Here is a 433,163-nt window from a genome sequence, read left to right on the forward strand (position 1 = left end):
TGTGTCCCAGTATTTTTGGCATCATACCACCATGTGCATACAAATGCACTTGCACATCAAGAGCATGGGGGCAAAGTGACCAATATTTCTGACATTTGCAGGGGCCATGCTGCATATTGACAGCTGGGGTTAGGCAATGCCCAACATAAACTAGGAATGTACCAACAACGGAGGAGAAGAAAAAATAGAGAAAGCTGAAGAAAACAAAGTTTCCAAACAATCACAGAAAAGCTTTGCAAATGTTTAATGAGGTAGGCAATGCATTTGATATGTTTGTTAGGATATGGGAAAGTAACGTTTTTAGGAAACTTTGTGTCAACCAAATAATGAAACTGTAACATGGCACTTTTTATATCCAACATATCAGTTTGTGTCTTCTCCAGGCCAGAAACAGTTCAGCAGACACTGAGCCAGCTGACACTTTAGCGTGTAGCAAATAGCTTGTTAGCAAAATGTTGAAAATGTTTAAAAAGAAGCTTGTTATGAAAATATGTTCTTCATAATGGATGTCATTTCAAATGTTTAAATGGGTATGTCAGAGGTGTTTGTCCATGCTAAATTTTGAGACTGGGATGTTCAAATGTACATACATACTGTAGTATGCAGTATATGTATTTGTACAAGTTTGCTATGACTGTAGTAGGCTGTTATGCATTTTATCAAGATCATCTTTTGTAGTCACCCACTTGTAATGGAGCATGCACCTTCAGTGTCTTCAGTCTCACTGAAGGTGCTGAGTCGTCTCTCTGGGGACAGTGAGTGCTTCCTCCCAGTCTCAGAAATGTTTTTCACATCTTCTCACTCACCGGGGATGTAACAGCTAGCTAGTGGTCCAATCAGTTACACTAAGGTCTGCTGTGGCTGGCTCTCAATTTGTGCTGCTAGCTCAATATTTAATCTATTTCCTAACACTTTTTCTTTTTTTTTCTAGCCTGCTTATGCAAGTTTTCAGTGATGTAGGTTACACTGCCATTAGCTTTCTCAATCAGTACAGAAAGTACTCCTCTTTAGGGTATGAAGGTCACCTGATGCTTTTACTGAAAAAGTTACGGTTTCTCGCACTAATGATACTGTTTCAGTTTGCCTTGGTAATCATGCCTCTCCACTGTCTGTTGTTAGGCATGGCAAAGCTATTTAATGCATTTCCTCTCTTATATAACCCTTGATTCATGAGTCATTTCAGCACCTCCTCTCCAACACCTTTTTAGTCTGTCTAGTTTTACAGCCCCAGGCAGTCCAACAGGACGGCTTCTTCTGTGGAAGAAAACTAGGAATGTTCTGTTTGTACGTAGTAATCACACATGCTAAATCTTATTAGCCCTTCACCATACACTGAATTCACTACAGCTCCCGGTAGTTTCCATTTTTAATTTGAATATGTCAGATCCTGACCGGAACTTCTCTCACGCTACAGTTGGCTTTCATTTATCACCTGTCATCAATCAGACAATTGAATGCATGGCAAGTTATTAATTAGTATTCATCTTCAGCTGTCAGGTACTTAGCATGGCCCTGCAAATGCTTGACTATTTATACATTGTTGCAATTAGATATTTAATTAAATGGATGGCCTTTGCTTTGACCCATGTCATTTCTCTGGAGAGCAGCACCTGAATTAGGCAGGTGCTAACTAATGTACTCAGGTACCTATTGTTTACAAGGAGTAACTGTTAATGATGTTACTTTTGTAATGTAGAGCAAATTGTATTTTTCAGTACTACAGGTAGTTACTAATAAAAACATAAATACTTAAATTGTGCATTTTGGTATTTCATTTCATTTCTGAAAAGCTACCACAGTTTGCAAGTTTGTGGACACAAAGAATTGCAGGTGCAGCTGTGATCCAGGAAGGCTTTCAGTCAAACAGATCAAAATGAATCTAAGTGAAATGCCACCTGCAAATGTAAGCTCATCATTCTGCAGAAATTTGAATAATTTCGTTTTAACTATAATTCCATTCCTAAGTAACACAATGATACAATGTAGAACTATGTTGGTCATAGGTTTCATACACTTTCTGTAAAACCAAAATTCTTTTCAGGTTGGACAAGGTTGTCTTATCAAACGGGTGTGCGTGGTCTAATTTGTGTCGGTTTAGGTGGGTGTAAGTTTTGGGAACCACTGAATCAGGCAAACACAGAATTCTTGTTATGACTTGGCTGGGGGACATTGAACCTACACTCTGGACCAATCTTTCTTTCAACATTTGTACAAATAATATGGGCCACCAATGAATGTTTACATATTTAAACATGATGAAAATGAACTTGGAATCATTAATTGTCACGTTGTGGCCTGTCGTTTTCTTTACCACTTTGTAGAATTAGAATGACTGACATCAACAGGTGTCATTAATTTGATAGAATTCTCCGGGCCCTGGGGTGATCAAATGCTAGTAAAATGCTAACAGGCTCACTAAAATGAGATAAAATATCATTGCTGGGTATGAGTCTGGGTGGGGAGATAATTAGGCTGATATTATGGTGTCTGATCCCAGTATAGCTGACAGTTTGACCCTTGTATATTTTATCATGACAACCCATGTTTTAAGAACTGCTTGATCGTTACACTTGCTGTCAGTAGGCTATCTAGCCAACATCAGCATTTAATATTTTTGCAGGGCTCAACCTGGAAAATGTATTTCAGCCATTGCCTTGGGTTCTTAATCAAGGTCATGTAGTTTTTTATTTGGGTCAATGACATCTTATGTCCAAGTCCAGGCAATCAGAGTGTTAGTCTATATACAATATATTGAATAGATAGCAAAATGATTGGAAAGCCCAGGCTTAATTACTTAGCACATGGTTGAGTGTGAGGGTGTTTGCTCAAATTTTCGTTTGCATATGTTTGTATGTGTTGGCAATCAGAAACAGGTAAGCTGGGTGACAGAGCATGAAAACTACTGGCCTGTTGACACAATGCCAACAGACTGGCTGAATGGATTGTCCCCATATTCTGAAATGTACACTTTTTTGTGTCATTGGCTTGTTTTTACAGAGTGGGTTATTAAAATGGCCCTGGGATGTGGGGATGATATGTGATAATAGCCTTGCAATCTTCCTTTTGTTTAAATCCCACATCAAGCCGTGGTGGTTCATTTCATCCAGAGAAAGAGTCTGGAGCAAATAGATGTGATTAGTTTATTCAATGTAAATCTTATCCCAAAAGTCCTTATGACAGACTAGACCCATCCACCCCCACCCCCACCCCCTATCCAGCTTGCCCGCTGCAGTGTTATGTGGGGTAACAGTAGTCTGCACTCATTATTTTGAATGACTGCACAGTGCCTGTGAGCAAGCCAAAAGGGGCAGGATGTATTCTCACAACAGAGACCTCCACACACTTACACTTTAGTGAAGGGAAAACAGGGAGACAAGCATTTCAGCTCACCAAGTAGCATCTCTGCGCCAGCATACAGATCTAATATCTGAGCACTATAGGCCTGCCATCCGGGGTATTCCTCTCTTTGTTTCGAAGATTACCACTTTAGCTCTACACACACTTGACTCTTAAGCGACAGGATCTGACTGCGGCCTGCTTTGCTGTACGACGCATTCCTATTCCAGTGGCCAACACTGTTAGCTGCAGAGGCTTCAATGACCTAAAGATGTTAGGTCAGACAGCCTTGCAGGACTCTGTAAACTACAAACAGCTTTGCTAAGCAGTCCAACCTGTCACCTCATTATAAAAGATGAGGTGATAGAGATCTTTAGCAGAAAAAATGTGGGGCCAAAAGAATAAAGTAGTAGCTCTTTAAAGTGAGGTAAAGATGCCTCACTGTGGGTCTCAGTTGCTATGGGTGACCTTGCTTCCTCCCTGTAATACAATGTGCCCTGAAAAAAGATCGACAGTTGCTAATGATGAAAACTAGCTGAAAAGAGCATCATGGAAATTGACCTACTCCAGATGACCATAGCTCTTCCTCATATCCACCTGATGGGCAAATTCCAAAAATTCCACAAATGTGATCTGTCTGTGCTTGGCCTTTGACTTGCATTAGTCATGTGAAAGCCATCATGTTTAAAGGACTCCACAGAACCTGGGTAGATGACGAAAAAGAGAGATTCACTCTTTGCCATATTTTCCACTAGATTTTCCTTGCATTTTTTTCATACCATTGGGCATCCACTGTGTCACTCAATTAACACACTTTCCAGTTAAAGAAAAGAAAAAAAATGGGCAATGGAATAAACAGTGCAGGTAATTACTTCTATACGGTAAAGTGGTCCAATAGGTAGAATAGCAAAGAACACTGATCTCAACTGAAGGTACAATGAGTTTGATTGATACAGTGTAATGTGATTTAACCACTATCAAAAAGTAGTACCAACACACAGAGTACAAAACTAGTCCTTATATGCCCAGCTCCACTCAAGCTATATTATGTTATGCAAGAAAGTTTTACCATATCCCCAGCCCTTTCTTTCCCCAACTCGAACCCACAACATCCACAACCTGGAACCGCATTTCCCATGGTCCTGCGAGGGTGTGTGTTTTCCTGTAATCCAATCTGGAAACCCGTCTGAAATTGCTCCAATGCAAGGGAGAGGGTGAAAATTATTCTTAATAATGACATAATCAGCAGAGCAGCCATCAAGCAGATAAATTGTCATGCGCATCGTGCTAAAATATCCAATTATCCTCTGTCCTCCCAGCTCTCTGTGTTTAAGTTGGAACTGCCAGAAAGCCAGTAGTTGGATCCTCATTTCCCACTGGTTCAGTCCTGCTGGCAGGTTTTGCAGTATAGATGCCCCACAAGAGAAGAGGGCTTCGACAGCCTTGGTGCTTAGTGTACAGATATAGATATGTAAATATGTTCTATACAATAAAATTGTTCCTGATCCTCAAAAATAAATGGATGAAAAGTATCTGTGACATTTTTTTTTCTTCAAAATGGTTCCATTGTGCATACATTGTTTCTTTTTCCTTTAAGTTTGCAGTCCTTCCTTTGCTCCAATGAACAGTTGGTTTGGCTTTATCTTAAATAGCCTCCATTTATGAAGTTAATACATGCCTAAGTAGGTTTGCGCTGCATCTTCTCTGTTTCCCAAAAACAGAGTAATCTGCAGTGTGATGCCAAAAGAAACCACTTTTCTCTTTCTTTTACAAAGTGCTCCCCTCTTCTCACCTCTGAGGCGTGTCTGATGCTCTGTTCTGCTTTCAGATAATACTGTCAAGCAGTCATTTGTCAAAAGATCCCGAAGGCCATATCTGTCGCTAGAAAGAAAAAGTAGTTTACTGTACTTTGTTTTGCTGCAATATCAGAACAAAAATAATCATAAAAACATCTTCCTCCTTGTTTTAGCTTGTAAGGTGTTTTTCTTCAACTCCTTATTGTACTTTTTTCTTCTTGTCTTTTATTTATTTATTTAGTTAGTTATTTTTTACAAAAACATAATTTTTTTTCCCTCTGGTCCAAGCCCCCAGAAATCCCTTTACTATATTCCCTCAGGTATTAACAAGTGTCATACAATCCCAGCTTATTTCCATGGGTGTCTAGCAACTCCAGGCTGACGTTTCAGCTCCTGACATATCTGTGTTTGTCAGCATGTTGGCCATAAGTCTCTGCTGCAGCAGTGGCGTAAGATTTTTGCCTCAGCCTTCAGTCCTGCTTGCGTGGTGCATACACAGGGCTATACCCGGGTGGTGGAGTGTGAGTGTGGGTGGGGCAGGGTGTTATTCTGCCCACTGCTGGGAAAGGTGTTGAAAGAGTGGAGCGAGGTGAGCCCCCCCATGGTGCTGGGGATCATGGTTATGGTGTTTGGCGTCATGAGCGGGATGTCGTCCGGTGAGCGCCTCATGGCCAGAGTGTAATCCGGTGGGCAGGCAGTCCTCAACACCATGTCATGAGGGTGCAAGGAGTCACCCACCCCCCTGCAGTCCCGGTCCAGGTCTGAGTGCTGCTTCATCTGTAGGGACATGATCTCCTCCTCCTGAGTGTGAGCCAGGTCATTGGTGGCACTCCGCTGGGGGCTGCAGCGCCTATGAACATCATGCCGGCGCTTGTCCTTCTTGTAGTAAAGTGCGGCAAAGGCCAGAATGTTAAGGAAGAGCAGGGAGGCCCCTACAGCGATGGTCACTGACAGCTCAGTGGAGTAGTCACGTTGGTCCACTAGGTGTGGCTGGTTGTGGCTGTCCTGTGTCTCCGTGGGGAATGGAGTTGGGTTAGGGCGCTTTGTCACCAGAACCTTGGTCTTCGGGGTGCGGTTGGTAGCCTCTGGTGGGGGAATCTGAAGACAGGGAACCAAGGTCAGAAGACATATATTGTTATGTTCAAGGATATACTGTTCAACTTGAAAGAAAGAAAGCTCAACTTGTTTTAGCGAACAAATTCTGAACTTTTCAGTCAGATATCCAGAACACCCAGAGTACACCCATACATGCACAGAGAGAACATGCAATAGAAAGGCCCCAAGCACTGCACCACAAATGTGAAAGCATTTCAGACTCAGTATCCCACCCACAACAATCTGGTCATTGACACCTCACAAGTTATAGTCTTTCAACAAGAAGCAATCCAAATGTGCAAAGTAACTAGTTAAAGTTTCAAATGAATGGAATAAAAAGTACAATATATGTCTCCAAAATGTGAGGGAATGGAAGTACAAGTACCTCAAAATTTGACTTAAGTACAGCACCTAAGGAAATTGTACTTTTGGTTTAGGTCTTGAGACATCAGTTGATCATTAGGACAGAGAGTAGTTGTCTGGTTTGTGATAAGGTTGGCAATGTTTTTCCAACAATCATTAGACAAAGTGTATTAATTGGGGTTGGGAGCCCAAATTCAACTGAATTTAAAACTAAAATAACTTAAAAGAACATTTGCTCTTATAGCATTTTAATGTGCAGGACGTCATGTCATATCCACAGTTGTAGGAGTTCACAAGAGGCACTTTAGGGCAGGATTAGGAGAGTCAGGTCAACAAACAATATGGACATTACATTTTTAAATTCCTTATGTAAGTTGCTTGGGCCAAAACCTTTGCTGTGGAGAGGATGACTCAGGCAGTTAACTTTTAAAATCAGGATGAGATATAGATGATTTAGTACCAACCTTGGTGGTGGTGGGGATGAGCTGTGTGACTTCATTGAGGCTGTGTAGATGAGGAACCAGCTCCAACCACAAGTTGACCTGAGGACAGGAGCCAAAATATGAAGTGGAGGAGAAAATGAAGGGACACCATATATTTTGAGAAAAAGCATAACAAAGACAGTACAATTCTGTCTGGCTTCAGAGAGCTTAATTTCAGTAATCCTTGATAACTGCAATCACAGAGTTATCGCATGGCTCAGATAATGCTGGGTTTTACAGTCCAGCTATAAGTCCATTCGCTAGTGTCAAAGTTGTTCAGTACGAGCCAATTAGATGTAAAACCATTACATCAAGTGTTGCTTTCTTGCAAGTGGAGGTGAAATCCTATTTTCAAATGTGATCTGATCGGTCAGTAGGTTGTTGATACATTTTGATCTAATGCCAGATATTTAGAAAATTAACCTAATTTGTTGGGCAGACACAGATATGGCCCTCGACCGACCAACACAATATAGACATGATCTGCAGGCTGTTAGACATTTCCTGTTAACTAGTTTACTAGTAATCTCTGTAATCTTTTCTTAATGAATGCTAGCCAGCTAAAACTTAATGAAAACCCAAAAAAAGCTGACTAAGCCAAGGTTTATATCCAAAATTTGTGTGGTTCATCCATGAGGACTATTATTGGTATACCTTGTTGGCACGGTAATGCTCTTTGACACGAGGCTTCAGGCCAATGTGCAGGTAAAGCTGGTCTTTCTGGTTGTAGCGTGTCCATGCCACTTCTTCAAAGCGGTTGGGCTTAGTGTGGATGAACTTGGTGTCCTGGGGGACAGGCTGGTTTGGGTCCCTGACAAAAAGGATAAAGGCAGAAAGAGTTTCCAATGAAAGAATTAAGAGAGGGGTGAAATCTGCTGATGCAGAAAAGTATTTGAGACCATTTGAGAAAAAGTAACAGTCAATATTTTGCTTCCTATACCTGATGCAGGCCTCCCCTGATCAGGAAATAAGTAATAATCAGGTCATCTTCTGTTTATTTATTTATTTATTTTACTCTAGGGGACAGGAAGTTCTTAAGCTAAAGTGGTGGAGTAAACCTTTTTGAGACACTACTGTGTTTATTATGAAAATTTTACTGTTGACCTAAGTGTAACATCTCCCTCAGGCTAATCAGTGTAATTATGAAAATACTGGAATGCAGTTGTGAGATGCAGCTCCCAGGTTTAATCAAATATTAATCAACAGCTTCTGAGATATCACACATGATAAAATCAAAAAAAAGGCCAAAAGGAGTGTTATTGCTCACAGATGATTGGTTTTAAAGGTTCTAATTGAATGAAAAGTTCTTAAGATAGCAACCCCAGAAGTTTCCCTATATTTCAAGTCTTATTCAAAAGTTAAAAGAAATAGCAGGTCACAGTTTTTAAATTATGGATGTCTCATTGGCAGTGAACCTTTTTATGTATAATTTATCCTTTAAAAGATGATTCCACCCAAGGAATATGTTTGGGTGAAGATGCAGTTCTGATTATTTCCATAAAGTATATGTCTCAGTAGTTGCTATAAAACGAACTAAGAAATGGTAACTCTTAATCTTTTGTACTATCTACGTTTCATAAACATTGGAGTTAAGCCAAAATAACACAAGAATGCACTACATTGTAAATACAGGTCAGCAACCCTATATGAACTCCTCTCTTATATTCAGTATACAGAGATGATTACAGAGCACACTCCTCATGGGATGCGGCGCTAAACAGACCCACTTACACTTAATCTGAGCAGAACAGAGCCAGCCATGCGAGCTGTGGAAGCCCATTCAAACCCACTGAGCGCCCCATTGTCTGAGAGTGGCATATGGAGCCAGCCAGACCACATCAGGAACATGCTTAACCATTCAAATTGGTGGCATAAATCTCCCAGGTACCCAGCATTCCATGTCAATTTGGGGTTATATATGTAGATCATTACTGACTTTCTGTTCCCCTTGGGGCTACTGGCCACTACACAAAAAAAGTCAATGTCCCTCCATTACACTCCTAAAAAACAATTACTGCCATTGTGGGGGGGATAGAATAGAATATGAATTGCACAGTGCAGTCTATAAAACACAGATGCACAGTTCACTACTGCTGGTCATCAATTGTAGGTTAATATTAAGGAAACACAGTTACAATGAAATTATCAATTAGTTCATGGTCTTGGAATGGTAACTACATTTTGATCAAGTTCTGTAAGACACAGTGCAAATGCCTGTAAAATGTTTAAATAACCATTTTACTAACCTTTTCCAGAACTTAACGTTTTATGTATATAAACATGCTAAAGCTCATCAAGTTGCTCTATAGACACTGATTGCGCAGATGATGTGGACAATCGAACAAGCAAATTAAGTGTTCCATTTTGTGGCACAGCTCTTATCATTTTGATAATGTCTAACATTCAAGTGTTCTCTGCAGCATTTTGTAAAAACAGAAAGTAAGTAAACAAAATCAAGTGCTATATTAAAAGAAACTAGTTTGACGTGAAACCTGTCGTGTGTAGTTACACAGTAGAGGCATACAGGCTATCTCAACAAACACTCTCTTAGACCTTTCATTGTGTTTCGCCATTAATGCGTGTGGCATAATCAATTTTGTTTCAACATTCTATGAGATAATTCAGTGTGTCTGATAATTCAGTGTGGTTCCTTAAGTGACACTTAAGGATTAGTGAGAGAAACCTTTGTTTCATGGGGAGTCTCAGGACCCTATACACTGTCACAGTTAAAATCAGATCTTTCTTCATTACAGCCTGGTAGTACTCATGCAGTAGATCAGTACTCAGACTCCTTCTCTATCTCTGACCTTATATTGGTGCCATTACTTTCTAATTTTAAAGGTGGGGGGAGTGATTCTAGATAAATACAGACGAGCTGGGAATGAGACTCAACCATTAACTGTCTTTCTCCAGAATCAGTCAGCTCACCCTTAGCTGCAGTGGGAGAAGATGCTGTGTCAGTCAGGTTTAATTTGGTGTGTGGTGACGATGCAGTAAGAGGAGCACTGGCAGACGGTACAGTGCAGAGCTTTTCCTCACAGCATGAAAGTGTGTGAATTTGACATTTAGTCAAATATTCCATGTACTCTCTGTTAGTTTCAGTTTTAGTCAGATTTTGGATGGAATTTTAAACACAGTATAAGGATGCATTGCTCTGTGTAATGGTCTCTCCTTTGATCCACCTGCTCCACTGATATTTTCCCACTGACACTTGTTATGCACATGTGTACTATCTGAGAGATTATTAGAACAAGGTTTCTATGGTTTACATGACATTCAGGAAGTCAGTTTGCTGAGAAAGCTGACTATTACAATGTTACTTAGCTGCGCTTAAGTGCATCAACTGATTAATGCTACAGTAAATTAAGTTAAAAATAAAAAAAACAGGACAAAGCTAACTAACGCGGCTTTATGAAGCACCAACAAAGATACAAAGGCTGTTTGGATTTTGGAATATCTCGTATTTCTTTTACAACTTTGATTCTACTGCGGACTTACATGAAAGTGTTTAGCTTTCTGTTTATTTACAGCACAGTAAAACTCAACTCTCAAAGCTAGCACATGGGTGTACAGTAAGTTTCAACTGAAGCTACTTCAGATCAGCTTAAACTTGTACTTAAAAGTACATTTTACATCATCATCATTAGCTTCATCAGAGTTAAGATATAGTCCCAGTATACAAAAGTGAGTTGTATGGGCCCTTGCAAGCCATGTTTGTCACCATCATACCCTGTCTTGGCAAAGTTTGTCCAGTAGGTCATCACCACTGCACTGAGCATCACATCATTCTTGGAGAAGTTGCAGGGAAACAGCTCTGTTGGTCCAATCATCGGCAGGCCAAACACATAAGGAATCTCATCTCCATGTGCTGCGTCTGCCCACGGTGGTACCTAATGAGCGGCAGATGAATCAAATCAGATCAGTATTATTACATTTATGTGACAGATGCGGAACACTGAAAGGTATTATTTTTGCTGCTGACACACACAGACAGATCAAAGAAGCTGGGAAACAACATTTATTCAGAGAGAATTGAGAAAAGTTTTTAATATTATTTTGCCAAACATATCTGGCCAATTAATCACTGTATTACAGAGAGATACAAGATGAGAAATAATGGGATGTAGCAGGGGGGGTTTGAGCTGAAATTTAGAATAAAATGTTTAAGGATGTCTCATAGCAAAAGAAAATGTGGGAATTTAATCAACACTCCTGACTTTCTTTCAGGATTGCATAATTCGTCAGAGAGGTTGTATATTATCCAGAAACACAATACGCAGAAAGTAGGTGTAAAACTAGAAGTAAAACTAGAAAAAGTGTCACTTTTTTGGCTGCAAATGTTAACAGCATAAAATAAGACCTTGGTTAGTGCTTTCTCTCTGTACTACAAAGCATCTGCCTTCATGTCACAAAGTAATACAATTTTGTACTTTAATACAATCAAAAGCAGATTTCTTGCCAGTAATGGCCTTGTTGGGTTAATTATAGAAACTGTGCACAACTGTGTACAATGATTTTGTTCATTTCAAGCCTCAAGGTGTGCTAAAACTGAAGGAGATGCAAATTTCAGCACTGATGCTTTTGCATACAAAGTCAATAGAAAGATGCAAATGGTTCCAAAAAAAAGCATACTAGTTCGCTTTGAAACTATTTCAACTTCTTGATCCTCCTCAGGAATGTAAAGGGACAACTGGTGTGAAGAAAAATAAGACGCTCTCATCCCTGGTTATCAGATACAGATGATGCATTGTCACACAAACCCCGGCATTTCATGCAGATGCTCGAGATACCCTTAGTGTCTGAGTGCAATGCGCCAACCTTTCCTACCTCAAAGACTTCCTAACATATGGTTAACATGAAACGGTACTTTTATTAAGTTTAGGCACAAAAACTAAGTGGGTCAAAAATTATCTTTGTGTTCACTTTAAATGCTAGCGTGCTCTTCAGTCTATATTTGAGTCCACTCATTCAGTCTCATATTTGTGTTAATGTTTGCCTGTTTCTGGGATATATGAATTGCCCAAGTCAGACATGTGGGTGAAGATTCAGATATCTGAAACTAGACTACTTGGACGCACCATCAGAGCTGATACAGTATGAGTAACTGATGCTATGATTGCAGCCAGTGAGCACATTCAAACATAAAACTCTCTGTAATGTGTCTCTGTAGGATTCTGTCTCAGTGAGCAGTGACTGAAAGCTTTACCCAGGGAAAAAAAAGAAGAAGCAAAATCCCTATTTATCTATCTAAATATTTTTTTATATTAATGACAGTCCATAAGGGATATACATTTACCCAGACAGCCAAAGACCCACCTGTTCTGTCTGACAGTGGTGGTAGAAGGCATAGAAGTATGTTGGGGAGCCAAAGCTGGAGTGCAGATCAGCTGTGGCGACGGCGGGCGCCACCCACTGGTGATCGGTGAAAAGGGCCAGCAGTGTCTTCCGGCGAGTCTCTGGGTTGTGCCTATCAGCCCAGTCTGTGTACATAAACTTGATAGTCTCCCGGAGGATGTCTTTACCCTCTGGGTAGCCATAGAGGTCATCCACAAAGCTGGATACGGCGTAGTCAAAGTCGTTAGCCTGAACACCATTTTCGTTGTCCACGATAAGCTCCACGAACTTAAGGCCCTCACCCTGGTTAACTCCCAGCATGATATCATAGTTGAGGAACTCACCTTGAAAAAGATGGTGCAGACGATTGTTAAAAAAACAAAAACAAATGTAGGGTAAGAACATTGCTTTAAATTGGCTGCTCTTAAACAAAGTGAACTGATACCTTGCTCCATGAGTATCTGAGGGTCATCAGGTATAACATCTCCATCAATAACAGGCCCAAAGGCAATGTGGTAGCGAGCTGGCTGGATGTCTTGGTCCACCAGCTCCTTGTAATGTTTTCTCTGAAGGCACACCACAAGCTCTACTGTGTCCTCCAGGTTACAGCCCACCTTCCGGGCGAGCATGCGGGCGTACTTGGCTGGCTGAAAACTGACTGCCCAGCTGGACAGAGCTGTGCCACTCTGGGCGATGGCCCTCTGGAACAGGCCTGAAGATGAAAGCAGAAGAGGGACAAGAAGGAAAGATAGAGAGAAAGATTGATATATAGATAGATAGATAAATTTAAAGCTCTTATATACATAGATAGATAGACTGATATAGACACATATACATAGATATTTTCATGCAATTACAAACAACAAACCCAAAGTCAGTATCTGAAAGATCACATCGTAACAGTAGGTTACACATCCTTGTTCACATACATCACTTGCTGTGAGTCCTGTATACATGAGAGATAATACCCATCAAAATGTCCATTTTCAGGAATTGTGGGACTACAACAGGGACACCATGAAATGCATTATGCTGAACCCATGAATTTTGTAATTTAAAATTACAAATTTAAAGTTTTTCAAAACCCATAACTCTGTTTCCCTGGTGGTTTGACCTGGAAAAAGCATTTCTAAATCCCATAAGGTTCCTATGGCAGGCAAATGTTGTTCACTACTTCAGTAAATAGGACAATCCTTAGACGCAACTTGGCAACAAGAGATATTTCTAGTCCACTCAGCTCTGGCTCTGCTATAAATATATTGAATATATTGAGTTGACAAACAGTATGTATAATGTGCTTGTTTAACATGTCTAACAACAAGACCATCTAGCTGTCCGTCCACGTCACTGTCCCCAAATCAAATCAACATTTTCCAACAAATGACAGTCCAGGTGTTCTGTCAGCTGCAGCCTGACGTATAGAGTTGAATAGCAAATAAGATGTGAGATAATCTCTTATGTGATAGCCTGCAAAGGAAGTTCAGAGAGGCAGTGCAGGACTACACTCAGGGTTGACATTCAGATATGTTTTCATGTCAATTATGTTGAGGTATCCGCGGTGACAGCATACTCATTTAAAACAGTGAACAGTTTTGCTAGAATGACTTAGTTGGTGTTCATTATCCTTGATTAATGAATACCCTGCAGCCAATCAGGATTGGATATTCAGTTAAAAAATAATATAGATTAATTTGAATTTTGCAATGTTGCTTGTTTCCATCCATCCATCCATCAGGGTCACGGGGAGCTGGAGCCTATCCCAGCTGACTACGGGCGAGAGGCGGGGTTCACCCTGGACTGGTCACCAGTCAATCACAGGGCCAACACACAAAGACAGACAACCACACACTCTCACACTCACACCTAGGGGCAATGTAGAGTAGCCAATTAACCTAATGTGCATGTTTTTGGTATTGTGGGAGGAAGCCGGAGTACCCGGAGAAAACCCACGCAGGCACAGGGAGAACATGCAAACTCCACATAGAAGGGCCCAGACCGGGATTCGAACCTGGAACCCTCTTGCTATGAGGCGACAGTGCTAACCACTGCACCACCGTGCCGCCCTTTGCTTGTTTCCATTTTTCAATTCCATTTTATTTATTTAAGCTTCTCTATTTTAGCTCCCTTGTCCTCTTATCTTATCTTGTTTTCAAACTCAATCTTAATTCATCAATGGTGGTGGGTAGAAAACATGCTAGCGAGGTAGGCTGCTAGTGGTATTGCTAACTACTGTATGTTAGCCTTGCTGGTCATGAGAACCTCACCATAGAGGTGACAGACTCATAATCACTTTTGGAGAGCACCAGTCACATCTGCGACACCAACAAATGCACCGTTTCCTCTTGTTGGGAAATTACTGAGCATTTTGTGCACTATTTTTAAAGATTTCAGTATTCAGTATTCGGTGTGATCCAACAAGTTCAGGGCTCAGTGCCACAGACAGTGGCAGTGGAGAAAACAGAAAATTCACTTTAATGCTTTTGATTTTTCATGCGGTTATTTCAAAAATAATGACACCAGCTTTAAAGATTTTTTTTTTTGTGTTTTATCTCTTTGATTCCTTTACCAAGTGTGTTTCCGTACATGAAACGGCATTGATAATTGGTAACATATTTTCATTTTTATTTTTCCTCCTTTGCTCTGTTCAGATGAAAATCATGTTCATGTTTTTGCACTTCTGTCTCCAGACATTTTTTTGTGACTTATAATTTAAAGAGATACACTTACATAGCAGCAGTTTGTTGTTCACAGTACATCTGACCTTTGCCTCTACTGTCAAACAAACAAATGCTAGAATGACAGGCCAACTCATCTCAACTCAACTGATCTTTTTGAGAGAAAAACCAGCCACCTGATTAAAGTGTATACTGCAGATGCTAAACCTCAGTAGTGGGTTTGTGGTTATCATGTATGTATGTTATGTCTACCTTCCTTCAGCTCATGCTTTAACACTGATCCAAATTTCTTCATGTTTGTCAGGGTGGATTCGCACCTAACTTTTTGGAGCAGTTTATTTCACCTCTGGAGTGTTTTCTCCTGTTTGGCCAAGGGAAAACATCTACAAAGCTAAAATGTGAACTGTGATGACTTTCCTCTGCTGCAAGCACACACATAATCTCACATATATGGTACTGAATACATATTGTAACAAAAATATGTGACAATTCCATGTGAATTCCCTGATGATTTCTACCTTTGGTGGAGTTGCTCCAGCGGTTGCCCTCAGAGTAGTGAGACAGTGTGAGCAGATTGACACAGGAAGCTCCGGCTCCTGATCCAAACACAGTGATACGTAACGGGTCGCCACCAAAGGCTGCAATGTTCTCACTGGTCCAACGCAGAGCCTGGATCTGGTCCAACAAACCGTAATTCCCTTTGGCTGCCTGGTCTCCTGTACTCAAGAACCCTGCAACAGAGGACAAAAAACAGAAAAGATGTTATTATCATCAACATGTGAAAAAAAATCACCCCCACCCACACACACACATACATATGAATGAGGGGAATGTTTTGGCTCTTTATAAAGAGCTGGTCTTTGGCTCGGCTCTTTGGTTCCCAAGTGGTCAACAAATTTATTCCCAAATTATGTGTAAAATGAATTACTAGTGTATGAAACACATTATACTGAATATGTATTATTTATATTGCTTTATTAATCCACATAGAGTGCTGCAAAAAATAAAGTGTAAAATACAAACACAAAGAACGATCAAAAAGGTCATTAAACCAAACTGCAGTAGACACACTGGCACCTTCACTGACAGCAGGTTCCCTTGCTTGTCTTTTGCCTACGCAGGTTGTTTGTGGAGCCTGCCCCGATATGAAATTTTAATTTTGCAAAGTCTGCACTCTGACCTCAAACTATGATGTGTCCAAATTTTACTATGTTTTCTGTCGCTCATTTTTCTCCCCTTTCCTGTGTATAGTCTCTGACTATGTAGCAATTCTGTGTTGCACTCTCTTGTTTCTCCCTCAGTCCAGTTTGTGTGCTCACTGTGCTGTGTGTCTGTAACCTCCCCCCCTCCCCCTCCTGCTCAGTGCGGACACACAGACGCCGCCACGCACCTTGACCAATCACGTGTGGCTTTAACAGAAAAAAGCGAGAAAAACAAACAAATCGGCTTCCAATCAGGAGCCGCCTCCCGTCGTTCACTTCAAAGAGTCGACTCAAGGAACCGGATCGTCCATGATCACCAACACGTGTATGTACACCAGAAGAGTGACAGGAGGACAGTCGTGCAGTTTTGTTTCTGTACAGTTCTATTATAGAAATGCTCCGTCACAATGTAATTATCAGAGGCAGCATACCATGAGTTCTTCATTACACGACTTGAAATGGATCTCATTAGAGTGTGTGACAAATTTGAAAGAACTTTTGTTTTTGCCACGAAGAAGAAATATTTTACAATCACACGTTTTCAGTTAATTATCCCCAATAAAATAAAAAAAAAGTGGAGATCACAAGGGAGGCAGGGAGGGAGGTGTTCTTTCATTCATTTTCTTTTTGATCTCCTTGATTAAAATAAAATAAACAAAAAAAATCTACTTTTGGACCATCCAAGACTAACTGCCGGTAGATAACGAGGCGTATTTCTCCATTGTGCGAGGAAAACCAACAGTCATGGCTGTTTAATAATTTGCTGCAATAAAACAAGAGTTATTACCCTGTAGAGCCACTTGTGTGGATACGCTAAATATAACACAGACAGACTCGTTTTGGAGATAGAGACATATCTAAAACTATGATCCAGCTGCAAAAAGAACTTACAGTAGGATAATGATGAGAAAGACTCATGTGCCATGAAAAGAACTCTTTGCCCAAATAGTGTTTGTGCAGAGTTGCTTATATTTCTTTCCCATAGCAATAAAAAAAAAGTGTGAATGTACTGTAGAAAATCAGTAACTTTCAAAGTGATTTCATCAAACAAATCAGATGTTCCATTTTGTTTGTTTCAGCCAGATTCTTATGATTCCATTAAATCAGTTCCAGCCTTTATTTTCCTAAATCTGCATCAAACTATCACATCTTTAAATTAACAAAAAACGTCATTTTTGATTACACTCTATCCCTACATTGTTATAGAAAGATAACGTTTTGTGATTTATTTTATTAGCCCACATGAGCTGTTATGCATACTGCGTCAGTGTAGACAGATCTTGGAGTGTACAGTAACACCAATAGTATCAGTGGCCAGAACTGCAATAAACATGTTGTATTAACCAGGAAAGGAAAAAAAGAACATCAGAAAATACAGCAAGTAATAAAAAATGCAAATATTTATTCTGCTTAAGTCTGTGGTCTTTTATTCATGCTGATATAATGCATTAGAAAGTATAAGTATACATAAGTCCTTACTTACACAACGAAGGTACTCAAGTATACCCATAGGAGAGCTCTGGTCCTTTAGAGCAATTTCAAGTCCGGCCCCCCCTTCCTACCCTCCTACCCCCTGCCAACATCACTACCTTCTCTCCCTCTGATTTCCATACTAAAAGCTCCATTACCTGCTGCAGGCATCCAGGGAGTCCCCCCCCCAACACCCACCAATCCCCCCCCATGAACCATCACCCCCTACGCTCACATGTATCCTTCCCTGTCCTCTTTTATTGTTGCTACTGTCCCGCTCTGTGACTAAATGGAGTGTTCATTACCCAGTGTCAGTCAACACTACGGTTCATTTCCACAGGGATGCATTCAGATCACACGTATAGGGACACCTGGAGTAATGCCCCTGAGGAGGTACATGCCCCTGTAATAGACTGCAGAACAGAATGACGTCATCAGCTCTCTGTGAGTACATTTTAGTCCATGTCTTTAAGGTGGAAGCTAGTATTATATACTGGAATATCCTCAGCATGTACAAATGAAACACTGAGAGACTTGAGCGCTGATCTCAACATTTAGTTTTTCTTTTAAAAGGAAAGGCTATTTTTTATTAATTCCATGTACTTCCACTTTGCAACATAACATGTCTGATGTATTTAAATTTGAGATTGTGAGATTGTATGATTGTGATTATGGTAACTGCAATCCATACATCATAGTTATACTGCATGCACAAGAAAATGGCACTGAATGTAAAATCAGTGGGTATTGTAGAGAAATTTGATATTGCATGTTGTAAAAGTCATGACAGAGCTTTATAGTGGGCACTGATAAAGAAATAAAAAGGTTTGTTAATGTGTTCTGTCATGATGTCATCAGTTCACAAGCAGCCCCCTGCTGTTCACACTCTCTCTCACACACAGACACAAGTTTGACACACTTATGAAACTGAATTCTTGCAAATATCAACTACTTCATACACTTTGTGTTGAGTAGCTCAAAAAAAATCCAGTTTTTTATCCACACTCTCTTACTGACACCCATAGACTTTTTTCTGACACCAGCTGACTTTTTAATTGAGTTCATTCCTTTTCTATTCCCTTTCCAGTGACTTATTTATTTATTTGTGTGTTTCTTGATCAAAGCCTAATCTTGTGGAAGCAACAGCAGCCATCTACAAGAAAGATTTTAATTGATTCAATTTAGCTGCAGTGCAGGGATGGGCTGGCAATCACAAAGACCGAGGCAGGAAGAATGATTAGTACGGCAACACTGATGGGGCAGCAGGGCAGGGCTCTACCACACACACACACACACACACACACACACACACACACACACGCGCGCATGTTGACTTGTTGAGATACAAACAGCACAGATGCAAATGTGAACAAATTTGATTTGGAATAGTTAAGGACTAAGTATTTTTCTTACACTTATTCTAATTGTAATCTTAATTCTGATGAACACTAAACAATTCAATCCTCAACCAACAAACAGAGTGGCCATACTGCAAATTTGCCACAGTTTGGAGGATTACCTTCATCTTTCGTGTCCACGCAAAGACTTTAGATCTCAAAAGGAAACAAATGGATATACATAAATACAAAAGCGCAGCGGCCGAGGCTCCAAGTTATCGCTAAAACATATGAGAATCTGCATTTTTTAACTGATTTGCACTCACTTACACTCCATAGCTTCTGCTCTCTCAGTGCTGGCAGCACGAGTACATATTTTACAGATTTACTGACACTAGCTTCTTAGCAGTAAGTAGAAGTGGTAGTAAAACTGCTACGGATGATAAGGTACTGCCTACATGCATGGAATGATCCTTCTGGTACTGACACTGACTAATATCCCATTCACTGTGAAGCACTTTTCCTAAACCTCTGATACACTGATACTCCATTTCAAATAACATGTTTTTGTTGACATCATAATGATAAAGTAGGAACACAGACATCCTATACTTCCATCTTTTTATAGTTATGATCATTATAGTGAGGGTCATCCTAGGCAGTTATCTATGAGTACAGTATGATCAGACAAACAAGCTAATAAAAGCAAAGAATGTGTGGGCTTAATATTTCTATGATACTGCAAACAGATTATAATATCAAGTAGGGCTGAAAATTAAAAAAAAAAAAAAAAACTGAAATGATGAAATGTACTGATCGTCCTGCCCAGATTTGAGGGAATCAGAATTGCCAGTGTGTTAAGATACGGTTGTGCAAAACTGGTTCATATGGGGATTTGTTGTTTGAAGAAGAGACAGCTTAGAATTGCCTTCCTCGTGACCTTTCTTATTAAGTCAGGCTGAATCCAAATGTCCAACCTCTGACATTGTAGACTGAGTCCTCATCAACTTCAGTTGTATAATTGTTTGTCAAATCTGCAAAAGTTGCTGTTAGACAGGCCTAAAAACTGCAGCACTTTATCTTATTTGCATATTATTTCTAGCCCACATATTGTTTTATCCACTGGTAGATCTAGACTGGAAAAATGCAGAAAGCCTGCTTAAAAACACTTATAGACTGGATAAAATGTGGGTTTAGACAGTTGTTGCATCTTTTGATGTATCTTGTGATTGTGTATTTTGTGACAACAAATTAGAACTAATTAGAACTAATTCAGATAAAAAATTAAAAAAAAAAAGAATAATAATAATAAAAACCCTAAACTGGAACAAATAGAAATTAAAGCTAAGACAAAATCCATCTTTACAATTGAGTAGAAAAAAGTAAAATGTTTTCTCAGTGCTGCATTGCATTTACAGTTGCATTTACAGATTATAATGCCCAATTCTTTGGTAGCACGCTGTAAATGTTGAGTTTTATCAACCTTCCAGGTCCTATGAGGCCTGACATGCTCCACTGTCCTCCCCTGTGTAGGACACTTCATATATGTCTGTGTGTCAGCTTTGACTAAAAGCCACCATCCGTGATCACTGAGACTGTGATACAGCCGCTTGGCCTCTAAGCTCCCAGGGATGACAATATTAAGGTGAACTCTGATCCAGGAATCCAGCTTTTATCCCCGCTATCTCTGTTGAACCAGAGAGAGAATGCTCGATGAAGAGAAAGATGGGATTTTTTTTAAAAAGTACTTCTTTCTCTGGACACATCTATTTTTCACAGTCGTGGTTTGTATACCATAATCCCCTGTCTGTTCTCTCTCTCCTTCACTATCTGTCCTTTTGACTCTTCATGTCATGACAGAATAAGAAAGAGAAGCAACGGTAAAAGGAAAACACCAGCGCTGAAACAGGTAAAGCGCAGCAGCAGATGTCACCTATTACAGTCAGTGAAGTCAAAAGAAAACGCAGAATTTCAGAAGTCAAAACGAACTGGAGGTTCAATTGGAGGACAAGACAAAGAGTTTGACAATGTAACTTGATAAACAAGCAGACAGTGAAAAAGACAGTGAACCTGGAAGAGACAAAGCATCGGAGAGCACAACAGAAAAAAAAAAGATGAAAGCGGCTTAAAGACAAGGAGAGAAGAAATTGAAAATGTATGGTTATTTTTACTGATTCAGTCCCTGGAGATAATGATGTCTGAGATGGCAGTGCTAAACTGCCCATATCTTTTAATTCAAATTCAGTATGTTAAATCAAATTATATCATTCCTAAATATTCCCCCGAAGCACAGTGGGAGTTTGTAGGATGTAATTCCTTCCATATATTAATTAGAAAATTATGCTTCTCAGGGTGAAAAATCCTCTGAAACAGCACAAATGAAAATGTGGTATTCTATAAGGCAGGGGCCATGGCGGAACAAACACTGAGACGGCTCATTGTGTCTTAAAAAAAGAAATTTGAAACAAAATAATTTAACTATTGAATACTATGTGGAACATGTCTTCTGTCTGGTGCAGAACAGGTGGTGTGCATTGAGTTTTTAGACTTTTTTTGTTTGTCTTTTTGGTTGAAAACAGCTGCCTGCTGAGAGCGAAGTAAAACAGAGAAGTTGAAGGCCAGACAGCTAAACAATATGTTCCACCTCTCTCTAAAGCACAGTAAGGCTGAGGGAGAGCTGTAGATTCACGTGTTCTCTGCAGAACCACCACTATGGCAAACTCTTTTCACATCCTCACTTTCTTTGCACTGTCATTTGATAAGTTGTGATTGCAAGAGATGGCTTCAAATAACAACTGTCTCAATTGAGATATCCTGACTTTTCACTGCAAATATGTATTCAGTTCCAAAAAAACTTTGTCTGTGGCTTCTTTACAGCAACATCTATATTTGAAACTTTGTAATCCACCACAAGCTCATTGGTTTTGATTGTATTGAACGTTCAGGTGATTGTCATCGCACCATGTCATGAGTCTCTCTATCACTAACTATATTAAATTAGGCTGCAATTTTGTGCCTTCTTCAGGCCCAAAGTGATAACCCCGATGACGTTATCTTCTCAGACTTCATCAAGTCAAGAACAACAGAGAACATTATAGACAAATAATAATGAAAAATATTTATCAGCCAGAAGCAATTTCTAGCAGCTCAATGACTAGCTCATTAGTGATGTTCAGCAAAAAAGACTTTGGCCATAACCTCACTCTGTACACTACATCGCCCCCGTTCTTTCCTGCCCTACAGTCTGTGGTTGTCTACTTAAAACAAATGGCGCAACAGCAGCTCCAAATATTTACAGTGCCTCAGCAGCGCTCCATCTATATCTGCTCCCTCCATACAACAACCCAGAAGACGACGGCACACCGAGGGCAGCCAGCTGGGGAATATGCTGATGAGGCACAAAGCATTTCTCACTGGAAATAATGAATACAGAACTACAGGATATTCACTCATTCACCCTTTATTTGGACAGCACTGGGGACCAACACAGAGTGAGCTCTCATTTTCCCATTTTGTAAGACAGAAAGTGTGCGGCAATAAAAAAAAAAAGTTAAAAAGGTGTATTATTAATATGATAATAAATGACATATGTAGCCAAAAGTTGCAGTGACACATTATGTCTTTAACTCTCTCTTTAACACACACACACACACACACACACACACAGAGCGTCTGTTTAGTTTTCTGTTCCTGGCCACTTGCCAACTGATGTTAACTTTAGCATTTGAGCTGCTAAATTACTGTAAATAACAGTAAATTACTTAATAACTTTGCTGTCTGGTGTTTTTTTTTTGTTTGTTTGTTTTTGTAAAACAGCTGCATACAGAGGCAGGAAACAAGCTTGATAAGAACTTGATGGAAAAGACAGTGAGCTGGAGTTGGTTTAAATTATCCTGAACTCCCCAACCAAGAACACCATCACTGTTTTAAATGGGCAACATGACCAAAGCGACCCAGAGACTTCCCTTTAAATGTGCGTCTGTTACTGCTACAGATACACAAACACAGACAACCGGAGGGTTAAAATGTCATTTTATCTTTGTAATTCTCTTCCTAATTTAGTTACAAAGACAACTGATGGATGTATATGTGCACATGTTCGAGTGAGTGTTTACATTTACATTTGAAAGGCGCCACTCATCTTGTGCAAGTAGACCAATGCCACAGAAGTTAAATGTTCATTAAATAATACAACCGAGAGAGAAATTTAAGACTCCAGTACACATCTCAGAGGATGGGAAGTGTGTGTGTGTGTGTGTGATGATAAGTGTCTTAATCAGAGCCTTATCATTCAAACTCTGTCATTATAGGTCAAAGGAATAAACTGGTGTCAGCGTGCTGTGTACTAATGAGGAACGTATCAGAAATAATTGAATAATACAGAATCTGTAATGATACAGAAAATCAAACTCAAGCTACATCAATGCCCTGTTAGTTATTCCACATACTGGCCGTTACAACACACACACACACACACACACACTCACTCACAGGTGCTGGTTAACATAGCATGTGACAGGCTGTAAGTCACAGATGTCTATTACTGTAAATATTTTATGGTAAATGCTATATGCCCCCCACCCAACCCCCGCCAGACGTAAGCTAATATTTCAACCACCAATATGTAGCGACACCGCAGTGTTGAAACACACAGCTATCTCTTCCTCCATCTATTTATCTGTCCATCAATCACTTTCCGCCTTGCTCTATGTTCATCGACCATCTCCACTTCCTTGTTTAATCTCTTCTCCCCTTCCTCTCTATTTTGGCCCTCCCTCCCCCCCGGTGCAAATCAAATTACGCTGTCAACTTCAAAAATGAAATGAGCCGTCGCTCATGTTTCTTGTTCTGCACAAACACAAACACGTGTTAATTTGCGTCGCTGTCCTTACAGATTTGCCTGTTAGGGAAAGCTGGTATGGATTACCTCCTTCTACCGGGTTAAAGGCGCCGAGTGAGTGGGGAGGGTTTTTCTGTGTGGGTGTGGTTGTGATTAAACTGTTATTCAAGCTATTCCAGTCTTGTGGAGTGAATACATAATAGCCCATCATTAACAATATTTAAAAAATGATTAGGCGTGCACTGTTGTTAGATCAAGTGTTTTACTCCAGAATGCACACAAAATGACTCTGAAATATCAGTAAATACAAAATAACAGACTGAATAAACAACCAAACTACTTGACAAATGAAAAAAATGACAAAATAATCAAATGAAAAGCAAGACAGAATTACATGCTTTTTTGATAGCTTGATAACATTGATTGATTAATTGAGCAGCAATGATTTAAAAATTATGAAGTCAACAGCTTAGTCTTAATTAGAATGAATTATTCATCAGTGGGGAAGGGGTTAAATATTATGCCAAACACACTATAAAATAAATGTGATAGTGTCATCCAAACTGAGACAGCAATAGTAACATCATCAAGGTTGTTACTGTTTAGAAAAGTTCAGTTGCTTCTTTTAAGACTTTTCAAAGCTTCTCCAAAGCTATACAATTATGTTCACAAGCTAAAAGGTCCTCTCTTTGATGAATAAATTGATCTTGATGTGTAAAATTTGGCCCCATAAAGCTATGTCAGGTCAATATGTCAGGCTTTTGATTTGACAGTGTAGTCTACTGTAAACAGTGATTTAGCATGTGTTGGTATAATTGTTAGAAATGTTCATCTTTCTCCAAAGCGTGATGTGTTTTCCATAGATAAGATGATACATTACAATGCACTGTCAATGTTTTATCACTGAATATGAAAAGTTCAAAGTCTGAGAGGTTTCACTGGTTGGTTGACACATTTGACCGTATTTGTCTTGCCATTGAACAATATAACAATAAACAAATCCAGATCCCTGGATGGGTATTAGATCACTACACACTATAAAACATAAAAGCATTGTTACTTTAACATGACTCTTCAGTAAGAGGGTCAAAACAGCCCTGCTGCTGGATGGTTTTCTGTCCATGTTTATTTCACCAACTTTTGGGTTTCGAGGCCACATTAAAAAGACAGTTTGTTCTCTAAAAAAAGGCTGAGCTGTCTATTCTGGCGGGGTTATCCATCTGTCCATGCAAGAGAAGACTGATTAGTGATGTTTTTGTATAATGATTTCGAGGGTTGGTGAAATTAGAAAAAGTGTCCTCTAGAGACACAGTAAGACAGGATCAAGCTAGAATAGGGGAGGAGTCAAGTAGGAGTGATGTAGTTGTAACTGTATGTACATTTGAAAAGTGTCATAATGCGTTATTGCAGTACAATAAGGTAAAACTTAGAATGGAAGAAAAAAGTAGACTGAATTTCAGCTTTTCAATTAAATGGTGCTAAACTTTCGAGGTTGTGACCAAAATAAATGCTCTTGGTGAGCAAATGCAGGATGCATGATTTTATTTTGAAAGTATCGACTGAGAGAGTCAGTTTGCGCAGTATTTGGCACTTGAAAAAAATAAACGCAACTGCAGAACAATCATGTAATCATTACAGTCTGAATAATACAGGATTGTTGAATGGCATTGTAGTACAACACTGGAGCAAAATTGAAGCATCTGAGAGGACAATAAAAATACAAAGTTGCAGTTTGACAAAGACAAACACTACAAGAAAATCACATTTGGTAAGTTTTTCTGTTTGCAATAATGGTTCCAGGTAAATGATAAACAGAGACAAAGCTCGATAGGATGAAAAGAGGTGAGGCTGCACTGCTTCACTCCAGGATGGTAAGGGAGGGAGGGAGGGAGGGAGGGATGCACACAGACAAAAGAATATGGTGTCTATGTGCGAGTGTGTGAGCGTGTGTTTGTTTATGCATGCGTGCATGTGCTGAGTCCTGATGTGAATGGTTAAGCAGGTTCCTTTCTTAGCACAGGAACATTATTAGCATATAGGGAGGACTGCACCCCAGAGAGTGAGAGATTAAAACAGAGCGCAGAAAACCAAATGGAGAGAAAGCAAGGCATTTCAGCGAGAGAGGAGCAGAGAGAGAGAGAGAAACAGGAAAAAAAAAACAAAGAGTGTGAGTGGTAGATGACGAGAAGAGGGGTGGGGGGTGGGGGAAGGTGGGAGTATAAAAGTGAGGCAGTGAGGAAGAGGGCCCTTGGAATGGAAAGTGGCATTTCAGAAAATATGAGGCTTGCATCGGAAGTGGAGTCAAAGATAGCTGTGACACGCTCAGTCCTGTAGGTGGGTAATAAAATAAAGATGGAGGCACAAAGATGGACAGAGTCAGAGAAAATGCAAGAATAACGCAGCCACTTTAAGATAAAAAAAGGCTTTGGTGAAAATGGTGAAACATTTAAACATTTAAATTTAATCATTACATTTAATCATTATTGAAATGGTCTAAATTTGTGATAAATATTCTGAAATATTAATTAGCCATAACAGTCTACTGGTCGTACCTGGCCGGGCTTACTTTAAACTTGCAGCGGAATGTTTTTTGCTTTAATATATTAATTTATTGCTGAATGTTGATTGCACAATGTAATTGGTATAGAATAATGGCACCATCCTCATCTAGAGTGATTCCATATAAACCTTGTTTTCATTATGCAATTGTGTCTGTCGGTCTGTTTGTACAAAATCTCCCAGGAGAATGAATACTGACTATTGGTCCAGGCTGTTAACTTGGCATCATTCCAATCTGTATCATGTCTCCATTAAAGGCTAAAGGAATAATTTGCCCTGTGTTGTTGGTAGGAAAAGGAGAGCGATCTGGTTGTGCAATGAAGGCATCAACAACAGTAAAACTTGGAAATAGAGGAAAATTGTCAGTTTCCACTTTAAGTTAAAAGAAGCATTCATTTCCAGTTGTTTCATTCTGTTGACTAAGATTTGTATAAGTAAAAAAAAAAAAAAAAGAAAGTAAGAAAAAGAAATCACCAGGAAAAATAATAAAAGGGTACCAGCTGACGAGTCTCGCAGCATAATGCCATTAACATGGGAAATTCCAAAGTGGTATAGTTAGCAACAACCAACATGTGTTATTTTTTATTATTTTGAATTATTGTTCCATATTAACAATTTGTGTATTGTGTTTAGGTTTCAGAGCACCCTTACATCACGAGTGTACCTTGAAACTGAATACAAAACAGTGAATTGAATGCACGACAGACTAAGCTAGCTCACAATTCCTAAAGTGTGAACTTCTAACCATCCATCCATCCATTTTCTATACCGCTTATCCGTCAAGGTTGCGGGGAACCACTGCACCACCCCGAACTTCTAACCACTTAACAAAAATCAAAATAAGCAAAGTATTTATCTTTATTTATATACGGGTTGTTGTACCTGCATACTGAATAAGTTCTCACCCTAGTAAGAATCATAGAATAAATCACTAGTAAACAGCTCGGATTTTAAAATGTGAAATATCAAAGTATTGTCAGCTTCCATCCTAATGTCTCTCTATCAGCACTGGTCCTCAAAAACATACAGGTCAGACTCTAACAGCATGTTGCTAAAGTCTTGAGGAGAGGTGGCTTTCAGATATTCATGTCTTTTATAAGAGCAGAATAAGCCGCTTAGCGCTTTTATAGTGAAGGCAGTCGGAGCTGTGCATCACCAGCCCCTCTGCTCTGCCACTGCAGAGAGGAGAGGGAGCAGAACACGTTTCCCATGTTATCTTACATGAGCTGAATGAGAAAGTTCAGGACAACGCAGGACAAGAGGGAGAGGAAAAAAAAACCTTAACTCTGAGGAAAGAACGCAAAAAAAAATCAAGTCAGACTGAACTGCCCTCTGTGGTTTCCCTCTCCATCAGTCTAAAGATGTCACTGCATTCCATTTACATTAATTCAGTGTGAAGATGAGCTGTGGGAAATCTTGGAGGAAATCGAGACCACAAGATGACACAAGAACAACCTGAGTACATTTACAGAAGTGCGGTACTTAAGAACTAAGAATTTATTAGTATTTGGGCTTCACTTGAATATTTCCAACCTGATTTTACCACACTGGGGCTAATATTGTACTTTTTACTCCACTGCATTGAATGGCCACTACAAAACAAATGATCAGCATCTCTTTGCCATACTGTCACAATGCGACACAACACTTTCTGCAGTAAGTAGCAGCACAGCACACTGAAAATGCAACATCTGATATTTCAAAACCTGTTATAATGCTATGGCCAATTTGTTAGCTAATTTACACAGCCTGAAGTTGTATTAGCAATAAATAAGATTCCATCCACCTGATGTCCTGTAATCACTCTCCCTTTACCTGTCTTTGGTCTGCATCAATTCCAGCAAAACAAACAAACAAACAAACAAACAAAAAACAAAAACAAACCACAAACACACAAACAAACACCTGGCCATTTAGTTGTCATTTGATAGCTCCCTGTGTCTGCTATATGTATCTGTTTGCTGGCAGGTAGCTTATCAAGTATATAAGTCTAGTACAGCTTATAGCCTGTTGAAACTCTGCTGATGTGGCTAAGCTGGGAAAATATCAGCATTTCGAAACACGACAATCTATTTGAACTCACACCTCACCATTCGTGGTATAAGCTAAGAGTCATTTCCCTCTCTGGTTTCACACAGCAAGGCTTTCAACTGTGTGCAAATTTAATAACAGTGACATCTGGGGGCATTCAAGGCTACATCTCCCTTTGCCCGGGTTTTATTTTCCTACATCTCCCACCTTTCTTCTCTCTCAGTAATTATATGCTATTGGAATTAAAGTAAAGAACAATATTGCCCAAAGCAACAGGGCAAAAGATTTCTCTCTGTGTATTAAAGTCGCTCATTCTCTCTCTCTCTCTCTCTCTCTCTCTCTCAGTCTGTCAGCCTTTCCTCCCTAATGAGGTCCCGGCCACCCAGGAAGTGATGTCGCTGTGTGGCCGCCTGTTGCCTCCAGTTATAAACAGGCTGGTTGGAAATGTCAGCCCGCCTCTTGCACTATCTCAGCTCTGCACACACGCACACACACACACACACTCTCACCTCAAATATAGCTGCACACATACAGTCATGCATAATTCCTCAGAATCACAACTACTTTTCCTTCCGCCTGTTCTAATATTCACATTCAAACTAAAAATACGCACATGTGAATACAAAGATCCACTCTGGCAGGAAAAAAAAAAAAAATTACAAACTCATACAAGTTAGTAAGAAAGCATTTCACTGAGACGCTGATCCAGTAAATACCTGCACACGGTCACACGCATTCACACACACACTCACACATTGGTCCCAATGCCTGACTGGTAGCCGGGGAAAAGGTTAGTCGTCCAGATGGAACACTCTGCTCTTTTCTCTCATCTGCTTTTTGTCAATTTGTGTGAGTCTGAGTAAAGGTTAGCATCGTTGGTGGCCGTTTTGTTTTTTTTTTTTTTTTTCATTCTTTGGCCTTTACTACTTCTGACTTCACTTGTGTTTCTCCAGTGAGAATCTAATTTGAGCCTTGGTGGAGGCTGCTGAAGAAACACAGAGGACAAGGCGAGGAAATACAAAAGCCATGTATCTAAATGTGAGTGAACGCAAAAAACTAACAAGTGGCGTGCTACCTGTCAACACTCTAACTTTGCCACTATTTCGGAAAAAAACGGAAAAGAGGAAAGTCGAATGTAAGTTGCTGTGGCCGAATTTTATCACAAAGCAGATGTGTTTAACAGTAGAAGTCTCCGCAATGCAGCTTTAATTAGCGTCTAGTAGTAGTGTTAAAGTTATGATGGTCACAAATGAAGTGGATGAACACGGGGGTTAATTAGCTTGACTTTGTGCTATCTCACATGAGAATGCTTTCCATACATACATGGTTATGCCATCAGTGCATGAAAAGAAACAGTAACTCTCATTATCTTTCTTCACTTATACATTAACCTTTACTTCCCGAAAGAGATAAAGAATTGTTCCACTTGCACTATTCAATCTGTAATCAGCCTTTCTAATTCAAAATTCACATTATATACACATACAACTGGCTGCCTTCAACTCCAGCGAGGGAGCTGTTTATTTCCAACACAAAACAGAAAGTGATCATGGCTATACTTGTTGGTCTTGACACCTCTAAAATAGGACTTAAGATTTTCAAGGTTCTGTGGGGGCCCCTCTGGGATTCAGAGACTTTGTTTAAAAAGTATACTGCAACAGCATTGCATAACTAGCTAAATACTGTTCAGCAAAGCCTAATTTACCTTCAAGGACCATTAGAGAAACAACCATCCAACTGTCCTTTAAAACTTTCTGTAAGAAATTAGAATTCCTCTTTCCAGGATCTCCGGAATTTCTCTCTCTCAGTACCCTCCATTTCCCTCTCAGTCTCTCACTCTAAGGAGGACGAGGAGCATGTGAGAAAACTCTCTTCCGTGTCATCTGCATGCCAGGAAATGACATTTGGTGTAGCTGCCTTGTTGTCTGGGTGAAAAATCATCAGAAATATGTGACAATTGTAACCATAGGAGACGGCTGTGAAAAACGGTAGCTTCTGGGAGGGATGGCAAGATCATGCCCTTGCTGAATGGATAATCATGACCCCAAACCACAGAAGTAGTGGAAGCATTTTGGATTTGACACAGACAGGTTTGTTTGCTGACTTTACCCGATGTTTCTTTGCAGCAGAGACACTGCAATTGTTTAATGCACTATAGCACCAGTCTGTGTCAGCTGCGTTGAAATGAACGAACTAAATTAATTGCATGTCATTTAGAAGAATCCCTCCAAGCAGCTGCATCTCTGTAAGTGAACCCTCTGAAATTCTGCCGCAGAGCTCAGAGGGACTGACTCTTACTACACCCTGATTATCTTTACGCTATCTTTACCATCAGAGGTTTTTATTGTGTGCTGTGCTCCCCCATCTTATATGCCGTGAAGACTATGCTTTGATTTTTGCATGGATATTTCAGGTACCTATCGTGGAGAGATGCTTGGTGTTAATAAAAAGTCATTTGTAAGAGCATCTCAGACAGTCACAGCTTGGTCTTTTATCCCACCATCTACTACTTTAATCCTCTCATTATTTAGATAGCTGAGCCATTTCTTAATCTTAACTGATGTCTCAATTGACTTTAGCAATAAAGCTGCGCATTGAAGCTTTGCTAGATTTCTATTTTTGATTTCAGTTTGTCCACCACCTGTTGAATTCAGTTGTCTTCTTCTATACCCTCCACCATTTTATGATGGCATAGGGGTTATTTATTTAAGATCCTGCTGCATGAAACCCCCTTTGGCTTAGAATCAGGATTACTGTGTAATACAAGAAAGCAAAAAAAAGGGAGCTTCATGTTTCCTTAGGCTAGGATAGGATTATCTGTCTTATACCAATGTTTACAAATATCAAACACAGACTGGCCTTCAGGAGCGCCGGGAGAATTCTTGGTGTCCTGGCAAGCTGATTGGCCTGCACAGTGAGGCCTGTGTTCAAAATGCTAAATCAAATGGATCAATCAAAGAGAAGACAAGTCAGGGCAAAGCTGTAGACTGTGAGATCCCCATCTGCTTTAAACCTGATGGGATGATCTCTGCTTGTCATCACATACAACTGGTTGGACACGCATGCACATCAATACAATGTCCAGGAAGTGACGAAGGGCATGTGGCCAAGCGGCGTGGAGAACAAAAGCACAGGAGAAAGAGAAACAGGCAGAGCTGAGAGGGAGTATGCAGACAAGAGAGAAGCCAAGGAGGAAGTTCTGCTAAATGCTGGAAAATAACTAAAATGTCCAAGAATGAGGCACATGATTGATGTTTAAACAAAAAAAAAACAAAAAACAAACAAACATATTAGCAGCACATTACATCTCACCTTCCTTTTTCTGATTTGTGTTTTTAAAAATGTAATTAGGAGCAGGAGATGAAAATCACCTGTGCACTGTTTTGTGTTGTGAGCTCCGTGATGATGAACAAAAGTCCAGTCAGAGCTGTGAGGAAATGCCTGGTGCAAAACAAACTACTCCAACAGGGCGCTAAGATGATGTATGAATATATTCATGTATGAATATTTATTCAGGTTGTCTTGATTATGGAAATGCTATTGACTAATTCCTGAAACTGAAGACACTGTTTTTAACTATTTTCCTTTTTGAATAAAAGATGTGTTACTGGGATAAACAGAAAAAATACATTTCAACAAAATGATTACAGTGTGTGGCATGTTGTTATTTGACTGAATGTGGAGATCGGCCTAACTTCACATTATATTCACTTTCTGAATTATTATCCCAGTCTATCCCTGATGCACAAAACACAACAGAATATACCACAGTAGGGTCGGAAAAATTGACTGGCATGGACACTTGATTAGTAGCGAGTTAGGGAAAACAAACAAACAAACAAACAAAAAACAGGACTGTGCCAAAATAAGGACTTATGTATCCTTCACCAGTCCTGCAATGAATCTCACATGTGCAAAAGTCAGTGTTTGTACAGAAGGAGGACGGTCGGAATTGTGATTCAGTAATCTACTCAGTGTTTGTTTACAACACGTCCAGAGCCAATTGCAGTTGATCTTTAGTCAGATTTGGTGAAAAATCTTTAGTCTTTGCTCAGTGTGTGAAAGTAATACCAGGCTACACGGTGTCTTGCCAAGACACAAGTCACTTTAGTCAGAAACATGATGCAGTGGCAGGCTGTTGGTCATGATCAGGTGAAGTGTTATTGATTTTTAATCATAAACTGAAACCCATCCATACAGACTGGCTTTCATGTAGTGTTTCATTATTTTGTGGTCTTAATATTTCTATTTTACTGTTGGTCACTACTGACTTTTATTTCTATGTTTACATAAAATGAAATTATTATTATTGTCTAATTATTTGCTGTTATTTTTATTTTGGTTTTTTTTTACTTTTTAACTTACTGATTGTTAAGCACTTTGAATTAAAATAAAGTTGGATTAACCGACTGAATGACTGGTTTGTGGAAAAGTCACGATTCCAAACTTTAACCATTTATCATCAACATTAAAATAAAGTGGACATTTAAGATAAGATCAGATAAGATAAGATAAGACAGGCCTTTATTGCAGGGATGTTCTCATTGTCACAGCAGCACAAAGATAACAAAATAAAGGTGCAAGTAGGTAAATATGGGTATATTTACACATATTTTTTTAAAGAAACTACGCAAAAACACGATATTTACAGTATTTCATGATTTTTAAATTACTATCAGTCAGAATTTACTGCATAGCACAAGGAGATGGGGGGATTATTGCACAGTGATTTATTGAGATTCAGTTTTTTGTGGAGTGCATCAGCAGGAAGGAAGGAAGTGCAGAAACGCTCCTTCACACACTTGGGGTGAAGCAGCCTGCCACTGAAGGAGCTGCCCAGCGCTGTCAGAGTCTCATGCAGGGGGTGGGAGTCATTCTCCATCAGGGAGGATAGCTTGGCTATCATCCTTCTCTCTCCCACCACCTGCACTGGGTCAAGGGAACTCCCTTCCTAATGATTTTGTCCAATCTGATCCCGTCTGCAGTAGAGATGCTGCTGCACCAGCAGACCACTCCACAGAACAGGGCCGCTGCTACCACAGAGTCGAAAAATGTCCTGAGGAGTGCCTCCTGAACTCCAAAGGACCGCAGTCTCCTCAGCGGGTACTGTCTGCTCTGGTTCTTCCTGTACAGTGCAGGGGAGTTGTCTGTCCTGTCCAATGTGCTGTTGAAGTACTTATATGATCCACTATCTCAATGTCCATTCCCTGGATGTTCACCGGTGTCTGTGTTGAGCGTCCACACCTGTGGAAATCCACCAGCTGCTCCATTGTTTTCCCCGCATGGATCTAGAGGCGGTTCCGTTGGCACCAGTCCTAAAAGTCTTGGATCAGTTCTCTTTAGTCTGTGTCGTTGTCTTCAGTTTTAAGGCCAACAATCTCAGAGTCATCAGAGAACTTCTGCTGGTGACCATTTGTTGAATTGTGTCTGATAGTTCCCTGTGGGCCCCCGTACTGCAGACCACCGTATCAGACACCCAGTTCCGTGGCCTCACACACGGTGAGTGGTTGGTGAGGTAGTCCAGCAGCCGTGTTGCAAGGTGCTGGTCCACCCCTGAGTGTTCCAACTTGTCCGTCAGAAGCACAAGCTGTATGATGTTGAAAGCACTGGAGAAATCAAAAAAACATGATTCTCACAGTGCTCCCATGCATGTCCAGGTGATTTTTTCACTGTTATAGCCTAGTTTGATGATACTTGGTCGAAACACTACTGGTTTGACTGACTGACACTGAAGGTAGGGAGACATTATATTTTGGTAGTTAGCATGAAAAGCAACAGCTACAAAAGCTTGTCAGCTAGGCATTGGACTGTCATCCATATGAACCTTAATTTATATAAAACCACACCATTTGACTGACAGGCATTTTCTGGGGAAAAGGGGAGGGGGGGGGCAAAAAATAAATTTAATTTAAGTTTGGAACTGAATGGAGAGACAGACTAATGTACGGAAATGAAGAATGATGAAGGAGGAGATTTGAGACATAAAAGAGAAGCCAAGACGCCAGACAGATCTAGAGACAGAGATAGAGAAAAGGCTGGCAGCCCCTGCCAGGTTCTTCAGATGATCTGTTCTCATTCGAGGTGTCCAGGAAAGACTTTGGCTTTTTCTTTGTTTTCCTCCGATTTCCATCTCTGTTGTAGACTCCATACTGAGCTGACTGACAAAGATAGACTCTCTCTCTCACACACACACACGCACACACGCTCAGGCACCCAAACACCCAATTCTGAGAGATGAAAACCAAACCCCCTAAACAAAAAAAAAAAAAAATATCCAACAAAAATCAATTCATCGAGATGCCAAAAACTTCCACAAACAAACCCACAGCGTGCAAAATTTTCCAAAAAAGTAAAAGACCAAACAACAACAACAACAACAAAAAAAAGTCTTTGTGAGCTGACAAACCCAGAATGAATTCTGGAGCTGCAGAAGAAAGGTTTAGCTCTGATTTGTGAAGCCCGTCAGGTCCACACTGACTGAGCGTACCTCTGGTGGGGGGGATTTTTTTTTCCTGATTAAAAACTATTTGTCTCCAGAAGATAAAGCGGATTTGATGCAGAGAAAAGAGTCCAGATACAATATTTCTGCCTGCACACCCCCCACCCCATCCCATCCCACCAACCCCCCCCACACACACCACACAGTGAGCCCTCATACATTTTCATCTTGTTTTCTTACAGCAAATCAGTCCATTTTAGGAGGAAGTTTTCAGGGCAAGCAGGGAAAGATTTTAAAATATGAGAGTTACTGCAAAAGGTGTGATAAAATAAACATGAGATTTGATTTAATTGATTACAGAAAATACCACAACCATGTTTTGGTTGCTTTACCTCTTGCTGCGCCTCATTCTTCCTATTTTTCTTCTTCTCTCGCTCTCTTTCCCTGACACCTAAACGTCTTTGCTCTCCAGAATCAAAATGTCATTTCGTGGCCCAAGCTCTCTGCTCACTCTCTCCCTGCTGTACTCTTGCACATATCTAGTTATCGATCCGTTCCTCCTCGTCACACCGCTGAGAGACTCATAATCCACTTCATTATTCCACCTACTGCACACACACACACCCTTGTAGACTCTCTCTCTCTCTCTCACACACACACACACACACATACACACACAGCCACAGGGAGGTGAGCAAACATTCAGGCATCCGTGCAGGTAAACAGCATCGAGGCACACCCAGACACGAGTGGCGAATAATTTTTCAATTAGACCTCATAGTTCCACAGACTACTCACCATGCCCTGCAGCTGCCAACCGGGGTTCTCATTTATCAAAGCACACGTAGTTTTAAATACGCAAGAGCTGCATGTACCACAGCAAAGGTGGCATTAATCAAATTCACACACCTGTATGCCTTATATATCCCACCTGTCTGTGTACAAGCAGACTTATTCACAATAACAGCATTTATAATGAACAGCATCCATTTAATATATACTATTACCTTAAATTCAGGACAGGAAAAAAACTAAAAAATTGTGGCCAATAGACAACCGGTGAGAATGCTTTGCCACAGTTCAGGAAAAATGGCTGGACCAGAAGGGGGGAAAGCTAGCTTTCCACGTAAGCCGATGTGGCTTGTCAGTCTCTGGTTTTCGTTGCTGCCAAAAACCACAAAACGGTCTCCAGAAAATGGATCCTCACGACTTTTGTAATCCATGGACTTTTCATCTTGCACCACAAAGACATTGACAGGTTCAGAGTGTAAGTTCCCTTAAGAATACATTCCACCAACTGTCCAGCTGCGTTCCCCTTGGGCCACCAGCAGGTGAATGTTTTCAATGATTTAGATTTCCACTCAACTGATTGGTGACGCATTTTGTACAGACAGTCATGGTTTCAGCAATTCATTCCCATCAATCTACTTTGTGTATACTGCCATCCAGCAATTTCCAACATGCTAAACAGAGATGATGGTAAACATTATACTTGGTAACCACCATCATTATGTTAGAATTATCATTGTGAGTATGTTTGTATGCTGATGTTAGCTCAAAGTACCACTTTGCCTAATTATAGCCCCACTGTAGGAGTTTTGGTTATCGAGGGAGGGCATAGGACAAAGCCAGTGTCCATGCTACAGCACGGATGTGTAAACTGAGTATCATTACCAGATCCTTGAACCAAAAATTGCTTGATATCTACTGCTGATGGAGCCCTATGTGCTCAGCAATGCAGGATTAAAGGAACAAGATAAAAGAGTCATAGGCAACACATTCTTCAAGGAGGTTCAGCAGGAGGTCGATGTAAATTTAAAAGACAAAAAAAAAATTCACCTGAGGAGACATGACTCTCTTGTTCTGAAATGCCTGAAGTGTGAAAGACTGATAATGATGGATTATACCATGTCTAAGTTGTACTGTAGCAACATTGCATCTGCATCTTTTAGGCATTATAGTTAAAAATGTGTTGATTATGCTGACAGGCTTGACAGCAGTGGAATTGATTACCTTGTAATTACACTTATCTACCAGTAGGGGTTTGCAATGAGCAGTAGTTCGTAATGTAGGCATGTTCTCAAACACAAGAAGCAACTGACTGGAAATAGACTCATGTCTGAGTGTAAAAATAAGTGCACATATGGTTTATTTACAAAACTGTCATAAAGAGGCCACTGGTTTGATAGCTAAAAAAGAACATACACCGCTGCTCTTTGTCCAGACTTTTCTCAACATACATATCCAGTCCAAGCTTTTCTCTCAAATGTTGATGAACTCATCATGCATCTTCATCTGCTGCTGCAAAATGACAGAGCAGGACCAGCGCCATATTCACTTATTAAATAAGCATGACCCATCTCATTGTCAGCCGTCAACAGAGGCATCTTTTATTTATCTGTCGTGTGGCTGGCATGTCTGTAAACAGATGCGCACAATGAAATCAGCACACAGACAGACCTCACACACACAGTCCATGCAGTTGATGAAAAATACTCACACAGGATATGACTGAGGTGAGTCATTTGGCACAATGTGACACAATTTCAGCTGCCAATATTTTCTGAAAGATGGAATAGTTGTAAAAACAGCTGGAGTGAAGTTATGAAATAATGTTGTTTGTTTAATATATCTGTCCATCACAGATTACTTGCCACCAACTCCCCAGAAGTTCATGGGTGAGTCGAGTGGCAGAGAAGAATCCAGACATGACTAACAGCAGGGGAGAGGAGCCAACAGGCAGGGAATCCAGTCAAAAAGTTGAGAAAATAACATAAAAGAGTTGGTGGATATCTTGGAAGATGAGGTGAGCTGCCTCATGCTACATTTAACCAGACACGGCAGGGGTTTTCTTATTGTGGCTCATGATGCAACCTTGTAGCATGGGCTGAACTCAGCCAGTTTTTACAGGTGTTCTTGATCCACCTTTTCAACCAATAGGATCCTGTTCAAGCAACCTGCCATGCTGCTTCCTGTTAAGATTCCTTTGATTTCTTTTTATTTCATCCCTCGCCTCACCACGGTGACAGTCGACGCTCATACAATCCCCGCCGATAGCCCAGCCTCCGTGTGCACCTTACATGCAGGTATCTGAGCACGTGCTTTTCCCATTGGTTGTAGGATTTAACCTCAAAATTCACAGCGCACCACTTTCACGCTCCAACTAAACAATAAGCATTCATTACAACATTATAAATAATCATAGGGCATGTAAACAGCTTAATTGCAATAGCCATTTCAGGTAGATGAGCAGCTGCTTGGTGTGCCAGGTTTTCAGAAGTGGAAAGGAACATCCCCCCCGCAGCACACAGGAATGATTTCTCAGACATGTGGTATGAAATAATAAAAACTTATTGACGGGCGGCAGTGTGCAGAGATCCTGCATCATATCAGCTAGGTAGCTCACTCTGACTGACTGATATCTGATTTTTAATTCAAGGCCAATAGCGGCAAATGCATGTATCAGTCTAAAGCAAACACATAGCCACATGTGCACGCAGGCTTGGTTGGGGGGTATTCACATACACACACACACACACACACAAACACACACACGCACACACACACAGATGGGGAGCAGATTTTGTTGTTTTGTCTCAGAGAGAAGGAGCTGTGAAGCTCCACATGGAACTGTCAATGAATACAAACTCAAAGATGAGGAGCCGCTGTCAGATTCCCTATGCATGCTGGGAAAAGAGATTGAGGCACAGGGAGAAAGAGAGAGGGGAAGGACAAGCCAAATGAAGACTCAGAAAGGGGGACAGAAAAAGAGAAAGAGAGTGAATGGATGAATAAAAGAAAAATTGACAAGTGGAAAGTCAGGTGTGGCGAGGAGGAGGAGGAGAAGGAGGAAGAAGAAGAAGAGACAGAATGGCATCTTTGGGGACTTGGGCTGTCAAAACCTCTCCAGGAACGAGAGAACAGAAACAGCTTCACCCACACACACACACACACACACACACGCACAGATAGCAGGTCCTTGCAAATTGACGCCTATTGAAGTCTCTGCACAAACATCACTAAGCAGTGCTCCCACAAGGCTTTGCTTCAGCCCAGACATCACCTGAGCAAGAGAGAAATGCTGAAAATCCATTGACTGATGGACAAGAAGTGTTCAATATCAAAACAGGAGGATGTCCAGAGGAGCTAAAAATTCAGTGAGAGCAAACACACATGCACACACACACATGTGCGCTCTTTACAAAATGTTGGCATTGCCTAGCAACGTCTTTAAGAGGGAATGTCATTGCACTTCTGACATGAAACGCACTGGCTGTTGTTTCAATAAAGAATATTTCCTCCTGTCCTCAGTAAAGAAAAGATATGATCACAGTCAGATTGACAGTATTCTCCATCTTACTGTTTTTCTGGTATCTTGTGGAACCAGTAATCATGACAGTATCTGTAGGGTTATTTTTGTTTTGTTCTGTTCCTAATTAAAATCATTCTGAGCTGAAGACTACAAAGCCTAAAACCGGTGACACATTAGATTTTGACCCGCTTTAAAGATAACTAAAATGGGAGAACGGTTTTGGGCGGGGTGTGCATGTATTTTTGTTTGGTCTTTTGTTTTCCCCAGATGAATTTTACTGGGTAGAAGGTGTTTATTGCTTGCAGTTCTGAGGCAGAGAATAAAAGCTAATATGCAGAAAATCACTCAGATTGCTCTCATGGCCACCTTTAACATTTTCAAAAGCATAATAACACACTAATACATCACAGTAAAATGGGCGCACATACACAGCTGCTAGCAGGGTGGGCAGTGCAGGGCCATTAGCCTAACACTTAGACACACACCATGTCTTTCAATGACCGTGAATGACAGATACTGCTCTGTGTGTGTGTGTGTGTGTGGTGGTCATTGGTGAGACCAACAACCACCATAAAGCCATGGTTTCAATAACACATTTTCCTAAAAGGATGCACAAGGGGCTCTTCAACAACCCACAGCAGCTCAATGTGTGTATGTAGAGGGGTTGTGTGCGTGTGTGCGCGTGTGTGTGTGTGTGTTGGTTATAGCCACTGAGGGGGCCATAACAGTCTCAGCGCCTTAGCACCGTGAGTAAACTGTGTAGAAGTGTAGCCAAACACGCATACACACAAATGCCTGCGCATGCACCACACACACACACACACACACACACACACACACACACACACACACAAACACACACACACACACACACACACACACACACACACAGTAGAAATATGACCTCAGGGTTGGGTATGAAGGGCTGGCCAGGGTGATGTATAGGCCAAGGCCTTGGCCATAGATCTAATGGATACAATTGAGTGGACCTTGGTGCCCCCTGCCCCACCCACACACACACATATTCTGGCTACAGCAGAGCGTAGGTGATGACTTCTGATGATCTCCCACTCTCTATACGCACACACAAACCAGATGACTTTATATGTCGGTCATATGACAGGCTGACATGTTGTACTATGGTGTAACTGGCTCTAACTGGTGTACAGCTGGTTGTTTTTCAGCGTTGTGCAGCATCATCGACTTCTCTCGCCTCAGGCAAGCCATCTGCTGGCGCTGACATGTGATAACCAGGCAGATAATCCACTCCTCAATCTTTTCACTGTAGTTTGAGCAGCACATTTCAGATGGCACAGACAGCTGCGGTTGACCGCTGTATGAAAAGCCTTACTTGTTGTTGCATTGCTGTTGCGCTATTATTTACCGTTGTCGAGGTTAACCAAAATCATTTAAAATTTTCTTCCAGTTGCATCCATTTTGCTGTGTTTTGGCTGTACAGCTGTCAGTGACAACACGTTGGCACATGTTTTTAACATTTTAGGCCTTCCAATGGCTCAAAATGCACGGAACCTCATGTTCCTGCTAGGCTTTTATTTTGAAACATCTGTGTGATGGTGACTGTGATGGTGATTGGTCAGTTGTACAGTGTATCTTTGCAGTTATAGTTGCTTTAACATTAATTAAACATTTACTGTTTAGGTGACTCATCAGAAAAGCACATATGAATAATTGTTTGCAGTAGAAGGAAAACAAAATGTCCATTTTGTCACATTTTATCATTTTCCTCTTCAAAGCAAGTCTTCACTATTTTAAAGAAATAAGATTAACAGATTGATGAAATGACTTGTTTAGATCTCTGTAGCCAATGGTCTTTCATCTTCCTTTTTTTTTATTTCTTTCTGGAACTCTTTCTCTCCTAATTGAATTTCGGTCTTTCTTTGAATCTCAGCTGGCAGAATGCAATCTTCACTTAATGATCTGCTAGACAGTGCAATTAGAGAAGTCTCTGGATGCTTTTTATTGTTAGGACCCGGCACACACATGTGATCGTGAGCGAGTGTGTGTGTGTGTGTGTGTGTGTGCGGTGGTAGAGGGGAATTAAATAAGCATGTATACAGTGTGTTTCTCAGGGCAGCTAAGTAATAAGAGTTGCAGCTTAATTGATCATGGCTGTTAACCTGTAGGTTTTTAGTCTCATGGTAACACAAAGCAGTAGAAAGGGCAATACAAATCAGCAGACAGTCATTTCATATGCTCCACAGTGTGTGTTTGTATGTGTGTGTGTGTGTGTGTGTGTGTTTATTCTCTTCTGTGAGCGCTAAATGTCTCCATGCTAACCTTACCAGCTGTCAGCCCATCAGAGCACCTGTTCCTGTTCCATTTCCTGTATCATGACACTGATATGACACGTATGCTTACACACACACACACACACACACACACAGTTGTATTTCCTTCACTTCTGAGGACATTACATAGACTTACGTCCATTTCCTGGAGGCGTAACCACCACCTAACCATAACAATAAACACCGCCTGCCTAATCCTATCCCTAACTTCAACCAAACCTTACAGCAACTCTTCACCCTAATATTTCATGATTTGCATGGTGGGGACTTGCATTTTGTCCCCATAAGTAAGGCGGGTCCTCACAATGTGACCCTCTCAACAGATTTTTGTTCCCACAGCTACACGACTACGTGTCCACACCCACACACACAAAACCAGCATGCTACTATCTGAATGACCCCTTCAATACAGACAATCACTGAACTTTTCTTCCACTTTCCCAGTACTGTGCATTAGCTCTGCAGGCATTCTCTACTTAAGCCATTCAGTCTTGAAATGGTTTTCCTTACTAATTCCTCATAACAGTCTGTCTTAGCTTGTTTCAAGGCACCATAACGTCTTTGTCCTCTTTGTTTCCACCTCATGCACTGATTTAGAACTGAGTCAAGCAGGGTTAAAAGAAATGACATGTTGTTCAAGAAAATAATTATATAATAATAATTATATAATCTGTGCAGGAAATAACATAATTTAATTAACTTTGCTGCAGGATTAATTCATGACTTTACTAAAAATGGCAAGAAATGAATTCAGCTGAGTTATGATGCCGTTTTGATTTATTTTCCACGAAAGCAGATTACTCAATTTTAACGTGGATCATTTTTGCATACATGTGTGTCACCGTGTGTTGCAGTAGTAATGTTATGCAGGACTTGGCCGCAGTCCCGTGAGGGTGATGGACAGGCAGCTGAGTCAGTCAGGAGGCGAGTCACCCACTGACTCCCCAGCACACATTTTTACTGGCTTAGTCTGTTTATCAAGCGGAAACTATGATGTACTAGCAGCCTCACAAATACACATATTCAAAGATGCACACACACCAGATGACAGAAACTGTTAGTAGCCCCGCTGATCTGATGTAAAAGCAATCCCGTTGATGGACATAATCCCTTTTAGAGAGCTGGAGAGGGAGGGAGAGATGTAACGCTAGCTGACAGTGAACTTGCCTCAACAAGGGGGAACGACTGCAGAAGCCACAGTTAAGGGAATACCACGGCCATGACAATAAATGATGGCTTTAATGAAAAATGGATCGAGTTTTATTGGCTTAGAGGATGCTATACTGCACGTACACATGAAGGCTGAGCAAGTCCCAACGGTGGAGAAGGCACTGGTGCCCTACAGCCGGACATGTTGACATCACAGGCACAAAGAAAATTAATATATGTAGTCTGTGTGTTTGTTTCCTTGTAGTGTTGGGCCATTTGGCCACCTTACTAGTACAGATAATGGTCCAAACAGATTTCATGTCATTTGTACCACACACACATCCAGTGTGCTGGTGTGCACGTGTGTTGATGGATGTGTGTGCTTCATCTGTTTATGGCTGAAATACTTTTGATTTTTTCATGATTTTGCCATACAGACTACAGCAAAGATGACATCTAGTTTCATGCCTGTGCAAAATCTGCCACAGCCAACATCAGACAGGGGTCGGTTTTTATGTTGATACAGGTCCATTTGTGCTCAGTTTATTACAATTCTTTTTGCATAATGTGCAAGGATTTTGATATTTGTTTCTGAAGTGTTTGCATTTTCAATGGCAATTTCTTTTTCATTCAAAATTGCGTAACGTGGATGTATTCTGTTTGCTAGATGTATTTGTTTTGTACACACACAAAAAAAGAATGTGCTGATGGAGCTGTCTAAAAGATCTCTCTTCTCTTTTCCAGTCAGAATTGTGATGGAAGGTGAGAAAGGACCACAGAAAACAGAAAGGGAAGGCAATTTCTATTAGTCCAGGACGCTGCAACGTGAACTGTTTTAGGAGATAACATGAAATCGAATGAGCACTGCGGAGCTGCCTCCTTTTCAGAAGAAATGCTCTCGATACGCGGTGTGCCTATGCGCGTGTCTGCTCGTGTGTACGGGGGTGTGCGCCTTCAGACGAAAGGTTAATTGGGTGGCTGCTGTTGTCCCAGAGACAGAGACAACAGGATTTGTAATAGCTGTGACATTCCTGCCTGCTCCCCTGCACACTCCAGGCAATGGTGTGAGAGTGTGTGCTGTGTGGGTGGATGTGCATGGGAGGGGGGGGGAGCAGAGGGAGGTGTTTTGACGTCCCTATATAAAGTCTACTTTGTTTTCACTTGGAGAGAAAGTCAGACAGGAAGAGGAAAAGTTAGAAGGTTCACCAGTGTTTCTATTAGATCCTTTGTTGAAATGCCATGTCTGAAACACTCAGTGGTCCTTCACAGACCAGCTGTTGGACTGTAAGATACTGCGCCTGTTACTAGTTTCTTCCACAGAGACGCTGTAGAATGAGAATTTCTCAATGGGTACCTTCATCCAAATTATTAGGCAGGACTTAAATAAGTCAACTCATAATATGTGTGAACTCATGCTTCAATGCAGTCAGTGTCAGACAAAACAGTTTCTTCCATATGCAGATATTCTTCTGATAATATATATGACATTAATGATATTTATTACATTACATGCTGTATTGAATTATGATAGCTGTTTCCTGTCAATGATTTGCTTGACGGAAAACAAACTCTTCAATGTTAATGAGTAGGGATGTTAATTATAAGCCCGAGTGAAAGATAACAAATTATTTGGACGTTGCCAGTTGCTGTATTTCTGACAATGTGAAATCATGCCAGACAAAATACAATTAGCTCTCGTCTGATGATCTGACCTGATGAGTTTCCATGCCAACAAGAGAGTCTTCAGTTGAGTTTTGAATTGTATCCCTTCACTAGTCCAAACCAACAGCCCATGTGAAACAAAGTCGCACGACAGGTGAGAAAGACATCCCACATCTAAAAGTAGATCTCATGCTGAAAAAAGTGTACAGCGATGTTCAATATTTCACACACACACACACGCAAACACACATCCCTCTTGAGGGTGCTGGTGAGGCGAGCACAGGTGTCATGAGCCATCAGCTCACTGATGGTCAGATGTAGACACGCGCACGCACGCACACACACACAGACACACATGAATGTTGCATTGGTGTGAACAGACTAGAGAAGGGCTCCAAGCTAAAATGAGTCTGAGCTCATCTAATAATGATGCTGCCTGAGAAAATCAGACCTGATAGTGGCTTTCATCACCACCACATGTATAATCTACACCGAGAGGGAGAGAGACATGGTGACAAAGAGGCAATGAAGGAGTTAGAGAGTGAGAAAGAAAAGAAGGGGTGCACATGAAGGTGTACTTTACAGTTCCCATAGATGCATCATAGAACTACACACCAGATCGAAACACGGTGCCTATTCAGGCCAATGAGAATTGCTTGCCTGGTGCATACACCAAAAACTTTTCTAGCTTTTCTATCTAGCTTACCTCCTGGGTATGTGGAAAGTTTTACGAATATAAAACCTCAGTGGATCAAAAAATCAATATTAAACATACTATTTTCAACACTGGTCTGGATTACTTATGTTAAATATTAATGTTGTATTTCAGTCACTGTTCCAGCCAAAGTATTAACAGAACACAGCAAGAACATAACTTTAACAGGAAAAATGACAAAATGTGAGGGGATTAGAAATGATGGTGGTAAGGGTTATGTTTGCTTTTAATCGAGATTTAAACCCTGGTCTACGCCCCAACTGCCACCCCTCTTGGAACCTTTCTTGCTTTGTAATTTACTTGCTCTTATTATCTGATGTTGATGCAGATGTGATTGCACTGGAGTTACATTTATCCCTGATGCATCTCATCTAGACTCAGAGAGTACCCTTTAGTGTCAGACACGCTAAAACAGCAGTACTTGACTCATAGCGAATAAGACCTGGGTCAGTATAAGCCAGGTGAACTCTTTAATTGAGGTAAATTAAGGTCAACAGTTGAGGAAATACAGCATATTCTCTCCACATATGTTCAAACATACATTATGCTGCTCAGTGGGTTACTGTGACATAAGTTAGCATGATGTATGTACACACTGAGTTTACAGGCGGTCTGAGTTCATCTGTCTTTATTTATTTAACCAAAGATATTTACACTTGTGCTCCATTCTGCTGTGCTTTTTATTTCAAATTATTCCATGAAAAATATATTTATAGAAATAACAACTACTCCTTCTAACTGCTCTTTGTCCTCCTTCCATTTTCTTTGGGGATGATGAGAATGGTAATAAGTCCAGTAGAGTCCGACTGCAGTGTGCGGTGACGTGCCTTGGGATGGTATGCAAATACAATTTGCAAGAATTTGCATTTAAATTCTTGTGCTAATGGATGACATTGTAACTTCCTTTAGTGTAGCAAAGGGAATACAAAATGCTTTATAAACTGCATAATCAAACCAAAGTTTGGAAAAGCACGTTATTAAGATAAAATACAGTGAAGAAATACAGAAGTACAGAAATACAGGCCTTTTTTTATTATGTATTACTAACACCTGCTGCAAAGTGTGCATGTTAACTTTCATCCCACGGAAACCGACAAAACCTTGCAAGAATTCCAGTGTTAGTGAGTCTGGGCAAGAAGCAAATGCAGACAAAGGCATGTGCAAAATGTTGGGTGACAGAAATGAAAGTGCAACAATGTGCTAATAATGGGAAAGAGTGGAAATCCCGTGCAGCTGGACAGAGGGATTTTAGAAGTGCTACATCATGCTAACATTCTGGTGACTGTGTGAGCTGTGGGATCCTTCACATCTGTTTATGTTATTATGTATTATCTACATTATGGATGTTCTGAGGAAGTATGAAAATGTTATGGAGACAGCAGGGATGTGTGTGTGTGTGTGTGCGTGCATTGAACAAGGAAACCTGCAGGTTGATGGTTGCTCACACTGTGATCAACTTATCTCTCTCTCACACATACGTATATACACAATACACATACATACACACACACTCACGGCCTCTGGCTGAGAGCTGCCATGTGGAAGTCCTTCCAGGTCAGTAAGTTCAAGTCAACTGAAACACGCACACATTTTTTTGTTGTCCTCTTTCTACCTTCGCCTTCCTTCCTTATCCTTTTTTCTATTATTGACCACTACCTCCTCTGACCTGCCCTCGTTTACCCTGTCTCCTGTCTGCTAATGGGACACCCACCCCTGATATAAGAAAATAAATAACGATTAACGCTCCTTCCTCTTCCTGGTAAGGTGCATCTATCAAAAACAGCAAGTAAACCTTATTTCTGCAAACTGCAAACTCATTTTAGGAGCTCTTCATCTCCATGCCTTTATTTCTCTTACTCCTCCTTGTCCCTCCACCCTGGAGTTTCTGAAGGCACCAATCATCTCGCCACACCGTAACCGTTGTGACAACCCAGCGTCACAGCGGCCAGCCTGCCGCGGAGGAGGCCAGGATACAGGAGGAGGAAGAACTGATAAAGCATGGAAACTGAGGAAATGTCAGCTCACTCCGCCACGCATCACAGGGCTCTGAAAACAGCATCACACCATCTGGCGCTAAAACTCCAAAACCACTGAAACCAGTACTACCACAGCTAGTACTACTACTACTAATAGTAACATTAACAATAACAATGAAGATGATGATGATGATGACATGTGGGGCCCAATTCAGAGATGCAGCAACAACACGAATACTTGTTATGGCCGACCCATAGACAACCTGTGTGGTGCTCATCAAACAAACAATAAATACACAGATGACAGAATGTGAGCTCCGTTCAGCCGGTGTGCAACTGCGGTCTTCCCTCTCTTTAACTGCTCTCTCCATATGACATTGATACTTGTGCTTAATGAGGCCACAGTGGCTCTGATATGGAGTGTCTGCTTTTCAAGCCCAAATACGATGACTCTCATGTGCTGAACTCTCTGTCATTTTAGCTGTTATTTTAGTTGCTGGTTGTAAATGTCCTGCTAATACTAACCTCAGTTTTTCATCGACTCTTAAAAAAAAAAAAACAAAAACAAAAAACACTCACCTCATTGTAATGAATATAATTTTTTACACATAGAAAGTCACCTGTTACCTTTTTAGCTCTTCTGTATGTTTTTGACAAGAAAATAATCCACAAGAATCCATAAATGTTCTGAAGGGGTCACTAAGGCTCATTGAAGAAAAATGTAAACTGTAGACAGTTTCTCTGTAAATGACTTTCCTGCATTTACCTTGCTGTCTACAAATGTAGCTGTATGAATGCCCAGTCAAATTAAACAACAAATACAGACTATAGACTATAATTTATAGTCTATAGAATTCTGTTCTATATATTGGAGTCACGATCTGGCCATTCACTCTTCTTTAGAGTGTAATTTGGTTTCCATCAACTGCTTACGGAAATATTGTGCCCATAAACTGCAAGACTTTCTTCAAGCTGGTCTATTACTTCAGCACTCAGTTTTTTTGGTGCTGGGCAGAAAAGCATAAACAGCTAGTGACCTTTTATATTACTCACAGAACACAAATCAAACACCACTAAAAATAAATAAATAAATAAAACATTAATGCTATATACTATGTTTGGCAAAGGTTCAGTTGCCCGTTTCCTAAGGCTCTGTTAGTTCACATAATAATAGCAATTAATTGGATTTATATGGCGTGGTCATGACTGCACAATATAACTGTGCTGCATCTGTCTTTGTCTTCTACTATTCTTTAGAGTAAGTGAGTCCATCAGTCACCAAAGGCGAGACACTTAGCCTCAGTTTGACTTCACAAACAGCCACTGCTACGCCTTAAGTGAAGACACGGTTTCTAGATAGCAGTTAGACCAAAGGCATATCACACACACGCAAAAACACACACACATACACACAAACCCAAACTGTCTTGTTAAGACTGTTCGTGTAAACACCATTTTGCCTGGCGAGCCACTGCCTTTGGGAGGTATTTTTTGTGAACGTAGCTTATTTGGCGTTCAAGAATGAGGCAGCAAAGGGAGAGGGAACCGGAAAACAGGAAGAATAAAGAGGAGAATAAAGACACCTGAACGAAAGGGCAAGTAGAAAAGAGAACAGAGAGGAGGCGGAGGAGGAAGAGGAGAAAGAGATGTAGGCATCCCAGATAAAGAGGTTTAATTGACTGTCACAGGGCCTTGTGGTTGTACTGCAGCTACTAATAGCCAGCTAGAGGCTACCGTGGACACACAGAAGCCGAACTCTCCTCTAATTATCTCTGCTGCCCCCAAGCTTTCGCTCTCATTTCCTCTCCGTCTTGCACACAGTCTGCGCTTCAGCTCCATTTTGGCTTATTTGGTTCGACTCGCTGTGCTTTACTGGCACGAATGTTAGATGAATCCCATTGTCAAAGCATCCCATAATGAATAGAAATCACAGAAATAACTAGCACACAGCAATAAGCTGCACTAGCATGACCGTGAGCTTGTGTGTACGCTGCAAGATCTTTTAATGGTGGATGTGTTGTGTGTGTTGCATCAGTATGATGGGCCTTGCCGGTTTGTCTCTCTACGTGGGTGTGTGTTTGTGTGTGTGTGTGTGTGTGTGTGTATACGCGCTCTCTATTTTCAGTGCAAATTCACTCTGCTTTATTGGAATGAATGTTAAATGAAGGATGTTGCCAAAGCATCAAAATGCAATTAAGTAAAAATAACAGAGAAATTAATTGGTACATGAACATCTGTGGGTATTATGTTAGTGTGTGTGTGTGTGTGTGTGAGTGTGTGTGTTATAAACAATCTCATAGTTCTAATCGGCTATGTTTCTTAGAAAAAAAAAACATCAGTAACATTAACATTAACTTTTGATTTGAAAAGGCCAGAATAAGTCTATCTTCTTTCCCCCATTTCCTCCCCTCCTTCTCACCTTCCCCTAAACATTACTCCCCCCCTCCTCACCTTCATCGCTGCCCTCTTCCTCTCCCGACTCCCTTCATGTCCCTCCTGCCCTGTACACTCTAATAGGCTATTGATTTTCCATCTGCTCACGAAGCAGCCTCCACTTTTACCGTTCACTCATGATATTAGCTGTCCATTAACAGCAGTGAGCAGCTCTGTCTGCACGTCAGCACCTTGGCTCACACATACACACACACACCTTTGATATACACACACACACACACACACACAGAGGTCAGCTGTGTTAGTCCTCTCCAGCACGTTGACCTTTCTGACATTCTTTTATAATTTTCTTTGAACAAATGAGGTAGTTAGTGGGTACAAGTGATTACTTTCATTCTTACACACATAACTGTCCAGCTTTTGTCACATTTATGATTAATCACTGATCACACGTCAGCCCAGCTGTAATATGCTCTCACAGATGTGAGACCTTTGGGTGGGTCAAGTGGTTTCCTGTAAACAAATCTGATTTATACGTTGACTAACATGATGGGTACACATTTCGAACTGCTTGAATCGTACAGACGACAGTAAACAACCTGAGCTTCTATTGATCAAGCTGGTGTTGTCTGTGCTTTTGCAGTTCCTCATGGTGTGGTTGCTGATCAAAAGTGTTAACTGTGTAATTCTTGGGGCCCACTGGCTGCTAAGGGGTTTATGCGTTAACCGTGAATCTTATTAAGCTTGAAGTACAAAGTGTAAGCTTGGGACCACTGTTGCATTTCACTGCCCATATCCCTGTCCATTGTCCCTGTCAATCTCTCTCCTATCGACTCAGTAATAAAATGAGCAGCAGTTTTTTTACAGGATTTGTTCAGTGTATGGAACATGCGAGAAGTACTGCAAGGCTTTGGGCATCAGGTCTTACTTGTCCTCCTTTTGCAACACAAAATATTTGACCAGGAATTTGTCCTGTTAGTCATTTGCATTATTTTAGTTTTAAAATTCTGGCAACAATATGAGATGTTAACTCTGCTGACGTTCACTGTTGACCATTGGTTTAGATCATGAATGACAAAATATGGTAATCATATGTGCATATCGATGTCTGACATAACTGTTTTATTTTTAATCACACATGAAATGGCATTCAGTTTTGTCCCATTTTATCTAAGTTGTAATTTTATATAGTCTTATGTGTTTTTTTTTAATTATTATTTTTTGTACTTTTGAGTCAAATGTCATTGACAATGATTTTGTCACTGCAGTTACCGTGCAAATGATTATCATTATAATAAAATAAATGAAATTTGTGATGATATCTGCTGTTGTAACTCCAGCGTATATATTTCATATCTATAAATGTGTCAGCAGTGGAGATGTAATTTAAAGGTATACCTGCTGTGTGTAAGGCCTTGATGTTAGGCACCACAGAACGTGGGTGAGACAGATGACAGAAGGATGTCAGTGGGAGGATAATGATATATAGTGTTACAGGTTTGTTCAGTGTTCAGTCAGAGGTTGTTCTGGCCATCTGTCAATCTGTCTCCAGTGCCAGTTATTGTCATTATGATCATGTAATGGGAGTTGTTCATCACGACGCTGCGGTGGGAATCTGCAGTAAGAGCTGGATGGCAATTTTGCCTTTTTTATTTTACAATCTTTATCTACATTACCTGTGTTTGGTCCTGTTTTTGTCCTTTTTTTTAAACAACTTTTTCTATGCTTTTCCTCTTGGCTAGCTGGTTAGCATGCTAACTTTAGTCAATATCTCTGCAACACAATACACATGTCTTTGACATCATATCAACACTGTTATTGCTGTATATGCTTCACATTTTATAGCTGATAGTCATTTATGACATTAGTTCATGTCATGTTTTCAGTTGTGGAAAACAAAACAAAACAAAAAAAACAACAACAAAATGTTTACCACTTTTAAGTTTAACTTACCTTACATGAGGATGCCATACCTATATAACCTATATATATGTGTGTGTGTGTTGTGTGTGTGCATGTCCACCACAGATGTGTGTTCGCACTGAAACCCACATCGGTAGTTCAATGACAGACTGAAAGCTATGATGGGTTTATTAGCTCACGTACTGATCTGATCCTTACTCACTTCTGAAGTTCATTTGTCCCCAGTTTCCTCATTAGTGCTTTACATAATAATGTTTGAACCAAACATTTTTCTCTGCTTGAAGTAGCACAAGGTTAATGGATGGTAATCAACACAAGTATTTGGAGAACACAGCAGAGCAGCGGGGCTAATTGAAGAAGCTTTTTTACAATAACGAAATTCAAGAAAATATCTGTTATGTATCACATTTACATAAAAATCTCATTGTCAAAGAACGGGATAATATTTTTTAATTGGCTGATTCTCTGAAAGCTGTAATAATGTTTTATAGTTATTTCTCGTCTTGCCTCTTTCAGTCAATCACATTCTCAAATTTCTTTTCACACGTCTCTCTCAGTGCATCTGCTTCTCATTTGCCTGTTGTCAGCTCATGCAAGAGAACAGGTGCTTTCTTATTGAATATGATCCCTGTAATCAGATGCTCCAAAAATAGGAGATTTGTCCAATTTCCTGCCATGTCGATCTGCGACATCGTCTCCTCTGTCTTTATCCCTGCCGTCTCATTTCCCTCTGCTCAGTTCCTCTATTACATGCTTGGTGCGTCTGATCTTTCTACCGACGATTAAAATCACACAATCCTCCGTGTGGTTCAGAACATTAAAAATCTGAATGTTTTTCACCTCCCAGAGAAGCTGCAGAGGAATTTTTAAATGTCACTAAATATAGTGTAAATAGGATTATTAACACATGTTTGTGCCTTTTGGTCCTCACAAGAAGGGATACTGTATACCTTTATGTAACCAGGACAAAAAGGGGAGGCAGAACTTTCTTTTACAATCACTGGAGGATATAAAACAAAACCTCACCAAAAAATTAATTTATCCAAGCAGAAAGGTACTGCCTTGTCTCTGCCAACGCTAGAAATTGAATTCAAATAACATTAATATATCATCTCCACTACCTGCTGCTGTTTGTACAATGACAATAAAGACTATCTTATCTTTGAATACCACTCATAGTGCTTAACAGGACATGCCACATTCACACACACATTAATACACTGATAACAGAGGCTCCCATGCAAGATGCCAACTTGCTCACTAAAATCGATAAAGAGCTCTCTATCCAGTGTTGTGTCTATCCAGTATGTTTGCGTTCAGTACCTTGCCCAATGTCACTTCGATATGCAGCCAGAACCAGGAACCAAACCACCAGCCTTCCACTCAGTGAGTGACAGTGGCACATAATGCCAAATAGAATACGGAGATTGATCACTGATAAACGTTTCACATGAACTGGACTGGACCCATGAAAAGATGTTCTATTGTTCAAACAGCATAAGCAAAATACAATCTCCAATATTTGTTGTTGTTAACAGCCATGATATCATTGTAAAGATGCATTTAACATTAGCATTGTACAATACTGGCTATCACGTGAGAACTTTCTCATGACAGTTGCTTTGTACTGTCAAAGGAATGTACAATTATTCGGCCGTTAAAGGGCAATTTCGTGCTCATAAACTTTTAAATATTTGACTTTATGAGTTAAGGTGCACCTGAATGCACCATTAGTCAGCTCTCTGAGTGAGCTATGTCCTTCAGGGTATCTGCATGCAACAATTTAGTCATTGACTTTATTATCAACATACACCTTTCAGCATTCTAACATCTCAAACACTATTTTTTTTTTTTTCCTGGCAGGTGAGGCTCCCATTGTGCAGCATCTTATGAATGTAGACTGAAGTTCAGAATCAGGTTTAAGTTTGTTAGCTGGGGAATGAATCTAATCAATGTCAGGCTCTTATAAGTACTGTGCTACAAGCGTAACTGAGTGTATGTGTGTTTGTGTATATGAGTGTGCAAAATGAAATTGCGCTGGCCTTTAGGGAGCTCGGTTAATTGTCTGATTGGGCGGCTCTGCTCCCTCCTGGACGGCTGTAATTCATGGATCCCCCGGCATATGTGAGGCTGGTGCAACACATACTTGACCTTCTCAAATAACGGAGCAAGACAGAGAGAAAGGCAGAGAGAGAGAGAGAGAGAGAGACGTCTGTGGGAGCATGCACACGTGTCTGTGTGTGTGAGCGTACGTGTGCTGACAATTTGTCTAATAAGTGGACAGCTGGGCTGACAGCTCTCTCTTTGGAGAGCTAAAAACCTCTTTAATTTAGAGAGTTGGAGTGAGGGGAAAAGCGGCACACAAATAGAGAACACAGTGAGAGCACAAAAAATTGCAGGCTGCCCAGCCATGAAGATGAAATGAGACAGATGTTAGCTTCCACTCCTAAGCTGACAACAAATGCATAGATAGAGAAATACATATAAATAAAATGTTAAAATCAGACCTGTTCTCTAGCTCTCATAATGTAATGATTTTATTTTTTAAGTAGTGCTTCTTTAATATGATTTTCGGATGCAATTTCTTTTTCTTTCATCTGAGCAAAATTGGAAAACAGATAATACAAACTATACTACAAACATACACACAAACCGTGTGTGTATGTGTGTGAAGTGTATCTATATCTGGCCATCCTTCAGTGCACTCACTGAGCTGAAAGCTTTCTGACAATACCTGCACTCACATCACCTGAGCCCTGAAAAGGTGTGTGTGTGTGTGTGCGTGTGTGTGTGTGTGTGTATGGCTTGAAAAATTGAACATCACTGCACACTTTCTCCTGCATGAGGAGGACACCTTTCTCACCTCAAGTGCATTTGGTTTGGCTTGAAATGCACTGTTGCTTGGGTTTATGTGGCTGTAAAATACAAAACTAGGCTGAAGAATCACTTGAAATTAAAGCTCACATATTGTGCTCACCAGCTTTTACAGGGAACATTTTCAGCCCAGACAAGGCTGGAGTGAAAAGCAAGTTACATTTTCATCATTCGTGCTACGCAGCATTAGCAAACACAATTTGCTATGCATTAACTAGTTTGATTAACAGTAAAGTGAACACAGGAGGCTGTAAGTTGCTTGTTTAGATATGGTTGCTATGCAGCAGTAGTTTCGTGTTACTCAGTTTTCATGTTATTGTGCTAAAGGGAAGCGAGGTGTTGCAACTGACACCTTAGTACAAGGATTAAATCTGGATTACTGTCAACTGTTCTGATCAAGTCTTAACATATAAGGGTTATATGCAGCTAGCACCTGGGGTCACTATAGGTGTTTGTTACAGAAGAGAATAGATGTCGTTTTGAGGCACTTGCTGAAACCACTGATGCTGTCATTCTTCGTGTGAGTTAACACACTCAGAGATTCTTTGCATAGAAGCAACAGGATCGGTGCAGCGACAGCAGTAATGTGGTCGTGGTATCATATATCATCAATTTACCAGTCAATCTACATTCCTACCCTCACCTAAGGTCATGAACTTTGGGTCATGACCAAAAGAGTGAGATCTCGGATACAAGCTGCTGAAATGAGCTTCCTCTGCAGGGTGGCGGGGCGCTCCCTTAGGGATAGGGTGAGGAGCTCGGAGTAGAGCATCTGCTCCTCCACATGAAGAGGAGCCAGTTGAGGTGGCTCGGGCATCTGTTTCAGATGCCCCCTGGACGCCTTCCTGGGGAGGTGTTCCGGGCATGCCCCACCAGGACCCTGAGGAAGACCCAGGACACACTGGAGGGACTATGTCACTTGGCTGGCCTGGGAACGCCTTGGGGTCCACCCAGAAGAGCTGGAGGAAGTGTCCGGGTAGAGGGAAGTCTGGGCATCCCTGCTCAAGCTGCTGCCCCCGCAACCCGGTTCCGGATGAAGCGGAAGAAGATGGATGGATGGATGGATGGACAAAGGGTAGAAATGCTGCTTTGAATTAAGCCAAGCCAAAGTCAAGTGGATTTTGCTATTCACAGCAAATTATTACACAAAGGATCTGACTGAATCATAGAAAAACTGACGTCACCCTGCAGGAGGCCTCACCAATACTCCAGTGGAAGGCTGGGTGCGGTGCAACTCTGCAGCAATAACGCAAACAGCATGAATAAAATTAAATGTAAAGAAAAAGACTTGCAAAAAGAACCAACATTTTTTTTAAACAATATGGTTTAATCACGTGCATTTAACATTTGAAACGTACAGCATAAAGCATTTCTTTCTCTGTTCTCTAGTCCCCTGCTTTCTCTCCCTTTCACCCTCGCACTCTCCTCCATCTGCAAACTTAAACACCATCAAATATGTCTTTGAAGAAAAGTTCTGTCAAATAATTTCCAAGAGTTTTCATTCAGAGGAGAAACTTGTGAAAATTCACAGCCCCAGACTTCAGTGGGTGGCCATTACAGCGTGCAATTCAAGCTCTAATACTCACCATTTAATGCATATTTTGGAAAGATGTATTCAGAACGTGTCAACATGTGTGTAACTTTGTATTTATGCATGTGCATATTCTTGTGACTTTGGCTGCTGATGTGTGAGTGTATGTGTGCATAGGAAGGGCGGGCGTATCTGCCTGTTTGTTGGTGCGGTGACTGCAACATGAACTTCCAGAATTATTCATCATATTTCTCTGAAGACACCACAGGGAGCCCAAAATAAGACTATTTATACTGCTGAGACATCATGCACTCCTTCACCCCTCTGCATTTTAACTTAATGTGGACTGTGAAAAATTATCTGCAATGACAAAATATGCCGCAAACAGTTGCCACCTTCTTGTTTGCACCAGCAGCTAAACATCCCACACCCACCAGCTTTGTGGTATGATAGTATCAGCAGCGTTAGCTAAGGTCTAAGCCCTCCATTCTGCATCTATGCTGCAATTAGTTCTGCAATGCTGACTGGAGAGATTTCTTTCCACATCGCTGCCAACGAGAGTTGAATAAAACATTCTGCTACACCCAAAAAAAAAAAAAAAAAAAGAAAAGAAAGGGGAAAAAAATTCCCGTTAATGTAAAATTGGCTAATTTATGAGCAAATTTGAACAGCAAAGAATTGGCTTTCTTTGTATAGTCAGAACATTGTTGAATCAAATTTTGTATTTGCATTGTGTGCTGTAGTTGGTTTCTGTTTGAAATTGATCTGCTAATGTTTTTATTATAGTTATTATAATTATTATTGTTGTTGCTGTTAAGAATTCCAATTCATTATTCATTTTTCTTTTCATTTTTCATTTTCATTAATCTACATGTAAATAGCTTGTGAGAGTTTTTAAAAAGATGATTGAAAAAAATGATTCCGTTTCAATATTCATTGCAACCACTTCTAGCAATTATAACATCGTGCTCACAAAATAAAATTGCAGCCTTCATGTAAAAAAGTTTTACATGAAGGCTATAATGACTGTAAACAGGTGACATATTGGCCAGATTATCTATAACCTAGGTCGGGACCCTCTCAGGTCACAAGACAAAAAAGACTGGTATTCACTGATTGTTTAGCACTTTATCTGAACATAAAACCAAAAAGTGAGCACACTTGAAATGCTTTTAGTAACTCTTTATTGCATGGGAAAACAGTTGGCTATGATGGATGCTTATGATAGATAATTGTCATTGCGGGGATTTCTTTAAGCAAAATTGACTATTGTTACTGGTAGTCTAAATAAGATCCAAACAGGGCTATAGCCAAGATTTACAAATACTGATACGATGGGCCTAAATTCCAGATCAAAACCAGATTCTCTAAAACCTTGAAAGAAAATTCACTTAAATTGAATTGCAAATCTATCATCCTTCAAGCCTTTCAAACCAGTGTGCATAAACTGTAGGGAACATGGCAGAGGGCCTACACAGGAAACCCTGTTGACATGATATGTCACTACACTGCACTGCAGTTTTGCTTGTTTTGCTTCATTAAATATAGTTTGAAAATCTCTTATTCATGCACTAGCAGGCAGTGCACAGTCCATCTGACCCAACATGTGAATAAACCAACAGCTGCTTCAGCAACACATGATCACACAATCATCCTGTTTCCAGACAAGACACTCCATGAGGCCGACAGGAGGCAGTTCCTGCAGTCCAGCGGTGCATCTAAAATGGTTGTAGCTCCCTCCTGGTGGTGGCTCTCTACGATCAGTTAGCGGGATCCAGTTGTGTTGGCTTAACCCCTCCAGCTATCTGCTTGCTGTCTTGTTGATGCTGGCTTCTCTGCTCTCTGTTATGGGACTCCTTTCAGCCCCACTAATCCTTCACTTTTAGGCTAATCCCACTCTTTCACGCTGCTCCTGCTCTCCCCTCGCTCTCCTCCTCTCTGCAGAGCCCGTTTACTCAATCTCTCTTACTTTAAAAGCCTCTCTCTCTGTCTCCTTTAAACAGTAACCATCTGTGCCATTCTCCTGCTTCTCTCTCTCGCCGTCAGAGCTCCTCTCACCTGACTGCTTTGTTTTCTGACTGTAAATTCCTGATATGAATCTGACCTTTCTTTGAAACAGGTCTACAACTGAAAGAGGACACTCATCTCTTCTGCATTGTTTTAGTTGAAGGCAACACTTTTGTTTTTGATCTGCTTCTGTCACAGTTTGTTCTTGATTCCATATTCAGTATAGCAAGAACACCCTCATCACTCTGTTGTTGTCAGAACATCTTTTGAATAGAAATATTGTTCTCACTTCATAAGGATTTAAAGTTAGCAAAGTTTTGCATATTAAGTTACTGTCAATGAAACTTCATATTAGCATTTATTAGGCTAAATGTTTCATGGGAAATCGAAATTCTGTTACATATCAAACCCAGCCCAGGCCTGAAGGGAAATGATGATAAATGATGTAAAAAAGCATCTCTTGCTGACAGACTCTCCTGCTATCTCTAACTAATTGCATCCATAATAAAAGGTAATGGAGAAAGCGGTCTTTTTCTTGTTCAGATCTATAATTAACTCTGATTTCAAACTAGACGTTGAATCAGAAAACAAATGAAATATAAAACTTGATGATGATGCACTTCACTTGAATCACTGTAATAAGTGTTCAGTCCGATATGAAATGCTAGTGATGATGTGATGTATCAGATCACTCTGATCAGTCTCCAATCAGAAACTGATATTTAACATGAGGGTAAAAGCTTTCTGAAAAGGCAGCTCTTGAGCAGCTCTCATGGGGTTGTGATAAGTGGTTCAGATCTGATATATGGTGAACTTCCTTTGATGACATACTTTATAATTAGCATTAAACTCTACTTGGATGTCTACAGGAAATTGTCAGATGGTGCTGATTCAAATGCAAAATTCTAGTAATCATTGTTTTTTTTATTATTCATGTTTTTAATGGACACTTCAAAGTCCCAGTCCCAGTGCTGTTTCAGAAGCTTTTCTATCCTCCATTGAACTAAGTTTTGTTTGATATGGAACTGGTCTAATGGCCACTGGCTTTTCAAATATCGGCTGAACCTCAGTCTTCACTCAAAGGGGTCACCTCCGTGGTTTGCAGCTTTGTTATGATGAAGAAAAAAAAAAAGCTTTGAAGAAGAGAATATTTTCTTTCTGTCTTTTTTTTTTTTATCACTTTCCTCTCTGCAGTGGAGCCAGTGCTGCAGATCATTTGGGCAAAGCTGGGGGAGGTTATTGCTTTTTCAGCCTTCTGATGTTACTTCAGTCCTTCTGTGGCATGTGGGGAGGTCAAAGGAGCTATTAGACAGACAGCCCACCTATGTCTGGACTGAGAAGCCACTCAGATGGCTGTCTGAGGTTCTGCCTGTGGATATATACAGTTACTCAGCTGGGTGGGTCGACACAGTCAGTGGAGGTGGTTACAGGGGAAGCAGTATCTGTCACTGCAAGGTAAATCCTAATCTACAAAATAGAAAGGACGTGTATCTATGTTTTTGAAAATTCACCATGCTGAAACTTTACTGCTGTGGAGCTTTCTATTATGCTTATGAGTGGGCTTTTATGAACAGTGGGATCTCCTTTATTCCTGCTCTAATGAAAACCTAATATTAATTTTCAACTCTGCAAAAACATTCAAAGACCAAGATCACAACCCTCCCAATATGTATGCAGCACACACACACACACACACAGCAGATAATAACAGACACACTTGGTGGTTACTAACTACAACAGGAAGACTGTCTGTTTAGGGTCTCTACAGAGGTTGGCTGTGTAAAAGGCAGAAAGACAGAAGGCTGGGTAGCTTCATCCACCTACATGTTTTAATTCTGATTTGGATCCCATGGAAGTCTGACAGAGAAACAAATTATGAGGTGGGTGAAAACATAAAACTACAGAATGAGCATTCCATGCTTGATTTGGTGTCTTTGTGTCACCAAAACATGAAATAAATGTGATATCATTCCCTTAAGAGAGCCTGGCTGAGCTTACATTGGTGAGTAGATGTGTGGTGAGCAGAAGTAAACCACCCTGCGACAACCCAAACCCAGTTCCCTGAGACATATTTTTGATTTTGCTGTCAATCGACAACTTCACAAAGTACAAGCCTGCAGCGGTGGAATGCAACTAAGTGCTTTTACTCAACTACTGCAAAAGTATTAGGAAAGTATTGTATTTCTTATTCCACGACCTTTGTCTGCCAGCATTGCTCAATATGCAAACTGAAATGCTTTACAGCAATAATTATAACCCAACAATATTGTTATGAAATTGGCCATTCTGCATATTGATGCTCATGCTGCTTTAGTACTTTTTCTCATGTGAAAATTGGAATGTAGTACTTTGATTTAGGTAAAAAGTAGTAATAAGCACTGAATTTATCAGTAGTTTGGCTTTAACATAATACTAAAACCATAAAATGCCTATGGTGAGTCTTTTTGCTTTAACACCTATGTATGCTGGCAGCTATGCACCTGAAAAGGCAAAGAAGCCACTTTGCTTTGCTCTTGTATGCTTATAAGTTTTTAAACTAATCAACCACCACCTGGTATTATGTGTATGGATTATGCAAGTGTCCAAATGAGTTTAGTACACAAGCTTAATCTTAGCTACAGCTCCCACAAACCATCACCAAATGAACCCACACACCCCAGAGACATAACTCATGGACAAAAATAAATATTAGCTTTCTCCTTCACAACTATAGATTTCTCTTCATTATTGCTGTAAAGATATTAAAAACAATGGCAGCAATGGATCTCTTTTTTGAACCTCACCATTGGGGAGGTATCAAACTGCACCGTGATTGTACGTTAAGACCTCTTTCACTGCAAATGGAGATATATCCATCAGTATCAAAGAGAGGTCAAAACATATAATAAACAAATTGTAAGTAAAATCCAAAAGAATCACAAAAAGCTTCAAGATGGCCATTAGACAACAACAATGTGAAACAATGAAACGGATATGAGACACCCCAGGAAAGTGGTTAAAGGACGTGCAACAAGTGCAGGGAGCCGGAGAAAAGACTCCTAATACCTTTGCCATAAAGTATTTAAGATCCATCTTGCTCCTGTCAACTGTGACACAAAGTTTGCTGGATGAAGACATCTGGATTGATGAATGCCCTTCATCTGCCATCAGCAAGTGGAATTACACGAGGTAATATTGGACAGGCTGCTCGATGCCAGCGGTCTGTGTGATGATACCATCAGAGGTGACCGCTCGTCCTGCCTGCAGGGAGAGGCGTGTGAAGCATTTTGGCAAGAACAACCACCTTGTCAAAACCACGATTCGCTGTCGCTCCCTGTACAGACACGAGATTAAGGTTAAGCTGTGCCAAAAACCACTGTCAAAACAGGATCAGTGTGTGTGTGCACTGCCATATTACAGGGTTATTTCTCTACAGACAGCTCTGGGCAGTTGTGAAACCTATTCTTTCCTGAAGCCATCTTGTGGAAATCGATTCACCTTTTGCCTCATAAACACACACATTGACACACGCACAATCGCATGCAAACACACAGACACTTACGTGCGGCGCACAAAGAGGAAAAACTTCACATCTGGTGCCTCGGCGGAGGCCCTTCCGTGAGAAGTTGGAGTGACATCAATTGCACTCAGATAAAAATGGATTTGGCCCCGGCTGTTGGCTCAGTAATACATTCTGATGCTGCAGCACAGGAAGATTTATCAGGAGTCAAATCAGATGCCTCACTTTCACACCCAAACACATATCACACACAGGAAGGCAGCAAAAGGAACTCATGCATAGTATTACACCATGCTCACTGCCATATTCATTTCATTTCCCTCTCTTCAAGTACCTCATTACCTCTGGAAGGTTTGAGGATATTAGGAAATAAAGGTGAGTTGGTCTCGTGTAGTTGAATGGATGACAATCTATGGCATCCTAGCTAGAGTTCCAATTCAAAACCGAGCCTCTTCATGGCTGCTCTTCTAGATCCCTAAATCTAGGTACTTCATGTGGAGCTATTTGACTCAATTTAAAAATTCATTTTGTTACAGCCAATAAAAGTCATTTACCAACAACACACGCAATGTGCAAGACCACACTTCCACATTTCATATATATTACAATCTACATGTCCCTTAATTGTCCCATCACTGATAATCTCTGGGTTACTGCCTCAAAATGCCGTATATTTATGATTATTTTGAGAGCCCACATTTACCAACATTTCTAAGAAATTCACGCCCCTCACTACAGACTAGAGTCTTCCGGTGCATTTGAGTCAGCACAGTTATATGCAGTCCAATTTACAGTAAAAGAATGTCACACTGTATTTGTGGAGAGGATTTAGAAGGAAAGCTCTTTGCTCCGAGTGACTGACTGACACACTGACAAGAGTGTTATAGGTTGAGTTGGTGTGGAAAGAAACATTGGAGAATTTTTCTTATTGCTTGTAGACAACTGAATACATTGACTAACCACATACAAATGTTCAGATTTTAAAGGCAAAAGCACATCCTGTGTGGATGTGAATAAATGAAAAATGAGGATCTTTTGGATTGTTTATATCAAATGATGACCTAACATAATAGGATCAGACTGGTCTCATTTCAAGGATATCAGATACCACTATTTTGTTATGTCTTGCAGCATAGCATAGCATCTGGATAAGATGCACCAGGTTCCACCTACAGTAGTTCACAGAGAGGAAAAGCAGAAAGAGGCATGGAGGAAGAACTGAGTAATCTTCACCCATGAGAAGGGAGTTCATATCCTGTGTAAAATCAAACAAGCAAGTTTTGCGTCACTCAGAGAAGCATCTGGAGGAGATGTTGGAGGACTTGATAAAGCAACACTGTCTTTGAAGACTCAGTATGAAAACATTGTTGATAGGACTGACTGAATGCCTGAAGGGCGGCGCAGCGGATGCAGTGGTTACTGAGCAAGATGGTTCCAGGTTCGAATCCCAGTCTGGGCCCTTCTATGTGGAGTTTGCATGTTCTCCCTGTGCCTGCGTGGGTTTTCTCCGGGTACTCCGGCTTCCTCCCACAATACCAAAAACATGCACATTAGGTTAACTGGCTACGCTACATTGCCCCTAGGTGTGAGTGTGAGAGTGTGTGGTTGTCTGTCTTTGTGTGTCAGCCCTGTGATTGACTGGCGACCAGTCCAGGGTGTAACCCCCCTCCCTGCCTGTAGTCATCTGGGATAGGCTGATGAATGAATGAATCGTTGTCTGAAATATTGGACACTTGAATTCTTTAACTCCTCAAGTGGTGCTCTAAGTACCTCTTGGAAATTCAAAGAAGGGAGTTGAAACCCCATGAACTAAAGACAGTTGGTTAAGTTTAATGGTATGGAAGTTTTCAGTATTGTTCACAAGTGGGCATTTAGCTGTCTTTAAAATTCAAGATTTAATGGCTATTTTTTTCTTATTGTTTGAAATGTTGAGTACAATGCATGCATCCTACACAATCCTACGTACTGTTGTCTGATTTAAATAGCATCAGAGTTTTAGTCAAGCAAATACTAATAAAATAGAAAAAAACCCCCAAATGCTTAAACTAGCTCTACAACCACCAAATGACTACAAACTCCTAGGGCCCTGACAGGTACAGCACACATCCATGTTAGTGGAAGTGTGTTTTCAGGCTTTTATCCTTGTGAGACCCAGTTTGAGGTTTGCGCCTCGAGGGCGAGGAAACTTTTTTGCAGAATGAGAACATTTTGTCTGGTCCTCACAATGTCAAGGGGCTCATTTAAGGTAGGTTGAAGCTTGTTAATGTCTGAAATGCTTGAAACTGGAAGGTGTAACAGGGACTGGGAAAAGAATGTGCTTGAATTGCCTAACAGCAGGTCCACCCTACACATTGCACTCCTCCTAAACCTCTATCTGGACTCGTCAAGGCTCTGTATCACATCAACACTGCTCTAGGCCAAGTTAGGCCTCATGATAACCTAGAAGTCTCCTCTGCGACTGGCCATTAGTGAATGCAGAGCTCCATCATATTGAAGTGAACGTTGGAGTTGAGCTGGCTGGGGATCAGATCTCTTCATCGTCCAGATATCCAGCTGATGGTCTGTTATCTGAACAGTGTGCCTGGCATTCATTTTTTGCTCCAATGAACCCGTGGTTGGGCAGCGGTTCAGACACTGCTTTGCCCTGCTGTGAAACACTTACAACTTTGATCCTTAATTGACACAAAATCCTTTACAGCAGGCAACAGAGGAGAACACAGGGAAACGGGTGGGAGCAGGGGGGTGTTCCTATGGGCTTTGGGATTTGGTCCAGACTGGTACATTTGGGGAGAGATTCTTTTGACTCAGTACTGAGGCTCTGTACTGACGTGGAAACGAATGCAAAGGTGGATAAACTGTGACCTCTATTTGAGTTAAACAGCGTCTACTTTGATCAACAGTTAATTATGATTTCAAAGCAATGCATTGTTCAAAGTCTGCAAATAAAGACTGGGTTCTGTATGCATTTAACCTTCATTACATCCTTAATGACGTCCAGTTTTCTGCTTTCAGGCACAGCTGACCCAAAAGAAGGAAAGCTGTTGAAACAGTTTAACGGTTTATGAAGCATGTAAATTGATTTTTTTTTTCTTTAGTTTGCAATTCATGCGCTATATAAATAAACTGAAATGAATTTGTTTTTTTAAGTTTGCATTTATTTCAGTTAATCAGACTAAGTTATTTAATAAATTCAAACTGACTCAATATATAAAGAAAAACTTTTTATTACATATGACCTTTACATTCAAATGATGTAATAAAATTAGATGGAAATTTACCAAGTTTTGATCACATGGTTCATATTTCTAAACAAGGTCAATATTTCCGAACAACAAAAACGCTTAATGTTATTATCTCAAACCATTTGGCACACAGAAAATTTGGGGCCATGCAATGTCATTGCAGCGTGGGAGAGAGGTTTCTGGGTGTGTAATAAAGCTGCCATGTATAGTCAGGTACATGCAACGAGGTACAACCTACATACATATTAACGTAATTAAAGTAATGTGAAAAAGGTAACCCTCAGTGTCTCAACTCCAAGGCTTACTGAGTAATTACTGGGTTTCTAAAACACTTTTCTATCCCTGTGATATTCTACAACAGTTGGGACACTTCTTCTCAAACTGGGTCGTCATATATCACGTCTACCTGCTCTCTCTTTCGCTCTCTCTCTCATACACACACACATACACATACACACACACACACACACACACACACACACAGGTATAAACAGTGGAAGGACATGAGAAGGACACATAAAGACCTTTCTGCCCTGTGGCAAAACTCAGACTTTATTTAATATTATTATTGTTAGTTAAGGTCTTATCAAAACATAAGAGATGCACTCCTCTTACATATTACTGTTAATGGTAGCCTTATGTATTTTTGACTACGTCATGCTAGACTTCACTTAAAGACAAAAAATACTTTTATATGGTTTTTGTGTGTGTTTTGGTCGCCAGTTTTCTGTTGTTTAAGTCTGTAGTTCTCTAGGGGCTTAAGAAAACATATATCACACTCTAAAAGTCTATAAATGTATATTATAGGTTGAATCACATTAATTTCTGATGGGCTGATGTCCTGGAAAAAGCAGGTCAGCAGAGAGAAAGAGAGAAGGACAAAGTAAAGAAAAATATCAGAAGTTACCTGAGGTAAGCTGATGGTAAGGGGGTATTTTTGGACTTGAAAAGACAGTTGGGCTTGAGGGACAAAAGGAAAGGAGGACCAGGAGAGAAGAGGAGAAAAGGTAAACCATGGAGTCCAGATTTCATGCCAAGCCTAATTACCTTTACCTCTGGGAAAACGGCAGGGAGAAACCCTTTCCTCCACAATGAGTGGTTGGAGGGAAAATGACTCTCTGGAGAAGAATGACAGAACAAAACCCCAATCTGTCCAAAAGGTATGTGTGTGCTCCCCCATATGCTTTACAGTGTGTGTTGCTTGGACAGCACAGACACAAGCCTATATTCCAAATTTTAAATATCGGAGACTAATTATCACAGTTATGTTTATACCAGTCAGTCTTTAATGCATGACATTCCCAAAACACTGCTGGACTCGAGATGAACCAGCGACATTTTATTTCATGCATGCCTCCACTTTGTCAAAACCTTCATGACAGAGAATTCCCAACTTGACTGCTTACGGTTCAGTTGGAGATTCAGATGGGTTAAGCAAGCAAAAGCAAGGACCAGACAGCAGAAGTGTGACAGACTCATTTCGGACAGACTATAGCCTTCAGCCCCTGCAGACACTGACTCAAGTGACATCACTTGAAGACATTTCTGAGACTTCAAGTGGCTCAGTCAGTGGAGTCAGTTGAGGTAAATCAGTGGAGTTCTCTGTTAAAAATGGTAACTTGTTATCTATCTGTCTATATCCATGAAAAGTAGCTTCACAGGCAGTGTCGATGACACAAACAGAAAAAAAATAGTGCATCCATCAATAACTACTACAGATGGTTGGCCTTGCAACACTAACACTTTTAAAACTGTAGACTGCAGTTTGTATCCTATAGTGCACCAAGCACTGACCACAGTCTTTCCCTAGCCTTTACCAAACCTTTTTGATTGCACAAAACTATTTTTTTTTTTTTGGGGGGGGGGGTTGTTTTTAGTTTGGTTGGTTTGTCTGGTTTGTCATTGCTGAAAGAAACACATATTGGCTTTGGTATTGCCATTTTTCAACCATCTGCTTCCTTCCTCATCCTGTTTACTCCTCCTTATTCTTTTAGCCTATCATCACAACCTCCTCCGTTCTCTTGTTTTGTATCCTTTTAACCCTCTAATCCTTTTCCTCTATTTTTCTCTGCTTCGTTACCTCTCCTTGTCCATCACAGCGTACCATTTTCCCATCGCCTGAGATCGTTCTGCCTTCCGTCCTGTAGCTCCTCATCCTTCCTTCACTCTATCTGTCCATCTCTTCCTCATATGTTTCCTCCTGCCATGCCTGATTCCACAGAGTGCTAAAAAGCCCAGAGTTGATGGAGAAAACAGTAATCACCCACTCAGAGATGACAAGTTAAAGCATACAATCTCCTTCCTCACACTGGCTTTCCCTTTTCTCTACTTTTCTACTCATATGTCCTTGACTGTTCATCCTTTACCACATCACTGTCCTCTGCTACAAGGAAATAGATCTCCCTATTTCCTTTCCTCAAGGACATCCCTTGAGGAAAGGAGAGTTAATTTAGTGAGGTAAATCACATTGTACAGAATGTCATACAACCAAGCTTGAAGTGTGTATTTTCAGATAAGCATTAATTAAGCTTTTTTTCTGACACAACTTCCTGTCACATGCTGTAGAATAATGTGTAACAATTTCTCTAATCTAAAAAAGGTTTAAAATGAAAAGTGGATTTGCTGTGTTTCTACACAAGTGAACTCAAGTCCTTCTCAGCGTTTCATTAGGACCAAAAACTATTTCGGAACAATGCCAGTTCCCACTTTTCAGCTTCTCTCCTACTGCATGCGAAGCAGCAGTCACTTCACCATTCTGCACGGCAAGCCAGGGTGTGAACAAAAGTGCCTGCCAAAGGGGAATGGGTTTCGTGTCAAGTACTGTACAATGAAGAGAGGCCAGAGGCTGTGTTTTAAGTAATACAATCTGCATCGAGCTGAGAAGTACCTGACGCTCCTCAGGGTCAACTGTAATCACAGAATGATTTTGGCTTCTGTGCAGATCTAATATTACCTTCTGCTAGTCAGATAAATAGGCCAGGGCTCTGAAGTGCTTTACACCTCAGCTGAAGTACGAGATATGTATAGAACTGTTGCTTTGTGCTGCAGCACATTAGAGTGCAGACATTCACAACACTTTCATCACAATAGTAAGTGTTTGCACTTGTCCATTTTAGTTCCATGAGTTTGGTGGCTGGTCATGAATGAGACAGTACCTTGAATTTACAAAGTTGCTATCTTGTGCTAATGCTGTACTGGTATACATTTGACAGTAAAAGAAAGAACAAACAAATTTTATTTCCTGACTGAATCACTGCGCTTGAGCTGTGGAGCTTCCTGATGTATAGATCATGTATAGAATACCTTCTGCAAGGTGGTTGATTTCTTCAGCAGTGCTCAAACTGGACTTTCTTTCTGCGAGCTCTGAATTTCAGCATGAATTTACATAATCCTTTCCAGGGACAAGTCCACATGGAGAAAACAAAGATGGTGATGATGGATCAGGACACTGAGGAGAATTGACTAAGTTGTCAAAATAACCAAGAGTAAATGGTAAACTACAGTACATGTGCTTTTACTACATCAAGGATGCTTCTCTCATTCTGCAAACATGTACTCATGTATTGTATCCTATTTGTGTGTTTAGCAGCATTTTTTATGGCTCTTCTTAAAACACCAGGTGTTGCTGTAGTACTTAGTGTGGCAAGCACCTATTTGCACCTATTTGTGCTACACACGACAGCACAACACTCGGTGCCTCTTACATTCCTTTGCTGTGGGTATTTCTTATGTAGTGTGTATAACAGGCTTAAACATTGAATGTTGTAACCCCAAAAGCTTTGTAACTCCAATGCAATTTATTGTTTGTCATAGTCAATACTCTTATTGTTAAATCTGCAAAAACTGCTATGAATACCACCACTGTATACATTGTGTTTTCAAAGGTCCATTTGATTTCTATGAACCATGACTAAGTTGGGTCTCATTAAATTCAGTCAATTAGGCTGGAGTAGGATTGCTATCACCAGACCAAGACCGATTGAGCAAAACCATTTTACATCCAATGCCAATATTTCTCCCTCTAGAAAGGTGGATTTGGTACACACCCATGTATCATCCCAACCTCCATACATCCTGACTTTCCACTTGGAGACATCAAGGGCACACTGCTACTATCATTGGCACTGGATGTTGATGTTGGATATAAATCGTGAATTGCTCCATAAGGATGTATTTCCTGTGCTCAGACTGGACCTGAGCAGACTTGCAATCAGATGTGATCATGTGTAGCATCATTAATAATCACTGGGGAAAAGGAAATTATGAAAGCAAGACAGACAGCATGAGCTGTGATCTTGGTTCTGATGACATGTATTGCTACTTTAAGGCCATGACTGCTTTTAAAGTGGAGCTGCACCGTACTGCTGCCAGTACCTTTGATACTACTCTACTGCTGCTACCGTGCTACTGCTACTTTTGCTGCAAGCACTGTTGTAAGCAATGTCAAGTACGCAAGTGTCTTTTTTTCCCTTCACTGATGCTGTTCCATGGGACTAGATGCAGGATGCTGATGCTTCTGTATTTCCTCTTAAGATTAAAATATGTTCTTGATAATGTTGGATGAAGTGGCTGGAAGGCTGGAATGTAAAGCGCCATAAGTCCATTTTAATCTCACTCTGAACAGCGACGAAAAGCTCATTTCCACACAGATGCACAATCCCAACAGAGTCTTCCTGTACAGCTATCTGATGGCTAGGGACCATAAAGCACAGTCCTGTCACTCAGGTAGAAGTAAACACACATAATTATGCACAATCACATGATCACACACATGCACACAAAGAAGATACAGAGGAGAGTTTTAGTCATGATGGATTCAGCTGTCTTTATGTTTTTATATTGTCATGCTACTTCTATTTCCTCCATCCCCCTTTCTTCATGAGGGTCACTGCTGTGATTATGTGCACAGGCACAGAAACACACACTCTACTACATGGCCCTACCTTTCTGTCACTCTCTCTCTCTCTCTCTCTCTCTCTCTCTCTCTCTCTCTCTTCCCGTATGTCTTTCAAACTGACAAAATCCAATTTATGACAGACCTGTGGGAACTGTGTGCACGTGTGTTCCTGAGTGGATGTGAACTATTGTGCACCCGGTTTCATAATATATGTATGACCAATCAAGTATGTGTGCAGAGAAGGGGTGTTTGTATGATTGTGTGAGCATGTGTGTGTAAGCGAGTGTGTTCGAAGAGATGACGCTGGCCCTCCTATCTGAAGTTTCCCAGTGGAAAGCAATAAAAGCAGCGACGAGGCCTCAGCAATGAGATTTCCAGGATAGTTGTAAATGTTCAATCACTTTTGCCATTTTCTCTCTACCTCCTATCTGTCTATGGCCAAATGAACGCAGGGAGGGCAGGGAGACGTAGAGAAAGAGATGCAGGCAGGAATGAGAGAGCGAAAAGCAAAACAAATCTACTCAATTAATGGAATGGATAGAAAGAGGAGGGAAGATAAGTGAAGAGAGAATGAGGAGTTGTCAGAGATAGCGAGAAGCGATTGCACACATAGCAAGGACGTCTTGATGTTTAACACCATTCCTAACCCTGGACAGATGGCCCTGAGCTGGGAACAGAGAGGAGTGACCAGAATCTATTTGTCTGGTGTGTGTGTGTGTGTGTGTGTGTGTGTGCTGTGAACATGCAAGAATTGTTCGTGATATTACAATTGTTCTTTTGTCAATAGGGAAAACAATTGCATTTCTACTAGTGTTGTTACAACGAATACATGTACTGTCACTGCTGCCACTGTTTTTACAGGTACTTCTGCTATTACTGCTACAGCTGCTATTAGAATCCTGTCCACTGCTATGTCTGTCACTACCTGCTAGCAATATCTAGTGTTACCACTGCTGCTGCTATAACTACTGCTATTGTTATTATGCTAATACAATTGCCACTACTCCTGCAACATTTCTACTTTTGCTGCTGAAGCTACAATTATGACCACAACTGCAGGTTGGCATTCTGCTATTACCGCTAATGCTACTACTACCACTGCTGCAAGCCATGCTGCTATTTCTACTCCTATTACTACTGCTATCCTTGGTACTACTACTGCTACAATGTGCAATACTTCAGCTACTTTTACTACTAAAGTACAGGTACTACTTGTAGCACATCTACTGGTAATGCTATTGCTACTAACCACTAAACATACTTATTACTGACATGAAATGAAACTACACAGCAAAGTACACCACATCCTATTTGTCAGTCTTTCTTGGATGATTTTATTTTTGCAGCTCTCTGTCTATGCCTGAATGGTGGTGAAACAGCTGAGGATTGAGCTATCTGTCTGTCTGGGAGACAGAGACAGCCTCTCCTGCATCACTCCTCGTAAGCGGCGGACTCAATCACAATAAAAGCCTGCTGCACTGGCGCTACGCACTCACAGCGTCTTCTCGGGGGAGATCCATGCAGTGGGGAAGATGAGGACAGAAAGGAGGTGGAGAGGAAGAGCAGGAGGAGGAGAAGGCTGGCTACGGGCTTCTCTTTCTCCCTTTTCACCTCTTCTGTCTCTCTCTCTCAGGATAATGAATCAGGCATAGAGAGACGGGTTTCTCAGAGAGTGGCCAATGCATAAATAACGCCTGCAGGATAGAGGCCCTATTATAGTGTTGCTGCATGAATCCATGCTACACGCACACACACACACCTCTTGCACAGAAAAGATGGTGTGGTACCATAACAAGGTCTACACAGTCATAAAAAGCTTTCAGACAAATGGCAATCTGTCCTTTATCATAAATTAGGAGACACGAAGGGAGAGAGCGAGAGAGAGAAAGAGAGAGAGAGATCTGTGTGTGTGTGTGTCTGTGTGTGCGTGTGTTAAACAAAAACAGGAAAACGGAAGTGAGATAGAATGGGAGGGCTAAAATGGAGATTCCTCACCTCTCTCTACGTTATCACAACTGATACAGCATTTTTACATTACAGGTCCCAGAGGACAGCCATACTGTGTAATGGCACAGCAGCAGACTCTTACAAAATTCTCTAGTTCTACAATCCAGGGATATCTTGCAGATAAATCTCCCCTCATGAAAATTTAATTTGGATTCTTTATTCTGTTTTTCCTGTCCTGTCATTTTTCTGTTCATTATCTCCCTTTAAAGTCGTCACATTCCCTGCGTCGCTGTAAGGAACACAACAGACAAGTCTGCCTTTTCTTTTCTTCCCACATTTCATTTCCACTTATCCTTTACCTAATCGACTCACAAAGAAAGATCAATATCTCTACTTTCAAAGGGAGGCCTGAGAACAAAAATGAAACAATGAAATTAAATAAATTATAAGTAAAACTAATAACACAATTCAACTCAGTCACACATTCCAGCAGTCAAACAGATTGTAAAACATTAAAAAATGATGCTTTTATTTTCTCCATCTCATCGTGTCAGTCTCATCTTCTGTCTCAACTGCTGACTCTCCACCTTGAAGGGAGAGAAGTGAGAGAAGTGAAATCCCTTCTTTGCTCTTTGTGGGAAACTTAATAATTCAAAAGCGCATACGCAAAGCACAAAATGTCATGTGTGTGCGTGCGTGTGTGTGTGTGTGTGTGTGTGTGTGTGCAAAACATTGTCTGGAAGCATTTCAGCTCCTTCATCTTCGTAATCCTGACTATGCAGTCACGTTCAGTGTGGTTAAATGCTGACTTGATGTGAAATGTACTGCCACATATTACACCAGGCTTGGACTGTGATTAAAAGTCATCATATGCTACAAAAATCATCAGACAAATATGATAAAAATGGATTCACATTAATTCCATTGTCTACACAATGCCCTCAAGTAAAAAAGAATTTTTAATGATGGTAATAAATGTTAAAAGATAAGCAGCTTAGAGGTAAAAAGCATAAAACAGGAAGCAGGAAAAGTTGAGGTAGAGTTTGAATAACAAGCATAATATTAGAACTGGGTGTAATATTCCAAAATAAGTATTCATCAGCTTTCATTGTAACGGTAAGAGTATCATATTGTGTTATTGTTTTGTTTATTGTTTATTGTTTTTGTGACTCTGAGCAAAGCTCCATAAAAGGCCAGGAAGTGGCTCTTGAGTTTCAATTTCTTCACACTGGTTTCTCCTTGATCAGAGATAAGACCACAGCATGAGAACAACTGACAACCGCTTGGTCAGCTGTTAATCTTCTCAGCACTATTTCAATGCCCCCTTCAGATCCTGGATGACAGACCTCGCAATCAGACTCTCTGACCTGATCTCATGTTCCTTGTTTTACTGTATACCTGCTGTATGGGTTTTGATTTATACTTCCTGTCTTGGTTCTGTCTGTCTGCTTCCCGATACTATGATTACCAGCTCTGCTCTTATTGGTTTCACCTGTGCCTTGTTATCTCCTGTACCTCTCCTGTAACACTGGAGGGTAAAGAAACCTAAACCAAATGTTGTAATTCTTGCATTAATTTAGCATTGTCATTACTGATAGTTATGATTGATTTGACAAATAGCATCTGAATCAACATTTCTGTCTTTTTTAATCGCTGCTTCTAACTGAATGCTCAGGATTTTCCTCAAGCCACTTGCCATATCACTTTAGTTCATTCCCAGGGCATAAGGTGGTAAAAGTAGAAGAAAAAAATGTGCTCTGAATGCAATGAGTCTCCACTGCATATTGTAATATGCTGACAGGGTGGAGTTTCATATCGGAAATGCATCTCTATCTTTCTGTCTCTGTCGATTTCCCAGTCTTTTTCTTTTCCTCTGAGGCTTGTGCTGAACAAGCTGCTACAAGTGAAGCTGTTAGATAAGGAGTTTATATACGTGTGTGCATGTGTGTGTGTGAGTGTGTGTGTGAAAAACAGTTTGTCCATTCATGAATCTACGAGAATGTTCAGTTGTATGCGACTGTGGAGTGTGCTTTCTTACTAATGCACAGAGTATAAATGTGTGCATGTTTCTGTGTGTGTGTGTGTGTGTGTGTGTGTGTGTGAGTCAGTGAGAGAGAGAGAGAGAGAGAGAGAGAGAGAGAGAGAGAGAGAGAGAGAGAGAGAGAGAGATAGAGAGACTCTAAGGAAAACACAGAGAGCTGCTGAAAAGAACAACGTCCAACTCCAACATCCAACTCCCACTGGCTCAGTGTGTATGAGAGACAAAACGCCGAGCCAGCAGGCCAGTGGATCACGTCTGAACCTTGCCCAGCCACACACACACACACACACACACATAGCAAACACATGGAAAACACACATACCCTCTGGGCAATGCAACAACAGCCGTTGCCCTAAGGCATGGGATGCTTGTGTGTGTGGACCTGAACCAGACTGCAGCAGAACAGACTATCAGAGCCTGGTGGATCAATGTACTCCCAAATACACTCAAGCACACATCCATGCGAGCACACACACACACAGACAGACACTGGCTGCTATCTATTGTCAACAACACAGCAAGCTAGACCAACCAGACCAACCTTCGAACAATACAACCAATTGCAGCTGAGCTGCGCCAGCAGCTCCTGAGCTCTAATTCTGAATGTGGCAACATACGTCACCTATGGGCAAGAAAAGAAATAGCAGCAAAATTTTCAGCTCTGTAGACATACTAACATAACGTGATGCAGACATACTGACATGCTCACAAGCTGAGCATAATGTTTTTTTTGTTTTTTTTAGCTGTTTATAATTGAAAATGATTACAATACTACAATGTGTGCTTGAAATGTCTAATCCTAACATCCAGTGGATAATAAACAGTACAAATAAATCAGTATAATCCAAATCCCCCCCCAAAAAAGTCATTATTTTAGTCTGTAAACATGGAAGACCAGAGAGGAGTGTAAGAAAAAAAAGGTCAGAGCATGTTGTACATTGTTGTTGTACAAAAGCTATTCATTCATTCATGTTTCTTTGAGGGCCCTCCTCGCCTGAGGGCCTTTTGTACTCAGTCTCCTCTAGTTCTTGGTTCCTGCTGAAGCACCCGCCTGAGACATCAAGCACAGATCAGTTCACTTCACAGTGGAGAAACCAGAAAGACAAAACTTTGACGTTCACAAAAGATGTTCACATGAGATGATCAGCAATTTCCAGGAACTTCTGTTTGCTTAGAACCTTAATTTCTAGTAGACTTGCAGCATATTGATTGCAATACAGTGGAGCTCTTGTGCAGAGACTGTCAGAGGTCTGAAACTCTACATTTTACTATAAGTAATGAGTGCAGCTTCCAGTGTGTCAGATAGTGATAAATTTGATACAGTTTGCGACTATTTGATTCAGACTTCTGTTCACAGCATTGCAGTAGAAGAAACTCCTGTGGACGATCTCTGGACAAAGTGCTGTCTTTTAGTCTGCCTGGTGAACTGCACCACCGGTTAAACGTGAAATCCTTTCCTCCTTGGAAACAGGACAGTAAGGAAGGGAAATGTTTCAATTTCCATTTATGTTTCATAAAGCAGAATTGCTTTACAATCATAATTTCTTGAATATAACTCAAGACAATGCTGGTAACCTTGCAGTACCAAAACACCCCCCTGGGCTTCATAGATTTGAAAATCTATGTTTAAAGAGCCAAAATGACACTTAAAGTGTTTCAGTGTCACATGCATGTTTATTGTTCTATTATTATAAATCAAAAATCAAAAAGAAACCTCACAATGAAGCATTGGACTACACAGGACAGCCTGATTTGTCCCACAGATATACGCTGTATTGTGAAGTGCTGTGCAGGATCCATAAGCTCCTTTATTGGTAATTAGGACTGATAGGAGTTTGTGTAATGAGGCTGGTTTAAGACTTAAACCCTCTGATGGTGCTGGCAGCTTAAATCTATAGCTGACACATAATTAGACTAGCTTTATATAAACAGATAAATATCTCTCTGCCTGTCAAAGAAAAGCACCAGCAAACATAGTCTGTGTGTGGGAGGGTTTGTGTTTGTAGGCGGGATGCTTGTCTGACCAGCTGGCCGCTCCTATGTCGAGTGGACACAGCTTTATGATTGGACAGCTAATGAAGTGCTGGGGAGATGCTGATATATCTGAATTGAAACAACATAATATCTATAAGGTTATGTGCTGAACATACATTGCAGACAAAAACAAGCCTTGACAGTAACACATAACGTAGCGGCCACGTGTGCTGCTGCAGAGGCACGTGTCTGCTCCAGGAGATCTCAAAGTGATGATGAATTCTCCCGGGAAAAAAACATGTTAGAGTGTGTAAGTGTAGCCCAGAGTGACAGATATGAACAGAAATTTGACTTTTGACATGTAAATATATTCTACACGCTTGCTGCAATTCTTGTACTGCCAGCCAGCAATTGAAAAACTCAATAATAAGAGCAACAGTAATGTATTTGATGACAACTTTGTGAGTTGTAGCTGCATTCAGGGACTCTTTAAAAGAGCGTTAGATGGGCTCTCATTCATACCATCCTGTATCATTTCATCAAGGGCAAATGGTGCCTTTAGTATACCTTTAGTGATAACGAGTACACAGCATGAGGTCAATCTCCTATGTAATACATGCCCATACAGAATGTGACAATGGAGGTACATAGTAGTTCTGTTCAGTTCCCATGATGCCAAGGTGTGGCCAGTGGTGAGAGGATGAAGGCACAGGTAGGAGCTACTACTGCAAGGGTTCAGTGTTTTGCTCATACCACTGAAAACATAAAAAAAAAAAAAAAACACTGACACTGTACATTAACTTAGTTAACCTCCATGTCCACAGTGATACGTATGGCTGCAATGTCTGAACACAGATGCACTAACAGAGCTGGGAAATGTACAACTACACTAAAAGAGAGTGAATTGTAAAGCACTGATTATCTGCTTGGAAAGTGATGATATGTTCTAAGGTTCATCTAAGATGGAACATATGTCCTTGGAGCTTGTCTTGTAAAATATAAATAGAAACTGTCATTTAAACATGGAAAGGATGAAACATTTGACTTAGCCAGTCCAACCAAGTCAGGAATATGAAGACATTAATTAAAATAATAATAATAATAATCATCATAAAAATAAAAAATAGACAACAAGAACGTTCTTTTGGCTTTGCATATGTGTTACCAGAAGAACAACTACATAAAAGAGTTATTTACACTTACTGCCTATTTTGTAATCAGCTGATTTTGTTTATGGAATTTGACAACATACTCAACGCATGATAATTCAATGCATGATTCTAAGTAGAACCACTCTTTCCCCTCTGCTTGTGGTTATCAGATCAACAAGTTCACTGTATTATCCTCTTTAAGCTGTACCGTTTTTATTTGCAGTCAACTTGAATTATACCCTCAAGGCTGAACGAGTACTATAGACTCAAGCGCCTAATACATCTTTATTCCTTGGGCCTCAGGCTGCTCCTCTACAGCCGGATCTCTGTATTTGCACAGTCAAGGTCGGCGCTGTACAGGCAGACAACGGCTGGCGAGTGTGCAAAGCGGGAAGGTGAAGGTGAGTCAAACTGGCAACACGGTCTGGAGCCAAGTTGATAATTCTGTTAGCATAGGCGGCTATAGGCAAAACCACGCGGACTTTTCAGCACGCACGGCTTTCAGAGCAATCTCCAGAGACACAGACAGAGGGTGGGGGAGAGAGAGAGGGGGAAGATAAAGAGAGGGAGCGAGGGAATGGAAACATGAGGGAGACAGAAGAGAATAAAGAGAGAAAGAGATAAAAGGCCTTTCTGCATTCACTAGGCTTCCATCCTCTTTCCCCCCGTGGGACGGGATCGCCTCCACTTATTGAAGAATGAGAGCCATTGGTGGATTGGCTGATAGCAAAGACAATACATGGGAGGGCAAAGGGAAGGAGGGAGGACAAAAGAGAGAGGAGAGAAAGAAGGAGGACGACAGAGACAAAAAGGAGTGAATGGAGAGAAAGTGAGGAAGAGCATTCAGACAAATTTCTCCTTCATTTGCATATTTTACACACAAACACACAGAGGGCTGCACACAATAGTTTAACTTGAGTATTAGGCCACTGCAGTGCTGTGACCTTGCATCACACGCCAAGGTCAAACAGCACAGCCGGACAGTGAATGGAAACAGACAGGAAGAGACACAAAAATCTTGAAATCTCTATTAAAGCCAGTCATTTTGGCTCCTAATAGCTTTCCCATTCAGTGATAACCACACAGGCTTTGAGGAGGCTTTTTTTGTAGCCTAAAAGCCATCTTTACCCTCGAGGACCCAACATGCAGAGGACTCATTTGAATGCATGATGTTAAAATGTTATCAGTGGTGTCTGAAAATGGTAAAACTGAAAATGGGAAAATACAGCGTGACACTGACGCTAAGAATCTCAGCAAGAATAAAAGTATTCCGGGCTTATTCAGCCATTTCTGACAGCTCGTTTTCTACCTTTCACCGAACCTTTAATTAAAAAAATAACTCGATATGTGCAGAAAAATGACAGCTTTGTAAAATGATACTGTACACACCTGCAGGGGACTTTAAAGGACAAAATCTTGTTCCTTAAATTGCGTACATTTGTTTCTACAGATTTCGTCTGCGGTGACACATTCTCGATACATTGCTGCTGCACGTCTGATTATTTTTAGTCAAAGCGAAACATCTGACTGTGCTTTTCCAGCTACAGAATAATTAAACAATTCGTTCACTGGAACTTCACATGTTTCAAATAGAAATTGGTTCATTTACAAGAACGGATGTTTCGCTTGAGTGAGCAGCGGTTTTGCCTCAAAAAATACATTCAAAACCATGGATCTTGGTTTCTCGACTGGAGACAAATTTGGACAGCAGGAACTTTTAGTTTAATGAAGAATATGATTCATTCTTCTTCTGTTGTGCAGAAAATATAGTGGGCAATACATTTTTGGGGGTGGGACTATATTTCTTCCTTGTTTAGACATAATATTTATACTTATTCATACCATAATTTATACTATTTTTTTGGCAGATGATTTTGGGCTGTTTCGATCTAAAAATTAAAAATCTCCCGTCTTCATTTTACTGCTTTTAATAGAAGTGCTTTGAAAATGTAAAAGACTGAGAAGAAGAAGAAGAAGAAGAAGAAAAAGAAGAAATAAATAAAACTTCTATATTTATGTGAAGTTAATGAGAAAAGATTAGTTAACCATAGTGACCCCAGAGGTTAGTTTACACTGAAATGGAAGTAAACAAATAAAAAATGATGATTACAGATTACTGATATTTAAGGGTCATAAATTGCAACACTCAAGCGCAGTTTTAAAGCAAGCATTACTGGAACAAATTCCAATTTACGTGCACTCAGGTCCCCGACTGTGCAACAGGCTGGCCATGATGGTTTTATGGTTTCGGGAACACAGTGAGATAAAGAGATACCAAATATTAAGGAGGATTTTAATTTGCTTTGATCCCACATTTTTCATGTCCTCTAATGAGGGTTACATATGCAAAGACTGACACAGCTACATAAACAATGGAGGGAGGGAAAACCAAGCAGATAGCTGTGGGTGTTCTTCACCTTGTACTGCATGTCATGTTAGAAGGTCTGATGTAACAGGGGAGGAGGATGGTTAGTGGTTTTTAGGTTGGGAGAGGAGGAGGACAAAAACCACAGACAGAAAGGAATAAAGAAAGAAGAGCTGTTTTGTGAAAAAGACGCTTGACATTATCAGCCGCCCTGGAGAAGAGCAGCCATTTGCAGATAAATTAAGGCCCTTAGTTTAAAGTTAATTGGATCAACTGGCAGTGCACCTTTGCAGTCAATGGGGTCGACGTGGATTATTCACATTCAGGTAATTATGTATTGTGTGGATGTGTTTTTGTCAGCCTGCCCTCTATGGCCTGAACTCAGCACAGCATGTGAGGAGGTTAAACTGGCCTCTCGCAGTGGAGCTCAGGGAGCCAATGAGGTGAAATATTATCACAACACCCTTCAGTGGCCATGATACCATACTGTAATTGGAGGGAAAAACACAACACGTAGTATGTATGTTTGCCCTTTAGGAAGCACTATAAAAATGTGATAATAGAAACAGACTAAAACCGTTTCCCAGCAAAATTACTGTTAGTTGATTTTCTCACGCAGACTTACATCATCTGCTCAGTCACACACTCTTTTTTGTTGGTGCTTCACTCTGTCTGTCTCTTCAGTCTGTTGTCACAGCTCACCTATACACACACACACACACATACACACAAGCATACACACCTTCTTGCCGTGGGAGACTCTGGCGTCTGTGTCGGTGAATAAAAACCCCATTATTCAGCTAATTAATAACTTAATTAAAGCTCGCTGGCACGTCAGCCGTGCTTGATTACATCATTATTAGGAGTAATTGGGGATTTCTTTAATGGCACCTTGAGAGAAGAAGAGAAGAAGAGAGAGAGAGAGCAGGAGATAGAGACAGAGAGAGAGAGAGAACGAGAGAGAGAGCTACAGATGTTATTGCATTCACAAAGTGCTTGCTTTTCCCCAAATGCACACATTACTGTTTTGACAAACATCTATGGAGTAAAACAGCAGGAGAATTCAATTTAACTCAGCTTAGTCCTCAACTGTCAGCTAAGTGTTCTGTGCATAATTTTGGCATCAAAGATTTGTCAATAAATCAGCTGGCAGCTGCTGCTGGGTTTTATATTTCCATTTGGAACGTATAAAGCTGCACGCATGCAATGTCAAAAGAATAAACATGTGTTTGTAAACAGAAACATGTTTAAAAACACAAGGGGACCTCCTAACATGATAAGTGATAACTGGAGTCACACCAAATGAATGAAAATTGGTCTTAAGTGAGCAATTTGTCTCAATTGCTTGAACCCAGTGGTGGACTCAGGCTGTCTTAGGGGCAGGGGTGAAAAAAATCCAAAGAGCTTCAGCTGTAAGGGGCCCCAGAGTGCAGAAGCCATGCTGCATTAATGGTGAAATTATTATTATTTATGTTATTTATCATGTGACTCTGTAATAAAAACACACAGAGATCTATTAACTATTTAACTGTTTACAGGCACATGGAGGCCAACTAATTTTCTAGCATGACCCACTTCCTCCTCTTGAGTCCACCAGTGCTTGAGCCCATTTTCTGAATCGCTATTGCAACACAGCACATCTATTTATAATTAACAAAGAGTTAATTCAGCAGTACATAAATTTGACAATAACGATTTGGCTGCCAGCAAACTGAAAATTGTATCACTAAAAACCAGGAAAGTAGTAGTAAACCAAAGAAATGAGTTTCCTCTCCCCAAAAATTTATACTGGACGATTCCAATCGGTATCACTGTTACTTTAATGCTTACTTTCTGTCTATACATGGAAATGCATGCATGGTGGCGGTTGGGAATAAAGATGTGATTGTGATTAATTATTAGGAGCACGTAAACATAAAGAGTCCGTTCAAAGCTCCAACTTCCACACAGTTACTACTCGAGTTGTTAAATAATAGACATGCTATATTTGCCATTATATTACACAAAAATGAATGTTTTTGAGGAATGCTAGCTGATGACTTTCACATTTAAGCCAAGTTTGTCAACATGTAATAAGCTGCACTAGAATAACAACAAAACGTGTCTTTTGACGTTGCGATAAAACATTAAAAAGGGTGTCCTGGAGTACGTTAATAGATGTATAAATTTTCATTCAAGAACTGCACCAAAGAAACTGAAAAAAAAAAAAAAAGAGAGACTGATTTCCTATTTAACAAATGTATGCTGTCATCACCGGACACACACAGCACTTCCAGCTACCATTCCATAAACAATAAATCATCTGTTATCTGTGCGTCACGCTCTCCTCTGGACTATTATGCCCCATCGAAGGATGTCCTCTTTATCTCTGACTACAATAACCGAGGACAGGAGGACGCTAATGAAATTAGCCCAGACAAACCCTTTCCATTCTCTTTTTGCCTCATTAGAGCCTAACGTCCATTCACTGAAAACCATCCAGCAGCACACTGCCCAGCCCCTCAATGGGAACCATTAAAAGCTTGGAAAAACCACCTCTGTTAGTCTAATCAACTGCTGGACGAACAGAAAGGAGAAGGGGAAATGAGCAGGTGGAGACAGAGGGCTGAAGTCTTGTTTTCTTTAGAGGGGCTTTATAGCCAATATAAATTAGACTAATTACTTTATCGTTCATGTAATCCAGAGCGAAAGTGTTTTCCTGCCTACAAATGCCATTTGTGACAGGAAACGCTGGAAAAAACGTTTACCATTATTGTTGCTAGAGAACGGACAACATTGCTGTTCGTTGCCTGGTTCTACTTTCAATATTTCTATATGAGTGTCAGTATTGCCGCTGCTCGCACACTCCAATGGCTCTGTTTTCTTGGTGTTTTTCAATCCAATTCGCTGCCAGATACCAGAAGAGCTGGTTTCAAGTCTTCAGGAACACATCCAAGTCAAGTCTTGTCAAATCTAGACTCAAGTCAAGTCTAACGTCCAAGTCGAGTATCAAGCCTTGCCAAAGGCAGTCTCTGTCTTCAGTGTTTGAACACAAATAAGACACACGTCTTCATAAGCATAGTCTTTCAAGTCGGTGAGTGCTGACCATTGAAAGGACACAACATTTGAACATTTTCCTTTAAAGGTTGTCATTTTTCTTTGACATAGCATGAAGTGAAATCAGTCACGTGTGGTCTTGGTAACTGAATGTTCAAACTGTGTTTACAGAAAGCATGCCTGTTCTGTTTTATACAAAACCTGCAGTCTGTAAGTGTCAACCAAGCAAAGCCTCAAGTTAACTCTGAAGCACTCATGTTAAGTCTGCCTCCAGGTCAAAGTTTAAAGCTCGAAAAGATAAATATGATGCGTTAGACCTTTCAGTCACAGCCAAGAAAATTCCACACTTTAGCACGTCTCTTGCATCAAAAGGATTTCAGCACAAGTAAAAATAGTTCAAAGCTCCTACAGGGCTTAGAGTTTTGTTGTTAGCCTTTCTGCTCTTAACTATCTCTAACTCACCCTCCATTATGTCAGCCCAGCTCTCAAACATCTCTGTCTGCGAAAGGACATAACTTGATTCTTGTACTTTTTTTACTTTTTTTTTTTTTAATATTGAATTAAAGAAACAAACTGAAGAGAGCGGTGGAGAAGGAGAAAAAAAGATGGAAAATCAGACAGTGAGCATGGGGTCTAGTAAACATGTCTGGGCTTTTGTAAACCACTAGCAGTGCAATAATAAATGTGTTTAGTCTGTCTGAGGGGACTACCACGTTTGTGAAACAGAGCTATTCTTAAATGGATTTTATTGTTTCTGTTCTTCCTCTAAATCCTTTTTGTTGCTAGTTTTTGTGCTTTAGTAGATGAAGAATAATCACCAAGGAACAAGGCTGGGTGTTTCATTTAAAAAGCACATTTAAACAGATGTTCACTCTAACCTGTGAGAATTAAAGAGCTGACTGCATCTTTGTTCAAAATTTGCTGATCCATTTTTTAAATCCTTATTTATTTCACTTATACACTCCAGCACAGTGGGAGTGGGATGACTATAAGCTTGTTTAGCGCTACATTTTTCATCTTAATCTTCGCACACACACACACAGAGGCAAAACAGGATACATAAAACTGCATTATCCACATTATCTGATTACTACCTGAGTCACATGCAGTATTGTATTCTTAAGGGAAATCAATAGATAGTAAGGATATTAAACTGATTTCCATACTCATGTAAAACTATACTCCATGCATGCACCCTACTTGTTACATATAATATCATGAGGACAGAATATTTTTTTTTATTTAACTTAAGCACTGCACTTGTTTTATTTAACCTCTTGCTGTTAGTTCTTTTCTTGGAAAAACCTGACAATCGGTCTCCTGTGGCGAGCACAATGAATGAAAACCTCTAAGCACAACTCTGCTGGGAAATGGAGTTGTGGATCATCACACTGAAAGGCATATTATTCTCTACTCAAAAGGAACAAAAAAAAAAAAAAAAAGAAAAGAAAAGAAAAAAAAGGTGGAATTGAAGTTGCTGGACGGAAGAAGAATTTGCATAAGTTCAGGTGTCTACCAGTTGAAAGATAAATCAAACCGAATAAAAAAAGTAAAAGCTGGTGAAATCGTTCAGTTAGACATATAGCGTGCGGCCCTGACAATCCACAAATCCTTTTTTAAAAATTCAGTCAGCTGTTTAACAGCCTCTGTTTCAGCACTGATTCTGAAGCCTGAGTCCTCTACAGTGTGAGGTGTTACTTCTGTGTTTTTAGACATAAAGCACCTTACAGAAATAACAAATCTATTCATTTGCCGCATAGAAGCAGCCTTGTTTGTTGCCCTCCTTTGAGCAAAACTGCAGACTTCATCTATACCTGCGTATCCATGAACACGCTTGTGCTGTTTTTGCACTCCTCCTCCTCCAAAGGTTTACTGTGTGTGCAAGGGCTGTTGTGTTCTCAGCAGGAGGCACCCTTATCCTTATCCTGCCTTGTCTTTGTACACCCGCAAATCTAAAATGTTTCACGACTTGGCCTCAAGGTGAAAGGCTACTGTGTCATAGAATATTGCTCAAAATGGAAAAATGTCATTCAGTTATTTTAATAAGTTAGACATGTGTACACACTGTCAAATAGCTGCCAGTTACGCTGTCAACTGTTTTACACTTTACTGAGTCATGCCTCTGGCGGGTCCACCATTTAGTTACTGGTATTTTAATCATCCAGTCAGTCAGTTTGTCAGCTTGACACTCAAGTTTGGCCTCTTACTTAGTGTGTCACAGTTTTGAGCCAGGCTGTCAACATAAAACTCAAAGTCTAAGTGAAACAGTAATCCTCTGTAATATATATGGTACATTCACAATAGGAGAGAGAGGGGGAAAAAAAAAGTCAAATCAAATTTAAAATTAGAAGAAATGACAAACTGTATTTGTAAATGTACTGACTTATTGTGGTATTATCATTATGATTTAGTACAATGCAGAATTAAGTTCCTATATTAACTATTTACATAAAACATTTGACTTAGTGGGTCACAGTTTTGCAAGATCTTAAATATGCTTTTTGCTGTTTATCTTTTAATGCCCACGATTACTAAAAGTAAAAGAGCTCATTATGCAGAAAGGCACATTTCAGAATAATGTATATTCTATTATTGGATTCTAACGATGGTTTAACTAGTTTATGTAGTTTATCTGCTGGTCATCTAGTGAATTTAGTTGTCAAATACATGTACCAGATGCTTTCTGCTGAGATTCTCACCTGCTGTGGTGTTAGGTTAGTTAGATTTTATAACAGAAAGACAGCACAGACCTTTGCTGTGGAGAAGAAGAAGGTGAGCACATAGCAGACAAGAGGAAAGGAGGAGAGAGGAGAAAGGTGAAGAAGGGAAAAGACGATGTGGGGGGCAGCAGAGCAAAGCAAACGCTCCTGCTGCCAAGCCAAATTTACTTGTCTTGGCAGTTTGGAAATTCATTTTCTTTTTTTTTTTTTCTAGGTTAAGAGTAAGCTTGAATTTGACACTAGTCCTTGAAAAATGTTTGTTTTCCAACATAATATTTACACAATCACTCCAGTATAATCATCAATAACTATTTAATATTTGAAACATAAAGACCTCTGCATCATATGTTTGCCATCTCCCGGAAATACAATTATCAAGAATTAAATCATGATCATACAGTCCCAGGTAATGTGAACAGCTGGTAAAACAAAGCACGTGACAATACATAATGATTGCTGTGGTCGAAAAAGGAATTTTATAGGAATCTTTATTTTTGCACATGGGTTTACAGTTAGAAGGCTTCACAAGTCTGAAAATTGTTGATTGAGGTACCTTGACAAGTGGTTCTAGGTTTAATTTTAGTCATAAAAAGGAGTGGGACGCGACGGGAGTTGAGACCATGGTTACAACCTTGGTATGAAGTGAAAAACTTCTCAGCCATGGATCCAACAAAGTTGGCCACTAACCATCAAAAAACTCCTGAACCTGTTCTCTCTTTTCCATGTCTCCTCCTCCCAAGTGTCACTGTCCTCTGTCATCATGTCCCTTTAAAGTCAGTAGAAAATATATCTGAATGATATATATAAATTCCTTTTGACATTTCATCTCACATTCCGTACAAGATAAGAGTCTTTATTGTCATTGCACAGTCACCTATCCAAAAACGTAATATTATAATGATAATAATTATAATAATGATGATGAGAATAATAGTGATTCTTTGTAATTGTCCGTATCAGTGTTTCATCTTTTCCGTATTTGCTCCAGATAATGGATGTGTGCAGCTAAGCGTGTGAACCAGAGCGGCGTGCTCCGGCGCTCTCCATGGTGCTGATCCTGGAGCCATCTGCAGCTGGGGACGCGTCTCAGGTGTTCGCCTCAGCTCGCACCGGCGGTAGCACTTAGCAGGGAGTCATCAGCTGCTGACTGAGCTTTTCCAGTCAATAGGACTTTGTGTTTACTCACTTGTGCGGTCTTACAAAAACGTGTGAGGCTCACTGTAGAGGACCCTCAGTGTTAAACAGCGTTATCCAATAAAGTTATGTATATGCAATTCCTGACTTGATGTGCTTTTATTTACTACAGAGCATATTTCTGTCTTGGTTGTTTCTGTTTATTATTTGCGCTATTAACAGTCGCCATTCTGGTTTATTCAGCTATGTTGGCTGTTGATTTTGTCATGTGCACTCTGGTCCTCATCCAGTGCCTGCTTGCAAAACACTTCTGCAGCTCTGATACCTATTTAACACATCCATTGCACAGTGCTGCCTTCTTATTGCAGTGCTTATAGCTGCATTACAAATTCCCTAACGTATAATAAAGTGTGTGTATAACTGCTTATGAAATATGTACTTGGGAATTAAATTAAATTAAACAGAGTAAGCAAGTATTTTATCCTTAGTAATTGAGATTCTTTGGAGTAGTTTGCACAATTTAGATTTTAGTGTCAGTGTAAACACTAATACAAGAGAGTGGGTGACTAATACAAAACACTGGGGTAAAAAAAAAAAAAAAGAAAAAGAAATATATATATATATATATATATATAGTGGCTTTGCATGAGTTCTGCCGCTGCACTAGAAATGTCTGAAAATCGGTGTGCCAAAATGGAGATGTTTATGTTAGTGAGCTCCCCTTTCAGAGATTCTGCCTGATGAAAAATTCACAATCCTATAAGTGTCAGACCCAGCTGGCCCTCTGATCGCTCTCACTCTTTAAAACATCAGGTTAAATGCAAACACCTGTTTACTCCAACTGCCTGTCTGTCCAACTGCCTCTGTACCTTTTTTTTTTTTGCAACATGCATGCAACAACACGTCCCGTCACATCAGTGCTGGCTGCCGGCCAGACTAATCACACACTGTCTGTGTGAGCATTTGCATTGCAGAGTTGAATAATGATCTCAGCGGAAAAGGAAGCCCTGAACGCCTCCTCAAATGAAGAATAAAATAAGCACCTCTGACCATTTTGGCACTCCCTTAAATTAGCTTTATTGCAGGCATAAATCCATTTGGGATCCAAATGTGTCTGAAAATGTCAGCGGACAAAGTCGTCACGCGTGGAAACAGATGGGAGCCCGTTGCTGTGATTTCCGCTTTAGATCAAAGCCACATGAATGAACATATTTTTGCTCTGATGGCGTCCGGCAGAAGGCTGAGGCAAATAACCATTTCTCTAGTGCCTGCATACCTCTTGACATACAGACCGTGGTCATCTCTCCACCAGCACAGCTGCCTGCTGGTGCACATCAAGCATACCCAAATTAAATGGAGGCAATCCAGTCCTCGGGAAAGAGGGTGAATCTGTAATTTCTATTTCCTGTGAAGCTTGGATTTTTCTCTTATTTGCCCTTCATCCTTTCAGTTATTTATTTATTTTTTCTATACTTTCTTGCTCTCCCAGTTTTCTAAGTGTCAATGCAGATTGTTCTTTGAGTTTTCAGCTAGATTGGACTGTGTTAGGTTAATTTTTCAGCATGCAAATTACGTTTCTTTACTTTTTGTCAAACTGGACAGGACATTATTTAAAAAGACAGTGTTGGCAAGAATCAAATATAGGATTCAACTAATTATCCTCAAAGGTACTGCCATTTTAAATACAGCATATAATAAAGAAATTCTTCCCCAGGACTGCCTGAAGCCCTCAGGATCCCTGAACCCCACTTTGAGAAGCAATGGTCCATACGTCCTCCTCCTCCACAGAGTGCAGAGAAACAGCTCTGGCCTACATTTTACAGGTCATTAACTATACAAAGAGTAGCCACACAAAACATACAGACAGAGAGCATGACTCTGATGTCTTCAGGTCTATCCCTGGGAGCAAACATGTGCATGAAGGCCACAGTGTGTCTTTGCATGCATATATATATATGTGTGTATAAAATACAAGAGGAAGAGGAGACCCAAAGGTCAAAGAAATGGACTTGTGATGATCAAGTCAGTGACAGAATATCCTTGAAAAATACAGTAAAATACAGTTAGCTTAAGTAAAATATACTGTAGTCTTTCTGTATCAAGTGTTGCATGGAATGTGGAGATATCTGTGCAAACGTAAACTATGTATTTTATTTACGCAAACTCGTATGAGACTGGTGATTAAAGCGCAAGGTCTGTGGTGTGTTCAGTGTGCCACGAGGCCACAGAAACATTTAACAGCATTGCTGTACCACACGGATTTGACTGAAAAATCATTTCAGTGTGGAGGGGTAAGAGAGGAGGTGCAATTGTTCCATTCACATGATGGATATTGAATGAAGCAGGAAAGAAAAATGTATCAAATGAAGTACCCTATTAGCATTGGCATTGCTTTAAGAGTAGAGGTATTAATACTGGTATTATAATTTTCTAAACTCTACCCTGCCCTAGTCACTGACTTAAAGCACTAGTTTTCTTTTCCTTCCTTTTTCTGAGCAACCACCTCTTTTCCGGGTGTCACTGAACCATCATTAGCTGATTAATGTCTCCCTGCTGTGAGTGTTAATTGACATAATCTATTGTTCATTAGCGTTGCCCCTCTGCAGACAGAGTCAATGTGTTTCTTCACCCCTCATTTCACCCGAGGTGGTCGTGCCCTTCACCCTGAGGCTAATGGTGGGCTGAACCAAGTCAAGGTCCTCACAGGGGTGCTGATGAGAGGGACGAGTTTCAAATTCAGTGCCAGCAGTGGTCCAATTACAAGTCACTTTTGAAGTGCATTACTTGTACAGATGAAGTAGAACTTCACAAACTATATTTGCTCAAAGTCAACTGGATGACACACTTGATGGGAGAACAGCGTGATTCACTTCCATTGTATGACTCTCCAAACGCCCTCATGGTGAAGGAGGGGAGCCATTGTAGATAATTATGGTCAGGATTTGCCACCATGACATATCCATTCTTAATGTTGCATACAAAGCTGTGACTGGCTCAACTTCAGTGGCCAAATCAAAAGATCTTTCTGAACCACTGATTGAAGTCTGGAACCAGTTTGACAAAAAGTAAAGAAATGTAATTTTGGCATGCTGAAAAATTAGCCTAACACAATCTAATCTAGCTGAAAACTCAAAATAAATTAAGAAAAGTTTAAAAAAAGAGTTTAATTTAAGTTTAAAGTTGAACAAAAAAAGTGGAGAATTTCTCTTCCTTGTCATCTTTAAAGAAATGAAGAAAATCAATGACTTGTTGTTGGAAAAGTGAAGAAACCCAAGCAGAGCTGAGCAAAGTTTTAACAAACAGAAGAGTCAAGAAAATCAACATGCTGTTGCTGTAGAGTCGAGAAAACCAAGCAGAGACATGTTGAGTTCTTGGTGTATATTTAGAACGAAGCCAATACAGAGAGACAGAGAGAGAAAAAGAAAAAAAAAATGGATCCGGAGAGAAAGTAGAATGAAGTTGAGGAGGGTGGAAGAGATTGATTTTTTCTGACATTTCCCAGTGAAAAAGTTCTAAACTTGTCACACAGAGTTGAAATAAAAGGGGGGGGGGAATCATATCTATAACATATCCCGGCTCTACCATCCGTTCCTTAGCAACAGCCTGCAACCGAGGTGAGAATGACGGCCTGTGGAGATGGAGTGATAGAGAGAGACAGCTGCAGAACAGAAGAGAGAGGCGGAGAGAGAGAGAGCGAGAGACTGGAGAACGTTTTCTTCAAAGTGCTTGGTTGAGGCTTTGGTGCATATCGATTTTAGCTGATATCTTTGCTTAATCCCTCACATTTTTATAGAATCCGCCTACTATCACAGCTACCATTTCCCGAGGAAACGCATTTTTGAAAACTCTCATCTCTTTCTCAAACTCTGAAGTGTCAGCACACTCAAAAGCACTACTGGCTACATCTGTGTGTCTATTAACGTCACAATCCTTAGAGCCGAACTAATAAATATGTGTCTTGCTTTGGGGTTTCAGTTAGTTATTTCTTGCTTTATTTAGTTACTTCATTCTCATGTGTCATGTGTTGTTTTTTACTTCCCGCCTTTGTGACTGCCCTGATGAGTTTCACCTGTTCTTTATATGTTTTCCATCCCGTGCAAATTTAGTGTTTGTGCTTCCGTCTGTGGTTGTGAATTCATCTTTGCACCGACCCTTTCCTAGTGTTTCTGCCTGTGATTTTGTTTCCATTGCCTTTGTCTGCTTTGTCTACCTTTGAGTTTTACCTGCTCCCTGCAGATAGTGATTGGCTGACTGATTCGTCCAGTTCTGACCCTCGCCTCTCTCTACCTCCTAATGCATATGGCTCCATTTCCTTGTGTTCTCTGTTACTTTTCCCCAGCAAGTGACAATATATTTACATAACAAAGGATCAAATGCCTATGTGTTCTATGAAAAGGGTTGTTCTGGAGAGTGGAGCATTTATCATCTGACCAATTGATAATGTTGCTGTCTGCTTGCTGTGTGCTAAAACATTCCCCATCAGCCCTTCACGACGTCACAATGTGTGAATGCTGTGTCTTCCGGCCAGCTTTAAAACTTTCATCTCATCATGTTTAATTTTCGATACTATTTACGCTCAGCATTATTTTTGGGAACAGCAGTTTAATTTGCATTTCATAATTACCTCTATAAATAGTAGTCCCACATAGGATACAAAATAAAGGCTGAGACACAAATGATGAACAGGAAATGATGCATGCATGTGCTGATCAGTTTACTGACACAGTGCATGTGGTGCATTTGATCATGTGTGTGTCTGTCCCCTGGCGAATCTCACAGAAAGAAATCCATTGTCTGCTCTGTTTAAAACCCATAATAACTGCCGAATCCTTGCTTCTCTTAACCTGTTGGAAGGGGCTGAGGGTTCTGCTTCCTGTTTGGAATCCTTTTTCTGCTGAGGTCACCAATTGGTGGACTGTAGTCAAGGTCCTTACCTAGAGGCTGTCCTGTCCGGACTTATAACTGATAAAGCATTAAGAATTATCATATTTTGGTGCCCTGTTTCTATTTTGGCACCATTGCTATCCTAACTAATGGACCCAGAAACTCAGACCAATTGCATGCATTGTAAATTATGTAACATGATGCTACTCAGTCAGTTAAATTTATTCTGAGAACTCTTGCAACTCAAGTCAGGTAAACACATATGGGGAGACGAGGGACAACAGCAGGAGAAATTAGTGAGAGAAAGGTAAGTTTATATGATTTTACCATAAAAAGAGAGAAGTCGATAGTGAAAATTGAGCTTTTGTAAAAAAAATAAAAAAAACATACATAATGAATAGTCTCTCACATGTTCCTGAGCAGTTCAAAACCATTATGCCTTGTATCCAAGACCATGGGTATTATTCAGCACTTTATTTTAAAAAGCACATTTTTCCACAGCTCATTTTAGACAGAGCCACTGAAATGAGGAAAGAATATTCATTATTACTTATTAATATTATTTCCTCCATTTCAATAGAAAACTTTGTTGATTGAATTAAGATTATAGGTTGTCCTGAATAGAGTTATTATTAAAATGTGAGGAGAGGAGGCAAAAGAAAGGAAAGGTATCAAAGATGTACACACTGAGAAACGAGAAGATGGGTTCACGTTAGTGTAAACAGACGTACAGTTCTTCTTCTTCTGTTACATTTATGACTTCAACAAGTTGAGGCACACTGCATACAATTACATTTAACCAAAACGCTTTCAGAAAAAAATGGGTCGAATAATAAAATGAGGAAATAGCATTGGAGCTGCTGTACATCACAGTCATTAGGAGCCACTCCAGTTTTACCTTGGATGTCTAATTTTCTTACAAAAATCCACTTCAATAACAACATTGTCAATGCTAAGCTTTGTAATCACTTTTTTTTCCTCTTTTTTTTAAGAAACATTTAATCACAAAGTTTAATTGGAAACACATCTGTAAGTATTGTGTTACTTGAGTGTGTGTGTGTGTGTGTGTGGTCCTCAACAAAAAAAGACCTTTTGACCTTGATGCCAGCATGACAGACAGACAACTGTAGCCACCAGATGGCCAATGACCCACTGAGTACAGATGTTGCGTACAGGGTGCAAACTCATTGCCTGCCCCACACACACACACACACACACACACACACGTCATCCATGCACAATCAGGCACATTATTTTGAGTCAATGGTCCTTTAACACTGGGGAGCCAGGAAGCTGGGTTCAGTCTCCAGAAGACATTTTCAAGAAACAGAGAGATATAAAGAAAGTCTTTTGGTCTGTGTGATAATTGTATTTCCGTGGCTGAAGTACTATTAGAACAGTAAGATTTAAAGCTTTGTCCTTCTTCTCCTCTCTTTAAACTCAGGCTCCTCTCTGCTGGACGGTTGCCTCAAGCAGATGTTGGATCTGGATCGGTGCCTCCTTGGGGCCCTCTTATGGATCATTGCTCACTTATGTTTTACAATCTGCATATATCTGTATTTCTACCATTAAAACTAGTACAGGTTTTGATCATTTTTGCTCGTCTTTTTTGTGTGGCCTGTCCTCCTCGAGGTCAACATAGTGGACAGGAGAGCACAGGTGTTACCTGGCAACACCTCCACCTGCTCAGTTGGCCTCCTGGATCCACAGTCTGTTATCTGTATATTCTGTGATTTTGACGGTCTGTTCTGTACATGCTACATCTGTTTCCCGTCTGTCTGTCCTGGAGGAGAGATCCCTGCACTGCAGCTCTTCTTGGGGTTTCCCCCATTTATCCCCCCCCCCCTGTAAAAAGAGCTTTTCTGTTGTTTCCCCACCCCCTCATAGAGGGTCCCAGGACAGGGGGTGTAGCACACTGAACAGATAGTGAAGCCCACCAAGGCTTAGTGATTTGAGCTATAAATGGACTTGACTGGCTGGGACGGGAAATCAGGGGCATCAGTCTGTGCACCTTCCTCTGCCATTTACTGTTTGATTTTATTGTATTGGTGTTATTTTGGTGGTGGTTCAAACAACCCTTGGCTTATCTTTAACGTGTCACTTTACGCTATTTGCAGGATGTGACCACTTCAGTAATGGAATTTCCCATTTTTGTTTCATCAAATCATCAAATGTGCATGCAATCCGTGTAAACAGGTGAACCATCCAGCCAACAAGTGACAAATTTAAATCTCATTAAATCATCATGTGATGATAAAAATGCAAGCAGAGGCAAATCAGATGTGATCCTCTTGACTGACTGTTGACATTTGGCTTGACCCTGACCACAAAAAAAACAAAAAAACGAGCAAACTTGATTTATTTGTGGCCAGCTGATGCTTTTTAGATAAAAGCTGCAGCACTTCTCTCTCTCTCTCTCTCTCTCTCTCCTTCAGCAGTGAGGTTTGTGTGAGACAGATTGGAACAGAACGACAGCCTATTTGGGACAGTGATGGCAGCTAAAGATAGAAGCGGAGTTTGGGAGGCGAGCAGAGGAAACATGGCTTGTTTCGGAAAGATCTAATGTATGATCTGAGCCTGAATCAAGGCAGAGAATAACAGAGATTATAAATAAGCCATGATTCTCTCTCTCTATCACTTCTGCTTTGTTTCACCCCTCTCTGTCTACTTTTAGATGTGCTCATATGTTCTCACTTACTCTTCACTCACACAGATCTATTCTTTCCCTCTGTCAGTTTTCTCACTCATGTCTCTCCACTGGCTGCCTTCTCATCCTCTCTATTAGCCAGTCCGACCAGAGCGCCTGCCATATGTTTCATGTGACACGAGGCGATTTCAAGGGGACATGTGGCGCAGCGTTGGTTGCTTTTCTCACCCGCGTGCCCTTCATCCCTCTTTTATCCTTCCCTCCTACGTGTCTTCTGTTGAAAACACACTGCCATGCCAACAAGAAGAGCTCCCATCCACAGTTAAGTGTCCTTTATTTTTCATGTTGTCATGAATGCCACATGATCTCTGTGTGCTGTATACGTAGTCAAGGGAAAAGGAAGTGCTGGATTTATTTGAAACAGGTTTGCTTGTTTGTTTTGAGACATTTCTCTTTCCTTTCCTCTTTCCTTGTCAGGCAAGCAACCAAGAATGACGAAGAAAAAAAAAATGAAAGTCTACATACATTTTGCGATGGATCAAATGCTTCTGCATTGATTACAGAGGCTGATGGGGCTTAAATCGCAATTTTACTCAACATAAATACTTGCATTAATAATTAAAAAAAAACAACAAAAAACCCCTCAAGCAGAGAAGACAGGGCTGTGCCCGGGCTGCCTCATTATGTTGTTTAGTTTTAGCTGAAAGCACTGGAAAATAACGCTAAAGTAAATCATACAAACTCAGCGATGACTGAAGTGAAAAGAGAGCGTTAACCTGCATGTCTGTCAACCTGTCAGTGCGCAGAATGAGAGTGGAAGTGCTTTGTTATCATGACAGTTCCCCTTGTGTTGCCAAACCACAAGTCACCGTTAATAAGAATTCATAGAAAACGCGCACGAGTTAAATCACGCCTGTTCATGCATGCAGCTCTTGCAGTGGAGCAATTTAACAAAGTGAATCCAAAGAACGAAGACGGTTACAAAAACCCAATCCAACTGAAGATGTCATTAATGGCAGTTTTTCATTTATTTATTTCTTCAGCAGACTTCATGTGAAGTTCTAGACTAAACCTTCCTTCTTTGTCTGGCTGAGGTGTCAGTCATCCGCACACACACACACACACACACACACACACACTGCACCCTGAGATCCACAGCTCGCAAAGCAAATCAACTGGAAAAATGTTCAGGCGCAGAGTGCTCTTAACTAGTCACCATGGAAACTCTGCAGGACATTGCTTGGCCTCTCAGCTCTGTTTGTTTGTTTGTTTGTTTTTTTCCTGTTTGTTTACTAGTTAGTGAAAAACACATCGGATGAGCAAGCTGCTTCTGTAAAAGTAAGCCAGACAACTGCAGCTGTGCCCCAATTATCAGGAGCAGCAAAGAGAAAGAGCGAGCTGATGGCTGTGTTCACTACATGGCGTCGTATGAACATGGCAAGTTAACTCTTTCATAGGAGACACTGGCCACTGAGACCAACAAACAGGCTACTGACAAGGGGATAAAATAAAATAACCCAGACTTCTTGAACATATCCAACTGTGAATGAAACTTGAAATAATGAAACAAAACGGTGCTTTTCTTGGAAAATGTGAATAAATCACAATAATTGTAATAATAATAACTTTATTTACATAGCACCTTTTAAGAACCAGGTTGCCAAGATGCTTAACAAGCAGTTACAAACAAAACTTCAGTCGAGCAAACCAAAGTAATATAAAATATTCATCAACAATGGCATGTTGATAACACTCTGTGTTTTGGTTTACTTCCTGAAGTAGATGGACTTCATCATTGCTGAGGATTATATTTCCAAGCGTTTCTGCCAGCATACTCGCTCGTACATCCATATTCGCATTAGGGGTCAGTGTGAATCCAAACGTTGATTTCATCAAGAAGAAATGAGTCTAAAACAAGGGATGCGTTCTTTTCACAGGGTTTAAAAGATAAAACAATGGCACCATTTAACAAGAGCGGTTTTAACTGCTTTTCAGTCCACGTATTTGTCCAGTTCTGTTCTTGTTAGGCCTTGGCCTAGTCCCAGGGATGGCAGGAATTAGACACTCCTCCCTCCAAAACCAGCCAGCATGTGTTTGGGGAAGAGCAGCAGAGAAGCATGACATGTAATTGAGAATTTTGCTGTGCAAACACCAATTATCTAAGCACCAGAAACCTGACAACATGCTCAGTCTAATGGTCGCATTTCTATTGTATAGTCTTGCATATTTACAACATAGAACAACCTCAGCTGCCACATGGGGAAACCAAAAGGCTGAATGTTTCAGTTGCAACACCTGCAAAAGCCATTGAGGATGGATCAATAAAATAAAATAAAATTAAAACTCACTGGGACAAAGTCTTTTTTCCCGACAAAGTCGTTTTTTGGGGGCAGCCGTGGCCTAGAGGTTGGAGAAGCGGCTTGTGATCAGAAGGTTACTGGTTCGATTCCCTCACCGGACGGGCAGGAAAAATTTGAGTGTGGTGGAGTGATAAAGTCCCCACCCCCCATTAGCCGGCTGATGCCCTTGAGCAAGGCACTTAACCCTCAATATATGCTCCCTGGGCACTTGATGCTGCCCACTGCTGCTGTGTGTGTTTCAATGCATGTGGCGTGTGTGTGTTTCAATCAGTGATGGGTTAAATGCAGAGAAGTAATATCCCAGCTTGGGATTAATAAAGTAACTTAAACAAAATGACACTTTTTTTATGCGGGACGCAACTAACGCACGCCAAAGAGTAGCTGTCAGCAGCTGTCAGCAGCCGTGCACGTTACCTGTCGCACAAGGCCACAGCAAAGCCAAAGAATGCAAGGCTTTGTTCACCACCAACATCACTAATCGGTATTGGAGGTGTTACAAAACTGGTACCCGATCGTTGGACCATTACCAACAAATGGCTTTCCAACTTTCAACCAAAACAATAAATAAATAAACGAAAAGTAAAGAGGAAGAAGAAAGAAGAGAAAGGGGAAAAAAAAAGATTAGTTGTCCTCTGTTGTGCTTAACTGATTGTGCTGCATCCAAGTGTCAAGAGGAAAGGCAGAGAATTTGTTACTTGCATGTTATTCACCCAGCCTGTCATATCAAAGAGCCAAATCATAGCCTGTAGTTTCTAATGGCTTTGTTATTGCTTTTCAAACACTGAATCATTTTAATGAGTTAACAGCAAATCGTACAGATGACATTAGTGATGAAACTCCATCATTAAGAATGATGGATGCATCAATTCTCCAAACATCATTTCTACGATTTTATTTTTTATTTGTTTATTTATTTTTAAATAAAAGTCGCTGAATGAATGCAGCCGGCTTCTCACCGGTTTGGTTTGTGACAACTGCATCTAATGTCTGTGAGACAGCTCGTGTACGGTAACGACAAAAGTCCATCTTTTGATGATCCACTTATTCCCAACGTTAATGCTATTAGTGGTACAAGTCACATTATATTCTGCAGCAAACAAAACATGCTTGCGTGTATCGTGCCATGAAATTTTAAGGCTGGGGTGAACAGCTGTCTGTGTGATCTGAATACTGCATTGGTCCAGCGGTTTGTGGTGATTTTTGATATAACTTTTTGATGTTCTTCAGTGTTTTATCACAGGCCTCAGTGCAAAATTGTAGCATGTCTCTATAGCTAAACCACTTTAGAGGCTGGAGCCGGCCCGATATTTTATCTCAGCGCCATCACAGAAGGCAGGTGGAACTGATTGAAAAGAAATTAAGAAAGAGGAGAGTGGTGGAAAAAAAAAAAAAAAGAAGGCACACACAGCATCTGCACTGCCTGGCTGGGGACATTGGAGGGAAGAGTGAATACAGGTTATCAAATCTCAAGCCAAAATAAATCTCTTTCATCAAGCTCTCCGTCTCATCCTTTCACTGAGCTGCCTGTGTACTCTGTATAACCACATCAAACCTGAAATGAACCGCTGACTCAAAACTCAGTCAAGGCTCTGCCTCCAAACCCAGATGTACAAATATCACAGACTCTCAATCTTCGAATGGAAGTTAAAGAGCCATTCTGATGCAACAGCTTGTAAGGCTGAAACATTTTTTGAGCATGAGATGATTCATTGCCAAGACTGTATATTATCAATACAAACATTCAGGAATTAAAACAGAGTCTATGTTTTCTTTTTTCCTTTTCTTTCTTTTCTTTTCTAAAAAACTATGACATATTAAAGAAGACTTGATGTTAGACCATCTGCACTACTGATTAGTATTGAAAGTGTGAGCTTTTTCTTGTACAATACTGGTAGTTTATGAATAATATTCACATTAAAAGTTATGAAATGGAGATAAAGGACGCTTAGATAATTTAAAAAATATCTATGTTCATTTCCTGCCACATCACACTCTGTCCAATTAGGACTGCCGCTTACAATTTCTTTCATTCTTGAAAATTTACTGATTATTTTCATGATGAATCAGTAAATCGTTAATCGTCTATAAAATTTCCTCACAATTCAACCAAAAGTGTCGTCTTCAAACTTCATTAGTTCAACCAAAAGTCCAAACTCAAAGTCTCTCCATTTACTTTCATAAATGACACGAGGAGCAGCAAATCCTCACGTCCAAGGAGCTGGAATAAGCAAATGTTGAACAATAATAGCTGGTGACTACTTTCCTCTCGATCGACCAATCAATTAATCGACTGAGTGCAGTTCTATGCCTAACAGAGATGACGGTCCATGTCTGGGACTGCAGATTCTGTGTATTTAAAGAATTAAGCAGAGAGTGTGCTTTACTTTGCCTGAAATAGGGCTCCTCACCCTGATTTCATTTATTTATTTATTTATATTTGGTGAAATATTATGATTGTGAATAAAAATTCAGAGAACTATGTCATTCTGGGCCTCAAATTCAAGATCAGATACTGCTACCACAACATTCCCATAATGTCATCACGGCCATATTGTGAGCATACAGGCTTGCAAACACACACAGCGGCAGGGCAGTGTAGTGGCATGGCCACTTTGGTAATTGCAGTGTGCTCTGACAGCCATCTTAATGAGATAATGAGAAAAGGAGAGTGAGTCAGAGGCAGTGCCACCCTGATCCTCCTCCTCCTCCTCCGCCTCCTTCTCTTCCTCCTCTACGGAGCCAGAGACAGACGGAGGGGTCGACCCTGAACGGAGCAAGATGCCAGAAGGGAGGATGGATGGAGGTTAAAAAGGGAAGAGAAAGAGGAGAGAGAGAAAAAAATAAATAAAGAAGAAATGTAGTATTTAAGGAGGGGGGGACAGGATGATGGAGGAAAAGGTGGCGCTGACCTGGTCAAAAGGAAACGAAGGGCAGAGGAGGAGAAAAGCGGTAGTGCAGACGGACAGGAGGGTGATGAAGACAGTCGAGCTGCACAGATGATTGTGATTCCCTGGTTCTCCCGTGGCAGGAGGGGCAGCACTTGTTGGAGGCCAGCTGGTTGCTTGCCTGACAAAAATGAGCAGCAGCAAATGGGCTTTAGCTTACGGAATCATTTTACTGTGAACAGCAGAAACAAGCCACTGTAACATGGCTGCTGCTCATTCAACCTCACCTTACTTGTCACTTTAACAGCCTGGCCCGAGCTGTGAGGAATTCAATATCGGATTCATTAATGACCGTAAACTCTTTGTGATGCACAGTATCTGCACTGTACACTCACGTACAAGGAAGTTCACTGACGGTTGCCACAGTAACCCACAAAAGTCCCCCGTTCTCTCTCTTTAACGTGTTTGTATTTCTATCTGAGCATTCTTTATCTCTGTCTCCCTTACACCACCAACACCCCAACAACACAGTCTCATCCCGTCTTTTTGTGCTAAAATGCTTGTACTCCCTAATCCAGCCCCCAGGTGTTTTTCAGGAGGTTACTAATGTGGAGTGATCCCGCTCTGTTCTAGGACTCACTGTTCTTTTAGGGCACTCACACACAAGCACACACACACACGCAAAAAGGCCTGCATATACTCAGGGAGGCGCAACACACACAGACACGTGCATGCAGATAAACATATACACACACTCAGAGTGAAAGCCAGATGGGCACATCTGTGACCAACTGCCATCTCATACAGACCAGGTGCTGAGGTGTTCCTGTGTGTGTGTGTGTGTGTGTGTGTGTGTGTGTGTGTGTGTGTTTAAACAATGAAACAGCTCTAAAAACCCTTTTACTGGATTGGAAAGCCATTCTCAGATTAGAGAATGTCTTTGACATTTTGTATTTAATTTGTACACTAAACCAAGGATGGATTACGCTCTTCTGCCATTGCATTGTATGGTATTACACTCTGTTCTCTGCATGTGTTAGCCTTTTAGCGATTTTGTTTTGATTGTTTTCTTTTATTTTTTTATGGTTTAACGACTGACATGCATGACCAGACGCTCCCAACTCTACCTTGACCTGAGCACAAAACATTATCTCACTAAAAAGAAACATTTTGTATTATTTTCTTATTTTTTAACTTCTTAAGCAGCCCCAGCAGAGGTCAAAAGCAAATGTGAAATGGCATCATTTGTATTCTGTTTGTTTGTTAGGCAGAATGAATGAATGAATGAATGAATGTCCATTCAGAGCTGACATAACAAAAGTCTAGAATGTCAGTCACTGGGAACTGCAGATAAAGCTTCCAATGTAAGGACATGATGCTAAATTTAAAATAGGAATTAAGACTGACAGTAATGGCAGACAGTATTTAACTGATCAATTAATTTGATTAGCCCCCCACTAGCCAAAGAAGAAGAAGAAAAAAAAAAAAGACAGTGTTCACCCAAACATCCAGAAATGTTAAAATATGCCTACAGGCATGTACACAATTCTATTATGCAAATATAATAATAAATATATATGTCATATAATAATGAGAGAATAGTGGGTGGAAAAAGACATTTAAAAAGACAAGACATTTAATGATGAGGCTTTTCATTTTAGGAAGCTCACTTTGTCTCAACAATTAGAACCAACAATTTCTGGAAAACATTTTTGGAAAAATTCAGACCCCTAAAATGAAAACAACTCACTGACAATTTTATACATATCACTCTGCCCTGTTTAGACAGAAGAAGTAAATTGTTAAAAAAAAAAAAGAATCCAAGCATTTTCCTTTGTCTCACATCCTTTCACTTTCCTTCCCATCGAATAATCTCTAATGACCTTTTTTCATCTTAACTACAGGCAGCACAATTTTTATCTTAACCCTCTCTTGTAAAGATCTTAAGATCTTTCTTCCATGCACTAAATGAAAACCGTTATTGTCCTTTGTACAGTAAATTTAAAACACAGCATTAAAGATGAAAGTCACATGGAAAATGCTTCCTTGGGAACAATGTTGGAATCCTTATAATTTAAAAGTCTTTTCTATCTGATCACTTCTATCTTCTTGGATCCTTCTTAATGTTTCTCTGAAACACCCTTCATTATAATACAGCACTCCAGTTATTCTTAGGAGATTCCTCACAGTCATATTTTATGTAACAGATAACTCTGCCCTGTTATTTAACCCGGGATCTCCTGCTCGTTCTATTACAAAGGATAAGCTCGCCAATTAAAGGTTGCCTTGGACCAAAGAAAGTTCTTCAAAAATCACACAAGAATCAATTCAGATTTCAGATATTCCACCATTAAGTCTGTGCCCTGGTTGAACATTTAACCTATATTCTACCTTCTCTTTACCTCCCCACACACACACACACACACACACACGTGAAACACATACAGCCAGTGTCATGGTGCTGCAGCATGGCGTCTCTTGTCAGGTTTCCTGGATGTGACGGTGAAGCTGATGGTGATTTATAGCAGGCACAGAATGGCTGCCTGAGATGGATGCAGCACACGCACTGTTTTAATATATCAAACACATACCACACACTCACACACTCACACACACACAGGAACACACACCGCTGTAATATATCGCACACACACGCACATACTTTTAATTCATCATAGCTGGCTTGACCCACATATTGGTACTAAAAGCAAAGTGAGAGAAAGCAAAAGAGGGGAAGGACACACAAACAGAGGAGTAACTAAAGAAGTGAGGAGGGAAGAGCAGTGCAGGACAAAATGACGGATGAAGGGAGGTGAGTAAATAATGATGCTGTTTCAATTTGGTGTAATGCAATATGAGACCAGACAATAACATCACAGATCACACAAACAGTGCAGTGGACAAGGCTAAGAGTTTCCCATTAAAGTGGCATGCTGAGCTTGCTGACTGTACCGGAGCTGATCGCTTCCCATCCCCCACGACTGCAACACCATCATTGCAGTACTTAATTCCTCACTTGCTCCTAGCAGAATAAGTTTTTGGCTCAGTTGTTCTGACTTTTTCTGACTTCCTACAAAGAAAAATGTTCCATTTGGACACTTACTTACTTTTGGAAATTCATTTTGCATTATTCACTGTTTTCTATGCTACGTCTGAACAGGACCAGCTCTGTGCATGCAGGAGTTAACTGAAGTCCATTCGTTCCTATGGGAGCCTCCGTGACCTCTGATGTGTTTGCGTGTCTATATAAAAAAAAAAAAAATCTTTTATGGAATTTTATATAGAACATAGCTCATATCTCATAAAAGGCCTGTGTGTGATTTTATGCCAAATTGTACCCAGGATACATGAAAAGACCACATAGGAATCAGATCACCACCTTTTACACTGAAGACACAGGTGTATGCAAGCAATATTGTTAGGATGAAAAGCCTCAAATAAACCACTACCTGCCAAACCTTACAAAGCGGCCAGCTGGGATGCTATATGGACTACATTAGTATTCAGAGGAGGAATATGTCAACCAAAGATCAACTTTAACTTCTGCAGTGCTGAAGACTCTTGGCCCCGTGGTCCCGGTACGACTGATGAATAGGGCACTTAGTAATGAAGACCACCCCTGGAACTCCCCTTGGGCTGGGTCCAAAGTAATATTCAGTCTCATCAGCTCTGTGTGTAAATATGTCAAGCAACAAGTGGAATCAAGTGCTGAGGTCCCCTCACTTTTTCAGGCTTTTTCAAGCAGGTAGAATTGTGGTGTTTTTGGGGTTTTTTTTTTTTCTTTCTCACAGACATGGAGGCTTGACCCTGCTTCATACAGTGGTAACTTTTGTATCGAAATCAGGACATTCATTCTGTTTTATGGCTCAGGTGTGCACATACACGCTTTCTCTGAATTCCTGTACAGAATCAGAAAATCTTCACTCTTTTTTTTTTTTGTCCAACACTACAAGTGGTGCAAATTTTCAAAAATTTTCCACCCACCCACACACACAAACAAACCTCCTCTGCCTGTGCAGACAGTGTTCAGACTACATCTGTGCTTTCATTACACAGCTTTATTTTCCATGTCTGAGCCGAAATTGTGTCTTGCTGTTTGCCATCATTGGGCTTTATTAGCGAAGCAGCCAGAGAGTGTCAACAGGCTGCTCCGTCTGATCCTCTGCTCTGGTGCTTGTTAGACTGTCATGTTACAGAAGCTTGTTGACTTGGGAATTTCCTGGCAGCCATCACACATATTAAATATCAAAACATTGGAAGTAGAGCTTGAAATTAATACTAACCACCAGCCTGTGGTAATCGTGTTATAATTCTTTTAGGATTTTATGTCCGTCAGTTGAATTAGCTGCTTTGGCAGGCGAAAACCTTCAGTTGCGCTACTGTTTAGTGTCTGTCACGGGTTGTGGAAAAACTTATCTAACCGGCTAAATTCTCAATCTGTAAAGATTTCATGATCTAAAAATTGCAGCTTTTACTCTCCATTATTTTCCCTCCTTCTGTCTATTTTTGATTTCACTTTCTTCCTGTGGGTTCTCTATCCAACAGCTGAAATTTGTCACGTCACTAATGTTAATTATTAGCTGTCAAACATTCGGGACCTGCTTGGATGTTCATGGATATTTAAATTAATTTATCAAAGTGCTTTTCCATTAACAATGCCTTGTGGTCACTGTGATCTCACCTGGGTGTTTGAGCTTTACAGTACACAACAATGTCTGTGCAAATTGAAAAAAAGTATTTTTTTTTTGTGGAAAAGGTTTCTCAGATGGTAGTAGTTTGCCTTAAAACAAGCCCATTGTCAATTATTCTGTCAATTATGTATTTATGTTTTTCTATTTGTTTATTTTTTTCACAAATTACATTAATCTCAAAGCCCAAGGCAGGATTCTCAATTAGCTTGTTTTCTCAGGCCAACAGATTCAAACCTCACATGTATTCAGTTTGTAATGACATTTTCATGCTGTGACATCTGAATGTTTGGCATTTTATGTGATAAATGACATCGAACATTTCATTTTATTTTCATTTTCATTTCATTTTATTATCAGTATAAATTTCTACTGAGATGCTTTAGCAATTTTAATCTCACACTGGTCTTTTATTTTTTTCACTGCAAAGTTGTTTCATGAATAGTTTTGCAAAGTTGTTTTGCTGTAAGTTCAGTCATTTGCATGATTGTCATACCAAGTGTATATGTAATGTTAGCACTTAGATATTACTGATTAAAGTTTAATGCATTTTATGTATTAGGAAGAGTGAAAGAGAGGTCTTTTCAGAAAATATTTAATGACATGAGCTAAAACACTCCCTCTCTCTGTCTCTCTCTCTCACACACACACACACCCACACACACACTCTTACACTGTGTGCTACAGCTAGAGCTTTTCTCCCACCTGATAGAAGATGAAGGACAGATCCATCTTTAAAGCACTTGAGGATATAACAATCTCTCTTGCTCATCAAAAGGATACTTGCCCAATCTTGGCTCAATGGGGCACCGAATCCACGAGACACACACACACACGCACACACCAACACAAACAGACATGTCCGAGGCATTGCCTGAATAACGCTGGTGTCCGAGATCTAATGAGAATGTTAGCTGCAGCAGAATTTCTGAGAACAGAAACAGCTAGAATCTTTTACTTATTTTATTTATTTTAAGTGCATCTCTACCCAAACTGAGTTTTGTCAAGATGAAATAGCACCCCACTGAGGGATACGACTGAGCTTAATACAAGTCATAATGTCTTTGACCAATGAAAACACAAGTGCTTCACCACTCATCAGCCATACCCAGAAGACAGTGGTAAAAACTATGCAGTGCAATAGCATGAATATACAGATTACAGTAGAAAGTAACTCAGTAAAAGTACTGTACTGTTCATATTTTGAGGTACTTAACTACATTCCAGAGACAAATAGAAATCCATGGGCACCTAAACTAGCTTCTTTAAAAATAATTCTCGCTCCTATGTCCTTCATTACATTTATTTGCCATCTGTAGTTACTAGCTACTGTGCAAATTCAGACTATTAATCCAAAATACAGTCATCACATGTTGTGTTGTGTGTTTACCAGACCTTTACCAGATTATCTAGCTGAAATAAATAAGGTTGTCCTCTGATGATATGACCACTCTTGGCATTTTGGGTCCCAGCTGAAGTGCTTTTGCTCGCACTGGAGCAAGCAAAAGGACAAGAAATTAAAACAAAACCAAACAAATAATAATAATAGTGAACATAATTCCATGTAGACATGGCAGAGCACAGTACTGAAAATGTTCACATCACCTCCTGTTGTTGGTCTTTCAATTTACTCCTTCTTAAGTTTTTCATCTCCCAACCTGACACTTCCTGCTTCCTCCTTCATGGCCTCAGTTATTAGGGTTCAGCCGAGACACTTTGTTCTTTGTGCTGTTTTTCTACGTGCTTGCAAAAGTCTGCTTTAAGAAATGGAAGAGGTTCTCGGAAGGGAAGAAGGTTTTAATGAACGTGCGCTGTCTAGACAGGAGGCAGATGAAGTGCTGCAATGTTTTTGAGGTCCAGAGAAAGTTCAAATGTTGTGGGTTTTTTCGAGAATAATTGTTTAAAATTGCTGGTACTGAAGAAAAATATCGTAAATATTTCAGCGCAGTCTGTTCATACTGAAAACCTACCTAACACCAATAAGCAAATGGCAATTTTTCAATGGGCAGAACACACTCATCATTTTAACTGACTAAACTGACACATTACATTGTTGTGTCTCTAAAATCAGTTAAACCTCAGGAGGTGTGTCAACTCCTCCTCCATCCCTCTGTGCTTCGGTCTCATCTCTGTTTGCCTTTTCTCAGCATTTCTCAGCAGCTGTTATATTTTGAAACCACTTCTATTCTTCGTCCCCCTCGTTCTTGCCATTTGCCCTCATTTCCAGCATCTGCACTTGCCTTTCCTCTGTCTTAATTCTCTGCCATTTCTTTTCTCTTCCTGTACAACATGTATTTCTCTAATATACTGCATTTAATATGGTGATGTCCTCAATGTAAAAAGCCCAGACAGTCACTGGGGAGAGTAGCACCCTCTCCTGATTTTGGCGCTGCACTCACAGTATATGATGTCCAACTAAATTTGGATTTGGCAAGAAATGTGCTGCATGACTTCATCAAGCTGATCTTTTGAGACCCTTTTTATCACCAGCTAGAAATTTTGAATAAAAGATTCCGTGGAGAACTGAAAAACATCCTTATGCTCTTCAATACAGCCAAAGATTTGGTTTAATACTCAAAAAGAAAGGTTAGCCAAGAAGAACCCATGACACAAGCCTCTTCAAATTATATGGAAGGTGTTAATTCTTCTAGAGAGCTATAGTAATCCCACTGTGATAGTAACGTGCATATTTGCCAAACTGATGTTAATATCTCATTACATTCACTGGTACACGAGAATACATAAGATTACGTTTCTTATCATTCTGTCTATTATCCACGCTACATTTTTTATGCAAAAAGCCAGTGTGAAGAGCTTTTAAAAATCCCTTTTTTGCAGTGTCTCGTATTGAGGGGCCTTAAATTTGTCCTTGTTTAAATGAAGCTACATGTTTCATGTTTTTTATGAGCAACAAAGATGTTTAGAGTTTTCTTGGCACCACAGTAGCCATTTCCTAACTGCTGATTCATTTTACTTAGTGGCTACAAAAGAGGAAAAACACACAATACATTTACCCAAAGGCCTCAGAAAGTGTGGACAGGAAGTAATGATTTTCATGGGGAAATGCAGTCTTTCTTTTGGGAACCACTAACGCAACACTGTCATTCATTTCAAGAATGTTTATTTGCTCATAGTAAGTATAAGGTGTCACGCTGACTTTTTCCAAACACGTTTCCCATCATTTTTCTTTTTCCAGCTGCCTTCCTGCCTATCTCACTCTACCTCTCATATTGAGCATGAATGACTTGCCTGTTTTGGATTTCTGAATGCCAGTAACTAAGATAGTCCTTTCACTTTGACCCCTGCCGTAACACATCACACACTTTAGTGGCACATACTGAGAAGGCCCACAGAAACACACACACACACACACACAAAGATACAAACACTCACCCACAGTTATCACAGAGCCAATTTAAATCAATCAGCCCTGCAGCAGTATGGAAACAAAGCCAGCTGTCTCTTTGATATGAGCCACACTGCGAAACCAAATTAAATCTTAATCCCTTTTTTTACACATTGTGTCTGCGTGAAGTGCTCCTGTGTGCACTTGCACACACATACACCTTTTTGTATGTATTGTTATGCACCACAGTGTGCAGTTTTGTCTGTAGCAGGCCTTTGCATTAACAGCATGTGTGTGGGTGGCTATACCTCCTGGCACATGTTTGTGTGCACATGTGGGTGTGTATACGTCCCTGTATGTGTGTGCGTGGTCCGAGTGAAATGTCACGAGCTAATTGCCTGAGCTCTCCAGCGTTTTTGCCTAACTCTCCTCTTCATGGATGTTTTAATGAAAGCAGAGAGGAGAAAAAAGGGTTAAAGTGTATCCGAGACACTTCGAGTGCCTGGAAAATGAAAGTGGAAATATTCAAAAAGGGGACGCTCATGTGCAATGCTGCTTCTGACTTTATTACCTGAATGGATAATAAGACTTATTAATGAGATGACATGGGCAGCATCACCTCTTACTTAGATCACATAATTGACAAAGCTTGACAAACTGTATTCATCAACATTTTACTTACTCTCAAGATGATTATGGAGATACTACATGGAGTCCTTTTCCTTTGCTCAGATTACGCTGTACCTGGTAACAGGCCAACAAGCCTGTCCCAGGTAGGCGAGAGGTGGAACACACCCTTGACAAGGCAGTCTGTCAGGGCCGATACATATACACACACGAGGTATGTTCTCCGTTTAATCTAACCTTCATGTCTTGATGACTTCGTGTCATCATGACCACCAAATGGTTAAGAGCAGACAAGCAAAGCTAGTGGTGAGCAGAGTCGACAGAGATCAAAACAGAGCTCAAACGATGGTGACTATTGGACCTACATTCATCAGGTGACAGCCTCAGCATATGGTACAGGGTTGGTGGTATGATCAGATGTTTCTAATATCCACAGCAGTGGAGTGGCACCCTGCCGCCACCGATTCAAAATACAGCACATCAGAAACTCCGGGCAGCAGAGGCAGGGGAGGCAGCTCGCTGTGTGAAAGCACCATAAGTCTATCTTCTCTCTGCCATTCCACTTCCTTACTCTGTCACTCTGTTTCAGTCCTGTTTGTCTCCCCCCCTCCCCCGCTTATCTCCATCCATCTACCTCAGACATGCATGCACATGACACTCGAGAGGAGAGAAAGCAGGAGGACAGAAAGTCATTTAACAGGACAGACAGGCGCACACACACAGGAGACAACGCATGCATGCGCTCTCCCTTGTCTGCTCTGCAGTGATGCCGTGTAAATAGCTGGCCCTTCAGTGACCCATTGAGAGCTCCTCATAGCGCTACACACAAACACACACACAGACACTTACAGAGCTCTCTCGCCATTCTGCTCGGGTGTTCCACTTTTTTACAGTGTTTCTGACTTTTAGTGGTAATGAAAATGAGTCAGAAATAGCTGGCCTACTTTCACTTCAAACCCTCTAATGACAAGAAAAAAAACGTCATTGCTGGGGTTTCTCCCAGCGTCCAGCGTGCTTCAGGGTGACAGTGGTGTCATAGTTTAAAGGGTAAAATGCGGGGTCAAACGGTGAGTCAAAGTGGGGAAAGTAAGACGTGACTGTTTTTATACAGAAACTGTAAATTTCGATAATTTATTTGATCCATCGCACACTGACACACTGATAAGGACAAGGGCTTTATCAAACCAGTCAAACTCACAGCCGTCTGGCGGGTCTGAGAGGGATGAGAGGAAAGTAGAAAATAGAAGAGACACAGCTCTGATCAGCTGTCAAATCACAATGGACAATCAGTGACTGATAAGAAGGGTACTAAAACTAGGACTTTTTTTCTTTTTACCCTTACGTGCTTTGAGTTTTGTATGCCGCCTCCACAGAACGTGCACGTAGCTAAAGCTAAGGTAGAATTTATTTGGAGAGCACAGTAATGTCATGATGTGACATTAAAACATTAAACTTCAAGGTTTGAACATATATTTAAAAACAAACATGGTGTATTTACATGGCACTACTTCTCTGAGTTCAGTTTGGACACGGGGAATAGTTGTAGACTGCAGATGACATGAGAGACTAAAAGGATTCATGCGGTTAAAGGCAGTCAGAGATTTACAGACAAGCGGATGTAAATTCAATTCTTTTGCACCGGGGTGACGTGTTCAGTTCTCTTTGTCAGGCTGAGGAGACACAGCAGGCAGGGACAGAAGAGAATCTGGTATCAGGCAAAACGTGTGGAGGTGAAATATTTTCACATCTTTATCTGTGAACTGAAGATTTATTTAGACAAAACGAGAATTTCAGTCTAAAACATTAAGTAACATTAATGGTTTAAATTCACGCTTCACACCTTTAATGTGTCTTTTCTTTCAGCCATGCACGGGCATAAGGTGCCTCGGACTCTGAAACGTTTTCTCGTGTCATGCTTTATTACTTGTTTTTTACTTAAAAGTTCAAAAAAGATGGTTGATTAAGCAGTAGTAGCAGAGTCCACCGTTGACTGAAATGCATGAAGGTCCAGATCCTCTGTTTAAAATGACTTTACATTTCTTGTTGAAGAGCCAATTGAATGACTACAAAGAGACTGTAATATTAAAGTTTCACTCCATGGATGAGAGTGCTGCTATTTTTACGTTAAAGTGTGCTTGTAGATGTATGTATATGCATATTAGTGGAATAGAGACTATGCGTGTGAATGTATGTAATTGAATGTTTTGAGTGTTTATGGTTGTGCGTACCTCCCTGGGGACTGCAGATGAAAAGCTAATAACTAAATCTGGCATAAATCATCCTTTTTTTGTTCAGTTGATGTTTTTGTGTGTGGTCCTTGTTCAATAAAGACAATAAAGAAAATCAACCATGCAAATAAACAACAAAGAGACAGCAAATGACTACAAGCAGCACTGCTTCTTTTTCATTTGTATTACGCTTTGTTTTTTAGTTGATCCGAGGTCTGTTGCTCCTATGTACTCGTAGGAAGCTTTGCATTTGCACCCTGAGGCCCATTGCCTTATAATCGATCTGTGGCCAAACTGTGGTTGACAGAGTCTCACATTTTGTTTGCCCAACCATCCAACCCGATGAACTCTGTTAGAGGTTTTGTTGCAGCATTGTCACACTACTCCTGCCTTCGCTTGTGAGAGAGAACAGACTGCACGAGTTCACCGAAGCAAGGCAGAGGCCACCTTCTTATTTTTTGCAGTGAAGACAGTCTTGTTCTTACAGTTAGAGCATTAAATTCACACTGTTGAAGTCACTGATTCAAATCTACAAGTGAGGAATGTCACACCAAAGTATTTACTGTCAGCATAAAAGCATGAAGGCTCTCTTTCAGCTGGAATGAGTGAAGGCTCTGGCCAAACAGCCTGAACCAACAGCCAAGGACACAGTCTCCTGCATCTAAAGCTCTGAATTACAGACACATTAGTGGGATGCTTCTGTCTAGACCAGCTGACTGCACTGTATTCTAGGGTTTAAACTCCAAACACAGACATACCGCTTTATTCTGGTGACGCCATCTTTTTTTTACATACTTGCCTAATTCGCTGTTAGTTCAATGTTTCTATCTGATGCTCAATTTGATTGTACTAGAAACAGCTTTAATTTTTTTGTAGAGTGACTTGCATAACCCGTCTTATCTCCAGTGTGTTATTCAAAATTGTGTTTTAATTGAACAAATGAATAAGATCCTGTCACTATCTCGGTGTGAGCTTGCATGATAGCGCCGCTTTATGAAAACAGTTGATGGCTCCGTCATTTGTGAGAACATGTTCTACCTATTGCACTAAATCTTATTACAGATGCTCAGGAGCTCTTCACTTATGCTGAAGAGTTGAACTATCCTCACTGGGATGTCTCTCTGGAGTGTTTCAGTGCATTCATTGGCTCTAAGTGTCGTTTCTTGTTTCATCATGGAAGAGCGTTTATCTCAAGTGGAAGTGCTGGTTTGTTACTCAGCACTTCCTGAAGTGGCTGCCTCAGACTCTGACTTTGTGTTTTGAGGAATCGCAAGGAGAACAGCGATCAAATCACGCTGGAGCTGGAGCTTCAGCTGGAGCTGGAGCTGGAGCTGGAGCTGGAGCTCCTGACTGGTATTATTTATTTATTTATCTATCTATTTATTTTTTATTCTGTGGATCAGTATTTTGGTATGTCAAAATGATAAGTTTTGTAATATATCTCTCCTTTTCCGAAGTCAAAAGCTTCCCCTTCATACAAAACCCTGCCTGTGACCATAACTCAGGCAGCATTGATGTTTTTCATCATAATGTGACTGGGAAAACAAATTAGCAGCATATCAGTATACTGTATGTAGAGCAGAGACAGGGTTCAAATTCACCCCATACTGATGTTAGGAAAAACAGGAATGATGATGTGGTCAGCTGAAATTTTTTCACCAATTTGTCTCTCGTTCTGAGATCCTGCTCATGACGGAAACAAAACAAAAGAAACTCCTTGAAATTCACCTGGGAAATCATGCAGGACCGAAGAGGACTTAAAAAGTTTTCCATGAAAGTTATGCCCCCCGGCGTTGTCATCGTGCCCTTGGGCCAGGCACACTCACTGCCAGCCCCTTGCTCTCAGTCATCTCTGAAAGGCATTAGAATGCATCAACACGTCTTGGCCCTGGTAATCAGCCAATTTAGGGATTAAATGAGCACAGCGAAAGGCGAGTGAAACGTTGTTTCGACGCAGCATGACCGGACAAATACAATCAGGCACATCATACACAAAGACACATGCTTGAATATGGCTACTGGTTATCGCGTTCACTTGCTGTAATTGGGAGTGTTTGGCAGCATCATTCCCACTTGGTCTCTAATACCTTGCCTGAGGCCCTGCAGTGTCCATCAACCGAGGTAAGTCAAAAAGTGTTAGGGCATGTGGAGGTACATATGTGATGGGATATGAGAGTGTGCGCATACAGCAGGCTTGCTTAAGTGTATATGTGCGTGTATCCTTCAGGCTAACACTGCAGCTGAAGTATCTTAACGGTGCTACAGCAACTCGCCAAGCGCCATTTAGACAAACTTTCTCTCCACGCAGAGGCTAAATAATGCTCTTTGAGCCTCCTCTTCCTCCTCTCCTCTTCACCTCCTTCTCCTCTCTTTGCTATGGCTTCCACTTCCCTTCCCCTCTCCTCCTCCTCTAACCTACCTCCCCACAGGAGTTTTTTTTAAGAATAAGACATTTTTTTTTTGTCGGAGAGAAGCGACAGCCTTGAAATGCTCTTCCTCCAGGCTGAGATGGATTTATGATGCGCTGTCAACTTGCACAGAGAGAGGGAGAGGGAATGAGAAAGCATACTAAACATGTTTTCCTCCTTCCTACCATAATTTGAGGGGAGGAAGGTTAGAAAAATGAACACAGCTGGATGCCTTTTCATAATTTTTCTCATTGAAAATCAAAACAAGGAAACAAGTTGAGTAAGTCGAGTGCTGCCCGGTGAAAGTTGTTTCCTGCGCTGACTTTAGAACGTTGATAATCAAACTCAAAAATGTTTAAAACAGTCATAACGTCCTGTTTTGATGCTTAATTTTAAAAAAAAGTTTAGCAATGCCAAGAAGTAAAATTATCCAAAAGCAGGAGATGGTTTTGGTGTGGAACTCTCAACAGAGTTCAGTAGAGAAGGACTTGTGGATTACTTCTGGAAGACTTACTCTATACATAATGAATTTCTTTTTCACCACATGGCCAGCCCTGCACATGTAGACTTGTCTGATCCTATAGTCCAGTGTACCCAATGTCCTCCACTTACAGAGGATGGTGGGCGTCTGTAAATGGTGATACTCCACTATGACATCCCTCTCTCCCTGTGGTTAAAACTCATCACTCCCACTCACTCTCATGTCATTCACTCCCTTCCCAATTTAGACCAGCTTGGCTGACTAAATGTTAATTTCCTCTGTGGTATGGACAAACAATTTACAATGTGTGTATAAAAGTGGTGGATAAACGCACTGTACTGCACTTTTTGTTCTACAAAGGCAGTGGAATGTACGTTTGCCATTTGAAACCTGCTAAGCACACTCTGTCTTATTGGGCCATTAACCAAAGATAGCAGTTTGGATTAAAAGGCTACAGAGCATTTGTTACAATGGTGACAAGAATAGGTACTTGGTTAAACTTGGCGAGCTTGGAGAACAACCAATCCTTATTCATGTTATGGTGCTAGAAATTAATTCTTTTCAACAGAAAAAAAAGTGCTGCTCATCACTTTCCCTTTGGGTTGCACACCTGGAAGACTTTGTTATATGGTGGACATGTTATTGGGTTGTTGGGTAGACATATTGAGTTACACTAACATCTCCATTGAGCCTCCCTGACACATCTACTGGAGTTTAGTGTGTTCCAGAATGAGCATCATGGGACCTGATCTGGTTGACTAGATCATCAAAACGGCTGGCAGACATCAGAAAATACGATAACAGCATGTCCTCATCCACAGTATTCACCCTGTGGCTTCCTTGTTTGCTTCACTGGACACACTAATCACCTCTTTTCTAGTACCCCATGGTCCTCTCAATAGCAGTAACTTTAAAGTCTCTTAACCTCCAATAAACTCACTGATTTCGTCAAGTCAAATCAAAATGCAGAAGAATACAAAGTAGCACAAATGTGCATAGAAAATATACAGACTGTCAGAGGTATACACAGGTTGAGATATAATGTAAGCCTAACTAAAAAAGCCAGTTGAAGGGCAGCATTTGGTTACCATAGAGATAACTGAAACCTAGCATAAATTGAAAACAGTTTTTTCTCAAGTGTCCTGCTGTGAATGAGTAATTTATAAACTATATATCCTAGTGACCCACTGATTTTGATATTTAAACAGTGCATACCAATCAATACTCCACTCCTGTTTAACAGGTATGGGGATAATGATGTCCTTTGTATAACAGTAATAAGCACTCAAGCACTCCCAACTTTGAACGCTGTAAAACCTTGTTCATTTCATCAAGTAATGTCACATCATTCCATGAATTGCTGTAGTGACATCACCTGAGGTAGCTGTTTGTCAAGGTTATCCTTTTCATTATCCATCAGCCAAAGAGATGTGCTTTCATTCAGTACATTTAAAATTTAATCTGAAAATCATGTTTTTGCGTGAAAGTAAAGAATGTATTCATAGGGTTAAGTAACTCTGCTTTCATCAAAAGCAGTTTCATCTGTCTTTTTCTCCTTGTGCAAGCAACCTGAGGTATGTCAATCCACAAAGTGCTCAAGAAAAATCACCGGCACCAGGCGGAATTATTTCATTTCAACGCCGGATTTTTTTCCCCCTCACTTATCATAATAAAGGCTGGATTTGACTAACTGCTTGACTAAATTACTTATAAAAGCAACACTTTTCCAAGACCTCTTCTTCTTCCTTTCCTCTCTAATGCAAGCAGAATAAGCTCACAAGTCCCTCCAAAAAGGAAAAGAAAATGAGGAGAAAAACACCACTCTGACATCCCATGATTTGCCCAGAATGCTGGTTCCCATAGCAACAGGGGTGATGATAAATTAGCCCGTTGGTGCTAAGGATTCCACTCACACTCCAGTTCTGCCTGACTCAGACTTTTTCTTTTTTGCCTCCCATCTCCATTTTTCCTCCTCTTTCCATTCACTGGATTTACTGGCATGATTGTTCATCCAACAACAACACTGCTATGGACAGGAGGTAAACAAATTGTGCTTTTTTTAAAATGAAAGAAACATTACACATTCAGTTTGTGTTTGCCTAACATGAACCACATATCGGCACATTCACAGAGTCGTAAACAGCTGTGGCATGCGGTTACAAATCGTTCAAACAAAAGTGAGGACATATGGGTCATTGTAGCAATCACTGAGTGTCTTTACTTTGCCAGCATTCTCCAGTTTGGCTTATTAGGTCTGTTTGGACAAAAAGTAGAGTTTTGGAGTGCACAGGCATCAGCAGGAGCAGCTTCCCAAACTTGTATCACCCCCCCGCCCCCCCGCCACCATGCTAATTTAATTAAAGCTTTTGTGTCCACAAGGCTTTCCCAGTATTAGTCAACCCAAAGAACAATTAGGCTATTGTGGCAGTTGCAGCTTTGGCACCGCTACAGATTCTCTCTCTCTCTCTCTCTCTCTCTCTCTCTCTCTCTCTCTCTCACATACACACACACACACACACACACACAAACATACAAATCAAAGCCGTGACCCCTTCTGGCACTCACCCACCCCAAGTTGAAGACCTCTCCTTGAAATAACGTGTGTTAATTAGGTAAAAACAGTTGGCTTTGACACACTTTATTTACTTGCTGGGTTACATCAGGCTGAGCACTGAAAATTGTCCAAGAAAGAGCAAAAGGGTGAAAACAACCAAAATATTCAATGTACATAAACAAATAAAAATAAACAACAAAAGAACAAATGGATAAGAAAATAAATAACAACAATCAATTCATACTATTAAATTATTATGTGAAGCGATGAAGAGCTTTCTCTACTGAGTTCCCGTATTTTTTATTGAATGAGGTATCATCACAAAATATTTTTAATGATAAGAGTCTGACTATGCAAGGCTGCTCCCACAATTCAGTGCTGAAAATCTAAACTTTGTGAAAAATCTCATTTTAAGAGGTGAAGCCAGCGAGAATGATTTGTGACATCACAAATAGTTTGGAAGCCAATCCTGGTCCAACAGTCAGCACACATATGGCTGATATCCATCCATCCATTTTCTATATCGCTTATCCGTCAGGGTTGTGGGGAGCTGGAGCCTATCCCAGCTGACTACGGGCGAGAGGCGGGGTACACCCTGGACTGGTCGCCAGTCAATTGCAGGGCCAACACACAAAGACAAACAACCACACACTCTCACACTCACACCTAGGGACAAGGTAGAATAGCCAATTAACCTAATGTGCATGTTTTTGGTATTGTGGGAGGAAGCCGGAGTACCCGGAGAAAACCCACGCAGGCACAGGGAGAACATGCAAACTCCACATAGAAGGGCCCAGACCGGGATTCGAACCTGGAACCCTCTTGCTATGAGGCGACAGTGCTAACCACTGTCTAACCACAGTGCTAACCACTTTAACCACTGTACCACCGTGCCGCCCCTCACATGGCTGATATGGAAACTAAAAGCCTGCAGCATACAAGCTAGATAAGTTATGTGATGTGTTAGCGGGCTATTGAGATCGTCGTACCTCTTTCTGCTCTACTTCATCAACTAGATCTGTTCTTTATGTGAAACTTCTTTTGCAGAGAGTTTGGCAGAAAACCAGGTCTGTGCTAAAAACAAAAACTTTGGACAGATTGAATATGGATTCAGGCAAGCATTCGACTTGAAAGGAGTTTTCTGTCTTTTCCATCCAAGTATACTAAATTCTCTGAAGAAACATCAGCTGTGCAACAAGCTGCAACAAACTGAATGCAGTATGTTTTTTCTGTTATGGATTTACTCATTTATATCTTTTCTTTTATGGCCAGAGCTACATAAAAGAAACTGCAGGTTCATCTGTGTATCGTTCCTCAGAAAGCTGGTTTATAGATTTAATCAGATATTTACATTATACAGCAGCTTCTATATAATAATATTTCATGTTTGGTAGAAGTGAAGTACACAAGTCTATGAATTTATCGTTTCTTTCAAAATCCATAGTAATCTATGGGATAATACAAAGATCATTCTTTTTTCTTGAGGTGTTTTCAGCTCCCACCACTGGTTGATTACATGAACAGTGTAACTGTTGGTGTGCTAATGAGTTAGTAAATTAAAACCAATGTCATCAAGGACCTTAGCATAGTGGAAAATCTAATAAAGTGTACATTGATGTTGCTGGATATTAATTTATGGTGTGAAAATGGCTGGACATGTGAACTGAATCTTAAGCTAGTCCAGCTTCCAGCATGTGTGAAATACATGACTTATTGCATTTCTGACTTCTAATCCAGCTGGTGTGGGCCAGTCAGTAACACTCTGATGCAGTTCATGAGCTCATCCTCGATAAGACAAACAAATAAACAGATAAACTGAGGAAAAGTCCAACATGTCAAGTGTGCAGAATGACTTGGTAGTTCACAGACTACCTCCTGGCATCAGCTGCCGACAGTGTGTTACACTTCGCCATCACCTTGAGGTCATTGTTTGACTGCTGTGTTCAGGATGCTGCCAGCGTGTTGGAGCATCACCTCAATTAGCATATAAAGTATGAGGGAGATCGCTTGATGTTTCCTCACTCATCTGTCTCTCTCCCAGGTTCTCTCTCTGGGTCCATGCCTCAGTCTTTTATAGAACCTGAGCCTCTGTTGTCTATACACAGAAAGGTATATGTGTGTGTGTGTGTGTGAGTGAGATGCAGAGACTGAAAGAGACTAAATGCATAGATGGAACAACAGGCAGAGGAGATAACAAAGCAGAGCTACAATGTAATAGAAAAGAGACAGATTTACACTTAATTTACAATTAATGTAATATCTGACCAATAAAGCATTTACTATTGTAACCCACTGGAAAGATTAAAGGAAAGTCAGTTTTGCAGGAAGTATTCAGTTCCTTTACTTCCTTCTTTAACTAATACTGCAATGTAAAAATATTCCGTTACAGCTAAAATTCCTGCACTGAAAATATGTAAATATAATAAGGAAAATGTACTTAAAGAGCTCAGCTTGAACTTTTTTTTTGTATTTTGTATCAGATGGTAACTCTAATTAACTAATTTTTTTAACCTCTATTAATTAATTGACATATCTTTATTATAATTGTTATACTAATATTAACAAAATGTAAAATTCTAAAACTGTACAGTAACTAAAGCTGTTAAATAAATATCAAGAAGTAGAAGACCTGCGTGCCAAGTAATTCAAATTTGTACTTCAGTGCAATACTATAGCACAGATTTGTCAGAACTGAAGTCATTGTAGCTTCTTAAACAACTTCTCACAATCCATCTGAAAATTTTGATTTCTGCCAGCAAGAACAAAAGCATGTGCAACAAAAGAAAAGATTAATGATGAAGCCAGCAAGAAGTCCTAAAAGAGCTCAGAACAATACAAACTGAGAAACTCAATCTGCTTATTAAGACTGATTAAGGTTTGAACAAGCAAATAGGTGGACCTTGACATTGTTTTGCAAATTTGGGAATAACACGCTTTAAATGTACTTAGCCTCAGCAAATCATTCCATTTGGCATTTGTTTCAGTTTGTTTGTCACATAATAATCAATTTAAAAAAACATCAAACACACAAAAGTAAAACACATCTGACATCAAAAGCACATTTTCCTCATGTTTGAATAACTTTGATAAAATCTACAGTGATACAGCATATAACTTTTCTTTATGAAACTTCATACTTGACCTGTTTTTCTGAGCCTGTGCCGCAGAGTAAGAAAATGGTTCAGTGCCTTGCTTCAGGGCACTTCCCGCTAATGGATGCTGAGGGAGGATACAGTGTTTCTCTGTCCTTTGCTGACCAGGAGTTGCATCGCACCCAGCTATTCAAATCAATGAGCTGCCAGTCACAAACCTGCCACTCTCGGCCATTACACTCCCTCCTCCCCTGTTTTGCAATTGTCACAGCAGAGTGGAAATGACAAAATAAAATGAAGAGGGTTCATATTTGGGGCATAATTTGTGAATGATGTTGCTTTTCTCTTATTTTCCAGAAAAGAGCAGCAGGTGCGAATTGAGCCGACATCTGCCAAGGTTATCAATTTGGTAATAGTTATTGGTCCCCAAACTCCTCTACTGGGCCTTTCAATCAACACAGAGTCCATTACACTGATGTCTGGCCTGTCAACGCACTCAAATTCACACACACAACAGTGATTTTCCCTTCTAGCAACTGGTGTCTGCCGCCACATTAAGTGGCGCACCATAAAGCCCAAATCTGTCCATTCATTCTCTGCTCCTTCTGCGCGACAACAACAATAACGACGGCCATTTTAAATGCACAATTACATAGAAGTGCTCTTGGGCAGACGGGCTGGAAGCACGTTATCGCACATGCTCTGCTCCACTCGCTCAAGCGTTTGCATGTACAATTTGTCAGAGCGATCTGAGAGTCTCTTGACCGCGAGTATCTGCCTGTGTGTGTTTTGCGTGCGTGTGTGTTACGTAAACCAAGACGGTGAGACATTTTTCCTCTAAGAGTGCAGTTAGTTGGTCTCTCTTTGGATAGTTAACTCGATTGTACATCTCTGCTGAACCAAATGATGCTGCAGTTACAAACTCCAGCATTGCCTGTCTTTGGGTAGTAAGTAAATGAATGAGCAATAATTTCTTAAAGTTAAATCAAAGAACAAAACTCAAAAATTGTACTGCAGGGTCCTGAAACAATCTGGGGAAATTTTCTCCCTGGATTAAACCTGATCTGGGTATTATCCTTGATTCATATCTAAACTTCAAGTCCTGAATTTACAGTGGTACTTTGACTGTTTATAAATTAAAAACTTGCTGAAAGAAGCCAACTCGACTCCTGAAACCTGAACCCAGAGGAGAAAGCACATTAGTCATATCATTTTGCTTTGCACTGATTTCAACTGCTGCACTTCCTTTAAATGTTGTATCCTATACATTCCTTGTATTGTATTTGAACTCGATTCTTAATCATCACTGGCTTTTATTTCACTTCTTATGTTATGCATCCTGTGAATTCCGTTTTCATGTTTGTTTCTATCCTATCAATTTTGATACCACTTCCTGCGTTTGTGTTCCGCATAGCGCGGCCCTCTGTCCAGCTGATGCTGGTAGCGTAAACTGGTTTGGTGTAACATCTGTGTAGCTGGGCAGGAAAGCAGTTTGTCGCACCACCTTAATTTCAACGTCCCCACAGCCAGGTAACGAGCTGGGGAGGCAATGTTGTTAGCCTTTGCTTCCTATTTCTAATTTAAGGTTACACATGACGTACTCCAACCGGTTGCATACCATGGATAGTGACAGTGTGTCGCCTAGCAACACATGGCATATGGCCACAGTGGAGCTCACAGACGCCGTTCCTGCACATGTCAGTGGAAAAAAGTAGCTATAGTGATAATTAGGCAATACACAACAATTATGTCTATGCATTTTGTGGTTTAGCTCTCAGGTATTTTGCTGAAGTGCTGCTGCCCTCTGAGCCAGAGTGCAGCCACAGAACCTCAGGCAGCGATCTGCTGGCTTTTCCTAAATCCTGGCTCAGGACTAAAGGTGACCAGTCAGGCTCTGTCTGCTCTGGGACTCCCTGCACAGGGATCTGAAGCTCATTTCTCCAAAGATCTTTAAAAAAATGACTCTTAATAATGCCATCACCGCTACTTTATCATTATTATGGTTGCTTTTTTGTTTGTTTTTTTTTTAAATCTTGCTTTAATGTTGGATATTTCTTTTTTTAATTATTATTTTTGCTTACCTGGGTTTACTTGCCTCATGTTTTAGTCCAGGTTCAACCATCACAAGTACTTTTGATTTGAATAATCGCTGTAGGAATTCAGCTATATAGGAAATGCTATTACATGATTTATTTTTTTTCCTCCATGCTGCTGCATCTTAAGAAATGCTTATCCATCCCTTGCTCCATTCATCCATGCATTTACCATGGAAGTCATCCAGAATGCCCAGTAGGAGCTCAGTGATGCAGAAAACTAAATTGTTGTCGACCAGTTATTTCTCAAACGTTAGAGTGTTCAGGGGTAAAAATCAGCCTGAGGGCCGATGAGGAGCCATGTGTGTCAGTGCTCCTGAAAAGAGATGCACTTACTGCAAACATGTGGAACTCAACTCGCCCATCTCCCACCACATTACTGCACACAAGCACATAAACATATATTCCTCCTGTTGTCGCCACAGCATCGAATGCTGGTCTAAATTTACAGATGGGTAAACTTTATATGGGGGTCCCTGCTGATTTACTCTCTACCTTTTCTCAGAGGAAGTGCCTTAAAAACCTCCCTTATACAGAAAAGCCTTACACAAAATGTTATGATCCCTCAAGCTCGCCAGTTTGCTTCTGCATAGTAGATGATGTATATTTTGTTTAACCCTGGCACCTGAAGCTTCTCGGCAGGTATCGCAACAAGGGGAGGCCTTTAGTTTTTGATCATCTCACTTTTCTTGTATCTCCTGTCGAGCTCGAGGCTGTGGGCGATGCTGAAGGAGGTGTTGATATGCTGTTAGCTCTTCTTGGATGGGTTGGCCTAAGGGCCATCCCGAGGTTGCCTCCCTTCCAACCACCTCACACAGAGAATAGACCTGGAGGATACAGTGTGTGCTAGGCCATCTGGAGTGTCACGACAAGATAGCTCAAGCTCCACGAATGCTTACTAAGGTTGCTCTGGGTGAATAAAATCCTATTTAATCATCAGTCAGTAAGTAAGAAGCAAGTAAAGCAATAATTAAAGCAATAAAAGCACACACAATATCATCAAAACAGCAGTTAGCTCATGAGTAAACCAGATGTCGCAGTTAACATACTGCAAAACTCACTTTTCGATTTAATTAGTGTTCCTCGTTGGTTTCAGTAATGAAAACACGTGACATAGTTCCTGAATGACAGTACTTTTTTGAATCTCTGATTTGCTGTGTACGCCAGACTGCCATCTCTCTACCTGAGGTTCATCCCACAGAGACAAGACAAGACACGGAGAGGACAAACACCCGTCTTGTGCCCATCAGCATCAGTATCATATTAATTCTGAATATAAAAATCTTAAAGCGAGCACAAAAGCTTTTGTGTGATGTCACCACAAACGATGATGTAATGAAATGAGAACCACAAGATCAGGCCGGTGCTGTACGGATAAACAAAATATGAAAAAGGAGGGAAGAAGAGAGACTTTGACAAGTAGAAGGTTACTGAAGCTCATGTACAATTCTGTAGGTTTACTAAAGCTGCCCAAAGAATTTATTCTGTAATAGTATTTATATTTAAATCTGAACTTTTCCACACATCACTGTTCTCTGTATTAAACTGTGGACAACCAAATTTAGTGAATAGTTGATGAACATGGTGCAACACTTACCTGCTAAAGATATTTTTAACAGGAGATGTGAAAATAGCTACGACCAAAACAGAAATGAAAACAGTGTGCAACAATTTCCAGATACATGTCCCCTTAAATCCTAACTTGGATGTGTCTCAAACTTGCTAACAAGTTCACCTTAACAATTTTACGAGGAAAAAACGGGTCAATGTTGAGTTTACAGCTTCTTCTGTTGCCCTAAAGCAGCCATGAAAGGTATTTTTGGAGTCACTGGAGGTATCATCTTGCTCTCAACAGATTGCTTAGCCTCAGTGGCTGAACACATTAACTCCATCTTCACAGTAAAGCTTGGAGTGTATCCTCACACACTCAACACCTCAAAGTTGAAGGGCAATTTCTTTTTTCAATTAATCAGGATGGCCCCAAACCTCCAAAGAGTTTGAGTGGGTAAACCTTACTGAGATTTGTGACTATAGTGAAAGTTCAGACTGTCTAAAATTGTAATTCCTTACAATATTCAGTACTAAAAAAAGTTATTGCATCATTGTAATGTATTACACATTACAGTCAAACACTGGGGTAAAATAACCAACTGATATGCCAAAGCCCAAGCCAAATTTGTACCCAATAAATGCAAAAAGCACAGATCTGTGTATGTGTGTGTGTGTGTGTGTGTGTGTGTGTGTGTGTGTGCATGTTTGTGAATGTTCTTCTCCATTAGTTGATTTTACAGATTGTCCACAGGTATTTCTATGCTCTCTGGCCAGGGTGAAAAAAAAAAAAAACCTCCTGAAAAAGCACTTACACACCAACTTGGAGCAGTGAAACTCTCAACTGACACCATGACAAATGGAATTGTTTTAGGTGGGTTAGCAGCTCCGTAAGCCAGGGTGAGGCCGCTTTCACTGTGGATTTTACAGAGGGGTATCTTCCAAGCTGCTGAGCAAAAACACATCCTCGCCTCCATCTTATTGGCAGGGGACAGGATGAAATCTGAATTTTAATAAAAGGCCAATATCAGGTGGATAAAAGCAATACTTCTTGCAGAGAAAAAAAGAAAAAGATCAGACCGACAGTGACAGAGACACAGACACAGATAAAAAGCAAGGAGAGCACAATCTATCTAATAAGTAGCCAGAGGAGCAAACAGTGTGAGAGGCTGTGAGCCAGAATAATGCGATTTCTTACAGTGTATGTGCCTATAATGACATTGTTATCGAGTGGGGAACCACAGAAAATATTCATAACACACCTAAGACATGACAAACCGACCAATCACTTGCCAACAGTGTGTTTGTGTGTTACACGGATATACGCAGCACAAGCCTACAGTTGTTTATGCAGTAGGCATGAGTCATACTGTGTGTGAGTGTACGTGTGGTAAAGAGTATCCTGAGTCTAAAAGAATCTTCCTTTCCACCCCTTCCTTTCGCTCCACTATCCTAATGCCTCTCACTCACAAGACCTCCGCCCTTTTTCCTCTGCCCCTCTGAGCACATTGGAAACATTAATAATTCAACCCTAAGTCATTATTTCAAATATTAGAAAAGGAAATTAACTTTTAGACAGGTGTTAAAAAAAAAAAAAGGCGCACTTGCAGAAAAGAAAGAAAAGCCAATCACCATGTCATATCTCTTTTGTTTTTGTTTGCTTTTAAAAATGTGTCTTTATTCTGCTGCAGCTTTTCCACACCATGAATGTTCTGATGTGTTCTTCTGCTGTATTCCTATTCGCTGTCCACTGTTGTTGCTGCTCTAATGGCCCTGTTTCCCCATCAGGATCATGAGAATATAATCTAATTTTATCTAATTTATTTGTGCTAATACCTTGTTTTCTCATGAATGAGTTAACCCTTTACCCAATATAATCTGTGCTGTAGCGTATTGCCTTATATCTGGAGAGTATAATGCAGTTGGTAGGTGCTGAGAGAGTGCTTAGGATGCTGCTTAAATGCCTTGAAAGAAGTCTGCCACAGAAATGCAGAGTCAAAGCCAAGTGACTGCAGGTCTTCTTGTCTACCTCCATCATTCTTTCCTCAGATAAATCCCCCACACGGTTACTCTTTATTTCCACTGCAGCCTTATCCCCCTCCACTTTTTTCCTCTCTGGAGACAAAAGAGCAATGTTTATTACCCCAACTCCTCTAATACAGCTCTGCTGTGTAAAATCATTAGTGGAAAAGGCCTTTCATCGTGTAATTATTATTGATCTGACAAGAAGCTGTTTCAGCCATTGGAATACACTGGTAGCAGCGGTGGCAGCAACAACTCTACAAGTTATTAGGATTGTTTTGCAAAAGAAAAGCCAATGTGTGAGATCGAAGCAACACGGGTTGCATAGGCCGGTTAAGAAAATAAATCTGCTTGCCATCAATTACAGTAATAACAGGAAATACTTAAAAAGGTATATAGCATGCTAATGTCCATACATGGAGTCGCTACGGCATCATTTCACAGGTATTTTTCAGATTTACTTTAAGATATTTTTAAATCCAGATGAGCACCTATAAAGGTCTTTTAGGATTTTCTCCCTTAGATCCAGCCATCTATTACCACAGCACTTTTAATCACTGTAGATGTGCACTTTGTCCAACCTTGGGGACTCTTGCTGTTTTAAACTGAACAGACAAATGCGCAAAATCCAGGTGAGTTAAGATCGCTTGTTAATTTTGTAAATTCAATCTGCCTTTAAAGGTTCAGACTGTAGGATTTAGGAAGACTTAGAGAATAAGAAGAATAGAATATTCTTAATAATAGAATAGAATATTCTTAATGCATAAACATCTAAAACTTATTTTAATTTGAGCCTTTCCTATCTATCACTATCACCTAAGATCAAGATGGTTGCACAGTTCCTCATCAGATCTCATAACAATATTGGAACCATATCTATCTTTTACTGGTTAGGGTCATATACATACACTAAGGCACATTTGTTGTTATCATATTGTTCTTGTTGTATCCTTATTGTGGCTGTTGTTTCTAAGTTCTCACGACACTGTGCAAATCAGCTTGATTATTGACCAGGAGACGGGGACACCAAGCTCATGTGCCAGAACAACGCAACCTGGCTCCACGTCAGAGATATTTTTTTCATAGGCTACTGACATCATCGCAGGTGCTGTTGTTGGATGAAAACATCAGTATTTTGTTAGTATTTCAGTATTTATGCTAATATTAGGGAAGGTTTTCTAAATCCCACCTGGACCATGCACAGCATAGTCCCTCTGAAGAAAGCTGTTGAGGACGTTCATGTCACCTTGGGCAAAGAGCCTCTTAACTGTAACTAAACTGCATTGCAAAATAATGCAGGATTAATATGGGCTGAATAAGTTACGTCAGTTAACTTGCAGACATAAGTTAACAAAGGTCAGCACTGACACCAGCCTCCTGTGTGAAAGTCTTGTGTTTGTGTGACCCATCCCCCACCCCAGCCTTCTCCATGTGCTCACTTTTTTGTTCTTTCTTGCTCTTTATGCGACCTCACCTGACATTTTTTTTTTTTCTCTGTGACATTCACACCTAAACTGACACAAGTAAAGGTTAAAGCAAACGCTGTTAAATGACAAACTAAAAGCAAAAAAAAACAGGACAGGACAGGATAACAGGACAAATGCAAGACCCGATTTAAGACCTTGGACTGTTATTCATATACATATATATATATATATATATATATATATATATGGTGGTAAACAGGCTGTGTTATACTGGCTCTCAGATCAGGAAGGATTTGTGACAGGTCGCTGCTAGAAGGCAGAGCCACAAGATTAAGCAATAACGCAGGATCCGTCTGATTTAACATTGTTATTTAGTGGTGAAAATGCCCTAACAAATATTCACCTGATCGAATGACAAAAGACTAACTGACATGCTGTAAAAACCTTAACCTCCACTAACATCCCAAAAAACAAAACAAAACAAAAAAAAAAAACAACCTTGCACCAAGCTGCTGAATTATGAGGCTGCACAATTAAATAAATACATGCACGCTATAATTCAAAGAAGCCACAACTCATTCTTAGCATAATACAACTGCCCAGAACTCATTATAGTCACAGAAAAAATGCAGTGATTTATATTAAGGCAACTGGAGGGAGTATCTGTTTTTTCTCTGATTCACAATCAGCCTCATCAGAGCCAAGTTGATAATCAGACCGGTATTTTCATTAGTTAATCCAACTCCAACTTTTCACTTCGTCACCTTTTTCTCATGCTTTCAGGGGTCCCTTATTGCTTGAAACCAGGATTTCTAACCTTATACTCAAGGTTCCATCCATATGCGCCACTTTGCTTGTGTGGACCCATCATCTCTCTTACACTCAATAGCCCTCAGTCTGTGTGTCCTGACCTGTGGATTCTGACCTTCGACAGACGCCCACTGGGACATCCTTGTGCCTAAAATAAACCTCAGTGTCCTTCTGCAGTCTGCTTACTCACAGACCTCTGTGCACTGATGTACATACAGCAGTCATTCATTACCACAGATGACTTACACAAACAGGCATCCTCATTCTTGAATCTCTAACACTGTGAGCTCAAATGAAGCAAAACAGGGGAGTAAATTTGAATGAGCAGAGACACTTAAGACAAGTGAAAAGGTTAATAACATGTCCCGATGATATAACCTTTTCTCAGTCCACAATAATCTCCAAAATGACACAAACAAGGAACAAAAAAAAAAAAAAAAAAAAATCTTTGCATTGCAATTAACTAAAACAAGGGAAAGATGCGTATGTTGTGAATCTCCAGTAAATTAATCACACTGAGGCCCGATTTGTATCTTCTGCCCTTAAATTAACCTATACAAATGACTTGATATGTATCTTGTGGACAGGAATTAACCTAACAAGGGCCCAATATGCATATTTTACACATACATTAATAAAAACAATCAAGAGACATTAATATGCTGTGCATTTGAATTAAAAGCGACAAGGGAATTTTATAGTGTTGTGGGTAGTATTTACATTTCACAAATATATACAATAGCCAGAGTTCAAATGAAGCAATTCATATTTGTCATTTCCACATAAAATAACCCAGGAGTTTACGCCCTATGATTATCTGACTAATATTTGCTATATAATATCAGTTGTTGATCATGTCGAGTTGAAAGCTCAACAACAAGCAAGTAAGTATGCTTGTTAGTAAGTCATTTATTTAGGTGTTTAATAAACAAACAATTTAATTTCATCAGACTACTTCAGCAAAATTTAAATCAGCCATGGTTGGCTTTTTGACTCTGTTCACCAGCTGGTCACTGTGTCTCTCCACAGCTTCATACCAGCAGACACTGTACAGTGGCTTTGTGGAGCAATGTTTTTTTCCTTTTTTTTCCTAGAAATAGCTGCCTGATGCTACAAGGGCAAATCGCATTAGAGATCACATACAGACATGGCTTTTATTTTATGTTCCGTCATCACTGTAAGGGGTTTATCCTTTCTCTTCCGTTTATTTCTCTTCCTCTTGTATCCGCCCTTCATGTGTTACAGTATTTGTTCAACTGCTAAACATCAGCATTCAAAGCCATTTTTTCCCCTCTCTTCACTTAAATGCGCTTTCATGTCCTATATCCCCCCCGCCTCTCTTTGGCCTGTAAAATTGCATTTGCATGTGTGTGTGTGTGTATGTGTGTCATGAAACAGCAACATACAGTTGTATGTTTTTATGTGGGCCAAATTCTCCATGAAGAATCTAGCTGCCAGCTAACTGCCCTGGAGTCTAGATTATCTAACAGTATAATGGGTTGATAACCCCATAAATACTCTCTCTTCCCCCTGTAATGTATGTGTGTGTGTGTGTGTGTGAGTGAGAGAGAGAGAACCTATATCAGTCACAATAATAATAACTCTCAGCCTTACTTTGATAACCCGAATCTGACACAGGAAGTAATTCCTTGTCTTCTTCCTACAACAGCTGGATTTGCTGCCATGGCTGCAGGCTGATAGTGTCATGGGAGAAGAATAAGGGGCTTCTGCCCCTACAGTACAGGGATTATGTTAAGACAATGTGCCTCTGTGTATTGGATTTCTCTTTATCTGAACTGTCATATTAAATTATCCTACATGGATATGTATTGTAATTGTTTAATGGATTTGTAATTACGTAATTACAAGGTGTAAAATGTAGAGCTCCTCAATACACACTGAACGGGGAAGATGGTGGCGGTTTTATCCCACAGTACCTCTGACAGTTCTGAACCAAAACATTTTATCTTGTTTTCTAGAAAATCTACCACTGCGTTCACATTCCAACAGGGAATTTACATCATTGTCTGTACATACTTGAATAGATTGTGATTTACATATTATATTTACCCTCCTCCAGCAGTCTAAATTGTGTTTTTTCTTGTTATTCCTACAGCTGAAGCTTCGCTGTGCAGAATGATTTACCTGCAGAGTCTGAAACTATACAGCTGCCCTCACATTCGTTGCTCATTCAAAATATAATTTTGAAAGGCGGAGTCTGCGAGACCAATTGGTCACATCACAAAGAGTTAGGAAGCCAATCCTGGTCCAATATTCAGCATATACTATGATGTGGAAACCTGAAGTCTCTGTTGCACATACACTGAGGAGACATCTTGAGCAGTTAAACCTGTGAAATGAAAAAAATATTTGCATATTCGTGTATTCTGGAATTTTCAAAGAGGAAGAAGACATTGCAATATTAAGGACTACTTTCTGGGCTACCTCATACTTGCACACACTTGCACATGCATATTTATGCTGCTACATGCTAAAACTGGCTTCTTTATTTAAATGTTTAGCTTATTTAAATGTTTAGTTTTATATTCTTTTTATATTCTATTTTTATTTAGCTTATATTTCTATTTTATTCAACTTTTTATCTCGTATTTTTATATTTTTATCTTCTACTTACTGCTCCCGGGACCTGAGTCCTAATTTCGTACCATAAACATGTGAATGTGAACTGGTATGACAATGAAGTTCCTTGAATCCTTGAATCCTTGAATATTATACCTGCATCATGTTAAAACCTTAATGTACTGTATGTGTGAAAGGAATCTTTAAAGTCCCTGGATTCAAAGGAGAATTGGCACAAAATTAACAATCATCCACAGTTAGGCTTTGTTTTGGTACTGGTCACTGGATGTTTGCCAGCATGTTTGAGCTCACTCCGCTCTCCATTGAATAACTTGTGATTGTGACTGTGATGTGAGCGCTTTCCCCCGGGAGAGTGGTCCGTTACAGCAGGTACGCTATCCTGACAGGCCTGCGCTTAGTCATGGATGAGGAACCACCCTGTTTGTCATGTGTCACTCTTGTTGGAGGTCCTCATGTCAGGGTTAATCCAAAGAGAGGGAGAGAGAGCGGCAGAGGTGCAGCATGGGAACAGTATGTCGAGGTGAATTTACCACCATCTGTGTGTTACATAACTGCGAAAGCAGCTTGAAAACATCACCCTCATTACACTTCAGCCTGAAATAAAATGAAACTCTGAGAACACCGCATATGAAACACTATGTGATTACCCATTAAGTTCTATGGACTGAAATGTCAAAATCACATTTGTGTCTCCTCCCACTTTCAGAACTCCAATTTGGTTTACTAACTAAAATCTCACTAAAGTGTCCATTTATTATCAAGCTGCCAAAAGATAAGAGAGTTACGCTAATCTGAGTGGCAACCAGAAGCTTTGAGTCCAGTGTGATTCAAGCAAGGGACCTACTGTTGCATGTCATACTTCCTCTTTTTCTCTCCACATTTCCTGTTTCCAACTATCACAAATAAAGGCAGAAAAGCCAACGAAAAAGAAAAGAAACAAGCCAACAAAAACAGTAGCTCTTCACACATTAACATATTATTAATTTAACAGGTTTTCTGTCCTTTTGTTTTTGAATCCTTGTGTCACATTTCTTGTGTGTCTTGTGTTTCCATGTATTATGTTCAAGGGTTTTGTCATATCCTATTATTTTGAAAGTGTCTCTTCCCCTGTGTGCCCTGTTTTCAGGTAGCTTTGCTTTTGGTTTTCCTAATTGCTTTCTCCCTCCTAATGTGTGTCACCTGTGTCTCATTGTTTTGTCTATTTAGTCCTTGTGTTCCCAGTCACCTTTGTCAGAGCGTTACTTTTACTTTGTCTTCCACATCAGGAGCCATGTATTGTCTTTTGTTCCATGCCAGGATATCTTTTGTCTTGCCATGAACTTTGCCTCAGTTTTTTCCATTGATCCCATGCCACAGTAAGTGTGTGCTTTTTTTGAGTTTTGCTTAAAAAAATGAAGACTATTGTTTGGACCTCTGCCTTGCATCCCTGCTGTAACTCTACATCAGGGATCAGCCTTTTTCTGCGTCAGCCAGCGACGCCGACGCTTTGTGGCATATGCATGCTGAACATGAAGCACATTTTAGAAATTCACATCCATATTTGAAGCATTGTAGTCCACCACAAGCTCATTGGTTCTGAGGATATTGAGCTTCAGGTGATCGTTTCTGCACCATGTGATGAGGCTCCATGTGAGTCACTAAACATATTATTAGTATGGACAGACATGGATGTAAATACGACTTAGGTCTGGATTAATTAATTCTTGATTTAAATTACAATTGACTATGCGCAATTCTAATAGTGTACTAAAGAAAATGTGAAACTGAATATCAGTATTACATAATGTACATCAGAAGAATTAAGTTCATATAGCTATAGTAATTAATTAATTAATAATAACTGAAATGAATTTAAATTGTTTGAGTAACAGAGTTCTAATGCTTAAAATTCTTCATGTACAATACCACAGCTATCATTGTTATATTTTTTTTATGTATCCACAGTGGGTACCCTGTTTCTAATCAACTTAATACGATGAAGTGTATTTCTACAGCACACAGATGTCTGATGGACTTCTACAAAACACAATGTAAAGTCAGTGACCACCATTTTCCTTTGAGCATTCAGTTTCAATGTGATTCCAGCATCTCGTCGCGTCTTAGAGGCTATAAGTTACTAAAGCGATTAAAGCAAAATCCCAATCTGTTCCGAGCTACCATGCAACGACAATTGGCCGTTCTCACAAGTACATTTTGACACTGATGGAGAGACAGTGTATTGTGTGCCAGCGTGTGATTTAGTGAATTTTTTTGGAGGGGAATAAAAAGGAGGACAGCACCCTCCAGGGAAAGCTCCATTCTATTGGCTGGAGTGCAGTGCTGTTACTGGCAGTCAAATAAGGATACATGCTCCCTCCTCTTGCATGTCACACTCTCTGCATCTCTGTGTGTTTCTTCTTCCTCTATCACCTCTACGCGCATGGAAACAAAATTACAGCATGTGCACACACTGACAAGTACTGTACAAGTGCAAACACACGCCTGGGCTACAGGCTCACTGAGAAATCCTCATACACAGGAGCAGAGACACACACACACACACTTCTGGGCCTCAGGGGGTGTGTGTTGGTCAAGGAAGACAGCCTTGACTTTGCCAAAGGGAGTGAGGACAGTGGAGCAGAGGTGGGGGGTTAAGGGGGTGGGAACTACATAGATTAATGATCTGAAACTCTCTGTTTCTCCTCTATGTGTGTGTGTGTGTGTGTGTGTGTGTGTGCCGAGTGTGGCACGTTGGAGACATTATGCAGAGCAACCCTCTATCTGAAGGATGTGCTCGTTTAACGGTGAGAGGCTATTTCCACTGTGACTTGCACTGGGGCAGATGTGATTTCACTGGATCTATCTCACTCACACTCACACACACACACACATAAGCACACACACACATAAGCACAGACACAAACATACCCTGACCCAGCAAGGAGTGCCGCCGGTGCAATGTGGGGTGTCACAAAAAGTCAGCTTTTACCAGAACCCCTATTGTGTGACTTATTAACCTGCTGTACACACACACACACACACACACACACACACTTGTGTCATTTTCCCTCAGCATGTAAACCAAGGCAAGAAACAAGCACGGTAAGATTACTAAGGAGCCTACACACTCTCTATACACTCCCATTAATGCATACATGCACACACACCAGGGACGCCACAAAGCAGGTGTGCTGGATAATCAACACAGATTAGGCAGAAACCACATGAATTAAAGATTGATTGACATTTAGCCTGTGTTCCTGTCAGAATAGCATGTTTCTGTTGACTGTTTGACATCCTCCTTTTTAGTTTTGCTTCCAGTTTTAATCCTTTAGGAAGTCGTTGCTGTATTTTGTGTTTCTCCTTCCATGACTGAGAAGAGATGCAGAATTATTATTATTATTATTATTATTTTATCCTCAAACTATCTTCATAATGTTGTTTCGGGAACGTGGGTGGGCATAGCCTCAAGAAACAGCATTATGCAGCTAAGGTCACAAACTGAACTCCCCGGAACAGCTGGGAAAACTTGGTGGGTTGGGATGGTGGGAGACACACCAGCGAACCAGGTTCCTTTCAGCGAGGCGCTCACTGTGACCTCAGCGCTGATTTCTCTAGGTAACTCCCATGTGAGGATTCATGTAGCTGCCTGAGTGGGAAGCAGGGTAACTGAAGTAAAGCAGAAAACATTTAGACTGTAAATGAAGGCAGTGAGAGAGAGGCTTCAGCACGGCGCTACAGAATGCTGGCAGGTGATACGACAGGGCTTTGTTTCATCTTGAGACCTAAGGTTTGACGGACTTGTTTTAGAAAGCTGGCGGTTAGAAAAGAAATGTCAGCTGGTTATGTCAAATATGAAGCTGAGCATCAACACCATATTCTTGTGTGTGTTGCACAGAGTTAATTCGCTGAGGGAATGCTTACATTGTATGATATAAATCTGCCCCAGCTGGCTCAGCCTATGAAAACTAAATTAAATCATCAGTTTAAATGCAAATAATTCAACTTTTTTTTTTTTAGAGCTTATTCATGACCTGCCAACCCTCACTCTCCACTATTGAAGTGACCTTCCGCTACAACTATGACTGTATTTGTGGTTTTATTCCAGTATTTCAGAATATGGTGAACAAAACAGCGTCTACAACAATCTACAAAACCTACAGTGAAGGATCGCCTCCCTCTCTCAACCTGCAAGACGGACCACAGAACCACAGGTCATCACTCTGGGACATGAAAGAAAGAAAGAAAGAAAGAAAGAAAGAAAGAAATGTATATATGAATGAATGAATGAATGAATGAATGAAATACTCCATTTCCATCCACAGACCCCATAGTACAGTCAACACTGATGCCACTGGTATACTTTTATGCTAATGATGACTTTTAACCAATAGGGACAATATTTCTCTATTTAAAAGTTTCCACCAGTTTTTGACTATGACTGAAATATATGAAACATTTTGGACAAATCTACCACAATGCTCTGTGCAGAGGTGCCACAGTGACCATTCCCTGAAAGAAACTGGAGGCTAGGCTCAATTAGTATTACATGAACTGGACCTGACTTGATCTGCAGAATAAATTTTGGGGCCTGTATGCGTCTGCAAAGTAGGCATTATGTTGAAAATTACATTTGATATGTTAAAAATGTTTTTCAATTTTTTCAGTTTCAATTTTGAATTTTATGTTGACATAGCTGTAAACACTCCTGACACGTCATTCACAATATCCGCTTTTGGTGCCGCAAAGATGGCTGCAAAAATCTCCAGCCGGTTACCAAAATGAGCCTAGTTATTCTTTGGTTGCGGTGGTCTCTTGCTTAGCAGCTGTCTCACCTGGATGTCATGAGAAATTAAGCTCATATACATGTAATGTGACTGTGATGTCGATTGCAAATATGTTGATGTGTTATGTTGATATATGAAATGTACAAAACAAATGTGATGTTTACAGTAATGTACAGCAGCAACACTTATATTTTGGCGACTAGGCTGTGTTATCCAGCTCAATAGAATATTTTCATATGGAATGTAAATGCGGTCTCAAGCTTAATTTGTGTGCTCCACAGTGGAATACGACCAGCTGCTGTGTGCAGCAGATGAAAAGAGAATAGTATGACATTTAAAAGAAAGCAGCCAGCTAAGCTCACGTCATTACAGCCTCCCCGTCACCCCTGAAACCTACAGATACAAACACATAAAAAAAAATAAATAAAAGACACACAACACATCCTGTAATCTTTTACAAGTGAGTTAGAAGACACAAACTGGCATTTGGAAAATATCACAAGGGATCATGTTGTTCCTGATGTGGTCGAATTCACTGTGTCATAGGGGAGAAAAAATGAATAAAAAATAAACTTCAGCTGCCATATCACACCAGGAAATACATGAGGTAAAATAAAAAAAATAAATAAAAAAACCCTGGGTGAGTGGTACATTAGGTAGAGGGAGGTGGAAAGACTGAGAAAGAGCTTTCCAGCAGATGAAATCCATCTCCATAAAAATCCAATCCTCTTACTGCAATATGCTCCAAATGGTCGGATTGACATCAGGGGTCGCAACCCTGACCGCAACCCTGGCTACCATTCTGCTCCCCATCCCAACCTTCATACTCTTCTCTTCATATCTCCTTTGGCTCTCATATCTTGTCCTTCACTGTTCTTGCCTTTCCACTCTTCCACATTTATATAAAACACACACACACGTACTGCAATTCACCCTGACATGATCTGAATGTATTATGGACGTTAAAAGATGCAAAGGCTATCACCTCTGGCCCTCGTTGAAGAGTATCAAGCGGAAGTTGAAAGGAATCAATAAGTCATAGCAGGAGCTACTGCAGTAATGGGTTATCCAAATTATCCAAAAGGTTCTTTGCTATCAAACAAATAATATGGCTTGCTGTGTGGTTCATTATACTAACTAGACCACCCAAGAAGCCTATGCTCCACCTCTTTCCAATTGTTGAATTAGCCAGCAGTTAGGCTTAAGTACATCACTCGCGAGATGGCAAATGTAAAAATGATGATTATGACAGAAATCATTGAAAGACTTGTAGGAAGCCAACTCCACTCTAAAATATGATATATGAATTTTGATAACTGATCGCTTAATGGTCATCTGTGGTTACCTTTTTCATGAAATGACATGTTTGTCCATGAGATCTAAGCTAGATTTCTACAATGCAGAGTTTTTAAAAAACAAAATTTTGGAAAAGTTTTGGAAAAACTAAATTAAGAATTGGTCACATTACTTCATCCCACTGTTCTATGTACCACACTGAACTTAATGTATGTAAACATTTTTTTTTTCCCATGGGCACTTAAAAGTTTGCAAGAACAGATATTTTTTTTTACTTAATCTTATTTAGATATTTACTTATAGTTTATGTATATCTCATTCTTAGTTTGTGATTAATGAGAAGTGGTGAAATCCTCTGATAATTTGTCAATTACAGAAACTAAATAAATAAATGAAAACAAAGCAGAATGGTAAGTACATAGACTATAGTAAATGATGGACATAGCTGCTGTGATGTCACCCTATGGCTTTTGGACAGTTTGGCTTTGGAATCATGGCAGTAATCATCTTGGTTTTACAGTGTCAGCAATGAGCATATTTAGATGAGAGGGTGGAGCTGGGGAGGATACAAATTTCTGAACCTCAGTCTTGAATGGATTTGACTGAGAACACACACCGTGACAGCGACTTTACAGTCAGAAGGTAGTTATTTCCTAAGTCATACCCTGGTTGGTGATCTACTTTAGTCTAAATGGGACCATAATTGACAAAATAAATATCATGCTGTACTGAAGAAGACTTTAAACTAGCAACTGAGACCCTAATCTCATCAGTACACTGTTTACTCAGATAATTAATCAAGTAAGAAGTAGAGTCATTTTCTCATAACCTTACAATCAGAATTACTTTTGAAACCAGTGGAGTCGCCCCTACTGGCGATTAGAAAGAATGCAGGTTTAGGACATCAGCACACTGGCTTTACTTTGGCATGTTTTGATTTTACTGGATACCCTGTTGTTGTACTGATGAAATTGTTTTCAAGAAACATACACTGTGCTGAAGTAACCATGTGGACTTTGCAATATTCCACCAACCATTTTTACAATTTATTTTAACCAGACCTTCACTTTTGCTAGCCATAGTCTTCGATAGATAGATACATACATACTTTATTAAGATTGTACACTACATCAATTACTTGATTTAAAGATTGGAGAGTTTTAGTGAGTGACTATTCTAACGAGCAGCCAGCACAGCTGCCTGACACGATTCTATGTTCTGTCCTCTTTGGGATTGATACAGTTAATTCAGTACAGTACAGACAGCAGGCAGAATGGAAGGCACTGCCCCCTCTGTGCACGGCGCAGCAGAAACATATGAGAGATTTTCAAATCTCCAACTACAGCCACTTCAAAGATAAAAGTCCTTCCCATTATTTTTATCTAGTGATTTATTTATTTATTTTGGTTTTTCTTGTTGGTTGGAAAAAAATATTAGTCAAGTCAGTCAGACAAACCGACTATAGCAGCTATTCCCCGGCTGCATTGTGCAGAGTGTGTGGCGGGAATACAGATTTTTTTTTTTCCCTGACATGCTTTGTACTGTTCTATTTTAGTCTCTTCAAACACTGGGAGACATCTCTCCATAGAAATGAACCAACCAGGCGAGCCTCCCCTGGCACAGAGAATTATGCAGCAAGTTACTGGAGCGATGTTTCTACTATTCTCTGCAGTACGTATTACAGAGACACTCACACACACTGGGACACTCATATGCTAAGGAAAAATAATCCACACATGCATAAGCTCAATGAGATGCACTCAGGCACAAATGGAAGCTTGGCTCATTTGAAACTGGCAGGAAAATAAGAGCTATGTGGCAGCTTGTTGTTAGTGGTAGTAAATGGACTGAATGAACTGTTGGATGGACAGAATTATGGACATGGGTTGGTAAATATACACATGCTGTTAAATTTACAAACATCACCATGCAAGAAATATGTTTGTCTTGGTCTAAAGCAGTTTTAATATGCAACCCTCCTGCTCTTCTCTTTCCTGCCACTTCACTTGCAGTGCAGCAGATGGGTCGGATAGATGGAAGAGGAGTGGGAATGAATGAGGAAGGCCCAGAGTGTCGATTGGAAGTTCCTGGTACAGGCATCGAGTGGATGTTGTGAGTGATTCTGGAGGATGACTTCACTACTTATTAATCAAGAAGCCAGTGCAGCTGTGTTGTCAGTCAAAAATCTGATTTAAAACAGTGCAGCGATAGCAATGAAGTTGAGTAAGTTCACCTTGATTTAATATTACTTTGTTGAACAAGGTCAACAATGTTCTTTCATGCTGATGGAAGAATTTACCACAGATATAGATACAGTGGCTGCAGAATCTGCATCACGCCTGTTTTAAAATGTGTAATATTTTAATCATATTGCTAGTAAAAAAAATCATTTCATTTCCATGCCCCTTTCTATTCTTATTCTTCACAGTTTTCAGTCTCTATATGGCCTGACTGGTGTTGCTTTTTCTCTACTTTTATTTGCTTCACTTGGTTGGCTTCAAACCCATTTCAAGTTACACTTACAAGCTTTCCAAAAGTGACACCTGTAGCCACTTTTTCAATTCATTTTGCAATCACTTTTGATAGAAAATTTTGGAGCCTATCAGGATTCATCAGAATCAGAATCAGAATCAGAATCAGCTTTATTTGCCAAGTATGTGTGACCATACAAGGAATTTGACTCCGGATTTTTCTCTGTCCTGTGCACCATACAAAATACAAAAAAGCAATAATAATAATAAAAAGAAGAATAAAATATTTACAAGAAAAAAAAAAAATATATATATATATATATACATGTAGTGCAAACAGTGGAATGAGGTAGTGCAAACAGTGTGATGGTTCACACAATGGCAGGTGGTTTATGGGGAGATCAGGGAGACAGCCTGGGGGAAGAAACTGTTTTTGTGTCTGGTGGTCTTGGCATACAGAGCTCTGTAACGCCTACCAGAGGGAAGCAGATCAAACAGTTTGTGTGCAGGGTGTGAGGGGTCTGCAGTGATGCTTCCTGCCCGTTTTTTGACCCTGGACTGGTATAAGTCCTGGATGGAGGGCAGGTCGGCCCCGATGATTTTTTCTGCAGACCTGATTGTCCGTTGCAGTCTGTTTCTGTCCTGTTTGGTGGCCGATCCAAACCAGACAGTGATGGAAGTGCAGAGAACAGACTGGACGATGGAGGTGTAGAAGATGGTCAGCAGCTCCTGAGGCAGGTTGAACTTTTTCAGCTGTCGCAGAAAATACAACCTCTGCTGGGCCTTTTTTCTGATTAGGTCTACGTGGGACTTCCACTTGAGATCCCGGGCGATTGTAGTTCCCAGGAACTTAAAGGAGTCCACAGTAGACACTGTGTTGTTGAAAATGGTAAGAGGAGGTACGGTGGGTGGGTTCTTCCTAAAGTCCACTGTCATCTCCACAGTCTTGAGCGGGTTAAGCTCCAGGTTGTTCTGACCACACCAGAGGACCAGCTGGTCTACTTCACGTCTGTAGGCAGCCTCATCACCATCCTTGATGAGGCCAACTACAGTTGTGTCGTCCGCAAACTTAAGTAGTTTTACGGACGGGTCCCCTGAGGAGCAGTCGTTAGTGTATAGGGAGAAGAGCAGCGGGGAAAGAACACACCCCTGGGGGGCGCCAGTACTGATGGTTCTGGTGCTGGAGGTGATGCTCCCCAGCCTCACCTGCTGCCTCCTGTCAGTGAGGAAGTTGTAGATCCACTGAGAGGTGGAGGTCGGCACTGTGAGCTGTGAGAGCTTCTGGCGGAGGATTTCTGGGATGATGGTGTTGAATGCAGAGCTGAAGTCCACAAACAGGATCCTGGCATATGTCCCTGGGGTGTCGAGGTGATGGAGGATGAAGTGCAGTCCCATGTTGACTGCGTCATCCACCGACCGGTTTGCCCGGTAGGCAAACTGCAGGGGGTCAAGCCGGGGGCCTGTGATGAACTTCAGGTGGTTCAGCACCAGCCTCTCAAAGGATTTCATGACCACAGACGTCAGGGCGACGGGTCTGTAGTCATTCAACCCCGTGATGGTGGGTTTTTTGGGGACTGGGATGATGGTGGAACGTTTGAAGCAGGAGGGTACTTCACACAGCTCCAGAGATCTGTTGAAGATCTGGGTGAAGATGGGTGCCAGCTGGTCAGCGCAGATTCTCAGGCAGGAGGGGGACACTCCGTCAGGTCCTGGAGCCTTCCTGGTCTTCTGCCTCTGGAAGAGCCGATGCACCTCCTCCACATTGACCTTCAGTGCTGGTAGGAGGTCTGAGTTGAGGGGGGAGGGTGAGGTGTCAGGTATGGCACAGAGGTTGAGTGTTGTGGATGGGGTGGGAGAAGGGTGTGAAAAGCGGCAGTAGAAGCTGTTCAGCTCCTCTGCCAGTCCTTTGTTACCCACAGGGTGGGGGGATGGGCTCCTGTAGTTGGTGATGTCTCTCAGGCCTTTCCACACTGAAGTAGGGTCGTTGGCTGAAAACCTGTTTTTCAGCTTCTCAGAGTAGCACCTCTTTGCAGCTCTGATCTCCCTCGTCAGTGTGTTCCTGGCCTGCTTGTACAGGGCCCTGTCCCCACTTCTGTGGGCCTCCTCCTTAGCCTGGCGCAGCTTCCTGAGTTTATTGGTGAACCATGGTTTGTTGTTGTTGTATGTGCAGAAGGTTTTGGTCTGCACACATGAGTCCTCACAAAAACTGATGTAGGATGTCACAGTGTCGGTCAGTTCATCCAGGTCTGTGGCTGCAGCCTCGAAGACACTCCAGTCAGTGCAGTCAAAGCAGGCCTGTAACTCCAGCTTTGACTCAGCTGTCCATCTCTTAATTGTCCTCACTACAGGCTTTGCTGATTTTAACTTCTGCCTGTAGGTTGGGATGAGATGGACCATGCAGTGGTCAGAGAGTCCCAAAGCAGCACGGGAAACAGAGCGGTAGGAGTCCTTTAGAACAGTATAACAGTGGTCCAGTGTGTTAGCATCCCTGGTGGGACACTTTATCTGTTGTCTGTATTTTGGGAGTTCTTGGCTGAGGTTTGCTCTGTTAAAATCCCCAAGAATGATGAGCAGGGAGTCTGGATGTTTAGCCTCCATGTCTGATACCTGGTCAGCTAGGTGTTGTAACGCCTCTGTTACACATGCCTGAGGTGGAATGTAAACACTGACCAGGATGAACGAGGAGAACTCCCGCGGTGAATAAAATGGTTTACAGTTTATGAATAACGACTCAAGATGAGGACTGCATGATTTCCTTAACACTGTGACATCTTCACACCAACCTTCGTTGACAAAAAAGCACGTTCCGCCTCCCCTCTTCTTTCCAGAGAGCTCCGAGTTGCGGTCCGCACGGAAGAGCCGGAAGCCGGGCAGCTGGAGAGAAGCGTCCGGGATGTGTTCGCTGAGCCAGGTTTCAGTGAAACACAGAGCGGCGGAGTTCCTAAAGTCGGAGTTTTTGGAGATTAGAAGCAGCAGTTCGTCCATTTTGTTTGCCAGGGAGCGAACATTTGCCAGGTGAATAGACGGGAGCGCCGTGCGTAACCCCCGCTGCCTCAGCCTAACGAGTGCTCCTGCGCGCTTCCCCCGACGGCGTCTCCATCTCCGCGTAATTCCATAGAGAGCCGCTGCGCCTCTGACCAAAAACTCCGGAAAACTTCCAGAATTGTGGAAAAGTGGTGGAAAATTGGGTAGAGACGTATCTCTTATGCTCAAGAGTTCTTCTCTGGTGTATTGAAATGAGAAAACTACCGGAAAACTAACAAAAACTACAAAAAAGATAGTCCACAGGGTGGAGAGAAACTCCGAGGCGACCGTCCGCGGCGCCATCTTGATCTTCACCTCCTCTTGTCATTGGAGGGAACTCACCATTCCAATGAAATTTGTTCTCTGCATTTAACCCACCCAAGTGACGTGCACACACACACACAGCAAACCCGGGGCAGTGGGCGACCGCGTGCAGCGCCCGGGGAGCAGTGGGGGTTAGGTACCTTGCTCAAGGGTACCTCAGCCATGGACACCGGGACGGGGAATCGAACCAGCGATCCACCGGTTACGGGTCCGACACCCTAACCGCTGATCCACGACTGCCCCCATAGGAGAAGAGAGCAAATGACTACAAGCCACAAAACCACTCCATGACTGTGAAACGCTATAATTGCATTTCAGCCTTGCATTAAAGAGTTAATGAATGCAGGATAAGGCAGGACAGTCCGACAAACTGGCATCCGCAGGTGAAAAATGACCACAGTGCCTGTCTTTAAGACTACATTGGACCACAATAACTCACTGGAAAAGGTTCAAGTGTGCATCAATCACTCCACTATCCAATCAAAGAAGCACAGATGGCGGGGCTCGCCATCAGCAGAGCTGTGATTGGGTTAGAGTGGGTACAGCACGGAGTCTGTTGGTGCATTATCGGCTTCAATCAAAGTAATGCACCATGCTCCCACAAAGACCTCTGGGGTGTGTGTGTGTGTGTGTGTGTGTGTGTGTGTGTAGCCCATATATCATCACCATCCACTTTGCTGGACCCACTGACCAACACAGTCATCCACTCACTATCTCACCTCATATCCTGGCACTGAAGGCATAAACAAACAGGCAGACAACATAGCACAACATGCATGAAATAGCTCATAGAGACTATTTCAGAGCATGAACGTGCTCCAAAGTAGTCTATCATAGACCGTGTGAAAGAGAAAACAGGATTAGAGCAGTGGTTGGCTGTGGCAGAGACCTGCGGCGCAGACGCAACGCTCCATCACAGTCTACAAGCACTCATGAAGACAGGGAGACAGCGAGAGGCTGAGATGAAAAGGAGGATTCTCTCCTCTTTTATTTCAGTCCCTCCCACTGCTCTTTATCTAACCCTTGACTTAGATGAATCCTTTTATGGTGTGACGTGAACCTGGGGCGGCTGAGAGACAGACAGAGGGAAGGAGAGAGATATGTGTGTGGTGTGTATGTGTGTGTGTGTGTGTGTCTGGGGTGGGGTGCGGCGGTGGCCAGTTGGGGATGCAGCTACATACAACTACAACTACAGACAGGCTGGTCAGTGAGCAGACCACATGGAAGTGACTGTGTTGGTAAATTTAACTGACCAATGGCTCGATTAAACCTGTTGGGGGACACCAGAGACAACAGCCTCATTCTTTTTTTCCCCAAACAGCCTGAAATTAACTAGTACATCTATACTGGAATGACACCTCGCACAAGTTTTTGTGTCAGATTAGGCAGGATTATTGAAGAACTATATGTAGGAACTTCCACCTGTGAGCACAATATTATATGATGGGCCATGTGGGGGCAGCCGTGGCCTAGAGGTTGGAGAAGCAGCTCGTAAACGGAGGGTGGCAAGTTCGCTTCCCTGGACCGCCAGGAAAAATCTGTGTGTCGGAGGAGTGAATAATCGACACTTGAGCAAGGCGCTTAGCCCCTTAACTGTTGCCTGTTTGCCTGACATGGCAACCCACTGCTCCTGTGTGTGTGTTCAATAATTTGCTGGGTGTTGTTGTAATGTGCATGTATGTTTAACCAACGATGGATTAAATGCAGAGGGGAAAAAAAAACTCAGTGTATGTAAAAAATATACTGCCAAAAAAGCTGACTGTTTTTCTTCTGAATGAATAAGAATGAGAGAGCAAAGTGAACATTTGTCAAATCCTTTATTTTTTCTTTTGTGCCTGTTGGACAAACTACATTGATGCTATGTTCCTATACATGGAAAACACAACAAGACAGTGGTGGTTGATGATAACAAAAAGTTCAAGCTCCAGTCAAGCTCTGATTTGCCAATACAGGTCAATATTCTGACTTCCATATTCCCTGACTAATACAAAACCTTTTCATTAATGGAACCATGTGCCAACCTCATAATCTCACCTTGTGCAAGATTTCATTTCAGAGGTGAAGAAAACAAAGCAGACATGGTATCACAGTGGCATCATGTCAGCGCAATTGGAGACATGAAACAAAACTTGATTGATTTTATTCTAATTTCCAAATATTACTAAAGGGTTGCATTTGGCTCATGTAAAATACATAGCATGGTACCACAAACCTATCACAGTAACAGGGCAATGAGGTACAAGTGGTACAAACAAAATTTTGTTCGTAACATTAATATAAAGTATTGTTCCCAAATATGATATTTAAGCTTTAAAGTACATAAGTATCAGTAAGTATTTCAACTGTGTAAGACATTTCAGATGAAATTATTGGACATGGCATTTATCTGAGCTTACAGTTTAAGAAGTAAAAGTTTTATATTCAAAACATACACTAAGCTCATCAAATATTCTCCGTCAGTGTGTAAAGTCTCTGGCACGAGAGAAAGGAATGTGTCTGCTTCAAAGGAACTTTCATTTCCATCAGACATTTTCCAACAGCACAATTAAATTAATATTCAGTTAGACTTCATAGGGGAAACACAGGCTCATCTCCCACCTTCATTATAGGGTGAAATGTGTGTGTCTTTTCTTATTATTCTCTCCTTAAAAAAGGTCCAACATCAGCAGTACATGAAGTAGTTAAACCACCTGCAGGACTATAATTACATATGGAGGTTTACTTTTAATCATTTTAAATATTTGGTTAAGTATATTTCTGAATTTAGGAAATTTATTTCATCATGTACATGTCATTTCATTATTACATACTGAATGAAAAGATTTTCAAGTGAATGACTCTGACTTTCAATTTAAAAATGTAATATTTTGTCTTACCTTATAGGAATCAAATTTTCTAAAGTAAATGAAACACTTCGTTTACAGATGATATATATGTATTTATATATATATACTGCATATATCCATGTATAAAGGTCAGGAAAATCCCCACGTTTGAGTCCTAATAATACAGTGAAGTACTGAATAGTACTTTATATATGCTGCAGTGGATACATTTGTTTGGGATCTGGTTAAGATGTGGCTAACTTGAAGATGAAAGATCTGTTTGGCCAAAAGGAGAAGCTCTGTAGGTAGTGGGATGTCCTACACTTTAAGGAACACAAAATCTTTTCCCATGAAGGCAATAAAGCGACACTGTCACAAAACAGTAAAGCTAAAACTTGGCTAGAGAGACACATTACTGATAAGCAGCAACACGCTGGGAAATCATAATGGCATAATAATTAGCATGCGCAATTACACAGTGTAATAGGAGGCTCTGTGAGAGCTAAGCTAAACCTGGGAGATGGTGGGAGGGAGAGACAGAGAAAAGGGAGAGAGAGGTTATCAGCTGGTACAATATGGATGTATTCACAATGCACACATCTTAATTTAAGTTTTATCTTGTTAGTTATTGTAAGGGTCATCTCCACTCTGATGTTTAAATGGATTGTTGGTGATTGAAAGCTAAAGAACAGTTCATCAGACCCCGTTATGATGGACTGTATATGTTAGAGGAACTGCTACTATAGAAGTTTTAGTGTGTGATGCCCTTTTCTAAGCATGGCCTCCTTTCTAATTCTTATTTTTACATTTGTATTTGTATATATCTATTTGTATCCAATGTGCATCCAGTGGTAAGTAATAAATCTGAGAAAATAGAGGGCGTTTTATCCATCTCACTGTAGAATTTGCTGTCCATTTTTAACATAAATACTCCCACTTGTACCTGATACTGACTATAAATGTGTGCTGTATCTGGAGGATCCCTTCCACTGCGAAAGAAAAAACCCACATAGCATCTTTGTTTCTCTTGACCTCAGATGTGCCGTGTGTTTGCCAGCACTGTCTACCTGATGCAGAATCAAGATAACATCAATGCCAAGTTTAAGTTTAAAGGAAGGAAAAGGAAAGGAAAGTGATATATCTTGTCATTGGAGGGAACTCACTCCAACGAAATTTGTTCTCTGCATTTAACCCACCCAAGTGACGTGCACACACACACAGCAAACCCGGGGCAGTGGGCGACCGCGTGCAGCGCCCGGGGAGCAGTGGGGGTTAGGTACCTTGCTCAAGGGTACCTCAGCCATGGACACCGGGACGGGGAATCGAACCAGCGATCCACCGGTTACGGGTGCGACACCCTAACCGCTGATCCACGACTGCCCCGCTAAAGGCCCAGAGGTCATTTTTACTGATCAAATTGGTGTTTAAACGTGTCTGGCTAGAGGTCAGTGCCTAAACTATGACTACATCATTATTACTACATTCAATGAATGTACTACTATATTTAAGAAAATGTAATAAATGTATGTGTTTTTTGAATGTATGTGTTTGTATAGTGTTCTGTGGTTGGGTTTGTACTTGTCCTTTTACTTGTTTTTACTTGATCAACAAAGCTGCTTTAAAAAAAAAAAAAGAAAACAAAAACCTGCCATTTACTCCTCAAAGAACTTATTTATGCAGTTTAAAGTGGTAGAGATTTGTTTGAGTACTTACAGAAGAACACTTTGTCCATGCATGTGATTATGCCTCTGTGCGCGTCTTCTCTTGTAAAGCCTCTTTAACAGTCACTTGAGTGTCAGGGAAGCAATTGAGGAAATCAGAAGTAGGACCGAACAGAGTCGGTCAAGTAGAGTAGCATCATCCAGGCGTGTTCCATTTAGATTGATTTACCCCGAGCAAGGGGTCCGCAATTATTGCCTGAGCATTCTCCTCAAGTCAAGTGCACAAAATTAGAGTGAATTCACACTCCTTCTCCTCATTGCCTCAGTCCTGAAATACTTTAATCCCATAAAGCACTTTGTTTTGAAATGCGCTGTATAGCGTTACAAAGTTTACTTAATACTTCTCTTGCAGCCATGCTCTGGTGCTGAGGCCGCAATAGCTATTAAATTGCATAAAGTTGCACAGTGTCTGATCATCACCATCACCTCATTCATGGTGTCTCGGGAACATAATATGTCTTCATTTTTCCAGACGTGCGTCCAACAGAGAAAGTCGAGCAGTGTGCTTAAGATAATCTCACTCAAATTCTTTCCCAGTATGTGTAACAACCCAGCAAATGATGTGATAAATCAAAATTATTACATGTAAATCAGAAGAGATGTTGTTTATTACAGTATTGTGTTGGTGCACATTTTCCTCTTGAGCTGAAGCATGTGAATGTAACCTGCACTGGAATTGAAGAAAAACTAAACATTAAAGAATTTCCCCTCTAAAATTCTCATATGGTTCAATGAATAATACATATCTCACTAACAACAGAAAGTTTGCTTCATAAGGAACTGGGTTGAAGTGAGTTTCAGTTCAATACATATCAGGGGTTATGATCCAGAGAGCAGAAATGCTTGGTTTTCCATTCTGCCAATATGCCAGTAACATTTATTTAGGTTCATTTGCTGTCCTGACCCTAGAGTAATATCCAATATTTACATTTTCCAAGATAATATAGCTTCAGAATGAATACATCTAGTTTTTTTTGTGTGTATCTCTGCTCATATACATACATTAGCATGAATTTATACACCTGTGCATCTCCATGTACAGTCTGCTTGCAAGCGTAAATATACAGCATGTTTATGCTTGTGTACTTGTGTGGTTTGCGGCTGTCTGCACGAGTGTGCATTTGTGTGTTTCCTAAGTGCATGTGTGCGTGCACGTGAGCCATCAGTCCTATAAAGCTAACTAGATGGAAGCAGAAGGGCCAGTATAATCCAATGGATGCCCCTGTAAATAGGACAGACAACTATATAGATCAGCTAGAAGGAGTTATAACTCTAGGTCTAATCAGATAAGAAGAGAGGAGAGAAGAAAAAAGGAGGAAGGAAAGGAGAGGAACTAAAGTAAGAGAAGGGGAGGATGTGATGCAAAAAGGAAACAGAGGAAGGAAAGTGTAGACTATAAAAGAGAGTGATAAGTCAAAGGTTTAGGAAGTTAAAAAAGCTAATGGTCAATTTTGGAAGAAGGGCAGAGAAAGAGAGGAGAGAGGGAAAGAGGATCAATGTTGGTAAATAATAGAGAACGAAAGAATTGCACACAGACACACACAAATAAAATCACAGAGAAACAAGAGAGGGTTACATTAAGTGCTTCCTCTCTGTCTGCCCCAGCTTGGCCACTTCACAGCTGAAAACTATATTAAAAGCCTGTTCTGTGTTGGTGTATGTGTGTGTGTGTGTGTGTGGGTGGGTGTGTGTTTGAAGGGTTGTTTGGAGGTCAGGTGGGAAAAAAAAAACAAACATAAAAAGGAAACCCAAAAAAAACTAAGAAGAAGAGGAAAACAATCTCCCTTTTCACTCCTCTCCACCCCAGAATTTTCCTTTCTAATGCAACTTGATGTGCATTCAAGCTTTAAACACAGAAAAATCCCTTCAGAATTAAGATCACTCCTTCACCTGTCACACCCCACTCCTTCTCTCGCCGCACCCCCCCCACCCCCCCTCCTGTCACTGTTGATGGATGTTGCCTGCGCTTCAGACTGAAAAGGGAATAGACTGTTCTCTGTGCGTTTCACAGCAATCTGGAACTGTCAATAGACGCGCATACACACAACTGTGTGAAGCTGTCATGTCTCTATCAAACAACCTGCCTCGTGCATCAAACACAGAGAATGAAACACCCAGAGAACACACAAACAGCAGCGACAACTAAAAGTTTGTCTTTACCGTACAACTTGCATTTTGTGCGTTAAGTTTTTAATTGTTTGGGGGTTTTTTTTGGGGGGGGGGGGGGGGGGGGGGGGGCTCCGGAAACTATCCATTCCAGCTTAACATCATGGGATATCATCAGAGCAAACATAGGATCACAGCAACTTCTTACCAACTGGACAATTAATATTCAGACACCATAAGCCGAGGGGTTGCTGCAACGTAGCTGAAACTGACCTTTGACACCTTCCCAGCAGACGGGGATACAGAAAGGAAACTTCTTCCAAGTAAGCACCACAATACAGATCAGGACTGTAGCTTCCACTGAGATGGTCTTGTCTTTGCTATTATTTCAGAGAGTGTGGGGATTTTCAACTCAATCTCATCAATCAGCATACAAATATACTATATAGACAAAAGTACTGGGGCATGACACCAGCAGAGATGTTAATGACACTGCATGCTAAATACATAGACAACCATGTCTTTATAGACTTTGCTCATGCTGGAATAGCAAAGGACCTTCCCCAAGTTGGAAGCATAGCATTGTCCAAAATGTCTTGGCTTGCTGAAGCATTAAGATTTCCCTCTCCTGGAAGTAAAAGGCCTAGTTCAAGCCCTGAAAAACAGCCGTGGCCTAGAGGTTGGAGAAGCGGCTTGTGATTGGAAGGTCGTTGGTTCGATTCCCCCGCCGGACGGGCAGGAAAAATTTGAGTGTGGTGGAGTGATAATGTCCCCACCCTCCATTAGCCGGCTGATGTGCCCTTGAGCAAGGCACTTAACCCCCAATATATATATGCTCCCTGGGCGCTTGATGCAGCCCACTGCTCCTGTGTGTGTTTCACTGCATGTTGCATGTGTGTGTGTTTCAATCAGTGATGGGTTAAATGCAGAGAAGTCATTTCCCAGCTTGGGATTAATAAAGTAATTTAAACAGCCTCATTTTTATGTAGGTCTCAAACTAAAATGCAAAAGATCAATAGGTGATGGCATCACTTACAAGTCCATGCATGTGTAGCTGAGAGAAGCACTTCTGCATGACAGTGACATCCCTCACCAGGCGTTGGGCTGATGACGTGTCTGCTGCAGGGGAGCACAGGGTGAGCACTGAGAGGGACTGATAGAAAGGGAGTTGAGATCTTTATTCTTTTGTCACTATGGTTTGCATTGAGTTGTGATGTCAGGTGACTTTGAGTTAGCTTAACACCGCCTTGCTCCATTTTTATAATCCAATTTCTGAATTGATTTTGGAGCAGTGAGATCGTAGAACACAGCTTGTTGTTTAATAAATAACTTATCCTTTTAAGTTTGAATGAACGAATACGTTTGAACGAAGTTGGTTTTCGAGAAAGAAAAAATAGCTTCGATGTGGTAAAGCTGTTTTGCTGTGATTTTTGCAGCTTAGCTTGTTGCATATCTCTGGGATAGCTTCAGGCTTCAGTGTAGCTTCATTTCTTTTAGAGCGAATGACATCTTCGCTCCCTACGCTTTTCAAGTAGCTTGCACGACACCGCATATGTAGAAATATGAAATAAACAGCTTATGTATATTACAGAGAACAATAGTGAGGTCAAGTTACTATTTGGGCCCTTATCGCTATTCATTCTGCTTATTCTCATACATATCACATTGCTGTACACTCAGCCATTCTCAGTGTAGCTGTAGCCAGATCTCCCATGAGTACTGAGCTGCTTTGTATCTTGACCTTCCTATCTTTTTGTTTTCTTTACTGCTTTCTTTCACAATGTGACTCATACAATCCCAGTGGCATCTGTCACACTGCGTTTGTGTGCAAATAAAGCATGTGTGTGATTTTTAACTTTTATGACTTGCTGTTTTCAGCTGCTTCATAACACACACATGCACACACACACACTTGATGGGAACCTGCTGTCATGAGGAATGAAAGTACAGATTATTTATGTCTCGTTCCAAATTAATTCTTCACTCTTGTGTTCTATCTCAAGCTGTGTCGCATCTCTGTCTCAATCTGCCATGTCATCGTACATGATGAGCTACATTACTGAAAATTTCATTAAAAAAAAAAAAATACACAAACAATATTGCTGATAAAAACATCAAATATCCCATCACATCCTTTATATAACTTTAACTAATTTGTTTTCAATCAGATTCAGGTGTTAGCAGTTGTACTGCCACCTCAACAGGGATCTCCTTTATACAGAAAGTGAGAAATGATTCGGTACAGGTGAGTCCTAAATTTCTGTGAGTGAACAGATCATCATGGAAGATGAGAACTTTTGATTTTCACCTGCAACAAGCTACAAGAACGTAAAATCTAAGGTGCCTTGGCGGCTTACAACACAATTGTGAGCACGATAACTAGCCCTATTTTGTAGCCTTGTAGACAAGCAGATACATAAAAATCTGGTCTCAGGTTTGTTTCTCTCACCTTTATGCCCCCAGTTTGTATATTCTCACAAAACAGGTCACACTGGAATCTTGATAAACTATGAGCTCTTGACTATTCTGATTAGGACATGTACTTTGAATAGAAATTAGGTGCCAGAGTACATACAAAGCATTACAGTACAGCTTCCAGATGTCCCTACAACCCCCGACTTAGGTCCAGGTTACGTCCTCAAGTCCAAGAAACACCCCTTGAGACACACCCTGGACCTTGAAAAGTCTGGACTGTCAAGACTGCTTGACATGCTTTGAATGTTCCTGACAGGGAGATGAACCCTTCCTATATGTCTCAAATTGTTAGTTTAGAAAATACAGAGCAAACATGGAAGAAGCCCTGCTGCCAGTAGGGGCCATGCATAATCATGTGAAATGTGAAATAAAGCTTTAAACAAAACGAGCAGTAACATGAGCACTGACTTCATTAAAAATCACTTTTACTGTGTCCACTACATTAGATGAAGAGATACTGAATGATAACGGAAATGTACTGAATTGTTTATTGATAACCCAAAGCAATCAGACACATACTCACTGACTATCAGCTGGTGACAATCAGAAACCATTCAGCGCTATCATCGCTGACAAACGAAGTAATATCCTGCTTAGTTCTTGTAGTCCAATAACACCCACATTACAGACTAACGAGACCGTCTGGGTAAAAACAACATAGATCAGACTGAATTTGTCCAACTCTCTGATCTGTCTTGGCTGCAATAAGAATAAACAAACACTGTGATCATCACTACAAGAATGCTCAGACTGCTGCTTAACTGGCTTGGCAGGGGTATAAAGATAGATCAAATTTGATTTTCTGCACTCCAAAGAATACTTGTGGACTGCCTAATTTGCCTTGACAAGGACAATGTATCTGGTGGAGCATTTCCAAATATGGCTAAATGAAGCACTGCACCAATATTATTCTGGCCTGGACCTCTTCTAAATTATCCACTGAGTCAGTGTGTTATATAAACGGAGCTTGAAGAGTTCAAGCGACACATGTTTATAGAGGGAGGACTGGAGAGAATGGTTTCATCTACTTTCTGTGACCATCAGCATGTTCATTAAGAGTACTGGCCTGTAAAGGCAGTGAATAGTGACTACAGACAGACAATACAGCATTCCATGTTTTCCAACTTGAGAATAAAAATGGTTCTAAGATATGAATATATAAAGAAAAAAAAATCAGCAAGTGTTTTCCACTTCTGCTGTTCTCCAGTAGGCAACTAATTTCCCTACACTCCTAATATGACTGCAGAGCCACACTTGCCTCTCTCAAATGCAAATGTTTCAATTTCATCTCCGACTAAAATTAAATTGCTTTAACAACGAATCCATCCTTTGCGGTTCGTTGTGCCTTCTCTTCCCTTCTCCCCCTTATTCTCTGTCTCTTCTTCTACTGGTGGCTGGGCTGTTATAAACCTAGCGTAGCTGTGATGCTCAAGATGTGAAATTGAAAAGCCAGTCGGCTGTTTAAATATCCCATTTATTGTCACACGCTAATGAAAACAATCGTTCACTGTTAAGTCTGAATAGGCGAAATTGCATTTAAAAATACATAAACCAAGAGGGCCTGACAAATGAGAGATGATATGGAGAGACAGCTGGAGGTAGGCGGGTGAGACAAGTGTGGACAAGTAGGAGAAAGCTGGCATGTTGCTCATTATGGAGGCTTGAGGATTATCCCTGCTTAAAATATTTAAAAAACAAAAACCAAAAAAAAAAAAACAGTTACCCTTTACACAAGTAAAACTTCTGTCTTCTTTTTCTGCATCCCTGCTTTTTTTGCACACGTCACTATACAGCCGCAGGAGAGTCCAGTCCCAACAAGCTTAATTACTGTACACCAATACAAATATGCGTTGTCGCTGAGAGGGTGTATGAATTTTTCCATCTGTCCAATGGCTCTGCATGGTGTTTGAGCACTGCTACAAATAGCAACAAATGAGGAAGGCCTATGGTCAACAGCAAATTTTAAATAACATCCATAACCGTTGCTAACTGTGTTACCTCAGGCTATAAATAATAATAGTAAAAAACATAGATGTCATTTTCCATAAACATTTTAAATTGGATAGGTGTTGGGCCGAAATATGGCCGTGCTTGTAAACACAGCGGCACAGGCAACACGCTCAACTCAAAATCTCAAAAAGCACTCACTGGACAAAGAACATTAAACACACATTCTCATATAAACACTCATAAATTACTCATAATTACTCATGAAACAAGTATTTTTTAACACTACAATTTATTGTTGCATGAACAGACAAAATGCTTGTTGTAACATCAGTCAACCACACAGTGAATATGTATCAACAATGACACCCAGCTCACTTGTGAAGTCATCTGTCAGAATGTCTTGATGGTCTCCAACAATGCATGAAAGACCCTAAAGGCACATGGTGGGTACCTCAAAGTTGGTAAAGTAAACCCACATTCATCAACAATATTACATAATATGATGCACAGAGATGCATTCAAGTGATACAGGTACTGATAAAAGCACTTCTGAAGCTTCCCCATACTGCCACATAGAATTCCTTCACCCATATATCTCTCTCTCTCTATATATGTGTGACTTGACGCAATTTTATAATTTGTGCTGCAAAGTAGACAGTTGCACCCCAACATTACTGATTTAAACATGTTACAGCAGAGATTGTATTATTGCACTGCTGCTCACATTGTATTGGCCTCATAAAGGCTTCGAATACACACCCTTTTCGTAAGAGATCAATACCTGTGGTCACATAGGGTTGCAGAGATCTTCAGCCAGGGGAAACAATGCTCAAAACATAAGCGTGAGATAGAAACAAGAAGAATAAATAAATAAATAACAGAGGGAATAGATTTTGTTCGAGCCACTTATGAATTGACCTTAATGCAAGAAAGTTCAACGAAAAACCACACTTAGGCGGTCCAGTTGCTGTTCAATTAATTCCACTCAGTGTTTTGCTTTGCATGGTTTTGAAGCTGTGTCCTTATGTAAAAGGATCACTTTGCAGGTGCTGTAAAATTGCAGATGTAGTTCCTAACATCAGGCCAGACAGTAACATGTCCAGTAAACTGTTATTATTTCTCTCTTGTTTTTGCCAAATCTGTTGTTCTCTAACTGTCCTGCTCTCCAGACCAATGACATCAGAGAGACACTCCATATCCCAACTCAAGGAACTAAATCAATTTCCTTCAACCCAGGCCAATCACAATCACTTGAACGTAATTGCAGCTCTCACAGCAAGACCACACAGTGCCAAAACGCCTTCTGCTGCTCGCTCACTATCATTGCCGACTGTGGGATCTAGTACCTGTAATACTGACACTCGAAAAAATTGACCAAATAAATAATAATTGCCTTCTGTTGCAGGTTTGTTCTGGACTTTTACAGCACTTTGAAATTCAAATGCTGTGTGACATTGCCTACTAAGTGGTCAGCACCGTTTATTTTATTTTATTTTATCTTTCAGACTACTTTGGACAGTGTCAAGCAATATCACAGTTTAGGCAAATTTTCCCTCAAAGTGGTTATTTCAAGTAGAATTCAAATCACACTTGGCTGACTGCTGCTTTGCAGGTCTAGATACAGTGGATCTAATTTAATTATCAGTGTACTGAGAATTGATTTCACCTAGTTTCATTCAATCAGCTGCATTCTTCTCTACAGTAGAGGTCTTCACAACCACTTACTTAGTTCACTCACACAAACTGTGTCCTGAGAGTAGGGCTGAGTTACATTGGGTTCCATTCATCCATCCATTCATTCCATCCATGTCCATTTAGTCCATTGTAAACGTAGATAACGTCCTCTGTTGGAGTCAAGTTCATTGATTATTTTGGGAATCATTTTATTTTTCTTTGAGGATTTTGTGGACTGGATTGAGATGATCCGCAGGCCAGTTCTGGACCCTTGAGTAGTATTTTCCCAATGTGTGAACAACACAATCAGCACTGTTTCAAGGTTGGTACCAAAGAATTGTGTCACCAGTTCAGTATTTGACCAAATGTGAAATACAGTCCCAGTCCTGTCTTCTATTACTACAAAACATTTTGATATCACAGTGAAGCTGACCTATGATCTTTTGGGCATAAAAGGTCATCACTTGATCATACTAGATATTTGTGTGGATTTTTCTAATAATTAGCATATGAATTCTTGGGTTTGAGAATTCTTGAGATATAGCTTGCATGAAAATGGGATGGACAAACGGACAACCTGAAAACATAATACCTCTGGCCACAGCTGTCTCCCGTGCAGATGTCGCAGAATTAGTCCACCCATCCATTTTCTATACCGCTTATCCGTCAGGGCGGCGGGGGAGCTGGAGCCTATCCCAGCTGACCACAGGCGAGAGGCGGGGTTCACCCTGGACTGGTCACCAGTCAATCGCAGGGCCAACACACAAAGACAGACAACCACACACTCTCACACTCACACCTAGGGGCAATGTAGAGTAGCCAGTTAACCTAATGTGCATGTTTTTGGTATTGTGGGAGGAAGCCGGAGTACCCGGAGAAAACCCACGCAGGCACAGGGAGAACATGCAAACTCCACATAGAAGGGCCCAGACCGGGATTCGAACCTGGAACCCTCTTGTTATGAGGCAACAGTGCTAACCACTGCACCACCGTGTCGCAGAATTAGTGTTGTGTCACAATCAGGATTGTGAGGGTACATATGAGCAAAGACCTGAGAAAATCAGTTATTTATGTCGGCCTACTATAGCAATTGGAATTTACTCAACTCACTAACAGCCCGGAGGGGAATTTTCCAGTATTTGGATGGTGGTTCCACACCTCAGCGCTATTTAGAGGAATACCTGTATATTTTTGCTTGACTAAGATGTGAGGTTGACAAGAAGGCGTGTGTGGTTAAGAGAGACAGTTAGCGAGTCGGTTATCTTCCAACAACACCCTGTCTATATGAGAGCCTCTCTATGTGGATCGCTCATTAAAGCACAGCAGTGGGTACTGATAAAGAGAATTGGATTACTGTGATTAATACCATGTGTCACTTGTAATGTCTTTAACAGTATGAATCACAGGGCTCCATACACACATGCCTGTGTGTATGGAGCACACACAGCACACACACACTTACACTTATTATCAAAAATGATTTTAAGTTGGAAAACTTTGTGCATCGTTCATTACAAGAACAGGCCACTGTTCACTGTTCATTGTGTCTAATGTTAAGGTCATCACTCTCTGATGGCTTCCTCAAAAATACAAGATTTCCTCGCTAAAACACACGCTCAAATATACATAATGTCACACACACACACACACACACACACACACACACACTGTTACCCTTGGTGATTAGTCAGTTTGGTCACCCTGGGGGTTCTACAAGAAACCAGTCACCATGTGTGAATTCCAAACATAGAAACATTGCTTCCATATATGTGTTTATGTCTCTATGTCTCTATGTGGGTGCTTGTGTGTGTACGTGTTGTTTATGGGTGTTTTGGGCTATTTGGCAAATCTCAAGTGTGTTCTGCAGTGTGTACAGAGTCCCCAAATTGAGAGAGAGAGAGGGAGATAATAGGAAAGAGGCACGCACACACACACACACACAAACACACAGAGAAATGTGACAGTAACCTGAAAAAAGGTGACTAGGAATAAGTGTGTGAGTGTGCTGCGTGGTACAGACCCCTGGCTGAGGCTCTGTCTGGCCCTGAGGCAGAACAGATGTTGCTCTATAGCCCAGAATTGCACACACACACATATATGCACACACACACATGTGCACATGCACGCACACCCACACATGGTGACATACTTAAAAATAAACTTGAATGAAGAAAGAATGTGGAATTGCAGGGAAGAACACAGTTTTCTCTTTCTCTTTACAGTACCCATAAACTCCCAGGCAGCATCTTTACACACCATCTCATTTAGCTCTATACCAATCTATGGGTCTGTGCTTTGCTTTACAGCCTGACCTGAGGGTAAATGGAAAACATGTAAACCTGCCACAGTATTTTATTTATTTTTTTCTTTTCTTACACTTAGGATCATTGACAAAGGCATATATGTCCGTTTTTGGTATGTTTACTTGTGGCTGATGGTGATTTAGTCATGGTAATAATATTAAGAGAATGTTTCATTATTTCTGAGGTTTTTGGTGCTGCCAACAGGAAGCTGTGGCTGTAACCTAGGCTTTTGCATATTTAAAATAATCTGCAAAGGATGGGATTATTTGCCTGTCGATTTCACTTTTTACACTGAAAACTGCATACAAATACAAATATATAAATCCACTACAGTTATTCAAATGACTATACCTATCCCTCTTTTAGGCATCAAATTAAAAAAAATAAATTCATATTGAATGGATAGACTTAGTAATGAATTTCACATATCAATGGCTTTGAAGTAAATTTTATGAAAGACTTTAAAAATAGGTGTGATCATACGATATTAAATAACTTTGTTTATGTTATTTTTATTTGAGTAATGTGATTACTGGGTTTTTTTTTAATGATTTGAAAAAATTGCTGATGCGACAAAGTTATAGGTCACATGCAAACTGGGAAAGAGAGAGCCAGTGCTGTCATAATTTGGCTGTTGTTTTCGGGAAACTCCTTAGCTAACCTTTGGTGATTTCCATCGTTGTGTTTCTTTTTTTCGACAACTAAGGACCCCAGCGCTTTTTTTCTGGACTGTGATGACAACACATCGAGAAGAGTAGGGCATAAACGGGTGAAAATGAGGGTGTACAGTAGATTGAAGGAAGCGGGTGGTATAAGGTGATAGCCTGGGCTACAAGCGGGCTGTTACAGGCTAGGCTCAGGCTATAAGCTGGGTCAGCATCGGTTAAAGTGCAAAGCGTCAATAAATGTACAACGGAGAAAAGTCTCCCTGGGGCAGTAAATGAAATGCTCCTCTGCTTTCATTTCTCCATCAGAGAGGCTGTGGACACACCACCTTATTTTAAAACACACACACACACTTGTCAACACCATGACCACTTCATGGCTCCCACAGGGCCAGTTATGAACCTGCAAGGCCAGCGCTTATAGATCTCTGCTCAAATTCTCTCCACCAAAACACACTGGACTGGACTGAACACTAATATGCACCATTTAGACCTCCGTAATCTTGAGCTGTAATGAAAAAATATGTCTGGTATGATGTCATAGCAGTAAGTTAAAGGATCAGTACACCTACATTATAAAGACAGACATAGATAGATAGATAGATAGTAGCTCTGAAGGCAGAAGTCTAGCAGCCTAGTCTGGCTTTCACTGCTGCATCACTTGAAACCTTGCAAAATGCGAGTTGTTGCAGGAAGATGACGGTGGAAAAGTGAGTCTGAGCTGGAGAGAGGAGTTTAGAGTTTACCTCAAGGAACTGCCAGCAAGAATTTATTTCTAAAGTCATGGCTTAATACTGAGCTGATTTCAACATAGTGAGTCTTATTTAAAGCCACAATGTAGGCAATGCTAATGCACCGAATTAAAGATGCCACAGAGGGATCATTTGCATTCTGAAAAGAAGCTTCAGTTTGGAATGACAGTCACATGCAGCAAATGAGAGAGACAAAAATGGAGGGAGGAAGAAGGAGAGGTAAAGTTGATTATTACAACATGTGCCTGTGTATAATCAAGATTGATGATGTAAACACAAGTCTGAGGCCCTGCAGCGCCTTTGTGTTGGAGAGTGAAACAGAATTATTAATAATTACTGTATGTATATTAATATTAATGATTAAGTGGTTGCTATTAATGGTTATTAGCTTTACACAACATCTTGCCATGTGATTCTATCCACATTGCTAGAAAGGGATGTTAAATGTGTTTAAGAAAAAAAAAATGTTACTGTATATGTTATATTTCTGGTTGCATCTGCTTTTAACGAACACTGTATCCTAAGCCTCTGATACCAGTTCGGTATCGTTATCATTTCACATATAGCGTAACAGAGTAAGGCCAGTCCACATATGGTTCTAACGAGTACAGGACAGGATGTATACAGGATGCAAGAAACTGACAGGTAAAAAGAAAAAAAACAACAACAACAGATGCACTGTAAGTATGTGCAGTAAATCTTTAAAAGACTAAAAAGTTAAAAGACTTACAGAACACAACCACTGTGGTAAAATGATAAATGTTGCAACTCCTGTCATCTCTTACTGATTCATCCTGTCATTTCAGATCCAGCCACTCCACAAGTAAGTGCTTTACCTGACCTGTTTGTCTTAAGGAAATAGTTTTTTCTCTACACATATTTTCTTTGTGGAAATTAGGAGAATCTATTGGCAGAACGGATTATAATATCTCTATTTAGATGTTCATGTGAAACTAACAATTGTGTTTCTGTTACATGAGATGAACCTGTTATATCTACAGAGGGAGCAGGTCATCTTCCACAGACTCCACCACTTTTGCACTGCCATGTTCATCTACAGAATCCAAGAATGGATAAAACCTACACAGTTGGACAGGTAGGGTGAGGCGAGGAGTATTTTGTTGGTTGAAATCTGCAATTTCCCTGCTGGATGCCATTAAATCCTACACACTGAACATTTACAGTAACAATTGCGTCGGCGGCACTATTTTCTTTGTTCGTTCTGCCATAGTAACTAGAAGAGACTTGGGAAAAAAAAAAGTGTGCTGCTTCTCGCACAAGTGCACTCAGTGAATGTCGGAACGGACACCCTTTCTGTAATACTGCAAGTGTAAGGGCTTTCATCTGCGGGCTCAGTCACAATTGTGTTACCTCACTTGACTACAGAAAACCATTAAATGATAATCTTTGACATTATTACATTAACAATGGATCAAAAATCTGGAATATTTGAGAATATTGGAGCAATTTAGTGTCTTTTGGTGGGTTGTTTTATTTTCCTGCTCAAGACTCAACCCAACTGTTGTCAGTAAAACAACACTAATCAACCCATTGTACACTACCTGCTTAGCAGTGAATGGCAGCAGACAAAATGAGACATTAGAAGGTGAAACTCTTTTATCTGCTGAACACTGTCTGTATACATGTTTACATTAACAGTTAAGGAAACCAAATCAGAGCAAAAACGAGAAGTGAATATTTGACGTTGATTCCCTAAAGAGCCAGAATCGTGTCATGTCTGCATCATGTTTAAACACATGCAAGTGTCTGTAAATATGTTAAGCACAACAACTTTCTAAATTGATAATACAATGTCAGTGTTGTGGATATAGCTTGTTCCGCTGCCTCCACGTGGCCAACAAAATTTCTAAGTGACTTAACTTTGTAAAAAGTAGACACTCATCAATCTCAGAATATGGATAGTGAACAGGAACGACTTTTACTTATTTCAGAAATAATGATGAAAGAAAGCCCCAGTAAGAAGCTCATGGGAAAGCTGCCAAACAAGAGGTGATGTCAGCTCTTTGCACTCTTTAAGAATCTTTGCCAGACACACATGCACACGTATCCCCTTACTGGCTTTTGAATTATTCATATAAGAAAAAATGTTTTACTTTTCCTACATATATTGATGACTTGTTTACAATGTCATAATACAAGTTTTAAAAAAAATCAATCATGTCACAATAAGAATGTAAGAATAAGCTCTTATTGTTGGCTTCTGCAAATGCCTTTTATGCTAATAAATCATTTAAAAGAACTCAAATCAATTAAGACAAAAACAAACAGAGAGCGAGCAAGAGCAGCAATGCTTCAGGGAGATGGAGGGAAACAACAAGATCTTCCTCATTCTCCTCCACCTCCTCATCTTTTTTTATCCTCCATATTGTTGTATTATTTCCGTCGGGAAAAACAAATGAATACAGAGTGAGTGTGGAGAGCCGGAGCGGGGAGAAAAGAGAAGGTTGACCTTTGAGAGGATTATAGGATTTGTGTTAGAATAAAGCGATGAGGCAATATGGCAGATGTATTCTGTAAAATAGACTATTTAGGAGTGAGACGCCTTGATTGCAAAGAGACCAAGACAGTGGCAGACAAAACGGAGAGGATCACTGTGTTAATGTAAGGCTTATGTGTGTGTGCGTGTGTGTGTGTGTGTAGCAGAGTACAGAGTAGTGAGTGCCTTCAGTGAGATGGGAGCAGGGGGAGTTTGATGGATTGCGCATTCATAGTTGAACTTATCAATATTATACTGGTACTCCAAAGGGACTCACTCTATCCTGGAAGTTTTTAATGAAACAGCTGGATCCGATTCCCCATTCTACACAGGGATATGTTTTTTATGACTTTCATTTTGGGTTTCGAAGAGAAAATTTTAGTGTCCCGTGACAATTTAATGCTGTTGCAAAAAAAAAGACAAAATACTTACATTTTGGTGTATAAACTGTCACATTAGGAGATAATATAAATAATATATCCAACATGCTCTCATTCCAGCTTGTCACTTACCAACACTTTGTCACACCCTTGTTCATCTCACAGGCAAGAAACGCGTTTCGACATGAAACGCCACATTCTTTCAGGCACAAAAAGTCCATGGTTAGGTCGAGAAAAAGACGCATGTTTCTTTTTACACAGCAGGTGAACTCCAGTCTCCCAGGTGAAGGTCGTGAGTGAGACCTGCCACTCAAGCCTGACCTCCACCACTTTCTCTTGTAAACGACTCTGAGTTGTGCAGTTGCTGTGATCATCTGTGACTGACATGGATGTGTTGGCACACTACATTAAAGCTCAGTGCTTGGCTGAGAAGCTAAGGAACGTTTGGAAAAGGCAATATTTAACACTCCGGGAATAAGACAAGGCTCATATGTCAGTAGCTGCATATCACTCACATGCCTGGACAGCCAAGTGGTCCACAATGAAGAGGGGAAAAAAGGCAGACAGAAACACACTCAGAAGTGAACACCACGAGAGCGGTGGTGCTTTCAGGATGTCAGTAAATGTCTGTTAGTCCCTCATTCTCCGTTCACCATCTGCTGCCCTCTAAAAAACAAATAATTTCTCACCCTTTCCCAACACATGCACTGCATACAAACACACTCATCCACACTGTCAGTGGCTTGAGCATACCAATGGTTTTAAGAGTGTAAAATGCTTTTTACATGGTTGATACTACTAAAATCACTAGTCGTGGCAACTGTTAGTGAAAAAAAAGAAAACACCTACAATCAGACCTTAGAGCACCAATCTTGAACTCTTATGTTATCTGGGAGCCATTATTTCAAATATGTTCCTTCCAAAACTGAGCATCTTATATATCCCCTTCCTTTGCAACTGTATTCGTGTTTGATGAGGAAATTGTAGTTATGCAAAAGAGATGATGATTACAGCATCAGTGTGTAAGATCAGGCAACTTCCACACTTTTAGCAAAATATAGCGGCTTTCATTCATTAACAGGCAAATGTTTATAGTAGGTCTATGACAAGTACTGAATCCCATTCTCCTGCATCAAAGGAGACAACCATCTACCACCTTGAACTTTACTTCTGCCTTCCTGTACTAACAATGAAAACTGCCAAGGGACGTAAATTGAGAAAATTGTCTATTACAAATATAATTCCTAAGAAACTATCTTTAGGGCAAATATTTATCCTATTAAAACAACTTTTAAAATGACAATTTTAGTGAGATCTGGAAATCATTATTCAGTTTAATGGTAGGTTCTGTTTAGGATCAAGATCCTTTACTTCAGACATAGAAGGTATGGCTGGCTATCTCATATTTAATAAAAGCCACATATTGACCAGACTAATATCGGCCTAAACCTCAATTGCATACACACACCATTTATCTCTTTTACACTTTTACACACACTCACGCTGTTCCACCCCCCACCCCAGGCTGCCTGGTGTCTCAGCAAGATGCTCCTATCTGACCTCTAAAAATATGGCGACGGCAGATTTGTGGCCCGTGCTGATAACCAATCAGATGGCTTGTGTCATGCAGGGCAGACGACCCCCATCGAGTCTTAAATCACATTTTCTCCTCATCGTTCTCTCCCTTAGTCTCTCTGTCTTCTTTATTGCTTGTTGGCGATGGTTTTATTTGATGGCGGCAGATAGTATGGTGAGTTCCTCAGCGGCCTGTAGGGACACTGACAGCCTGAGAATCTGAACCGATCAAAACCAGGCTTACCTGGAGCCACATCAGACTAGTCAATAGAAGGGAGCGAGTCAGTCATCTATGTGAAATACAAGATGAAAATTAAGATTTCAAAAATATCATCACACAGACAGACAGTTGTTCAGAGACTGGACCGGTCCACTCCCCTACATATGTAGTTTGCAGTGATCAGAGGTGTTACACGCCACACACTTTGATCCTCCTGCTACACATGTCCATCTGCTGTACTAGCCCCATTGCACACACAGGCAGGCATGCACAAGCACATACACTCATGCTCAAGCATGCATTCACACACAAGCAGAGGCCAAAGCTTTGATCAGTAAATAACTCTGTCGCAGGGGGTTCTCTACACACTGATATCTACACATGTAGTTTGCAGTGAGGTGCCGAGTGATAGCTTGGTGTGGAAGGATGTAATCTCTGTTTGTTTCTCTTCCCATCTCTCCATCTGCCCTCTGCTCCTCTGCCCAGCCAATCAGCTTCTAGCTAATCAACTGGCCTGTTTGACCCCTGCCAAGCCAACAGTAGCATTACGACAAGACTGCAATTGAGATACAACCGCACAGCTGAACTTAAGTGAATCACACACTGCCCAAGGAGCCAGTCAAATTGATCATCCAGTCAAATACAATTTTATTGATATAGTAGCAGCCCAACATTTTATACTTCAGTGGAATTTTAAGTTCAAATTGAGCTGTAAACAGTTTTTAATCTAGCTTTTAATGTCAAAATTCTTGGTGGTTGAACTCTTCATTGCTGAACAGGCTGTGGATGAGCATAACTTCATTTTGAGAATCAAAAATATTGAGAACAATTGTTCTGGAAGGAGATGGGGGGCTATGATATAAGTTTGTATAAAGTTTTGGACATATGATATTTTGTCCAGCACACTGTGCGTACCCAATAATGGCACGGTGGTGCAGTGGTTAACACTGCCACCTGACAGCAAGAGGGTTCCAGGTTCAACTCCTGGTCTGGGCCCTTCTGTGTGGGGTTTGCATGTTCTCCCTGTGCCTGCATGAGTTTTCTCTGGTTTCCCCCCACAGTACCAAAAACATGCACATTAGGTTAATTGGCTACTTTACATTGCCCCTAGGTGTGAGTGTGTGGTTGAGACTGACCCCGACCCTCCTGCCAACCTGACTGATAAGGGATATAGAAAATGGATGGATGGAACGGAGGAGACACTAACTTCTCCATGGTTTACACTGTCTCTCATTCAGTGCTTTGGGGATAAACCCCAACCCCCTGCAACACCACACAAGTGGGTATAGAGAATAATTTGATGATAAAAATGCTGTTTCTGAGCCATTGCCTTCCAGTTTTATAAGATTATTTGTCATGAGGAGTGCGTTTACACCAATAAAAAAAAACAAAAAAACACAACAACATATTGATTAGCAAGGGCAGACAGAAAGTAGGCAAAATGAATGCAAAGGAGATGAAGGTATAGAGAAAAGTCAATCAAAAGACAGTCAAAAGGGAGAGAAGGAAAAAATAAAGACAAGGGCTGGCTTAGTCTGAAAGCCCATACTGCCTGTACTGACTCGTTAATGGCAATGCAAACTGTAATTGCAGCAACTTATTTTCTAAAACACAATATATTCATGAATACTTTCAAAATACACATTTTCTTAGTGGACCTGACTTAAAAGAATAGCTGTATGAGTTTTCAGACCTTACAGCACCAAATCAAGCAGAGGTCTTGAACATACATTAGGCACATTCAGCTAGTTAGTAAGATTAGTAGGATTAGTACTGTTTTTTAGTAGAAAATATTTGCATCAGTTAGTATTGTATATTTGGTGTTAGTATTTTTAGTATTTTGATTATTTCATAGTTTGCACGGTAAAGTAGGAGAAAAAGAAGTTATTTAAGTAAAACAAGACAAAAAAAGTTAAGAAGTTTGTTAGTTCCGAGTGTATCAGGGATTAAAAGCATGCACATGCAAGAATGTAGTGTGGTTACTGGTTTCATTGGATCATATAGAGCATTTTGGATTATTACTTCATTACTATACCAGTAGAGTGAGGATACAATGGAATATACAATTTGTATTGATCTTTAATCTTTCTCCAATTTTTACCAAGTGGTTTTAACAACTTAAGGCCACCACATGTAGAAGTTTAAGGTTTCACCTTTTAGTGTTTGACAGTGCTACCAAAAATGATGCTGGGGCAGTCTGGGCTTTGAGTAGATGTCCACAGTGTGTCAACTAAGTTTGGGTGACTTTAACTACAGATGAGTGTTTTGAAAGGCATGGAAGTTCATTCTTGCCTTTGGATTGTATTTTCAGAAAACAATTCTCATTCTGGGTCAATTTATTAACCTTTTACAGAGCTGTTAACCAGATCACATAGTGCTCATCAACAGATGCAGTTTGTTCAGTTGAGACTGATCTGTTGACCTAAAAGCTTGGATATGATTTCACCCTCTTCCCACTCTTCCATATTGGCTCAATACACTTTCATGCTTATCTTTAAGCTAGTAAAGAGCACAGGTGGACCTTGATCTGGGATTGTTTTTATCAAACTACTAATTTGTTCTTTCAAATTAAAAACTGTTGCACACAGTCTGTGTCCCATTAAGCTGCACGCCCATGCCCCGCAGGATGCTCATTTGGAGCACTGGCACCTTTTTATTCCAATGTAACCAGTAGAAATTTTGCATGCACTGAATGCATTGAAGAATCATCCTTTGAAAAATTGTATATTGGAACCATTTGTTGCCCATGGCCATGTATCACATATAATGGATGAAACAAGCATATTATTGTGTGTATAATGGTGAATTGGTGGCGAGTCGTGGCTACAGACGCCTGGCGCTGTGGAGCATGCCCAGATGGTCGTCTGTTCTCCCGGCCTCAGCCAGATTAATCCGATCCCTGACGCATCGGCAGAGCTGCTGTAAACCTTGCCACGCCAACCCTGTTGTTGCCAGATCACCATTAGCATAGCCTAGCTTCCATTGGTATTGCAGCTCACTCTCTGAATAAATCATTATGCCAACAACACTGAGCCAAACGAGAAGGACTCAAACAAACCGAGCAATGGCAGACTGGGAGAACCACACAATGGCCAAGACACTACTACACCATAATGCCGGGGTAGTGCCAGCAAAAGCAAACGGTGGCTTCCAAATGGTGAATACACTGATATATGTTATATAGATTTGGTGATAAATTAGTTGATATTTTAGCCATATTTAAGCAATGATTAGTCACACACACACCTAGAACGCTACAGATTATCACAAAGATTCAGTGTTCACACAAAATTGTATTCTCACCAAGGCATGTATTGCATTATAAGACAGATTGCCACTGAAAAAGTGGATGACGACAACAGACATTCTGCAGTGGAATTTTAAAGCTAAATAAAGGGTCTCTTTCAAACCATTCAGTTGAGAGAAATAATTCTGTAATCTAATCATAACCAATATAGACCACAGCGATTCTGGCAGACTGCATTCTAAAGGCAAATTGGGGCCAATTTCACACCAAAGCTGATGGAAAACTATGGTTTTTGATTATGTTATCTGTGTCTTTGGTTTGAAGTTCGATTGTAGCTGCCTTTCATAAAGAAATAGCTGGGTGCTTTATAAAAGTGAAATGACGAAACACTGGGACTTCTTTGACTTTGTAGGACAGTATCTTGTCATTCATCTCTTTGTCTGAATGTCTATGCCTAGAGGCACTATAAAAAAAAAACAAAACACGATACTTGGGACAAATCCCAAATATTTTGAACTCTTTCTCGTTGGCAGTAGTTGGATCGGGGCACATGTCAGGGCAGCAAAAGTAAGAATATGGTTGCAAATATTGCAACATGTCTCAATGCAGCCCGTTCACTCATCAAAGCTCTCTCCGCACTAAAATATAATATACAGGATATACAGGCTAATATACAGGAGAGAAGCGCCAAACACTACGGGAAAGGTTTGCTGATGTCACACATACACACACACACACACACACACACACACATACAAATTGTGCAAATTGAGACTAACAAAATTCAATGCCTGGGGTGCAAAAACGGAAACATAATGCAGCACAGCCTCTCTTCTAAAAGTATTTTTGTACACAATATGGCTTAATAAAGAGCTAAAAACCTAATCAAAGACTCTCACATCTGCCATGTGTGTCCTCATACTTCAGTACATTTTATAATCCCTGAAATTGTTAGAATATCTCAATTCTTTAACTTTCTTTTACTAACTACTTTTCGCTCTCCTCCAAAAATTTCTCCTTGGTATTGAGGAGACATTTCTTAGGTTCCTTGCCACTTCTGGCAGGAAATTATTCTAAATAAAGAGAGCAATAGAAGCTGCCAATTGACCAAATCCTGCAGTATTTACATCTGTAGTCTGTATTCATCAGGTTAAAGGAAAGCTGGCATCAATGGTACAAGGGGACAGAATGATAAGAAAAACCATCAATGTCTGGAGAGGAAGTAATCATCACTATTCCTCCTAATAACTAATAAGCCACTAATAAAGACTCGAGTGAAGCTTGTTGTGAGTGAGCTGTGTCAGCAAGACAAGGAGGGCAGAGGAGGGGAGGCTAAGAAAGAGTAATGAACCCAAATCATTGGGTTATTTGTTTCAGGGAGAAAGAAATTAATAAGCATAAAAATAATAGTCCTCAACACTTAGCCAGCAGGGCAAAAACTAACTGGAAAGAGAAAGCCCAATTACTGTGGTGGGAGAAAAGGAAAGAAGATATATGAGAGTGAGAGAGTGGGAGGCAGAGAGAGTAATATTTGGGCAGGGTAAACATTAGGGATAATGCCTGTGTGAGAGGAAATGCTCCTGAAGCAAACACACGCAGTCCTAATTTGGATACAATTAAAGCCACGCTATCTGGATCTGATGAATGTGTATTCCGTCCTGTGAATTTTCTCAGCATTTGGGCCATCATGGATGCTAAATCACTCCGCTGACATCCAGAGTGATAATGATGAAGCTAATATTTATTTGAGCTTGTACCCTAGAAAAAACTTTTGTGTGTGTGTGGTTTTTCTACAATATCCTGAATTTGTTCTTTTTTTTATTCCTCTGGCTGTTATGTCTTTTTAACAAATCATAAGATTATTTGAGTCATTAAAACATTTACATACAAGAGAACTCTACATAGACAGATTATGAGTTAATTATTCACTTACTATCACATTAATCCAGTTTTGTCAGCTCTATTTTTTCTGTGACGCCCAAGTTTTTATGTTGTTTCCTGCTCGTGCCTGCTTGCTGGTTCTTTTTCTGCATGGTCTTTTCTCAAGCCGGGACTGTTTAGATGTGATTGTGTTGCTGAAAGCGAGACAGAGCTCGAGAAGCAGTGCCATGCAGAGAAATGGATATTTTACTGGCCAGGTATATCTTAAAACAATCAGAGGCTTGATGAATTGGCTCAATGGCTGATGCATGGCTGGAATGGAAGAGGTATTTGGAGAAGGTTTGAGTCAGGGAAATGCACCTCATCAATCAGCGTGATTAAAGGTTTTGGCTGGGCCGAAACAAACTCAACACTGTGAGGCGCTGGCCTTAAAGGCACAGCCCACCGTTTGGACGTACAATGAACAAGCCCTGCAGAGGGATTAGTTTAATGTTCTGGCAGTTTACACTCATCTTCTGTGGTTTTGTGTTTAGACAAAAGGACATATTCTCAATTGGAGTTACAAGGTATTAAAGGAAAAGTTCATCCAAATTCAGTCATTACCTACTCACACCCTTCCCAATGGAAAGTCAGACTGAGGTTTCGTTGTTTTCAATTTCTGGAGCTTCACAAGCAAAACAGTGCTGCACAAAAAATAAATCAATCAATTGTTATTAGCTCGTCTGGCATAATCCAAGTCTCTGGAAACCCTGAGATCCTAAAGTGATTTGAAAGGAATTGCTGACAGCCTTGTAAAGGTCAAAAATTTCAGTTCACTTTTTCGCTTCTGGGGTCCTCAATAATGCAAGACAACATTTATGGATTTTTACATTTTGCGTGTTTTTTTAATGTTTTAAAACAAATCCCCAGCTTCTTCAATTTTTTAGGTGAATGCTGAAGCAATGTTTTACTGTTAACCTCCAGAAATGTTGTGCTGAGTAAGAAACAGCTTGGGTTGAGTAGTATTCACTTTTGGGTGAATTGTTCTGTTAAGTGCCAACAACTCATTTCCATGTCACAACTGTGTTACATTCATTATGAGTAGAGCTGAGGCGTTTAGAGCATGAAAGATCTTAACATCAAAATATAATGACACTACCCTCTAGTGCCCCTCAGAATAACACCATTTATCAATTGTCTGAATATCTGAATACTCTATCTGGATGATAGAGTACTTCGGTAGTTTCTTAAGTAGTTCAAGTGTGAAGTATAACAGAATCAACCCTACAGCGGTGTTTTTCATTACGAAGCAGGTGAAATGACAATAAATACTTGCCACCTTCAATAATGATACTTTGACAGCTCTATACCACGTTTTCCATTAACATGTCATTTACAAACAGGAGAGACTTTTAATTCATTAAACACACAGACGGCCATACACACCCGTGGACACACACTGACGGCAGCATACCTATATCTGTGCCCCATGGCCAAATCCATTGTATGCAAGGCCCTTCAACAATAAATACGGCTTTGTGTCAGCAGCCCCGCATATTTAAAAGCGCTAATGGCTTCCAGCAAACATTGGTTTTCACAGACACACAAATATACACTAAGCCAAGGAGAAAAATCACTAATGAGAGAGTGGGGCATTCTGTCAGCAGAGCAACGTCTCAAAGCCAACAGGTGCTGCAGTAGCTCTCTGGGTAAGGTCAACCACACACTTTAACCAACGGAGGATAGGTGGTTGGCTGGAGAACATAGATATGAGACTGGGAGACAGTTTAAAGTGATTAATGAAGGTGTTAACAGAATCCACACTACTGCCTAGTCTTTTATCTTGTTGTGAAGACTCACTCTCATTCATTCATTAATTCATTCATGCATTCAGTCATTTTCATGTATGGTTAGCCCTATTCTGCCTGTGGAGGTATTTGAGAAAAACGCCAGAAGCCTAAAGGGGGTTGTACACATGAGCCAATGAGAGGGGTTGTCTGGACCCAAGGTTAGTGAGTTACGAAATGGCAAGTTCGAGTGCTACCACACTAAATGTTAGTCAACCGCTCCATACATTGGTCAGTCAAACAATGTTATTGGTCAACATAACACATAAAAGTGGCGAATATGGAGGAATACATAGCTTGTGGTGTAATTCATATGATGAATTTCTCTAAAAGTCTATATGAGCTTAATTTTACAAAAAAACATCTTTCATTAGGTTGGTGCACAAGCAAAAATGCATTAACACAGATCATGGGCCTTGATTGAAGATGCTGCTAGGTTATGACATGCCACACATTCAAGCATGACTAGTGTTCAGTGTTGCTGTGGTATTGGGAATAAAGTGTTATAAAGTGGTAAATAACGTGTTATCATTAAACTTCTGAGAAATAGGTTGCATTATTGTTTGTGTTTGCATTTTCACCAAGCTGAGAAAGGTAACATAGCCTGTGTGTGGTCATTAATAAACCTTGTGCAATCAATTCACACTTTCTGGGAGTTTCTTGTGAAAATACATCAATCCCTCCTCCGAAGACACATCAATAGAGTGAACCTAGGTACTCGCTGAACTCACTAAAGACTGGATGACTGACTGGAAAGCCCAGTGGTTATGAGTCTTACACCTAATGTAGCTGAATACACACTCTCTCCCTGTCACTCACACACACACACACACCATCACATGTTTGGTGAAGTAAAGCTGTATGCTTTTGTCCATTGCCAGGGGGGTAAACACAAACACATAGAGTCTAATCTGAGAGCAAACAGCGGCGCCTCATGTTAACCAGCAGGGATACAGTTTCCCTCAACACCATGAGGCCTGTAGCACTTAAGAGCTCAGATGAATCCTGTCACATCCATAATAATTAACTTATTAACTGTGTCTGACCAATTGTTGTTTTGCTTATATTGTTTATCTTTTACTTTTGGGCATTATATTCCACATTTTCATGCACTTTCTGTGCATTATGCTCCAAATATTCTATTTTCCCCATTTTATGGTCAATGTATCAATCATTCAAATAATCAATTCATTAATTTAGTTTCAGTTATGAGGTTAAATAAGCCTTTTTACATATCACAAGCCAATATGTGGTATATTTTTGTTTTGTTTTTGTTTTGTTTTTTTTTATTACTTATCTGATATCTTATCTGAATATTCTGTCAAATGTTAAAAATGATTCATGACAATGTAAGTATCAGCATTTTTAATCTATAGAAAAGGTCATGTTGTGTAAAGTGAGTATTAACAGGTGCAGACATTCACACTGTTACCTCACAACAGGAGGGCTCAAGATTTGAATCTCAGCCATGAACACCTGCTGCTTTTGAACTGTAAGTTGTGAATATATTTCAATTGGACAACTCACATTTCAAATGTTAATTAAAACAGCAGAACATGTTAGAGTTTGGCATCTAGGCTCTGACCTCTTGAGAAAACATTTTGAACCCAGATGATGGAGTAGTTACTTAATATCCAATTTTGTGAATTTGGCAGGGCTCAAAGGCCGTCCATCCAAACATGGGCTGACTGAAAATTATAACTTTAAGAGACATGAACCACAATTGCTCCTCTATGCCAAGAAAATTTATGCTTCCATTAAGTTTCTTTCATCTGATTTCCAGCTGCGTGGAAACTTAATATCGTCCATGTTTCATCCGATTAAATGCCAAGAAAACACTGGGTTTTGCAGTGATACTCAGTATGTGCAATTCAAACAAATAAATATAAATCAGGTGAAACAGATCAGGGCCTGAATAAGTGATGAGAAAAACCGAGAGACAATGAGGACCACCTGCATAGAACATTAATGCTGATTTTCACATTCCGTTTCTGCCATCAACATTTCAGAGAATTGCCTTTGAGCCTCACACATGCACACAAATGTATCCATGCACACATGCTCACAGACAAACAGCGTTTTAGTTAAGTGAAAGGCGGATATTGTCCTATATCTTTATTCTGCTATAGTTTAATAAGAAAGGGAGAAAAACCCCAGCAACCAAAACAGGGAAATGAAATGGGTTTCTTCCATCCAAGCAAATGACAGCATAATCTCATTTAAGACGGTGGCAGCGGACCTTTGTTTCCATCATGTGTCGCAATATATACCTGCCCTCTGGGTGAAGCAGTGACACCCGTACATAGGAGAGAAGGAATTAGGAATTAGACTGATGAGAAGAGATATGATTGGGGAGGAAGAAAACAGAGGTGGAAATAAGAAAGGGGGCTGAAGATCAGAGGAGATATTGCCATGATGGATGAAAGGCTACTAAATCGAAGAAAGGATATGGGGAGGGCATACGCATAAAGCCATGATAAATCCAAGAGTCGGCTCCACAAATACATGTCAGTACAAGAACATTCTGTTGTTGAATAGCCTACATGAAGTCTGTCTCTACGACATTCTGTGTACACCGCAATGAACACTAAGATAACAACACAACATCAATCACAAGTATCAAAATTATTGTTTGGTGTTTCTATTGAGGATAAAATGGGTTGCTTGGGTTTTCCCTATCAACTTTCAACAAGATTAGCTTGTATCATCAAACACTGCGATGGACAGTACATATCTGTTCTACAGACTGTTAAAAGAACAATCAGAAATGTACTTTGCCTTTGACATCCCAATGATTCTTCATAACAAAAGAGGTGGACAAATCACAACCAAAATCCATCATTTGGACATAAATGTCTGAATTGCAAATAACAAAGCAGTGAGAGAAATAACACCAGCAAAGACAAGTTCAGCCAAGGAAGAAGGTTAATTCTATTCAATTCAATTTATTTATATAGCGCCAAATAACAAAAATTGTCTTATGTCAATTAGATCAGGTCTAGACCAAACTCTTAGGTTCCTATTGAAGAGTAACAATCACATGAAGCATAAAATCAGCCAAAAGACTCCCCAAGAACACAAGGAAGTGACGAAATGAGAAAGAACGCAAGAAAAACAGAAAGAAAATCGTAGTGTTGGTACTCAGACTAAGCTCAAGTCTGGCATGTGACTAGCAGTAACACATAGCAACATGAAACAATGGATGCAAAGATTCAGTTTATAGTTTTTGTCTTTGTACTAAGCTCAAGTCATTGGAAAATAGCAGCAACAGCACATAGAATTACCACGACAGAAAGAAAGAAAGAAAGAAGTAAGAAGAAGTTTTAGACTTATGGTAAGCTAAGGTAATCACCAATAAAGGAAGAGAGAATAAAGACAGAATAGACACCATATGGCAGCAACAGTTGTGTGTCATACAGTACAGCAGGATCCTTACCTAGGACGCCCAGACGGTAGTTGACAGTTATGACAATCACATTCCCATAGCTGGCTAGGATGCTGCCGTCAAACATATTCCCAGTTCCTTCCATGTAGGAGCCCCCATGGATGAAAACCATCACCGGCTTGGGGCTTCCACTCTCCCTAATGTCTGGAGGAGGGGGGGAGCAAGAGGAGGAAGTGGAGAAGGCGAAAGGACTGATTAGATGACAGATTGAAGGTGACAGCCAGCGATGCAATTTCAATACTTTAGTGGGTTTTGGCCACCTCTTTAATTTGATTTTTTTTTTTTTTTTCTGAGTAATCGTGGCACACTGGCTTTTTGACATGGTTACCTTGTTAGTTTGAGGCGTCAAACCATTCAGTTTTCTACATGAAGGCCTTGACATGTTTATGGTGATTGGGAAATGTGGGTTTATTTGTTTATTAACCTATTTGAAATTCTGTATAGGTGTTAATAAAAGAAGATATTTACCGTGACGAGTTTTAATTTTCCACCAGGCAATGGACTGTCAACATGCAAGAGTAGCAATCTAAACTGTCATAGCATGTTGAGGTCAAACTTAGGGAATTAGTCTGGAAGGAAATCTAATAAAATATAGGGCATTTTGGGACTGACAATTTAATGAAGAAGCACTCCTTTATTTTAACTATATGAATTTAGGTTAGCATTTGGTAGTTGTTTGGCTGTAGGGAAGTGTTTCCCTTGTTTTTGGGAATTTAAATGCATGAGAGAACTCAATGGCAGCAGAGGAAATTAAACAGAGCTCCAAAAAATACTTAATGGGACACTAGTCTTGTTCAGTTATTTAAATCTTTTAAAGGGTTTTGTTAATGTGAAGGACAGGATGTTGTTTCAGCTTTTAAATTACAGCTCAATCACTTCCATAATAACAGTGTAATAGTACAGTAGCTAAACAAAATAATAACTTGTCAGGCTGAAATCATACTGCAACAAAGCAGTAGGTGTTTTTCTGTGACCAAAGGAATAATTGTTGTTGTGTTAATATTAGGGCTGTGTATTGGCAAGAATATGGCAAAACAATATGTATCACAATATAGGGGTATGAGATATTATGTATATTGTGATGGGTTGCAATATTGCAAGCAAGGTGATATTTTCCCATTTTATGAATCCAAGTTTAGGTAAACTTTCTTATTAAGAACACACACCAACATAGGCATAAAATACGTTTTAAAATAAAGTTAACTTATTTATGCAATCAGAAGTTATATCACGACACAAAGTGAACCCTTCCATGAACTTTGCACGTGAACATTGGCAAAAAAAGCTGATACAGTGTTTGAGTATTGATACAGCATCATAAAACATAATACTGTGATACTGAGGTTTCTAAATGTTTTCTCACACTCTTAGTTAATATGAGGTGTGGAGAGTGGTGAGCCTGCTGTTAGCAGCAGAATTAGCTATACTAAAACATGCTACATCTGGCTGATTAGAGCAGCAGAAAGGAGGGCTGTACTGCAAAGCTTTAGCCCTTGACGCCTCTAATGGAGGCTGGATTGTGAGCAAAAAGGATGAGAGGACTGCTGCAACCCACGTTCAAAACAAGGTTTTCGCTTTCATCTTCCGTATCGCAGAGATGAAGCTTTTCATCTTGCTTCCTAACTATCTCCATCAGTACACGCAGCAGCACACATCGTTTATCCCACTGATGTTTTACCACTGAGGGACTCTGGTCCAGAGAGAGATCAGTGAGTCTACGTAGAATTAAAAATTAACCGGCCAAGAAAACAGAGAAGCGTGACCTCAGAGACAAGAATACGAAAAAAGATGGTCGATTGTGAATGGGGTGAGGTGGGTGAGGTGGGGGAGGAGGGAGGGGGCAGAAGGATAGTGTTTGTATCTGAAAGCTTTCCCACAGTGTGTTTGAAGTACCCCAAGGGGTAGACAAAATAATCTAAGCACCTCAGGGAAAAAAACTTTAACTCTAAGGAAGCAAACACTGCTATATATAACTTAATTATGCTTTTAAATGTGTGTAAAATCACCCCTTTAAAGTACTCTACTGCAAATATTGCACATTATTATGATGAAACTATTTATTAAAGCACTGTATTGGGGCACGGTGGGTTTATCTTCCTTGAGTATGAGTAATGGGTTAGGGGTTAGATAACGGAAACAGGACCTCATGTAGCAGACAATACTGCAGTATGTCTACATACTGCAGTATGTCTACATATTGTGCAACTGACAAAGAAAATATCTAAATCTAGTGGAGGATTACAATGAGGCACATGTAGGTAAAATGTTGTCTATGTAAGTGTGTGTTTGCGTGTAAGCGATGTTATGTCTCTCGGCGCAGAGCTCATTACATCACTTCTATCACTCTCTGTCCTTTGTAGTGTTTTTTCCTAGTTGTTCTGCTCCCTCTGTCACAGCAGGCAGTGACCACACATCATAACTCTCCTCTGGAAGACTTCCAGAAACTTCTGACAAAAAAGGTCAGGGGATTATGGCAAGTGTGTGTGCGTGTGCATGCCTCTGCACTGATATGTGCATAGCCTAACAAAAGAAGAAGAGGGAAGACAAAAGGCGCAGATGATAACAATGAACAACACTGTTTTGTACAGTGCTGTTACTAATTGGTATGAAGATAATATTGCCAGTGATGACTGCAGCAGACACCCTGATGATGATGATGATGACACTGAAAGCTGAGATGGACAACCATGGTAGCAATAGTGATAATAATGATATCACAACCACGGCAATGATTTTCATTTTGATGTTGGCAGCTATGATGTTCATGGCAACCGTGACAATTATAATAAAATTATTTACAATGATGATTATTCTCATTCCATCAAGATGATCTTGAAGCTGATGATGCTAATGATATAATTTGTTAATTATAAATATGCTATTTGGTTGTAACTAGGGATGTCGATTTATTTAATTTCTTAAGTTATTCTTTCTCTCTCTTCTTCACTCTTTCTTTTTCTTTCATTACCCCAACACCCTTTTAATTTTACAGGAGGAAAAAAATATATATATATTAAATTCAAGATGCCCTTACTTTCAGTCCTGCTTTCCACTTACTCAGTGGGCTTTGGCGTACTGCACTGACTGTCTGACATTTGCTAGATGGAGAGGCTCTGAATGAGGAGCTCAATGCGCTGCTTCTCCCAGTCACTGATGAAGTGACAGGTAGTTGTGATGCAGCTTTTGTTTGTGAGAGCTTTCCAGCAGTATGTGGTCAGTGCTAACTTGTCTGTCCCGGCTAGTTTGAGCTCATCCATCTTCTCCTCAGAGTGTTTTTCCACTGCATTAGGTCACAGTAGCTCTCAGTGGAGGAATGCACTGAATTAACGTTAGCTCTCTGAATCACTCACCCTCTAGCTCTCAGATTAGCAGCATATCTCAACATCTTTCGCTGCGAGTCATCCTCACTATTTTACATATGACTTTGTTGGTTTTATGGAGGAGATGTTTCCACACCAAGTCAAGATTAACATGCTTTATATACCTCAGACTGTGAGCTACCATAGCCTTTAGCACAGTGTTTGGAAGTGTATATCAATTAACAGACCAAATCAAAAATAATCTCAGTTGTTAAGCAATTAAACTGGTTATCTTTGACATCCCCAGTTCTATCCATTAATGGTGCATTTTCATTTAAAGCAAAAACAATATGAATGATTTATCATATCCACATACACTTTGTAGGAGTTGTATGATATGACACAGTCTCCTGTCTATGTATATGTGCACTCAAGTTTAACATGAATATATATTCATTTCTGCTGCAGCGTGATACATCCAACAGGGCTGTTAAAACTACCGCTTTTTGTTCAGCGCTGAAGGTCAGAGGTAATGAGGTGAGGTGAGGATAAAATTGTCTTGGCAATGTTTGAGCATTTGATGGATTTACCTGAATTTACCTGGATTTACTGGCTGAAACTGGCTGTATATTGAACACGCTGTACCTTGAGGTTTTAAGTTTATGCAATCCAGCTTGCTCTCAGTGTGGTTTCCTGGCATCCTTCATTGGCTGCCACTGCAGGACTGAGAGCCAAAGAAATCATCTAAACCCCAGCCTCTCCCTTCGTTCCCCTAACTTATCAATTAATTCTCATTCAGCTGATTGCAAATTTCATCTCTTTCCAACATCCTCTTTCATGAAGTGAGGTGATGGTGTATTTGGGGTGATTACTGGAACATCTAATAATTATTTGTAATATCAATGGGTCCTTTTGTCCCTCTGTTTAAAGTATAGGTGTTTGGAAACAGGCAGAAACATCAAACTGTCCTCCAGGGTTTGTTTTTTTGTTGGTTTTTTTTCTCACAGCGAGCAGTGAGATTAAAGCTTGCTTTGAGAAGAGCTAAAATGAGATGCAATCTTGTCGTGATTCGACCATTCAATCTTCCCTGGGATGAGTGTGGGCGAGGGAGTTTGTCAGAGGATAGGTACCATGCCAACATGAAGTAGAGCATTGCTTCCTCGAGGATGAGGTTATGATCAAAGAGTTTCAGGTGCTTTAGATTTCTCTGAGCAAGCCCTGGGAGATGCCCCTGGGCTGTTGCAACAACTTCGGCATCTTCTCTGTCTGCCATGTAGAGGACTTATCAAACCAATGGCAGACACAAGGAGCGGAGGAGTTGTTGTTTTTTTTTTCCTGGCTTCAGCCTTTTGCTGCAGGGAGCAAAGCCATGGGGACTCTCAGAAAAAGCAACAAGAAACAAAATGAGGCCCAGTGGTGAACACCGATCCAAATGCTTCCAGAGGAAATTCTCATGTAATCAGTCCAACTGTGGTGATGTAATTTAGAGTACATATCCACTCCTGTGTGTGCAATGGCCTTTATATATATTTGAGCTGTGAAACTGGTTTTGATGACAAAAACACTGTGGTACTTGTTGTGAGACTGTTCTCACCAGATAGAAATGACAAGATTGGTAGCTCATTCCCAACATTGAAATTATCTTATTTTTTTTTAAGTTAGGCTGCTGACAGGTGACCTCTTAACAAATTGGAGAGTAATTACTCTCCTTTCTATAGCTGAGTTCATGTTCAGAGACATACCATAACTGTAAAGAGTGCTCACATCATAAGGTTACTCAGGGTCACAGCTAGAGAAGCTCCAGTTTTTCAGATTAGACCTGGAAATATAAACGCCTCCCACTAGCCAAAATCACTTGTTGATGGCAATTAAACCCAAATTTAATAGATGTAGTGCTTAATAGTAAATGCACAACACTTGCAAAAAAAAAAAAGGAAAAACTATCTTGTGCTGATGTCAGCACTTGCAAGTTGTTGAAATGGTCCAATGGTAAATATGTCTCCTACTGCATATCTTCCATATGATGTGACCGTGGCAAATAGCAAAGCCATTGATGTAACCTACAGCTCCATAGGGGTATAAGAATGTATTGTTACATTTGAGAATTGTGATGTTTTATGCTATTGTATCAATTCTTAAAAACACTGTTTTTACTGTATTGTAACACATACACTGTATTGATTTTTAATTAATAGTTAGCATGCATGCATGGCTATGGTTCACTTTGTGTTGTGTTTAACCCCCTTTTATATATTCAGTTGCTCATAGTATCATAATATATTGCAATAGTTTGAATCCTAACCACTATATCACGATACATCAAGTTTGGCTTGAAGTATCTTCAGCTGTGTAAACATAACCGATTAGAAAATCATCCCATCAATAATTTTGGAGGGTAACTGGGTTATTGTTCAGTACGAGGAACTGTTGGACGCAAGTGTGGATGGCATGGAGCAAAGTCAGGAATTTCATCAAGTGCTTAAGTGTAATGAGAAGTTTACTCATTTCTCTAGAATTCAAATAGCTTCCTGGCTTTACATTACTCTACGTTAAACTCCTTGTTTTGTGATTGCTTTAGTTTTTTTTTTTTTTTGCTTAGTCAGCATGGATGGGCTTGAACATTTCATGTGACAATTGTATTTTCATTTCTAAGATGATGAAAGGAGTTTTCACTTTTACTCCATGTATGTGATATCAAGCGGCTTCAGTATTTGGAGTTACACCTGAAATGTCACCATCTGGAGCCTCTGGGCTAGCTGCATGCAACCAGGTAACCCATTCCCCAGTTGATCTTTTATCATCCTTTCCTCCAGGATTGTCCTCATGTTGTCAGCAAAATCTATATCCTTGTGCCCTCCACACTCAAAGTAATATATCTATAGTGTAGAGGAGGATTAATATCTCACAGGTATTGCTATATAACTCTTTATATAGGGTACCAGGGGTCCCATAAGAGTCTTGTAGATACAACAGTTCACGACATCTCCTCTTGTGCTCTGAACCACTCCAGCAATATTCGCTATTAAGAAAAAAAGAAAAGAAAGAAAGCTTCTAACAAATCCTCAGCTCTCAGGGACATTCCTGTTTACATCTCTATTCCCAGCACAAAAGGATTACAAACACCAGCTTTAATGGGTATAAAGAGATTGTAAAATCCAAGATTCCTGGGAGGGCAGGGGTGGTAGGTTAGGGGATGTCCTCCCTCAGTTTGCATCTAGAAGGCAAATACTGGTCAAAGGTTAAGAGCCTCAAGAATGGCTGGTGGGGACCTGTGTCTGTCACTGTGGTTGTGTATGTGTGTGTTCTCGAGCATATTTTCCTCTATATAAAAACGGATTAGTTGTCGGCCTTGCATCCTTTATCGAGATAATGCTTGAAGCTTGCTGGGATTTTATTGAATAGATCTGTGTGACTCTCTCTAATCTTACTTGTGTGTGTGTGTTTGTGTGTGTGTGTGTGTGTGTGTGTGTGTGTGTGTATGAGAGAGAGAGAGAGAGAGCTCTCAGAAAAACAGCGTGATGGCGTAGATCAAAGGGATTCAGATGGTTGTGAGTCTTATTTGGATGTAATTGCTGTTTACTTCGTCACATTATACAGTAGAGGTGCCTTATTAAGACTTTCTGCCTGTCATTAAAGTTGCACTGCAGCAGCCTTAAGGGGATACGACTCTATCTCATGGTTTTATCAAGGACATTTTATTCCTAATATGACTTTTCAAAGGGCTGCTTGTTTATGGCAACTAAGTAAAGGTTCCTCTTTTTGTATGATTGAGATTAATGGATTTCCTGCACATTGTCTTTCTTTGAAACAGCACTTAATTTAAATATCAAGAGGCGCAATTGCAGTGTGTCAGTCCTAGAGTTTTTGTCGGGTACCTACTGCATAAATGCCTTAATATCAACAGTCGTATGTCGGAAGTGTTCTGTTTTCATTGCATTTTAATTGCATTTCAGGGTTTTGCTGTCATGTGTGCAGGAGAGATACCGCAGTGTTGCCATATGTTCTATTTCCAAACATTTAGTGAGTTTGACTGAATCAGGCCATACAGATATGACGTAACTAACATGTCTTGCATGTATATATGTGGTTATAAACTGAACTGCACAGTACCAATACATATTGAAAGTGCAGGCATCTGCACTAGTGAAGAGTTACATTCCTGTTAGAGAATATATTCACTGACACTTAAACAATATTTAATTTTCAGCTAGAAATTTTGGGTGTCAAGGAGAATTACGCAAGGCTTTAGCTCTGACTGTAGTTCTAGTTATTAATTTTACTACTATTACTACAGTTACTGCTGACTACTATTTTCAAAGTCAATAATGAACCTTCAAACTTATTTGACATGAAAAGGAATGTAATACATTTATTCCAGATATATATATACATATGCAACAGATATTTGAAATAATGTCCTGACTCGCATAAAATGTGGTTCTGTGGAGATTTAACTCAACCACTGAAATTATTTCTCTGTTTGCCAGAGAATTTTTCACCATTTAAATTACAATCTGCTGTAAGCAGTCCTCAAACTTTGAAAATGATGGTATTGACAGAAGCAACATGAGTGGGCCATTGAAATCATCATGCAATAGAAGCCGAGTATTTATGTGCTGTTTTGATTGTGTGCTCCGCAAAAAAGCATTAAAGTGGAGGGCCCAGATGATCACTTAAAACAACGATGACAGTAATGTCACTTGAAATCAGCTCCACCCAAATGCTGGCTCATTTTATTATTGCAAAGTCTGTCCTGTAAGCTAGCCAGTCCAGATTTTAAGTAGCTAAAAAACAACTAATTTGGCAGCTTGGGACTTAAATTCTGAATCTAACAGCCACTGCGGGTGGTTGACCGGAAAGTTAGCTTCACAAACTGGTGTGCAGTAAATTAGCCCCGACTCTGCCCTGTAGGAGAGGAAACCATGCCAGGGGAGATAACAACCCACACGTCTGTGCAGCAACCACAGCTGAGAAGAGATGCTTCCAATGGTTTTGTGCAGAATTTTTTGCTGTCTCAGACTCATCATGTACAAAGGTTATTGGTTTGACGCCAAAATGTGTACTGGGCTAAGTGTTAGTATAGGTGCAAGCCAGTTAGCCAGTTTCTTTTGAACATGATTTGATTTTAGAAACAAGACGAATTAAAAGAAAAACATGCAGAAATGTGTTAAGAGCTGGCTGAGGGGTTAATAGTTACTTGATCTGCTAGTGGGATGCAACATAGAAAAGGAAAGAAAAGATAAAGGAAACAGCAAACCCAAGCAGAGAATCTATGTTACAGTATTAATATCAAAGAATGGTGGTAGACATGAAAACTTTAGACATCAAGCTGAAAAGGACAAAACACATCCAGCCCAAAAAGAGAGTTTACGAGTAAAGAGCAAAAAGAAAATGTCCATCACTTTCAAAAAAAGGACAAGAAATGTAAGAAAATCAAAGAAGATAAAAATTGGAGGAGAAAGGGTAAGTTTGGATTCCCTTGTCATGCAAATCAGTTTGGCATCAGGGGGGGAAAAAATACCTTCATCATCCGTGCGGTCACTATCACCTAAATCATCAGTGTGTTTCTTTGTAAGGGGACCTATAGGACCAAGAAGGAGAAGATGGAGGAAAACAGGGTGATCAAGAACACACACAGCTTTCAAAAGATGCTCTCAAAAGATAAGAAAATATGTCAATAATTAATCTTTCTTTAGCCCCTTTCTTAAGAAAAATCTTCACACTGACAAGGACACTTCACATGTTTACAGTAGAAATTTACTGTATATGACTTCATTTAAGAAAGTTAAGAGCAAGAAAAGTGGGACTTTAAAAAAAGAGGCAAAAAAAATATTAGTTCTCTGTTGAAAAGGAAGGCTTTACTGAGGACGAACCTCTTAGGACAAAAGACAAACCTCTTTAAAACAATACATACAGTAGCATCAATTATACATATCAGAGACATCATGTTGAAATTTGGAAATGATCACTGCAGCAGAGAAAAAGGCAAAGGCTGTAAAAGAAGCAGCATTTTTAAGAGCAGAGCACTTAACATAAGCATATGACAGACTCCCCCTGCTGTGTGTCAACCTGTGCATGGACCAAAAGATACACACAAACGCATACTAGAGAACAGGCAAATTTATATCCGTGTTGCTTTCTGTTCCTGATTAGTATCACTGACATGGAATTCATGATTTGAGCATGGACTTCAGTTCAATTGTGCAAAAAAAAACACACAACCATATTGTTGTGCTTAAAATGACCTCATTGTCAAGTCATCGACAATTAATAGAGGAATAACTTAATATTTTGGGAAATACACTTGAAGAAGAAGATTGATACCACTCCCGTGTATGGTAAATATGAGGCTACAGCCAGCTAACTGAGCTCAACATAAAACTGGAAACATGGGAAATCAGTAAGCTGATGATGGTAAATCACTGCCCCCAAGCCATACTGCCCTGCTTACTTGGCCTACAGGACATGGCTTAAAGTGCACAGAGTGCATAGAGCAAGTGCACAATCAGACTGTTTGAGCAGACCATCTGCAGAAACAACAGCAATCTACCAAAGCTCCCTGAGGTGAAGCATGCGTGGGAGGAAGTAGCAGTGAGCTTGTTCTCCTCTCATGGCATCATCACAAAGGCCTGAAAGCAGTACACTGAGCAACTGACCAGGTTTTTATTGGGTAATGGCACAATCTCCTTCTGCTGCCTCAAAATACCAATGTGCCAACAATATTCCAAAGTGCACCTTTGGAATATTAAACTAAGATAATCAGCTGCTAGATGTAGACATATATTTATCATACAGAAACGTGAGTGACTGATCTTCACATGAGCTCGATTCCCAAAATAGTTTAGTTTTCTTACAGGTTGCTAGCAGTTAAGTACGTGGTCGAACATTTTGACAGGGGAAGTCTTCAGCTGCTTCTTTTTAAAACTAACAAACAGTCATTTCAATGCAAGTCCCTTGTACATACAGACATAAAGACATGCTAGCTTAATCAAAACTAACAATAAACACACATTCACAGGGAAGACATAGAAATACAAACAGATGCTTCATAACACATCTGAAAGCATGCAGTACAGAAATAAAGAATGTACACTAGCAGGGTGCATGACACAAAAATCATATTGCTCAAGCCCTCATATGCAGACACCCACACACACACACACAGTCACACACATACACAAAGCAATGACATCCGCAACCCGTAACGCCACAGGTCTTCAAATAACCATCTACCGAAGGCGAGATGACCACTCTTATCTTTCCAACTACCTTCATTGGCAACACAGCCAAATAGTCAGCAATTTTATGCAAATCTGCTTAAGTTCAATTTCACTTTATATTACTGATACAGCAGGTAATTTCAACATGACAGAGGTACATTCAGTGAAAAAGGTTAATGTAGAAAAATGGGTCTAAAAAAATCCATCCATCCATCCATTTTCTATACTGCTTATCCGTCAGGGTTGCAGGGACGGCTGGAGCCTATCCCAGCTGACTGCGAGCGAGAGGCGGGGTACACCCTGGACTGGTCGCCTGTCAATCACAGGACTCACACACAAAGACAGACAATCACTCACACTCACACCCAGGGGCAATGTAGAGTAGCCAATTAACCTAATGTGCATGTTTTTGGTATTGTGGGAGGAAGCCGGAGTACCCGGAGAAAACCCACGCAGGCACAGGGAGAACATACAAACTCCACATAGAAGGGCCCAGACCGGGATTCGAACCTGGAACCCTCTTGCTATGATGCTAACCACTGCACCACCATGCTGCCCAGGTCTAAAAAAAAATTAAAAAACTTAATAAAATGAGTGTTGGTTTGAACACATCTGTGTGTAGAGTAGAAAATATCAGATGAATCACTTGAAAGGTTCAACATACCGCATGCGAGTCAGTAGCTTATGCTGATGAGTAATAATTCCTCTGTCATTCTCCACCCTTGTGGTTTATTTGAAGCCCAACCATTTCTCTCCAGTGACTTTAAAGAGGAAGCTGGCTCTCCACATATCATTCTGTCCTACAGCAGTCTCCCAGCTCTCTTTTGTGAATTTGACAAGCAATTTGATAAGCAAGAGCTGACGTGTGCTTTCTATGTGCTGAATAAGCACCAAGACACAAGAATCGCCTCTTTCAAGATGTGAAACATCTAAGAAACACAGAGCATCCACTGTCTAGGGATGTGTTACCTGTTTATAGGGCCAGAGATCACCGTCAAAGCATTACATGAGGGGTGTGGGAGATTCATGTTAGTCTTTTAATATACAATATGTCAACACTTTGTACTTTGACACACATACACACAGAAAGAATATGGCTATCATTATAATTATTATAATTATTTCCATTAACCCCCCCCCAATTCTATCTCCAACTTTTCAAATGCCTACACCTACATTAAATTAATTAAATTCGAAAAATTAATTAATTAGAAAAACCTTTCTGACATTTTGAAAACTACTACTGTCAAAACTCCACAGTCTGCACAATATTTTGAAAACACTTAATAAACCAATGTCCTTGCAAAACAAAAACCCTATAGGGGTTTAAAAAAAATGTATAAAAAGTTTCATGTTGGAGAGACTTATAAGCAACTTGAAAACTTGTGAGAATATGTGATTGATGTGGCTGCTCTGTGGACTGCACATGTGCCGCTATTACAGTGGCACGTTGTTTGACTGAGGGTTAGTTGGGATCAGAGCAGACAAGACAGCTGCATGACAGCTCATACACACTGGCAGACAGACACACACTCACCCACTCATGAATACACACACGCACACACACACACAGATAGAGAGACATCATACAGCAATCAGGTGTCAATTCTAAACTGCCCAGTGACAGGGAGGCCCCGACACTGACCTGCACTCCCCCACCTGCCACTGTGAGCTCATATGTGTTTCTGTGTGTGTTGTGTGTTTCTGTGTGTGTTGTGTGTGTGTGTGTGTGTGTGTGTGTGTAGCACTAGCACAGACACTAGCGAGGTCTCAGCTGGCATCAGACCTGATCGGTGATTAAGCACTTGAGATTTTCATCTCTTTCTATCTGACTGTGTGTACCTCTGTATCTCTCTGTACATTTTGTACTCTGTCTTACACTTCTGCCCTGGTTATGTCTTCCTGTTTCTCTTATTTCATATTTTTCATCACTGTTGTTTTCCATTTCCATTGCCTTGATCTCCATCTCAATATTTCATGAAAATGTTGTGATGTCATGAATGATTTCTCCCTGTTGTTCAATGTAAAATGTGATGTATACTAAAATGTGACATAACATTGTTTGTCTGAAATCACTTTTATCTCAATTTAGGATGAAATTTCAGATTAATGTATTACAGAAACATCTTTCAAACCTGCTTTGAGGGAAAAAAAAAATCTATCTTAATCTATTTTAAGGAATTTGGCTAAGACAGAATGACCCGAATGGAAAAATTAGTTATGAATTCTAAGTTAGAATGGCAAACATCCTGTCCTTTATTCCTCTGGCGTGATAAGCTACTGTCTCCAACTAATTGAGGCACTGAGGTCATGAATGTCTTTTCATTACAACAAGCTAGCTCACCAGTGACAAGTGAAGTGAGACAGCCTGTCAAGGACACAGGCAGTCTCATGTACATTCTAAACAAAGATACAGCCAGGAAGAGTGCCCACTGAAGAATCGACTTTACAAGCTAGATTTCCTTAACATTTTTAACTGCTTAGTAATACGAAGAGAAGATTTTCCTTGAAACTTAAGACAGGACAAGCAGTTTGATTTTTTTTTTATTTTTTTTGTTATGAAGCACCCAGGTCTACTTCCACAACATTCAATGGTCTTCATCAGTGGATGTACGTTGGTCAGATGACGAGAGATGGTCATACAGGGACAGGAGATGGTAACCTTTATCTCTGATCAAAGATGCTCTCTGCCAACACCTGAATGTGCTTTTTCATATTTCTCTGGCCTGTCACTGACCCTTGATTCTGTTTGACTTTGTGTTTTTCCCATTTGATATCATGAGGAGTTTTGCTCATATCATCTATTTCAGATGTTCATTCAGACTATTGTCAAGAACAAGCTAGTGACTTCCAAGAGTACGCTTTCACACATAAGTGACAAAAAAATAGTGTATATTTCGTCAGTGATTTCTATCCATCATTCGATGTAGCAGATATTACATTTTTCAGCCTCTCTCTCTGTCTTTTATTGTATTTTGTGCCGTTTGATGTTTTCCTCTCTGTCTGTCTCTCTCTTGTATCCTCATACCTTCTTCTCTCTCCCATCAGCATTGATTGGAGACTGATGAAGAGGAGTTTCACGCTCTCTGACATTGTGCAACAATCCATGACTCGAAAGGCCAACTGGAAAGCAAGGATAGCACACAGGCACGCACATACACACCCATGCACGCACACGCATTGAACCCTCAGGCATTCCCCCTCTCCTGGATGAGGTAATTATTGCAAGGAGAGTCCATGCATCGATCGCCCATTCAGCACAAGACCTATCCACACATACATATTGCTTCTCTGTATGCATCAGTCAAGGTCCGCACCAGCATGGAAGCAGCTTAATCAATCACCAATGCGCATTAAAAAAGGGAATCTAACAGAGCGTACGGCTCAATGAGCCAAATAGGTAATCTACTACTGACCTTGGATAAAATCCCTATAGGCTGTAAACTATAAATACAGAATCCATTCTCCAAGGTAAAACTGGGAGTCTAATGCACTCCAGCAAACCCTCTGATGAGTGGAATTAACAGAGACTGTGAGCAGTGAGTAAGCACAGGAAGAGCGCTTTATGAAAGTGTGATGATGGGGCTCACGTTTAAAAGCACACTTGATGGGACAGATAGGATTCCAAGCAAGACACACAAGCACTGATTTTCTCATAAACTGTATCTGGAGCTAAAACTAGAGGTAAAAAATAGTATAAAACCAGAGCTGTCCCAGTCATTAACAGCTACTTGTTTTCTGTCTGACCCTCTCTGTTCTCTGATCTCATAATGTGCCTCCCACCCTTTCCCATCAGCGCTGATTGGAAACTGATCAAGCGTTTCACTTTGTGACACCCCGCAACTGTGGTCCGTCTACATTTGAGTGGTGTAAACAAACATGAATATATTACAGATAATGAATTCTGAACAGAAACATTTTCAAATTTATTTGCCTCAACTATTCAGCAATGCTCCTTCTCAATAACTTTTTATCAGTTTTCAACAGATCAAATACTATACTATAATGGAGATCTGAAAGCACATACAGTAAATCAAGTCTTCATTTTCCTGGGGAATTTTGTACAGGTGGCGGACAGCATTTCAGAATGAAAGCAAAGCAGGAACTAATCTAAATGCAGATGCTGTTGTTATTTTATTCCCAGTACACTGTACAATCAGCAGAAACACATTAGACAAGACAAGAAACACGATTTCTAGTATGAATTCCGTCCACCGCACATCTGAGTACTATACAAACACAGATCCTAGATGTAAAGAGTTAAAACCCCTCTAGATAGTGATTTTTAGACCTAAACCAAATACACGTATTTTTTTATCTCTGTATCTTCAGAGATCGGTTGATGATTTTATTCAAGTTCAAACAGCCGCACTTAAAAAAAAAAAAAAAAAAGCATTCCATCACTTGGGGAGAAACACTGGTCCAAGGTTTGAATAAGGGCGGCTAAAGGAGACTCCAAACAAGTGTCAGAAAATCAGACTGTACATTCCAAAACCTGTCCAGATAGACATACTTCCTCTCATCCAATTATATTTCTAAGATAATCATCCAAAGAACCAGCTTTGGCGTTGTGTTACATACAGTATTGCAGGTCTGAAAAGTCACAGTTGTAACATTAAAAGCCACCTTAGGGAGGAGATGCTGCAGGAAGGTTGGGCATACAAAGTGTGTGACTTACTTAAAAACAGTGAACTTTTCATTTAAATGTTACCAGAATCTTTCTTTAGCCCCAACCAAGTGGTCTCAAGCTAACAATTGCAAAGTAGCACTTAAACTATTTGAAATATGTTGCATTCCTCTTGCTTTCTTACTTTCGATTCCACATTTCCCAAAGGTCAGGGTCTTTTGCCGTATGAAAATGTTTTCTGAAGAATAAACAGTAATTCCACTTGCATATTACATTTAGAACTGTTCGCCGATGTTCATATTTTTTGAAATTGATACTTTACATATAAGAGCAATAAGAGGCCTCTGTGAAGCTGTCTATCTAAACAGTGAGTGCATTAGAGAACTGAATGATGCTTCCATTTATTCAGATGGATGAGGCACACAATATGTATGAAGTGTCTGGAAAATGACTAAAATATGTCATGTTAATGGAAAAACGTGTCCTAACATAGATCATAAGATTATGCAATCCGGAGCGTGTGGGGGGAAAACAGATGCATTACTATTCCAGATCATCATCAGGCTCTTTGCCTGTAGCATATGAAGTAAGATTAGGCAGTAGGGACACAGACAGGATTGAGAATTCTTTCCTGAGAATCATCTCTACTACTAAAAATAGAAAATAGGTTTTACAGATGAGAGAACCAGCATCTCATTCTTTGTACATAAAGTTTCATAACAACAGGAGACTGCTAGAATAAATAAATGCCAATCTCGATTACTCTTTGTGCGCTGTTTGTGTGGACACGCATATGCACCCTAACAAGTGGTCTCAAACTAGGTATCAGGGTTTCAGGCTTTGTTTAGTTCTCCAGGTTTATTTTGTAAGTTTAAGTCAAACCTTATCCTAGCTAGCTAGTCCTCGTACCTTGTACCCTTGGTTTTGGGGCAGCATGGTGGTGCAGTGGTCAGAAAATGGATGGATGGGCCCTTGGTTTTGATTACTCATTGAACTGCATAAACTCAGCTTCAGTTGTTTGCCACCTGTATTCCTGTTACAATGCACAGAGACGAGGCATATGTACTTTCATACTTGAATAAAGTAAGCATGAATTATAACCTTAAGCTTTTTTTCTAATGCCAAGCAACTGTCTCCAGGCAAACTATCATTAATCAGTAGACTTAGTAGTCATGTGTCACTCATCTACATTATCTATTTATATTATGTCCCCACAACAAAGTCATACCAAAGTCTTCGTAACAATTAGCATGCAGTAGAAAAATTGAACACTATATTTACTCAAAAGCACTTTGAAACAGAGTGACAGAGGGGTTAGTGCGCTTGCACTATACAGACGGTTGAAAGGATGAAATCCCTTTATAGCAGTGACTCAGGTTCAAGCCTGGTCTGTGTGAATGTCTCCCCCCTTCTCTTGTTCTCCATGTCTGACTGTACTATCTAGTAATGGCATAAAATGCCCTCCCCCCCAAAAAAGAAGGAAAATAAAGTGATATGTGGCAGAATCCCCTGCAGGAATTACACTTCAGGAGCCTACAAACATATTTGGCAAAACAAATTAGCAGAATTTACAGAATTTCTAAAGGACATAATTATATTTAGACCATTTTAGTGATTAAACAATAAATTGGGACATACTTTTAACTCTTTGCCAAATGATTTTGATGGTGCCTGTAAAACAAACAAACAGGTAGAAACTCATTAGTGTAACAATGTTAAAGCTCCAAAAACCCATGAAGTAACAGCCTCCTGCTGTGAACACATAAATGCCAAATTCCGACAAAGTCAATAACTCACTCTTTTTCTTAAGTATCTTAAAATATCCCAAATTCACAAATAAACAATGACTGGCAGAACCTGCCTGAGTTCTAAACCAGAGATCTGAAAGCACTCTAATGTCCCTTTCACCTTGTCTCATAACCCATGCAAGATCCATTTCATCTACTCACATCCCATCCTCCTCCTCCCCTTCTCTTGTACTAACAATTTTATTCTTCCATCCCTCTACTGTTCTCTCTCCTTCTACTGCTTGCTGACGAAACACACACCCACACTGTCAACGTCAGTGAGTCAATTCAAACCAACTAAAAGCCTGTGAGGGAAGAATGTGAGCAAAAGCTCAAAAGAAATAAATGCCATGGGCTCTTTTTTTTTTATTCTAATTTTCATAGCCATTCTTCTGAGAAATCCTGCTGCATCAGGGGGTTATGAGTTAAAGATAAGATTAGCCTTGCAATCAAGGTTCAGAGTTATGAAAGAAGAGACTATAGCAGAAGAAATCTTGACTAAGGACTAACATGGTAGGATATTAGTGAAATGTCCTTCACAGTAAGATGTGAGTATTGGAGCATTAGGCCTGGGATGTGCTTTAGTCAAACATCAAAGCAGCAGATCAAACAGAAAGCACATCATGTACTGTAATGACTTTACTAGCATTATAGGGTTTTTCCACATCCACTTGATTTAAAGAAGCTGTTTCTCATTTTCCACTGTAAAACCTGCCATGATGGCCTCCTGACAGGCAGTGGAGCTGGGGATCAACCTGCCAACCCTGTGATTAGTGGATGACCCTGATCAAATGAAGCAAAACACCTCCCTGTGTGATACGATAATCTTGTGAAAGCAGGAAGTTGCGTGGAATCAGCACAGAGTTGTGAGGAGCATCACAAGAACAACGCTGCTCATACCAAAGATCAATTTCAGAATTTTGTCGCTGTGAAATGGCAGTGATGACGGTTTGTGTCTGTGAGATTTTTACTTCTAAAAGTAAAATGATGATGTAACCATGTGGTTAACGGCTAAACAGCAGCAACAGTCCCTGTACCTGTTGTAACAACCTGCATAAAATGTATTTATTAGAGTGAGATTAGAGTCAATATATTCAGGAGTTTCCTTTTAAGAATAAGTCTTACTCTGTCATGAATAAACAATTTAGTGCACTTACTTTTAGAATGCTGATATGATATCTTTGAAATGTACAAAGCAAACATATCTGTGGTTTGCAGAAACAGTATAGCATCAAAATTTATTTTGTTGACTGGGCTGGAAATATGAGTGTACTACAGCACAGAGAAAGCACAATTACAGGCAAATAGGAATTAAGCAATATTTTTCCAATTAGTAGTCTACTAATCCAGTGGAAAAAATGCAACAAGCAGAGAGTGAAGGATTGTAATAATCACGCTGCTATCAACCATAATGTTACTGATTTGTCAAGACTTGACTCAACTCACCACCAGATATATTTGGCGCTTGAACCTTGGCCAAAGCGGTTGAGTAGTCACTGATCTCTCTCTCTCTCTCTCTATATATATATGTATATCTCAGGATGTGTCAGGACTGCATGTCTCACATCTAAAGAGACACAAGTGACTCAACGCTGTCAGCTAATAGGCCAGTGGCCAGTCCATTTACCAGGGAGTCAAGCTGTTTTTGAACCTAGCCTTCTCCCCCTCATGCAGTGAGAGTTGTCAGCTCTGCTCTGTGTTCACCCACTGCTCTGTGAAATATGGCATGACAGGAACTGCAGAGGTTTTAAACCCGAGTTTGTGACCCTACTTAAACAAGAAAGAAATATGGATTTTGACTTCAGGCTTTGAGGCAAGACGTAGCAGAGTATATGTGTAACTCTATGCCTCTGTTGGTAAAATGAATTGAATTTATGCATGATTTGAAGCTAAAACAGCATGTATATTACAGACTCTGCATTATTTTTAACATTGCAGACCCAGCAATGCTTCAGTTTATCTTCATCTAACACTGTCTTATGGGATACTGGGTGCTTTGCGCTATGAAAGAATGTACATGTATGTAAAGTGTAACTTTTTACTGTGCTCATGAAACTGGCATTGGCTAGAAAATCTCAGAGATTATCACACTATCAAGGCAAATCAAAAGTGCCCTGTAATCTTGGTTCAGTGATAAAATGTCAGTGCAAGGCAGAGAGCTTCCTCCCTGGCTTCAGCTGCAGAGCTTTTGACAGCTCTTGTATCAGCAGCAGGATGTTTTGGACTTGCACCTCTGCTCTATTTTTGCCACATAAAAAGGAAAGATGCTAAATAAACGCATAGTATCCTGACATCTTGGTAGATGACATGTTTACCAGATAAAGTGGTGTTGTTGGGTATTTTTTTCAGCATCTGCTAGCATTTAACTTGTTTGGTACAGTGACTCAGACTGCTCAGTGGCCCTCAACAAAACACAAGCTCAACCAGACAACACGTTTTATTGGACAAAGCACAAGCAAAGGAAGAAAATGCATCAACAGCAAAAGTACAGAAAGTACAGAAAACAATGCACATAGTAATGACTAAAAGCTATGGGAAAACAAACAAAAGGCAATTTTGTTTTGGAAATTAAGCAAACAATTTTTATGTTTTAGCTGTAAATTGCAATCGCATTTTTTCATTGTTATCAATGATATTTGTTACATACATAAAACATTAGATTTTTATCAATTACTTGCATGTTTGTCAGCTTCTACCAAAAATTTATTTTGTGTTTAGACCACTGACATAAAAATTTCAATGAAATGATAGCTCCCCAAACTGAAGTTAAAACATATTGCTCGCCACCTGGTGGGCGGCTCCAGTAAAAGCCACCCCCCCTTCCATGTTAGCAGATGGAACATGGGCCAAACTAAAAATACACAAAATAAGTGTCAAATGAATTTTTCCCAAAGATTGTTTCTCTCATTTTAGGTAGTTATCACGTTGGTATATGTATATGTGTTCAAGTATTCATTTTTCTGATAAGTTTGGTTTTCATCGGTTACTTGATGCTATTTTAAGGAGGTGAACTGTCACGCTAACGGGTCAGACGCTTGTATGGGCGGGAACTCGAGCCTGCAGCCGCACCACCCAATAACTGCTGCACAGACTCTGGCTCCAAATGATGTTAGCAGTACAAGATGGCAGCACTCGTACACACATCTGGATATTTTTATTTCATTTTTGTACAACAGTTTAAGATTAACAATGCAATTCTTCGACTTTCACTCGTTGTCTTGTGCACTAATACAACAAACAGTTGCAGTCTGATTGAGCCTCATTTTGTTTTTGTTCAGACATACAGAACATGTAAAAATCAATTCATTCACTGTTGTTATGTGATTAGTCTCCATGTCCTTTGGAGTGATAAAATCAGGGATATATATTTTCTTAAAAAAAAATAAAATTAAATAAAATAAAGATTAAGAATTAGAATTTCCGAGACAAAATTAAGCTGTAAATTCCCTGTGGGGGTCGATGGCTGAACTCTAGCTGTTGCAAGGTGTAAAAGTCTCTGTTTTTTTATTTTATTTGAATTATTATTTTCAAATTCTGTTAAATAGACATTGTGAAGAGACAGTGACATGAAACTGAATGGGACACACACACACACACACACACACACACACTGCTGTGCCTTGGCCTGCTCAACTACAACGACAGCCAGAAGCCACATTTTAGTGAAAATCAGCATCTTCCAAACTGCTTTTCCCCGCTGTGTGTACATGACGTAAAGGAGAGCTTAAAAAGGAAGGCCTGGGATTCATGGTGACAAAACTAATTAGTGTAAAAGCCACGTACATGCAGTTGCATGGGAATGAATCCCAGCTCATTTTATGCTGTCATAGCTTTCCTTTCTTGTCTGCCTCTGCAGTATAACATCACTGAAAGATGTAGTAAAACATTTAAAGGGGGCAGACCACCCTGCTCCCATTTGAAGTAACTAATAACATGTCTTTAAAGGAGAATAGACCTCAGTTCAAAACGTATTTGAAAAACGTAACATTATGATCCAGTATGTTATATGATCAGTCAAATAGTTGAACCTGGTATTATCTAAAGTTTTAACCTCATATTATTATCACTTTCACTACAACTTCTTGTTGTATTCATCTGTTTTCAATTTTAATTGCTTTATTTATTTTTTACTTTTAACTATTATCAATATTATGATTTTGCTTCTTGTTTGTGTTTCCTGCTGTCTCTGACCTTTTGTCTGTTGTTTTATAAATGATGTCTCTACCTCAATGTATTTCTGGGTTAAATTAAAGGTTGAATGAATTAATGATTCATTATTATATGGTGTAGTTTCTTTAGGCTGGCTGATTGACACACATTCACACATGCACTGATGCATATCATCAGAGTTCACATCATCATCACATTCAGTGTAAAGTAGATGTACCAGTGTGTATAATTCCCATTCAGCATAACTCCGTTGCAAATAGAAACAGCACCAGTGTCTTCATGAATATTAAATATCACTAAATGTCACAAACATGGCTGACGTTCAGACATCTTAAGGTGTGTGTGTGTGTGGCTGCATGTGTTTGCATGCATGTGTGTTGTCACTGTGTGTGTTTGTTTGATTGGAGAAGCTCTCAAAGCGTCCTGAGGAGGCATAAAACATCAGTGAAGGCTGTGATGGTGGGGAGCTCATTAGCCAGAAGATAGGTCTACAGTATGGTGCAGAAAGACATGCCGCTGAGCTATTTATACAACCAAGCCAAACAGCATACTGGCCAAGCCAAACTGAACCTCAATACAGTGAACGGACTGCGAAAAACCTGTCTTAAAAAGTATGTTTTGACTGTATACTCTTCAAATGGATTATGTTCACATAAAAAGTGCATAAGCACAGCTTGTGTCCTGCCTCCCACCTAAGGTGAGGCTGTGAAAACACTTTAGGTAAGGTTAGGGAAAGATCTTGGCTTTATTTAAAGACAGAAAAAGTAAAAATCATGCTTCAAGTCAGTGTCAGTTTTAATTAAACAACATTACTGCTTTTCTCTGACCAGGTTGAATATTTACTAGATATATTCAATGTGAACATTTTCGGCTTTACAGACAATTTACTAACATGTTTTCTTGTTATATTAATAGTGTAATTCGAGCCATTTTGGTTGAAAAATGAAACTGGGAAAAAAAAGTGAGTCAAACACTGAATCAGACCGTGGAACACTGAGATGAATCAACTATGATTGTGCCATTTTTCAATAAAGAAAAGCTGAGGCCATGAGAGTATTTTGAAAGATGCTATAAACAAATGCTTGCTTTAATCCATTTAATCCAGAATTTTAATAAATACAAATGAAAACAAAACAAAGGTGCAAGCTAATAAGATCACTCATTAGGAGAAAAACTTAGCTGATGAAGGTAATTCTGTCAGTACATATATAAAAAAAGAACATAAGTGTCTCTCTTTCACAGCAAGATAGTTGAGAGCTTCAGAGTGAAGGGATTAAATCCAGAGCTGCTTTATGGTAAGCGACTTGGACAAGATTGTGAAGGTGACTGGCAGAGGATTCAGGGGCTATAGGGTTTAAAAAAGTACAATATAGAGCTAAATTTTGCTGCTGTCGGCATACAAATTTACAAGACCACCTTAAGAACATTGCATTTAAAGTGGACAATGTGCACAAATAAATCAGCATTGTTACATGAGATGGAATAAGGACTTATGCTCTGTAATATAGAAACATGTGAGATTGCCAGGTCTAATTGTCTTAGTCTTGTCTTCAAGTGCCCCATCTCTGAAAGCAGCCTCATGTAAAAAGGGTCAAGTGTGTCTAATTAGCTCTGTGAGGTTGATGTGACTTTAACTCAGCAACATGACTCTATGGCGCTAATTGCCACTGGCAAATAAAGAGATGCCATATTGACAAGTGGAGAGTTAAGGAGACATGCTGCTATTGGCAACACAGTCGCCCGTCTTTCCACAGAGCTCCACCTTTTCCAATTATTGACTGAGAATATTCTTCATCCCTAAATCCTCCTGCTTATACATCATTACCAGAAGGGATCAATCACTGATTATTAAATGAAATGTCCATTAAGACTGAGGGGTATTTCCATACTGGGCAGCAGGCCAGAGAGTGATGCCTGAGGCAGCAGCGGCAGAGACTGAAGTGAAGCCACACTGCCGTTTCATATGCAGCCACCAGCTGTGAAGTTGAAAGTCTTTTTTTTTTTTCTTTTTTTAAAAGACAAAAATCGCTTGAAGTTTCCTTGACATGACAGACACCACCATGGTGGATGGGAAAACTCTGGAGCACACACACACACACACATTCACATGCTCACATATTTATACACAATTATACTCTCTGCCACACACATTTTTTTTCTCTGTCCCAATCTCTGCCACTCAGTCTCATTCACTCAGTCTGTCCTCTAATCCAATCTGCCCATGAGACATTTAACAGAATGCATATTTCCCCCTCGTTTAGAAAAAACACGCACACTTTTGTTTAATGTGAGGCAGCCCTGCAATAAAACACAGTGATGCTCACATGCCTCTTCGTCACTTGTATTCCATGTGAAAAGGATCCACCAGAAGAATCCATGTGAGTGTTATCAACACCAGCAATGAGAGTGCTCTACCACAGCTGAAGGCCAGGCAACCAGTCAGTTTGATGGACCAAAGAAGAAATGATACACTCTTTAAATGATCATTGTACATTATCCCAGTACTGAGCTGGTACTCACATGGAGGCCAATGACAATGTAATGAGGGTTAAGTTTTTAATATATCTTTTAATTCAATCCGTCTTTTAAACTTAACAAAAGGTGTTTGAACCCTGCTTGAATGGAGACAGATGTAAAAGTGTTTTTGCACCAGTGTTGTTCAATGTGCACCATAGCAATGGGTCAATAAAATCATAAAAAATGAAAACCGAAAAGCAGCATATGCACTTAGGTGTCATGTTTCCGTCACAGCCAATCGGAGCTATAGCTGATAAATACCTGTGGCTACTGCAGAGTCATCTGACCTCGGAGTGAATGCCCATTGTACCCTTTTCCACCAGAAACAAAAGCTTTTGTTGTGTTGTGTGAAAGGGTATTAATATCATCATTCTAATGGGGTTCGAAACAGTCTGTTTAAAGCAGGGGTTTCCAATGCGTCGCTTGCGAGCTACCAGCAGCTCGCCGCCCCTTTCCAAGTAGTTTGCCAAAGGGCCAATGAATCATACACAAATTTGAAAACTTAACTGACCTTTCGCAAAAGCCCCGACCCCTTAGTTACTGTTCCTACTCCGTAAAGCTTCTTGACGCCGATGGAGTGTCAACATAGTCTCATGGACTGTGACTCTTCTCCTCTTCTTGAGGATGACAGATTCTGGGTACCTACTGTTTGACTTCACCATTTTGCTTGGCGGAGGTCCGCAGCTTGTCGGACCTTGTTGACATAGTAACGGTTGCTAGGATGTATCATTGGACAATGACCGTTTAGAGAAAGGTCAATTAGTCCCTCGGCAAATCTACTTAAATTTATGTCCAATCAAAATTCACAGTTGTCCCGCCGCCCTTCCAACACAAAATGATTATTTATCAATTAACTGTCAATCAAAAAGTTGTGCTGCTGTCAATCTTGAGTCAGTGGTGATGTGAGATGAACAGGAGTTTACGATGGCGATAGGTGTCCAAACCAACAAGGGGATTAAAACCTACCATTGTCACCAAGAGTGGGAGACAAAATTTTATTTTACAAACGTTAATGACAAGTGTGTGTGTCTCAGGGGAAAAAAAGGTTGGAGACCTCTGGTTTATAGATACAGCTGGACTGAATACTACCAAAAATGAAACTGAATGTGCGGACAGATGAAGAGAAGGAAGGAAAAAAAAAAAGAAAGAAAGGCCTGAATGAAGGGTAAAATAAACATGACAGAGAAGTGGTTCTCCAACTGTGGCTTTTTCACAGAGTGGAGAAGAAGAAACAGAAAACACACTGTGTGAGTAAACATCTGATCAGCCTTCAATCAAACAGCCCAGCGAGGTGCCAACTCACACACACACACACACACACACACATTACAGTACATTACCCATTGATGCTCGTCATTTATTCATTTAAATTTTTTTTTTCCTTAGGTGAGACTGTCATCTGTCTGTTGAGACAGTATTTACTCACCTCCTCATATTGCACTGTATCATTCATTAATCACAACTGAGGCTCTGAGAGTGCTCTGTGCGTTGAAAGTGGAATGCTTCACTCCACTCCGCTGCAGTGGGTTTCTTTTTTGTGTGTGTGTCAGAAAGCAGGAAGCAGATTCAGGGGGATTAGGTCTGGGATTGCTGTCATCTAAAACATCGACATTTAAACACTCCCTCCTCTCTCTTCACGTCTCGGTCAGCCCGTGTCTACACTTTGTCTTGTTTCTCCAGGATTGTTCTTCCTCTGTCTATCCGCTCCTCTGCTCCTTCTCTCCCGAGTGTCTCTCTTTGGTGGAAGTGCATCAGTCTCCTGCAGTCTCTTTCAGATTCCTCGTCAGAAAGTTTTTAATCCAAAAACTGTTAGGGACGCGTGTATGTGCATGTATCCTCCAGCTACAAAGCAGTCAAGGGTGGTCTTTAACATCCACAGAGTGACCAGTGTTTGATGCACAGCCTACATTGTCCCTCAGTTTTAGGACAAAGCAGCAAATGAATGACCCTAAACATAAAGACAAAGGATTTTATACCTTTTATTGTCAAACAGAGGAGCATTCTCAACAAGTTACGTCATTCTTCCCTGCCCTCCAGAATGACTCATCAAGACACCCGAGGATCAGGATGACATCATTTGTCACTGTTTGTCACAGTTTGCTAATCTTACACACCTGTGGTTGAGGTTCGGTTTGGATTAGTCACATATACAACTTTTAAGATTAGGGAACCTTTGGTTTTGGTTAAAATGACTGCTTTGGTTAGGGGATTTGGTCATCATGCTACCAGTAATCACTGAACTCATCAATGATGCTCATGGATGAAGGATAACATTGCTGACTGTTTACAAGAAACAAACAGAGAGAGTGTTTCTGTGGGAATTCTTGCCCATCCAGTCGAGCAATTGTGAGGTCAGGCACTGATGTTGGACGGACCAAAAGGCCGGGCTCGCAGTTTCTGTTGCAGTTTATCCTAAAGGTGCTCTTCCACACCAAACTCATCCATACATGTCTTTATGGACTCTGCTTTGTGCACTGGGGCACAGTCATGCTGGAATAGAAAAGGGCCTCCAACAAACTGTTGCCACAAAGTTGGAAGCATAGCATTGTTCAAAGTGTTTTGGTGTGCTGAAGCATTAAGATTTCCCTTTAAAAAAAAAAACACACACACACATATATATATATATATATGTATACCTATATATCCATGCATACACGTGTGCATGTGCATGTGCATGCGTGAAACAAACTCCATCCAGCTTGATCAGTTTAAGCTTGATCTCTGCTCCTCTGAGAGCTCTCCAGCTGACGTGAAAAGGGAGGGGAGTGCTAGAGAGACTACAGCCCAGAGCAGGGCCTCCTCGCTGGGGGAGAGGCGTGTTCAAAGGGCTCATTTGGCCCCGACGGGACCAGCAAACACAGCTCATTTGCCATTGCAATTCTATTTTCACATCATTTCAATTTCAAAGAGCTGCCTGGCTGCATTAGCATTTGCCTTGGATAAAAGAAGAGTTAGCAAAGGGGTGGAAGGGCGGAAAAATAAAGGAAAGGGTGGAAGAAAGAAAAGAGTAATGAGAGCAATGAATGATGTACTTTATGTGCTGATGCTGCCATGGATATTTTGGCATTTCTAAAATTAGCGACAGAAGCTTATACCCATGCAGTGGGTGCTCATCCTGCACCGTGGGGTCTCGTCTTGGTATTTCAGCTTGTCACTTGGTTGCTTTTTCTTAGGATGTCTGCAGTCCTATTTGTTTTCTTTAGTCTCATCCAATATTTTTTCTCTGTGTCTGACTTTATTCTTTTTTTTTTTTTTTTGATACTGAAACAGTCCAAACAAAAGTCTAATAAAGCGTAGTTAGCTTTACTAATAGTTAAAGATTTCTAATCTATTTGAGTATCAAGGAATCATGAACTCTGTTGGTCACTTGTGCTTAAAATTCTTTCCAGCATCCATCCATCCAAGCACTTCTGAGCAGTGGAAGATCAGGGTGCAGGAACACATGCAGCCCAACTCAAGCAAAAAATATGAGCGAATAAGACCAGGCTATCATTTATATGGATAGCAGAGAAGTGGATTGTGCCACAGAAGTGGTTGAGTGTTAAGTTGAAATGGGTGTTAAGTAGAGTGTTGGGAGAGGTAAGCCTCAAGTCCAAAAATTCAGTTTAAGATCCCCCAGAGTGACTATACTACCATATGGGTAGATGATGCTTTTAATACATCTTGAAATAATACTCAAACTGAAAGCCTAGGGAAAGAATAAAGAGTAAGAAGAAATTTATCACAGCCATAAAATGAGTGCAAGTGATCAACAGACTGCAGCGGATTGGTTCTATGGAAAGTAAAAATAGTTCTGAACTTTTCAATGATATGAAACGGAGAAAAGGAAGAATTTATAAGCTGCAGGACGCAAACATTACACATTTTACTGGATAAATAGTGAAATGCTTCATACATTAAAGTTGTCATTTATACAGTTGTATGTAGACCTTTTAAATAGTTCAATGGTTTAGCTCTAAATACTTGAATATACTGAACATATTTATCACATTGACTTGCAGGTTTGTGTACCACAAAAATATATTGCAATATAATATGTGATTTTCTGATAAATATCGATTCAGAGACATTTCCTACCAGACACAGACAATGAATTTGTCCACCTCTTCTCATTATCTAGGTACTGCACTTTATGTTGTATGTATGTGTCTATGCATCTTTTCTGTCTCCGTCTTCCCTGCTCTCTTTCAAACTGCACCAGTGAAGCAGATGCCTTTGATGCCCCACTACAAATCACACGCTTAGCTTTTCATCAATATTTCATTAATCCATCCTAGGCCCAGCTCGTTCTAGCTCTCTGAATCAGCACTGGCTGTGGCACGGGCTGTCATTTGCCTCGCAGTGGAGAGGAAAACCAAAGCAGGTTGGGGTCAGTCTGTTGGGGTGGGAGGGTCAGGGAAGTGGTTAGGAGTTTCATACCTGTGCTCCCAAAGAGTTTTCATAGTTAGAAAACTTTTGATATCAAATCCTTCATGGCACACTCAGCCAACAACCACTCAGCCATCTAGCATCATGCTGAAGGGTAAAATGCAGCAGATTTTGATGATAGTAATTACACATCCATACATGGCTCTTTACGCTAAAAGCTGCAGAGAGTGACCCGCCTGACACTTCTGCAAAAAAAAAGTTGCAAAAAAAAAAAAAACTAAAATATAGATGATTAATACTGGCGATGCAGGGGGAAGCTGAACGACAGCAGAAAGGGATCAAATGAGGTGATTCCCTCAGACAACGACCAGTCACAGACCTGGTTTTAAACACAGGTATTGTCGAAACCAATGGCTTTGGGAATGAGAGCTCCAGAGAGGGGTAGAAAACATCTGAAAGTACTGAAAATTGTTGACAAAAACAAAGCCACTGAATACGGCTGTGAGCCACAAATTCACTCGCAGACTGAAGTTAGGCAACAGAGAAATATAAGAATTCATTTTCAGAGCTAATTTATCAACTTCCACGATAGCTTCAGTGAGTATGCAGGTTTTTCAGTCATGCACACCATTAAATTTCATTATATTAGATTGGTAAAATGAAAATTTAATGATCACAGTGAACATTTTGGTCTATCGCAGTGGGAGAATGTTGAAAGGAACAACAAAGAAAAACAGAATGTAAATACAGATAAAGCTAATGGGCATTTCAGACACACTCAGCCTTCAATTACAATAATTGGACTTAGTAAGTGTAAAACAGCGAGTAAAAATGTCCACCGGTGTTAGAAGGCAAAGAGGTAATGTTTGTACTGTGCTATTCTGCACCACAACCAATGTCACAATGTTTCAATGAATGTCCCCAATAAAAAGAGTGAAAAGTACTTCGTAAAGGACGGTTGCCTTGCCCAAGCCTCCCTTGTTGGAGGCTAAAATCTAAACCCTCTTCCTGACAGCAGAAACATGAGACATTACCAAGGCAAAGCAGGAAACACCCTGGAGGAACATTTTTACATCCTTTTCCTTCTCACTTGTTCTCTTTATTTTTAAAACATGTAGGGCTGGGAGACAGGAGGGAAGGGGAATAATAAGGCAGACAGAAATGGAGAAAAGAGAAAAAGTTTTAGAGGAGATAAAGTCAAAGAGATGAAGATATATTTTGTTATGACAAAAAGACAAAAAGCATGAAGCAGCAACCAAAATCTAGGAGTTGTTTTAAGTTTGGCTGCTTTTATTATCTACACTGCCACAGTTTGGGGGATCGGATGTTGATTTACTGTTTTCTGTCGTGTTGCTTGTTTAGTCTCTGATATTCATGTTACAGCAGGAGACTGGGAGTCACAACAGGATACATTCCTCTACAGGTCTATGTAGTGGGTTGCATGACACAGTTGTGTATGTTTGTGAAAACATAAATAATTCTTGTGAATAGAGTTTTCATTAACACTTTCTATGACTATCACAGTTCCAGTAAAAGGTGCTTTCATATTGAGAATCATGCAGATCTATTATAGATTAAACAAAGCTTTATTAAACAAATTAGGTGTGTAATGATTTCTGCATTTTTACCTTTTATATTGTGGTCCTTTATGGATGATAGCAAACTTACTTTATATGCATTTTGAGCTATGACATGTACCATGTCATGGTGTTAGCTTGAAGGCCTCTCTGCTAAAACTAAACAGTAAGGCCTGGCATACATAAAGCCTTTTGTCTGAGCGTCAGTATCTTTGAAGAACTGTTTCCCATGAGTGAATGCAGCTACCTACAGAAAGAAAAAACACTGCACACAGCATTTATTTTCATAGGGCTCCACCATTTTTATGCGGCCGCTCCAAGCACTTAGAGTTAAAAGTATATGAACTTTTCAAAACGATGCCGGAGTCATCACTGCCGCTAATGCTCAGGTCAACAGTCAAATGTATTAGATGGTGCAAGACTTGTCAACATGGTAACCAAGAAAATGGAGAGGTTTGTACTGGCCAGTTCTGACAATATATGGATAGTAGCCTCAATGCAACAGCACTGCAATAAATACAATTTTAGGCAGGTAATTAATGCCCAGTTTTAAGAGTTAAACAGAGAAGTGTTGACTCTACTGTGGACTGTAGTTTGTATTGCATTGTACCGAGGGAGGTTTCAAACATTTGTGTTCTTCTACCAATGAACATTCACTAAATATTAGAAATATTTATGATATAGCCTTTATAAAGTAACAATTTACTATACTGTATTATATTAAAAGGTATTCATTTAGATTTCCCTATCGATCTATTGTCACCTTGGTTGCACAGCTGATAGTACAGATAACGATAGGAAACATGCCACACATCTCAAACAGCAACAGCTTAACCCCTAATCTAAATCACTGTGTGCCTACAGTGTACTGCACTTCAGGTAACCATAGCAACAGTCGATATATCATACTTCATAATCATTCCAAGTGTATTTGTGACACCTTAACAATATCTATTTGCCATTTGTCAACACAAGGGAACCTATATTTGAGTTTGAGTTGTTCAACAGTGATTTTCGATTATCAGATTAGACTAAAGTCGGAAAAAGAAACTGTAAATTCTTGTGCAGTAAGTGAACCCCCTCAAAAGAAGCTTAAAAATAGAGAGAGGATGCACCTGATGTCATTATACTGTATACACACAAATCACAACAGTCCCTCCCCCCTGTGAGGCAAACATGTAACAGTCAGCATCTGCCACGGATGCATTCACATGGAAAAAAAAAAACAACAACAACATAGGAAACACTGCTAAAATGGTAAAGGGGAGCTGTGTAATCGACTGCACAAACAGATTTCCAGAGAATTCAGGCAGAATGTTTTTACAGGCTGCTGAAGGGTAAAGAGGAGAGAAACGATGTGAAGCAGCACTTTCTAACAGCAGCTTAACATGAAATACAATCTGAATATTTTTACATATCTGTCAATACCCAACACATTTTCTTCCGTCCTTGTGTTTTTTTGCTGCAAAGGATTTTTTTTTCTGCCGCTGTCAAGCTACAAATAGCATATACACAATATGTCATAAAGCTGACAGGAGAGTGAAGGAGAGTGTACACACTTATTGCATGCTAAGAAGAAGTTAAAAAAAGGAAAATAACCAAACACGTGAGTTGCTGGACTACAGAGACAATCTCTTCAATCCTGCTGTTTTGCCCTTCTGTTTAATCAGAAAATATTTTCACATAAATGTCCACTACTTTTTACCTTCCTGAAGAAAGTGATGGTTATGGTAGGCGTAACCTTGTGGTCTATTTGACATGTTTACTACGTTCCAGAAATTCCAGGAATTTCCCTCCAGGGATTAATAAAGGAATTCTGATTCTGATTCTATGCACAACACTGGCTGTACCATCCTGGTGATGAAATGTTATTCAATCAAAACAGCAGCTGTCAATAAAAGAAGAAGAAAAAAAGAAGTAGTAGAATGACAGCACAAGGATTCAAGGATAGATGAACGGGAGAGGGATTGAATGCCTACCAAAAAGGTAAAAGTTTGTGGAAGTATCTCACCAAATAGGAGGAGGCCCATCTGTATTAAATGAAGAGCAACACTGTCAAAGTCATACTTTCATTTTTTGTATATAATGCATGATATGATTTCTGCATCATTTGACCATCTTAAAGCAAGTTGCTGCCTTGTGGTGATTTTCAGGATTCACTCGTTGTCCCCTTAAAATGTAAGAGGTGTGTGGACAGTTGACGCGGGACAACCTGGGGCCAGACGCTAAAACATATGCCAGTGTTGACAGCTCTGCTTTTATCATTATTGTTGTTATTATCACAGCTATAATGGATAAAGGATTATTACAAGATTATATTGCTGTCCCTACCTTCCTGCTCTCAACCAAGTCATGTAAGTAAGTGATCTGTTCAAAACCAATGCTTTTATTTTTCTTTATCCAAAAACTGTGTCCCACATCCAGTTAGCTGTTGGTTAAGTGTGAAGCACCTGTGAAATGAAACTAAGCGTCTGCAATTCTATTTATTATTCAGTCTGTAATTTTAGCGCGCAACCATAATTCCTCTGTGTAATTATAGGTGCGCTGGCTGAATGACAAATCTTGCTCATCCATCTTCAGACACGCACCAAAGGCTTGGCAGCACAGCACTATCTCCTCAACAATCCACAGACGAGACAGAGTGTGTCAAGGAATCACACGTATTTTGGTCAAAGCTGCTGTTCGGAGATTTTCTTGCTGACATTAATTATCTTTACCTTTATCCACTTCCATGCCAAGTATTATTTTTCACAAGAAATGAATGCTGGTCTCAGAGGACACTGCACTGAACGCATCATGAGACACTAATTCCTTTTACAAATTGTTTAATGAATCGCTCTTACATAGTCTAGCACCTCCCTGAAAGCAGAGTAAGGCAGGTTTTATACGGATTCCTCCCACTCAACACAACTCAAACGTCTTGCTGTGAAACAATTACAACAAATCAACAAGCTGTGCCAAAGAAGACACTGACTGCACATGGAATCAAAAGTGATTGACCGCTCCGATGGTGAATCAGAGACAAATATCTGCAACAGTAAATCAGTCTAATCCAGCTTCCTCCTTCCTGACTGACCCAGGCTCACTCTTCTGTGACTAATGCTTCATCCTTGCAGTTTGAGTAGAAAATGCTACAGCACAGCCTGAAGCCCAATCAATGCCCTCCACTTGCATATCAGTCAATAGCACCAGCTGTAAGACCTGGCTAATTGATCTCCTCCTCCTTTTAAACTGGTCCATGGCTCAACGAGCACCGCCACTTGAAGCAACAATCCAAAATCAATCAAATTACACTTTCAAAATCTAATCTGTTTAGAAAGATTACTGACTATTTGCTGGGAATTGCAACTAGTGGTGGCGCCCACTGCATTACTGTACCTGGCTAATGTAACCTGGCTATGGTTATTCCAAATGAATTAAGGCAATAAACATACTTAGAATAAGCAAATGAAATAACTCAACCATTGACAATAATAATAAAAAAAAATATTTAAAATTTAGCATCAAGTTAATAAAAAATGTTAGAAAATAAAGAAAAGGTCAATACAAAAGGGCAGTATAAAACTTATTGAAGTGAGGAGGTTGCTATCATTTTTTAATAAAAACAAGGCTCTGGGTAATATTATTGCTTTCTTGGGACCTTCACCTTGACATAGAAGAATTATCTGGAAAACATATATTTAATGGCACTCTCTATTTTCAAAGATATATTTCAAATGCTACTGAATGAACCTTCCCCTGCAATTCCAAAAACATCATCAAACGAATTTCCATCGGCCATTTGAGATTTCTTACAGAGCTTTCGGCCACATTTTTGTTGCCTCTATCAGCAGAAGGAATTTGCAGATGGAGAAATCTAGTAAGTGGACGCATGCAGAGATGAATGATCAAAGCACCTCTAACAGAGCTTCTTGATCTATGTGGCTGAGAAGAACAGCAACCTTTACACTGAGTATGTTGGGGTTTAGTCTGGTGTTCTGGTGTTTTTCCATTTCCCCGTTTTTTCCTCTGAGGGGATCCAATCTGGAGGTGAGCTTGGCGTACCTGATCTCCCCACCTGCCTGTCTACACACCTGTTCTCAATCCTGCAGTCAGCCTCACCATGATTCAGCTGCCTTTACAAGACCACTTTCTCCTCTCCACCTTTGCCAGATTTTACTGTTGCTTTAATGGTATGCACATAAGCCTCATTTTATACTTGCACTAGTCCGGGTTCACCAGGCCATGCTGTGCTCCAGACCGCCTACTAGTGAGTCTGGGACCATTCGCACTGGCCTGCTGTCCCTCTGCACCTTTTCAATCAGAATCTTCTGTTAGTTGGTTTGAGAGACTTGCTATCTTTTGTGGAAAACCTACTTTTGAGTAAACTTCAGTATTTATGCTTGCTTCTGGTCTACAAGTGTTCTGCTTTTGGGGTTCCAGCCTTTGAGTACTTAAAGGTACCCTGTCATTTTAATTAACACATCATTTGTAAAACAACCACTGGTGTTGATCTCAATGGAGTTCAATAACATATCCTGCAATTAAGCAAAAAAATATGAACTAAAATTGTAATAAATCAAGGGACTACTTGACGACCAACTTGAATTGCATTGATGTTTTAACTACAACAGCATGTTTTCATGATGGCACCCCGTAGTTTTACTTTCCAGGTACCCCTTTGTTTTGTTTTATTTTTTTCTGGTCTTTGTAGAAGATATTGCAGGCAGCCCCACTGAGCCAGACAGCAGCCCACAATGCAGGAGCCACTGACTATAACTGACAAAACACATTAGCTCCTTCTTATGTAACAAACTTAAATATTTTGTCCTGCACCTTGTCTTGAACGAGCCACCAAACAAACATTTACCTGGGAAATGTCCACTGCCAACATCATTTTGGAGGCTAGGTTGTTAATTAGCTGTTCAGTTGCAGTATATTAAACTAAGCACATAAATGTACTGCAAATTTGGTCAAGTTAGATGCTGGTGCTGTTCTTACTCTGCAGTGCCACAAACAACACACTGTCCACACATTACATGGTGGCAGGACACAAGTTTTGGTTCAGTGGCATTTGGTTCAATTAAATTGTGCCCGAGTCCTTTTAATTGACCCAAATGCCACAAACAACACACTGTCCACACATTACATGGTGTCAGGACACAAGTTTTGGTTCAGTGGCATTTGGTTCAATTAAAAGGACTCGGGTACAATTTCCCAGTTAGCATGGCTCATTTAGGCTCATGTGAAGGCTTTCAGTTGAACCCTGGTGAGAAACCAAATGTGGACAGAGACAGCCTGAGATAGTGTTAGCGATAGTGCTGTCAAGCTTGGTTCATTTGTTAAAAAAAAAAAAAACTAGCAAGGAAGAATTACAACAAAACTAAATTACATAGGTAAAATCTATACATCTCATCATCTATCTCTACACAAATGTATTGTAGAGTATGATACAGTAATGCATTTCAACAGCATAGAAGCTATTGTGCAGTCAGTCCTCTCTACATTCTCCTCAAAACACACTTTCTCCTGCTGAAACAAGGCTCCTTCAGCTTTCCCTGTTATCAAAGTCCCACAAGTAATATATATTTGTGTGAGAAGTAGAAGATAAAGAACCACTGCAAGAATAAGAGCATGAGTACAACAATTCAAACCAGTAAAATAACTATAACTATGACACTGCTTCCCCTGCTCGCTCCATTTCCAGACCGTTTTGTGTTTGTCTTGTTGCTTTACCAATATGTACACTAAACGGTCCCCGAACAGACAAACTCTGTTGAGACAGATAAAGAGGCATTTGGCACAGGAATGCAAGAGTGAGGGGTGTTGTGAGAGTGAGAAAACAAAGCAAGATAGAATGAACAGAAAGTGAGGCTGGGAAAAAAAAACGACAGAGAGGAAGGTAGCGAGACAATGAAGGTGAGGGAGTGAAAAACGACAAGGCGAGGACATGGTGGAGTGAAGCGAAGGAGATTTTAGGGCAAAGCAGAGAGAGACAAAGTGGCGTTACATCAGACAATGGCAGCACTTCACTTAATGGAAAGCCTTGCTGAATGTGCTTGCTTTTGCTTGTTTTAGCCAATGCAAAAAGAGTCCCTTCTAAAAAAAAAATCTGTGTAAGGTTTTCATCTACCCACAAAGGTCATTTAACTGGCAAGAAACGTACCCAGGGAAATCCTAATTAGTGGCAAAAGACACAGCAAAATCAAAAAAAATCCATCCACTTCACATTTCCAGGGGTTAACTGGTTTTTATTATGTGGGGCAAGCTCGGTCTCATTGTCACGGCATCAAATAGCGTCCTTTTGGCAAGTTCCTCTGTGTGGCATGCAGACGGAGAAGGTACGCAAGTGCACAGTTTTCACCATGAGACAGTATGGAGACAGCTGGCAAAGGGTTTTTGTTTATTTTACTAAAAAAACGGGAGACAGCTTAATTTAGTTTTACTAAAATGCTCATTCTTGGTGACTGACACTGGACCATAAAAAAGTGCTTTGTCCCCCTGTGTATTCAGTAAGTTTCTAAATGCTGCTCCTTCACGCTTGGTTTGAATGACTTGGGAGGTTGGTGACAGACAATCAGAAATATTTCCGAGTGACATCTCTTCCAATCAGTGAATCTAAGTCAAACAGCAGTCGCAGCAAGACGGACTTCTGAACTTCTTGGTTGTTGAATTTTGTTTGAAGTTTCCTGTATTCCATCGAATTTTTAAAAATCCATTTACACTTTTGAACAAGTCCCAGTGTCGAGTGTAAAAGTCTTAGAGTTTAAAGAGTTACAGCCCAGTCCGACTTTTCTGTTTTGTTTTTTATTTTTTATTTTTTTAAATTATGATCAACATCTATTTCACTTGTTTTATCTCTCACTTATGCTGTCTGCCAAGCTATGCTTTTTCACTCACCATCCCCGCTCCCTCCTTTTCTTCTCTGTCTTCCCCTGTCTATTTTTTGATGACCTGAGAGGCAGTGGCCAATGAAAGACAAAAGGTAAAATGGATATGGATTTTTCTCACTCAGCCGATGCTCCCTGAGATGATTAAGTAGTTCATCAGGCAGAAATATAGAATTCTTCCCGGCGTGCTCATCGACCTGTCGTATAGATACATTAAAATGTCGGCAGGAAATCGTTGCAGAATGCACCGCACTACACATCGACTGCGAGCCTCTCTTGCTCAATTGATCTCCGTGGTATTCTGGGGTTTTTGTGGGTGTCCCAAGTCACTGGAGCGTTGCTTGACACACATGAAGTGTCACACATGTATCAACATGTGACTGATGGTGGAGAGTTACTTCTGCACATATAAAGTCAGACTGTCACTACAGTATGAAGTAGCTTGGTGGCAGCTGACTTAAATTAAAATATTTAATTTTAAGAAACATTTTAGCTGTTTGAAGATTTTTTTTTTCTCATTAAATGTACAAAATACACTTTTTGAAGTAGAAACTAACCAGTGGTATCACTGGAATTTCATGACTAATTTCCACAATCTGAAGATGTTTTTTTGGTGACAATTTTTAATGAACAATTTTTACTGGGACTGTCACTGCACTGGGAGAAGGAAACAAACTTGGGTGATTGGAGGTTTAACTCTTGAAAACATCTGAATAAAGTTTAAAGTAACACTATCAAACTGAAGCCAGTCCAGAGAATGATAACTGATCGTTGAATCTCTGTGGCTTGGGTTCATGACTCGTCCAAAGTCATGATTTCTGTGAAGAGACATTGCTGTTGAGTTTGTATGTAATTTGAATGAAATTTGAATGTAAGTTTTTATTTCATTTTATTGGTGATTTGAGCACCACACGTGAGACATCTTCTAGTTCCTTTACATTCAAGACAGGTAAGAGGAAATAAATGTATTTTTGATTCTGTAGTGAACTGTTGCTTTAAGCTCTGTTTAATCTCCAAGAATCTGTCTCTTTAGCTGCTAAATGTTCCACTATGTTCACCAGGTAGGTGCAAACATTGGTGCTGATTAAAAAGTGTGCATCTTTAAAGACACTATGTGAAGTACTTAAATATGTAATACTTTAGCATAGCTGGTAATAGCAGCATATCAAAATTACACTGGAATGCTGCCATCCCCTCCCTCTACACCTCAGATCTAATGCCATGTTCAAGTAATATCAGGGTTTTCATGATTACAAGTTTCCAGACTGTACATACCATATCCATGTCAACATTCATGTCCTAATTACGGAGGGAAACTCTTTTCTGATATCCAGACTATAATGTGTCAGACAGGGTACTTCTTAATTAAGAAGTGCTTGGGAATCAAGCAATATCCCACATCAGCCAAAATCTGTTGTTCAGTACAATTCAACCCAAACTGATGATAATGATTATTGATACTGTATTATGTTATCAATAATTTTCACCTTTATTCAAAGAACTCTATAACCTTACAGCCATCTTCAGTTGTGCAATTATGTGACCACTCAAAAGTTAACATGGGCATCTTTACCATCTCTGCAATCTTGGTACTAACCTGCATTAGCAACACAGTGCTAGCTATATCTGAAATTCTATATCAGGTCTTCCATAGTTACATATACATAGTAAGTTATTTGCTTGCCACACTTAGTATATCTCACACCCAAGGCGACATTGGACTACCACACAAAGTGAAAGAGGGGTCTGCACAGGCTTTCAGGGTATCTGAAGCAAGTTAAGCCAAATTTAAGCTCACTAAAGCTACTTTTGAAGCAGTGTGGAATTGAATTAAAGAACAGTTTAAATGAAATAACACAGCCTGTTTCTGAACACAGCTATGGAGATGTGCGAATAGGCAGAGTGAGAAAAATGACAGCAAAAAAACTGATCGTCAAAGGACCTCGTGCAAACTGTGATTGCATGTGTCACATCCTGTATTACCAACTCTATCTCTGTATAATTATGTATAAGCTTGGGTGGTATTAAAATAAGACCCTTAAGAAGTTATAATATATTTTAGGCTTAAAATTAAGACAATTCAAGACCATGTCAGACACCTTGATTTCAGTCAGCCTGCCCAAATCTGGTTTTGGCATATCCAGATTGTATCCACATTGATTTTAGTGAGTCTTGACAGAAAAAAAACAAAAAAAAAACATGAAATCGAAATTTTACATTTTTGTGTTTCAACTCGGTTGCTCAAAACAGATTTCAGAACGTCTTTTGCGTCTTCCACTTGGAATGCCACACACAATGATAATGTCAAACCCAGAATGATGGAAGTGCAGAATCCACACTGCTATTACCAGAGCAGTATGAAGGACAACACAGAGAACAACACTCATGATAAGACACTGAAAAAACTGTCTGCTCTGCGACTTCACATTGTGTTTGCTTGGAGGATGAGATGATGGCGTTACAAGAGTGTGTTGTTACTGATACACACCACAGAAACCCACGCAGATAGGTGGGTGATTTATGGACACATAAATCCCATCTGATCACTTGCAACAGCATGGACAGTCTGTCTTAAAGATCTGAATTAGAAAACAAATCTAAATTGCCTGCAGTCTGAACAAAGCCTAGTTTGCTCAGTTTCTTTCAATAGCAATGACAGAGGACTAGGATGTAACTATATTGAATTTACAGACAATTCTGAATTCCATAAATATAATCCAAATAAACTAATCAGCTTATTATCGCAAAGTGAACAGCTTAATGTTGTTTGGATGTCACAACATATGTTTAATGTCTTCCACTTAAACAATATTGTTACCATTCAACAGCTGGGCTGCTCAAGTTGTTCATCGCAGTGCGTATGAAGTGACTGGATAGCATGATCAGGCTCGACAGAGAGGTGAACAACTGAAGGACAGCCTTTAATTTGAGTTCTCAGAGTATGTTGGTGTATTCTGAGTCTCTGACAGATCTGAACAACTCATTACTCTGTTTCTCTCTCTCTCACACACACACACACACACACTGTATTACAGGTCATTTTGTTGTTGCCATTCAAGCCATCTCATTAAGCCCACGTTCTAACAATCTGTACGCAAAAACTGTATCAATAACCAGCATTACTATTCTACCTTTCAGACTTCCTTTTAAAAACAGTTACATATTAAATCCTAATTTGCAATACTGAATAAAAATAGTGCCATAATAAAGCGACAGCAGCAGCTGAAATCTGAACCTAAGCTCAGCTGTGGTATTGTCTTAAGAGCTAGAGCTATTAAAAAGCTGAACCACAGTCACTTTGTTGACCCATCCATCTGCCTTCAACCTCCTCATGATGTGCACTGAGACTCTCCAGTAACAATATTATACTGACAGAGATTCACTCATTATTTACACATTTGCGAGAGACACCTCACTTACTAGGGAGAAAATTATTGGTTGTTTATAGGCATTTTTACAAATAACTGATGCTGCCATCTGACCGTCTAAAAAGGTTTGACACAACCCATACAGTAACAAGCCGTGAAATACAATACATGGTCTGCTCTTCATTAACTGATGGCCAACGTATCACGCCAACAACTGAGTCAGTCCCATCCACCGATGAAGACTATTGAAGAATTAACTAACTTGACTTGTGAGTATTGACACTGGTTGTTTCATGCAGTTACATTACTGTCAGCGGTCAAGTAATTGGATCTTGTCAACACTGACACCAGGACCAACCAATCAAGCAGCGTCCATGTATATACACACAGCGGGTGATGAACAGAATGTATATGAAATCAGCAAAAAGCAGTTAACAATGCAACTGATGCTGAGTGAAAAGGACGCATACATTAAATTATTTAAAATAGCACCTTTACAGGATGTATCTGCAGCTATTTATGAATTGCATTGTTGTATCATAGAAAGTTCTTCTGTATCCTCCTTTTCCCCCCATTTCTCTCTCTCCTATGAAACAATTAGACTTGGTCCCTCATTTTTAGCTCAACAAGCATACAGGGGATTGCACCGGTGAATAAATATTGCCAAACACTCCTTGACCTCTCCTCAGAAAGAAAGGCTGAATCTCAGGCCACTTAATTTAAAGCTGCCTCCCTGTGGAACTGAAGGCTGATGTCAAAATTAGTGAATGTCTGCACTCTCCCACCTCATCTCCATTCCATCTACAGTGGCATAATAATCGGTGAAATTACCAAAGGGAGAAAAGGCAGATTGGCTAAAAGTAATAGCCTTATTATGTCAACCTTTAACAGTGTTGCTTTTATTCACTGACAATTCTATCAGTATAATTATAGACAAGATGCTGTGTCTTCTCTCCACTGTGTCCAAATGTCCTCAGCATGTCACATCCTCCATCAGGGAGTGTTAATATTTGAACGTTAACTCTCTGGGTCAGATGGCACTATTGTTTTATGTTCAAAATCTCATATTGCTGATGAAGTTGTTGTGCTCCTGATGCGGATCATGTTATGCAGCAGGGTGTTACCGCTGCTGTGTGTTTATACAGATGCTTAGTGCAGGATGTTATTTCTGTTCCTAGAAATGCATGTCCTAAGATGTAATGCGTAAAGGAAAACATGTACAACTACTACACATTGCATATAATATGTGTAGTTGAAGAGCACACAGTGTTATTTGAGAGTAGAATAGAGTAGACTTAGCCACAAAAGCGTTTCTATTCTATAATTCTACAACATTCTTTTAAAAGAATATCTACAGTATATTTTACAGGGATAAACCAACTTCAAGAAGACCACGAACATCTGCACCAAACACAGTCCCATCCCACAGTTGTAGAGGCATTCAATCTAAACCACCAATTTGATGATGTCAGGGGATCACCAGCACTTACAGTATATCGTTAGGATTTAAACATTTGCAAACCATGAAGGTACAAAATCTTGCCTGTTTTATATATATTTTCTTATTTGAGTGTATGTAATGGCAGAAATTACAGATGAATAAAGCACAATCATAACTATCATTGCATAATCAGAAAATAAAATTTTAATGCTAACCCCTCCCCCACAATATATAGTGTATTATAATTACTGCTATGCTCATGTCTTGATCCACCTGCTGACCATTTGCACTGTTTACCTCACCTTCTTGCACTACTTCCACTCTGTACTACCTCACTTTTGGACTACCTCCAGAACCATACTTATTTGACTTATTTTATTTTGTTCTACCTTATTCTATTTTATTTTATTCTACTATTATATGTTACTCTTTCTTACGTTCTATGTATGCACCAATCACCAAGGCAAATTCCTAGTAATGTGAAACCTCTTCACTTACATGGCAATAAAGATGTTTCTGATTTCTGATAAGATGTAACAATGCACTGTGTACAATATGTGCTAATGCGTTTTAGCTGTGGAAACAAAGCAAGTATATCTCTCTAGAAAACAGTAAAACAGTGATGCTGTAATAAGTTTAAACAAGCGAAAAACCAAACATGCCCTCAGGTAAGCACCATTTTTCAAGCTCAGTGTCCTTCCTCATTTTTTACTTCATGCAAACATCTTCTTGATCTCACTGGGCCATTTTGGAGGCAGCATATCACGCTGATGTGGACAACATATATTTAGTGTTTCACTTTCAGGTTTAACTATTTTAATCCATTTTTTTATACAAGTATTTTTGAGAAATATGTTTTAATTATCAGTATGTTCAGACATATTAAATCAGGAAATCTGTTTTATGTAGTATATATATTTTTTTTTTACACCATCCATTTAAGCACTTGAATGGTATGACATCTAGTTCTCAAGAGACATCAAATTGCTTTTAACAAGTTTAAATAATGAATAGCAAGTACATAATGAATAGTAAATAATTTGGGAAGTCAGTTTATTACTAAACACCACAAAGTATTAATTATAGGGACAAGCAAATAATGGCTTGGTAATGCAGCTGGTCTCCAAAATGAATGTGAAGGAGGACAAAGTGTCTGTATGTATGTACATTCTTATTTTTCTCATGAAGCTTGCTTACCACTAGGACACATCAACTTCACTGATAAATAGCAGGAGACTAGTATATGCCAGACTGGTGGTTAGTGGCATTCGAATAAATCTAATCATTAAATGTTATCATGGACTCAAGTGTATTTTTTTATTTTGATGATAAAGTCATGGGAGAACATCATCATACTGCTGCAGGAGGGTGCATACTGATGAGAATATGTTATTGGTCAGTACTGAGTCTCATAATGAGGCTATTCCATCAGACCACACACACACACACACACACACACATTTGTGAGCTAAATATAAGAGACAGAGACGATTAAAAAGAAGCTCAGATTCCTATTAAATACTAATCTTCACCAAGACTATCCCTCTCTCTAAAGATCTCTCTCTGTATTGTCCATCCTATTTTTGATATCTTTTCTTACTCTCACTCTCTCACACACACACACACACACACACGCATGATTTTCATACATCTCCCATCACACCTTAAGCCTTTCAAGGCTCCAGGATTTACAGCACAACTCTCTTTTCTCCAGCCCCTGGTCCAAACCTTTAATAAAGCACTAAGCAGTGTATTACTCTTCATCCACACTATTAAGCATTCTCTCTGAGTGTCTTATGTTATTCAGCCTCTCGCTTTGTCAGAGATGTCCAATATGGGGAGACAGACTGAAGGAAGATGGAGACGGAGTTGAAGGAGACAAATAATTACATTGTCGAATAATAAATGATTACAATAATTTTAACGGTCTGTCAGCGCAAACGCTGAGACAGACAACACTGCTGGAGCATGGGGTGAAAAGGTGTGGCCACAGGTTATACATACGTCACACAAACAAACTGGTTCACTGAGTGCCAACTACTGTGAAGTGAAGGAAAGGACATGCCATAATAGATTGGGTTTAAGAAAAAAATGAAAAATGATTTTTAAAAAGAAGGAATGCAGGATTGGAGAGCAAAGGATGCAAAGAAAAAGGAGAGTGGGTAAAAGAGAGGGGCGGTGGGGGCTATCATCTTTAAGTAACAAGGGCCCTTGTCTAATCCCCCCCCCACACACACACACACACACCCTCCTCCTCAGTGACTCAGTCACCACGGCAACAGAGCAGAGGGTAAATCGCTGTGGCGATTGCCCTAGGACGTGTCGTGCATTGGAATTGTGGGTCTCCGCTGCCACCGCAGTGTGGCAAACACACACACACACACACACACACACAAGGGCACACATCTGTAATAGCGACTATAAACGACTCCCAAAGACTCACGCAGCAGAACCCAGTGGCCTCAGTGGCTTATGTCATAAACTACAGAACACTGACACACATGACACACTGTGTTTACCGTAGTATAACCCATACAGAGAACATCACTTAAAGCATTTGCTTGACAGAATGGTGTTTGTTTAATATTCATGCCGCCCTCAGCTTGTCTTCAGTCAGACTTGTGAAGTGCTGTTTTTTTCTCTCTCTCTTTTGACTCAACTCCATATTTTTGCTGATTCCATTAGCTCGAAAGTAACATTTTGTATTTAAATACTAATTTGTCTTTAAAGCTGTACCAGACAGCTTGACACACTGGAGGAGGATGTTTGAAGAGTTTATAACCCACAAATCCTTCTGGGTGACACCAGTAAATTAAATGTCTTCTTCTTAGTGTGTTGGAAGGATGGAGGTGGTGAACCCGTAAATATGGAAGCTGTGACAGTACGTAAAATGATTGAAAGGTTTGGTATGTATAAAAATAAAATTATTATGATGATCATTATTTGTTCAAATTAGTAGTGCTGTTTCTTTAACCATGGAATGAATAAATGAATATTGATAATTTTTCCGCTGCCTGCAGCCTGTTTTCAGTCATAGTCCATCTCACAGTTAGCCTTCTACTCGGTGTTAACAGTTTGTTTCATCAACACTTTAAAGATGGCTCTCTTTAAAACTAAGGCATTCAGCTGATGTGCCACATTAAAAATGAAATCGCTACTTCCAGTGTGTGCCTGTTAATCCTCTTTGGTTTAGCCCTTAATTTTATAAACTGCATGCTAAGAAATACTTAAAGGCATCTGTAATTTTAACTATTCTATTTTAAAAAAAAAAAAAACTCTTAAAACTGTTTCAAGGTGCAAGGTGTGAGATGTGGTCCGAAATTTAGTTTAAAGTATTAAAAAAAACAAACAAAAAAACACTGTTAACAGAATGTGATGAAACATCAGTGTTGACATTATGTCAAAGACACCATGTATTGTGTTTGCAGAGATATCTACTGAAGCTAGCAGGCTGACCACAAGTCCTGGGCTCAACTTGTCTCATAATACCACTTTGTACGTCTAGAGGTGATAGTCTGATACCCTTCCCAAGATTCAACAAGGAGATATATGGGCAGCAGGTTTTCCAAGTAAGGAAATTTTCTAATGAAACAGAAAAAAAAACATCCAAAGATGTTCTGAATTCAAGTTTTTCTCTTATACCTGAAACAAGCTTAACCGCCTTGTTAACTTGTCATAAAACACACTTAATTCAAACATAACTTTAACAAAATGAAACTCATCAAAATGGTCTTGATTAGTCTTTCTTCAGTCACCTTTGCTTTGGTTCAAGTAAATCCTCAACACAGAGAGCAAGATGTGGAAATATTCTCTCTTATCCCTCACTTCAGCCGTCTCTTGTCCCCGTAGTTATAGTCCTAGTCTGACCTGCTGTCAATCACCTCACAACAACAACACAACAACTTCTATTTAAATAGAGGACAATTCAATTGTCCAACCTTCAAATTACGAGACAAGTCAGCAACCATTTTGGTAAGAACTATACTTTGAATACTCTGCCACACACTTCATTCACCCCTTAGAATGAGCCTTAAAAAAATCTGCTTTATTGTTTTTTAGGATGGAAAAGAGCAAGGACTAGATAACAAGGATTAAGAGGGGGAGGTTCGACAGAGAGTGTAAAGAGGAGAAGAGTGTGTAAGCCATGAGAGGAAGGCACTTGTTTTAAAGGGTTTATCTTTAGGGTTTAGTTTATACCAGCAACTGAACTGCAGAGTGTGTGAACTGGCAATGCGAGTGAGCATGATTTCACTTGCTGAGGTATGTGCTGAAGTGCATTTAAAAGGTGATGCGTATACCTTGCTTCTGAAAAAAAACTGAAGTTCGTCCGCGACTACAAGATTTGAATCGGTAAAATGAATTCATAATTTCCACCTGCGTATTCAAGGGTTCTGCTTTACTGAGTCTGCTGTGTCTCACATCGTGTCTCCTTCACACTCCTGAATCCATCCATCCATTTTTTATACCGCTTTATTCATGCAGGGTCGTGGGGGGGCACGGAGCCCACCTCAGGTGGCTACGGGCCTCGCTGGTATTTCATGCCATGCTTGAATTTCTGCCCATTAATATGAGGAATTATGTTCATACTGCATCCTCACAGTTTACATGCAATACAGCATTGACTACCAATATAGTAAAGAAGTGTGTGTGTCAGACTTTCAGGCATAACAGTTAAAGAACTGCAACTGAAAAAAAATAAAGTGGTAACACACTTTATGGCTCTGTAGAACTGTCCAACATCAAAGTCTTGGTCTGCTGTGGTAGTCCCAGTATGATTGGAGATTTAAGATTTATCAGAAAATTTGTGTCAACATAACTGCCTTAGAACCAAGACATCACTAGAGTTGTGTTGTTGAGGTCACATGTGTTTGCTGTTAATCAGAAGCTATTTAAATCCCCCACGTGTCAAAAATGTGTTTTTTCCTTACAGCTGAATATTTGAGCTTCACTGTGTATAACTATAAAAGGTGTTTTCACATTAATTTCTGAAAGTGTAAATTTTGTCTTTGCTCACAACAAGCATGATTTGCGACATCATAAATATATTTTCTAAGCTAATCCTGTTCCAGTATTCAGCATATACAAGTATGATGTGGAAACCTGAAACTTCCAGAGCACATACTGTCTGCCACCTGACAAACTCGTCCACTCCGCTGGTATCATGACATGAAGAAATAGTTCCTCATATGCAAAAGATGATCCAATAAATGCCATTGGGGTAACTGATGACTAATGCCATTGTCAAGCTACAGTGAGGTACCGTCAATCTGTGGCCAAGAGCGATAACAACAGTTGTGATTGCAATAGAGCAGATAGGCACTGTGTTCTCTGTTATAGTGAAACAGTTTGTTTCTGCTTTACTCCATAACCCCAGCAAAACCACTGTGCTGGCATGGCTACGTATCACATGACATTACATTCACGTGGATATGCTGGTCTCTAACTGAGGTCAAAAACAAGTGTAGTGACGTGACAAATTCAGTTTTACACAGAGTGAGAATGGACTCTGTGAAGCAGGAGACATCCTGTGTCCACCATTTAAACTTGTAAAATATTCATACTTTCTGAGATTTTTAATGAGAGAGATGGAGTAGGTGCCATTTTAAAGGCTTTTGATACAGTGATTATAATTTTATTGTACCTTTATAGATGCCAATTAGCGGTACACCTAACTTGAAATGAAAACTCAGGTAAAAGTGCATCATCAGAGACAAACTTTAGAAATATTAAACTAAACAACACCGAGCAATTGTTGAACATGAACATGTTTCTTGAGAAACAAACAAAAAAGAGAAATCATTTTCAAAGTGAAGAGTAGATAAGAGCTCTGTGGGCCTTAAGGGAATCGCCCTGACTCACAAACAGCATGTCAGACTCTGTTCTGATGACTAAAACGGTGCCTTCTCTCCAGAGCTGTCTTTACAGCAGCATGTTCCTGATACTCTATGTTGTCAAGCCTTAGCTGTTGAAGAAACCGTCGCATGATAATGTGCAATGCAGAGCTTTCAATATTAGATTTATTGCACATTCAAGCTCGACAATATATGCCACCGTTTCAATGACACAAAGTCCATAGAGGATTTCAATGTGTATGTGTGGTACATGGTGATATGAAACTGCTGAAGTAAACTCAGCGCTCCTTTTCAGGCCCAAAGGAACAGATGTAATAGATCTCAAAGTAAAACCTCTGAGCAGAGGAAACAGCAATCAATTGCACCTCAAGCATCTGGAAAATATGTATTAGAGTGAGAAATACAACTCCATCATTTGGGAACAGTGCTACAGAGGTTTACACTAACCTATCGGCGGCTACAGCAGGGGTGGCTGTGGAGAGAGACCAAACGACAGACAAACAGAACGTTGGTGGTTCAGTCCCTGGCCCCTGTGGCATACATGTCGGACTGTCCTTAGGCAAGATGCTGAACCACAATGTGGTCCCAGTGGTTGTTGCATTGGGAGCAGGTGCAGGTGGAACTTTGCAAGGTGTCCTCTGCCACACTACATAAATGTGTTATAAAGCACTTTAAATGGTCAGTCAGACTTGAAGAGGACACAGTCCCTTTACCATTTACTACCATAACCTTGTCTTACTGTGTAAATGTAACCAATGCTGCTCTCTTCAGGAACAGTATGAGCCACTATCCTCACCACATTGCAGAGATTCCAGAGACACTTCACTTCTTTAAAGAGGTCTATTCTTTGTCAAATATTCATCTGAATCATGTACATCACTTACAGATCTCCTTTGAAACCGTGAATGTGCGGCTTATTTTTTTTTTCTTTTCCCAGAGTGGCATCATCATTCTTGAGACGCGATGCTTGTCTTTTACCATAAACAGCGTAAATGTCTTACAGATTATGACTGAGAGGCAGGATCTCGCAGAGGCATTTCATTTGGCTCTCACAACACCGAAAGAAAGCACTGCAGTGATTTCCTCACATGGAGAAGAGATGGTTATATTGGGACTTGTTCTCGTTGTCACTTCTTATTAAAACTCTGCTTATTCAGGTGGCCGAGAATCAATTAATTATCGCTTAGAAGTCATTAGTTTCACACAAACTCTCCTCCAAGTAGGAAAACAATCATCGCTGTTACCGCTTCATTAGCTGACTAAAAACGTTGGTGCTTCTTTTACTTTCTCAGACACTGTTTAAGTTAAGAATTATCAGTCAAGGGCATGAGTCTGTCAATAGGTAAATTAATTATGTCACTGTGATGGGGTGAGGTGAGAAATTATGACAAAGAGATACATTCCTTTACCCTTTACGGCTGGACATGCTTAGTCAGTCGGTGGTAACTAGATATGATGTAACTGCACAGGAAGACGTATGTTTAAGTATCTATTTTCCCAGTGAAACACTTCTATAGCACAAACCTTCTCAAACATCTATGGCTACCAGCATAAATGTGTGCAAAACTATATGTGTTTGCATGTGAGCACAACCTCTGGACAAGCATTTGCTGTTGTTGCTGCTGTGAGGGAATCCTGGCAACGGTCATTAGCTTGTAATAGCCTCCTCAACACGGTAGCACCCAGTAATTAAATAAAGTGATGCTCTTTCCCTCCCTTTTCTGCTCCCTGTTAACCAAATGTCAGGAGAAGGGATGTGCCATTGATACGGATGGATGCATATCAAGGCAAAAAATCCGACAAAAAGCTGACATTTGGAACTATTAGATGTTATGTTGTGGTGACTGAACTGAGTCCCACTGGCATCACACCATGCCATTATCATTAAAAGGCTAAGACATAAGAGATATTCTATATAACTTTATTAACATTTTTTTTCAAGAGTTATTTTATGTTATATGTTAATGTTAGTGTTAAGAGTTGTTAATAGCAGCATCTCAGTATGGCTGCACATTTTGAGAATTCTCATTCTGGTACTGTCTCCTCCACTATTTTGCATTGATGATTAATTGTTGTAATTGTAAGGCAGTTTTTCCTTGCCACTGTCTGCTTGCTCAGGGGTTCAGGCTCTGGGTTTCTATGAAGCACCGAGAGACAATTTTGATTGTAAAATGTGCTGTATAAATAAAATTGAATTGAATTGAATGAAATACATTTTGTAACTTCTTTTCTTATCATTCATTTCTTCAATTTTGTTTTTGAACTACACTGTTGATGATTTGTATATTGACGGGAACAATCAAACTATCTTCATTCATCTTTTTTTTTTTTTTTTTTTTTTGCCTCTTCCGATTCAATTGGCTTGTTGGTTTTTGTCAAGCTCCTTGGTTCTGTTTATTTTTTTATTTTTTTCCATACAAGGTGATAAAATTAATGTACAGTCAACTGTTCTTAGAAATGGAAATGCAATTGATTGCTATTGTTCAAATGGAATTCCAGAGTAGGAATAGACACTGTTTGTGTGTATACGGAATTCCGTATACACACAAATTCACTGCTCAGGTTTAAATGAAGAAGCATTCTTCTCTAAGCCACCTACTTGTATTGACTGGAGGACTAAACAATCTATCTACTCCAGTGTTGTTTTCTATTTTTCTCATCTAGGCGGCATCTCCCTGGCTTGCAGGCCTTGGGTGCAATATGAGGGAGAAAGTGGGGGTGATTGAGTTGTATCAACATTTGAAAGCTTTCCTAACCCCTGTAGCTGGCAGGTGATCAAAATAAAGGAAGAAAGCAAAGTAATTTGGCTTCTTTAGACTCCAGGCAATCCTTTGGTATTTTCTAAGCACTTTAGATTGGAGCAGGGAGAAGAAAGGATAAGAAGGGGAAAGGGGTCTGCTCAGACTAATTGCCTAAGTGGCAGATCAATATCTGAGCTAAGAAGGAAAGACCACAGCTCAGTGACAAGACCGCCAATAGGTCCCAAGAGTTCAAATGTTCCCCTCGATTGGGATTTGTCATTCCTACTGGAGCAGTGAAATCAAAACAGTTGTCAAGAAAAAAAAGGAGTAGATATTTCCAATCAGTTGATGTAAATCTGGGAGACTGAACATCTCCGGGTGGAAGCTATCTTTCAGAGAGTGGGGTTGGGTATTATGCATTTTATCAAATCTGATTCCGCTTATCGATTCCGGTTCTTATCAATAATCAGTTTCGATACCAATATGTGTACATATACATCCATATGTACAAAATGGATGAGCTACGACTCCGTATTACAAACAACAGGAGACTTGTGGACTGTAATGTCATGATCTTCACCGAAACATGGCTAAACAGCGGCGTGCCTGACAACGCTATCGAGCTAGCTGGACGCCACACACTCCGAGCAGACAGAGCGGCAGATGACTCCGGTAAGACAAGAGGTGGAGGACTGTGCATTTATATTAACAAATCTTGGTGTACAGACTCTGTCATTATTGAGAGGCACTGCTCAGCTAACCTCGAATTTCTCGTGGTTAAGTGTAGACCGTTCTTCTAAGAGGAAACAAAACTTTGGACCATGTCTATACAAACATTCCTGGGGCTTACACCGCGACCCCCCCTCCCCCACCTCGGACAGTCAGACCATGTCTTTGTTTCTTATCCCTAAGTACTCACCACTTATCCAACGTGTGAAGCCATCAACCAAAACCATCAAAGTGTGGCCAGAAGGGACAGACCATGTACTCCAGAGCAGGTTTCAAAACACAGACTGGAGTATGTTTGCGGCTCAGGCTACCCGTGGCTCTCACACAGACATTGATACATACACCTCCTCTGTACTGGACTATATCAACACCACCATTGACAGTGTCACAACAGAGAAGCAGATCACCACGTACCCAAATAAGAAGCCTTCAGTTCAGGTGATGCACAGTCCTACAGCATATCCAGGGCTAATCTGAGGAGGGGCATCAAAAAGGCCAAGCACTGCTGCAAGCTAAAGGTAGAGGAGCATTTCTCCAACTCCGATCCAAGACGCATGTGGCAGGGCACCCAGGTCATCAGTCACTACAAACCAGGTAACTCGTCCATGACAGCCACAGATGTTTCCTTTCTGAATGAGTTAAATGACTTTTATGCTCGTTTTGAGAAGGACAACACTGAAATGGCCACCAACACCAGACTCTCAGCAGACCACCAGCCCCTCACCCTCACCTCCACAGACGTCTGCGCCGTACTGAGTAGGACCAACGCACACAAGGCTGCTGGCCCAGACGGCATCACTGGTTGTGTGCTAAAAGCATGTGCAGAGCAGCTCGCCGGAGTCTTTACGGACATCTTCAACCTGTCCCTTGCCCAAGCAGCTGTGCCAACATGCCTCAAAACCACCTCCATTGTACCAGTCCCAAAACACTCCAGCCCAACATGCCTGAATGACTACCGCCCAGTTGCACTCACACCCATTGTCATGAAGTGCTTCGAGCAGCTAATTCTGTCACACCTGATGAGCTACCTCCCACCCACACTGGACCCACATCAGTTTGCCTACCGCCGCAGAGTACAGAGGATGCAATTTCCACAGCACTGCACTCTATGCTCACACACCTGGACAATAACAACACATATACACGGATGCTGTTTGTGGACTTCAGCTCAGCATTCAACACCGCCAGACCCTCCAAGTTAATCACCAAACTTGGAGATCTGGGCATCAACACCTCCCTCTGCTACTGGATCAGAGACTTCTTGACCAACAGACCTCAGCATGTTAGGTCAGGCAACATCTGTTCCTCCACCATCACACTCAACACAGGCGTACCACAGGGCTGTGTGCTGAGCCCATTCCTCTATTCCCTCTTCACCCATGACTGTAGGCCTGCACATGGATCCAATTCCATCATCAAATTTGCTGATGACACCACAGTTATTGGCCTCATCAGCAACAACGATGAGACAGCCTACAGGGAGGAGGTACAGCACCTGGCCACATGGTGTGCAGACAACAACCTGCTCCTTAAGACCAGCAAGACAAAGGAGCTCATTGTGGACTTCAGGAGGGAGAGAGGAGGCATGCATGCCCCCATACCCCATAGACGGTTGAACGTGTCTCCAGCTTCAAGTTCCTGGGGACCTGCATCTCAGAGGACCTGACCTGGACCACCAACACCTCCAGCCTTGTGAAGAAGGCTCACCAGCGCCTCTTTTTCCTGAGGACACTGAAGAAACACCATCTGTCTTCAGCCATCCTTGTGAACTTTTACCACTGTGCAATTGAGAGTATCCTGACCAGCTGTGTCACAGTATGGTATGGGAACTGCTTGGCTGCAGACCGCAAGGCGCTACAGCGAGTGGTGAAAACCGCCCAGCGCATCACAGGGACTACACTTCCAGCCCCTGAAGACATCCAGAGGAAACGCTGTCTGCGTCGAGCTCGCAGCATCCTCAAGGACTCCTCCCACCCTGCTCGTGGTCTGTTTGCACTCTTGCCGTCTGGCAGGCGCTTCAGGAGCCTCAAGGCCAGGACCAGCAGGCTGAACAACAGCTTCTTCCCCAGGGCTGTCTCCTCACTGAACTCAGCCCCACACTAACACCCTCACCCTACACCACACTCCACTACACCACCCTATCCTAACTGAGTACTACGTACTGAGTGTTGCACTAGTTCCTCTACCTGTTAATATAGTTAGCCTACCGCCTATCGCTGTACACACCATACTGTCCATTGCACTAGTGATTTATAGCTTAATTTAACATCTGCAAATATCATTTGTAAATTGTGTTATAGTTTCCGCCTACACCGGATGCACATTAAAGTACATATCCATCTGTATAGTATGTTCATAGTCCTTAGAAACCCTGTATATTGTGACAACTACCTGTATATCATGTTTATAGTATATCTGTAGCATAGACACCTGTACATACCCTGTACATACTGTAAATTACTGTATACATGGCACTTACTGCACTTCTGGTTAGATGCCAAACTGTGTTTCGTTGCATTGTACTTGTACATGTCTAATGACAATAAAGTTGAATCTAATCTAATCTAATCTAATATAGTGACAAAAGTGTATTTGCTGATTCAATTTGGAACCAATTTGCAGTTCCCAGCCCTATCTTATAATAAATTTAGTTTGGTGTTCTACAGTGATTTTTAAAATGTTCAGTTAGATGACTTGATGTGTTAAATAAGCTGATTTGACACAGCGAAAATGGGGGTTAAATGTCTTTTTCTGATTCTGAATTTGTGAAGATAAATAGTTTCACAATTCAGAAATTTATCACTCACTGTAGCTAGCATTTTTGTACTGTGCTGCCCAGAAAGCACTGCTCGGTGACATATATTCATTTTCTATTGAGTTCAAGTTATTTCATTTGAGGTGGGTCCAAAAATTCTTCCATTTATTAACAAACTGCTTTACAACAGCACATCACTGACTGTGCAAGAAGAAGGTGACCTGCCACACAACAGATGTTTAGGATCAGCTAATATGTTGCTTCATTATTTTGTTTTCCAGATATCATGTCATCTCTGTCCACTAAATGTCCCTGCTGAACTTTACACTGCTGTGAATCACCCATCTTACCTGACTGACTACCAGCTTCCCTACATTAGTTTTTCAGCCAAACAAGTCCTCTAAATGAAAAGACAAATGCACTGCTTCTAACCACCATGCAAAATGACATTTATGCTTTCTAATCTGATGCACCAGTGATCAACAAGATCTTTTTAGTGACTGCCAAAACCATTACAAATTATTTTTGCAAAACAGAAGCATGTCCTATCTGACACTGCAGCGGTTCACTTTGGTCAGGTGTATGAGACCAAAAGGCTGACTGAAATATCATGGTCTGTTCCCCAGTGAACAGAAGCAAACCAAATGACCACTTCAACACCCTCCATCTGTGGATTCAGTGACTCTGTTCTACAACATTATACTATTTCATAAGAGTCATAATCCTAGTGCTGCTAGATGGCTTTGTCACTCACAATAAACATGCTCTTGTCATTCTAAATACCGAACTCTTCTGCAGATGAGAAGCTAAGGACTGGTCATTGCTATGCCATGGTTATACTGTATGAGTGTTCTTGCCAGTCTGCCTGCCTTCTCCCAATCACAGAACCCATCGGCTATGATCTGAGGACATTTTAGCCTCTGGGGGCAACAGACAATATTTGGGGGCTTCCAGATGATTTCTCTTCCATGTGCTGGCCTTTCCAACACGGAAAGAAAATATATGAACGTATATGTTTTTTTTTATCTATGCCACATATATTTTCCAACATACGTGCACATATTCGAAATTGCCCCCCTACATATATATCTTTCAACTATATGTACATATATATCCATATATGCACACATATATTCACATATATTTGTACAGCAGATATGTAAATATATATGTGTCACAGTGAAAATGGGGGGTATCTATAGCATATATATGTAAATATATGTGCGCATATATGGATAACAAAAAATAATTCTGTTTTGTCAACCATATGGGGATATTTTTTAAAATATTCTTTATCACACACTTGTGGGAATATATAACAACACTACGATCTACGGTTGCATAAAATATTCTAAAGTCCACTTACTGTAATGAACTCATTTCGTGAGGCCGCCATGTAGCAAACTCCCAGCAAAAAAGAGGAAAAACTTTGTAAACAGTGTCCAGCTGCATGGAGACACCAGGATCAGCTGAGGTCCTTGGCTTTGCTTCCACGTTGGAAATGAGAAAAATCTCAGCCCATCGTTTGTTTTTACCGAAGCGATCACGTAAACGATTGTGTCAGTTAACGACACGGCACGTTTGCACCGTGTTTTAACTTGTTTAAACAAAACAACAGAACACAAGAGCAGCGTCACGCATGCAGCCGGCGTAAACTCACTTTTGCCGCAAAGCCAACAATGCATTGCGGTTTTCCCACTCCGCTACGTCACACTTTGGAGCCCTACAGCCTTCTGAGCCGGATGTCTCGCTTCGGCTTTATGAGTCGGTAGTTCGCCCGTCGCCGCAGTATGGATCGAGTTGATGAAAAATGACAGAGTGTGAGACCACTTTAAAAACTGCTGCATGCAATAAAACAATCAACAGCTATTGTCTTAGACACTGAATTTTCTTCTGCAAACCTCAATCTGCATTGAATTAAAACAAGTACAATCATAAATACGTTTGTATGAACATATATGCACATTACATCATTTGCAAATAAAGTGAGATGTAAGCATTATGTATGGCACATATGCAAAAAGTCAGACATATATGAGCTACATATAAGGCATTATGTATGACATATATGCACCTGACTGTGGCATATATGTGGATATATATGTCATATATGACACACATATTTCCTATATATCCACATGCATGCACATATATGACCCTAATCATGGTACACATGCAACATATATTCTGCATATATTTGGATACATGTTCATATATTTCCTTTCTGTGTGGGTTCTTTACAGTCTGATTATCGACTTGCCACATGGGAATGGAGTTGGGGGTTAGAAATGACAACTCTCTATAAACAGATCAATATAAATGAAAATAAACCTAACAGAAAGCTAAATCATTGTCAACCGACAGTGCTTTAAGATTCAAACTGCGTTTCACCTTTTCCAGTCTCTACACAGATTGGTTACCTGCCTTCAACAAAAGCCAGCTCAAATGTGGTTGGTCAGTAGCTTACTATCTGCATTATGAATGGAGACCAGAAAACTTCCAATGCCAAAATCATGTCATTTGCCTACGCAGTTATCTGTTATCTAAGAGATTCACAAGTGAGGAACTCATTGCATTTGCTCTGAGTCTGCATTTTCAGTCATCTTTTTGCCTGCTCCATCACATAAAATGTGCACACTTTCCACCTGTCACACTTTTGTTTACTGAATAACAGAGAGAACAGTGAAACCACACGTTCCAATTCTTGTGGGAGGGCAGATATCAAAGTGCCGTTAAATCAAACTGTGCATGCAGGGAGCCTTGCTTTTACATTTCTTCCTGTTTAATTCAAAGCTGTTCACTTCAAAGCAACACCCAGGTATTAATACAATCATTTGATTAGGAGTTTTCCAGTAGGGCTTCATTTTCATAACAGAAAGCTCTGCAGGGGGTCCCTGGGGATCATTAAAAAAGTCACAAACAACCGCATGTTAATTTATAATTTATTAATTTTATGGCACTTTGGTATAGTGTTCACACTAAGGAAACAGTGGCAACAGTAGTGAAAGCAGGAAAATATACCACTGAAAAATCCTCATCCCCAGTATATTGTTTTTCTGGTGATTTTCTGTTATGATATTCTGTATGTCTAACCCACGGATCCCATGTAGTGAGAATGTGAGGCATGTATGGGCAGATGAGTCTTCATGAGTACACACACTACGCTCCAAAGTACGCTTAGTGAGGACAGTTCTGCACACTACCGCCGTAATTTTGAGGGGGTGCAGACTCTACACAAAGGAAAGAAAATCAAATACCAGTCGTCTGCTGATGCAACGTTCAACAAACATCATTAATTCCCGCTTTTGTGTGTTGGCAATTATCTCATTCAGAGCCTGGTGTTTTGCAAAATAACATGCTGCATTCGAAACACTGTGAGAAATTTCCAGTTTTTAAACAGCAGCAGGTCAGATCCAGTGGCACTGCCAAACAAAAAGGAGGTCTTTGTGAAACTAACTGATTTTTATTCCTGCTGTGAAAGTGCAGAGTGGGAGGGAGGTGGAAGTCTCTCTCTCTCTCTCTCTCTCTCTGTCTATCTCTGCTGGCGTTTGGAAGGATATGGCTGGACGATGGCAGCAGCGGGTGGGGTGGGAGGTGGACTTGCAGACTAATTGCCCAGAGCATGGCAGGGTGATAAAGCGACAGGCCGAGCAGAGTGACGGCCACGGCAGTGAAAAGACCCTGCTCATAGCAACACCATAAAAGCTAATTACCGCCATACAAAGAGCCGCCCCTGCCATTGTGCCATTTGGAAAAGAGCAGAGAGAAAAACAGTGAGCGAGAGGGACAGAGAGGGAGAGACGAACAAGTGAAAGAGCCCGCAGCAATAAAGACTTAACCAGTGACAATTAGTCTCCAGTGCTGCTAATGAGAAAGCCGAGATAAAACGGGGGGCTAAATTTAAACGTAGGGGGCTTCCATAGCTCCTCTCCAAGGCTCAGTGCTTTGCTTTGCCAATAAGTCCTCTAAGAGAGGCAGAGGGGGGAGGCACAAATGCCTGTTCTGGCCTGTGTGGGTAATAAAGTCTTGAGCCTTGGTGGCTGGCGTCACCGGAATGAAGTACCTGCCAGAGGATGAAAGAACACTCTCCAGTGACACAGGTGCAGTGGGGTTAAATAGGCAAAACAGATGGCCAGTGGATATGTTACATATAGCAACACTATGCAGATACATAACAGTGAGTTTGGAGATAAACACATGCCCTTAACGTGAAAAAACACATAAATATGGAGATTCAGCAAAAAAACAACTGGGTATACTGTACATGTGGCAGGCAACTGGTGTCCCCTTTCCAGAGTACATTTGACCACAGGATGATTATGAGATTTAAATGCAAAAATGCATAAATATGTCTGGATGTCATTAAATCAGCAACAGGTCAAAAATTAAACCTTAAACCTCTGTCTTCATTTTTCTCTGTCCACCCAATCACTGGCCAGGAGTCATGGAAAGATCAGCCAGTTAAGGAGAAAGCCTTGTCCACTCTAAAATTGACAGAGTGTAAAACTTGGAGGAAATCATATCACATATCTGTCTGTTAGGTTTTTCCTCAGATGTTGTGTCTACACTAAAAGGCTGCAGAAAGCAGCCTTGTTCTCTTCAGTATATTTTTTAGCATATTTTGGATTACCTTGGATGTTTTGAGGGTAAATATCCCTGTGTATTTGCATGTATAATCACTTTTTTTTTGTTGTGGTTTTTATGTTTGAATTCCTCAAAACACCACTAGTAACTATTTCATTAGATTGATTTTATTATACATTATACATATTAAAGACTTGATTAAACGCCAGATAAAATAAACTGACTGATAAAGCAGAACGCAAAGATGGATACCTCTGGAACTTTTACCTTTTCTTATCCTGATGGATCTGGTTGATTGGCTGAAATAAAAAGGATGGGTGGTATGTGATAAATAATGATCATCGATTGAACAGTCACTCTAAATTGCCCCTAGGTGTGAGTGTGAGAGTGTGTGGTTGTTTGTCTTTGTGTGTTGGCCTTGCGATAGACTGGCGACCAGTCCAGGGTGAACCCCGCCTCTCGCCCGTAGTCAGCTGGGATAGGCTCCAGCTCCCCCGCGACCCTGATGGATAAGTGGTATAGAAAATGGATGGATGGATGGATTGAACAGTCTCCTGTGTCGACTTTAACTTCATTTTCTTAAGCCATTTTTTCCTACACACACAGTCATGTTTCCATCACTTTTGAGGGCTTTATATAAACTAACATTAATTTCCTGGAAGCTTAACCACCACCTAACTATAACAATAAACACTACCTGCCTAATCCTAACCCTTACCTTAACCTAACCCTAACTTCAACCAAACCTTACAGCAACTCTTCACCCTAATATTTCATGATTTGCATGGTGGGGACTTGCATTTTGTCCCCATAAGTAAGGCAGGTCCTCACAATGTAACCCTCTCAACAGATTTTTGTCCCCACAACCGCAGAAATATGTATCCACATATATATATATATATATATATATATACACACACACACATACACATGTCATAGTCCCTCAGAAATCTACCTGTGTCCAGCAGTGAGCTTACTCTTTGATCGTGACATCCAGGAGAGAGGGAAAGAAGCAGCAATCCCAGCAGGCCCCGACTGTAATGAGGGGGCAATGAGGTTTGAAGCTGCTCATTACCAACACCTAGAGCTGTAAGGAAGCCGAGCTGACAACCGCCAAGGCAGGAAGGGACCCTGGGAGGACCACTGTGTGTGGTAGAGGCACAGGAAGGAACAAATGGGGGCCAGGAATAAATATCACCTCCAGGGTTTTAACTGACAGTAGTTTTTCTTCAACATGGATCTCTGTAATCTTGCCCTGAAGCTGCTGGGTTGGATTGAAAAACACTGAAACAGCATTTAGACCACTAAGAATATCCTATTCAAATATAATTAGGCCATAATGAAATGCATGGCTTGTCATTAATGTGATAACTTTTCTGAACAAATACCAGGAGGATTTAGTGTGCCCACAACAATTTGAGTCTTTTCAAGTTGGAAAACCCCCTGGAACATCAGCTCGGCTCTCATGAGACACCAAGGCTCTACTCTTAAACTCAGACTAATGAAACTCTTTAAGGTTAGCAGTCGCTGAAGGCATGGTGACCCGCGTTGTATATTTAATGGCAGGGAAAATTCCACCACAGGAAATGGCGGATTCATTTACTAAAACATTACTATACTGCTGATTGCACAAATAAAACAACACAGAATTTAACTGCACGTTTTACAAACCATTTTAAAGAACATGTTCAAGTGAAGATTCAGTCATTATCACAGCGTTGCAGCATTCTTCTAAACAACTGAAAAAGCTGACGGCATGTTTTTTGTTTGGTTTTTTTCCTAAAAAAAGAAGAAAAGAAAAAATGTAAATAAAAATGCTTCATAGAGGTCATCTAATCCAGGTCTCTGGAAGTCCAGAGATCCCAAATTTCTTCATGCTGCAGCTATGCTAAAAAGCAAAAGTGCAGAGAGGTTGTTCAGGTCTCATTGATCTTGTTAATGTGCATGTGTGCTTTTAGCTTAACTAACATTCAATGTTTAACAGATATATCAAACATTTTGGCTTAAAAAGGGATGTAAATAATGTCTTTTGACTTTCAGGGGGTTTAGTTATGCTAAATTCAATTCAATTTCAATTCAGTTCATTTATATAGCGTCAATTCACAACAAAAGTTATCTCATGACACTTTCCAATTAGAGCAGGTCTAGACCAAACTCTTTAATTAAACTGTAATACAGAGAGCCCAACATTCCCCTTTGAGCAAGCACTTGGCTACAGTGGTGAGGAAAAACTGCCTTTTAGAAGGCAGAAACCTCAGAGCAGACCCCAACTCAAGATGGGCGGCCATCTGCCTTGACCGGTTGGGTTGAGAGAGAGAGACAGAGAGAGAGACAGACAGGCAGACAAGAAGAGAGAGGGAGAGGGGGGTGGGGCGTGAGAGAAAATGAGATGTATGGACCCATTTTTTCTTTCTTTAATGGTTGTTTTTTTATTACTTTTTAAAACAAGTCCACAGCTGCTTCAGTCGTTCAGGAAAATGCTGTAAAAAAAGATTAAAGATTAAAGTGACATATTTTGTCATTGGAGGGAACTCCAACGAAATTTGTTCTCTGCATTTAACCCACCCAAGTGACATGCACACACACACACAGCAAACCCGGGGCAGTGGGCGACCGCGTGCAGCGCCCGGGGAGCAGTGGGGGTTAGGTACCTTGCTCAAGGGTACCTCAGCCATGGACACCGGGACGGGGAATCGAACCAGCGATCCACCGGTTACGGGTCCGACACCCTAACCGCTGATCCACGACTGCCCCCTAACTAAGGACATTATGAACACCTTTTTTGGGTAAACTCTTTCTTGAAAGTAAAGTGTTGACAAGCATAAAGCACAGGCTAAGACTGCCCGCCTGTCGTACCTGACTGCAGCATCACAAATTCATTCAATGGGATGACCAGTCATGTGGTTTGAAAACTATACTCTATAATAATCTGTCACGCTCATTTTGTCTTCCTCTCTCTCTGGCCTGGGTTTCCGACAAGCCCTGAAGTAATTAATGCTTGTCAAACACCTCTGCATGCAACCTACCCCTTCTCATTACACAAACACATTAACAAATACTTCCTCGTACCGCAGAACTGACGTTGCCACATCCGCAAACCGACCAGGCTAATTGACTCTTGACAGGGCGATCACAGAGTGAGATCTTGCTAATTACCTGAGTCTGCAGTCATATTATAGACAGCACGCACACACACTCACATTCACTTGGGTCCAACTGATATTTGTATTCAGAGTCATAAAAAGGAGAGGTTGGGCGTAGCGACAGGGAGAGCTGTCTGCTGTTCCACAACTTCTTAATTAACCATCATAGCGCTGGTACGGTTGGCTGACACAGAGACAGAAGCAACATGGAGTCAACTGGTGCTCTGTGACCTGACTGCAAAAAAAAAAAAAGAGAGAGAAACACACACACACACACGCAGAGAGTGAGGGATAATTGACTATCTTAGCTGTGATTTCACACCATGCAGGTTCTGAGAGCTTTGTGTGATCTCCACAAAGTTTCCTTCTTTCCATTCGGTTCAGTTTGCCACAGTGGCATAGCTACAATTGTGTGTGAAGTCAGGTGGTATCACATAATCACACTGGGACAATAAATGTGAGATTTTGTTTCCCCTTTTAAACAAAATGCAGAGTGAGAAATGACACCTCAGAACATAACAGCTACGGACAAAAAGGAGTCGTTCCATCTGTCAGCGGCTCCTGGCAATTGGAAAGACTAGCCTAACAAAAATCAAATTGGGAGAAACTACTCCTACTTAATTTACTTTTAACTGACTACACAGTGCGAGTCAAAAAGGCAGAACTTTTCATATGGACCAGCAGTGGTTTCTTTGAGCTATAATCATATGTTCTCTTAAAGTTAACCAGCTAGTTTTGTGGCCTAAAAGATAAGATAAAACTGATACCAGTAATTTTTCAAGCACTCACTTGTGTAGTTTTTGGAAGGCACTAATAGGTGACCTAATTTGCCAATTAGGTATGCTTCCTCTCAAGGAAACTATGATAATCACATTTTAATAGATGCACGTGGATGATATGTATGTGTGGAGAAATTATGAACTGTATTTATGGTGTGCTATTATGCTGCGGTGGAAATAATGGATTACATTTACTAATGTTGCTGTCATAAAGTCATTTGTTAGACAGATACACACACACAAAGACTTAAGTTAATCCATTTTTCAATCCTTTTACTTCTCCTTGAGTACTGTAAAGTAACAGTACTTTTACTTGACGATAATACTTCACTACTCTTTCTGCCACTGCCGTTAAGTATGCTCCACTTGAAAATACACTGCATAACTCACTGCGTGTCATATCATAATGAGACCGAAATTCTTTCCTCGAGTGACCAAAGATAAGAAGCGAAAAAAAAATAAAACGACTGATTTCAAATTGTCATATGATTGAGATTATTTATTTATGTTCATTTTCGCGTGGCAGGAGCTAAGAAGCCAATTTTATAATCGTTCACAGTCACTCAAACTGATAAACCAGCACAAACTCAGTCAGAGGTCTGTTATATTGTGTCCTTCTATGGATTCAATTATGTGTCTTTCATCAGTCGCTTACAGCACTTAAATCCACAGCTGGTCCAACCACTGCAGGATCTCTGGCAATCCACATCCTCCTGAATGAATGTGGATGGCACACACTCGTGTATATTCTGTTCAGTTCATCCAAATACAATTTTAATTCTGACATACCGAATCATATGCTGCGGGCAACGCACGAGCTCTACAACAACAACCTGATTCTAACAGAAACAAATTGTGTGAGAGCAAAAGAAAAAAAAAAAACAATAGGAATAGGAGTCAAGCATCTGTGCCTCAAAACATCTATCCCCTCCCTGCATCAGTCTAACTACCAAATATGGCCATGCTTCTCCTGCTCGCTTCATTCACCGTCACGCACACACAGGTTCAAGTGAGCTCACACAAAGCTAGACTTATTCAGACATGCAACACGTTTGTGTACATATTCATCCTGCAGATGTGCATATATGCATCCAGACACAAACCCATAACTTGATTTCATTCGCTCCCTGAGGCTAATTTGCCCCCGACCAAGAGCTTTCACACTAGGATGGTTTCCCAGGTCTGGCTCCCACAGAGTGTGTGTGACAGGGGACTGTACTCAGTGTGTGTGTGTGTGGTCTCTCAGGGTGTCTGTGCTTTAGCCATGGTGTTGTCCCTGTGGATGGGGGTGAAGAGGAGTCTTTTCTTTGCTGTCCTTGTATGAGTGCCTGGAGCAAATGGATTCAAGAATAGTACAATCCGAGGCAGTCGGCATACCACCTGACTCTGTCCCCACACCGGAGTCATCTCACGGCAATTAAGAGGACTCACTGCTATGAGAAAGCAGCAGTGCGCTATGGTTATGTAAGGTCTTTATAAGAAAAATAAGTCTTCCCCCAAAAGGTCCAAACCCTTCAAAATGATTGCGTTGATGGTAGGCTTTTATATTTGAGTGTTCAAATGTGCACAGTTGTGTATCTGAATGGATAACTGCATGTGACAAGTCAGAGCTTAATGTGTCACATAATCACTGCTTTGTTAACTAAATGCCTCAAATATTTTTTAACTTCTTAAGCCCTAGATCTAGGAAAAACAAAACAAAACAAACAAAAAAAAACACTTAAAATAACATGCCCAAAAAGATTCACGAGTGGCACCTTAACCAGAAGGCTTATATGCATATTTAAGAAGATAAGGAACATGAATCTGTTCCAGTGCAGATGGGAATGAGAGATTTCCATCCTCCCCCAGTATATTTAAATGTATTTATTTAAATATTTAAATTTCAAAGGCAATATGATCATTTTAACTTAGATTCAATAAATAATGTTTAAACTCAATGTCTTCTCTTAGCCTTTGACCACAACCGTAACTGTAAATTTGATTGATACAGTAAAACACAACATTTATGACACCATTAAAGATAATACCATATAAAGATATACTCAGGCAGTCTCCATGTTTTCATTGTGTTAGCTGTTTAAAGTAAGAGCGTTCATGCTTCAGAACACTCTTTGCTTTTGCACTACCATATTACAAATAATACAAATCTCACCCAAAAGATTGAAATAGCAGCGCAATTGGAACATTCAAATATGGCAGAGATTGGCCACATGAAAAGAGTGGCTGCATCGGCCATCATCACAGTGGACTGTAGTCATGTTGTTGCAATGGTATACCTACAGATTTTTCTGCCTTTTGCTTTCATTCATTCTCACAAAACAGAAAAGTTGTAATCATATACAACATTTCTAAAATTACCATTTGGGTCTAAAAAGCAATGGCATAATGAGCTTAAAGATGTGGCATGAACGAAATTTGAACCCAATACAACCAAAAGCCCAAAGCCTGACAGCCATCACCAGCACGAAGACAAAATCATCAAACCACTGACAAAGCATGCCTCCAAAAAACACTGGGAGGAAATGTCCTGCGTGTGTTAACTCAAATACCGGAAGTGCAAAAGTGGTTACATCCTTAAAAGAGCGGAAGCTCCAAATCGCTACCATCTTACACCTCCGAACATCAGTATCTTCAAAACAAGACTGATGAAAAGTCTTCATTTTCTTTTACTATTGATATATGGCTAATATGTAATTAGAGAGCTGTACATGCATAATAGAAAACAGGAACTTAACAAAATCACAACAAAAATACAAAGAAACATTGAAGAGAGGAATAAACAATTCAGAAAATGGTGTTATTGTTTCCTTGTAGACGAGTGTGGAAACATGCCTCCTCTGCCTTCTGCCCAAACTATTGAGGGCTGTAGCATTAAGACATGATGGATCATCAATCAATGCACTTTAGGGAAATAAATGAAACAGTAAGCAAATGACTGCTATTGTATGTGTCAGCATTCGACAGTCATTTGCCAGAATGAGAGGTTGTGTAGCCCTGTCCACCTCTGTTCTCCGTCCCTCCTCCCATCCCTCCATCTCCTGTCATCTGTCCCACTGGCAGCGTGTCCTTCTCAAGGTCTCCTTCATCGTTAATCATCATTCCTTCCTCAAGTTTTCTCTCTAACACATGCACAAACGCACGCACACACACACACACAAAGTTAATCACTCACTCCTAACACCATGCCCTGAGTATAATTATTCAAAGCTGTCTGATCTTTTAGTGTTGCTCTTGTTGTAGTTGGCACATATTGCCCCTGAATCATTAAAAGCCCTGTCATTGTTCATCATTAGGTCTTAAAGAAAAAAAAAAAAAAAAGAATCAAAAGAGTAATTTAATGCGCTGGTTTGTTTGTGATTTTACAATGTGGACCTACCTACCTACACAAGACGACGAATAAAAGAATACCCTGTTTACTTTTTATGCATCAGTCTAGACTTTTGACGCATGCCGTTGTCCCTGTGGATGGGAGTGAAGAGGAGTCTTTTCTTTGCTGTCCTTGTATGAGTACCTGGAACAAATGAATTCAATAACAGTACAATCTGAGGCAGTCGGCATACCACCTGACTCCGTCCCCACACCGGACTCATCTCACGGCAATTCAGAGGATTCACTGCTATGAGAAAGCAGCAGTGCGCTATGGTTATGTAAGGTCTTTATAAGAAAAATAATTCCTTTTTTCATTTGTTGAGTATATATCATATGAGTTTAGCTGCCCACAAAATATACAAGTTAAGGAAGTTTAAACAGGAGGCCCAGATGAAGTAATGTTAGTGTCTTCATGTTAAAGATGTCAAAATTAAGCTTATTGACAAAATCTGAAAAAAGTTCACTTGGCAGTTCTGCATGCACTTGTATGACAGTTGCTAAATTCAGCTTGTCATTCTCTGTCAAGTTGTGCAGAGGCTTCGGGTTTTCAAGTCTCGGTTAAAAATAACACCAGCACGACATCAGCTGAGCTTTATCCTGTATTGCACAACAAATCTGGTGAAAAACCTTGATCCTTGTAACTTACTGGTTATGTTTGGCAAGTGTGCAGATTTTCAGAGAACAGTCAGTAGATTGCTTTGACACTGAAGAACTGATATGATTATGAGGCAAAGTCTGATGCTATACCAAGAACTTTTTCACACCATTTTGACCGGGTTCCTCTGACTCCAGCGCTGTTTGTGTAGAACATTTTTGTCTTGCAATGCAAATTTAAACCTAAAGTCCAAAGTACAATGTGTGCTTGTTCTCTGACTGTACAGAACAAGTTTTCATAAGTTGGCACATTCCCTTGTTCCAGCGCTGGATTATTTTTCTTCCTCTAAAAAGAAATTGAGCTCAAGATTGAAAAGAAATAAACACAGGAAGCTGAATCACCTGTTATGTCACACTGCAATGAGTTTGGCAAAAGTTTGCATGGTGCAGTGCAGTGTACTCTAAGGGCTTTTGTATTGCATCAGAGTTTGAGCAAGGAAAAAAAGTACAACGGTGTGCTCACGCACTCATACACATACCAGTTCTGATCAACGAATAGCAGTACAGGAATGACAGCAGTGAATTCCTTTAAATTTGAATGCACGGTCACTGCAGCATTTCACGGCTTCAAGGCGACTTATCAACTCTCAAGGTGTTCAGAAGGCTCTACCCCCTGAAATGACAACGTAAAAAAAGAAATGGCATTTCAGCTCAACTCTTTCTTAGCTCCTCAAATACTCTCTTTCATGTGTGACATTCCCTTTGGAAAGTTGAGACAAGGCTTCAGCCAGGTGATGTGCTTTGATATGCTCATATCAGGTTATGTAAATATCAGGTAAAGACATCCTTTTACTCCATGTGACTCATCCTCCATCTTTTTCTATCATTCTTGGTCTCTGGAATTCTGAACTGAAAATGAATGGGTATCAATGAGTACTGATGATGAGTACTTTTACTATTTGTTTAAATACAATATCTGCATTTGATAGTATTGCAATAGCAATAACATTAATTTAAATTAAATTAATCAGATTTTCAACTCAAGGGCTGCACAGATATTAACATTATTACATATGTGTCCGTATGTTCTGGGTATTGTCTTTATTCTAGTATTGTGTCAAAGTTTAAAATTCAAAACCTAATTCATGACAAACCTAATCCCTACTTGTTCAAATCTAGGTTCCCGCGAGAGTGGTTTATAATTAGTCATCACACCAGCTTCCCATTTTCTGCTCCAATAATCACTTCAGCTCCTGCCCTTTCAAGGATTCAAATCAGAGTTGTGTTTACAAAAGGCTGATCGATAGCTGAGTTTGTAGCTTCAGATAGAGCAGGAAGGAAAGGAGCAGTAGCTGCTACTAACGGCCACTCTCATGGCTTTAATATCATATGATACATGGCATGTGCTTAATGAACTCGGTATGAGTTCACCTGTTGAACTGATGGAGAGCTTAGCAATCTATTGTCACAGATATATCAGACACAGATTGTGTTACAGTCTATAATGTAATCAAGCAAGTTTACTTTATTACTCTTATGAACAGCCTGCAGCTTATAGATATCATATAACAGTTCCATGTCAAGGACCTTTCAAAGGCGGTCAGAGTATCAGAGATCAGAGTATGAAGAGCATCGGTTCAGGCGTTAGTCCTTCACTGTTTCCCTCCCAACATATTACCTTTCCTGAGAGTCTGCAGGATGTGCTTCCATCAGGTGGAGCCTCCCACCTGGATGCTCAATGCACAGGAGCCAAAAGGACCCCACACGGTGACCACTAAATGCCCTCAGAAGTCCTGTTTCTCTTCTCCTGACAGATCAGAGCTGTTTTGGCAGCACATGGGGGGACCTACAAAATACTAAGAAGGTGGTTTTAATGTTGCGGCTGGTAGGTGTATATAATATTAGCAACAATCCCTTCACCACTGATGGATATTTCAACCAACAAAGTCTTGCTTTGAATTATTCACCATAAAATCACCACTTGCTGTTAGCATAAAAAGTTCCAAAACCACATTACCAACAGGGATTTGTAGGGGGACCTAACACACTTCAACTAATGCTACAGAAACAGGTTATATTAACTTTTCAATAGGACATCAGAATTCAGAAGACAATTAAAGGATGAAACAGACTGCATCATATGCATATTCCATATGTGGCAACTAAATCTGAATATATAAACAGTGTAACAGGTGATTTTCTGTTGCAATCTCTAATATGGTGAATTATTCTCTTTGAAGTTGTGTTTTCATGTCCCATAATGTGTATTGTGTTATACTGTGAAAGAGTGCCATGCAGTGGCTGTGTTGACTAGGATGTGGCCTATTTTCTGTTTGGAGGAGACAGAGAACTAGTATTTCTAGCCAGATCCCATGTGACAGGCCGACATGACAGCGAGCCCAGCTGTGCCGAGGGGGATGCATTTCCTCTCACGTCTCTTGTCTGTCTCTTTTTTTTTTCTCCTACTCTTCTCCCTGTCTCTCATTCTTGTTTGATTCCACCTACTTTGAGTTTCCTTCCATCTCCATCTTGGGCGTCAGTAGTGGAGCTTTCAGATGGTGAAACACACCGTCTGTTGGACATGTTGGAGGAACCTGGTTCTTGGAAACAAGTGTAGGTCTTTCAGCTGATTGTTAATCTTGTGTTAAGATAATATTGGCACAACAACTGATTTAATTGCTCTGCATATTCGGCTTTGGTGCACAATTAGTGTTTCCATTTTTGGACACACTTTCCTGTATGAATGTGCCTTGCTTTGACATCCATCAAGCCATCAGAGGGTAATGTGGAACAAGTACTATAGAGATGGTGATTAAATGCTGAGTGCTGAAACTTGAATTCAGTTGCTTTCATATCTGTTATAAGGGTTTGATGAATTGAAACACCCCTTCCCTTCTTCAGGCCTCCATTCAAAGCCACTCCTCCTCCTCCAGTTGGGAGGTTTGTATCAGAGTTTGCTATTTTGAACATGTTCTCTTTATTCTAATAAATACATGCATAAACAAACACTTTAAATGCCACAATCATATAAACACAAGAAAAATAGCCATTGCAAATGTATCTCAGTCCCAAAAGGTCATGACAGTTACTGCTCACTGCTGTGGGTGTGGGCTTTGTGCTAACTGGGAGTCTGTGGCTGTGAAACCTCAGAACTTCATTGTCGCTAAACATAACCAGCTACCTCATGTCTCATTCGCATTTATGGAAACACCAATATCATAATGAACTTTAACATCAAACTATTGTTAGTGCTAAATAATATTACTAAATATTCCACAGTCAACTGTCAGTGGTATTATAACTGTAACAGCAAAGAAAAGGAGTTACAGCTTTTCCTATAGCTTGATTTCCAATTCCTTGATCTCACCACTTTGAAGAGAGCAGACAGTTGATATCATGACTCACAGTCATCCCAGAGAATAACAAAAAATAAACAAATCCAAGGAGTTTTGATGCCGTTGACTTGTTTTATTTCTAAATAAATATAAAATAAAAAAGAAGTAATTAAACTGCTCAGATCTTTAAGTTGTAGCTCCAAGCAGGCCTTCTGCTTGGGCTGTGGCAGGGCTGAGACTGGCCAAGGTCAAATGAATGTCAGCTGGTCTGCTTTCTCCCCATTGTGCTGCATGCACTCTAATCTATATGGCTGCACCCCTGCTCTCTGCAGGGGGCCCACTCTCTCAAAATGGAAAAAGAAAAAAATATAAGCACATAAAAATAAACAGTAAATGCGGCTCCTACAATAACAAAATGGAAGCGATTGGGAATGACAGCAACTCAGCCACGAAGTGGTAGGACACATAAAATGACAGAGTGGAGTCAGCGGATGCTGAGGCGCATAGTGCGCAGAGGTCACCAACTTTCTGCAGAGTCAGTCGCTACAGACCTCCGAACTTCATGTGGCCTTCAGATTAGCACAGTGCATAGAGAGCTTCATGAAATGGGTTTCCATGGCCGAGCAGCTGAACCCAAGCCATACATCACCAAGTGCAATGCAAAGCATCGGCTGCAGCGGTGTAAAGCATGCAACCACTGGACTCTAGAGCAGTGGAGACTCGCTCTCTGGATTGATGAATCACGCTTCTGGTCCATCTGGCAATCTGATGGACAAGTCTGGGTTTGGCGGTTGCCAGGAGAACGGTACTTGTCTGACTGCATTGTGCCAAATGTGAAGTTTGGTGGAGGGGGGATTATGGTGTGTGGTTGGTTTTCAGGAGCTGGGCTTGGCACCTTAGTTCCTGTGAAAGGAACTCTGAATGCTTCAGCATACCAAGAGATTTTGGACAATTCCATGCACCCAACTTCGTAGGAACAGTTTGCGGATGGCCCCTTCCTGTTCCAACATGACTGCAAACCAGTGTACAAAGCAAGGTCCATAAAGACATGGGTGAGTCATGAGTGAGTTTGGTGTGGTAGACCTGGTCCAGACCTCAACCCAGACAGAACACCTTTAGGATGAATAAGAGCGAAGACTGTGAGGCAGGACTTTTCATCCAACAACAGTATCTGACCTCACAAATGTGTTTCTGGAAGAATGGTCAAAAATTCCCATAAACACACTCCTAAACCTTGTGGAAAGCCTTCCCAGAAGAGTTGAAGCTGTTATAGCTGCAAAGGGTGGGCCGATGTCATATTAAATCCTATGAATTAAGAATGGAATGCCACTTAAACTCATATGCGTGTAAATGCAGATGAATTAATACTTTTGGCAATATAGTGTATATCTACTTCACCTTGTGGAAGACTGGTAATGTTGAACAAGGGCACAGACACAGCGTGCATGGGTAGGCAGGCCATTTATTCAGGCCATGTAATATGACTGGATGAATGGACTCATTGCAGGCCTGTAACAGCCACAAACACCAGATTTTTTCTTTCTTTCTTTCATTCATTTATTAGTTTTTTTAGAGTTGATTTGTTACTGATTATTGGCATGTTCAGAGATTTTCGAGAAATATAACAAAACATGCTTTATAAATAACTAAGTAACTCTAGGTTTAATCTTTCAACCATACAGCATAATAATGCTAAATCATGAACATGCTCTAGGTTCCAGTATGTAAGCACACGAAGAGAAAAAGTAGTAAATAATAACAATAAATATTAGAAATAATGAAATGACAGTACATCAGATGACTCCGACTGTGACTTCCAGGACAGGTTTTGGTGTTAAATGGTGTAAAATGCAGAGAACTTTAGATGTTATGGACTGATGCTTCCCCCCTTTCTCACCCTGCCCCATCTCCATCTCCTTTTCCCACTCGTTCTCCCGCTCCCTTTGCTCCCTGCATTCTCCCATATAGAATTATTGATGTGGTACATTAACTGGTGGATGCACCTAATCCGGGAGCACAACGGGGAAAACTAGAGAGAGGTGGAACATGGAAGAGGCGTTGAGAGAGCATGCACAGAGATAAAAGACAGATGAATAAGTTATCAGCCTGCTTCCCCTATAGAGCGCAGCAATGAATTTCATCACAAAGTTCAAATAGCTCTCTGTCTGTCTGTCTGTCTTTTCCATCTATGTTTTGATACTCCCCATCTGAATGAACTCTGGAGCATCAAAAAAGTTTTGCAAAGAAAAACAGCAGTTCAGTTTGTACTTAATCGTTTTTCTGCACTTTAACAATATTAGGGATAGGAATAGTTTGGATAAAAGTATGCAGCGTAACCTCTCTTCATGCAGACGACCCTTGGTGCACTTATGAATTGAGCAGATACGGATATATTGCATTGCTGCATGTACTTATGTAAATTTGTGTGTGCTTGACAAGGCTTTTAACCTGAAGTTAGCATGCCTCTCAACCTCTTGGGACTGAGTCGAGGGCGAGGTATGCTGCAAATGGAAGAGACATGAGATGTAACACACACACACACACACACGTATGTTTAACATCCACAGCATATGTCAGGGGGAAGAAAAGCTGAGACTGTACATACAGGGAAATGATACATAATTGTATACTAAGGCTGACTGCAGGTGGTGTATGTTTGAGATGCATTAATGGAGCTTAATTTTTCATTTCTTCTGTGGGTTCTGATGTCCTTTGTTTCCTAAAACATGTTATTTCCTCCCTGTACTCCTTCTAATATTTACCTAAGCCTCTTGCTTTAATCAACATCATCCAGTCTTTTTTGTTTTTTTTTTTTGCCTACAGTTTCTTAGTTGCTGACAGCCAATGCAGTGCCTGTCCATCTGTAGCATTTCCCTTGTGGCGTCACTTTCATCGGAGAAAAACCTTCAAGGCGCCGAGAAAGTGTCAGCTTTTCAGTGTTAAGGAGAAACTTGCCTTGTGTTAGCACTGTGAATTTTAGACATGGTACAGTGACCCGGGCGGCTCAGCTTAGGCTCTGGAGGATAGCAAACCAGGAACAAAACCTTTAAGAAACTTGGTACTGTGTTGCCTTTAGTAAAACTGACCTCTGTCTGTATGCTCTTTAACATTTAACTAGTCACATTCACTTGGAAATCCCATTGTGTCTCAGTCAACTAGTTGGACATGCTAACACTAGTGGTTACTGGTTCCATATACACACACTTAGCAGGAAACACGTAACGATCGAGCACAGAAGGGGCGGCTCGGTGGTGCAGTGGTTAGCACTGTCGCCTCATAGCAAGAGGGTTCCAGGTTTGAATCCCGGTCTGGGCCCTTCTATGTGGAGTTTGCATGTTCTCCCTGTGCCTGCGTGGGTTTTCTCCGGGTACTCCGGCTTCCGCCCACAATACCAAAAACATGCACATTAGGTTAACTGGCTACTCTAAATTGCCCCTAGGTGTGAGAGTGTGTGGTTGTCTGTCTTTGTGTGTTGGCCCTGCGATTGACTGGCGACCAGTCCAGGGTGAACCCCGCCTCTCGCCCGTAGTCAGCTGGGATAGGCTCCAGCTCCCCCGCGACTCTGACGGATAAGCGGTATAGAAAATGGATGGATGGATCGAACACAGAGTTCAGCCTTCTTTTTCGGGAAGTGTCTTTCAGAGTCATTCCTGATAAGATTAACCACAAAAGATTAATTTATTTGCCACTGTGTCTTCATGTATGTGTTGTCATGTTTGTTAGCTTGTGCTCAGTCTTCACCACTGCCTTCTCCTCTCTCTTACTGCAGCTTGAAAGTGAAAGTGAAAGTGACATATTTTGTCATTGGAGGGAACTCACTCCAATGAAATTTGTGCTCTGCATTTAACCCACCCAAGTGACGTGCACACACACACAGCAAACCCGGGGCAGTGGGCGACCGCGTGCAGCGCCCGGGGAGCAGTGGGGGTTAGGTACCTTGCTCAAGGGTACCTCAGCCATGGACACCAGTACGGGGAATCGAACCAGCGATCCACCGACACCCTAACCGCTGATCCACGACAGCTTACATTAACCTGTGGTTGATTAATACAACATCTTTTTTGCACACACACATAACACTAAACTACACTTATTCCATCATGTTTGCTTTCACCTCACCACACACACACACACACACACACACATATTGCACGCTGAGATTCATATTGAGGTGTTGCATTTCCATCTGTGTGAGCTTTTGTAACACACATACACAGTAGCTTCCTGGTTAAATGGACCCTGAATGAACTAAAAAAAAAAACAGCGCAGTCAAAAGAGGAGCATAAGACATACACACTCACTCACACACACATACACACACACACAATCACAGCCTGTTTGACCTGCTGCCAATAAGCTTAATGAAAGAAGTGATGAGTTATTGACAGCTGCTGGGTATCTGAAGTTGCTGAGGTGTCTAGTGCTGTCAATGTGCTGACACACACACACACACACACACACACACACACACACACACTGAAAGGCTCATTCCAAGATAAATAGCCTTCATGGGCCTGTGTGCTCAAAGATGATGTACTCAATATTCACTCATTGCCAATAACACTGCCCTCACACAGTTACACAAGGAGACACAACCATTTTGCTTTGAATGTGCGTGCGTGTGTGTGTGGGTCTGTACGTTTGTATAGTATATATGTTTCAGCATCTTGATATGTACAATGAGACATTTAAATGGCAGTAGGTTTAAGGGTGCTATTAAAGCCACTGATTCAGTGCACTGGTGAGGCTAATTACTGGATTTACAATAATGAGCATATGTACACAAATGCAAGCCCACACACACACACAAATCTGACTAGTGCTGCTGCTGGGGGAGAGCAGGTCATGAAGGATTTATGGTTTAGTTTGTGATGACTCCATGCACACACACACGTAAAAATTAGCAAACATATCCACCCCTGTGATCCTCTACATTCTTTCCTCTTCCCCTTCCACCTTCTCCTCCTCTTCCCGCCTGTCCTCCTCCCCTCGTTTGGTGCGGAATTAAACATTAAAGCCCAGAAGCACATGAGTCAAGGTGCTTAATGATGTCGACTTCCTAATAAATTTCTCTGGAGAAATACATAAAGACAGAGAGACAGGTCGAGAGAGAGGAAGAGAGCGGAGGCAAGTATCTTACTATAAAGGGACTGGGCAAAATGATAAAAACCCCTTAGATCAGCGGTTACACAGTCACTCACCTTGACCTCTGGAAGGTTTTGGTGGTGGTTATCTCAGGACACTGGTTCACAAGTTTGGAGTTTGGAATCTTTTGGCAGCACTTCTGGTCAAACTGCATAAAAATCCTACATCTCCAACCAAGGCCTCGGCCATAACCATAACCGTCTCTATGAATGCACTATTCCATTGATTTAGTTTGTAGGACTTGTGTGATGAGAATAAAAATTGAGGCAGTGGCAGTTCAGATATCCTCACTTAAAGCAACTCCCTGAATCCTACCCTAATGCAACTTGATGGTGCCATTCATTATTTTGCCTCGCATTAAGCCCATGCCTTTCAAACTCCACATCCCAGTTTGTAATGCAGATATTTTGTTGACAAGATGAAGGGTCTACAACCACACTAGCAGCTCTCTAAGGCAATGCTTAGGAATAGCTGTGCTTTCAGATAAATGCCAACATGAGCATGCTGCTATACTCACGATGGCATTGCTAACATGCTGATTATTAGTGGGAATAACATTTGTTTACCATGTTCACCATCTTTGTTTAACACCCTAGTATGCTAACATTTTACTAACGAGCACTAAACACAAAGCATAGCTGAGGCTGATGGGAATGTCAATAGTTTTGAAGGTATTTGGTCACAAACCAGAGTACTGAACATTACAGTACATCCTGAGGGAGACATAAATATTTTAATCAAATTCCATGACAAATTCACCCAATAGCTAATAAAAGTTTTTGTTCAAAAACTTCAACTTCAACTTCATAGAGGCATTTAAGTCAAGAGATCACCGCAGCCAATAGGATACATCATTGGGGACCATGAATATCTGTGTCAAATGTTGTGCTGGTACATGTTGAGATAATGCAGTGGTGGACCAAAGTAGTGGCAAAGCATTTATGATGGGCTTATTCTGTTAGACTTGATAAAGCTCCTCCAGAGACTCAGAAGACATTTCACAGATTGAGTAGTGCATTTAAGACTGCAGAAAGTAAGCACTTCCAAAGGCGGCAACCTATAAAAGTCAGCTGAGAATAAAAACTATGACTTTATATATATATATCTCAAATCAGGAATGCAAACATAATGATGAAATGAACCGACACTGATCACCCCTTACTACTTGTATACGAGTACTCAGAATGAATTACCCAGCAGACTAATAAGCCAGTGCTGCTGTCTGGTGTTCACATAGTTCTTCAATTGGGAGGGCAACAGGTGCCGTAAAATCCCTTCAATGACAGTACTACCCATGAGAAAGAAAAACATGAACTAACCCTTTAGGTCAGGGTGCTCATGGTATGGGGAAGAAGTGGACAATTAGCAGCTTTGCTCGTAGCCTGGAGGCTGGAGAAGCGGCTTGTGACTGGAGGGTTGCCGTGGCGAATAATCAGAGCTCCCTCCCCTCCATTATTAACAGCTGATGTGCCCTTGAGCAAGGCACCTAACCCCTTCACCGGGCACCTGAAATGTGTGTGTGTGTTTCACTGCATGTAATTTGCTGGGTGTTGCACGAGTTTTTCAACCAAGGATGGGTTAAATGCAGAGGAAAAATTCAGTGTGTGTAAATAAAGCTGCTTCTCCCTCTTCATGTACTAAAAATGGGTTGTACAGAATATTACAACCATAAACAGTAATGATGTAATGCAGATGATAAAAGTGCAGATGGTGTAAATATGCAAATAAACATACTTAAACAGACAAAAATAACGTTTGTGCGATTGAATAAATTATTTTCAGATTTTTTTTCTTAATCATATATTTTTATAGCTTGTCATAAAAGGGATAGTGAGCCTAGCTTTAATTCAATGTATACAGTTGTCATCTCAGTAAGTATATTTTGTACTTACAACGTGGCCTCATGTTGTGAGAAGTGATGAAATACATGTGCAATAGGCCGCGCTGAATCGTAAACTGCTGGGAATTCTATCAAAGAATTTCAGAATGATTAACAGCCAAGATAACAGCAACTTTTATTCAGCATATACTGCATAATCAGGCCGGCATCATGGAGCTATTTGCTACAGCCGCCCCGGCATATTCATTTCATGACCGTTATAATCCACTATTATTGAGAGACAAGATTGTAGGTTCTAAAAGGTCATCAGCAAAATCATTCTGCATTTAAAAAAAGAGCTTAAGAGAAGCTGGGTTTTATTGTGCTAAACTGACCTCCACCCACATTTCAGTGAGCTCTGTCAGCAGTCTCTAAACATATATTGCTTGATTTTACTTTAAGCAGTTTTGACATTCCACCACATCACAACCAAGAATTAGTATGCCCTTGTGGCAATGAACCACATGTTGTTCAAATAACACATGTATGCTGTTATTAAAGTGACTGACATTCTTCTCTTAAAGCTCGTACATGGAGCAGACTGCAATTAACATAATATGATGGCATTATTTTGAAAGTTTTACTTTTCCAAACTTGCTTCTAAACTTTATATTTTTTTAAATATATATTTCCACCTTTTTTTTAAGATGAGAAAATGTTCCTTATTGTTCTTACAGATTGCTCAATTAAATGAATTTGATTACCATTCATTTAAATTAATCTGATACCAAAATCACAAACCTTGATTAAAAAGCATGTTTAGTGTGAATATACAGAGTAAATATACTGAGAGCAACAAAGAGAAAGAAAGAAATACATCCATTAATGCCAAAGCTGGTCCATTGCAGAGCACCTTTGGAGTGAATTTGACTGTGGGGCTTTAAGTGATTTATGTAGTGGTGCAACAGCAAATTACATCTCATTACTTCTCATTGTGGCAATAAGCTGTTCTGTCATTCTTCTGTATTTGTTAGTGCAGCACATAAATATTACAGATGAGACTCTAGGTGGCAATTTGGGATGGAGTTAATGACTTTTCATCTGCTCATGTGTGAGCAGACAACAAACAGAGAGTGCAGGAGGGAGACTGAAGGTGGACATGAACACATTCATGATTCGAAAATAAAACATTCTTGTATGTATCACACAACTTCAAATGAAAAATGAAGAGACGGTGTGATGTGTCAAGTGTTACGCCGAGCTTAATGTTTTCAAAAGGGCTCCTTCGTATGGCACTTGATGAAAGACATTTTGTTACAGCTCATTCATGTCTGCTCTGACTGAACGTTTATCCTAAATGAGACAGTTTTAGTGTATGTACATGAACATGAGTGCATAATATGTAATAAATAAATAAATGGTATTATACTTGAACCCTTTTGATTAAAGGCAAAGCCTGCTCTCTTATGAATTTACTTACAATTAAATGATACTGAACTATTATTATTATTATTAGGTTTGTTGTGTGAGATCTGAGGACTTTGTTTTTCATTCATGTCTCTATTAAATGAAAATGTTTATGTTTTTTGACATGTTTATTTGCTAAATAGATGGAATGTACAAATTTTGTGGAGAAGTAGAAAGTATATATGTGTGTGTGTGGAAAATGGATGCATGGATGGAAATCACAGACTTAAAAGAATGTTATTTATATCTAGATTTTTACTTCCCACAGACATTTAAAAAATCCTGATTGACAATCAAGTAATTGGCATACTCATCATGGATTTAAATAAAAAAGACACAAAAGATCATCTTCAGTATCAGTATCATTGCGCTAAACAAAAATAAGTCAGTGAGAATCCTTTTTTTGTTTTCAGTTGTCACAAGGTTTTTTCTATAAATTTCAGTATCATACTCATTAGCATGATATTAAAAAAAACCAGGCAATATCTTGGAGAGCAGAAAGAAAGATGACATAAAAGCCACAGTAGCGTGTTAACTTGACACTAATGTAAACCAAAGAAAGTGCATTTGCAACTCATTAGGTCTTTTACATTTCTATAACCACCCCACTGCTGCTGCCACACCACTCCCTGTCTCATTTCCGAGCCAAGGTGACACCTTGGCTTCTGTGTTAAGCTTCCAACGTACACACCATCTGGCCCAGCATCAGCTTGTCCATTTACCTTTCCATACACACACACACTCTGCAATGTGAATGTGCATGTTAAAAAAAAAAAAAAAACTGACTAAAAAAAATGACATATGACTTCTACATATGTATGAACACACACACATACAGATGTGTCAGTCCAGAGGCTGTCTAAACACTGGACAAACAGGAATACGGTGTAGTCAGAAATATACACACACTGCTATGAATTTATTTTTTTCTAACTTGTCTTAATTTGAAACATAGCCTTTTTTTGCATTCTACATTGTGCATTTTTCATTTTGCTGTCATCACACAGTAAAATACCAAGTTCTGATGACTTATGTATGCCAACAAGCTCTGAAATTGGTAGCAGTGGTAGTCTGTATGTATCTATGAGTAAATTGGACCTGGGCATGGGGCCAGCGTTACAGCGTGTAGCCTGCTCCATTCCTCCATACCCAATTTAACATCACAGCATAATTAAAGGAACTTGGCAGCCCCCTAACAGCAGATTTCATAGTCCCCTGCACTAGACTGGAGCTTGTTGAAGCTGCAGGATCCCATGCAGCACAGTGCAACATCACACCAGCATGGGAGGATGGTTTTTTTCATATATATATACATAAATGAACAAAATGACTACTGTGTGAAGAACACAGTCAGGTGTCTTTAACTAACTCCTATTCTAATGCAAACACACCAGTCACATGTCCTGAACAAAAACACAGGTTCATGTTTGTCGCAGCATGCTCAGAGACTTCTTGGAGTTGATCTTGAGGAACTTTTCAGACTGTCTAACCAATTAGCTCTTTAGTCTAGTTACCACGTCGTGATGAGAACATCGGTCGCCGTTTCAGCGCTGTAAGTGCACTTCAGTGCTCCTGAGATGATGCAAAATTTGCTTCCGCATAAACTCAACAAACCCCGGATGCTAAACCATTATCAAGTACAGTAACCTTCAAAGTAATTAACAGCTATAGAGGAAAATGGTCAACAAAATATCCTCCCAAAAATCGCTTGAATCAAAAGAGAGAACGCGTTTATGGCGTTTGTGGAAGTCACAATTCAGCTTTTGTGTGGCGTTATTGCCACTGGAGATAGATTCCTTTTTGTTCATTCATTTTGGTGGTGGTCACTCCTGTTAAAACTAACATATGCTTCCAACACTGTTACCTTTTTTCTGTTGTTGCAGAATCTCTTGGTGCTTGGTTTCTGCTCATTCATCTTGATATTCCTAATGTACGTTGGAGGAGTAAGTAATGACAATGTATTATTATACATGACAATGTATTCTCTATATTTCTGTATAGTTATTTTGTCTATTAACAATATTTGTAATACTTCATAAATGTTAGCACATTATTAGTAGTGATGATATTATTGTTGTGATAAAATACAACCCCTATTCCAAAAATGCGACAACATGTGACAACTTGATATGTCTTTTGACATAAATTTGATAGAAAACAGAATAGATTTAATGTTTTACCCCATTAACTTTGTTGATTTTTCAAAGAAGCACCTCTCTGGTGGGCTTCCACAGGTGAACAGGTTCATTGGTAACAGGTGTCAGGATTGTGATTGGCTATGAAAGGGAATATCCTCGAAAGGATCATTGTTGTCTCACATTAACTTGAAAAGCAAGGACGGAGTGAGGTTCACTGCTGTGAAAAACTCTGTGGGCAAACGGTCCAGTAGTTTAATAACATTTCTCAATGCACATGCACAGAATTTAGAAATGTCACAATCTACAATATCCTGAAGAGACTCAGGGAATCTGGAGAAATCCGCATGTAAAAAGCAAGGCCAGAAACCAACAATAAGGATGTTTTCTCATGTAGTCCTTTACAAACGAACCAAACTCAGTCCCCTTAAATGGACCAACAAGTGAACCAACAGGAAAGGGACTCAGTTCTTTTTGCTTTCACACTGTGAGTTCATTTGATAAAGGGCCCAGTTCTCTTTCTGGTCCTCTTCAGCTCTTTCTGTTCAGAGTTAGAAGAAGAAGACGGCAAAGTAAACCTGTGGTGCTTAAAGTTCACAAGACACAGGTTAAGTGAACCACTCTGCAGACTTAAACCAAACTGAGACCACCTCCTAATTGTCACAGGGGTCGTTTGCTGTGTTCACATGTGCACAAAAAAATGCTGACTAATTGCTCTGAGTTGGTCAGGATGGCTGAAAGGGACCAAGTGTCTGTGACCTTTGATACCTAAAACAGCAATGCATTAAATGTTTCAATAACTTCCTAATTACTGCTTATTGACAGTAAGTAAACAAGATGTTGTACATTAATTACGCTCTGCTCTTATAAGATGGTTGTACCATAAGAAAGGTCACTCTACCTTTACAGCACTTAGTAAATATGCTCTACTCTTATGTAATAAAACTACAAGTGTTAAAAGAGTCCAGATAACTCTAACTAAAGCCTTTTTAACGTAGAATGAAGCGAATAAAGTCTTTTTCATCACTAATTCACCAATAGTTTGACACTTGTTAACCCACAACGGTTCCATATTCTTAAGCTGCCTCCTCTTCACACTCAGGAAATCCATTATAACACACCACTGCTGCAACTGACAAATCCTGTTCTTGAATGATGGATAACACTAAATAAATGAAGGCCTATTAGGATGCACAGGTTGTTTTCCCATTTTGTAGTTAAAATGCCCCTATATATATATATACAGTATATATACATATTAGCAGACCAAGCTTTTTGATGTGTAAAGGATCACAAAGGTTTCCTGTTTCTCAGAGATAGGTTCCATTTAGCACCCTTAATCCTACATATTAAAAACTACACAGGTCAATATGAACTTAATCTTTTGTAGCTAATCTAGAATTTTAATATTCCACATCTCTGGTACATCATAATTTGCCAAATTTTAATTTCACTAGAATTTTTGTACTTCATCAACCAGGGAAGGAGTTGGTCCTCTATAACAGTCTTTCTCTCAGGAACAGCAGGATCTCAGCTGAAGGATGAAATGCTGTGGCTCTTAAGCTTTCAAGGTCTACACTGTTTAATAAATTTAACCAAATATAGATAAATTCTTCACAGGTACACTACCAGTCCAAGCTGAACTATTGTCCATTCAATATAAAATTGGTCATCAGTTTAGCCAGTTATGCACTTCGACGAGGCCACATGACATTTAAACACCCAAAGTTTTACTCTTTCCCACACTGTCAGTGACCTTGAGTCACAAAGATTTCTTCCAATTTTCCATACATCTGCACATTTGTTTTAAAATACACATTCAAGTTACCACTCTTTCATGCATTTCCAGGTGAAACAGACAGTAAAAGTAGATGAAGAAATATAATCTGACCTTTCCAGCTCTTTATTTATGTTTCTATTTCAGATGGAGTGGAATTAGAGGCAAGTTCAGCAGTGAAAATGGCAGTCAACCCCTACATGTGTTTGAAAAAAGGAATGGTGATATTTTTCCAGTGAACAAAATTGAATCTATTTAAGAAAGTTGCACTTATAATTTTAATACACGGTTTCAGTTGCTACCATATGGCAACATACCTCAAAGTACCTCCCCAAAAGATAGCGGTGCAGCTTTTTATTGCTAAGAGTGCATTGCTGACGGGACCGAACAGATACCATTCACATTATGGTTGTAATAGTCAAAACAAGAAAGCAATGCCAGAGAAACAATGTTATAAATCATTCACCAACTGTCATCCCCTCTCTCCTGATGTTTGTGTGCAGAGGCTAACATTACTGCGTACAGTTGGTTTACAGCTGCCTCTCCATCATCATTGAAGCAAATAGCTTCATGCATTACATGGTTGTACAGCCGTTTTGGCAAGCCTCACAATAAATAATGACTAGGGGTGAAATGGAAACTATGGGAAAAGCTGTTACTTTTCACCACACCGTGTCCGTCTGCGTTGTTCACAATGTGTTGCGTCTGAAATATGCATGAGGCAAAACGTGTCCCCGCTACGGCGGCAGCGACGGAGCGCTAAAGAAAAGACGGAGCGGAGAATAAAAGATTGATATTTTTTTTTTTTTGTGAGATGAATCTTAGAAATGGGGCAACGTTATGACATTTGTATCCCTGCCTCTTTGTGCAGTTGCTGTTGCTGTAATTTGTGGAACGACAATGGCTGGTGTTGGCGGCGAGCCGAAAGTTCAAATGTCCTTCATTTAATATTCGGGAAAGAGAAAAATAAGCCGCTTATTTATTTATTGTAATGCAAGGGTAATGAATATGTATGAGCGGCTATCAATGCTGTCACCTTGAGCAAAGCTGCACACATGTATGTGTTTGTGCGTGCAGGTTTGAGCTCAGGATGATGATGTGCATGTAACTATTTGGAAAAACAAAAGACTGGAAAACTGTTTATATGACCTGTTAAGGTCATAGTGTCTGACATCTCCCTGACAAGACAAGGCACAGGCTAGTCAAAAAGGACAGAATGCTTTTAACCACAGTGACTTGTACAGTTCAGACTACATTCACATAACTTTCAGGGAACATGTACATGATGGGTATTCATAATTCATACTGGACAAGCTGTCATTTACTGCTGGGAGCTTTTGTTTCTACATACATGTAAGTGACTTTAGATTTAGGCACTCAATTATATGATTTAATGATCAGATTTTATATATATATATATATATATATATATATATATATATATATATATATATATATCCAGCACGTTGTAAAATCCTCAAGTTTTGCAATATCTAAGCATGGTAGCTATATTATGGCCAAGTAGGCTGTAGTTATGGCAGGTAAAATTTAGTTATAAAGTGGTTTAAGATAAAAATCTATATCCCTATCTTGAGTTCTTTTGGGGTCCTGGATGTCCTGTGCCCTCAAAAAATACATCAGCTTGATATTTTATTAGCTTTTTCACTAACAACACTAACAACATCTTTCAGAAAACTGCTACAGAAACTGACAAATGACTTGAGACTCCAACTATAAAACATTTAAATACAATTGTTTATCAGCTGTTACTACTATGAAACACAGCACTACCCCTCCCATACCCTAATCTGTTTGGATTTCTGTTTACTGTCCTGTTTCCGGTGCTCTAACAGGGAGTTACAAGGAGGTACACTCTAATTCACTCCAAACATGAGTTACATCACAGGATAACATTCTAAAATGAATTTTTGCTTATGTTTAATTCGTAGACAGCACAAAACGTGCCATGTTTCTTTATTTAGTGCAAACACGGTGCAAACGGTGGTTTTTTTTTTTAGTCACCATCATTAAATGTGGTATCCCTGTTTTCAGCAAATGTAGGGATTAAGACTACCATACTTTACACTGCATGTGGAGTTTTAATAAGGTCAGATGAAGAAGAAAAAAAATGAGTAAGTCAAAGTCAATAAAACACATGACCGCAGCAAAAAGGTAAGCGTTAATTTCAGGTCTATCATGGGAGGGAACTCGGGTCTCCTGCATCAAAGTCTGACTCACTATACCCTCATTCAACACACTGACCTTCACACTCTCAATCTACCATGCTAAAACAAGGCCAGACTGCTTCCTGTAATGGAACTCAATGTTGGAAATTGACATAAACGTGTTAAATCCACCAATGTGGCCATCGTTTCTATGTAGGACATAAGTCAGAGAACCCAGATGCTTAAAGACAATAGCTATGGAAGATTCTTAGGACTTTTTTTTTTTTTGGAAGGATGCATGGATACATATGCTGTGCTAACACACTCAAAACCCATCTAATGTCAAAGTTTTTCATTTGAAGTGGGAACTGGTGATTATGGACTTGATGAATATCATGCAAATTAACGGTGACTCAACTCTGAATGTGAAGCACACAGTACAATGTTGCCTGATTCTGGATTCTGTTGTACATTATGTTTCTCCAGCTACCACCCATCAGGAAATGTCTCAGTTATCTTTGTAAAGTTATAACTGTGGGTCACAGATGACAACATAATTAACGCATATATTTGTCCTCATCCACTGTGACAGCTAGACTACATATCACTTGTCACAGTACAGCAGGCTGTAGAGCCAATTAATGAGTCTGTAACAGGAACAATGACTGACGCTGGGGCCGGAGATGCGTTTACGGCGTCTCTTGTCACAGGGTCACGTAACCATGCAGAGCGTGATATCTCAACAACCACTGGACAGACCACCATAAAATTTAGTATGCATACTCATGATCTCAGACACTGTTCACGATCTCTCACATTCTCCGAGACAGAGTGCCATGAAATTTACAGAGCACGTTCATGCTCCTAAGAGGATGAAAACATTTGTTTTTTAATGATGCTTTGACCTTTTGTCTAACCCTGCTTTCAGTTTATATTTTTAGCAGTGCTGCTTTTGCAATGGCGGAATTGTCAGTATGTTGTTTTGTTTTTTATATATATATAATTTATTTAGCTCCGTCTAGTGAGATAAACATTATGGCCTGTAGCAGAGCTATTTTTTTTATTGCAATATTGACTCCATATATCTAACTCTAATCCTAGCTGACTCTTGGGAATGTTGTCTCATATTAAGTGCTGGTATAGACATGAAGAGGGCTTGACACTGACATACATTTTGTTAGATTTTCTACTGTACCATTCTGTTTAATCAGTCCTCATTTCCATTTCCTCTCCATTAGTGTCCTTGTCTGTCAGTCTCACGTGTTATAATTACCATCACATAGATTGTCCCAAGTGAATTCTGGCCAAAACCACCGGTCTAAAATCTCTGATTCTGTAGCAAGCGACAATCTCAGGTGTGCGTCATCACTACCCACTAATTATCGCTGTTTTCCAGAGAGGGTATAAATAGTAAGGTATGCAACACAAGCAGACTATTTAAATTAACATCATTTCCATGCCGTGGCCTTCTAAAACCGATTATAAATGCACATTATCACTTTTAGAACAAGGAAACTGTCACTGGCTGACTCAGTTTCAACTGGCTTAGGGAGGGAAGAGGTGTCAGCACCTCCTTCATTCGAACTGTTGAATACTGCAGACAGGAAATGGAAGTTCCTATTGGGTTAAGTGAGGTGTTAAGAACTGCAGAGTGCCCCCGCTATTTTGATACCAAGATGTCACTGCTATTCACATGCAAACTCACTTTGAGGATATACAATACAAAATAGTATTGTAAGACAGGACAGGCCAAGACTGGTTAGCATAATAACTGCAGTAGATATCTCACAACACAATATGTTGACTTCTTGGACATAACATCAACACTTTTTTAAAGTTTAATTTAAATAAATTCTATTATTATTCATTATTTTAATCAAACTTAAAGAAATACACTATAAATATCATATCTCTGTCAATATCTTTGACAGAATATGTTTCTCCAATTGGGTTTGCCACAGTATAGGACAGATATATCATTGTCACTTCTACAAAAAGAGGGTTAAATGGAGGATTTTAGTCCAGATTAGATGCATTTTATTTCTCTCTCTATGTCTGTTTGTGTTTGAGCACGTGTGTTTCTAAGTTTGGCTCAGATTTGACACAACATCCAATGGTCCTGGGTTGAAAATGACAAGTCTTCCACCTGCCCAGCAGTGAGCACAGATTGTCACCAAACCCTGTCAGACAGGACACAACTTTAGACTGTCCTGACACGTACACATACACCCAAATCCATGGATGCACATAAACACACACACGTGCACATACAAACAAAACACACCAAAATAAGAAGAAACACCAATGCAGAGAAGCTAAGCTGTGAGTGGAGGTGACAGAGCCCCTCAGGGGAGACCCAAATACAAGATGGGCCATGCCCATTCCTGCCTTCTATTTCCTCCACTCTGTTTGCGCGTCTGTGTGTGTATGCGTGTGCGCCACCTCCCACAGGATATCCTCCTTCAACGACTACAAAACTGGGACAAAGCCCAAGGAATAAGGGAGACAAGAGAAATGGGCAGAGGGAAAGTGAGATGTGGGAGGGTGAACAGGTCAGGACGGATACGAAGATGGAGACAGACGTGAGGGAAAAGGCCAACCTGTGCAGAGGAATGTCACAATGGATGGGAAGAAAGAGACGGAGGGAGAAGAAAGAGATCAGGAAGAGGGGGAGTTGTGAAAGAAAACGAGTGAAAAATTTGCTGTCTCTGAAGTTCCCTGCATCTTGACGAAATTCACACCTACAATAGAGCTTCTCTTCTAAACCCCTCCGGAGTGCAGACAGCGCACAGAAATTTTAGAATAATGCAACACGTTGAAATATTTCCGGAACTATTTGAGATATTAAACAGCTTGTACATGCGCTGGGGAATGGCCTAGTTTGCAGTTAAATGCCCTAGTTTGGGGTTATGAAAGCCAAATCCTTAATTCAACATAAAGAAATCATAAAGGAAGTGCCAAAGCACCACACAGACGCCTCACAGAGAGCTGAAGTGTGAGTAGTTGACTCCATAAAGCCACACATGCAGTTTGACGCCCCACACGTAGCTAGCACAAAGGCAGCACGAGCAAATACTGCACAGCAAGAGCGAGAAATCCAAGAACAGATCCAAACGCGTTTGGTTTCAGCTCTGGTCCGTGATACATCATTATCAATGTGTTTAAATGCTGATTAGTAATGGACCTCAGTTCTAAGACTCAAATGTTGGCTTCATAATCTTTTTATTTTTTGTTGCATAAGGTGAAAACAGGACTTTCAGTATGTCGTTCACCTGAAATATGAGCTGATGCTGAGTGCATGGAAGCACTGAATCTAAACAAACAAACAAGCAAACAAAAAAACAAAGCTGCTTGAGCAAAGAACACAAACTGACTGTAAACCCATTAAAGGAAAAGAAAACAACCATGATATTATGGAACTGATTAGTTCCGATATTTTGTTTGTGATACTTATTCATATTCATGTTATAATTTGTATTAAATGAACTTTACTTCACCCTCTCGCATGTATTTCTGCATCAGCTTGTGTTTTCTGTTACCCATAATTCATCTTGACAACCCGCAGAGTCGAGGCATGAACACGCCTGAAGTCAGCTGTGGGTTGAGGTGGAGACAGCAATAGTAAAGCACAGAACAAGCAAGGATGAAAAAAAAAAAAGGTCCAAAAATGCACCATAGAATACCTTTCTGAGATTGTGACAAGGTATTGTACAACCCTGTTTCTGTGAAATGATATTTATAGACACAATTTGTGCTCCGATTATGTGTCTGTGGGAAATGTAATTAGTTGTGTTGTTATGTCTTGTTTTTTTTTTTTTTTGTTTGTTTTTTTTTACTCCAAAACCTGAAAAAATTCAGTGTGCCACTACAAAAAACAGAAAACTGAAGAAGTTTTGGCATTTTCTTGCTTGAATAATGTAATAAAAGATTAATTTATTATAAAAATAGCTGGTGATTCATTTTCTTCCCATTGAACAATCAAGTAATTCAAGAAAAGAATATTTGATTCTGCACATTATATTGTGACAAGAAGGAAGAGTTTATAATGATCCTTATTAAACAGTGTGAAAAAATGTTGTACAATGCATAATGGTTGTCAAAGGTTCCCCAAGGGGTCCGAGGGTGTCTCAGGGGGTCCCCACCAAAAAGCTGAATTTCCACTTTAACACAATGACAGGATGCATTTTGGTCATGGGTTTCATGGGTGGTCTAATTTCAGTTTCAGTTTCAGTGTCCTTGACTTGAGAAACTTTAGAACAGGGTCTTTGGTCTTTGGTTCATCGCTTTTATCCAGAAGATCTATAGACAGTCATATGCAAAAGCATTTCTAAACCCACGTGTTTTTTGCATCTCTAGCAGCCAGCTAGAAAATATCACTGTTAATTTGACAGTCTTTCAGGTTCGAATCCCGGACTGGGCCCTTCTGCGTGGGTTTTCTCCGGGTGCTCCGGCTTCCTCCCACAATCCCAAAAACATGGTTAATTGTCTACTCTACATTGCCCCTAGTGTGAGTGTGTGTCAGTGTCTGTGATTCAGCTCTGCAACTGACTGGCGACCAGTCCAGGGTGTACCTCGCCTCTCGCTTGTAGTCAGCTGGAATAGGCTCCAGTCCCCCCCGCAACCCTGACATATAAGTGGTATAGAAAATGGATGGATGGAAGTGCAAATTACAATATTGTCCTTACATAAACATCAAGATCCACATAAGCCATGATAGATTTGCAGGAATAATTTTCACACGTATGCTTGTGAATGTGATCTCACCTGAAATAACTGTTTTCTTTTCTTCTACTTTCAGTTACGTTTCTTTGCCACTCGTCATTTTTGACATTTTTGTTCAGTTAGCTGTCATCTGAGAGACATGAGGCTCTGTTGCATTTACTTCAATATTAAAAATGAATTCTGAATCCATTCTGCTGGGAGAGAAGACCAACCGCAGTGCTGCTACCTCTGATCTCATTACAGAGACCGCTATCCCAGCATGTGATAACTTAATGACCGTACTCCATCCCAGACACATCAAAAACACTACTTTTAACCTCAGAAGACTTCTTTGAACCACCATGGCACAGGCTGGTACAATAGTCCTTATGAGAACAAAGAGATGAGTTCCAAAGCTATTACACTCTGCCTCACTCACTTTCACTGTGGCCCTATTGTTTGGCTTTGTGTCCTGGTCTCACTTTGCTTTTGTCCTTCTTACGCTCATATTACTCCATGTCTGCCTCTTCATCACGTCCCACATCTGGTTCACTTCCTGTTGGCCCAGTTAACCACTCACTTCATGAGAACCACCCTGCCAACAAAACAAAAGCTCTTCAGAAATGTATGTTGATGTGCACTATATGGACACAAGTATTGGGACACATCTTTATTATTGAATTCAGATGTGGTATGGGGCTGATTTTCAGGAGTTAGGTTAGGCCCCTTACTTCCAGTGAAAGGAAATCTTAATGCTTCAGCATACCAAGACATTCTGGACAATGCTATGCTTCCAACAGGCAACAGGTTGGGGAAGACCCTTCTCTATTCATTCAACATGAGATTGTGAGCCAGGCTTTTTGGTCCAACATCAGTGTCTGACCTCACAAATGCTGTCCTGCATGAATGAGGAAAAATTCCCACAGAAACATTCCAAAACCTTGTGTAAAGCCTTCCCAGCTGTGGAAGCTGTTATAGCTGTAAGAGGGAACCAACTCTACTCTCAACTCAGTCTCAATACTTTTGTCTAGTGTAGTTGGTATAAGTCAGCCCTCATCAGAAAAAACAATCATTTAGGTCATCTGTGCAAATAGTTTAGTACAGCCCATATTCACACTTAATCGTTAGGTGGTGACCTCTAGTGGTCATAGCAATTAGGACATGAAGTCAAAAGTTCACAGAACTGGACAAGTGGATGGGTGGGCCAGGTAAACACAGCACATTCACTCGCGCTGCTTGTGTCTGGTCTGAAACTAAAAATCAAATCAGGAGAGTATTATTTTAACTTGGTTAAGATTACATCATGTACATAACATAAGCGTTAAGTAACTTATGTATTATGTATGTATTTTACCTGTGATACCCCCTAAACCTAACCAAGTAGTTTTGGTGCCTAACCCTAACCAAACTGTGATTCTTGTACAACGACAAGCATACCAGACCGAAATCTAAAGTTCCATGAACTCACTCATCGATGATTTTGCAGCTGTAGCTCAATGACGTTGCTCCCCCTTTGAACAGCCGCTTTTCTGCTGATGTATCACATTAGCTCTAAACAGTTCTCTTCATCACAAAACAGTGTGCTACTTTTAAAGAATATAATTGATTTGATTGATCTTGACTGATTTGAATTGTAGTCAAACTTACTGATCATTTATTTCTCCCAATCCGTCCCTGTTACCAAACAGGTCGCTGTTGTTGCATTCATCTAGCCATGAAAATAACCCAGTCACTCACAATGATCTGTCTACCCACACCATGCACCACTGACTACACTTTGTGCTACTGTGTTGCTGCTATTGTAATAATGACTGGACAGCTGGAAGTATCCAAAGAAATAGGCTCAAGAAAACCTCCAGGATGCTGTATGGTGTTACTACTGTGGTCCACACTGCGTGCTGTATCAACTAAAATCAGTATCCACCTCAATAAAAGCACTTACAAAAAAAACAAAAAAACTATGAACATTTCTTTTTTTTTTTGGAAGCTATCATGTGTGAGGTGTAACATCTTATCATCTTAGGTAATGTCTAGAAGAAAAGTGGCAGCTGGAACCGACATGCCAACCTTTTACTGAAATGGCTACTTCAGATAATGTATTGTTCATAATCACAGAAGTTATATTGTACGTTCATTCCGAAACAGGCCTCACAAGATGTTCGCTCAGTGCTGTCTCTGCAGCCATCTAAGACATCTGACAAGTTACACGTAACTAACCTCTGACACCTTCTATTGTCTGGAAATTTGGATCGTTATTTTTCAGCAAACAGAAGTGAAAGTGATGTGAAAGATATTTTGTCCAAGTCCAATTTCACTTTTAGCAGTTTAAGTAATTTGGGCGCCCGTGACCGCAGCATATCATTAACATAATTTTCATACTCCACACCACTGAGTGCTCTGTAAGCATTTGTGCGCATGGCATTTCTCATACTCAGGTCCTTTAATTTGTCTGTGATAACTGTATTAATCATCTGCAATAAGTGTATTAATCATCCATTAATCATCTTCTGACATTGCAGCAGATGTAAAAGCATGATTTACAGTAAACTTTTGACTCTAAATCCCAAATACAAATGACTACATTGCACCCTTTTTAGGGGTACATACAGAAATATTACTCATATTCACACTAATTATCTATGGACTACTGTATAGAAGTGCAGACCAACTGCATAGAGCTTTACTTAATGAAGTGCGTACAGTCAGAGTAGTGTATATAAAGTTGAGTGGTTCCCTGACATTTCACAAGAGCAAATTAAGTTTTGCTCCATGGACAGCCAGCAGCTAGTAAACCCAAGCTAATGAAACAAACCCAAGCAAAGTAGCTTTTGCTGTAACAAGACCAGAGGTCTGCCATTTTTTTCCTTTTTTTTCTTTTCCTGTATATATATATATATTTTTTTGGATGAGACACTTTGTTTTCTAAACCTAATCCCCCCTTTCCATAAAATGTAAAAAAAAGAAAAGAGATCTGATTGTCTCGTTCTTGGTTTTATAGTGATGCTTCTCCAGGCTGTGTGACTAATACGTAAGCTTCTATAATCTCCCAGCTTAATGCATTTCCCCACTGTGTATGTTTGTGTGCAACGCATTTGAGGAGAGAAGAAATGAGAAGATGTGCAGCGAGGTTAGAGTTTACATGTATCTGTGTGTTCACTAAGTGATAATGCAGGCTGCTGCCAAGACAATGACATTAACACCAAGACCTTATCAAGGACACTGTCAGCATCAGTCTCTCTCTCTGTTTCACTCACACACACACAAACATTTACACCCACACCCAGAGAGGCATAGGCTGAGTGAGAGAGAGGAAGAGAGGAAGAGGAGGAGGGCATTATCTTGATGAAACAGTGCTTGATACAGTAGCCCGAGCCAACCTGAACACAGCCCTGCTTTCTTTTAATGGAGATTACACAGTCAAGGTCCAGCCTGAGCTCATCTTGTTTAACACTGCATACAACTTCATCATTGTGAGTGTGTGTATGTGTGTATGTGTGCCTGATCTAATATGCTGCTATCTTCACACACATCAAACAACATTACCACGAACCTTTTGACCCCTGACATGGCACCCAATCAAATCTCCCTGCTGACCAATGACAGTACATATCAATGAACCAATGAGTTTGGTGCGACACTATCTCAACAGTATCCGGCCATCACAAGGTCTACAAATTACATGGCTAATTCAGGGTTTTACTTGCAAATATGTTATTGCTACTATCTGCAGGATACTGAATGGTCAGTACCAAGTCTTTTCTGCTCACTTATAATTTTGGAAATGCATTAGCTATGTTCAGTCAAGACAAAACAGCGTCCAACAGCTCGCTTTTTTGTTTTTAAAATCAGCCTTTAATTAACTTTGAGGCATTTAAAGAGAAAGACTTGCAGATTCCCTGAGTTGAAACCTAAATAATTCGTAGACCTTGAAGTAGCTGTACCACACAGCTCTTCTTCTTCCTCTTCCTCTTCATATTTTCAGGTTGTTTCTTCTTTCTGTGGCATTGTATAGATTGCGTTCAGTTCATACATACCTCCTTGTCTACATATTTTCTTGCCCGGTTTCCTGGCACATTCCTTGGATATTCTTTTGACTGTAAAATGAATAAAAGACTAAAGAATAACATGGAGCCCCTGGACGCCAATGCACACAGGAGCTGGCATGCGCGCACACACACACACACACACGTACATACACACACACACACACACACACACACACACACACAACGCTGATTGATTGTAAAAGAAAAAAGGGAAGAGGAGGGAAAGAGCAATGCAGAGACAGAGGGAAAGAATGAATCACACCAGCTCAATCAGCGCAGTATTACCAGTCGGTCAGCCAGTCATTCAGCTGGTCAGCCAAATCAGTCAGTGACGATCTTGACAACGACCATCTTGTTTAATGAACTGTAGCCATTGTAGCAGAGCACAATAGGCTATGATGAGCTAAAGGCATGAGGGAGGGTAGGGAGTCTGCAGAGGAGGGCAAATTAGGTAATGAGGAAGTGGAAGAGTTGGGGGATAAGAGGAGAAGGAAGAAGAGGATCAACAAGAAGACAGAGGAGGAGGGAAGGACATAAAATAGAAGGAAGAAGATTGAGGCAGCTATGGAATTAAATAAAAGAGGATCTGTTGGCCTCAACAGATGACATACACACAGACTTTAGCATGCATGCTTTTGTCTATTTCACAAAACCATTCTCACACACTCATGTACTATAGGCAGTGTCATGCACGTTAAACATGCACAAGGTCATGCTTTCCCTCTACTGACAGACAAACAGGGACAGTGACAAAAATGCACTCTGACATTGATAAAACACACCCCGACTCTTCTCTCTACCAGAAAGTTGTAGGTTTAGTACCCACCCCAAACCCCGCTGTCCCCACACTCATCCTGCCCTGAGCCCACAGGCTAACTCACCATCCTCAGTGGGGACATAGATGTTAAGATAGAGACAGTCCTCGCTCTGGTCCTGGACATATGTGGACACCACGTCCATGCTGTTGGTGAACCACACTGGCAGCATCACATCTGGCAGACGACCCTCCACGATGCTCTGAGGGCAAACCGGGGCAAAGTGTGTGGCGTTGCGGATCTCCGGCCATGAAGCCGGTGGCTCAGGTGGCTGGAAACGACGCTCACCAGTGGGAGGAGCGGCATACGGGACACCCAGAAACTGCACAACAGGACCCAGGATCTCGTTGTTGAGCTCCTTCTTAATGCCGCGCAACTTGCCATTGGTGGTGGTAACCACCGGGTCATTCTCGTCGAGTTTTTGAGCTGACACAGATGCCAGTGATGCCTGCAGCAGCAGCAGCCCCATCCATATTAGAGTGGACACCCATCGGCCCATGCCTATGGAACCTTCAAATCCTATGTATCTCATCATCCTGCTCCTGCTCTTGGCAGTCTGAAGTAGCCGGCACCCAGTCCTCAAATTGTGTCTCCAATGGGACATAGCTGCTCTTTCGTGTTTTCAATTTTTTGCGTCCTCTCTTGTCCTTTCGTAATAAAACAATCCTTATTTTCTATCTCTCATCTATGCCACACAGATGCAAACACAACCACACAATCACACTAAAATCACATTCACTCAAGGCATAAACAAGTGGGAAACTCCAGAGCAGACGAGGGTCGTAGTTGCTAATGATCCTTTTGGTCATCCATCCGATGGAAATGTAGCAGCCATCAGTGTCCTCCAGCTTGGTGAAGGGAAATCCAAGAAATATTCCTCACAATATGGAAAATATTCATCAAAAAGGTCCTCTCAACAACCACTGCAATGAAGAGGACAACAGTAAAGAGACCATCCTTAAGCTCCGCTTCTCAGAAGATAGACAAGCCAATCAGCGATGATGGTTTCCATCATTTGAAGGTGAGCAGACTGACATGTACAGCAGCAGAAGCAGCAGAAGCAGTGCAGTGATTGTAATTGTTATACTTGGAGTAGTCTGGACCAGTCCGAAGTCTGTATCCTGCAACACAAAAAAAGGGCAACAATAAGCATCAGAAGAAGAAGGGTAGAGATGTTCTTAATTCATATTCAGTATCAAGATCAGAAGCAGAAATACTTTTTTAATCCCTGGGGGAAATTGAGTATCTAAAAATGTATATGAATAACATGACAATGTCATTTTGTGCTTTTATCACAACACTTTTTTTTTTTTGGTGTGTTATTCTTCATTGTTCACATAAGGCCTGTTTTAACTTACATAATTTCACATATGTAAATAAACTTAGTTCAGTCCAAAGCAACACAACATCTTGTAGGGCACAGGACAGTAGGTAATATTACTTTACAGCTTAACAAACATGGTGTCTATCAGTATGAGAAGTGACAGATGTTTCACGGTTATGGTGGAGTGTGACAGGTTTGTCCTACAGTTTAATTTTATACCCTGCCCTTTAATGTGTTAGTGCCCTCCAGAGCAAGTCAGTGAAGATCATTTTGGGAGTAAGTCATAGACTTGAATGGATAGTGCCAGCAGCAGACTTTCAGTGTGAGGTACAGGCATTCAGAATGAAAGCGGGTATGGTGACATGTTTTTAAATACCAGCACTTAGTTCCAGCTGAAAAAGCAGTGTGCTAGTAATGTAGCGAAGCAAAAAAAAAGTCAACGTGTGGAGGTCAATGTAGTGGATGGGCATATCTGTCAAAATTTCTAATCCAGGAGACTGGAGTTTTTGTCCTGTCACAGACCTGCAATTAATTCCCCAGTAACAACCGTCATATATCGGCATTCATGTCTTCCTGTGGGGTTGTAATACATGATAGTATGAGAATGAAGTATCAGTTAGGGGGAGCCTTTTGACATGTCTCATCATATTCTCATCCCACATCGTAACACACGTACACACCTGTGTACCTGTCTTTTTCAGACCAACGGACGCTATGCTATGTGATAATATAGAACATTTATTAGGTTAGTGAGAACCAAAATGATATTTCTAGTAGAAAATCTTTATACTTGTGTGTGTGTATGTGAGTGTGTGTGCTGTAAAACACGAAGGATGCCAGTATGTGATTTTTTTTTTTTTCCTCCACGCTGCTTAGGAGTCAATGTTCCACCTGGATGAGCTCACCTTCAGATTTCATACGCTGAGGAAATCCTATTTAGCTGCATACAAAAACACACTGACATGACAAGATGTCTAGTTGGCTAACAAAAATACACTTTTCACTCTCTCTCCCTCTCTCTCTCTCTCTCTCTCACACACACACACACCTTTACGAGCTGAGACACCTGAAGGGAGATAGGACGTGATTACCAACACCTACGTGGATACATACATGCACACACACACATACTTTGAGCTAGACACAGCTCACGTCTAGCTGTAGGAGAATCCCAATGGAAAGTGAAAGGAGAGCAAAGACAAAAGAAGATAGAAATCAAACTGCAGATAAGAAGCTCACATTCCTACTTTCTGTGTGTGCCCGAGAGAGCGTTTGATTGTAGATAATTTAATATGGCTCATATGGAAACTGGAGCTAAACAAAAAAAACTGATAAAAACAGGGCAAAGTTAGAACCTGAAACTAAGATATGAGTTTAAGTATCATATGTATGATGTATCATTTAGGCTGCCGAGTTAAATGGTCTGCCTCCAATGAAGTCGCAAGAACTGTTGCTCAAACTCTTGTTCCACATCTTGTTCAGTGGGCTAAGCCAGTAGAACAAAGAGACTAATGACAGAAGAGAGAGGCAGCCGGGAAAGAGAGCAGGCACAGCAAGGATCTTTTTCACTTTTCTGGTGATTGTTACAACAATGGAAAAAGCTGCATTACATCTTGCGGAGAAAATAAAGGCTGATTAATGAACCAACCTGACTTGACATGATGAGCTTCTTCTCCTTATGTTTTCATTTGTGGATCGCCAGCCTAGTTTAAATGGTGCATACACCCACCTACTGTATAGAGTGTGCAGAAGATGCAGTGGCGAGGTTAGTTTCAGTGATATAAATTTGTCACTTTTGATAATTTATTGGTCCAATTTATTGTGCATCCTTTATAAAAACCCATTATTTGACACTTGAGACCAGGGTTCACAGATTACACAGCAAAAGCACTTTGGTTAACGTCAGCGTTTTGTGACATCAATTAAGAGATGAAGCTTGATTCACAGGGTGACCAGATGAGAATGCATGAGATTCAGGACGGGGAAGTTGCAGGCGGACATGGTCATATGGCCACAATGGGCATGGTTTCCAGTATATTGGATTATATTAAAACTTAACATTCTTTCTGCAGACTCTAGTAAGACAGAAATGATCCATGGGTATTTCCGTCGCCTTACCACTCCTCCCTGTGCGTGCTGTAACTGTTTTTTGGTTTTAGGCTAAATGTGCACCTCTGAACAGGCTACATACTTACTTAATACTTAAAATCACTAAAGTCACTGTGCATTCCCTGCTGTAGCCAATGAAGAACCAAAGCAGTGCCAGTTTGTAGGTAACACCAACAGAATGTTCCACACAGATCAACCTATAACATAACCATAACATGTTTTTTATAATAACATTGATACAAGAAGAAGAAGAAGAAGAATCAACTTTATTGGCAGTATATATATTTTTACATACACACACTGAATTCGTCTTCTGCATTTGACCCATCCTTAGTTGAACACACACATGCAACACCCGGCAAATTACATGCAGTGAAACACACACAGGAGCAGTGGGCAGCATCAGGCGCCCGGGGAGCATATTGGGGGGTTAAGTGCCTTGCTCAAGGGCACATCAGCCGGCTAATAGAGGGGGGGAGTATTTTTTCGCATTAATCACTCCACCACACCCAAATTTTTCCTGCCCGTCCAGTGGGGGAATCGAACCGGTGACCCTCCGATCACAAGCCGCTTCTCCAACCTCTAGGCCACGGCTGCCCCCACAATGAACAATGAACTTGTATTATGCTGCATCAATGAATATTTTACCAGAAAACAAATAAAAGATTTTGTTAGGGAGTATTTTCCTGATGTTATCATTTTTGCGACTCACAAAGTCAACGTTTCCTCATTATGTTAATAAGGAAAGGTCAGTAGGTATCATGTCTCTTTCAGAAATAGTCATAACTGTGAGTTGTATACCAACGTAATTACATTTAGACAAACAAAGATATCAATATTGCAGGTTTTAATACATGCAACTGATTCTGAATTGTCTGACGTATATTACATAAGAAAGTTTCATAATATTATAAGCAGCCATTAAAATAATTAGCATAATGGCATGATTCTAGATTTATCTCTGCTAAAGCATTGCCATCTGCTTGGTATTGAATCAAAAATATGTGCTATTGCAGAACCCTAATCAGCATTTGTTTGAGCTTCATTTACAGTGAGAAATATTTCCTTCATTTTCCCTGACAGTCAGAATTGTTGATCGCCGTGCAATTCATGAGCCAGGTAGCCTGTTGTGTTACTATGACAAACGGCGCAAAAGAGCAGTCATCTCACCAATTTTAGCGGTAGCGTAATTGCACATTCCACAGGGTCTTTAATATGATGCATTTTCTTTTCCTAGGTGGGCAAAGCATGAGTAAGGCAGGTAATACTTGGCAATACTAACACATCTGCACCATCAACTGCCCCAGTCAAAAGGGATACCAAACTTCAAAAGAAAACATTAACTGTGAGCTCTTTAACATCTGGACCTTGTAAATTATGTTAATAACATGTCAGAGCATGGCATCACTGTTTGTCCATTACTCTATCACGATCAGTCACAAATGGGCAGGAGGCAATTCGGCAGCAGTTTGGGGTGGGACGCCTGGCAATCAAATTTTGTTTGTCTCTTATTTTTTTTTACACTTTTTTCCTGTGTATTCTCATTACAAGCCTGGGCTGTATTCTTGTTACCCAACATTACTCGAATGATTCCTCCTATTTCTGGCCACGTTTGAATGGTCTATTTGTGTGCCCAAATCTGCCTGCTATATTTGTGAGCTAAGACCTAAATTCACTTGCCGCCGTGATCATGCGTTCTATTTCTGTTTGAAGTCAAGGGAGCGGTGGTTTTAATGAGGAACATGGCTGCACCATCAAGCTGCGCTGTAAAATAGAGTATTTTAGAACCTTCATATCACATAGAATAAGTTGCACTGCACTGGCATGTGGTATAATGTAATAATAACGTACATAATCCTCCTCCAGAGGATGCAATGAAGTGACACGCCTCACTCCTCCTTCAACACCTCCTTATATTAATAAAACTCAATAGTACAATAGTGATCCATTAAGGATGTGGTCAGTGCTGTATCTATTTAGACTAGATTCATCTTTATGTCCTGTTGTCAAAGTCTTCTTTTTTAATCACAAACAAGGTCACAAAATTTAAATTGCTAATGTAGGCCATTTATTCCACTTACTAACACTGCAGCATAGCCTAAAATCAGCACTCCATGTAAATCAGGCTGCATGTGACTGGGTCCAGATCAAACATGTCTGTACCAGTGAGGTCCTGGAAAGCCCTTTTAAGGTGTGAAGTGTAAGTGTGAGACCGCAGAACTGGACAGTTTTTCCATCTGTCTTTATAACTTCATTACACTTTTTTTTCCCCACAACTGCTTGATTGTTTGTTTCTGTGTTCCCACTCATCTGTTTAATAAATCCCAAATCTACTACAGACACACCACACCATTAGAAGTGTGTGACTGTTTAATTGGAGTAGCAGCCACAGCTCTTCCTCCAACACTGTTCTCAAGTAAATAAAAAGAAAGATTCGCCAACGATCAACAGACTTGTCGTCAAAATCAAATCTGCACGCATTTTCCTACCTGCTGTAACAAACACACACACACACACACACACACACACACACACAGAGAGAGAGAGAGAATAACACAACCACTACATGATGCCTAAAGAAAAGAGGAAAACTCACTTAATTTCCTGTGTTATGCCTCCTCTTTTCACACAATTATCTTACTGAAGGCTAGAATACCGCTCTCTTGAGTAAAAAAGAAAAAATCTTTTTTTTATTAAAAAAATATGAAAAAGTGAATATATATTTTCTCTTATGTCATCAATTTTCACAAGTAAAAAAATTTCTTTTATTGAGTATACAATATTCGAGTGTTCTACAATCCATATTCATTGTGTAACATCATGTCAGCTGCCACGTTGATGCCAGAGGATAAACTGCTTTGTCGGCCGCCTTTAAAAGTCAGCAGTTTTGTTATTTGTTCAGGGACAAGAAAAATTGCCTACCAAACCTCTTTTACTTTTAGCAAACTGAAGCATGCTAAACGGTCCCTTTGGATCATGTCCAAAGAAAAGGAAACAAGTGTAATATACCAACATGTTATGCATATGATTCAAACGCAGCAAGCTGTTGGAACTGAAAATGCTTTAGATCACAGCAAGAACTTTTCTCCAAGCTTTATTTAAATGCACTAATACCTTTATGAGAGATAGAAATATGCATAAATGCATGGTTTCACTCTTAATTATTTTCGAAAGAGATCTAAGGTTATGTTATGATAATGATTAGTATTATCTAAATGAAAATCTGATGACAGTTTTGGTGCTTGTTTGTTTATATTGTCTGATGAAACACACCTACATCGTCTTGATGAAGTAAATTAGAATTTTCGATAATTAAACCAATGAGATCTAAATATGTATTTTCCCCCAAAAGTTTATTTTGATTATTTTTTTTATTTAGTCATAATGTTACCGAGAATTACTCTGGAAAAATAAACATAAAAGAGGAATCTAATGCCATTTCTTCCATCATATCACAGAAATAAGCGATGTTGGAGATCTTTTTTTAAAGAAGCTGCTGTCACGAGACATTGATGGTGTGTTTACATATCCATTTGTAATGTCTTGGAAAAGTAAATCTTGATTTAATGTGGCAAGATACCATCTTTTTTCTCTGTTGACAGCAGATCATATCCTCATTTTGGTATTCCACTAAAGATTACTAAATATTACAAATGTATTGTAATATTAAAATATGAATCACTGAGCATTATATGATAGTAGATCCATAGGGAATCATATATCATTTTTATAGTATAATAAAGTTTATGCTCACATCTGTGTGTGCCTACCTGCTCAGACTGTGCACACAGGTCTCACCTGTCAACTGCATGTAGTGACTGCATCTGCAAAAGCAGCCACCCAGAGCACCATATACTGAACCACATGCCATCCACTTCCATTCAGAATAATGGTCAGGGCTCTACAGGCGTCATGGCCACAAGTGACATCAGGATAGCAGCTAAGTGGTGGCGTTAGCAAATGGCATGCATATGAACGTATCAGTCAGCACTGATAAGCAATATTCAGCTAAACTTTATAAGAGTGCTCTATTGATTCAGCATTCTGGTCCATCATGATTACTGGACTTACAAAGGACAGTTTTCAAAAAAAAAAAAAAAAAAAAAAAAAATCTAAATCAGTGCAGCACAATCAGAGGTATTGTCATCTTTAGTCCATGTACTCCTTTTCCTTATCAAACCTGTTGACTACATTGCTCACAAAGGAACACAGGCAATAGAACAGTCAGCCTTTGTCCCCACTAGTTTTTTGATGTTGGTTTGGTGTGTTTGGGGATTTATGCTAGTAACAGCTAAAGCCTTTAGTCTGCAGAAAAAATGGAGGAGGATGAGAGGAGGAGGAGTGGGATTCAGATTTCAAACACAACCAATGGTGGATCAAGTGACTTGAAGAGAGTCAAAAGACTGTGATGTGTACAATAAGTATTGTTTTCCATGAAGGTTTAAGACCTATACCAGACCTGGAAAACTATAAGAAAAAATACAATTCTGACCAAGTGACTCACAATAAAATAATGTTTGCATGTAGAAAAAAAAGTGACCATGAATTATATAAAACTCCATTCCATGTCATAATATGGAAATCTTATACAGTGGCTCATGTTATATATAAAACATGTTATATATCAAAAAACAACAACAACAAAAACCTGAATATGGCACTCAATATGGAAGTTAATGGCTTTCTAAAGTGGCCTACTTTTCAATTTATATCCAGGGATGTGAGTTTGCATCTGCTGATGTTATTTCCTTAGAGGCCTTACGTGATGCAGGTGGCAGTCGAGTGCCAACAACATGGGAGTAGAGGTGAAACATTAAGGGTGCAAACAATTTGAGTTTCCCATCTGCCAACTCAGAAACAAGAGTAGAAATGCCCATTTTTCCCTGTGAAACATCTGTCGAGTCAGACTAAGTAATCCCAGATGTGGTGCCTCTCTCCAGTCAAAAAACTGATGACAATCATCTTCACCATCCCCCAGCAATACTGCCAGACAGAGGCCCACCCCTCCTCCCAACAACCATACTTCTAAACAAATGATCATTTATCGACATAAGCTGATATGCTCACAAACAAATGCAAAACAGGGAGCCAGCAAATGCACACTGTATAATAGGGGGCAGGCAGCAAGAGAGAGGAGCAGTGAGAGTGCTGAAAACTAAGGGGATTTCATTGATTGTTTTGTGGTTTTGTTAATGAGTCCATAAAAGTGGCTGCAAGTGATTTTCAGCAAGGCTGGAGAGAATTAAAAAAAAATGACATGTTGCTCTTTGTCATTGGAGACACATGAATAGCTGAGAGGGACATAAACCAACAGGCCATTTGAAAACACAAAGGAAAACATCTAAAACTCCTTCACAATCTAGACTAGCAGGCAACATCACCACTCATTTTATCTATCACATTCCGGAGCTGATAAACAGGGTTTGATTTTGTCAGACCTTGAAACTACTGCACGATGACCGACCGAGTGGCCTTATGGAGCCACTGTTGCAGTTTATTGATGTGTAAAATGCAACATCTCAGGAGGGCAGGATATGTTGTTGTTTTGCCCATTCTGCCAAACATAAAGGTTCATAATAGCTACGGGCTCTGAATATTCCTATTCACTTCAACTGAAGCCAGTTTGTTTCCTATTGTAATGCAAATAGAAACAGTAATTTGTTAATCCTACACTGTACCATCACCCTTTTCTATGAATTATGGACGTTCAAAAAATTAATTGAAAACAAATGGTGATTACTTCAATATATTCACCTAAAATATAGTTTCATGTATAAAGAGTGTCAAATCTTGATTATAAAACCCATCAATTAAATATAATTTGTTTTTAAAAGAAAATTTCATCACATCATTCTTCTTGGCTGGTTTCGTGATTCTTCTTTACTCACAATGATTGTGTTTTATCACCTGCGCGTACTTTCCTCGATTCACTAACGTTAGTTTTGGCTCGCTAAGAAAAATACAATACAGCCACATGAATGCATTTCATTTCCAGTCCTTTGCTTGTTTTGTCCTATTACTTCACTTTGTGTTATTTTATCCTTTACTGTGTGGCTGCCTCTACAAAGTCAAGACACAAAGAAAAGAAAGGAAGTTTACTGCTCAGTTAAGCAGCACCCACAAATAAGAAGTAGAATTCCTTGGAGTAGACGATTTTGTGCCACACTGGCAAAACTTCATGTTCAGTGTTCAAGTTCATTAGTCTGAACAAGTGAAAATCTTTCAGCCTCCGTCCCCTGACAGCTGTTTCCCATGGCTGGAGAAACATTGGACAAATCAGATTCTTGCAAAGAAGATCAAGAGTGAAGAAGCCTGAGCTTCAAGGACTTGAGCCAGAAAAGTCATGACAGAAAAATGACCAGTCAACTAAAATTGATGTCAGGACACGTTGTTCACCCATCATTAGTGAGAGGAACACAAAACAAACATGACTTCCTTCTTCTGCAAACACAATGTCAAACTGAGTGAGTTCTAAAAATAAAGTGCTCGCAGAACGTTCCCCTTTCTTCCACTTTTGCAAAACCAGACTTTGGAAAATGCTTGTTAGAAGGAAAGAGTGTTTGTTGGTTTTAGTCTCTTAAAGGAATTTAATCGCCCAGCTTAATAAACCTGAGCAGTTTAGGCTACTTGATGTAAAATAGCTCTCTACCTCCAAACTGTTTCAAATGAAATTATAGGTTAAGTAGTATGAAATCGCACTACATTTTTCTAAGGGGGAAAAAAAAAGCAATTGAAGACACACTGAGCCTTAAAGAAAAATAAAACAGAGAATTGTTTCCACAGCAGTTTGTTGTTTGAATAATAAACGAAGCACGAAATCTTGGAAATAAGGCACTAGTGTGAGAAATACAAGGCGACAGCAGCCTGGTCAGCGGCCGTATGACACTGTCGCTATCTCTGCCATGTCTGCAGGTGGCTGCTAACAAACTCATTTTAACCAAATGCAAGATTTATTTTCCTGAGGTTTTAGTGCCTAAATCTAACCAAACTGTGAATGTTTAGGTCAAAAAGTCATCATATATAATAAATGTGAAAAAGTTGCCAGTCAGCTTTACTTTGAAAATCTAACAGGATGTTGCATATTTAGGCTAACTTGACGGTGGAGCCCTGTTCGTGAATAAATGATGCGAGAGAGGTAAGAAGGGCATCAGAGTTTGAAGCTGAAGTTTAAAGTTTAGGGTCACTGATCAAGCTGCTGTATTTGTAATTTGGAGTGAGAAGGATAAGACAAAAATAAATACATGAATAAATAAATAAAATTATCCGAACTCATTGGCTTATTAGCACAATTATTTAGTGAATGAGTTCTTCCATAAGCCAGCGTTCTGCCTTCAATCCAAATGATTTGGACCCAGTATGAAGCATATTGCTGTGAAATGTCAAACCTATGTGTCTGTTTTCTCCGTCTTCCTTCTTTTTCACTCTCTCCATTTCTCCCTCTCTACTTCGGTGTTAATTTCCTCGTTGCTTCACTTGACTGATGATTGAACGCCACCGGGTGTTCAGAGCAAATTTCACACGTGGTCGGGACCAGGTAACCAACTGGAAAATCCCTCCTCAATTTTCACCTCCAGTCCATTTCCTCTTCCTCCTCGTATTCCTACCCTCCAATCTCTCACACTTCTTCTTCTTTATGTACTGTTTTCCCTCCCTCTTCAGCATCATTTAGTCCTGTTCTTAGTTTATTTCTGTGCACACGTATGAACTCGTGACCTTCTGTATGCCTGCTAATACAGATGCCAGCGTATTTTTTTTGTCTGTATTACACTCCATCTTCCATCTACTGCCTTTTATCACACTCTCTCTGCTATAAAGGGCATGCACAAACTGATATTCATTTTAATAATCTAAACCGTTTCATCATGTTCTGCTGCTGCTATCTCAAAGCCTTGTGCATTTATTCATTTATTAATTTCTGCAGTGAGTTGTAGATGTTTATAAAGCTCATATTTCCTCTCTTATCTATTATTCTGCTGTTTTTTTTTTTTTTATTTTCTACTTATCTCTGTTGCTGCTTTTCCCTGCAGGGATCAATAAAGTTTTCATCTCGTGTTTGTGCATCCTCTCATCTCCTTCTTTGCCTCTTCCCCTATTTCTCTTTTTAACCTTTAATCAGATGGTCCAGCCTCTATCTTTTTCCACTCGTTTTCTGTTCTCCTCCTCTAAGTAGCTCCTTCCTTTTGTCCTTTGATTTTTTTATTATTTATTTCATCGAGTTTTAGATTTGCACCTTCCCTTCCTCTCATCATCTGGCTCTCGCCATTTCTCCCGTCATCCCGTTTCCTGTCTCTCATTACTTCTTCCTGCCTCATCTCCTCTCCACTCCTTTCTTCTCTCTCAGTTCCCTCCCTCTACTCGCAATTTCATCCTGCTTTCCTCCCCTGACCCAATCTCTTCACCTTCTCCATCATCCTTCACTTCATCTCTCCTAATTTCACCTCTTGGACAGAACAGGAGTGCTGTAGCCATGTAACAAATCTCCACTGAACCCCCCTCAGTCTGAGTTGCTGGTCTAATGAGCTCAGATCAGCGATGACAGCCTGAAGCCACTCTGCTGCCATTTCACTGACACTCAATGACAGCTATTAAAGTGACGTGTGGGAGAGGGTGTGTGTTTGTGTGTGTGTGTGTGTGTGTGTGTGTGTGTGTGTGTGTGTGATGCAGATGCCCATGTGTAACTATTTGAGCTTAAAGCGGCTTCGTACAAAAGTATTAATCACATTAAAAAAAACAAACAATATGCATATTAGCAAATGCTTCAGAAATGATGTTCAGCCTCAAAGACAGACATTACAGACAGAGACTGCGCATTAAACATCGATTCCATCTGCTCCTGCTCTCTGCAATCACAGATATGTTTCAGTTCAGTCGACTTCACATTACAGTTGTTTTCATCTGCATGTTTTTTTTCTGTTTTGCTGTCAGAAAATAGTATTTGATTGCAGCTCAGTCAAATCATTATTTTACTATCACAACAATAAATAGCTACTATTACAGGCCTGAGGTATACAACTTTCCATGTTCCAAGGATGTTGCAGTTTACATGCATGCCTGTTCAGGCTCATATAGTAGATGTAGTACAGACTTGAATTTAACAAAAGGTGTAAGTCATTCTTTGGTAACAAATATGAAATATGGTCGCAATGTCCCCTTCTGCTCTGAATAATGGAGAGAAAACATTATGTCACAGTGAAGGTGACCTTTTGAATATAAAATGTCATCACTTCATCATTTTATCCCCTTAGATATTTGTGTGAAACTTTGTCATACTTAGCATATGAACTCCTACATTATAGCCAAAAAAACGTTTTGTGAGGTCAAAGTGACTTTTGACCTTTAACCACCAAACCAAGTTGGGTTCAAGTGGACTCAAACGTACCAAATTTAAAGAAATTTCCTTAACTTGTTCCTGAGATAGCTTCATGAGGTTGGTACAGATAACCTGAAAACACAATGTCTCCCAGCAACGGCTGTCAGCAGAGCAGAGGCATAAAAGTACAGGTTATCTCCAAGTACAGCCTCGCAGCATCTTTTTCCCGCATCTAAACGAGTGGGTGAATTTATGTCTTTAAAGCACAAAAAAATGGCAAAATAAATTAAGCTGAAAAATAGGTTTAAGACAAAAAGAATATCCATTTGCTGTGACAGTGGCTTGATACTGTAAATAACAATAAAAAAAAAAATCCAAAAACACGTGATGGTGAAAAAAACATTTTCTTCAAAACTATATAAGGAGGCATTCAAGGTGAAGCTTAAAAAATATTGTTTCCAAAATGATTTGTAACGCTGTAATGACACAAAGGCATGGACTTACATAACAGCTTTCCGAAAGGTTTCTAATTAAGTCTTGTTGCATAAGTCTAAAAAGTCACAGTTCAGCGGTAGCCTTTAGCAGGGTTTGAACTTATGACATATGAGTTAAACACTGCAACATTCGCACGGATTTCCAACCAGACCTAACTCAAAACTCAGTACAAGCAGGTGACACCACTGACACATAACGAATATAGCTTGTCTAAATAGGGAAAGACTTGCAAGGAAATGTATGGAAAATCTGCATGAAGGTTCATCCCCTGGTCTACCAAAGAGATACAAAACTCCATATGTGATATGTTAATAGCCTAATCTCTTTCTTTTTACCATCTTTGCCAGAGTTGCTGATTCAGAGTTGAATCTTTAACAGTATACAAGAAAGATTCTTTGTTCAAAACTGTCCATCTGCAGATCACGACTGAACCTTCAAATGAATCAAATGACTATTCATGATGTGAAACGCTGATGACCCCAGAGACACTGCAGATCACTTTGACCTCTTTTAGCTTATTGCTTTGATTTTCAAGCCCCCAAACACTGTTCTCATGAACATTTATTCCAGCTGTATGAGACAGCATTTTTCATTGAAAAAAACAAACAAACTATAAACCCACCAATACTAAATGACTGGCTGGTGAGCATTATGGAGCATTAGTTGCTAAAGAGTTATGCTTTCCACAGGAATTCATGGAGAATGAAATAGGAAGAAAGGAAAAAGGAGGTAAAAGAAGAGTGAATGCTAGAGTTACTATTCAGATGTTTTTGGAAGCAGAATGAAGATAATGACAATGTGAGCATTTTCTCCCAAAAATTACAACAGTGTTTCTCCCACATTTTGAGGTTTTAGCACAGGAACAGGATTTTTATTTCCACATCTCACTCTCCTGGGATGTCAGTCTAAGTGTGGTGTCACATTTTATGGCTAGATTTCTAAAAGCTAAAGTTCAGGTTCAGGTATTACCATTACCCATTACCCAAACTGAGCGACTGACAAGAAATACTGAGATATATACAAGCAAGGAACACAAAATTGAAGGACTACACTGTGGCAGTTTTCAAACCCACCTCCAGTCAAAGCAGAGACACGTAACCACGGTAACATAATGTATTGAAAAACTGGCTTTAATAAAGTAGAGTCAGCATGTGGAGGCAGCCAGTAGGTGTAGTGATTATCTGAGAGGGCAGTCGGGGGAAAACTAAGGGCCAATCATTTCATCCTGGCTTGTCACCACACAGAACGTAGTGTTATTTTAAAGAGAGGCAGAGAGAGGGGTAGAACAGATAAAGAGAGGGAGTGAGAGAGAGAGAGAGAGAGAGACCATAAGAGCTCACAGGAGACTTATGGCTTAGTCAGTCACCCAGCTAAACACTCCATCAGCCTGTGCTTTAGTCAGTCTCATCCATATCCTCCTTCTATTTCCTATTATCCATCCATCCATCTCTCCACTCGCCACTGTTGTGTGATAAATCCTCACAACATCACAGCGTTTTAGCCATCCCTCCATCCCTTTGTCTGTCCTATTTTAAGCATCTCATCTCACCTCTGCCTGTGACACACACACACACACACACACATCAGGGCTTGTGGAAGGGATTTATTGAAGAGGTGCTTATGACTATTTGAGGGATGTGCTTAGCTTGCAGGTCCGTCCGGCTTCAACCTCTCGCTGGTCTGAGAGAACCAGTCAGCCTGAGAATGTGATGAGTATGTGTGTGTGTGAGGGTGAAAAAGAGAGCAAGATGAGCCAGGGAAAGGGTAGGGGAGGATGAACTTTTCTGACAAAGTGCACTATAAATAGTTTCACATCACAGTTGTACAGTTACCTCATACTGGGAGGTTTACCATGCTCCAGTAATCCAGTGTGCATGACACTGTTGTGTTTCTTTTGGTTTGTTTGGTATTTTTCTTTAACTTTCCTATTCCATTCCAGACATTCACACTTTATACAATTTTTTTGTATGCAATGTGGTAAAGATTATAGTCAGATCATAGTTACAGCATGGTGCTTATATGAGAGATATGAAGGACAAACTGAATGTTAGCTTTGGGCAAAAATTATGAGCCAAAGGATTGTCCCACATGGATATAGTTTCTCAGGATACTGTGCTGGTTTCAACAGTTTGTGACCACCCCCCAATTCACTCTTCATAAAAAGGTAGAAGTCCTGTCTGAATAGGTTTACAGGGTTAAAACCTGTCTCTAGCAAACATGATAAGAACTGCTCTCCAATGAGCATTAAGTACAAGCAGAGACCAGTGCCATGGTAACTGTACCTCCAATATAACCCAACAGCTTTCTTCTAAAGTTACTCTTGATAAATGGCTGGAAATACATTCATGAATAGAACAATTGTTGTGTAGAGGAGGTAAAACCAGTAGACTGAGGTGATAATAACGGACATAATAGAGAATTAGCAAAGGAGCACAATCACGTTGGCTGGAATAAATGGACAACTTGAGGTCAAAATGGTCGTAACATACTGTGGCCATCCACATCCCACTTCACTTACTGAGACAAGAGTAAAACTGAGTATTCAGTCATCAGTGGCAAGAAGTATTGCAGCATACTGAACCTCACAATTCAGCACACACGTACACTATATAGACAAAAGTATTTGGATGCACATTTCAATTATTTAATTCGAGCGTGGTATAGGGCTGTTTTTCAGGGCTGAGCTAGGCCCCTTCATTCCAGTGAAGGGAAATCTTAATGCTTATGCGTAAGAAGACATTTTGGACAATGCTATGCCTCCAATCCCGCAGCAACAGGGCCCCCCTCCACCCCTCTCTTCCCAGAGGAGTGGAAGATGTTATAGATGTAAAAGCGTCTGCATCTATGCATTTAGACTGCAATGTCATTAAAATACCTGCTGGTGTAATGGCCAGGTAGCCCAATACTTTTGTCCATATAGTGTATGTAAAATAAGAACCTTTAGCCTATGAAATACCCCATGTCCATTTGCGTCACTTCTGTTAACCAACATCTTTGCCGTTCTGGTCCAACAAAGCCTTGACCGCTTCTTGGTCAGCATTTTTTAAATTTTCTAATTTTTGAATGTTGTTACAATTGCAGAGCTGGGAAGACTTTACAGACATCCTGTCTTTAAGTGTCAGTACAGCTCCAATATTAAGAAAAGTCAAGACAGACAATGAAAGGACTTTCCAATAAGTGTCTGTCTTCACATAGTTTCCAATTTATTTATTTATTATTTTTTTTAATTTTTACAAGGTTTAGACCAACTCTCTGTTTTCTGACTCCTCCGCTCATGGAAGAGGCTGGCTGACTGTTGTTCAGGCTGTTGACTGGGGAATGTAGCCTGCGTTCTGGCCTGTCAGTCTAGATCAGTGTGCCCTCCGCCACTTTGACTCCACAGAGCCTCCAGCGCTTCACACACACAGCCCACACACACACACACACTCTAGCCTATGCAGCAGTAAGGTATACAAGCACGGAGAGGATGTGTCAACTCACTTTTCCTCCTGTTCTGCTCATCCTCGCCACCTCTTTCTTATCTCCCACCTCTTTCCTGTCCTTGTGCCACAGGCTCACAGTAGAAATGTTTGCACATGCTCAAAGTTGGTAATGAAAACAAGACACCAAAATCAACAATACAAGCAAATGGCTTTGACAGAAGCACTAGACTGGACATCTATCCAGCACATACACAGACACACACATGCCGGCTTTAAAATGTGGTTGCTACATTAACAGGAGCAGCCTCATAACCTCACATGAAGAACGAGTGCATTAAGCGGCAATCTGCCTACACTATATTCAATTCCATCATCTCGACTGAGCAGAATCAATGTGTGGATATTTCCTCTCAGTCACACAGTCGGTCAGTGGGCGTCCATACTAAGTAGGCTGGAGCAGTGAGTACCGTAGACAGGATAAAGTGGAAAGCGACTCGTGTTATCCGCGTGGGTGGTGAAAGAGCCGTGCTTTCCCTTCTCTGTTTGGTTCACCTGGCAGACATTTTGTGCCTGGTTGCCAGGAGGGTCAATGGGAAAGCGGTGGGCTGGCATGAAACTGGCTTTCCTTGCCACCACAGTGGCTCAGCGCAAGATGGATCCCTTCAGGACAGAGGCACAGTGTACCGTGTTCCTCTAGAAAGCTCATACACACTTTCAAGTGTCAACACAATCACACTTAAACTACGGTACACACAAAACTCAGGAGTCTGTGCAGTGTGTTACTTATGTATTACTGAAAAACTCCCCTGTGTTGTTTCTTTAATTTCATCTCTAAAATCACTTAACTTGTCTTTTCCACCTGTGTTACACCCCATGAGAGGTCAAGTCTACATCAAAGACATAATTAGCCAGCTAGTAGGACTCGAAGGCCTAGAAGCTGCTGGGGCCTAATGGTCTGGATTTTGTTTTTGATATTATTTCATGTAACCTTTTGGCTTTAAGGAGTGAAATCTAAATTGCCTGTCAAAAGACTTTGAAGTTTTTTGGTTTTTTTTGTTTTTTTTCCCCAAAATCATCTCTTACGAAGCGCATAGGTATTCCCTTTTGAGTTAGTGAAGTTTGTATGCTCAGGCAATTTGGCTAACAGATGTCAGTCTCATTGCAAGGATGTCACATGCTGATGTGTCATCATGTTCAGCAGCATCTCTCACACACACACACATAACTGTAGCTGGCCTTCCATGTGAAACCAATCTTTTTGTAACCCTAACTTCAAAGTGGCGTTTCATGTTAACCATCTATTACAGAGATTTTGGGGCTTTTTGCATCTGACAGCAACACTAAATGGAATTGGACCAAATATTGCAATTTCGCCCCTTAAAAATGGCAAAATATTGTTTTTGTGGTGATTATTCCCAAAGATCTCAGAATTTACAGCGATGTAACTACAAAAACAATAAAGCAATTTGTGAATTTCTGCGTCTACTAGCTCACATAAATGAAACTATTTGTATTTGAAAAAAAATAAAAAGATTGCACGGGGAAGAGTGAAAGAAAGCATTGGCAGCTATGTCACACAGAAGAACAGTCTATTATTGCTGCTCTTTGTACTTGTTTTCCAGGAACCCTTAGTCCTTTTAATGCCTCCCTGCACATGGATTTATCATATGCAGTCAAACTCCCTGGCAATATAAACTTACACTCTCTCTCTCTCTCTGGCCATGTAACCTTAGCCCTATCAGCCTAACAGCACAGTCTGTTCTTTTCAGTTCCATCCTCAGGTGAGCTTTCAGCTGACACAAATGTGTGAAAAGATTTGAAGCCTTTAAAAGCAACACCCTAAGGGATAGACACACAGACAAGAGACACAAGAAGGGAGACAAAGCCATCATCTGCTTGTTTATTAGTCAGACTGTCTCCCCTCCACACTGATCTTTAGGATGACAAAACCAATTTACATTCAAATGCAAGAGAGAGCCAGTTATCTTAATTCCTACATAAGAATCCAGAGTTAGTTTCCAAACTGGCCCCTAATGGTTTTTGTGGCAAGTCCTTTTTGTTTACAGGGGAATTGTGGATCATGGTGATTATATTTGAAAGGGGATAAAAACAAAAATAAAAAAATAAAAAAAAGGACTCATGTAACCACAGCCAGTGATTCATGGCTTTCAGCATCGCACTATATTTTGTACTCAGTCATCTCAGCATGACAGCCAAATGCTCTCATAACCCAATAACAGGCGCTATGGCAGATGAATTTGGAGACAATAAACTAATCCTAAGCACAACCAAACTGTAAGTCACTCAACAAAACACTGTGTCACCCTGCGCCACAGGCTGCTTTTTGTTTAGCAAACAGTGCATTACGCTTTAACATGCGACCGGATTGTCATGACATTAATTTTCTATGCCATCTCATACAGACGTCACCTGATTGTCTATGAGCCAGACCAGTTGGACAGTTGGTGATTTTTTAAATACATCTGTTTATACTTAAGTTATACTCAACACAGGCTGGACACTGTTAATGTTGACTGTAGAGAGATCTGACGCAAACCGCATTGTGCCACGGTATCAGAAAACTAATCTGCAACTATTCATTATTTAGCGCTGTCATTTTTAAGTCAAAAACAGCCTGATTTCAGTTTCTACAGTTCTGCTTTTCTGTCTGTATGTGATACAAACTGGGATTGGACTTAATGGATGGATTGGAGCCATCTTGGGTTTGGACTTTTTTTTTTCCATTTTTCTGTTATTGATGAATCAAGAAAATGATCTGCACATCAATATTTAAGAGAAAAAGACAAAAGAATTTGTTTGCTGTCAGGATTTATGGTGTTTTTTTGTTTTTTTTCCTGTCTCTCTGTTTTTTGGAACGAGTGTATCTGGTTCTACGTGGGGCGGAGTGGGGCGGACTGGAACTGCCTCCCAATCAACCTCTTACCTGCACACCTGACTCTCATCTGCATTCAATCATCCACCTCCACCATGGATATTTAAAGTCAGTTTCCACCTTTGCCAGATTATGCTGTATACTTTAGCAGTTCACTGGTCTGTCTCTGCCCCGTTGTTGGATTCCTGCTTTTTTTGACTGAGTTTTCTTTCTTTGTTCTGTTCAGGTCCACCCTCCAGTTCCAGCCTGCCCTTAGATTTAGATTTAGGCTTCCCTGTCCTTTGAAATTCTCTTTGCTGTTTTGGATTCTTCATTGTGGACTACGAACTCAAAGACTCTTCACTCACTGGTGCCCGGACCCTGCCAGTTTATCCTTAGTTCTCGTGATTATTTCCCTATTGTTTGCTCGGTATTCCATTCGTAAAATATTCACTAAAAGACTTTACTTCACTGTTGAATTGTGCCCTTCGTCTGCTTATTTAGAATCCTCTTTGGTATCAAATCCTGACACTATGACTTCCTCAGATGTTTGCAAGATGTTTGATGGCTAACCAACAACAAAAACATACGGTTGTCTTAGGTGAATAAATGATTTTTGTTCAAATGAATAATTGCATAGCCATCAATGGACACAGCTCAGAAATCCTCCATGAAACCAAGGCATTCTACATACACTACATGGTCGGTCCATCAACATGTTTATGGCGTTGGCACTTAATTTTGGCTCAGGAAATCAAATTCTGAACAATCATGATGTAATTGATGTAATTCCTGGGGAGACTGAACTTGAGCTTCACTCTCATTGAGCTATCCCTTTCACAGAAAACTAAACTTGGCAACAAAACTGGTTCAGCACAGTGAGACAGAAGATGGCTGAAGTAGGCTATTCTGCTCAGCCATCTCACACACAAACTGCCACTTTAGTTGGATTTCCACATTTGAATTCGCCGTTTGGTTTCCAACATCGTTTCTTTCTTTCTTTGGCCTGCTTTATGGTTTTCTACAAGTAGTGTTTTCTAATTCATTGTAATGTTCAATATGAGCTGATGGTTTGGTAAAAGCTGCATTTACCCAGCAAACCAAAGCAAGAAGGAGAGATTCCCATTACTCTATACAGACCTTTCTGTGTGGATCCATCAGCAGGGAGGGACTGAAGTGAGCGGTTTGAAGTGTAGTCAAATGAATGCTGTGCTGCCATTATTACTCTCAATTTAATGCAAAGTAACATAAAATGTTTTCATCTCCAATTTCTCATTAATGGGTTAAATTTTGTCAAAACAATAATTCAACCAACACCAGCGCTACTAGAACTTTACACACCTTCTGAATGGAACACCAGCTTTCACACTTTTCAAGTCTGGTTTCATTCCCAGGACATAAAATATTTTTCACCATTTTGGCTTGTCCCTTGGCGTGTCATCTGAATTCAGAAAATACCTTTGTGCATCTGGATGAGACACAACGGGCCTTAATGTACCTCCAGTGCAAACACATCCATGTCAATATCAGTCAATCAGAAAAACTGCACTGCATGACGTAGCTCACGACATGAGAAAATCTCAAGAGTGATGGGAGTCGGGGCTGAGTGCTGGATCACACACCTTATCCAGGAGACCAGAGGTTGTGTCCCGTGTGACAACAAACTACACTGATCTTTCTCTAAACCAAGTTTTTGGACTGAACTTAACCAAAGTGCTGTTTCATGTTTAGCATGTTTGATGCAGAAGGACAGGTTTGGCAGTTCTGTTCATTTTGTCAAAACCGAAATAATTTGGTTTAACTTGTGTTCGCCCTGGCTGATTGGTTTTGTCATCCTACAGATCAAGAGAGATTTTTTTTTCATATTCAACCATTTTTCCTATTTCTTATTTCTTTTAAACTTTCAAGTCTTTAGTTTTAGATTTAATCATTGTCTGAATATTATTAACATTGCAATAAAATCATTTTTAATTTGATCTCTTAATCTCTTAGTTGACGAGTCTGCGCTTACCAGGAGGTTCAACAAGTGTAAGACATCATGTTATTTGGTGCAACAGACAAAGCTCTCCCACCATATCCCAGCCTGGACTCCTGTACCACTGAACCGATTCTCAATATGAAGCTGTTTTTCGGCAGCCACCCACCATAAACAAGCTGCCGCTCGGTGTGTTTCTTATCACCTCTGTCTGTCATCACTGATAACACGCAGGTATCAGTGCACCCTGTGGTCTTCTTCATTTGAGCAGGAACAGCTTCCTCCCTGTCTTCCATCTTTGAATTCTTTATTTGGATGGAGCTCTTGTTGGAATCATGATTCCCCTGTTAACATTTTACACGATCGCATCCTGTTTTCCTTCCAAAAATCCTATTTACATTTTTAATTATGAGCATGCAAGTTGTCTGTTTTATTTTCATTCTATGCAGTTAAAACATTCTGATAATTGAAAGAGCAGCATGAGCAGAGCAGTACTGAGTGCTGACAAAAGCCCAGGTGCTGCCAAAAATGTTAATGCACAAGACTATGAAAGGGGTAAAAAGCTGCGGTTTGTTTCTCAGGATTTTGTTCTGCTTTTGGAAGTATTGTTCATTCTCTGCCAACAGTGCAAATCATCCAAATGCAAACAGAAGCTTCTCTTTGGCTTTAATAACCACAAGTGATTTGTGTAAATGGATGAGCTAGGTCAATCTGATCTTTAAATTTTCAGTTAACTAGATACACAAAACCTTAACTTTTCCCTTTTAGGTTTGGCTTTTAGGTCACATGTATGAGATAGTGTGCAGAGAAACTGTTTTCTGCAAAAGGTAAAATTAGTATTTTTTTTCCCTGATCAGAAATGGATTTGTTGTTGTTCCTCAATCCTGTCAAAGTCACTACTCTGCAGTCCATCCAGTGAATATCATCCTGCTACCAAAGTAGAAGCAGGCAGTAAAAACACATTTTCATTAACACGTGAGAGGAGACAAAGTGGAGAACTCAACCACTTTCTTCTTAAAAAATAGATTAGCTGGGTGAAACCACTTGTGCCCGCTCCGTATCCCTGTCAATATCTAATTTGTTTTCTGCTGTCTCAGTAAAGAAATATGCATATTTAAAGTATTGTAATTGTTTCCTCGTTGCTGTGATTCCAGTGCAATTAGATCTTAACAAAATATGGTTTATTCAGCAGTGTTTCTACTATTGATTCCACTTTAGCATTAAAAAACATTGCCACGGATCACACAAGCAACCTTTTCGTTATTAGTCTGCCTCCATCTCTCGACTGAGCTGCTGCCCCATGGGCGAGCAACAGTATACTGTAATACTACAGACACACACACACTACTTTATAAATGAGAAAAAAGAAAGGTAGGCTGTCTTTATCTAAGCTAACGTCTTGTCTTCAGTCTGGATGCTACAAATTTGTACGCTCAGCTGTCTAACTATCCAGCCTGAATACGCTTTGAGGTATATAACTTTGTGCTAGTTATGTCTTCTATATTGAAAGTAAAGAAACTGTTTTAATAAATGACCAGCGTCATTTTCTGAGGAGGAAAATATTCATATTTTGACAAATTGGTTGTTTAAAATGTTGAATCTTGCAGTGATCTCATGTTCACACGCACATTTTCTAACCAAACAGTAGTAAACTTTTTTTAAGTTTGTGATGAAAACAATCAAATCTCATTGTTATCACTAAAAGACGTCAGCTGTTTTCAACACTATGAACTCTTTCAACCAAACACAGGAATTTACAAACGTTAATCCTGAATATTTAAGCGACAATGTGCAAGACTACTGTTCTAATCAACAAATCAAGTCATGCTTGTGTTGTTGGTAGTTGATACTCTGAGGTAAACGGGAAGTGATCCAGCCATCTTTGAGAACGCAGCAACAACAATAAAACCACTTGGAAACGCTGACTGGTAAAAGTTTGTGTTTCCACTTTACATCGCTGTTCCTCACAAGTCAGTTCTCGAGTTTGTGAGGTTCAAAAACATCACGTGATCAAGTGGATGTTCTAACACGATGCTCCAGAAATGGAGTCATACACATGCATATAATTTCCTACTACTTAATATGGTGGAACGCATTTCTGCCATTCAAGGGCAACAGTTTGATGGTAATTTCTGACATTGCATACTCATTAAGGTGATGAACACCTGAACACAGCAGGGAGTTTTTTTTTTCCATAATGCAATGCTGCAAAATATGCATCAAAATACATTGATGGAAACATGGCTAAAGACATCTGAGCAGGAGAGCCAGTTTGTCACTCTGTCATCTAAAGGACAGACCATGTCTTTGAAATAAGACAATAAGTGACTTGGGACACACTGATAGCCAATGCTCAATGTGACTGTGGCTTGTTAAATCACCTCAGGTTTGTAGCTTCATTCTAAACCAATTGGTCCTGTCAATATGGGTGTTGAAGACACAAAATGTAAGAGCTTTGTTAAACTGGGAGAAAGGATGAATTACCAAACCCATGGTATCAACCACTGACAGTACAGTCAGGGTCTCATTGGCATTACATACCATTTCACTAGAGCAGTTTAAACCATAGCTGCAATTTCAATAGCCAACTTCACATAAAGACCCTCTCAAAACAAAACAGGTAACCAGAGAGTGAGATGACCACTCTCTCCAGAAACACTAGGAAAACAGCACGAGTCAACAAGGAACCTATCATTTATGAACTAGCTCCCTCCTATGTACAGAGACGGTAGGTGAGAGGATGTTGGTACAACAGGGCAGCAGTATGTGAAAGGAGAAAAGACGGGGACAGTGATGAGTGGTGAGTGGATGTTTTCCTTGAGGGCTGAGCTATGTAGATCAGGGCCCCTGGGACTGAGTGTGTGAAGTGCTGGAGCCCCCCCCCCTCACTACCCCACCTCCATAAAACAACATCGATGCAGCCTCCACCGCCATGTGATGAGACAATAATGCAGCGAGAATCACAGCGGTGGGTGGGGGTGGCATGGTCAAGGAACTTCATTAAAGGTCACAGGCAGATTGTGTCATCAAATGCCTGAAATTGCACTTGCACCACGTGATCGCATGTCTTTTACTCTCAAATTCATCTTGAACTCAACTTGAAATGCCTTACAGTACAAGCAGGCATTTACCTGCTGTTTTTTTTTTACTCGTGATTCATGTCAATGTGTCATTCTGTCTTCGGACTGCTCTCATACAACCAGTCTCTCTCTTTTGAAAGCATGGAAAACAAGCTGACGTACATTTAAGTGGACACGAAGGTGCTGTGATTACACACACATTTGGTCGTGTGTGTGTATGGAGAGACCTAGAGTTCCCTAGCATCACCCCTGACTGTATTTTGGAAAATCCGACCACATGAGATCACATTAACATTTTGAGCTGCTGTGCTGCCTGACAGTAGCCTCCATGAAGCAAAAAAAAAAAAAAATATACACATGAACACTCAGGCTTGATTAGGATCATCTGCAAGGCGATTTTTATATTTATTTTGAAAGAAAGAGAAAGCCCACGAAGCTGAAGCCACGAGTAACACCTCTGTAACATCTCTCTCTAAGTGAGCTAATCCTCAGCCTATCAAAGCCTGCCCTGGCTTTACCTATAGGTGTGATGGGTGAATGTCATTTAAGACAATATGAGTGAGGGCCATATCGCAGCCCCCAAAGCTCTTTTCTGCTTCATTTTTGCTGTGACAAGTCCTCGGAGCGCACACACAAATACCGCATTCATCCAGTTTTATTTGGTGATGGTGCCCCCGCAGCGGCCGACGGGCGCAACTTTCCTCCTCCTCCTGGATCGGACAGAGGATAGAGAGACTCCATTCACTACACACACACACACACACACACACACACACACACACACATAACGTTCTTCTCAATTCCCCTCCATCCTGACCCCCAGCAATCAGCCTGGGAGGAGCTTTAAGCTCATTTGATTATTTATATAACTCTAATTCCAGGATCACTACCCAAAATGTACGGATTCACATGGTCCATTTAGCTTAAGAATGAATCCAATCGGGTTCTTCCCTCATTCAAGATAATGCTGAGCAGTGACAGTTTAAGATAGAAGATTTAGACGCGCAGTCACAGTCTGCAGGTGGCAAACGACGGACAGACAGACGGATGGTGAATTTGTCACATATTTCTACATCAAGGCAGTATTTCTCAGAACACATTCAGCACTCAGACAGTTCAGTAAACGCTTTATTTTCGAAGCCGGTTATTTTGCGCAGCGTGCCTGATGAGTGCGCAGCTCTGTGCGTCCATGCGCTTGGAACGGAGAGTGAGAGAGAGCCCAAAGTGGCAGACAGAAGCGGAGGAGATGCAGCTCTCTGCTGTGCACGGGGGGGGAGACGTTTCCAACAGCCTCGCCAATGCATAGTTCCCCTCATCAGTAACCCCTTCCACTAAGCAGAAATAACGTCATGTGGAGAGAAAGGCACTCATTATCTCAACATCCACTTGAACTTGTCCTCCACCGATACCACATCATTCTGCCGAGTAAATCATCAACTAAGAAAATCAGCCCGCTGCATCGCAGTTGCTTGTCCCCCCCCCCTCCAGTTAAAGTGTCAAAGCTCACAACAGAATTTCTTGATGTCTAACAGATCGCAGAATTAAAGTGTGAACGTGTATTTACCTTAAAAGGAAGGTTCCCATCCGCTGCCTTTTCCCTCTCAGACAATATTCCTCTGTGCGTTATGTCCTGTTAGGATAAGGTGCATTCCTTACAAAATCCACATAGCGCCCCAAAAAAATCCCGACGCTCAAGCGTTGGAAATAAGCCTGGGAAACGAGGCTGGCGCACTTTTCACTCCAGAAGGTAAAAACTCAGGTTAAATGCGGTCCAAGATTTATATACGCGCGGAAACAATAAGGAAACCCTTTTAGTCCAAAAACAAGTGCGTTGTTAATCCAAAATGTTTTTAATTCACAACTATAATTACAACTGAATTCTCCTAGACAGTAAATACCATTACGCTCCAGGTCTTTTGACGCGCATCAGTCTACATGTTAATGACGTTGAGCTTGGAGAAAAAGAAACAAGAGTGGGATTTTTTTCCCCCCCATCGTCCGCTCCTCACGATTCAGGCTGCGCTTGGCTGATAAAACACCGTCCTCTCTCTCTGCTCTCTCCTCCTCTCCCTCCTCCTCCTCCTCCTCCCCCTCCTCCTCCAGCCCTCAGTCTCTTTCGGCAGCTTTCATGGAGCAGAGACGCGCCTAGCGGCCTTTCAGGGAACTCCACAGCCACGAGTTCACCCCCACCACAGCTTCTTCTTAAAGATACACGACAGCGTGAGACTTTTTAATTCATGTGTGCCTTTCAGGAGAAGTAATGAACCACGCATGATAAATTGTATTGTATCAGAAATGTGAGTTGGGTGTTGCTGTAAATGGTGTAATACAATAAATAAATGAAATAAATAACAGCTGCAGAAAAAAAATGTTCGATTTCACATCTTGCTAGAATTAATTATGACGATTATGAAATAACTGAAACATATTTTTTTAATTATATGGATTATATGGATTGTTTATGGAGTGCTTCCAAATGTGCCTCAAAGGACCCTCTGTGCACAGACCCTTTAGAAAAGGAAACTCAACCATCCTCTCCCCAAAACCTGGAAAAGTTAACCAGAGTCAGATTGGATAGCAATACACTGAATAACAGAACCCATGTGATGAAGATGGATCACAGGATGAATAGACAAAGACTGAACTCAAAACTGGACTAAAATACAAACTAAAGTGACGAGGAGATGAGGCGCAGGTGGAGAAGCACAGGTGAGGGGAGTAAGGTAAGGAAACAGGAGGAGCTGATTGGCTGGGGAAAACACTGGGAACAGGGCAGGGCGAATGAGGCTGATACAGGGCAGGTGTGCAGAAAGAAGCCAGGAGGATAAAGGAAAGAGCCCAAACCCACACCCACAGAGACAGAGGAGCACTGGGAAACACAGGGGAAAAGGGAAAAGCAGAAAAACACAAAGGAAATGACAGAAGAAACAAACATGTGTCTCGTTCAAGTTTCATTTGAATGCATTTTTGTTTGTTAAAGAGCTAAAACTATACAGTATCTGACCAAAAAAAAAAAAACTACTGAAGTCCAAGTAATAGAAAACTGATTGGGAACCAGTTTATTGAATTAAAGGGTAGTCATTGGTTTTATATTTTGACAATTGTCACTTTCTCAAATTCTCCCTCTCAGTTAGAACTGTGTTAATCGAAACAGGAAATTCCTCCACTATCTGGAAATGTCATCAGTGTGCCCCTGGTTTATCCTCCCACTGCTTTTCAGGGTTCATACCTCAACTTGGCTCCATAACGTTACGTATCTTTTCATTGATATGCAGACCATACATAGCCGTGTCTACTCATGAAGCGGAACGACCCCAGTGGCCTGGCATCTCTCATCCTCTGTCTTACTGTTAGAAGTTCTGGATGTCACAAAACTTTTGACAACTAAGTGAAGGCAAGTCTGAAGATGTTTGGTCCAGTAAGCTACTGCTGAATTTTGGGCCCCATACGCTTGACCTTGAATGTTGCATTTTTTTTCTTTTTAACTCTGAATTAGTTCTTGTTGCTCTGCTTAAAGTGGAGCAGATGTGTCTGACTCAACTGTGTAAAACAAGCTATCACTATTATTCTTTTATTTTGCAGCTTTCTCAATCAACCCAAAAAAATCTCTTAGTTAGTCATAATGCAGCGCTCAGGTCTTGGCTCAGTAATAAGAAAATGGACTTTGGATTTTTACTTCACTTTTCTTCAGAGCAGACATATTTGTCCGTGCCATTGCCTGTATAAAATTTGAGCAAGCTTCTCCTTCTGAAATGTAAAACCAGTGCAGAAGTGCCTTAAACCTGCATTACTTCAAAAGGCCAGCAGGGGGTGAAAACACTGGTTTTAAAAAGAAGTGAATTTGTATATAAGATTATAAGAAAATGAGACTCCTTCTCAACTGATTTATCACCTCAGTAAACAATTTCCTAATGTGCTTGTGGTCTCGGTTATCTCGGTGATGTTCGTTTGGTAAATTATGGTTCCACATAATAATAAAGTAGATGATAAAGCAGGGTGTGCGCTACAATGCCCTGTGACGTCACTGCCATGGTAAGTCCTTGGGTTCTCAGTCCGATCCAATCAGTATCTTTCCCGGCTCTACCCATTTGTCCAAATACAGTCACTTCTTCAACAAACATGCCAAACCAAAAGAGTTCAAATCCGTAGTTCACAAACCAGTGGAGCTGGCACTCCACAGTAGTGCAGTTAGCACAGACAAGGACCATAGAGTGTGGTGGAATTGCTCTCTTCCACTAGTGGAAAATAGGATGGTTGTGTGAGCTAGCAGGTCTATAAATACATACAGAATATGTTTTAGCCCTAATAACCACTTCTGAATTTTTGTCCCATGTCCACTTGAGAGTCAAATGGTTATCTAATTCACACTGGCTATTTAACAACATTTGAGTAAGCCTCTCATTTGGGCAGCAGCACACGAGGGTGGGCGGTATGTTAACATTTTTCTGTCACTTGCTCTTACCTCTACAGTTGGTGACTGACATAATCTATGCTACTCTGCTGATCATTGCTGTGGCACAATTGCCTCAGATCCACATACACATGGATCATCATATCACACTGGTGTGAGTAACATTTTATTTCCACGAGTGCACTGCTGGAAAGTTACAACATCAAAGGATCACCATAGAGTTCTGAGTTTCAGCAACAATGCATCTTCAAAACACAAGCCATGTCTAGACAGGATCAAACTCAGAAAAGTACATTTCTGTGATACAAAGGAAACACATCCATTGTCTATGTGATCAATCCTGTTTAGTTTGAGTGCACACGTGCCAGGATGCAGCGTTGATTTCATCAATGAAAACAGTGACAACATACAAAGTAACCTCTGAAAACTACAGTTATAATAATGTATGATAATGTGTGACGTTTATGGCTAATGAGAAAAAACAAGACGATAATTTGAAAGACTAATTATTAGTTTAGTACTATTTTAATGTTTTTTGTTTTTCTACAACCTGCATACATCTGAAGAATCGCACACTGCAGCTACCGACCAGTGCTGATTTATTTCAGGAACGTCTCTGTCAGCAATGTTATTCAGCATAACTGGTTCTTGAAAGAACAAAGTAACAGATTCATGGACTAAAATGAGCTACAAAGACATGCAGCCAGCACATTGACATTTCTAAAAAGATAAGTTAATGCAACATCATTAAAGGCGCTGGATGTTTATGCAATGTAATTGTTAGTTTCAGTTTCTTTCCTGTTGCTATTGGTGAGAATGAGCACAGGATTAATATTGATATTCAAACTATCCAACATTTCCTTGGGACTTTCACAAAAGAAATTGTTCTTTGTTAATGTTTTCCTGCTTTTTTGCAGCTTCCGTCATGTCACGTCCCTGACCCTGACCCCGAGTAAACAGCATTATGTGAACGAGTGAGTGATCCCAGCTTCTAAATGATACTCTGAACATGTAGTCGCAGTAATGCAGGGTGGAGGATAAGGACAGTGAAAGAGCTTCTGTTCCAACAGCTAGAGTTTGGAGAGGACAACTGCTTTTACTGAGGAGAGTCAGTTTGTTGGTACAGAGCATGATATGGGCACTGTGTGTGTGAACAACTAAACTGTGATTACTGCAACTATCTGCAACCAAGGTGACTGTACACAACAAAGAAGGCGACAGCTGTAACGTCAAGGACACACATTTAATATGCATCTGAAAATTAAGACTAACAAGACGAAAACCAACTCAAATTTGAAAAAAGCCAATCAGATGCCAAAATCGACACTGCCCAGATGTGACTAGTTCTCCAAAAATGCACGGCAAAATACAGTATTTATTGAACATATGGGAACCTTCCTTATTATGGTTACAATAAAAGCCATTGAGGTTAAGGTCTGGAGGGTCTGGTTTTGTTGACCTATCTATTCATACCAGCCATTAACTTTGTGCACAGATGGACAACATGAGAGCTCATGAATAAACCCCTCCTCTTCCACATTAGTGGATGCTTCAGACTATAAACTTGAAGTACATCTCAAATAATTTTTTCTAAAACATGGTATCTGTTATTTTAGACAGTTCTTATCATGCTGATGTACATTCAAGTGTTCCTGTTTTTGTTAAGTTTGTTAGCCATTTGATGCTATAAAAAGGGGGGTTTAATGTCATGATTGACAGCTGAATGCTGCTCACATTTAGGTTGGGAGGATGTATGGACTAGAACTCTGTGGCTCCACTGCCCAAACACTACTTCACAGACTCTGGCTCCAAATGATGTCACCAGAGCAAGATGGTAGCGCTTCTGTCCGGAATATTTTGGCTTCGTGTATGTGCAGTGGAGATACATCATCTTACTTTATATACAGTCAAAGACACCATCTCAGTGTCATTGCTGAATTGACATTCCACCTCGTGTCTTCAACACACTCAGGCCCTGGCTTTCTGTGCATATTGGCAACATTAAAACTTAAGCTCAAAACACTGAGAAAATGATCCCAGTGATGCTCATGGGAGGGTTTCTTCAAGAGTCCTGGTCCACAGCAAAGTCATTTCCTGTCCAATTCCATCCTCACTCAAACCTACACACAGTGGCGTTGAGACAAGAGCTCACAATGTCTTCTTCTGTGGTAATATAATTAGATTCAATAATTAGATTTGTGAATTGCCCTGTGGATTAACCTACTGTCTGTCTGGTGGCTAAATCCCAGATCTGCTTGAGTTCATCCCTGCTCTCACTGACCTCTGCCCAAGTCTTCACACCACTTTTGTTCATACTGGAGTTAACAATATGAAGCTCAGGCAGAAAGTTACACTGAAATGGTATGTTGAAACACTAGTGGATACTCAGCAGAGTCTCAGAAAAAGGCATGTTTTTTTCAAGGAGCATTCCTACATAATAGAAATAGACATGGAATTTTATAGACATGGACTAGTGCAGCGCTAGGAACCTTCTTGTTGATCAGCTTGTTTTAACTTAAATTCACCAAATAGCTTGCTAATTCTGAAGTCATTTGTTGTCTGACAAAGAGAAAATTCATCATTCATCTGTCATCAACTGCTGACATCTAATTCAGTGGCCATTAAAAATATTTTCTTCTGTAGATATTATATTTCATAGGAACTGTGTGAGTGCTTCCATGGAAACACAGCCATCAGAGCTTTCATCGTACAGATGTTGCTGTGGTTTAGTGCGAATGAGCGCGCACAGAGCAAGGGCATCAAAGACTAAACTATGCATATGCAAACAGGCACTCAAAATATCTGTACTGAAACATGCACTCTGCTTCAACACCACCTGTAATGTGCACACACACAAACAAACACACACACACACACACTCTGGTAATACCACAAATATCTGCTTAATCCAACTGCAACATACACACTTGAAAAACCCACAAAATAATTGTAATGTCACACTCAACCGCAGCTGTGATGTCACATTCAGCTCAGATATGTACTCACAGTACCTGGTTGCCGCACATATTTTCAGCCCTCCACTAGCAGGTACAGAACTTCAGATGTCAACTGAGGGGGGGAAAAAATATAACAAACGAAAAAACATCTGACGTCAGACACACCTCCACACATCTGTGAAGTCACACGCCTTCAGCGACACATATCCACAGAAAATCTGTTATGTTACATACACACCTTTTTAAAGCTTTGCTGAAGGGATAGCAGGGATGCCTGAACATGTTTCTGGGTTTTCTTAACTCAGTTCTTAGCTAAACAGACCACAACTCATATCTGGAAAATATGAGAACCTTGTCAGTAAAACATATAAAAATGACAGTTAGATAAAAATGATTAAAATGACAATTATTTTATTACGTTGTTATATAGGTTCACCTGGGGCAGTTTGGCAGACAAACTGAGATATCCAGCCAACATCTAAAAATCTTTTATCATAGCTCAGGATCAAAAAGACAATTAAAGAGCTCTTTCATTTTTTGCATCCTATCAACCGCTGACAAACAGAAACAGGTGGCTCTGATGAACCCACCATACCACGGACGTTTTAATCCTCGCTGGTCACATACCCACATTTTCTTACATCCTTGTACTTCTCATTCAGATGCACCCTTTGGCATCTGTGGACAATGAAGCAGAGCTTTCCTGCCACAAAGCTTTTCGAACACATGCTTAACATGACACACCACTTATGTACAAGTTTAGGTGTGTAGGGTTAGAAAAAGAACAGTGAGGTGTGTTTTCTTTCACACGGTACATAAACACAGCAATTGTCTGATCATCTGATATTGACACAGATGTGTTTAATTGGAGATACATTAAAGCCAGGTGCATCTCATCTAGCTGCGGAGAAGAAAATGAGGTATCTTGTTTCTTAGTTAATTGTTTTAGCACGCTGACGTTTGCTAATAAGCAGTAATCACAAAGTATAACTACATTTTTCAAAGTGGAAAAAATGTAAAATTAAAATGAAAATTTAAAAAAAAAATTAATGGTTTTCAGGCCTAATTATCCTCTTTAATACTTTTACTTTATTAAAAATTAATATTATTTTATATATTGTTTTTATTAGCCTTAGCCTCAGTGACTTCTAAAAAACATGGGAAATCCATCCAACGGACAAGGTGATTTAGTAATCCCAGAGTTACCCCAGAAAATGAGCAGATTGGGTGCCAAATAATTTATTAGTGGATCCACAGAGTAGAAGAGATGGAGCTGGAGAATAATCTGATTCAGTAAACAGGTGAACTATGAAGTAAAGACTTTTTGACTCATTCCCAGGGGTTGGCAAGATAATTAACTCTCACGACATACTGGGCATATGCTACTGGTGAGCGACATTTGATGCATACATCTTCTAAATTCCTTAATATTTTGCAGTCCAGATGGAAAGTTTTGATGGTCCTGGAAGCCCACAAGCCGTCAGTTGATGTTCACGAGAGAAAAAGTTTGGGGTTTCCTAAAATAAGTAGAATGCATCCTTTGGGACAAATAGTTTAAGTAGTTCAACAATTGTTGGATGGATTGCCATATAATTTAATGGAGTGAGGAGTTTGTCATTCTAAAAGCCATTCATCTAGCATAGCTAAAAATACAATTGCTGGACATTTTGAGCCAGCCCAGAGCCTGAGATCCTTGGGTGGAGCCCTTCTGGTCGTTCCAAGGTCGAGGTTAAAAACTAAAGGTGACCGAGCTTTTACTGTCAGAGCTCCTCGGCTTTGGAACGACCTTCCTGAGGAGATAAAGCTTACAAGGTAAGTGACTTCTTTTAAATCACTCAAAACACACTTCTACAGACTGGCCTTTATGTGATGTTGTCTTATTACTGTCCCCTTAAATTGGATATACATATATATATATATATATATATGTATATATGTATTCTTTTTTTCATTTAAATCTTAAACCTTCTTCACCATTTGTCCATTTAGATTTTGTTTATTGCCTTCTATTCAGTGTATTGTCAGTTTTGTTCTGATGATTTTATGATATTATCATTATTTTAACTGTTTTCTCTCTCTCTGAAGAGAGAAGCCCACTACACACAGAAGTAGTGGGCTGCCATGTCAGACACCCGGGGAGCAGTCAGGGGTTTAGGTGCCTTGCTCAAGGGCATGTCAGCCGTTACTAATGGAGGGGGAGAGTGGTAATTATTCGCTCCACCCCCTCCACACAAGCTCTTCCCTGCTGGTCGGGGGGAATCAAACCGGCAACCTTCCTGTCACAAGCCGCTTCTCCAACCTCTAGGCCACAGTTGCCTTGTAGCATCAGAAAACAACAGAGCCGCTTCATCACCCTTCTGGCAAAGGTGATTTACTTTATGTGCTTTTGTGCCTCTGTGTTAACTTTAAACATTGTATTTTTATTAACCATTACCATTGTGCACCTCATGCGACTGTATGGAGAGCATTAGTCAACATACTTTAATTTTCACTTTCTCAAAGTCCTGGTTCGACCTTCAACATGGAGAAATGACATGTCTTCCAGCAATAATGACGTGTTTTCCCATTCTCTCCACCTCTTTCATCATCTCATTGCATGTTTTTTTTTTCTTCTCCCCTGTTGCTATTATTTGAGCAGTGAGGACTGAGGGTGGCCTTGCTGATATTTCATCATCTGTAGACACAGAGTGGCCTGTTGTATTCACAGTGGATATTTTTGTAACAGTCTCATCTTTTAACTTGACTCAGAGTAGAATGTCCTTATTTGAAAAATAAGACTATCTATTTGGAAAATAGTGTACTATTTTTGCTCACTATATTTACTAAAAAATCTTTAAAATTGCATAAAAATGTAAGGACATTGTAGCACTCATTTGTGTTTGGCTGGGCTAACTTGGTTAAGCTGATCAGCTGGGCTAAGCAAACTAGCATGCTGTAACTGATAAACAGCAGCTGGTTCATTGTCAGAATTGTCTAAGTAAAACTCATCATCTACAATTTATGTTCCATACATGCAAATTTGTAGACATAAATGGAATATGTTCATTCCAACTGAATGGGTCACAAGGTGCACCAAATTGAGGAAGTAGCATAGTGAATCAAAAGCTGAATTGTACAGGACTAAGGGAGATTCTGGAGATTAGTGCCACCGAAAGGAGTGCAGTATTTTTATTCAGTGAGATTAAACTATGAACCTGTTGAAAAGGAATGAAAAAACTGTGTTGTAGTCAGCATTAAGATAATGATTATTATTTTTATTATTATCATTATTATAGGGTAGATACACTCTCTGTGATGCTGAGATCATTTAATAATGAAATTGTAAAAATTCTAACAATTTTCTGCAACATCTCCCTCACTTATTTTGTGATTCCTTTCCCTCCCTTCCTCTCAGCCTCATCTGATGTGTGTCAGGCTCTTATGTCATCATGCTGTGCCATTGCTTCCATATGCCTCTCCAAGATGATAGCCACTAGGCAAATCACTAGCTCTCGCATTGGCATGAAAATGAAAAAGACTGCTGGAAAAATCAGGAGTCTATCCAAAATCTTTCCCAGAGTAATTTTCTGTCTATCTGCAGGCCTTACAGGCCTGATGAAAAAATAAAAATATAATATTCAATGTAAAACCTTGTCAACTGCCAATGCCAAGACTTTAATATATGATTTATTAAGAAACATTTCTGGACAGGAGAATAGGTGAGCAAGAAAAACATTTTGTCATCAGCAGTAAAATTAGTCAATGTTTTTAGTATTACAGGGTCTCTCTGACTTTTATGTATCCAGTTAAAATGAATCCAGAGTTAAACATTAGCCCTTTCACAATTTGTGTCTTTGAGTGGTCAGTCAAAACTCCAACTGATTTAAAAAGTCAGTATTTACCTTCTTTCGAACTGAATTGTCTGAAGTGGGTGCATGAGACCAAATGTGTTGCCAGTAGGCTTTACAAGTTATTGTGTGTGAGCAGAGTTCTCTCTGTTGTGTGTGACAAAGGCTTCCAGGTGCACTGAGCTATGGAGAGATCGTGACTTCTCATTGATTTTGTCTGGCAATAGATATACCTGCATTCGAGCTTGAGCTCCTACATTTACTTGCAGGGGTTGTTACAGGCTAATTCTTTTAGTTTAGTGGCTACAGTGAGTATTTCAACTTTAAGGTGTAAATAAGGTCTTTTCAAATCAGTTTGATATGCCTGAGCTTCTGGAGACATTACATTGCATTACACAAGATGAGCTGTATGAATCCATTTTATGTTTGTTTTTGTTTTTTTTTCAGCTGTTCTTTTACATTTTAATACAAATCCCATGCTTTTTGAGGTGTTTAGGAGAATGCTGTGCCACTGTCTCAGTCTAAGGACAAAGAAACTTCACCAGACTTTGCATAAGGACGTGAGTGAGTAGATCATGATTGGATTTTCTTTTTTGGGTGAACTCTCCCTTTAGCTCCTTCATTTACAGTGCAACACCAAAACCAGGTCACATCATTGAACAGTTTAAGAACATTCTCCATAACTGTTGCTGAGAGAGACAGTATGGTGGGTTTTTGAGGTGAAGACAGTGATGTTGGATGGAAACGTTCATGTTTAGGCACTCTGACACTCACTGCAGACTTCTGTTGAATGGCCACAACTTCCAGCAGAAGCAATATGTGTAACTGACTGACTCATAAGAACACATCAGCTGTGCAGCAAGATCAATATTTTACCGATGCGATAATAGCAGTTCTTTGTCAATCCCAGTAGGACTGAAAGATTCTTCACTACAATTGATCAATCAATCACCTGAGAAGCTGGGAACAGCAACTGGAGAAATTTATTGGCCTGCAGCACCACAGCTAGGCTGCTAGAGTGTGTCAGGGTCTGAGTCTGTGCAAGACTAAACGAGTGAAGTGTGTGTGTGTGTGTTTGCGTGTGTTTGTGAGAGAGAGAGAGAGAGAGAGAGAGAGTTTGTGATGTTAGTATAGACAGAGAGAGTCTGGGGACTGGCCAACATTGCCAAGTGAACAAACAATCTATTCACAAAAATGCATATACAAGTTTTTGCATGCAACCACTCAGTCTTGAATACAGCCTGTCTTGTACATACTATGTCACCTATGCTTTCTCACACAAGTGCAGGGACGGTCTACATTTACTTGCAGGGGTTGGATTATAGGTGCCAAATGTGAAGCAATCAAATATACAGCACTGTGAATTTGTACTAATGCATTTTAAGAACAGTAACTAAAAAAGAACCAAATGCAAAAGTGAACTTTCTCTGACTTCATATTTTTGACTGTTTGTAATCAATATGGAGGAACACTAAATAAGTTGAAACTTCAGATAAAGAGTCAGAACTTATACTACTTATAGCCAAGTATGAAGGTGGAGCGAAGAGCCTGTTGTCACTGACAGGGGCAAGTCACAGAATCATTCCAATGGTGTCAAGAGCACACTGTTTTGGTCAGCTTCTTTGGTCATTACCAGGCATTTATGGTATTCCACTTAGGTTCAAATAACAGAAGCGGCTAAAGTAGTTGTGTAAATAAATGCTATCTACACACACAATCTACACACTGTATGACTGTATGAAGTGTGCATCTTCATTGAATGGAATGTCTTAGAAAACTGCAGAAATAAACACCATACCTTTACTATTTTGGAAAAGTAGGACGTGTGTTGTGGTGGTTTCAGATGCTGTTGGAAAGCCCTTGATTTAAAGGGGACTGTCCCAGTCAGAGGCTGCGATGTGGCAGCTGAAAACAAGGAGTGTTTTCCAGTGCACTGGCAACAGGGGTCTGGTGTGATCATTCCCCGTGCACTCAAACCTATTAAATTTTCAGAAACTATCTAATGGTGTCACAATTTTTAAATAAAGTAAATTAAACTGAAAGAACCAGTTTGTTATCAACAACCAACATTCAAAATAAAACCAAATCATCAGTCATGTAAAAATTGAAAGTGGAAGATTCTCTGAGCTCACCTTATTTCTCACTCATGAACATATCTGCAGGATTGTGGAAATCATAGATATTTACCTAGAAGCCAGTCATGGTCAACTTACACAAGTGTGATCTGGACACAATTTTTTTGTTTGTTTGTTTTTAAATCAATGTCACACACAAATTTCAATTTCAAAAGTCTATATGGCCCCTGTAGTTTCAGCTGGGAGAGGTATATGAGTGACATGTTTTCTCGAGTTCTCTTAACATTTAGGCTCATAAATTAACAGAACAATCTCACAATATATCAAGAAAGCAAGCACACCACGGGATGTTGCGCAAGACTAGTTTGTTGCCAAGCACAGTGATGACCTGCTGTCACTGTGAGGTGAGGCTTTAAAGGTGATTGTAGGCACATGTAGACAAAGCCTAACCAGCCATTGTTGCATGACTTTGTATGAAAGCCCAGCATCTGCTGGCTGTAGCTTCACATCTAACAGGCATGAAAGTGGTATGGTCCGAAGAATAAATGTATCAAATTCTTGCCAAGAATTTTCAAGCTATTTCTGGCATTCCCTCTCAAGTTGATTTGAGATGAAAAACAACAGTTATATTTCCCTGTATTTACTGGTATTTTAGGCAAACTTATCTTGTTTACATAATACTGTGTTGCTCTGTTTTTTGGAGCTCCGCTGATAGTAGAAGGGCAGGCTAGACAGAATTTGAAAGTGGGTTCCAATAGCTAACCTCAAATACCAGTAGAAGGCCCATGCATGTCATGGCCCACAAGAAGAGTGAGAATCTTTACATATAGCCTACTGTTAAGATCATGGTCATGATCATGATCATCAGCAGACTGTAGGCTCTTTTAGTAAAGTGAGACAATCTGCGCAGCTGTTTTCTGATGTTTGTTTCACTCTTCTGGTGCAAGATGCAAAATAACTCTTTCCAAGTTATCGTGACCTATGATTTATTTGTTTATTCTAATATTTTCACGTTTCAAAAATATTTCACAAACACATCTAAATAACCAAATAACCTCAAACAAGAAGTCTTCCAATGGCAAATGCTATTGACAAATAGGTAGAAATGGAGAAAAAGCCCTTTTTGAGCAGGCAGGGTAATAAATCCCTGTAATCCTTGACACCAAAGTTGCACTGTGCTACTTGATCCTTTCTCTGAATACTGCATTTCTCTGACTCTGACACAGTGAAAAATATGACTTTGCCAGAGATTGTTGTAAAAGGGGAAAATCATAGCTACAGTGATTTACACATTCATTTAAATAATTTCCTTCAGGGTGTATTATGTTGTATTAATCAGAGACAGAAAATAACGAAACCTTTATGTACATAAACATTATACTGATTATTTCTTTAGGGTGACATCCCCCCACTCCCGTCCACAGCGTATGAATAAAAATCCAAAAGGAGTGAAGATGTTGTCAGAGAGGCCCTGCAGGTACACCAGTGCTTTCATGTAGGTGTATGATAACTATTATTCTGGTTTGTCCTCATTCTCCCATGTCGCCTGTCCAAAGCAGGCTCCATTAGCGAAAATGGGTCAGCTTTAATCCACAGCCAAATTAGTGAAAATGAAAACGCTTCCATTTGTGATTGATGCTGTGAGTGTGTGTGAGTGTTTCTTTGAGAGAGAAGTGAGTGAGCTGTCAGCACTAATTAGTTATGCAGGTGCCCTGTAATGAGTATATAAGAGTATGTGTGTGTGTGAGTGTGTATTTGCACATACTCTCAACTTTGGAATCAACTTCCTCATCAAGGAGACACACGTCATTCTGCCAATAGAACTGCAAAGTAAAATGTTTTACATTAGTGTTTGCAAAATGAAAAATAAAAATAAATAAATAAAAAAAAAATCATACTTCAAAGGAAAGTGCTAAAGCACTATGATGGAAACTCTATTTAGGAACATTGATGGCTGCAGTGCTCTCCCGCAAGGCAGCAAGCATGTTGAATAATCAGAGCAGCTGTCAACGTGAGGAACTACACATACCGTTAACCTGTGTGTCGGATTTCTAATTACAGAAAAAGGGATCTGGAGAAAGAAAGTGAGATAATTATCTCACGGCAGTCAAAAAACAAATTAATCAAAGGAAATGGAAGATCCCCTCTTTAATAGCTGAACACTATGAATGTGTTACAGTGCTGTAAACCACAACACTGTGTGCTGGGAGAAATCACACACGTCCTCCCAGGGTGAGGCAAAATCTGAGGACTTGAGGGAATTCAAGTTCATATGAGTTCTGGGGCTCTTTGCTAAGGGCCGTGCGGTCTCTGTACTCCCGGAGCATCAGTGTGGTTGGCATCGCCGGCAGTAAGTCAGACCTGTTCCCAGTGCATGTTGGCCTCCGGCAGGGCTACCCTTTGTCACGAGTCCCGTTCATCACTTTCATGGACAGGATTTCTAGGAGGGTGTCCGATTTGGGAACCACAGGATTTAATCTCTGCTTTTTGCGGAAGTTGTCCTGTTGGCTTCTTCAGGCCAGGACCTTCAGCATGCACTGGGGAGGTTTGCAGCCGAGTGTGAAGCGACTGGGATGAGAATGAGCACCTCCAAATCTGATGCCATGGTTCTCAACCAGAAAAAGGTGGTCTGCCCCTCTGGGGGGGGGGGGCACCTGCCTCAAATGGAGGAGTTTAAGTATCTCGGGGTCTTGTTCACAAGTGAGGGAAGATAGAAGCGTGAGATTGACAGATGGATTGGTGCAGCGACAGCAGTAATGGTTGATGGTTGTTAACGGTTGATGTAACAGTCCGTCGTGGTGAAGAAGCTGAGCAAAAAGGCAAGAGTTGCGCCTTACCAGTCAATCTACGATCCTACTTTCATGGTCATGAACTTTGGGCCATGAACAAAAGGACGAGATCTCGGATACAAGTGGCTGAAATGAGCTTCCTCTGCAGGGTGGTGGGGCGCTCCCTTAGGGATAGGGTGAGGAGCTCTGTCACCCGGGAGGAGTAGAGCCGCTGTTCCTCCACATCAAGATGAGCCAGTTGAGGTGGCTCGAGCATCTGTTTCAGATGCCTCCTGGATACCTCCCTGGGGAGGTGTTACAGGCATGCCCCACCGGGAAGAGGCCCCAAGGAAGACCCAGCACACACTGGAGGGACTATGTCACTCGGCTGGCCTGGGAACGCCTTGGGGTCCACCTGGAAGAGCTGGAGGAAGTGTCCGAGTAGAGGGAAGTCTGGGCATCCCTGCTCAAGCTGCTGCCCCTGCAACCGGCTCCCGGTTAAAGCAGAAGAAATGGATGGATGGATGGACTAGTGTGAATTGGGTTGCTGAAATCAATAATTTAAAATCTGACTTGTTTTGTTTTTGTTTTTGTTTGTTTTGTTTTTGTTTTTGAGTTGTAGATGTCACAAACATTGATATCTGAACTAAATGAACAAAAAAATTGGTTGAGCCTTGATGTTACTAAACACTCTTGCATTTTATTAATTCAAGTGTAAAATAAAAGTGAAGTTAATTGTTCAGACTTGTCATATTATACGTATTATACAGTCAAGTTTGCCCCTGATTCTTATGTAGATAATCATCAATAATGATGTATATAGTTGTCAACTCTTGCAGAACCATTTTGAGGGTTCTATGATATTTAAAATCAGGAATATTGATAGATCTATCATTATTGGATTTGTTTTTACTCTCAAATATTGATATTGGTTTAATAAAAGCCAAATCGACAGGGCTCCAGAGAAGAAGATAAGTATTGGAAAGGAGAGAATTAGTAAGGAGAGTGAGATGACAAATGGGAGAAAAGAGGAGGTTAAGAAGAAAAAGTGAGGATGGGGGAAGCTGCCGTCACAGAGCTGAGTCGGTCAGGGCCCGGGGAAATTGGAATGGGGGGGTACAAACCTATTGTTCCAGCTGGGAGAGAGCAATCATCTGATATCATCAAACTGTAATGAATCTATATCGTCAGGAGAGGAGAGTTGAGGGACAAGGGTGTGGGAGTGATGGAAAAAGGAGGTGAGAGGAAGTGAAAAATGGGAAGACACAAAGATGGAAAATAAGAATTTTAGAGTGGGAAGGGAAAGCAGAGGGGATAGATGAAAGGCTTGTATTAAATTATGGGAGAGAGGTGAAAAGGCCAAAATATACTTTCTTTCAGGTACAATGTATGGCAACACCTTGTTCATTTTATAAAGACACTTCCTTACATACATACATTACACTCAAGACTTTATAAGTCCAAGGTTAAGCCATGTTACGCTGGTAGCGGCTAATCTAGCTTTGAGCCACTGACGTCAAATAGAGATGATTTGACATGTTGGTTGCAGTAACAAATCCAACTTAAACACCACAAACAAGCTGTTCAGCAGTGCCTTCCAGATTTAATGTTCTTATGTGACACTCTTATTGGTGGGATGGTGCCATTTGTCAGGTTTCCAAAGTGTATATGACTTACGAGAGAAGGTATTGCTGGTTTCTGATCTGCCATATTTATGGTTAATTTTTGACCATCAACCATTCCAGATCTTGTAGTTCATCAGGCTTATGCATATGTTCATCTAACATTTCATGGCCTTCCAAAGATCCATAATGAAATTTTCCTGGACTGCTGCCCCTCTAGTTAAGGTTTGGCTCAGTTTAGGGAAGAAAGCTGCTGGGTAAAAGTTAGGGAAAATTAATTTTTTTGGTTAAATGAAACCAATGTTGACAAATGATGTTATCACGGCAAAGATGGTGCTGGTAAAATGTTGTGTTGTTTTTTATCAACATTAATTAATTAGTGTTTACTAATAGGCTAAACATATACTGAATGCCTTCGGTTGTTTATCAGCAAAAAAAAAAAAAAAAAGGATGCAGGCTTTGCCTTAGCCCCGGTAAAGACAATTCGCATTCTGATGAAAATCACCTCATTGTGTGATAGGGGCAAGCCTCCTATAAGTGTGTATGTATGTATGTATTTATGTATGTGTGTGTGTATATCTCTCTACCTGTATATTTGTGTCATGAATATCTTCCCTGACCTCAGCTACATGGATACAATGTGGACTTGTAATAAAGATGTCATTAATTGTGGAGTTTCATGGTGGACAGGTAGCTTTACTTGTTGCTAAAGTAGGCTAACCTCTGATTGCCTCTAACTGTTGGCATTAGCTAGTTTGATTAGTTAGCCAAACAGCTAGTGCTCCTATTGGCTGACTCGGCCAAGAAGACCACTGTTGGGATCTCTGGCCATGCGCTCTGGAGAACAATAGAGCGGCCTACATGTAACTCATAAAGCCTGAGTTAGAGTGACCAACTGTTAGAGACCCCACTCATGATGTGCAACTAGTCATAAATTCCTGAGTTTAAACTCAGAACCGGCACGGACATTGGCTGTGTGCCAGCCATCTCCACGGGGGTCCGAGGTGACGTCACTCAGGTAATAAAAGGTCACTGCGACCATCAGCATGCGCTTTTTCCCCGTGCGTGCTGTGACAGTGAGAGCTTCTCCAGGCTCTCCAAGTGTCCAAACCGCCAAAAGGGAGCAACAATCAAACGTTTTGATTAACATCATTTTAGATCCCGGGTCACAGTTCTGCAACTCGCAGGCCGAGAAACAGACTGCTGTAATTTTCTGTAACTTTTCCTTTTTTCTTCATCCGACGTGGATCGCTGAACAATCAGCTGATCGCACGTTAACGAGCCGCGCGCCGACTTTGTTAAGGACGAAACAAAGTTTGTTAACTTTTTCATCGGTGATTTTCTCCGCTGCCGCCGAGAGATCAACACTCCGCATCATCAGAATAACGGACCGCCAGCATCCCGCCGAGGACGACGCTGCGAACGTTTAAGCGGATCATTCTTTCAAACTCCGAATGATCGGAGCAACGCAACGTAAGAGGCTTATGTCTGGGCAGAGATAGTGTAACGTAGCTTTTACACATGATTTCTGTAACTTTTAAGTGCTGCATTCATTGATCTTGTTTTCCGGTCGGTCATTTCCGCCGGTTCAGCGAGACCGCGCGTCACCAGTTAAAGGACCAATAGCTGAGCAGATAAGCTCCGGTTTACTGACTCCGCTATTGTGTGGTGACACGCGAGTTTCTAAAGAATTAGAGTGGATTATTTTATTGGGTTGTGTTTTCTTGTATTTTCATTTCTATCTTTCCTCACACTCTTCTTTCTGAACGGTGAGGCGAAAGTCCGAGCACGCGATCACGAACCGTAACCAAGGGGTACGTGGCGCTCAAAGGCTTCCGCCCATTGTTCTCTTCTGTAACCACATAAGCAACATCACGTTGGTTATCACCATTTTGGCTCTGAATGATACGGCCGGCGTATTCTTCGGTAGTCATTTGGAGTTTGCTGAGTCATCACATGCGCGTGACTAGTTTTGTTTGCTGAGTCATCCTTTATGTGGTTGTTCATCCTGGTGTGCTGACCCCTCCTCATGTAGTCCTCCACCATTTTGGTTGTAGTTTCCCCACTCGCCATTCTGGTTGTAGCTCCTCCCCTCATGTGGCCATCCGCCATCTTAATTGTAGTCAGCCACTAGCTTGTTGTTAGCTGCTATCTTGTTAGCTGCTATCTTGCTAACCGCCATTTTGTTTGTTTTTAGCCTGTAGCTTGTTAGCCACCCTCTGGCTAGCATGCTAACCGCCATCTTGTTTGTTTTTAGCCACTAGCTTGTTAGCCGCTACCTGGCTAGCTTGTTAACCCCATACTGTTGTCCTCATCTCTCTCTCTCACACACACCCATACACACACACACACACGCCTGTATATATGCACACCTATGTATAGATATACTCTTGTTGCTGTACCTGTGTTATCTTAGTTAATAGTTAATGTGTGTTGATAAAACTTAGATTATAATAGTGTTTATTACAAAGTGATGCTTATCTATGGATGGTTGTTGCTGTTTAATAAATCCTGTTATAGTTTAACCTGTCGTTGTCTGTGGTTGTTGTGTATGTACTTGTAATAACAGCTGAATTCATGACAGCCAGTGCTCGGATTCATCCTTCACAATTTTAAGAGACTGTTTTCCCATTAATTAATTTGGCTATTGGTCCCTGGTAACAGGGTGGTGCCCCGATATTTATGTGTATTAAGCATACACTGATTTTACTTTAATGATTATTTCCCATAATCATTGACTCTTTGCCAATAACCAAATTGCTCCTACTAAGTCGCACAACACCACCTCAGTGCAATTTTCATGTTGTGGAACTGGCTTCTGAGATTATCATGTATTGTATTACAGTAATGTAAGTTCACAAAAAAAAGTGATAACAAAACTGTATTGATTGATGAAGAAGCATCATGCGATGACAATCTTACAACTATGACATTCACAGAGATTGATGTGGTATCTTGGCCAATGCATATTACCAGCGACCAATGAGTCAATATTGTTAAGAGGTGCTGTTCAGTTAGAAGATATTAACTTTCCACAGAGCCAATCACACCATCATCTTACCGAGGGCAGATCATCATCATAGGTCTTGGTTAGTGTAAAAATCACAATCAACCAATTCAGTCTACCGTCCTCTACTTTATTTGGCTAGCAAAGTACCACCTCTGGTGATTTTCACAGAATGTGGTAATGACTAATTCTCATACTTCAAGATCAGAAAAAAATCACACACATTGTGCCAATAAAGACAGCTGACGGCAGCTGAAAATGTGCTGGGAAATATTATTGAGAGCACTTAACAAGAAATGCAAAAGCTGGAAAACCCCTGGAATCATGTCATAAATAGATCCATAGCTTTAGTCTGTAAGTCTGACCCACAATAAAACATTGCTATCTATGGCCATAATTTCACTATATGAACCTAACAACAGGATTTTCTAGGTCTGCCAAAGATGTTTGCCTTTTTTGACCCAGAGACTCATGAACACGTCAGACGAGAAAAGAATAAAGAGATTGCAGACCACTACATGGGAAAAAGATAACAATTACCACAGACAAGACACTTGAAGCACTAATAGAGTAAAACAGTCAAATTACGATATGACGCTGACGCTGCACACGTAGAGCAGCTTTCAGAGACACTGCACTTTGTCAAAGGCCAAGTTGGTATCGGGACTACTATTAGCAAGGATTTTGTAGATTTCCCACCAGCGCTTGACACATCAGGTGCAGGCGAAACAGACATCTTGTTGAAGACTATAGACAGGTGGAATTGTATATCTCAAAATGCAGGAGTAAGCATATGATAACAGAAGCAATAGGCAGGGCTAGAAACTGGCTGCTGGATATTTAAAAAGCACTGTTCCTGCAGTGCATTTTAACTCATGTTTATTGTCCTTAAGTACCCTTAAATGTGCTCTCCAAATAAAACACACTATTATTATCATTATTATTATCTTCTCTTTTTGACAATAGTGAAAGTGTGTTTTCTGTCAGAGAGCTGACTGCTATCATCTGGTACAACTTTTTAGATGAGGTGAATCAACAAGCTGCTCCAGAGCCCACAAGTGAGAACTGATGTACTATAGCACAAGATGGAAGATGTTCTGAATTTCCTTGAGGAATACTCAGAGAATGGTCTTTTATCTGCCCAAACAGATGCCATAGCTGAAGAGATAGGAATGTCAGAGGTCTTACCTATTGCACAAATCTAAAAACCAAAACGCCTGTTCCACTATGAGCATGCAGATGCTTCCCTGGCAGTGACACCCAGATGCTCATTTTCAAGCATCAAATGGCATTGATTTTGTTGTTAATTTGAGGAAATTGTTTTTGCTGTTTTATGTCAGCTGAGAGAATGGCCCTTTTTAATGTCTGGCCTTGTTTTACAAATGTAATTTAAAAAAAATGTAAGTCTGGCTTAATGGCAGTTAGAAATATCTAACATTGCAGGTATGCAGGTTATCAGCTGGGGCTTATAACACAGAAATATTTTTAAATTAAAAAAATCACAGGAAAGTATTTCACTTCTGTATCTGGCAAACCCTCTTCCTCTCCTCTCCCTCCCTGCTTGACTCATCTGGTTGCCACCACCCTGATTACATAAGTTGAGAATGGATAATTGCATATTTGTTGGTTCAAAATAGAAATTATCTGCAGTTTCATTGTTATCTGTAGTGATTTGCTGACAAGCTGTAAATGAAAATCATCACATTATCCAGCTGGTCTGAAAGAGAGTCAAATTACAATTCAATTACCTATAAGCCATCAAAGTGCTGAAGGAGACTGATGAAATCATTATCTCTCATGGTCCAAGTTTGTCCGTCTCAATTAACTAAGCCATCATTCGTGCCCTAGAATGCCCAGATATTCAAAGAATGGAAGTACAGATACCAACTCAGGTATGTTATGTGGCCCTTTAAATTACAGCTCCTTCATTTCCATAATAATGTTCTAATTAGGGGCTAAAGCAATAGAGACTGGGCACTGGTCTTTTCTTCTGCTTTCAAGTGGTAATGGATTATTTGTCTCAGGGTCTGGCCAAATCTAGCAATCCTAGCCCAAGGGAAGGAAACCACCACTACTTCTGATTCAAAAGGACTTAATGTCATCATTATTCTAATTTTTCTCCATTACTGCTAGCACGCAGAATTACAAATGTGTTAGAGAATTTATTTCAAATCAAAACTGATTTTTTCAATAGATAGCTGAAGCTGCCAATGAATTTTGTGAAAAGAACGTTGATGAACAATAATGGCCAAGTTTCCTCACCATCTTCCCGAAACAAACACACTGCATTCTGATAAAAGTCAGGCCCGAAAAGTGTCTGACATAACCCAACCGCAGGATGTTTTACTATTGAAACTGCTGCTGGCCAGTAGCCGCATATGCCGGCTCACATAGACTCTGCTAGTCGTCGGCACTGACATTTCAACTTGCTGGTTGCACCACTGCTAGCCAATACTTCACTGCATTCTCTATTGCATGTGGAAGTGGGAAACGTCAAAGTGTGGCTATTGAACTGCACAGTCAGCCATAGTTTATTGCTCTTATACTGCGATTGGTGCCAAGTCCAGTTTAAAACGGCTTGCTAAACAGAACCTTATCAGTGGTGTCAGTTTTTTCACTGCCCATAATGTGAATATGGTGCATAGAAAGTGAGTCATACTTCTCACAGTACCTATGTTCCCTGAAGGCAAGGTGATGTAGGAAGGTACTCCACCTTCTTTGTTACGCTGTCGCTCATGATTTCACGCCCCTCTAAGCTGATGCCGAGCCCCCCATGCCAGATGCCAACAGTTTGAAACTGGAAAGATGAGACACGAGAGTGAGCAAAAGATCTGAAACCTGAAAAAACAATATTTGAAACTGTAAAAAAAAGATGAAAGATGAAAACTGAAAATACATAATTTATTCAAAAGAATTTCAGAACTGAATAAAAATTATATTTAAATTGAAAAACACTTTTCCTACACGTATTTTTCGTTCAAGTACGAGGTTGTATTTTTCAAAGTTCAAAATCAAAATTTCAACTTTCAAATTCAAATCTTTTTTTATTCAAATGAATTAAATTTTTGGCCCTGATATTGGCCCATAACATTACAACTCTGTAAGCATTTCAATATTAATGGGCCATAGTGGTCACAGTGTTTTATCCAATGTCCACCACAAGGATTCTGTCGTGAATATCTTCCTTGATCTCAGCTACAGTGGTACAATGTAGATGGACAGGTAGTTTTACTTACTGCTAAAGTAAGCTAACCTCTAACTGCTGCTAACTCTTGTTGCTGTCAGCTAGTTGGATTAATTAGACAATAGCTAGTGCTCCTATCGGCTGATTCAGGTATAAGAAAACCACCTCAACACAAGCACAGGTATAGCATTACAATAATATAGTATTATAAAAATCAACCAGTCTTGTTTAGTTTAATTGTTATCAAAGTTACTTTGCCGTTGTGTTGTAGTGCAAACTAAAGTGGGTTACTGATTTGAATGATTGTGAGTAATGGAAAATGGTAAATGGACTGTACTCCCATAGCACCTTTCTAGTCTAACTGACCACTCAAAGTGCTTGGCAACACAAGCCAGCATTCACCCATTTGCACTCCCATTATACACTGGCGGAAGAGGATACCATGTGAGGTGCTACTTGCTCAACAGTAGCTATAACCATTCGCCTGAACACTCACAAACCGAGCAAGAGCTATTTGCAGCAATCTGGGTTTGAGTGGGGTTAGGACACTTTGACCTATGGACTGCAGGGGCCAGGGATCAAACCAGGGGAATTGTCTTCCATGTAGTCTAGGAAGATTTTTAGTTTCCAGTTTAAAGGAGTTCTGGGTTTTGAAATTTTAAGAATCCTAAGACAATAACCAATCACTGTCTGCGAGCACCTACCAGTAAATTGTCATGTGCATCTTTACACTGTCGTCAGGTAAGCACAAGGTTTAAGCACAGAGTGTGCGTGCTGTACAATTATTGCAGTCTTAGTATCTCGGCCATCCTTGCCAGTACCTTCACAAATCTGCCCTTAAGTGACCAGTCAGATCACATGTGTTTGGATTTTGATGTGGTTGGTGGAAGTATGGAGGGAAAATTGGCATAAATTGACTAGCCACTAAATCAACTTTAAACCCACATCATGAGGTCCACGAGTGATAGTGCCTTAGGGTCCAAACAGTCCTGGCTTGTTATCATATGAATGAGGAAGATGAAGAGGAGGAGTAGTAGGAGGAGATTAGGGGGAAGAGGGGGTAAGGGGATAAGGGGAGTGAAAATTACAGAGAAATACTGTAGATGAAGATAAAAATAAGTAGAAACAAAATACAAGAAAGTGAAAGTAGAGTCCCTGGTTTTGTTAAAATTTCTCCAATTAAAAGCCCTTAGATAAGTGTTGTATAAAAAGGATGGAAAAATAGTAGGACAGAGAGAATCTTGCAGGAGGAGGAAGAAAGGCAAGGAGAGTAGAGGGGAGGGGAGACGAGAATCAGAAACAATTTGTTTCTGTCATTTTCTAGCAAGGTCAATCAGATAGGGCCAATGCTATATGAATTTCACCCACCTCCTCCTGTTCCTTCTACTACTACTTCTCATGCAGTTCTCCTACTTCCCTCCTCCTCAACCTCCATCTCCACATAAAAGTGACTCTGATATTGAGAACACATTTGTTGTCCTTGGAAGGCCAGGAGTAACTGTCACTGCTGTGCAACCTGTTTCTTGAGCACAAATTTAAATTTCCTCGCTTAACTACTCACAAGCTCTTGCAAATATTTTCCTTTTGTATAACAAAACACAATCTTGTATTTAGTTCCTGCCGATAGATACAAAAAGTACTTTGCAGACGACCCCAGTCGCCCTCAGTCACCCCTGAGTCATTATCTACTCACCCTATTCAGATGGAAAGTCAGGTGAAAACAATGCTGCAGCTTTCTCTTAAACAACTGAAGAAGCTGAGGACGTGAACACAGAAAACATGGTAACACTTTACTTGATGGGTGAGTACATAACACATTCATAGCAGCTGTCATAAATTGCTCACAAAGCATTCATGACTGTTTCGTAAGACATGAAACAACATGCATAGCCAGCCTTTCATAAATGTGGAAGACAGAATGACGATAAGTTGTCAAAATAAAAGTCCAACGTGTAATCAACGGTCATTGTCACTCTGCAAGACTATATAGGCCACCCCCAGTCTGCTGACATCCTCTCTCTGCTGCCTGGTGAGCCTGGCTCATCTTTTGTTTGTCACACTTCTGTTTTGGTTGTTTGTCTTGTGTTAGTTGTGGTGTTTGTTCAATTGCTGTTTTAGTTATCAGGATACTCTGTTTATTTAGGTGTGTTGTGTTGTATATTTTGCAGTTCACTATCTACTGTTTCCCTTTCCCCATCTTTTGTTGAACTCACTTTGTGCTCGTCTTTCTTTGTGTATTGTGCTGTAGAGTGCCACAGCAAGCGTGGCTGGCTTCATCGTAGGTGGTTTGGTGGTGGGGCTCTTTACCTGCACTCCACACCCCCATTGTAGTGAACGGATGATAATTTGTGCACACCGTTCATTTCATGTTTTCCTCCCTTTATTTAATTTGCTGTGTGGTGTGTGTGTGTGTGTGTGTGTGTGTGTGTGTGTATGTATGGAGGACTGGCTTACTTTGCATATATTTTAACTTTATTGTAGAGCAGCACATGTAAGACACATACTCAAATGTTATGGCTTGGCTCCTTGGCTAATACTTTTTCAGGCTTACTATTCAGCAAATCCTCAAACTTCACTGAATCATTCACATCATGCAAACACATTCCATGGTTGTTGTTGATTAGACAAAAGGTTCACTTTCTATGAAATTGCCTCTATTGTAATGAGTAATGCTATTTGTCTATTTACATTATTTTTGCATATGTATTGCTGATCCAAGACCAACGGATATCATCATAACGATTAGTTCTGAGTATGTTGTTCAGTCTTTTTTTTCCATTGTAGTTCGTGACTTGTTTTTGTCATATTGTTGAAACAGTGTCGTTGCCCATTGTCCATTTCATTTGTGTTGTAAAAAGAGCCTGACAGTTGGGTGGAAACATGGTTGTGTGCACTTCAAAGAACGGAACGTAACGGTTGGACATTCCCATTTGAGTGTAGGCAAGGTAGCAAAAGATGAGAATTACCTGCAAAGGTTACATTCTAAAACATCAAAACATTTCTATAAAACATAAAAATCACATGTTTGCACATGTTCCGTCTCTTGCCCATGGACTCAGGTGCGACATGATCAGGTAACAGGTTTAAAACAAAAACGGCATTGCTTTGAGACCATTGGAATTTTATTTTGAAAAGTTATCGCTGTTCTGTCTTCTAAATTTATGAAAGGTTGGCTATAAATGTTGTCATGTCTTCTGAAACAGTAGCGAATGCTTTGAGAGCAGTTTATGACAGCTGCTATGAATGTGTTATGTACTCACCCGTCGAGTAAAGTGTTACCAGAAAACAGCAGTTATCATTTCCATCCTAAATACAAGCAATTCTAAACAAATTTTACTTTGAATAAGAATATTCGCCATTACCTATTAAAACAACGAAATTAAACATTTTATTTATTGTTGCTTTAGCAAAATGTAGCTTGTTTCACAATAAAAACCTTACATTCAGCTTAGTGCAGTCATCTTCTCTTCCATATCCCACATATCACTGGCAAAACCGAAACTCTTTGGTGTGCATTCACTGGAACTGCTGCACGTTTGCTGAAATTTTGTTACAAGTAGATGTGTTAATGATGGAATAAGGGAAAAGAGTGGGTGTTTTCCTCTGTCATCCTCTATTCCTTTACCTCTCCACTTTTTCTTCTTTCTCCTAACTGCTCTCCTCTGATGTAACTGTGTCTGACATGCGGGAAAATGGACCCTTCTGGGAGAGAGCAGAGCAGTTGTATCATTTACAGGTTGTTTCTTCACCCATAATGCACTTTGATCAGCTAAGACCTTAACATAATGGATGAGAGAGGAGCCATTATACACAGCACACTATGGATATCCTCAAAAACATCTGAGAAGCACTTAAAAACTCCTCAGGTTGGTAGCTTGTCAGAGAGAGAGTCTAAGTGTGTGTCTAAGCAGGGGAGGAGAGAGGCTGTGTGATGAAGAACTTCATAATTCGGGAATTGTGTTTAAGTTTAATTCAGTTTAAGTTCGACTGTTACCAGGAGAAGCATTGTGATTGTTACCAGGAGAAGCAGCTAACAAAGTCTTAGTAACTCATAACGGATGAGATTTCCAAAAATAAGGCTCCATATAGCTCATCCGGTATAATTAAAAGCTGCAACTGATTTGAAAATACTATATTTGCTCCCTTTAAAGTCAAAATCTTCATTTTAGCTGTTAAGTTTAAAGTGTTGGAGTACCCCAGATGGGATGAGATTTAAAAAACAACAACAACAAAAAAAAACCTCAGCCCCCACAGGTGGCTACCATGCAAAAGCATGGTTTGCCAGGAGTTAAATTCCACTGACTTCATCCCATCATGTTGCATAATTTTAGCACACACCATCATGCAGATGAAAAAAAAAATGGCTGATTTGTACTGAACGAGTGTAAGCAATAAAATTACTGATTGCTTTGCTCTTCTGGAGAGTTAACATGCCTTAAAGAGCCACCAGCGTATCATTTTTTTTTATCGAAAACAAAAGGTGTGAGTATTTTGACAGGATCATTTGCTGGCAACTACAGTGCCTTGACAAGCAAATCATTTGCATCCCACAGTAAGAGATCTGCTGTCAGTGTGAGCTGCTGCATCACAAACATGTCTGTCTCATCAAGACTGCAGTAGTTCTTGAGGAGCAGTGAGCTTATGCTTTTTCATGTTGATCAAAAATTGGCCGATTTAAAAATTGTTTTCGATAACTGACTTCCAAAGACCAGAAAAGTTGTGTCAGTATTATTCTTATCACCATTTCTGGGGCTGTGGCACATTAAAACAACATCTCCATTCATACTCTTCAAAAGGGAAGAGTATGAATGGAGACCAAGCACAGCAGTGGCCAGTCAAATTTTCATGTGGGCCAATACCATCCTGGGCCCCTCTCTGAACATGGAGCTGTGGTATGTCAGCTCATATGCTTTTGTCACATTTCCATATTGATATGTTCCTGCAGAAAGAGTTCATAAACTGCAGCACTATCACCCCACAGGCAACCATTACTTTGTGGAGAGTGTAATCTTTGTGAGCTGTAGCAAAGGGGTTGATTGGACTAATTTGTGGAATAAAATACAACCCAATCAGTTTTTCAGTTAGTTCACGACTCAATCACTGCTTCATTTTGACTTCATTTTTGGACAGTGGAAGGAACTTTACATGGAGATGTGTAATAGGTCTTTGTATACAGTCTGTAAATATAGTTTTGATAGATATTTTTCACTGGATAATAATCAGTCAACAAAAGATTGTCAACTGCACGATGGGAAATGGACAACTCTGCATTTGGATCACACACAAAAAAGCAAACATTTACAAATACATACAATGACAAATGCAAGAGATGTAAGATAGGGCCAACACATTGTTGCACGCACACACAGTAAGCCTTGTACTTCTGGCTTCACAAGGGCTCTTCATTTACCAAGTGTCCTTGTTGCCAGAATGTTCCTATTGTACAAGATATAAATTCTCATCAGTACAGGGAAACACAAACATGTACAACGTGTAGCTTTGTAGAAACACACTGTTAATATTTATGTATGAGGAAAATAAATACCTCAATTTGTTATCATTTGATCAGAGCCCTGGTAACCAACATGTCATCCAAATCCAAGATAATCTGCCATAACTGTCTTGTTATCAACTCATATATCATCTGACTGCTTGTGTTTCCTGACCAAACTACACTGTACAGCCAATCATCTGTCCTAATCTTTAATACAACAATTTATGTCACATTATGCAGTTGTTCTAACTGTCTGATATTGACATGGATGTGTTTGAATTGGTGGTTCATCAATCTGAACACATACTTCCGAGTGAGACAGAGAGGGATGTGCCAGAAAGGTGGTATTTGATGCAGTGAGAACAAGACATATCATGTTTCCTATGATATCTACTTGTTTTGTTGTTTGATTGTTTATTTTTTGTTTCTGTTTCTGCTCAATTTGAGTTTCCCAGCTTTCTCGGATTTAGTACCAGGTATCACTAATAAGGTATTAAAACATCAAAAAAATGTTATTTTGGAGACATCAGATCTCTTCTTTCAACACCAATTAGAGCTGTTTAAATTGCAACATGGCACAGGTTTGCAGCTCCAGATGGCACCAGGTAATGTGTTGGAAGGCTGCAGTGACGTCTCAAACACAAAAATGTCTGCCAGCATGGCCTCTCTGATTTACTCAGCATGTTTATTATTCTGGTATAATTTGTGAAGGCCCAGGCTGCCTCTGGCCTCCCATCTTGCTCTCCATCTCACTACCCTCCAGTTTGCATCAGCTTTGATAAAACAGAGCCAGTTAAAAGTGAATATCGTCCCAATTCTGCTCGCCACAACAAACAAAGATGACACAGATTTAGCAAAAGACAACATCAAGAGAGGCAGAGGATAAAAGTTAGAAACAATATTACTAAAGGGTTTTTCCACTGGCCAATAATAGATATGTGTTTAATAGGTCAACAATAAAAGAAGAAATTTAGAGGATAGAATCTGATCCTGTACAGTGTACTCATTCCGACTGATTGGATCCTCATCCCTGTGTCCTGAGGAATCTGGTCCACACTAGATGATTCCCTGCTAGGTGATTCCACACCTCACATTTTAATGGCAACATTGCCAAAGAAGAAAGTAGAGTGCCCTTTGTGTTGTCCTTTTTCATTTCAAGCCAAGTTTGAAAAACAATTGCTATAGAATTTTCTATAGATATCACTTTCATTTATAGTAAATTCATTTTGCCACCATAATCATGTAATGAAAACCTGATAGCATGACTCTAGTTGCTTTGTAAAGACACCCACAACATTAAAGAACTCCACCTCTATATCTCTTCATCTTTCATGATGCTTTTCCACTCATATCCACAAAAGTGCACACTGAGAGATGTTGTGTATATAATTGTATATGTGCTAGATTGTGTGTGTGCGTGCGTGTGTGCTTGTGTGTAATTGCTACAGCTGTTTTGTCAGGGGAGAGAACCTTACAAGACTGCTGGTTGTGACAGTCGTTCGTACAGCAAGAAACATATGTTGCGCTTTTATAATAGCAGCACACTGATAAAAAACACAGACAGCCCCTGTCAGACAAAATGGAATGACTGCATTTGCACACATTCTCTCAAATGAGGCTTCACGTGATCTTACACACACACACACACACACACACACACACACACACACACACACACACACACACACACACACACACACACACACGCACGCACACAGTAAACGACACACTGCTTCATTTATCAGTGGTGCATTATTTATCAGCGGCAGCATTGCTACTCCTCAAGGTATTTACAGCGAGGAATACATTAGCAGTGAAGAATGCAGGATCGGAAAAGCGAATATTCTTTCGGATTAATATGCACATCATAGTTCCTACCGGAATAATCAAGTGAGCTCAACTGGTCCCATGAAATGCAACTGGGATGGGCCTCTCATCACCAAACACAGACGTGCATTAGAAATCTGTCAATCAAGGACAATTCTCTTGAATCTGAGCTAATCACTGCAGCCTTATGTGAAAATATTATTAGTCTGGGAGCATCAAATTTCACTCATAACAAGTCAGGAAATGAATTACAACTGAAATTTAGGTAAATGAAGAAACAAGAGTAATATAACTGAGAAACAGACTTTACTGTCTCTGGGTAGAAACATCCCAACTTCATTTTATGAAGTGATTACATGACAGAAGTATTTAGCATCAATGCTGCTTATGTTCCTTGCTCACTGCAGGAGAGCTGATTGAGTTATCCTCTCTTTTGCTGGTGACAATGGTGGAAGAAATATTCAGTTCCTTTACTTCAGTAAAAGTACCAGTACATCAGTGTAAAAATCAGTAAAAAAAAAACACAAATGATGCACAAATCTCACAGTCAAATAATTATAATAAAATAGAAGTATAATGCAGCATGAATTCTCAATTTCATGTATCTCAAAATTATACTTGCATATAGCGACCCAGAGTAAATGTACTTAGTTACTTTCCATCACTGGTTGGTAAGAACACAATTGTTCAACTGTGTAGTGAGTAATGCAAAACATAATAAGTTGTGTTAAAAATGAGTGTTCCCAGGTTTTAAGCACAACACTGCTTCCACATTTTGCAGCAGAAGATCCTCAAAGGCCACATAACCAATTCAGAAGTGAGGATAAGCAAAGCAAACATGTGCAAGGAGATTACACGTGTAAGGAAATAAAACCCAAGCAGGCAATACTTGCAGAAACACTGTGACCATGAAGCAACTGCTAATTTGGAGGAAGTACCCTGAATAAAAGCAGAACAGGTGTAATGAAAATGTGTCACAAGGAATTATAATTAATCCTTCACATAGAAAATGACCACTTATTAATGCTGCTGCTCTGTATTAAACTATAATGGTGAAAGCTTTTGTAATTCACTATTCAGTGATTTAACAATCGTAACAAAAATCTGCTAAAGTGGAAATTTTAAATTATATTACCAAACACCATGTTCCAGAAACAATCTCGAGAGGCGTAATAACGGCCTGGCTGCACAATCTCAGTGCCTCTCTTTTCACTGGCCATGAACATGAGAAAGGAAGAGTAGCTGGTTTCACTTCATCTTGGGGCTCTGAAAGAACAGCCAAGAGCCTGAGGAAGGTCTACGATATCTTCCTGAAGGACACCACCTCAATTCAGCAGACCATAAGCAACTTGACATCCTGGCTCATCACAATTGACAAGACAGCACTACTACCAGGCAAATTTAGGGCTAGGATGTATCATCATGGAGTCCTGCCAAGGTTACTGTGTCTATGAGGCGCCAATGACAACAGTGAAGCGACTGGAGAGAACCATCAGCCTGTTTCTTCGCAGATGGCTTGGACTTCGTCAGTCCTTGAGTAGCACCGCCCTGTATGGGAAATCCACAAAGCTGCAGCTGCCCTTCAGCAGCCTGTCAGAGGAATTCAAAGTCACCTGTGACACAGAAGTGATGTACAGACTCCTCTGACAGGAAAGTTGCCACAGCAGGAATTCTCATTATGACTGGAAATAAGTGGTAGGTAGGCAGGAAACAGTGGGCAGAGTGGAGGCAAGATTGTGACACAGCATCCTAGTAGATACCATAGCGGTGGGCTGAGCGGGACTGGACAGCTGCCCCAAGCCACGCTGCGACAAAGCTTGCGGAAAGGAGAAGCATTAACTGGTTGAGGGTGAGATACGAGCATAACTGGAGGAAGATTGATGCAGCAAGATGGTAGGCATATATAATCTAGGTGCATGGACAAAGTGGGAGCATGTGGAACCCCACAGGATCATCTGGTCAGAGAGAAGAACCACTGTACATTAAGTTCCTTATCTCATCAGTTTATGATGTTCTCCCAAGCTCAACCAACATTCGCAGTTGGAACATGGCCAAAACCCCAGCACGTCAACTGTGCCAGGAGAGGGGCACATTGGAGCACATTCTCAGTTCCTGTCCGAAGGTGCTGGGGGAGGGGAGATATCGCCAACGCAATGACCAGGTTTTGAGGTCATTGGCAGACACAATCAGCACATCAATCCAGAGGAGGAGTCAGAACCCCCCAAACTGTCCTTCCCCTTTGTCAGAGCTGGGGAGAAGGCACAACCACAACCCACTTACTTGGGAAAGCCTCTTTCCACTGCAAGAGATTGGGAGCTCCAAGTCAACATAGTAAGGCAGCTCAAGTTCCCAGAGCATATCATAGCCGCTCTACTCAGGCATGGTGTTAACATCTGAGTATACAAAGCAAGTGGTCCTACTGGAACTTATTGTTCCTTGGGAGGACCGGATCTGAGAAGCCAATGAGTGCAAAAGGGCAAAATATGCAGGCTGGTTTGTTGTGAACTGGTAGAGGTGGTGTGTCGGGGCTTTGCTGGTCAGTCGTTGCGTTGGACACTAAAGCTCCTGAAAGTTAAAGGACTGCAATGCAGAAGAACCAGCAAGAACATCATGGAGGCAGGTGAAAAGGCCTTTTGGTGGTGGAGATTTGGAGAGGGGATGATTGGTGTAGTGCGCCACTTGGACACAAGCCAGGTACTGATCACTTTGGGCTAGGTTGTCCAGGCAAGGGTGTATGATGATTAAAGACCTGAAGCACCCCGTAACCCCAGGTTCATCAATGAAGATGTGTCCAAGTAGCACCAGTAGGTGTATTGCAGAATGCACGTCAAATTTTGTACTGTGGTCCAATCATCAAAGGGATCTTGATTTGGGACCAAATTTGCAAAACATCTCAAAGCTAAATGTTGCTACTATGGCCATGTTGGTGAAAATAAAAATAAATAAAAAGGGATGTGTCAGTCCTAACCTTAAGACTCAATTGGTTTTTTTTTTTAAGTCACTTTTAAGTCTCAGAGAAGTTAGAGGTAATTCAGAAGACTCTTGATAGTAGCCAGTTAATTCAGTCATCTCACCAACAAGTCAAAACATTTGAGTACACATGGAAATGCTACTTCTCATGCACTCCTTTAGTGTTTTCCCCTCGGGGATCCATCCATTTTCTATACCGCTTATCCGTCAGGGTCACGGGGGGGCTGGGTCCATACTCTGAATTTTTATTTGAATTCTCAGAGTTTCTATCAAGTGTAGCCCTTAAAACAAATAAAGTAATTATTGTGGGTGACTGATTGATTAATATCCATGTGGACAAGAACAACGATAGCCTTTGTATAGCATTTATCACTTTAATAGATTCGACTGGCTTCTGTCAGTGTATATAAACCTACTCATTGTTCTAATCACACTCTCAACCTTGTTCTAACATATGGCATTGAAATTGAAGAGTTAATAGTCTTCCCACAAAATCTTCTTTTATCTGACCATTGTTTAATAACTTTTGAATTTCTATTACATAATTACAAGCCACTAGGAAACCCCAGATGTCTATCTGATAGTGCTGTGGCAAAGTTTAAGGAAGCAATACCATCTGCATTTAATTCAGTACCACATCTCAGTGTAACCCAACAATGCTCCAATGCTAACTATAGCCCCTCTAAAATGTATCTTTTTGTGGACAGTGCTGCACACATTGAGAAAAACACTCGACTCTATTGCCCCTTCAGAAAAGAAAACAATAAAGCAAAAGAGATTAGCGCCACGGTAAGCAAAACACACAAAAATTCAAAAGGAAATGGCATTCCACCAAATTAAGCAGAAGCACTGGAAAGAGCTATAGGACCAGACAGTTTTCTAGACTGTTTTTCTCCCATTGACCTTCATCAACTAAATTCACTGATCTCTTCATCTAAATCAACAACATGCCTCTTAGACTAACTTAGTTACCATATAATGAAACAACAGCATCGGTTATTTCAGCAAGTGCCCCACAACAACATTTGTTCACATTCAAGCGACAAAGCCCTTTAGTAGCTTTAGTAATTCTGATGGTAAAGGAGGAGAAAGCTAGGCTTGGGGGATGGATAGTCAACAAAACAGACAACTGTTGCTTATTTCCTACCAACAGTCAACGTTTTTTAAATTCTGGTGTATTTCTAATTGTGAAGTTGTAATTATGTACAGTGTTGGGGAGTAACTAGTTACATGCGTATCATTTCATAGTTACAGCTGCTCAGCAAAAATGTGTAACGTAAAGTATTATCCATCAAAATGCAGTTACTATACTAATATACTAATAAAACTGCGGAAGTTCAGTCAGGAAGATTATCTTTTACACATTCCTTAAGTCAGTGTTTTCCCATGATCTTTAATCACCACTACGTCACTCTCCTCCTTTTCCAATCACAATATATCTCGTCACTCCTTCTTAGCCAATCACTAGTCAGTTGTCAAATTAAAAAGTGTCCCCTCTCTCTCTGCTGTCACTCAGCTGACATTTCAGCTTTACATCAGTCTGCAACCCAACTTCACCCCTCTCCCACTGTCTCCGGGACGCCTGATTCTTCCGTCAGTCCTTGTCTCTAGTCCCTCTGCATGAGCCAGCACCAGACTTCACCAGTGTTTTGGCTCTGGGGGAAGTCTCCTACTTCTGGAAGCACTTCATTCTTCAGGGTTAACGAAGCGATCCAATTCCCTCCGGTGTCTACGTGCCAAAGAATTTCTCTGGGCACAATAAATTCTCTAGACTATATCACCTCTCTCATCTCTTTATTAGTCACTTCTGATTGAAATTTATTTTAGGTACAAAGCCTATATGTAAAATAACACATTCTGGTGACCAGGGCACTCTGTGCCCCACCTCTCGCCCGTTGTCAGCTGGGATAGGGTCTGGCGCCTCTGCAACCCTGATGTCAGAAAGGTCGGCGTCGCTGACGCAGAAAAGGGCTGAACCCCGATGCAGAGTCAAAAGGCGGGCAGGTGAGGCAGAGGTCCGAGCAAAAGCCTTTATTTGCCAAAATCTAAAATGAAAAAAGCACACTTACTGTGGCATGGGGTCTGAGAAAACTGTGGCAAAAAAACTCCTGATGATATATGGCACGGCAAGGCAAAACAAGACAAATGGTTTCCTGGCATGATCACTAAAGACATAGAAAAAGTAACACTCTGACAAAGGTGACTGGGAAGACAAGGACTAAATAGACATGATAACGAGACACAGGTGACACACATCAGGAGGGAGAAAGCAATCAAGAAAACTAAAAGCAAAGCTACAAGAAAACAGTACACACAGGGGAAGTGACGCTTTTCAAAATAAAACAGGACATGACAAAAACCTTGAACATAATACATGGAAACACATGACAAGACAAACATGAAACATGGCACTTGGACTGAAATCAAAAGACAAAGCATAACAAAAAACACCAGGCATGACACCTGATGGATAAAGCAGTATAGAAAATGGATGCATTATATGTTTAATTGTAAATTTGCCGATTTGTGTAAGAACCTTTTATTTGCTGAGTAATGATCTTACGTTATTACGTCTGTTTGTTTTATTATGATGTTATTATTATGTATATTATTCTCCAAGAGATGTTCTAGACAACAAGCTCAAGTATAATAAAGACCTGTTCTCCCATTGTCACACATCAGACTCAATCTCTTGGACTTCAACCTAACTGTTTACGTTCAACATTCAGTATTAATTCTGGAAGTAGTGTTCTCGACAAATTGGTGGTTTTTGATGGTTAGACTGCAGCTGCAAGAAACTATTTCCTGTTCCATTTGTTATTAATTTGAACCATCTCCTAACTCTCTAAAATTAACCAACAAATGTGAAAAACATTTTCATTGAAAAAAAGAAGAAAGGTTAGCACTGAATTTAAATATTTAAAATTTGTATTTAAATATAATTGCCCTGATGGCCATTACAGAAACACTAAGTTGTTGGCTCAGGTATTTGTACATGCATGAGAATGGATGTATTTAGGAAGAGTCTTTCTTTAAAACCTGGCAACATTGAGGCGAAAAAATCTTTTTATCTGAATGAAAATAGCGTTTGTCCAGGTTGTTTGAAATTAAATTGACATGGACATAAAACCTCTTGAACAACTGGAGCTGGCTTTCTTGATGCAACCATATTTGTATGGCTTCTATTTTTTTGATTCAATCTCCAGTTGATGGAAGGACAGGAAAAAACAGTAATTTAATATCTTTGTATTACTGAAAAACACATGAAGGATGCTTGAGAATACTTTGCAAGTAAAATGACCACTGCAGACACAGCTCAGGTGCCTGGTCAAGTTTAACAGAGCACATCCATGTCCATTTGTTTGCTGAACGTGGTTTGAATTGATGAGCAGTGTCAGACTGCATATTTTCTCTCACACGCAGTGTTCTCAATTGTGCCTTTATTTGTGTGTCCATTTGTTCCTTAACAGTTAAGTACAGAACACCAGCAGAATACATTGCGTGGCAGCATATTTTGAAGAAGCTCAAAAACCTAGGAGTTGAGCTCACATGGTCTAAAAACCTTTTCAAACCTACTCCAGCTATTAACAGCATCACTATGGATGCTGAACAATCCGTCATTGCACTTTTAAGGTTAGTATGTAATAATCTTCATGGGTAAAAGCTCTAGGTTGTGAACAGTGGTCTCTTGTGTCAAAGTCAGTCAGGCAGGGTGGGCTGGGTGTATTGGGACAAGCTTGGTGAACTGGTTATACTGGGACATGCTGAAAAGAATGGTTATAGTGAGATGGGATGAAAGGACTGGTTATAGTGGACAGATAGTGGAGATTAAAACTTGAGCTTTTCTCTACTTTCCACTGTAGTGCCTCTGGGCACCTTTTAAATCTCTGTAGCTTAGTAAGCTAGCTCCCATTCACAATTAAACGGGTTGCTGTCCTAGCTTTCGAGTCCCTGTGTGTGAATGCTACAGAAGGAATTTTGTGGATCTACAACAAGGTTGCACCTGAGAACATTCAAGGTTCAAATGAGCGGAAGCAGCGATTTATCGGGAAAGGAAGTTCTCTGGTGATCATTACTAGAGAAAAACTTAAGTTATAGTTAAATGTTTTCCCCAAAAGTTTGATCATTATCTCACCTCTCTCATGACAGTCAAAACGCCAGTTTTGCTGAGCCAGATGCGTTTTTATCAATTTTTTTACAAAAATACAAGGCCACAAATGTAGTTGAAATGATGATTTTGGATGGTGAAAAGGTAGCTAAACTACAGCCTTGACATCTTTTTTTTTTCCAGTATCACAGTTCTTTGTTAGAATCCTGAATAGGACTCAATAGAATGGAATGGAAAATTCTAAAACTACCTTTAGGTGCCAACACAGTTTTCGTTTCTCTCTCTTTCTTTGTAATACAGCGAGACTAAATGCAGCAGACTACAAACTCCAATTGTCAAGGTGTGCCTTTAATGGCTGCACTGTCTCCAGATACATGACAGACTTCACCCTGAAATCCTATTATGGCATCCTTACAACTCATTTGTTAATTTTCTCCTCATCAAGTCTGGAATATGATGTGTGGATGAGGAGCTTAGCCACGAGAAACAATGCTGCCTGTTTGTGAGCTGTAAATGTGTCTTATCCTTAAAAACAGGGACAATTGGCTAGTGTGTGTTTGTTTGTGATGAGACACATTGTTCTACACACAGACAAATACATGCCTCTGCCAATTCTCCTTTTGTGCAATCTCCAGCAAAGCTTCCATACTATAATACACAGATTGAATAGAAAATGTGGTCTAAATCCTGGCAGAGATGCAGACTGTATTCTTCAGCTGAGTCTTCAAAATAAATCCACGATAAATGAGAGTAGTCTGACCTGGTTAGTGATCATTAAAAGGTATAATAAGAGAGCAGTGCTGCTGCTGTCACAAGCTTAGTCTGGTGAAAGAGGAGCCTTTGCCTAGAGAAGGACTTAACTTATTTTACATGCTGTATTGCTAAGACACATTATCAAATAAACATGAGCAATATGTACTTATATAAGTGGCAGTTCCTGACCTCTTGAACTTGTTTTGAACTCTTTTATTTTCTCAATTCACAGACTGACACTAACAGGACTGCCAAATGCCTGTTAGTCACATCCCCCTCTAAATTAGGGAACCAGTCTGGCTTTTCTTTTCTCAACATTCCTTTGGCAGCAAATGAAACTGGCTGGTGGTATTCTCAATGCATGAGCCACTGTGTCTCAACCCAGATTTGAAAAGTACAGATCAGTAGCAGAACCTGATTCTGTGATGCATGAAGAGATGTTTTGTTCAAACATTTTGCTTTGCATTTTGCTTTTTTTTTTTTTCTTTTAAACCCAATAATAAGCCAATCAGAACAGGATTTGATAAGGTGTGACTGCAAAATCCACTGTGATGTCACTTATGGGTTTGGGGTTTACTGACCAAAAAAATGACCATATTTGGACAAGAGAGGGGAGCTGGAGAGAACATCCTGATTGGACTGAGTACCTGAAGACCTACTGCAATACTAACTTATCAATCGCATGATCATAAATGGTACCCTGCTTTATTGTCTATGTTACTCTAAACAGGACCATAATTTACAAAATGAACATCATGCTGTATTGAAGAAGAACTGAAACTAGCAGCTGAGACCATAAACCCATAAGGAAACATGTACACAGACAAGTCACATAGCTCCAGTAGAATGAACAAATAAGATGTGACTTTTGAAGCTACTAACACCTAACAAGTTTAGTCAAGCCCTTATATTGTCTTTTCATTTTAAGTGTGACAGGAATATAAAGCATCAAATCTGGCTCGATCCAGTCAGAATTTCTCGCTGCCTAAAGTGGACTGTGGACTTCCTTGGCAAAAAAACAAAATACTGTTAGTAGAACCGCTTAGTTGTTACTTTGGGCTGCTCAAGGTAACAGTTTGACATATGGAACACGGTTCATTGGGGTGCCATTACTTCCAGTGTATATCAGAGACAATAAATTGACATTTGACTGCAGTAGCAGATTCTTAAAATAAGTTGATTTCTATCATAACATAAAAATAAATAAATAAATAAATAAAATCAGCACGCCAAGGATCTGTCCCAGTACCAAGCCTTGTGCTATGTACTCTTAGTCACGTACATAATGGTGTGATGTACTGCATATGCACACTTCAAGAACATCACAGTCATAACTGGAAGAACTTAGCAGAAAGAAGCTCATTTTAAGAAAAACATTAATTTGTCTCATTTAGTTCACTGAATCTATGAGAACGTGATGGGAGTGTTTAAAGAGACCAAATTTTTATTAAGTATACCATCAGTTTATTTTTAGACAATGGATTGTTTTATGGGCTGACCACTTTTTTCATGTTAGCAAATCATTGGTCATCTTAGTAACATAGACTGATTCATCATTCAATTGGTCCTTTTACTTTCCTGGCCAAGGAAGAGACCTTTTGCTATGGTAGCTAGTGCAATCATTATTGTTATCATTATTTATGCGCCTCAACAACAAGGACAGAGGTGTTGTTTTTATGGCTACCTAGACAAATGTCCAGATGCAGTTTTGCAGATGCAGGGATTTATGCATCAGTAGACTTGTTATAAAAGTTGCATGTAACAAAAACAGCCATCTCAGAGGACCACATGGGCTGTCATTGATATTTTTTCACCTTTCACAACACCTACGTACATGTTTACAGATTTGTCTACACATTTATAAATCTCACAGACTTGGAGTTATTTTTTTACACCTTTACAAATCTGAAACAGTTGTACCACCGTAGTGGTCCCATAACCTTTTAGTCTCTTTTGTATCTGACACGCACACATGAAAGCTCACCTCCGCTGCACACTGACTTGTAACTAAAACACAGTTTGTCCAGCGTGTAAGTGAAAGTGCACCAATTACTGTCAACAGGTGCTAACAGATGAGTGACGGGCACTGTGCCACTTGGACCATTTAGCTGCTACCTTGAGACGACGCGACACACATTCATCAGCTGCCTCATGACTGACACACACATGAGCACACAAACAGTAAAGGTAGGAGCCAGCTATAAGAACAACACATCCCTCTAGGGCACATATACACATATTCTTCTTTCTGTTTCTGTGCTACCTCTCCATCCACCGACATACGTTGTATGCTATTTGTTTGTGTGTGTGTCAGAAGTAGTTGCAGAAGTGTGTTGAAGACACTGTAGCTTAAGGACATGACAAGACAGACCTATAACTCAAGCAGGTCATGGGAATATATAGAGCACACAAAACTGTTTTGTGTTTGTTCCGATATTGAACTGTTCTGATTCTAGCTCCTGTCAGGACCCCGCTGTCAACAGTACTGAAACAATGAAGAGCTGCAGGGTAGAAACGGCCACAGATCCATTCTTGGATAGGACTGTCCCACTTCCACAACTGTGCATCATACAGAATTTCCAGTAGACTTTGACAGCATTGACTTCTCCTGTCATGACACCTGAATCTTTCCCCAATGCAGCTTTAGTATGTACTTAGAATCAGTAGTAAACACAACGGAAACTATTTTAACTAAAGGAAAACTTTATTATTTATCTGTGGGCACCACAGAATGTAGTGCTTTACCCAGCATTTGATTGGTCTAGTTGAGTTACAGAAAATAATCGGCAAAAGTTTAATGATCATCTGATTGATCAGAAGTCAAATCAAGCAAAAACGCCAAACATTTTCTGGTTCCAGTTTGTATAACGTCTTCTTTCATTGTAAATAGAACATCTTTGGAATGTTGGTCAGACGGAAGAAAACAAAAACATGTTTTCAGGATCTCAGGAGAATCTTTTTTTTTTTTTTTTCACATTTTATAGACTCAAGGTTATAAATTGCATGCACATCTTGGATTCACCAAGATTAACATCACCATGAGAGAGTAAAGAAAACAATTTACATTTCAGTTACTTCAAAACACAGCTCCACAGAATTCAGAAAGTTCACTATAAACACTCTTTACAACAGGTATCAGCAAAATCCAATCTACAGACTATTCTCAAACTAAACAGCAGTGGGTCAGCAGGTGAGTGCAAGTGGTCAGAAGCAAATTTAGTTTGTTCAGTTCTAAAAAAACTCAAGATCACGATCTTCAATCCAAGAATAACACAAAGAGCACCGGAGCTGACTGGGCAGATAGAAGCAGTGAACCTGAAGACACACAAAAGGCAAGGATAGTCCAAAACCTTGAAAAATCCACTGAACAAAAGCCAGACACAGGCCTGACATCAATACCAATGAAGTTGACGTTACAATGCAGTGAAGGTGGAATGAACAGACCAGTCCTTAAGTAGACAGTAGCAAAGGTGAGCAGATTGGCAGAGACGAGGAGCAGGTGAGTCAGGAGGCAGATGACTGGATGGAGAAAGGAAGGCCAAGCAGCTCTGATTGGTCTGCCATGACAACACAGGGGTCAAACAGAAAGCAGGAAAGAAGAGGACCGATAGAAAAAACAGGAACAGAAAAACTGTACAATCCTAACAAAATGCTGTGAATCAGTTAATTTAACTTGAGAGATTCTTCTCATGTTGAAAAACTATTTCTCATATGATAAAACCTTGTACAACCACAACAGAAAAATGCTTTAGAATATTTACAATATGTATCACAACTTGTCTACTTACAGCTGTTTTCCAACTGCTAAAACACTTATTCTTATCACAAGATGCCATTCACCAAATGAACATATTAAGCCTGCTTTTTTGTACTTCTTTTGTAAGTAAAGGGTGCATAGTTTAGTGCCACAATTTTCAAGTGGTAAATCTGCAACTCACAGGAAGCTCAACAATAAATTTTGTTAAAACTGGCAGCACAAAGAGACAGGTCAGAAGTTAGTGGAGACCAAAACAAAACTAAAAAGAGATTTAATATTGGACTTTTTCATCAGGTGTCCAACACAGTCCAATGAATACTGGTGTTTGCTAACATGTTCCACTAATGCTGTGCACACAGCTTGCTGCTATTGATTTGTGTCGTATAATATTCAACATATCTTGTCCTTGATGTACTCAGCAGAAAAGTCTAATCAACACCATCAATTAGAATCCACAGCCTGTTATAATGGCCTGTTACAGTTTGACTGACAGGATGCCAGTGTGTGGCCATTACAATGAGTGAATGATGGAGCTGGCATATGTGGATGTGCAAAAGCAAGAGAGCCCAAACCCTTTAGCTCTGCATCTCTTTTACACTAAACATGATTCAATTTCCCTGAGGGAGTCGTCCCAAAGGGATCAATAAAGTGAAGTCTAAGTCTAACACAGCATAAAATATTTACCCAGTTCTACTGCGGACACAAACAGATTGTGCAGAGCACCCTGTCACACAACTGCACAGAACACACTGAGAGAACACAAATACTATACATTCATACTAATGTACATTACGATTTACTGTACCAATGCTGAAAGTTGTTGCCAGAAATATCAGGGCAATTCACAGTCACAAAAGTAGGACTGGAGAAGTTATGTACTATAAATCAAGTTCAGCATACCCAGAATATCTTTTCATCAGTCTGTCTTCATGAACCTGAACAATCGCAGTCATGCCACGTCAGTAATTCAGCCCAATGGGGGGTGAGGGATGGCGGTTTTGTGTAATTTTTAACATTAATGCATGGAAATCTATTTTAGGGGACTCCCCAAATATAAGTCAGAACCTGAAAATCTGCATATTATGGCCTCTTTAACATTCTCTAAAGGGCCATAGGGGCATATATATACCTTTTATATCTACAGAGGGAGATACAGAGAGAGGGTCCTCTTCCATGGAGTCCCTCATGTTGCACTACCATGTTTCTACAGTTATCCAGAACTGACAACGGTATCATTTCATACTGTCTGTCATGGCTGCAAACATATAATTTAAACATGATCATTTGAAACTGTGGCCATCTATCCAATTATTTCTAGGTGATCACCCACATAGGGGTAATTTACCAATATGTGCCAAGACAGGAATGCAATTTAATGAATCTTTCTGCTTTTTAAGAGCTACAAGCTGAAATAGTAATCTGGATGACAGCAAAGATCCTACGAATATCAACAAAGTGTAACTACAGTGATTACTGCTGCTATGTATTACTGCCAACAATAACAGTTATTACCCTCAGCAAGAAGACTGATGTGTGTTGCTATTGCACTGAATATTGGCAATTCCTAAGTTGGATTTGGTGTCTTTCGCAGGGTTCAAGTCTGATTTAGTCTCACATTATCTCCTGAGTCTGAATACATATCAACTATTATCAAAAGCTCTTACTGGCTCTTATCTATCTGGATGTTCAAAACAAGTGGAGCAACTAGACAGTGTGGTTTCACAAGACCCCAAGAATTACACAAGAAAACTTTCTGCGACTTCTTCCGTTTCAAAATTAGAACCTTGTTGGTTTGATGAACTCATCCCCATCTGGCTCTGCAGTATATTTTCATGTTTCCACCATGAAAAAACTCCAGCCTCTAAAACAAACAATTTTTTCATCAACATAAGTGTATCAGTGTGTGATCAGTATGATCAGCATGTATCAGTCTTTTATCTCTTGCGTGATTTAAAGCATGCACTGACTACTTTTAATTGCACAAACCTGGATGCATGTTTTAATTACTCTGTGCAGGTGAAGCATGCATGCTGTGTGTGGCAATGACACCTGCCTGTGAATTTAAAATCTATGCAAATCAGTGAAGTATGTCAAGAGCCATGCTAATACTTTGTTATGCTAATAAACCAATCCTATCTGAGCAGAGCTCCATCTTTCCCGTGACACTTGTCCCTCTGCTAAGGGGTAAAAGAATAATGTAAACATTCATTTTGTAGATATAATAGATTGTGTCACACAAACGTTCATACATTTCAAAGTCAAAGTCAACTTTATTGTCAATTCTGCCGTATGTGCAGCACATACAGAGGATTGAAAGTGAATTAATCTAAGACCCACGGTGCAGTAGTAGAACAGTAGTAAGGTATGCAACTAAATGAACTAAATAAACTAAGTAGGATAAAAGTCAATAAATATAAATATAAAACTTAAGGCACATTACAGGTTAAAGTAACATGCAGCGCGGAGAGAGCAGTTCAGTGCTGTATAAAGTGGCTGGTGCAGTTCCTGAGTTCAGTGGTGTGATGTTTATTTAATGTTTATGGGCTTTGGAATGTTTCTTTTATTGTATAAAAATATAAAACAGGTTTGACTGAAGATATGTAAATCAAAATTTATGCAGAATTTTTATGTAAACACCAGAAACATGTAATGTGTTGTGTCAACATTAGATCTGTTTCAGTTGAACTGTTCAGAAAAGCCTTGTAATGTAGAATTTTATTGTGCTAGAGAAAGAGGCCTGAACTATGAAACAATGTTGGTGGGTTTGACTCAGGCTTCCCAGTATCATGAAGCTGGCTCGCTTTTAACAAGAGTAAATCACCCACCTGGAAATTAAGTAATCATAAATTTTCATAGTGATGAAATCCTGACACAGACAAGTTTGTACGCAATAAAAACAGTAATCTAGGGGAATATTTTATCATCATCATATCATCTTATCATCAAGAAGGTCTTAAGAAATTTAGGAAATATTAATTATATAACTACTTTGAGTATAATAATTAATCTGTGAAATACAATGCATCCAGAAAGTATTCACACCGCTTCGCTTTTTCCACATTTTATGTTACAGTCTCATTCCAAAATGGATTCAATTAAATTTCTCAAAATCCTACACAAAATACCTCATAATGACAAAGTGAATCTGTTGCTTGAATTTTTTTACAAATTTATTAAAAATGAAGAACAAAAAACATAATTATTCACACCTTTTGCCATGACAATCAAAATTGAGCTCAGGTACATCCTGTTTCCACTGATCATCCTTCAGAGGTTTCTACAATTTCAGCTGAGTCCACCTGTGGTAAATTCAGTTGACTGGGCATGATTGGCACACACCTGTCTATATAAGCCCTCACAATTGACAGTGCATGTCAGAGCACAAACCAAGCCATGAAGTCAAAGGAATTGTCTGTAGACCTCTGAGACAGGGGCCTTGTGTCGAGGCACAGATCTGGGGAAGGGTACAGAAAGATTTCTGTCGCATTAAAGGTCCCAAAGAGCACAGTGGCCTCCATAATTCAGAAGTGGAAGAAGTTTGTAAACCACCAAGACTCCTGGAGCTGGCTGCCCAACTAAACTGAGTGATCGGAGTAGAAGGGCCTTAGACAGGGAGGTGACCAAGAACCCAATGTTCACTGACAGAGCTCCAGCATTGCTCTGTGGAGAGGGGAGAACCTTCAAGAAGGACAACCATTTCTGCAGCACTCCACCAATCAGGCCTGTATGGTAGAGTGGCCAGACGGAAGCCACTGCTCAAAAAAATGCATATGAAAGCCCACCTGGAGTTTGCCAGAAGGCACCTGAAGGACTCTCAGACCACGAGAAACAAAATTCTCTGGTCTGATGAAACAAAGATTGAACTCTTTGGCATGAATGACAAGCGTCATGTCTGGAGGAAACCAGGCACTGCTCATCACCTGGCCAATACCATTCCTACTGTGAAGCATGGTGGTGGTAGCATCATGCTGTGGGGATGTTTTCTGGCAGCAGGAACTGGGAGACCAGTAAGGGTTGAGGGAAAGATGACTGCAGCAATGTACAGAGACATCCTTGATGACAACCTGCTCCAGAGTTCACTGGACCTCAGACTGGGACGAAGGTTTATCTTCCAACAGGACAACAACGACCCTAAGCATACAGCCTTCGGGTCAACTCTGTGAATGTCCTTGAGTGGTCCAGTCAGAGCCCAGATTTGAACCCTATTGAGCATCTCTGGAGAGATCTGAAAATGGCTTTGCACTGACACTCCCCATCCAACCTGATGGAGCTTGAGAGGTTGTGCATTGAGGAGTGGGAGAAACTGACCAAAACTCAGTGTGCCAAGCTTATAGGATCATACGCAAAAAGATTTGAGGCTGTAACTGCTGCCAAAGGGGCTTCAACAAAGTATTGATCAGAAGGTGTGAATACGTATGTACATGTTTTATATATATATATTTTATTTTTAACAAAAATTGCAAAAAATTCAAGCAAACTTGTTTCACTTTGTCATTATGGGGTATTTTGTGTAGAACTTTGAGGGAAAAAATGAATTTAATGCATTTTGGAACGAGACTGTAACATAACAAAATGTACAGTGGTGGGAATACTTTCCAGACATGAAAACACTTTTCATCACTATACCATGAAATATAATGTTCATCAGACAACAAAGCAGATAATTCATATTTATACATTTATAAAACAGATGCAACCACATTAATAGAGTAAGATGAAGCACTAGATAAACCAGTGACACCAGAAGAATTTCACATGTGACTTTACATCGCCTCTGTTGTTGTTGTTTATGTTAAAACCTTCACTTCTATTGTTATTAATATTATTGTACTGAGTCTGTATTCAAACAAATCATGCTGCAATACAGCAAACCAGCAACACCCCCTGCTATTACTTTATCATTTAATTTTTAAGTTTTCTTCTCCCCCTACCTCACCACATATTACCTATTAGATCACCATAACATGTAAATTCTAAGCATATACTGCGGTTATGATGTTAGAGATAGAGATAATGTTTTCTGCACCTCTGCTCTAGGTTTGTCTTCCTAGTTTTCTAAAAAAGAAAGGATTATGGTTCACAATATTAACAGTGTAATCATAAATACCATAGTTATTCAGCCTAAACGAAAGACAATTATCATTGTAAAACTAGCTGAATGTCTCTATTTAGTAATTGTTTCAGTGCAGAATCCCTTCTAAACACACTGCAGCTCAGGATAATGAGGCCTCTTTGTGAATATTAAACCTTTTTACACTAAATGAGATTTCTATTGTAAGTGAAAAAAAATACATACATATACAGCTACTGTAGTATAGCTCATGCATCAAAAAAAGTATTTATTTTTAAACTACTACTACTTTTGGCAAAATCCATCAATATAGAGAAAGAGACAGAGAGAGAGAGAGAGATAGTGTGTGTGTGTGTGTGTGCAGGTGTCATGCATGTGTTCGTCTGTGAGAACTTAATGTGCTCCTCATTGGATCCAGCAGCGGCACCAAAATAATGAAGTTTCCATATCTTAAATGTCTTTCATTAGTGTTTGTGTGCATGTCGCAGTCCCCTCCAGTGAAATATGGATCTGTCTTCAGCCCTCGTCAAACACTGGAGAGAGAATTCACGTTTACAGATAATCTAATAGGCTCATGCTGTAGCATCTGCATAGCGCGCCAATCTGTTTGTCCTTGGCTCTGACTTATCTTTGCGACTTTTGTTGCATCTCGCTTCAATATTTTTCACCTGGGGCAAAACCACTTTTAGGCATATTAATGGTTGACCCTGAAACTGCCTTGGGAGTGAGAGTAAATAGACTTTGACCACTCTCCTGCCTGATCCAACAGCAGCAGGACAGCAAGATGGGACATGGCAGATAAAAGGCTACAACAGGGAAAGGAAAAGTTGAATGAATTGCTTCAACTCCCTTTCTTAACCCTAGAACACTAACGTCGGGTGATTTTCACCCACACAATTTTGAAGTGATCGAATTTTACAACCAAATGAAGGGATGTGTTGATACTTTCGACCAAATGTGTGCTCAGTACAGCTGTGAAAGAAAAACCAAGAGGTGGCCACTGTGTGTCCTATATGGCATGATGAACGCTGGTGTGATAAACTGTATTTTATCCGAGATATTATATCGGGTAAAATATACCCAACGTTAGTGATGGTGTTACTAATTTTAACGTTAGTGTTCTAGGGTTAATTGTTTGAAGCACCTATAATCATTGTGAAAACACAATTACAATTACAATCACAATTACATTATGAAAACACAATTACAATTACACTATTTGACAAGGTTGTGCATAACGTTTAAGGTAAGGTAATGATCTTAAAAAAAAAAAAAAAAAAGTTTTCCCATGGAGGAATATTTGTGCTAAATTTTACCAACTTCATTCAAAACCACTAATGTCAGCTTCATAATTGAGCTACAGGAAAAGACAGAGGATCACAAAAGTCATTAAGATGCATGTTTGTACCAAACACCAAACCATGCAATAGTTAAAGATATTTCTGACTGGAACAAAGTCGTGGACCCATCAACCAAAGTAGTGAACCCTAGAGCTGTGCTGCTATGACCAAAAAGTGAAGGACAGATATGATTGTCTGATGTCTTGCACTGCTTAAATAAACATGCAGTGCAAGACATGAGTTATTTATTTGTTTTTCTATTTTCAATCCTAACTGCATTGCTGGTGAATTCTTTGGTAATAAATAGAGAGCTTAACCAAATAAGAAGGTGGCTATTTCATTTCTAAGGAAAAAGTCAGAAAGAAAGTTATTTTCCGTGACTTTTTCCAAGCAGGCTGCATCGCCACCTAAAAGCAACCATAAGTTGTCACTGTTTAAATGGTGCTAAAACTAGAGTGTTTTCAACTTTCTTACTGATTACTGATTACTTACTCTACTTATTATCATATGTATTAGGCCATCATTAGATTCCTTGTGATACAGACTCTATTGTACAGACACTGATATGTTTTAAAGATTTAAAGTGTCTCATCAATCCAAGCAACAGACATCAGAGTCAGACAGACTCACTGTGAAAAATCATGTGAATGACAGAGGAAGGGAGGTTGTGTGCAAGTATGAACAGAACTGTAGATGTGGTCCAAAGTTACTCTACAATTCTGTGGTTTACTGGATCATCCTCTAACAGTCAAACACATTGGTCATCTCCTGAATAAAATAAGGTTATCCAAGTAATAGGAATCTTACATTCAAGCTTCATGGTTTCATTATTATTATTTTTTTTTTATCCATGCTAGCTGTAAGGCTGAGTGGGTAGCAATGTCAACCTGTTGATGATCAGTCCACCACTGACCCACCAAAGTTACCACCACTGCAGTAACTTTGATGATCGTCTAACTTTTCATCTAATGCTGCATCTGCAATTAAAAAAAAAAGATTTGTCCAACAACTGTCTATAAATAAATAACTGCAACGTTAATGAGATTCAGTCTTAGCTGCACTTTGTGTTTAGCTTTTTTACATAGCAAATGTCAGAATGCTAATTTGCTAAACTACAATGGTGAACATGAAAGCCTTAAACCTACTTGGGATTAGCTTTTAACTCAAAGGCATCACTAAAACCATGGCTGCAAATGATGGAAATCAAAGTGAATAGATCTACAATAATTCATCTTGGTGTGGATGTTAACCAATTGTCAGTGTTGGGGAAGCAAAGCAGTGCAAGCCTCCAATTAATACACAATGGAAGATGTTGAAACTCTTCAGTATGCCAGCAGAAAATGCCACTGAACTGAGTTTAATTCAAAGAAGTGTCCACGTAACTGCAGGTCATACACTGACCAAATAAGAACACACCACGAGAATGTGTAAAGAATGTCAACTTTTCCATTGCTTGGAAACTTTTCTGGGGACATTATATAGACTTACATTAATTTCTCAGAGGCTTAACCACCTAACCATAATACACATTACTTGCCTAATCCTAACCCTTACCTTAGCCGGGTCCTACTCAAGGTTTCTTCCTGTTAAAAGGGAGTTTTTCCTTGCCACTGTCTGCTTGCTCGGGGGTTCAGGCTCTGGGTCTCTGTAAAGCACCTAGAGACAATTTTGATTGTATAAGGTGCTATATAAATAAACTGAATTGAATTACCTCAACCTAACCCTAACTTCAGCCTAACCTTAAAGCAAGTCTTCACCCTAATATTTAATGATTTACATAGTGGGGACTTGCATTTTGTTCCCATTAGTAAGGTGGGTCCTCACAATTTGACTGTGTAAACAGATTTTTGTCCCCACAACTACAGAAATGTGTCCACACACACACACAGTTCAGATCTCTTCACATGGCACTGCTTCAAAGGTTCTTGCTAAACTGAGAGCAAAATAAAACAAAAACTTTCAGCTATATGCACTACAACAGTGGCTGGCACCCATACATGGTTAACGGCTGATTTTCTGAGATTAGAAGAAGCATCCTTTCCTGGTGAACCGTGGACAAACAGAGTAGAAGAATAATTAGAGACTTTGATGTCTCTAAGAAGGGTTGCCCCCTGTCTCAGATGAGTAACGACCAAGAAAGTTGGTTAGATTCTTCTTACTTCACCTCTTGGTCTTCCTCTCTTCTGCTTTCTCTGCTTCTGTGAGTTCCAGTTCCTCTTTATCTATATTTGAGGCATGAGATAGCTTTCTAATTTTATTTATTTTTCAGTACTTTCCCATTTTCCACCTTCTTATTTATACTACTTTCACCATTTTAATTCCTTCCACATTTTCATCTTGTCTAATCCTCAAGAGGCAAGAGGAGGATTCTGACTTCCTTACGTCTTGTATCTACTTTCCATTGGACCAAATGTCCACCTTCCTGACAGCAAGGCTGTGATCTCTCCAACTTCCACAAATCACAGTGAGCTTGTTACATCAGGATAACCCAGAATTACAGATACATCTCTTGAGTAAAGTATTAAGACCTGGAAATTTCAAGCATACTAATTATGTGGCATCTGTGTGATAGCCAGGGTTACTGGCTGGATACTGGTTGTTAAGGACATTTCTCTTCATTACTTTTTGCAGTTTATATTTGAACCTTTGAACACCAAACCATATCATACATTCAATGAATTATGTGAGATCATATTTTTAATACTATATATCAAAAGACAAGTGGCAAATTAAAACAAAGAAAATTACGAATTGACACAATTAATGTCCTTACTTTCTTTCACAGTCACTGGAAGGAAAAATTGCATACAAGCAAGCAGGTTGCAGTTATGCATACCACATGTGCATACGACAGTCTTTGGTGACTAAGCGGTATGTATATTATGTATTTAAAATGTTTATGTTATCTACTAAGGTCTGCAACATAGAGTGGCACAGTGAAAGGCACAACCCTTCCCTTTACCTCATCTGCCTTCCAGTTGCTTGACATTAACTGTTTAAGGCTATCTAACTAAAACGCCACAGTCCGAGAAATCTTTTCTCATGGAGGTGGATTCCAACCTTTGTGTTTTAATTTAAACAGTTTACACAAGGTGACCTCCATCATCTCATCTGCCCTCTAAAAGCTCTGCTACCTCTACTCACCACCTTTTTTCCCAAACCACAACCTGTTTAAGACCAAATGAGAAATCAAGAAAAAGATGTCATCACACTAGAAACCTTCCAAATGCACTGCCTCTTCATAATCTTATCTAATCTTATTCTGGTTCAAGATCTTGGCTGAAGTGAAGACTTAATCGACACACAGTAAACCATTTAGCTCAATTCGGTTTGGTGTGGTGTAACATTCTCCAATGATGCATTTGCAAGCAGCATTGTCCAACAGCACTGCATTAGAATATCTTTGATAAACAGCCGTATACAATATATTTTTGGGTGGAGAAAGCACTCACAAGAGCTTATACACTGCTTAATGTTCCTTATGATGTAATGTTCTCAAAGCATTTACAATAGATGTATAGAGTGTATAGAGTATGTATAGAGTGTTTTATGTTAGAATGAGGACAGCTACAATGGCACAAACCACTGTAAACTCCTTACTCTCCTCGTCTTTCTCATTGCAATGCACCCTTCGCTGTGACCTTCATGACGTGTATCATTAAATGAAAAAAATGTATTTAAGCACACAGTCTTCACTTTCTTTCATACCTTGTACACATTGAACTTTCAAGGAATATGTTAAGAAAACGTCAATAAAGGTGTGATTATGTTCGCAGATTCCTCCTTTTTCTCCCTGACACCAGTTTAGAATTGCTTAGTCTGGAGGTTAGTTATGTTTTCATGCCTGTAATTAGAGCACTGAAATTGGATAACTTTGCATGTCACTGCATAACATTACATATATGAGTAAAATTGTTTCATTCATTCAAGTATTGCATCTGTCAACCTATGTTATTTTTATGACCACTTGGAGCTGTAAAGTCAACACTGATATTTTGGCACCTAGCACCTATTTACTCTCTTTTTGCCCTGGTTTGTTTGTTTGTTGATCACCACTATGTCTGGCTGGTTTGTCATCACCATTTTGTCAGTCTGGATGTGGAAGTCCCACACGATCTTAGCTGGGTCATTCTCAACCACCTTAGGAGGTGTCTTCCATTGTGACCTCAGGACTTCAAGCCCACACTCAGTGCAGATGGTCCCGTATACTATGCCAGCAACTTGGTTATGGCGTTCCATGTATGCTGTTCCTGCCCGCATCTTACACCCTGCTACTTGATATCAGCCGCTTCTTCTATCTGTCAGTGGTATATGCTGCACAAGGACTTGTCCCTCCATGATGGTTCAGCCTCTTCATCATTATTGCCAGGTTTGTCCTTCCCGAGGTATTCACTTAGCATTGCATCTTTGCAGGCTGTCTTCCTGATGTATACTGGATGTTTGTTGTTTCACCCTGGACAGTGGCTCTGACAGTCACTAGTCAACCAGACTAGGCCAATTTATTATAACAGAGGGGTATCTGACAACTGTTTTGTGATAATCTGGTTGAGGGGGTTCAGGCCTATACAGAAAAGCAGTAGGGATAATGCATCAACTTGGTACATGCCACACTTGGGCAATTGCCTTAGAGTTGACCTCAAGAGTTGTCTTCCACAGCCCCATTGAGTTCTTTATGAAGGTTACCAGTGTCCTGTAATGTTGTACATTTCCAGGCATTCCAGTGTCCATGTGTGTGGCATTGACTCGTAGGCTTTCTTATTGTCAATCCAGGCGGTGCACAGGTTGGTCTGCCCGGTCATGTAGTCCTGAATGACTGTTCTGTTGACCAGTAGCTGGTGCTTGGCAACCGTGGTATTGCTACCAATTCTCCCACTTAAGCTATGTGCCTGACAGGAGCTTCCATGTTGTGCAGGTTATTGGCCAGTAGTTGGATGGAATTGATCCTTCTGAAGATCCTTCATTATGAGGACTTGTCCTTCTTTTGGTGAGCCACTCTGGGTGAGTTCCATCCATCAGCAGCTGGTTCATTTGAGATGAGGGGGGTGAGAGGGTATTTTTATTTTTTTTGTATATAATTATTGTTATATAATTATTGCTCCTGGTAATTAGAACTTTTATTGCTTTTGATATTTTTGGATATTGCTCTTAAATTAAATGTTGACTTGACCTTGGGAAGAAAGACTACTGAAAACTTTAAATGCTACATGTGCAGAAATGTGAAAGATCAGAATATTTGATATATTAAGATGCAATATGAATCTTTACTATATATTTGTATAATACATTGCAGTGACCTTCACGTCTGGCTTTCTTAGCAAGTAATTAGGTGTCAACATCAAATAAATTCACATTTTAATTTAAATAAAATGCATTCATCCTCATTGCCTTGCAGTTTGACAAACATAAAGGTAGGCATGATGCTGATTTTGTACCACTCAAAGTGGAATCAATGGAGAAAGAAAAATGTAGGACAAAATGCTTTGAAAAAATGGTTGAGAGTAATAACACAGAAGATTACCAATTTTGCTAAAAACATGTTAAAATAATAGTATGGTTATTTCAATTTTACACATGAATATTGGTTAACTCCTCATAGAGAGCTTGTAGAAAACAGTTGTAGCATATAAATCTCGTGGTGATTCTGAAGGAGCTTATCTCAACTTAGATTTAAGACTTCACATTCTTACTAGAAAGCCTGCATTGCAGTTTGAAAGATGTGGCATTAACCAGGTAGGTAGAGTTTAATGAAATTCAAATCATAAGATCCAGTGTTATGTCTGTCTCTGCTCCTTCTTTTCTCATTGTTCATTGTTTTTAAAATCTTTCTCTCATAAGTTCAAAAGCAAAAGTGACCCCAGGAAACCAAATCTATTAAAATAGAAGAGAACATAAGTATGAATAATTATAATTAATAATTATGGCTGCAACAGCAGGTCCATAACAAACAGCAGCAAGGCAAGAAAAAGAATGCGAAGGATATGAAAATGTGCATACAAATAGCCTCCTGTGTAAATAAAGTGAACTATCCATCTCTTTCTTTCTGCTCCTCTTGTACACACTTCACTCCCCTCATCTCTCTTTTACTCATTGTTGTCGAAAAAATGTAAATCCTTTGCTACTATCACCTGCTAACACTCCTTTTCTCTATCAAACACTCTGCAGCGACGTCCGGGAGGCTGGAGCAGCTCGACTGTACAAGAGGTGTTATCACAGCTCGACGACACAACACCAAGTTATTAATCTCATTACTGCACCACAACGAACTGAGAGGGAAAGAATGAGTTATAACAGCAAAACAACTTCAATATCAAGAAAATAGGCTTTAACACTTAGAGGGTAATGGTGACACTTCCTTCTTTGAATTGTTTCTCTCTGGGATCCACAGCAAGCCACCTGTCAGGAGAGACTAAGATGGATGTAGTGCTGCTGATGTAAGAGACACCATACTTGCAAATAGGATTATGCCAGCAGTCACTTTCTTGAGATGCTCTTCCTTCCTGTGCTGTGTTTCCACCTATTGCACAATTTACAAGGTCAGCTGGGTTTACAATGCAAAAATTACTTTGTGATCTTTACAAATCAGATTTTTTTTTTTTTTTTATTGGGAACTAAAATCTAGTTGCACTTATTTTGAATAAGACTGCAGCCCCGCTTGACTTAATACAACCATGTTTCCTAGAAATTACACTTATATACAATGAATTCGATACAGCAAATATGTTTATGAGTGGTTATGTTTCCCTTATCAGTGACTGACAATGGCTTATGTCAGGCAGCGTTTCTTGTAGCCTAACCTTGAATTCCTACAAACACAACTCGAATGTTTCGTGGTGGGAAACCTAACTGAAACCAAACTGAAACATTCATTTGTGGTCATAGGTTTCTCACTTTTCAACAAGCCCAGGTCTACAGCTATAACGGCTTATAAGTCATCAACAAAGAGCACATCACCAGTCCTAGTGACCAAATTTAGGTAACATTTCACTTGACGGGTGAGTACATAACACATTCATAGCAGCTGTCATAAATTGCTCTCAAAGCATTCATGACGTTTCGTAAGACGTGACACAACATTCATAGCCAGCCTTTTATAAATGTGGAAGACAGAATGGTGATAACTTGTCAAAATAAAAGTCCAACGATCTCAGAGCAGCATTGCGTTTTTGTTTTAAACTTGTTACCTGATCATGTCACATCTGAGTCAATGGGCAAGTCCAGTGCCAAACAGACAGAACATGGGCAAACATATGATTTTTATGTTTAAGTAAAGTGTTACCCAAATTTTTTGCATACGTGACTCAAATTGTCTTCAATGGAATATATAAGATTAGTAATAGATAAGATTAGTAAATAGGCTAACGTATTAACCATCAATAGAGCCATTTGTGGCAACTTTTAAATCATCCAGATTGCCTCATTATAATAAGAACTCATTAAAGCTCATCAGGAAAAGGCACATTTATTCAAGCTTCTATTGAGTGGCATATTCAAAATAACTCCATCAAGGCGAAAAATTACTGAAAGTGTAAAATCTGTCACTGTTGGTACTCATGACGAAGGAAAATCCTCATTTGGTGCATCAGTTTCAGGCTTAATGGTGCAAGTTGTAAAATATGGACAGAATGTCAGTTTAAAATATTCAAAAACATGAAATGAAAAAGATGGCCTCACAAGCTTTCTTAATGTTAAGTCTAAACAAATTCACAAAATGTCAAGAAAGTAGATATTCTTTCACAGATGTCACTTACGGAAGAAATCAACTTTCTCTCTGTTCCAGACTAAGATATTAATTGCCTTAAGTGCCTTATTAACTCAACATAAAACACACTTCATTCAAACAAGACCTAAACTAAACTCACTCACTTGATTTTGTCTTTCCTCAGTCATTTCTGGTGATCAATCAAAATAAAGTGAGATGTGAATATTCTCTGGCTCTACATGCTGTTTGCATTTGCTGCTGGTGCCCAACACCCTCCCTCTCTACTGCTTGAGGTTGGGGGCACATTGCAGTCAGCCATTAGGCCACAAGCTGCACGGCTAATTAACCTAACAGTAGTTATAGATAATTTCACCAAACATTATAGTGAGTAGCAGTTATAGTAGCAGATATATTTTACAAGTTTAAACTTTAAATTAACAACTTCTGATTTCCCAAGACCACTTTTGTTTTAAGCACGCCATTGCGAGCATGGATACAGATGATTTAGCTGGTTGAAGACAAACAAATATTGATGTATTCACTCAGCCCAAATATATATATAAATTTTTAAAGATGTGGAGTTTAGCTGGAACAATAATTATAGATTTTGCAATGCAGTGACTCACAGATGAGAATCCATACCAGCAATAGCTGTAGCCAATGGTCAGGGTCATGACCTGGCCTTGATGTCTTTCTGAAAATTGTATGCACATTGACCACTGTGGACTTCATGACTGGTGGGTGGAGGTATATAGCTGCAAGGTGGTAATTCTAATTTCAAGCCCATATTTGGCCAGTCAGCAGTTGTATGAAGCGTACATCATCCCATGCCAAATTCAGGAGATCCCCAGCAGGAGGATCCTTGAACCTAGAAAGAAATCTAATTCTGAGGACTACAGTCAAATCACTGGTCTATCTTCTCAACCTGTTGATCATTGCTGTAGTACATACAATCACATCCAATGGGACTCTTTGTTCACAGGCACTAAATTATACAACAAAGAACACTCCATTCTCATGTCATTGATATCAAGACCTTGTGATGTGTAAGCAGCTATTCTTTGACTGTAAGTAGGTTGCCTTTTACTTAGAAACATTGCAGTTCAATGTTTGTCAGATATTATAGTATTATTTTTACATAGCCTCAGAAATAACATGGTTTATATTGCAATTAGGAGTATGCTTTTCTGAACCTCACATTTCTCAATTTTAATGAGCTGGTTACTGTTTTCTGAGAACAATCAGCTTTAAGAGTGCTTTCTAAGAATGTCTCTGAGAATAGCTGGAAATTTTACTCTCTAGGTAGACATTTTGATCAGCAGCTTCTCCTGTCCACATTATGAAAGACACTGACCTGATTTGCTGCATTGCCCCAACTGTGTGAGTGTGTCTATAAATGGGTTGTGTCTAAATGTAGAAAAGTGCTGAAATTAGAAATAGAGAATGTTGTTAATAGAGATGTTTTATACCAGTGTTTCATATGACAATCAAGCTTAATGTGTAACAGTGCAGAGCTTTATAATTGATGTCACTGTATTCTTAAACACAGGCTACAAAATGGCATTGGTAGGGACAAAACAACCCACACTTAAACCCCTTACCCAAAACCCTCAAGAGGCAGCCTGTTCTACTTCTTTAGGCTGGTGCTCTGTTTCCTTGAGACAAAATTATTCACAGATGGAGACATTTTCAAGGGGCCTCTGTCCCTGAAATTCAAATCATATCATGTTATCTCCTCCTGTGAGACTGCTAGCCAACAATGCTAGACTCTAGTATTAACATGCTAGGAAATGTGAGCTAATGCATTGAACATCAGTTGACAAAATTTTCAAGGTTGTAACCATGGAGTGAACATTGGGATGAACCAAATCTGCCAGGAGGCCTTTACGCCCTTTTTATACTAATATAATGTGAAGATATTGTGAGCATATTTGAATATTGAGTTTGGTATATTATTATAACTGCTGCCTTGCTTACTGCCTATTTTCTAAAGTGGTGACATAGAAAATCTAGCAGGTTTTCATTATATTTCAGCATGACGATGAGTTATTTAAGAAAAAGATAAGATTGGAGCTTTTTGGCCATAAAACAAGACACTATGTTTGGCAGACACCAAACACTGCACATAACCACAAACACACCATCCCCACTGTGAAGTATGATGGTGGCAACATAATGCTGTGGGGATGTTTCTCAGCAGCAGATCCTGAAAGTCTTGTAAAGGTAGAGGGTAAAATGAATTCAGCAAAATATAAGGAATATAAGGAAATCTTGGTGGACAATCTAGTTCAGTTTGCAAGAAAACTATGGCTTGAGACAACAAGTGGAATGTTCTGGAGTGGAGTCAAAGCCCAGACCTCAACCCAGAATGGCTGCACTTCATGCCAAATCCCTATACAACCTGACAGAGCTTGAGCAGTTTTTCAAAGAAGAATAGAGTAAAATTGCACAATAGACACTGCAGTAAACTGTAGAACATCATTTTTCAGAAGTTGCATATTTTATCATATCATATGCTTATCATATCTTAAAATTATGAACGTTTCACCAGCAAGAAACAAAATAAAATAACCAAATAAAAATGGAATCAACTTGGGGTAATAAGCACAGTGTCCACTGGGCAATAATGGCAGTTGTGATGCCTGCAAGGACCTTATGGACCCTGTGGTGATGGATCCTAACACTAAAACATAACATCATGTCACTGAATGAATAGGTATGTCGATACCTATGACAACAAAAAGAAGAAAGAAAAAACTTCAGGATCGCACTACCCCTAAGTTTCAGAAAAAATAACAACCCTAAGTTGCAACCATTGATTGTTTCTCAATCTCACTTTGTCTTCAACTTTGAAATCACAATGGAGTGTAAAGAAAGCATCAAGACTGGAATATGGGATAGAGAACTCTGTCCTGGTACTGTAAAACAGGTAAGTTATTAACAGGTCATAGAGCTGAAAACAGAGTAGGGTAAGGTAAATATGAAAAGATTTTGTAGTGAGTTTGGATGCAGAGCCACATGGGGATGTGATGCCAACTGTGTGGGGATAATCATGTCATAATATTTATAGTAAAGTGTGAGGGACAATTTGTTACTCTTTTTGCTTAATTCATATTTCAAAACAAAATAATAATTAATTTAACATGTTGAATGTTCCATAATTCCATATTTTATGAAATGAGTGCCTTGTGTTATGTTATTGTGTTGTCATGTTTCCTAAAATTATAAAATGTTTGTGATTTTTATTTTACTTATTTATTTATTTATTTTACATTTATATTTGAGCTGGGTAGCGGCAAACATTTGCTGTTGCACCTTATTAAAAGCTCAAAACAACAATTTATCACTGGTATAAGGCTTAATGAAATCAAAGTGTTTTGCAAAGATTTTGCTTTTGTTACTGCCAGGCTGGACTACTGCAACTCACTATTGTCAGGATGTCCAAATTACTCTATTAATAGCCTACAGCTGATCCAGAATGCAGCAGCTAGAGTTTTAACAGGAATCAGTAAAAGGGATCATATCTCCCCCATCTTAGCTTCTCTTCACTGGCGTCCGGTAAAATTCAGAATAGACTTTAAAATTCTCCTACTTACATATAAGGCCCTAAATGGACTAGCCCCATCATACCTGCAGGATCTAATAGTCCCATATACTCCCAATAGATCACTCAGATCACAGAGTGCAGGTTTACTTGCAGTTCCCAGAATTCACTTTAGCTATCAGGCACCCCTGCTGTGGAACCAGCTGCCAATCTGGGTTCGACAGGCAGGCACCACCTCCACCTTAGTTAGTTAGTACAGTTAGTCACTTTTTGACATACAGCCACAGGGCTGAGTAACTCTTAGTCTTTTAGCTTTACCACAGCTATGCTGCTATAGGCCTACGCTGCCAGGGGACACAAACATGATCCACTGATCCACCATCTCTACGCCCCCGCCTTCTCTCCTCTCATCATATGATCCATTATTTTACATCACTAACTGTGTGTCCAGTTCTCCTTGTAGTTTTGTGTCTCTCCCTCCCTTTCTGTATCTTTCTGCTGGTCTCTCTCCGTCCAGACTTGCATGCTGACCTGCACCCAGCCTCCTGACAAATCCAGTGTCCACTGTGAACATCTGCCCATGTTGTTCTTCTATGTAGTGCTAGTATAATTAACTGAACAACATATCAGCTAAAAATAAATAAATACAATACATAGTCTTTCAGCATTCCAATTAATGGAGTTTTAAATAGTTTATTGCATGTATGTTTCTCTCTCTATCTTTCATCCTCTCTGTCCTGTCTCCCTCTTCTTCCCCCCCTTCACCCAGCCCACTATCAGCAGGATAGTTCTCCCTTGTGAGCCGGGTCCTGCTCTGGGTTTCTCTAAAGCACCTAGAGACAATTTTGATTGTAAAACCTGCCGTATAAATAAAATTGAATTGAACTGAATTGAATTAAGATATGAATGAATGCATGAATGAACTGCTGACTGATTTGCGCAAAGTAAACAACTGCTGATGAGCATTTTTTTAAATTTGCATCTGGGTGAATTTAAACCACAGCAACAGGATGATGATGATGATATGGTCAGCATCTTCATATTAAAATGACAGCATCTTGGAAACACTGTTCACCACCTGCATTGTGTTTGACCAAGCATCAGTGATGTAAACATAGTCCACCTCGCCGCGCACTCTGTCAGCTTGGAACATGGTGTCCATCGAGTGCAACAGCTCAATCCGAGATGTGGTGGACAGGTCTCGTAAAGATGTGTACACATCAAACTTAAGTCCCAGCTGAGCTAGCATGGTTCCCGTCCCAGATTTCTTTTTCTATCCTCCATGGGCGTTCCGAACAGTCATTGCTGAGGAGTGTATTTCACCGACACAGTGATACAGGTTTCAGCAATAAAACCAATAAAAAAATACCAGCTTGAAGGGAATATTGGCCCATGTATCTGCTTGCACCAATATTTGCCACTGAAATAACATAGTGAACATTATTAGTGAACTAATAATAGCAGATTATATAATGCATAATGCAATAGCTAAAGGTAATGCGTCTGTTTTGTGGATGTGGGTATTGGAGATAAATATATTCATCAATCAATAAAATGTGAGAAATGTTTTACCGTTATGAATTATTCAGATGAGGAGAAATTTGATACTTAGTGGGTAAATTAAGTGGATAATTTCAAAGGTATATTTGATTAACGTTACTTGCATAATGACAGATCTCGTAAGTCCACCCTCCACTACACACACACACACACACACACACAGAGTCAAACAGATAGAGCGCACATGTAAAGACTTATTCTTCCACTAAAATCGAAATACTCCCCCCACTTTTTCTAAGGAAACATCTGGCAGGTATGGCCCAGCACATGGTGTGTAACAGTGCCAGCCATCTGATCATCACACCTACTTAATCCATGACAGCATTATGAGACCTAACATATAGAACTGACATATCTCTGTACCACACATGCGTCACTATCACTGGTACCAGCACACTAAATATGGCTTGATTTATGAGGCAGCCAGCGGACCCTGCTATAACATATGGTAAAGCCATCCTCTATGCATGATGAGGCACCCATAAAGGAGCCACTGCAGCTGATTTACAGCTGCTGAATACGAGTGCAGAATCACCAACATCCAGTTTTTGTCAGACTTAATTTTTCAACCTTATTCACCACTAGAGTAAAAAAAATATTGCCAGGAAATCCTTATATTAATCATGAGTGTAGTCACTGTGAGGAATACATAAACATGTCGAGACCATGACAAAGCCTTTTTAACCAATAATAATCATGGATTTTGATGTAGGAATGGATAAACATTGTCCACAATGGGTGATGCAGTGGGGTTATAAATAAAATAGATCTTATTCCACTGATTCTGTGCAGGAAAGCAGCCAATAAGAGATAAGAATAACAATCATTTTTTTTAAAGACAATCTATTTTGAAAATACTGTCAGCCAAATAGCACGGAGTATTATGTTCAGCAAGACAGAAGCATGTAATGTAAAACATCAAGTGGGAAAGGTGGATATACATGCTTTTAGTAAACAGTGCTAAGTGGCAAAGCATTGAAAAAAAAGTAAGAAATAAGCAGTACACAAGACTGAGGCCATGTAAATAATACTGAATGTAAAGAAGAACCAGTACTGCAAAGATGCAGGCATACTGGCACTTTTGTCTGTGCTCTGATTTATGTTTCCATTACCAGTTCAACCTCTACGTTGTGCTGAACCATGCCTGAGATGCACATCTGATCCACCTCCAAGAGGGCTGTGGTAGTTGTAATAAAAGCTTTTAAATGTCAAAATAATTGGTTTAGAATTTATTGGAAACAGAATGCATTTAACACTAATTAGCAGACTTGTTAGCAGATACTTTTCAATAATACTGCAGAGAGGAGGAGTACAAGTTGAAACAGCCATAGTGAGATGTTACTGTTCTTACTCCACTTCTGCAAACATCTCTCCTCCATCTCTCCAGGTAAACAACTTCTGTTACCTGCCATGATGTGTGATGAAAAACACTCACAGCAAAAATAATGGGGAAATTAATTGGCTGTAGAGCTCCCATCTCCAACACCAGGACACCATTCATTTAGACCCAAAAGTTCACTGCTCATGTCAGCACGTTCTCAGTTATCGCTACATAATTCTCTCTAGATTTTTTTTTTAATTGTTCTTGCTCTTTTTCTGTTCTATAGTTCTTATATTCCATCACTATGGCTCTATCTTTATTCTGTTTTATTATCTCTATTTCTATCCATCTTTGCCTTATACTATCACCTCTGGTAGTGTAGGTGAGTTTTGGCAGGTTTCCAGAGTAATATCGATGAGGACAAGTAAACTATGGGCCTTCAGCCCAGCAGAGCAGCTGCAGCAGGTGTCGTCATAAGCCAGGGGGCAAACAGTTTAGTGTACAGTTTACTAATGCTTTTATAAGATGGTCAAATAAAAGTACAGTGAACAATATTTTTTTTGGATGCCTGACCAGCACCAAGCAGTAGACAAAGCTTTATACTTTTTGAAAGAATAGTTTTGCATTTCTGCTCCTATGCTTTTCTTGCCTAGAGTTAGTTGCAAAGCTCGATACCACGCAAACCCCGAAGCAAGGGCTAGCTGAGCCAGTACGTTTCATACACGTGACACGTCGTAACTTTTCTGTAACAATACATGTCATACCATTTTTCCATTATGAGTATGTTAGCAGACCTTCTTGTCTGGAGGTGGAGGGGTCAGCAGTGGTGTGGCACAAAGGCGCGACAACCTCCAAGTAAGAGAAAACAGCTCGAGACCACTTCAATCAACCAACATTTTGTGGCATAAAAAGCAGGTACCTTAAAAAAACAGGAAAGTTTCGAGTCATGTTTGTGGTGACAAAACCAAGTAACCCTAATCAAGTGTTTCTAGTCCTATAACCTAACCAGATCTTAAGCACAGCATTGTCACTACATAAAGTTTTTAACATCAGCCCTGGTCTGCCAAAATGTACAATTCCCACTGATGCTGCAACACTCAACAGGTTAAATCCTGAATCGAATCCTAAATCAATTCATACATCTGAAGCATTTATTTTGAGGCTGCAGGAACAGCTTGTACAGTACAGGCTGCCCGGTTTCATGTCTGGTGTAACACTATTTTGATAAAAAAAAGGTTTGCTGTCAGTCACTGATAGGTAAGCGGAAGTGTCAAAGTGCTGTCTCTAGCACAGAAAAGATTTACGCTATGGGCTGATAAAACACAGTAAGACTATCAAGCCCGGTGGATTCCTTCCAAAATCAGTTGCTTGTGGGCAAGTAACTTGTGTTGTCAACAACAAAGAAATTCGTGGCTGGGCTGTCTCTGCACTGGTTTGCGTAGGTTTACAATGGCTAAAGATCAGTGCAGGAGCTGCATCTGAACTGAGTTTTTGTTTTGTTAAGTTAAATGTTAAGTTGGGTAACCTGGCATTATCTTTCCCCAGGTTACAATTGTATGTCTGAATATATAACTGGCCATGCCGCCTCCATCCCTTTCTGTTCCTCACAACCCAACTAGTTCTGGCTTCCAGAAAGTAGATACAGACAACACTGACAGAAGCTCTCACATTCCCTTGCCTACTTGGCTTTTTACATACAGTCCCACCAAACTGTGACCTGCTAAAAATAAGAGCGTGACACAGTTAAGTCGTGTTTGCAAGCTAGCTTGTTTGAAACCATGCAGGCTATTGATTGATACTCATGTCTTGCTGTTACATCTCGTGCTTGCAGATCATAGCAAGACTGATGTGTCATTTTGTATGCTACATTTAGCATACATATTGAGAGATTTATATTCAATTGTTAAAAAAAAAAAAAACCTGTAATGTTATCTCAGGTAGTGAGGTAAAACATGCCATCTTTTAATCATTCATCATACATACATGACACAGGAATGTCTTTCTGAAGTTTGGAAACATTTGCTAATTTTAGCTGTTATAAGACACTGGTTAAACCAGACCAAGACAGGCTGAAGTGACAAAGTCCTTGAGTTTAGCAAACTGATTAAGAGTATCATCTTTCCATTTGTGGGAGAACAAATGTGTTGTTTATTCTCACAATAGTCACATTTGTTTTTGCGTCTATTTTTCACAAGTTGAATCAAAGGATTTAAGATCTTTTTATGCCTTCCTCACCACATGTTGTAGTATGGTTATGACATGAGGATCTGTGCACAACTGCTGGAAGCTGAAAACATCTCAATTCTTGTATAGCCTGCAAATTCACCAGACATGTCACTCACTGAGCATGTTTGGGATGCTCGGGATCAACGTGCACAACAGTGTGTTCCAGTTACTGCTGATATCCACCAACGTTGCACAGCCATTGAAATGAGTGGACTAACTTTCTAAGGTCACAATCAACACCTGATCCACTCTTTGGAAGGAGATTTCAGGCCACTAAACAGGGTTGTTTACGGTGCGGTGTGCAGTTTCTTGATGTCACTTACAGTCCAATCAGGCGTTGTACCAGGACAAGTGGAATTCTGGGGCTTAGCCCTGAAATCTTTGAATGATTGTGGGTCTCACAGATATTTCTAAATAAATGAGCTCTATATGGACAAATTTTTCTTATCATTACTACTTTAAAATGGTTGTTTTTAACACAATAATAACTAATGGAAACAAAGATAAATTTTAAGCAATGTAGCAGTCTATTATATTTTACTTAAGCAAGATAGTTTACAAAGCATGCCATAAGGCAGCCATTCTCAACCAATGGGAGTGCTCTGATTCTATCATTAGAAGTGACAGTAAGACTCCGGATATGGACTTCACAATCTCTTGACGATTTCTTGCAAAAGGTTCAGTTCACAGGTAGGCAGTCGGCTAAGTTGAACAAATCCAGGGGACAAAACACAGGCAAAGGGGAAAAGGCAAGTAGTAGATAAAAAAACCAGGAAGACAAACATGAGGAATTGCTGGTATAAATGACACTAGATGACATTGCATGACATTACAAACTGGCCCAAGGAAAAGACAGAACAAAGCCTATATGAGGGAGATAACAAGTCACTATTCGCTGTCACTAAATTGATAAACTGTATCCTACACTATGTATTAGCTCTCTGTCATTCAGGGGCACTCGTTGTATAGGTTCCAGGGTAGAGTGAGTCAAGCAGAATGTATGTTGGACTTCAGCATCAGCCACCATTACAGGGTCAATTCACTTTCCAACATAATGCTGATGTTTTACAATCAGTCTGCACATTCATGTGAGCACATAAAGCACATTAACTGTAATGCCAGCTGCAGTGGAGTTAAAAGTTTGAGTGAACACTTTTTAATGGTTTTACAACTTAATTGTAAGTAAACACAGTTGTGTTTACTCTCTTCATTTTGGTAGTCTTCCTAGCCTTGAAAGCTGGCCACTGGAAACTGACCTGGCTGATGCTCGGTGATAGGCGCTAAGTGATCCATCACCACTTTGCTCTGGCCATTCCATATAAAACACTCACTTATGATCTGGATTTAATACAGAAAATGCCATGCATAATGAACATAAAGATTCAGAAAAAAACATTCAAGAGCTTACAGCCTATAGGTCCGAACCTGGTACCACCTATGCTTATGATGATGCTCCTCCAAAAAAACAGTTCTCTTATTTAGGTGGATTATCCAGATTACATTTTAGCCTTATATTAACTCTTAAATAACAGCAGTTTCCTAGACACATGCTAAAAAATAACGTGGCCTCCACTTATTAGATTTGAAGGAAAGTGTAGAGACATTTTGTATGAAGCAAACCAGAAAAATGTTCATCTCCACTGAAGCATATTTATCTTTTTCTTAAATAATCATGAAAGCGTTTAACATAAATGGATGAAAAATGCATGCTAAAAATAATTCACCTTAGACTTTGTATAATATGAGTGAAGTCAGTCTCAAAGCTGCACAGAGGACAGCTGCAATTCTTTAGTTAATATATTTCACTTCACCTCTCCGGATAAAGTGGCAGTGCAATAGATGATTCCACTTGTCGGTGCGATGCAATAAAGGTCAATCTGGTTATACAGTAAGAGCCCAAACACTCGTTGTGGACAGACAAAAACGGCTCTCTTCTAAGAAGATTCTTCAAATTTTACACCCTTCACATTTTACAGAGTCCTTGGGGAGAGAGTTGTTCACACTCTCAAATGTGAACAGTAGGAACACCATCATGCTTGGCAGTTTTAAATCAAGTAGTGTCCCTATTTTAGTGTCCCTCCCTATAAAGGAGGGGGATAAATGAATAAAAGCAACATGTTACAGGTACTAACAGGCAGTAAAAATTTCAGCACTGCCCATCACACCCCCATTATCCTGGTTGCATTTACATTCACTCGCCTCTTTATGGCTCTCACACCCTGGAAGTGGTAATTCTGGCTTGTAAAGCAAGCAGAAAGAGAAGGGGACATACTGAGTTTAAAGACACACAAAAGACTTTAAGTGACAAAAAAAAGAGTGAGTCATATTCTCCTCCTCTTCTTCCCATTTCATCTTCTCTATTCTCTCTCTGTTTAGGAGATAATGGATTGAATTGCGAACCATTAATTTAACTACTTCTGCCAAGGAGGTCATGTGATAACCTCTGTCCATCCATTTGTATGTCTCTGACTAATGAGCTTGAAATCTGCAAGCCCATGACTTTCACCATCCAGCTAGATGCTCAGTTTCTAAATAAATCTATGACATGACCTGTTGATTATAGAGACACTAAATTTGCTGAGCACTGTCATACTTATAAAGGCTTATATAAAGGCTGGTTTGAATCCCGACTCCAGGTGCATGTCAAAGTGTCCTTAGGCAGGATACTGTTTGAGTGTACATGTAAAAGGAGTCGTTACACTAGAAAAGTGCTATATAAATGCAAGTCTTTGTTTCTTGGACTTATATAAAAATGTATTAAGTAGGAAAGTAAAATATACATACAGACATACATACATACGTATGCGTATGTGTGTTAAGTTTGATGGATTTGTAAAGTCAGATGATTTTAGACAATAACTGTTGTATTCTTTTGTTTCATTTGCAGAGTTGTTCATTTATGAAGTTTTCAGCGGTAAAGAAATGAACTTGATGTTAATGTTGTGGATTGTTACCTTGCATGGCCTCTTGTTTCTGGTAGTATTCTATTAAAGACCAGTGACACCAGGCTGGGTGTGGTCATCTTGACATGTTTTATGAATATTTTGCCTACTCTGTTCAGCTTGTTGAAGCAGAACCTGTATAGAAATATCTTCACTGTTAGTTGGAGAGACAGTCCCTGTCATATAATACCAGAATGATATCATATGAGACATATCACTAACTCGCTGTTGAGTGGGTTGTAGAGTAGTTAGTCTTTGAAAGGTCATTGGTTAATTTCCAGATGTATACAGCTTTTCATGTCAACTAAACTATATAAGCAGACAAATAGAGATGTTTCAGTATAGTGATCTATATTGGCGGTGATTCTCTCACATGCTCTCATACAACTTACAATACATAGTACTGCTTCTCCTTTAGACCTTACAAAAAGGTACTTATATCATTCAAGTATGAGTGGTTATGCCTCACACAATTCTCCTGTCACACACAACATGTGAAGACATGTAATTAGGGGAGACTTGCATGAAAGTTGTAGACTTTTGTCACTATCCACTGGCTCTCATCCAAATTGGTTGTAAAATCCAAATTAAATAGCAGTCACCCCTGTAGTACCTGCTGCTCCAGTCCCCTCCTTTTCATGATTTGCTCCTGTACTATTGTAGCCAGTTATTTATTCAGGGAACACTCATTCAAAGTCTGTTTTGTCCTGGGTTTATGGACTTTGATCCTGCCTGTTGACACAGTAAAAATTCAATTGTGTTATTTGTTGTTTTGTTTTGCCAATGTTCTGTTCAGTAAAATAATAATTTGTCTGAAATAAGATAATCCAAAAATGGCCCCTTTGTGGCGTAGAAACCAGATGCATTTAAGTCTGTGTTTGCACCAAGACACAAATATACACACACATTCTTTTTGTCAAATTTATAAAAGCGATCAATACACACATGAACAAGCCTGATTTCCATGCCTACATTTAGCCTTAAATGGAAGGAGACGCCCTGCTGTCACCTGTTTGCATAACAATACCTCCGCCTGGTCCAGCAATCTTGAGACTGTCAATGAAGCAGCAAAGAAGAAGTGCAATTTTACCAATCATCTAAGCAAGGAGGTTCTAGAGCATTTTGTGCATACCATCAATTCTATATAACCTATACAAATGTATATTACATATTGTATAATTACCTTCCAAAACAAAGTTTGGAGCCTCGCTTTTGCTCTCAGATATTAATAGTGATGTCATTAAAAGTGAGGGTTCAGTTGTGCTTTAGGAAGTACAAAACCAGTATCTAGACAGTACCGAGACTGTCCTCCAACAAGGAAAGATAACAATTTCAATTGACAATGCCCTCGAGTGGTCAGCTTGCAGAAGTATGAATCCTGACAAAGAAGGAAGTCAGGCAACACTGCCACAGATACATCAGGGAGTAAGCAAGCCAAGCTGCCACAAACATTAGCCTAGTTTCTTGAATGACTAAAATCCTACATCTGTTGACAAGCTCTAGCATTAAAATGATGCCAAAATGACAAAATCTAAAACGTGACAATTAAGTAGCTTGAAATAGTCAGAAAGTAACTAGAGTAGCTAAGCTAGAAATGTTTTGATGTCTGACCATCCGGACAACAGCCAGCCACTGTCCTCATTTGTTGTAGTGACTATCATTGCGGTCCTTGGTTCCTTCAGGACTTAGTGTTGACAGAAATCGTCGCTTCTTGTTCTATAAAAGAACATTCTGTTTGAACTAGAGGTGTGTTCCTGACAAGTTTCAATTAAGATGTTTTATTTGCTCCTTTCATGTCATATTTTCAGACCTAATGCAGCATTCAGTTCATTATTACAACTGGAAGACTTTCTGAAGAATTCTTCTTCCTGTATTGTTTGAGCCCTATATTTTTAACTGTTGTCATCTGATGAAGGGCAAGAGCCATGACAGTGGCCAGCACTGCTAAGCTCTGTTGTAGTTTTCAGGGTGGAGCTAGTGAGAGGTGACAGGAATGGAACATTTTCAAGCCAGAGTTGCATTGACCAGAGGATTAGGAGAAGGATCTGTCTAGCAACCTCTATGTAACATTTATCAGCTCACCAGCAGCAGCAGAGGGAAGAAAGAAGGAGGTAGAGGATGGGGTTCTCTGCCCCTCAAAAGCCTGTAGTCAATGTTTTCAAGCTACCATTAATGTTGCAAACATTGTGTTGCCAGCCCAAAAGTAGAAATAGTAGAAAAGAAGGAGAGAGATGAGAGGGAGGTAGTGACAGAACATGGTTGTGTAGGTGCAGAATGTTTTCTGTCCTGGAAAGTGAGGTACAGTTTGTAATTGTAATGCTGTGGTGAAAGCGTCTTATAGTCACTGAAAGCTTGATCATTCCCCTGCCTTTACTGAAATTAATAATCCATAACCTTACTCTTGATTACCATTTGATTTGACTTAAAAAGCTTTCACATTTATCTCTCTTAATACTCTGTGTCTAGTACATCTTTTATGGAAAAATAATGTAAAAAAAATAATAAGTGAATTATTTGTTTGCAATAAATTGGTATGAACAATTGTGACTACTATAGGAAGACTACCACACTGAGAAACCCAAGCTTCATAAACAGACAATGCAAGAAATAAGACAATTAAATCTAAAATGGTGTTTGCGTCCAATTTTAACTTACTGTTTAATATTTTTAAGCTTATGTAGCAGATCCGCCTAGAAGCACATGAATTGTTCATTGGTAGTCACACACAGAAGAGGCATCATCAAAATATATATATCATCTAAATATACGCACATATATATATATATACTGTATATGTAAAAGAGAAAGAGAGAAATTAAATGTTAGGCTTCACCCTGGGACTACATAAATTCAGAAAGGCAAAGTAGGAAGGGAAACACTATCCAGTGTCGGGAGCATGTGATGATATTTTGCCCACTGTGTATAATGGGCTACAGTTGTACATATGGGAGAAGTGGAATAATAGTTTTGGTTGTTTGCCAAGGAGGAGAGGCTATTCAGGCAAATGCTGATAGCACCAACCCATTAGCTCGAAGAGTTGGAGAATGGGAGAATAAACAATTAGAATAATTACATTTTCCACTCTGTACTTACTACAAGTGTTAACCCCAAGACTGAGGCTAAACTCATTACACAGAGAAAGAGACAACAAGAGGGACAAGGAGAGAGAGAGGAAGATATATGGAGAGGAAACAAATTTCTGCAAATTCTATTACCCATGTTAAAAACACAAAGAAAACAGGCCTCATTCAGCAAGCATTGTTCTGAGGAGTGTGTGCGTGTATGTGTGTCATCATGCCTGCCCTTCATTGTGACCCTGACAGTTTAAGACATCTACAGCGAGAAGACAGCTATGACCATCAACTATATTACTAATGCTTTGTAATCTCTGTAATCCTTAATCTATTTGCGTGTGTGAGTGTGTTTGTGTAAAATAGTTCATCACAATGCACGCGCACAAACACAAGCAGTTACCAGAACATGAGTATGAGTAGAGGTGTGCAACGTTCACTTACGTGCAGCACGTTTACAAGTTTAGAGTAGATACATACACGTTGAGTCTCGATGTACTACCGAAAAGGACTGAAATGATTCCTTATGTAATTTGATTACAAAAAAAAAATTAACGCAAATTCTTTGAATCAAAGCCTGATTTAGTTTTGCGTTGCTCAAGAAAATAACCACAGAATGCTGTTATTATGATCATTCACATTCACACTCTTGAACTGTATATGGAATAATCGGTAGAATGCTCAATTACTAAAAAAGGGAAAAGAAAAAATCAGTAGCTGCAGCCCTAATTATCAGCATTACATAGGAACAGAACATCAGAGCCTATGGGCAACATGGATTCTTTACATTTCAGTGATATTTAAGTATACACATGTGGAACAGACATTGTGGGGCATGACTGCCTCTAGATTACCCTGCTGAAGCAAATCAGCATGGTCTGCACTGTGTATAGCATCTGAGTATGACTGACAGGACAGGATTGGCATCAATATAGGACAAAAGCTGTGTATATACCAGTTGTTATTGCGTAGGGCCTTAAAGCATTAATACCGCACTCGACAAATACTCTATCATAAACAAAATTCCTGCATTGGAAATTAAGTTCCTTGAGTAACAATATGCAAATGTAATCAGGAAAATACTCTTAAAAGCAGTAAAATACATTTGCATTTAAGTATAAAACATGAGAAAATGTACAATGAAAATATGAAGTTGCTTTCCACCACAAAAGGTAAGACAGTCAAAAAATGTGAAATCTAATTCCGTCAAGTGAAGCTGATTTAGATCAACATCAGTGAAGTGTGGTTCCAAAGAAAATCAATTGATATCTTTACGTTTATAAAATTTTATTTATTCATTTTTAATGTATTTTATCAGACACACAATTCCAAACAATATATCTTTAAATTACAGCTTGTACAGCTCTTGACTATGAAGGATCACATGTCAGGTCTTTGCAAAGATTTTTTTCCTCATTACCTGACATTCACAGTGTCCAGAAATTAAGCATCATGGTGACTAATTCATTATCTTTCAAGTTCAATGCATTATAGGTAGTAACTGAGCATTAGTTTAACCTGGCTGCTGTAAATGCCTCACCTGGCCCAGATCATACAGACCAACCTGAGATCCTGCTGCCTCAGACTCCCCCTCCCCCTCTTCAGTTGTCTCCCTCAGCAGAGCAGACATGTGTTTGAGCCCTGAGGCACCCTGACCCAGCAGAGCCTCAGCTATACTTACCTCCTGCACCTTTCCTGTCACCTTTTAAATAAAATGACTCCTTCTGCCATTCCAGGTTCACAGAATACAACAGGCATACACACACAAGCACACACTATTTCTTTACACAATCCTTGTTCTTGGCCTAAAGCAGAACGTCAAAGCACGTGCACACCTACCAATTGTGGTTTAGACTTTTTTTTTTTTTGATTTTATACTAAAATAAACTGTTCCCAATGATAAAAGCATGCTGGAGTAAATAAGGGAAGCTACATTCAATGATGCCTGCAGCTGCCATAAAACAAGCTTTGTTTTCTCCTCTGGTTGCCTTGTATTTATATCAAGTGATGTCAGGGTTGGTTGAGGCTGATGACCACAAACTTGAAAATGAAAAAGAAAATCTCAGAATGAAGTAAACTTACCAGACCTCTACAGCCCAGTACTCACCTCTCCATGAAGCTATATTAGCAAGCTAAATTAGCAGCTATAAACATAACATACTAGACTCTTTGGATAATATAGGCACCTGGGGACAGATGCAGGAAACTATGCAAAAATACAAAAACAGAAATATGCATACCCATTATTTTTGTCAAAATTATAAAGCTGCAAACACAAACTTTTTTTTTCCTACCTCCACAATTATCCATAAATGGATGGACTAATGGCCTTAAATATCGTTTGCTTATTGATACTTGTGTCCAAGCTACCCCTCATCCAGTCATTCATCAGTTTCAAAGTAAATTAATAAATGTGCTTCCGAGTAGCACTTAACAGAACACAGTGTAGACAGCAAAATGATAAAACAATCAGTGAAAGTGGCAAACAACCTAAACAAACAATGTTTTGTTATCAGTTTATGTCCACCTCATCATTTCACCTGCAGTTATCTCTTGAAAAGCATGTCTAAACCTTGTCTGAAGTATGCTTTAGGTGCACACATTCTCACTGAACGTTATTCTTTTACAAATATCTGTTTATGTGTGGGGGGAAAAGTACGCCGTACCATACGCATACTTTTTGTGTGTACATGTTTTATACTTCTGGCCCTACGTTCTGGAATGTGCAGAATAAATAAGAAGATATCTCTGGTCCTACTGCTTCAATTCTGATTTCTTTACTGTGATTCTGACAGTGTTACAGGAGTGAAATGCTAAATAGGTGAAGTAATTTTTTCAGGATTAGAACTTAATTTACTACAAATCAAGAAAACCAAGAATGTGGCCACCTTGCTAAATATAATGATTTGCCGCTTTTCTTTGTTTCATAATGAACATAATATATTTTGGTTTTGGAATGTTGGTTGGACAAAACAGGCAGGTGAAAGATATCCCTTTGACCTATGGGAATTCACCAGGAGCCTCTCTAACCTGTCTATAACTACTCCTCATGTCTTTGACTATTTCTTCATATTCTACTCCCTCTCCATGTTTCAACCCTATGTCCTCTACGCACTATCCCTATCGACCACAACCTTTGTTCCCTGTCTTCCTCCTTCTTGCCTCATTTGCCCTATCAGCTCCTCCTCACCTGAATCCTTCGAACTTATGCCTCCCAACTCTGTCACCATCCTTTCTGCTCTGCTTTCTTCTCTGAGGTCTCTGAGGTCTCTGTGTCCTCTCACCTCTCGACAGGCTTCCCAACCCCTCCAGCTCAGTGGCTGTCTGACTCAGTACGTGCTGACAGAACCACCCTTTGGGCAGCTGAAAGAAAATAATGGAAATCCAATCTGAGGAACTCCTTGACCTCTTCTTTCTTCTCCTCCTTATCTGCAGATAAAAGCTCCTTCTTTTAATCAAAAATTCAATCTTCCTTCACCAACCCCCAAAAGCTCTATCTTCTCGACCCTCCTTGATCACCCCACTGCCCCATCTCCCTCTTCCCTTCTTCCAAGCAACTTGGTTAACTACATTGTAAAAAACACATGATATAGGCTTCTCATTTCCCAACCCATCTGTTGACACCACCCGTCCTACATCCACCCTTTCTTCTGTTTAGGTGTGAACCCTTTATGTCTCACTGCCCAACCACCGGCACTTTTGACTTTTGCCCTCTCACCTGTACAAGACTATTGCTCCTGACATCCCTCCTTTTCTTACCTCCCTCATCACACATTAAACACATTTTTGTTTTTATTCATTTTAAGCCTATTTTTTAAAGCTGCACTTAAGCAGCACAAGTAAAGTCTAAACATCTTTCCTTAACATTCTCTTATGCCTACTCACCTGTCACCTGGGTGTCCTAGCTGCATCACTTTGTCCCAAAAAAAATCAAGAAACTGCATGTCCAAATCTCTCATACCATCAAACAATTAAAAAATGGACAATTGCTCAAAAAGACCTTTCTGTGTTTGTGTGGGTTTGGTTGCACCATCTGGGATGAAGCACCTCCATCCTAGTTTCAATCCATGCTAAGGACCCTTGGATTAAACCAGGAGCCAAACTAAAATCATTGCTGATTTGATTGACGGGGTGGTTTACTGTCTATAAAGAAAGATCAGCCAAAAGACCTCATTAACTGTATAGCAGCCAGGAAGGACTCCAACTGTCCAACAGGCAAATCTTTGGGCTTCAGCTCCGCCAAACACTGGCTCTCACATTTACATCAGCTTGAATCAGTGACAGCATATCGACTTGTATCAGCCCTTCTTGAGTAAGCTACCAGACCACAGGCAAGGCTGATCAGCTATTCTCTGTTGGGCAGGTGTGGCTGGCAGCCATGTGAGAGTGGTTGGGCTGGGGTCCCGCTTCAGTCATCTGGGACATTCTCCAGTTTCCAGTCATAAAACACTGATTATGGGATCATCGATGACCTGGCGCATTGTACTTCTTCAAGCTGTTACTTGTTGCTACCCAGGAGCTTTAGGTTTGGATATTGTCACTAAGATTCTCACATACATCTGTCTCAAGAACATCTTTCTACTGAAGCAGTAACCATTCATGTTCCAACAATCCAGAGTGACCACCCATAGTTTGGCCAGTGCGCTGCTGTCAACTCCAGGCAATATTCAGCCTGGAGCTGGGCAGTTTGATGATGAGTCGACAAAGTAGAGAGGATGGAGTTGGATAATAATCTGATTCTGTAGAAAGACAGAACTATGATTTATGGACTTTTTGGCTCATTGTCAGGGGTTGGCAAATTAACTGACCTTGATCTGGGTCTCCACTGGTGAGTGAGAGACTGTAGAAGGTTTTACTTATTATCATTGCTTATTCTAAAATGTCTCCAAGCTGCTGACATTGCTCATCCTCATGCTACCTGCTCAGCTTAAATGATGAGAGGTTAATGTCATTTTGCCATGAAGTGGTGTCAGGTGTAATTGTATAAAAGTAGTTTTGTGATCACGAGTGTGATTACAGCATAGAATTGCACCAATACCTGACGCTGTCATCTTTATCAGTGCATCCCTATACTGCACCTTGGATTATAAAAACTTTATCACCTATTTTCTTCTTGTTTCAGTTTTTCAGATTGTATCCTTATGATTGAATGCGCTCTTTGTTCGTCTTTGGTATTATTGGGATTTTTTCAATTTTTTTTGACATTTATGGACTGAACAATTGATCCAATGACTGCTCTTGTATGTTTAGACGCTCAGCAGCTGTGCATGGCCGGAATGACACAGAGATGGAGGGTTTATATTTACGTGTTCTTCTCATTTTAGTGTTATCTGAGAACCAGGGAAGCTTAAAACCCCACAGATGCACCTGCAAAAACAGACTTAAGTACTGATCAACATTTAAGTTTCCCATACTGTACTTACTGCTGAGGGAGGAAAGGGCTCATGGGAGGCCTCATACTCTTATTTAAATAACCAACCAGATTTCTACCTTTATGTATTTTTGTGAGATGCGTGTAAGACTGAAGGGGTCAGCCGCTCTTTAATGAAGTGGTCATTTTTATTAGTGAATACAAAGGGGTTTTGTGTTCTTGTGAACATTTTGTATATGTGTGTATGTGTTTGTGCTTCGATGTGAGTGTATTAAAGAGGAGAGGAGGCACGGGGACCAACAGCACAGCTTTTGAATACAAATCTGCACCCAACTCTCTGCTTCATTGGCTGCAATAACAATTCCTTCCCACCCACCCACACACATTTGCAAAATGTTCAAATGTGTCCTCGCTTGGTACACACACAGACACATACATAAGCAATACAAACACACACAAACACAATTACACACATTTGATTCATTCTTGATTCCAAGGGGAATCCTTGGTAGTGAATGTTGAGACCCTTCTATATTTCACTTTCCTGGCCATTAGTTATTACCGTGTAACAAATCTCATTTAATATGCACACAAACACCTCATTTCCTTTCCTACTTTGTGTGCCATAACACACACACACACACACTTAACATCCTTGTCAAAGTGAACAAGCAGCGCTGGCAGGTCAGCATGCGGTGGACACAAACACACACTAAATTAAAAGCAGAGGACTAATTCAATTAATAACCTTTATTTGAAAAGGTTGTTCCATTTTCAATAAACATAACAACGTGTGACAGTGAAACACCCACCACTGTTTGTTCATTAATTAGTGATAAAATCAACCCAAAAGCTTATTCCAACATTCTTAGGAGAGCAGTATCAATAAACAATGCAAAAGTTAAAAGACTAAGAACACAAGCACTGTGTTAAATGTTGCAACTCCTGCCATCTCTTGCTTATTCATTCTTAGCTCTCACGCTATTAGCAACATAATAACTCTGGTGTCATTTCAGATCCAGCCACTCCACAAGTAAATTTGAACTTTTACCTGATCTGTTTGTCTTAAAGTCATGTATCTGGGTACAAAGTGCTCAAAGTACATAAGTTAAAATAATATCAGAATCATAAATAAAAGAATTCTGATTCTGATATTATTTCAACTTTGACCTCAGTTGTTTCTGACCTTAAAAGACACAGCCAATTAGATAGTAGCTGCACATGCTATATTCAGAAGGGACATGCAAATAACCCATACCCATGTTTCAGAGTTCCATGAACTTTGACACAATATTAAAGACAAAACCACGATCTTGCCAGGAAGTGTGCATGACAAAATGTCAGCAGTCAGATGGGGCTACCAATTTATCTGTAACTTATGTTATATGCCTCATATTTTAAGAAGCATATAACTTAAATTATATACTGTACTCTAAATCCAATCCTAACATTTACTTTTATGATTTGTTTTTTTTGTTTGTTTTGTTTTGTTTGTTTTTGCAAAACTTAATGGAAGACAACATGGAAGTCACTGAAGCTGTAGTATCCATTTATGTTCAGTTTCAGTTTTAAAGTCACCAGAGTTCTTTGACAGAAACAGCTTCCCATAGAAAGGGCTGTCTGTTGACAAGGCAACAAAGTGACCCTGTCCACAGCAGTATATTTCTTAGTTTCTGACTACTGATCACGGTGATGACAGAACATTAGGGAATTCCACTCCACATTACAAATGATGAAGCCTCTTGGAAAGTAAAGGCTGGTTTTCATCAGGGTGTTCATCAGGCACAATTTTATATTGAGGCTCACTGTAAACACACAAGTGCAAAATACAGGGTCTAATTTCATAAGTGTTTTTATGCTATTTCTAGACTTCTTGTATTTGGGCATGTCCTTAAGCAATTTCAGCTCCAATCCTCTAATGCATGGTCAGTGTAGTTGGGATGAATGAGAAAGAATAAATGTCTTTCTTTGTTTGTTTTCAGCTTTGAACCAAAAGAGATTCAAGTTTCCTTTGTGCATTCTTATTTTCATTTTATTTTCTACCTTGACTGCCATTCTGCTTTGACAGCATTAGTGCCTTTTCATGTAGCCTACATTTTCAAGGTTTTAAATGTACAACATATTGGATATTTTTGTCCACAGGATTGTTCAAACACTTAATGACTTTTACTGGATGCTTGTTTAAGACAGATTTAAAATTATCTTAAATTATTGTAAATTTAAGGATTTGAAATCTCTTCAGTGGAGGATACAAACCTCAAAAAGCCCCTTTTATAATGTGCTTTACTTAAGCAAGTGGTATGCAAATTGAACAGTTCAAATTGGTGCAAAGTGCCTGAGATTAACAAAAAACAATAAGGAGCAAATAGTCTGGGCTTTCTGGACAGTGTTTTACTGTTAAGTGGATGTTGGATAGATGCCACAGGAATTATGTTTGTATCATCTCAGTCAGGTCATCTTAGTTTAGGTCTGTGTGATGCTAAACTGTGTGCTTATTTCTACATTAGTCTGCTGGGCACTAGAGAGGTACTGAAGTGGATTATCACAGAATGGATGCAGAGCTGTGGAGATTGTGGATGTCTCTATAAATCCATGCTGTGTCTTCATGTGAGGTAAGGAGTGGGCTGGATTTGTATGTGCAAAAAGTCTTTCACTGTGGACCTGTAAACTGGAGCGTGCAGAGAAGTGTGCACCTTGATGCAGACTCTGCAATTCCTCCCACTCTACAGACTGTTTCAGTGTCTCCCAACTCATTTTATGTCCTAGCTTTACCCATTTGGTTCACCTCAACTGTCAGTTCAAATGTATTTCCAGAAGTGGCAGGTGTTCACATAAAGTCCAGCTGGTGAACCATTATTGCTGTGCTATTTCTCAAGTTTCCATCTTTTCTCGCTATTTTATTTGACAACCTAATTAATAAACATTAAACTTAAAATTATACCCGAGCCAGCAACATCACTATCATTACTGGCTTGTTAAAAGACATCAGTGTTGTAATTTCAGTGAAAGGTGGAATCAGAGAATGTTTGGCATTTTTATTAGATAAGTAACTGGAAAGTTAAAAAAAATGATTGATTAATAACTGTCAGTTGGATAACTGATAAATAGACTTATTGCTTCAGTACATATTTCTTTCCCTAATGTAGTAAATTTACTAAAATGCAAACAACTTTGCACTGGAGTCCTGGAGTGGCTAATTCACACACATAATGGGTCTCTTCAACATGGTTACTGGACTTTAGGGTCTGCACAGTGGTAGAGATATTGTGTTTAATCTGCATATGATCTGGTTGCTGCAAATCCTCATTATTTCATAAGATAAAGGTTCACATCACAGAAGGAAAAAAAAATCTCAGTAAATATGCATACAACAAATCAGAGGTTTTCTAAAACTCCCCACGGGGGGTTCTGATGGTTTCTGAGGAGGCTCAGTGAAAAGAAGTGGAAAAAATATTGCATTAGTTATCAAAATGAGATCAATGTCTCAATGTCTAGTTAAAGCGATAGTTCTGAGATATAATTTTATTAGTTTTCCCACTTTCGAAGAGTCCAAAACGCTTTGGTGCAGTCTTAAATTGTTTCAAACTGTAATATTAGGCTATCTTGGCTCAGTGTGTATGAGATCAAATTAGGCATGCAGTAACTAAGTGAATCAAAGCAAGTAAACTAAAAGAGGAGAAGGGCACAGCCTTTGAAATCCCCGCCAACAAATCAATTATACCATGTCTCACAAATCATTGTGCCACCACCTATAAATCTAACTGTGGAAATTGTATGAACAATAATAACCTCATAGCAAATTCATTATAATGGATGCAATTCAGCATGTCTCTTACTGATAGCATTATGATAACACATTGAAGTCTAATATTCACATTTTTCAGTATAATAGCTTACTACTACTGATTCCATAACATTGTATCTACAGATGCCATAAATAACACAGGTTCACTTCCTCTGCTGTTTGTCTTCATAGACCAACAAGGACAAACAGCAGAAAACAAAACTACTGAAAAGCACTTGCTGTACATAAACTGTACATTTATACATTGGACTCCAGCATTATGAAGAAGAAAACTGAACACTGCATGAAGATGTAGTGCAGTCCTAGAATGAGACTTACTAACATTAAGGTAAACATATTCAAAATGTATGACTCTGACTTACTGAAGAGAAAGAGCTCTTGCACATTCAGGCACGTTCTGTGCTTCTATGCATGCAGGTATACTTATCTGGAATATTTATATGGTTATACATGCACATTTTGGGCAAGATCACATAAATGACGTATTGATGTGTGCATTCAACCAGACTTATGAAGCTTCACGCAGTTTAAGAGGGGCTGTTTGTGCAGAAAATGATCTTCTTTTCCCTACTGGAGATTTGTGCAGGAATATTAAAGGACATTTTTTTTTTGGTGTGAAACAGGAAAATTGAATTTACATCAATTTCATAGAAATCCCAGCAACAGCAGATGTAGCTTGAATACACATCAAAATAAACCTTGCTGAACAGAATGTAAAAAGAAACCATAAGAAGTTCATTCTGGAAAATTGCTCTCTTGGATTTATGTAGTATTTTTCTGCATTGACCAACACCACTGAAATCTAAAGCAACACCAGCAGCTCTGTGAGGCTTCAGAGCTGAAATGCCCACCCACAGTGCTTTATGTTTTCACTGACCACTGTTGACTGATATGAGTCATGTACATCAGGTACAGATGGTCCTGAGGAAATTCCACTCAGCTCGTCGCTTTCAAACACAGCTACAGGTAAGAGAGGTGCTGAGGGTACTGCAACACCCCCAGGTGGGTGAAGTGAATTATGTTTTTGTTGTTGTTGTTGTTTCCTGTCACTTTACACCCCACTCTTTCCTGATCCTGTCACCGATGATATGATTTGTTTTCATTTCTGCAAGCAGTGCAAGCTTTGCAGATGGTTTCTTATATTAATTTGTACAGTGTCCTGTAGTCATTTGTCTGCAGGCCTATTTAACTGTTGTGACAGGAAGGTTTGGACCGCATTCAAACAGCCTCTTCACAATGAACAAAATATAGTTAAACTGCAGCTTCAACCCACAGCAGCACTTAAAAATGTGGTTTTGTCATGAGTAACACTCAGTCACTGTCAGCATAGTTGTACTGATGACTAAAGTAGCCTACATTTCTTTATTATTCTGTGTTAATACTGTCATTTAGTTTGCTGACCAAAACATCATATGCTGCTGTCAAGATGTAATGCAAAATGTTGCTAGGACATTATGAAAGCCATTGCATTAAAGTGCACAGCATATTGCATTGAAAAATATGTTGCATAAAAATGAAATTAAATGAACTTAATCAGTTCCTGCGTAAATATTGTCAACCAATATATAAACTGAAATGTATGGAACAAATATTTACATTACATTGGCAATATTTACATTATCATTTGATCCTTCAGTGATTAATGTTGCTTCCTGCCAAGGGAAATCAGATGCCCATCCAAGTATGCAACATCAGCATGCTAAAATGTTGTAAAAGCCCTATATTAGACAAAGGAGAAAAGAGAATTCTGGTGGTCTAAAATTGTTTTCATGTTTATGACTTGAGATTAAGTGTAGGAAAGTTCTTCTTCCTTATTTTTTTTTAGTCTGTTCAGATACCTGTATGTGTTTAGAGTGCAAGGAAATTAGAATAAATTAAAATTAAATATTACGCTTAGAAATTGAAAAAAAATCAACTGGAAGAAAGCATGAATGCTTTTAGTCCTGTGTAGACCATGGGGTAGTGTCTTTGTGGCTGACATGAATATTTCAACAACAACAACAACAACAACAACAACAACTAAATAATTAATTAAATGAATGAATGAATAAATAAAATAAAATACTATTCAATTCATCAAATCTTTCTAAGCCAGTTTTCACAGATGAAGAAAATACCTATATTAATGCTATTTTTGATTCACTGGCAAAACCTCTCTTTCACCTGTTCTTAAGTCATAAGTACAAGCAATTTAATTAGGCTTCGAAAATGGAATACCTGATTTATTTTTTATTTTTCTGACTTCATGAGAGGCAAGTCATTACGCATTGGAAACATTAAAATAAATGTCAGTGAATTCACCAAACATTATATCTGGAAACAATTAATTTCAGGACAAAACCTGGTGTCATTTATTCAATAGATATGATGGCCCTGAGCACTCAGCAGCAACTTGGAAAAGCACAAACAACAAGCAAATGAAACGTCTTCACAACTTTGACACCACAGCAGAGAAACAGAGAAAGCACGACAAAATGTGGAATCTCGCTGCGCAAAGAGAAAAGACAGTTAAACACACACTTGAATCCTCTGTCGTAAAGCTTTAAATAGGTTCAGCATGTCCACAATGCACTGTTCCCTTAAATCGGAATTTTGGTTTGTGCATTAGTCAGAAACTGTGCGGCAGCCTTTTTAATACAATACGTAATGTAATATGTAGTTGCTATGGCAAATTTAAAGTTCATAAATGTAATTCCTGAGACAGGGGTGTCAGTAAAATTGAACTTGGTACTCACTGAGGTGTACTGAGGTGACTACACTCATCTTATCACAATACATTTGCATGACAAATGTTTGTTTAATCACTCCTAGTGCTTAAATTAGAAGCATTTCTACACACAAAGATTATGTGCTGGAATGTTATTAATTCTGAACAGATGTAGATTTCTTCTCCGAGCTTCCTGAGCTGCAGTTCTTGAGCTCTCCTTTGCACTCCCATCTAGAGGGCAGCCAGTCACTGATTGCATAATGAGCTGCTGCCTTCGTAAATCAGACGCTAATTATGTGCAGATTGCAAGTGAAACTTGATTAAAATATGCAGTGCAAATTGTTTCTACACTTTATGCACATAAATCTAGCCAAAAATCAATGGAATAAATTTTCAAAATCAAAAATAGAAGGGTAAATGTGAGTTTTACAGATAAAACATTTAAAATGTCCTCTCTGTAAATGTCTCAGTAAAGTAAATTTTGTTTCATTTTGAAGTAAGTTTGCAGCTGAGCAAGATGTGGGAAAAAAACAAGTTTGTAGGTTAACCTCAGAAAACAACAACAACAACAACAAAACTCAAAAGTTGCTTTTAAAATACTTGAGAAGTTGAGCTCAGGCCAAGTGACGCCGGTAACATTGTTTACCCTCAAGTTGAGAAGTGGAGTTGGACAATACCAGTGGCTGACTGGGTGATCACCTGTTTTTCAAGTGTTTACCAAAGTGGATAATAGTCCATGTTGACTTGGGGGGACTGTGTGTGCATATGGGTGTGTGTGCTCCTTCAGTGCTGCTGTGAAAGCCAAACACACAGCCTCTCCAGTAATCAAGCCCCCTCTGTTTGAGTGCAGACAAAAGCCATCATAATTAACCAAAGTGTTTCATAACATGCCATTTAAAAACGTCTTCTGTCCTGAAAATAAATGGATGAGATAAAAATAAGCAAAGATATTTCAGATGCGCTTTAAAGGCATCATTCAACATTTTGAAGGATGTGATTGTTTGTCTTCTATCATGAGAGAGATGAAAGCATACGTATCAGTCTTCAGTCTATGTTTTAACAACAGAGCTGGAGACAGGACTTGATTAGCTGTGCTTACAATAAAGACTGAGCAGGAGGAAACAGCTCTTATCTGCCAAGCCATGCTGTAGCCATGCTACACAAGTGCTGGGTGGTTTGTCATTCATCAAGAATTACTGCAAAATGTGTTAGAACTGTTCTTAAATTTACTACTGTTCTATTAAACAAGTGTTTTACACTTTGTGAATAAAACGAAAACCCACTGACGTGACGCATATAGCATACAAAAATACACTGATGTGGAAATTCGTAACAAAATAACATGTTCAAATAGAATGTGTTAAAGTTTGTATCTGATATATAGTACCATTTCCAACCCAAGCCATTTCTTTACATTTTAATTTTTCAGTTTTGTGTTGTGCTTCATTTAGGTTTAGGCACAAACAAGCATTTGCTTAGGGTTAGAGAAAGATCATGTTTTGCCATAAAATACCTGGAATAAAATACCTAAGAAACTCAGCTTGTATTGTAGAGAGGTCATATGTCATACTGTAGAAATGTTGACGTGATGCGTGTAAAACGTACAAAAAAAACAAACAAAAACAGTCAGATGTGTTTTTACAAACACAGATAGACAGCACATATAGAGCTCTAAGACCTAGCTGCATGACACAAAGAGGAAAGGAGTGCACAGATTTCAAATCGAACTGAGTCAAATGGAATTGATTCAGCTCAACGGGCAGTCTGTGTGTCAGCCGTGACTCAGTGCGCTTGTTCACTTTTCAGTGCTACTCACAGTCTGATCAGTGGCTGAGAGGGAGAGGGAGGGAGGGAGGGAGAGAGAGGGAGAGAGGGAGAGAGAGAGAGAGAGAGAGAGAGAGAGAGTGCTTTGTCTTCATAACTGACATAGTAAATAAAAGGTCTGTAAACTATGACCTTCAGTCACCACGAGGCAATGCACCAGTATAAACATACATCAACTGCACTTTCATTTTCTCTTCTAAAGACTATTTATTGTTGCTTTCTATGAATTTATCTCCTAAATGTAAAAGCCCTCCTGAAAAGCACATTTTGGTTGGGCTCAGATGGCCTTACCTCCCACGACATCCCTGTTGTTTTGATGTATGAAAGTATTTCAAGGGGGGAAAAAGCAATGCATTACCAGTAGCATTACCCAACTACAGAGCAAGAAAGGGTCATGTAAACTGAGATTATAACAGCATTTGCTGCAGTACACTACAAACCCGAAATGACTCCCTGCGGTCAAATACAGTGCCAAAAAAAAAAGAAGAAGAAGAAAAATCATGCCATGTTCCTGATTTTGTTTCTTAAATGTTATGTTTCCATTATCACACACACTTCCCACTCAAATTGGCCAATACCACTACAGCTTCTGCCTCCAGATTTTCCACGGCAGCCAGGCTGGAACTGGCACAGGCTTCTGTCTTTAACTGCTGGCCAGCTATCCATGCTGTTTTATGCTAATATGTTCATGACGCAGATGGAAATACCTGGTAGACTAACCAAGGAAGGGCACTGACGGGCTGTGCAGGGAAATTCAATACTTTAATATATGTTAGGCAGACTGCAGTTACATTACATCGTATTTGCTATCTCATCTATTGTATTGGCATGGGGCTGTTTTTCAGGGTATTTGGACTCGGTCCCTTACTTCCAGTGAATGGAAATCTTAATGCTTCAGCACACCAAGACATTTTGGACAATGCTATGCTTCCAACTTGTGACAACGGTTTGGGGGAGGCCCTTTGCTATTCCAGCATGACTGTGCCCCAGTGTACAAAGCAAAGTCCATAAAGACATGGTTGGATGAGTTTAGTATGGAAGAACTTGAATGGCCCACACAGAGTGCTGACCTCGGGACCTTGGGATGAACTGGAAAGGAGATTGCAAGCCAGGCCTTTTCATCCAACGTCAGTGCCTGACCTGAACCCTATGGTTGTATTAATGGTGTTAATGGATAACAGATAATATACCAATGGTGCAGTCACAAGCTATTCTGAGAACGGGTTGCCATCAGTGGTAGAAAAGTAAGTAAATGTACTCAAGTATTGCACTGAAGTACAATTTGGAGGAACTTTATTTCCTTTTTAAGGTACTTTATAATTTCACTTCACTACATTTCAGAGGTTAATATTGTACTGAACTGTACTGAAATTTAGTTACTTTTAAAATGATGATTTCACATTTTAATAAAAGACTAAACTAGTGTTTTCCAACCTTTCTGGCTTCTGACGTCTTACAAAAAGCAGCATGTAGTCAGGGTCACATTTCAGATGTCTGTGAGTTGCTATTTCAGAAACTGAACCAATATCTCCCTAACAATCAAAGATTAGAGAAAGAATGCAAAAAAACTGAAAACACATGTGTATCAGAACTTCCAGAAGCTTCCTCTTCCTCCTAGCTGTTAATACTTACTTTGACTTAACTTGACTTTTTCGTGCAGTGGAGTATTTTTAAAGTGCTGTATTTGTATTTTACTTGAGTAAATGATCTGTGTACTTCTCTCATCATTGGTTGGCTGATTGGAAAAAACAACAACATTTTGTCTTCCTCCATCAGGACACTGTCATTTAAGAGCAAAATCCTCTTAGTAAGAATTTATTAAAGGACAAGTTCAACATCTTGGGAAATACAGTTGTTTGCTTTCTGGCAGAGTGTTAGATGAGAAGAATATGAATAGGACTCAAGTCTTTCTAGTACAAAAACTGAAAAAGTGTAAAAAATGACACATGGCAGTTTCATGAGAGTTATGTGCAGGACTATTTTGTCGACTTTAGGTAGCTTAGCTTACTGTTTCCACCAGTGAAAATTCTAATCCACATTCGAAAAGAAAATAAAAAGCCAGTTTCATATAAACTTTTGTAATTCACATGTGAAAAGTCAAATTTCATGTGGCATTTTCATAAAGGTTGTTTTTGTATATAACAGAATAAGGTGATATTCAGTAAACTTGACAGGTGCTACACTATGAAAAGCTAAACAAAATGCCAATATTTGGTTTTGGGTGATTATTTATCTTGTCTTTGTCCATGGACCTCCGTTCCAAGTAAACTTCTATCATATCTCTGCAAAACTTAGATTATCTTTAATATGTGCAGCTTGTCTTTAATGTACAAACAGACATAGGGAAGGAAGCCTTCTTGTTTACTTGCTTACTGTCGACACATGGCACAGTCTGCAAATAATAATAACGACTTACAGTTTACAGTGAACTACAGTGCAACTTAAATCCTTCATTAATAGGCAACACGCGCACACACATACACACACACATTTCTTGAACGAATCTGCTTCATATGTAAGTTGCAACTTTGTATTTGTTATGCATTGATAATACAGTTCAGACTGTATGATCTTCATAACAAAAAAAAGCGGAGTAAACAACAACATATAGAGAGTGAGAGATACGTACACATGGGCAGAGAGAGAGCCAGACGAGGGTTCGGCACCATGGACAGCGCCGCAGTGCCAAACTGACCCCTGTTATAAACGGCCTGCTCACTGCGCCTGCCTGTGTGCGCCTGGCTCTGTGCACGATCAGAGGCACAAAGAAGCGCATAAACCGAGAGACCACTGGTGCACTGCAAACTGACAGGGACAGAAGTCCCCGAGTTTTGATGCAGACACACTTCCGTCCCTCAGACACACACACACACACTAAACGACATCCAAAAAAAAAAATCCACCAACCTGTGCAGTGAACAAGACTTCCAGTGTCCACACAACCGCAAAGAATGATTAAAACATTCCCATTCCGCAGTCCTTACCAGGACAAATCCACGAATCCGTTAAAGACAGCGTGAATCAGATTAAGGACGAAACAAGGCGTGGGAGCGGAGATGGATTTGTGTATCAGTGTATTCCTCAGCGACAGCCGGTTACTCCCCGCCAAACAATTCCAGACATGTTCCTCTCCTCTGCCGCTCACCTCAGGACAGTTCAGGAGGGGGCGGTGGGGGAAGGATCAATGTCAAACCGAGCTGTAAAGCCCCTCGTTGGTCCGCTCCTTAAAGTTTGAACACGACCATACCTTCCTGCCTCCGTGTACCCAAGCTTTCGTGAGCGGACTGTCAAACATGACCGAAGGGAAAAGCCAGCAGATAAAAGCATGCGAGAGGTGCCGCTTTGCGCCCTGGTGGTATACAACAGTGCCTGCAGGATTTAAGTCGAAGTCGCGTCCTCTGAACTCCGGGGGTCCTGACCAACTGAATAATGCATTTTTAAAGTTTTTATATACTTTTTATTTGACTCACTCCTTCCGGTGGGGCGGCAGGTGAAATTCGGGAAGAGGAATTCATTATCTGTCGCTCAGTGTGGAGTTTATTCATCCACAAAAAAGAAAAAAAAAATGGAAATACACAGTGCTCCCATCTCAATCAGCCAAAAGCATAAATACCAATAAAATAAACTCATTTAGATTTAAAATATAACATACAACTATTCCACGTTTAAACTTTGCAAATATAAAAACTATTAGTGTTCCAAAAAGGACTCAAGTACTCAAAATAAAGTTTGCCATTCTTTACTGTGGTAATACGCACTTTGACGATTTACCTGATGAGTTGTTTCTTACCTTTACTCAAACAACGGGACACAAAACGGAAAACAGAATAAATGAGTGGAGAAACTCAATCAATCAAAATCCACTCTAATAATTAATGTACTGTATCTACTCAAAAAGGTGAGTTACCTTTTTGCATGGATCTTTTTAAGTTATGTCAACTCCAGTATTATTAAGAAATTGTTACTAGCCTATCACTATTACATGAACATAAATCCTTAACTTACACTGAAAGCTAAATTAAGTTGAACCTACTTGATATTCATTGGGTGCTACTCGAATTTTCACATTGTTCATGTTGTGGCCTACTTAACACGTGTTAATAACACAAATAAATTAAACATGTTTTTCTTCTACATCCAAAAGTAAGTTATATCTACTCGATATTAATTCAATATTGACAGAATATTAAGTTATATTAGTAAGTTATTAAGTTAGTTAGAAAAAAAAAAGAAAAAATTTGCTCCAACTTAATTTTTCTTCTCATTTTCTACTCCGAAATGTCCATGCAAATAGTTAACATACTTTCTATAGTATTAGTAATGTAATGGTCCTGTATTTCAGTGACACTAATTTAAGGAACAAAATAATAATAATAAAAAAATGTCAGTATTGTATCACTAGTGGGCAAAAAATAAACAATAAAAGTAAAATAAAGTGAAGTGCAAATGGAACAGCAAGTCCGTGACGGTACAAGTGAGATGGGTCTATAGTCTGTGTTTGATATTCAGCAACAAGGTTCAAAAAGGTTTGCCGGCAGCTTCTGCTTTAGAAATGTGACTTTTGAGCTGGTTTTCTGACCATCTAATTTAAGAAATACCTCAAAGGTGTACTTCAGCGCTCTCGGGTATAGCTCAGATTGAGGGCGTATATTAGTCCCATCAGCAAGCACAAGCCCTCGGCACATCCAACCCCTCTGTTACCTCAATCGCAACACTGGCTGGATCAAATGCTGTGGTGCCTTTGGTTACTAAGATCTTCATCCCTTGACTCTCAAAATCTGAATAGTCTTCAGCATCCTGGTGCGAAATATCAGAACCAAATTTCAGTTTTAATTCTCTTGAGTAATGCAGGCAACCTCCCTGTGGACAAGATGGCATGTGAGTGACAGGCAAAACTTTAATTTTAATAATAAAACTCCTGTTGGGCACTGGTAGGGGCAATTTGGTTATTGGCAAGAAGGTCAATGATTATGGGAAATAATCACTGATATAAAATCAGTGTACTCTTTATACACGTAAAATGGGGCACCACCCCGTCAACAGGGACCAATGGCCAAATTAATAAGTAGGAAATAACAGTCTCTTAAGAAATGATGAAGGGTAAATCCGAGCACTGACTGTCATGAATCCAGCTGTTATCACAAGTACATTCACAATAACCACAAACAACGATGTATTAAATTATGACAGGGTTTGTTAACACAGCAACAATAAGTATCACTTTGCAATAAACACTATTACATTCCAAGTTTTATCTACACACATTAACTACTTACTATAAGGGATAACACAGGTACAGCAGCAAGGGTATATCTATACATGTATATACATATGGGTGTGCACATATTTATGTACAGGAGTATGTGTGTGTGTGTGTGTGTGTGTGTGTGTGTGTGTGTGTGTGGGGGGGGGGGGGGGGGGGGGGCGAAGAGAGAGAGAGAGAGAAAGAAATGCCGATGGAGTCAAGTGAGTGATGAGTTAGCTAGAACCAAGATGGCAGCAGAATGACACGTGGGACGTGATGGCGACTCCCCATGTGATGTGGCTTACTTGGCAAGCAAAAGGACAAAGGCAAAGACTCTTGAGCGTCACATGTCTCACGAGGAGACTCGTGATCATGTGCTCAGGTCTTAAGGCAGCCTTAATGTAAAGGTGTGAAAGTGTGAGGGGAAGAGACAGGGATAGAACGGAATAAAAGAACCCAATAAAGATCACCACATCAGTTCTTTCAAGTCCCAAACTATCACCACACAATAGCGGAGTCAGTAAACCGAAGTTTATCTGATCAGATATTGGTCCTTTAACTGGTGATGCGCAAGCTCACGGAACTGATGAGGGTGGACGATCGGTAACAAAAAAGTAAATGAGTGCAGCACTTGCAAGTTAAAAGTCATACATTAACAACTCTAAACTAACACTGTCTATGCCCAGACATAAGCCTCCGTTGTTGCTCCAATCCTTCAGAGTTTGGAAAATAAATAATCCCCTTGAATGTCCACAGTGCTGTCCTCAGTGGGGTGCTGACGGCCTGTTACTTCGCTCCTCTGGCGATGCGGTCTGATGTGTTCCTCGACGGCAGTGGGGAAAATCAGTGAAAAACTAACTTTGTTATTCCTTTAAAAGAGTTGGCGCGCGGCTCTCATTGACGTGAGATAAGCTGATTGCGCAGCAATGAACGTCGGAAATGGGGAAAAAGTAAAACAAAAGAAAAACACAGGAGTCTGTTTCTCGGCCCTCGAGCTGCAGATTGTGACCCAGGATTTTAAAAATGAAGGTAGTCAAATGTTTGAAAGTTGCTCCCTTTTGGTGACCTTGACACCTAACAAAGCCTGGTGCAGCCCTCAATGTCTCAGCAACGCACAGGAAAAAAGCAACGTATGATATGCAACCATCATCTGATGCTTCACTCAAAGGGACAGAAGAGTGGGTATGTCTGACAACATGCTTAAAAAAAGCAGCAAATGTTTCACTTCAAACCACATGGTCCACAATGACACAAGTGGCCCAAAAGCCTTAATCAGCTGAGGATACTGCTCTTGAAAATGATGCTTTGGAGTAAGTCTTTGCTCTGGGAGAATTTGTGACAATGCTCAGAAATCTTACTGTCCAGGAAACATATCATCTCCTCTATATGATCTGGGCTCAGAACCAGTTCAACCATTTCCTCGAGGTTGAGAAGAACCTGCCATGTTGTTTCACTTACTGGTATGTGAAAGAGGAAGGAGCTGCAGTAATAGTTTTTGTGGGCTTTCCCACCAACTGTTTCAGTTTAAGTTTAAATTTTTCTGTCAGTGGACGCAGATTCTTTACTCCATAGCAATGGGACCCACCTGTACTCTCCTGTGCAGTCTGAACATGCATTCTGTGCTCTTCTTTTGTCCTGGGAGGAAATGTGCCTGCTTGAACTTCACTCTTTTGAAACTGGGATTGTTCTCCAACACACCACCTGCAGACATAAGAACATGAGAAGCTCTCAACGAATCCACTAATGGAATGTGCTCCCAAGTTGCCCACAATGACAGAAGAGACAGTACCTTTGACTTGTCTGCCTACAGAAGGAATGTAAAGTCCCTCCTCTTTGAGGCTTGCAAGATCTTTTAGCAGTGGTTTCAAAACGGTACCATATCCCTATTGTTTTATGTCATCAGCTTTGCAGAAAATGGCTAAAAATATGGAAGTCAGTGAGGATCAGAGCAAGGGTGGCACATTAGCACAAACCCAATAAATAGCAGTGATTTTGTGCTTTTCTTTTCAATGTTCCAAGCAGATCACACACTTCAGATTCATCCACATATAGATGTGTACCATCATGATATGACTTGTACTGGGCTTCAGAGTTGCTTTGTGCTTCTTTACCACTGTTTGAGGAAGTCCTGGATCTCCTTCCTATCCAAAATCTGAGATAAGGACTTAAGAATAGGTACATACTGGAAGCTTTGTCACTGTCTAGCATTAAGCACATATTCAACAGGTTCCACCATAGAGAAATCTCCCTAAAATGCTGCTTTCTCTTATAGGATGTGGACAGATGGCCATCTCTCCTCAATGCTAAGTTGATGGGGATGGATTCACAGAGTTCTGCCACCATCTTTGAGATCAATGTCTACCTGGCAATTATGCTTTTCTAAGCATGACTGTAAAATCTCTTTCATGATAGGACCTGAAGCTGAGCTTTCGGTGGTGATATGCTTTCTAATTTCAGAAGGAGGCAGGCAAGATTTGTTTCAGTTAAGTTAGGTAGTACTTTCGTTTCTTCATCATAAACCTCTCTAGTGTCAACATCTTCCTCATCAGCTCTTCCGCATCCCCTGCATTTATGAGGAAGGAAGAATTCACATACCTTTGTAAAAGCTCTGCCTTGCAGTCATCCACTAAGTGAGAAGTGTGTTTCCGGCTCATAAGAGGCAAATATTCCACGAATGCTTGTTTTAAAAAGACAATTTTCAAAAACACGTGACAGTTTCTTGCTTAATTAAATGAGGGCCAAAATATTCCCTTCTATAGACATGGTGCTTAAAGTGCAACATGGACATTTAAAAGACAGGACATCATTTTCTCTCACTTGTTTCATGAGATGAATGACTTTATGACATGTGCTTTAAGGCTGCCAATGTCCCCAATGAAGACAAAGCAAAAACTGTCTACCATGCACATGCCGCAGTCTATAATGTTGCAAGAGCCCAGTCTTTCTGGGGGTTTCAAATTTATAAATTTTACAGCACCAATTCATTGTGAAAAGGTAAGACCAAGTTTCAGTCAAAAAGACTACAATCTCTTGCTTCCTACTTAAGCAAAACAAAATAAAAAAGTGCAATAAGGTCCTATTTTTCCATCCATCCATCCATCCATCCATCCATCTTCTTCTGCTTCATCCGGGACCGGGTCGCGGGGGCAGCAGCTTGAACAGGGATGCCCAGACTTCCCTCTCCCCAGACACTTCCTTTAGCTCTTCCAGGTGGACACCAAGGCGTTCCCAGGCCAGCCAAGTGACATGGTCCCTCCAGCATGTCCTGGGTCTTCCTCGGGGCCTCCTCAGGGTGGGGCATGCCCGGAACACCTCCCCAGGAAAGTGTCCAGGGCCTATGTTGTCGGGGGCATCTGTTTCAGATGCCCCCTGGCATCTGACTTGCCTTCTCCAAGTCCACAAAGCACATGTGGACTGGTTGGGCAAACTCCCATGAACCCTCAAATACTCTGCGGAGGGTGTAGAGCTGGTCCAGTGTTCCGCGACTAGAAGAGAGTCCGGCCTCTCTCCAGAAGTTGGGTTCAAGAGCCCAGGCTGTGTGTGGAAGTGAGATCGAATATCTCTCGCCGGTATTGCTCAATTTCCCGCACTAGCTCAGTGCCAGTCAGGTGAGTTTTTGTCCAGGATTTGGGTCGCCGGGATCCCCATCCACAGCTGTCGCCCAAAACCACATTGCACCAGCCCCTTCTGAACCCTCTTGCGGGTCGTGGGCCTATGGGAGAGCGGGCACACATCGCTTGTTCAGGCTGTACCCAGCCGGATCCCGTGGACGGAGACCCGCCACCTGATGTTCGCCTGTCCCAAGCCTGGCTCCAGGGTGGGGCCCGGCCAATCCGGGCGACGTACATGTCCTTGTTGTTTTATCTTTGATTAGAGACCTCTGAACCGCTCTTGGTCTGACCTGTCACCTAGAACCTGTTTGCCTTGGGAGACCCTACCAGGGGCATTAAGCCCCCGACAACATAGCCCCTAGGATCATTCAGGTGCTCAAACCCCTCCACCACGTTAAGGTGGCGGTTCAAGGAGGGGTATCTTTTTTTTTCAGTTTAATTCAATTCAATTCACCTCTGTATTTGTCAGATATGTTATCTAAACAATCACAAAATTTGAATCACTGTGAAGAGAATCCCTATACATAACACAAGGGTGCTATAGTTTGAAATTGCTGCCAACTTTCTTCAAAAAGCAAGCAGAGGTCCAGCCAACTAAGTTACAGCAACTTTACACCTAGTACTACAAAATGTTGCTGAAAATGCTGCCGTCAGAAATCTGTCAGTGTTACATGTTATTACTTGTTGACTGATAATGAAACTTGCCTACAAATTATGTGGTTAGCAAAACTGGACTCACATTGACCAACACGTGTGGAAAAAAATCCAGTGCACAGCCAGTGTTAGCATTACCAATTAACCAGGTTGAAACCAATGGAGACCAACTGCCTAAACATTGTCAAACTCACTGATACAATAAATTGAGAAATGTGATGAGACTATTCAAACAACAGCTTATGTTAGTTATCTCCACTTCAGCTCGGGCTTGGACGCAGACCTCACTGTGGCCAGGTGTGGCGTGGTCTCAACTTCTTGCTTCACAAAAAAGCGATCTGCCTAGACTTGCTAATGTGACATAATAATGTTCCCGAAAGTTACTGAACCAAAACAACAGTTGAGCAGCTGTAAAGACCAACATTAGCTACTTGACTAAGAACAACGGCTACACAGCTCAAATTGAAGACAATAGCATAACTTTGCATTGAATGATGCATTGAGTACTTACTGCTAGTGCCAAGATGGCATCAGATTACAGTGCATTGGTAGACAGCAAACCACTTCAATACGCACGTGGATGATGTCCAAACTTGATGTGCGGTATTGCTTCGTACAAACCATTTGTGTCGGTTTCACTAGATTTTATAGTTCGATTTCACACACAGACAGTAGCTGAGTTGAAGTGCCAAAGTCAGTCTTTGTCTTCGTCTTTTTCTTGCGCTCCTTTATCTTCTTCTTGGTAGCTGAAGCCCAACTGGCAATCAAGTGCGCTTGAAGTACGCGGCTTGCAGAGACCACGGCAATCTCCACAGTACGAGCTATACAGGAAATCAGGCACAGACACAGCATTGAGACACCCAGGCAATTTTCAAAATAAAGCACCCCATGGCAAGCCCAGATTGTGTATCACTTTACTACACTACATTGCTTGTTGTTGTCTTTACAACACTAAGCAACGCAAAGAGTTAAAGCAAGGCGTCTGGACTGTGTAGATAGGCTTGAAGACATTTCACTGCTAATCCAAGCAGCTTCATCAGTTCTGAAAAACTGACTGGTGAGGAACCAATACATACCCCTTTTTTTGTCATGCCCTGTTTTATTTTGAAAAGCGTCACTTCCCCCGTGTGTCCTGTTTTTGGGTAGCTTTGCTTTTAGTTTTCTTGATTGCTTTCTCCCTCCTAATGTGTGTAACCTGTGTTGTCATGTCTATTTAGTCCTTGTCTTCCCAGTCATCTTGGTCAGAGCGTTCTGTCAGGTTGAGCGTCGCTGACGCAGAAAAGGGCTGAACCCCGATGCAGAGTCAAAAGGGTAGACAGGCGAGGTAGAGGTCCAAGCAATAGTCTTTATTTTAATAAAGCAAAAAAACTCAAAAAGCACACCTACTGTGGCAAAACTGTGGCAAAATTCCTGGCAAAAACACAACATGACATGTCATGGCAAAGCAAGGCAAAAAGATCCTGGCATGACTAGAAAAAGTAACGCAAACGCTCTGACAAAGGTGACTGGGAAGACAAGGACTAAAGAGACATGACAACGAGACACAGGTGACACACATTAGGAGGGAGAAAGCAATCAGGAAAACTAAAAGCAAAGCTACCTAAAAAGAAGACACATGGGGGAAGTGACGCTTTTCAAAATAAAACAGGACATGACAAAAAACCTTGAACGTAATACATGGAAACACATCAACATGAAACATGGCACGTGGAATCAAATATAAAACATGGAAACACAAGAAACGTGACACATGGATTCAAAAACAAAAGGACAGAAAACCAGGACGTGACTGAAACCTGAACTTAAAACATGAAAAACACATGAGAGACAAACATGGAACATGAAAGATGAAAGTGACATATTTTGTCATTGGAGGGAACTCACTCCAACGAAATTCGTGCTCTGCATTTAACCCACCCAAGTGACACGCACACACACACAGCAAACCCGGGGCAGTGGCCGACCGCGTGCAACGCCCGGGGAGCAGTGGGAGTTAGGTACCTTGCTCAAGGGTACCTCAGCCATGGACACCGGTATGGGGAATCAAACCAGCGATCCACTGGTTACAGGTCCGACACCCTAACCGCTGATCCACGACTGCCCCGAACATGCCCCCGAACATGGCACGTGGACTACCAAAAATCAAAAAACAAAGCATAACCAAAAACACCAGGCATGACATAATTAGCGGGAAACCTGTGGAAAAGGTTGATTTTGAACTTGATAAACATAACTTACCTGGTCTGGAACTGACGGGGATTATATGAAAACTAAGCCACACCAGTTTTAGTGAGTTTTATGATTATTGTATTTTTATTGGTTTATGAATACTATGAATGTTATTCAGTTCAATTCAGTTTATTTATCTAGTGCCAATTCACAACAAAAGTTATCTCATGACACTTTCCAATTAGAGCAGGTCTCAACCGAACTCTTTAATTAAATTGTAATACAGAGAGCCCAACATTCCCCCTTGAGCAAGGCGACAGTGGTGAGGAAAAACTGCCTTTTAGAAGGCAGAAACCTCGGAGTAGACCCCGGCTCAAGGCCATCTACCTTGACCGGTTGGGTTTAGAGAGAGAGAGAGAGAGAGACAGACAGACAGTAACAGTAATAATGGTAGCAGCTGCAGCAGAGTAGTAATAGAATTAAAATAGATTATGACTAAACAGTAGCAATCGCAGTAAGCTTTGAGCAGGACCGCAGCAGGAAGTCCAACCATGATCCATGGGAACCTGCAAGATGAGAAAGCACAAGGACTCCAGGGAAGAAGTTGGGTTAGTGATATGCATTAATGGGACATAGATGTGTGCAGAAGGAGAGGGAGAGGAAGAAAGAGCTCAGTGCATCATTTGTGAAAGTGTATGTATGCTGTGTAAATGAAAGATGTGTTCAGTAGTTTGTGTGGAGACAGAGCTGTGAGTTAAAAGAGACAGCTCCGCCGCCATCTTGAGATGAAAAAGCACTGTAGCAGTAATGTTACAGCTCAGAGACTGTGAAACATTTGTTTGTGTAATTTGAGGAGTTAAAGAGATTTGTTTTGTTTATGACCTGTTACACAGGTCAGGTTTTTCTTTTCTTTTCTTTTTTTTTTTGCTCTTTTGCTATTCTGTTTTGAAATGACTGAAGGTGTCATATTTTTTATTTCTATTGTGTTCAGGATTATTTGTGTGATTTGATCAGAATTTGAAACTAAAGCATTCTTTCACCTGTAAAAGAAAGAGAAAAAGAGTTAGCTCAGGAAGAAAAAAATAGGAATTCTAAAATAGGTGTAACCTAGGGAAAAAAGCCGGTCAAACTTAACTTAAATTAGCCTGACTAAAATAACCTAAAAGAACAAAAAGAAATGAGTGAAATACCTTTTCCTTTACTATACTTAAGTTTTAATGGAAACTGCAGGGTATTTTTTTTGTTTTGTGTGCAGTATTTTATATGTTTATCTTACACTCAGTAAATTGCCAGCCTTTTGTATTTAAAGCTGTGGTCTCTGGGTCGTATAGTTTTGGTCCCCACTCCTCAGAGGCTAGAACTGGTCCAGTGGCGCAGTAAGTAGTGTGATACCAGTGCTACAAAAGCATTAAGCTCATAATATTTCTAACTGGTGACTTTCTGATCAAGTTTGTTTGGCTCTGATTCCAAACACAAAGGTCCTAGGTGATCATTTTAAAAATTACTAATATGACATGAGTAACATTTTAATTGGGAGAATTCGACCTGAAACTGACCTGATGTATGGGCTGAACATTTCACTGGAGAAAACATATTGCTCTCTTGAAGTCCACTTGCGACTGTAATCTACGTGGAGCATCTTTGGCAGCACAGATACCGTCTGGCAAAGAGCACTTTAACAACAGTCACATTTAATGTTGTCTATTCGTCAAATTACCCACAGAATTAATGTTAATAAGCAGATCTAATATGAGAAAATGAGAAACTGCCAATTGAATATTTTGTGCACTGCTCTTTGCTGATAAGAACAAGAGAGATAAAAGATGAAGCACTAGCCAACTGAGGTGAACAAAACATGTTAGAGTACAGTAAAGAGGGTACTTGATCAGATTTATTTTGGCTGAGAGCACACATTAAAATAAACCTGGATCAGGCTCGATTGTAATCTTACTATCTGTTTCTAGGATCTTTTGATATGTGATCAAAGGGAAAATATCAGTCAAATAACTCTAAACTGGTCCAGCTTTTTCTATGGACACTCTTCATAAGCCACAGTCACACTTCAGCCAGTGAATCCAGCAGTTTACTGACAGAGACTGACACTGTTTAGCAGCTGATACACTGAAACAAGGTGGGAAAATGAATTTCATGTACAAATGTTAATGCTTGGCTTTGGGTACTATTTTCCTTTACTTTCACGGCAGCAAAACAAGCTGAAATGAAAAGTGATATGAGTTGATTCAGATTTTTGAGTCGGGGTCCCATTGGCACTCAGTGACAAGGATGCCATTATATCTGCTAACATCACCTAATTTCCCTGGAGATGTGTTTGCTTTTTTTTCAAGTTCACTTTCAACAGAATCTCCTTTTCAAAATGCTCAGCTACCAAGTGGTTCATTTTTATAGAATTACAGCTGCTTCAGCAAAAGATGTTTTAAAAGTTTCGAGGTGATTTAAGGATCGACATTCTCTTTTTTTTTTTTTTTTTGTTGATTCAGTGACAGTTCCAACGAGCGAGAAGTACTTAGTAGCAGTCTTAACACTTAGTTTCAATGTGTAGAAGGCATTATAGATATGGACTTTAAAAGGTAAATAGGACTTGATGGATCCAAAAAGAAATGTGGCATTCATTAAGTGATGGTTAATACATCTGCCAGCAAGAACAAATTATGACTCAGGGTCATAACACTCATTATGTTCATGCTTTCTTCATACTTCAGTGTGAAGATTTTGTTTCCAGTTTGTCAGGTAAACTTTTATGAGAGTCGAATGTTAAGTTACACTTATGGTATACATCGATCGGCCAAATCATTAACACCACTGACAGGTAAAGTGGTGCCCCCCCCGATGGAAACAGCTTGTCTCAGCAGCCTGTCCCCAACTGCACAATGTACCTTATCACATTTTGAAAACAGCTCAGGAATGTCTCAAGGAGCACAACAACAATCTTCAGACTCCCCAGATTCCAACCTGATCAAGAATCAGTGGGATGCACCTGAATAAACCGAATCCACCCTCTCACCTGGAGGCCCCACCCACAATGTACAGGACCCAAAAGAACCGACATTCTGAGGCTGCTGATGACAAAACACCCCCCACAGGTGCTGTGTCTGTTCTCCTGACAGGTCAGAGCTGTTTTAACAGCACAATACTAAACAGGTGCTTTTAATGTTGTGGTTGATTGGTGCACATGCTTTAGTTATTCAGAATACCTCTGGCATGCGAGATGTCTGTCAAACTTGCGCTGTACCACTGAGGGGAAAAGAAAAAACTGAATTATTCCACAACCTATAAACATGCAGTGACTGAAAAGTTCTGATCAATTGAACATAACGGATGTTTTCTTTTTCCCTTATTAACCAAGTACGCCTGTATTTTTACTTTAGTAGAGTTCATCACAAGATTCATGCACCTCACAAGACCTGCTACTGATTTTGTTTTGCTAAAAGCATGGCACCACAAGAAACACTCGTACAAACAGAAAATGCACTCCGAAACAACAACATGCAGAAATGGTTTTGGTGTCCCAGATTTGAAAACCTCCAGCAGGCTCGTTGCATCACTTCGTTGTAGAGAGCATAGAGGTACACCTTTAGAAGTGCAGAGTTGATGTTTTTAAATGTGTTTTCCTATTTCTGACAGGAAATGGGGTGGAGGATAATGGGGAAAAAGCCTTAAACTGAGTATAAAAGCGGGGGAAAAAAATAGCTCAGAGAAAAAGGATGTTCTCACCTTTGCAGCTTTCCTACGCCACTGCCTGAAAGCACTTCTTGATAACAGAGGATCATTTTCATCTCCACGACTTGCACCTAATCTGATCAACAGCATGTTAAGAGAATTGCAATCAGATTTGTGCTTGAGGGAGATAATCTTACAAGAAAATTGTTCAAAATCCAGTGAAAGCATGATTTCCACTTTCAAACAGACAAGGAAACATTACAGGGAATTGGATCTGAAGCATTAAAGTCCTGGTTTATGGCCTTTCGACACCAGAGTGATCGAAGACTGTGATTGACCTGTTGAGTAGCGTGATAACAGCCATTAGGAGACAAAGATCAAATAAAGCAATCAGGAGAAGAACAATGATCGCAGATCATATCCTCAGCAATGCAATCAATCTAAACGGGATTGTGCAATTTTCTACATTTTACAATAGTACACAGATTCTGCTTTGTTTGCCTGATCACTTTTTAGCCATACTATCAGTGTGTGAAAATGTCGGTCGGTCAGTGGGTCCACCACTGAAATATCTCAGCTACTTTTAAATGAATTTTCAGGAAAACTTGAAGCGATGTTAATGGTCCCCAGGGGGGATAAGAGCCCCTGGCACCTTTTGGACTTAAAATCAAAAACATAATGAACTCTGACATCACTGCACCATATATATATTATATTGTTTACATTTAGCTTTACATTTTGCATGTCTTGACTTTTGTAACATTTGTTACACTTGTATTGCGTTGTTACACCTTGTATATTTTACTTGTTAAAACTCAATAAGGACTCTTCAAAAGAAAAGAATACTCTCACTGATTTTGTTTGTCCCTTGACTTTTCATCCAGCACCACCAGCAGGTCAAAATTTTCACTAATCTCATGGAGTATCTCTACATCTAATTGATGTAATGGCTCCCAATTTGGTATTGGCATTCATGGTTCCCTAGCAGTGGTGGAGTAAAGATAATAATACCACAGTATATAAATACTTTGTCACAAGTTAAAGTGACAGAGTAACAGTAAAAAGTAAAATCACAAAAGTATTAGCATCAAAATATACTTAAAGTACCGAACTTAAAAGTGCTCATCATTCAGAATGGCCTGCTATAAATGTATGTTATATTATATTATTGGATTATAATTAATGTGTTTAACATCATGTTTATATTGCCGCTGGCAAAGGTGGAGCTCATTCTAATTATTTAATATACAAATCATAATTTCTTTTTTGATTTATACTTTGTATCAATAATTCAATCTGCAAAATAACTACTGTCAGACATGTGATGTGGAGCAAATAATACAATATTTCCCCCGGTAATGTAGTGTAAAATATAAAATAGCATAAAATGGATACACTTAATACATAGGTTACTCCAAGCACTTGCTTAACATTTGGGAGATGTCATGGACATTCCATTTTTCTTCCATTTTTAGCATCACAGCAGAGTACAAACATATGTATAGAGGTAAATAATCCTGGATTGATATGAATGAGCTAAGATACATTATTTCCTCAAATGAAAAGCCAGGCCTTCGACAGTTAATTGATAATTGAAACTGTAATTGTAAAGTACATTTCTACTGCTTTAAATTAATAAGGTCAACAATATAATCACTGTATTTGGGATGTCCATGGCCCAGGACAGGAGGGATTTGCACTGATGCAATGGTGGAATGATTGGGATAAAAAATTTGAATTTGAATTTCCGTAACTTGTCAACGATACAAATGAAGAGGACATCATTTAATTATGTTCAACACAAGGAAAAACAATTTTTATCCAATAGTTTTTAATTATTGCAGTCCCTCACCAGGACAGAACAACACTCCATTCAATTTCGCATTCAATTGACCGTCTTGTCTGGTATTGCACAGTCATAATTTGCTCTATAATTCACTGGCAAACTACTCTGCAATCAGACAAACTCACATGTCAAGCCAAACAAATTAAATAACTATAGGGAGAGGAGGTGTGGGCTAAATTGATAAGCTTAATAAGTCAATACCTGTCACCAGGACAATGCAGTCACGTCTTGGTGTAGCTTTTTGTTTGTTAATTGGCTTTACCAGCTCACACAAGATGATATTTATGCTTTTGGGGATGGAGAGGGCTGGTAAGGGGGGTATTTTGTAAGGTGTCATAAACACTTTATTGCCCCAGAACAGAAGTTGCCATTGATCTCTGTGATGAGCACAAAAGATGAGAGCCATTACAAGGCATGCAGCGCCCTGTAGCCTGTAAATAAAAGCCTTACAATGCACCTACACAGCCATATGGATATAAAATAAAATGCATATTGTCTGGGTAATTTTATCTCCATTTACAACCTCAACATCTATAAATTAATATATAATAATCTCAGCAACCCAAGTGCTCTGGTACCTCTTACCAGAAGGCAGGAAGTTAAAGAGCGTGTGCTGGATGTGTGGTGTCATCCACAATTCTGCTGGCTGTGCAGATACTCCATGGTGTAAATGTCTGTCATGGAGGGGAGGGACACTCCAATGATCTTCTCAGCTGTCCTCACCAGCCGCTACAGGGAGTTGCGGTCCTGGACCAATAATCAACATGCTATTGTGAAATGCTAAAAAGGTGTTGTCATTTATTTGGTTTATGGTGAGAGAGAACTTTCAAAGGGGAAAAAAACTTACCAGCAGCTGTAGGTGCTTACCAAGCTACAGCGACAGAACTTATTATCAGTTAGGTAAAACACATTTTACCAAGCAACGATTGGACCTTTGAGGTGTGCACATACATTATCTAGTATTTTATTTTGCTTCTTGACGCTATAACTTCCAGGTGAGTGAGGAAGGAAGTCAGCTAAAGTGACAAAACATAATGTGAATGAAACTTTAGAAGATTACCTTCAGTGTGATCATTTCTATCTGATTCACGTCATGTAGATTTTTAATGCTGTTGATTGATTTGCAATGCTGGTTGCTACCTGTTCAACACTAAAGTACCTTTATTTACATAAGTTACATTACGTTATTTGAAATCAAAATTACTTTGACAGTTGGTCACACCGTGGACTAAATCCTTAGCCTCCTGGAGTAAAAGTCCTCGGTGACCCTTCCACCTCTATTTCCCCATTTGGGCTTTTATCACTCTTTAGACTAGTAGGGGACCTCCAGAAATTATGCTAGAAGAGTCCAATATCATATTCAGAAACCAGGGCCACTGTCCAGGCTGCTGTATTTGATATATTAGGGGTGAGAAGGGTTGGGGCTTCTCAGCAGCAAATTTTCTGCCTCCTTTTGTCCCTGATAGTTTAAACCACTGACTGACTGCTATATAAATGGTTAAATGGTTAATATATGTTGGCTTTTCTTTGGACAAAAAGCAACAAAAAATAAACACACACGCAAAAAAAAATTAACGTCAAAGTGAAAGCAAATTTCTACAAAGTGATGTTAGTTAATTAAAAATATATAATGTAACAGAAGTGATTGTATAAATGAATACAGTGACTGACCTAAATCAGCAGAAGCTGAGTCAACTGGTGCTAGGAGCCTCACAACTAGTGAAATGGAGATCACCAGAATGCAGTGAATGTTTCTCAAGTGATTGTATATAGATACCTATGTCTGGAAGGTCCAGTCACTGTTTAATCAGTAATCCTGGCTACAATTACACAGTGAAGACTCTGATTCAACAATTTTCAAGTCACCTAACATCCCCTGGAGTTCACTTAAATCCATCATGAAGAAATGGAAGCAATATGGAATATGTGTAAATCCCTCTAGAGCAGGCCGTCATCTCAAACTGAGTGACCATGCCAGAAGGAGAGTAGTGAGGGAGGTCACCAAGATACCTATGACAACTCTGAAGGAGTTGAAAGCGTGGGGGGAAAGACTGAAAGACTGATGCCCTGATTCTTCACCAGTCAAAGGTTTATGTGAGAAAGCTCATATTAAATCTCGATTAGAGTTTGCCCAAAAGGCATACGGGAGACTCCAGGGTCAACTGGAAGAAGGTACTTTAGTCTGAAGAGACCAAAATAGAGCTTTTTGGCCATCAGACTAGATGCTATGCTAGGACAATCTGATTCTGCAAGAGAACTACGACTTGGGAGAGGATTTATTTTCCAATGACCTGAAACATACAGTGAAAGCTACACAGAAATGGTTTAAAGATAACGAGGTGAATTTTCTGAAATGGCCAAGTCAAAGCCCAGACCACAGTCCAATAGAGAATTTGTGGCTGTTCATGCCTGATCCCTATACAATCTGAAAGAGCTTGAGCAGTTCTGCAAAGAATGGAGTAAAATTGCAGTGTCCAGTTGTGCAGGCCTGATTGAGATCTGTCCATACAGACTCAGTACTGTGATTGCAGCCAAAGGTGCATCTACAAATACTCACTTGAAGGGGGTGAATATTTATGCAATCACTTATTTACATGATATATTTTTGATTAATTAAACTGAAAATTATACTGACTATGGCAGGCTGCCAGCCACCATGGGGCAAATGAGATGTTTCAGTCATAAATCCCTCTCTTGCATTCCAAAGATGTTATTTGTAATTTTAGGTAGTTCTTTGTTTCAGTTTTCTTTTTTTCTTTTTTTTTTTTCAACTTTGGTTTTTATTAGTTATTTGATGCTTTTAAAAGGGGGTTAAATGTCAGGATTGACAGCTGAATGCTGCACAGTTGGGTCAGACTGGTAGGCAATATCACATCTCCACTGTCCACTCACTACTTCACAGACTCTCCAAATTCACTCACTCACTCACAAGTTTTTATCCATTACAATAAACATGAAGAAAATGAAATTTGTCCCATTAAAGAGCTTGAAAATTAGCTGAATGGTGACTATTCCAGGGTCACAATGGTGCTGTGCTGATCGGCTACAGGAGCTCGTTCAGCAACAGACTCTGACTCCCACGATGCACCACAGAGCGACACAGGAAATCATTCCTGCCTGTCGCCATCAAACTGTTAAACTCTACACTGTGACGGACACACTTGCTTTTACATATACGATGTATATATGTTACACATGTAAATACCTGTATTTTTTTTAGACTTATACTTCTTTTTTTCTTCTTCTTTTTTGGTTGGGAAAAGTGCAATGTCTGTACGAAAAAGAATTTCCCCTCGGGGAAAAATAAAGGATTTCTGTTTCTGATTTTGTTAGGGGAAAAAAAAAAATCACAGTTGCATTGTATACTTAATTTGACAATTGGACTTTTTCAAAACAGTGTTTGTTTTGTCACATTTGTTTGTACTTAGAGTGACATTTCTCCTGTCAATGAACTACAAAACCCTTACAGAGGACATCTATAACTTTGTCATGTGTACTTTCCCTAAAGGTTCCCCTTTGCAAAGAAATTACATTAGTATGATAATAAGGGCATAACAAAGGGTTTAAGACACTAAGGCCATGTGGTTGCATGTTATTTTGAATGTGGCTTATTGTTAATGACTGCAAAATAAGTGTCTAAACACAAACCACACAGGGCTGAACACTGGTCCAAATCTCTCTCTCTCTCTCTCTGTGTGTGTGTGTGTGTGTGTGTGTGTCCTAAGTGCAATGCGATTTACCATTCTAGTAATTACAGTCTCTCTGGGGAGTCTCTCTCTCTCTCTCTCTCTCTCTCTCTCACACACACACACACACACACACACACATGCACAAAAGAAAACAAAATCTCTGGACTTGGCTATCCATAACCCTGACACTGCAGCAGTGGCATAGCTCTCTGAGACCAAACAGCTTCCCTCGCTTCCACACACATGAACTTATATATGTTTGTACTACCATACTTGTGAGGACCCTCCCTGACATAATGCCAAACCCCAACGCTTATCCTCATCTGAACCTAAACCCATCATTCTAACCTTAAACTAACCCTCAAACACCACTTTGAAGGTCTGTCTGAAAGTGAGGACTTGACAGCACGTCTTTTTTTTTTCACAAAAATGTCATCAAATTGGTTCTCACAAAGATAGCTGTACAAACACACACACACACACAAACTCCCATGTTGCTCACCATCCTTGTATCCATTTTGTGTTGCTAATTATTTTATTGATTTATATTGATTTTTTATTGATCCACTAAACCACTGACTGGAGCCCATATGCATCCAAACAATTAAGCCAACAGAGAATTACACTTTAAATTGTATAAAGAGATCATTGCAACTTCCCCCACATCAGAGACAACAACTAAATATACAGTATCACAGGCAATATATACAAGGGATTTTATCACACACACACCTCCCTCACCCATCTCCCATTTAATTTGAAGTGTAACGGCGTCATTTGGGAGCAGAATATACTGAGGGTTATAAGTGTGCCTTTAAAATATTTCTAGAGCATCTTTCTCGTTCTCACACACACATTTACACACCGATCGCTGCTCTGGGTCTCTGGAGTATGGCCCTAAAACATTTCCTCATCTCTCTCTCTCTCTCTCTTTCTTTTTTTTTACTTTCCTCTGCACTCTATTAATCTAGCCAGCAGATACTTATCCCAGGCACTGATTTACCTGCAGATAAATCTGATGCCATATGGATTGGATTAAGCGTTGGCATACAGTTAAGTTTATAGTGCTGGTTTATGATGAAAGCCGAGGGGTCGGTGCCTAGGATTGGATTAACACTCTAACTCTCTCTCACTCTTTTGTCACTTTTCCCTCTCTCTCTCACTCAGTACAGGAGATTATATCAAGAGTAAGATTACAGTCAATCAATTTTGTTCTCGGTGCAATGGCACTGTAAATTATAATCACAGTCTCAGATTTAGTAGGGGTGGTTTTCATGCAATGAAAATGTGACCTACATTTAAACGCCTAGCAATACACAGAAATACATAATCATGGAACTCAGGGCTTCATTGGTTCATTTATCAACTCATTGTAAATATTTGCCCGCTGTATGTACATGAGAAAAAGACGGTTGTGGCATGATGCTAAATGATTTGAAAATATCTATTTGCATACCAATATACATCATTAACATGTGCACATTAAAAAAAAAAACATTTATCACCAGTCTTTAATTGATATATTGATATATAAAGATAACAATAACGATTAGCACACTGATAATCACTAAAATCTTGAGCAATAATGAACTTAATCTTTACAATAGATTTGAACTGTTGTTTATGGCAGGCAGCTCTGGTCTGTTTGCTATGCATTTTAGTCAGTTACCTAACACTAGCAAGGGTCCTCCCTGATACTGTGAGTCACTGCAACAGTTAGCTATAGGGGCTAGATTGCTATTTGTTATGTCATAAGATTAATTTTATGACCCAGATTTTTTAGAGACTTGAAAATTTAAGTCAAATTCCTCTGTTTGCTGTGTGGATGTAAAATGCTAGGGAATGTGAGGCTCCCCTAAGCCAATTTGTTTGTGTTGTTAATCAGTTACGGGCTGATGCTTTTAATTAATATCCCTTCTTGGAAATTAATTTTTTGTTATTAACAATTTCTTCTTCCTCCTTCTCATCCTCAGCTTGTCTTTTGACTTACATTTCAATTTTTCTCTTTTTTGCGCATGCACATACCTTGACTATGTTCACACATGTGTACATGTATGCAGTAGTTTTAATTTAAAATTGAGTGGTTGTACATATCAATGGGGACTGACTCTATTTTTACAGGATACAGAGGTATACATGCTGTACAAAAGTAACATTTTTATTAGTGGTTAATGTACCTATTGCTTTTGTAGTTCAACAAAAACTTCAACCCGTTTAGAAGCTCAGCACATAAATGCCACGTTTGTGAAAGTTCTGTGTTCTCATTATGACCCCATTCCACCATTTTTCTGTCAATTTGACATTGATGTTGTTGTACCTTTTCAAATATGATTGCAAAAGAGAAAGATATAAGAGAAAAAGGATAAATATTTTGGGCACAGTATGTACTTCAGGAGGAGGTGAAGGGAGCTGCAAGATGAACAGCAGGAATTAGAGTGTGTGTAGTATAGGCCATATACTCAACATGGAAAAAAATTCTAATGTTGTATTAATAATAATTTAATAGTCATTAGATAGCAGATAATGAAGGAGAAGTTATCTGCACTTTAATTGTTGATTATAATTATATGTGTACCATGATAAATTACTTTAACAAACACCTGCTGGATAAACAGAATTAAATATTTTCTTTCGCCAAGGTATACGCAGTAGTAATATATTTAAGACTTAAGACAACAAACATTCTGTATTGTTGATATTTTGTTTAAATTATATTTGTATAGTTAACAACGTAAGAAAATGTAAATGCAAACAGGTTCAGTTTAAGTATAATTACATGGAAGCTGAGATGAGTGTGGCTGCTTGTCAGTGCTACAGCAGTGGTTTACACAGCTGCCAGACTTTCATGCAACATTCTTCTCATTTGGACAGAGAAAACACCCACTCAGTGACACTAAATTCTCTTTGTGGCTGTGGGGATTAAGTCATTTGCTACTTTCAAAGAGCAAATGAAAAAAAGTTATGGCGCAAAAAAAAAGTTATGGTGTAAGTCTGTTAAATGTCTGTCAAGTGGCAGAGTAAGTTATGAAGGTGACTGGATTAATGGGAAAGATGAACTGTGATCTGGGTTTGTAGTTCAAGCTGCAACACATAGAACATATACACTGCTAATTAAATTCGGAATTGAATATGATAAAACATAAGCACAATACAGCAATAAATACAGTTATTGATTCACACATATACACCCAGGAAATAATTCTGCACATTATTTTAATTTGTGTTTGGGTGAATGTAAACAGCATCAATAAGATGGTTGGTGGAATGGCTCAAAGGTACTGTGGGCAGTGACTGTCCCAAAAAATCTACTGCTCTTAATCCAAACCCGGTGCCTCCTTTCACGACGCAGATGAGTGAATTTCTGCCATACGTAATATGTGTTTCAGACGTACAGGCAAAAAAAAAAAATAGCATTAAAACAAAAATGCAGCAAGTCTGAGAGAGCTACCAGCTGCTGTACATGCATGGATCCCCACCGTCCTTAGCAATCACAAATTCAACACAACATTAACACATTAACATCAACGCACATTAATATTGGGATATGGTCAATGTAAGCAAAAGCTAAAATTAGATTTAAAACAGAGCCTCAAACTTTAATAATTAAAGTGACATCTTTTAACATTTTTTTCATGTGGTACTGTGAAACTTTCATTTAATGAAATTAGCAGATTAACAGATTGCTATTGATATAAATGTAATTTCAAAGAGATAGGGTTGTTGACTGACATGTAGTGAACTTAGAGTGCCTCAGAGCATGGTGACCTCGTTGAATTGCCTTAATTTCCTTATTAAAATATGAATATTTGAAAGATACTGATAAAAACCTAAATGGTTATATTTGAATGTTCACTGACAATATTCCAACAAGATCTGCATGCAGCACCTACAATGTTGAACACAAAAGACAAACTTATTTGGTTTCAGCCAGGACATGAACTCTGGACTCAGATACACTGCAGGCTCTCTACCACTCCTTTACTCTGAATCGAGTACTCCCAGCCTATGCAGTAACCATTTCATTTGGACACAAACTCTGTGCTATAAAATCATCTAATATGAACAGCAAACTATGGATACACCTAGATGCATTCAAAGAAAAACACAAAGACACACAGGTGGCAAATGCACACGTGGTTCTATTTATTCTGCGTTGGGTGTGCACATGTGTCATTATAATTTGAGGAGCAGGGATTTCGCCAACAGTCAGTTCGAAAAGGTCATGGAAACTCTAAATAACAAGAAATACAGGCTGAATTAAGAACAATAAAAACCACTAATGGTAATGCGACAGTGAAACACCAACAAAACAAAAAGCCTAACACCAGAGACAAAACCTGACAAAATCTATTCAGTAATACACACCAAACTCAATTTCACAGCTTGACACACATTCCATATAACACTACATTCCTCCAGGATCTCACATCAAAGTCTCCCGAGACCCCAGAACAAGGTAGGAGCAAGACACATGCAGCCATATGCCAGCAGGTGTGTTAAATACATCTTAGTACAGTCAGACTGGGCATGGCAAGGCCACCAGGTGGTGTAACGCCTCAGGAAGCTCCCACAGCCTGTGGGAGGTGCAGCAGTTATCATGTCAACCCAAATGTAGTTTATTACCTGCTCTACAGTTTGGTCTTCACAAGTGAATTATGGGCTGTAATTTAAGCAAAAATAAATAAATAAATAAAATCCCTCAAAGTCTTGGACTTGTCTGGGTCACGATACACTCGGGTGTTGGTCCTGATTGGTTTCAGTTTAAGAGGTCTTGGCTACGACACTTGTCAGCAGTGAGAAAACAAACTCACTTATTTGGGCAAGTGTATTTTAAGCTATATGCTGAATCCCAAGTCAAGTTTATAAACGAACCAACTTGGCAGCAACACATTTAAGTTTGTGCAAAGTACCAGTCAAAAGCAAAGAAGACAGTATAAGAGGTGGAATGCCAGTGGATTTCCAGAAATTGGTTTTACAGTGCAAAAGTCTTGTTGTTTTTTTTCCTTTTTCTCTCTATTCCCCCCCAATTCTATCTTTGGTTCTCATCTTCCTGATGAGTGACATCTGGATTGCACATGGATCTGTGCTTTTCATTACTGCTGATGGAGTGATAGGCAAAAAGAAATGGAGTGAAAATTAAAAGGCCCTAGCATTCTTAAGTGCTACTCTTTTTATGTAACAACAATTTAACAATAACAACAGCACTCTCTTGGCAGTGAGCACTTAATTCTCCTTGCCTGTATTACTTGTCCTCTCTTCCCCTTCCAAAGTAACTTAAAACATGAACAATCTCGCCTATGCTGACAAATCAAGCTTGTTAAAACACCAGTGATTAATTCTCACATAACGCAAAACAGGAAGAGATGAATCCAGAAATAGAGGAAGTTCTTAGCAGCTTTCTATTCACTTCTTACATTATAATTAGAATTTACTTAAATTCAATCCTCATCCGTAACCTCTACCATAAGAGATATTAGCAAGTAAGGAGTCAGGAGTACTGTGAGAACAGACCTCTGTGGCTCTAGAGAACCTTTCCAAAGTATGAGCCAATGACCCCTGGTGATGTCTTAGACTTGAATCCTACACATTTTTAAAGCTTGTGTATAGTGTAAGGGGGCTTCTTAAGAGTTGCAAAGTGGAGTGCTTTTGAGGCTCCCTCGGTTTCAGATGTACAACCTTTTGCACAAAGGCTTAAAAATCTGTAGTGTGCATCATTAACAGGAGGTAGTTCTTCTGTTAAGATGAATCTCCAGCTAAAATGAACTTGCTTTTGGTTTAATATAAACCAACAGGATTCTTACATTAACTGAGAGAACACTGGAAACCAACATCTTTGCAACTCTATACAATCAGAAGAATCACAATAAGCTTTATTTTCATTATACTACAAGCACAATGAAATTCTGTATGGCTTCTCCCCATATAAGATTTAGACACAACTTTAACCTGTCCATGTGGAAAAAATAAAAATAGAAAATAAGACAGTGAAGTGGGAAATTATTTTCTCAAATCTTTGACTCAAATGCCCCCCAACTTTAAAGAACTTGAACACTTGAAACCCAAATCTGGCATGGGTTTGACAACCAGACATGCATGAGTTTCCTAACAGTAAATCTCATATAAATCTACCCCTCCATGAGAAAATAATTTGCGAAATATATCCCCCACAACTAAGTTTGGCAAATTAAAATGGTTCTCAGAAGGATAGGGAAACAAATACACAAATGCATCCACTCTCTTCAGAGCTAAGGCCAGCGCTACCCGCCGAGCCTCCAGCTAACAATGAGAGGCAAGCAGAATGAACGAGACAAATATAAACAGCTATTTATATGCAACAGAGAAACAACGGCCAAGCTCTGACAAAAGCTGCATGAGTGTTTCCGCCTACTATCATCATCCACTGCTCTGCCACTACTTCCCTCTCTGTTCCTCTCTTCTCCTGCATTGTGCTATGAGTTCAACTCCTTTGACTCCTCGTCATCTGCTTTCTCCTTCCCGCCTCCACGCTTTCTTACTTTCTCCTTCATTCCTCATCTCTCTGTTCCTGCCTGCTATGATGACAGCCGGGCTTCCTGTGGTTTGTATTACTAAATACAGCTTTCACTCAGTCACACTCACTCACACATACACAGACACATTCATCCATGTACAATAACACACTCACAATCTCTATATCGCAAACCGCCTTCATCCAAAGATAGTTTCTGTGAATTCATATGTATCAAATTAGAAAGTCTGACTTGATGCAATTAAATTAGTTCTCCTTACCACACAGAAACTGCTTGACGCAGATTTTATTAAGAACACAACCATAGAGTCAATTTTGTTAAATACTGACAAAATAGCTTCTGTAACACATCAATCCTTACAGACATATGCTACATATGCTACTCCAGAGTAATTTCCACTCAAGAACATCAGTTACTAAGAGCTTTGTATTCATCTGCATCCAAGCTTGTAGACAGTATCAACTTCAGCAGAGCTCTCTTTGCTGTGTGTGACACAAGCTACCTGGAAGCAGGTAAACACTGAGGTATGCAGAAATTTCTTGTTGATCGCACAACCAGTTCAACTTAGGTGGATGCTAATGCTTTTAGCATAGCGAATACAGTGAAGTTCTAAATTTTTTAGTTTCTATTTTAATACAATTTTCCAGCTCCGTCAGTTTAGAAGAATGCTGCAAGCTGCTTTGCTGTGAAACTGCAGGAATGTTTTGAGATCTAAGACACTTTCACACTCAACTTTCCATCAGCATGGGGGTAAGTAGATAATGACTGAATTTTCATTTTTGAGTGAACTATTCTTTCACCAAAGTGCTTTTGCTGCCACTTTGTATGCCTGCCATCGACCCCAACCACCTCTTGTGGCTGTCTTATGTACCGACTATGGGCGGGGTGGTTCTCCCTACGGGCCGAAATCGAACTGATAGGATAGTGATTCTCAACATCACATAAAAAAAGAATACATGAATGTTACAGCAGTTCATTATAATTTTCAATACTATAAATTTCCTATAACTTGTGAAATGTTAAAATCATATTGAGGTGGTAGCAAAAAGTGAAACTAAACAGTTGAGATTTTGTTTTACTTGTCTTTTTAGTAATGTCATTTCTCATGTTGCAAATTGCTTTCCTGCCTGTACAACATCCATTGCACGTCTGCCCGTCCTGGGTGAGGGATCCCTCCTCTGTTGCTCACCCTGAGGTTTCTTCCATTTTTTCCTGTTAAAGGTTTTTCTGGGAGTTTTTCCTTAGTCGATGTGAGGGTCGAAGGGCAGAGGATGTTGCTGATGTTATGTTAAGCCCTTTGAGACAAACTGCTTGTAAAAATGGGCTATACAAATAAAGTTGACTTGACTTGACTTGACTTGGCTCATAAATGTGTTATTTCATTCAGTCAAATAACCCAGTCAGCGATTAATTGTCCCTTCTGAATGTATTTAGTGTTGCATATTAGTTGTATATAAACTATAATAATAAAATAGGATTACAGTATTATATACTTGTTTGTATTAAAATATTCAACCCACCAGCACATCTAAAGCTTTAATTTTTAAGCAGAATTTCAAAGAAAATTATATGGATATGAATAATGCTGCTGAATATACATTTAAAATGGAAAATGCCGATAAAGAATCTAAAAAGCGATGACAATATGTAAATATGCATCATCTTTGACATATGAAGGTGAAGCATATAGTTTCCAATTATTGCAAGCCAACCAAAATGGTTGGTAATAGTAGCATATAGTAGGAAATGGCATTATGTAAAATGGGAAGAAAATGGGGATAAATACAAAAGCAAATCACTCAAACATATGCTGAAAATGGTAACTATCTTTGTGCCAATCTCTTTGTCTGTCTTTTCCTCTTTTTCTGTCTCTCCCTCTGTCTCTTACCCTTGCGTGGGTGTACTATTGTCTGGAAAAAGGCTGTCACTCAGTAGTCTAGAGAAAGACAGCAGACACACTCATACCCTTAAAATACACACTGACACACACACACACACACACACACACATGCTCTCAAAGACAAATATTGCTATTTCTAAGTAACTGCCACTCAGGGAAGCATATATCACCACCAAAAGCACTAAAAGATGATTCATACTCAACAGAAGGCTTTTAGGTTCAACATTAGCCATTGTCCCCCAGTCATAGCTGTATCTGCCAATGTGTGTGTGTGCGGCTGGCAGGGGGAGGGGTGACAATTTACCAACAATGTCATTTTTATCTATGCCTTAATGAGACCCCACAGTTATGGAAAAAAATGGCCAAGTGATCAAACTGAAATGGAGAATAGATGATGAATGAACAATTATGAAGTGAGAAGGAAAGGGTAGGCATTGGAAAATGATTATCACTGTCAAACCCCCTGTCGAGTGTCGCTGTGTTTGAGTGTGAGAGGAGAATGACAGGCTAGCCTCTATATAACTGTGTGTCTCTGAGGGGAAGGCTCTGACTATTGAGCGTGTTCGTGCACCATACAGCAGTTCAGAGTACCCAACCTTCTTAGAGTCTCTGGGTGGTGCCCTGAAAAGGGTTGCATCTTGGGATTCTATAATTCTTTTCAGTGACTTCAACACTCACGCGGGCAACAACAGAGAAACTTGGAGGGAAGTGAATGGGAGGAATGGCCTGCCTGATCTGCTGGTGTTTTGTTATTGGACCTTTTGCTAGTCATGAATTGGTCATAACAAACAACATATTCAAGCATATAGTGCTTCGTAAGTGTACTTGGTATCAGACCATCGATGACTATGAGTATAATCAGACCTATGGCTGTATGTCTTGGACAATCAGTTGAAGAGAAGAGCAGAGCTGTCAACTGATCACCATATAATGGTTAAGAGTGGGAGTAGCTGCTGGACATCCCTTTAAACAGGTAGTGGAGGTGAGCTGAGAACGTCTGGTGGTGGTCCTTTTTGTCAGGTCTTCAATTTCAACCCAAGGAAGAATTTCTCACACATTTGAGGGAGGTTGGCAACAGCTGGCCTCAAGGAAGTTCTAGCAAACTGTTCAACAACTTCGGAAGGGAAAACAGGGCCTCACCCAGGCTGAGATATTGTTGAGGATCTCCTGAACCCAACTGACATATCCTCTAAAAGGCAGAGTCTGAAGACAAAGGAGAAGACCCAATTTCCATATCCCTGCAGTCACTGCGGCACAAGGTGTAGATGAGCTTTTCCCTTACATGCTGGAGGCATTGGACATTGTTGGACTGTCTTGGCTAACATGCCCCTTCAATATTATGTGCAGCTCAGGAACAGCGCCTGTGAAATGGCAGCGGGGTGGTGATTCACATGTTCCTAAGGGGGACCGGAGAGTGTGCTCCAGTTGTCGGGGGAGTAACACTGCTCAGCCTGTCTGGGAAAGTTTATTCCAGGGTGCTCTGAGCTATTATCAAACTTCAGATTTGTGAGGGACAGGTGGACTTATATGGAGTTTCTGAGGACAATGGTCAATGCATCATTGAAGAAAGTGCCCTGGAGTCTGATGATTTAGGCTGTAACTTTTATTGAAGCTTGTTACCAAGGAGAACAGGAAAGTTACCCAAAGATGCCAGTCTCTATCCTGAAGATCCAGTCCCCCATGGTCAGTCTATAAAACTACTGCAAACTATGTCACAGAGACCATATAATCATTGTTGGCCCGTGAATATGCACAAACACCTAAACTGAAGCATCTAGGGAGGAAGGCAGACTTGTCTTATTGGCTGCCCCAGTAACAAGTAATTTTCATCATAGTTTTCAACAACCTTTTTTCCAGAGAAGACGAGACGATAAGAACAAAAATGCATGAGGACAGAAACCATGACAAAATCTACTGACATTTTCATCAACGAATAAAAAATTGGGAAGAAATCCAATTAGAACTCATCTCTTTGTGCACAGCAGAACTTAGACACAACCAACACTTCCATGACAAAAGAGTGGACATATGGACACATTTCACATGTGATGTCAAAGAAAATAAGATGCTTTGTAAACCACTATCACTAATAAAAATTCAGCAAACTTGAAGCGACATTTGCATTTATTTTTTATTGCGAAATTTATTGCTAATGAGGCGCTCTTTCATGAAAAAGAGGTCTGCTTTTAAAATAACAATCGAAATCTGTTGGTGTGACGTGAAACTTTAAAAAATGTATCATCCTTTACTTTATATGTTATTTGAATAAATCTAAAATCATCAACAAAATCTTTTGATATTAAGTCAACTAAAACTAGTCTAAAACTAAATGACATTGACTAGACTAGACAAGACTATGACTAAATCTAACTCAAAAAATGCTGTCAAAATTAACATTTCCAGCAATGCTGGTTCACTCCCTACTCAAGTGTCGCCAGCCTCCCCAAACAGCTATGATAAATCTCAAGGAGAGACATTACCCGTCTGTCTCCTCCCAGACTTACTGCTACCCTCACTGTGACCCCAAGATCTCGACATGACACCAAGCAACCCAACTCTCCAATCCAATGTTGCAACAGTATGGGGTGCTGGGGCCATTGCTACAAGCCATCCTGCCCCCATTTTAATATAAGTGGGAGCTGTGTCTGTATTCTTGTCACACAGTCAAACAGGTTTTCAGTGGGTCATGAACTCCATCATTTGTGATATTCATGTACAAGACATCAAGACAAAGCTGGAGTGAGAAAGCTAGGAAAGCTCAGAATTGTCTCTGCTTTTTGCAGATGATAAGGTTCTGTTGTCTTCATAACTCAGTATTCTGCCCTCGTTAGTTGTTATGAACTCGGCAGACAGCTAACAGGGTTCTCCAATAAACGCTGAGTCATCAGGTAAGTTTCCCTGCAATACAAATGTTGAATGAATGTTACATGTTGTTGACTTTGTTTTTTCACATTAACATTAATCGAATAATCAACGATTAGCTTAATTCTAACGTTATATTGAAAAACCATTGACAGGCTAGCGCGTTAGCATGGCCCTGTTTTTAAAGTTTTCTCGCATAAAATATCAACTGTTTCTGAACGTTCGACAGGTAAATTCAACACAAGAACCATCAATATTCACAGACACATGCATTCCAGGGTTCAGTTGAGAAAAAAATAAATGAATAGAAGAACAACAACAACTTCACCTCAAGCCCCCTGTCTGAAAAGGAACTTTCGCGAGACTAAAGAGACACATAGCACGACAGAGTCTACAATCCCCTTGCTCCCTTAAAGGAACAGCACAGTCAGTGACCTTCAGTATGCACTGCAGGGCTTGCAGCCAAGCATGAAGCGGCTAGGATGAGTCTCAGCACCTCTGGATTAATTGGATCAGAGACCATGAGCCAGGCCCTCCTGTCCAACACCAGTGACGGACCCCACAAACCCTCCACTGCATGAATGGCCAAACCCCCTACAGGAACACTCCACAATCCTGTGGAAAGCCTTCCCAGAAGAACAGAAGCTGCCACACCTACAAAGGGAGACCAACCCCACACCAATGTCCATGCACTTAGAATGCACTGTCACCAAAGTCCCTGTTGGTGTGATAGTCGGGTGTTTCAATACTTTTGTCTATATAATGTATCTCTGAAGATAACATTGATTTCAAGTAGGTTTAAATGCAAATGTTTCTGCAGAGTTACTCAGGTAAACTATTTAAGCTGACCAAGATTGAAAAAACACTCAAAAGCAGCTTTGGTTGATAAAATGTGTATACACTCTGTTGCCATTCTCAGTTCCCATTAAATTTTGTTTTAAAGGAGTCATCAATCCCAACTCTCCACCATCACCTTCACCTGTCCCAACCAGTCAGAACTAACAGCTTTGCTTTTTTCCTTATCTTATCCCAGTTTCAATCATCTATACATCCATTTATCCCCACACTCCTGCAGGCCGAGCCTACCCTCTGAGAGCTCGCTCAACATCTGTCGCCAAGCTGTTGTTGAGGTGTACAGTTTCTGGTTGCCTGTGTGGGCCTCATTATGCCTTGTCCTGTATAAACAGGCAGCTGCTGCTGTCCCATCTGGCCATCTCCCCTCTGTTGCTATTACAGAGACTGTTAGGCCATTAAAGATTAGTGGAGCACACTGGAGTTCATGCTAAATAACAGAGTGGCAGAGACACGCAAATATGAAGTTGGATCTCTGCCATTAACCTAAAGACCCCTGTCTGTCTAACAGGAGAACATACATCAGCTTTAGTATCATTATGCATTCAGACAATACTTGTCTTAGACAGTCTTCTCCTGGACATGCCTGAACTTTCAAATAGACAGGATTATATGCTGTTTCCACTCAAAAGGACACAGCTAAGACAGCTGAGGCTTTCCTTGGGCTTGGCAGCCTTGGTGAAACCATTCTCAGACTCATTTGGGATTAGGTTGTTTAATATGGCAGACATTTGTCTGTGGAGAATTTAAATGCCTGAAAATCTATCAGTGATGGTTGTATTTTACCAGTAAAAGAATGAACTTGTGCATAATAAGAAATCTTTTACTCTCTGTCAAATAGATACTGAATAAGCTCACATGTGACTTTTGATTGTGTCTCATGCAGTTCTCAATAGATTCCAAAAATTGTTTCAATGTAATAATAAGGTGTTGACAGAATAGTGCTGTTCTGTGAGGGCGAGGTGGAGCACCCACATGTCACACTAGGAGTTCATCTTCAAAAAAGACAAATGTGTTGGCTCATTGTGGATTAAAAATATAGAGGAAAAGTTTGACATTTGGAAAATATGTTTTCTTTCTGAGAGTAACTTCTTTCATGTCTGTATAAAATATGCACCACCAAAGAACGATTGTCTTTGTTGTCTTTCTTGGATGAAATACATCAACAAGACAGTTCGCCAGCAGCCAGATAGCTTTGCAAAGCACAACAGAGGGGAAGGGCTAGCTTGGCTCCAGTGCTAACAAAATCTGGCTATTAGCACCGCTAATTAAGATGTACATATTGTTTAGTCTGTAGTGGTCAAAGGTAAAGAAGGGTCTCTTCTAACATGAGCTTGCCAGAGGGCTGACAGATTTGACAGCCAGTCATAGAGAAATGCATGAGAGGGGCATGCCGCTGATGGTGAACAACTTTTTGTCAACACTTCAATGAACAATGCATAAAAATACCCACCTGAAGAATAACCTGAAACGAATGTCAAGCTCACAGCAGCCACAGCAACATGGCAAGTATGAGGATGAATTCATCCTTGTTTCAAACATTTCTCTCTGAAGACTGGTTTGTTTTGGTATGTGTGAACACAGAAATCACGCTCAGATGCTGGATAAAACAAATGGGCCAAGATTGCGTAACAGTTGAAACCTTGAATGCTAGCAACTGCCTTCTGTTAAGTAAAGGCAGAGAACAGGACTTATTTCTTTGTAAGAACAATGCCCAGTTCTTTATGTGGATGGTAATAAAATGGTTTAAATTTGAATCAGTGTATGAATTTCATAGTGCCATACTGGGTTACCGTTTTATAAAAGCAATACCTCACTCCAGGACACTTCACATCAGTCCAAATAACGTTCTCTAACTTTTACTAAAGGTCTGATTATGTTATGAGCTATTGCTTGTCTTTAGCTTCAACAGATGATGATTTTGTGAATACTTTGCACTTCGTCGCCCAGAATATTAGCAAATTGGTGCGGTCTACTCCAGCACTAGCAAACAAGCCAGCCCACCCATTTCACTGAGCAAAGCTAATAACTTGCTCCATAGTGTGTTCCAGTTTAGAAGAAACCCCATTCCTATCCATAATGCAGTATGAATGTGGATAGCAGTGGATTTCCGTGTTGCAGCTGAAATGATATTTTCGACTGCTCAACAGCCAGCTAAAGCACAGCTACAATTAAGTATTTTGGGTATGCAATTTTTTTGCTAGATTTTATGAATCAGGGTGGCCGTGGCTCAGGAGGCATTCACAAATCATCAGGGTGGATGGTTCAATCCCCTGCTCTGGATGCATGTCAAAGTGTCCTTGGATAAAATACTGAACCACAAATTGCTCCTGATGCCCCATCAGTGTATGAATATTTGTGGGAGCAGATGGAACCTTGAATGGTTGTTTCTGCCATAAATGTGTGACTCTGTGTTTGGAAAGATGAATACTGGCTTGTGTTGCATAGCACTTCAAGTGGTTGACAAGACTAGAAACACATTAATGCAGTTGCTTACTAGTTACCATCTTACAAAGTGCACTTGAAAGCATCATTTAAAGACATTTGAAGGCAACCTAAAAATAAACAACAAAAGTATCTTGATCAAAACAAAGGTACTGGAGCATTACATTGCGCAACCCATGACATCGAAAACAAACTGAATACAGGACAAAATGAAAGCAGCAGGAAAACATGAGGAATTAGGAATGTTTATCTACAAACAGGACCAAATTACTTTTTAAAAAATCATTTCAGTTACACCCAAAGTGAAGCAGAGGTGAGTACATCTGCTAACTGTATATATTATTATTATATATTGTAATAATAATATAATCAGCATCTCTAAATATCTCAAATGTCAGGGTCTCATTTTTTCTATTAAACACTGCTAATCAAGTTCACTGAAAATGACTTGTGGGACAGTTTTGCAGGCATGATCTGTCTAGTCTGGATTAACCCATTTCCCCCTAAAGGTACTAATAATATAAAGATAATTTAATAAATTGTCAAAATGCCAACTGTTTAAAAAAGCCCACTGGACTTGCCCAGCACCAAATAGCAAAGTTTTTGACAAACATCACTGCCAGCTTTTTGTGCCAGCTTTAACTGCTGATATATATGATCATGTAATATTTTCGGTTAATTTAATGGTATAGAATTGTGTAACAACAAAATCTTATGTTTCTAATCAAAACATGGTTTATTTTAATTTCTGATTTACTTTGCCCTTAACAGATTCTGCAAATTACCAGTGAATAAGCTAAGGGCTCTTTTTCCTGTAAACACCAACCACTGAAAATTTTTCAGTGGTTGATTTTGCCAAATCAACACGAATGATGTTACCACCATACCATATTTCTGTCCTTCACAATAACAAAACATGCCACAATACTACTGCTACTCCAAATTAAATTATGAAATTAATAGCTCCTTACTGTCCATTTTTCAGTGCAAACTATCTACTCGTTTTAACAAAATACCAGCTGATAAGTTATACACACACAAACATGACAATTTAATCTAACACACACAGAGCAAAGTAAGATTTATAATATAATGCATCAGTTCATCAAAATGGCAATTATTAAAATAAATCACAAAGGACTAAGAGATAGAAAAGATGATTTATTCAATGAAATATTAGATATTAGATATATTCCAAAAATGTAATAAATAAAAAATAGAATTACAAATCCCAACACCATTAACACCAACAGAAATCATGGACAATAACAAAATAATGCTGAGATCTGCTGAGAGCTGGAGACTATATAAATAATAGACAAAGCTTGGACATGTCTTCTTTACTATTAATCAAGTATATTGTCACCAACACATTGCTTGTGTCTGCAGATTTTATAAAGCATTTACATTGGGAGGGAGAGGAAGGGGTGAGGGACCTTTGGAGGCCACATTGTGCAACAGACATTGAATCTAAAATATGTTAAAAAAATATAGTTAATGAACAATGATACTTAAATTCACTCAAATGTAAAGTAGCTTACTGTTTTCTTTACCATCAAGAGATGGTGTGCCACTGGGGACTATGTTTGGCACAATGCTGCCTGGGGATGCATGGAATACTGATTGAGAGAATGAGCGCAAAGTGTATTCTGGGGTTTGGAGGATAGGGGACAGGTGACAGAAGTTGGTGCAAGGGGTGGGTAGCATCAAGTGTGGCCCAGGTAGATGCAGATGGGGCTGGTGGAGGTGAAAGAGACAATTCACCTCTAAAATCACAGAAAAATTGCTGTCAAGGTTCCGCAGAAACTCATCTCGAGGTTGCAGAGACTTGTTTCTTCCTATGCCTCCTTTTCCACATTTTTATTCTCTTCTGTCTTTCCTTTGGCCTCTCTTATCTTTCTATATGTCTCTGTTTTCTGTCTTTCAAACTAGGAACATTAAGCTAGGTAATCAATATTTCCAGTCAATAGAGCCTCTACTAGACTTCAGCATATGTAAGCAGACATACATTATTTACGCAATTATGTTACATGATCATACTTATAACGTATGTATATATTATATTATGTATTATATTATAATATAATACAATATAATAGTATATTATATTATAACATGTATAAATCACTTACACTAAAGTAGTGATCACCAAAAACAAGACTCAGGACAAAATCATGTTCAGAGACCATCTTTTTACTCTAATGAATCGCTACATTTATGGACATATGTTCAGTTACGCGCCACAGTTACAAAGCAAACACAGGTACAAAGCAAAGGACTTTGAATCCAGAGAGGGTTGGCCTCCAGAGGCTTGTATTCGTTAAGTTGAGGCAACAGAAGCACTTAGGTTATGGAAAAATTGTGGATTTCATTAAATGTTAATAATAAAAAATCTATATTAAAAGCAATAAATTGTGTCTTGTGCTGCATCTCATGGCAGTTTTCTGTATAAAACCAAGATCACAATCTTATGTTTAGGTGAGTGCTCAAACATAACCATCAAAATTTTAATAATGCTGTAGTCTTGTAGTTGTGTTTCAAGATCTTATGTTTTGGCATAGCACAATTGAAATACATCAGTTAAATTATTTCACTGATACATCTAGTATCTACATTTTGTGGCAGATATGTTAAGCAGCATCATTCACTTATGATCTTAGAATATTATTAAATGTAATGTGACCAGCATTACGTTCCTTCAAATGCATTTGCAAATCAGTTGTATATAAATGTAATTTTTAAGAAAAGCATTTGCATAACGTGCACTGCTTTCTATCTAGCTCCATCACTGACGAACGCACGACAATTAACAATTAACAAAATGTTAAGGAAAATGAGATGCAGCAAGACGAAAGCAGATCCAGAGATAGATCAGATGCCTAGCTCTTACCAAGCATTACCCACTGCTCCTGCTGCGACTGAGAGCACAGGAGGAGGGTTTAAAAGGTTAAAGAGGGATATTGATATCAGCTGAGAAGGAGAAGATGTACAACAGTTTAATACAGAGGATGACAAAGGAGAGAAACTAGCTGAGCTCAATCTGAGGAGGAGTGGCCTCACTTTGTGTCTTCATTGGAGTATCTCCCTGAAAAGGCTCCAGAATGTGGAGAACAGTTTCGCTTTTGGAATGGAGATGCTACCTGCCTTTGGGAAGTCCTCCCCCTCCTTTTTGTCCTCTTTTTCCTCTCTCCCCTCCCACACTGCCTTTTCTCCCTCTCTCTCAGGGAGTCAGGCCCATAAATCAAGAGATCAAAGGCATAGACATAATCTGAGCTTTCTGCCTCCAATTGACAAAGGACTGTTTGTATTGTTGCGAGATGCCAACTTGTACTGCAGTGCAAGGATATACACAGCACCTGTTAGCTCGCTCTACACTGCCCTGCAGGTAAGGCCTTAAAAGCATGAATACACACACATACAAGCTCTTCTGTGCAACTACCATCATTGCTATTTTTGTCAAGCTATGAGAAACAAAAGCAACATCACAATTTTACTGGTCACTGCCCTCTGCCCAGTACTCCCTTTCCCACTTTAACCTAGCACAGAGAGTTGTTAGGTCTTATCTGCTGTTTTATGTTTGATACTTAAGAGGCAAAAAAGATGAGCGAGCATATGGCTGCAAAATATGACTGCACCCAAGAGGATGTGGCTTATAGCCCAAACCAGAGTATGCATTGTATACCAGTGGCCAGACACATTCAATATATAGCATGTATATACATTTGCAAACACAAAACCTTTTGCTGCCCTATCAGGCTGGCAGGAGAAGTGAGGCATATGTGTGATGTATAAGCTTTTCACTATGCAAGGTCCTTTTTAATAACTTTCCCTCAGCTTAACTAACAACCAAAAAGTATAATATTAAATCAGGACTAATGTCAGATGAATCACTCACTGAGATGAAGCCACAGATGATTATTACTTGACACTGCTGTTTCCCTTAGCTCTTCAGTGTTTCTTTCAGCTCAGCTCATTGTTTTGGCTCAGTCTCACCGCTGTTATTAACCTCACATTTTCAGTGTAAAAGCTCTGATAAACCCCTTGTACACAACTTGCTCTGCACCAGCTAGCAAATGGACAAACTTAGTGACTAGGTGGTGAACATAATGTAGAAGTTAGCAGCTAAATTTAGTGGATCAGCTAAATTCAGTGGATCCTTGAACCGTCACCTTAACATGGTGGACGTGTTTGAGTACCTGAATGACCCTATGAGCTATGTTGTCGGAGGCTTAATGAGCCTGATAGGCTCTCTCAAGGCAGGTCCTAGGTGACAGGTCTGACTAAGAGTGGTTCAAAAGCCTTCAAAAGTCTCTAATGAACAGTATGACATGAAGGAAATTCTGGCAAACCGTCTGGCGCCTCAGGAGGGGGAAGCAGTGCCCTACTAATACTGTTTACGGTGGAAGTGGGGAGCTGCTGACTTCAGCTGTAGACATTGTCGGACGGTGGAAGGAATACTTTGAGGGTCTCCTCAATCCTGCTGACGTGCCTTCCATTATGGAAGCAGAGGCTGGGGACCCACAGGCTGATCCATTCATCATCCAAGCTGAAGTCACTGAGGTAGTTGGGAAGCTCCTCAGTGGCAGAGCACCGGGGGTGGGTGAGATCTGTCCTGGGTACCTTAAGTCTGTGGATGTTGTGGGGCTGTCTTGGTTGACAGGCCTCTGCAGCATCGTGTGGCAGTCGGGGACAGTGCCCCTGGACTGGCAGACCGGGTTGGTGGTCCCTCTTTTTAAGAAGGGGAACCGGGGGGGTGTGCTCCAAATATAGATGGATCACATTCCTCAGCCTTCATGGGAAAGTCTATTCCAGGGTAGTGGAGAGGAGACACTCAAGCCTCGGATTCAGGAGGAACAATGCGGTTTTCGCCCCAGTCGTGGAACACTGGACCAGCTCTAACCCTCAAGCACCCTGCAGAGTGTTCATGAGAGTTTGCCCAACCAATTCACGTGTTGGGCATTCTGTGGGAGGTACTCCGGGACTATGGGGTCCGGGGCTCTGTGCTAATGTCCTTGCAGTCTCTGTACTCCAGGAGCAGGAGTTTGGTTCGCATTGCCGGCTGTAAGTCAGACCTGTTCCCAGTGCATGTTGGCCTCTGGCAGGGCTGCCCTTTTTCATCGGTCCTGTTCATTATTTTTATGGACAGAATTTTTAAGCGCAGCAAATTCAAGTTTAGCAGATCCTTATGGTTTTGGGCTGGCTGTGGTCCTGGCTGTGATCCATCTTTTACTTTTGATGTGAAATGTAAAATGGAACATTTGTCTACACAAAGATGCCATATGTCAGCTTGAAAACACCCATGGTATAATGGAAGGCACAAGAAGATTCCAGGACTGCTCTTGCATAAATATTCATCAAATAAGGATAGTCCTTGTGCTCTTATCCAGTAGTCAGTAGTCAGTAGTCTACAAGAACATAAGGGCAGAAAAGAATGCAGATTTAAATTGTAATGTACTTAACCACTGTTCAGCAGAGAGAATGACCTTCTGGGCTGTTTCTTCCAGTAATTAATGTGCTCCATAGCTCAGTTAGCCTGAAGCTAACTTGCAAACTTTTATCCAGATACAACTCTTATTCAAAAAAAAAAGTTGCTGTGTAAAACAGAAAAAAGACAGGATGTGATAATTTGCTAACCCTCTTTGACATAGACTCAATTGAAAAGACAATATATTTGATGTTTTATCTCATTAACTTCATTGATTATATGTGCTTATTTTGAATTTGGGACAGGAGCTACAAAAGACTGTTGTGGAATGTTCAAAAAACACTTTGTAAAACTGTTATTGGTAAACAAAATTTGTTTGCAAGTGACTGAATCTGCTTTTATTCACATCTTACCCCGCACTTTTTTTTTTCAGAATCAGGGTTGAACATAGGCTTTCTTTAAAATGTAAAGACTGAAACACCGAATTCATTGGCCTTCAAAATCACCATATGCTGACATCAGACATCCTGATGGTCACACTTCCCCTTTAAAGTTTAAAAAGCCAATGCAAAGGCGCAAATGATAACAGCATCCCTCATTAAGATGAGTGGAAAAGACTACTGCATTAAGCGGTTATAATAATGCTGCTTATCTTGTCAAAATCCTGACTTTTGTTCTCATTAATCACCATCAGTCAAAGCTAAAACTCATTCAGTCTTTGTTTCCACTTTATTCATAGGGTGAAGGAATTGAGGCCAAATGACTGTTAGGTCTGATGACATTTCAGTCATCTCTCTTTTTTAACATCTTTTTTTCAGTTAAGTTTTAGTGATCAACTAAAGTCAAATACATTTCCCCTAAACTTTTCCAAGTATTGACTCATTAATAGCTCTTGTATTGTTAAACTGACTCAAAAAATCTCCTCCTAGATCATGATCTGAAGCTACAAAATGACAGGCTTGCCACATTTAGCATGTAACTTTCTTTTTCTCAAACACACACGTGTGATATCATCCTGACATTGCAAAGTAATCTCCTGACAAAAATTGAGTCTGCAGTGGTTGTTTTTGGGCAAGATACTGAACTGAAAATTGCTCCCAATGGCTGTTGCATCAGTGTATATGTGTGAATGGCTGAATGGTTTTGGATAAAATAGTAGTAATAGTAGTATATCACTCTGAAGAGTAGGTCGACACCTTGCATGGCGGTCTCTGCCATTAGTATGTGAATGGCTTAATGAGATAAGTGTTGTAAAGTGCTTTGTGTAGTCAGTGGACTATATAAATACAAGTGCATTTACGGTTCCTTTTGTAAATGTCAGCTGTTAAGTTGTTGTAACTCCTGATCCCTCTCTTACTGTAGGTTACCTCTAAAGGCCATGTGCTGGAGGACATGCATTGTCCTCCAGCACAAGGTCTCAACCTTGAAATCAGCGACATCCATTCAAGGCTAATGGAATACTTCTTGAGAATGAGGAAGCCCCAGTTGGCTTGCGAATATGCTCACAGGTCAGAGGACATCTGCTCTATTTTTTTTTTTCTTTTTTTACTATCAATTCAAGAAGACTGAGTCTCTTTGCCTCTCCACTTGTTTATCTGTGTTCCATTAACTTAACAGAAAATACAAAATATGGGACATTTATTACATCACTAATGTTCCAGCAATTTAGAAATTTAGGTTAGTGGCCTGATGGGTGCAACAGCAACAGAAAAATCAGTTTACAATCACAGCCCTGTGAGTTCAATGCCAGAAGAAAAACAGTGTTCTTACCTAAATTACATCAGCTGTACTTAATATCATGTAGGATGGATGATGATTATGTGAAATATTGCCATGGTTATGACTAAAGGTGCTCTGATCAGGATTTTTGGGCCAATGCAGATCACCAATCAAAATATTGTTTCTGGTTTGTGGTTTTTTGATTGTCCTCCCCTCTTTCTCACCCCCATTTCCTGATAGGACTGACTGTCCTATCCATTATCCCCCCCCCCCAAGAAAACCTACCACAGTGCCCTTCAGCTGAGCATTTAAATCTCCCGCACCTCAGAAAACAGCCACAGTTGACAGACAGAGCAGAGAGCTTTTTTGTTTTCTTATGATAGCTCAGAGGTTTTTGATGAAAGAACACTATTATTGCTGGCTCAAATTTCCATTGTTGTTCCCTTCTCTGCCAGAATCCAATACCAGCTGAGTCTGCCCCATAGGAAATATATTTTATCCAAATGATATTGAATTTTGATACATGACGGTCAAATCCACAACTGGATGAGCCTCTTTGAACTCTAAACTTTTCTCCCTTAATCTTTTCCCTTTCCAACATGTTTACATTATTTTATCTCTGACTCATTAGTCCTGAGAAGCTGAGAGTGAGGCAGTGTTTAGTCAGCTTCTAGCATGCAACCCTGACATCCGTGGGGCCCTGAGCGGACCTCTTAAAGGGGACTAGTTTGACCTGTAAACATTTCCCACCCAGTCACCACAATACTGCAGAATGCTGCTGCCCCTGTCTGGACTGGATCTGAGGTTGTTCCACTACTGCCTAGAAAACCAGAATACATGTGGTAATCCAGTGGTTACGATTAGTCACTAACCAGACAGTAAGTTAACACAATTAATTTCAGGAAATTCAGGGATTAGAGCCACTCATCTAACTGAATGCAAATGCAGCATATCTTTTGCAAGCAATTTACTTCACTTCCTAACTGGAAGCAATGCCATCACAAGCAAACATCACATAGGTAATGTGTCATTTGTTTGAAAATCTGAGCATTAACTGCGCAAATTCAATGCACAAAACAAATGTATTGCTGTTAGAAAGGCAGGTGTGACCGGGCCCTGACCGAAGACCGGGCGCCAGATGTATAAAAATGTGTATGCACAAAAAAACGCGCAGTGAGAATGTGTGCGTCTCATACATCAGAAAATGCATGCATAGTTTCTCAGGAAGGCTATGACTGATATCATCCATTCATCAATTTTCTATGCCGCATATCCATCAGGGTCGCAGGCGAGCGGTAGGGTGATCTCATCACTATTACTATCATCAAAAAACTAAAGTGAGAGAAGTAATCTTAAGAGTAAAACATTGTTTGTTTACGTTAATTGTAATGTATTTGTGTAAACAGTTTGTAATTATTTTCATTTCCATTTGTGGAATTATATTACTATGTGTGTTTTTTTTAACCATTTATTGTGTTTAAATAATTGCATAACAAACTGAATCACTGATTTCCTTTCTGACATTTAATAATAGTGGTTTACAATAACATGATATGAATAAATGAAACAGGCAGTATAACCATGTGGATAGTTGTGCATAATGATGGCTACTCTGGAGGATTTTTTGCAAATTCCATAATGACTGACCGACAGTGATAGTACACTCACACTTTATTAGAAACACCTGTAAACCCATTTATTCATGCAATTATCTAATCAGCCAATAAGATGGCAGCAATGCAATGCATAAAATCATGACAACACAGGTTATGAGCTTCAGTTAATGTTCATATAAACCATCAGAATGGGTAAAAAATGTGATCTAAGTGATTTTGACCCTGGCATGCTGTTGGTGCCAGAGGGGCTGGTTTGAGTATTTCTTTCACTGTTGTACTCCTGGGATTTTCATGCACAGCAGTCTCTAGAGTGTACTCAGAACAGTGCCTAAAACAAAAAACAGCCAGCAGGTGGCAGTTCTGCAGATGGAAACACCTTGTTGATAAGAGAATTCAATGGAAAATGGCCAGACTGGTTCAGGGTTCAAGCTAACAGAAAGGCAGCTCAGATAACTACTCTACACAATTGTGGCATGCCAAAAAAAAACAACAAACAAACAAGCAAACAAAAAAACAAACATCTGAGAATGCACAACACGATGGACCTTGGGGAGGATGGGCTTCAACAGCAGGAGACCACATCGAGTTCCACTTCTGTCAGCCAAGAACAGAAAGCTAGGTACACCAATGGGCACAGACTCACCAAAAATGGACAGTAGAAGACTGGCAAAATGTAGCCTGGTCTGATTCTGATTTCAGTGTTCTTCAGTGGCTTCTACAGTCACCAGATCTAATTGCCATTGGGATGAGATAGAATGGAAGCTACATAGCTTGAATGTGCAGCTGACAAATCTTGAGTGGTGCAATCATGTCGACATGGTTCAGAATCTCAATGGAATTTTTCCAACATCTTGTGGAATTTATACCACAGAAAAATGAGGCTGTTTAGAGAGCAAGGGGAGGCCCTACCCATCATTAGTATGGTGTTCCTAGACAGTGCTCAGTGAGTGTGTGTACTCAAAAACTCAAAAAACATCTTTGCTTTTTCTGTCCTTTAAACACTGAGCCCTCTGATGACTGACACTCAATATACAGTTTTTATGTTTTATAAGGTCTCATCTTGGAAATCATGTGTGCATAGCATTGTTTTTGGTATTTTGCTTGTTATATTTGCTGTTTTTTGAATGAAAAATTTTATAAGAAAAACATGTAAACTACTCATTTTCTATTATATTATTATTAAATATAGTATAGGTCAGATCTTATTTTTGTATTTAAAAAAGTTAAGGAAAAAAAACCCTTTTATTCAGTGTGCTTAGACTTCTGTAACTCAACAGCAGCACATGAAGTGATTCTGAATGTTAGCTTTCAAAAGAGTCTCAAATTGTACCTGTTTCGTTTACTTCAGACATGAATGGGCATTTTAGGATAATTTTACACAAAGTGATAGGTAGTCGTAATTTGATTTTTAATGCGCTGCAGTAGTGTTACTGGAAATAGCAGGTTGCTGGTGTTCCATATGATGCCTTTGATTTATTTTTTTTAACTGGTCATTTGAACAACTATCTAGAAGTTTACTTTTCAGATAGGGATGCAACACATAGTGACTTGGGACATAAAAATGAAACCATCCGAGTGCAAGCTGGAGGTCACTGTTCGATGATGCCAGTAGGACCACATCATCTGCAAAAAGCAGAGCTGAAATCCTAAGGTCATTGAACCTCACACCCTCCGCCACTTGGTCCCTTGACCCCTTCAGCACTCTCGTGAGGCTGTATCGCAGGTCTCCTTTCCAGAACCCTGGGGAAGACTCCCTCCCTTTCCCAGGGAGGTTGAGGAGTGTGAATTTTATATATTTGGAACACATTCTCTGGTCCCCCTGTTGCAGGATCTCATCCACCCCATCCCAGGGGCACCGCCGTTGTGAAGCAGTTAAACTCAAGAATTCATCTTGTTGAAATTTAGTACAAGAAGCAAATAATTGCCTTTGAGTGCACTAACTGGGACATGTTCAAGAAAGCTGCAACTGACAGTCAGCACACCAATGTGGGGAGTGTGCTGAATCTGTATTAGCATACATGCAGAAGACTATGGTGGTATGTGTAATGCTTAAAGCATGGAATGACGCTTTCAAATCTGGCATCACAGTGGCGCTCAGAACAGCAGGATGCAATCCTATAGAGAGCATACTGACCAGCTGCATTGTTGTCTGGTCCTGTAGTGCCTCAGACTGGAAATCCCTGTGAAGAGTGGTGAGGGCAGCGCCAGCTGAGAAGATTATCTGTGTTTTGTGCAGTGTCCATCTATGACACTGGAAAAACGCTGCCTGACCAGAGCTCACAGAGTCATTAGAGACCCAGCCCACGCCCATCATGGACTGTTTTCTCTGCTGGCCTCTGGAAAGAGGTTTCGCAACACGTGAAGCAGAACAGCCAGATTCTGCAACGGCTTCTTCCCCCAAGCCATCAGGCTATTGAACTCCCATTAAATCCCCTACCTACTTACTACACACACACACACACTCACACTGGACTGTTCCCCAGACTGCTGTATATACTGCTGCTGTGCAATATATTTCATGCAAATGTGCATTATATTTTCAGATTTTTTTGTATACATAGTTGATTTCCCAGTTATGGGACTAATAAAGGATTATCTTATTATCTTATCTTATCTATTTCCCTATTGTTCTGTACTTTTGAGCCAATGCAACAAAATCTCCTTCTGATGTGTACTGTACAGTGTCTGAATGACAAATAAAGTTTATCTATCTGTCTGTTTAGGTAACTGTGTTGTATTGCGAGTAGTACTGCACGTTCTTGTCATTGTGTCATTTTTTCCATTTGTATATATATATAAATATTTTATTTTAATTTTTTTTTGCAAAGAATGAATTTTAACATGTTGTTGAAGACTGATATCAGTCTCTTGAAAACCTTGGTTACCTACTAGAAATTAACACACAATTAAATGCATTTCAAATGTAAACATAATTATACCTCTGCCTTGTGTATATGGTGCTGAAATATTTACCAAAATATTAAATAAATCAGAGAATTGTCTAATATTTTTTAAATCCCATCATCAGCTTTTGCTCCTAATTTGTACCCTTAAGAGAACACTGACTGTGATTGAGCTTGAAAGTATCTCAGTGGTGAACAGAAATATAACATATGAAACATAAGGTTCTGTTAAAGAGGTAGAGAGGTTCATGACATGAGTAGCTGAGATGGATGATGGAGGAATAACCCACCCATCTAAATATTTTTAATTTGATCCACCTTGTAAGTCTTGTAACTATCGACTCTTCACATACTCCAGCAGCTGTGAAACTATTGAGGCTTTTTATAGAAGTTGTTTCATAATATACTGTATTAGGCAGTAGAGCCTACTGTCAACAGGTGTTGATGAAGATACATTTTAAAACTGTTGTATCAATATAGCCTATTTCATCAGAATTACAGATTGGACACATGAGTGTATTAGAATGATTAACGTATATACAGAAGAATTATCATGTTTAACTGCTAACTGAAGTGAAATCAAATATGTTTCATCCTGAGCATCCAACATTTACAGCTGTTGTTATGTTCTCTCACCCGTTCAGCATTCCCCTCAGACTGGGACACATAAATTTCTTTTCTGATGGAAGCACAGAGGAAACACAGTGGAAAGAAAGATATCAGCACAGATAGCAGAACAGTGTCCATGTTTGAAGTGTTGTTGTTTGGGTGACAGTCTTTCATTGTGATGGCCTTGTTCTCGGTTGTTTCCTTTCTTTGCAGTTTCTTCAGCCTGGTTTCATCTGTTCTGTGTGGTGTCTGCAGATTGTTTTGCATGCCAACATGCTTTCATTGTTGTTGCTGCTTTTTTGTAAGGGTGTATTCCTTTCTTCCTCTTCTTGTTTACTTGTATCATCTTCTCTCTCATTTTGTCAAGGTTGGCATGGTTGGCATTTGAGAACGTTCTGATTTCTGCAAAAAACTAACAACTTGTTTTGCTATATGTGTTTTAGCTCCACAAAAATAGCTGGTAAATTTCCTTTTTCTTTATCACATACTGTAGAAACACATTGTACTGTGTATAATGTCCTCTCCAGCAGGCTGTGTCAAAGGTTAAAATGTATTGACAATGTTAAGTATTGTACAGTTGCAGTTGTACAGTGTGTGAGGCACTGCTGTAGCTTTTTTTGTCAGGTGCCATAACACTCACACAGCCAATTCGATAAGAAAAGATAAACCTGTATTTGTCCCGCAGTGTGGAAATTCTCAATTGAATGTTTTGAGGCCTGCTTTCTGGAGACACTCTACAACATACAGTCTGCTGTACACCATGTCATGATAATTTGGTAAGCAATAGTTCAAACTGCTTCAAATGGATTACGAACTATTCCAAATCATAAAGTTGTGTGCCACTGTGCGCACAGACATTAGCTCACGGTAAATGTTAGAGGAGATAGCATACAATGTCAAAATGAGGAAAATGTGTGCATCTAGGGTGGTGTGATTTGATGCAAATGCGTGAAAATTTTTGTGAAATTTTTCAGCTATGAGTGAAAAATTTGTATGTATTCTGGGGCTATTGTATAAATGATGAGAGGAAAATGTAGGGAGACTGGGGAGATATAACAGAGAGAAGCAGGGTCTGTGGTGAGTTCTAACTTCAACCAGAAGCTGAAGTGAACACATGCAGGTAGACTACCATAGTCAGGGGTGATGAAATTGTCACTTGCTAGCACACAGCTGATGTCCATACAGACCATAGATCAGGGCTACCCAAAATGTATATGGTACAGTTGCTACACTGGGTCACATAAACACAAGAGTGCAATGTTGGCAATTACCCAACTGATTAGAGTAATTTGATTTTAATAAGTGAGATTATTTTTGGGAATATGCATAACTGAAATGATTGCCTGCTCCTACATTAACACTTGTATTGTAACATTGCCCTGTGCCACATTTACAAGGTGCACATTCCTAATGTACTTTGGTTTTAACTAAATTACCACAGACAAGTGGTCAGCAGGGACCCATTGATCACATTTGCCTTGGGGCCCCTTGGGTGGGTTAATCTAGGCCGTAGCAGTGCCAGACCAAAGTAGCCAAAAGGAAACTGTGCTGCAGTTCTACACATAACAGCAGGCTTATAATTAAGGGTTATGTAAAGATTTAAGGATTAAATTTACAACCACATAAAACATTCAGTATTCCTGATGAGATTCCATTAAACCAAGTGCAGGCCACAAACTGCAAACCTACAAGTTTTGCTTGTTGCTGCTCCTTATTACTATATTATTAAGCATCAGGGCATCACTGATTGTGACAGTATGTTGCTGCATATGTACTACTCTCATATTTTAACTGGGATGCAAAAAACCTTCAATTTTTCTTTGTTGTTGGGATTTACCACATGATGACAGATTCTTGTTGGAATATCAATACTTTGAAACAATTGACACGTGGTGTGGAAAAAATGTTTTCTATACTTTGTTGGTCCCTTAACTACTAACATTTAATGCCAGTTGTCAGAGTGTCTAATAACCAAAATATACTTGGAAGTGAACTGAGTTGGTCATAATTGATCAGTTACACTTTCCAACAAACTCTAGCTCTGTACTATTCCCATATAGACATGGCCAGAGCTTCAATCTTGTCAGATTCAGGGCATCTGTATCCTTGTGTCTCACATTTTGTTTGTTTGTTTGTTTGTTTTTGTTTTGTTTTTTCCTGAGCTTTATGGATTTGGAAAAGGCTTATGACCATGCCAATCAAAGTATCCTGTGGGGGTTCTCCGTGAATATGGGGTGGATGGCCTGTTGCTTCGGGCCACCCAATCTCTGTGTTGTTGGAGTGAGTGTTTCCATTCCCAGGGCTGCCAAGATGTTGTACTGGTCTGTTGTGGTGAACAGAGAGGTGAGCCTTGGTATCCCCCAGACGACCTGGTGGAAGTGGTCGGGGGGAGGACAGTCTAAGCTTCTCTATTGAGACTGCTGCCCCCATGACCCAGACCCAGATAAATGGAAAAAGACAAAAACAAAGGATTTGCTCACTTGGGAGCACCCATTCGAAGTTTTTTTCCTCTTTGCATTCACAATGCCAACAGGAACTTTGAAGTGACGTAAGCTGGTCAGCAATTGGTAGAGCAGTGTCACTTGTGTGCCCCATCTTGTATGATCCTTCAATAGCAAACGTTCCCTGAGAGTCGTCACTATTGATGTGGCTGGGGTCGTAGTGATGATACGGAATGGTTAGTGTGTGGTTTTCACCGCTACCACAGCAACATTACAATCTTAACATCACAGAGACTTTTATAATCTGCTTAGTAAAACTGTTGCAGATGCTTCATACATATCCAAACAATTTACTAAAGGGTAGAGAGGAGTTCAGGTTACATAATATATTGCTACTACTCTCACTGTAAGTTTTAAAAAATAGTCAGACGTTCACTGACAGTCAAGTCCAAAGATAAATATCAAAATAACGAAGTGGGGAAAAAAGTACTCCTGTATAATGTAGTCTATGAACATTTTAAATAACACTGGACTTATAGCGGGCGGCACGGTGGTGCAGTGGTTAGCACTGTCGCCTCATAGCAAGAGGGTTCCAGGTACGAATCCCGGTCTGGGCCCTTCTATGTGGAGTTTGCATGTTCTCCCTGTGCCTGCGTGGGTTTTCTCTGGGTACTCCGGCTTCCTCCCACAATACCAAAAACATGCACATTAGCTTAATTGGCTACTCTAAATTGCCCCTAGGTGTGAGTGTGAGAGTGTGTGGTTGTTTGTCTTTGTGTGTTGGCCCTGTGATTGACTGGCGACCAGTCCAGGGTGAACCCCGCCTCTTGCCCGCAGTCAGCTGGGATCCCCCGCCACCCTGACGGATAAGCGGTATAGAAGATGGATGGATGGATTGGACTTATAGCCCCATACCCACCAGAACGTCAGACCCTTACTAGTAGCAGCTGATGAGTGGTGAGTATTTTAAAATAACACAACATTAATGTAATCTTTGAAAATTAAGGTAAATGTGTAGCTTTTTGTCTGCAGTTCAGATCTTTTTTTTTGTTTTGAAAGTGCAAAGAAACTTACTTTCTAACACTTTCATTCTTCTGTTCTCTCTTCCTTCTTATCTCACCCCTTCTATTTCTGCTCTCACCTATATTTGCCCCTGTCTCCCTTCTCTATTTACTTTTTCAACAAAGCTCTATTATAATGCAGAAGAGTGTGTATGGTGTTCTTTTAAAACTTGCAAACAATTATGAGACCACTTGGGGATGAGTCAAACATTACTTTTATAATAATCAATGGGCTACACAAATAAAGTTGTCTTATCTATAATTAAGACTCGGGAACCTATAGTAGAACAATTCCAGACCTTTATCTCACCTTATTTGGGTTACTTGTAAACTCAGACTGTCTCACTCTGCTCTCTTAGTAAAATGTCTTATAATGGAAATCTGAGTCGAGCCCCACATTCTAATACCTTTGCCTATAAACTTGGCAATAAGGAAAATGTCTTCCTAAAAGAAAATCCCCTTTTGACAAATGGTTGACCATCCAGCAGCAGTAAACTGACCTCAAACGCTTGACGAGATGCAAAAGATCCTATTTATGTTGTATGACATTAGCATATCTTAAGGATCGTTATTGTTGCAAATGCTCACTTTTGTTTAGGCCTGTGAATATTCTCATTCATTCAGGTCATGGTTATCTCAAGGAAATTCAATCGAATGCAACTGGACTTAGTTATTTGTCTTTGAAGACATTTCACCTCTCATCCAAGAGGCTTCATCAGTTCATGCTCGCTTGACTAGGCTGGGACTAGTCAAGCGAATTTTGCATAGTATTTAGATATACCTGGATGACCTGGATGTCTTGACAGAAATTTCAGATATCCAAATTTGTTAATTTTCAATGATTTTTCCACGTCCACAAATTCTACGTGAGAGGAGGCTCTTGGAGGAAAGAGAAGGCAGAATTAAAACAAAATTGTGTGTGGTTTTGTACACGTGTATTTCTGTAGGTGCACTCATGGGTAAAAGGAAGTCGGTTCTTCTTTTCTTTCATTTCCTTCTCCCATGCCATCTTTCCATCTTTCTGTCCCATCTCGTCAGGTCAGACAGTGCTGACAGAGCATGGTCCATCTGTCCAAACCTCAGAATGCCCCACCCAGACTATCTCACCCTTCATCTCTTGTTCATCCTTGATTAACTTCACTGAGGGAGAAGTTCTCCCACACACTGATAAATACATATTAAATACATATTCACTCAGGAATATGCAATATATAAACAAGGACAAATAAACAAGAGGTTTTTTGGGGTTTTTTTTTTCTTTGCCAAACCATTCTCCCTTCCACCATGTCAGATACAACTGCCTGGTTGATGGTCATATGCTTTTCAGTACGACATTGAAGTTACCTCTTGATCTTTCAGGAGATCCCAAAATGAACGCTGATTGGGAAGAGCACTGATTCTCTACAGCTCCAAATTTGGTAAAGCCCAAGGTCTCATAAAGTTCTTGATGTTATTATGATGCATGGACACCTAATATAGGAGCTGTGCCTGTTTTCACAAATGCATGTTGCACATTTTACCTGACTTCCTAAGAACTACCCTGCTGTGGCTTGTGCCCAGTGCAGCTTCATGTCGTTTTTTTGTTAAGGAGCACCAATATTTGTGGCAAGCTGCAACAATGTGTCCACACACCAAGTTTGCTGAAGGGATTCTGAACTGTTTGAATGCACCACTGCCACTGGAGAAATTTGATATATTTATCCAGGCTGCTCTTGGTTTTGTTAAGTTCCATTTACTGTCTAGACTGTGCCACAGTTAAGTGAATGCCCTCAGTTGGATGTGGGGATGCATGGCAGACGGCATTGGAAAGCTAGATTCTTTGGGTCCTGTACATTGAGGGTGCATTTGGCTTATTCTTATTCTCTGTATCCCACAGATTCTTGAACAGTTTGGGATTTAGGGAGTCTGCAGGTTGTTGTTATGGTCCTTGAGACATTCCTGAGCTGTTTTCAAATGTGACGGGGGGCACTGTCCACCTGGGAAGGAGGTGGTGTATTTGGTCTGCAATGTGTAGGTGGATGGTATGTGTCAAAGAGCACATGATTGTCAGGACCCGAGGTGTCCCCACAGAACACTGCATTGTAAAGATATGATTAATTTTATTCACCTCAAATGGCGGCGTACATACACCCATCAGCCACAACTTTAACACCACATTAAATGAAAGAATAAACATTTTAAATATTTGGAAATAGTGGTCATAAGTAATTATATGAAATTAAATGGAAACAAAATATGCAGTATATGTAACGCATTGTGCAGACATTCATAGTGTATTATAAAGCATTCTTAATGCTTTATGACTACACTCAGAAACATGCATTATGCTTTCATATGCACTATATCAGAGGTCATAAAACATTATAGATGTGACTTATAATGAATTATAAGAGACTGACATTTCAACTCATTTTTAATCTTCAACTGACATTTTAACTGCTGTCATTCCTTACACACTGACACTTTAAAAGTCATGCACCGCTTGAGGCAGAGATAAGGAGTGGGTTACTTTTACACTACATTAGCCACTACCGGCATAACTAACTGCCTTCAACAACAACAGATCCAACTGCCTACAACAATAATATAAATAAAGTGCATACTGTCCAAGTGGACAGCAGTAACTTTCTTATATCCATTTTTTGATAAAAGACCCAATATGCCCTCTGTCACAGCCAAAATGTTCAGGTGGAGTGACCTTTGCATGGTAATAATCTGGTCTGTCCCCAGTATGCTTCCATATTAAAAGAGGTTAAAGTCTTGCTGCTGCTGACAAACTAAAAATAGAAGAGACAGTAAACTGCATGATTACTAAATGGTAATGTGGCCTTCTAATAGCTCCCGTTTCATGTACTTGTCACTTGACAGTGGACTTACTTACTTTAGTGTTACTGTCGTCACATGTGCAGACTGATCACCAGTGTGCTGCATGACTCACTGAGAGACATAAAAAAGGTGTGATCAGGATGGCAGGAGAGGGAGGGAGTGCAATTTAACTGTTGTCTGTTTTCTCAGCTTCTTCTTTCTTATCTTCTTCCTCTTGCCTGCTCTGCATCCACATCCCTTTCTCATTTTCTTACCATTGTCATAATAGAAGAGGAACTGCAGAACAGACGGGAGTAGGATGTAGATGATGGTAGGGGCCTATAATCTCTCAGCTCTTTTTGTTATCCCTCTATTGTCACTTCTTTATTTATTCATGCTTCATGTCTTTTATAATCTAAATGTTAGGTTTGAGAGTATGTGAAAAGGACTGTAGACTTGATTGTGCATTTGCGCACGCGTGTGTGTGTGTGTGTGTGTGTGTGTGAGCATGCAGGGTGCTGATGCCAGTAAAATGACAATGAATTTAGATTGGTTCACCACAGTTCCTTTCATTCCCCTTGCCAGTGTGTCTGTCTGTTTACTGACATGATGTATGTTTTAGAGATATTTCTTACTGATAATATCATAAACAAGAGGCTCCATCAAGCCTTTCAGCCCTGATTCTCTTATACACACAGACAATGTAGTTGACACCACCTTTAATCTAAAAGAGAGATGGCATATTTCAAGTTGGCGTATCTGTATCAGAACAAACTGTCAGCAGCTAACAACAGCCACAGCCTCAGTCTACATCTGCTTAAGCACGGCTGAATCGGAATACAGTTAAGGAACTGTCTGGTGGTAGAGGTGGAAAGAATGCTATACCCCGATCATAGAGTGGCTATGCTCCTCTTGCATGCATAATAATGTAAAAACTATAGGTTTTGGTTTTACATTCTATTTTTTAGCACTTGTATATGTTTTAAGCCTTGGAGTGTGCTAGGCTACCAATATCACCCTGTCTCCACCCTGAATGCTAAGCAATTTTCACAGCTCAGTGTGAAAGTAAAGAATGTATAAAAGCATATTTCTCAAACTGTTGCTACTGCTTCAATGTGCCATTGTTTGAGTTTGGTTGAATCAATGGCGCAATGGCAATGCAACCACCTCTTAAAATCCCCTTTGTGGACAGTGTCTGAAATCACATGCTAAATGTGTCCGAAACCTTAGTACAAAACCAATAGTATGTGAAACACATTCTATTTTGGGGAAAGTATTACAGTGTGCAAGCACTGGACTCTATGCTGGAATAAATATTCTACAATACAATGTAGTACTGACGACAACAGCAACAACTTAACAAACAATGGTGGACAGTGAGCAATGCAGCTCTGGTGTAATGTCAATACCACTTTAATAAGCGTAAAGCTTCACTTACGCTTGCACATACAAATCGTGCATTGTTAGCGCATGTTAACATGGTATGTACTCCATAGCATATGCATGTGATATTAAGTGATTTCAAACACAAGGAGCAAGTTTCAACCAAGTGTATACCTACGGTCATCCATTGGTGAGTGGACTACTCTGCTGAATTTTCAATTAAGGAAGAAAATTAAGAAACTGAAAAAAATATGAGAAGTAGGGTTATTTTCTCATAAAGATGAATTCAGACTTCTTTTTTAAGCCAGTGGAGCTGCTCCTTCATGGCCATTAGAAAGAATGCAAGCTAAAGGTACATCTTTTCCAGATCAGGAAGTAATCACATAGTGGATATCTAATGCTGTCTTTGGTGGCTATGCCCTAGTGGGTCCCATAGATACAGGCTCCAGCAGGGAGCCCTGGTTTGTCTATTGGAATTAATGCTGCAGAGAGTTGGCAATAGGAATTTGCAAATAAAATCAATGCAATGCCAATTAGCCCCAGGGCATACTGGGTTAAGAATATTTCCACCTGAGCAAAACGTGTGGTAGTATCCCAGTTGTAACAAGCTGGTTCCATTCCCAGGGCATCAAATACCTGGCACATCCTTTAGCTTCTCCTCCAGAAGCAGAAGGTGTCCTTGTGCGTCAGGATGAGACGCATCAGTCTTTAATGTACTTCCAATGCAAATGGCCAGATACACTAAAAGGAAGGGTTTTCATGTCTCTGAATGAGACGTAAGGGACGCAAGGCTTTAAGTGTTGTCAACAAACACTACAGGGTACTTTGCCTGGATTAGACATGCAAGAGCGTGACAAAGCATTGGTATGTGATGAGTTGAGATGACAATGTGTTGCATAAATGTATACATGCAAAAGAGAAAGAAAGAAGAGGCAGATAACATGCTACAACAATGTAAAAAGACGAAAAAAAATAAATAAAAAAATCACATACCAGCATTACCCAAGACAGCACAGCTGTCAGAGTTACTGGGACACAATTCCTTCCACCACAGTGTTAGTCCTGACATGTCCAATCCTAAGAGACCACAGTTCAAACTCAGAGCACGCTGAAGATACTGTATTCAATCTGACTTGAAAGTATCTCAGAATCCTCTAGAGGAGCTGATAAACACAGAAAGAGAAATAGGCATCTGGGCTGCTTTGTTTAGGCTACATCCACACTAGTATGCTTCTGTTTTATAATGCCTATGCTTTGCTTCTACACTCCAGTAGTGTGTTAGAGACATCTGCTATCAGGAAGTTTCTTACCCTGACTTGTCATTACATGACATGCACATTATACTTTTCCTTTGAAACTTTGAATGTCTAGATCAGACCTGATCAACTTATGTAAAGAATATGACCAGATACAGAAGGAACAACAAGCACTGAATTTGTATTTTCTGAGTGACAAGCGAAGATTCCAGCAAAGAATTTGGAAGAAAATGTATTTAGACTAGGGATTAGTTTTTAATGCATGTTTTTAAATATGTCTTATGACTGTGAAATGTGTGACTTTGGGCACCGATGAACTGTATATTATCTTATCTGTAAAAACACAAAAAGACATTAAGAATACAATAATGGAAAGAAAAAGGACACAACAGTTCTGACAATATATGTGAATTAAAAGTAAAAACTGCTTAGATTTGTCTGCAACCAGCACAGTGATACAGACAAACTGATTCTTGTTTCCACTGGCATGTACGTGCCCAGTGTACATGAATGGTCAAATGAAAAACATTTTCAGGCCTATTAGTATGGATCAGATCTGAAACTATGTTATACTCATCCGGATGGAGACGGTTTTTGTTTTAAAACTCCTTGACCCAGATGAGCCGCTCTAAATGGATAGATGGGACAGCTTGTTGGACTTTTCCCTCTTCCCTGATTGTCAGTGTTTTATTTCATTCCCCCTACAGCGCACTGAGTTGTGTGACGGCTCACTGAACTCAGGTAATTTCCTGTCCATCAGCATTTATTGCCTCCTTCATTCACTGCATGACTGTTTTAATTATCTGTTTCTATTGATTTTGACACTGACATGACATTCACGAGAGTCCTGTGAAGGGTTAAAATTCTGCTGATGGACAAGGCATTCTAAGAATTGATGGTCGATATTTTTCTGATAAAGAGACTATTTATTCATCCAGCTTGAGATCTGTTAGCCGGTCATGAATCTTAAGTCTGCTCTGCAGCTGTGGTAACAATTGTTAGAAGCAATTACCTTATCTAGTCTTTCAAGGAAATTTAATAAATGACTGAAGAGAATTTATTTCTTTAAGTTGATTTACAACAGCCTATGCATCTGTGTTGATCTCATTTACACTTGTTAACATTTTTGTGACCATGTTTCTGTCTCCATTTGTAAGGGATGGCTAACTGTACTAATTAGGTCCCAAGTGCCTCTAAAGCTCTGATTAGAAAGTTTATTCAGCATTTACATTTGTTGTCATAGAGCAGGTTATTACCAGCTTGGTCCCATGATCACATTCAGACTAGCCTCCATTCCACTAACTCCTGTAACTCAATGAAATCGCTCATTCTTCATTTTTTTCCATTGGTCTTTCTGTTGCTGGGGTTTACGTTCCATATTTCAAATCAGCATACAACACAGCTCTTCTAGGGACAGCCTGTTCACTCCTCATCAATGCCATTGTACAGAAAACTGGCTGCAGTCCACCTAGGGGGCACCCGTGAGCTAGTCCTCAACGAACGAGAGTGAATGGAATGG

The 433,163-nt window shown here is 40.0% G+C and overlaps 1 protein-coding gene, 1 long non-coding RNA gene and 1 pseudogene across 2 annotated transcripts; 1 reads left to right on the forward strand and 2 right to left on the reverse strand.

The window, feature by feature from the left end:
- Positions 1-457: 457 nt before the first annotated feature.
- On the reverse strand, positions 458-292,550 carry nlgn1 (neuroligin 1). Its single transcript, XM_046391164.1, has 11 exons — positions 291,290-292,550; positions 265,205-266,259; positions 180,762-180,821; positions 171,933-172,085; positions 15,600-15,812; positions 12,852-13,118; positions 12,389-12,750; positions 10,802-10,962; positions 7,727-7,883; positions 7,055-7,132; positions 458-6,230 (listed from the first exon to the last, which is right to left on the reverse strand). The coding sequence occupies exons 2-11, from the start codon at positions 265,740-265,742 to the stop codon at positions 5,634-5,636; spliced, it is 2,586 nt and encodes an 861-aa protein (XP_046247120.1). The 5' UTR covers positions 265,743-266,259; positions 291,290-292,550; the 3' UTR covers positions 458-5,633.
- Positions 292,551-316,234: 23,684 nt separating this feature from the next.
- LOC124060097 lies at positions 316,235-317,278 on the reverse strand. Its single transcript, XR_006843501.1, has 3 exons — positions 317,202-317,278; positions 317,018-317,115; positions 316,235-316,542 (listed from the first exon to the last, which is right to left on the reverse strand). It is a non-coding gene; the product is annotated as an uncharacterized LOC124060097 (long non-coding RNA).
- Positions 317,279-319,665: 2,387 nt separating this feature from the next.
- Positions 319,666-323,660, forward strand: LOC124060716 (annotated as a pseudogene).
- Positions 323,661-433,163: the final 109,503 nt, after the last annotated feature.

This window comes from Scatophagus argus, chromosome 6 (genome assembly GCF_020382885.2).
Source record: "Scatophagus argus isolate fScaArg1 chromosome 6, fScaArg1.pri, whole genome shotgun sequence".
Classification (NCBI taxonomy): domain Eukaryota; kingdom Metazoa; phylum Chordata; class Actinopteri; family Scatophagidae; genus Scatophagus; species Scatophagus argus.

Coding starts and splice junctions, on each gene's coding strand:
- nlgn1 (XM_046391164.1), bottom strand. CDS start 265,742: ATGTCCCATTGGAGACACAATTTGAGGACTGGGTGCCGGCTACTTCAG. Junction 13,119..15,599: donor CTGGAGCAACTCCACCAAAG/GTAGAAATCATC, acceptor TTTCATCTTCAG/GCCTGTTCCAGAGGGCCATC. Junction 12,751..12,851: donor TCAGATACTCATGGAGCAAG/GTATCAGTTCAC, acceptor ATCTTTTTCAAG/GTGAGTTCCTCAACTATGAT.